The sequence below is a fragment of the Doryrhamphus excisus genome, linkage group LG5, assembly GCF_037039965.1.
Source record: "Doryrhamphus excisus strain RoL-2023G ecotype Guam linkage group LG5, RoL_Dexc_Guam_v1.1, whole genome shotgun sequence".
In the NCBI taxonomy this organism is placed as follows: domain Eukaryota; kingdom Metazoa; phylum Chordata; class Actinopteri; order Syngnathiformes; family Syngnathidae; genus Doryrhamphus; species Doryrhamphus excisus.
In genome coordinates, this window is record NC_136361.1 from 8,176,161 (window position 1) to 8,752,876 (window position 576,716).

Consider the following 576,716-nt stretch of genomic DNA (forward strand, 5'->3'; position numbering starts at 1 on the left):
TCCTGCTGCAGAATTTGCCCTTTCTTGTGGTTTGGAATGTAATGGGCAGCGAGAATTTCTTGATATTTCAGGCTGTTGATGTTGCCATCCACTCTGCAGATCTGTCGCACACCCCCATACTGGATGTATCCCCAAACCATGATTTTTCCTCCACCAAACTTGACTGTTTTCTGGGTGAATCTTGGGTCCATGCGGGTTATACTGCAGAAGACCTGTTGGAACCTGCATGGACCCAAGATTGCGACAGATCTGCAGAGTGGATGGCAACATCAACAGCCTGAAATATCAAGAAATTCTCGCTGCCCATTACATTCCAAACCACAAGAAAGGGCAAATTCTGCAGCAGGATGGCGCTCCTTCTCATACTTCAGCCTCCACATCCAAGTTCCTGAAAGCCAAGAAGGTCAAGGTGCTCCAGGATTGGCCAGCCCAGTCGCCAGACATGAACATTATTGAGCATGTCTGGGGTAAGATGAAGGAGGAGGCTTGGAAGATGAAGCCGAAAAATCCTGATGAACTCTGGGAGTCCTGCAAGACTGCTTTCTTGGCCATTCCAGATGACTTCATCAATAAGTTATTTGAGTCATTGCCAAGACGTATGGATGCAGTCCTCCAAGCTCATGGAAGCCATACACAATATTAATTCTTTTTTCCAAGGTACAATGACTTTATGTTCTGATGTTATTGTAGCATATTTGTGTCTTCAAAATTAAGTATATGTATTATTATGTACAAAGACTTTTGTCCAAGCAAAATCTGACCTTTATGTCCTAATTAAATGATAAAACTCAATGAATGGTACAAAACTTTATTTTGATATAAAAAGCATAATCTAGAGGGCTTTGCCTTTCATATAAGTCATTTCTGATTCCAATTGAGCAACTACAAGTCAAGTTATTATTTGTTGTTCTTACAACTTGGATAAGCGACAAGACTTTTGTCAGGGACTGTATGTGTTGGATCCCAAATCCAATCCGAGAGTAGACACTGAACAGGTTACTTGAATGGAAAATAGCTTTAGCATTTTAGCGTTTTTTTACAGCATCACTAATGTTTATGTGGTCATTACATGTTTTTTGCGGGACTGCCAATGTTTTTTTTTAAACTCTTGTAGAGCCACTGATTGTGGTGGAAAATTGCTATTAGCAACCCCGCTCCCTGTATGCACACTCTATAATGCTACACAGACAAGTGCTTTTGCTTACAGTTAGGACACTGATAAATTGTTACTTAGTGCTTGCTCTTCTGAATCTTCCACATGGCCAAGTAAAGTTGCAAAGGCGTCGGGCTTCAGCAACAGTTTGTAGGCTAGTCCAGCTGCATACTAGCCCATGTTGACAACACAGTCCAGTGTGAAATAAACATACATGTTTTGCTGCTAGGTCATCAAGAACTCCAACCACTTGTAAACAAATGTAGCTTTCCCTTAAACGCAAAGAAACACTTCCTGGGAGACATTGCTAACAACGTAAAGAGAATCAAAGCTTGGGGGAGGACAGAGAGCAAATCTGACCTACAGTGTACGCCTGTCTATGTGTGACATCACAAACGTCCAGTGTTAGAACGCCCTCAGAAACCGAATGTTCAGAGCCATCCCAAAATTCTTTCAAGGCTCACTTCCAAATGTGCAAACCTCATTATCTGAAACTTTGGCATCATTTAACACGAGAATATTACATTCTAACTACATTTACAGGTCAGAAAAGTGGAAAACGCATAATAGGTCCCCTTTAACCAAGAGCCAACACATTTTGAATATAATAAATCTCATTTTAATAACATTGTCATACTGAAACTAATCAATTAATAAATAAAATACTTCTTACCATTGATGCGACTTCCAGTGCCGTCTTCCTTGTCAAAAGGTGTCTGACCCGGAAAATAATGGAAGGACAGCTGGGATTGGTTCTGGCCAACTGCACTGTATTAGAAAACAGATGGCTAGATTAGAATGCATGAAAAAGTTTAGATTATGAACATTATTTTTTACATTTCTGGAATGTTTTACTTTATAAAGCTATTAAAAATGTAAAACTAAACGTGTAAGAATGAGAGCCAGATGAAGTCATCAAAAGAGCCACATCTGGCTCTCGAGCCAAAGGTTCTCTGTCCCTGGGTGAGGCCTTAGATGGACCAAATATGAAATATGAATATGAAGCAACATATCAGAAAATAGGATACATTTTCCAAAGTCAACGCTGATATGTGTGCATATCTTGGTAACAGGTCTGCTTTCATGGACGACTAGAGAAATTACAAACTATTCACATGTAAATGCTGAAATCAGGATATTTACATATTTTAATCAAAAGCAATCTAATTAATTGTGCAATTAATTCATTGTTGCAGCTCTAGTTTTGAGGGTGGATTTGAAAAGAGGAAGCAAGTCTATGTAGCAGAAATCTTATTTTTAGAATTACGTGTAAAAATCCAAGGGCATCTTGAATCATGAATATTCCAAGTTTTTGGAATCTTTTTATTCAAATATTTAAGGATCGGTGTAACAATAGAAATAATTGATGCCATTATCCAATTTAATTTGGCGGTATTTTCATTACTTCCAAAGTGAAGTGCATGTGCGGGACCTTAACTGTCATGAAAAAAAATGAATAACTTGAAATAAATATTAATATTTGTACACTGCTCTGTTGTAAATGTATTTATTGTATGAGTGTTGTTTATGTGCATTTCCATTTTTGTTTATGTACAGTCAATTACATTTAAAAATGTCATATACTTACTAGTTGGGTATTTACGGAAACCAGGACTAACGTTCCGGTTCTCCCATGATCATTTAAATGATTCCTAGATTTGATGCTCGATTCATCGACTGGACGAAATATCCATGAACACAAACGAAGCGGCTAAAAAGTTTACCTTAACTTAAATGGTGACTACACTTTCTTTGGAATTTTGCCCAACATTCCCAATCTTTATGTGAAACATGAACACATTTATTTCCCTTTTCTGTGCATAATATCACAAGAAAATGAGTCAGTATGAGCTGGCTAACAATGCCGTCATTGGGATACCCCTATTTCAACTATGAAGACCTCTAAAAAAAAAAAAAAAAAACATGGTTTGATATCCATGCTGGGATCATGCATTAACACGTACACTGATGATAACATGTAATAGTTGCAGTATTTGGCACATTGATACACATACTTATGTTAGTTCTATCAACAACAGCGTAGCTACAGCAACAACGCCACTCTCATTGCGATGGCTGTGTCTTCCAGCACAAGAATTGTGTTCCAGTCCTCAGGTAAAAAATGCTAACGGCAAACAAAGCATCTTGTTGCGTCTTTGTCGCAATTGAGAGCTAGTATCCACTCTTCCGTCTGTGAATGACGCTTAGACTAGCGGTAAGCAACATGTTGTGATAATGGTTTTTCTGCTATTAGCTGCTACAATAATATGGCTGTAACTTTGTTAATATACAAGTCAGTTATGTAAATGGAACACTGTTGGCTTTTTTTGTTTGGATCATTTGCGTAAAAATAGGTATTTCCCATGACGTCCGTTGTGAGCTAGCTTATATTAACTTGTTTTTTCACGCTAGAAAAGGGAAAGAAATATGTGTTCATGTTTCACATCAGGATTCTGAATGATGGGCAAAATTCCCCAAAAAGTGCAGTTCTTAAAAAAAAGAGTGGTGGGCTCAACACCATGTGCAATACCATGATATGCAAAGGAGGGGGAACGATCAACATGATTAATATTCACACATTTATGGTGTAGGAAGTACCTTGTCTGTGATGACCTACGTCAGTCAGAATCATTCATTCATTCTCTACCGCTTATCCTCACGAGGGTCGTGGGGCGTGCTGGAGCCTATCCCAAGGTTCTTGGGGATCATGTAGATGTTTTCTGGCAAAATGGAGACCAGCCATAATATGTAGTTCTTTTTGTTCAGCAGTGGTTTTGGTCTTGGAACTTTGTCATGCAAGCTGTTTTTGAACATTACCATTAACTGGTCAGTGTTAATTAACAAACAATGCACAACGATGAGCCAATTCAAGAAATAATAAAAGCAGTTGTGTTTGCTATATACAAGGATGAAGAGTCTTGAACCAGTCATGATGTGCTATATATATATCACTATATTGACACTTACTATGGTACACATTATGGCATTGGATGCTCATATCACCTTGTACTTCGGTACGAGGTACATTATTTGAAAAAAAACCTTAAACTGTATTATGAAAGCATGAAGTGAACAAATGTAACAGTACCGAATGTACCTCGTACCGAAGTAGGAGGTGATATGAGCATCCAGTGCCATAATGTGTACCATAGTAAGTGTCAATATAGTGATATATATAGCACATCATGACTGGTTCAAGACTCTGGTTCAACATCTCCCCACAAAAGTTCGGAGATGTTATGGAGGTTATGGAGGCTTAAAGCTGCCGCCAGCTAGCTAGCCACCAGCTTGCTAGCTAGCCTTGTAACAGCTGTCGACTCCTTACAGTTTGTTGATATGGTGAGTTCAGACCTCTCTTGTCCTGAATTAAGACAGAGTTCTCAGCAAAGTAATTCGAGGTGCTGACACGAGAAATGGTCGGGAATGTTCCCAACAAAAACTCCGGCACCAAAGCCAGAGCTCATGCCGCCCATGTCCGTTCTTGTCAACAAGAAATGACGTCCACTATATTGCTTAAGGCTAAAATATTGACACTTACTATGGTACCCATTATGCCATTGGATGCTCATATCACCTTGTACTTCGGTACGACGTGCATTATTAAAAACAAAAAAACCTTAAACTGTATTATGGAAAGCAGGAAGTGAACAAATGTAACAGTTAGTGATTGTAAAAGTACCAGATGGAGGGGTAGGATTTAATAAGCTTTGCTTCTTCCTACTCCTTTTGGACATGTGGAACTGGGAACTGATTATGGGATGCACTCAATTGTAATCTGATGCATGTTCAAATGAAATAAAACCATTACCATTACCATTAACAGGTGGACCGGGTGCCCACTGAGGCCTTGGTCCGAAATGCAGTGGCCTACTTGAAAGTAATGTCAGATGCAGTATTTCATCGGACAGATGCAGTACATGCAGTATTTGGCTTGCTCTGATTGATGACACCATACATGAAAGTCACACATTCCTCTCTGATAATGTCATAAAGACACAATGCTCTGCCTTGAAAGAACCCCTTGTAACACTGCAGATCAGTATGAAGATCCTCTGCAATTGGAATTTGTTCAGTTTAAAGATGAAAACCAGGAGCACAAGCCATTGATCTTGAGTTACGAAGGGGACATAGACCCGACCAAAATGGAGACTTAGTTAAAGGTCATGAAAGCAGAGCCAACTGAAACCAAAGCCTCGCGTGAAGATGGAAAAAATGAAAGAAGACTTGAGGGCACAAGTTCAAGTTCTTGAAGAAATCAAGAATATTCTCGATGAGCAAAACCGCTTCCTTGGTGAAGCTCTGCTGGAATGTCAGAGCCTGAAGATGGAGACAGACACTGGACGCTTGAGGGGACAGGTCGAGGATCTTCAAGAAAACGAGGACAATCTGATGAAGGAAACGGAGTTCCTCAATCGTGAACTGGCCCACCTGCAAAATCAGAGTGTGAGGATCGGGAAACAAAATGAAAACCTACACGCAGTGGTGAAAGCTCTGAAAAAAAATGTCGTCATCATCAATGAAAGCGCAGAGAACCTAATTTCTGATTTCCATCATCTTGAATCTCAGAGGGACAAAAAACAAACAGAAATGTATCATCTCAGAACGGAGCTGCAGACACTCAGATCTATGCTCCAAGACCAGGAAGATCTAACCAGGCGGATCGATGAAGCTGAAGCGCTCATTAAGAATGAATGGGTCCAAAATACTCACTTAGGCATCAAACTCCAGGACCTTGAGGAGCATAACGCCTTCCTGAAAAAGCAGAACGAGATGATTCGGGAGGAGTTGGGAAAAAGTAAATCTGTCCAAAATCAACAAAGTCAGCAGATTTCACAACTAAAGACAACTTTGAAAGATCATGAAGTCTCCGCAGAGGAAGCTCGGTTTCTCCTCTACAGTAAAGACGACATGATAGAAAAGCAAAGAAGGAAGATAGATTACCAAGAAGAAGTCACAGAGGAGCTTAGTGCTTTCAATATCAGCCTGAGACAAACAATACGTGACCTTCAGGGTCAGCTGGAGCAAACGGAAGAGACTTCTCTAATGGGCGCCTATGGGGAACCTATGAATGACCTGGACCTGGACACTCAAGACTTTCAAGAACTAATTACTGATTCTCAGCAATCCGGTCTCATGAAACCAAATCAGTTTTTCAGTCACAACCCAAGTTTCAAAATGGAAACAGAAAATGAAGATCTAAAGTCCCGTGTAAAAGTTCTCGAAGAAGCAAAAAACATTCTAACGAAGCATAACGAGTCCCTGAGTGAGGAACTGAAACTGCTTCGATGTTGGTGTGAGAAGATGGAAACCGAGAAAGAGGCGCTGAAGGCGCTGCCGGTTCTTCAAGTACGGAAGTGCATTGTTGACGATAAGAACATCTTCCCTGACGTGCTGGCTAATCTTGAAATGCTCAGCGTCAGGACAGACAAACCAAACGACACCCTGACAGAAAATGAAAACCCGACACCCGAGAGGCATGTTCAATCTCAGCGAGACAAACATCAATTGGAGATACATCATCTAAAAACTGAGATGCAGACCCTAATAAGGAGGGTAAATGATGCTGAAACGCTCGTAGAGAAGACTTGGACAGAGAATAAAAGGTTGCAGAACACGCAGCTTGAGCTGGAAGAAATGAATAATGTTCTACAAAAGCAGAATGACATGATTAGAGAAGAACTTGCAGGAAATACAACAATTCGGAATCAGCATAGTCAACAGATTGCATTGGTTAAGGCGGCTTTAAAAGACTGCAAGATCCCCAACCATGACAGAGTCCACTTTCTTCTCTGCCGGAAAGACGAAGTGTCGGCAAAGCAAACGATGGAAAGATCTTATCAACAAGACACGGCCGAGGAGGTTAGCACTCTAAATATCAGCTTGATACAAACTATTTGTCATCCTCAAGGTCAGATTTGGCAGATACAAGAATTAGATGCCGCCAAAATGAATTTGGACCGTCTACTCGAGAACGGGGATCCGGTGGTTCCTGTTGATTTGGACCTCTACAAACTGAAGAGAGACTTAAAGGCGCAAATGCAAACATCTCAACAATATAAAGGTTGTCGAATTGAACAGAACAAGGTCATCCGTCCGACTTTGGCACTGCCTGGACTTCAGAGCTTGAACGTGGGGACAGAGTACTTAAGGGGACAAGTTGTAGAAAAAAACAAGATTGTTAAATCTCATCATTTGAAGACGGAGAATGAAAAAGGATATGAAAGCACAGAGACCTTTGATACGGATTTGACCAGTAGAAAATCTCAAGGGGACGAGACTCATCAAATGAAAGTGACTCGAAAGCTGCCGGATCAGACGAGGACGATGCATCCCACCGTGTCTCACGCAGAGAAAACACAAGCTGTGCATGAAAGGTTGAAAAAGAAACTCCGTGATCTTAGTGAACAGAATAAGATCATCCGAGAGGACATGGCAGAATATCAAGCTCTTCGAGAACAATACGTTTCCGACCAGAAAAAACACTTGACAGATCCTGAGCTGCATGTTGACAAGCTAGAATTTCTCCACTATGAACTGTTAGCAAAACAAAGAAGGGAAAAAACTTATCGACACGAAGTCACAGTGATTGACCGTATTAATACCAGGTTGAGGCAAATGAATGTTGATCTTCAAGGACAACTAGATCTCAGGCAGAAGAAAGGATCATTGACTACATGTTGGAGTTTTGGGAACCGATTGAATAAAACAGAGGATCCTTTTGAAGGGTGTTGTGGAGAGCCAAGAACTGAGGACAGCCCTTCTGATAAGATTAGACTAGAAACACGAACTGAGGTGGATTCTGTTGGAGGCGACTTTCGAGAGAAAGCAGCTGGAGATCCTGTCGATGAAGGTTTTGGAGAGACAGAGAAGGATTCTGTCGAAGAGCAGCTTGTAGAGACAGCCGTTGAGGGTTGTGTTTCTGAAGGTCTTCTAGAAACAGAAACTGATGACAAGTCCGTAGAAAACAACCAAAGAGCTTCAACAACTTTGGAGGACCCAGCTGGCCTTACGGAGAAAATGCATGAAGATGAAGACTTTTTGGAGGATTCTGTTGATGTGAGCCTTCTCGAAACCGATGAAGATCCTCTTGATGAGGGTGTTTTGGAGACAACAATTGAGGAGGAGCCTGATTATTTAGATCTGATAGCAACTGAGGAGCATTCTGCTGATGTGGAGGATCCTCTTGAAGAGGACCTTGTGTATGTAAGCCTGAGGGAAACCTTAACGCAGGACGAGCAGGTTGATGTGGTCCTCCTAGAGTCACTATCTCCCCAATTTAAGAGTCAGAACAGAAGTTTTTTGTCTCGTGCTAAAAGGATCATGCAAAGTCTTAAGAAATGTTTGTTTGTAGGAATGGTTTCCGTCAGCGTAATTGTGACTGGAGCGTTCGTGGTGTTAACCATACTTGGTACCTACGGTGACCTTTGTGAATGTTTTTGACCTTTATTACAACCTTTTTGTAAAAGATTTTTCCATCCATCGCACCTTCTTCCCAAACTAGAGGATAATATGTTGTGATGAAGAAGCAGATCCAATGGGGTAAACCAGTTGAACAAAGAGTACCCAGTATCATAACAGCTCGGCCGCCCTGTGAGAAAGCGATGTCTGTTTAGATATGGTTAAGCTTTTTTTTTTCTTCTTCTTCTTCTTTAATTCGAACATCATCCAAACCACAACAAACCAAACATAAATCAACACAATAAAAATACCTACATATGTACATATAAACAGACATGTTCAAAAGACACCATCTCACACCCCATCCTCCTCAAGACTCTCCTCAATTGGCATCACCCACACCCCCCTCCACTGGTTCCATTCCTATCTCACAGACCGCTCTCAGTTCATACAGCTTAAGTCTTTCTCCTCCGACCCCTCCCCAGTCACTACAGGTGTGCCCCAGGGCTCTGTCCTGGGGCCCCTTCTCTCCTAATAACCTACCTTCTCCCCCTCGGCCATATCTTCCGCAAATTTAACATTCACTTCCACTGCTTCGCGGATGACAACCAGCTCTACCTTTCTTCCAAAGCTAAGTCCACACTCCTGCCCCCCTCCCTCACCTCCTGTCTTTCGGAAATAAAATCATGGTTCACCTCCAACTTTCTGAAACTTAACAGCAATAAAACTGAATTCTTACTCATTGGCACCAAATCCACCTTATCTAAAGTTGACTCCTTCTCTCTCCTTAGTCTCCCCCTCCCCTCAGGTCAAGAGTCTGGGTGTCATCCTCGACAGCACACTATCTTTTCAATCCCACATCAATAACGTCACCAGGTCAGCCTACTTCCATCTGCGCTCCATTAATCGTCTCCGATGGGATGCACTCAATTTTAATTTATGGTAATGGTAATGGTAATGGTAATGGTAATGGTAATGGTAATGGAAATGGTAATGGAAATGGTAATGGAAATGGTAATGGTTTTATTTCATTTGAATATGCATCAGATTCCAATTGAGTGCATCCCATAATCAGTTCCCAGTTCCACATGTCCAAAAGGAGTAGGAAGAAGCAAATCTTATTAAATTCTACTCCTCCATCTGGTACTTTTACAATCACTAACTTACATTTGTTCACTTCCTGCTTTCCATCATACAGTTTGTTTTTTTTTGTTTTTTTTTTAATTATGTACCTCGTACCGAAGTAGGAGGTGATATGAGCATCCAATGCCATAATGTGTACCATAGTAAGTGTCAATATAGTGATATATATAGCACATCATGACTGGTTCAAGACTCTGGTTCAACATCTCCCCATGAAGGTTCGGAGATGTTATGGAGGTTATGGAGGCTAAAAGCTGCCACCAGCAAGCTAGCCACCAGCTTGCTAGCTAGCCTTGTAACGGCTGTCGACTCCTTACAGTTTGTTGATATGGTGAGTTCAGACCTCCCTTGTCCTGAATTAAGACAAGAGTTCTCAGCGGCGTAATTCGAGGTGCTGACACGAGTAATAGTCGGGAATGTTCCCAACAAAAACTTTTAAAAAAACTTAAAAACTCCGGCACCAAAGCCAGAGCTCATGCCGCCCATGTCCGTTCTTGTCAACAGGAAATGACGTCCACTATATTGCATAAGGCTAAAATATTGACAGTTACTATGGCACACATTATGGCATTGTATGGTCATATCACCTTGTACTTTGGTACGAGGTGCATTATTAAAAAACAAAAAAAACGTGTCTGAGATTATTTTATGTATTTATTGTTTTAAATACTTAGATAAATAATGATTAGTTTTATTATAATTATATATACAGGTAAGGGCCAGAAAATTAGAATATTTTCATAAACTTGATTTATTTCAGTCATTGTGTTCAAAAGGTATAACTTTTACATTATATTTAATCATTGCACACAGACTGATGCATTTCAAATGTTTATTTCTTTAATTTTGATGATTATAGGTGGCAACAAATGAAAATCTGAAATTCCGTGGGTCAGAAAATTAGAATATTACCTAAGGCCAATACAAAAAAAGGATTTTTAGAAATGTTGGCCAACTGAAAAGTATGAACGTGAAAAATATGAGAATGTACAGTACTCAATACTTGGTTGGAGCTCCTTTTGCCTCAATGACTGCATTAATGCGGCGTGGCATGGAGTCGATCAGTTTCTGGCACTGCTCAGGTGTTATGAGAGCCCAGGTTGCTTTGATAGTGGTCTTCAGCTCTTCTGCATTTTTGGGTCTGGCATTCTGCATCTTCCTCTTAACAATACCCCACAGATTTTCGATGGGGCTAAGGTCAGGCGAGTTGGCTGGCCAATTGAGAACAGAAATATCATGGTCCTTAAACCAGGCACTGGTAGATTTGGCGCTGTGTGCAGGCGCCAAGTCCTGTTGGAACGTAAAATCCCCATCTCCATAAAGCAGGTCAGCAGCAGGAAGCATGAAGTGCTCTAAAACTTGCACCCCAAACCATCACTGACGAGGTCCCAGAGTCTGGAGGAAGAGAGGAGAGGCACAGGATCCACGTTGCTTGAAGTCTAGTGTGAAGTTTCCACCATCAGTGATGGTTTGGGGTGCCATGTCATCTGCTGGTGTCGGTCCACTCTGTTTCCTGAGATCCAAGGTCAACGCAGCCGTCTACCAGCAAGTTTTAGAGCACTTCATGCTTCCTGCTGCTGACCTGCTTTATGGAGATGGGGATTTTACGTTCCAACAGGACTTGGCGCCTGCACACAGCGCCAAATCTACCAGTGCCTGGTTTAAGGACCATGATATTTCTGTTCTCAATTGGCCAGCCAACTCGCCTGACCTTAGCCCCATCGAAAATCTGTGGGGTATTGTTAAGAGGAAGATGCAGAATGCCAGACCCAAAAATGCAGAAGAGCTGAAGGCCACTATCAAAGCAACCTGGGCTCTCATAACACCTGAGCAGTGCCAGAAACTGATCGACTCCATGCCACGCCGCATTAATGCAGTCATTGAGGCAAAAGGAGCTCCAACCAAGTATTGAGTACTGTACATTCTCATATTTTTCACGTTCATACTTTGAAATGCATCAGTCTGTGTGCAATGATTAAATATAATGTAAAAGTTATACCTTTTGAACACAATGACTGAAATAAATCAAGTTTATGAAAATATTCTAATTTTCTGGCCCTTACCTGTATGCGTAAATCGGATTTTATCCGTTATAAAAAGGCTGACTATGACTATGTTTCCAATGTACCTGGACTGGGCAATGAAAAGAGACGTAAGGTAATGAGAATTTAACTTTAGTGGACTCTGAGCATAACAAATTGTTAATTAAGCTAGGCCCTGTTACGCCCGTCAGGCCTACGTTATTTCCAATAGCGAGGTTAAGATCTTATTCACTGCTGTGCTAGTATATTATTGACGTCACTCACTTTTATATTTGTCCTAAATCTGGAGCCAGGAGAAAGACACGATGCGGCCATCCGATATACGCGAGGGAAATTGGAACGGGACTGGAGATTTTGTCCGAAATAGGCGAAATCCGTTATAAAAAATCCGATACAGTGAAGAAAATAAGTATTTGAACACCCTGCTATTTTGCTATTTCTCCCACTTAGAAATCATGGAGGGGTCTGAAATTTTCATCGTAGGTGCATGTCCACTGTGAGAGAGATAAACTAAAAAGAAAAATCCAGAAATCACAATGCATGATTTTTTAACAATTTATTTGTGTGATACAGCTGCAAATAAGTATTTGAACACCTGTGTATCATCTAGAATTCTGACCCTGAAAGACCTGTTAGTCTGCCCATTAGAAGTCCACCTGCACTCCATGTATCATCCTGAATCAGATGCACCTGTTTGAGGTCGTTAGCTGCATAAAGACACCTGTCCACCCCATACAATCAGTAAGACTTTAACTTGTAACATGGCGAAGACCAAAGAGCTGTCCAAAGACACCAGAGACAAAATTGTACACCTCCACAAGGCTGGAAAGGGCTACGGAGCAATTACCAAGCAGCTTGGTGAAAAAAGGTCCACTGTTGGAGCTATCATTAGGAAATGGAAGAAGCTAAACATGACGGTCAATCTCAATCGGAGTGGAGCCCCATGCAAGATATCACCTCGTGGGGTCTCAATGATTCTAAGAAAGGTGAGGAATCAGCCCAGAACTGCACGACAGGACTTGGTCAATGACCTGAAAAGAGCTGGGACCACCGTTTCCAAGGTTACTGTAGGTAATACACTAAGACGTCATGATGTGAAATCATGCATGGCACGAAAGCTTCCCCTGCTTAAACCAGCACATGTCAAGGCCCGTCTTAAGTTTGCATATGACCATTTGGATGATACAGAGGAGTCATGGGAGAAAGTTTTATGGTCAGATGAGACCAAAATAGAACTTTTTGGTCATAATTCCAATAAGCGTGTTTGGAGGAAGAAGAATGAAGAGTACAATCCGAAGAACACCATCCCTACTGTGAAGCATGGGGGTGGTAGCATCATGCTTTGGAGGTGTTTTTCTGCACATGGGACAGGACGAGTGCACTGCATTAAAGAGAGGATGACTGGGGCCGTGTATTGTGAGATTTTGGGGAACAACCTCCTTCCCTCTGTCAGAGCATTGAAGATGGGTCGTGGCTGGGTCTTCCAACACGACAACGACCCGAAGCACACAGCCAGGAAAACCAAGGAGTGGCTCCGTAAGAAGCATATCAAGGTTCTAGCATGGCCCAGCCAGTCTCCAGACCTGAACCCAATCGAAAATCTTTGGAGGGAGCTCAAACTCCGTGTTTCTCAGCGACAGCCCAGAAACCTGACTGATCTAGAGAAGATCTGTGTGGAGGAGTGGGCCAAGATCCCTCCTGCAGTGTGTGCAAACCTGGTGAAAAACTACAGGAAACGTTTGACCTCTGTAATAGCAAACAAAGGCTACTGTACCAAATATTAACATTCATTTTCTCAGGTGTTCAAATACTTATTAGCAGCTGTATCACACAAATAAATTGTTAAAAAATCATGCATTGTGATTTCTGGATTTTTCTTTTTAGTTTATCTCTCTCACAGTGGACATGCACCTACGATGAAAATTTCAGACCCCTCCATGATTTCTAAGTGGGAGAAATAGCAAAATAGCAGGGTGTTCAAATACTTATTTTCTTCACTGTATATGCAATGAATTTTTATTGGAAAATTACAGAAAAATTAGTTCTTTTTTATCTGTCCGTTGTGAGCGAATTTCCGATATATCCGAGTCCGATATATCCGAGGTTCACTGTATGTTCTATATCCCTCAGTAATACCCAAGTAACAAAAGAACCTTCAATTTATGAATATGATTCTTTTGAGGTTCATTTGACCATTTTTGGAAATTGAAATGGAGGGGTATAGTGACAAAAAAAGGCCTACATGCCCACACCAAAAGTATTAAAACCAACATTTTCATGGATGAGGAACCAAGACATGAGAAGCAAATTTGATGGTAACTTATTGTTTTTAGTGTATTTTATAGCTGATTTAATACATGGGTCAAAACCGACCCGTTAACATAAGGGATGATACCAGAAAGCTAACACAGGAGGAAGGTTAAACAAGTCTGAAGACATGTTAAAGCCTGTATGAGAAAAGCGTATACATTGCATGGTGAGGGGTTTTACAGCCTTAAACCATATAAGTTGGCTGCTTTGTGGATTCCACTTACTGCAGGCTATTTTGGGAGCCTATCGCACCTCCATAAACGAGGGAACACAAACACATCTGATGGCACTCATAGACGTCCATGCATCATTTGCATGAATGAACATATTCCACAGCAAGTGCAAGCACAGTGTGCAGCAGGTTACAGGGAAATTTTAACACATTCATGTCCACACACACATACAGTTTGGTTCCAAATGTGAAATTTGTAAATAGTTGATGGTGTTATATTTGTTAATAAATTATTTAGATGTAAAACGACCCCCTTTCCTTGTTGTTTATGTTGGTGTATGTTTAGATATTTCAAGTGTAAACAAGTGTAAACATTAGCTTAAATGACATTACCTTAACACTGCACGACGTCATCCACCGCATGTCCGACATGATAGAGTGAAAAGGAATGAAAGAAATCGATTCAGGGATAACTAGTTAGCTTGCTAGCTAGCGGCCGTCTTGAGTGAAGTAAACAATGAATAACAGGAGTGTAATGGTGACAATAGGCGGGTTATTTCATGTCTTTGAAGCTCTAATAATATTAAAACCATTTGGAAACGCATAAACAGAATTTTTATGCTCTAACTACGAAAGTAAACATTCAATTCAGTATGGCGGACCTCATAGGTAGGGACCAGTAAGCTTTTACATGGTTGTGTTGTACATATGTTTTTATGTTTACTAATGTCAAGACGTCACTAAAGGAGACTACAGCATGTTTAAACAAGAAAAGTCAAAACTATTGAGTAATAATAAAAAGAAACATTGCGAAATTCAAACTAAAGCTGTATTGCTGTTGATTAAAGCTGCTATTCATACATTTGGCCACAAGATGTCACCAAAGCACTGTTTAAAAGCTTCGGGTAATGAAACACTTTTTCAGTCCAAGCGTCACTGCTTCAGAAAACACCCAAGCTTTAGTTTTAATATGAAAACGAAATGACTGTATCGTGAATACAACAAACACAAAGAAACCAATCTCTTATATCCAATATCTATCTCTTTTCAACAGCGATGATGTGCCTCCATGTTGGATTATGCTTGCGTACGCAGTGACGTCGTGACGTAACACGCCGACGTACGGGTTTATGGGTAATGTAGTTCAGTCACGGAACTCCTCTCTGATGCTTGATTTTCTGGTTTGTTCCAGTAAAAAACAACCATCAAATCAATTGGAAAATGAAAAAAAAGAACATCAAGAGAAATTGAAAAAAACGGCTGTATCGTGAATACAACAAAGAAACCAATCTCTTATATCCATTATTATCTCTTTTCAACAGCGATGATGTGCCTCCATGTTGGATTATGCTTGCGTACGCAGTGACGTCGTGACGTAACACCCCGACGTACGGATTAATGGGTAATGTAATTCAGTCACGGAACTCCTCTTTGATGCTTGATTTTCTGGTTTGTTCCAGTAAAAAACAACAATCAAAACCTAACATGAACATAATTGTGTTAGCTGAGGGAGTTTTCACAAATATGCATTATTCGAACTGATGTCATACAACAATTACACAATAAGTATTATTGATACTTTACTACCCTCTTGCGGTCATTTTGTGCTATTGCACGGGGGTTTGTTAGACTGTTTGACGGGATTCAGAAAAATGACGATTAGAATTGCATTTTGTCGACAAACACACGAATGTCGCAGTAAAATGCAAACGCTATGTAAATAATAATATAATTAAAAAATAATTTAAAAAAAAATTTAATTGCATTAAAAAATTCAACCCAAGTGCATTGAATGTATTTTTTGTATGCAAATTGAATTGGCACTCCTGCGCTACACGTGGAGTGGAGTGGGGGGGGGGGGGGGGGGGTTGATGGTGAGGATGGAAGCGCCACATCAAATCTCTGTTGCCGTGACAACACCTCTCCATCCTCTTCCTGCTCCTCCTCTCTGCTGCTGCAGTGCATCACAGCCTCCCCTCCTCCGTCCTCCCGCCCCCATCCCTGCATCCCAAACACCACCAGCATCCTTCCACGCAGTGACATGCCATCCTTGCACCGCCTTGCACGTGGAGCAACGTGGCAAGGAGGGGGTGTTTTTGATAGAAATCTATCCATCACTGTCGCTGGTGGTGATGGACGGAATGCAGCCACCTCTGGACCATCGCTAGGAGGTCATTTTCCACGAAGAAAGGCTTTCAAAAAGAGGATATCTCGCGTGGGTTTTATTTCTTTGTGTTTATTTTTGAACGGGCCAATTTTAATGTGACCTGTGTGTGCATATTACTTAATAATTCATAGTAATCACTGAGTGTAGCTTTTTTGAACACCTAAGACTGGGCTCCACGGCATCCACAATAAGGGACCTTTGTTGTTTAAACCAAAGAGTCAGTTTGCTGCCCACTGTGCTCCATCCTGAGCTTTGGATCGCGTCCATATGCCCCCCACCCCACCTGTGTCTTCCATCGCCATCGTGCTTCTTCCATCTTGTTGCTCGTGATACCAAGCCAAAAAACAGGAGAGAGAAAGAAGTAGTGGAAGGAACGCAACAAGAGGCTGAAACGCGACACCACGAGTGATTCTTCTTCTGTGGTGGAACTCGATACTCTGGCACGCCGTGGAGCTGAGACTGGACCGGGCTGTGAACCATTTGGAGACTTGGTGCCGGTCTTTCTTCGTCTTCTTAACAGGGGGGTGGGCGGCACACCCACATTGGCCCCTCTCCTCGAAGCCACACTTTTCATTTTGGAGCTTTTTTCCCGGGGGGTTGGGGGGTGGATATCTCCTTCAGGTGTGGGAAGAGCAGCAGCATGTGTTCGTGGATCACGTCGCCCCTGATGCTGGCACCTCTGGTCCTCCTCGTGGCGCTTCAAGGTGAGTCCAGTACCAGTACCAGTACCAGTACCAGTACCAGTACCAGTACCAGTACCAGTGCCAGTACCAGTACCAGTACCAGGCCAACACCTCCTATGAGCTGTGTACTAGAGGGGTTTACCGTTGGGACCCGTGGCACAAAAAAAACATTCATAAAAAAATAAGATAAAAATGTAATTGAATTTTTTTTTTATCAATTTCAGCCGGAATTTTGCAAGAATAAAGTCAAAATATGTAAAGAAAAAAGATGCAAATTAACAAAAACTGTTTAGAATAATATAACTTCATTGTATTATGACAAAAAATTGGTAATTTTAGAAAATGAAGTTAAAGTTCTATGTTTGGTTGAAGTTACATTATCATAATAAAGTCCAAATATTATGGGAATAAAGTCAGAATTATGAGAAGAAAATTGGAAAATGAAAAAAACAACATCAGGAGAAATGGAAAAAACAGCTGTAATTTAAAAAGAACAAATAAAGAATACAAAAATAACAAATAAAAAAGTCACTTTTGCAGCATATAATCTAAATATTTAAGATGTTTTAAAATTAATAGTATTTATGAGAAATAAAACTAAATAAAATTGTAATTTTGTGGAAAATGAGGTTGCGGAAAAAACTCAAGATACAATAATAAAAACAAAACATGGGGATAAAGTCAGAATTATGGAAAGAAAATGTACAAGAAGAGAGTTGAAATAGTTGAGGAAGAACAGCAGAAATGGGGAAAAATTAAGAGAAAAATAAAAAATGATGTATTTTTTGTAGCATTAAATTGAAACATAAAAAAATACATGTATTTAAAGTCATAATTTATGAGAAACACAACAAAATTTATAAGTTACAATTTTTGGAAAAGGAAGTTGCGGAAAAAGTTATGATACATGAATACAGTCAAAACTATTCTGGGAATAAAGTCATAGTTATGAGAAAAAAAATGAACAGAAGGAAGTCGAAATAGTTGGAAAAAATGCTGTCATTGAGCAAGAATAAACTAAATATTGTAAGAAAAAATTTCATTTTAGTAGCATTGAATTTAAATATTAAAGAAAAAAAACATTCATTTAAAGTGATAATATTACGAGGAAAAAAATCCCCAAATAAAGTAGTTATTTTTGGAAGAGGGGTTGCGTGAAAAGTTATGATACAAGAATGAAGTCAAAATATAACTGAAGAAATTTAACAATAATAAAGTAAATGTTTGTTTCTTTCGGCTTTTTGTTCCCAAGAATAAAGTCGTAATTTGAGGAAATTTTTGTAGCAATTTTTGTCATTTTTGTAGCATTAAATTTAAAGAGTAAAGAAAATATAAACGTATTTAAAGTCATAATATTATTAGAAACAAAACAAAACATAAGTCATAATGTTTGGAAAATGAGGTTGCGGAAAATGCTAATATAAAATCCAAATCTTATGGGAATAAAGTCATAATTATGGAAAGAAAATTGACAAAAAGGAAGTTGAAATTGTTGGGGAAAAAACTGCAAAATGCTGTAAGAAGAATAAAGTAAAAATATTAAGTGAAAACAAGTCTACCTTTTTTGAGAATAAACTCTTTGAGGAAAAACTTCTGTAGCATTAGATTGAGATATGAATGAAAAGTCATAATATTATGACAAACCCAACAAAAGAGTTATAATAAGTCAAAATATTATGGAAATAATGTCATAATTATGACAAGAAAATTGGTATTACGAAGAAGGAAGTTGACATGGGGGGGGTAACGGGACTGCAAAAAAGTGAATTGCAAGTAATTTAAGAAGAATAAATTCAACGTATTAAGAGAGAAAAGCCCCAATTTTACAAGAATAAACTCATTTTAGTCGCACAGAGTTTAAATATAAGCAAATATTATTATTTTTTTAATCCTAATATTATGACAAACACAACAAAATAAAGGTGTAATATACAGAAAATCAGGTTAGTGAAAAGTATTATGAGAATAACAAATTTTGACACTAAAGAAAACTAACAAAGCTTTGGTGACTGTACGGGTGATGCAATAAAACTAAAATACATTAAAACTGCTCTCCTCAAGTTGTCCATACTGCCACCTGGTGGTGTTTTATAGGTACTGCTGTAGTTACAGGATGGGATGATCTACTTGGGGAAAGTTTCGTGTCTGCTTTGACGGTTCTCGTCACTCGCTTGCTAACGGCAGACATCTGGCATGATTATGTTGCTTTGAATGAATTTTCATACATGTTTCTCTCTCTTGATTGACACCAGTCATGGAATTTACGCATTTCTTTCTCCGTGTTTTGGTGTTAGGTTGGATTCCTTCGTGTCTTGTTCTAACATAGAACATTTTTTAAGGCAGCTCATCACACATCATCTCGTTTTAACCTTCCTCTTGTGTTAGCTTTCTGGTATCATCTCTTATGTTAACGGGTCGGTTTTGACCCATGTATTAAATCAGCTATAAAATACACTAAAACAGGGGTCTCAAACACGCGGCCCGCGGGCCAAATGTGGTCCGCAGGACACTAGTTTGAGGCCCCCGCCTTGATATGAAAGTTTAATGTTAGTGCGGCCCGTGCAAGTTTGATATGGATGCTGTATGGTATCATGTACCCAGAAAAAATGATTACGTTTGATTAATGTTCATGTTAAAGGTTAAATAACTGTTAATAGTTATCCTCCCTATCCGCGTGGAAGTGGTAAGTTTTTGGCTATTTAAGTTTACAGGAAATAACTTGAAGGCTACCGTTTAGGTCGCTAGCTCTCTAGTTTGCGAGTTAGCATGTGTCTCAAGACCCTGCAGTTGCGCAATATGTTGTAAATAAAAAGAGTATAAATGTGACTATAGTCGTGTTTTGTCATGTCTACAGGGCTCTAATAATGCTTTGTTCATTTTAATCTGAAAAAAATCATTTGTCTACCCACCAACTATATGTGGTTTCTTAAGTTTTTATTATTTGCCCTTTTATTATTGTATTTATTTATTACTGATTGATTGATTTTCTTTATTCTTGATTTGTTTATTTATTTTTCACCTTATTTTGTGCAGAAAAATAAAAAGTAAGATATTTGAGAACAGTGGAATGTTTTATCAGAGTTTTTCTTGTAGAAAATCGAAACCAAAGCAGAGTTTATTCATTTTTCTGTTTTTAATAAATGCGTTTTTTTGGGGGGTTTTTTTGATAACCTGATGCGGCCCAGTCTCGCCCAGACCCTAACTCCAGTGGCCCCCAAGTAAATTGAGTCTGAGACCCCTGCACTAAAAACAATAAGTTACCATCAAATTTGCTTCTCATGTCTTGGTTACCTTCTTAGGCTTCCTCATCCATGAAAATGTTGCTTTTAATACTTTTGGTGTGGGCATGGAGGCCTTTTTTTGTCACTATACCCCTCCCCTATACCCCTATTTCCAAAAATGGTCAAATGAACCTCAAAAGAATCATATTCATAAATTGGAGGTTCTTTTGTTACCTGGCTATTACTGAGAGCTATAGAACATATCTCTTAAATCAATTAGTTTTATTTATTTTCTCATTTTAGTATTAATCACTAAAGAAACATCTATGGTGTTGGGGTGAATTTTGACCCATATATATTCATGTCAAGAAAAGGTAGAAAAAGTGATTGTTTTCAGCAACAGAACTTTAGTATAAAGTGAAATGAAAAAGCAGAACAGGTCCAGATCTTGGTTCACTGTACTTCTTGCCATTCTTTCCATGATCCAAATTGTAAATGTGAAATCAGCCATCAGTCAAATGAGTGAATTCACCTCACATGTCTGGACCTTGTTTTTCTGCTGGTATACTGGAAAAGCGGTCAAAATGAGAATCCCCTGAAGCTTCCATGAGAAGAGGAGCTGGTTGTCATTGTGTTGGCTAATTGTACACTTATGATTTCAGGTTTGGCTCAAAATATTGCTTTATAGTCATATTATTATAACCGGGTCCAAACCGACCCTAACAATACAGTGGTCATAATTTCAACCAGACCATTTTAAAATGTAGTAAAATGATTTTTTTGGTTTTATTTTGTTGAAATAGAGTTTCCTGACAAAGTCAAAAAGCCTTGATGCAATAAACAAATGTTATGTGATTCTTTTTATGCATTAAATGTAAAACGGGTCGATGCCGACCTTAACACAAGAGGAGGGTTAAGCAGTGGGATTTAAAAGCGGCCGCAAAAAAAGGATGCAACACATTACAGGGGATTTATTTGCGGCTCATCTGTGTCAGCCAGATGTTGACGTTTGTTTTATTATTTGTCTTTGACAGTCACACACACACACACACACTCACGGCAGTGAGGTCATGCTTACAGAACCTCAGTAAAGCTTGTGAAGTGAGCACATCTGGAACTGGACGAGGCAGGAAAGCGGACGAGAGCTCGTAAGATTGAAAGTTTGATTAAAAATAGCCACCAGGAGCACTACTTCCTGTCCAGCCATGACGCGTGCTGTGGCGCACCTCTTAACTAATTCATGCACCCCGGCCCCGAGTCTCGGGGCGGATCATCTATCTATCTGTTCTGCAAATGGCGGCGGCATTAATGCGAGCGACCTCATCGTCTCTGACCATCGGGAACAGTACTTTGCTAACATGTGGTCGTTGTTATCATGGTGACGTTTTGACCCCGGAACAGATGATTGCTATTTGCATGATGTCCAATTGTCCAGACGAGGAGTTAGCATTGAAAAGTGTAAAAAAAAAAGGTAAAAAAAACAAAGATGTCTTTTATTAGCAGTGATGACACACTACTTCCTGTGTGTGTGCGTGTGTTGTGTGTCCAAGGACAAGTGCGTCTGATGGAGAGGTGAGTGTGTCATCATTGCAGATGGATGAAGACAATATGTCAGCTGCCCTTTAGCGTCTTCATCCATCCATCAATCAAAGCGTGACTGCACTTTCCCTTCCCTCCCATATCCTTCATCTCCCAGGTGACCAACCTGCTGCCCTCTAGAGGACGGAGGAATTATCACTCATGTTGCCGTTTTTTTTATGCTAATGGTTTGTACTTTTTTGATTTCAAAACGACAGAACAGAACAGAACCTTTGGGTTCCTTCCTGCTGCTCTGACACCGATGCGTACGCTTCAATCGTCTCGTTGTCATCTGGAAACTTTCCAGTTATTTTGGCGATACGGGAAGTGTCGGCAAAATGTATTTTGGCATTTCCTGTTGCGAAACGGGTCTGTCATGCTTTTCTAGTTATCTTTCTTCTCTTGGCTTACATCTTTACTGCAGAAATACCAGTCAAAGATCCTCTATATGACAGGAGTGTTTACTCAAAGATCAGATGAGGACGCAACAACAAGAAAACGGTACCAGAAGCCACAAGGAGACAAGTTACTGTATTAAATATTAAAACTCCTCTTAGCTGAGTGTTGTTGTTGTCGTCATACATCCGTTTATCCAAGGGTTAGCCAAGGCCACTGACATGCAGGATTAGGATATCTGTTGCATAATCCTGCACAGATTACGCAATGGCGTGCTGACATTTTTGCTGCACTCTGCAAAAATGTCGTACGGCGTCTCCTTCTTTAATTTTGCCCGGCTGATCTCTCTTCACTTCAACCGTACTTTAACTATGGCTTCCTGAAGCGTCCTTGAACGACGCCTTCTTGAAGCAACCTTCAACAACGGCTTCTAACAACTCACCTTTAACAACTATTGCTATCATTTTAACTGAACTAACCTTCAATGATGGCTTCCTGATCCTTCCTTGAACGACGCCTTCTTGAAGCATCCTTTAGCAACTCACCTTTAACAACTATTGCTATCATTTTAACTGAACTATCCTTCAATGATGGCTTCCTGATCCGTCCTTGAACGACGCCTTCTTAAAGCATCCTTTAACAACGGCTTCTAACAACTCACCTTTAACAACTATTGCTATCATTTTAACTGAACTATCCTTCAATGATGGCTTCCTGATCCGTCCTTGAACGACGCCTCTTGAAGCATCCTTTAACAACTCACCTTTAACAACTATTGCTATCATTTTAACTGAACTATCCTTCAATGATGGCTTCCTGAACTGTCCTTGAACGACGCCTTCTTGAAGCATCCTTTAACAACGGCTTCTAACAACTCACCTTTAACAACTATTGCTATCATTTTAACTGAACTATCCTTCAATGATGGCTTCCTGATCCGTCCTTGAACGACGCCTTCTTGAAGCATCCTTTAGCAACTCACCTTTAACAACTATTGCTATCATTTTAACTGAACTATCCTTCAATGATGGCTTCCTGAACCGTCCTTGAACGACGCCTTCTTGAAGCATCCTTTAACAACGGCTTCTAACAACTCACCTTTAACAACTATTGCTATCATTTTAACTGAACTATCCTTCAATGATGGCTTCCTGATCCGTCCTTGAACGACGCCTTCTTGAAGCATCCTTTAACAACTCACCTTTAACAACTATTGCTATCATTTTAACTGAACTATCCTTCAATGATGGCTTCCTGAACTGTCCTTAAACGACGCCTTCTTGAAGCATCCTTTAACAACGGCTTCTAACAACTCACCTTTAACAACTATTGCTATCATTTTAACTGAACTATACTTCAATGATGGCTTCCTGATCCGTCCTTGAACGACGCCTTCTTGAAGCATCCTTTAGCAACTCACCTTTAACAACTATTGCTATCATTTTAACTGAACTATCCTTCAATGATGGCTTCCTGAACCGTCCTTGAAAGACGCCTTCTTGAAGCATCCTTTAACAACGGCTTCTAACAACTCACCTTTAACAACTATTGCTATCATTTTAACTGAACTATCCTTCAATGATGGCTTCCTGATCCGTCCTTGAACGACGCCTTCTTGAAACATCCTCTAGCAACTCACCTTTAACAACTATTGCTATCATTTTAACTGAACTATCCCTAAATGATGGCTTCCTGAACCGTCCTTGAACGACGCCTTCTTGAAGCATCCTTTAACAACGGCTTCTAACAACTCACCTTTAACAACTATTGCTATCATTTTAACTGAACTATCCTTCAATGATGGCTTCCTGATCCGTCCTTGAACAACGCCTTCTTGAAGCATCCTTTAACAACTCACATTTAACAACTATTGCTATCATTTTAACTGAACTATCCTTCAATGATGGCTTCCTGATCCGTCCTTGAACGACGCCTTCTTGAAGCATCCTTTAACAACTCACCTTTAACAACTATTGCTATCATTTTAATTGAACTATCCTTCAATGATGGCTTCCTGAACTGTCCTTGAACGACGCCTTCTTGAAGCATCCTTTAACAACGGCTTCTAACAACTCACCTTTAACAACTATTGCTATCATTTTAACTGAACTGTCCTTCAATGATGGCTTCCTGATCCGTCCTTGAAAGACGCCTTCTTGAAGCATCCTTTAACAACTCACCTTTAACAACTATTGCTATCATTTTAACTGAACTATCCTTCAATGATGGCTTCCTGAACTGTCCTTGAACGACGCCTTCTTGAAGCATCCTTTAACAACGGCTTCTAACAACTCACCTTTAACAACTATTGCTATCATTTTAACTGAACTATCCTTCAATGATGGCTTCCTGATCCTTCCTTGAACGACACCTTCTTGAAGCATCCTTTAGCAACTCACCTTTAACAACTATTGCTATCATTTTAACTGAACTATCCTTCAATGATGGCTTCCTGATCCGTCCTTGAACGACGCCTTCTTGAAGCATCCTTTAACAACGGCTTCTAACAACTCACCTTTAACAACTATTGCTATCATTTTAACTGAACTATCCTTCAATGATGGCTTCCTGATCCGTCCTTGAACGACGCCTTCTTGAAGCATCCTTTAACAACTCACCTTTAACAACTATTGCTATCATTTTAACTGAACTATCCTTCAATGATGGCTTCCTGAACTGTCCTTGAACGACGCCTTCTTGAAGCATCCTTTAACAACGGCTTCTAACAACTCACCTTTAACAACTATTGCTATCATTTTAACTGAACTATCCTTCAATGATGGCTTCCTGAGCCGTCCTTGAACAAAGCCTTCTTGAAGCATCCTTTAACAACTCACCTTTAACAACTATTGCTATCATTTTTACTGAACTATCCTTCAATGATGGCTTCCTGATCCTTCCTTGAACGACGCCTTCTTGAAGCATCCTTTAGCAACTCACCTTTAACAACTATTGCTATCATTTTAACTGAACTATCCTTCAATGATGGCTTCCTGAACCGTCCTTGAACGACGCCTTCTTGAAGCATCCCTTAACAACTCACCTTTAACAACTATTGCTATCATTTTAACTGAACTATCCTTCAATGATGGCTTCCTGAACCGTCCTTGAACGACGCCTTCTTGAGGCATCCTTTAACAACGGCTTCTAACAACTCACCTTTAACAACTATTGCTATCATTTTAACTGAACCATCCTTCAATGATGGCTTCCTGAACCGTCCTTGAACGACGCCTTCTTGAAGCATCCTTTAACAACGGCTTCTAACAACTCACCTTTAACAACTATTGCTATCATTTTAACTGAACTATCCTTTAATGATGGCTTCCTGAACCATCCTTGAACAACTGCTTCTTGAACCATCCTTGAACAACTGCTTCTTGAACCATCCTTCAATGGTAGCTTCTTGAACTATCCTCCAACCATGGTGTCCTGAACCATATTTCAATGGCTGCTTCTCATACATCTTTTGGTGACATGAGTTTTATCTCAGGCCTCTATTATTATTCATTATGATTATTCAAGGATTTACTCGGGATTATCAGCGGAGATTACCAATGACAGACGGCGCCATTTCAAGCAACTCATAATTAACGCAAACCATCATGCCGCCCTTTGGGAGAAAAAAAACACTAATCACTAATTGCGGCGTCGGTTAAAGAGAACGCTTTGAGAAGAAAATAACTGCTTCGTTGCTTGCATTCATTGCCAGGGCACTCAGTAGAGCACCCCCTAGTGGCCGCTTAAATGTAGCATCTATACAACTAAACATGTTTATTTACATTGTCTTTGGTGGAAATATTAAGACAATTAGAAAAATCTATCGCGGTGCTGGAGCCTATCCCAGCTGTCTTTGGGCGAGAGGCGGGGTACACCCTGGACTGGTGGCCAGCCAATCACAGGGCACATATAGTCAAACAACCATTCACACTCACATTCATACCTATGGACAATTTGGAGTGGCTAATTAACCTAGCATGTTTTTGGAATGTGGGAGGAAACCGGAGTAATTTTTCATATTAATCATATTCTATGCCCTTTCAATAACATCTGAGTTATTATTGAACCTTTTGCTTTGGTTTCATTTTCTGCTGTGGTCCCACACGCTCACTGGCCACTTCATTAGGAACACATGTTATACAAAAGCTGCTTTCTAAAGATAAGAAATGCACATTCATTTCACTGCTCGATTGTTTTTCCGATATATATTGTGCAAGTGTACCTAATGTTGTGTCCAGCGGGCGTGTGCAGCATCATGCAGGGACGTTATTATGTTCTTATTATGTTCCTAACCTTCTCCTCCTGTCCTCTGCTTATCGGCTTGTCCTCTTCTCTTCCCTTTCTCTGCAGAGCATCGGCTTCTTCCCTCCCCTATGCTAACCTCTCCCCCGCTAACAACCACCATGTATGCTAACTGTGCTACTTAATGTTTGTGTCCAATGGGACGATGCAGTGTGGTTAGCCTGAGCAAGCTATGTGTCTCCTGTCCTAACATCCCCTTTTCCCCCCCAAAAGCATGCCCTGGGGTCAGAGTTCAGGGTAGCAGGCCGTCATTGGTTGAGGCCTGCAGTGTGAGACAGAAAGGGTTGCAGGTGTGTAACTCCCGGCCGATGACGTTATGAAGTGATGCTCATGATGATACCAGTGGTGGCATATATAGATTCCCGCTTCTATATATGGATGAATGTAAAGCAATACAGCGTATGAATTTTATGCCGCATCAGCAGCATCGCTCTTTATTTCCCCTCCGTTTTGGCCCAAACCAAAAAGCAGCACTGAAATGCACCCGAGAGGAAATAAAAACCACACGCAAGAGAAAGCTGCATGGAATCCAAGCACTGAAGCCTAACCAGCATCGCCGGGCCACTTTTGTGGAAATACTGTATTATAAAATAAATAAGTATTACCAGCAAACGTGTGGCAAGCCGTGCAACCGCATCTTCATCCGTGTGAGAAGATGCACAAACATGAATATAATATGTTGGGCTCCACATCATTTACAGTCACAGACACAGACTCAACTCTGGGTCAACTAAGTCCTTGAAACACACCTTTTCATTTTCACTATCAAAGTTATTTTAGTCATTATTTTCTAGTCAATATTTAGAAATTACATATTTAACCCTTAGATGCATAGGTGGTCAAAAATGACCCGGTCAGGTTTTTTTCTTGAAATATCTTCGAAATGAAAAAATGTTATCATTTCATATTCCAAATATTCCTCAAAAAACATGTTTTTGATATCATGCCATTCACATTTTTAACTTACCTTTTATACATTTTAAGAAATTTTAGTTTTTGTGTTACTACCCCAAACTTCCATAAGTGGGTCAAAATGACCCGGTCAGGTTGTTCTTGAAATATCTTTGTAATGAAAAATTGTTATCATTTCATATTCCAGGTATTCCTCAAAAATCATATTTTTGATATCATGCCGTTCACATTTTTAACTTACCTTTATGCAACACACAATGGATCCTCACATTTTCTATTGTTGTATGGGGTCATTTTCTTTTTCAAAGATGTAAAAAAGTGAAAAATGAAGATGTTTCTAACATGAAATCATTCTTGTGTGGTCCTAAATATACTACTAAATATCATACAAGTGATTATTCCTAACCAAAATGGCAAAATTGGCATAAAAAGGCATTGATTCTAGTATGGGTGATTTTTGACCCACTTATGGAAGAGTGTAGGGTCCAGTCACTAGTGCATCTAAGGGTTAAATACACTTATACATAAATTGTTATTATTTATTAATTTATTTATTAATATCATACCATATATTATTACTTGTATTATTCTTATAATCATTATCAATACGTTATTTTTATATACAGCATATTGCTATATTACAGCTGGCATACATTTTAACAGATGAAATACAATTTCATACAATATAATATTATATATATTACATAATACATCAAATGTATTGTTTTAATAATATATTGATTTTCTAAATCTATATTCAAAGATATTATTGTTATTGTTACATAGTAGAGTCATGGTGGATGAGATTAGGGGGTGTTATTATCATTATTATTGTAATGTGATTACAATAATCACATGTGTAATCACATTTAATTTATCAATGAAATATAATTTAAAAATGACATAAATAAATGACATAAATAATAAAAAATGACCTAATACAAATATTATTATATACTCTAATCATATAATACTATGTATGATAATAAAAATGGATCAAATGTTATATAGCACTTTTCAAGGTACCCAAAGTACTTCAAGTGAAGTGACCCCATTATTCATTATACGTATGTCATAATGACAGTAATATATAATAAATAACATATAATTGACAATAAATATAATAGTTATAATATAAAAACCACACTATATAACAATACAGTACTTCTTATTTATGTTATATTGATAACAATCATTTATTTTTTTAGCAATAAAAATAAAAATGTGGAGAAAGCTGTGTCTCCAGGACTTAGTTTGCCTTGAGCCTGATCTTCCAGGCTGCTATGAAAACATGAGATGTACTTACACATTCTCAAGTGCATGTTCCACATTTCCTGTGCACGTTCCTAGGATGGGGGGGGGGCAGTTGAGTTACCAGTAATGAGTCTGCAAGAAGAGCACCTGAAAGCACGCCAAGGCAAAGCTTAGTACATTTCATAGTACATTTAGTAGTACAATGTTTTAGTGGTACAATGCCTGCAACGCCCTGCGGATCATGGTACGCACCCCCCCAAAATGTACAATTAGATGTACAATTGGTGCGTCTTTCTCACAGCCTCCTTCCTGTCGCCCAGCGTTGATGTGCGGCGCCGCGTGCGTGGAAGTGGACTCGGACACGGAGGCGGTGGCCAACCAGGGCTTCAAGCTGGGCTGCATTTCCTGCAAGATGAGAGGGGAGGTGAAAGCCACGGCCACCGTCACCTGGCTCTTCAAGGCCGACGGCGATACAGACTTCTCCGAAGTGAGTCAGCAAGAACATCACACGACCACATCTTCCACCACAAACTCATCAAAAAAGCCATTCATTTATTCTGGAAAAGTGGCCGCCATGTTCTCTAGAACATTAGTCCTCCATTTTTCATTGTACTTCCTCCCCAAGGAGCAAAGAAGAAGCTTTTACTCAAGCCTTTTAGCATAGCATACATTAGTGGCCACTCATCTACTTTCGCTTGCACTTGCAAGCACTTAAATGCAGCAGGAAGTGCTGATATACATCCACACCCAAAGGCATCATGTGACCTGCCTCCATCATCTGGATGTGAGATCACCACTTTGACTTTCTTTCTTAAAACCTTGATGATGAAGGGATGAATGGATGTGTTCAGAATTCAGTGAAGGAATGATGGTGAACGGGTGAACCAATAGATGGAGATTCAAGAAAAGGATGGATGGATGTTGTTAAAACAGATGGATGAATGAATGAATGAATGAATGAATTAATGAATTAATGGATGGATGAAGGGGTTGTACTGGAAGGATCAGTGCACTGCAAAAAATGTTGTTTTGTGTTTAATATTTTTTTCATATTTTTTAAGTCAGGCGGCACGGTAGACGAGTGGTTAGCACGCGGACCTCAAAGCCAGGATTCAATTCCACCCTCGGCCATCTCTGTGTGGAGTTTGCATGTTCTCCCCGTGCATGCGTGGGTTTTCTCCGAGCACTCCGGTTTCCTCCCACATTCCAAAAACATGCCAGGTTAATTAGTGACTCCAAATTGTCCATGAATGAGTTAACTCATAATTAATCGCAGATAGGAATACGTTTTTATCTAAAATAAGTAGCGATGTAAATCTCTTTGTGGTCAATTTATTTTATTAATATATACATATATATTTAGCGCGCAGACCTCACAGCTAGGAGACCAGGGTTCAATTCCACCCTCGGCCATCTCTGTGTGGAGTTGGCATGTTCTCCCCATGCATGCGTGGGTTTCCTCCCACATTCCAAAAACATGCTAGGTTAATTGGCGACTCCAATGTGAGTGTGAATGGTTGTTTGTCTACATATATGTGCCCTGTGATTGGCTGGCCACCAGTCAACCAGAGAACATGCAAACTCCACACAGAGATTAGTCCTTGAACACACCTTTTAAATTTGAGCCACACTGCACAGATGAACTACGAGACAGCGTTTGGTTCTAAATGCTGATACCATATCAGAATGCACAAAGGTTTGATGACCGCGTTGTGTACTAGTGTACCTCTCTGAAAAGCAAGTCCAGGCTCATACTGGTGGATGGTGGCTCTGTCTTCATTTTGTGCTTTCAATTTGATGGCGTTCCTGTCTTAGTAGTACACAATATAAATAATATAAATAAGGTCAAAATAATGTGCTTGTGTTTTTACTGATGGCTTACTGATTACTTGACGGCTAGCTTGTGCGCTGCTAATGCTAGTGTTGCCAGCTCTTCTGCCATGGTCACACTGACATAAGCCCTCAAATAGCTGTCCTCGGCTATGCCTGCCTTTAACTAGCAGCTTCTTCGCAAATTTTAGCTTACAGCTCAAAGCAAAAACTCATATTACAACTGTATAAATTACAATAAAAAAAACAGTGCTTCAGTACCTTCTTGGTCAGCGAGTCAACATATTCGAGTCAAAATACGCCATCTGACAGGGCTTTGGAGCTAAATTGACCAATCAAAATATCCTTTTCTTTGTCCACTGTACGCTTGTACTTCCTCAAACTACGAAACTACAGTACGGGCCAAGGGTCAAAAAGGGCATGCGCATGTTAAACGTGTTTCTGTAGATAGCGCCATCCCATGATGCTTTGTTATGCAGCTGTACAGCTACAAGGAGCAACTGGGTGAGGTGATAGACCCGCGTTTTGCCGACCGTCTGCACTGGAAAGGCAGCAAGCATACGGACGACCTTCAGGACGGCTCTATCTACATCGTAAACGTCACGTACAACGACACAGGAACGTACAAGTGCATCTTCAACCGCCTGCTCATCTACTCCAACTACGTCTACGAGACCAACCACAGCAAGAACATCACAATCAGGGTGGTGCCGCGAGGTAAAATATTCTTTCAATCATGGAACTGCACGGTGGACTCACTGTTGGGATGTCGGGATCGGAGAAGATGCCCCCCCCCCACTTGGTACCGTTCAAACAGAACAGTGAAAAGGGATGTTAAATGTCAATGTGTGTGTGTGTGTGTGTGTGCAGTGACACGAGGTATGGCGTCCATCCTGTCGGAGGTCATGATGTACGTGTCCATCATCGGCTTGCAGTTGTGGTTGGTGGTGGAGATGATCTACTGCTACAGGAAGATCTCTGCGGCTGGGGAGGAGGCGTTGAGAGAGAGCGCGTGAGTGGACGCCACAAACGCTGACGGAATTCTTAGAAGCTTCCAGAAGCTCGCTGAGCGACACCAAATGTTCACAAACCTTCTTCCTGCCCCCACTGGCACCATCTGCTTCCTGTTGCAACACAAACACATACAGTACATAGTACTCCTTACTCAAACACATACTGTACATAGTACTCCTTACTAAAACACATACAGTACATAGTACTCCTTACTAAACACATATACGTACATAGTGGGGATGTTTTGTGTTTTATGCTGCCGATACCGATCCCAATAATCCATGACTGATCGATCAGATCGATCAGAGCACCCCTAATATGTAGTACTCATGACTAAAACACATACATAGTACTCATGACTCAAACACATACGGTACGTAGTACTCATGACTCAAACACATACAGTACAGAGTACTCCTGACTCAAACACGCGAAAACACAAAAAGTACTCCTTACTAAAACACATGCTGTACATAGTACTCCTGACTTAAACACAAACAGTACACAGTACTCCTGACTCAAACACATACAGTACAAAGTACTCCTGACTCAAACACATACATAGTACTCCTGACTCAAACACATACAGTACGTAGTACTCCTGAGTCAAACACATACAGTATGCAGTACTCCTGACTCAAACACATACATAGTACTCCTGACTCAAACACATACAGTACGTAGTACTCCTGACTCAAACACATACAGTATACAGTACTCCTGACTCAAACACATACAGTATGCAGTACTCCTGACTCAAACACATACATAGTAATCATGACTAAAACACATACAGTACGTAGTACTCCTGACTCAAACACATACAGTATGCAGTACTCTTGACTTAAACACATACATAGTACTCATGACTAAAACACATACAGTACATCGTACTCCTGAGTCAAACACATACAGTATGTAGTACTCCTGACTCAAACACATACAGTATGCAGTACTCCTGACTCAAACACATACATAGTAATCATGACTAAAACACATACAGTACGTAGTACTCCTGACTCAAACACATACAGTACGCAGTACTCCTGACTCAAACACATACATCGTACTCCTGACTCAAACACATACAATACATAGTACTCCTGACTAAAACACATAAAGTACATAGTACTCCTGACTCAAACACATACAGTACAGAGTACTCCTGACTCAAACACATACATAGTACTCATGACTAAAACACATACAGTATGTAGTACTCCTGACTCAAACACATACAGTATGCAGTACTCCTGACTCAAACACATACATGGTACTCATGACTAAAACACACACAGTACATGGTACTCCTGGATCAAACACATACATAGTACTCATGACTAAAATACAGACAGTAGATAGTACTCATGACTAAAACACATACAGTACAGAGTACTCCTGACTCATACACGCTAAAACACAAAAAGTGCTCCTTACTAAAACACATGCTGTAGATTGTACTCCTGACTTAAACACATACAGTACATAGTACTCCTGACTCAAACACATACAGTACATAATACTCCTGACTCAAACACATACAAAGTACTCATGACTAAAACACATACAGTACATAGTACTCCTGACTCAAACACATACGTACATAGTACTCATGACTAAAACACATACAGTACGTAATACTCCTGACTCAAACACATACAGTATGTCGTACTCCTGACTCAAACACATACATAGTACTCCTGACTCAAACACATACAGTACGTAGTAATCATGACTAAAACACATACAGTACATACATAGTACTCCAGACTCAAACACGCTAAAACACAAAAAGTACTCCTTACTAAAACACATGCTGTACATAGTACTCCTGACTTAAACACAAACAGTACTCCTTACTAAAAGACAAACAGCAGAGAGTACTGTTTACTCAAACAGAGATAGTACTTTTTATGAAACGGATAGTATAGGATAGGAAATAGACAGTATTCTGGATTGTTCTCCTTCACTGAAACTGTTTGACTCCTCTTGATCGTCTTCCTGCTCCTCCTCCTTTGTCCACCTCCTCCTCCTCTTTGCTTCCTCTCAGGGCGGAGTATTTAGCGATAGCGTCGGAAAGTAAAGATAACTGTGCAGCCGTGCAAGTAGCAGAGTAGCCATGACGGGTACGTGACGTCTACCTTCTAGCATCTGCAATCTTTCATGTCGTCATTTGGCCTTTTTCTCATGCATGTCTTTTGATTAGCAACAAGGTCTTGATACTATTGATTGTACACACATAACATCTTAATGTTTAACTCACATTTTTCATAATGGGTACACCCTGGACTGTTGGCCAGCCAATCACAGGGCACATATAGACAAACAACCATTCACACTCACATTCATACCTATGGGCAATTTGGAGTCGCTAATTAACCTAGCATGTTTTTGGAATGTGGGAGGAAACCGGAGTACCCGGAGAAAACCCGGGGAGAACATGCAAACTCCACACAAAGATGGCCGAGGGTGGAATTGAATCCTGGTCTCCTAGCTGTGAGGTCTGCGTGCTAACCACTAGACAGGCGGTGTTTTTTGTTTTGGTGTTTTTGGTCATAAGTTCTTAAACAGTGTCATAAGTCATAAGACAAGTGTCATACAGAGGATCTATGGCTCAAAGAAAATGTGGTCCAAAAAAGCAAGTGTTGAGTTGAACGGAGGTCAAATATCCTGCATAAAAATTTGTTGTCATCTTTGTTTTTGTCTTATAATAACTTCACCATCAATACAAAATCAGCAGGTTCACATGACTTCTGTTAAAGTATGAATAATTGGTGTGTGTTTGTCACCTCAGCTTGGGCAAGAACTGGCGCAGGAATGGATTCTCACATCCACCTTCATCGTCGCCATCCTCCTCGCATCACGCCGATCCACAAAAGCCAGACTGACTTCCTGTCATATCAACAGAGCAATGCATGCTCACCACAAACAGCAGTGAGGTTTTTAAAGTCTTCTACTAAAATTAGATTTCGAGGCCCCAAAGTTGAATGTCGATTTAAAAAATGACTTCAATAAATACAAGCCATATTTCATTTCATTGTAGTCATAAAAAAACAACACAAAATCAAGTCAAAAACTGAATCAAATTTCAAATAAATATTAAAACATCTCTCCAACCACATCGTTTTACATCATTTTACCACAAAGGTCATGAATTCCACAAGAATTTTCCATCTGTTATGTAGTTTTTAACTCATAAAACAACATAAATTTGCTTTAAACTAACTTCTAAATATTTTAAATCTATAAATGTTAGTTTATAGTTATACTACTAATTAATAATAGTACTAAATTTTTAATAATAGTACTAAATTTTTTCTTCTTCAAACATGCAGCCTTTCATCTGTGTAAAATCTATTAAATGTTTTGATTTAATAGAATTCTACAATAGAAAAATGGGGGTAAAATCTACTATAGCAACACCAAATATTCTGTTTTTTATTCTTTTGCTATTCTTATTTTAAATCTATACAGTCTATGTATTTTTTAAGACTACAAATTGGCTTTTTAAAATTTAAATATTATTTAAAGGATATCCATGGTGATGGCTGTCGACAAAAATTAGGTGAGGGCTAATTATACATGTGGTGCATGTGTCACCTTGTAGCTGAACCCCCCCCCAAAACACACACACACACACACACACACACACACAGTGTCTTCGTAGAAACTAAGGGCTGAGACAAATAGCTGTCAATCAAAATCAAATAAACTGCCGTGGACGGACGAGAGCGCCACACACATAAATAACATGCCAGTGGAAACCAAAAGAGCCTTCATGCGAATCTCCAATTTTTATAGGAAATTATATTTCATTTATTTGATAAATGACCACTAGTGTCCACTAGAGGGCAGCCGAGCACTGCCTTTGCATCGTCAATTTTCCACGATGATGACTGCCATCTCTTAATGTTTGTCCAGTTCGTGTTTGTCTTGAGTGAAGTTTACGCAAATAAAAATGACTTTAATGTTGACTAATAAAAATCACTAGTGAAGAAAACCAAAAAGCTCACTGCCTGTCTGCTTGTGTTCATTTTCACATAAACGTATGTGCAAGACACACAAATAAACTTGTCATGCTAACATCAAATTGTCTCGTCTATACCTACATACATTTTTGTGTGAAGCATTATGCTGCCCCTGGTGGCTGAAGGGAGTAAGCACACCTTTTTGTTATCGGTCGTAAAAAATTGTATTAGGTATTTATGTGAAAAGTGTTTGAAAAGCTAAAAAGGTACGACTTTTAACATTAAAGCACTGTAGACACCCATATAGTCACATTTAAACTCCTATTGTTGTTTTACACCACAATGCTAAACTTTTATGCTGCCACGACCGCGAGCTAACATAACAAGCTAACCAGTTAGCATCGAATTCTAAGAAGCCAAACACTTACCACTCTATCATGTCGGACAGGCCGTGGTCACGCAGTGTTGAGGTAATGTCTCAATGTTTTATGTAGTTCCTGCCGCCCAGTGACCAGAATAAACTATTATATATCATAAACTATCAAATAAAATATCACTGGCATTTCAATGTTTGTCTAATAATAATTAGGAGTGCAACGATTCATTTGTGACATCCATTTCTATTTCTATGATTCAACAACATCGAACTGTGTTTGGCAAGGTTTTCATTTGAGACTGCATATATCGCTTTAATATTGTATAAAAAAGTAATCTCACCATTAAATCGATACTTGGAAATATAGCATAGGATTTAAGCACGATTTGATCGATTTAACTAGGGTACTCGTAATTAGAGTACTGAATCGTTTCGGGTCGTATCGTTCTAAATGACCCACAAATCGTTACACCCCTACTAATAGTAAACCAATATTAATGAAAGGTATGAAGTTATTTTCATGAAATTCTTAGTTTACCAATTTTTTTAATTCTTAATTTTTACATGTTTAAACCCTTGAAATGATTGTCTCAATATTATTTTTTTTATTTGATGTGCACTTTTGGCAATATTTTCTTAAAGGGGACCTAATATGCTTTTTCCAGTTTTCTGACCTATAAATTTAGTTAGAATGTTGTATTGTTGTGTTAAACCATGCCAAAGTTTCAGATAATGAGGTTTGCAAATTTGGAAGTGAACTTATTTTCATGAAATTATTAGTTTACAATTTTTTAGATAAACGCTTTAAACCATTGAAATGACTGTCTCAATAAGATTATTTTTCTTTTAAAGAAATTAGGTTAATTTTTGATTTGACATATTTAATTTCATTCAAATACTTGATGCCTTTAAGACATTCTTCAAATGATTCTCTCCAAATGAAGACATATTTATTAATGCCAGCTTATTTTGCTTTAATTTACTTGACAGTTTACCCATTTTATCTTTATTATATATATATATATATATATATATAATCCATATTTAACATTGACACCTTGAAGAAATTCTTGACACAATTGCCTAACCAAGTAAAGACGATATTAACAAAAGCTCATCTTTAATATGAATGTATTTGACTGAATTATATATATTTTTATTTAAGCAATTTTATACATATTTATTTGAATTTCTTAAAAGTGTTTCTCCAATATTCAACATATTTAATAGCTAAATAATATTAGAATGTGATGGTCAAATGCTATTCAACACATACACATGGACACACACTCAAAAGACTTCTTTCTGTTTTGGATTTTTTTTTGTTTCCCCATTTCTCTCCGTGTGCACAATCACATGTTCACAGTACATTCTGGACTCTGCCCCCCTCCCTCCGAATTTGCTTCACAGTCTTGGCCCCTTCCCCCTGAATAAATAATACAACATGGTATTGTCGTGTGCGGCCGCCGTGCACAGCAGGGCCAAAACGAGTGGGAAGGCAGGAGGAAGTGAAGGAGTGAGGAGTGGGCGTGGCCAAGCAACATGTGTAGGTGGGTGGGTGGTGGAAATGCAAAGATAGAAAAAGAATTGAGTTTTTTTTCTTAAAAAAAAAAACAGAGAGAGAGAAAAAAAATCACAAACAGAATGAAAAGAGATTCCCTTCTTTCCCTCCTCCCCCACAGAATTTCCGGTTGGTCCTTCAAGATTGGCAAACGATGATCCCGCTCAGGTCAAATGCCAAAAATAGGAAAATGTAACATCTGAAATGTAACATGGACTCCTTGTCATCACACACACACACACACACACACACACACACACACACACACACACACACACACACACATACACAGATAATAATTCTTCTTCTACTATTCTACTATGAAACATTCTAGAAGAATGACTACCGTCGTTATTGCCGCTAGCAGAAATGGTCCTCCAGTAGCTCCGCCTCCTCGTCCGACAGCATCAGAGCAGGACATGAGGTCAAGGTTCAAATAAATACTTGTGACTGGTCCAACTACAGCAACCTTCCTCTTCTTCATTATATTAAAAAAAACAGCCTTGGGAGGAGGGAGAGGAGCGTCTTCAAGATTTACAACCAATGCTCTCCGCAGCGGTAGGGAGGGGGGGGGGATTTCTGTGACGTGGGTTCTTGCTTGGATGGGGGGCGCCCCACTGTGACCCCGTTCCCCTATCCAAATTATTGCTGATTGACCACTTGTGTGTGGTTTCAAGTCAAACAGGTGAGGGTGCTTGTGGGTAATGTAGTCTTGTTCTTCTGTCGGGCTGGAGCACACACAACCCCCGCTGCAGGTGAGTAGAGGGATGGTGAGTGGGCGTGACGGTACTCAGGTACTCAGGCGTCCACCAGTGTCTCTGTGATTGGGTCAGAGTCAGGGGTGTCCTGTTGGACTCCCGGGACTACGATGCCTTGGTGCAGTTTCTCAAGCGATTGCTTCATCTGGGTGGAAGAAGTTTGGATCACATTGAAATGTTGCGGCTTTTGATGACATCACAAAAGGAAAAACAAACACAAAAAGGCTTTGCTACATATCTAAAGCTCCCAGAAGTTGCGCAATTTGGAATTCAACGTTTCTTAAAAAATTCTTAAAATGCAGCCCGGAGCTCTGCCAACTACGGAGATGTAAGTTTAAACATTTGGTTTTTCTTCGGCCAATATGCTGACCTAGCAGGATGTCAAAATGTAATGTTAGCACTTTAGCATGACAAAGCTATGCTAGTGTTGCTAACATTTTTTAAAGATTTTTAAAAATTGGCTCAAGACCCACTTATTTAATTTATCTTTTAACTCTTGCTCCTAGTATACTCTTTTTAGTTTTTTTTAAACTTTTGAACTTGACTTTTATCTAATGATTATTTTATACCCTATACCAGGGGTCTCAAACATGCGGCCCGCGGGCCAAATGTGGCCCGCAGGACACTATTTGAGGCCCCCGCCTTGATATGAAAGTTTAATGTTAGTGCGGCCCGCGCAATTTTGATATGGATGCTATATGGTATCATGTACCCAGAAAAAATTATTACATTTGATTAATGTTCATGTTAAAGGTTAAATAACTGTTAATAGTTATCCTCCCTATCCGTGTGGAAGTGGTAAGTTTTTGGATATTTAAGTTTAAAGGAAATAACTTGGAGGCTACCGTTTAGGTCGCTAGCTCTCTAGTTTGCGAGTTAGCATGTGTCTCAAGACCCTGCAGTTGCGCAATATGTTATAAATAAAAAGAGTATAAATGTGACTATAGTCGTGTTTTGTCATGTCTACAGGGCTCTAATAATGCTTTGTTCATTTTAATCTGAAAAAAATAATTTGTCTACCCACCAACTATATGTGGTTTCTTAAGTTTTTATTATTTGCCATTTTATTATTATATTTATTTATTACTGATTGATTGATTTTCTTTATTCTTTATTTATCACCTTATTTTGTGTAGTGAAAATTAAAATTCAGATATTTGAGAACAGTGGAATGTTTTATCAGAGCTTTTCTTGCAGAAAATTGGAACCAAAGCGAAGTTTTTTAAAATTTTTTGGAAAACCTGATGCGGCCCAGTCTCACCCAGACCTGAGCTCCAGTGGCCCTCAAGTAAATTGAGACCCCTGCCCTATACCTTTTGTTTTGGATCTTTTGTTTTTATAGTTTTACGCATGCTTATTTTAGTTTTTATTAATGATCTTATATATTCCACTTTTATGTTTTATGTTTATTTCTATATATACTTTCTATATTCTTATTTTATGTTTTTATGTTTCTTATCCCATATAGCCGGTGTTTCCTCAGTGGGGGGCTCTCTGCGCTGGGGGCTGTCCTCGGTTGGGGGCTGGGGTGTCTCCTCTCATGGCGCTTACCGACTGGGGTGGCTGGGAGCTCTGTGGCGGTGCCCCACTGCAGTGGATGCATGTGTCTTGTTGTTGTCTCTCTTTTTAAACATGTAAAGCACTTTGTGCTACATTCTATGTATGAAAAGTGCTCTACAAATAAAGTTTGATTGATTGATTTGTGTCCTCCTGCATGCCCAAGTGATACCACACAACACGTACCTGGTCGAGAAGAGCCACAGACGACTGCAGAATCTGCTGCCACTTGCTGAGCTGCGCCTGGTGGAACTGCCTCTGAAGCTGCAGCACCTGAGCCCACTCCCCCGCCGTCTGTGGCAAAGGACTGAGAGAGGGGAGTGGAGATGGGGTGGCGGTTAAATTCGCGTCACGGCCACCATTTTGGAAGGGGGGGGGGCTAATGGAGTGCTCACCTGTCTGTTAGCGAGTAGGAGTGCCAGGTCTCCAGTGTGTGAGCCGCTCGCTCCAGAGCATAGAGCTTGTAAAAGAGCAGCATGTTGAGCGCCACCAGCACCACCAGACTGACAAGGACGAGAAACACACACACACATGCGGTGAAATGCTTGGCAACATTTTTCATAATATAAACACCAAGCGCCACCTTTCCACCAAGCAGTCCGTCCTCGCTACGAAAACAGTGTGATGACACACACAAAAAATTATAGCATACAGTAGATGTCATCTTCTAATTTGCACAAGTATCCATGAAGCATGTGTGTGCAATTTTTCAAAAAGCAAATAAACTTTCTTCTGTTGCTTATTTTTTTGATGGCACAAGATGGAAAAAGCCACTTTCACTTTTGGTTCCGGTATGCCCAATACTAGAAGTATGTCGTCTACATCCTTCCGCTTGGCAATATCATCCGTCGACATGGCCTCAATTTCCACAGCTACGCCGATGATATTCAACTATACATTCCTACCACCTCCATCTACTCCAACATCCACCCCACCCTCACCAGACCTCTCCCCAACTGGGGAGACTGAGCCTTCTCCATCGCTGCCCCCACCCTCTAGAACTCTTTGCCCCATTCACTCCGTGCTTGCCCTGACCTTCCCAGTTTCAAAAAACAACTAAAAACCCACCTCTTTAAATCTGTTTTTAATGTCTAACTTTTTATACCTGACTGCTGTGCCCCGCCCCGCTTTTACTCGTGTTTTAACTGTGCATTAACCAATGAATGTTGTATTTTAATGTATCTCTTACTCCGTTTACTTGCTTTTATTCTCCATTTTCTGTAAAGTGTCTGAGTATTTTGAAAAGCGCTATACAAATAAAATGTATTATTATTAGTATCGGCAACCAATATCAACATAAAAATGTGCTATCAGTATTGGGATCTTCCCTTTAATGACTATATCTCTATAGGAGAAAGCTATTTAGAAAACTATACTTAGAAATCCAAGTAAACAACAAAGCTCACAAAATAAACTCACAGGATAGAAATTGCGGGCGCGTTAATATTCCACATGGCATTCTTACTTATGGTGTCTTAAAGTCACAAAGCAACTTAATATATAGATAACAACAGCCATATATGTAGAGAATGCATCGATCACAGAGCGTAAATATGACAACGTCACCACCATATTGGATGTGCCTTTCTATAAAGTAATTTAACCCATTCACACACGCACTAATCAATATTACAATACAATATATACAAAATATGAAATGTGATGGTTCAGTTATTTATTCCTCCCCCTTCTGTCATTGTTTGCATGCTATCCTCATTAAAATATGAAAACCTATAAATGTTTGGGTGGTTTTAGTTAAAGCAGACACTGTTTTGTCATCCGTGTGATTGATTTTGACAAAGATCAGATCACATTTGATGGTGATTTTATGCAGGGGGGGGCACAAAATATTAAATGTGATGGTTCAGTTTCTTATTCCTTCCCCTTCTGTCATTGTTTGCATGCTATCCTCATTAAAATATGAAAACCTATAAATGTTTGGGTGGTTTTAGTTAAAGCAGACACTGTTTTTTCATCTGTGTGATTTTGACAAAGATCAGATCACATTTGATGGTGATTTTATGCAGAAATGTGAGAAATTCCAAAAGGTTCCTTTTTCATACCACTGTAAATCAAGGCACAAGGAACGCCAATGTTTTCTTGTATAGAATGTAATATATGAATAATCTGTCAGAGATGGGTGGAGTCGCAAACACAAATAACTACTGTTATTTTACAACAATTTTACTCATGTTACACATATCAGTATCAGTTGATAGCTGAATCTACTTTATTCCCATAATATTCTAACACTTTCCCCAACCTCATTGCCCAAAAATGACAACTTTATTCTGTTGTTGGTTCCTCACAATATTAGCACATGAAAAATGATTTCTTTAATACTTCCACTCATTGAACAACTTATTTAGTTCATTCTCATAAAATTGTGACTTTATTTTCCGAAAATTATAAGTTTTTTTTTTGTCCAAATTCTGCTGTTTTTTCCCCCTCCCAAGTATTTCAACATTCGTCTTGTTAATTGCCTTCTCGTAATTATGACTTTATTCCCATATTATTTTATATATTATTATTGACGTCATTTTTGTTTTCTTGTTAAATAGCTAGGCGGCACGGCGGTCGAGTGGTTAGCGCGCAGACCTCACAGCTAGGAGACCAGGGTTCAATTCCACCCTCAGCCATCTCTGTGTGGAGTTTGCATGTTCTCCCCGTGCATGCGTGGGTTTTCTCCGGGTACTCCGGTTTCCTACCACATTCCAAAAACATGCTAGGTTAAATGGCCACTCCAAATTGTCCATAGGTATGAATGTGAGTGTGAATGGTTGTTTGTCTATATGTGCCCTGTGATTGGCTGGCCACCAGTCCAGGGTGTACCCCGCCTCTCGCCCGAAGACAGCTGGGATAGGCTCCAGCACCCCCGCGACCCTCGTGAGGAAAAAGCGGTAGAAAATGAATGAATGTTCAATAGCTGTGGGCCACAACTGCCCCCCGGGCCACACTGTGGACACCCCTGTTTTATCTGGAGAGGGATCACACCGCATCACTCGCTTGCTAAATACTTGCTAAATGTAGCGACAAAGTGGCTAAAAAATGTTCAGGAGAACCCTGGAACTCTCCCTTGGGCAACTATGTGAGGAAATTAGCTAAACTAAAGAACTTGGTGGAAAGCAGACTTGTTTTGTGTGATGACTGACAGATCAGAAGCACATGAGGGTGAGGCACATCACTGTGGGGCTTTGTTACAGGAAATATCAAAGTGGACTGTGTGAATTCTCTGTCCAATTAGCGACACTTAACAAGATCTTTCCTGTAAGAAAGCGGCGCTTGTCCTGGTGATTGGAGTGTGTGCGACTGTGTGTGAGAAAGTAGAAGCCTGTCGAACAGTACCTGATACAGATCCTGCACACCCGGAGAAAGGCAGAGAGTGTTGCAAAAGGAGAGAGAACATAGCGAGAAAGGCATCATGAGGCTGCCTGTATGCAAAGCATCCCACCGTGTCAGAACTAGGGCAGTCCACAGGCAGACAACACACAATCAATAAACTGATTTTTTTTATCAAATTAACTCAGTAAATCTAATTTGGACCTATTTCTGCAAATCCAACTGCAAATGGTACTAAAAAATTATGATAGTTTATTACAATATACCAAAATAACACGATTTGGCATCGTGGTGGGATTTTATTAAACAAACAAAAGAAATCAATAAAAATGCACCCTGGTTATGTTCAATGTTTTGTATAAACCTTTGGAGATACATGCTTTTATTACTGCATTATAATATAATAATTTGTGGGTTTGTGTGGCATCTTACATACTATTATTACATATTCTGCAATGTATTAAATGTTTGACTTAAAAATATAATAACAGTATTAATACAAATGTGGATTTCTCTCGCGCGCTCGCACACTCTCACTCTCGCGCTCTCACTCTCGCGCTCTCACTCTCGCGCTCTCACTCTCGCGCTCTCACACTCACTCGCTCTCACACTCACTCGCTCTCACACTCACTCGCTCTCACACTCACTCGCTCTCACACTCACTCGCTCACTCTCACTCGCCAAAAAATGGCTCATAGTCTTCTCAGAGTTAACGCCCCTGGCCACTATTTGAGGAAATACAGCAACAGCCATTCAAAAAAGGAAGTTCTGTTCCTCCATCGAAGTTTTATAAATTCTATTATCCAAAAAGCAGAGAAAGAGCATTCTCTTTGTGATGTGCTTATTATGCTTTGAAAAAATTAATCACTCCTGAGGACATACGACGGGTGCACTTAAAATGACATCCTTTGTTTTATCATCTGGATTTAGAAGACATGAGGGTGAATAAGACAACAGCCTTATTCAGTGAGTGTGCTGCAAAATGGAAAAGCAAAAAGAAGAAACTAAGCTAAGGACAGCCGGGGGCAGTAAGAAGCAACTTACATGAAGCTGACGATGAGTAGGATAGTGGAGATACTGTTCTGTGCTCCAGCACGTGCACGCTCTCCAAGCTTCATGTACTCAGCACCTAAAAATAAAATAGACTTTTTTTGAATGAAAGGTTTGAAATAATGCACATAAAAGTGAAAGCATCATGCTGGCTCACTGACCGGCTTCCCTGCGGTCGCGGTCCTCTCCGACTCCCCTGTCCCCTCGGTCGGCGGCACCCGCGCCTCCATCCCTGTCTCGCTCTCCCTGCCGGCGGGAGCAGGTTCGTTTCCGTCGGCGCATGGCCGGTGGGGTCTTGGCAGTGTCGGCGGCGCTCGCAGCATTGCCAGTGGTGACCACGGACACTTCGGACTGCAGCAGCGTCTCCAGCTTGCACACCTCGCTCTCTGCCAGCGGAACATTCCGGGTTTGGTCGTGTGCTGTGGGGGCGCTTGTTTTCTCCAAGCCTTCTCCTCAGCGTGTGACTCACCCATGTGCCGGTAGTACTCCTCAATGCCGCTCCATGTGTTCTTCTCAATTAGCGCTTTGACCAAACTCCACGGCTGCTTCCTGTAGCAGATGTCTGAGGACACTCTGGAAGAAGGAGCAGGTGATGTTTAGAACGTTCCAGAAGGTTGCTTTGTTTTCAGCTGTGGAGCTAAATGAGTGTCGCTGTGTGCTGCAACCAAGCTGATTATGATTAACTAATTCATTAAATATGATTATGAATAATGGTTAGCGGAAAGTCACTTATCACGGACAAATCTAGAACATGGGAAAACAAAAGCACCTGAGCCGACTCTTATGCTTGCTGATGGCGGTGAGGCAGTATCTGTGCACGGTATAAAAGTAATCCTGGTACGGGATACCCGAAGTGATGACCTCCGAGTCCACCACGTAGCACTCGCCCTGAGTGCTGCTCTTGTGTAACGTCTAGGCGCGGAAGACAGCATGTTAGCGAGACATGATAACTGTTGCCATGGAAACACTACTTAATCTTGACTGATACAAAAAAGGCCTGCTGATAAACCATTTTGATGCGGTGGTGATTCGAGACATCGTTCATGTGCTCACCTGTGTCTCCACCACAGGGGCGGTCTTGGGGCCGAGAGGGTTGTTGAGGGCGATGGTGTAGCTCAGCACCCGGCTGGTGTTCCCGTTGCTGGCGTCCTGCTGCCACTCGCCCACCGTCAGTTCTGGATGTGGCGGTGCACAAGGGTCAGCGTCAGAGATTTTGTGAAAGCAAAAGAAGAAGAATCAGAATGAAATCTTGAAAAGCGACAGGAGAGTTTGTGCACGAAAAGAAGAAAGGAACAATCATTGAAAAGGGAACGCTGAGGAAAAAGTGGGTTAGGCCACCCTCCATCAAAAACAAAACCATCAAAAACAAAACAAAGGAACACCCCAATTAGAGCAACACAATGTTCCCAAGCCGGCCGACTGGCCCCAACGGGGACACCCACAGGCCAAATCCACTGGGTGGCCTCAGCATTGACAGAAAGAACCTCAGGACAGATAGAACACTGACCTGATCACAAACATGATGCAATGCAGGAAGGTTAACAGGGCTGAACATAACGATGTACCGATGGCCCGGGGCAAGTTAAAACCAAATTTGGGCAAGTAAATCCAATCAGTGATATTCCCGTCGGGCAAGTGCACTTTGGCATGCCATACTGCCAAGAGTTTTTTTAAAAGCGGTTCTTGTTGGGTGTTGGTAAAACACGGACTGCGTAATTCCGGTGGTAATTTGCAAACCAATCCTTGCAAATCTTGAAATGGACCAATCAGAATCGCGTTTTACCCACACCCGTTCTTGTTGGCGATCAACCAATCAGCGATGGTTTGACTCGGAAAACATCTATCATGGCGTCCCTGCCAACATGGTCTAATTCTTCAACAACTTGTGAAGGAAAAGAGCAAAGAGTGATGAACCAGTGCCTCCTAAACAAGTATTTTATTAGCGGCAGCAAATCAAATGATGGCACAGGTGAGTCAATCACATTGCTGTGACAATTTGAAGTGATCACAATGAAACACCACCGATTAGATCCAATACCAAGTGCTGATTTTGCACAAGCTACAAAATCTAGCGCTTCCATTTCTCGGTGTATTTTTCTCACCTTTGCTTCACAAATTATTGTTTGACCATTGCGCATTTTTTTCTGGATTCAAAACACTTTACTAGTACACAAATGTGTCTATTCAATAATGTTTCATTGTGATGCACAACTTATAAATATCACTGCTTACTACGACTACCATGTGTAAGGTAGTATGGCATGCCATGTTAACATACATCTCCACAATTTTTCAGACATTCCTCCAAATACAATGCGTCAGTACTGTTATCTGATGAATTATCAGCATATATTGATATATGATATCATTATGGAAGTCTTTTCATTTTACATGGGGCAAGTTGGGGCAAGTTGTTCTCACCTTAAGGATTCCCCATGGGCAAGTCATTTTTGTTTTTAATGTTAGAGCCCTGGTTAATCGAGTGTGACATACTCATTAGGGCCACATGGTGCTCGAGTGTTACTCTTCCTGATTCACTTGCACGAGTTCAAAGCGTAACGTCCTTAATGAAGGAAGGTTACACGTTACCTCCACAAAGGAGGTTAGGTGTCCACTTGTTTTTGTGCAACTTTCCCCAACCTATATTCTTTATAATGGCCTCAGGGACAAATAAGAGCTCTGCAAGTGCCTTGATGGCGTGTGTGTGTGTGTGTATGTGTACCGGTGAAGTGTCGCTGGGAGAAGAGGTGCTGGATGAAGTGTGTGTCGGCAGAGAATAGCAGGTCGTGCAGCTTGTCCACACTCATTCGCACGGCAGCGTTGATATGCAGCCGCCCGTTCAGGTTGGCGCAGAACGACTCCACCTCACCTGAGGGTGTTGGGGACAGGACAAGTTTGTAAGAAAGTTCCCCTCTTGGCTTCTTGTGCGACAACGACCATGGACAACAGGACAAGAGGTTTTGTAAGAAAGTCATTTCAGACCTTTCTTCTCACACTCACTCTCTTCCTGTGTGTCAGATGAGTTGCTCGGGTCAGTGGGTAGGTCCTCGTCGTTGGTGATGTCCAGTGACGACAGGTTACCCAGGCTGGTGTTTGGCAAGGGCAGCATGTGATTGGCTGATTCAGACAGGCTGTCCCCGCCCTCCTCGAGGTTCTGATGCAGAGGCGAGAGAGGAAACATCAGCCCACAGTCATACGACATTTACGGGGGAACGCACATCAACGTGAACCCGGCAGCACACTGCGTTCCATTTATTCAACCTAGTGTGTCGAGTGTCTGCTTTTAACTCTGCATGCACGGAACGAGGCTGCAGAGAGAAACCCACAAAACACAAATACCTATTTGTTACACACTGCTCTCATTGTGCTTTAGTTAGATAACACTGTTAATAAGTCATTTACTTACCAGCGTATTTATACTCTATTTGAGCAGACCATTTCCTACTATGGTGGGGGAGTTTATTTACTAACTGTAGAGAGTAGCAGACTGCTATTTGTGGCTCCTAGTACAATAGGTGGTGCTTTGCCACCTTTTAGTGCAGGGGTCTCAAACTCAATTTACTTGGGGGCCACTGGAGCTAGGGTCTGGGCGAGGCTGGGCCGCATCAGGTTTTCCAAAAAAAAAAAAAAAAAAAAACGCATTTATTAAAAACAGAAAAATGAAAAAACTTTGCTTTGGTTTCGATTTTCTCCAAGAAAAGCTCTGATAAAACATTCCACTGTTCTCAAATATCTTACTTTTTATTTTTCTACACAAAATAAGATGAAAAATAAATAAACAAATCAAGAATAAAGAAAATCAATCACAGTAATAAATAAATATAATAATAATAATAAGACACCAAATAATAAAAACTTAAGAAACCACATATAGTTGGTGGGCAGACAAATTTTTTTTTCAGATTAAAATTAACAAAGCATTATTAGAGCCCTGTAGACAAAACACGACTATAGTCACATTTATACTTTTTTTATTTACAACATATTGCGCAACTGCAGGGTCGTGAGACACATGCTAACTCGCAAACTAGAGAGCTAGCGACCTAAACGGTAGCCTTCAAGTTATTTCCTTTAAACTTAAATCGCCAAAAACTTACCACTTCCACACGGATAGGGAGGGTAACTATTAACAGTTATTTAACCTTTAACATGAACATTAATCAAACGTAATAATTTTTTCTGGGTACATGATACCATACAGCATCCAAATCATTAAACTTTCATATCAAGGCGGGGGCCTCAAACTAGTGTCCTGCGGGCCACGTGTTTGAGACCCCTGTTTTAGTGCCTTAATACTGGACCCACTTTCCAAATTAAGCAAGCTGGTGGCAAACTGCCAGCAAGGCTCTGTCCATGTGGCATACTAGGTGTAATTTAAAAAAAAAAACTCACAGAGGAGGCGGAGGCGTTGGTAGGAGCAGCTGCGGCCGGAAGCAAGCCGACGGAGCTGGGTGGGCTGTGATCCGCAGGGTCCAAGCTGAGCCTGTGGCTCGATGAAGTGGGCAACTCAATGGGCAAGCAGGAGGCCGCAGACGGAGGAGACGAGCCGACCGCGGCGGTGGCAGAGGGGGAGCTGGCCTGACTGCAGGACACCAGCGGAGGAGGGGAGCTGCCCGAAGAGGTAACGGACACCGAGCTCAAGTCTAGAAGATCAGTGACAGACACAGACTCTTCCCCTGGCCTGGTAGGACAGAGACAGGGGATGTGAATGAACAGACACAGCAGGAGCATCGCACCATCAAACATTACTAGTAAGAAAGTGTATTGATGCAAATGTTTTTTCAATGTTGTATTCTTGGGTTAAACAACGCCAAAGTTTCACATAACAAGGTTTGTGCATTTGCAAGTGAGCCCTGAAAAAAGTTTGGGATGGCTGAAAGCGCTCGGTTTCAGGAGGCGTGGTAAAACTGCCCCTTTGTGATGTCACAGAGTGGCACTTCCTTACATGGGCGTTAGGGTGCATCAAAAAACACAATTATTGAATTTTGATATGGCTGGGTACTAAACGTGTTCCAATATATGTAGAAACAACACGTACAAAATATTTTTCCAATACATGATTATTTAGGGGTGCCACCATACATCTGTTTTTGTGGAATAAAGTGGTGAACAGTTCAATGGTCGCCATGGAGATTTGAGGTCAGCAAAGAATGCAGCTCAAGAACTCTCAGGTGATCTTTATGTTTTTTGTTGGTATTTATACTCCTATTACATATTACTAGCAAATTTGCGGTTTTGTCTTTGTAATTTGAATGATTTGTAGTCATATTTATAGGTATTTAGTGCTCATTGCCTCTACTGTAGCTAACATTAGCTAGCTACAGTTTGCTAATGACAGCTGGCTAATAGCTGAGCAAGCATAACATCAACAACAGTAATATAGAGTAGACAGTATTGCTGATGCCTCATATTTATTGAGAGTGGTACTGTAGTTCTACATAATGTGATAAACACTTGTCCATTTATTATTTTAGGCTGTGCCGCCTTCTGAGCTCCACCGCAACAACGGCGCCTCTGACAAAGTGTGTCTGACAATGAGCACTATCCCTCGGGAAGACAAGGTTGCCACAGGTCCGGCTTCTCTTGAGCTCCACCGCACCAGCAGTGCTACGTTACCACTCTTTGAGTTCATACACGCAAGTCAGCGGTCTCCAACCTGTAGCTCATGAGCTGCTAGTAGCTCCTAAACACAATTAGCTCTCCAGACTTTAGAGTCTCCAGACAAGACTTTATTCATTTATGAAGAATGTACAAAAACCAAAGCAGGTCTTTCCATAAGAAATAATGCAAATCGTATTTGGGATGAGTTTCTCAGCACTTGCAACTTTTTTATTGCCCCCATGGTGGCTTATTTTGCAGCCATAGTTAAAATAAAATATGATTCAACACCTTATCCAAGTAGGGTGCACACTGTGCTTATTATGAGGCAGAAAGAAGACAGAAACCAAGTTGTTCATCCATGACTGGAATCTGTCTACAGCAGGGGTGAGCAAACTACGGCCAGGGGGCAGCATGCGGCCTACCAGGCATTTGAATCCGGCCCCCCAGTTGCTTTCTAAGTATTTCAATTTTTAACATACAAGCTGGCAACATGACTTGCAAGTCGGATGTCTTATTCAGTAAAAAAAAAATGTAAAATTTAATTCCGTAATTTGATCTGATGTTTAAAGTGCTCCTGAAAAAAAGACTTGAGAACATACAGCTGATTGGTATGACACTTTTACAGATAAATAATTCAATGCAGAATGTTAGAATTGTAAACATAAAATAGAATGTGTGAAATATATATATTCTGGCCCCCCCGGGACAATTTTGTTAACTGAACGCAAGTCACAAGTCAAAAGGTTTGCCCACCTGTGGTCTCGAAGAATAATTTCTTTACATAGACTGAGGACACCAATACGTAGACGTGTTGTTCGGCAGAATGATAACAGACAGCGTACAAAAACAGACATATTTTGCAATAATCTTCAAATCGTACAACAGAGTTTCCACTGTATATATGAAGCGCTATTTCCTATTTCAGGGCTCAGCATTCACACCCTCACATACTGTGGATTTCTTTCTCTCTAAATAATGCTTTTTTATGGTCACTTAAATAAGGATCGACTGATACATCGGCCGATATTTGCGTGTTTGCCTTGTAACGGTATCGGCCGATACGCGCGTGGGTTCGCCGATGTATTTTTCCACCGCATGATTTACAGTCAGGCAGAGGACCCCGCAACACACATAGTCGCGGTACCCCGCCCCCACTGTTGAATCACATCAAGAGCGCGTTTTCACAAGTAATAGAGTTAGCTTGCTTTTAACACTTTACTAAGCCTATCACATTTCACTGGGTGATCGCTAGGCATAACAGTTTAAGTCACGGTGTGACAACAAGAAAGCCCAAAAACATCACATACCAACACAACAGACGAATAAAAGCACTCTCACTAGTTGAGCAGAACAAGAACGAATGACTATGCAACTTTAAATGCGTGTCGTGTTATGTGTGTGCGCTCTGTCCAAGGAGCAGGAGCAGCCGTGTCTGCTTATGAGAGGTCTTTATCGTGCACAACACCAACTTTAATGATGAGAGAAATGTTTTATACATCGTACTAAATTTTGTCAGTGTGATGTGTTTGTGTGTGTGGAGGCGAGGGGGGGTGCGCGTCACGCTGCGGAAGAGCAGTCACATCGACGCTAGATAAATTTAAATTACGACAGAAATGTTTTGCACATGGTTGAATATTTATTCCTTTTAAAGTTGATAATGCCGTTTAAATGTGTGTTTAAGAAAGCTGAATCCTACTGTGTTCAGTGTTTACATTTCAATAAATATTTGTTTAAACATGAGACCTGGAATATTTGTTATTATGGTCATTTTTTCATGTAAAATGAGGGATCAAAAGCAGTATCGGCCACAAATATCGGCCCAAGCAAAATCGGCCATCGGCTAAGGGTGATGGAAAAAAATCAGTATCGGCCCCAAAAAAAACATATCAGTCGATCCCTCGTGTTTACATTTCAATAAACATTTGTTTAAACATGAGACCCGTAATATTTATTATCATGGTCATTTTTTCATGTAAATTGAGAGATCGAAAGCAGTATCGGCCACAAATATTGGCCCAAGCAAAATCGGCCATCGGCTAAGGGTGATGGAAAAAAATCGGTATCGCATTGGCCCCAAAAAAACATATCGGTCGATCCCTACACTTAAACAGGATGTGGTTTGATGGTGCTATCTGCAGGGGAAAAGGGCTGCAGCAGAGCTCTGACAAGACACAATAACAACGTGTAACTGTAACCGCACTCAGCACAATCAAATATACTTCATGGGATTTGGAATTTGCCGGGAACTGGGTGTGTCCATTATTTGTGAGCATCTACTGTTGGTTGCGAAAGTGTACCAAATGAAGTGATCTGTGCCATACAGCACTTGGAAAGGTGGAAAGGCGGCTTTGCAATGGAGGTTCAGAGAGTGCAGCACTCACAGGAGGCCGTTCATGTGCTCAGCCGTCGGGGAAACGTAGTCGTCATCTTCACTGGTGAGGCCGAGCTCAGTGCCGTAACACTGGTGTACGATGTGCCACAACTCCTTGGGGGACATGGACTGCACCAAGCAGAGGGGTCAAACGTGCAGTATTTGCATGTTGGACAAGCTGTTTTACAACGTGGATGTCATACCTTGTCCATCAGTGCGTTCTGCCACAGGCGGAAGATCATCATGAAGCTGCGATCCCGCGCACCGAATGATGTGAAAAAGTGCTGAGAATTCCAACGCAGCAACAAGGAAGGCAGGAAAAAGGTGACAGACACTGTTAACAAATGTTTTGCAGCCAATGGAGATACAGCGGAGTCAGCTGATTTCATACTGCCTACACCAAGTACGAGATTGGCGAAGTGTGTGTCTATGTGTGTGTGTGCACAGCATAGCAAGAAATGTGCAATGTGCTCCCGGCTGACCTTCTCATTGTCTGTGCTGATCTGGATGGCATTCGGAATGAGCTTGGCTGTCTTCTCCTTGGTCATAGAGGTCACGTCTTTCAGCAGGATAGTGATCTGCAAAGACCAGCACACACCAATGCAACTGCTTTTCATTCACATGGTCTTATTGCTTGATGCCTTTTGGCCTCTTTTTGAATTTCCTGTGCACAATTTCAAATAAAGATATCAGAGCGCTCTGCTCTGGATTGCTGAATCAGCAGAAAGTGCATGCAATAAAGTAGGAGTAGGGCTGCCATTGTGGTAAGCAACTGACCTGTACGGGGCCAGGTGCACCGGAATCCAATCCACTTTATTTATATAGCACATTTCATAAACACTTGCTAAATGTACCGCAAAAAAGGTCAGTAAGGATAATGTTCGCCTACAGAGAACATACTAACTCCTTATTTCTAAAATCACAAATACTTCAACTTGCTGATATAGTTCATCTTCAAACAGCTAAAATAATGCATAAGGCTAAAAATAAGCAATTAGCTAAAAATGTCATCCAATACTTCTCTACAAGAGAGGAAAAATATGATCTCAGGGAAGAAGTACATTTGAAACACTTCTATGCTAGGACTGCGTTATGCTAGCCATAGCATTTCAGTATGTGGAATCAAACTATGGAATGGATTGGACAGTCATGATGTGCTATATATATCACTATATTGACACTTACTATGGTACACATTATGGCACTGGATGCTCACATCACCTCCTACTTCGGTACGAGGTGCATTATTAAAAAAAAAACAAAAAAAAAACCTCAAACTGTATTATGGAAAGCAGGAAGTGAACAAATGTAACAGTTTGATTGTAAAAGTACCAGATGGAGTGGTAGGATATAATAAGCTTTGCTTCTTCCTACTCCTTTTGGACATGTAGAACTGGGAACTGATTATGGGATGCACTCAATTGTAATCTGATGCATGTTCAAATGAAATAAAACCATTACCATTACCTTTCCAAAATGCTCCATGGTCAGGGTACAATGTATTGGCATGCACTAAACGGTGTGTGAGATGAAGTTGTGCACAGTCCATACACTTTGACAAGATTAATGTTATTTACTGAATGACGAATGTCCTCAAAATGAGGACCTTGACTACCAAATGTGTGTAATCGGGGTGAGAATCTCAGCACTGAGGACGATTCGATACACATCTCGATGCACTGCCAGCAATACGATACTTTAAAGATACATAGAATTTTGTGGCGATACGATGCGATATTCATTTAGTTCAAATCAATGCAATCTGATACAATATGGTGCAATTTCTTGCGATATGATGCAATTCAACATGGTGCAAACAAACAAAGGGAAAAAATGGAATTCAAAATGGATTTGGCTTTATTCCTAATAGGCATTTCGCAGTAAATTCAACTAAAGTGCTGGTTGTCTTTTTTACTATGCGCCACTTCTGGCTAATTCTTTTTGCCATCTTAAAACAGCAACGACTTTTCCTCACACTTTCACATTGGCTATGTAATTACAATAGCAGTGGTTCAGTGGTGGAGTAAAACAATTAAACAATAATTACTGTTGTAAAAAATACAGTACCAGCAACAGCAAATTTAAAGTGACACTTTCAAGATGTGTAATCAATGTTTGTTTATATTGCTGTCTGCTAAACATACTGCTAATATGAATGCACTAGGAGGTAGGCTAATACAGTAGTGTAAAACAACTTATACCCTTTTAAAATTGTTTCCAAATTCAGGAAGAAACCAACTGCTCTGCTATTCTAATCTCACCCGCGGAGGTGGCGGTAGACTTGTCCGTGTTGTGGTGTCCCCTTTTAAAGGGGGTCTTGCATGTTATTCGTGCTGCCATTGTACGGCTTCTTAATGCGGTATTCTTTGCAAATGACAGACGTTTTGTCGAGCTTTCCGCCGTTCTTTGCGAATCCATAGTGTTTCCAAATATACCATTTAAATGTTGCGGGTGGGTTGAATATAGAAACCTCCTTGCTGCTGCTGTGCGAACATCCATGCTGTTTTATTAGTAATTGTACGTGCCTCACGGCTTCTGTCCGTATTCAATACAAAATGCGGAATAATGATGGTGCATTCATTGCACCTGGGGAACAGCATATGGGGTGAAGTTGAACATTAATAAAACGGCGCTGGCATCGGATTTTACCGATACCAACAAACGCACCGAGATGAATCTCGATTTCACGTCAATTACATCCATACCCGGTGAATGAGCCGATGCACTTGCATCGCGCACATGCGAATCGATGTATCAATTATTTTCCACACCCTTAGTGTGCAAGTGTAAGAATCCATTACACTGAGCAAATATGACCTCCATATTGTAATCTCTCGCCACTTTGTGATTCAAATTTCACGGCTTCACTTTATCACGAATTGGTATGATATGGTATTTTTCATTTGTTTCAGACATGCATAACAAGTTACATAAAGGAACATCAAACGGTTACATTTAAACCAGTGATTTTCAACCTTTTTTTGAGCCAGGGCACGTTTTTTACATTGGAAAAATCTTGTGGCATACCACTAACCAAAAATGTTCCAAAATGTCACCACGACCTCACACGTGCATCAATAAGTCTATGGGAGGAACAAGGTAGGTGTTGCCACACGGACCAATATTACATTGCTCTGCCAGTCTTTACACCACAGACACTCCACAGTAGCCACGTTTTTCTCTTTCCGAATGACCTTTGAGAAACAATGGTATCCATGGAAAGGAATATTCCAATCTCTTGTCTACATGCGCCGTGAAAATCAAACAGAATGGTCAATAGGGCATGCCCAGTAAAACGTAAACATCAACATCACGTGACACTGGCTTCCCCAGGTTTTTTTTTCACTTGCTGGAATAACTCCATATTGCCAGTTTTTCGTCTGTCCAGTCTTGAAATTTATTTTGAATCAAAAACAAACTTTGCTTAATCCAGTGCCGATTGCTGGCCTCCATTTTTAAAACTGAAGAACGTCTGGATCTGCGTGTTACGTCATATATCAGCATTCGCTGAAAGAACGCACCCGGGATCGATTTAAACAGGAAAAGATCAAATTCAATCTTTCTTATATTTTATAATTAAACTCATGACATGTTTTATATAGATATATACTTTCTTTTTTAATAAAACTGCACTTGTGAATAAAATATAGAAGGGTTTAGATTCTGTTTCACAGATGGCAGTAATGCACACGAAAGCTGCTTGCCAACAGCCAATAAACAACAGAAGTAGAAAAACACCACGAAGAAGAAGGCACCCTGACAACTTTCCGTTTGAGCGGGTACAAGATACCTCAATCGGATTGGTTAAAGGAATATTCCATCCCTGTTCAATTCTTTCCGTTTGAGCAAATAAACCAAATGCAATTGGATTATTTGGGTCCATGTATACTATTGACATAATGGTTATTGATATAATATTTGCAAATGATGATTAATAAATGTTTATTATAAAAAGTGATATTGGATAATTCCTCAAGGCACACCTGACTGTATCTCAAGGTACACTAGTGTGCCGCGGCACAGTGGTTGAAAATCACTGGTTTAAACAATTCAATATGTCTGAAAAGGAGTATGAAGAAGCAGAACCTATATTTTCAAAATATGAATAAATCATGCTGTTTTGTGGTTAACTACGGTCTATTGTCAAGAAATATTTGAGCTAGTTTGACATAATTTAAGCTTAGAAAAAAGGCATAAAATGGAAAATACAAGATTTTGTGATTTTGTGTACTCCACACTGATTCGGTAACTCAGTAATGTTACCGTTCGGTGAGACACACAAGCCGGAACGACAGGCTTTAATTATCTCACAAGAGTCACAATCCAATGTTAATCCCCAACATTAGCTACTGTTGAGGCCGTAACAGACACAGAGCTAAAACTCAACTCTGAAACCCCATGGTCACTTCCTGTCCAGCCCCCAGTTAGCTCCCCTAGCACTGGAACACATTTATAGCAATACACATGAACACAAGTCTTACTTATGTCTCATTTTCTTTTATTATGTGTACTATATGGGGTAAAACAAATGTAAAGATGACTATGGGGTATTCTTTCATGTCTGGAGGGCTCTAATAATGTTAAAAAGTGTATTTAGAAGGTCGTAAAAAGGGTGTTTTATGCTTCAACTATGACAATATTCCATTTGGGATTACTGTCCTGAAATGAATGAAATTTTCAAAGATATTTCGATTTCAAATACTTTCCCTTTTCTTTCATTAATGGCTGTTGTTATTGGGCATTTTCCCTCCACAAATCATAGAAGCACAAATACAAGAGGTGTTGTTTTGTTAGTTAGGATTGTGCAACCAAGGTGCACACAATGTGTGTATTTCTCACCAAAGCACTGACTCTATGGTATCAGAGGGCAAAGAAGGATTTTCTAAATCTGATACGGGTGTGAAGAGAGGCATGCACTGGGTGCTTACAGTGGTTTCCCAGCGGAAGATGTTGCTGTAGAAACACAGCCAGTTCTCAGAGAGATAAAGGCGGCCCTGAAGCAGGATGTCCTTCTGCAGAGCACACGAGTAGTCTGCAGGAAGAGACGACAGGTCAGCCGACTGACGGGACACCTGCAAACAATCCTGCTGACGGAGCCTCCTGGCACTCACCCACAATGAGGCGTTCAGTGTCTGGAAGCTTCTTGAAGATTTTACGAAAGTCCTCGTTCCGCTGCTTGTACGTAGGACTGAGAACCTGAGGAAGCGGACGAGAGCTCATGAGGACCCCTCATGCACCGGCAACACACACACACACACACACACAGAGAGAAGGTCACGGCTGTACCAACAACAAAGTCCTGATCTGAAGTTAAACATGAGACAGCTGTGATGGATACTCACATTGTACCAGCTTTGCATTTTCTGTAATGACAATGACAACACCATCATTAGTTAAAATTTCATGCTGATTATACTGAATATAAAGATTAAAATGTGTCAAAAATAAAGTAATGTTGTTGCTGCGCATGTTGGAATCAGATTTCTGAGCGATGCAAATGACGCACATTACAATTTCAAGGGCCACGCAACACTTGAAACAAGTTAATTATTCACGGAAAATTCAACAGAAAACTATCATTCTTGGATTAGTGTTCACATACTGTTATTGGGCCACTCTCCACAACCTAACCAAGCCTCACATAAGAGGGAACTCTTGATAATGCACACATAACACAATCAAGCAATCTATTTGATCTGAAGGAGAGTCAAATGTGCATTATTATTATTATTATTATTATTATTAAGTGGAATCTCTGGAGCTTTCCCCAAAAGAAGGGAAAATTGAAATAGGGACCATCTATTTCAAGGTCATGGGCTCTTTTTGAATTTCCTGTGCACGATTTAAAATAAAAATATCAGAACGCTCTGCTCTGGATTGCTGACTCAGCAGAAAGTGCATGCAATAAAGTAGGAGTATGGCTGCCATTGTGGTAAGCAACTGACCTGTACGGGGCCAGGTGCACCGTAATCCAATCCACTTTATTTATATAGCACATTTCATAAACACCCTTTCGTCAGGGAAGAAGTACATTTGAAACACTTCTATGCTAGGACTACGTTATGCTAGCCATAGCATTTCAGTATGTGGAATCAAACTATGGAATGGATTGAGTAAGGACCTCAAACAATGCACAACGATGAGCCAATTCAAGAAACAATACAAGCAGTTGATGTTTGCTAAATACAAGGATGAAGAGTCTTGAACCAGTCATGATGTGCTGTATATGTATATGTATGTGATGTATATCACTATATTGACACTTAAGTGGTACCCATTATGTCATTGGATGGTCATATCACCTCATACTTCGGTACGAGGTGCATTATTAAAAAAAAAACCTTAAACTGTATTAAAAGAAGCAGGAAGTGAACAAATGTAACAGTTAGTGATTGTAAAAGTACCAGATGGAGGGGCAGAATTTAATAAGCAGTCATAAAACCTTTGTTAAGTGCACAGGCATTACAATAAGTAAAGTTACACATATGTATACTTCACTGTCATACAAGTGTAAAAAAAATTGCACATTCCTAATTTTGTGACGTATTTCCGCAACATGCGAATAGTACAAAGTTCGAGTCCCTCTGTGTGCAGCCATGCTTTGGTGTCCATGTGGTCCATGCTTTCTGAATACGTTTTTACAAGCGGTGTAAAGTGCACAATGATGCATTTTCTTCCGTACGAGCGTGGAGCCAACCGACATGATTGGAGTCTGAACGCAACACAGGAGAGTTTTAGCGGTGGCATTTACCTTGGCATTGCTCCTGAAATGTCTGGAAGCGAGCGGGTAAGCCGACGTGAGGGAGGACGCCGACGATATGGACGGCAGGGGGCTGTCCGAGCCCCCACCGCCGCCTCCTCCGCCACTCTTTTCCCCACCTCCCTCACTCTCGCTGGCCCTGCTGCCCCCCAGCACCCGGCGCCGCAGGGAAGGTGAGCTGCCCGGCGTGCTGCGTGGAGAATTACTGGCAGTGCTACGAAGACAAGAGACAAAAAAAGCTTAATTTTTCATGAGCACAAACAGCAGATGATGAGGAGGAGAGGCTGCAGGAGCTTCCAGTTTGACAACAACACTAGCAAGAAGCAAAGAGGAGGCCTCACAGGGAGAGTTTTATCAGCTGAACTTATTCTGACTGATAAAGCAGCCAGCCCAGTGTCAATGCAAGGACTCTTGTATTCCCACTACAAGGTCATCTTTCTCTCTACTGCCATCATGACTTATTTGGAAAGCAAAACCAAGCATTCTTCTTGCTTATATAGCCACAAAATACTGTTTATATTTATCTACTCTAGCCCACTCTTTCTGCAGTCATGTGACCACACAAAAGCAAATCACCCATATTCACCAGGAGTGATTACAATTCATACAGCACGTAAACGCTGATCCCCGTCTAGCAAATATGAATGTGTCAGCCATTGTTTCCCCAAAGTGTCACTAAACTAATCACCATCATGATCGCCACGTCGTGACGTCATTCATTGGCGTCACACCTCCATGCAATGTCAACAGCAGCCGGCTAGCTAGCTAATTTGGCTACAAACAAATCCTGCTTTATATCGATGGTTATGTTCGAGGAAAATAAGAAAAAAAAGAAAACCGCGTGGCAGGTGACGCCGACGGGAATCGTTTGTTTCGTTTCATGCTGCGAAAAACACCACTTGCGGGAGGATGGAGAGGGTGGAGGGCGAAAGAGGAAAGACTGTGACCGGATGACCGCTGATCGCAGGGTGTCACTTGAACGCACCACAGTCGCCGTGTTGACAAAACGATGCGTGAAACATTCGTTTGCTTCCTTTGTTTACGTCTCTATTGTAAACATGAGTGATCAAATCAGTGCGTCTTTCCCGGGCATCGCGTCTAAAGACTTACTCGAACATGTCATGAGGCGTACGCGGTCCAGCCGAAAGAGCACAAAACGTCACAACAGCCGTGGGTCCCGTTGCTTGAGCAGCCGACAGCGAGGCAGACTCGGCCCGAGGAGGGAGGGTTGGCGTGTGAGCGGCGTCCCCCAGCTTCTTCCCCCCACCCTTGATCGGTATCCCTGGGTGTAGAGATCCTCCAGCGGGTCCGCGCTGATGCGGACGTCAGTTTGCCATCCTCGCGGTGGTCGACGCCCCTGCGTCTCGGACGGCTGCTGCCTGTGCAGGATGAGCCGCCGACGGGCTGCCGTCCATCCGTAATCCCCTCAGATCACAGATGGAGGGGGAGGAGGTGCGGTTTTATGCCAGGGGGAGGGGGGTTGAGGGGGGTAACTGGCGGGGCACCGATAAGACCTCATACAGTATGGTGATATGAATTTAAATGAAGCCCCCCCTCCCCCAAAGAAAATCATGTTAGCATTAAATAAAAAATATATACAGTATTTGTATGTTTTTTGTGTGGCCCCTCAGTGTACAAAGCAGAAGCATGCTTGGATGAGTTTAGCATGGAAGAACAGGCCTGGAGACAGCGAGCCAGTTGGCCCTCTTGACCTCAGAAAATGGCAAATCTTTGTCTAGATAGCAGCTGCAGGGGGTGGCGAAAATAGTAACTTCCTATTTCACTTCCTGTAGTTGTAATGGTCTGTGATCTCAATACTTCCGCCCATATTGTGTGTCCTTCAAGTGCTGCAAGCCAAGTCAAGCAGTGCTAAGGACAGACAAGCTAAGACAGGTTGTTATTATCACAAATGGATGTCAACATTTCACTGGTCTGGGACCAGCAGGTTTTGCTAAATGTGTGGTAGATTGTTATTCTATATTCTTGAAGTAAGGGATGCCATTACGCTCATGTGTCAAGGGGGCAAATATAGTCACTACTCTAGCATGCCCCCCTCCAAAACTCCTGGCAAGTGGTGAAAAAACAAGAGTAATTGATACATCCATAAAATTGTCTATTTTTAACACTATCAAAATCCTCTTGCTCGCCTGACGATCACGTTCTCCAATTTCAAATCAACCTGGCAAAAAAAGTGAGATGAAATTCAGCTCCAAACACCCCCCCTCCTCTCTTCAATTGCCATTGTTCGCTCTCAACACCCTAACTATGTCTGACAGACTCATTAAACACACTTAGTATAAATATGTACAGCTAGTCACCACTAATCAATGAACAAATGGAATAGCCAGTCACAGCGCATAACTATGGTACATTCAGGGGCCGCCAAACAAAGTGTGCAATCTCAACACTTGATGGAAAAACTCAGTCAAGTATAAAGATATACTGTAAATATGTAAAGAAAAATGTGTGCAATCTAACACTGGTACATTTGACCTGTATTAATAGACATTTATACATTACCCCCTGTGTAAACATGCCTTTTTTTTTTACAAAAAAATGCAAATTTGCATGGCCACAAATGTGTGGCAATCCACTGTATTCTCACGAAATGAAACCTTGTTTCTAATATAATTTTTTTCCCATCGCAGCCTTCAAGATAGTGGACTTAATATGAAAAACTTCAAAGGCTGTATCAGATGGTTCCATTGGGTCTTTCTCTTCGGTTGCCGTCTCCAGCAAGTCCACCTGGCCCAAGTCCAGAGTCCACCCAATCCCTTCACCCTCAATCTTTGTCCATCCCGTTGGATTAGAGTCCACATAATAATCCAGCCTGGCCTGAGCGATGGGCCCACACCAGCCTCATTCTCGCTCTGTCTGCGTAATTTGTTTTCCTGTCAGGCACACGAGAGATTGCGCTAACTTGCCAGCCACAGGAAGCAATCAGTGCCTCTTCCCGTAAGCAGACATGCTCTTACTTCAGGCAGAGTGGAAAAAAAGGGGGTGAATGGCTCAACTCTGACCTACTGGAGGCTTTATTCGAAATTTTCTTCTGCAACAAAATCAGCGTGCCCTCATGGGGAAGTGAAGTTACAGTACAAGGTTTTGTACGGTAGCATCTACTTCTTGTTTTCTGCTATTCCGAGAGTAGGAAAACGCGTGAGGTCAATTTCATAATGCAATTGTTACACTTTAAAGGGAAAATGAGCACAGCATTTGCTCAGAATGTAGCATAAGAAATATGCTAAAGCCATGTCATCTCTCACGGGTGCCTTGTTAGTTTATCACCATTAAAACAAACACAAAACAACCATCATTTATGAGATGAAAATGCCAATCAAATTGATAATGATGTATGGAGGAGGAGGTGGGGGTTGGGGGGTAGGGGTGGGGGGAATGACCCTCATCTTGCCCTATGCAGCGACACCCTCCTGTGATTGGTCATGCATGACATCATCAGACTACAGACCGGCCAGTATTGGCTCAGGGTGATGTCATGATTCAGGGGACGGGTGCACAGAGCCCAAGCCCCGCCCCCCTGCCTGCTGTGACTGTCAGCCGCTATGTTGTTGTTGTCCAGCAGTGTCACTTTACAAGCGTACGGCGTGAATAAGTTGTAAATGTTTCTGATGTGTTGTCTTGCCTCCGAGCCGGCGTAATCGTAAGTAACGCACACCAAAAAATATTGGCGTGTTTTTAAAACATGAGGTAATTATGTCCACTGTCAGCCAAAGGAGCGGGCTACAAGAGGACTTTGGGAAACAATCCTATTGATTCTGCGCATGTTTGTGCTCAGCTGTTTGATGCAAGCGTCAGCGCAGAATACCCTGAGCTGAGCCCGTCACACGTCATGCTGACTCCTGCAGACCACGCTGTGCTCTGAGCCAGCGGACCTCCTGCACATCAAGCACACGCAGCCTCCCAAGATAAGGAGTTCAGGACCAAATAAACTCTGAATACAGCGGAAACACTGAAGTACAACTGAACGATGGATGCTTTTTGATGCCGCTAGCACCAAAACAAACAACTTCAATAAAGAACGTGTGACAATGACAATAGAACCAGGAATTGAACTTCACATGGTGTAGTCTGTCCTGGCGGGTCAGTAGAATATAAATAAGTCAATGGTTAACAGAATGTATGATGAGCTGCATCAGAATTAATGTATTCTCTTTACACTTTAATATAGTTGGTTAAAGCTGCTGTTTGTCACGGATTTGAGTTTTTTTTTCCTGCTTTGAGTATGTTAAGCATGCCCCACGTCACATACATTTGACAAAAGTTTAGCTATGTTAGCTATCGCTAAACGCAGAGCCCATCATTCCAACAAGATGACTTAAAACGTATCGATTTTAAGATTCTCTTACTGCTTTTTAAATGTCTTAACGGCCTTGCACCTTCTTATTTATCTGATCTGCTTTTACCATATCAACCCCCGCGGACCCTACGGTCCTCCGGCACTGGCCTTTTAACAATACCAAAACCCAGGACGAAAACCCACGGTGAGGCAGCATTTAGCCACTATGGCCCCCACCTGTGGAACAGCCTGCCGGAGAGCCTCAGGACTGCGGAGACTGTTGATATTTTTAAAAAAGATTAAAGACACACCTTTTTAATCAGGCTTTTAACTCATATTTTCCAGCTTTTCTTATGTTCTTATCTTTTAGTCCTATTTTATGCTTTTAGTCTTTAGTCTTTAGCTTTTAACTCCAATATTTCCTCAGGGGGGGTCCTCCACACTGGGGGCTGTGTTGGGTCTGCTGAGGGGGTGCCATCCTTGGGTCCCTTCGACCCGGCCGGCTGGGGGTTCCTCCCTTTAATGTGGGGGTCCGCCCGTCTGTCGGGGGGCCCGGGTGCTGGTCCCCAGATGGCACGGCCTGCGGCTCCTCCCAGTGTGGACGGCCCCAAAGGTGGCGTTTCCTTGATCCTCAGTGCTGTGCCATTTCTCCCTACTGTGTGTGATTGTGTTTGTGTGTCTAGTATGGAGGGTGGGAGGGAGGGGCTTTCTTGTGTTTCTTTGTTTTTCCTTTTAATTGTGGTAATTGTTTTTAATTCTGTAAAGCACTTTGTGTTGCATGTTTTTGCAGGAAAAGTGCTATCCAAATAAAGTTGATTTGATTTTATTTAAAATTGCTCCTCTGAGACTGCAGACAAGGGGCTAGTATGAGATTGTGACAGTACAATAACCTTGGACAATAATAACACGGTCTGACAGTTTCACTGTATTGTAATTACAGCTCTAAAATGTGTTATTTTCAAATAACTTTCTTATTATTATTTCATAGTGGACGGTCGCGCTTTTCCACAACCTTGCGTTTTCCGGAATCATGCGATTGTTGTCAGCAACTCGTCCCAACTTTTGGTCACCCTCGACATCAGTGATATGTCGAAACGGTATGACGCCGTTTGAAATTGAATTTTCACACCATGGTATACCTTGAAACTACTAACCGGCCCATGCTTACAATGGACGTGCATATGTACGCAAATACCGTTTGTGACCAGTCATCTCAGTCAGACCGTTGAGGAGAATACTTAAACGACGGCGACAGTTTACTACAGAACGGTGAACTTATTGTTACACATGAATGAGAGCTGACAATGTTACTGAAAACATTGCCTGTGCAATTAATAAATCCTATATGACGGCCACAGCTTTACCCTCAAACGGATTACTTCAATATCTATTATTTCCTATCGGAAAATACATGTTTTACTGGAGATTAAATCTTGCTGTAAGCGGCTGGTTTTTGTGTATGAATCCAGCACTAACCTGCAGCTGTCCCAGTCTGAGTCTCTGCCGAGCAGGCTTCTAAGGGACCAGCGGGAGCGCCGGCTGGGAGAAGGGCTACGAGACCAGGATTGGGATGGGGGCAGGAGATGGTCTTGAGAGGGGCTGCCCCGATCCTGATCTGCCACAGATGCTGTGGTGGAAGGTGAGGGACCCCCATGTGGGTCAGTTCCCTTGGGGATGCACTCTTCTATAACGATCTGCGGGGTTCCGGTCCGCTTGCGCGTCGGAGGTCGGTCTTCTGAGTTTCGTTTTTTGGTCCGGTTCCTACTGCGGTGACAGCGCGAGTGCCGGCCAGAGCGGGTCAGCCTCGGGCTTGGCGAGCGGGACCAGGACTCCGTGTCGGAGGACGGGGGCAAGATTGTCAGCGTCGGGACGGGGATGGGCTGAGTCAGAGTGACGGTTTCTGGCCTCACAGGAGAGGACATTGTCATTTTCAGAGTCCTGCTCGGGAATAGACTGCCGGATGGTCAAAGCTGATTGGGACCTTAAGGAATATCTGGAAACGCATCAAGTCCATTCATTCATTTCCACATGAAATAATAAAGCAGTAATTCTTCAGTCCTAGCTCACAGTGGGCTTCCTCCTCTTCAGGACGTCCAGCTGTCCACCGTGTCGGCTAAGAGTGACTAAGACACTCAATCATGCTTTTTTTTTTGGTACGTGGGCGGTCTTGCTTTGCCTCTTGCATTGTTTCCTCACAGCTCCTCCGCAAGTGAGAAGTCAGGCTTGCGCTAGGAGGCTCGTCTTTGCAAGCACACCTGAGAAGTGAGAAGAAGAGCACAGGCTTTGCACACTCATCTAGTTGTGCACCAATGAGGCTTGCCGTATATAGAATGCGCCAATAAAGCCGTCCACTGAGCAAACTATTGTATTTCTCTCTGGTCTTTACATACGGCCTGTTCTGCCAGTTCTGACAATGTGAGCTATCACATAAGGTGACTAAACATACATTTATTTGTCCAAAGCAGGGGTGTCCAAGGACCATTGGTGGCCCATAGCTCATTTTCATTTTCTAAACATAAGCCTGGCCTCCAAACAAGACAATTATTAATGATTTAAACCACCAAGGCGGCCGCTTTTTATTGCCCTTGCGGCACATTCTGTAAATAAACAAGAAAACTAAAAGAATAACCTGAAGAATGTTTGCGATAGTTAAAAAATGACTGAGAAGTGACAGAAGAAATTCCATTTGTAGTTCTAAACATGTATTTAACTTGTTTAATTATGCCTCTATTAACCAAAAATACATAGCAGTCCTGTGGAAAATATCTTAACCACCATTGTTGGACACCCCTTGGTTAAAAGGGGTCTTAGGGAAGAATATGGGAACATTTCGGGAAATGGTTCCATTGAAAGTAGGCTCATTTAAGCCCGTTAATAATATTTGTGGCAGGGTTAAATACATTGCATTTGAATGCCTAGCTCCAGTACGGTCACCCGATAATCACGCGACATGGGTATGTTGCATTGAAACGTTATTCCAGCTTAAAAGTTGGAAAAGAGAGTCTGAGAGCGCTTTGATTCCTGTTATGTGTATTATTTGGCAGGACATTCGAGAATTACCAGACAATGTACTCCCTTTAAATTAACTCCTAAAAAGCCCCAACGTTCTGGATGAAAGAGATAAGGAGGAAAACTGGGTACAAATGTCCTCAAGGTCAAAAGGCAACATTCCAGTAAGGCTGAGGTTTATCAACGGCCACAAAAAGACACACAGAAATGTCTCCACGGTGTTTGCTGGAATCCTCATGCATACAAATGGAGGGGGGGAACTTTTACAAGCCAACACAAAGCACAGAACAGCCTTTGCATTCGACTGTTGTGACTTGTAAGACGCTGAAGGTGTACGTGTGTGTGTGTGTGTGTGTGTGTGTGTGTGTGTGTGTGTGTTACTTCTGCAAAAGCAGCACTGCAAAAAAAAGGCAGCACGGCAACATTGTTTGCTTTCCTGTGTTTGAACAAGAACAATCTTAGCACGGACATGTTTAACCATCCTAATCTTGCAAATAAATCCAAACACACAAAGTGAGCACGCACAAGTCAACCCTCAAGCAACCATAATGTCATTCTGCAGAGTGCAGACTTTGCTGTCCCCCACCACCACCACCTCCATACCTGCCGTTGGAAGAGTTGCCTCCATTCCTGTGCTCTTGCTCGGCCTCCAAGACGAGCCGGGCGACGGTGCGCGAAGTGATGTTAAAATCCACTTTTTCGACAGAACACATCAACATTGTCGGGGGGGTGGGATGCTCAAGCAGCATCTGTCGGCCCGCGGCGGCTAACCGTTAGCCCTCCTCCGCCAAGCTAAGCTACGCTAGCTAGCACTCGGGACTGTATACAAAGTTTTGCTAACTTTTTTTTTTAGCCCCGCCGAGCCTCTTTTGGAAGGAGGTCTGCCGCTCTCCAAAGAGATGGACAACTTCAAACGTCTATCATCTTAACACTTAAAACACCAAGCTAAAAAAAGAAACAATTACGCTACGGACAGTTAAATTGAAGCGTTTATTGTTGTGGAGAAGCGGAGGAGAAAAAAGACTCGACTCAATACATTTACCCTTTGGTTGGGGGAGTCACAATAGTATACAAATATCTTATTTGTCTTATTTGTATTATTTATATAAATACCCCACACTAATGTGTGTTTTCTACAATTACGACAATAGGTTTTATACAGAATACATGCCAAGTGAGTTATATCATCTAGATATGCAAAACAAAAAGAACCAACGTGATACGTGCACCCCTCCACGAAACTTTGTGGTTCCGTCCGGGAAATAACTGTTTCCCAGCAAGCTGCAGGTGAAAGGATGTCGTGCCCGGCGTTACTAGCTTCGCCACGATAACAATTCGCAACTAAAACATGTTTTATTCCGTACAAATCACTCTTCTGAAATCAACGTTAAAATAGAACGTCGTAGTGAATCAGGTCGATTTGTGTTCAAACATCTGAGATAAAAGATGTAAAAGGATAAAGGATAAAGAGATAAAGGATTGTTGGCATCACAACAATAGCGCTAAAATATTTCAGAGTCACACTATATTCAAATTCACCCTTGGACTTTTTTAGCTGCTAATTTTAAAGGGAGTCATTGTCCAATAAAAACCGAGCAACACGGCGCCCTCTTGTGTTAAACAATGCGATGTAACACGAACCCTCGTCGAATGCGCATGCGTGAACGTGGGCTTCCGGGAACAGATGCACAACTTGATAAATAGTCTATTTATGACTCGCCAATGCGCTTTGACGACACCACAGCGAGCCACAGTGTCATAATATTTATAATAATAATAATAATAAACAATGTTTAAGCAAATAGGACTTCAAAAATGCTCCTCACCTTCCTGCTGCTGCAGCATCACTTCACAAGTCAGCATGCTGGGCAGCCTCTAAAAGATTAAATATCTTCTTCTTGCCTGGCAGCCCACAACAGGTAACCTTGTCTGATGGGAAGAATACATTAACAAACAGGATGGTAATGCACAAGACTGTTATTCTTGTCCTGAGTGTGACGGGCCTCAATCACTGACTTTTTAAAGGCACCTGAAGTACACCTCCTCCATCAGTGAGCAGCATCACCTTGTATTTACCTGCCTGGGGAGTCAGCACTGGCTTCCCTTTCTTCAAATCGCCAGCCCAGTCACGTCACAGTGACTTGGCACTTTGCAGCATGCGGTGCATCTCCGTGTGGCATCTTTTCGGACCTTCTGGTTTCGGGCTGCCGATGCTGGGGACCGCAGCGGGCTGCATAGAGAGCTGACGCTGGCTGGGAGGGGACTGGAAACTCGATCTGTGCTAAAAATAAGAAAACATCAGCAGCAAAGAGAGGAAGGAGGTGTGTGACTGGAATGTGTGTGTGTGTGTGTGTGCAGCCCCCACTTCCACACACACATGCATGCCCCCCACCCAAGCTCTTGTCCAAGGTTTTGATGTCACTCTCGCCACTGTTGTCATAATCGCTCACATGAGACTGGAAGGTTAAAAGTGGCAAGGACCTCCCCCCACCCCACCCCCAAGGAGAGCTTCACTCTATCATCGAGCTACATCACATGACAACAACCCTGACCCACCCCCCCAGTGCACCTACACAAACACACACAGAGACACACAAACATATCAGCGTGGTGGATGTGGTGTTAGGAAGGCTATCAAGGCCTTTGAATGTATCGTGTTTACCTTTGACCCTTAAAACAAACCACGAGCGACGCTGATGTGCTCCTGCTATCTTCCACCACTTGAGACCTTCATTCACAGCCCTGACTTGAGATGATTTAGCTTTTTATTTGCAACACACGCAATGACACTCAAACCTTGATTTTCTTACACCACTGTTTTCAGATGATTCGGTTTTCGCTAAAAATGTTTGGAAAATTTTGACAAATCTGTTTGTTCTGTGGTGTCGTTCCGCGGAATGGAAAGCCCAAAAAAGCACTTTACGTGTCTGGGACTCATTAACCGTTACTCATGATTTTTTTTTATTGAGCGCCACCATTAGGTCAGACAAATTAAATTATGGATGGAGGTTCGCATCAACCATAACCTAGCATGTTTTTGGAATGTGGGAGGAAACTGGAGTACCCGGCCACACAGCTAGGACACCCGAGTTCATGTGACCTGTGATTGGCTGACGACCAGTCCAGGGTGTACCCCGCCTCTCGCCCGAAGACAGCTGGGTTAGGCTCCAGCACCACCACGACCCTTGTGAGGATAAGCGGTAGAAAATGAATGAATGAATGAACTATTTTAGATAGTAGAATACTATCTAGTATTCTACACTATCTAGTATTCTACACTGGTCACTAGGTGTCAGGAATGTTATATTGATGACTAGCCGCCACAGGAAGTACTCATGATCATGTGACTCCCCCAATTGCCAAGATGTGTTAGTTCATACAATGTCTTATTTTTTCTTATTATGGCCACTATATTGCGTAATAGGAGTGTAAAGGTGACTATAGGGGTGCTATTTCCTGTCTAGAGGGCTCCAGGGTTAAAAAACATATTTAGTAGATCATTAATAAAAGTATTCTTCCTTCCCAAAGGCATATCTTAATCTTAATATAGAATATATTATTTATACATAAAAGTATATACAGTATTTGTACATTAGTAATTATTAAGCCTTCCTAGTATTAAATAAAAAATAAAACATAAAAACAAATAAAAAGCACCACTGTGCTGGGTAGAAAACATCTCAGGTGGGATCTCTGTTGGAAGCTGTTGGAATAATTGTACATAAAGTTATTCTATTTTTACTATATTCTTATGACCTATTTTTACTATATTCTTATGACCTATTTTTCTTTATGACCTACAAACATTTCGTATCACTCACATAACAAAGTAAGATTAACGCTGTACATGTGCTTCATATCACTCACATAACAATGTAAGATTAACGCTGTGACGCCTGCACTTGTGGTGTACATCATGATTAAGGGAAAACAGAACATGACAGAACATTCCTCAGCAGATAGTTTTAACACCCTCGTGGGACATAGGCACGGGTCAGAAGGAGATATGACCTCAAGGTGTATGTGTGTGTGTGTGTCCCCAGAGAATCACATGCCAAGGATGAGATATCCACACATTATTGATAACATGTTGTGCGAAGAAACTGGTTTCAACTGGAATAATTAAACCCCCCTTCCCTCAGAAAACTGATTGTAACCAGGGCCTTCCTTCAATAAAAAGGCAAGAGGGCAGGAGCTGCTTCAGAGTGAGGTGGCGAATTGTTACTGAACGGTTCCTGATCACTCTCCTTGCAAGTAAAAAGAAACTCATCTCTCTGTGTCTTCTTTTGTACAGGCAGTGTTTTTTACAAGTGTTGGGGTTTAAACCTGACAGAAGCCATCTGGACCGCCAAGGTTAAATTTTTTCACATAGGAGAATAAAACTTTGGCTCCCTGGCAAAGTCTAATTGGGCAGTTTTGTGGCATTGAAGGAGACCATCTCTTTGAATTCTTTTGAAACCCACAGATACCGTCGGATGGTTATTGTGCTGCAGTCAGCATTTGGGTCGAAGACTGCCCTGTTTCTTGACGGACAGCCGGATCAGATTGGATCCAACGGCTCACCACAGGTGAATTTTTTTGGGTCTACCACTTGACTTTTTTGTTCCGTAGTGCTCAGGATCTTTCCAAAAAGGTAGAATGACTGTCTTACTGCGTCCAACCTCAGCAGCAATGGCACACTGCCAGAGGCCTTGCTTATGCAGCTCCACCATCCGACCACGTTCAAGAAAAGAATGGTTCTTAGCCTTAGCCATCAGGAGGGCATGACTGTGTCAATGCCTGACAGAAAATGACAATTTGAGGCAGATTTGGGCTTTTATAGCCTCTGGTCGTAAACCTTTGATCAGGTGAAAAACAACCTCATTAAAAGCCTCATTAATGTCCAAATGTGAAAAATGCATATTCTTTTTTTCAACTGGTCTTAAGATTTTGATGTGGACTGTTTATAAAGAAAAAACATCTTCTTATTTACAATGCTATTTGACACTTTCATCTTCTTTCCAGAAAACAAAAAAGGTGTTAACACTGAATTGATGTTTATCAACATCAACATAACAACACACACATTTTCTTCTTTGACTGTGCTAAGCTTTGATGATACTATGAAGTAAAAATAATAATAATATTAAAAACAATACCATGGAGTTCAATCATGTGACGCTAAAAGACGTTCTTGAAGGTCTCGCTAGTCGTGTGTGTGAATGTTGTGGTATCTGGGCCACCTGGTGACATTATTCTAATTGGTACCGTCTCAGTGGGAAAGTCCAAAATATCATACCAAGTCGGCGTGCACAACCACACACTTTGTACGCACTGCCAGTTAGCGGAAGAGCAATACCATGCACAATGTGTATCAGCTTAATAAACGCAAGCTAATGCACTAGCTAACTTCTAGATGCCGGAGGTGGCCGTGAACTTTGACCTGAGAAGGGTGTGTAAGCAATGATGCGCGCATTTTTATGAGGAGGCAGAGACCTTTAACCAACCAGGCCTTGAACCATCCCTATCCATGCATATATTATATTATGGTAATGGTAATGGTTTTATTTCATTTGAACATGCATCAGATTACAATTGAGTGCATCCCATAATAAGTTCCCAGTTCCACATGTCCAAAAGGAGTAGGAAGAAGCAAAGCTTATTAAATCCTACCCCTCCATCTGGTACTTTTACAATCACTAACTGTTACATTTGTTCACTTCCTGCTTTCCATAATACAGTTTTTTTTAAATAATGTACCTCATACCGAAGTACAAAGTGATATGAGCGTCCAATGCCATAATGTGTACCATAGTAAGTGTCAATACAGTGATATATATAGCACATCATGACTGGTTCAAGACTCTTCATCCTTGTATTTAGCAAATCCTTTAATCCCTTATTGAACGCACACTTATTAATCTCTTGTTTATGGCAGTTTATTGTTTCAGGACCCGACTGTGAACTAGGATTCCTTATTGATAGTAAATGGAATATTTTTTTATAATTAGTGTATTGAAAACCTGTTAATGAGCTACTAAATAATTTTTTTCACACTGGAGCCCTCTAGACACCTTTATGGTCACCTTTACACTCCTATTACGCAATATAGTGGCCATAATAAGAAAAAATAAGACATTGTATGAACTAACACATCTTGGCAATTGGGGGAGTCACATGATCATGAGTACTTCCTGTGGCGGCTAGTCATCAATATAACATTCCTGACACCTAGTGACCAGTGTAGAATACTAGTTAGTGTAGAATACTAGCTAGTATTCTACTGTCTAAAGTAGTTAATTCATTCATTCATTTTCTACCGCTTTTCCTCACGAGTGTCGCGAGGGTGCTGGAGCCTATCCCAGCTGTCTTTGAGCTAAAGGTGGGGTACACCCTGGACTGGTGGTCAGTCAATCACAGGGCACATATAGACAAACAACCATTCACACTCACATTCATACCTATGGACAATTTGGAGTCGCTAATTAACCTAGCATGTTTTTGGAATGTGGGAGGAAACCGGAGTACCCGGAGAAAACCCACAGGGAGAACATGCAACTCCACACAGAGAATCAAACCCAGGTCTTCCCGATCTCCTGACTGTGTGGCCTACATGCTAACCACTTGTCCACCATGTGGCCCATACATGATAATATTAGACATAATAATAATACACATCAAATGTTTTATTGATGCATGTCTCATAGTCCCTTGAAGGACTTTATATAAACATCTTCTGGTATGAAGTCTCATCATCTCCAGTTTCCCTGGCTGGCTCTCGGCTGTCATCAGGATTACTGACACCCCCTAAATAGAAAGTGGGACCAAGTCTTTTTGGGGATACGGCAAACGAGTGAGGCGGCGATCTGTGATTGTTTCAGACGGACTGGATGGAGCCCGGATGATTAGCATGCGGACAAATGGAAAGACTTTGTAGCGAGGCGGGTCTGTTTCACTACGTGTGAAGTCCGTGTTGCGTTCAATGGCCGGCACAGACATCATGTGGATTTTTTGCATGGTCATCGGCCTGCTTGGTGAGTCCCGACGTCCTCACAAGTTTCTTGTGGACTCAAAATCATCCACATAACCACCACAGACAAATGACCAATGAATCTTCATAAACTGATAATGATATGTAATATTCATTCATTCATTCATTCATTTTCTGCCGCTTTTCCTCACGAGTGTCGCGGGGGTGCTGGAGCCTATCCCAGCTGGACATGTAATATTAATATTATGAAATATGAAATATTTCATGTCAATACATAAAGCATTGAGGTCATTGAGGTCGTTTTATTTGATCACTAAAACTCACTGTCTATTTATTACCATAACATACGTACGTTTGGACTTTCCCCTGTGAATCAATGAATCATTTATGAATAATAACTTCAGTGTGAATACGATGCAGAATGAAACGTGTATCGTGCCCTTCTTGTTATCTTGGTAAAGGCAATGTTACGTTATTCCTATGTTTTATTAACTACTAAGAAGACATACAACTCATCTTTTTATCAAGTAATTTTATGTATTTTTTAAATTAAATATTAAGAAGGAATAATACCTAATTATTTTGTAATTTACTTTTTTGTATATTTTAAATATTATAATTATAATAATTATAATTATATAATATTTATATATAATAATAATATATAATATATATATAATATATATAATATCATTTTCTACCGCTTTTTCCTCACGAGGGTCACAGGGGTGCTGGAGCCTATCCCAGCTGTCTTCGGGCGAGAGGCAGGGTACACCCTGGACTGGTCGCCAGCCAATCACAGGGCACATGCACGGGGAGAACATGCAAACTCCACACAGAGATGGCCAAAGGTGGAATTGAACCCTTGTCTCCTAGCTGTGTGGTCTGCGCGCTAACCACTCGACCGCTGTGCCGCCCATAATATATAAATATATACAAATTATTATTATTAAATTATTTAAATGAAGCCTTTGTACAACAGCGCACAGACCGACCTCACAGGTAGGAGACCAGGGTTCAATTCCACCCTCGGCCATCTGTGTGGAGTTTGCATGTTCTCCCCGTGCATGCGTGGGTTTTCTCCGGGTACTCCGGTTTCCTCCCACATTCCAAAAACATGCTAGGTTAAATGGCCACTCTAAATTGTCCATAGGTATGAATGTGAGTGTGAATGGTTGTTTGTCTATATGTGCCCTGTGATTGGCTGGCCACCAGTCCAGGGTGTACCCCGCCTCTCACCCAAAGACAGCTGGGATAGGCTCCATCAAGCTCTAGGTAGAAAATGAATGAATAATTTCTTCCAAAAGGGTGAATGAAAACCAAAAAATATGAAAATGGAGGTCATTTTTCCCATAAGAAATAATATCAATCCAATCCAGACCCATAAGAAGATGAATAAAAAATACAATTGACAGAAAATAATTGCAGTTGTACATGCAGAAAACAATGAGAAATAATTCTAAGTGAGGAATGGATGTACCTTATTGGTGATGCAGATATCCCATCCCGTGCATCCTGATGAGATTGAATTCAGTTGTGTTTCTCGCCATCTTTATCAAATTGTTGCCACTCGCATCCTTCTTTGGCCCCATGGCGTGTTACTGAGCATAAAAAAATGAATGGTTAGTGAGTCAGCCACGTGTAGGCTGCCTTGTTTGGGCACATCATTCCATAGAACAATAGAACAATACAGCAGAGACTATTTTGTTACACGCAATATTGTACATATTGTACATATTTCTGTACTATTACAGTATTTGTGAGCTTTTTGTTTCATTTAATTGATTTGAAGTATTTACTGTTTATGTAACTATTCATTCATTCATTTTCTACCACTTTTTCCTCACAAGGGTCGCGGGGGTGCTGGAGCCTATCCCAGCTGCCTTTGGGCGAGAGGCGGGGTACACCCTGGACTGGTCGCCAGCCAATCATAGGGCACATATAGACAAACAACCATTCACACTCACATTCATACCTATGGACAATTTGGAGTCACCAATTAACCTAGCATGTTTTTGGAATGTGGGAGGAAACCGGAGTACCCGGAGAAAACCCACGGTTTATGTAACTATATTTTACAAATTATTTTTTCAGCTGTATCGGTTGTCTTCAATTGTATTTTTCAATGCAAATATACTGGAAACCTCATATTACAAATATACAACATAAGGTGGCCAGAAATATTTCAGTATTGAACAAAGCAAAATTTGTTCTCAATCAGAAATCACTCCACACTCTTTATTGCTCTCTGGTTCTACCATATCTTACTTATTGTGTGGAAATATGGGCTAATAACTATAAAAGCAATCTTCACTGGCTAAATGCACTGCAAAAAAGGTCAGTAAGGATAATTCATAATGCCGCCCACATAGAACATACTAACTCCTTATTTCTAAAATCACAAATACTTCAACTTGCTGATATAGTTCATCTTCAAACAAAAAAACAAAAAACAACAACCAATTAGCTAAAAATGTCATCCAATACTTCTCTACGAGAGAGGAGAAATATGATCTCAGGGAAGAAGTACATTTGAAACACTTCTATGCTAGGACAACGTTATGCTAGCCATAGCATTTCAGTATGTGGAATCAAACTATGGAATGGATTGAGTAAGGAAATCAAACAATGCACAACGATGAGCCAATTCAAGAAACAATACAAGCAGTTGATGTTTGCTAAATACAAGGATGAAGAGTCTTGAACCAGTCATGATGTGCTATATATATCACTATATTGACACTTACTATGGTACACATTATGTCATTGGATACTCATATCACCTCATACTTCGGTACGGGACAAAAAAATAACAAATACAATTAAAAAAATATTCAAAAAAATAAAAAAAAATTAAAAAAATATTTCTAAAAAAATCAAAAAAAAATAAAAACACTTAAAACTATATTAGGAAAACAGGAAGTGAACAAATGTAACAGTTAGTGATTGTAAAAATTCCAGATGGAGGGGTAGGATTTAATAAGCTTTGCTTCTTCCTACTCCTTTTGGACATGTGGAACTGGGAACTGATTATGGGATGCACTCAATTGTAATCTGATGCATGTTCAAATGAAATAAAACCATTACCATTACCACATACGATGTGTATTAATACATATTACTTTTGCTGGTCTGGCAGCGTGCGAGTGTCAGGGGGGGTGTGCAGAGGTGGACTCCCTGGCGGAGGCTGTGGAGGGCCAAAGTTTCAAGCTGGGTTGCATCTCGTGTAAAAATCGAGCTGAAGTGACGGCGAGAACCAGCGTGGACTGGCACTTCAAAGCTCCAGGACAAGACCGCTTCACACACGTGAGCATGAGTGCTTCAGCGACTTTTAGTCTGACATGACTCATGATGAACTAGCATTCCCGCTTTGGCTGCCAGATTTTCCACTACGACCACCCGAGTGCCGATATCCTCCACGGGGCCTTCAGGGGCCGTCTGGACTGGCTCGGGACACAAAGCCAGGACGTCCAGGTGGGTACCATCGCCATCAGCAACGTCAGCTTCAGTGACGCCGGGACGTATCGCTGCACCTTGCGCCGCATGCTCATCCTGCCCGGCTTCCGTCCCAACGTGACCGTGGAGAAGCAGGTGGAGCTTAGCGTTGCGGCCGTGGGTAAGCCACGTTACTCCACCGCCATCTCTGATTGCAATTTTTCGTCGTAACTTCTTGTTTGTGCTGTGAAGGCACCCGGGAGACGACGGCAGTGATCTCGGAGATGGTGATGTACGTGCTGATTGTGGTTCTGCAGGTGTGGCTCATTGTGGTTCTGGTCTACTGCTACAAGAAGATTTCAGCCGACATGGACGCTTGGGAGGCCCGCAAGGCCCGAAAGGCTCTTGTGGAACAGCAAGAGTGCGTGCAAACTTCTTAAGATGAACGCTTTTATATTTGAAAACAAATGTTCCATCAGAATTAATAGAGTAGAAATCATCTGTTCCAGGGTGAAACTGTGGCCGTCGTAAAACCTGAACTGTAACTGTCCACACAACCATTCAACTTACACTATAACTGTCATGCACATTTTATTTCTTGCACCTAATACTACAAACTTTTTCCAGTCAGGGTCACGTAGTGAAAAATGAAAGCATCTCATATACAGTGTTGTGAAAAAGTCTTTGCCCCCTTCCTGTTTTTTTTTTATAGTTTTGCACACTTGTCACGCTTAAATGGTTCAGATCATCAAACAAATTTAAATATTAGTCAATGACAATACAACTGAACACAAAATTAAACTTTATATTATTAAGAAATAAGCAAAATTAAGCAAAACAACCCCAGACCATCACACTACCACCACCACATTTTACTGTTCTATTTCTATTATTACTCTTATTTTTACTCTTCTTTTTCTGAAATGCGGCGTTACTTTTACGCCAAAGTTCAACTTTTGTCTTGTCTGAGTATTTTTCTGAAAGTCTTGAGGAAAATGGAGACCAGCATTAAAAGCATTTATTTGGTGAAAAAGTTTATTTTCTTATTAACTTCCCTCTTTGTTGCCAATCTTTGCTGTTGCTTTTTTTTTATTTTCCAACTTTTCTGAAATAATGTTATAATTTTGTTCCCCAACCTAATTTTCCAAAACATACAACTTAGTTTTTTTCCCTCATGGTATCAACATGTGTTTCTTTAATAGTTTAACTCTATGCTACTAAAATGACATTATTATTGCAGTTTTCTCATAATATGTTGACTTTATTCTCGTAAAAATTACAGCTATTTTTGATTTCTGCTGTGATTTTTTTAACATTCACTTTGACATTTTTCTTCTCATAATGATGACTTTATTGCCTTTATTTATTTGAACTGTACTTTCGTAACATTCTAACTTTTTCTACTACTTCCTTTTCCAAAAATGAAAACTTTAGTCATTGTTTTGTTTGTTTCTCATAATGTTATGAGTTTTTTTCTTTAATATTTCAACCTTATGCTACTAAAATGACATTAGTTTTTCCTCACAATATTAACTCCTAAAAATATGACTTTTTCTTTTTACATTAAAATGCTTTTCTAATTTTTTTTCTTAATTCTTGTAAAATCATTGCTGATTTATCGCTGTTGGAAATTCAGTAGCTGGGTTGTATTTTAGTTTTCTTGTTCAATTAGATTTTTAGAATGTGCTGCGGGCCACAATTGGCCCCAGGTCGCAGTCTGGACACCCCCTGATTTAACAGTTTCTCTTATTTTCTTTGCAGACTGCTGGATGGTGTTCCATCCACCAAGGTGGATGGTGCTGGGATGCCGGTAGCGTAACATGCCACTAGAGGGCGGTGTTGTGCATTGGGATACTCTTCCACATCCCTACCGGTTACTCTTCATCTTATAGTATTTTGGAATAGTGTCTTTGAAATACTAATTTGAAAAACATGTCAGAAGTACACAATAGTGTATTGGATGTGTGTTAGCTTTGATGCCTTTATTTATGTCGGTTTTGTGTGTGTAGTGTTTCTGCATACAAGTTGACATTATTTAGCACTTTAGCATTTGATTTATTTGTGTAAATTTGACATATACACTGTATCTGCGCACTTGTCCAACATAATAGATGCCATATATCATGCGGGACAGGAGGACACAGACGTTAGCAACACTAGGCTAGCTATGTGATGCTAAATTGCTAACATTACACTCACATATGAACAGCAACATGATGCTAGGTTAGTCTATTTGCTGAATAAAAAAGAATAACACAATCAATCTTTTCATTTTAAGATGTGTAGTGAAGCCTAATTTATGTCATTGAAGCCTTTAAAGTCCCGGTTTGAACCTCCTTCGTGAAAGATCTCAACGTACTTCACCAGTTTTCAATTCAGGTCAATACGTCAGAACGTGTGGTCAAATATGGCCGAGGTCGTACCATTTGGATTTCGGACAAATGTTCTGGAACTATACGCTGAAATATCGTCATCACAGATGAAGTCAAACAATAGCAACACTATCATCGCTAGTCTGTAATGCTAACATTACACTCACAGTCTAACAGCGACAGAATGCTAGCAGAGCCTATTTTCTGCACCAGTTGCTGACTAATGGATAGCAAGCTCCAGGCTACATTTTGAGAGGTGTAGCGAAGCCTGTGGGGTGGCTCAAGGATGGTATCACGCCCACGAGGAAGGAGGTTGTTTCTTTTATGATGTCATGAAAAACCCGCAAACTTCAAAATAGCTACGTGAGCTAAAGCGCTACCATTACATTTTAACAGCTTCCCGATAGTCGGCAGCACACCAGGCTGTGTTTTGAGACGTGTAGCGAAGCCTGTGAGGCGGCACAAAAGTGGTATCATGCCCACAAGGAAGGAGCTTGTTTCTTTTATGACGTCATGAAAAACCTGCAAACTTCAAAATAGCTACATGAGCTAAAGCGCTAACATTACATTTTAACAGCTTCCTGATAGTCGGCAGCACACCAGGCTGTGTTTTGAGACGTGTAGCGAAGCCTGTGGGGCGGCTCAGAGGTGGTATCACGCCCACAAGGATGGCGGTTGTTTCTTTTATGATGTCATGAAAAACCCACAAACTTCAAAACAGCTATGTGAGCTAAAGCGCTAACATTACATTTTAACAGCTTCCGGATAGTTGGCAGCACACCAGGCTGTGTTTTGAGACGTGTAGCGAAGCCTCTGGGGCGGCTCAGAGGTGGTATCACGCCCACGACAAAGGAGGTTGTTTCTTTTATGATGTCATGAAGCTGTGCTTCAACTCAAGTTGAAGCTTCTTTTAGCTTGCACCTGAATCCGAGTTTTGGCGCAGGTTCATGCACGTGGTGTCTGTTCTGCCCTGCAAAAAGGCGACTTAGAGGACGTGTGAAGGTGACGCTTTAAGAGCTGGGTGCCACAGTTGAAGCATTGTTCTCTGCAAGAACTCCACCAGCTGGCGTGCAACACCAGTCTTAAATATGAGAGCCGGACTGTACGTTACGTCCACATGCACAAGCATTCATTTAGCCTCGGATGAAATTTTTTGACCTCCGGTGCCGTCCTTTCATTAAACGTGTTGACATGCGCTGGGTGTGACGATGGAGAAGGGAACGTTTCATCATCCAGGGGGAGGTTTTACTGTTTTTCAGTCAAGTCTTGCTGGATGTGCACCAAAAAACCCCACGGAACGAGCCAGCCAGGTAAGCTTTTCCTTCTTTACAACATTTGAATACTATATCATGACTACGTAGCATTCATGCTAACACTGACATGACGGCGATCATGCAGGAAGAGAAATACTTAGACCTCACGCTTCTTCTTTGCATCATTTCATTGCTAACCTAAACCGGGGCGCTTCATTTTTATTAGCGCTTAGCACAGTCCTCACCAAAAAATAACAGCAAAAGTAGAGAACATTCAAATATCATTCATTTTCTACTGCTTATCCTCACGAGGAGGTGCTGGAGCCTATCCCAGCTGTCTTCGTGAAAGAGGCGGGGCACACCCTGGACTGGTCGCCAACCAATCACAGGCAAATTTTTTTCTCTTAAAGGGGACCTATTATGCTGATTTTTTTGGTGGACTCCTATAGAGCAGCTACACACCATAACCCGCACAGAAAGCTTTTTAGATCTTCCAGGACCTGCACCTATTCCAGCTGTATTTCCTTGGATTTTGTGGCGTCATTAGGCCTATTTTAGGGGGGCTTCAGCTCCCCTAAATAATTTGATATTTTTTACTATTTTTTTTACAAAAAAAATCTCTGACAAATTTCATATAATAGGGAAAAAGCAGGCTAAGAAGAAAGCCAATAAGCAGGCTAATACTAGCTACTACTAAGTGGTAGTAGTAGTAGTAATCAGAAGAATAATGATTCATTCATTAATTTTCTACCGCTTTTTCCTGATAGTAATAATAATAGGCTAATTAATAATATAACATGATGATTATATAATTGATGACTGTCCACTGGACAGAATGCTTGCAGAGCTTGAGCAGTGCCTTTGCAGTGTAGATTGCGTGTACTTGTGTCAATTTAATGGTGGCCTAAAACAATTGAGTATCTCTACTAAATCTGTCCAAAAGTTTCTGAAGTTTCTCAATGGTAAGTAGTTTTAGCATTTTAGCATTGGTAGCATCGGTAACATCTAATGTGTTTCGCAGGACTACCAGTGTTTAAAAAACTTGGGTAGAGTCACCGATTGTGGTGGGAAATGGCTATTAGCAACGCCACTCCCTGTATGCACACGCTATAGTACTACACAGACAAGTGCTTTTGCTCCATGACTTACACACGAATTACTTACTGCTTGCTCTTCTGACTCTTCCACACAACCAAGTAACGTTGGAAAGCCGTTGGGATTCAGCAAGTTTGTCGGCTACTCCAGCTGCATACTGGTCCATGTTCACAAAAAGGCTACATGTTAATTATTATTAAAGTTTGTGATGACGTAAAAACTTACCTGGCGCTCGCCACCCTTTGCAGCTGCAGTTTGCGGAGTGTCCAAAAGAGGGCGGCCATGTCGCACATCAACGCCACCGAGTTGACTTCCTTGCTGCTCTCTCTCTTGCATCACTGCCTCAACAGAACCGCTCCTCCGCAGCCTCCCTCCGTCCCGCAGAATCACACCAACACCGCCGCACCACCGTGGGCGGCTCGAGCCCAGTCCCAATCTCAGTCCGTGCTCTACATCCTCGTGGTGCTCGGCATGTTCAGCTTCTTCTCCTTCGGTGTCATGCTAAGCTTCATCCGCTCCAAGAAGCTGGAGAGCTCCCATGACCCGTACCACTTGTACATCGCGCACGACTGGACCCGGAAGAGGACACCGTGCAGAGCCGCCACGGGCCAAGCATGGGGAGCAACGGGGTCTGTGGTCATCTGTAACCCAGCGACGGGGCAAGGGACAACAGAACAAAAGCAGTAACACATTTGGACCGCGCTCACAGTCATTTAGTTTGTTTTTATGTCACAAGTACGTACACGTTGATAAAACGCACAAACTCATTTTCATGAAAATAACACGTGACAAGCATTTTTGACTCGCGTTAGAGCACAGTGGCTATCCACGTCCAGCAGATGGCGCCTCGAAGCCAGTAATTTCCCTAATAAAGTAATTCAGGAACAATTGGCTAGTAAGTTTATGATTTTTTTTTTATTTCCTTTACCCCAAGGACTTGTGAAGGTCAGAAATTAATAAAGAGAAAATGATATCACGGCATTGTGCAGTCACACACTTTATTATTGGCACGTGGATATGCTAACAATCAAAACAATCTCAATCTCATTTGCATATTGGCACATCAATCACAATCAATAACTTCCTAAAGGCAAGCATTGATTCCCGACGGCTGTGCTGCATCATGACAGATATCCAATTTCACTTCTGAAAAGGATCATTATTAATAAAAACTGCATCACAGCTTTGTGATGTAAGTGAAAAAGCTTATCAACTTCATTCTTTGCTCTTTTTTCCAATTTTTGCTGTTTTTTTAAATTTTCCTCTAAAATTCATTAATTCATTCATTTTCTACCGCTTTTCCTCACGAGGGTCGCAGGGGGTGCTGGAGCCTATCCCAGCTGTCTTCGGGAGAGGCGGGGTACACCCTGGACTGGTGGCCAGCCAATCACAGGGCACATATAGACAATCGAACTGTATCATTTATCATATTTTAACTTTTCTTTTAATATTTGAACTTCATGCTTGTAAAATTATTTTCCTCACATTATTAACTTATTGCAACTTTTTTCCCATTATAGCCATTATTTTGATTGTTTTTTAAATTACTTAAAAAATCTTTCATATTTCAATTATTAAATTATTATAATGTAAATGTTGTTGTGTGCCTTGAAAACCCTGTGGTACAGAATAAGGAAGACAATCCACGATGACTTGACGCATATTCACCCTCAGGATTTATTCTTCCTCTCAAAAATAACAACACTTATATCATAATATGATATCATAAGATGATTACATCATCAATTACCAATTTGTTTCACATGTTTCACACATTTCACATTTTTCAATTAGCCTGCTTCATGCTATTAACTGAACATTAAAGCTGGCTAGCATTAGCCATTTCGCTTATGTTCAAATGCTCTACAACACATTTTGTAAGAAACATTTCGCAGTCAGCTGTCTACTCTAGCAACTTTCTAAACTCTTTACAGCCGTTAAAATATAAATTATCTCTATTTTGTACTAACCTGTGGTACAGAATAAGGACAATCCACGATGACTTGACGTATATTCACCCTCAGGATTTATTCTTCCTCTGTCGTTTTGTCACCTACTCTATACCACCATCGCTGCTAGCACCCCCTAGTGGACTGTGCGGTATTACACCAAAACGCCAACAATGGAGATTTGGTTATTTTAGAAACAAACATATAAAAAAATAGTAGGGTGTCTTTTTTTCTTTTAGAACTGAATTTTATATGTATGACATGAACTATTACTACTCTTAAATGCTCTATCCATATTTATGCATTTTAAACAGTTTTTTAAACCATGTTTTTATGTACATTACATAAAAGTAAAATACTTAAAACCTAATACTAAAGTCGGCTGGAGTAGGCTCCAGGTCAGCAGTTCCACGTCATTCATCTCAACCAACTTTGCATCCAAGACATCAGGCCCGGTTTTGTGTTTCCAGACTGTGCTTTGGCAGCGTTGGCTCTTTTCCTCTCCGCCTTCCTCCTCTCCCGTTCCCTCCGTTGCTCCAGTCGGCGTTGGCCGGCCGCCATCTCCGCACGTTCCAACTCCCGCGATAAGCTAAAGTGCACCATTTGCATATGGAGCATGGGCACAATCAGGTTGTAGTTGTCCACCATCTTGTTCAGCTTGGCCAGCTCCTCCTCGGCACCGGTACACAGCTCCTGCCAGCGGCCACGCTCCGACGGGTCCATGGCTTGCCCCATCTGGACCCTCCCTTCCAGTAAAGCGCTGCGGATGTGCGCGGCGGCCTGACGGATGTCACGCTGCGTCACCACCCAGGGTGGCTGGTAGCCGTTGTCGATGAGGATGCGGTTGAGGTTGTGTGTCATGGGGTCGGCGTAGGGGTTGTGCTCAAACTTGTTGAGAGGCTTCCCGGTGCCGCTCAGATTGCGGAAGTCCCCACGTGCCATGGACTCCTGGATCAGGTCCTCCACCAGCCGCTCAACCGCTTGGGTGATTTGTATCTTCCTGCTGCGCTGACGCACGTCCCGCTCCACCAGCGCCCCCTCCGCAGCTGCCGCCTTCTCATGCTCCCTTTGCCGGTAGTCCAGGACCTGCTCGGATGCCCGATCCACACGGAACTGCCGGTACTGGCGTTCGCGTTGACTGGGGGTGCCTGAGCCTACGCCCTCGTAGCTGAGGTAGTGTCTATGCTGGGGGGCCACGCCTGCCCGCTTGTCCTCATCCTCCTGGTCTGCATCCTTCGCCGCCTCGCTCCGGTGAGCCAGAACAGCGCGATAGGCCTCCTCGACCCGTGCGAACAGGGCCGCATCGGCAGTAGGAGCACCAGAGTCAGGGTGATAAAGCTTGGCCAGGCGCAGGTAGGACTCTTTGACACGCACGGTGCTAACTGGCTCCCCGATGGGCAGCTGCAGCAGTTGGTAGCTCTCTCGCAGGCTGATGCTGAACTGAGGCCTGCTACTCAACGCTCGGAGCCACCAGGACCTCCCGGAGCGGAGCAACAGCAGCGGTCTGTGACAGGTGGAACTGCAGGAGACCAGAAGATGGCAAGTGAAGATCATGTCTCCTGTAATAAGACCAAGGACAAGACAATGAGTATCAAAACAAGGAACTCATTTGTTTTAGTTTTATTGTGGTTTTACAACATGTTACATAGAATGAATGTCTTTAAATACGACTGGAAGAAAGTACACTCACCAGCCAAAACATTAGGCACACCTCAACACTGCCTTTGATGAGTCTTATTTTGAAACAGTGAAGATAATACTCCACTATCAGATTTTGTTGTATTTTATTATATACTCTTGCATGGTGCTATCTTATTACATTGTTGAATCATGTTTTCATAGCCCTATTTGTCCTATATTGTCCGCCAAAAATGTAATTTAAAAGATTAATGTAGTGTATGTTCGGGCCATGGAAGACGTCATCAAATACCCGGATGTTAGCCTTCCTGACGCGCTAGCATACATTTAGCTAGTAGCAAACAATCACATTAATTCACAAAGATGTCACTTAACACGCAGAACATCAACATTAAGATGCCAACTTACTCACACAGCTGACTGTAAAAACATATCTCAGGAGAACACGGGCTGAAAATGGGGTCGCCGGTTTGGGTTGGGGTTGTTTCGAAACGTCTTTTTCTTCTTCTGCTAACGTCCCTGGCATCCCGCGGACCCGCAATACCTAGTGGACGGGAGTGTACCCGACACGCACACATAAGACAGACAAAATTATTTTGTTTTATTTTATTTTATTTTATTAACAAGGTACACACATATTAAGCTTACCATATTCACAGTTCACAGGTCTGATAAGTTCTGAAGTCATTTCTTCTATCCAAATTGCTTGAACGAGGTCATAAGTTGAAGCAGAAGTACACATGAAGTACTCGACTTGCTTCACACTACATTACCCACGTAGCACTGCGCGCACTAGCGAAACAAACAAGCAATTCTTAAAGGGGAAATATTGTGCTCCTGTTCGTCGCTTTGTATTGAGTTGTGGACTCCTATAGAGCAGCTACACACCATAGCCGCACATAAAGCTATTCAGTTTGCACCTCCTTCATAGACTTTCTGCTTTCGACACAAATTTTTCTTTTGTTAACTCCACTTTCGGCCCGCCTCTAGGTACGCTTGCTTGGCTGTGATTGGTCACAATTTCAAGCTCTCTGTTTACTAATTAATTTCATTGAATGCTAAAAATGGTTGTAGCTCTAGGGAAATAAAAATGCATAAGCTAAAAAGCATGAATAAAGAAAAACACTTCAATATTGTTCCACAATTCCACTAGGATAATATAGAATTGGAAACAGCGAAGAGTTTTAGGTGATGAATTTCATAGTTTTCTTTTAAAATCAGTGTCAGTCTTTCGTTCTCATTTTTCACCGAAAAAATTGAAATGATGTGAACGTTGAAGTAGTTCAAAATTGAAATTAACTTGAATTATTCATGTTTATACAAGTATGAACACTGCTGAAATGTTACAATATGCATCTCGCAGAGTATACTGTATACCGTAATCTATAATCTGTGTTAAGATCCAGTATATGACCCCGATGAAGTATCGTTGAATGTCGATGAATGTAAGTGGAGGTACACGAGTATTCAGGGTAAAAGTATCATATGAGGATGCGAATGTGCATCAGGATTTACTCCTTCTAATTGAGAAAATGTTTTCTGCCAAATTTGATAGCCCGGTTGCAAAGTTTCCTCATCGTGCTCTCAAACATGTCTGATACACCTTCAACAAATTGATCAATGCCGCCACCGTTGTCATCTTCGTCTTCATCATCATCGTCTTCATCGGACTCATTGTCGTCAGACTCCTCTGAGCAACCAGAGTAAAAGAAAAACATCGTTTAGATTTGGAGAAACAAACAAAAAAAATCAGACTGTTTCCTTTCCTCATGACTGACATGTTGCAAATTGTAAAACTGGGATGTATAGACCCGACCAATATAGGATTCAATTAATAAATGGAATATTTTTGTAGTTAGTGCGTAGAAAACCTGATTTCTAAATACAATTTTGACATTATTAGAGCCCCGTAGACACCCATATAGTCACCTTTACACTTATATTATTCTTTGTTTACAACACATTGCTCAGCGCTTATACTGCTGGGACTCAAGACAGCCGCTAGCTAGCAAGCTAATTTCTTATTTATTTATATTTTTTTATATATATTTTTTAGTTTATTTTATTATTTTTATTTTATAGTTATATTTATTTTATTATATTTTATTTTACTTTATTAATATTTTATTATTTTTTATATTTTTTAAATATTTTATTTATAATTTATTTATATAATTTATTATTTATTTCTTCTAAAGTTAAGCTCAAAAACGTACCACTTCCGCATTAAATGGGATGAGAACCTTTTTTCATTTTATCGTATGAGACATGCCATGGCTGATTATTCCTTGTTTACAACACATTGCTCAGCGCTTATACAGCTGGGACTCAAGACAGCCACTAGCTAGCAAGCTAATTTCTTTCTTTCTTATTTATTTATAGTTTTTTTATATTTTATTTTTGTATTATTTTTTATTTTATATTTATTATATTTATTTTATTAATATTTTATTATTTCTTTTTATATTTCATTTATAATTTATTTATATAATTTATTTCTTCTAAAGTTAAGCCCCAAAACGTACCACTTCCACATTAAATGGGATGAGAACACATTGCTCAGCGCTTATACTGCTGGGACTCAAGACAGCCGCTAGCTATCAAGCTAATTTCTTTCTTTCTTATTTATTTATAATTTTTTTATATTTTATTTTTTTATTATTATTATTTTTATTTTATATTTATTTTATTATATTTTATTAATATTGTATTATTTTTTATATTTTATTCATAATTTATTTATATAATTTAGAATTTATTTCTTCTAAAGTTAAGCCCAAAAACGTACCACTGCCACATTAAATGGGATGAGAACCATTTTTCATTTTATCGTATGAGACATGCCATGGCTGATTATTCCTTGTTTACAACACATTGCTCAGCGCTTATACTGCTGGGACTCAAGACAGCCGCTAGCTAGCAAGCTAATTTCTTTCTTTCTTATTTATTCATAATGTTTTTTATATTTTATTATTTTTGATTTCATAATTTTTATTTCATATTTATTATATTTATTTTATTATATTTTATTTTATTAATATTTTATTCTTTTTTATATTTTTTATAATTTATTTATATATTATTTATATATTTTTTTAATATAATTTTTAGTTTATTTTATTTTATAGTTATATTTATTTTATTGTATTTTATTTTACTTCATTAGTATTTTATTATTTTTTAAATATTTTATTTATAATTTATTTATATAATTTATTATTTATTTCTTCTAAAGTTAAGCCCAAAAACATTCCACTCCTGCATTAAATGGGATGACAACCTTTTTTCATTTTATCGTATGAGACACGCCATGGCTGATTATTCTTTGTTTACAACACATTGCTCAGCGCTTATACAGCTGGGACTCAAGACAGCCGCTAGCGAGCAAGCTAATTTCTTTCTTTCTTATTTATTTATAGTTTTTTTATATTTTATTTTTGTATTATTATTTTTTTATTTTATATTTATTATATTTATTTTATTAATATTTTATTATTTCTTTTTATATTTCATTTATAATTTATTTATATAATTTATTTCTTCTAAAGTTAAGCCCCAAAACGTACCACTTCCACATTAAATGGGATGAGAACACATTGCTCAGCGCTTATACTGCTGGTACTCAAGACAGCCGCTAGCTACCAAGCTAATTTCTTTCTTTCTTATTTATTTATAATATTTTATAATAATATATACACTGAAAAAAATAACTCATTGGACTAACGAAATTAAATTGTTGGCAGAATTTCCATCCAATTAAAATGTTTAGCCCCAAGTCACAAAAAGTTTGTACATTGTAATATATTTGTGTTAGTTGATCTTGTTCTTTTCCTGTTAATCCAACTCAAATTAATCTAAATGAGGTAAAAAAATATAATTGAGATGGGTCTATCCAACTCTACAGGTAACACAAGTTAATTTCATTAAACCCTCCAAAAAATAACGAATTGGACTAACTCAATTAAATAGTAGGCAGAATTTCCATCCAATAAATATGTTTAGACCCAACTCAAAAAAACTATGTTAGCACATTGTAATATATTTGTGTTAGTTTATCTTTTTTTCTGTTCATCCAACTCAAATTACAGCAATTGAGGTAACAAAATGTAATTGAGACAGTTCTATCAATTTCTACAAAGTACAGTTAACACACAGTAATTTAATTAAACTAATGAATAGTTTTTACTTCATTTTAACTAAAAATGTGTGATTAATACAATTAGTCAAATTAATCCCAAACTCCTGAAGAATATACAGTACAAGGAACTACACCTGACAAGGATTTATTTAAAACAAGGGATAAAGCCACATTTCTGTACAACATAGCCAAAACTTCAGCTTTTTACAATAAACATGTTAGAGATGCACTGATACAGCTTTCCTTCCAAAATTGTCATTATTAGAAATAACAATCCGAAAATATAATTTAACCAGATCAACCACTGAAAGTGCAACCGCTATCATTTGTGAGTTACAAAGTGCTAATATGTCAAATGTCACATTGTCTGCTCATGATGGGCTGAGGTATATTGTTAATATTGGCGTCACTACTAATATGGTACCTTTACATTTCTACTTATGTGCGGTGGACCAAATGGGACAAAATTAAATAAATCAATCTCTAAAGAACTAAATGTGTCAAATAGTTAATAGTTAAATTTTATTATTTCATGGCTCTGGGGTGCAGCGTCATGAATTATGTATCACAAACACCCATCAAAATCTGTGGGTGTGACTAACGTCAATCTGGTCGAATGGTCTGAAGTCCAGAAGCTATACAAACTCCTAACTTTCTCGGGAGTTGGTGAAAGGTATTTTAAACCTTACAGAGTATGTGGAAACAGGATCTGCTGATCTAGAGATCACATAAGTCAGGGAGTTGGGAGTTATTTCCGCACAATTCATAAACATGCAACCACAACTCCACGAAACAATTATAGTGAAAAAATTAACTAAATTATTAAAATAACTAATAATAATTAAATAGTGAAATAATTTGAAATACTTATGTTTCTACAGTAAATGAGCTGATATTTGACTTAAAGACAGTTATTGACGCATTTGATTACTTAATGGTGTATTATGTAATGACTAATTTAAAGATTTGTAAAATTTAACTACCGACATGTAATTATTTAAAGATGCATTTATCTATTTCATTCTGTCCCATTTGGTCCTCCACACTTGGTTTCTTGAGGTAAACAGGTTTAGAAAAGTAGTGCAATTTCAAATGTTTAAACATGTTAGACAACAGGCAACAGAACAAACAATAGGCCAAAGTTCATACCTCCATTTAGATGAACATCTTCATTTTCAACTGCTGTATTTTCACATTGAGTTTGTGTCCATCCATATTCATGAGAATCTTCTGGACAAACTCAAATGTGTATTTTAGGTTGTCTGGATAGCTGAGATCCAAGGCATAGATAAGCCCAAAGAGCAAGGCAAAGGCCACAATGACACTTCTGACATTGGAGAGGACTTTAACTCCTTCAATGACAACCCATATGTTATCAGGAAAGTCATGCTCACCACCTCTGACAACGAAAATGCACATAACAGTTGTTGCAACATCATTTTCTGCATCCTCAATAGCAGTTGCCTGAAAAACAGAAACAGATATACAGAAAGAATAAGCTCAGGAAAATGCTAGTTTTGAATATTTCATGTTGATGGATGAATTCCTTCCTAACCTAAATACATTTCTCTACAATGTAAATCCAATTAATCCGTTCCAAAAATGTTAACACAAAACATGTTTTTTATAGTTTTAAATGTGGAAAACAATTGGAAATGTTTATGAATGATGAATGGAAAAAATAAATGAACATTTGAGGTTTTAGAATTTTGCCCATCATTCTCAATCTTTATGTGAAAAATTAACATATTTCTTTCCCTTTTCTGTGCATTATAACACGAGAAAACAAGTTAGAATGAGCTAGCTTACAATGCTGTCATTGGGATACAGCTATTTCAACTATGAATACATCAGTCATCTTCCAGTTTTCAAAGCTCATTTCAATTTAAGAGAAATGGAAATACTTCTGCAGACTGAGATAAAAAGTTCAAGTTAATAATTATCGTGTGCTGGGGATCAACCATAATTACACCAAAATGAACAAAAAGCCAAAAAATTTACAATTGAAAAACATGTTTTGACTTTGACAAAAAATAATGCACAGAGTAGTGAATTCACTTCAAATCAATTCATTCATTCATTCTCTACCGCTTTTTCCTCACAAGGGTCGCGGGGGTGCTGGAGCCTATCCCAGCTGTCTTCGGGCGAGAGGCGGGGTACACCCTGGACTGGTCGCCAGCCAATCACAGGGCACATATAGACAAACAACCATTCACACTCACATTCATACCTATGGACAATTTGGAGTCACCAATTAACCAATTCCTGTATGATAATTTGCCACTTGGCATTAAAAATTTAATTTCATACCGGAACAGCTGGGATAGGCTCCAGCATGCCCGCGACCCACGTGAGGGTAAGGGCTGTAAAAAATGAACGAATGAATGAATTTGATAACATCAATGTAATTAAAACCCACCTCATCATAGACTGCCAGGATATTCTTCATCTTCTGTCCCTTCGCTCCTCCTTTGGACTTGAAAAGGGAGTTGAGCTTTGGAGTAAAGTGGTCAAGCTGGGCGAAAAACTTTGACAGTAGTGGTTTTGTGGGGATTCTCATGAACTCATCATTCACCTGTGAAAAATAAATAAATAAATAAAAATAATTAAATGTAAATACAATCACATACAGCAAGTGTGTGGAACCAGGACCGGACGACCGGACCTAAAGCTAGGAGAAATAACAACAACAGCTGAACAGCTGTCAACAACCCAGTTCTAAACCATGTCAAAATGCAATAGTCCACCGTGGTGTATACTTACACCACTCTCCTGAAACAAGGCTGGCCATCGGTCTTTGAAGTCTTCGATCATTGGTCTCTCATCCACAATTTCCAGTCGTCTGTGGGAAAAAGTCTTTTCCATTTTTGTCTTTATCACCACCTCATTGAAGCGTTTCTTCATTTCTGATAGTATACTGATTCGCTCCTCCTCCAGACTTTCTGCAGTCTCGCCTTTTGGGTGCAAAGGAATGTAGTGAACTTCTGCCTTCCTTGGCTTCTTTATACTGGCTGCTGCTTTTCCTTGTCCCTTCCTCTTGTGTTTTAAGGAGTTCACATGAATTTCAGGATCACCTAGCCACCCCAGTTTTGTCCGATAGTTCTGCAGCTTGTATTTCAGTGATTGTTTCCAACCCCAAAATCCTGTCCTGTTCCCCAACTGCCCCAGACAAGGATGGGCTCTAGTTAAGGCTTCAGCCACCTCTTCACACTGATAATCTTTGGGATACTTTGTGTATTTCATTATTTCTTGAGCCAGTCCATCAAGAATTTGTCCTTTAAGTTTTGGTCCTGGGTAGAAATATGCGCCATCTCTCTCAAACTCATCATTTTTCAACTGCAACTCCAACTCAGCCTCATATGAAAACTTTGGGACCACAAAAATCTTAGGCCAGCAGGAGCACTTGGAGAGCTGTACTTGAGGTGATGAATGTGGTGTTGATGTGTGGACTGTATCATCACTGCTGGATGAAGCCAATGATGAAGTGGTTTGGGGTAGCAGGGAGTCGGGAGATGTTTCAGGAGGTGAGGTTGGGTGTGGATTCAACTGCCCTGGGTCCACTGGGTACAGCATAATGGTAGGTTCTTCAGGCAGCATGGTTGTCGTGCATATTACCTTCACTGTGCCTTTGTCTTGAACATCTGACATATCTGTTAGGTTCATGAAAGCATTGAAGTCAGAATCCATATATTGGAGGCGGAAATCTTCTGCCAGCTGAAAAAATGTCTTTAACGTTGTTTGGAGCTCTTCCACAGTTGCTGGAAGTCCAGACACCAGGGGTAGTCTTCTTGAGTCGGAGTCATCACCGAAGATGATTCGCAGAACAGCAGGACATGTCATTTTCAAACACTTCTTACTCTGTGAAAAAAAACAAACAAATGTGTTTTAGATAAAAAAAATATATGTTGTAATTTTAGCACATCTATCACTGCAAATAAGCTAGGACTACCTCCTTTCACTTGTATAGTGCTTTTCCACCTCCAAGGCTCTTTGATACTGTTAGCACATTTACCTACTGATGCATCAGGAGCAAACGGGGGTTTAATATCTTGCCCAAAGGATATTTAGAGACATGGGAGGATGGAGGATCAAACCCACAACCTTCAGGTTGAGAGACAGCCACTCTACCTCCTGAGCCATGTTGCCTCCTACAGTCAACATTAGGGCTACTCCTAGACTATAATACTAAATGAGGATGAAAAAAGCAGCATTATAAGTTGATCAGTGGCTGATTATTAAAAATGGTACTAACCTCTGACAATGATTAATCTTTTCAATATCAACATCCGCAAACCCCCAACCATATACTCAACAAGGGGATCAGGTCAGCCTCTCCAGTGCTTGATGAAGATAGCTTACTCCATGTGTTAAATGTACAAGGGCAATCGGTGTAGGGACATGGATATCGATAACTACCTCGAAGATGCCCATGCACCTGCCTAAAATGTTTCAACACCAAGTACCTGGTATCCGCTTCCAAACTGCACTCTTTGCAAGTCCACATTTATTAACCTATAAAACAAAAACAGCAAATCACACACAGTAAATTAATAGTGTAGATAAATTAAAAAACTATATACCTAAATACTTACAAACAAAGTTAAGCCCAAAAACGGACCACTTCCACATTAAATGGGATGAGAACCTTTTTTCATTTTATCGTATGAGACACGCCATGGCTGATGTCATGCAGGGTTAAGGTAATGTCATGTAAGCTAATGTCTGGCATATGTCTTTGTGTATCTGTTTTGACTAATAATAGACCATAGCCAACCACCAAACAGCCATCATTTAGTAAGTCTGAAGTCCACTGAATGAGAGTCAAGAAGCGCTCAGAATCGAACTAAAAATCCAAGCTCTCAATGCTACGCTAAAGGCATCACATACATGACTTTTACAGTCAAACCTCTGTCTTTGTCCCAAATTTTCTGCAAAATTTTGCCTAATTTTTGTACAATATTGCACATAACAAACAAGACCCTTTTGCACTGTAGTGTATTGACAGTTTTCTGCATATATAACTAGAATTATTCTTTATAAACTGCATTTTTATTCATATTTGTTTGTGTTTGTGGGTGTCTTTAGATTTACTTTATTATCTCAAGTACCTAATTTTTTCAGTTTCCCTGTACCTTTAGGATCAAATGAATTTGATGAGTCTGAAAAGTTATAAAATTGACTCATAATAATGATTACTGATTACATGTGCACACATTTTAGCTACAACTTTTGTTCCAATCACCGTGATAATGCATCCGGCAGACGTCTGAGCGTCTCACGACAATCACGGCTGCAGCTCTGTCTCCATCTCCTGCTGTGGAGACAAAACTAAACAACAAACCAAGACTACATATTTTTACACGTGTAGCGAAGTAGCTGACCTCACCTTGGGGCAACCTGTGAAGCGGGAGCAGGTTTCTCATTTTGTGGTCTGCAGAAACAACAACAGGGCAAGATTTACACAGATGAGGCTGGATGGCCAAGACTGCTCAATAACCCACCATGGGGCCAAAGAAAGTACCAAGTTCTAGTAATTTGACGAGAAAGGTGACAAACCCTAACAACTGAAACTTCAACAAGGAGCTCATTGTAAAGCAGGGGTCTCAAACACGTGGCCCACGGGCCAAATGTGGCCCGCAGGACACTAGTTTGAGGCCCCCGCCTTGATATGAAAGTTTAATGTTAGTGCGGCCCGCGCAAGTTTGATATGGATGCTGTATGGTATCATGTACCCAGAAAAAATTATTACGTTTGATTCATGTTCTTGTTAAAGGTTAAATAACTGTTAATAGTTATCCTCCCTATCTGTGTGGAAGTGGTAAGTCTTGGGCTATTTAAGTTTAAAGGAAATAACTTGAAGGCTACCGTTTAGGTCGCTAGCTCTCTAGTTTGCGAGTTAGCATGTGTCTCAAGACCCTGCAGTTGCGCAATATGTTGTAAATAAAAAGAGTATAAATGTGACTATAGTCGTGTTTTGTCATGTCTACAGGGCTCTAATAATGCTTTGTTCATTTTAATCTGAAAAAAATCATTTGTCTACCCACCAACTATATGTGGTTTCTTAAGTTTTTATTATTTGCCGTTTTATTATTATTATTATATTTGTTTATTATTGATTGATTTTTTTATTCTTGATTTGATTATTTATTTTTCATCTTATTTTGTGTAGAAAAATAAAAATGAAGATATTTGAGAACAGTGGAATGTTTTATCAGAGCTTTTATTGTAAAAAATCGGAACCAAAGTACTGAAAAAGTTTGTATATTTTTATGTTTTTAATAAATGCGTTGTTTTTTTTTGGAAAACCTGATGCGGCCCAGCCTTGCCCAGACCCTAGCTCCAGTGGCCCCCAGTTAAATTGAGTTTGAGACCCCTGTCGTAAAGGGTCAGGAACACCAAAACACCCAGGTCTTACCGATCTTCTGACTGTGTCGCCGACATGCTAACCACTTTCACAAAAAGTGAAAGTACAAAAACGTGTTCAGGAAATAGCCCTGGAATGCATGAGGCTAAAACGTACTAACCTAGCTTCTTGGCCTTGTCGTGACATCCGATCTGCCTCAAGAGCTCAGAGGTCACGGTCGGAGCTTTAGCTTGGGTGAAGGTGGACACCAACACGTTGGTGACCTCCAATCGGTTCTGGTCCTCCACCTGGCAGAGCGGCACCCGCTGGTCCCCGTGACGGTCCACGAGAGCCTGGCGGAACTTCTCAAAGTTGCTCCTGGAAAGGTTCTCCAGCGATTCATTGATGGACCTTTTGGCAGTGGTCATCTCTACACACTCACGCCTCCTCCTCTTCCGGCGTCACCGAGACCACGGCAGGACGCCACGCCTCCTCCTCTTCCGGCGTCACCGAGACCACGGCAGGACGCCACGCCTCCTCCTCCTCCGGCGCCACCTCTTCAGCGGCAGGACGCCACGACGCCGCCTCCTCCGGCGCCACCTCTTCCGCGACGGGCTGGCCTCCCCGGCCAGGGCCACCATCCTGGCCGCCCTCCAGAGGGACCCATCCATGGACTCCGTTGGGCCTGCCGTTTTGGGAGACCTCCAGAGGGGTCCCGCCTCCGTTGGCCCTCTCACGGTTCAGGCCGCCCTTCTGGGTGGTCCTGCCACCTCCACTGGCCTAGTCCTATTCCCTGCGCCTTGTGGGCGCCCTGCTGGCTCTGCGAGGCTTGTCGTCCTGGCCGACCTCCAGAGTGGTCTTGCCAGCAGCCCACCTCCAGTCCTCCCACCTCCCTTCCCTTTTTGTTTGCGGACTCTTTAGGACGTCTGGGATCCGTCCTTGAGGGGGGGTACTGTCACAATCTGCATCGCCTCCTGTGTGACAGTTTGTGTTTTACGTTGTTTTCCTTAGTTCCTGTTTTCATGCTCTTATTTTGTAGTTTTTCCTGTGTTGGTCTGCCCTGTGTTCTAATTTGATTGCCTTATTTAGTTCAGCCGGGTGCGTTCGCCTTTCGTTGGTACATTGTTCTTCGTTCATGGCTAAGTGTTGTATGACAGTGCTGCATTTGCCTGTTTTGAAAATAAAGCCAAGCTTTTACCTGCACCACTCGCTTCTATCTCTGCATCCTGAGGTCGCATCGCAACACCTGCATGACGGACCTTGACAGCTTATTAAATCCTACCCCTCCATCTGGTACTGGTACTTTTACAATCACTAACTGTTACATTTGTTCACTTCCTGCTTTCCTAATATAGTTTACGTATTTATTAATTATTTATTACGTTTTTTATTTTTATTTATTAATTTTTTATTTTATTTTTTTTCACGTACCGAAGTACTCGGTGATATGAGCATCCAATGCCATAATGTGTACCATAGTAAGTGTCAATATAGTGATATATATAGCACATCATGACTGGTTCAAGACTCTTCATCCTTGTATTTAGCAAACATCAACTGCTGGTATTGTTTCTTGAATTGGCTCATCGTTGTGCATTGTTTGATTTCCTTACTCAATCCATTCCATAGTTTGATTCCACATACTGAAATGCTATGGCTAGCATAACGTAGTCCTAGCATAGAAGTGTTTCAAATGTACTTCTTCCCTGAGATCATATTTCTCCTCTCTTGTAGAGAAGTATTGGATGACATTTTTAGCTAATTGCTTATTTTTAGCCTTATGCATTATTTTAGCTGTTTGAAGATGAACTATATCAGCAAGTTGAAGTATTTGTGATTTTAGAAATAAGGAGTTAGTATGTTCTCTGTAGGCGGCATTATGAATTATCCTTACTGACCTTTTTTGCAGTACATTTAGCCAGTGAAGATTGCTTTTATAGTTATTAGCCCATATTTCCACACAATAAGTAAGATATGGTAGAACCAGAGAGCAATAAAGAGTGTGGAGTGATTTCTGATTGAGAACAAATTTTGCTTTGTTCAATACTGAAATATTTCTGGCCACCTTATGTTGTATATTTGTAATATGAGGTTTCCAGCTCATATTTTCATCTATTGTGATCCCCAGATACTTCGTTCACCCTTTCAACGTCCACACCGTCTATTTGTATTTGCTGGTGCGTGTCCTTTCTGCTGCTACCAAACAGCATGATTTTAGTTTTATTTAGGTTCAAGGATGTGTTAGTGTTAGTTTAGTAAGTATAAGTTATTAATAGGGATGTCATGAGGCACTCACTACGAGAACGAGATGTGATGAGATTTTATGAAAACATATTCATATATGTATATTCACGCCTTCTCTCCTCCCTCTTTGCCACTAGCGCCGATGGGAGGGATGGAGGTGTGGGTGCGCTGTGCTGCGCCAGACTGCGCTGCTCACGAAAATTGCAATGTACTCTGGCCACTCCCCGTGTCACACCTTCCCCTGGTGTACAAAATTCATTCATTCATTCATTTTCTACCGCTTTTTCCTCACGAGGGTCGCGGGGGTGCTGGAGCCTATCCCAGCTGTCTTCGGGCGAGAGGCGGGGTACACCCTGGACTGGTGGCCAGCCAATCACAGGGCACATATAGACAAACAACCATTCAAACTCACATTCATATGTACCTATGGACAATTTGGAGTGGCCAATTAACCTAGCATGTTTTTTGGAATGTGGGGGGAAACCAGAGTACCCGGAGAAAACCCACGCATGCACGGGGAGAACATGCAAACTCCACACAGAGATGACCGAGGGTGGAATTGAATCCTGTTAATTGAATCCAATTAACCTAGCATGTTTTTGGAATGTGGGAGGAAACCGGAGTACCCGGAGAAAACCCACGCATGTATCGGGAGAACATGCAAACTCCACACAGAGATGGCTGAGGGTGGAATTGAACCCAGGTCTCCTCGCTGTGAGGTCTGTGCGCTAATCCAATCCAATCCACTAGTAAAATAAAAAGTAATAATCCGGCGGGGTACACCCTGGACCGGTGGCCAGCCAATCGCAGGGCACATATAGACAAACAACCATTCACACTCACATTCATACCTATGGACAATTTGGAGTGGCCAATTAACCTAGCATGTTTTTGGAATGTGGGAGGAAACCGGAGTACCGGAGAAAACCCACGCATGCACGGGGAGAACATGCAAACTCCACAGAGAGATGGCCGAGGGTGGAATTGAATCCTGGTCTCCTAGCTGTGAGGTCTGCGCGCTAACCACTCGACCGCCATGCCGCCCAAAAGGAATATATATAAAAATGAAATAGCAATGAAAAAGTCATGGCAATGGATAGATTGACATGCCAATTGTGATGCCTGACATTTGCAACCAATTCAATTTTTTTTAATGCCAAGGAAGAAGACCATTACGTTTGGCTCTGCTACTTCCTGTTCTCCCTGAGGTCATCCACCAGGTACGGGTCGTTCTCCTCCAGGGCCTTCAAGAAGAGGTCTTTGGCCTTGTTGCCAGATTTGAGAGCCTGTCTGTAGATTTCCCTCATCTTCTGCTGGTTGCCTTTCACAGCCCTGATATTGTCATAAACTTCATCCTGGATGACGTTCTTCTCCAGGAGGAAATCCAGAATGGGATTAATGTTGCTCAGTCTCTTGATCAGCTCTGTCTTGTGTCTGTCCACAAAATGCTCCTCTGAGGAAGAAGAAGAAGAAGAGAGGAATGAAGTCAGAACTTCAAGAACAGAAAATCCGAGTGGAAATATTTGGAACTTTAAACATTGACAAGAATTAAGTCAAAATATGAAAACAAAAAGTTGTAATCTAACAAGAGAAAGTCATAAGTAAATAATGTGGCAATATGGTCAAAAATATTATATTGTATATACATATTATGAACTATTCATGAAAATTACTTTTTAATGTTATAAGAAACAAACAAAAAAATTAATGAAGTCGGACATTTTTAGGTTGCGCAAAATGCTGTACTGTTACAAGAATGAAGTCCAAATTTTATGGGAATAAAGTCATAATTACGAGAAGAACATGTACAAGGGGAAAGTTGGAAAACTAAAAGTAATTTTCTAAAATTATTCTAAAAATCTTGTAAAAATCTCAAATAAAAACAAACACACACAGGGGAAAAAAGAAATGGGAAAAAATGTTCCAAGGCGTCGCCCATTCTTGGTCCACCCGGCCTTTAAGCTTAGCTGTGCTCGTGATAAAGTAACATACTGCATACTACTACTGCATTCTACCACTCTAATACTACTACATTGGCTTTCATTACCGTCATCACCCTGATGGCAGACGTTTGACCTGCTGCTGGAGCCCAAAGACTCACGTCTGTCTGAAGGAGCTTTCGAGGAGTGTTTGCTAAGCTCTTCATCTGCAAAAACAGGAAGAAAAAAAGATGAATGACACGTATGTAGTATTGGACATGTGCATTGCTACAGTGGGTACAGTATGTATGGGATTGAAGAAATACAAATAAAACTGTTAAAATAATGAATACATTTAAATTTAAATGTAAAAAATACTAATTAAATAATAAATTAATTAAAAGTTAATACAAATTTTAATTCATGTTAAAAATGTATCAAGATAATAATAATATATATTATATATTATATATTATATATTATATATTATATATTATATATTATATATTATATATTATATATTATATTTTATATTTTATATTTTATATTTTATATATTATAAATTATATTTTATAAATATTTTTATAATGTTATTAATATGTTTAATATAATTTTATTTAATGTTATATAATATAATATTTAATATAATTTGTTAATGTTTTTATAATTTATATGTTATATAATATATTATTTTTATTTATATTGCACTTTACATCAAATCTCCAAGTGCTACAAAGAAAAAATAAAACCTACAGTGAAGCAATAAAACAGGGAAAAACCTAATTTAAATAAATATACAGCAAAAAATTGATTCAGTAAAAGTAAAAATAAAATACGTAGTTACATATGACTTAAATAAATTAAAATAATAATAATAATGAAACAATTTAAATGGTAAACATAAAATGGTAAACATTCATTAAAATAAATAAAAAGTAAAAATGACTTCAATAAAAGTGCAAACATTACTTAAATAAAGGCTAAAAATTAATTTCAACAAACTGTGAAAAATGTAAAAAAAAAAAAAAGAAATAAACAATTACAAATAACATCAATAAGTGTAAAAAACAACATAATAAAAGTTTGATTTCTTATGTTCAGACATATAGTGGACCGTGACTTAACCATTAGATGCAGGAGTGACTGGACCCTACACTCTTCCATAAGTGGGTCAAAAATCACCCATACTAGAATCAATGCCTTTTTATGCCAATTTTGCCATTTTGGTTAGGAATAATCACTTGTATGATATTGAGTATTATATTTAGGACCACACAAGAATGATTTCATGTTAGAAACATCTTCATTTTTCACTTTTTTACATCTTTGAAAAAGAAAATGACCCCGTACAACAATAGAAAATGTGAGGATCCATTGTGTGTTGCATAAAGGTAAATTAAAAATGTGAATGGCATGATATCAAAATCATGTTTTTTGAGGAATACCTGGAATATGAAATGATAACAATTTTTCATTACAAAGATATTTCAAGAAAACAACCTGACCGGGTCATTTTTGAAAAAACCAAAGAATGCCGGCAGTCATGCTAAGCAAGCTTCGGTGCTACAATAATTAGCATATCGTGACCCGGACTGCATGACGCGTTTCATCAATAAAAATATGCGAATCATTTCAAAGTGCCAAAGTCGTCATTTGGGGGTAACGATCGGACCCCTCTGCCTTAAGGTAACAATACGGAAACAAATAAAGACCCTACATAAGAAAGAAACACTGTAGCTCGTCGTTCAATTAAAAGTGAAAGTAAAAAAGTGCCGATTCCAGAAGCGGAGACGGTCCCTTGAACGCATCAGGCCAGATGTGAACACATTTACCCAGATTCTGCGCCTCGTTGAAGCAGCCGATCTCCCTCAAAAGCTCGGCGGTCACCGCCGGAGCCCCTGCATCGGTGAAGGTGGACACTAACACGTTGGTGACCTCCAGCTGGTTCTTGTCCTCAACCTTGCTCAACGGCACTTTCCGCTCGCCGGGACGGTCCACTAGAGCCTGGCGGAACTTCTCAAAGTTACTCTTGGAAAGGTTCTCCAGCGATGCACACACTGCCTTCTTGTTGTAAGCCATTTTAGCTTAACTTTAAGCAGACGAAGGGAAGAGAGTGAAGATGAGGCGGTCTAAAGGAAGGTGAGTCCGGAGGATGAAATGCTGATGGAAATTCCGGCTCTTCTCAGAGAGTCGGTTCTTTTGGCTCGACTCACTAAAAGGAAGCGGCTCTTTCGTGTTCCGAAGTGGCCTCTCTGATTAATTGTGTCTTGAATTTATGAGCAAATAATGTGTATTTTGTAAAATTAATGACTAAATATATCGACTGTTACTCAAATCATAAATGTACATATTTAGAATCCTTGGCAATGAAAAAAATATATATAGCATTAGCAATTGCATAATGATATCAATATTAGCTTCTGGATCTGGCTCCATAGCTTTTGAAGATACAACAAATGCATCAGAACACTACAGATTCCACGGTGTCTCGGCCATTGGTGCATGTTTGGACCACTTCATTTGTTGTATTCCTGTGATGAAAATTCCAAATGCCGATAACTGACTTTATCTCCAAGGCCTCTATCATGTAATGTCTCTCTCATGTACTCGTTCCTGATCCTATCCATCCTGGTCACTCCCAACCATCTCAGTCTGGCCGATAACTGACTTTATCTCCAAGGCCTCTATCATGTAATGTCTCTCTCATGTACTCGTTCCTGATCCTATCCATCCTGGTCACTCCCAACCATCTCAGTCTGGCCGATAACTGACTTTATCTCCAAGGCCTCTATCATGTAATGTCCCTCCGATGTTCTCGTCCCTGATCCTATCCATCCTGGTCACTCCCAACCATCTCAGTCTGGCCGATAACTGACTTTATCTCCAATGCCTCTATCATGTAATGTCCCTCTCATGTACGCGTTCCTGATCCTATCCATCCTGGTCACTCCCAATGAGAACCTCAGCATCCTCATCTCTGCTACCTCCAGTTCTGCTTCCTGACTTTTCCTCAGTGGCACTGTCTCTAGACCAAACAACATCGCTGGTCTCACCACAGTTTTGTATTCTGTATCTTGGTACCTGGAATTATTCCATTATCTGGATCAGTCTTGAAAAACTGCATCTGCTTTTCTGCCTGACTTTTCAAAGCGACCAACTTGTGCTTGCGAAGTTCAGTCCCTTTTGGAAATGCCTGTTCGATGTTACGGTGTGGACATTGAAAGGGTGAACGAAAATACATTTCTGGGGATCACAATGGATGAAAATATGAGCTGGAAACCTCATATTACAAATATACAACATAAGGTGGCCAGAAATATTTCAGTATTGAACAAAGCAAAATCAGAAATCACTCCACTTTATTGCTCTCTGGTTCTACCATATCTTACTTATTGTGTGGAAATATGGGCTAATAAGTATAAAAGCAATCTTCACTGGCTAAATGTACTGCAAAAAAGGTCAGTAAGGATAATTCATAATGCCGCCTACAGAGAACATACTAACTCCTTATTCTTTATAAAATCACAAATACTTCAACTTGCTGATATAGTTCATCTTCAAACAGCTAAAATAATGCACAAGGCTAAAAATAAGCAATTAGCTAAAAATGTCATCCAATACTTCTCTACAAGAGAGGAGAAATATGATCTCAGGGAAGAAGTACATTTGAAACACTTCTATGCTAGGACTATGTTATGCTAGCCATAGCATTTCAGTATGTGGAATCAAACTATGGAATGGATTGAGTAAGGCGTGCAGAAAGGATTGTGGCCGATCCCTCTCACCCCGGACACAGACTCTTCTCCCCTCTGGCAGGAGGCTGCGGTCCATCAGGACCAAAACCTCATGCCACAAAAACAGTTTCTTCCCGTCTGCTGTCAGTCTCATCAACGAGGCCCGGAACCCCACCTGACACTCTTCACACCCCACCTCTGCCTCATCCTGCCACTTTGACACTTTGACACTTTCACTATATGCGTTACATTAACGCTCAGTTTGGACTCTTAGGAAAAACAATCAGACTGCACTTCCGGAATAACAAACAAAAAACAGATTGTGTACATATATTTATACTGTTATTCTGTATATTTTGTATTTTCATATTTTGTATTTTTCATTCTTTATTAATAGATGTGTCTGCACCTACTATACCAAAACAAATTCCTAGTATGTGTTTGATCATACATGGCAATAAACCTTTTCTGATTCTGATTCTGATTCTGATTCTGAAACAATGCACAACGATGAGCCAATTCAAGAAACTCCAAACTCAAAAATAAAATCACAGCAATAGTTGCACGGCGGTCGACCTCACAGCAAGGGTTCAATCCCACTCTCGGCCATCTCTGTGTGGAGTTTGCATGTTCTTCCCGTGCATGCGTGGGTTTTCTCTGGGTACTCTGGTTTCCTCCCACATTCCAAAAACATGCTAGGTTAATTGGCCACTCCAAATTGTCCATAGGTATGAATGTGAGTGTGAATGGTTGTTTGTCTATATGTGCCCTGTGATTGGCTGGCCACCAGTCCAGGGTGTACCCTGCCTCGCGCCTGAAAACAGCTGGGATAGGCTCCAGCACCCTTGCAACCCTCGTGAGGATAAGTGAATGAGTTCCAATAATATTGTTATACCGGCCTAAGAATGTTAATATTAGTCATAATAACAATGTTGCTGTTCCTTGGTTCATTTGCATGACACATTATATGCAAATGAGGCAGACGGCTTGATAGGTGGAATATGTGTGTCCAATTATATGCACTCTTAGCGCCGTCTTTTTATCAGTTTTTATGGCTTTACAACACACAGAAAAGAGAAAAATGCATGTTCATGTCTCACATACAGATTGTATATGATGGCCAAAATGTCCCCCAAAAGTCCACACATACCAGAAAACTGTCCAATGACGGCAGACAAAGTTTCTACAATGGCAACACTGAGTAACTCCGCCCCTTCCTTCTTGCTCAGTGTGGACACATCGATGCCGCTGCACATCTTCACCAATGGCATTCGCCTTTAACAGGGAAAAAAAAGCAAATGAAGAAAATGCATTGTCTCCCAACGACACGAGCCAGTTCATTTAAAAGAGCCGACTCTTAAAGCCGGTTCATTCACAAATGACACATCAGTACTCGCAGAACAAGGTGGAGCTTTGGATCAAAGGCCGTTTTGGCTACTAACTCCGGAAATATAGATTGCACAATGGAACAACGTTTATACACTGGTTGTATAAAATTGAGATATACACTGAAAAGATAAAAAACAATGTTGCATTAGCGTGGAGAGGCTTACAGGACATCACCAACTACAGGTGACCATCCCCCCATCCTGTTGAAAACCCTCAACTTGTGGACGATCTTAACACCTTTTACGTTAGGGTTGAAAGGAACTCATTCACACACTCATCCCTGCCCCCCACCCCTCTTCTCTGAGCCCGTGCCTGCACTGAAGATTTTGAAGGGGATGATCAGATGTTTCAGAGACCATATATCAGAAAGGCTCCAGGACCATATGGTGTGTCCCCGACCTCCTGCTTGAGAGTCTGCGCTGACCAACTGACCCCCATCTTGTCCAGGTTCCTTAACTGCTAAAGCTATATGATGTATCATCCTGCTTCAAATGTAACAGGGTTATAATATTATTGTAAATATTGTATATATGTTCATGATATTCATTCATTTTCTACCGCTTTTTCCTCACAAGGGTCACGGGGGTGCTGGAGCCTATCCCAGCTGTCTTTGGGCGAGAGGCGGGGTACACCCTGGACTGGTGGCCAGCCAATCACAGGGCACATGTAGACAAACAACTATTTACACTCACATTCATACCTATGGACAATTTGGAGTGGCTAATTAACCTAGCATGTTTTTGGAATGTGGGAGGAAACCAGAGTACCCGGAGAAAACCCACGCATGCAAACTCCACACAGAGATGGCCGAGGGTGGAATTGAACCCTAGTCTCCTAGCTGTGAGGTCTGCATGCTAACCACTCGTCCGCCATGCCGCCCATGTTCATGTTATAATTACACACATTTCTGTTTAATTTCAGTGATACCTGATATGTTTGTGTCATCATGGTGATGTTGAACGCTAAGAACGTCACCATGTACCCCTACTGCTCCTCATTAGTGCAACACCTCCTGTGTATAGAAGTTTTGGCACTCCTTCCTAATTCCCTTGCGTCTTGTCTTTAGTCTAAAACTTTATTTCTCATTTTTTTCTTGTGTTGTAATCTGTGTAGAGGCACGTTATTCGGCCACATTTTGTAATGGTAATGGTAATGGTTTTATTTCATTTGAACATGCATCAGATTACAATTGAGTGCATCCCATAATCAGTTCCCAGTTCCACATGTCCAAAAAGAGTAGGAAGAAGCAAAGCGTATTAAATCCTACCCCTCCATCTGGTACTTTTACAATCACTAACTGTTACATTTGTTCACTTCCTGCTTTCCATAATACAGTTTTTGTTTTTTTTAAATAATGTACCTCGTACCAAAGTAGGAGGTGATATGAGCATCCAATGCCATAATGGGTACCATAGTAAGTGTCAATATAGTGATATATATAGCACATTATGACTGGTTCAAGACTCTTCATCCTTGTATTTAGCAAACATCAACTGCTTGTATTGTTTCTTGAATTGGCTCATCGTTGTGCATTGTTTGATTCTCTTACTCAATCCATTCCATAGTTTGATTCCACATACTGAAATGCTATGGCTAGCATAACGTAGTCCTAGCATAGAAGTGTTTCAAATGTACTTCTTCCCTGAGATCATATTTCTCCTCTCTTGTAGAGAAGTATTGGATGACATTTTTAGCTAATTGCTTATTTTTAGCCTTATGCATTATTTTAGCTGTTTGAAGATGAACTATATCAGCAAGTTGAAGTATTTGTGATTTTAGAAATAAGGAGTTAGTATGTTGTCTGTAGGCGGCATTATGAATTACCCTTACTGACCTTTTTTGCCGTACATTTAGCGAGTGAAGATTGCTTTTATAGTTATTAGCCCATATTTCCACACAATAAGTAAGATATGGTAGAACCAGAGAGCAATAAAGAGTGTGGAGTGATTTCTGATTGACAACAAATTTTGCTTTGTTCAATACTGAAATATTTCTGGCCACCTTTTGACTGCAACGTGTTTGTTATACTCCATCAGGTATGCTATTTGTGTTTCACTTTGTATAAAACCTTTTGATTCACATCTCTATGTGAGAGGGGCACGTTATTGGGCCACATTTTGACAGCAACGTGTTTTTTATCAGCCGAGAGTATTATTAACAAGCAAGTCTGGTGCTTTGTTTTGAATTGAAATCACCCCCTTACCATTTATTTATGTTAGAATATTCATAACTGAAACTCGTTACTACTACAGCGCAGCCTCCACCTCTTCTATTCCCGAATTTCCACTTTATATACATTTTTGGCGATTGGGAAATTGAAAGAAAACTGTTGCAAACGAACAGTTTGCTACGCGTATTTGGTTGGATGAAAGCCAAGCGTGATAGTTTGCACTAAAATAAACGAATATTTAGTGTTCAGTCACGGGATTCAATGAACAGATTTCCCTCGCTTTTGCCGATCGCTTCCGGATTAATAAACGCAGAACTCGAGAAAGACACACTTGTATTGACTAAAGATTAAAACTAAGCGTACCGATGTGACACAAGACATTAAATACACATTTAACGTATTCACCTGGTTGACGTGTAGCAGAGCCTTAAAAAAATATTTTATTATTTTTGTCCCATTGCCAGCTTCCGGAAAAACTTCCTGGTTACGTAACTCACGTGGGCGGCTGCGTCGTTCTAACCGCTGTTGTTTTTTTATTGTTCACATTTCTTGACAGGATAGAGCAGTACTTAGAAAAATATTTCTAAACCAGTGACAACAACACTTACTGTATGTGCATTGATAAGCAACACAAACATGTTCATGTATACACTGTACATTTTATTTACATAAGATTGTCATCACACAGTCTGCAACCCTCACAGCTCAAGTAGGGATCATTGGAGTTTATTTATTCAAATTAGCAAACAGAGGTAGACTTGAGTTCTGTATAAAAATATCTATATAATAAATGCACAAAACTCGACCATATTGACATTATTCACAAATACATTAGTTCCAAGAAACACCCTGAAATGCTAAGGGAGGAAGTATTAAGGCCACAATGAAAACAACAAAATATAGAATAGTCCCAAAGGTATGAGATTAAAATCAACAAATCAGAATACTACCAAAATAAAGTCAGAATTTTAATGAGTGTATGTTAATGAGTTCCGCACAGCAGTAATCCCTGGCTATATTGTGGCTTTTCAAATAACATTCATTCATCATTTTCTACCGCTTATCCTCACGAGGGTCGCGCGGGGGGTGCTGGAGCCTATCCCAGCTGTGGCCTATTATTAGTAAAAAATATATATATATTGAAAGACAAGTTATATGTCTATTATTATTATATTGTTAGTCTCCATGTCCATGGAGATTGATTGACGGACGGGCATGCCATGGCTGAGATAGAGCGAAAACCTCTCAGTGGTAAGTTTTTGTCGTCTTTTCGGAGAAGCTAACTAGTTAGCTCGCTAGCTTGCAATGCTTGTGGCAGCCATCTCTCTCTCTGTGATGTGATGTAAACAAAGAATAATAATAGTGTAAAAGTGACTATATGGGTGTTATTTCACATCTACAGGGCTCTAATAATATTAAAACCTGTATTTAGAAAGTTATTAACAGGTTTTCCATGTTCTAACTACAAAAATATTCTATTTATTAACATTGGTTCATATATTGTATAATAAACAAGGGTTGAGTCTTTAACTTTATTCCCAGAAATGTAATTATTTGCTCACAATATTCTGATTTTATTTGAGTACAATTCCAATTTGACACTGATAATGACCTTAATCTCGTAGAATTAGTAGTAAAACACAAAAAAAACTCCCATAAGAAGTGTTTCTGTAGTGCTTAAACTGCCCAACGTGCCTCAACAGTCTCAGTTTCTGGGTCCCACCACAAAGCCGTGATGTGTCATTACTTACTGAGCCAGGGTTGGAAGAGGCGGGGCTACATTGAAACATGGCGGTCCTCCTACTGTCGGGTTTCCTCCTACTCCCATCGCTCGCTGCTATGCTCCGAGGATGCCGCTACCGAGTCCGTGTGGCGGCGCCACACTTCCGTGCCGGTCGGCAAAATGTTCAGGCCGGCGAGAACTTCCTGTGCTGTCTTCCCCAGCATGCCCTGCATGTCACAGACAAAGCGGTAAACGTAGCGCTTTCCCGCCGTTTTGTGGATGATGTTCTTGTGGTAGTAGTAGCGAAGGCCCCGGCTCAGCTTCTCGTAGTTCATCTTGGGTTTGTTCTTGCACTGGCCCCAGCGCTTGGCCACCTGCGAAAGAAACCCAAAACCATGAGGGGGATGAAAAAAAACAAGGAAGAAGTCCCGAAACCGGGCCTTACCTCAGTGGGGTCGGACATCTTGAACTCCCAGCCGTCCCCTGTCCAGGAAATGAAGGTGCGACAGGCGGAGTCCAGGAGGAGCTCCAGCAGGAACTGCCACAGCTGGATCGGACCAGAACCTGACAGAATGATCGATGCAGGTGAGAGAGGTAGTTGGAGTTACCATGGTAACCAAAAGTAGCCTGAATATCTGTATCATCTTTTGTAGGATTTAAACCATTTTATAGAGTCGGAAATGTGTAGGTGGATGGTTTTTTTTTAATGTTCCAGTGGAACCTCGGCTTTTGTACGCTGTGGTTTTCGATAAAAATGACTACTCTAAAGTAGCCTATGCAATGGAGTGCCCAAAAAAAGCATCCACTATTTGGTGACGCCATCTCTGTGAAGAATAGATATATAGTTAGTACACTATAGACAGATTCCAGTGGTTGTGTGAATGTGTATGGTTTATTTGCTCACAGAACACACACTATAATGAACAACTCTTTTTCTGAAATATTAATGGGTAGAAACAAAAAAAAAGACAAACTTTTGCAAGAGCTCACAAAACTTTGCAAGAGAACGCAAAAGAGCGGATGTTTGTGATGAAACATCAAATGAAGAACCGCACACTTTGAGTACTGGCACTCGAAAGGAAATTAAATAATTAGCCATAAGCCAGATTCTTTGTCTCATAATTGTCCCATAAGTAAACAGAAACTCAAGATGTCATAGTTGCAAACAGTTTTGCATTTTGCGAGCTCTCATAAAAGTTTGCTTTTTAAAAAAATAAATCCATCCAATATATCATATTTTATATTATTTCTAAAATGGATTCGGTTTCTGTACAGATTAATGAGGAAAACTGAGGTTCCACTGTACTTGCATTGAGGGCTGAGGTGCAGTAATGCACGCAGCCGGCAGATGGCGCTGTGGTAAAGATGTGTGTGTTGCTGTAGCAGCTGGCACACACTTCGTCTAAGGTGCAATACCGCCACCTACTGGACATCAGTGGATTACAGGGACTGTGCTGTTTGTCTCCTTTGGAAGTGAGGTTTTTTTTTGTACGGATTTCACTATTAGGCTCGTGCTGTGTGGGGCGTATGAGTTTTATTGACTTTCTTTAAGCTTCTGATTGGCTGACATGATCTGAAGTTAGAGATAAAAGCGGTCGCTACCTGGATAAGCAGACATTGCCGCCATGTGGCTCTCCCTCTCAGGCCGCTGCAGGTTTTTGCGTTTGGCCACACGGGGGTAGTAGTGCTCTGTCGGCTGGGGGGTGCCAGTGGAGGCGGGACACATGGCAGGTGCGAGGGGGGCGCCAAAGCTGGCTGAAGAGTACTCGGACCAGAAGGATCTCCTCTGCCCGTCTGAGTCGTAGAGGTCGGCCGAGTGACAAGAGTAAGTGGACTCAGACTCGCCTGCAACACAAGGAAACTCTTGAGTTAGATGTTAAGCCCCTAGCCCACCCCCGTCTACATGGCCAGTGGTCTTACTTTGTGAGGTTTTCCCTGACAGGAAAGGGCTGTGGCTGCCCTCCACGGCCGGGCTGAACTGTCCACTTTGTGGAGCCATGCTCGGGTACGTCTGGGAGGGTCCTGACTCCTGGAACCCTGCTTGGGGCTGCTCCACCATCAGCCCATCTGCCGGATGGACAACTTCATTCATCAGTTTGCAAAAGTCACTTTTGACCTACCAACATCTGACTCGGCATGCAATTTGACTCTTGAATACGCTTGTATGATTTCCATTTTGTTGCATTTGCTTGGTTTCACTTTCAAGTTTGGTGTGCGAAAACATTTTGGATGCATCTTTGATATGTTGGAGAAACTATTGGAAACCTCTCCTGTATATTTTTCCAAGTGGTCTGACCAATTTTGTAGAGTTATATACACAAATACTGAAAATGGTCCCATCTCGCAATGTTGAAGAACTAAAAAAAAATAAAAAATTTGGATCCAGGCGATGATTCGGATCACCCCCAAAAATCTAATCGGAGCTTCCATATCCCATTCAATCCAAATCCATTGAGTACTTGTCAAGTTATTTTGAACGCATGAAATGGTGGCAAAACATAATCACGTTGCGCTTGACGAAGGTAATTAGTAGAAACGCTGATCATTTTCTATTGTTCGAAACCGATGAATCCAATACGTTTTTTAGATCTACTTTTTTCAAATCTAGATTTAAGTGTACTTTCTTCGAGTGGTTAGCGTGCAGACCTCATAGCTAGAAGACCAGGGTTCATTCCACCCTTGGCCATCTCTGTGCGGTAGCGATGTGGATACCCATGAATATTTGTTTACAAGTGAGCTCAGGGGAAGTTAGGACAGGCCATTAATGGTAATGGTAATGGTTTTATTTCATTTGAACATGCATCAGATTCCAATTGAGTGCATCCCATAATCAGTTCCCAGTTCCACATTTCCAAAAGGAGTAGGAAGAAGCAAAGCTTATTAAATCCTACCCCTCCATCTGGTACTTTTACAATCACTAACTGTTACATTTGTTCACTTCCTGCTTTCCTAATATAGTTTTAAGTATTTTTTATATTTATTAGAATTTTTAGATTTTTTTTTGAATTTTTTGAATATTTTTTATTAGTTTTATTTTTTTGTCACGTAGCGAAGTAAGAGGTGATATGAGCATCCAATGCCATAATGTGTACCATAGTAAGTGTCAATATAGTGATATATATAGCACATCATGACTGGTTCAAGACTCTTCATCCTTGTATTTAGCAAACATCAACTGCTTGTATTGTTTCTTGAATTGGCTCATCGTTGTGCATTGTTTGATTTCCTTACTCAATCCATTCCATAGTTTGATTCCACATACTGAAATGCTATGGCTAGCATAATGTAGTCCTAGCATAGAAGTGTTTCAAATGTACTTCTTCCCTGAGATCATATTTCTCCTCTCTTGTAGAGAAGTATTGGATGACATTTTTAGCTAATTGCTTATTTTTAGCCTTATGCATTATTTTAGCTGTTTGAAGACGAACTATATCAGCAAGTTGAAGTATTTGTGATTTTAGAAATAAGGAGTTAGTATGTTCTCTGTAGGCGGCATTATGAATTATCCTTACTGACCTTTTTTGCAGTACATTTAGCCAGTGAAGATTGCTTTTATAGTTATTAGCCCATATTTCCACACAATAAGTAAGATATGGTAGAACCAGAGAGCAATAAAGAGTGTGGAGTGTTTTCTGATTGAGAACAAATTTTGTTTTGTTCAATACTGAAATATTTCTGGCCACCTTATGTTGTATCATACATTTTGACTGCAACATGTTTGTTATATCCATCAGGTATGCTATTTGTGTTTCACTTTGTATAAGCCCTTTTGATCACCATTTGTTCACTTCCTGCTTTCCATGATACAGTTTAAGGTTGTTTTTAAAAATAGTGTACCTCGTACTGAAGTACAAGGTGATATGAGCATCCAATGCCATAATGTGTACCATAGTAAGTGTCAATATAGTGATATATCACTATATGACTGGTTCATCATGACTGGTTCAAGACTCTTCATCCTTGTATTTAGCAAACATCAACTGCTTGTATTGTTTCCTGAATTAACGTCACAAGCAGGAGAAAAAAAAGGAGTGCTTTATTTGCTCACCCGCCTGATTGGAGCAATGAAACTGTAGACATCCGTTAATCTACATGGGAACTGCAAGTTGGATCGTTTTCTGTTTTTCCTTCAGTGAATATGCCGACTTTGCATGAGGTTAAAATGTCATGTTAGCACTTTAGCATCACACAGCTATGGTAGTGTTCCTTAATGTTAGCACGTAGTATGTGATATAAGGCATTGTTATTGCACCTTTAAAGAGTAAAAAAAAGCCTCACCTTGGGGATAAGAGGCCCACCAGCTGAAATCCTGGTAGGAGTCCAGGTTGAAGAGGCTGGCGTCACTTGAGGAAGCAACTGCAAAAAATATAGAATTCATGAATGTGAACTACAGAAAACATTTGAGTGCAGTTTTCTTTGAATGCGACCCACCTTTGGGCGGCTCCGTGTAGCAGCTCTCGGCCGGATACTGCGTCTGCCCGGACGGCTTGGTGTCTAACAGAAAAGACAGATCTTCACCAGGGTAGTCTGGGGGTTCGACATAGTGCACAAAGACGAACGGGAGTTAACATGACATAAATGACATAACCCAAACACCCACCCTGCAAAGTACGTACAATGAAGCACCCAGTGATAAACTTTTTTTTTTTTACTGTCCAATCAGCTCAATGGATTGAGGCTGGAGGAAACAGGCTAGGTGGGGGAGGAAGAGCGAGGAGGAAACGCCAGTGGAGGGAGTGTGACAGACTTAGTGATGGAAGGACGGGCCGGTACAGGGGGTGGGAGGGGGTGGGAGGGGGACTCTAAATCTGTTTGAGAAGGAAGTCTGGAGGAAAGGATTAGGGGAGGCAAAAGTATCTTTAACATGGCCACCCTGCTCAGCCCTGTATTCTCTCTCTCTCTCTCTCTCTCTCTCTCTCTCTCTCTCTCTCTCTCACACACACACACACACACCCCAACCCCCCCACGTGTCAAGGTCTCATTGAAAAAGCTCTGACAGATGTGATGATGCCGCCTTGGAAAATATTTCCTCTGTCCTTCAGCTGCTCGGCTTCACAGGAAGCCGGCTGCATAAACAATTGGACCTTCGTCATCATCATCATCTGAAGAAGAAGCATCATGTGACCTGGTGGCATCCTCATCCTCACTGGCTTTCTTTACACCCCCCCCCCCCCATCATTACCCAATGTGCACTAATATCATCATAAACTCACCATAAGATGCAAAGTCAAAACCTGCCGGCACCTCCTGGGTCCTAAAATCCTCCCTGTAGTACCCACTCTGGCACACCTCCATCTGTCAATCAACAATGCAATTAAAAATAAAAAAGTAAGGACTCTTACTCGTTAACAAAATCCAAAAATGTGTCATATCAATTAAAAAACACCAGACTTCTTTTTTGTTTAAATATATTTCCGCATTCCATAGAAAAATGAGACGGTACCTTTATTTTGGCGTCTTTGCTGTCTGCAGGTTTGATGGTGGAGTCCCAGTACATGTCTCCCTCCCTCAGAGTGCCTCCCCTCTGGTGAGACGGGGCCCGTTATAAGCGTGGCGGAGGTGGGAGGGGTCCTGCTGAGTCGTGACCGGGACTAATTGGGCGTGACGTCACCAACCCCCACTCAACAGGATCGTCAAAACTTTCATTCATAAGCAGCCATCAATCACGCAATGACGCCAACAACCACCATTTATAACACGAACGCTCTCTTTCTCTCTCTATATATAGTAATTTTTTCATCTTTTCGATTCACCTATAGCAACATATTCATAATTACCATCGAAGAATGTCCCTATTATTAATATTTTACTGAAAGAAAAAAATCAGTAAAGTAAAATAAAACGAAATAACCGAAGGAACATAAATTCGATCCGGCTGTGTTCATTTCCTGTAACACTTGGTGGTATGCACTCAAAAAAAAATGTTTAGCCTGAAGAAAACAAATCAACGCAACGGTTTCCATTAGTCTTTCTTACTTCTGACAACTTAATTTGAAACTGCTTTGAACCAACAAACAATATTGCATTGAACGAATTAGCTCTTTTCCCTCTTCGCTCAAAGCTTATTTTAAGTAATGCTGACTGAATAATAATTGTCATAGGGATAAGTTTTTAAGTTCATAACTCAAAAAAATATGTTAAGTCAACTGACTTAATCATTTCATTCAAAGTCGTTTAATTTGTTGTGTACTTTATATGCAGTAACTTTATATATATATATATATATGATACTATACTATACTATACTACTATACTATAAGATAAAAATAAATAAAATATGAATACACTCAATGGAACACAACACAAATTTATTATGAAAGTGTAATTAGTGAATTTGTTTTCAGTTAAGGTAAACAAGTGTAATGTGAATTTAACAATCATGCATTACCAAAATAAAGCCGAATCACAGCACACTAGCTGACTAAGCTAGCTGGTCAACAAATTAACATTTTTAAAGTCCTTAGCTGGTGTCCATGTCGCAATTGTGCAACCCATACTGTTACTTCCTGTTTACCTTGGCGCCTCACGACATACAACCAATCACAGGCCGCCTGGTCTGCCGAATCAGTACTTGGCCGTTACTTCCTGTTTACCTTGACTCATCACAACAGACAACCAATCACAGACCACCTTGTTCTTTAACTTAATTGACCCGCGGAATATACGTATATGATGAACTTGAATTTTGTTTGAAGCTTACCAACAATAAAATTTGAGTGTATATGACGTGCTAAATGAAGTTCATGTAATAGCCAACATTATTTTTTGAACATAACTTCAAAAATAAAGTTAGCAACTTTATCTAAGTTTATCTAAATCAGGGGTCTCAAACTCAATTTACTTGAGGGCCACTGGAGCTCTGGTCTGGGTGAGGCTGGGCCGCATCAGGTTTTCCAAAAAAAACAAAAACAAAAAACGCATTTATTAAAAACAGAAAAATGAATAAACTTTGCTTTGGTTCCGATTTTCTACAATAAAAGCTCTGATAAAACATTCCACTGTTCTCAAATATCTTCATTTTTATTTTTCTACACAAAATAAGATTAACAATAAATAAACAAATCAAGAATAAAGAAAATCAATCAATCAGTAATAAATAAATTAATAGTTATTATAAAACGGCAAATAATAAAAACTTAAGAAAGCACATATAGTTGGTGGGTAGACAAATTATTTTTTTCAGATTAAAATGAACAAAGCATTATTAGAGCCCTGTAGACATGACAAAACACGACTATAGTCACATTTATACTCTTTTTATTTACAACATATTGCGCAACTGCAGGGTCATGTGACACATGCTAACTCGCGAACTAGAGAGCTAGCAACCTAAACGGTAGCCTTCAAGTTATTTCCTTTAAACTTAAATAGCCAAAAACTTACCACTTCCACACGGATAGGGAGGATAACTATTAACAGTTATTTAACCTTTAACATGAACATGAATCAAACGTAATAATTTTTTCTGGGTACATGATACCATACAGCATCCATATCAAACTTGCGCGGGCCGCACTAACATTAAACTTTCATATCAAGGCGGGGGCCTTGAACAAGTGTCTTGCGGGCCACATTTGGGCCGTGGGCCGCGTGTTTGAGACCCCTGATCTAAATCAATGAATGACATTTTTACATTGCGTTTATGTATTAAATCAAGTGGTGTCAACAGATACTCTGAATGACTTTTTAGAGTGTATACACAGTGAGAAATGAATCCACATATAATTTAATAAATTTGATGAACATTTGAACGAAATAAAGTCAAGTCATTTGGTTGAAAATAAAACACATACTGTGCAGAGCATGGCTAAAATGTTCCTTAAATAGGATCCGACGTGAAGAATGTTTATTTAATGTTGATGACAATGTGGCTGATTGTCTGGCCTAAAAAAAGGGGGGGGGGGCGTGCGGATATGAAGTGCGGCCTTTTGTAAATGTAGACCTTCACCAGTCTTTCTAATGAGGTGGGAGGAAGAAGACAAAAATCTGTGTAGCTTTAAGAGGAGGCATTTTGGCTAAACAATGGCCAGTAAAACACGCGCACGCACGCCCACGTACACGCGCACTGTGAAGTGTCCGTCCGCGAAGAAAGTCTAAAAAAAAAATCACAGCGTGGGTGCCGGCTGCAGATAAGGCCTTGCCTGGTCCTTGTGTAAACAAACATCACGCTGCTATTCTCTTCACGCACGCACGCACACGCACGCGCACACAGGGCACTCCATCTGGAAAAGTGGGGCTGCGGGTGAAATCGTGCGCGACTGCGGTGGGAGAGTCGTGACCCCCCTACCCCACCCCACTGCCCCCACTCCACCTCTGCAACAAGCGGGTAAAGTTACACACAACAATAACACAATGATGTGTGGCGTGATATAGCATATATACGTATCACGTGATATACGTATGTATGTGTCTTAGTCATTACTTCTTCAGCAAGTACTGTAGTTTTGCGTACCTTATTTTAAAATAAGACCAAATTTAGTACAGCAAAAAATACTGCTTACTAGTCATGATACTCCCATATACTTACTACTAATGAATCCGGTTTGATTCTTAATAAGCAATTATTTCTATTCATGGTTGTATTATTTGATTTTTCCTATTCTTCACATATGTTAAAACAACTAAAAAATTAATACATGACATATCAGGAACTCAGACACCAGCCTGAATTTGACTCAGTACTTGATCAGGAACTAAATCAGTGGTATCACACATTACTATACTGCAAATATTTAGCTTAGTGCTGGGCACGGTGGGAAAGTGGTAAGCATGGAGGCCATACAGTCAGGAGATGGGAAAGATCTGAGTTAGAATCTCAATTTGGACATCTCTGTGTGGAGTTTGCATGTTCTCCCCGTGCATGCGTGGGTTTTCTCCGGGTACTCCGGTTTCCTCCCACATTCCAAAAACATGCTAGGTTAATTAGCCACTCCAAATTGTCCATAGGTATGAATGTGAGTGTGAATGGTTGTTTGTCAATATGTGCCCTGTGATTGGCTGGCCACCAGTCCAGGGTGTACTTGTACTCTTTCCCGAAGTCAGCCGGGATAGGCTCCAGCATTTAAAAAAAATGCATGGATGGATGGTTAGCACTGTCTGCAATTGTACTTGCAACTTTGGATAATATCGGATGTGGAATGTTCTGTTTGCTAATTTTTCATTTGATTAAAAATGATGAACAATGATTTAATTGTGATTAATCGCAATTTGTGTGAAATATGCCCATTTTGCTGTATTTTATGAAGAGAAAGATAAATGACAGGACAATTACAGTATGTTTGTTCATACAAACAGACATGATAAATATGTCAATCAAGCTAAAAAAAAAAAGTACGCTAATGCTAGCTGTCACACACTTTGATGACATAAGTTGAATTCACGTTTTGAGTGGAGATGTATTTTATGTTTACAAGCATAAATGCAGGAAAATGTACTTCCACAGTCGGGGTTATGTTATAGTTTGATAACAATTGACTGTTTTGCTTTGCTTTAAATAAAGACCTACTGTGATTTACAGAGTGTCTCTGAATGCACCGCAGGGTCTCTCCTCACACTTTTTTTTTGTAGGTTGGCTTTTCCTGCGACTTATACTCCAGAGCGACTTATAAATTTTAAAAAATGTATAAATAATTCACAGACAGGCACAAGAGGGCGCTCTAGACTTCCGTACGATATCTCGTACTCCTTAACAATGCTGGAGCCTATCCCAGCTGTCTTAGGGCGAGAGGCGGGGTACACCCACCAATCCCAGGGCACATATAGACAAACAACCATTCACACTCACATTCATACCTATAGACAATTTGGAGTGGCCAATTAACCTAGCATGTTTTTGGAATGTGGGAGGAAACCGGAGTACCCGGAGAAAACCCATGCATGCACGGGGAGAACATGCAAACTCCACACAGAGATGGTCGAGGGTGGAATTGAACCCTGGTCTCCTAGCTGTGAGGTCTGCGCGCTAACCACTCGACTGCCGTGCCGCCCTATATATATATATTAATAAATAAATTGACCACAAAGAGATTTACATTGCTACTTATTTTAGGTTAAAATCGTATTCCTATCTGCAATTAATTATGAGTTAACTCATTCATTCATTCATTCATCCACTCATACATCCAGTGAAAAAATATTCATTCATTCATTCATTTTCTACCGCTTTTTCCTCACGAGGGTTGCGGGGGGTGCTGGAGCCTATCCCAGCTGTCTTGGGGCGAGAGGCAGGGTACACCCTGGAGAACATGCAAACTCCACACAGAGATGGCCGAGGGTGGAATTGAACCCTGGTCTCCTAGCTGTGACGTCTGCGCGCTAACCACTAGACCGTGGCCGTGCCACCTAAAATAAATTACCCACAAAAAATACGACTTATACTCCAGTGTGACTTATGTATGTTTTTTTTTTACCTAATTATGCATTTCTGGCCTTGTGTGACTATACTCCGGAGCGACTTATAGTCCGGAAAATACGGTAATTCCAATGTGGCATTCCCATTGAGGATGGATGTATGAATGTATGACATACATTCATGATAACTGAACACATGCATGTATGGATACATACATGGATACAGATGGATGATCGAAAAATGGATGGAGTCGCCTTCGAGTTGAAAGTAACATGGGAATTTTCCTTCATTGTGTACAAACCGGAAAGCTGGGATCAACAAAAAAAGGCCACCACCTGGAAAAATGGCTACATCTCTCTCTCACACACACATAGTAGTACGACACAAACATCCAAGAGCTATTTTTGTAACAGTGAATATACAATTGATCATGCACGTACAAGTTAAGTGTGTGTGTGTTTGACTTACCTATAAACGTCCTGTTGCATCAGGAACAAAGATGCTGATTTCACAAACAAATCAGCATTCCAATCTTTGTTTTAAGACTCCGACCATGATGAGAGGAGGCGAAATTGGCCAGCTGTTCAATTCAGATACAGAAGATGAGGACTTTGATTCATTAAAAATAGGCGGAATACGGTTTGTAGACCACATGAGCCTTATAATACTTGCACATTATGTATGTGTACAGAAATAGACTCTGTACTTGAGACCGCCCCTCATAATCCCGTGCGCATTATGGTGCGGAAAAACAGACTTTTCTAAATCAAATTAGCATACAAACCTGACCTGATTGAGAAAATTTTGTCATTTTTTTTGATTCAGTGATGTAAAACGGTCATAAATCAGTTGAAAAAAAGGATATTATATTAAATATATATATATATATATATATATATATATATGCATGTTCTCCCTGTGCATGCGTGGGTTTTCTCTGGGTACTCCGGTTTCCTCCCACATTCCAATTGGCGACTCCAAATTGTCCATAGGTATGAATGTGAGTGTGAATGGTTGTTTGTCTATATGTGCCCTGTGATTGGCTGGCCACCAGTCCAGGGTGTACCCCGCCTCTCGCCCGAAGACAGCTGGGATAGGCTCCAGCACCCCTGCGACCCTCGTGAGGATAAGCAGTAGAAAATGAATGAATTAATGAACATATATATATATATATATATATATATATATATATATATATATATATATATATGTGTTCATTAATTATGTTCATATATATATGTATATATATTAGAGTGCATCAAAAAACACAATTATTGAATTTTGATATGGCTGTGTACTAAAAGTGTTCCAATATATGTAGAAACAACACATACAAAATATTTTTCCAATACATGATTATTTAGGGGTGCCACCATACATCTGTTTTTGTGGAATAAAGTGGTGAACAGTTCAATGGTTGCCATGGAGATTTGAGGTCAGCAAAGAATGTAGCTCAAGAACTCTGAGGTGATCTTTATGTTTTTGTTGGTATTTATACTCCTATTAGATATTACCAAATGTGGCCCGCAGGAGACTAGTTTGAGGCCCCCGCCTTGATATGAAAGTTTAATGTTAGTGCGGCTCACGCAAGTTTGATATGGATGCTGTATGGTATCATGTACCCAGAAAAAATATTACATTTGATTCATGTTCATGTTAAAGGTTAAATAACTGTTAATAGTTATCCTCCCTATCCGTGTGGAAGTGGTAAGTTTTTGGCTATTTAAGTTTAAAGGAAATAACTTGAAGGCTACCGTTTAGGTCGCTATAGCTCTCTAGTTTGCGAGTTAGCATCCCTCATCCCTGTTCCCAAAAAGCCAAGGACCAAAGGACTTAATGACTTCAGACCCGTCGCCCTGACCTCCGTGGTCATGAAGTCCTTTGAGCGCCTTGTGCTCTCTCACCTAAAAGCCATCACCGACCCTCTCCTAGACCCCCTGCAGTTTGCCTACAGAGCCAACAGGTCTGTAGACGATGCAGTCAACTTGGCCCTCCACTACATCCTCCAGCACCTGGACTCCGTAGGAACCTACGCTAGGATCCTGTTCGTGGACTTCAGCTCTGCATTCAACACCATCCTCCCATCTCTGCTCCAGGAGAAGCTCTCCCAGCTGAGCGTGCCTGACTCCACCTGCAGGTGGATTACAGACTTCCTGTCTGACAGGAAACAGTGTGTGAAGCTGGGGAAACACTTCTCCGATACAAGAACCATCAGCACCGGATCCCCCCAGGGCTGCGTTCTTTCTCCTCTGCTCTTCTCCCTGTACACGAACAGTTGTACCTCCAGTCACCAGTCTGTCAAGCTCCTGAAGTTTGCGGACGACACCACCCTCATCGGACTCATCTCTGACGGTGACGAGTCCGCCTACAGGTGGGAGGTTGACCATCTGGCGACTTGGTGCAACCTGAACAACCTGGAGCTCAACGCCCTAAAAACAGTGGAGATGGTTGTGGACAACAGGAAGAACTCAGCCTCTCCTGTCCCCATCACCCTCTGTGACTCTACAATTGACATTGTGGAGTCCTCCCGCTTCCTGGGTACCATCATCTCCCAGGACCTCAAGTGGGAGCCGAACATCAGCTCCCTCATCAAGAAGGCTCAGCAGAGGATGTACTTCCTACGGCAGCTGAAGAAATTCAGCCTGCCAAAGACAATGATGGTGCACTTCTACACCTCCATCATTGAGTCCATCCTCACCTCCTCCATCACCATCTGGTACGCTGCTGCCACTGCTAAGGACAAAGGCAGGTTGCAGCGTGTCATTCGGTCTGCAGAGAAGGTGATTGGCTGCAATCTCCCGTCCCTCCAGGATCTGTACGCCTCCAGGACCCTGAGGCGTGCAGAAAGGATTGTGGCCGATCCCTCTCACCCTGGACATAGACTCTTCGAGACGCTCCCCTCTGGCAGGAGGCTGCGGTCCATCAGGACCAAAACCTCACGCCACAAGAACAGTTTCTTCCCGTCTGCTGTCAGCCTCATCAACAAGGCCCGGAACCCCACCTGACACTCCTCACACCCCACCTCTGCCTCATCCTGCCACTTTGACACTTTCATTATATGCGTTACATTAACGCTCAGTTTGGACTCTTAGGAAAAACAATCAGACTGCACTTCCGGAATAACAAACAAAAACAGACTGTGTACATATATTTATACTGTTATTCTGTATATTTTGTATTTTCATATTTTGTATTTCATATTTTGTATTTTTCATTCTTTTTTAATAGATGTGTATGCACCTACTATACCAAAACAAATTCCTAGTATGTGTTTGATCATACATGGCAATAAACCATTTCTGATTCTGATTCTGATTCTGATTCTGATTCTGATTCTGATTCTGATTCTGATTCTGATTCTGATTCTGATTCTGATTCTGATTCTGATTCTGATTCTGATTCTGATTCTGATTAGCATGTGTCTCAAGACCCTGCAGTTGCGCAATATGTTGTAAATAAAAAGAGTATAAATGTGACTATAGTTGTGTTTTGTCATGTCTACAGGGCTCTAATAATGCTTTGTTCATTTTAATCTGAAAAAAATCATTTGTCTACCCACCAACTATACAGTGCATCCGGAAAGTATTCACAGCGCTTCACTTTTTCTACATTTTGTCATGTTACAGCCTCATTCCAAATTGTATTAATTTAATCTCTTACCTCAAAATTCTACACAAAATACTCCATTATGACAATGTGAAAAAGTTTTTTTTTTTTACTTTTTTTGAATTTATTAAAAATAGAAAACTAAGAAATCACATTTACATAAGTATTCACAGCCTTTGCCATGAAGCTCAAAATTGAGCTCAGGTGCATCTTTTTTCCACTGATCATCCTTGAGATCTTTCTACAGCTTAATTGGAGTCCGCCTGCAGTAAATTCAGTTGATTGGACATGATTTGGAAAGGCACACACCTGTCTAGATAGATAAATAGACTCCCTTTATTGTCATTGGACAAAAACACAGTAGTGAAATTGCCAACGAAATGTCTATATAAGGTCTCACAGTTGACTGTGCATGTCAGAGCACAAACACCAAGCATGAAGTCAAAAGAACTGTCTGTAGACCTGCGAGACAGGATTGTCTTGAGGCACAAATCTAGGGAAGGATACAGAAAAATTTCTGCTGCTTTGAAGGTCCCAATGAGCACAGTGGCCTCCATTATTCGACTAGTCAGGATAGAAGGAAAAATGAATGCAGCAATATTTTCATCCAGGATATCTCTATATATTGCTGCATTCATTTTCCTTCTATCCTGACTAGTCGAATAATGGAGGCCACTGTGCTCATTGGGACCTTCAAAGCAGCAGAAATTTTTTTCAATTTTTTTCAATGTTTTTCAGCAGCAGGAACTGGCAGACTAGTCAGGATAGAAGGAAAAATGAATGCAGCAATATTTTCATCCAGGATATCTCTATATATTGCTGCATTCATTTTCCTTCTATCCTGACTAGTCTGCCAGTTCCTGCTGCTGAAAAACATCCCCACAGCATGATGCTGCCACCACCATGCTTCACTGTAGGGATGGTATTGGCCTGGTGATGAGCAGTGCCTGGTTTCCTCCAAACATGGTGCCTGGCATTCACACCAAAGAGTTCAATCTTTGTCTCATCAGACCGGAGAATTTTGTTTCTCATGGTCTGAGAGTCATTCAGGTGCTTTTTGGCAAATTCCAGACGGGCTGCCATGTTCCTTTTACTAAGGAGTGGCTTTCGTCTGGCCACTCTACCATACAGGCCTGATTGGTGGATTGCTGCAGAGATGGTTGTCCTTCTGGAAGGCTCTCCTCTCTCCACAGAGGAACGCTGGAGCTCTGACAGAGTGACCATCGGGGCCTTGGTCACCTCCCTGACTAAGGCCCTTCTTCCCCGATCGCTCAGTTTAGAAGGCCGGCCAGCTCTGGGAAGAGTCCTGGTGGTTCCAAACGTCTTCCATTTACGAATAATGGAGGCCACTGTGCTCATTGGGACCTTCAAAGCAGCAGACATTTTTTGGTATCCTTCCCCAGATTTGTGCCTCAAGACAATCCTGTCTCGCAGGTCTACAGACAGTTCTTTTGACTTCATGCTTGGTGTTTGTGCTCTGACATGCACAGTCAACTGTGGGACCTTATATAGACAGTTATTATATTTCCAAATCATGTCCAATCAACTGAATTTACTGCAGGTGGACTCCAATTAAGCTGTAGAAAGATCTCAAGGATGATCAGTGGAAAAAAGATGCACCTGAGCTCAATTTTGAGCTTCATGGCAAAGGCTGTGAATACTTATGTAAATGGGATTTTTTTGTTTTCTATTTTTAATAAATTCAAAAAAAGTCAAAAAAAAACTTTTTCACATTGTCGTAATGGAGTATTTTGTGTAGAATTTTGAGGTAAGAGATTAATTTAATACAATTTGGAATGAGGCTGTAACATGACAAAATCGAGAAAAAGTGAAGCGCTGTGAATACTTTCCGGATGCACTGTATATATACGTATATATATATATTTTTTTTTATAAAATATATATTTTTGATATTTTATATTATATATACATTATATGAAATATATAAAATCTATACAAATATACCATTTTGGAAGAAAGAAAAAGTTATATGTAAAGTAATATGAGAAAAGAAGATATCAGAAAAATGACGTTAGTAAAATGTTCTTAGTACAAAACTTCTTATTATAAAATATCAAATTGGCCATCATTTTTTTATATTTATTATATTTTATATAAAATACATATTTTTTATATTTTATATAATATATATATATATACATATATTCTAAAATATAGAAAATATAGAAAATTATACAATTTTGGAAGAAAAAAAAGTTGTAATATGAGAAAAGAAGATATCAGAAAAATGACGATAGTAAAATGTTTGTCACGCCCTGTGTGGGTTTGCCCGTGACAGTTTATGTTTGAGTTTACGGTCTGGGCTTTTGGTTTCCTTTTGGCACGCTCTTATTTTGTTTGACTTCCTGTTTTTCCTTGTCTGCCTCCGTTGTCTTAGTTACCCACACCTGTCCCTAATTTGACTGTCTATTTAGTTCAGGTGTGTGCGTCTCCCTTTGTGGGATTATTATCGTTTGTCCGCCAGCAAGTTGAGTTGCCTTTTTTCCCGCTGCTACAATTATAGCCGAAATAAATATTATTTACCTGCTATTTGGTCCTGCTCTCTGCATCCTGGGGTTGCACCGCAACAAAGACATGCCGCGCCGTGACAATGTTCTTAGTACAAAACTTCTTATTATAAAATATCAAAGTGGCCATCATTTTTTTTAATATTTATTATATTTTATATGAAATATATATTTTTTATATTTTATATAATATATATATATACATATATTCTAAAATATAGAAAATATAGAAAAATATACAATTTTGGAATAAAAAAAAGTTGTAATATGAGAAAAGAAGATATCAGAAAAATGACGATAGTAAAATGTTCTTAGTACAAAACTTCTTATTATAAAATATCAAAGTGGCCATCATTTTTTTTAATATTTATTATATTTTATATGAAATATATATTTTTTATATTTTATATAATATATATATACATATATTCTAAAATATAGAAAATATAGAAAAATATACAATTTTGGAATAAAAAAAAGTTGTAATATGAGAAAAGAAGATATCAGAAAAATGACGATAGTAAAATGTTCTTAGTACAAAACTTCTTATTATAAAATATCAAAGTGGCCATCATTTTTAAAAATATTTTATAGAAAATATATAGATTTTTTATTTGCTATAAATATATATATATATATATATAAAATTTTGGAAGAAAAAAAGTTGTAATATGAGAAAAGAACATGACAGAAAAATGACGTCAGTAAAAGTTTTTAGTAATTTTTATATTTTTTATATTTTAAAATATAGAAAATATATAAAAATATACCATTTTGGAAGAAAAAAGTTGGAATATGAGAAAAGAAGATATCAGAAAAATGACATTAGTAAAATGTTCTTAGTACAAAACTTCTTATTATAAAATATCAAAGTGGCCATCATTTTTGGAATAAAATGTTTCATTCCCACAATAATTATTTAGACTTAATGATTGTATTGTGAACATTTTTTCCTCATTTTTGTCACACCAATTCAACTTCATCCTCCTAAAATAACATTTTATTTTATAACATTGGATGCTGCAATTCACAAGGCGCACCTGCAACTGTTTGCTAAATAAACAACAAAACTAAAAACCTGATGCAGGTTCAACGCTTTTTGTGGCACAGGATGACTTCACTTCCCAATTGAGAGAGAGAGAGCAAGAGAGAGAGAGAGAGAGAGAGAGAGAGAGAGAGAAGTTGTCATCCGGTTATGGTCTGAGAAAAAAAAAAGTGTAACTACAATGGTTTGCGCCATCTATGCACCTTCCTCCGCATGAATCCAAGCGAGCCGAGGGCGCCAATTATTTGCGTGAAAAAGGAGTTCAATGAGCGACAAAGCGAGGCTGCCGCCGCAATGGACTGCACCATAAAGGTGAGTAAGAGTTTGAGGACTTTCCAGGCTTCCACCCACACCCGCGCGCTGCGTCTGGCGGGTGAGAGAGAGTCCCCGCTCTTTCCTTCTTGTACAAAATTTCCTCTTCCTTCCCGTTCGTGGTTGTATGTCGGCTGTATAATAACACAACTTAACCGCCGCATCTTTGCACTCTGATAACGCACGCGAAAAAGCCGCGCGCTAATTAGCGTCAGATGGGCGAAAAAAAGCGCGCTTTTGAGTGATTTATTTTTATTTATTTATTTCAACGTTTGCGCTAATTATACGACGTTCGCCCGCATTTTTACCAAGGAACTATACCCCACACTTTGGGGACTTTTGGAGGATTTATGAACGATATTCATCCTGCTATATAAGCTCGTGCGCACTCAGAGCAGGTGTCCCTGAAGGCACCATGGACTGGAGGACCCAAAACCCACATAACTGGTATCTCCCTCATTTTTAGCAATTTTTAAAAAATGTTTTCATATTGTTTTCAGTTGTGAGAAACAACGAAAAACCTTCATATTTGACATTTAAATTGAAATGATGCATTTTCAGGCCATTGCAAAACAGCCGGGAAGAAAAAAAAGGCCTCGGTAGATTGAGGAAGTTATATTTGTGTTATTTTCAGCCTTTTTCGAATGTGATAAATTCAATTAAAACTAAAACTATCACAAAATGATAAGGATTTCAACCAACTTTGAGGTAAAATGGCGGCCAAAGCTCCTTTAATTTATCCAGGAGGCCTTCCTGTATGAAAATGGTGTCACATGCACATTCTTTGCTGATGAAAACACAATAGACCCCTCAAAGTTTTCTCTGAGTGTATGTTGATTGTGTGTGTGTGTGTGAGGTTATTTTAAGTCTAATTTATAGCTGCAAACGGGAGCGCTTGTCAGGTGTCGTTATCTCAACTCTGCAGGCTTCCTGTCTCAAACCTCAGACTTTCCGCACATATTTCCGCTGGCCCTGGACCACCAGAGAGCCGAGAGAAACAATCAAGCGCCAAACAAATAAAAAGTGTATCGAAGTTGACGAGACCTGCTCTCAAACCACCACAATTTGGAGAGGCCTCGACGATGTTTGCAAAATCAGCTCTGGTCGACTTTTGCTTCCGCTTTTTTTGGGCCTCAGACGAGCTCGACCTTTGCACAACTTCATGTCTGCTGGCTTCTTTGCTGCAGGCTGATCGCCTTCCAAAATCTCCTGGCTGTCACAAAACACAACTTTGATAGCATATCTCGCAGCGATTATTCAAAGTCTTTTTCAATAACGGCTGAAAGTCTTGTTTTTTTAAATAATAAACTTCATATTCTGAAGGCCCAGAATATCAAAGTGGCCATCATTTTTTATTTTTTATATTTTATATAAAATATATTTATATAATATATATATTTTTTATATATTGCATATATGAAATATATATATATATATAATATAACATATAGAAAATATATAAAAACATACCATTTTGGGAGAAAAAAAGTTGTAATATGAGAAAAGATGATATCAGAAAAATGATGTTAGTAAAATGTTCATAGTACAAAACTTCTTATTATAAAATATCAAAGTGGCCATCATTTTATTTATTTTTTATATTTATTATATTTTATATAAATATATATATATTTTATATTTTTTATATTAATATATATACATATATAAATATTTAAAAAATATAAATATATATATATAAAATGACCTTAGTAAAATGTTCTGTACAAAACTTATTATAAAATATCAAAGTGGTCATCATTTTTTTTATTTTTTACATTTTATATAAAATATATATTTTTATATTATATATATATATATATATATATATATATATATATATATATATATATATATAAATATACCATTTTGGAAGAAAAAAAGTTGTAATATGAGAAAAGAAGATATCAGAAAAATGACGTTAGTAAAATCTATCAAAGTGGCCATCATTTTATTTATTTTCTATATTTTATATAAAATATATATTTTTATATTTTATATATTAAGAAAATATATATATAAAAAATATAACATTTTTGGAAGAAAAAAAAAGTTGTAATATGAGAAAAGAAGATATCAGAAAAATGATGACAAAAACCAACTTTAATAGCATATCTTGCAGCGATTATTGAAAATGTTTTTCAATCACAACTAAAAGTCTTGTTTTTTTTAAATAAACTTTATATTCTGAAGGCCCGCTGGGCCCTGATCTGCCTAAACCTCTCAGAAAAACCACAAAACAGCTAAGAAACGATTCAGTCACGATAAGGTGGAGTAGATTTCATATTGCTTAAACACGGTGTTAAAACATGCTAAAAATAGCAGATTATATAAAGGAAAATTAATATCCATAAAGTAGGAATAACTTTCAAAGGCTATACTTATGTTTTGTTAAGTTTGCACAAAAAGTAATCACAAATAAACCCCTTTTTTTTTTCTTCACAACAAAACAAACCATGCCGTTATTGATGGTATGGGTACGGGTGTTAGGACCCAGCCCAAATTCAAACCCACTTTATCATACAGGGCTCTACATTAAAACCAAAAATGACTTGCCCATAGGGAATCCTTAAGGTGAGAGCTACTTGCCCCAACTTGCCCCATGTAAAATGAAAAGACTGCCATAATGATATCATCTCATTTTTGTGGCATCACATGAGAATCTGACGAAAGAAATGAGTAAATACTCTGAAATTAGAGGATATCTGCTTTTTTAAGTCAAACAACAATTTATCACATACCAAAATACTTGTTGATTAATTGCATAATTAATTGTTGCAGCTCTACGTTCTACCTTACAACCACAATGAAATTACGAGTAATGGTTTTATTTCATTTGAACATGCATCAGATTCCAATTGAGTGCATCCCATAATCAGTTCCCAGTTCCACATGTCTAAAAGGAGTAGGAAGAAGCAAAGCTTATTAAATCCTACCCCTCCATCTGGTACTTTTACAATCACTAACTGTTACATTTGTTCACTTCCTACTTTCCATAATACAGTTTAAGTTTTTTTTTTATATATATATTTTTTTAAATAATTGTCCTTACTCAATCCATTCCATAATTTGATTCCACATACTGAAATGCTATGGCTAGCATAACGTAGTCCTAGCATAGAAGTGTTTCAAATGTACTTCTTCCCTGAGATCATATTTCTCTTCTCTTGTAGAGAAGTATTGGATGACATTTTTAGCAAATTGCTTATTTTTAGCCTTATGCATTATTTTAGCTGTTTGAAGATGAACTATATCAGCAAGTTGAAGTATTTGTCATTTTAGAAATAAGGAGTTAGTATGTTCTCTGTAGGCGGCACTATGAATTATCCTTGCTGACCTTTTTTGCAGTACATTTAGCAAGTGAAGATTGCTTTTATAGTTATTAGCCCATATTTCCACACAATAAGTAAGATATGGTAGAACCAGAGAGCAATAAAGAGTGTGGAGTGATTTCTGATTGAGAACAAATTTTGCTTTGTTCAATACTGAAATATTTCTGGCCACCTTATGTTGTATATTTGTCATATGAGGTTTCCAGCTCATATTTTCATCTATTGTGATCCCCGGAAATGTATTTTCGTTCACCCTTTCAATGTCCACACCGTCTATTTGTATTTGCTGGTGCGTGTCCTTTCTGCTGTTAGTGAATATAGCAAACATATGAACTTCTTCTTTCGTCTTTTTCCGGATTATGGAGTCGCCACAGCAGTGGTATGAAAATGTTTGGGCACCCATGGTATTTTTCAAGATTCTCCTTTATGAATGACTGGTTGTTGGAATCAGCCATTTCAGTTAAATATATCATATAGCAGACAAACACAGTGATGAATGAGAAGTGGAATAAAGTTTATAGGATTTACAGAAAGTGTGTAATAATTATTTAAACAAAAGTGGGCGGGTGTCAAATGACCTGAAAGCAAAGATTGTTCAACATAATGGTTTAGGGGAAGGATACAAAAAGCTAGCTCAGAGATGTCAGCTGTCAGGTTCCACTCTGAGGAACATAGTGAGGACATGGAAGACCAAAGGTACAGTTCTAGTTACAACTAGAACTTATAACTATAACTACATAAGCAGAGGTGAAGGATGGTGAGAACAGTCAAACTCAACCCAGAGACCACCTCCAAAGACCTGATGGACATGATCTGTCCATGCTTGGAAACCATCAAACCTGACTCAACTGAAGATGTTTTGGAAAGAGGAATGGTCAAAAATACCTTCAACCAGAATCTAGAACCTCATTGGAAGCATTTATTTCTACTAAATATTGATGTCATTTTTCTGTTGGGGTGCCCAAATTTATGCACCTGCCTACTTTTGTTTAAATAATTATTACACACTTCTATCTAAATTCTATCAACTTTATTTCACTTCAAATCTGTCACTGTGTTTGTGTGCTATATGATATATTTAGGGCTGCACAGCGGTCGAGTGGTTAGCGCGCAGACCTCACAGCTAGGAGACCAGGGTTCAATTCCACCCTCGGCCATCTCTGTGTGGAGTTTGAATGTTCTCCCCGTGCATGCGGGTTTTCTCCGGGGTTTACTCCCACATTCCAAAAACATGCTAGGTTAAATAGCGACTCCAAATTGTCCATAGGTATGAATGTGAGTGTGAATGGTTGTTTGTCTATATGTGCCCTGTGATTGGCTGGCCACCAGTCCAGGGTGTACCCCGCCTCTCGCCCGAAGACAGCTGAGATAGGCTCCAGCACTCCCGCGACCCTCGTGAGGAAAAGCGGTAGAAAATGAATGAATGAAGGGTGTACCCCGCCTCTCGCCCGAATACAGCTGTGATAGGCTCCAGCACCGCCGCGACCCTCGTGAGGAAAAGCGGTAGAATGAATGAATGAATGAATGATATATTTTACCAAAATGGCTGATCCCAACAACTAGGGATTTATAAAGGAACATCTTGAAAATTATCAGGGGTGCCCAAATCAAACAATCATCAATCTCTTGTGTTTGATTATCAGAAACAAAGGGATATTCCTTTACGGGTCCTAAGTTTAACCCCCCCCCCAAGCCGCCGCCTCCTCCAAAAAACTGGCAACATCAATTAATAAAAAGTCTTGAAGCTGCATAGGCAAGGCTAATAAACGCACACAGCGTGGTCGTATATGGCTTAAGACAAATAATGTTGTCATTTTTCTGTTTATTACTGCATGCCAGCCCTTCCTGTCCTTTCTCTGCAATGTGGGGGCAGTCGCAGAATTGTCTTGCAAGGCCGTTGGGGCCCAACTGGGAGTTTTACAGACGACTCGCACGTATTGATTATTGAAAACGAAATAGATAGAACATCACAGACATAAGCATGCATGTGATTACGCCTCAAAAGCTGTAAAGAGTTAGGCAATACGGCATGATGATGCAACGCTGCTGACTCTCACAACAAAATTCAAGGCTCGAAATCTTCCGCTCGACGGTGCAGCCCCATGCAGCTGGAGTCACAGTTTGAGTGCCAGCTCGACTGGCCGTTTTTAACGAAAGCCTGTGCAGCAAAGGAGGAAGTCAGCCGTGGCAGTAGCGGTAATATTCTGCTATGTTCGTGTATGCAGAGAAGGCGCGCACCGCTTGCGGTTGACAGAGAGAGAGCGAGAGAGACCATCGGCAAGCTGCAGTTCTATCCACAAAATATACATCTTCTTCTCTTGAGAATACGCCGTCTGCAGGACTAAATACAATTCACAGCAATGTGATTCACTCACCTGTGCCATCATTTGATTTGCTGCCGCTAATAAAATACTTGTTTAGGAGGCACTGGTTCATCACTTTTTGCTCTTTTCCTTCACAAGTTGTTGAAGAATTAGACCATGTTGGCAGGGACGCCATGATAGATGTTTTCCTAGCCATACTTGGCAGTTTGGCATGCCAAAGTGCACTTGCCTGACGGGAATATCACTGATTGGATTTACTTGCCCCAATTTGGTTTTAACTTGCCCCGGGCCATCGGTACATCGTTATTGTCGAGCCCTGCATAAGTCACACTGGAGTATAAGTCACATTTTTTGCAGGTAATTTATTTTCCAAACTACTTGACCAAAACGGACATTACGTCCTCTTGGAAGGCAAGATCTAACAATAAAAGAATAGAGAACAGGCTAAATAGGTGTAAGATATGCTAACACAATGCTTATTCAGCTACACCAAAAATAAACATGAACAGAAAAGGTATCCAGTGTTTATGTAACATAAACAGTAATTTAATTTATAAGTCGCTCTGGAGTATAAGTCGCAGGAACAGCAACCTATGAAAAAAAAGTGTGACTTATAGTCTGGAAAATACGGCATATGCCACTCACTGGCTGACTGAAGTCGACATAAGCGGTTGTTGACATAACCGCTGTTCGCACTTTATTTGTGGCTGACATAGTTTTCCTCCAATTGTGCATATTTTGGTTTGGATTTTTGTGTTTTCGTATGATATTGTAGCCATTTTCAATGGCTAAATATAGCAATAACAAGGACATTGTACAGTAGAACATGTACAGTAGAGTGGAACATTGCTTAGCATCGCTAATCTGTTCTTGAAGGTCCGACTCTAACCACAATGAATGCTAACCAAATACATTTTTCCCATAAAAATCAAATTCATCCATCCCAGAAAGCTTTTTAGAATTTTTTTTATAATTTCAGCACGATAGTTTTACACGCAGAAAACAATTCAAAATACATATAAATTATGAATGAATGAGATAAGTGAAGATTTAAGGTAATTTATCTTGAAGACGTGATTCTTGGCGATGCTTTGGCAGCGACATCGACATCGACCGCCACCACCTTTCTGTTTTGACACAAGTTGTCTCTCGTTGTGTTTCTCGCCTCAATACCGAAACCTGGTGCTTCTCAACCAGTGGGTCGGGACCCCCTCGGAGGGGGCCCAGGGACCTGCCAACATGTACAAATGTATGTAAAAAGTCGCAAGTGGCAGCGTTTTGATGAAGAAGGTGAGAAATGCTACTGAATTCAAGAAATAACTCATGGCAAAACAGGAAGGTGGTGTCTTTGGGAAAAAATGTTTATTTAATCCCTTCCATCCCTCATATATACATATGTACATATGTAGAATTGCTTTATGCAAGTACAACTATAATTGTCAACTGCTGATGACATCATAGAATAGCAACATAACTTCCTGTTCTGCTTGCTAATAGGATGCTAACAAGGAAGGACGTTTTCTGATGTCACAAATATATTAACAACACGGTTGGACTCATGCAGTGTATTAACTCATTCAATACCAAAGATGATATTTTTATGTTGGTTTAGCAGAGATTTTAGCATATGCACACATACAGTTTAGTTCCAAATATGAAAATGGTAAAAACGTCTTGGTGCTATATTCGTAATTAAATTATTATTGTGATGCAAAACCACTCAAAGTGTATAACTTATGCCTGAAATATATTATATTTTGTTTGCAAAAATATGTTTTTTTTCTCACTGTTTTTTGTTGGGAACTGATATTTTCCTGAAACTTACCAAGATGTAAAAAGGTAGAAACAATTCTTTTTTTCCTGATGAAAGATGCAATCCTAATCTTTATTTTGGTAGGTTCCACGTTTAAATTGCAACAAAATACGATATTTTTTGTGCCTTGAAATATCATTCTAAATTGTCTAAAATGGCCGCTACTGAGGGGGATACAAGCAACTAGTGACTTTTTCTGGCGTCGTTGGGAGTTTTCTGGTATTTGGGGACTTAAAAGTTAAACCACAAATTCATCTGCAGTTTCTGTTCTCACTTAGCAGCAGTGGGTGCTGCTGAGACGCCTGTCCCATCCCGCCCCGCCCCCAAAGCAGTCACAAGCTGTCAGTGCACTGTCAGCTTCCATGGCACGCTGAGAGCATAGCGGAGCTCCGCGTGTCCATGAATCATCTTGCCGTGTTTTACAGAGCGGGATCTAAAACGTGAATGTTTGCTAATCTTCATGAAATGAAATGAATGATTTAAATTGCCGTGTGGCAGGAGAACAATTTGTGATAAATAAACAAGTTGTCGTAACTACAAGATAAGAGGTGGAGGATGAAGGCGAGTGCGGGCTGACAGAGATCAAATATTACATTCATTCATTCATTAATTTTCTACCGCTTTTTCCTCACGAGGGTCGCGGGGGTGCTGGAGCCTATCCCAGCTGTCTTTGGGCATGAGGCGGGGTACACCCTGGACCCTCGCCAGCCAATCACAGGGCACATATAGACAAACAACCATTCCCACTCACATTCATACCTATGGACAATTTGGAGTCGCCAATTAACCTAGCATGTTTTTGGAATGTGGGAGGAAACCGGAGTACCTGGAGAAAACCCACGCGTGCACGGGGAGAACATGCAAACTCCACACAGAGATGCCCGAGGGTGGAATTGAACCCTAGTCTCCTAGCTGTGAGGTCTGCGCACTAACCACTAGACCGCCGTTTTTATAAAGGAATGGCCAATAGCTTTTTTTCCTTAGATCATATGCAGCTATTATGCAAATTAGCCCATGACATTGGCAACACTCACAGCAGCACACGCGCCATATTGTACGCTAGACGGGGAATGTACACAAACCGAGGCAAAATTGCAGTAGAAAATTTTGACACTAACCAAAAAACGGGCAAATCTAACGAGGTTGGACGCTAACCGAGGTTCCACTGTATATACAAAAACTTGACCTGTAGCATACACACAGAGTGCAGAAGAGTAGAGAACATAGTAGAAATTAAATTAGTAAATGTGTATTTTTCTCATTGTACTTTTATTAATGTTAAAATCTTGTCTTGGGGCAGGTGGCCCATTTGGATCTCAAATTGTACGTCAAGCACATATGGCAATGTGGGCACTTTTTAATACTACTACTACTACTACTACTAATATGGGGAAATATGTGGTAATAACTATAAAAGCAATCTTCACTAACTAAATGTACTGCAAAAACGTCAGTAAGGATAATTCATAATGCCGCCTACAGAGATCATACTATCTCCTTATTTCTAAAATCACAAATACTTCAACTTGCTGATATAGTTCATCTTCAAACAGCTAAAATAATGCATAAGGCTAAAAATAAGCAATTAGCTAAAAATGTCATCCAATACTTCTCTACAAGAGAGGAGAAATATGATCTCAGGGAAGTACTTCAGTACGAGGTACATTATTAAAAAAAAACACAAAAAACCCAAACTGCATTATGGAAAGCAGGAAGTGAACAAATGTAACAGTTAGTGATTGTAAAAGTACCAGATGGAGGGGTAGGATTTAATAAGCTTTGCTTCTTCCTACTCCTTTTGGACATGTGGAACTGGGAACTGATTATGGGATGCACTCAATTGGAATCTGATGCATGTTCAAATGAAATAAAACCATGACCATTACAATGTTTCAATATTTGGTCTTAACAAGCAAAACTCCAAAAGCTAGTTTAAAAGGCTAGGCTACGATACAACTGAAGACACAGGACCGTCCTCCAGGCCCATGCTTCCCCCCACGTCTGTTGACCACAGACTGGTGTTGTTTTGCAAATTTAAAAATGACCCACATCTTTTAAAACCATCCCCCGCTCCACCCCACAGCACTTCCTCTCCCTCCGCCTGAGCCAAAAGGTTCTGCTGCATATGGCAGCCGGGTTTCCTGTAGGCCGCTGAGAAAGCACATCGCTGACGTACGAGGCCTGAAGACAATGCTGGGCTCCTCTAAACAAACACCCACTCTCAGACTCCTCACATCTTTGGTGCATGCCGCAACGGCAGCAGCAGCGCCATCTTGGCTTTTTCCTTTGTAAATCTGTGTTGAAAGTGCTGAAGACAGGAAGAAGGACTTGTGTCTCCATGTGACTCCACCCCCAACCTACTATAACAAAAACTCCAACAGTCAACATTTCAGATGCTTTTTAAGATGTGTCCTTTCTGTCCTGATCTGCTCTTTTTTTTTGAAAATATAATTAAAAAATAATAATTTGCAAGATTAATGTAATATTATAGAAAAATAAGAATATTTTTTCATTTACCTTTATTAAAAACAATAAGAATAAATAATGGGAAAATAACATTTTCATAGCATAAAGTTGAAATAAAAATAAATCATCATATTCATATTCATAAATCATCATAAATCAATCATATTATTCATTCATTTTTTACCGCTTATCCTCACAAGGGTCGCATGGGATGCTGGAGCCTATCCCAGCTGTCTTCCGACGAGAGGCGGGGTACACCCTGGACTGGTGGCCCAGCCAATCACAGGGCACATATACGTAGACAAACAACCATTCACACTCACATTCATACCCATGGACAATTTGGAGTGGCTAATTAACCTAGCATGTTTTTGGAATGTGGGAGGAAACCGGAGTACTCGGACACGCGTGCACAGGGAGGGTGGGATTGAACTCGGGTCTCCTAGCCACTCGACCACCGTGCAGCCCCCCACACCACACTCACTAAATCATATTATGAAAATCAAAATAAAGTTGTAATTTTTGGAAATTAGGTTGTGGGAAGTTATATTGTTAATAATAATATATTATTCATTAAATGAATGAAGAGGTGATATGAGCATCCAATGCCATAATGTGTACCATAGTAAGTGTCAATATAGTGATATATATAGCACATCATGACTGGTTCAAGACTCTTCATCCTTGTATTTAGCAAACATCAACTGCTTGTATTGTTTCTTGAATTGGCTCATCGTTGTGCATTGTTTGATTTCCTTACTCAATCCATTCCATAGTTTGATTCCACATACTGAAATGCTATGGCTAGCATAACGTAGTCCTAGCTTAAATTACACAAATGGTTGCAAGCGCTTGGTTTGATTTGGGTAGCTTCATCTGTAGGCCTGTTTGACACATTTAGAGCATCACAAACAGGCATTTTTAGAGCTTTTTCATCAACATGGCTATTACGTATTTATGTATGTCCGCCACTTGCTTGGGGGTCTTGCAGGGTAATTGAATAGGGGGCATCAACTCTACCATGCTGTGATCAATAAATAGTCAGAATGATGAGATAAAGTCATCATTATTAGACAAGAAAGTCGGAATTATGACAGTCAGAAAAATGAGACTGCAAGATAAAATGTCATAATTATTAGACAGGAAAGTCATAAATACAATATTAAAAATCTAAATGATCAGATACCAATTTTGACTTTTTAGCTCATAGTAATGCCTTTTTATCTCATCATTAACACTTCTCGGAATTTTGACTTTATATTTCATAATTATGACTTTCTTCAGTTTGACTTTTTAAACACACAATTACTTGGGATATTTGATTAATCCGTCGGACGCCAATGCTGTATATTGCTGTATTTGAGGTCTTAATGTGTATTTAATTATAATATTATAATATTAACATATAAAATATAACATATTATATTAATTATATTATATAACATTTTATAATATTTATTAATATTTTAATATTATATTTCATTTAAGAGGCATATTATAAGGTTTCAAGCATGAAAAACAGGCATTTTAAGAGCTGTTGAAATCAAAGTGTCCGTTATGTTTTGTGGGGGACTAACTGTAACTTAAATGCTCTAATCTGATAACGGGGTGTTCAGTGGAATTATTCCCACACCAAGTACATAAAGCTACGGGATGTTGATCACTCAAAATACTTCATATTGAGTTATTGCCATCTTTTGTAGTTCAAAGAAATACAGGCACAATTTTTTTCCCGACCCAGAGCTAATTGGAGATCCTCGCGGTTATTTGCTGTTGTAGCACCGGCGACTAGCGGTTGAGGCTACGGTTAATTGAAGAGAGGTGCTTAATTGGAGCGTTTAGGGTGAAGCCGTCATGAACGCTGCAGCTGTGTTCCACAGGAAGCGCTTTCTGTGGTGAGTGAGGACCAGCCCATTTACGAGACGTCCTACACGGCGGCCATGCACATCAAGGCGGAGATGACGTCGCCGGGTGGGTACAGCCACGCGTCCGCCAAGCAGAGCCCGGAGCCGGCCGAGCCCGACTGGGTGTCTGCGCAAAACCCTGGCAAGAGAGGCGAGCACGTCAACGGAACCAAGTGAGTCAGGAAAAGGGGGGATCAGTCCAAAGGGGATCAGTCTGTGGGTTTCTCCATACAACGCAACTGTAATGATTTGTCAGTGTAAGTTTCCTGGATTACCTTTAGAGTCTTAAGTCACAAGGATGCGTCCATACCTGTATGGACCGGGTATCAGGTGGGGAACATGCCATAAGCCCTATAAGTCCTCCCTGTGTTCCAGCCATGAGTCCCCGGTCGACTGCAGCGTCACTAAACGCTCCAGACACATGAGCAATGACGGCGTCCCAATGGCGTACCAGACCTCGTACACGGAGCCCCGTGTCAGTCCTCAGAATGTGACCTCACCCAGCAGTACCACCGAGGAGAAGCGGGTCATCGTTCCGGCAGGTGAGCAAACCACCCAATCGTTGTCCCCAGAATACAATTTGCAACCACAATGCCAAAGTGCTAAAATAACTAACTTGTATTCTGGACTCTGGATTCTGGAAGTCACTACAACTAGACAATAGCAGAAAGAACACACCTGAGGGGCAGAATGGGCTCAATTAAGGTAGCAAGCAGTTAGCAAGTTCACCAAACTCCCAATCTCATTCCACATCACTGTTGTTGTCACAAGCCTAGAGATATCTTGGATTATCGTCTTTGGTACATTGGATTCTGGATGTGGACGAATGATACGATACTATCTGGTACCGATAAAACGCCATTAGGTTGGCAGTACCACCGAGGAGAAACGGGTCATTGTTACGGCAGTTGAGCTAACCACCCAATCGTTACCCCCAGAATACAATTTGCAACCACAACGTGATAAAATAACTAACCTATATTCTGGATTGTGGAAGTCACTACAACTAGACAATAGCAGAAAGAACACACCTGAGAGGCAGAATGGGCTCAATTAAGATAGCAAGCAGTTAGCAAGTTCACCAAACTCCCAATCTCATTCCACATCACTGTTGTTGTCACAAATGCCACTAGGTGACAAGTCTCAAATTCAAGTCTCTGTGGAATTTGACGAGAGTGAGTCAGTGATTATTGTGTTCTAGTACGTGGATATCGCCTCGCATAGAAGTCTGTGCTAACAGAGAACCATTAAGACGTTAGGGTGTCTGCTGAGACCTACAATCCAGTCTACTATTACGGGCAACAAAAGGTGCGCCCATTGTTTTGCTCCTGGAAATGAGTCTCCCCCTTCCTGAATCGGTACACTGACTCGTCATCTTTCCGGGCATGGTGATCGGTTTTAAGATATGAAATGTTACTCGAACTTAGGCTATTGTGTGAGGATGATGCAAGTATCTGACATCAGTGGATTGTGCCGTTAAAAGAAACCTGGCAGCTACTTTTGTGCCTTAGTTATACGCCTGTTGCTACCATTTACAGCAGCAGAGGGCACTCTCATCTTTTTATGTCCACTGAGGGCCATATACTAAAAATATTAAAAGGATGCTGAGAAGTTATATACATTTCAAGTAAAAACTGCATCTCAGAAAAAAACACATTTGTGCTATTTTTTAATTTTCCAATTTTTTCTGCTTTCTTTATAAATAACTTTTGTAAATGTAAGACTTCTTCAGCAAGCTAATTAAAAAAACATTTGTTTTGTCTTTTTCTGATATGACCTCAAAATAGATTTTTTTCTTTCCTTTTTGAGGTCTAAGCTACCAAAAGAATATTTCTTCATATTATGAGTTTATTCTCACAAAATTGTGACTTTTTTCCCATGTTGAAATACCACTTTTTTCTCTTATTTAGACTTTTTTTAAAGTTACAGCTGCCCCCCCCCCACATTTCTATGCCCCCCTTCAACTTTGTTCTTGTAAATTTCCATGTCATATTTGTGACTATATTACCTGAATAGTTTGGCATTATTTTATTATTAATGCCATTGCATTATAATTACTTTTTTGGCAACCTAATTTCCAAAAAGTACAACTTTATTCCAAATTGTTTTTCTGTACTATTTCAATGTTATGCTACTAAAAGGACATTTCCCCCTAAAAATATTACGTTATTCTCTGAAAATGACTTTTTTTCCCTTTTCTATTTACTTAATTCTTGTAAAATTCTATCGATCCATTTTGTGTCCCACTTATCTTCATGAGGGATCTTGTTAAATTCATTCATTCATTATGCTGGACTTCAGCATAATAGATCATTTAAAATGTGAAACCTTGTCAGATCCCGAGGTTTGGACCCAAGACCACGTGCGTCAGTGGCTAGACTGGGCCATCAAGGAGTACGTCCTGGAGGAAGTGGACGTCATGCTCTTCCAAGCACTGGACGGCAAGGCCCTGTGCAAGATGACCAAAGAGGACATGATGCATCTCACGTCCGCCTACAACGCAGACATCCTGCTCTCGCACCTCAATTACCTCCGGCAGAGTAAGGCGACGCCCATCTCTTCTTGCATATTTTAAGTCTGACCATGAAAAACGACTCAGTCTCTTTTCTCAAGACGGTCGACTGATCTGTTGCTCAACCTTATACACTCCTGATCAGAATTTAAGACCAGTTGAAAAATTGCAAGAATGTACTTTTTGTTGGATCTGAAGGGGGTTCCAAGTAGAGCTTCTAAAATATTTCTCAGTATGCATTGTAAACAAAAATGTTAAAAAAAGGAGTCAGTAATAAGGAGTTGAGTCAGTTTGGGTATGCTTGATGCCCATGTTTCCAGGAGTCTAGTGGGAATGTTCATCCAGGTGCTGAAGCAGGCTTAACACAGGGCATCAACTGTCTGGAACTGATGGCCATTTTTGTGAACTTCCCTTGCCATCCATCCCCAAATGTTCTCCATTGGATTTAGATGAGGGGAACACTCAGGGCGGTCCAAAAGAGTGATCTTATTCCACTGGAAGAAGTCCTTTGTGCACCTAGCAAGACAGCCTCAAGTCCCAAAAGTGTTAAGGCAGTCCCATAGTGTCCCTACATCATGCCGTGCGTGTATTTGCCTTTAGACATGAGTATATTAGTTAAAATGCTAACATGCTAAAAGTTAGAATGTTAGCGTTGTCCTGATGAAAAAGCCAATCATTACCACACAGGCGAGGGCCTAGAGATGTTGCAGGGATGCCCCCTACAACATAGCCAGCTGCTGTTTGACGCCCCTGCACTACCTGAAACGCCATTGTTCTTTCTTCCACCTTTCAATGTCCGATGTCCCATGTCTGGAAGAAGTCCTTCGTGCACCTAGCAAGACAGCCTCAAGTCCCAAAAGTGTTAAGGCAGTCCCATAGTGTCAATACATCATGCCATGTGTGTATTTGCCTTTAGACATGAGTAAATTAGTTAAAATGCTAACATTCTAAGAGTTAGCATGTTAGCATGCTAGTGCAGCGTTGTCCTGATGAAAAAGCCAATCATTACCACACTGACGAGGGCCTTAAGATGTTGCAGGGATGCCCCCTACAACATCGCCAGCTGCTGTTTGACGACCCTGCACTACCTGAAACGCCATTGTTCTTTCTTCCACCTTTCAATGTCCCATGTTTGGTGTTCTCCTGGAAATTCCAAAAGTGGCACCAGTAACAACCTTCACTTGGGCCGAGGATGGTACCGTCTTGACGGACAGCCAATGGGATCCTCCGGCTCAGGGCCGGTGACATTTATTTTGGGTCTTCCACTTGGACTTTTTTTGCTCCTTAAACTTCAGGATCTTTGAAAAAGTTTCAAGCCTTGCTTATGCAGCCCAACAATCCCACTGCGTTCCAAGAGAGAAAGCTTCTTTGCTTTTGCCATCAAGAGATCGTGACAGTGTGAATACCTGACACTAAATCACAACGACATTTCTTTGTCTCACTCCCATTTCTTCGTTTTGCATTTTGAAGCGATACTAAGAACCTCCTCAAAATACAAAAGTGGAAAATGTACATTCTGGCAATTTCTTTCTCTTTGTCTGGATTCTGCATGTTTTGCTTGTTAGCATCTGTTGCTAGTGAACAATCAGCAGAACTGACTCACATCCGTCTTTCTTCCAGGTAGCCCTACTTTCTCGTACACCACCACTCAATCCAACAACACGCCACCACCAGCCCCGCCCCCACAGCCTCGACTACAGGTGAAAGCAGGTGAGTGCCAAGGATGACAATCAATGATCTTAAAAAGGTCAGTATGTTTCCACACGCTGCAGAAAAATTGACTGCATTAAAATCGCCTGAATCACAACTGCAAGATTTCTATGAATCACTATATATATAATATATACTATATATATATAATCACAACACACGTTGTTTCGTTAATATTTTAACTCCATGCTTCTACATTTTCCTTCTTTTCCTTGTTAGACGACACATTTTCTCATTGACTTTTCCATTTCTATTGCTGTTTTTTTTTTCCAACCATTTTGACATTATGACTTTTCCCAGAATATTTTAACTCTAGAACTTTTTCCACAACATAATTTGCCCCCAAATTACAACTTTATCTGCTGTTTTGTTTCATGTTTTAAAATAACATTTAATAATATTTTGACAGGCGTCACGTTGGTCGAGTGGTTAGCATGCAGACCTTACAGCTAGGAGACCAGGGTTCAATTCCACCCTCGGCCATCTCTGTGTGGAGTTTGCATGTTCTCCCCGTGCATGCGTGGGTTTTCTCCGGGTACTCCGGTTTCCTCCCCCCTTCTCCAAAAACATGCTAGGTTAATTAGCCACTCCAAATTGTCCATAGGTATGAATGTGAGTGTGAATGGTTGTTTGTCTATATGTGCCCTGTGATTGGCTGGCCACCAGTCCAGGGTGTACACAGACAGCTGGGATAGGCTCCAGCACCCCCGCGAGCGGTTCCTAATCAAGTGGTCTCTTTTCAACATTTTGCGTTGATTACGTTGTCATGGTTCGATTTCAGCGATGTTGACAACCGCTTATGTTGACGTCAGATAACCGATGTCTGCTGTAGTTTCTCGGTTGATGGAAGCGTCCCCGCATTGATCCGCTTCAACAAAGACTTAAAGTGTCTCTCTCGCCCGAAGACAGCTGGGATAGGCTCCAGCACCACCGCGACCCTCGTGAGGAAAAACCAGTAGAAAATGAATGAATGAGTATTTTGACATTATAAAATTATGACTTTTGCTCATTAGTTTACATGCCTTGACCTTATCCTTGCAAAATTACTGCTGATTTCTCAATTTTTGCCATTTTATATTTACAATGTTCCACACTTTGGACACCCCTATACTACTGTATTTCGCGACGGGTCAGTAACGGGTCACTTCCACAAGAAAGGCTCCAAAACTGCTGCATTGGTGCTGTACAAGACAACCCGGCATTTATTTGCCTGTACCTTTTACACCAGGGGTCTCAAACTCAATTTACTTGGGGGCCACTGGAACTTGGGTCTGGGTGAGACTGGTCCGCATCAGGTTTTCCAAAAAAAACCAACGCATTTATTAAAAATAAAAAAATTTAAAAAACTTTGCTTTGGTTCCAACTTTCTACAAGAAAAGCTCTGATAAAACATTCCACTGTTCTCAAATATCTTAATTTTTATTTTTCTGCACAAAATAAGATGAAAAATAAATAAACAAATCAAGAATAAAGAAAATCAATCAATCAGTAATAAATAAATATAATAATAATAAAACGGCAAATAATAAAAACTTAAGAAACCACATATAGTTGGTGGGTAGACAAATGATTTTTTTCAGATTAAAATGAACAAAGCATTATTAGAGCCCTGTAGACATGACAAAACACAACTATAGTCACATTTATACTCTTTTTATTAACATATTGCGCAACTGCAGGGTCTTGAGACACATGCTAACTCGCAAACTAGAGAGCTTGCGACCTAAACGGTAGCCTTCAAGTTATTTCCTTTAAACTTAAATAGCCAAAAACTTACCACTTCCACACGGATAGGGAGGATAAGTATTAACAGTTATTTAACCTTTAACATGAACATGAATCAAACGTAATCATTTTTTCTGGGTACATGATACCATACAGCATCCATATCAAACTTGCGCGGGCCGCACTAACATTAAACTTTCATATCAAGGCGGGGGCCTCAAACTAGTGTCCGGCGGGCCACATTTGGCCCGCGTGTTTGAGACCCCTGTTTTACACAGAACCCGGAGAAGTGGCAAATTACATTAAGCGGCCGGGATAAGTTGGGTGTTAAACATGGCCACTGTTAGAAACAGGCTGCCTCTGATACCGCTTCCGAAGCCGGGGTCAACTTTGGCCACTCAGGACCACGTCGGTGCCTTTTATACAGAACAGGCAAAGCGAATTTACAAGTTTGACAGATGGGGTCATAGGGTCTTGGGCTGACCTTACAAATTCTCAGTTTATCTCAAACCAACAAGAGCGTTTGAATGATGGAGGGTTCTAGAAACAATGTGCAGAGTTCACATCCCCGTTACAAAGTCTCATGAGTCTAAAGGGGTTCCTCGGCACAACACCCACCTTAAAACTGATGAATCCCAAACTCAACAGGCCGTTTCAGACAGGAAGCAGCTGCACTGGCAGAGGAAGCTGTGTGCAAAGGGGGTATAGGTCGCACTGCTGGGACGCAACTCACAATCTCATGAAGACAGGGGTGGCTAAAACAAAAGAATGCTCACCCAAGAAACTACAGGTCATCTCCAGACGCTCCTCCTGCGCGTCCGATTTCTTATCGTCTCAGGGTCTAACGTTTACGGGCTTCCTTCCCGTGGTTGCTTCAATGGCCACTTCAAAAGATCGGTGCTGCTGTTTTACAAGCACACAAACGTCTGTGGACAACTTGTCCTTGTGAACGTTCATCTCATTCTCTGTTCTGCACAGAGAGCACTTTTGATGACATCGGACGCAGGAACAGCTGGCCTGCTAACAGCATGGCGGTCGTACCCAAAGGTAAGAAACCACAACTTCCTTGTCAACATTTATTTGTATTTCTACTAGGGCAGTGATTTTCAACCACTGTGCCGTGGCACACTAGTGTACCTTGAGAAACCGTCAGGTGTGCCGTGAGGAATTATCCAACATCACTTTTTATAGTTAACATTGATTAATCATCATTTGCAAATATTATGTCAATAGCCATGGACCCAAATATTCCAATTGCATTTGGTATATTTGCTCCAACTGAAAGAATGGAACAGGGATGGAATATTCCTTTAACCAATCCAATTCGATGAAAAATAAATAAACAAATCAAGAATAAATAAAATCAATCCATCAGTCATAAATAAATATAATAATAATAATAAAACGGCAAATAATAAAAACTTAAGAAACCACATATAGTTGGTGGGTAGACAAATGATTTTTTTCAGATTAAAATGAACAAAGCATTATTAGAGCCCTGTAGACATGACAAAACACGACTATAGTCACATTTATACTCTTTTTATTTACAACATATTGCGCAACTGCAGGGTCTCGAGACACATGCTAACTCGCAAACTAGAGAGCTAGCGACCTAAACGGTAGCCTTCAAGTTATTTCCTTTAAACTTAAATAGCCAAAAACTTACCACTTCCACACGGATAGGGAGGATAAGTATTAACAGTTATTCAACCTTTAACATGAACATGAATCAAACGTAATAATTTTTTCTGGGTACATGATACCATACAGCATCCACATCAAACTTGCGTGGGCCACACTAACATTAAACTTTCATATCAAGGCGGGGGCCTCAAACGAGTGTCCTGCGGGCCACATTTGGCCCGCGGGCCGTGTGTTTGAGACCCCTGACCTAAACACTTCTATACTTTATTCACAAGTGCAGTTTTATTAAAAAAGAAAATATATATCTATATAAAACATGTCCTGAGTTTAATTATAAAATATTAGCATGATTGAATTTGATCTTTTCCTGTTTAAATTGATCCCGGGTGCGTTCTTTCAGTGCATGCTCAGATATGACGTAACACGCAAATCCAGACGTTCTTCAGTTTTAAAAATGGAGGCCAGCAATCGGCACTGGACTAAGCAAAGTTTGTTTTTGATTCAAACTAAATTTCAAGACTGGACAGACGAAAAACTGGCAATACGGAGTTATTCCAACAAGTGAAAGAAAAACCTGGGGAAGCCGGTATCACGTGATGTTGATGTTTATGTTTTACTGGGCATGCCCTATTGACTATTCTGTTTGATTTTCAAGGCGCATGTAGACAAGAGATTGGAATATTTCTTTCTATGGATACCATTGTTTCCCGAAAGGTCATTCGGAAAGAGAAAAAGTGGTGATGTAAAAACGTGGCTACTGTGGAGTGTCTGTGGTGTAAAGACTGGCAGAGCAATGTAATATTGGTCCGTGTGGCAACACCTACCTTGTTCCTCCGATAGACTTATTGATGCACGTGTGAGGTTGTGGTGACATTTTGGAACATTTTTGGTTAGTGGTGTGCCACAAGATCTTTCCAATGTAAAAAACGTGCCGTGGCTCAAAAAAGGTTGAAAAACACCGTACTAGGGATCGACCGAAATGGGTTTTTTGGGGCCGATGCCGATACCGATACCGATTTTGTTCCATCACCCTTAGCTGATGGCCGATTTTGCTTGGACTGATATTTGTAGCCGATATTGCTTTTGATCCCTCAATTTACATGAAAAAATGACCATGATAACAAATATTCCAGGCCGATACCGATACAAGGAAAAAAACGCAAATATCGGCCCGATATATCGGCCGGCCGATGTATCGGTCGATCCTTAATTTCTACGATAAATGGCAAAAAAAACAACAACTCTCAACTCGTGTGTGTGTGTCTTGCTAGGTTCCTCCATGGAGCACCAACACAGTAGAGTGACAGAACCTGCTTCAAGAATTGTCCAAGGTGACGCATGCCACAAAAAACATCTTTAAAAATATAGAAAACAACATCAAAACAAAAAATGCATAATTAGCATAAGTGCTAATAAGATAATGCTAGTTGAACAATGAAGATAGTGGACCCTACACAAGCACTATTTGAATGCATACAAAAACACACATTTTCACAAATGCTGCATTCAGTAGCGGTTCTAGCTGTGGGCCACATCGGCAGTTGCCCACGGCGCCATTCTCCAGGGGACACCGTTGAGGGGGAAAGAAAAAAAACTATTTACTAATTCTCGGCACTCACCAAATGCTCATACTCGAGATACTCGCCACCTTAAATGTGATCATACGTCCAGTACGTGATTGGGCGCTGGGGCTCAGCCTTCAGCTTAATTGTAAGATTTAAAAAATCGTACTTAATATATTTTTTTTAATTTACCAAAAAAAAAAATTCTTAATTAAAAAAAATTAAAAAATAAAAATAATAAAAATTATAAGTGGCTATGCATTGGTTTAGCCTTGGCTCCTATTTGGGTGATAGTAGGAGATGATGATATGATTGAAAATACTGTTCATTTGTCTCAACAAAGACATGGAAAAGACCCTAAAAGACCCTAACCCTAACCCTAAGCCATCAGGTGCACAATTTAGAAAGTAGAGTAGTAAGGGTCCAAAGATAAAAAGGTATTCAATAAGGTATTCAAATATCCAATCCATATCCATAGGTATGAATGTGAGTGTGAATGGTTGTTTGTCTATATGTGCCCTGTGATTGGCTGGCCACCAGTCCAGGGTGTACCCCGCCTCTCGCCCAAAGACAGCTGGGATAGGCTCCAGCACCCCCGCGACCCTCATGAGGATAAGCGGTAGAAAACGAATGAATGAATGAATGATTTCACCTGTAGGGGGCGCCTATGAGCCAAAACATCTAATATGATGTGGTGTCCAAAGTGGTTGGCAGAACATTCTAGCAATATCATGTAATAAAACTAAAAAAAAAAAAAAAGAACGCATGGGGGAAAAAAAAAACATCTTTTTACAAGAAAAAGAAAAACAGTTGTAATCTAATGAGGAAAAAGTCATTATCTTATTATTCAGAGAATAATGTAAAAAGAGGAATCAATTTCTGAGCATAAGGTTCAAATATAAAGAAGCCATAATATTAAGAAAAACAAACAAAATAACAAATACAGTCATAATTTTTTTGAAAATTCGGTTGTGGAAAACGTTAAACTAGGAGAATAAAATATGGGGATAAATTCATACTAAGAAAATTTAAGAGCGGAAACTTGAAATATTTAGACAAAAATGTTGTATTCCAACAAGAACAAAGTCCCAATAAACTGTTATAATAATAATAATTTAACATAATAATAATGTTAAAATAAAATGTTATTTTAAAAAGGCGTTATATGAGAAGCAAAACAAAATCAAGTTCAAATTTGTTTAAATAGTTAAAAATTTTGAGAAGATTATGAAAATTAATCAAGAAGACATGAAATATTTGGAATAATAAACAGTAAAAATAGGGAAAACATAATTAGCTTTTTAAACAATAATCACAAAGCTGAGATACAGGTTTTTTTTTATCCAACCATTTTCCGCTTTTTTTTTCCATATAGAAAAAGTTTGTTTTGAGTAACGTGTGTAACATGTTTTTCTTGTTTTCATGTTTTTTCCAGACCCCTATCAGACATTAGGGCCCATAAGCAGCCGCCTAGCAAACCCAGGTAGGACTCTTAACAGCAAATAAGTGGGTGACACAAATCAAATGAGACCTTTGCACTGTCTGTCTTGGCAACGGAAGAGTAAAAAGCAAACAAACGCCGGCTGCCAAAGTTGCCTGTGACTGTTTGCCTCGCTATTTTCCTCACAGAGGGCCAAGTCGTTGGCTCATCCAAGAACCGAACAGGCGAGCAAAGTTGGTACAAGCTGCCTGACCTCAGCGCCCAAAGGCCTGTGGGTAGGTTGCATTATCCCTTTTGGAGCCACACAGTGAAAAGGTCCCATTTGTTTGGCAAAACCAAACAAGCTATCGTGCTAGCTTAGCCTAACTGCTGAAGAAAAACTAAATGATCAAACTTTCAGATCCCTTGCCTTGACTGACTGATAGCGGTTGGTTGATTCCAGACCCGACTGCAATAAGTGAATTTCCACCAAATAGTATTCAATATTAATACATGGACAAAAATGTATACAATTTTATTTTATTTTTTACAACTAAAATGAATAAAAATAAATTTGATTTTATTTTTCGGACGAGTGGCTAGGATATGAAGTCAAGGCAAAAACAGTGGCCGGTCTTACGATGATTATTACATTTATTACTGTTTGATGTTATCGTTGTGCCTGTTGTGAGGTAAATATCTATAAAATTGCCATTTGTGATTTTGTGAAGTCTAGTGCCTGTTAGTAGTGACATCTAGTGGCCAGTGTGTTATTACTGCATTTGTCTTTCAGTAGGTCTTTTTTCTAGCTGAAAATGGTAATGGTAATGGTTTTATTTCATTTGAACATGCATCAGATTACAATTGAGTGCATCCCATAATCAGTTCCCAGTTCCACATGTCCAAAAGGAGTAGGAAGAAGCAAAGCTTATTAAATCCTACCCCTCCATCTGGTACTTTTACAATCACTAACTGTTACATTTGTTCACTTCCTGCTTTCCATAATACAGTTTAAGGTTTATTTTTTGTTTTTTTTTTTAATAATGTACCTTGTACCGAAGTAGGAGGTGATATGAGCATCCAATGCCATAATGTGTACCATAGTAAGTGTCAATATAGTGATAGTGAAAATAAATCATATTATTCATTCATTTTTTACCGCTTATCCTCACAAGGGTCGCATGGGATGCTGGAGCCTATCCCAGCTGTCTTCCGGCGAGAGGCTGGGTACACCCTGGACTGGTGGCCCAGCCTATCACAGGGCACATATACGTAGACAAACAACCATTCACACTCACATTCATACCCATGGACAATTTGGAGTGGCTAATTAACCATGTTTTTGGAATGTGGGAGGAAACCGGAGTACTCGGACACGCATGCACAGGGAGGGTGGGATTGAACTCGGGTCTCCTAGCCACTCGACCACCGTGCAGTCCCCCACACCACACTCACTAAATCATATTATGAAAATCAAAATAAAGTTGTAATTTTTGGAAATTATGTTGTGGGAAGTTATATTGTTAATAATAATATATTATTCATTAAATGAATGAAGAGGTGATATGAGCATCCAATGCCATAATGTGTACCATAGTAAGTGTCAATATAGTGATATATATAGCACATCATGACTGGTTCAAGACTCTTCATCCTTGTATTTAGCAAACATCAACTGCTTGTATTGTTTCTTGAATTGGCTCATCGTTGTGCATTGTTTGATTTCCTTACTCAATCCATTCCATAGTTTGATTCCACATACTGAAATGCTATGGCTAGCATAACGTAGTCCTAGCATAGAAGTGTTTCAAATGTACTTCTTCCCTGAGATCATATTTCTCCTCTCTTGTAGAGAAGTATTGGATGACATTTTTAGCTAATTGCTTATTTTTAGCCTTATGCATTATTTTAGCTCTTTGAAGATGAACTATATCAGCAAGTTGAAGTATTTGTGATTTTAGAAATAAGGAGTTAGTATGTTCTCTGTAGGTGGCATTATGAATTATCCTTACTGACCTTTTTTGCGGTACATTTAGCCAGTGAAGATTGCTTTTATAGTTATTAGCCCATATTTCCACACAATAAGTAAGATATGGTAGAACCAGAGAGCAATAAAGAGTGTGGAGTGATTTCTGATTGAGAACAAATTTGGCTTTGTTCAATACTGAAATACTTCTGGCCACCTTATGTTGTATATTTGTAATATGAGGTTTCCAGCTCATATTTTCATCTATTGTGATCCCCAGAAATTTATTTTCCTTCACCCTTTCAATGTCCACACCGTCTATTTGTATTTGCTGGTGCGTGTCCTTTCTGCTGTTAGCAAACAGCATGATTTTAGTTTTACTTAGGTTCAAGGACAATCTTCCAAAAATGGGAATATTGGCTGCGAACTTGCATGCAAGGAGACAAAATCAATACAATCTTAACAAGGCTTAGGGGGGGGGGTCGGAATATTACAACAGAGGAGGGGTGATCTTCTCATGTGAGGGACAGTCTCACATGCCTAGACAACCAAGGCTATTTGTATCAGGTGATAAGCATCTGGAGGACTTGGATAGCAAGTTAGTGTGACATTATTGAAGCTAGTAAAAATGTGTTATAAGAGCAACAACAAACAGTATTCTTGTACCAACAGGACATTAGGAATTTTCCAAGGGTGGACAATTCCAATGCTAACATGCAATGTTGCTGCATAATCTCAGGTTCAGGCCAGATCCAGCTGTGGCAGTTCCTGCTGGAGCTTCTGTCTGACAGCAACAACGCCGGCATCATCACCTGGGAGGGCACCAACGGCGAATTCAAGATGACAGACCCGGACGAGGTGGCCAAGCGCTGGGGCGAGCGGAAGAGCAAACCCAACATGAACTACGACAAGCTGAGCCGCGCGCTGCGTTACTACTACGACAAGAACATCATGACCAAAGTGCACGGCAAGCGCTACGCCTACAAGTTCGACTTCCAGGGCATCTCACAGACGCACCAGAATCACGCGTCTGAGGGCGGCATCGTCAAGTACCAGACTGAGATGTCCTACATGCAGCCCTACCACAGCCACCAGCCCAAAATGAACTTCATGGGGGGCCACCCTGCGCCCATGCCCGTCTCCCCCGGCAACTTTTTCGGCCCTCCGTCCACATACTGGAACTCACCCAGCAGCCCCATCTACCCTGGGGCGGCCATGACCAGACATCCCGCCACCCACTCCCACCTGAGCTCGTACTACTGAGCACACACACGGCAAGCAGAAGGGGCGGGGGTCAAGGCATGCCCATTTAGAGCTCATCAGGGGCGCACCCGAGATGAGTACCTGAAATTAGGGTGATGATGCTGTGATGTCTGATTATACAGGGCATTACGATGCAGTAAGGACCGTGTGCACGTGACGACGCACGGAAACGCTTTGGCACAGTGTACTCTTCCTGGAATATTATGAATATAGTGATGACACATTGTATTTACTGTATCCATTTCTTACGGAAACCACCTTTCCATTTTTTTTTTAAGTACCTCGTTTGATAGTGTAAAAACAAGTACGGTTTTCAGGAGAAGAAACTTATGAACGACTCATCTGTAAAACAAATTGTACAGAATCTCCGTCATGTAGCAACATTTATTCACAATGTAAAGTTAATAAATGTTTCTTGTACCTAACCACCGACTTTGATTGAGATTATTCGGTTGCAGGCGGCACGGCGGTCGAGTGGTTAGCGCGCAGACCTCACAGCTAGGAGACCAGGGTTCAATTCCACCCTGGAGTTTGCATGTTCTCCCCGTGCATGCGTGGGTTTTCTCCTGGTACTCCGGTTTCCTCCCACATTCCAAAAACATGCTAGGTTAATTGGCCACAGGTATGAATGTGAGTGTGAATGGTTGTTTGTCTATATGTGCCCTGTGATTGGCTGGCCACCAGTCCAGGGTGTACTCCGCCTCTCGCCCGAAGACAGCTGGGATAGGCTCCAGCACCCCCCGCGACCCTCGTGAGGAAAAGCGGTAGAAAATGAATGAATGAATATTCAGTGCAGGGGAGCCCAAAGTCAGTACTTTAAAACATCGATAAAGTATAACTACAAAAAAAGGCATAAATTAACATAAATTATATTGATACTAACAAAAAGGTAAGCATATGAAGTAGGAATAGGACTGTTCCGACTACCTTACACATCGTAGTCGTAGTAAGCAGTGATATTTAGAAGTTGTGCACCACAATGAAACATTATTGAATAGACACATTTGTGTACTAGTAAAGTGTTTTGAATCCGGAAAAAAATGCTCAATGGTCAAACAATAATTTGTGAAGCAAAGGTGAGAAAAATACACCGAGAAATGGAAGCGCTAGATTTTGTAGCTTGTGCAAAATCAGCACTTGGTATTGGATCTAATCGGTGGTGTTTCATTGTGACCACTTCAAATTGTCACAGCAATGTGATTCACTCACCTGTGCCATCATTTGATTTGCAGCCGCTAATAAAATACTTGTTTAGGAGGCACTGGTTCATCACTTTTTGCTGTTTTCCTTCACAAGTTGTTGAAGAATTAGACCATGTTGGCAGGGACGCCATGATAGATGTTTTCCTAGTCAAACCATCGCTGATTGGTTGATCGCCAACAAGAACGTAAACATAGCTAAAAGAACGAATGTAGCTTGGAGAATATCAGCAAACATAGCCAAAACAGTCAGAGTAAATGTCGCTACAAGACCATAAGCAAGTGATAAATAAACATAAACAGTGGTTATGAATTATTTTCTGTTGTGCCTCCACTGGGGGAAATAAATGTTTTTGCCATAACTCTTTTTTTGTATTGTACAGACTGAATTGGAAACTGAAACCAAAATGGAGATCAATGAAGCATACAAATTGAGGAATCTGAAAGGTACCAGTATCTGCAGATATTCAAATTGAGGTAACAAGATCGGAAGTGAGCATGGATAAGTGCATCAGAAATATACCGTACTAAATTGGATTGGGTTTAGCAAAATATGACAATATTTTTTTTTTTAATATGCAACCCTCGTTGGCATAGAACAGTTGGCTTTATTCATCAAACTCAAAGATATCTTCAAAAGTTCTGCGAGGTTGTCTGACCTCTTCCACCACAATAGCAGAACCTTCCACCATATCCTCCTGCACCTCCTCCACCCTCTCTGTAACCATATCGTCCACCTTACCCTTCATGTCAAGCCATGTCGTCGTCTTCATGCCGGTCATCTTCTGTGATGGTTGTGTTGGCACTGTGGTGGTGGTGGGCTTTTTCCTCTTCGAGTTTTTGGAGGTTTTGTCTTTTGGCTCTGGAGAAGGTAAAGTAATGTTATCATGATGTATAATACACTGTGGAAGCGCAGGCAGAACGTCAGATGTAAGTAGAATACGGCCATGTGATCAAAATCCAGCGCAGACAAGTTGTGCGCCTCCTAAAGGGAACTTGATGAATTATGACTTCCTCAATCTGTAAAGGCTGAATCAAGGCAACATTGGAAACCATTTGTGTATACATAGCCCTGATCAAAATCTTAAGACCAGTTGAAAAATTGCTAGAATATGCATTTTGCACATTTGGATCTTAACCCTTAGATGCATAAGTGGGTCAAAAATGACCCGGTCAGGTTGTTTTCTTGAAATATCTTCGTAATGAAAATTTATCATCATTTCATATTCCAGGTATTCCTAAAAAAACATGTTTTTAATATCATGCCATTCACATTTTTAATTTAACTTTTATAAATTTGAAGAAATTTTAGTTTTTGTGTTACTACTCAAACATTCCATAAGTGGGTCAAAAATGAGCCGCATGTATTTTCTATGGAATCCAATAGGAACCTTTGATTCTTATCAACTTTGGCTGTGAGGAATAAATTAACTGTAGACCACACAGACTATATCAGAAGTGTCACCCCTGAGGAAGATTATTTTACACATCAAGTGCGAATACATGCAAGTATTATCTTCATATAATATTGTGTATGTGTCCTTCATGACACTAGCTGGCTAACATTACTATATGTATTGTTGGGCATACTTTATAAATATCTAACATTAGCACAGTTTTTGTAAAATATAATATACAGTATAGGTATTACACCTGTCTGAGATACTGTCAATGTGGAATACTATAGCATTGGCATAGTCATGTATGCTACAGCATTATTCCTAACCAAAATGGCAAAAAAATTGCTTAAAAATACATTGATTCTAGTATGGGTGATTTTTGACCCACTTATGGAAGAGTGTAGGGTCCAGTCACTCATGCATCTAAGGGTTAATGAAGTTAATCAGAGCCACAATATGCAAAAGCAAGAAGGGAAGACAAAAAAACATTTGGAACTTGGAACTAATAATAATAATCAACTAAAATAGGTTGTTTTTCACCTGATCAAAAGTTGAAAGGAGACCTATCCCGCTTTAAGCTAAAGAGGCCTTCTCTTCTTGGTGGTGATGGTGGAGCTGATTCTACATTTTTGGAAAGATCCTGAGCATTACGGAACAAAAAAGTTGTAGTTGTAGACCCCTATGCTGAGACGGAGGATCAGATCAGCTGTCGAGCATCGAACATTGGACATTGAACGGTGGAAAAAAGTTTGGTTGTAACCTTGGCGGTCCAGATGGCTTCCAACATTACTGGCATGACAAGAAGATCCCACCTGAGATGTTTTCTCAGGCGGGTCCATCATGATTCGTGGTGCTTTTTCATTCAGTGGAACGCCGTAGCTTCAGGTGGCACGGGGTCGTCAAACGGTGGTCGGTGACGTGCAGATGTTGCAGTGGGCGTCGCTCATGACTGAGGGAACTGGTCTGCGTGGTAACAGCTGGGTTCTTCAACAGGACAACGTTGCAGTTCACAACGCTGGCTTGGGCAAGGACTTCTTCAGGGAGAATAACATGACTCTTTTGGACCATCCGGCATGTTCCCCTGATTTATATCCCATAGAGAACATTTGGGAATGGATGGCAAGTTTATAAAAAATGGCAGTTGATGCCCTTGGTGAAGCCATCTTCACCACTTGGAGCCTCCTGGAAAAACTCGCATCAAGCATGCCCAAACCCATTTTTGAAATGATTATAAGAATGGTGGCGCTACTCATTTCGGAGTCCTACCGAAACATTTTTTTGTTTTGAGTTTTTTTTTGTCATTTGTGTTATTTTTCAACTGGTCTTAAGATATCAGATCTTCCTTTTCAAGTTTTCTTTGCACTTCACAGGAAGTGACTGTGTGCAGGTTTTAATTCATTGAAATAGAGTATTTATGTTGCTGTTGTTTCACATGGCTTAGGTATAATAACTACAAGAATTCAACAAGAAAAATTAAAATAAAATAAAAATCTGCAGTAATGCTGGGGAATGAAAGGATAAAGTCAAAATATTGAGAAAATCTAACAAAAAAAAGTTAAATGCAATTTTACGAGAATGTTCTAATATTATGAGGCATATTTAAAAACTAAAAAATATATTAAAAATAAAATTCTTCAAAATGTTTTGGGTTTTTTCGGTTGTAATATGAGAAATAAAATTGATTTTTGGAGGAAAATGATGTGGAATAAAAATCAGAATTACAAGAAAAAAGTTGAAACACTTAGAAAATGTAACAAGTTGCAGAAAAGGAAAAAAACAGCTATAATTTTACAAGAATAACATTATCTTAATATTAAGAGAAAAATTTTTGAATATTAAAGAAAGAAAGAAAAAGGGTGAGGTTGATACTAATAAGCTTTTCACCAGTATGACAATTGAGTTGCATTTTTTTCATGAAATTACACGTTGTAACTTTTTAGCATTGCATTGTTTTTGTGTGGCCCTCGCTGGAAAAAGTTTGGACACCCCTGACATAAACATCAATTTCTCATAGAAATAACCCCTTTGGCTCTCATATTTGATCTCTTTAGCAAATGATACCTTCCAGGATGTGCTGAGCTTCCGGGAAATCCTCTTCCACAACAGCGGTGCCCTTCACTTTCTTCTTCTCCTCCAGCTTTACCCACTCCACGTCTCCAAACCGCCACTTCAGATCTCTGAGATCGTGCGGCGTTGCGCTGCTCTGAATGGCGTCGGTTGTCGTCTTCACTGCTGGTCTCGTTCTGGTGGAAGGCAACAAGTGCTTCCTCTTGTAGTTTTGGAAGAGTTGCACTTGAGGCTGCACCTTCCATCCTCCGCTGCTGCTCATTGTGGTATCTGCAAAATGAAGAATATATGGATATTTATTTTTGCTCATTTAGAGCAGGGGCGTACAAATGTTTTTTTAAGCAACTGTCACATAGTGAAAAATTAAAAGGATGCAATTTTGTCATTTTGATATTTTCCAAAGCAACACACAGATATGCTAAGAAGTTCTTCATTGTTCAAGAAAAAAGTGCATCTCAGCTTTGTCATTAAGTGAAAAAGCATATTATTCATATCAAACATCGCCCATTCTTCTTCTGTTTTGACTTTATTCCCACAATATGGGAATAAACACATGCTGGAGCCTATCCCAGCTGACGTCAGGTGAGAGGTGGGGTACACTCTGGACTGGTTGCCAGCCAATCACAGGGCACATATAGACAAACAACCATTCACACTCACATTCATACCTATGGACGTGCTAACCACTCGACCACTGTGCGGCCCACATTTTAAAAAGATACATCGCCGTTTACTATCAACTACTTTACCGTTTATCAACTCCTTCCTATAAAGTTGGATTCGCAGCTAGTGGCACAACAGACCATTTTAATACGTAGGTGCAGATTCTGGATGATCCAGAAAGCTTTCTGTGCTGGTCGTCATGTGTAGCATCTCTATAGGGGTCCACAGCTCAATACAAAGGGTCGGAAAATGAGCCCCTTTAAATTATGTGATGCCACGAGCCGCTTGCCGTGTCAGACTGCTCTCCCTGCAAAAAAGGTAAAAAAAAAAAGAAAGAGATGTTCTGTTTCTCACAGGTGGAGGAAGCAGATCCACAGTTGGAGTTGCAGCAGACACACACCCAATGTGAGCCATAGAGCTCCACCCATCTAGAAGAAAACAAATGGACAACGTAAACAAACATCAAAAATGACTATTAAATTACTATTTTACAATGTATCCATTCCAAAGGCATATTAGGACTGTACAGCAAAGGAAAAAAGAGAATTGTGATCCAAAGACATGACCTCTTTACTTGTAAAATTTGAACCTTATTCTCATCATATTCAAATATACCCTTATATTTTTATTGCGACGTGATTCTTCCAAGTATGGCGTTACGCCCTGAAATTCTGTAACATTTTGACTGTACAGTAATCCCTCACCGCTTTGCGTTTTGAATTTCACTGCTTCATGTCTTTTAAAAATGTATAAATAAATCAAGCTGTCTTGTAATTGAATACAGTCTATTAGTCCAAAAATATGCATATTTAGACAAAGTATTTTTTGATCTACAACCATACATTCTTAGTACAATAATCCTTTGCCGCTTCGAATTTCACTGCTTCATTACATCACCTTTTTTCAAAAACAAAATTTAATAAATCCCACTTTTTGGTGCTTGAATACAGTCTATTATTGGTCAAAATTATGCATATTTCAGCATATTAATGTTTTTTCCTCAATGAAGCATTTTCAAGCATAAAAATGGCTAAATTATGTAAAATAAAAATAAGGCTTTCAGAAGACACATTCAAAGATGTCGTGACAATATGCAGTGTTTTAAACTAGGTGCGAGTAATGATGGGTGAGACACACAAGCACCAGATTTTGTCACCAAAACAACAGGCATTAATTAATGCAGCTTTGAATCATCTCTCAACAACACAATCATCTCGAACAAAGGCTACTGTTGCGGCTACAACCCGTGGCGCGCTAAAACTCAACTCTGAACCTCCCTGCCGATACTTCCTGTCCACTCGGCTCCCTAATCACCGCAACACATTTACAGTAACACACACAAGCATGAGTCTTATGTCTACTGTATTGGGTAATAGGAATGTTAAGGTAATTATAGGGGTGTTATATCATGATAAGAGGGCTCTAATGCTAAAAAATCATATGTAGAAGATCATAAACAGGTTTTCTTTTCAGGTTTTCAAATTGAGCATGTTTTATTATTAACCCTTTCGGGGCCAGAGAGACTATTTCAAAAGGTTGTAGCTTGAAAATGTATATTATATTATGTTATAACTACTGTGTATTATATACCATATCCATATATTATAAATCCATCCATCCATTTTCTATGCTGCTTATCCTCGGTAGGGTATGCTGCAGCCTATCCCAGCTGACTTCGGGCAAGAGGCAGGGTACACCCTGGACTGGTTGCCAGCCGCAGTGCACATATAGACAAACAACTATTCACACTCACACAATAATAACATATTACAACAAAAAAGAAAAAGTTAGTAGCATGAAATGGTAAATAAAGACTAACTAGTTAGCCACTCCAATTTACATATTCGAAACTTAAGTGTTTCAAACAGAGTGCAGAAGACGGACAAAGATGCCAAAACCATACCACTTCCACACGGAATGAGAGGATAACCTTTTTTCCCCGCTCACTTGATCTGGCTCGATGCCTTCTGACCACAATACTACAGTGTATAACTTGTCCTTCGATATTATGACTAACAATAGGCTACTCCAACATCTACTCCACCCTCACCAACTGCTTAACTGATATCAAAACTTGGATGGAACAACATTTTCTTAAACTTAATAGTGACAAAACAGATATTATCATCGGTCCCAAAAACAATCTTCAATTTGACAGCGCCACCCTCACTCCATCCCCGCTCATCCGCAACCTTGGTATCCTCCTGGACCCCACCCTTTCATTGGAACCCCACATCAAACAGTTAACCTGGACTGCATTTTTCCATCTTAAGACCATAGCCCGACTCCGTCTGTCACTTACATTCTCTGCCACTAAATCCCTGATCCATGCATTCATCCCAACCAGAATGGACTACTGCAACAGTATTCTCTACGGTACACCTTCCAAAACCCTCAACAAACTACAATATATTCACAAGTCCGCTGCCCGCCTCCTCACCTCCACCCGCTCCCGTCAACACATTACCCCTGTCCTTAAAAACCTCCAATGGCTTCCTGTCCCCCAACGCGTTCACTTCAAAGTTCTTCTCATAACCTACAAAGGCCTCCACGATCTGACCCCCCCATATCTCACAGACCTGCTCCATCCACACAATCCCTGCGTCCCCTTCGCTCCTCAGACTCCAACCTCCTGGCACTCCCCTGTAAGACCAAGCTCCGAACCTGGGGAGACAGAGCCTTCTCCATCGCTGCCCCCACCCTCTGGAACTCTTTGCCCCATTCACTCCGTGCTTGCCCTGACCTTCCCAGTTTCAAAAAACAACTAAAAACCCACCTCTTTAAATCTTTTTTAATGTCTAACTTTTTATACCTGACTGCTGTGCCCCACCCCGCTTTTACTCATGTTTTAACTGTGTATAAACAAATGAATGTTGTATTTTAATGTACGTATCTTTTACTCTGTTTACTTGTTTTTATTCAACTCCACTTTTCTGTAAAGCGTCTGAGTATTTTGAAAAGCGCTATACAAATAAAATGTATTATTATTATTATAGTCAACCACAACACTGCCATCATTCATTAGCTACTTTTTTTTAAAGACACCCCTAATGTGTGGGATTTTCAATGTACATTTTATACATTTTGGGTCAGGTGGGACCCGCTGCCAAAGCAATTGAGAACCACTGGTATAGAGCATACTTATTACAGGGGTTTGTGTTGAAACCTAACCTTCCAGTCTTTGTGTCGAAGTTGCAGGACTTTGCAGTTGGAGTGGGAAAGGTGCTTTCCGCAGACATGCTGCAATGCATGTAGAGCTGCTGTCATGATGTAGGGAGACGACAAAGATGAGCAATGACAATGAGACATGTCACCTATTTCACTCACTCGGTCTGTCATTCCTTTGAACAAGAAAGCGTCCACGGAGAAGCGGACGGCGTTGTTCTTGTACGGGATGAATCTGGAGCGACCGTATTTGCTTTCAGCCATGCAGCTTTATCATTAAAGGAAGAAGAAAAAAGAGCATGTTCAAACGTGTGCTTTCCTTGTCTGCTTCAGGAAATCTCTTATTTTACCCAAAATTATTCACGACTGCAAACTGAGGTGAGGAAGTGTGTTGCTTCTCGGGTGTGGCGTAACACGAGTGGACATACAGCCTCATGTTGTCCGGCATGGACGGACCCTCGGCCTCGAAGTACATGGGCTCCCCCAGCACATATTGATCCGATGGGGAAAGTCTTTCCCACTGAGCTGCAAATTAGAGCAAAAGGCCAAACCCTCATCACATCACTCATGTCAATAATGACTATATTGTACTTTTCCCGTGAGAATTTACCATTACGAGGTGTTAGAATAAAATTTGCTCTGTTCCTCATAGTTTTGATGACATGGCGAATGTGCATCTTTGGCAGGTATCCAATTTTGTAGGAATACTGATACCTAGAACGACAATGAAAGTCACATTTTTAGCTTTAAAATAACAATGTACAGAATTGTATCATCACCTGGTGTAATTGCAGGCCACAGTCAGGGAGAAGGGCGCTGTTCTTCTTATGGGTCCTTGGGGCATCTCTGAATTATATTGTAATGTGTTTGAATATGTCATCTGTCCATTTATGATCTGCAGAAAAACAGGTTTTCCACATGGGGGCAGGAATAATTCTATAGACTTGATCAAAATCTTAAAACCAATTGAAAAATGGGTGTCGAATAATGTGTCCCGTTACGTGCACTGTTAGCTCCCACATGCTAGCTGTTTTTCTCTGTTTACTGTTTAGAATGTACAGAAAAGAGAGACATGTGTGGTTATGTTGCACATAAGGATTGTGGGTGGGCAGAATTCCAAAAAATTCCTTTAAAATTTTAAATTGTTTGCTGTCGCTCATGTATCGAAATACGTTAGCTCGTACAAGTGTCGCAATGCACTGAATGAGCAAAGAACGAATGAATAATGTGCGTCGCATGTAGATGATGTCAGCAACATCAGGTTCTAAATCAATAAATAATCAGAAGCAGGTAAATAAAAACCGGTTATGCCAATAGACGACAGCGTCAAGTCAAAATGAGAAAATTAAAACTACGGTGGGCGCTGTGAAAAAAATAGTGCAGTTTCATCAAGCTAATTAGCCGTTATGCTAACCGGAAGTTGTGTAACATTACTTAAATTAGGTAAGATATTTCCTAACTTGGTGTACATTTACACATTACGCAGTCAAATGAGTGTACACCATCAACCAAATTACTCATTGACTCACCTCTCGCTTGGTTTCACACTGGCCAAGTTCCGTTAGAAAATAAATATAATTATTGGATGATTTATTGGCTCGGCAGGTTCCCAGTTTAAGATGAGAAATCGCTTCAGCGCCGTTCAAAAGGCTCTTTGGCACCTTGACGACCATTTTGTCCATTTTACACAAAGTCTTGACTGAATCCTCCGCTGGCCTCGGCGGCCTCCTGCCGGGCCCCGCCGGAAGAAGGCGCTCCCTAACGGGCCCAGGTAAAGGCTCCGAGCCGGAGCCAATGGCGGGGTACAAATGGAGTTTCTCCTGCGGCGGCAGCTTGGCCTCGACGTACACCGGCAGTTTGAGGTAAGGCTGGGGTAAAGTAGGGGTGTCTCTTCGGGGCACTTGAGTCACGATTGCAGAGTTTGTTTGGTTTGAAGCACTCCATAATAACGGCGCTTTGCCACCTTGGTTGAAGGCAAAAAACGACAAAAACACGAGTGGAGAAAACACCATGCCAATGACTCTTATAGCACTGTAAATTAGTTTTACTCTAGTTTCAAGTGACACTTTCTAGCTGTCTCTTGCAGTCAAATTCTACACACCTGGCATTTCTTTTAATCGCAGCAAGTAAGTGAAAGGGCGCTACCTTTTGGTCATTTGTTGTATAACCGCTGCGGCCTAAATTTAGCACTGACTTTTAATTCACATTTTCCTTTCAACTTGTTGCACATAATCTTACTTTCTGAAGTTAAAACATAACTATACTGAGTTAATGTAACAAAATATAAAAATGCTGAACTGGCGGACGTATTAATATTGTAGTGACCCCGGATGTGTTCCTGTTGACATGTTGCGTTCTAGAGTGTCTGACCGTTCCGGGTGGCCGTGAATGCACCAGGGGTGGGGGCGTGGCATGGTGAGGGAACCAGGAAGGAAGCACATGTGTAGCAGTTGCGGGCTGTGTTTTGGTGGCTTGGTTACGGCCGACAGTAGCCATGATCGTTGGCAATAAAAACAAAGCTTGTTATTGACCACAGTCGTTTTATTTACAATATTAATATAAGTATTCTAGAGTTGTACTGCAACAGTCAACGTGGAAAATCTCGATAATTCACTGACATGACGCATAACGTTACATTGTTCTTGACGAAACATTTTTAAACAATTGGTTATTTTGAAAGGTTCCACCCATCACCCCCTTTATTTACCCCCACAGTCACTAAAATATATTGTATACGTTTCAAATGACTAAAAATATACAAGATCATTGTTTTAAATATATAATAAATAAATATAAATAAATAAATAAATAAATATTTTTTTGCAGCGGTTGAAAGGATTTTCTTAAAAGTTTTTATATTTATACAGGCTTAAGCGCTTTGGTTTTAATTTAAGTCTTATTTGACAAACTGGCTACTTATTATGAAAGCAGCATTTCCATTTTTTCGTTACTGAATTCGGCATTTTATTTATTTTTGGTAGTTATTTTATCGTCATATTATAAAGACGCACCAATTTCCTTTTCTTTGGTGCGTCTTAGGTTCTTTTTTCGGCTTCGGTTCTTCCACTTTTTATTTCACACTGTGTGCTGTGATAATTAGGAAGTTTCCTCAACTTTACCATCTGCTAAAAGTCACACATGAGTGGAAAAGAAAAGACTTTCCCATGTTCCCACACGCGTGTCAGTGGATTGAAATGCGAATGAGGTGTGGAGGAGTGATTGATTGATTGATTGTTGTCGTCTGACAAAGCACGCGCCCGGGAACAAAAGCCCCTTTGCACGTGTGGAAGGACGCGTGGCTTTTAACAGCAATGCTAAATTGCCAACGCAAAAGAAGGCAACTCACCTTCACCCTCACCCCTCCCGCCACGAGAACTGTCTCCTGAGCCTCCTTCCACTCTCACACTCCACCTTGAACATTTGTCTCGACATCGGCTTCATTGTTTGCATAATTTCACACTCATTAAGTGCAAAATACTAGTCAAAGCATAGGTACGTCTGCACAGCGTGATGACATCCGATGCAAGGGGCGAAAATGTTATATTTTGATTGAGACTCTAGTGTAGATGATTATTCACATTTTTATTATTATTCTCTTGACCTAGGTTTTTAATTTAAAGCTTATAAATGCCGACCCCCTTTTCCAAGATATAATCATGTTCATGCCCATGCATGTCTTGTTTTTTTACTGTTGTTATAATTATTATTGTAATATTATTATTGTTATAATCTTTATCATCATTACCATCATTATAATCATCATTAATATTACCATTTTCATTGTGTAATCAATTTGTGGCTAGTCTTCCTATATAGAGCATCCTCAATAAAAATAATTGTGGTTATTTTAGGTGACCATGGGTGTTTTGAAGGGCACCAAATGTATTATTATTATTATTATTATTATTATTATTATTATTATTATTATTATTATTATTATTATTATTATTATTATTATTATTATTATTATTATTATTATTATTATTATTATTATTATTATTATTATTATAAGTGGCTCTATTTTGAAGGGCACCAAATGAATTATTATTATTATTGTTAATTTTATTATTATTATAAGTGGCTCTATTTTGAAGGGCACCGAATTAATTATTATTATTATTATTATTATTATTATTGTTGTTGTTGTTAATATTATTATTATTATTAAGTGGCTCTATTATTAATTTATTCTTGTTATTGACGTACCACACGCACGGACACCATCTAATACATCTAAAATCTAACATTATGTCTTATACAAAACTCAAATATTAGAAACATGTGCCAAAACAAGGAAAATACTATAATTCCATCCAGAAAAATGACTTGCTTTACTACTTTTTTTGTCAATGATAATAAAAAATAAACTATACTTTTGCCCTATACTTGGTGTTTTTAAGGGCGCTGCAATTCATTCCTCTGAAACTGATGACCCACTCAACGAATAATTCACACTAGCTAAGGAAGGGAAGGCTAATAAACTGCAGTTCCCACGAAAGGACACACTTCCACACGGTGGAAATGTGGGGTGTAATAACGGCCACGCCAAACTGCACTATTTTAATGATGTACTAATTTCCACAGCTTGTAAAAGAGCTTAGTATTTATTCCAAATGATCATTCAAGGGATGTTTTTTTTTTGATGGCCAAATGTGCTCCAGCATGTGACACCCGACACGTGGACAAATGTCTGGAGCCTATCCCAGCTGTCTTTGAGGGAGAGGCGGGTTACACCCTGGACTGGTGGACAGCCAATCACAGGGCACATATAGACAAACAACCATTGACACTCACATTCATACCTATGGACAATTTGGAGTGGCTAATTAACCTAGCATGTTTTTGGAATGTAGGAGGAAACCGCAGTACCCGGAGAAAACTCACACATGCACGGGGAGAACATGCAAACTCCACACAGAGAGGTGGAGATTACCATGTTAGCATGTTAGCATTGTGGCTAATTTACTCATTTATAAAGCCAAATACACACATGGCATGATGTCAGGACACTATAGGACCGCATGAACACTTTTGGGACCTGGTACCGACTTGCTAGATGCTACCAAGCTTGCTCTCAGCATGTTAGCATTTTAGCTAATTTGCCGCTTTCTCAAGGCAAATACACACATGGCATGATGTGGGGACGCTATGGGACTGACTCTTCGCTTTTGAGACTCTGTGCTTTCTTTTTAGCCGCTACAATGCTAACTGTTGGCATTCCTTGTCTAATGTACGCACGGCATTGCTCGGCGGCGTGGCACGGCAGACACCGGGCCTGAGGTTCACAGCACAGGTGGCAAGCCCATCAAAATTTCCGCGGGACTTTTCTAGTTATGGGCTTGCCCAGCCATACAAGCCCCATAGACAGCTGCTATTGCTGTTTAGTTGCTGTTTAGGGTGCAATTGAACCCTGGTCTACTAGCTGTGAGGTCTGCGAGCTAACCACTAGACCACCGTGCTGCCACATTTTACAATAATAACACAAATTCTGTTTTCAAATTAAGTATTGGGACATGCCTGTTAATGAATCAATCAAGCAATCAGGGGTTAATATGACCTTAATTATTGATCTTAGTAAGACATGTTGGACAATTGCTTATGGGTTTTTGTTTCGTTTTGTGAGTGATGTGAGTTTAATGTGAGGAAAAACAATTACTAATGAGCTCCAGAGCCAACAAACAAAGCAAAATTCCAACAAAGTCATAGAAAGTCATCTCAAGAGTGGAATCTGTTCCACAAGACAAGAGAACATCTCGTGATCATTTGTAGTAATTTTCTAATGAAGCCACTCCAATGTTAGTTTTTTTTTTTTACCTAACAAGAAGGTGTGAACTGCAAGCCGTGTTTGATGTCTCCAAGGGAGGACATCAAGCCTTCCGATGTGTCACCTCGGAGGACGTCACCCTGCAGGAGGTCACGCTTCTGGCAGCAAAAAGACATCTGACACTATTTAGTGCAGGGGTCTCAAACTCGCGGCCCGCGGGCCAAATGTGGCCCGCAAGACGCTAGTTTGAGGCCCCCGCCTTGATATGAAAGTTTAATGTTAGTGCGCCCCGCGCAAGTTTGATATGGATGCTGTATGGTATCATGTACCCAGAAAAATTATGTTTGATTCATGTTCATGTTAAAGGTTAAATAACTTAATAGTTATCCTCCCTATCCGTGTGGAAGTGGTAAGTTTTTGGCTTTTTGAGTTTAAAGGAAATAACTTGGAGGCTACCGTTTAGGTCGCTAGCTCTCCTAGTTTGTGAGTTAGCATGTGTCTCAAGACCCTGCAGTTGCGCAATATGTTGTAAATAAAAAGAGTATAAATGGGACTATAGTCATGTTTGTTTATGTCTACAGGGCTCTAATAATGCTTTGTTCATTTTAATCTGAAAAAAATCATTTGTCTACCCACCAACTATGTGGTTTCTTAAGTTTTTATTATTATATTTATTTATCACTGATTGATTTTCTTTATTCTTGATCTTATTTTGTGTAGAAAAATAAAAATGAAGATATTTGAGAACAGTGGAATGTTTTATTAGAACTTTTCCTGTAGAAAATCGGAACTAAAGCAAAGTGTATTCATTTTTCTGTTTTTAATAAATGCGTTTTTTTTTTTTTGGAAAACCTGATGCGGGCCCGGCTTCACCCAGAACCTAGCTCCAGTGGCCCCCAGGTAAATTGAGTTTGAGACCCCTGCTTTAGTGTTTTTCATGGAATGTGTTTATTTGGTAACAAAAGTAAATGTCTGGACATAAATAATAAGTTAATGTGCAAAATATACAAGTCATATATATATTTGTTTCAAGAAATGGTGACAAAGATTGTTTATGCATGAAGATGCACTGTCTTGGGTACTCTGCCCGCCTCCAACGCCGGAAGCGCCACACCTGGAAATGCCACATGCAGTCATTATCAAAGATCCAAAATATTAATATAATAATAATATAGTGTGTGTGTGTGTGTGGTGTGTGAACTCACCTCTGAAGCAGAGGTTGCCGCATAATCAAGCTGACATCTTGGTGGGTGCGGGGGTCATTTCTACGGCGGGTGCATGGACATATACATCTACGTACAAACGATGTCTTTACATTATTTACAGCCTCAAGGTCACGTTGACCTATAAAGGTCATTTATACATGATGGAGGTCAAAGTTCAAAGCGGACGAGGAATCAAGGCCACGGCCTCCACAGAGTCTGACCGGGGGCGGGGCTGGCCGAGTGGCTTTCCACGCATGTCTCCAGCCAGTTTGACCCCTGTGCCAGTGAGAGGGTCCTGGGGGGGTGGGCGCCGGATGAGAACCCAGAGGCTTGTCCAAGAAACCTGTGCTTGGACTTCTGTCTCGGGACGTGCAGAATAGAGGAGGGGGCGGAGAATGGGTGTTCCAGGGAGCGCCCGGCGAAGGAATTAGTGTCCAAGGCGGCCACCAGCCACAGGCCTTTCACCTCGGGGCCCAGGAAATGGGCGGCCCTCTGCAGGCAGGCGGAGAAGCCGTCTTGGAAGGATGGCTCGCTTGCTGTGGTCTTTGCTTTGGTGGCCGTGTTGTGCAGGAACAGGACCGTGTTCTCCAGGATCTCAGTCTTCTCCACACGACGCTGAGAAGCATCCTGCAACCACGCACATTCACAACACATATCCATAATTAACACTTATTGTGTTCATTATTAGCATTTGTTGTACCCAAAATACAATTTGACTCTTAAATATGCTTGTACGCTCCACTGCTATCCATTTTGTTGTATTCCGTTATTCTGTACAGTATACATAGATAGCAGTTTTAAAGCTAAAACATTTTTGTCCCCCTATTGGGGCCACGACAGAAGATAACCAAGAAGCACTGCAGCTGAAGCACACAGTTTGAAATAAATCTTGAAAAAAAGCAGTCATAGACAGGCGTCCGACAATGTGGAGATATGTGGAGTGTTATACTAGGACAGGGGTCTCAAACACACGGCCCGCAAGCCAAATGTGGTCCGCAGGACACTAAGTTTGAGGCCCCGCCTTAATATGAAAGTGTAATGTTAGTGCGGCCCGCGCAAGTTTGATATGGATGCTGTATACCCAGAAAAAATTATTAAGTTTGATTCATGTTCATGTTAAAGGTTAAATAACTGTTAATAGTTATCCTCCCTATCCGTGTGGAAGTGGTAAAAAAGTATAAATGTGACTATAGACGTGTTTTGTCATGTCTACAGGGCTCTAATAATGCTTTGTTCATTTTAATCTGAAAAAAATCATTTGTCTACCCACCAATTATATGTGGTTTAAGTTTTTATCATTTGCCGTTTTATTATTATTATTATATTTATTTATTACTGATTGATTTATTTTCTTTATTCTTGATTTGTTTATTTATTTTCATCTTATTTTGTGCAGAAAAATAAAAATTAAGATATTTGAGAACAGTGGAATGTTTTATCAGAGCTTTTATTGTAGAAAATCGGAACCAAAGCACTGAAAAAGTTTGTATATTTTTCTGTTTTTAATAAATGGTTTTTTGTTTTTTTTTTTTTTTTTTAGAAAACCCGATGCGGCCCAGCCTTGCCCAGACCCTAGCTCCAGTGGCCCCCAGGTAAATTGAGTTTGAGACCCCTGTACTAGGATAGACTGTACGTTCAATCTTAGCTAACGTTACCATCGCTATCAGTAGCTGACAACAAGTATGACAAATACTACATATTAATAACACATGCAGTGGAACCTTGCTGTTTGTATAGGATTCTGTTTTCCCTATGTCTCGTATGTTAGCGTACGCTCAAACAAAGCACCCATGTGTTGGTTCTTTTAGAGTTGAGACACTACAGACAGATTCCTGACAAGGAATCTTTTAATCATGTGTATTATGTGTATGTGATTTATTTAAGAACTATGAACAACTTTGTTTGGGTCTCCTTTCTTCCTCCTAATAAGCACTGCTGCCAAGTCTGCATGGTGAGACATTCAATCTCACTGCGAATTTTTGAGTTGTTTTTTTTCATCGAGTATGGCAGCAAAAAAGCAGCGAGTAGCAAAACTTTGCAAAACAAAATATTAAACACTAAGTAAGAAAGTTGCAATCGGATTATATAGGTTCCTGGTTAACGCAGGTTGCCGGGGGGAACGGTTTAAGGGAGACACATAATGTTAAATGTTCATTCATGCACTCCAGTCCTCATTTATAACCACTTTACTTTATTTTCTGCATGTAAAACTATAATTATTCTCTATACTAAAATGGGTTTTCTCTGGAACAGAATTGGATTTACGTCATTTTTCTTATGGGATTAATGTATTTGGTTTTCTTAAAAAAAACGGACATTCCGCTTTCATAGATACATTAGGAAAACATATCCCATACGCTAACACATAGAGCATGAGATCTAAGGCAGGGCTGTCCAAAGTGTAGTGCGAGAACCATTGTGGCCCGCACCTCAGACCTGCTTTCGATTCATTTGCACATCTTTAATGTTCAGTCTGTGTACTTCTTCTTTAAAAGAATATTTACCTCCTGTTGTGGCTGGTGCATCAACATGATCCTCAAACGCTCCAGACTGTGGTTCATCCTCTCACGTCGACGCTTCTCCGCTTGGGATTTTATTAGCTGCAGAGAGTCCAAAAATGTATATATGTATATATAAAATATGTTATGGTAATGGTTTTATTTCATTTGAACATTCATCAGATTACAATTGAATGCATCCCATAATCAGTTCTCAGTTCCACATGTCCAAAAGGAGTAGGAAGAAGCAAAGCTTATTAAATCCTACCCCTCCATCTGGTACTTTTACAATCACTAACTGTTACATTTGTTCACTTCCTGCTTTCCATCATACAGTTTAAGGATATGACCATACAATGACATAATGGATACCATAGTAAGTGTCAATATATGTTAAAACAGGGCCAGTATATCTAGATAACTTTATCACAGAAATACACTTGGCCTTGTTTTATTTTTAGCATGCTGACAAATCCGTAAAGAAACATGCATATTAACCCTTAGATGCACCAGTGACTGGACCCTACACTCTTCCATAAGTGGCTCAAAAATCACCCATACTAGAATCAATGCCTTTTTATGCCAATTTTGCCATTTTGGTTAGGAATAATCACTTGTATGATATTTAGTATTATATTTAGGACCACACAAGAATGATTTCGTGTAAGAAACATCTTCATTTTTCACTTTTTTACATCTTTGAAAAAGAAAATGACCCCGTACAACAATAGAAAATGTGAGGATCCATTGTGTGTTGCATAAAGGTAAGTTAAAAATGTGAACGGCATGATATCAAAAATATGATTTTTGAGGAATACCTGGAATATGAAATTATAAAAAAAATCATTACGAAGATATTTCAAGAAAATAACCTGACGGGGTCATTTTTGACCCACTTATGCATCTAAGGGTTAACTAACTATAAACAGGACAATCCAAAATAGGTGAATATCAGCAGTTATATGGTATATATATATGTCAAATGAGTTTTTACCTTTCTGTCGTTGCGTGTGTCTTCTGTTTCCTGCATTATCTTCATGATTCAGTATCTTTGTAAACTGCCTCTCTTTACGAAATGATCCAAAACAACTTGAACGCAGCATGGACGGACCTTTTTATATCCTCACCGCGTGGCTTCCTGGTTGCTTGACCCCGCCCATTCACACTCTAAGCCAATCAGGCAGCCGCTAAGACTACTGGTCTTTAGCTAGCTCTTTTTCGCTTCACACACTTTTGCCATTTGGTTGTATTGTACATTTAAACACACATTTCATTCATTCGTGAAGCAGGTGCTAATTATGTCGTCTTAGTAAACGGAAAATGAAGAAAAACTGGAAGTGCAGTGAAAGCTAACGCATCGTCGTGACGCCTTATTGTCCCTCACGCTGTAATATTTGCATTCACACCTCTTTTGTCTTTTTTTCCACGGCCACGCGCCCCATTTGTGCACGCATGCGCCACATGCCACAGTCTTTGAAGTGGACAACATTATTCATTCATTCATCACACTTAATTCAAGCACCACAGCAGCCATCCGCACATTATACATTATTGTGATGCTTTTATACATGAAAAGTTACACTATATAGAAATGATTACCCCCAAGACACGAAAAATGCAATTCATATTTCATACGTTACACACAATTGTATTATACCAGCAGCATCATAATTGTAAATATGGTGTTTCTGTGACTCTGTTGAAGCTTTTCATTTTATGACATTATAATATATCCATCATCAGGAATTCTGGTGTGTTCAGGGGCCTCTGGCAGTGACTAAATGTTGGCTACAATGGGACATTCGTGGGAAAAAGTCCTGAACACACTTCTCATCGTGGGGAGGTGTCAGATGAGCTTGTGCATTTCACACGCCAATGCTTTTTAGGGGTTCAAATGAATGAGATGAGTCTTTACACGGATATCACAGTAAATAAGCGACTTATAATATACATTATAATATATATTTATAATATATATAATTTATAATATAAGCAGACTGCATATGAAGCTGTTTGTAATACATTGGATTAAGTTATTGTGTATCAGAGGCTCACAACAGCACTCTATAATAATAATAATGCCAATGATTATCTACAGTATACGACACTTCCAATCAAAAGTGAGCATTTTTAGGATCGCAACTTGTATTGGATGTGATCAATTGTGCAAGTGTACCTAATGTTATGAGCAGTATTATTGCAGTTAATGAGTGTAAAATTATGCAAACAATCACGCCGATGTGGAAACAAATGTTTAAGGTTGGGCTGTGAGCGTGGGAGAAGGGCCGGGAGACAGTTCTCGTGGCGACAGGGTGGGGGTGAAGACGACATGGCTTCTTTTGCGTTGACACATTAGCATTGGTGTTCAAAGCCACGCGCCCTTCCACACCTGAGGCTTTTCTTCCCACGCGTGCGTGACAAACGTGGACAAGCAGCAAGCAAGAAGGTGGCTGTATTGCTGTCATATTGTAAAAGTGTTTTAACCACTCTTTGCGTCAATCTAATGTGCCCAATAAGAGAATTTACGTACATTGAGAATAAAAGTAATTGTCCTCACGTGCCTCCCGTGGGAAACGGACCCCACTTGTCACGTGCCCCTGCCGTTTGTCCTGCGAATGCAGATAAAATTTGTCATGAGTTATACTTTTATTGATGTTTGTAGGATTTACATGGAATACGACACGCGTGATGCTGCCCCTTTGACGCAGAAAGTTGCGCAAAGTAGACAGAAAAGGATGTCACATTCACTGCTTTGGTGCTCTTCTTGCGGGTGTTAGACCCCCCCCCCGTGGAGCGGCTTCACGCTGCTTCTGGCGGATGTTTGACTTCTTTCACAAATGTTCATCAAACATTGGCGTGTGTCCCTCACACGTGTGTGTGTGTGTGTGTGTGGTGGGGGGTTACATCCACGCGCCCCGTGGATTAGTGAATGGTCCTGTTGGCACGCGCAGTGTCAAGCAAGTGTTAAACATGAATCGTGGTGACGGGAAGAAGTCTTGATTCGGATCAGACTCGGGTTTATGAAAGACATACATCGCATTAGATATGACACTAATGAGATTGGTCATGCAGAACACAATTCTAAGATATGCATGTTAGCTTAACTAAATGTTCCTTCATTTTCTGTTAGCCTGGATACAAGAGGAGGTGTGTTTCCATTTTATTGGTAGTCTATTGGTACGCTTTATTAGCAAAACGAAGTTGACTAGCTTCCAATTCGTCTGGTAAATGTAAGTCATTGATAAGATTCTCGGTTGCTATTCCATAAACAACAGCGTCTCGCAACCACAACAGCAAGAAGCGGGGAAACCCCTGTCCCTCGCGCCCACCACTCCGGGTGGCAACCACTCCCCTATCGATCGTTCCGGGGTGAATTATGTACCGGTAAGCTAGCACTACAGGAGTTAAAAGTGCACTGTATTATTTATTATTATATCTAAATGTGTGAATTTATTATTATTTAGTAATTGTGTGAATTTTATCTCAATTAGTTATTTATTTTTCTTATAGTGTTTACTCTATTTTCATCGCTTTCCTTGTATGTGCTTTATTTTATCTTTTCACTTCTGCTCCTCCCGGGCTTCCGTAGCTACCCCCAGCTATGGTAGCACTTCCTCCCTTTGCCACACCACGTGGTTCAGTTAAAGCGCTGCAGACAAAATGTGTTGTGTATATTGTTTTTATGTCGATATATTTGTCATTTCAAGTGCTCTTATTATTTTGATCGTTGGTTTTAGTAAAAAAATGGCTTCTTTTCATTTACCCGTATGGCGGCACACTAGGAAATAAATAAATTATGTTCCGTCCGTGTAGGGTGCAGAAGTGGAGAGGAAAATAACTTTATTTTCATTCTTTTGTCCTTCAGGTATGTGTTTTTCATTTTTGTAATTATAATATTTTTTCACGTGTCATTAATCACGCCTTCCCCTTCTCTCCCCCACTCCGTCACTTATGTTGGCCACTAGTCGGCAGTGTTGTGAAACTTTGTAAATATAAAATCTGTGTTTTGGACCATTAAAACAAGTACTCGCCTCTCTTTGCCACACAACGTGGTTGGCATTGATGAGGGGTGCAGAAGTGGAGAGGAAAATAAGTAATTAATAATTATTTATATATATAGTATATTTTATTTTATGATCAATTTACTTTCTAAAACAGTATTTTAAATATTTTTTTTCTTGTAGAAAATGCAGTACTACACCTTTTAAATGGGTGAATAGAATAGGTGAACCGTTAAAATCACACCTTTTTATTTGCTTGATTTTTGGAAATTACCAAACATTTGATTGCATTTAAACCTTTGGAAGACATTCATTGAAATACTTGAAAATAAAATGTAAACCCTTAAGTTAAGCCATTAGATACAGAAATATACAGTGTATGTGTATAAAATTAGACAAATACTATAGGCAATACAATTTCTGGTAAAAGTGAGTCACCAATAAAGAATGCCTATAGTCAACTAAAGTAATATGTTCATCCACAGAGTCCTTGAGGGTGCATGAGTCAGCCCAACTAGTCTACATGTGTTTTGTGGACTTGGGAGATGGCACTGGATTATGTTCCTTGAGGAATTCTATGGAGTACTCTGAGTCACGAGTACACGAGTCATGGAAGGATGGAAAGCAAGATGGGAAAAACTGATTGGTGCAGCGCTTCTGATGCTATGGTTATCATGACATTTTACCATGACTGAAGTCTTGAAGTGTTTACTCTGGAAAATTCAGGTGGGTTTGCAAATTCTTTTTGAGTTTTGGGGGATTGGAATATTTGAGATTTTTATTTGAATTCCTGGTTGTGAATACAGAGAGTCTTTATTGTAAAAGAGGTAGAGAGAATACAGGTGTTTCACTGTACACAAAAAAGACAACACTTTCATCCAAACCATGACTATGAACTCACTCATTCACATCAGCGGCCTGTAAGTAAAGAACAAAAGCGCAAAAGACAGAGAAACAAACATACAAAGTCTTTGGATTTTCTCTATTGGCCTCTCACTCGCTATTAAATGCATCCTCTTTCGCTCTCTTCCAATGTACTACTTTTAGTCATAAAACAGCAATATAACCCATATAGTGTGCTTCAAATAATAATAATCACCATACATACTGTGCACACACACACACACACACACACACACACACACACACACACACACACACACACACACACACACACACACACACACACACAGTAACATGTCGTGCAGTCATTCTCAACTGGTGGGTTGCTACCCGGAGTCGGTCTCTTTGCCTGGGAAAGTGGACCAAAGAACAAAAAGCCCCAGAAACAAATTTTTCTGTGAGAGATTTCTTGATGCGGCGATTTGAACGCGTCGGTTCTGTCTGTTGTTGAGCCGTAGAAAGTACCAGCTGTGTAAGTGCAATGTGCATTTTAGTTGTCCATTTCATAGTCATATTTGCATCTGTTTGAAACCGCCATGTCAAATAGCAAATGCAGGGATTTTCAATGTAAATGAGCACTAGGTTATGTTCTGCAGCCAAACCAGTTGAGAAGCACTGAAGCGGAGGATAACAGCGCCCCCTTGCTGACTGATGGTAGAATGAAATCTGCACGCACACGACACGCGTTCACTCAGCTGATGGCCCAAACAGCAAAACAACCACCAGAGCAAAGTGGACAGAAAAAGAAAAAGAACGCATCTTATCAAAAATCAAACAGCATAAAAAGCAACATCAGCCCAGTGGGGGGGCGGCGGGGGGAGTGTGATATCATTCTTTGTCTTTCCTGCTCCGTCAATCTTTTTGTCGTTATTCTCACGCTGACCGGCAAGGATGGTGGGGGGAGTAACGGAAAGGATGGGGGAGGGGCGTGTGTGGCTGGCAGATCAGTCCGAGTTGTCCGATTGGTCGCTGTTGGGGGAGGCACCAGGCGGGGGCGTGCCGCGGCTTTGCCAGTTTCCGTTAGCCTGAGAAGTCACCGGGACACATGTGTGTGTTGGCATGACAATTTAGTAGGAATTGGTACAAAACATTATAATGAAAATGCCATACGTTGCCATGGAAACACTTCATTTCCAAGCATATTGTGACCACATGAAAGCCTCATAAAAACAACAAAGTTTGGCTCATAAATGAAAAATATCAAAGATGACAAAAGAGAGAAAAATAATGTGTGGAATGGACATACTCATGGATTAATTAATTAGTTAAGAATTGATTGACTTTTTGCATCTACATAAATGGAAACAAAATGGGGTGCACAACCTGCTGTGACCAGCAGAGGCGCTCTTGAGTCAGTCTCAATTCATTCATTCATTCATTTTCTACCGCTTTTCCTCACGAGGGTCGCGGGGGGTGCTGGAGCCTATCCCAGCTGTCTTCGGGCGAGAGGCGGGGTACACCCTGGACTGGTGGCCAGCCAATCACAGGGCACATATAGACAAACAACCATTCACACTCACATTCATACCTATGGACAATTTGGAGTGGCCAATTAACCTAGCATGTTTTTGGAATGTGGGAGGAAACCGGAGTACCCGGAGAAAACGAGAAAACCCACACATGCACGGGGAGAACATGCAAACTCCACAGAGAGATGGCCGAGGGTGGGAATTGAACCCTGGTCTCAATTCATTTGTTGTAAACAATAAATAAGGGGTATCCAAACCTTTCCACTGAGGGCCACATACTGACAAATATATATACTTTATATATATTAAAACAATAAATAAAATAAATAAAATAAATAAAATAAATAAAATAAATAAAATAAATAAAATAAATAAAATAAATAAAATAAATAAAATAAATAAAATAAAATAAATAAAAAATGTAGGCACATTAGTCATGAGAAAATTTGGAGGAAAAAAACCCAGCAGAAAAAAGTGTGTTTTTTTTCCCCACTAATCACAAAAAGGTTTTGTTACAAACAAATGTGTGGAACTGAATATGGTTCGGAAAATTGCTTTTCAAAACAATGACAATAATGCAACTCATGTATTGCTGAAATTACTTTCTTATGACAGCGTGACCAACAATATTGTTTATATATATATATATATATATATATATATATATATATATATATATATATATATATATATATATATATATATATATATATATATATATTGCAAGCTAAGAGGTTATATGTATTTAAAATCACTTTTGTGATTTAAGTGAAAAAGCACACTAACGGTATCAACTATAGGGATGTCCCGATCCCATCTTCAGGATCGGGATTGGCGGCCGATCTGCTATATTTCTGAAGATCGGATCATTTCGGCTTCCCCCACGAAATTGGGCCGAGGCGTTTGCCGTATCACATTCACACAAAAGGGCTACACTTTCGCACAAAAGGGCTAGTTTCACTATGGACGTTGGATTTCAGTCTCCGTAGGTACAGCAGTAGTTGCCCCTCACTGTGCCCCGGCTGCTGTTCCAGGGAGCTCGTATTGGAAGTGCTGCTATAGCCGCTGGTAGTAGGAACCATCAATAAATTACTATTGAGCTAAAGAGATTTGTTTGTTTACAAAAAAAACAATATTGTTGGTCACGCTGTCATTGGAAAGTAATTTCAGCAATACTCGAGTTGCATTATTTTTATTGTTTTGAAAAGCTATTTTCCGAACCATACTCAGTTCCACACATTTGTTTGTAACAAAACCTTTTTGTGATTAGTGGAAAAAAACCCACATTTTCTGCATTTTTTTCCCCACAAAATTTTCTCATGACTAATGTGCCTGCATTTTCTTTTCATAATATTATTAATTTATTCCCATAATAATTTGACTTTATTTGCATAATATTTTCACTTTATCTGAAAACAACAACAAGCAGTAAGTATTAATTCACTGAGTCGGAGCGTTTGGTCTATGATTGAAATTAACCACCAAGGATTCAAATTCAACATTGGCATTATTAAACTTATTAAATCATTATTAAAATAAGGCAAATTTTGATCTCCTAAGAACTTCTACCTGCCCCTGCTGTGATGCAACCATGTTATTTTACTGGTGTACTGCTTTTATTTTGAAGGCATGACTTTACCGGCTACAGGGATGTGTATTACGTCAATGTTGCTGAGCGAATTGGAAGCAGTGCTCCTTCGGCATAAGCATTTCAAAGTAAAAATAATGTTAAAATACAGGATTAAAAAATACTTTGACATTAATAGCAGTGGCTGTAGGCAACCTACTCATGTACTTTTTAACCTCAACTCTACAAGGTGGCAGCAGCTGCATTTGGAACACCATGAGCAGTCACTTTACACTCAAAACATCCAATCTAAACTTTTCCAAAAATGACAAGTTTTTGTTTCTCATAAGATTACAATGTTACTACTTTATTTTTGTACACTTTCTGCTATTTTTCTTCACTCTTCTGGTTAGATTGTATTTTTAGTATGTGCTGTGGACCGATAAAAAAAAACAAAACAAAAAACAAAAAACAACCCAGCCATGTGCCAGAAATGGCTCCCAGACCGCACTTTGGACAACCCTACACTATCAGCGCCTCTCCGGTGATCAAGATGACGTTATGATGTTGTCACAATGTCACATAGAGGTTAGTGTTCTCCTGCAAGTACCTGCACTCCCATTTGGTAAGCCGACTGCTCGCCGTTGACAGGCGGGACACCAAGGAACAGATCAGCGGACCCCGACAGCGAGAAGGACCCAGACCCTGAAGACAGATTTTTGTAATTGATAACAGCAAATAAATGAAAGCCCGAGACAAGTGAACAAGTAACAAGCAAAGAAGCATGACACCAAATTCCTGCACGATGCATCTGGAGTACAAAAACCGCATCAAATTTCAAACGGAATTTATGAGGTTAAGAATATAGCAAGAAATGACAGCTAATTCCCAGCTAATAGGGAATGCTGTACCTGTGGAGTTGGGAGTGTGTGGCGAGTCGTCGCCCTGTCGTGCCCCTAAAGCCGTCTTCATAGCATACAGGTTGGCCTCTTCCTGGAATTTGCCGATGTTTTTCTTGTAGCGGATTCTCTTGTTGCCAAACCAGTTGGAGACCTAACGAAAAAAAAAAAAGTTAAGTTACTCATAAACATAAATCTCTGAGGTTTACAACAGCTAAGTGGACTTTCATAAAGGATACGATACGTAGTGGTGTGAAAGCGTTTGCCCCTTTTTTCACACTTAAAGGTTTTATATCATCCAACAAATTTTAATATTAATCAATGACAACACAACTGAACACAAAATGCAGTTTTTAATCTCCAAAGCTACATTTTGGCTCACTCATCTTTGCAGAATTGTTGTAATGGTTAAGGTCATGCCACAGCATGGGCTGCACGGTGGTCGAGTGGTTAGCGCGCAGACCTCACAGCTAGGAGACCAGGGTTCAATTCCACCCTCGGCCATCTCTGTGTGGAGTTTGCATGTTCTCCCCGTTTCCTCCCACATTCCAAAAACATGCTAGGTTAATTAGCGACTCCAAATTGTCCATAGGTATGAATGTGAGTGTGAATGGTTGTTTGTCTATATGTGCCCTGTGATTGGCTGGCCACCAGTCCAGGGTGTACCCCGCCTCTCGTCCTAAGACAGCTCGGATAGGCCCCGCGACCCTTGTGAGGAAAAGCGGTAGAAAATGAATGAATGAATGAATGCCACAGCATCTCAATAGGAATCAGGCCAGGACTTGGACTAGGCCACTCCAAGTCTTCATTTGGTTTTTCTTCAGCCATTCAGAGGTGGACTTGCTGGTGTGTTTTGGATCATTGTCCTGCTGCACAACCCAAGTTGCTTTCAGCTTGAGGTCACCAACAGATGGCCGGATATTCTCCTTCAGGAGAATTCATGCTTCCAAGTCTTCCAGGTCCTGAAGCAGCAAAACCATCACCACATTTACTGTTGATATGTTTTTTTCTGAAATGCCAGATGTAATGGGACACACACCTTCCAAAAAGTTTTGTCTGGTCAGACCACTGAGTATTTTCCCAAAGGTCTTGGGGATCATTAAGATGTTTTTTGGCAAAATTGAGACTTGCCTTAATGTTCTTTTGGTTCAGTAGTGGTTTTGGTCTTGGAACTCTCCCAGTATCTTTCTTATAGCGGAGGCATGAACACTGACCTTAACAAGTGAGGCCTGGATTTCTTTGGATGTTGTTGTGGGGTCTTTTGTGACCTCTTGGTTGGTGGGCCACTCCTGGGAAGGTTCACCACTATTCCATGTTTTTGCCAATTATGGATAATGGCGCTCACGGTGGTTCGCTGGGGTCCCAGAGCTTTAGAAATGGCTTCATAACCTTTTCCAGACTGATACATCTGAAGTACTTTTTTTCCTGGGGTACAATTATATATGTTCAATTTAGATAAAATACATAAACGGAGTGTCAATGAAATCAGAGGGGGGGTGGGGGGGGGACGTTTGAGGCATTCAGCTGTTTTTTTCCATTGTTCTGTGGCATATAAAAAAATTACATAAAAAACAGCAAAAATGGCACAATTTGTGGTAATTTTATCAAAATAAAGACAAAATATTCTAAAGAATAACCCTGTGAAGGTAATATCCACCCATCCGTTTTCTATACCGCTTATGCCCGAGAGGTAATAATGTAAAAATACACCTACATATAATAAAGTAAAATGAATGACAACTCTGGTAAATAGAAATAAAAAAGTGACTAAACAATTTTTAGGGTGTAAATAAATTGTCAACTTATTTCATATGGAAGCTTGTTGGTAGAAATGGCTGACAAACTTTTGAATGAAGTCTGAAGTGGAGCATTTATGACGTACCTGAGAGACGGTGATTCCGCAACTTTTGGCAAGTTCTTCTTTGGCTTCTTCACTGGGGTAGGGGTTGGAGAGGTGCGAGTAGAAGTACTCATTCAGGACCTCCGTGGCCTGCTTGCTGAAGTTACGTCTCTTACGCCTGGCGAGATGCAAGCCGGAAAAATGACTTTTCAGGACAAAAAGTGGAGGCGGGGTTAAGAAAGATGAGAGCGGGGTTCCACCTGGCATCCAGGAAGCGGGACCTGAGGATCATGACGGCCTCGCAAGTGCTCTGCTTGAGCTGCGTCTGGATGGAGCTGAACTTGCGGTGGATGATGGCCACCATGCGCTCGATCTCCCGCGGGGTGACGGGCCGCGTGCGCGACTGCTCCCTCAGCAGGTTCATCACATGGGTGGTGAACTCCGTGCACGCCTGCACAACAAACATGTCTCGTTACTTTCACTCTGCAAAACGTCATACACATCAAGGCTATCGACCATTAGCAGACTTCATACACATTTTCCTATTTGTAGTACATGAGTACATTAGAAAAATAATATTCCACACTTTATTAGTTAATTAACAATACAGTAATCCCTCCTTTATCCCAGTTAATTGGTTCCGGAGTCAGTAAATCTGTTTACAACCTTTCTAACAACATTAGAACCCTATAGACATGATATAACACCCCTATAGTCACATTTATTCTCCTACTACCCAATATAGTCAACATTTCAGACATAAATAAGACTTGTGGTTGTGTGTGTTGCTGTAAATGTGTGCCAGTGGCACGGACAGGAAGTGACCTCGGTGGGTTCAGAGTTGGGTTTTAGCACGGTAGCACATGTTAGGGAGGGACCACTGTGCCTGTTGTAAGATCATTCAAACCTGCAACGAAAGCCTGTTATTCCGGCGGGCCGAGTCTGGTGTTTGTGTGTCACAGGTGTGGAGAGTAACTCCACACGTGTGATGAAAACCATAGAGTTGCGAGCGAAACCTACCATTATTAGTTAATTAACAATACAGTAATCCCTCCTTTATCGCAGTTAATTGGTTCTGGAGTCAGTAAATCTGTTTACAACCTTTCTAACAACATTAGAACCCTACAGACATGATATAACACCCCTATAGTCACATTTAGTCTCCTATCACCCAATATAGTAAACATTTCAGACATAAATCAGACTTGTGGCTGTGTGTGTTGCTGTAAATGTGTGCCAGTGGCACGGACAGGAAGTGACCTCGGGGGGGGTTCAGAGTTGGGTTTTAGCACGATAGCACATGTAAGGGAGGGACCATTGTGCCTGTTGTAAGATCATTCAAACCGGTAACAAAAGCCTGTTGTTCCAACGGGCCGTGTCTGGTGTTTGTGTGTCGCAGGTGTGGAGAGTAACTCCACACATGTGATGAAAACCATAGAGTTGCGAGCGAAATCTACCGTGGCATAGGAAAGCAGTCCTTTCTGTCCTGGCTACTCAATGCAATAATCACAAAAGAGCTTAATGGACACCTCTAGCTGTATTTAGCTTTCATGAGAAAAGACGTAATGATACACCGTCTTTTATGCTTGCCAAGAATGTTGGTTGCTAGTTTAAAAACTGTATATTTTAATAGTTAATATATCTGTAATTACAGCCGTAGTTTGACTCTACCTGCTCGTACTTCTCCAGCTCGGTGTGGTAGATGCTGCGAATCTGGCTCAACTTGCTTTTGTAGTCCGAGTGCTCCAGGGAGCTGTCGGGCGACATCCCGCCCGAGCTGGTGGCCGCCGACACGGCTGCGGCGGCTCCGCCCCCCTTCTCGGGCCCGGCCACACCCTCCGCCAGCAGCATATTGTCCAATCGCACCAGCTGGGGGTCCTGGGGCTCCTCCTCCTGGTTGTTCCTCATGGACAGGCCTGTCAGCAAGACACTGACTGTTAGGGACAGCATCTTTCTATTTCTAAACATGTTTGTTTTGGTTTTCAGGTGTCATGGCCAAGTACACCGGGCCCCCTCGCAGCCCACCACAGCCACAAATACACTGCACGCATCTGGCATGGATCTTTGGCATGTAAAAACACACTTGACAGGACGAAGAAAGTGAAAGTGCATGGAGGAGTGTAGCAGGCAGAAGGTTACGCATTGAAGGATAATTTTAACACACGTGCATCAAAAAACACAATTATTGAATTTTTATATGACTGGGTACTAAAGTGTTCCAATATATGTCGAAACAACACATACAAAATATTTTTCCAATACATGATTATTTAGGGGTGCCACCATACATCTGTTTTTGTGGAATAAAGTGGTGAACAGTTCAATGGTCGCCATGGAGATTTGAGGTCAGCAAAGACTGCAGCTCAAGAACTCTCAGGTGATCTTTATGTTTTTGTTGGTATTTATACTCCTATTACATATTACTACCAAATTTGTGGTTTTGTCTTTGTAGTTTGAATGATTTGTAGTCATATTTATAGGTATTTAGTGCTCATTGCCTCTACTGTAGCTAACATTAGCTAGCTACAGTTTGCTAATGACAGTTAGCTAATAGCTGAACAAGCATAACATCAATAACAGTAATATAGAGTAGACAGTAGACAAATTATGAATTTAAAATTTCTCATTCAAATTTGATGCACCCTACTGCGCGCACACACACTTTAGTTCCAAATGTAAAAATTGTAAGTAGTTTATGGTGTTATATCTGTAAATACATATTTATTTCGATGTACAACAACCGTTTGTGTTGTTTATGTTGTGGTATGGTTTAGATCAGGGGTGGGCAAACTTTTTGACTGGTGGGCCGCATTGATTTAACAAAATTGACGGGGGGGCCACACTCGATATTTTACACGTAACAGTCCAGCTGGAATTATTGTATCTGTAAAAGTGTCATGCAATCTACTTTATGGGCACTTTGAGATCATTTATTTCATGTAAAGTGTGTTATAAATTTATAATAATAAATGTATTATTATTTATATTATTATTATTTGTTATTATTTGTATTATTATTATTATATGCTTGTGTCCCTTTTTTCAGGAGTAAATAACAGACCACATCAAATAACGAAATTATTAAATCTGTAAAAGTGTCATGCAATCTGCTATATGTGCACTTTGAGATCATTTATTTGATGTAAAGTGTGTTATAAATTTATAATAAGAATATTTGTTATTATGTTATATTATTATATTTGTTATTATTATTATTATTATTATTATTATGTGCCTGTGTCCCTTTTTTCAGGAGCACTTTGTAAACCACAGACCGCATCAAATAACGAAATTATTGTATCTGTAAAAGTGTCATGCATTATTTGATATTATTTGTTATTATTATTTGATATTATTTTTATTTTAATTATCATTATTATTATGTAAAGTGTGTTATAAATTTATAAGAAGAAGAATACATTTAGTATTATTTTATATTATTTGTTGTTATTATTATTTTATATTATTATTATTTGTTATTATTATTATTATTATGTGCCTGTGTCCCTTTTTTCAGGAGCACTTTGTAAACAACAGACCGCATCAAATAACGAAATTATTGTAATTTTATTATTATTATTATTGTATTATTATCTGTAAAAGTGTCATGCAATCTGCTATATGTGCACTTTAAGATCATTTATTTCATGTAAAGTATGTTATAAATGTATAATAATTAGAATAAATGTATTATTATTTGATATTATTTGTTATTATTATTTGATATTAATGTATTATTATTATGATGTAAAGTGCGTTATAAATGAAAAATGAAATAAAAAATTATTGTACCTGTAAAAGTGTCATGCAATCTGCTATATGTGCACTTTGAGATCATTTATTTGATGTAAAGTGTGTTATAAATTTATAATAATAAGAATACATTTATTATTTAATATTATTATTATTATTATGTGCTTGTGTCCCTTTTTTCACTTTGTAAACAACAGATCGCATGAAATAACGAAATTGATAAAACCGCCAAACCATGAAAATGTCGGCTCAAGCCATGATGCCAGCTTGTATGCTGACTTTAAATGAAATACTTTGGAAAGAACGGGCGGGCTGTATTCAAACACTTGGCGGGCCAGATGTGGCCCCCGGGCCGTAGTTTGCCCACCCCTGGTTTAGATACTTGACCTGTCACAAAAGCAAACAATTTGTATAAAAGTGAAAGTTATGCTTGAAATGCATCTTTTCACAAAAAAGCTGCTTTTCTCCCTTTTCTTGTTGGGAGCTGATATTTACCTGAAACTTAACTATGCATCATTGCTGATGACTCAAGAATGGAAAAAAGTAGGTAGAAACAAACTTTTTTTTCTGATGATAAGCCGAGAGGCTAATCGTGTTTTGGTGGATTCCATTTTTTATATTACCACAGAACACAAAATATGTATCTGTGGGTCTTGATAAATCATAATAGTCATAACGGTCTAAAATAGCTGACACTGAATGGGTTGTCTTTTTAAAAACTGCCTGGTATTAAGTGAGTTTTAATGTAACATCTGTTCAAAAATCAGCTTTAGATGAAAAAGTCAAACCAAGTCAAGTTTATTTATATGGCCCTTATTGATTGAGTAAGGAACTCAATGCACAACGATGAGCCAATTCAAGAAACAATATAAGCAGTTGATGTTTGCTAAATACAAGGATGAAGAGTCTTGAACCAGTCATGATGTGCTATATATATCACTATATTGACACTTACTATGGTACACATTATGGCATTGGATGCTCATATCACCTTGTACTACGGTACGAGGTGCAGTATTTAAAAAAAAAAAAACAAAAACTTAAACTATATTATGAAAAGCAGGAAGTGAACAAATGTAACAGAACATTTTAAATTTGTTCTTTTTGTTTTGTTTCTCAAAATATTACATCTTTGATTTTTTTATGCTTCATCAAAAGTTTCTAGTTTTTTCCCCTCAGAATATTACAACTTTATTCACCTAAAATTATTACTTTTTTAGGGCCAATACAAGGTGCAACTCTGTGTGGAGTTTGCATGTTCTTCCCGTGCATGCGTGGGTTTTCTCCGGGTACTCCAGTTTCCTCCCACATTCCAAAAACATGCTAGGTTAATTGCCTAATCCAAATTGTCCATAGGTATGAATGTGAGTGTGAATGGTTGTTTGTCTATATGTGCCCTGTGATTGGCTGGCCACCAGTCCAGGGTGTACCCCGCCTCTCGTCCGAAGACAGCTGGGATAGGCTCCAGCACGCCCTGCGACCCTCGTGAGGAAAAGCGGTAGAAAATGAATGAATACAAGGTGATGCCTCAGGGAAATTCCACATATAGTACTTTTTTCAAAGATATTTTCTTTAATTCCTCGGTTAAAGAGAAATGCATCCCCAATGTGTTTCATTACTACTACTATATGATTGGAGTGCAACATTAAAAGTTGTGCACTGGCTTCAGTAATCAAGCGAAAGAGTAGCAAATAGCAGCGGCAGTCAGTTGGATATACATGATGATGCGTGTCTGTTTGTCCAGCTGCTAGCTTTGTCTATTTTTATGCCTGCACAAATGTGCACTTGCACAGATAAGTGCCGGGGCTTATTGGGGAGTGATGAGCGCACACAAAGTGGCAGTGTACACAAAGCGAGCATTTGTGCAAAACACTGACCATGACTATGACCAACAATAACAAGCACCGTGCGCGTGCATTGTGTGTACCTGTCTTCTCCTTGATCTCGCACAAAACGCTGAACAATGCGGGCTTCATTCGGTGGCAGTTGAGTGCATGTTTCCTGTACACGCAAAAGGAAATAAGCAGGTTAGCATGAGCAGCGAGCTAACAGGCGGTGACAGGACGCCAATTCATCAAAACAACAACACAAACCGAGCCATGTTAGCAGGTCGGCTAACGCTAGCAGGCTACAAGCGATATCGCTGAATGTTCACATTGCTGTCAAAATGCGAAATTTAAGACGATTTATATGACGTTTACCCACTGCTTATTTGAAATAAGAATGAGCTAAACGTATTCAAATGCCACATTTGAGCAGTAGCTATCCACGTTTAATAGCAATATATTGTTAGCATAGCTTAGCCTGGTAACAATAGCTGACAGTGAGAAATGAGCAACGTTACAAAAAGCAGCAAACTAAACTAATCTTTATTTGTACCCATGCAAGTTGGAATGTTTTTCTTCGTGTGCACAAAGTCAAGCAGTTAGCATGTGGCTAAATGGCGCAAAGTTGGCGAAAGTTTGCCGCTGTCAACTTTACAAAAATAACAATTAAGGCAAAAAACAAAAAAGTCACTCACTTTGCCTGCGCCTCGTCCAAACTTTGGTCAGTGATGGTCATTATTTGCTGCAGGATGTCACCGATGTCTCGGCGGGCTTCGTGTCCGTTCTCCGCGGCGTCGAGGCCCGACTCGCCTCCGTCGGAGCGGTGCTGCGGGGCTTGGTGCGCCGCGCCGAGGGCCGCCATCCCCGGGTGGCCGCTCATGGCGAGGCCCCGGCCGTTGGAGGCCCCGTTGGCCGTCAGAGGCTGCTGCTGCAACATGTCGAGCGACGCGCAGTGGCGACGACTGCTGCCCGACTGCTGCCCGACTGCTCGCACCTCCTCCACCAACACCACCACCACCAGGGAAGCTACAGCGCCACCAGCCAACAGGCATAGCGGCCAGCAGGTACCCTAGCGACGGACACGAAAAACTGCAGCAAAAGTCTCCAATGTTTTCGAAAACAATTTATTTCTTAAAGTGTTGCCAACATCTACTTTCCCACCTTTCATAAAGCCACTAACCCGCCCTTAACATCATAATATTATGAGGCAAAATAACATCATTTTATGAGCATAAAGTTGAAATATTAAGAAATCTTAAATTTCAAAAATATTTTAAAAGTTGTAATATTGTAACACAAAATTCTAAGTAATTGAAAATTAAAAAAAATAGCAGCATCAATTGAAAAAACAGCTGTAATTTTTAAAAGAATACAGTAAAAGTAATAAAAAAATAAAGGAAAACTAAAGTAAAAAATCAATCAAAAATAAAAATGTGGCAATTTCATTACAATTAATTTTCAATATTAATTGAAAATAATATAATATAATATAATATAATATAATATAATATAATATAATATAATATAATATAATATAATATAATATAATATAATATAATATAATATAATATAATATAATATAATATAATATAATATAATATAATGTAATATAATATAGCAGTAGAGTTGAACTATTAAAGAAAAATAGATTTTTTTTAAAGTCATCATATTAAGAGAAACAAACATTACAAAAATAAAGTTGTAATTTTTGGAAAATTAGGAAAAAAATTGCAAAAATAGCAGAAATGGCTGTAAAAATAGCTGTAATTTAATGAGAAGAAATTCTAAACATTAAGAAGAAAACTGTATTCTTATGAGGAAAAAAATCTTGCAATTTTACTACAATAAACTGAAAAATATTATGCAGAAAAATAATATAATTTTAGCAGCAGGAGTCGAACTCAAGGGGACCTATTATGCGTTTTCCACTTTCTGACCCATAAATGTGGTCACGATGTTGTATTCTCGTGTTAAACCACGCCAAAGTTTCAGATAATGAGCTTGCCTATTTGGAAGTGAGCCCTGAAAGAAGTTTGGGATGGTGATCCGGACTTCTTTATGTAGGCCGCAGATTGCTCCTGAACGCGGGACTACATACGTATCCGGAAGTCGGCTTCCCTAGAGGAGGTAGGGAGGAGGTGATGGAGTAAATGAAATAGATCATTTGGGTGGGAAGCAGGAAGTCAATATAAATACTGCAGAAAGAGGTGCAGAATCTGGAAGATCTAGAACAGGGGTCTCAAACTCAATTTACCTGGGGGCCACCGGAGCTAGGTTCTGGGTGAAGCCAGGCCGCATCAGGTTTTCCAAAAAAACCCAAAACGCATTTATTAAAAACTGGGGAAAAATCAATTAAAAAAATCTTCAATGCTTTTGCTTCTGCTATACCCTACACTTTTTCAGTACTTTGGTTCCGGTTTTCCACACCAAAATATCTGATATAACATTCCACTGTTCTCAAATATCTTGATTTTTATTTTTCTATACACAAAATAAGATAAAAAAATAAACAAATTAAGAATAAAGACAATAAATCAATCAGTAATAAATAAGTAAAATAATAATAAAACAGCAAATAAGAAAAACGTAAGAAACCACATACAGTTGGAATACAGTTGAAATTATTTTTTTCAGATTCAAATGTACAGTATTAACAGTTATTTAACCTTTAACATGAACATTAATGAAACTTAATAATTTGACCCAATTAGCAAGTTAGCATCGTACTTAGTTCCATCTGGGAGCAGCGTCGTAACTTTAACAACATGTTTGATGAGATGCTTTATCTTGACGTGTATTTTCCGTTTTCCAAATCATTTCCTGCATTTACTTGTACCCAGCGTCATGAGCCTTTAGCTTCATTGCTAATCCAAAGCAAAAGAGGGCGGGGTAACAGGGTAGGGTAACAGTATGGGCGGGGCAAAATCATGTTAATTGTGTCCGGTGTGCACACAGCTTTAAGCTGTCATTTCAACATTAAACTTTGGTATCAAGGTGGGGGCCTCAAACTAGCGTCTCGCGGGCCACATTTGGCCCGTGGGCCCCGAGTTTGAGACCCCTGATCTAGAAAGTTGCCTGTGCGCGTTATTGTGTGTAGCTGCTCTATAGGAGTCCACAACTCAATACAAAGGGCCGAAAATGAACATATTAGGTCTTCTTTAAAAAAAACAAACAAACAGATTTTTATAAAAATGGTAACATTACGAGAAACAAACCAAACACCCCTGAGTTGTATGATCTTGATAAGGCAGAATGTTGCTGTCGACTTCTCCTTTTAGCGCAGCTCGTCAACAGGAAGTGAGGCCAAACCACAGTGCCGTCAGAAGAAAGGTTGCACTTGTTTCAACACGTTGTGCGCGGCTGTGACACAAAGCAGAGGGGCAGCGTTTCTGCGCTCATCTCTCATCTGTACAGCGGGAGTTTGTGACCCCACTCAGGCCAACCACATCAACGCCGGGGGAGGAGACGGTGGAGGAGGGGAAGGAGGAGGGTTTGTCGCTTCTGCTTTTTCACGACAGCTTCTACATATGCGTCCACCTCAACAGCACAAGAAGGAAGAGAAAGCAAGCAGACTGTCTGTCAAAGTCACTTCAACTTCACAAGTGTTTTTTAATTCCATGAAGACGCTGACAAGATGGGAGCGACCCCTCTCTGCTGAGATGATCTTTTAGGAGAACACAAAGGTAAGGTTTGTTTTTGATTCTGAAGTTCTCCAACACTGTATCAAGTCTTAAAAGTGTCTTTCTGCTGTGCTGTGTGTTTTTTTTTAAAGCCTGTTGCATTTGCAACAAGCTCCAACCTGCCTAGCTGGCTTTTTTCCTCTCCTTGCACATGTTTTGCAAGAGTGGAGACACAGCAGCTGCACCAAAATAGTCAGCTCAGTCTATTTCACGCTGGCTTGGAATTCCTCGCAGTCGTACAAACAACAACGAGGCCCCTCTAGACGCCCCTTAGAGGCAGCTTCTGTATAGGGAAAAATACAACAAGCAGCCTCTTAATGAGGTGACACACAAGGAAAGTACACTACTCCTTCTGACTGCACCATGCATGGCCTTCATTCCAATTTGCCAACACCAGTGAACGGGAGCAAGCACACTCACCCACTATTCATTGTAACCTAAATACTACTTCATAACTGGAATAATTCAGATGAAATGGTGATAACCGACCCAATTCAATGTATCAGTCAATCATTTCAAGTCAAATAACTTAAAAATAATTTAAATTAAATACAACCTTATAGTCCAAATAGTTCAGTTGCATGAATGAAATTAAACTTGTGGGAAAACTGGATTTAATGTGTTTAATTGTCAACTTGACAATTAAAAAAAATAATTTCACATCTTAAAGTACAACTTCTCTTACATGCAAAGTAATTGAATTTATTCAAACTTAACTTGTCATGGGGGGAAAAAACAATTGAATGTACATTCAATTTATTCATTGATGTATTAATAAAAATAAAAATTCACGCGTAAAATACTAAATTGTATTAAATTAAACCTCATGGGCAAACAAATAAATTAATGACATCTTCATATATAAAATAATTACATTTAGTGTATTAAATTAAACCTGGCAGGTGAAAAAAGAATTCAATGTATTAAAATTATTATTAAATTAATAAATAATTATTAAATTATTATTAAAATTTATTATTATTATACTTATATTATTCAAAGTTCACAAGAAAATAATATCATTTCATGTGTAAAATCATATTTTAACATGTGAATAAATATTACATTTATTAAATCAAACATCAAAAGCAAATTAATTATTCATGAATATTATAGCACATGTAATAATAATTAATAATTCTATGTTATATAGTCAATGAAATTAAACCACACAAGTGAAATAGTTGAGATTCAAATACAGTAGTAAAATATATTAAAGGCGAGCTATTATGCTAATTTTTTGACCCTTTGTATTGAGTTGTGGACTCCTATAGAGCAGCTACACACAATAACCGGCACAGAAAACTTTCCTGATCTTCCAGAATCTGCACGTATTCCAGCTGTATGTACCTCGCCTGCTAGCAGAGGAGCACTCATTGTCAGACACACTTTGTCAGAGACACTGCAGGTGGCATGGAGCTCAGAAGCCAGGATGTGAGGGCGCCGCGTTTACTAACTAACATCGGTATTGTGGAAGCGTTTTTTGCGGGGCGACTGTGTTCCAGACATTAAAAAGTCCGACATGCATCTTTCCCGTTTGGCGGAAATTTCACATTCATGTTTACAACAGTGCCATGTGAAATGCCATTGACAGAGGAAAATACTTTTCTCTTGCGCCAATAAGCTTGACTCATAAACACAGCCTAATGACAGCTGGGATAGGCTCCAGCATACCTGTGACCCTAGTGAGGATAAGCGACATAAGGTCCCCTTCAAATGTAAAAGATTTCACAACTGACAACAAAAAAATATAGAATTGCTAAGATAGTTTTTTCACACGGTATCGAGGCCACTTGTTGCTAGGCAGAGTCCGTGGGGCACATCTCATTTGTGCCCCAAAGGCCACTCAATTTTCAAATGTGAAACCCAGAAGCTGAGAAATGTGACTCTTAGGAGGTCTGATCAGTCAAAAAAAAACCATAGCTGACGACCACGACAAGTCCTGACAACATGCCTGCTCTGTATGAAGTATAAAATGAAAACAGCACTTTGATGCAGAGTCACCACTGACCTTGCCTGCTGTTGCATTTTAGGGTCAAGATTATGGCTTGCACAGAGCTCCAAGTGGACGTGGCTCTCATCAGCAGGGCTCCGAAGACGGCCGAGGAGGAGAAGAAAGAGGAGCCAGCTGTGAAAGCGACTTCAGAAGAGCTCCAGACCAACACTGAAGATGTTCGTGTGGACGTTGATGACACACTGGAGGATGCAAAGGATGGACAGATGAGAGGGGAGGATGAAAGCGTCACACCAGAGGACCTTCTCTTGGGCATCAAGACGCTAACATGGCCCGAGCTCCATGTGGAAGGCTTGCATAGCCACAGCGAGGAGGGTGCCGAGAAGGTTTGTGAGACGCATCTGTAGTTGGAACACCTGAGCCTGAGCAATGAAGTCAATTCGTTCCGTTTCCACCCGTCAGGCTCACCGGCTCGCCACCGACTTCCCGGAGGCGCTGTACGAGCTGCTGTGCACCCTGCAGGAGGGCCGGCGCCTCAACGACCAGCGCTGCTCCTTCAGGCTGGAGAGCGGCATGAGGAGGAGGTGCCACTCCGAGCCCAACGCCACCAAGCCTGCCAACAGAGGTGAGATGACACGGAGAGGTTAGGGTGTAGCCACACGGGCGCAACAAGGTTCGTGAAAGTTTGTTGAAATTCTGACCTACAAACTGCACATGCAACTGAAGGCAACACATGTTTATCATTTATCATCATTTCCAAATTTTATCTCATAATTTTGAGTTTTTATCTCATACTCATGACTTTCTCATCATTTCAACATTCATTCATTCATTTTCTACCGCTTTTTCCTCACAAGGGTTGTGGGGGTGCTGGAGCCTATCCCAGCTGTTTTTGGGCGAGAGGCGGTGTCCACCCTGGACTGGTGGCCAGCCAATCACAGGGCACATATAGACAAACAACCATTCACGCTCACATTCATACCTATGGACAATTTGGAGTGGCTAATTAACCTAGCATGTTTTTGGAATGTGGGAGGAAACCGGAGTACCCGGAGAAAACCCACGCATGCACGGGGAGAACATGCAAACTCCACACAAGGGTGGAATTGAACCCTAGCTCCTAGCTGTGAGGTCTGCGCGCTAACAACTCGACCGCCTGCCACCCTCATTTCAACATTTTACCCCATAATTATCATGTAATTATGACACATTTGGACTTTTTTTTATCTCTTAAACATGATTTTGTCTCATAATTTTGACTTTTTATGCTATTATTCTGACGTTATCTAATTTCAACCTTTTATATCACTCACATGACCGTCATAATTGACATTTTATCTCATAATGTAAGTTTCTTATCTCATAATTTAGGCTCATAATTAAGGCTTTACTTTGTTTATCTCATAATTATGACTCTTTAACTAATAATTTAGGCTCATAATTTGGACATTCCTATGTTCGAATTATTATAGATTTTTTTTTCTTGTAATTGTCACTCTCATCATTCAGCCTTTTGATCTCGTGATTACGACTCTCATTTTGACTCGAAACATAACTTTAACTCAGAATTTTGACTTTTTTCATCTCATAATTATGACTTTCTCATTTTGACCTTTTGTCTCATACATATGACTGTCATAACTTCTTATCTCATAATTCAGACTTTTTCTCTCATGGTTTTTGGATTTATAGCCTTTTTTATGTCATAACTATGACTATGACTAATTCTGACATCTTAAAAAATCTCATCATTAGGACTTTTCATCTCGTTATTTTGACTTTTTATTTCATAATTAGAACTTTAGTTTTTCTTCATTATGACTTTTTAATCTCACAATTTAGGCTCATAATTTCCTATATTAGAATTATGACTTTTTATCTTACAATTTTGACTCTCATATTTCTAACCTTCTGATCTCATAATTCTGACTTCTTATTTCATATTTTGGACATTTGCACACTTACTGTTGGAATATTTTTTTTTACAGTGGTAGAAGTACGTTTAATGATGGTAACCATAGATGTGTGTCATACAGGATTTAGTTACCCAATCATGTTGATGTTACCAAATAAATAGACAATATTTATGTCACCCATTCATAAACCCCTGAAATTGAGATTTATCCTGTGATATAACATGGCGGTTCCGATGAACATGCCCTCGTACCCCAACGCATTTCATGGTTCTGGTAAGTTGGAGGGCATGTGCAATCCATTTCCTGTTGCCACTGGGTGGCGCTACAACAAATACAAAATTGATCTATAACTTCAAAGTGTGGTCTACGTTATCTGTACTAAATTAAGATGAAGATTTATTAACGTTCACAATTTAGTGGCCAATTGTCTCATTGTTACCATGCCCCGCCCACATGGTAATGGTAATGGTTTTATTTCATTTGAATATGCATCAGATTCCAATTGAGTGCATCCCATAATCAGTTCCCAGTTCCACATGTCCAAAAGGAGTAGGAAGAAACAAAGCTTATTAAATCCTACCCCTCCATCTGGTACTTTTACAATCACTAACTGTTACATTTGTTCACTTCCTGCTTTCCATAATACAGTTTAAGGTTTTTGTTTTAAATAATGCACCTCGTACCGAAGTACAAAGTGATATGAGCATCCAATGCCATAATGTGTACCATAGTAAGTGTCAATATAGTGATATATATAGCACATCATGACTGGTTCAAGACTCTTCATCCTTGTATTTAGCAAACATCAACTGCTTGTATTGTTTCTTGAATTGGCTCATCGTTGTGCATTGTTTGATTCCCTTACTCAATCCATTCCATAGTTTGATTCCACATACTGAAATACTATGGCTAGCATAGAAGTGTTTCAAATGTACTTCTTCCCTGAGAATACTCCTCTGTTGTAGAGAAGTATTGGATGACATTTTTAGCTAAATGCTTATTTTTAGCCTAATGCATTATTTTAGCTTTTTGAAGGTGAACGACATATATCAGCAAGTTGAAGTATTTGTGATTTTAGAAATAAGGAGTTAGTATGTTCTCTGTAGGCGGTGTTATGAATTATCCTTACTGACCTTTTTTGCAGTACATTTAGCGAGTGAAGATTGCTTTTATAGTTATTAGCCCATATTTCCACACAATAAGTAAGATATGGTAGAACCAGAGAGCAATAAAGAGTGTGGAGTGATTTTTGATTGACAACAAATTTTGCTTTGTTCAATACTGAAATATTTCTGGCCACCTTATGTTGTATATTTGTAATATGAGGTTTCCAGCTCATATTTTCATCTATTGTGATCCCCAGAAATGTATTTTCATTCACCCTTTCAATGTCCACACCGTCTATTTGTATTTGCTGGTGCGTGTCCTTTCTGCTGTTAGCAAACAGCATGATTTTATTATTTTATTTAGGTTCAAGGACAATCTATTATCATCAAACCATCTTTTTAGTGTGACCATTTCTTCTCTGACCTTTCTAATGATTTGGTCTGAACTCCCTCCAGAACAAAAAGCAGTGGTATCATCCGCAAATAATACCAGCTTTAAGACTTTCATAACTTTGGAGATATCATTGATGTACAAGTTGAAGAGTTTTGGCCCCAGTATTGGGGCATCTTACAGAACAGCCTAACACCCTTTGCAACACATCATCACCCGTCTGTCTAGTACATACATGTCAAACTCAAGCCCGGAGACAAATCCGGCCCGAGCTGAAATTTCATCCGACCCGCAGAAGTTTGGGAAAATAACTTTGAGTTGGCCCCCCTCCCAGACCTTATCAAACCAAGTGTTTACAGCCATTTGCGTAATTTAAGCCATTCTTTAACTCATTCCATTCCGGCCGTCCCTCTCGGTACCGGTCATGTTTGATGGTTGCCATCCATCCCGGGATGGTCCAAAAGAGGGATGTTATTCTCCTTGGTCAAGCCAGCATTGTGAATTGCAATGAACTCAGAACCTAGCTGTTACCACACGGACCAGGGCCCTCAGTCATGAGGATTGCCCGCTGCAACATCTGCATGTAACCGACCTCCACCGTTTGACAACCCTGCACCACCTGAAGCTCCGGAAGCCAATTTAGTTTGTTATGTAAATAATCCCAGCGGTCGTCTGTAATACTAAAGTGACTGACTACTGCCTCCACTGGGCATTCAGTCGTATCAAGTCTCAAACTGCAGCGTCCCACCTCTTGTTTTCCCCGGCTGTTGTGCCTGCAGTTATCTTCTCCTCCATGACGTCGCTGCAGAGGGAGGAGTTTTTTGAGCTGGTGGCCACGGCGCAAGCTCGCCGCTTGGACGACCAGAGGGCGCAGCTGCACAAGTCCCAAAGGGCCAAACAAAAAAACAGGAGTTTCCGAGGCAGCATAAAGCATCTGTCCTTCGTGAGGAGGCCTGAGAAACCGGCCCCCGTCCCCAAAGAGGAGCTGTATAACATGATCCTCACCACACAGGTAAGATCTCTTCATTGTGTGCGGTGTGATGACCACGTGAACAAATGCTGGATGTTCCGTCTCCATCCTGCACTTCTCGGTCTCACACCCGCAGGCCCAAGGCAGGCTGGAGGACCAGCGTAGCCGAGCTCCAGGGCCCATGGACGATGAGGACTTCTTCTCTCTGCTGCTGAAGGTCCAGGGGGGCCGCATGGACGAGCAGAGGACTGAACTACCGTGCATGCTGCAAACCTAAAATGGATTAAAATAGCAAAGAATAAAAACTGGGGGAAATTTTCTAGTATTGTAGCTTGAATGTGACTTTTTTAAAATGTAAATTGTATTTGCCGTCTTAGTTTTACATGTCATTAAATGTCTGCTTGGAGTTTTTGGGACACCTGGACTATTGGGATCATTTTCATTGAACACAAAAATAAAATGATAAAAAATAATAAATGTTTCATTTCATTTCAATGAATAGAGAAAATATAACAGCCAAGCAGAGGAATAGCTCACAGATTTTTTGCAAAAAAAAGGGGATGTCCAACAATTATTGGTATGGATATAAGCATAAAATGGGATATTGATCCATATTGTTATCAGAATTTGGTCAGATTAACCAATATTTAAAAAATGGAAATTGGAAATTGAGAGTTGGACAATATCGGCATATCATTTTTTTTTGTCAAAAAAGATGATATCGCATCCCTGATTTCATCAGTATCAACTTTGCTCTGTTTTTTTTTTTCAAATATAAAAATTTTCTCCTTAAATAATATTGAATAGTTTCTTCTTGTAATATTATGGTTTTACAGCCAAAATATTTTTATTTTATTCCTGTATACTGGACATGTCCTGCCAACCAAAATTACAACTTTACTTTGTTTTCTTTCTCAAAATATTACAAGCTTAATAAATATATACTTTTTTTTTACTTTTTAAAACTTATGACTTTTTTAATTATTATTATTTTTAAATATATACTTAAAATATATAAATATATACTTTTTTATACTTATAATATATAATATATTTATAATATATTATATACTTTTCTTTAATGTTTAAACTACAGAAATTATGTTGTTTTATTTCATAATATTAAAATTGTGTTTTTTCCCAATAGTTCTCTTAAAATTAAAGCTGTTTTCTTCTTGTAATTCAAAACTGTCATAGAGTAAATATAATAATTATTAAAAAGCACTACCAAGAGGAAAAGTTCATTCATTCATTCATTTTCTACCGCTTTTTCCTCACGAGGGTCGCGGGGGGTGCTGGAGCCTATCCCAGCTGTCTTCGGGCGAGAGGCGGGGTACACCCTGGACTGATCGCCAGCCAATCACAGGGCACATATAGACAAACAACCATTCACACTCACATTCATACCTATGGACAATTTGGAGTGGCTAATTAACCTAGCATGTTTTTGGAATGTGGGAGGAAACCGGAGTACCCGGAGAAAACCCACGCATGCACGGGGAGAACATGCAAACTCCACACAGAGATGCCCGAGGGTGGAATTGAAACCTGGCCTCCTAGCTGTGAGGTCTGCGCACTAACCACTAGACCGCCGTGCCGCCCATCTTCTTGTAATATTACGTCTTTTTCATTTTCATAATACAACTTTTTCTGATTCCCCAATTTTCTAAATACTTTTGTTTCTTTGTTTCTCAAGACAACTTTCAAACTATAAGCTATTTTTTCTTTAATATTAATGAATAAGGTAATATTTCTTTATTATTATATTATACTTCATGCTACTAAAATTTTATTTTTCCCTCATCATATTAGATTATTCTGAAATGATGACATTTTTTGTTACATTACAACTTTTTTCTCATATTTTGACTTTATTCTTGTAAAATTACTGCTTACTCTTTTTTTTATAGCATTTTTGCTGTCTTTAAATTTTTCAAATATTTCAACTTTTGTCTTAAATGGAAAATACATTTATATATTTTGGTAATATTATTTTATTTCCATAATATTACTTTTTCCCTAACATGATTGTGCACAAATTATTAGAACCCAATAGAACTTATTTTTAGTTTTTTTTTTATATTTCTATGCTACTAAAATGGCATTATTTTTTTTTAATTCTGGTAACATTGTGGCTTATTTTCTTCTCAGAATAAACTTTTTCTCATAAAACAGCTGTTTTTAAATAATTGTCATGTGTTTTTTTTTTATTTTTCAACTATTACTTTGTTCATGTAATTTTGGCTTAATTCTCAGAAGTGTTTGACATTATTAATTTATTAAGCAGCCACATTTTTTTACATCTTTGTTTTGTTTAGAATATTATGACTTTTAACATCTGATTTTCTTCAATATTTTACTTTTATGCTAGTAAAATGATGTTGTTTTTCATCATAATGCTATGCTATTCTCGCAAAATTATGACTTTTTTTCAAATGACAACTTTTCCTCTGGCGGTCTAGTGGTTAGCGCGCAGACCTCACAGCTAGGGGACCAGGGTTCAATTCCCACCCTTGGCCATCTCTGTGTGGAGTTTGCATGTTCTCCCCGTGCACGCGTGGGTTTTCTCCGGGTACTCCGGTTTCCTCCCACATTCCAAAAACATGCTAGGTTAATTGGTGACTCCAAATTGTCCATACGTATGACTGTGAGTGTGAATGGTTGTTTGTCTATATGTGCCCTGTGATTGGCTGACGACCAGTCCAGGGTGTACCCCGCCTCTCGCCTGAAGACAGCTGGGATAGGCTCCAGCACCCCCGCGACCCTCGTGAGGAAAAAGCGGTAGAAAATGAATGAATGAATGAACTTTTCCTCTTGGTAGTGCTTTTTAATAATTATTATATTTACTCTATGACAGTTTTCTTCTTAAATAATACTAGAATGTCCCCGGGCCGCACTTTGGACACCCTTGCGTTATACAGTACTATTACTAACAACAACAAAAACGTGAAACTCACCTAAAGAAGGGTAGCATTCTGTGAAAAAAGTGTTTCTGAATGTGTGTCTTTGTTGCTGAAGGTCACACAAGAGACAATACTTTTTTTTCAGTCATGAGTATTTGCATAATTACACAAGTAATATCAGCACTATACCACTTTGGTGTAACATAAAGTTATCATAGATAAAAAAAATCAAAAAACATCTGCAGTGTTGGCATTTTACACAACTGTGTGTCAGCATCCAGAGGATGCGTCCTCAAAATCTTTGACCTTCTTAGTCGTGGTTTTCTTTTTCGAGTCCACTCATCTGTCAGAAAAAGCTGAAACAGGGGAAGTACCGGTCTATCTGTAGGAGGGGGGTTTGGGTTGACACAAGGACGGGGTGTCACTTCCTGAAACAAAGCAGAATCACACGTTGAGTGACAGCCACTTTTACTGATGACACAGTCACTAATCCTCAAATTATGAAGAAAAGTGGAGCACACATTTAGAGTGAAGAATATATCAACAGGAAGTGAGCACCATTTATTTATTTTATATATAATTTACAAATTACTTGTATTAATTATTGTATTACTATTAATTAATTTTAATTATATTATTATTACTTATTTTATTGATTAATACTCCAACACGATCAGAATTGTGCGGCCAACATCTGCAGCAAGACATTGTAATTACACCAACCCGCCAGGTGGCGGTCGCGAGGTGTCCGCATTGAAAAGGAGCAGAAGAAGCCGCCTCTACTTCCGCATTCTCTTGTCAGAAAAACAAAACTTCCATAATAGAAAGGATGTAGAAACTTCATGAGACTATATGATGACATTTTTATTCAGTTCCTGCTTTGGAATCCAACAGAACTTACACGAAGACGACAGCGCGCAAGTTAAAGGCGAGTTTCTGTCATCAAATCTGTTAATTTTGTTGGCTAAACCTGCTGCTTTAGTCCCAGTTTCGATGTATTTTATATATTATAGCAATATTGTTTGATATTTTCCGTCTTTTTCCGCACATGGCTCTACATGTGTATTACATTTAACTTTATTTATTGCATCGTATAATGTTGGTATGGTGTGTGCGCGCGTTTAGATATAAATGGAGGTTTGTTTATTGCAAGTTTTGTGTTTGTCAACAGATGTTTTTTCTTTCGCTGCTCGTCTCCTGCTTGCCACAAGGGGGCGACACATCTCCAATAAGTTGCTACAACGATCAAGGAGAAGCGACGGACTGGTAACCATTTAAACCATTTAACTTATCCATGCATACATTTAAATACTGATTGTCCTCATATGGGTGAGCTGGAGCTTATCCCAGCTGATTTTTGGGGTGAGAGGCGGGGTACACATATGTACAAATTACAAACTATTTACACTCACATTAACACACTTCAGATAATTTACTGCAGGGGTGCTCACACTTTTTCAGCATGCGAGCTACTTTTAAAATGACCGAGTCAAAATGATCTACCCACTACAAAAATGCAAAACATCTCTTTATTTTCAAATGTATTGAGGATTATTTGTACGTACAATGTACAATGTATGTTGATGTACCTGACATAACCAAATGAGCCAATATTGCAAAACACACATAATTAACTATTAACATTTTTTGTAATTACCTGAGTTTACTTTGATGACTTGCACTGAATTGAATCAGCCAGGGATGCATAGTCCGGACAGTAGCTGCTGATAGCCAGGTTAGCCAGGCAAACGCACTTCGAAGACATTGTGAAAAAAAAAGTCCACCTCCCATTCCGTATGGAAGTGATATGTTTTTGCCTTTTTATTTGGTCCAGCTACTTCACTCATTTTGGTGACCATAAACTTTAGCGAGGGCTTAAAATCTGACGCAATTCGCCAACTAGCTTAGCACTTTGCATCGTTGTTTACGCATGAGCGGTGACCTAAAGGTCAAAATTCAGTTGTCATCTGATTGGTTGTCCTGTATGTCAATCAAGTAACGGGGGTGGATGATAGGCTGACATCGTAAGTTCTGCTGCACTTAGAGACGTTGTTTGATTTAATTGGTCACCCGAAGGGCAACATTCAGTTGTCATCTGAATGGCTGCCATGTATATCAATCAAGTGACGGCATTGATGCTAGGATGATATTTTTTTAATGTCACGCCGCGATCGACCGGTAGATCGCGATCGACTTAATGAGCACCCCTGATTTACTGTAGAATTAACCAAACTGTACAGAATATTAACATGATTCTGTCTTTCAATGACTTAGGTTCTACATGTACAAATTGCCGACTGAACACAGGAGTAAATCCCCCGACCGGGGTCTGAAATATTTATTGATGGACAAGGGCAGTGCAGGCTGGAGCGACGGGAAGGGGACGGTGAACGACACCACAGGGGCACTGGGCAGGACGGTGGGACAACTGTACTCGCAGGGAAAGGTACGCTTTGGAGAGTTTGTTCTTTCATTTTCATAACTGTTTGTTTGTTAGCAGGATTATGTCGGGACTATGCAGCTCTGGTTAAGGAATTGCTGTTTCGGAAAGCAAAATAAAACCAGTTTTTCCTCTTTTCAAACTTCCTTTAGAAGAGTTTAGTGGTTTCACACTCTAAGTCAGGGTTGTTCACACGTAAATGTCAGAGCCACATAGCGAAAAATGAAAGGGTGCAACTTTGGATAAAAAAAAACAAGTATAAAACATATCAGTTTTGTGATCTCTGCAAATTAGTATGAACTTTGAACTCTGCTTTTTCTCTTCCATTTATGCTGTTTAAAAACTTTCCAACTATAGTGGTGTAAAAAAGTGTTTGCCCTTTCCTGATTTCTATTTATTTGCATGTTTGTCGGACCTATAAATGTTTCAGATCAAACTGTCACAGCACAAAATGTACTTTAATTAAACTTTTTATTAATAAGGAAGAAAAACTAAATCAAAATTTAATGGCGCTGTGTCAACATCATAATAATTATTCATTCATTAATTTTCTACCGCTTTTTTCCTCACGCTGGTCGCGGGGGGTGCCGGAGCCTATCCCAGCTGTCTTCGGGCGAGAGGCGGGGTACACCCTGGACTGCAGGCCAGCCAATCCCAGGGCACATATAGACAAACAACCATTCACACTCACATTCATACCTATGGACAATTTGGAGTGGCCAATTAACCTAGCATGTTTTTGGAATGTGGGAGGAAACCGGAGTACCTGGAGAAAACCCACGCATGCACGGGGAAAACATGCAAACTCCACACAGAGATGGCCGAGGGTGGAATTGAACCCTGGTCTCCTAGCTGTGAGGTCTGCGCGCTAACCACTCGATCGCCGTGCCGCCCATAATAATTATTAATAATTATTAATAATAATTTAAGGTGTGGAAAAGGTTATTAAGCCGTTTGTAAAGCTTTGGGACTCCAGCAAACCACAACGAGAGCCCTTATCCACAAATGGTGCAAACAAACATGGACCCTGGTCTCCTCGTTGTGAGGTCTGCGCGCTAACCACTAGACCGCCGTGCCGCCACTTTTTAATAATAATAATAAAAAAAACTTTACATTTTTAGTTTTCCTATTAATTTCTATTTTTAGAATGTTCAGGTGGGGCCAGGCTGCATGTTGGACACCCTTAAAAAGTAAACTGGAACCTTTTTTGTCGTCTTGCAGAGCACAGAAACAGCATACATCCTTTATAACGACGAGAAGCCACCAGAGGGCGGCAGAGACCACCTTGGAGGCAGAAGAGGACACACAAAAGGTGATGGGAAGCACAGCTCAAGAGACTTCATCTTTGCTGACATTTGGTGACGTTTGCTCTAATCAGGTGTGGTCCTACTGGATGACAATCAAGGCTTCTGGTTGGTCCACAGCACCCCGCTCTTCCCTCCTGTGCGTGGGGCGGGACAATACCAGTACCCGGACAGCGGCGTAAAGAACGGACAAAACTTCCTTTGCGTGACTTTTCCACTGGAGCGTTTCCAGACTATTGGTAAAATACATTTTTCCTACTTCTTGTGTATATCTGTGTTCATTTACTACAGTTTTTTTTAAATATTTCATGCAGGAGAGCAGCTACAGATCAATGAGCCTATGGTGTATGACTGCGATGTCCCACAATCCTTTGCTTCTTCTGCGCCAGCTCTGGCCGCTGTGTGCAATAAAAAACTCATCAAAGCTGCGTCCAATCGTAGCGTGACGCTAACATCCAAGGGCGGCACCGACTTCATCAGCTTCGCCAAAGGAGCCGCTTTTAACGATGGTACGAAAGGGGGACATCATAGCGGCATAGCTGGGTCATGCTAACGCTAACATTACATCAACGATAAAAACTACCAAACATCAGATTTCATACATTAAAAAATGTAATGTGGAAAAAAAGACATGCTCACCCTAGCGGGACTCTGCCCCCTCCAGACTTGTACCACTCCTGGGTGGCCCCCACCCTTCAGTCTGACCTCCTGGTCCAGTTCTGGACCAACACCCGGGGAACCCTTCCCTCCAACTGCAAGCAAGGCTGGAAAGTTCTGGACATCTCACGCATTTTACCCGAAGGTACGTTCAGCTTCAAGAGCAGCAAGGACCACTCCAAGTGGGCCGTCAGCCCCGGGGCGGCGTCAGGGTGGGTGTGTGTGGGCGACATCAACCGCAATGAGGCGGAGGAGAAGCGAGGCGGCGGCACGGTGTGTCAGCGGGATGCCGCTGTGTGGAAAGCGTACCGGAAGGCGGCACTGGAGTGTCAGTCATGCGAGGGCGGAGCCATGCCGTGTTGACTCGCAGGATGGAGTCCAAGAGTCCAACTCCAACTAATGAATATCACGGGCAATTTTCATGTTTTTTTTAACATTAAAAAGCATTAAAAACTTTCTTTTCCATACTTTATATTTTCATTCTCGTACATTTATTACTTTACAAATCTATTGTTAATTTTCGACCTTATTCTCATAATATTCCAACTTTTTTTCTTGTAAATTTATGAATTTATTCTCATACATTTATTACTTTACAAATCTATTCTTGTTCATTTTTGACTTTATTCTCGTAATATTCCTACTTTTTTTCTTATAAATTATTTTTTTATTTTCGTACATTTATTACTTTACAAATCTATTCTTGTTAATTTTTGACTTTATTCTCGTAATATTCCAACTTTTTTCTTGTAAATTTCTTGTAAATTTACAAGAAAATGTCAGAAAATCATGACATTATGTAGACAATATTTTGACTTTATTCTCGTAATATTCCAACTTTTTTTCTTGTAAATTTAAGAATTTATTTTCGTACATTCATTACTTTACAAATCTATTCTTGTTAATTTTCGACTTTATTCTCATAATATTCCAACTTTTTTTCATGTAAATTTAAAAATATTTTCTCAGAAAATCATGACTTTATATAGACAATATTTGGACTTTTTCATGTAAATTTAAGTTCATTCTCAAAATTCTAAATTCTAAATTCTATTTAATAAAGATATTTACCTGGATTATTTTATCATGTTAAGTTTGTTATCTTGAATGCAAATAATTGATAAAAATGATAAAATGTAAAAATAATATTTATTTTTTGAGTATATTTTCTCTTTGTGTTTCTTTCATTTGGAGATATTTTTGGAGATTTGGAAAGTCTATGCTTTCATTGGACAGTGACATTATTATTCATAATATTAATAATACTTTGACTCCACTGTTCCATTTTTCAAAGAGGACAACAAAGAAGACGAGGCAGGTTCTTTTAATAAGACGTTTAGCTGCATCCAAAATATGTGCCAAGAATGATCAAATGTGGTACAAAAGTACATTTGTGTCTGCAAAAATATATATTTTTATATTTTTCCATGATTGATGTATTTACAGTGTAATGGAGCCATGGAGAAAAGGCACTAAAAGCATCAGGAGCATCCGTCCTCTAATATTATTACAACTATTTCCATGAGGAGCCACAATCCTCTGGCGTTGTGATGCTCACGCCTTGGCCAATCAGGAGGCCTCATTAGCAACTAGTGCACACGCAGAGGTCACTGGACATGACGACCTTGAAATGAAATGAAACGCTTCACTGAAGCTTTTGAGAAGTCGACAACCTGACACAGTTGGGAAAAACGGGATGTAATAATTTGATTAGCCTAAATGGCTAATGTCGTTTGAGGAGTTGCTGAGTGTTTGCTCAAGGTCGCTTGGTTCGGCTAACGTTAGCATCGCGGTTTTCAACCTTTCTCGGTTGAAAAGCAAACATTAATTGATTCTTCAAATATTCCAGTGCGCACGAACGTCGGCAGAGGCGTACGTCGACGTATGCGTACGTCAAGATGAAACAATGCTCATGTTAGCAAGCCACGCTAATGACGGCTAACGTCATTGCTGTAATAATGAAAATAATATTTCCATTACACGAACGTTGGCAGAGGCGTACGTCGACTTATGCTTATGTCAAGATGAAACAATGCTCATGTTCGCAAGCTACGCTAATGCCGGCTAACGTCATTGCTGTAATAATGAAAATAATATTTCCATTACATATTCAAATACTTTTTGGAAAATCTTACAGTGAAATTGAAAGACGCTGGACATTTAGCGGGTAGTTTATGTGTTTTTCTTGGTGAAATGGGAGATATTTAGGACTCCTTGCTAGCGTAAACACAATATTTATGTATGTACGTATGTATATACGTACATAGGTATACGTATATATTTGACAAGTTTCAATGTTTGAGTGTGAAAACTTTGTCTCCAGCATCAGAGTCACATCATCGCACACCAGGATGACGAATACTGGTAATTTGGTGTATCGGGTCATTTGGAGTACTTGGGAGCAGAAGAAAAAAAGCCAAATAAAAACCAAAATATGATAAAAAAAATACATTTTGGTGGGAGCTGTGGAGAAAGACTACTGAAGAAAAAAAATACTAATAAATACAATAAGACACAGATGAAAAATATAAAAAGAATATATTCAATTAACACAAAACACAATTTGCTAAGACAAGTGTTGTATAAGTCGCTTAAAATAAAATGAAAATAATATGTAAAATAATAAAAGATAAAGTAACATTTGGTAGGAGAAACATTCAAAGAAACAAAAAAAACATCATAGCAAAAAATATAAAAATACACCAAATCAAATGAGATCAAATGTGGTAATCATATTACAGAAAAATGACACAAAAAAAAGAATTAAATTAGAGAATGTCATTTTCGGAAGTTTTTTTTAACAATGAATAAAATAAAAGAAATACCTGGGATCAAAAGAGAGTGCGGACCAGTCTCCTGCCCTTGGCTTTGATGCGAGGATAGGTGGCGCTTGTCTCTGATTGGCTGATGGATGGTGAGCCGAGGGGTGTGCTTGAGTCTTTCCTTCTCAGCAGGAAGTCCACGCTGGATGACGTCATGGCGTAGAAGACGTTTCCCGTGGCGGGGATGACGAGCTCTGTGGAAATAAGCATGAAGATCACGTTCACTGTCGTTATTTTGGAATTATTCCACTATTATTCTGCCAGTAGTCTGCCATTATTCCATGATTATTCCAGGATAACTATACCATCATTCCTCCATTATTCTGCTATTATTGCATTATCATTATTTCCCCATTATTATGCCATTATTCTGTCAGCATTCTGTGCTTATTCCAGCATGATTATGCCATTATTTCATCAATATTCCACAATTATTGAGGCATTATTTCATCAATATTCCACAATTATTGCGGCATTATTTCATCAATATTCCACAATTATTCTGGCATTATTTCATCAATATTTCACAGGTATTCCGGCATTATTTCATCAATGTTCTACAATTATTCCGGCATTATTTCATCAATATTCCACAATTATTCCGGCATTATTTCATCATTATTCCGGCATTATTTCATCAATAGTCCACAATTATTCCAGCATTATTTCATCAATATTCCACAATTATTCCGGCATTATTTCATCAATATTCCACAATTATTCCGGCATTATTTCAACAATATTCCACAATTATCCCGGCATTATTTCACCATTATTCCACCAATATTCTGCCATTATTCCGACATTATTATGCCACCATTCCATCATTATTCTGTTATTACTCCATCATTATTTCAACTTTATTCTACCAATATTCTGTGGTTATTCCAGCAATATTTCACAATTATTCAGGCATTATTTCCCTATTATTGTGCCAATGATCTGCCACTATTCCAACATTATGCTATCATTCCGCCATTATTCCATTGTTATTCTGCTATTATTATGCCATCATTCCACCATTTTTATATGCCATTATTCTGCTATTACTCCATCATTATTTCATCTTCTGACAAATATTAAGTGATTATTCCAGCATCATGATGCCATTATTCCAACATCTTTATGCCATTCTTGATCAAGATTCTGCTATTATTCTTCCATCATTCTGCCATTATTGTGCTTTAAGTCATCATTATTCCGCCATTAGTCTGTGATTATTACATTGTTATTATGCCATTATTTGACCAGTATTCCACTATTATTCTGGCATTATTTTCCCATTATTGTGTCATTATACCAGCATCATTATGCCATTATTCCAACATTATTCTGCCAATATTCTGACATTATTATGATACAATTCCGCCACTATTACATCATTACGATATGCCTTTATTCTACCAATATTCCTGATTATTACAGCATTATCATGCCATTATTCCACCAGAATTCCACTAATATTCCATAATTAATTCACCTTTATTATACCAATATTCTTCCATTATACCAGCATCATCATGCCATAATTCCTAAATTATTCTGTTATTAATATGCTAATATCAGTCCGCCATTATTCCAGCATTATTCCAACATTAATATGCTATCAGTCCGCCATTATTCCAGCATTATTCCAACATTAATATGCTATTATTCCGCCGTTGTTCTGCCATTATTCCAGCATGAATCCATCAGTCTGTCACTGTGTGAGAAGATGTTTACCTTTTCCTTCAGGCAGGAGTTGGATCAGCTCATATGTAGAAGCTTCTTTGGGGTCCTGATTGTGTTTTTCCAGGGCGGAGCTGACGGCGGCGGGCGTCTTGTCATTGCTGGTCACCTGGGAAGAAGAGCGATGCCAAGATGAGATGAGAAGATGACACCAAGATGAAACCTGCTTCTCACCAGGATGCTCCTGTACAAGTTCCCGTCTTGCAGGTCCATGCGGATCCTGATGATGCGCATGTCGGGTCCCGAGCCCTGTGTGCTGTTGGCGGCGTTGTTGCCACAGGAGGCGGAGCGGCGGTGAGATTTGGGCGGTGTGCAAGGAGCGAGTTTGGCCGAGGAGGAGTCGGTGATTGGAGGAGACGTATCGACATCCAAACAGGACACAGATGGAGATCTCATGTGCTGATGTGGAAAAAAAACAACTTTCAATTCCTGCCTGGAAAAAAAACAGCACCGACACAACATGGGGAAGTTGACCTGGCATGCCTTTTTATGCCAATTTTGCCATTTTTTGCCAATAATCACTTGTATGATATTTAGTATTATATTTAGGACCACACAAGAATGATTTCATGTTAGAAACATCTTCATTTTTCACTTTTTTACATCTTTGAAAAAGAAAATGACCCCGTACAACAATAGAAAATGTGAGGATCCATTGTGTGTTGCATAAAGGTAAGTTAAAAATGTGAACGGCATGATATTAAAAATACGTTTTTTGAGGAATACCTGGAATATGAAATGATGAAAATTTTTAATTTTCAAAGATATTTCAAGAAAACAACCTGACCGGGTCATTTTTGACCCACTTATGGAAGGTTGGGGTAGTAACACAAAAACAAAAAAATCTTAAAATGTATAAAAGATAAGTTCAAAATGTGAGTGGCATGATATCAAAAACATGTTTTTTGAGGAATACCTGGAATATGAAATGATAAAAAATTTCATTACGAAGATATTTCAAGAAAACAACCTGACCGGGTCATTTTTGACCCACTTATGGAAGGTTGGGGTAGTAACACAAAAACTAAAATTTCTTAAAATGTATAAAACGCAAGTTAAAAATGTGAACGGCATGATAGCAAAAACATGTTTTTTGAGGAATACCTGGAATATGAAATGATAAAAATTTTCTTTACGAAGATATTTCAAGAAAACAACCTGACCGGGTCATTTTTGACCCACTTTTGGAAGGTTGGGGTAGTAACACAAAAACTACAATTTCTTAAAATGTATAAAAGATAAGTTAAAAATGTGAATGAATAGATACTGAATCCATACCAAAAGGAGGGGCAAAGACGTTCAGGTGTCGTTTTTACCTTGGTGAGTTTGGAGAGCAGGTTGTTGACGGGGGACGAGAAGTCGAAGAAGCCATCGGCATCGGTCGTCAAGCTGCTCCTGGAAGAACTCAAACTGAACGCAACACAAGATGGATGTTTTATGACAGAAATCCTGGCATTTATGACCAGGAAGTGTGTTAGCCTACTTACTCGGGACACTGAGTGATGATGACAGTGGGGGTGGGACCTCGAGGGCCCGCCTCGTTGGGTGCTTCAATCTCATTGGACAGCCTGTAACTACAACACGGCGACGTGGTGTGTAGTGTTTAGTCACGACACACACGAGGACACAAACACACACAGCAGGGATGTTCCTTTACCTTTGCTCCTCCGTTAGCGTGGGCACGCTGTGGTACCAACGCAGGAAGACCTCGTCCTTCGTGAACACGCAGTTCTTACATGAGGACTGCAGGAGGCGGATCTGAGCTAAAACCTCAAATTCCTAGAATCATTAGAATAATCTATGTGAACCCCATGGACTGTACCTATTACATTGCAATCACAGAAAATGGACGCTTCGATAAAAGACATGGTTTCATTCACAGGGGCCCAAAGTAGGGCCATGATTATGATTATGATTGGCCCATGACACTTTGTAGGAATTAATTTAAACACTAAAAATAGCAAAAATAGTAAAAAAAAAAAAGCAAAAAGACACAATGTAAATACATTTTCATGAAAACTAATTGGATGAAAACGTTGTAAAACTACTTCACTTCCCAGAATGCTTGACTTTTATTATGACAATTATGATTATGATTATTATTGGCCCATGGCACTGAATTAGGAATAATTTAAACACTAAAAAACAGCAAAAATAGGAAAAAAGGGCAAAAATATACAATGTAAATACATTTTCATGAAAAATAATTGGATGAAAACGTTGTAAAATACATAATTTCCCAGAATGCTTGACTTTTATTATGATGATTATGATTATGATGATTATTATTGGCCCATGGACTTTGTAGGAATTAATTTAACCACTAAAAACAGCAAAAATAGGGAAAAAAAGAGCAAAAAGATACAATGTAAATACATTTTCATCAAAACTAATTGGATGAAAACGTTGTAAAAATACTTCATTTCCCAGAATGCTTGACTTTTATTATGATGATTTTGATGATTATTCATTCATTCATTCATTTTCTACCGCTTTTCCTCACAAGAGTGATTATGATTATTCATTCATTCATTTTCTACCGCTTTTCCTCACAAGGGTGATTATGATTATTCATTCATTCATTTTCTACTGCTTTTTCCTCACGAGGGTCGCTGGGGGTGCTGGAGCCCATCCCAGCTGTCCCCGGGCGAGAGGCGGGGACAGGGTTGCGACTCCAAATTGTCCATAGGTATGAATGTGAGTGTGAATGGTTGTTTGTCTATATGTGCCCTGTGATTGGCTGGCCACCAGTCCAGGGTGTACCCCGCCTCTCGCCCGAAGACAGCTGGGATAGGCTCCAGCATACCCAGTGCCACCCTAGTGAGGATAAGCGGCATAGAAAATAAATAGACGTAAATCCAAGGAAATACAGCTGGAATAGGTGCAGATTACGGAAGATCTAGAAAGCTTTCTGTGCGGGTTTATCATGTGTAGCTGCTTTGACTCTTAACATTACGATCATGGGTGTGTTATTTCAAGAAAAACGACCAGTGTGTGTCAACCATGATGGAAACTCACCCGTCTCCGCTTGTCAAAGTTGATGTAGCCGTTCTGCAAAACAGGAAGTGTCACAACGAGTCTCAGGAGGGATTCAAAACTGAAAAACTTCCAGCAAAAGTGTTGACTTGCCTCGTAAGGACAAACTTACATCGAGCCTGTCTTTGACCGCCGTGTCCAGCATGGTGAGGTCGGTGAGGAAGATGCCCAGGTATGGCACCGTGCCCTGGGCGCTGGACTGGAGGGACAACGAGACACAGAAGACACCTTCACCTTTGGGCACGTCGTTCAGACACGCGTGTTCAGGTGGGCAGGACTCACCCTGACGGGATGTTTGCTGCTGAGTCGGTTGTCCAGGTTGGCGTACTTGGACGTCCCCTCCTAAGACGCCACACAAGCAAACTTCATTACATTCTTTAAAAATTCCTAATCTGAGGTCACACATTTTGGTATCAATGCAATACGAGTAATAATATACCAATATTTTTAGAAGTCATGGAATGGACAAACAAAACAAAAACTAATTGTATCAATCAACATATTATTATTATTATTATTATTATCATACATATTTGCATGGAAGCTCGTTTCCACCACCGAAAGAAAAAAATATCCCAATGGTAAATCCTAATTATGAGATATAAGTCAAAAGATATAAGTCAAAATTACAAGAAGAAATTTCTTTTTTATAACATAAAAAGCTAAGTCAAAGATAAGCTAAGATAAGTCTTTTTTATGAGATAAAAGTCTTGAAATTTTGAGATAAAGTCACAATTATGAGATAAAAAGTCAAAATTATGAGACGAAAAGTCCTTTTTATGACATAAAAAGCAAAAACACAACACAAAAAACAAAACAAAACAAAACAAACATTGAAAATAAACACAATAGCTATTATTATTGAGTACAACAAATATTACATACAATAAAATCAAATTATGAAAAAAATATGCATGTTTTTTGGGGGCCGCATAAAATGATGTGTCAGGCCAAAATTGGATCCCAAGCCTTGAGTTTGACACCGGTGACAAGTAGAAAGAAGAAAGAAGAAGAAAGAAGAAAAGCCTTTTTTATGACATAAAAAGCTGAAACTATGAGATAAAAAGTCTAAATGATGAGAAGAAAAGTCTTTCTTTAGGAGATAAAAAGCTTGACATTTTGAGACAAGTCCTAATTATGAAATAAAGTCAAAATTATGACATAATAAAGTCACAATTATGAGATAGAAAGTCAAAATTAGCAGAAGAAAAGCCTTTTTTATGACACAAAAAGCTGAAACAAAACAAAACAAAACAAAACAAAATAAAAACCAAACCCAAACCAAACAAAAACAAACGTTGAAAATAAACACAATAGCTATTATTATTGAGTATAACAAATATTACATACAATAAAATCAAATTATGAAATGATATGTCGGGCCAAATGTCGATCCTGAGCCTTGAGTTTGACACCGGTGACCACAACAAAAATAATATAAAAAATATTCATATAAAATATTTTTAAATCCAGCATTAAAAATAAAATAGGCTGAAGCCTTGAGTTTGACACCACCTATATATATATATATACGTATATATATGTATATAGGTATATAATAGGATAGGAAAGGATTGAACTTTCCATAAATACATGAACATTTATTTAGCATCCAACCCACAAGTCCATCATCAGTTCTTCATCTTTCAATATATACTGTACAATATATTTGAACCACAAAAAAACACAGATATTTGTACAATTAAATATAGAAGGAAATTCTTTTTAAAGTTTTTTTTATGAGATGAAAAGCTTGAAATTTTGAGATAAGTCCTAATTATGAGATAAAGTCAAAATTATGACATAAGAAAGTCACAATTATGAGTTAGAAAGTCAAAATGATGTGTTTTGACAAGGCTCCAGTCAAGAAGGCAACACACGCACAGTTTTAGCTCATAATTTGTCTTAGAATTGGGACTTTATGATTGGGGGATTTTTTTTCCCATCCAGTGGTGGAAATGGGCGTTCGCCAATAAAGTCAATAGAGCAAAGTACCAACGCAACACGACACGACACGACATAACATAACATAACATAACATAACATAACATAACATAACATAACATAACATAACATAACATAACATAACATAACATAACATAACATAACATAACATAACATAACATAACATAACATAACATAACATAACATAACGCAACATAACGCAACAAAACGCAACGCAACAAAACGCAACACAACGCAATGCAACAAAACGCAACGCAACAAAACACAACGCAACAAAATGCAACAAAACACAACAAAACGCAACAAAACAAAAACAAAACCAAAACAAAACAAAACAAAAGCAAAACAAAAGCAAAACCAAACCCAAACCCAAACCAAACAAAAACAAACGTTGAAAATAAATACAATAGCTATTATTATTGAGTATAACAACTATTACATACAATAAAATCAATTTATGAAAAAAATATGCATGTTTTAGGATTGAAAGGATTGAACTTTGCATAAATACATGAACATTTATTTAGCATCCAACCCACAAGTCCATCATAAGTTCTTCATTTTAACAATATATACTGAACAATATATTTGAACCACAAAAAAACACAGATATTTGTGCAATTAAATAAAAAAAAAATGTATACTTAAATGAATACTTCATGATTATAATTTATTTACAGTGGTATGAAAAGGTTTGGCCACCCTGATAATATCCAGATTGTCCTTTATAAATCCCTGGTTGTTGGGATCAGCCATTTCAGTGAAATATGGAATATGGAAAACGTTTGGACACCCCCGCTGTAAATGGATGGTGAGCAAGAAAAGGACGCGACAGAAGGAGGAGGACAAAAACTGAAAGGAAAGGAATGCATGAAAGCCAAGATTTGGATGAATCCCTGAGAGGAAGTGACAAGAGAAAAATGAAGCTGTTTCTTGTCTTTTGATGCCCTGCAGCATAAACGCCACGCCGCCATTACAGCACATCACAACAAGAAAAAGAAAGCGTGTCATTTTCTCCCCTGCAACGCTTTTAGAACGACGCCAAGTACACACAATCAACACCTTCATAGCAAATGAAAGAAAGAAGGAAACATGTTGACACAATCAGGCCAAGCGTCTCTCAGCCAGATTAGAATTGATCCAAATTATGATGGCATACGTCCATTCATAATTGGAACAAACTCACCTCCTTCAGGAGTTCTCTGCTCTGTGAGTAGTTGTCCTTGTCCGAGAAGATCTCGGACAGCTCCTCATATCTCCTCGTGGCCTCCCTGGATGCAATACGGGTCATTCCATTTTTCTACCGTATTGTGGACATGTACAGTATATATATATATATTTTTTGTATATATATAATTTGAAAAATATATAATTTGTATAGATTTTATTTTTAAAACAGCATTATTAAAAAACATTTTTTATTGGTATTTGGAGTATTTATAAAAACATGTACAAATTAATAATTATTATACAGTATATGAATCTATTAATTGCTGCTTTTGCACCTGTATCATTATTGCATTTTTAATATATTTTTATTATATTTATATCATGCACCATGTAAAATTTTTACATTTATGAATTATATATATATATTTATATATTTATTACATTTGTACATTCATATACAATGCAATATTTAAAAAAATATTTTAATATTTACGTTATATATTAATATATCATTAATTACACTTGCATTATTCTTGCATTTTAACATATATTTATTATATTTATATTTTGTACTATTATTATATTTATTATTATTTTATTATCATTATATATAATATTATTATATCATTACTATTATATTTAATTTATTAATTATACAAATGTGATATATTTTATTATATTTATTTATATATACAATGCAATATTTTTACAAATATTATAATATTTGATATATGCTTTTACACTTGCATTATTATTGCGTTTATAAATTTTAATTTTATTTTACAAATTTAATATTTAAATTGTATATACTTCCTCATAATCATAAATGCCAAAAATATCCATAGTAAATCGTAATAATATTTTGCCATGTATTACAATATAGGCCCACGTAATTCCATCCATATTAGAATGAGGTGTCAGTATAATGACACGTGACGCCTTGCAACCAGCAGGGGTCACTGTTGCTTCTACACAAGCAGAAGCTCCAGCTCACCTGTCGGTGTCCTGCCAGGTCCTCCTCAGCCGGTGGATGGGGTTACTCTGCAGGGCTGACACGATGGCGTACAGTGAGGAGAAGTTCTTCCTGGCTCGACACGCCTTAGGAAAACACACGCACACACACACACAATGTAATTCCAAGCACCATGTGTGTGTGTGTGTATAAGGTTACAGTGTGAGCTATTTAATAATGCACTGAAGCACCCTTTAAGCTACATGTTGCTGCAAAAGCATGAAAAGAATAGTAAACAGGAAGTAGTTTGGTGTAAATGTACTAAAGCAACGCATGATGTCGGAAAACTCCAGGCTCAGCAGCGTAAGAAAAATGTAGGAAATTTTTTTTCTCAAACCTGCTAAAGTCACTTCATTGACTATCCCAGCTGTCTGCGAGAGGCAGGGTACACCCTGGACTGATGGCCAGCCAATCACAGGGCACATATAGACAAACAACCATTCACACTCACATTCATACCTATGGACAATTTGGAGTGGCCAATTAACCTAGCATGTTTTTGGAATGTGGGAGGAAACCGGAGTACCCGGAGAAAACCCACGCATGCACGGGGAGAACATGCAAACTCCACACAGAGATGGCCGAAGGTGGAATTGAACCCTGGTCTCTAGCTGTGAGGTCTGCGCGCTAACCACTCGTCCGCCCTGCTATCATTATTATCATTATTATCATTATTATCATTATTATCATTATTATCATTATTATCATTATTATCATTATTATCATTATTATCATTATTATCATTATTATCATTATTATCATTATTATCATTATTATCATTATTATCATTATTATCATTATTATCATTATTATGGCGGAGGGGGCGACATGATCTTGTCTGCTCGTCTGAACATGCAAACTCCACACAGAGATGGCCAAGGGTGGAATCGAACCCTTGTCTTCTAGCTGTGAGGTCTGCGGGCTAACCACTCGTCCGCCGTGCCGCCCCACATTGATATATCGAGGTCAAATTTAGATCCTTCGATGTGGGCTCTTCCTATCATTTGGAAGTAGAATTCACCAAGCGTTGGCATGTTCACCCACTAATGGGGAACGTAAACTGAGATTAGACCATCATGAGACATGTTTGACATATTTTTGACAAAAATATGAATCAAAAACCAAATCCAAAAACCAAGACCCCACTCTAAATCATGAGGGTGTTCTCACTCTACTGTACATTGAAGACAAAAGCATCCAAAAGTGAAAGCACCTCAGCGACGCTGATCCACTTCTCCAGCAGCCGAGCTCGCTGCTGACTGCGCAGCCTGGTGGGCCACAAGCAGGACGCCAGGACGGCGTTGGCCAGCCGGTTGAACTGGCGCACGGTGGCCCGCACGGACCAACACACGCCCTCCCGGCCTTTCTTGTCCCTCTGAGACCACAGCGAGCCCAAGCAGTGGTATGGCACCAGGCGCACAAACAGCTCCTGCCAAGTCGAGGGGTGGCCGTCAGTAAGACTTGATCTCCGCCCAACACCCGTGTTGTGGCCACACCTTGAACTCACCGTCTCGATGCGGGTCAGCTGCTCTGCGATGCTGGCCGAGGGGAAGCCCAGGATTGTGGTGGCTTCAAACTTGGAGGGATCGGGGCTCGGGCTGCGGGAGATCTTCATGTCTGCAGGGTTGTCAAGCGATATCTTTATCATCTTTTATCAAATATTTCAGTATTGAACAAATCAGAAATCACTCCACACTCTTTATTGCTCTCTGGTTCTACCATATCTTACTTATTGTGTGGAAATATGGGCTAATAACTATAAAAGCAATCTTCACTGGCTAAATGTACTGCAAAAAAGGTCAGTAAGGATAATTCATAATGCCGACTATGCTATGTTTCATATATTTGCCCAAATAAAACAAACAAAAAAATAATTTCAACAATATGCTCTCTAAATTTTGGTAATTTTCTGCATAATATAAGGATTTTTTTCTGGTAAAATTATGACTTTTTTCCTCATAATAATTAGGCTTTATTCTTGTAAAATTACATTTGTTTTTTATGTTTTCTCATTAAATTAGATTTTTAGAATGCGCAAATGGCCCGTCAGTCACACTTTGGACACCCCTGCCATACGTACAGTAACTATTATTGCTCTCTGGTTCTACCATATCTTACTTATTGTGTGGAAATATGGGCTAATAACTATAAAAGCAATCTTCACTGGCTAAATGTACTGCAAAAAAGGTCAGTAAGGATAATTCATAATGCCGCCTACAGAGAACATACTAACTCCTTATTTCTAAAATCACAAATACTTCAACTTGCTGATATAGTTCATCTTCAAACAGCTAAAAATAAATAAATAAATAAATAAGCAATTAGCTAAAAATGTCATCCAATACTTCTCTACAAGAGAGGAGAAATATGATCTCAGAGAAGAAGTACATTTGAAACACTTCTATGCTAGGACTACGTTATGCTAGCCATAGCATTTCAGTATGTGGAATCAAACTATGGAATGGTACTTGGGTATGTGACAAAAAAATTTAAAAAATTAAAAATTAATTAAATTAAATAAAATAAATAAATTAATAAAAAAATAAAATAAAATATGAAAACCTTAAACTGTATTATGGAAAGCAGGAAGTGAACAAATGTAACAGTTAGTGATTGTAAAAGTACAAGATGGAGGGGTAGGATTTAATAAGCTTTGCTTCTTCCTACTCCTTTTGGACATGTGGAACTGGGAACTGATTATGGGATGCACTCAATTGTAATCTGATGCATGTTCAAATGAAATAAAACCATTACCATTACCATTAAATGCTGTATTCATGACTGGGATGAACATACATACGTAGAAGTTACATAATGTTCCTAGTTACCATGGAAACCATACATAACGCATTCTCATGGTGTCGTTCAAGGATGTCCATTCATTATAAATGCAAACCTTTACAGGCGTTGGGCAGCAGGGCTTTCTCACTAAGTTCCTCAGCTACCCTGAGGAGGCGAGCACGGAGGTCGGCTGCAGACGACGAGTCCCGGGGGAGAAGCGGTGCCAGTCGCAGAAGGCGTGATGGTTCCCTCAAACCCTTGAAGTCTTCAGGGTACTCAGACAGCCAAGCGATGAAAACAGTGCACACTGCTCTGCAGGGTGGCGGTGGAGGGGGGGGGGGGGGTAGTCACCGTGAACGGCGTCAAACATCCATGCACTCACAGGACACCATATTAGGAACACCTGTCACTCACTTGTTGAAGGATTTTCTGGCGTGGCACCTGGAACTGTCGCCGGGTGGGCGCTCCAACCTGAAAACGGATGTTGCACATTGAAATCAAATCTTTGGAATCTCCATGGAAACGGTACCTGTCAATCAGGATGTCCAGCACTCGCTCCGTGGAGGTGAAGGAGCGATAGGTGGCCAGGAAGATGGTGATGAAAGAGGAGTCTCCCAGCGTAAAGGAACGGAGGAGGTGGAGCACCAGCTTCTCTTCCGTGCCCGCTTTCACACACTGGCAACGGGACACGGGCGACTGGCGGGGAGGAGGTGGGAGGAGGTGGGAGAAGGTGTGAGCCACACTTCTGAGATCGGCGACATCACGTCTTACCGTGGGACTGGAAAGAGAGCCGGGCGGTTGTTTGATCACCACGGTGTAGATGACTCCATCCTCCTCTTCCTCCACCACTGTGGACTGGACACACATGAGACACCTCAGCCAAGTGGGCAACATGCATCCATGCTTTAGAGTACAAAAATCCTTTAAAAAGCATCAAATCCACTAGTCCACAGCAGATTGGTACACAGGAGCTTATATAGTAAATGGCGGCCAGCCTCACCAGAGCCAGAGGACAGTACCAAGTCGTCTTCATGGGGGACGACTCTACCTGTGGGAATACAATACAATAATAATATAATACAGTGCAATAATATCATACAATATGGTAATGGTTTTATTTCATTTGAACATGCATCAGATTACAATTGAGTGCATCCCATAATCAGTTCCCAGTTCCACATGTCCAAAAGGAGTAGGAAGAAGCAAAGCTTATTAAATCCTACCCCTCCATCTGGTACTTTTACAATCTATAACTGTTACTTTTGTTCACTTCCTGCTTTCCATAATACAGTTTAAGGTTTTTTTTACTTATTATTTTTTAATAATGCACCTCGTACCGAAGTACAAAAATAATGCATTTTTTGTGTTCAAATTCAAATACAAATATATTTTATGTATTTTTAGGACAAAAGTGTATTTTTGTTTTGAATTCTTTTATTTTTCACTTATATATATAAATTTAACAACAAAACAATAATATTTTATTATGAATATTACCATTATTATGACTTAGCTATTTAATTTCTAACAGTTCATGGATTCACTTTTTATTTGTAAGAAATAATTCATATGCAGTCTAGATATTTTCTCTCCAAATATATTATATTTCCCAAATAACAATTATTCGATCATGAACCTCCAAAATCTTTTTTTAAATCAGACAATTTGTAAAAAATTAAAAGATTAAAAAAACTTGGACAATTTAAATCCCCATATTCTTTGAGGTGATATGAGCATACAATGCCATAATGTGTACCATAGTAAGTGTCAATATAGTGATATATATAGCACATCATGACTGGTTCAAGACTCTTCATCCTTGTATTTAGCAAACATCAACTGCTTGTATTGTTTCTTGAATTGGCTCATCGTTGTGCATTGTTTGATTTCCTTACTCAATCCATTCCATAGTTTGATTCCACATACTGAAATGCTATGGCTAGCATAACGTAGTCCTAGCATAGAAGTGTTTCAAATGTACTTCTTCCCTGAGATCATATTTCTCCTCTCTTGTAGAGAAGTATTGGATGACATTTTTAGCTAATTGCTTATTTTTAGCCTTATGCATTATTTTAGCTGTTTGAAGATGAACTATATCAGCAAATTGAAGTATTTGTGATTTTAGAAATAAGGAGTTAGTATGTTCTCTGTAGGCGGCATTATGAATTATCCTTACTGACCTTTTTTGCAGTACATTTAGCGAGTGAAGATTGCTTTTATATTTATTAGCCCATATTTCCACACAATAAGTAAGATATGGTAGAACCAGAGAGCAATAATAGTTATTGTACGTATGGCAGGGGTGTCCAAAGTGTGACTGACGGGCCATTTGCGCATTCTAAAAATCTAATTTAATCAGAAAACATAAAAAACAAATGTAATTTTACAAGAATAAAGCCAAATTATTCAGAGAAAAAAAGTTGTTACCAGAAAAATGTCCTAATATTATGCAGAAAATTACCATAATTTAAAGAGCATATTGTTGAAATAATTTTTTTTTTTTTTTGGGCAAATATATGAAACATTACAGTGCATTTCTTAATGCCACTCCAAATTGTCCATAGGTATGAATGTGAGTGTGAATGGTTGTTTGTCTATATGTGCCCTGTGATTGGCTGGCCACCAGTCCAGGGTGTACCCCGCCTCTCGCCCGAAGACAGCTGTAGAAAATGAATGAATGCATGAGTTAATGTTACAAATGGGCCCCAAAAAAGAGTGAAAAAAAGAGAGCTGTAGACTAACACAACATGCGTACACTCTGCTAGCTTATTTCATTGCGGCCCTTCTTCTCTCACCTTTGTTTTGTTGCTTTTTTTCCACTCCCAGACATTATTTTACTGGGCATTGGCAGCATAGTTTCACTCTGGTCTGCCGAAACTGCAGGCTGACAATCAACATGCTACTGTGACGGCAGCGGTAGTGGACCAAACCATTTCACATAGCTATGTATGCCTGCGTCACACGGTGTTGTATGGCAGCCAACTCTCACGTGTTGGCCGTGGACGTGGGAATGTGTTATTTTGGAGTACTATCATCCTAGTATGCAACAGTATTATTTGGATAACTACTATCTAGCAATGTTATTATTATTATTATTATTATTATTCATTTTCTACTGCATTTTCCTGGGGGTGCTGGAGCCTATCCCAGCTGTCTTCGGGCGAGAGGCGGGGTACACCCTGGACTGGTGGCCAGCCAATCACAGGGCACATATAGACAAACAACCATTCACACTCACATTCATACCTATGGACAATTTGGAGTGGCCAATTAACCTAGCATGTTTTTGGAATGTGGGAGAAAACCGGAGTACCCGGAGAAAACCCACGCATGCACGGGGAGAACATGCAAACTCCACACAGAGATGGCCGAGGGTGGAATTGAACTCTGGTCTCGTAGCTGTGAGGTCTGCGCGCGAACCACTCGATCACCGTGCTGCCCTGTTATCATTATTATCATTATTATCATTATTATCATTATTATCATTATTATCATTATTATCATGATTATCATTATTATCATTATTATCATGATTATCATTATTATCATTATTATCATTATTATCATTATTATCATGATTATCATTATTATCATTATTATCATGATTATCATTATTATCATTATTATCATTATTATCATTATTATCATTATTATCATTATTACTGCAGAGGGGGTGACATGATCTCGTCTGCTTTATGTCATTGTATGGTCATATCACCTCCTACTTCGGTACGAGGTACATTATTTAAAAAAACAAAAAAAAAAAACCTTAAACTGTATTATGGAAAGCAGGAAGTGAACAAATGTAACAGTTAGTGATTGTAAAAGTACCAGATGGAGGGGTAGGATTTAATAAGCTTTGCTTCTTCCTACTCCTTTTGGACATGTGGAACTGGGAACTGATTATGGGATGCACTCAATTGGAATCTGATGCATGTTCAAATGAAATTAAACCATTACCATTACCATTAGCATTACCATTACCATTCTTTTCTCATTTTGAAGCTCTACTTCCTAAAGTTGCCAACAGTACAAAATGTAAACTCTTTTCATCTGGTTTTAAAATTTTGATAAGAAGTCGATGGACTTGGCTGCAGGAGTCCAGTCCTGTTTGCCGGTAAACACAAAGACAACATCATCCATCCCTGATCAGCGTCTGCAAGGTTGACAAACACCTTAGACTTGTGTCAACAAAAGCGCCATTCTCGAGGAGCTGTCTCTCACTCTGACAGCCACTTCCTGTTTCTGCTGCTGGTGACTTTGTTTCGCCTTTTAGCCAACATTCTCACAACATTCACACCAATGCTGAGTGGGGGGGTGCTTTTCATCTGTGAGTCAACAACACGGGCAGCACCTTGGTAACACAACAAAACACACAAAGGCTAAAATATCTTCGAGAAGGCAGCAGGCGACCGCATGCTTGCTTAAGCATGTTTGAAGGGACGACAGAGGCCGCCCTCCGTCCTGCCCCCGACCTGCCCCCGACCTGCTGTTCTATGCTCACAGCTAATTAGCCGCGACAGGCATACGATTTTTCCAAATTACCTTGACTCGGGCAAAGGTCAAGCGGTCTTTGCGTTCAACACGGTTCACATGGCATCTCCGTATCGAAACCAGTTTTCCTACTCACCGTGTTCTTGGCTTACCGGGGAAAGAACACACATAGAGATAACAACAGACCTTTCCTCTGGCAAGTCCAGACAGGAAGCAGCACCGGAGCTTCCTGGAAATGTTCAAGATGGAGGTACAAGTAGAACTTCCATTCTCCTCATTCTGTCTCATCTGTAAGCCTCGACTTTACGCTCTCAACCTTTGAACTCAGCACCCGGCTGACTGACATTCACCGAATGTGTGTGGAATATTTGCTCCTGGTTTTGGAAAGACACACCTGAAGCAGCAGCTAAGTCCCGCCTCCTGGAAGACTGTGTCAACCGGCCACACCCATTATACACACTCGCACACACACACCATGCAAGGACACACAACTAAAGCTGTTTCCAGAACAATACCCCCCCCCCCCTTCTCCCGCTTTGTGTGGCCCTTCTGGTGGAGAAAAACCAGTCTGACCGATTCCACCACTGAACACAACCCAAAACCATGATGAACTCACAGTGGACATTGGTCCCTCGGGGGCACACACCTTGTTCTTCTCATGTCTTATTGTACATTTTTGGTGGCCTGCAGGATTACTCAGAAACTACACAACCAAACTTCATGGTGGCTACAAGGTTTTCAGGTTTGGTGCAGGTTTTTGTAAACAGGCTCAAACCAATTCAGTGTAAAATGCTGTGAGTAACGGTTTCTCAAGATTCTCATGGGCACTAGGTCTGGGACTTGTCCTTGTCCTTGTCCTCAGTCGGGTCACGTGGGTATGCTCGAGTCTATCCCAGCTATCCTGGCTAAACCTGGACAGGTCGCCAGCCAATCACAGGGCACATATAAACATATATACATATAGACAGTATTATTTGGATAACTACTATCTAGCAATGTTATTATTATTCATTCATTCATTTTCTACCGCTTTTTTCCTCACGAGGGTGCTGGAGCCTATCCCAGTGAGAGGCGGGGTACACCCTGGACTTGTGGCCAGCCAATCACAGGGCACATATAGACAAATATATATACATATAGACAGTATTATTTGGATAACGACTATCTAGCAATGTTCAACAAGTGTCACGTGGGTATGCTGGAGCCTATCCCAGCTATCCTGGCTAAACCTGGACTGGTCGCTAGCCAATCACAGGGCACATATAGACAAACAACCATTCACACTCACATTCATACCTATGGACAATTTGGAGTGGCCAATTAACCTAGCATGTTTTTGGAATGTGGGAGGAAACCGGAGTACCCGGTTATTATATATTGTGAAATGTATAAAAATAAAAAATATTATATATTATTATATATTATGAAAAATACAACAAAATATGTTCTCGTAGCATATGTAAACGTTAAATATAAAAAACCCTATTGTAATGTTAAAAAAAAAACCAAAACACTGAACAAAGTTGTAAGAAAAAGTTGCCAAAAAATGTATATTATTACAAAAATAAAGACAAGGAATAATTACAAGGAAATAAAAACATGCTGTGATTTTAAGTTTACAAGAATAAAGTCAAAATTAAAAGAAAAAGTGGTATTCTAACAACAATAATGTAGCAATTTTAAAAGAAGAACCTCATAATATGAGGAAAAATAATGTCATAGAAGGATATTGAAATGAGAAAAAAACTTACATATACATAAATACATTTAAAAAATTGCAAATAAATATTATGAAAAATACAACAAAATATGTTCTTGTAGCATACGTAAACGTTAAATATAAAAACCCTATTGTAATATTAAGAAAAAACAAAACACTGAACAAAGTTGTAAGAAAAAGTTGCAGAAATTTTTATTTTATTTATTTTTTTATATTATTTTTATTATTATATACAGTATTTTATTATATTATTAAATATTCTAACAAGAATAAAGTAGCAATTTTAAAAAAAGAACCTCATAATATGAGGAAAAATAATGTCATAGAAGGATACAGTTGAAATGCAAAAAAAAAACTTACATATACATACATACATTTTAAAAAAATTGCAAAGAAATATTATGAAAAATACAACAAAATACAGTTGTAGTTTTTGGAAAATGAGCTTGACGAAAAGTCATCGTATGTAATAAAGACAAACAGCGAGAATAAAGTCAATCATATGAGAAAAAAAACCTGTTAAAAAAAGCAAAAAAAGAGCAAAGAGTGAAGTTGATACTATTAACAGCTTTTCACCTCCAGTATATGATAGAGCATTTTTTTCTTGAAATATATCGTATATGAAGTCTTAGCATATCTTTTTTTGTAATTTTTTATGTAAAAAATGAAAAAAAATGTAAAAAAAAGTAAAAAAAATGTAAAAGAAAATGTAAAACAAATGTAAAAAATGTAAAAAAAATGTAAAAAATGAAAAAAATGAAAAAAAAAGCAAAAAATAGTTTTTGTAAAAAAAAGTAGCAAAAAATCTATGAAAAATATACAATTATTTAGGGGGCTTAAGAAATTGCTGAAGCCCCCCTAAAATAGGTTGAATGATGCCACTGGTCAATATTACCACTGGTCAATATTATTGGCTATAATCAGCCAACGATAGTCATTAGCGTATGATCGGTAATCAAGGTTAGCATATCTACAGTACGTGCTGCTCTACAAATGATCAAAGTGGCATCTTTTCATTTTTCACTATTTGTGGCCCTGGAAAAAACGCTAACCTCTCAACTACAAACAAGCCCTAGAATAAACAGAGTATCTACTGTTGTGCCCCCTCCCCCCCATCAAGTCCTGGCAGGAAGTTCATCACAAGCTGACACAAACGCAGGAAGCAGGACGTGATGTGGTGTTGTGAAGCTATTTCTCTTCTATTCCACTTCTTCCATCACAAGAGGAAGCAACGTCAAAGGCTCCTCCACCCCCCTCAACTTGAAGGCCAGCTATTGGCCGCTACAAGAATAAGCAACAGGCAGGAAGTTTTAAAACATGCTCCTCCCCTGCTCCTCTTCTCAGACTTTGACCTAACAAGTCTCCTTTGGGAGCTGTTATCAGATCTCCTTTAGGTCCGAGCTGCTCCAGACGGATCCCCCCAACCTTTATGGAATGACCCAGAAATGCTTTTTAGAAACCACTGCAGTTCCTCAAAGTTATCAGTTCTTGCTAATTGACAAATGTCAATATCAGGGGCATCACTAGGTTCTGTGAATGGGGGGGCGGGGCTTAGCCCCCTGGAGATGCAAATGATATGAATGAATGTACACATTAGATAATCCATAAAACAAATAACAAACAAGAACCGGGATATAATTTTCCCACTTATGGACAGATTTAGATTTAGAGATATTCAATTGTTTTAGGCTATTATTAATATTCATGAAAACACATGCAGAATTTTTTTTTGGATCACATGCAACAACAACAACGTAACAACAACAACAAAAATAAACTAACTCAGGAAGTCTGTCAACAAAAAATACCTACTATGTACATATATTACACAACACAGTACACAACAGTAGCTGGCTACCTGCTGGGTGGCAAGTACAGATCAAATATATAATAATTATTATATTATTAATTAGTGTATTATTATTACTATCATTATTCTTCTTCTGATTATTACTCGTAGTAGTAGTAGGCTAGTATTAGCCTGCTTATTATTACTATTATTATGGTAATGGTTTTGAACATGCATCAGATTACAAAAAAACCCCAAAAAAAACAAAACCCTGAAACGGTATTATGGAAAGCAGGAAGTGAACAAATGTAACAGTTAGTGATTGTAAAAGTACCAGATGGAGGGGTAGGATTTAATAAGCTTTGCTTCTTCCTACTCCTTTTGGACATGTGGAACTGGGAACTGATTATGGGATGCACTCAATTGGAATCTGATGCATGGTCAAATGAAATAAAACCATTACCATTACCATTACCATTGAGTGCATCCCATAATCAGTTCCCAGTTCCACGTGTCCAAAAGGAGATATCAGCTCTTAAATGAAACTCTTATGAGCCATTGTACCAGGCATTAAATTAAAATGGATTAATAAACTGAAAAGACTGAAGGCTGGTCTAATTATTATATGTTATCACATTATTCTATTCCCCAATATTGAAATCTACATTGCCCCCCCCCAAAAAAAATCTACATCGATTGGGCCCTGGTGAAAATGCCAAGCTCCGTCCGATACAAGTCATTAGTAAGTCCTTACATCCTCGTTAAAGCCAAGCAAGAGGCCATATTGGATTCTGTTTGACAGTCAGTCCCGTGAGGCGCCGCATTGATATCAGATAGCGCTGTGAACACAACAGCCATGCCCGCCACATACATTATTTACTGTACTGACAGGCGCAGCTGAGCGTAGAGGAAGGGGGACAAAGAATAAGGAGTTTTTGTGGTGGGGAATTCCTCCAAGCGGAAGCAAAATGTGCGTGCAGGTCATATGCGGCAGGGTCAGGAGGTTAATGTGAGGAAAAAAAAACTGTTTTAGCAAAGATATAAAATGTTAATGTTTGTTCTCTTGGCTCGAGGATGAAAATTTTGCCTCGTTTTAGTGACATAAATTCGACATTAGCATGTCCTTAGTCTGATATCTGACATGTTAGCATCCCTGGGTCGCCAGCCAATCCCAGGGCACATATAGACAAACCATTCACACTCACATTCATACCTATGGACAATTTGGAGTGGCTAATTAACCTAGCATGTTTTTGGAAAGTGGGAGGAAACCGGAGTACCCGGAAAAAACCCACGCATGCACGGGGAGAACATGCAAACTCCACACAGAGATGGCAGAGGGTGGAATTGAACCCTGGTCCTCCTAGCTGTGAGGTCTGCACGCTAACCACTCGAACACCGTGCAGCCCACATGCAAAAAAATTACAACTTTTCATAATGTTTTCTTCTCAAGTTGATGTTTTTTAATGCACAAGATTAGACACATGCAATCCAGAAAATGATATGTAAATGTTACACTTAGGGGGGAAAAGTGGGCTAATAAATTGACAATAAATGTCACAATCTGCATCGCCTCCGGTGTGACAGTTTTGTTTTTCACGTTGTTTGCCTTAGTTCCGGTTTTCATGCTCTTATTTTGTAGTTCTTCCTGTGTTCGTCTGTCCTGTGTTTCGTTACTTTTACACGTTCTTCTACGCGCACCTGTTTCCAATTTGTTTCTTGTATTTAGTTCAGCCAGGTGCGTCTAGTTTTTGTTGGTTCATTGTTTGTCTTTTACTACGTGTCGTATGCCAGTGCTGCATTCGCCGTATTTAAAAAAAATAAAAGCTAAGTTTTTACCTGCACCAGTCGCGTCATCTCTGCATCCTGGGGTCGCTTCGCAACACCCGCATGACGAACCGTGACAGAATGAACCAACCAGACGACGACCTCGCGGAGATGGACTTTTGGACCTTGCGGGTTTTCAAGGCAATGGAGGAGGAGTGCGTACAGTTCACTCCGGAGGAGCTGGAGGACATGGTGTGGGGGCCGGACGGCACGCTTATACCCATGGCGTGGGTGCACCGCGGACACGGCGCTGACACACCAGCCCGGCGACGACGCCGACGCACGTCTCGGCCAGCTCCAGCAAGGCTTCAGCGGGCGAAGCCGTTTCCTCCGTCACCTCCGCGCCAAGCCGGGGTGCACCCCCCCCCCGCTCACGTTGCTTCAGAGTGCCAGCCTACGACCAAGCGCAAGAAGGCTCCCACTCCATGCAAGCACGTCGATCTCCCGCAGCCCTCTTCCGGATTCCTGTTGCCTCCGGTGCAACACGAAGAGGAGTACGGCACACTTCCCCCTCCTGTGCCCGAACCAAGCAGTCCAAGGGATTCCCAAACCCCGGCTCTCGTGCCAAGCTGCGTGGCGCCACAGATTCCCCCAGTGGCCAAGCCACGCAGCTTCAAGGTTTCCCAAAACCCGGCTCCCGTGCCAAGCTAATAATAACAGGTGAAAAAAAGACTGTGGCATGAACATGATTATATCTTGCAAAAAGGGGTAGGAACTTAAGCTTTTGCTTCAGCCTACTCCTTTTGGGCTTGTCATCAGATCACAAATGTAAATAATGGAAAGTTATATTTTGATTGATGTAAGAAATGCACTGTAATGTTTCATAGATTTGCCCAAATAAAATAAAAAAATAAACGATATGGTCTTTAAATTATGGTAATTTTCTGCATAATAGGACATTTTTTTGGTAAAATTATGACATTTTTTCTCAGAATAATTTGGCTTTATTCTTGTAAAATTACATTTGTTTTTTATGTTTTCTCATTAAATTAAAAAAGTAGTATCTTCTGTTTTTGTTTTTTTTTTTTATTAAAGGGGACCTATTATGTTAGTTTTTCAGCCCTTTGTATTGAGTTGTGGACTCCTATAGAGCAGCTATACACCATAGCCAGCACATAAAGCTTTCCAGATCTTCCCGAATCGGCACCTATTCAAGGTTCTTTGGATACCGTGCTTCCCGTTAAAATGGTCTGTTTTTATGTCTGTAATTTATTCCACCCACGGCCTACCTCCAGGCACACCCACTCCGCTGTAGTTGGTCACACTGAAGTGCTTCAGTGTTGTACCGCTAGCTGACAAAGCTAACTTTATAGGAGTTGATAAACAGTATTGGATATGATTTATCTTTTTTAAAATATCGGCTTTTAAAATACAGTTATGTGTTGGATCCTGAATCCGATCAGGAAGTTTCTCTCGAATAGAGGTTACTTCTAGACGTCTCTAATTGCTAAGTAGCTTTAGCATTTTAGCTTTGGGTTTTCTACAGTATTACACATTTTTGGCGGGACTACCAGTGTGTAAAAAAACTTGAGTAGACCCACAAATTGTGGTGGGAAATAGCTATAAGCAACACCGCTCCCTGTTTGCACACTCTATAATGCTACACAGACAAGCGCTTTTGCTCAATGACTTACACAAAATAAACACAGTTAGGACACTGATAAATTGTTACTTAGTGCTTGATCTTCTGACTCTTTCACACAACCAAGTAACGTTGGAAAGGAGTCGAACTTCAGCAGTTTTGTTGGCTAGTCCAGCTGCATACTGGCCCATGTTCACAAACCAGTCCAGTGTGTAATGCCGATGACAGAATCAGGAACTCCAACCACAACGTAAACAGAAGCAGAGAGCCTATCTGGCCTACAGCCATGCACGTATAAGGAAGTCCGCCCCTCTGTGACATCACAAATGTAAACTTTTACAACGCCCTCTGAAACCGAGTGTTTTGAACCATCGTTTTTTTTATTAATGTGTCCCAACAAGTCCAACAAATATTGCAGCAATTTTTCAGCTGATAACATTCCATGTTGTATGAAGACTGAGAAAGCTTTTGTCAAAAACTGAACCATAGGAAAACTGGGGTGTGTGAAAGTTATAATGCAGAGTACCTCTGGAACAAAACTCAAAATATTAAAGTAAAGTATTTTCTACCGTAAGTGTGAGAAATAAGTGTACTGGAAGTGTGTTAGCGTTGAAGCTGGCATTTAGACGACATCAAAGTGTAAACCCTACTGGGACCACACTGCTCCAGGCTTCGTATATTACAAATATACAACATAAGGTGGCCAGAAATATTTCAGCACTGAACAAAGCAAAATTTGTTCTCAATCAGAACTCACTCCACACTTTTTATTGCTCTCTGGTTCTACCATATCTTACTTATTGTGTGGAAATATGGGCTAATAACTATAAAAGCAATCTTCACTGGCTAAATGTACTGCAAAAAAGGTCAGTAAGGATAATTCATAATGCCGCCTACAGAGAACATACTAACTCCTTATTTCTAAAATCACAAATACTTCAACTTGCTGATATAGTTCATCTTCAAACAGCTAAAATAATACATAAGGCTAAAAATAAGCAATTAGCTAAAAATGTCATCCAATACTTCTCTACAAGAGAGGAGAAATATGATCTCAGGGAAGAAGTACATTTGAAACACTTCTATGCTAGGACTACGTTATGCTAGCCATAGCATTTCAGTATGTGGAATCAAACTATGGAATGGATTGAGTAAGGAAATCAAACAATGCACAACGATGAGCCAATTCAAGAAACAATACAAGCAGTTGATGTTTGCTAAATACAAGGATGAAGAGTCTTGAACCAGTCATGATGTGCTATATATATCACTATATTGACACTTACTACGGTACACATTATGGCATTGGATGCTCATATCACCAAGTACTTCGGTACGGGACAAAAAAATTACAAAATTAAAAAAAAAAACTCGAACTGTATTATGGAAAGCAGGAAGTGAACAAATGTAATATTGACACTTACTATGGTACCCATTATGTCAATGGATGCTCATATCACCTCCTACTTTGGCACGAGGTACATTATTTAAAAAAAAACCTTAAACTGTATTATGGAAAGCAGGAAGTGAACAATTGCAACAGTTAGTGATTGTAAAAGTACCAGATGGAGGGTTAGGATTTAATAAACTTTGCTTCTTCCTACTCCTTTTGGACATGTGGAACTGGGAACTGATTATGGGATGCACTCAATTGTAATCGGATGCATGTTCAAATGAAATAAAACCATTACCATTACCATTACCATATTAGATTTTGACATCATTTAACATCATTAAAAAGTCAACAGGGGACCTTTGAGGTAAATACATCGCAGAGACATCAGTTAGCAAGACGGCCCAACTTCGGGTCAGGTTCAGACGGCGGCAACACAATAAAGTTTCTGATGCGGCTCAACACACATTCGTCATCATCAAGCGAGTAAAGATTAACAGAGTTGAAAGGTGGTGGGAAGTTTACACATCAGTGAACCTTCTAACTTCTTCCACTGTAATTAATCATCTCCACCCGAACCAATGGGAAACACTTTGTTCATCATAATAAACAAAGAAAGTCCCTGCTGGCCCCGCCTCTCCAGCATACCCCTGTGACCCTTGTGAGGATAAGCGGCATAGAAAATCCATGGATGGATTCTCACCTGCAGAGTCTGAGGCTCACTGGTGTCACTGGTGACGTCGCTCCCGCCGTCCGGTGCTAGAAGTCGGTAGGCGATAAGTGGCACCTCGCTGGACTCCGACCCCGGCAGGTCAAATCCACCTGTTCGCATGTGACGGGGCAGCATGGTGTCAGCTGTTGCAAACAGAGACGGGGAAAGCTGTTATGCAAATATTCATATTTTTACTCTCAAAAGGAGACCACTTGAACATGAAATGCATTTACTGTCATATTTAGGCTTAGGTTATAGACACTGTAACATCATAGACACTTCCATATACTATATATATATATATATATATATATATATATATATACACACACACATCATAGACACTTATATATACATACACACACTTTTCCTTACCATGTTCTGTGATAATTAAATTTGCATTTGGAAATATGGCACATTTTAATAATAATAATAATAATAATATTAATACATTTTATTTGCATATCGCTTTTCAAAATACTCAGACACTTTACAGAAAAAATGAGTTAAATAAAAACAAGTAAACAGAGTAAAAGATACATTAAAATACAACATTCATTCGTTAATACACAGTTAAAACATGAGTGAAAGTAAAATATTGTTAAAAATTGGAAAAATTGTTATTTCATATTCCAGGTATTCCTCAAAAATCATATTTTTGATATCATGCCATTCACATTTTTAACTTACCTTTTATACATTTTAAGAAATTTTACTTTTTGTGTTACTACCCCAACCTTCCATAAGTGGGTCAAAAATGACCCGGTCAGGTTGTTTTCTTGAAATATCTTTGTAATGAAAATTTTTTATCATTTCATATTCCAGGTATTCCTCAAAAAACATGTTTTTGATATCATGCCATTCACATTTTTAACTTACCTTTTATACATTTTAATATTTTTTTTGTTTGTTTTTGTGTTACTACCCCAACCTTCCATAAGTGGGTCAAAAATGACCCAGTCAGGTTGCAAAATTTTGTTCCAAGTTTTGATATCAGTTAAGCAGTTAAGGTTTTCTCCGGGTACTTCGGTTTCCTCCCACATTCCAAAAACATGCTAGGTTAATTAGCGACTCCATATTGTCCATAGGTATGAATGTGAGTGTGAATGGTTGTTTGTCTATAGTATGTGCCCTGGGATCGGCTGGCCACCAGTCCAGGGTGTACCCCGCCTCTCACCCGAAAACAGCTGGGTTAGGCTCCATCACCCCCGCGACATAAATGTTTTTGTGGGAGGAAACTGGAGTACTCGGAGAAAAAAACACACACAGGGAGAACATGCTAACTCCACATAATAAAAATATAATAAAGTAGAAATAAATAATAATGGTAGATGATCACAAAGTGACAAATAGTGGTTTTGTGTTTATTTACTAATTTTAATTTATATATATGAATGGAATATATGAAAGTAAAAATGTATGTTTTTATGGCAAAATCCATTCAGCATGCATGGTCAGTGCTGAGTGTGACTCGGCGACCTTCTCCCATAACACAAACACTACAAGAACGTCATGCCAGTGGATTTGGTTATCTGCCTCCTATTTGCACTTGGCGGATAATTTGCATAGCAACCCCTCCCTTTTGACCCCCCCGCCTCATCTGACTGCTATTTGGGTGACCATGAAGATAGACATCTAGTAAATAAACACCGTCCTAGGAGGGAGGAAGCAAGACAGAGACGGGGTGGGGGTGGGGGGGGGGTCGATGGGGTGCAAGTTTCATCTCCACTGGGTCTCAAAGTACCGGTTTCCCCCAACTTTCCACAATCTTACACAGTTAACCCTTAGATGCACGAGTGACTGGACCCTACACTCTTCCATAAGGGGCTCAAAAATCACCCATACTAGAATCAATGCCTTTTTATGCCAATTTTGCCATTTTGGTTAGGAATAATCACTTGTATGATATTTAGTATTATATTTAGGACCACACAAGAATGATTTCATGTTAGAAACATCTTTGGTAGGTTGGGGTAGTAACACAAAAACAAAAATTTCTTATAATGTATAGAAGGTAAGTTAAAAATGTGAATGGCATGATATTAAAAACATGTTTTTTTAGGAATACCTGGAATATGAAATGATGAAAAATTTTCAAAGATATTTCAAGAAAACAACCTGACCGGGTCATTTTTGCCCCACTTATGCATCTAAGGGTTAAGTCAGTCAAACAGCCACGTGCAGGCCGGGAAGGGAGTCGAACCAACGGTTGAGCAGAGTTCTGAATGGCTGCTATTCATGACTGTATGTGACCACAGCAAACAGCCTACATATGACTCAAGGTGCTCGAACACACACACACACACACACACACACACAGAAACACACACTGTAACTAGGTTACACCACAGTCACACCCCATCAGAGCACCACTCCTGAATGCAGCCATGGTGGTGGTGATACATGGCAACAAAGTAAAAGGGTTAAATTAAAGTTGCTGAAGCTGCTAAAAAAAGCTAAAAAATAAGGACACATGAACAGTGAATGTTCCAATGAAAAAATAAAGAGGAAGAGGTAAAAGGAAACAAAGAAAAGGAGGAAGCGGTTGAACTTACTGCACGGGCCCAACTCATGAGCTGGCTGCGGCCGCTCCACTGGGCTCCTCGGGTAGCTCTTGACCACCGTGTGCCCACACGCTGGCATCCATCGGTGCAGATCAGCTGCTACCAGCAGCCAGACTGGGTGGTGGTGGTGGTGGTGGTGGTGGTGTAGACCTCCGCCTCACACACTTTCACCCGCCCTTTTCCCCTCTATCTGCGTCGTCGCCGTGGTTGTGCGAGCAGCTGATAGCCGCCTCTTTCTGTCTCTCCCTCTCTCTCTTTGTGTGCGTGTGCGTGTGTGTGTGTGTGTGTGTGTGTGTGACATCACTGCAGCCAACAGCACTGCCACTCCAGGCTGCATGTCGGAGGGAGGATCACTGCCATACACGCCTTTCCTGTTTGGAGGGGGTAAACACCATTTTAAAAACACTATGTATGAATTTAATGTCACTAATGGACCTTTTTTCAAATAATAATAATAATAATAATAATAATAATAATAATAATAATAATAATAATAATAATAATAATAATAATAATAATAATAATAGTAGTAATAATAATAACAATAACAACAATAATAGTAATGTTTCTTGTGTCTGTGTAGGTCAAGATATGATAAGGCAAGGTGTCCAATGTCCGGCCGGGAGCCATTTGCGTACCACTGCTATTTTTTTTATTGGTCCGCAGTACTTTCTAAAAATAGAATTAAATATTAGGGATGATAAAAATGGTTTGGATTTTTTCCCGATCATGAAAACTCAATAACAAAAATGCTGTATACAACACACGTGTTCATTCCACCACAAGTGATATTGAGAAAAACGTTGACGATCTAATGAAAATCGAATAGTCTCAATATAATAAAATGTCTAATAAATAAAAAATTATAAATAATAAATCTAATAAAAATGCCATGTGAATATTGTAAAAAAATTATTTAAAAAATTCAAAAAACATTTGAGCAGCTTAAATTTGAAATATAAAAAAATATGTTATTTTAAAATTCGTAATATGAGAATTTTTTTTATAAAATTTATATTTTTGGAAAATTAGGTTGTCAAAAGAGTTTTATTATGCAAATAAAGCCAACATTTTCCAAAAAGAACATTTAGAAACATTAGCATTAGAAACATTAAGAGGAAAGCTTACATATTATATAAATTAAAAAAAAAAAATTATATAAATTAAAAAATAAATTATTTAAATTAACAACAGCAAAAAAACTAATAAAAATGCCATGTGAATATTGTAAAAAAAATTACAAAAAAATGACATATGAGCAGCTTAAATTTGAAATATAAAAAAAGATATTATAAAAGTCGTAATATGAGAAAAAAAATTAACAATATTTACATTTTTGGAAAATTTGGTTGTCAAGAGTTTTATGCGAATAAAGCCAAAATATCCCAAAATATTTTATATAAATAAAAAATAATACATATTAAAAAATAATTAAATAAAATTATATAAATTAAAAATAACAGCAAAAAGCTTGAAAAAAAGATAGCAAAGAGTGAAGTTGATACTAACCTAAAGCATTTGTCACCTACTATGTGACAAATCATTTGACCCCCTGGGAGCGTAACAGTTATGTCATTGATAATAGTGATTAATAGTTAGATAGTAGTGATTAATCCAAGCTAAATTGGGATTCGAACAGGTGTACGGAGTCGGTCTTACCTGGGGATACTTACCAAGGAATGTTTGGGGAGGAGCTGCCATGAGTCTCTGGGTTTTATAGGTTTGGTGATGTCATTAGTGACATCATCAGACCATACCATGTACTGCGGATGGGGGGAGGGGGTTGTAAAGTTGGATGGGTATTTAATCTTGGGTTCGGGTAGGGAAATATGTGTATGGGTTCATGTTTTATGGAGAGTAGTAGTAGTAGTAGGGTCGCATCGGATGTTGAATTCCAGTTTTAAGAGTTTTAATGATCAGATGTGTTTTGTAGACTCACCCGTGGACGAAAATGGGACATTCCGAGCAGATTGGGAGCCCTATAAGGGGAGCAGCTGGGGCTGTGTGGCGGGGGTGGCTGCAATATTGGATTTCAGTGATGCGAGCGAATACCTTTTTTTTTGGTGGTGTTTGGGGAAGTCAAGTCATTTTTTTCCCCAATTTTTTATTTTTTGTTTTTAGTGTTTTCTGTACGTTTCTGTGCCAAGCTAAATAAATGTGCCTGAATCGTTTTGGCCTTCGGACACCGCATTACAACACATACTGTTTGGTGGCAATTATATAAAAAAAACATGCATGTATAAGCAGATTTTATTGATTCCCTGAATTTTGTGTAGCAGTGATGGATATTTGACATACATATAAAGTTTGTATTTTATTGTAAACACAAGGGGCAATAGTAACATATTTAAATAACAATTCATGGCGACCATTGAACTGTTCACCACTTCCACAAAAACAGATGTATGGTGGCACCCCTAAATAATCATGTATTGGAAAAATATTTTCTATGTGTTTCTACATATATTGGAACACTTTTCGTACTCAGCCATATCAAAATTCAATAATTGTGTTTTTGATGCACCCTAATATATATATATATATATATATATATATATATATATATATATATATATATAATACAAATATAAGGCATTCAGAGGATGCAGTTAAAGATATTGTGATATGCCTTATTCTACACTGGCCACTAGGTGTCAGTAATGTTAGGCATCAAACTTGATGCTTTTGTATTCATTCATTCATATTTAAAAGTGACATAAACATAAACGCCATGACTATGAAGTCAAAGTGAAGACTTCGGGGGTGCTGGAGCCTATCCCAGCTGTCTTCGGGTGAAAGGCGGGGTACACCCTGGACTGGTGGCCAGCCAATCATATAGACAAGCAACCATTCACACTCACATTCATACCTATGGACAATATGGAGTCGCTAATTAACCTAGCATGTTTTTGGAATGTGGGAGGAAACCGAAGTACCCGGAGAAAACCTTAACTGCTTAACTGATATCAAAACTTGGAACAAAATTTTGCAAACTGACTGGGTCATTTTTGACCCACTTATGGAAGGTTGGGGTAGTAACACAAAAACAAACACAAAAAATATTAAAATGTATAAAAGGTAAGTTAAAAATGTGAATGGCATGATATCAAAAACATGTTTTTTGAGGAATACCTGGAATATGAAATGATAAAAAATTTTCATTACAAAGATATTTCAAGAAAACAACCTGACCGGGTCATTTTTGACCCACTTATGGAAGGTTGGGGTAGTAACACAAAAAGTAAAATTTCTTAAAATGTATAAAAGGTAAGTTAAAAATGTGAATGGTATGATATCAAAAATATGATTTTTGAGGAATACCTGGAATATGAAATAACAATTTTTCCAATTTTTAACAATATTTTACTTTCACTCATGTATTAACTGTGTATTAACGAATGAATGTTGTATTTTAATGTATCTTTTACTCTGTTTACTTGTTTTTATTTAACTCATTTTTTCTGTAAAGTGTCTGAGTATTTTGAAAAGCGATATGCAAATAAAATGTATTAATATTATTATTATTATTATTAAAATGTGCCATATTTCCAAATGCAAATTTAATTATCACAGAGCATGGTAAGGAAAAGTGTGTGTATGTATATATAAGTGTCTATGATGTGTGTATATATATATATATATATATATATATATATATATATATATATATATATATATATATATATATATATATATATATATATATATATATATATATATATATATATATATATATATATATATATATATATATATATGGAAGTGTCTATGATGTTACAGTGTCTATAACCTAAGCCTAAATATGACAGTAAATGCATTTCATGTTCAAGTGGTCTCCTTTTGAGAGTAAAAATATGAATATTTGCATAACAGCTTTCCCCGTCTCTGTTTGCAACAGCTGACACCATGCTGCCCCGTCACATGCGAACAGGTGGATTTGACCTGCCGGGGTCGGAGTCCAGCGAGGTGCCACTTATCGCCTACCGACTTCTAGCACCGGACGGCGGGAGCGACGTCACCAGTGACACCAGTGAGCCTCAGACTCTGCAGGTGAGAATCCATCCATGGATTTTCTATGCCGCTTATCCTCACAAGGGTCACAGGGGTATGCTGGAGAGACGGGGCCAGCAATTTATGAGCGGTTCTTTAAGGGGCGGAGCATCGCAAATACAGCAAACTTCTTCCACTCCTGCTGCAACTGGAAAGAAGAAGAAGAAGATACGGTTTGGGGTGGCACACAGGGAATGTGAATGTCATTCATTCATTTATTTTCTACTGCTTTTTCCTCACGAGGGTCGTGGGGGGTGCTGGAGCCTAGCCAGCCAATCACAGGGCACATATAGACAAACAACCATTCACACTCACATTCATACCTATGGACAATTTGGAGTGGCTAATTAACCTAGCATTTTTTTGGAATGTGGGAGGAAACCGGAGTACCCGGAGAAAACCCACACATGCACAGGGAGAACATGCAAACTCCACACAGAGATGGCTGAGGGTGGAATTGAACCCTGGTCTTCTAGCAGTGAGGTCTGCGCAGTAACCACTAGACCGCCGTGCAGCTTATGCAAAAACATTGATATGTAAAACTGCATAAGTGAACTAACATTTAGCTAGCTGGCAAGCGCAAGCAGCGAAGGGCAGCCAAAGGGCATGCTTGAATTATTTTTCCCTGATGATGTCACATGTCGCCGGGCAGAATTCATCAGGAATAATCAATCAGCCCAAACGCCCTGTATGAAAATAGGCATACACCACTCGAAGTCGCTATGCTCCAGCTTTCAATTTACAATTTGTTTCTAAAAGTCAAAAAGGATGGATCATTTTCAGGAAAAATGAAGGAAAATATGTGCGTTTACTAACAAATACAACGCATCACTCAGTCACCATGCATCACGTCAATCATGCCGGATGTTTGACTCCATGACACACGTTATTGACAGTGCTGTCTAGCTACATAAAAATGACAAACTATGCAGGAAAATGGCAGTGGGGGAGGAGCACTTTGATACTTTTTGCACAATAACAGTGCTAAAATCAATCCAATAAGTCAATATATGCCAACTAACATCTTAACATAAATCAATATTAATATTTCATTTCATCTTTACAATATTCCGAGGGCTAATAAAAAGTGATGGCCCCCAGCCTGCACTTTGGACACCCCTTATCGACACAATCTAACAACCCAAAGAGGTATGTACATTTATGTATTTACCTACACTACTGTAATAATAATAATAATAATTATTATTATTATTATTATATTATAATAATTTATAATAATCAATAATAATAGTAATTATTATTCTATTATAATAATTTATATTATTATTATTAATAATTATTATTATTATTATTAAATGTATGTATTAAATACATAAATACAAGTAAATACATACCTCTTTGGGTTGTTAGATTGTGTCCATAAGTTTTATTATTATTTTTCTCTGATTATTATTATTAATAATATTAAACATTATTATTATATAGCAATAATAGTGATAATAATAATTAATGTTATAAACTAATAATAATAATATTAATATTAATAATAATAATAATAATAATAATAATAATAATAATAATAATAATAATAATAATTATTATAATTATTATTATTATTATTATTATTATTATTACAGTAGTGTAGGTAAATACATAAAAGTAAATACATACCTCTTTGGGTTGTTAGATTGTGTCTATAAGTGGTGTCCATAGTGCAGGCTGGGGGCCATAAAAAATAATGATATAATAATGCTAATAATAATTTATTATATAATAATATATTATATTATATATATTATAATATAATAATAATAATAATAATAATAATAATAATAATAATAATAATAATAATAATAATAATAATAATAATCATCATCATCATCATAATAATAATAATAATAATCATAATAGTAATTATTATTATTATATAATCATCATAATAATAATCATAATAGTAATAATAATAATAATAATTATTATTATTATTATTATTAGCAGACAACTGTCAATCCAAACACGTCGTCGTCACCATTTTGGACACATCAGCACATGTACCTAATGTTATGACAAGCTGGTTGCATGGGCCGCTTGTGTTTGCTCTCCCCCTGGTGGTCACATGCTTGCACTTGAGATGGCACCAGGGGCCATTTTGAACCGCACGTGCGCATAAACACTGGCTAGCTAGCTTTCTTGGGGACTCGAACAAATAAGACGAGGGGGAAAAAAACACAGACATCTAAATAAAATGTGAGTCTTTAGTGGGAGTGTCACTGTGAGTTTAACATTTAATTATTTTTATTTTTTTTTGCTCGTGGAGTTACCTACCTACCTGTCATTGTTATTAATTATTATTATTATTATTAATAATATTTCTCATGTTTTCTTTGAAGCATTCAGCTGTGTTTAAAGAAAGATATAGATATAGAAATATAATATAATATTAATAGGTTGTGAAGGATTAGGACAATCATCCCTGCCTGTACAACTTTTACGCTCCACCCCATTCCCAATCCCAATCCCACCATCATCATCATCATCACCCCCCGGTGACTGCAAACTACTTGGCTCGTGCCGGACCAATTAATGACGCTTCAACTCGCTAATTGGACCCTTAATTGGCGTGTACGCGCGTCGTCGCCCCCATTAGCCCCCCCTCCACCCCCACCCCACCAATTTAAGGTCAATCACTCAAGAGAGCGCACGGTGCCCCCTCCTCCTCCTCCATCAGTATCTCCCTCCCACTCTATCTGGGTGTTTTATGTCTGCGTCACAACAAGTCGCTCGGCGGAGAGAGGCAGGGGTGAGGATGGTGATGATGATGAAGATGGCGTCTCCGGCGGTTTGATACAGGAGAGGCTGCTCCCGCAGATATTAATATATATATTATATATATATTTCAAAAAGGAGCATCGTTTGTGGTTTGTTGGAGGAGGACCTACGAGCCGTCGCGTGCGTCTTCTTCCTCCATCCTCTTCCTCCTCGCTTTGACGGATTGATGACAGACAGGGGCGTGCGTCACGTGCATGCAGACTAAACACTTTGTTGGCGTGCAGCCGCGATCAAACATCATGCAGCCTGCGTGACCCCCCGACGGGAAGGAAGGAGTTCCACTTGACAGCAGGTATACCCTCCTCTTCCTTCTCTTCCGGCCGGATGCCACCTTGCTCTGCTTGCCCCCCCCCCACCCCTTTCCGACACAGACTTCCTTTACGTCTGGAGTGCAACAGAAATACGGCTTGCACATTCAAGTTGCAAAGTGGCGCAAGTCATCTTTGCATGTATTGCAGCAGTCAGTGTGTGTGTGTGTGTGTGGTGGCGGCGCTAAAAAAATGGTGAGGGGGTAGGGGGAGACATTTAACCCCCCACTCCCACTGTGAACTGATGTTGTCTTGGTCGTCTTGAGATCCAAGCCAGGAGAACAGCGGCGTTGTAAACACGCCCCCCACCACCACACACACAGACACACACACACGTCATCCGTGGCAGCAAAGTGTTGAACGCATAAATCGGATTTCCATTTTCACACCACAGCTCGGCTGCGTCTCCTTCTCAGGATGGGGGGAGTCAGCGAAGGAGATGACGTCCTGGCGAGATGGAGCGATGGGCTCCTCTACCTGGGCAATGTGAAGAGGGTAAGTGCTTTTTTTTTTGCAAGGATGGGGGGGGGTGATTTCTCTTTGTAGGCTCCTGTCAATCACTGTGTGTCCTTCCCCCTCTGCGCCACCTCAGGTTGACGGAGTCAAGCAATGCTGCCTGGTCAGATTCGAGGACAACTCGGAGTTCTGGGTCCTGAGAAAAGACATCCATTCCTGTAAGTAAAAGCCGTCTCCTCACCGCCAAATAAGGACTTATTGATTAGCTAAATCCTTTGAAGTTCCACTTTGTAGTTAAATTAAAGACTGCGTAGTACAGTGGTCTCAAACATGCGGCCCGCGGGCCAAATGTGGCCCGCAGGACACTAGTTTGAGGCCCCCGCCTTGATATGAAAGTTTAATGTTAGTGCGGCCCGCGCAAGTTTGATATGGATGCTGTATGGTATCATGTACCCAGAAAAAATTATTACGTTTGATTCATGTTCATGTTAAAGGTTAAATAACTGTTAATAGTTATCCTCCCTGTCCGTGTGGAAGTGGTAAGTTTTTGGCTATTCAAGTTTAAAGGAAATAACTTGAAGGCTACCGTTCAGGTCGCTAGCTCTCTAGTTTGCGAGTTAGCATGTGTCTCAAGACCCTGCAGTTGCGCAATATGTTGTAAATAAAAAGAGTATATATGTGACTATAGTCGTGTTTTTGTTTTGTCTACCCACCAACTATATGTGGTTTCTTAAGTTTTTATTATTTGCCCTTTTATTATTATTATTAGATTTATTTATTACCGATTGATTGATTTTCTTTATTCTTGATTTGTTTATTTATTTTTCATCTTATTTTGTGTAGAAAAATAAAAATTAAGATATTTGAGAACAGTGGAATGTTTTATCAGAGCTTTTATTGTAGAAAATTGGAACCAAAGCGAAGTTTTATAAATTATTTTTGTTTTTAATGAATGCATTTTTTTTTTTTTTTTGGAAAACCTGATGCGGCCCAGTCTCACCCAGACCTGAGCTCCAGTGGCCCCCAAGTAAATTGAGTTTGAGACCCCTGGAATAGTAAAATCCATGCAGTGTTGTCGCCCGGCGAGAAATCACAAAGGCGAGTGGTGTTTATTAGTTAGCGCAGTGATTTTCAACCACTGTGCCGCGGCACACTAGTGTACCTTGAGAAACCGTCTTATCCGAATTATCCAATATCACTTTTTATAATTAACATTGATTAATCATCATTTGTAAATATTATGTCAATAGCCATGAATATATGGACCCAAATATTCCAATTACATTTAGTATATTTTCTCAAACTGAAAGAATTAAACAGGGATGGAATATTCCTTTAACCAATCCGATTCAGGTATCTTGTACCCACTCAAACGGAAATTTGTCAGGGTGCATTCTTCTTCGTGGTGTTTTTCTTCTTCTGTTGTTTATTGGCGGTTGGCAAGCAGCTTTCGTGTGCATTAGCGCCATCTGTGAAACAGAATCTAAACCAGGGGTCTCGAACTCAATTTACCACTGGAGCTAGGGTCTGGGCAAGGCTGGGCCGCATCAGGTTTTCCAAAAATAAAAAAAACACATTTATTAAAAACAGAAAAATATACAAACTTTTTCAGTGCTTTGGTTCAGATTTTCTACAATAAAAGCTCTGATAAAACATTCCAATGTTCTCAAATATCTTAATTTTTATTTTTCTGCACAAAATAAGATGAAAAATAAATAAAAAATAAAGAATTAAGAAAATCAATCAATCAGTAATAAATAAATAGAATAATAATAAAACGGCAAATAATAAAAACTTAAGAAACCACATATAGTTGGTGGGTAGACAAATGATTTTTTTCAGATTAAAATGAACAAAGCATTATTAGAGCCCTGTAGACATGACAAAACACGACTATAATCACATTTATACTCTTTTTATTTACAACATATTGCGCAACTGCAGGGTCTTGAGACACATGCTAACTCGCAAACTAGAGAGCTAGCGACCTAAACGGTAGCTTTCAAGTTATTACCTTTAAACTTAAATAGCCAAAAACTTACCACTTCCACACGGATGGGGAGGATAACTATTAACAGTTATTTAACCTTTAACATGAACATTAATCAAACGTAATAATTTTTTCTGGGTACATGATACCATACAGCATCCATATCAAACTTGCACGGGCCGCACTAACATTAAACTTTCATATCAAGGCGGGGGCCTCAAACTAGTGTCCTGCGGGCCACATTTGGCCTTTGACTTAAGTGTTAATTTAGGCAATTTTCACTGAAATTCAACTTACGAGACATCGTAGGGACGGAACTCATTTGTCGCCCAAGAACCACCTGTAATCGAGTTTGCCAACAATCACAAAATACCCAAAGTCGTCCCTTGTGACATCGCAGTTCAAACATCGGGCCCTCACTTTATCGTACCATCCACCCATTTGCTATGCTACTTATCCTCACTTGGGTCACAGGTATGCTGTAGAATAAGTATTTGAACGCATAAAACGGCTACATAAACAAAAATATAAATATTCAAAAATATATATAATACAGTATCTATGACTGTGTGTGGCCTGTGACATCAACTAGCTGGAATTGACTCTTTGCCAAGTGCTAATACCAGGTTAGCTGTGTAGAGAGTGGCCGACAGCAGCTCCTGTATGAATGTTCACCGCATATGCGTTCTCATCTTGTTCATAAAGCTACTGAAGTGCATGGTTTGTCTTTCTTTAACCACAAACGCAGCAGTAAAGTAGTATTCTACACTGGTCTCTCGGTGTCAGTAATGTTACTGAGCCAACAGTGCTACGGAAGCACGCTGTCAACGCCAATGTGTGAGCCTACCTTATTTTCTATGATTATGTCTACTATATTGGATAATACAAGTGTAAAGGTGACTATAGGGGTGGTATTTCTAAGCTGTGTCACTCTCGCTATTGGCCATTTTTGACTGATATTTTCTTGATTACTTCTTCTGTTCGTCAGTAATCAGCAGTAGAACACAGAATCAGAATCAGAATCAGAATCAGAATCAGAATCAGAAATGGTTTATTGCCATGTATGATCAAACACATACTAGGAATTTGTTTTGGTATAGTAGGTGCATACACATCTATTAAAAAAGAATGAAAAATACAAAATATGAAATACAAAATATGAAAATACAAAATATACAGAATAACAGTATAAATATATGTACACAGTCTGTTTTTGTTTGTTATTCCGGAAGTGCAGTCTGATTGTTTTTCCTAAGAGTCCAAACTGAGCGTTAATGTAACGCATATAATGAAAGTGTCAAAGTGGCAGGATGAGGCAGAGGTGGGGTGTGAGGAGTGTCAGGTGGGGTTCCGGGCCTTGTTGATGAGGCTGACAGCAGACGGGAAGAAACTGTTCTTGTGGCGTGAGGTTTTGGTCCTGATGGACCGCAGCCTCCTGCCAGAGGGGAGCGTCTCGAAGAGTCTATGTCCAGGGTGAGAGGGATCGGCCACAATCCTTTCTGCACGCCTCAGGGTCCTGGAGGCGTACAGATCCTGGAGGGACGGGAGATTGCAGCCAATCACCTTCTCTGCAGACCGAATGACACGCTGCAACCTGCCTTTGTCCTTAGCAGTGGCAGCAGCGTACCAGATGGTGATGGAGGAGGTGAGGATGGACTCAATGATGGAGGTGTAGAAGTGCACCATCATTGTCTTTGGCAGGCTGAATTTCTTCAGCTGCCGTAGGAAGTACATCCTCTGCTGAGCCTTCTTGATGAGGGAGCTGATGTTCGGCTCCCACTTGAGGTCCTGGGAGATGATGGTACCCAGGAAGCGGGAGGACTCCACAATGTCAATTGTAGAGTCACAGAGGGTGATGGGGACAGGAGAGGCTGAGTTCTTCCTGTTGTCCACAACCATCTCCACTGTTTTTAGGGCGTTGAGCTCCAGGTTGTTCAGGTTGCACCAAGTCGCCAGATGGTCAACCTCCCACCTGTAGGCGGACTCGTCACCGTCAGAGATGAGTCCGATGAGGGTGGTGTCGTCCGCAAACTTCAGGAGCTTGACAGACTGGTGACTGGAGGTACAACTGTTCGTGTACAGGGAGAAGAGCAGAGGAGAAAGAACGCAGCCCTGGGGGGATCCGGTGCTGATGGTTCTTGTATCGGAGAAGTGTTTCCCCAGCTTCACACACTGTTTCCTGTCAGACAGGAAGTCTGTAATCCACCTGCAGGTGGAGTCAGGCACGCTCAGCTGGGAGAGCTTCTCCTGGAGCAGAGATGGGAGGATGGTGTTGAATGCAGAGCTGAAGTCCACGAACAGGATCCTAGCGTAGGTTCCTACGGAGTCCAGGTGCTGGAGGATGTAGTGGAGGGCCAAGTTGACTGCATCGTCTACAGACCTGTTGGCTCTGTAGGCAAACTGCAGGGGGTCTAGGAGAGGGTCGGTGATGGCTTTTAGGTGAGAGAGCACAAGGCGCTCAAAGGACTTCATGACCACGGAGGTCAGGGAGACGGGTCTGAAGTCATTAAGTCCTGTGGTCCTTGGCTTTTTGGGAACAGGGATGATGGTTGCAGTCTTGAAGCAGGCGGGCATGTGGCATGTCTCCAGTGAGGTGTTGAAAATCTCTGTGGACACTGGAGACAGCTGATCAGCGCAGTGCTTCAAGGCGGACGGAGACACAGAGTCCGGTCCAGCTGCTTTCCGGGGGTTCTGTCTCCTGAAGAGTTTGTTTACGTCTCTCTCGTGGATGGAAAGAGTCGTCACTGAGGTGGGTGAGGAGGGGGAGGGGAGGGCCATTAAGGCAGGTCTTGGTGGAGATGGCTGGAGCTGGAGCTGTTGGAAGGTGTCGAGGAGGATGGTTGCTGGACTGTCCTTTTGTCTTTCAAAGCGGCAGTAGAACTCGTTCAGGTCGTTGGCTAGGCGTCGATCGTTGATGGAGTGGGGGGCTTTAGGCTTGTAGTTGGTGATCTGCCTGAGCCCTTTCCAGACAGACGCAGAGTCGTTAGCTGAGAATTGGTGTTGGAGCTTCTCAGAGTACAGTCGTTTAGCCTCTTTCACCGCCTTGCTAAACTTGTACTTCAACTCTTTATATTTGTTTTTGTCGCCACTCCTGAAGGCCTCCTCCTTCGCCAACCTTAAATGTCTGAGTTTGGCTGTGTAACTCACCCTGGTGCGTGATGGAACGCAGCAGTCCTCACAGAAGCTGATGTAGGACGTCACAGACTCTGTGTACTCATCCAGACTGTTGGTAGCAGTCCTGAACACATCCCAGTCAGTGGAGTCCAAACACGCCTGGAGATCCTCCACAGCCTCACTGGTCCACTTCCTTGATGTCCTCACTACAGGTTTGCAGAGCTGTAGTTTCTGCCTGTACGCGGGAATCAGGTGGACCATGATGTGGTCAGAGAGTCCCAGAGCAGCACGGGGGACGGCGTGATAAGCATCCCTGACTGTAGTGTAGCAGTAATCCAGAATATTCTCCTCTCTGGTCGGGCATTTGATGAACTGTTTGTATTTAGGGAGTTCGTGGGTGAGGTTGCCTTTGTTAAAGTCACCAAGGACAATAACTAAGGAGTCCGGGTAGGTCCGCTCCACACACAGTATCTGGTCGGCGAGCATGCGCTGTGCGTCCTGCACGTTGGCCTGCGGCGGGATGTAGACGCCAACCAGAATGAATGAAGCGAACTCACGGGGTGAATAAAAAGGCTTGCAGTTAATGGTGAAAGATTCCAGGTCAGGAGAACAGTGCTGCTGGATCACTGTCACATCGTTGCACCAACCACTGTTGATATAGAAACAGATTCCTCCACCTTTAGTTTTGCCGGAAAGTTCTGTGTCTCTGTCCGCGCGATGCAGTTGGAAGCCAGCCAGCTGCAGCGCAGAGTCCGGTACACAGGTAAGTTTCAGCAAAATATCGCTTCTCAACAAAAAAGTATTTTTGTGGAAAGATACATGTTAACCATAATAGATTGTCCTTGAACCTAAATAAAACTAAACTCATGCTGTTTGCTAACAGTAGAAAGGACACGCACCAGCAAATACAAATAGACGGTGTGGACATTGAAAGAGTGAACGAAAATACATTTCTGGGGATCACAATAGATGAAAATATGAGCTGGAAACCTCATATTACAAATATACAACATAAGGTGGCCAGAAATATTTCAGTATTGAACAAAGCAAAATTTGTTCTCAATCAGAAATCACTCCACACTCTTTATTGCTCTCTGGTTCTTCTAATATCTTACTTATTGTGTGGAAATATGGGCTAATAACTATAAAAGCAATCTTCACTGGCTAAATGTACTGCAAAAAAGGTCAGTAAGGATAATTCATAATGCCGCCTACAGAGAACATACTAACTCCTTATTTCTAAAACCACAAATACTTCAACTCGCTGATATAGTTCATCTTCAAACAGCTAAAATAATGCATAAGGCTAAAAATAAGCAATTAGCTAAAAATGTCATCCAATACTTCTCTACAAGAGAGGAGAAATATGATCTCAGGGAAGAAGTACATTTGAAACACTTCTATGCTAGGACTACGTTATGCTAGCCATAGCATTTCAGTATGTGGAATCAAACTATGGAATGGATTGAGTAAGGAAATCAAACAATGCACAACGATGAGCCAATTCAAGAAACAATACAAGCAGTTGATGTTTGCTAAATACAAGGATGAAGAGTCTTGAACCAGTCATGATGTGCTATATATATCACTATATTGACACTTACTATGGTACACATTATGGCATTGGATGCTCATATCACCGAGTACTTCGGTACGTGACAATTTTTTTTTAAAAATTAATTAAATAAATTGAATAAATAAAATAAATCAATTAAAAGTGAAGTGAACAAATGTAACAGTTAGTAATTGTAAAAGTGTAAAAGTACCAGATGGAGGGGTAGGATTTAATAAGCTTTGCTTCTTCCTACTCCTTTTGGACATGTGGAACTGGGAACTGATTATGGGATGAACTCAATTGGAATCCGATGCATGTTCAAATGAAATAAAACCATTACCATTACCAACTTTCACTTTGACACAAATTTAGCCATGTATATTTAGCCAAAATGTCACAACATAAACAACGATAAACACCATTAACCATCCATCAACCATGCGCACTTGTGCACGCATTAAAATTTCCCTTTGATGCATAACATCCTTTGCACAACACAGCGAGATTGCGGTTTGTATTTCAGTGCAGACCGAGTTCTTATAAAATGCACTTCTGCCACCTTGTGGTCGTTTCTTCTGCTTAACACTGCATCAAACATGCGCTCTTCTATTGTAGAGTCATCGCCTCTTTGTGCCTTTGGCTTAATCAAATGTAAAAGATGTACAAATACTTCGACTTCCTAACAAGTTTGCTGCCTAAAGTGGCTGCCTTAGAAATCCAGGCAGGAACTGAACACAAGCGGTGGTTCCAACGCTGATGTCAATGCTAAAGGAAGAACGAGTGAAAAAGAAAATAATAGTGTTGATTGAGTATATACAGTGCCGGCAAAGCGAAATGTATTAAGGGAATTGAGTGAGGTTCCCTATAGGCTCATGAAGTTAGTGTGTCAATACACCTGTCTTTACAATCAGAGCTGAGAGGGACACTTAAGATTTTATGAGTGTATTGTCTTGTTTGGATTAATGGCTTGTGCTGCTTAGCATTAAAGAAAGGGACTAAACAGTGGGTTCAATCCGTGCAGCTTTATAACGGCGTTACCCTTGACGCTTGACTTCCAGCTAAAAGGTAGAACACGTGACGTTAATGAGGCCTGTGTGCTACATTAATGTAGATTGTTAAGACGCCCATGTATTTCTGGAGGAGATAAGAAGGTGCTGGTGTGGATGTGAAGCACGGCGGTCGAGTGGTTAGCGCGCAGACCGACCTCACAGCTAGGAGACCAGGGTTCAATTCCACCCTCGGCCATCTCTGTGTGGAGTTTGCATGTTCTCCGCGTGCATGCGTGGGTTTTCTCCGGGTACTCCGGTTTCTCCCACATTCCAAAAACATGCTATGTTAATTAGCCACTCCAAATTGTCCATAGGTATGAATGTGAGTGTGAATGGTTGTTTGTCTTTATGTGCCCTGTGATTGGCTGGCCACCAGTCCAGGGTGTACCCCGCCTCTCGCCCAAAGACAGCTGGGATAGGCTCCAGCACCCCCCGCGGCCCTCGTGAGGAAAAAGTGGTAGAAAATGAATGAATGAATTGGTGGTTATTGAATTGGTGGTTATTGAATGGTTATTGTTAGAGCTGAGTGGTTAGCACACAGGCCTCACAGCAAGGAGACCTGAGTTCGATTCCACCCTTGGGCATCTCTGTGTGGAGTTTGCATGTTCTCGCCGTTTTTTCTCCGGGGACTCCAGTTTCATTCCAAAAACATGCTAGGTTAATTGGCGACTCCAACTTGTCCATAGGTATGAATGTGAGTGTGAATGGTTGTTTGTCTATATGTGCCCTGTGGTTGGCTGGCGACCAGTCCAGGGTATACCACGCCTCCCGCCCATAGACAGCTGGGATAGGCTCCAGCACCCCCGCGACCCTCGTGAGGAAAAAGCGGTAGAAAATGAATGAATGAATATTTTTTAAAGTCAGGTTTTGTGTTTTTGTGCGCCAATCAAGTCAGAACTGCCACTAGATGAATGAATGAGTTAACTCATAATTAATCGCAGATAGGAATACATTTTTATCTAAAATAAGTAGCGATGTAAATCTCTTTGTGGTCAATTTATTTTATTAATATATATATAGGGCGGCACGGCAGTCGAGTGGTTAGCGCGCAGACCTCACAGCTAGGAGACCAGGATTCGATTCCACCCTCGGCCATCTCTGTGTGGAGGTTGATTGTTCTCCCTGTGCATGTGTGGGTTTTCTCTGGGTACTCCGGTTTCCTCCCACATTCCAAAAACATGCTAGGTTAATTAGCCACTCCAAATTGTCCATAGGTATGAATGTGAGTGTGAATGGTTGTTTGTCTATATGTGCCCTGTGATTGGTTGGCTAGGCTCCAGCACCCCCCACGACCCTCGTGAGGAAAAAGCAGTAGAAAATAAATGAATGAATGACATTCACATTCCCTGTGTGCCACCCCAAACCGTATCTTCTTCTTCTTCTTTCCAGTTGCAGCAGGAGTGGAAGAAGTTTGCTGTATTTGCGATGCTCCGCCCCTTAAAGAACCGCTCATAAATTGTCTGAAATGTCGGCACGGTAAGGAGGCGCACCTCATCATGCGTTGTCAACTTTCCTGCACTGACCTTGAAGATGTGACTCTGTGCTGAAGGAAAATAAACAACGCCGTGTCATAAATGATCTATGCAACTCTCCCCCCCCCCTTTCTTTACTATGAGGGAAGTGAATGAGATCTATTTGTGGGTGAAAAACACTTGAGTAGAAAGATATGAGGTGTGACGGCAGAATCTCGATTCACGTGGGGTTGATAGTTTCCCAAAACGTGCTCGGCCGCACACTACCCATCATACACTGCACTGCCGCTTTGAAGACAAATCTAAGCACAATAAAGCATGAAAAAGAAACCGTTTTTGCTGTGGTAGATTTAAGTTAGAAAGATGCCAAAGAAACCTATAAACGACGGATGTACGTGTTACCTGCCAAGTGTGATGAAAAGTGATCCCATTCTAGACGCATCCGCTTTTGTGGGACCTACCAAAAAACGACCATCTGGGATTTTAACTTAAGCCCCGCCTTTTTCTTGCACATTATGACTGTACTGTTGCTGTCATTTCAATCAATCACATACAAGGCGACCTGTGATGAAATGGGATGTCCTCCCAGAAAACGTCAATCTGAGATTTTAATGTCATTTTCCTCCTGCGTTGCGGTTTTTGTTCCTTTACCGTCCGTCATTGGCTGACTTTGTAGTTTGTGTTCATGCAGTCATTGGTCAATCTACCTGTAAACCGGTCAAAATAAACATTATACAACAGATACAATTTTGTTAGCACTGAGGCTAAGAGGTATGTCGAGGCTAGTCTGCTCACGTTAGACCGCAAAAAATGCAGCATGTGTGGGGTCACCATGGTGACAAATGTGGGGCTTTTCATTTCTGAGCATACCATCAACAATCAAATGACTCCATATTGTTGCACGAAGGTGAACATATTTATGTTTCCTGAGTCTATTACCGATTTGTGAGCGGCAGCATGCACTGGCAGGAAACAACAGTACTCAAACATGGCTGCCGTCAGCTGTTTTTTGGGGTGGAAATAAGCCGATAAAGAGACTTCCTGCTCCCGGGACACAAAATAGTGTCGTAAAAGGATGCGGCGCGGTGCGGCTGGAACAGCAGCAGCAGCAGGGTACTAAACAAGGAGCCAGCCGCTTGCTCTGCCATTATTGTCACTCAGGCTGTCTGTCAAGCAAAATGCCAATGAAACGCTCTGCCTCTCGCTCCCATTACAGGTTATCATGCCGAGTGCCACACGCCAACCATCGAGCCGGAAGCTGACAGCGATTCCTGGATATGTCGGCAGTGTGTCTTTGCCGTCGCCACCAAGGTCGGGCTGCTAATCTTGCAACGTCATTTTGCAGGAAGCGAATGACACAGCAGCGCATTTTCATATATCAGTATTGACATTGATATAGATGGATGTTATACATTGTGTTTCGGGCTTCATCAGTACTCATTAATGACACTTGGATTTCTTTTTTCCATTTGTGCAGGCCAACAAAAAACAGCAACACTGTTGTTATCATGGTCATTTTTTCATGTACATTGAGGGATCGGCCCAAGCAAAATATCGGCCCTAGCAAAATCGGCCATCAACTAAGGGTGATGGAAAAAAATCGGTATCGGCATCGGCCCCAAAAAAACCATATCGGTCGATCCCTAGTGTTTACATTTCGGGTCTCATGTTTAAATTTGTTTAAACAAACAAAAAAACCCCATATGGGTCGATCCCTAGTGTTTACATTTCAATAAATATTTGTTTAAACATGAGACCCATAATATTTGTTATCATGGTCATTTTTTCATGTAAATTGAGGGATCAAAAGCAGTATCGGCCACAAATATCGGCACAAGCAAAATCGGCCATCGGTTAAGGGTGATGGAAAAGAATCGGTATCGGCATCGGCCCCAAAAAACCCATATCGATTGATCCCTAGTGTTTACATTTCAATAAATATTTGTTTAAACATGAGACCTGTAATATTTATTATCATGGTCATTTTTTCATGTAAAGTGAGGGATCAAAAGCAGTATCGGCCAAAAATATTGGCCCAAGCAAAATCGGCCATCGGCTAAGGGTGATGGAAAAAAATCAGTATCGGCATCCACCCCAAAAAAACCATATCAGTCGATCCCTAGTATCGACACTGGTATCAGATCTACATTGTGTCTGATGAACTATGGTCAGTTAATAGACCTGAAACTGAAAAAATGATATTCCAGTTAAGAGCAGTACATTTAAAGCCAATCAATCATAGATGCTCCAGATCTGTAGCTTTGCCAAGACAAAAAAGGACCCACTTAATTATCAATAGGCGGCACCATCCTTCACAGCTGACCCGACAGCAGCAGCAGACTAATAACATATCCTCTCTTTGACGTGACAGCGATGCGACGGGGTCACACAGACACCCCGACCCCTAAGTCCTGTCCTCAAACTGTGTTTTTGCAGAGAGGCGGCGCCATTAAACGCGGCCGATTCGCCCGACTCATGCAGTTCATGAAGCTGAGGCTCCCCTATCAGCTGACATCGCTGGACTGGGATGCGCAGCATCTGTCCAATCAGCAGCAGTGTTACTGTTACTGTGCCGGACCCGGAGAGTGAGTGACATTATAGAGTTTGGAATCAAAGGTATTGGAAATATAATTCTCAAGTTGGTTTTTTTTGCACTGCAGGTGGAACCTGAAGATGCTGCAATGTGGAAGTTGTGGTCAGTGGTTCCATGAGGCCTGCACTCAGTGTCTAACCAAGCCTCTACTATATGGGGACAGGTATATGGCACTCCACCTCTAAACGGAATTTTATAACACATAACATTAGTATTGAAAAAATATACACAATAAGATACTTCTGTTAAAATAATAAATGGATAGAATTAGTCCTAAAAAGCACGTTAGTAAAATGGCCTTTGAAAGGTGCTTGTAAAGAAATTATTACTATTATATTGCTAAATTATCAGGGCTGCACGGCGGTCGAGTGGCTAGCGCGCAGACCTCACAGCTAGGGTGTACCCCGCCTCCCGCCCGAAGACAGCTGGGATAGGCTCCAGCACCCCCCGCGACCCTCGTGAGGAAAAAGCGGTAGAAAATGAATGAATGAATAACATTAGTATCCATTTAAAATTGAAAAAATATACACAATAAGATACTTCTGTCAAAATAATACATGTATATAATTATATAAATCATGTACAATTCTAGTTCAATTCCACCCTCGGCCATCTCTGGAGGAAAAGCGGTAGAAAATGAATGAATAACATTAGTATCCATTTAAAATTGCAAAAATATACACAATAAGATAAATAATAAATGTATATAATTATATAAATCATGTACAATTCTATAAAACTAATTTTTATTTGTTGGTTACCTTTCACTGTAGTCCTAAAAAGCATGTTAGTAAAATGGTGTCCGTAAAGAAATGATTACTATTATATTGCTAAATTATCAGGGCTGCACGGCGGTCTAGTGGTTAGCACCACAGACCTTACAGCTAGGAGCCTAGGGTTCAATTCCACCCTCGGCCATCTCTGTGTGAAGTTTGCATGTTCTCCCCGTGCATGCGTGGGTTTTCTCCGGGTACTCCGGTTTCCTCCCACATTCCAAAAACATGCTAGGTTAATTAGCCACTCCAAATTGTCCATAGGTGTGAATGTGAGTGTGAATGGTTGTTTGTCTATATGTGCACTGTGATTGGCTGGCCACCAGTCCAGGGTGTACCCCGCCTCCCGCCCGAAGACAGCTGGGATAGGCTCCAGCGCCCCTGCGACTCTCGTGAGGAAAAAGCGGTACAAAATGAATGAATGAATGCTAAATTATTTCTGACCTATAAATGTGGTTAGAATGTTGAATTCTTGTGTTAAATCAAAAGTTTCAGATAATGAGGTAGTATGCGCATTTGGAAGTGATCCCGGAATAAGTTTGGGATGGCTCAAAACACTCGGTTTCAGAGGGTGTCGCAAAACTGTTCCTTTGTGAGGTCACAGAGGTGCAGGTTTCCTTATGGGCGTGGCTGTAGGCGTGATACACTCTCTGCTTTACCCAAAGCTCTGCTTCCTCCGTCCCCGCCCGCCCTGCTTCTCTTTTTACGTTACTAGCAATGGCTCATTAGGGGAAGCCATATTTGTTTACAACTAAAGGCCCAAGTGGTTGGCGTTCCTGATTCCCTACTAGTAAAAGAAATGTATTTTAATCTATCAAATGTATTTTAATCTGAAGCCCTACACTTTTCCAACATTACTCGGTTTGTGTGGAAAAGTCAGAAGAGCAAGCAGTAAGTTACTAAGTAACAATGTATCAGTGTCCTAACTGTGTTTATTTCGTGTAAGTCATGGAAGAAAAGTGCTTGTCAGTGTAGCATTATAGAGTGCGCATACAAGGAGTGGGGTTGCTAATAGCCATTTCCCAACACAATCAGTGGCTTTTTAAACACTGGTAATCCTGCAAAAAATGTGTAATGACCACATTAGACATGTAGAAAACCCAACGCTAAAATGCTAAAGCAATTTTGGACTGTCCAGTCTCTACTTACGGATCGCATCCGGGTTCCAACACATATGGCTGTATGTTAAAAGCCGACATTTTAAAAAGATAAATTGCCGTCTATTATTCATTCATTCATGTTCTACCGCTTTACCTCACAAGGGTCGCGGGGGTGCTGGAGCCTATCCCAGCTGTCTTCAGGCGAGAGGCGGGGTACACCCTGGACTGGTGGCCAGCCAATCACAGGGCACATATAGACAAACAACCATTCACACTCACATTCATACCTATGGACAATTTGGAGTGGCCAATTAACCTAGCATGTTTTTGGAATGTGGGAGGAAACCGGAGTACCCGGAGAAAACCCACGCATGCATGGGGAGAAACTCCACTCCATGCAAACTCCACACAGAGATGGCCGAGGTTGGAATTTAACCCCGGTCTCCTAGCTGTGAGGTCTGCGCGCTAACCACTAGCCGTGCCGCCCGCAATATATACAGCAATGTATATACAGGTAAGGGCCAGAAAATTAGAATATTTTCATAAACTTGATTTATTTCAGTCATTGTGTTCAAAAGGTATAACTTTTACATTATATTTAATCATTGCACACAGACTGATGCATTTCAAATGTTTATTTCTTTAATTTTGATGATTATAGGTGGCAACAAATGAAAATCTGAAATTCCGTGGGTCAGAAAATTAGAATATTACCTAAGGCCAATACAAAAAAAGGATTTTTAGAAACGTTGGCCAACTGAAAAGTATGAACGTGAAAAATATGAGAATGTACAGTACTCAATACTTGGTTGGAGCTCCTTTTGCCTCAATGACTGCATTAATGCGGCGTGGCATGGAGTTGATCAGTTTCTGGCACTGCTCAGGTGTTATGAGAGCCCAGGTTGCTTTGATAGTGGCCTTCAGCTCTTCTGCATTTTTGGGTCTGGCATTCTGCATCTTCCTCTTAACAATACCCCACAGATTTTCGATGGGGCTAAGGTCAGGCGAGTTGGCTGGCCAATTGAGAACAGAAATATCATGGTCCTTAAACCAGGCACTGGTAGATTTGGCGCTGTGTGCAGGCGCCAAGTCCTGTTGGAACGTAAAATCCCCATCTCCATAAAGCAGGTCAGCAGCAGGAAGCATGAAGTGCTCTAAAACTTGCTGGTAGACGGCTGCGTTGACCTTGGATCTCAGGAAACAGAGTGGACCGACACCAGCAGATGACATGGCACCCCAAACCATCACTGATGGTGGAAACTTCACACTAGACTTCAAGCAACGTGGATCCTGTGCCTCTCCTCTCTTCCTCCAGACTCTGGGACCTCGTCAGTCATGGTTTGGGGTGCCTGCACACAGCGCCAAATCTACCAGTGCCTGGTTTAAGGACCATGATATTTCTGTTCTCAATTGGCCAGCCAACTCGCCTGACCTTAGCCCCATCGAAAATCTGTGGGGTATTGTTAAGAGGAAGATGCAGAATGCCAGACCCAAAAATGCAGAAGAGCTGAAGGCCACTATCAAAGCAACCTGGGCTCTCATAACACCTGAGCAGTGCCAGAAACTGATCGACTCCATGCCACGCCGCATTAATGCAGTCATTGAGGCAAAAGGAGCTCCAACCAAGTATTGAGTACTGTACATTCTCATATTTTTCACGTTCATACTTTTCAGTTGGCCAACATTTCTAAAAATCCTTTTTTTGTATTGGCCTTAGGTAATATTCTAATTTTCTGACCCACAGAATTTCAGATTTTCATTTGTTGCCACCTATAATCATCAAAATTAAAGAAATAAACATTTGAAATGCATCAGTCTGTGTGCAATGATTAAATATAATGTAAAAGTTATACCTTTTGAACACAATGACTGAAATAAATCAAGTTTATGAAAATATTCTAATTTTCTGGCCCTTACCTGTAGTTACATTTTGAAACATCTATACATTCATTTTCAATGCCGCTTATCCTCACTGGGGTTGCGAGTATGCTGGAGCCTATCCAGCTGTCTTTGGGCGAGAGGCGGGGTACACTCTGGACTGGTCGCCATTCACACTCACATTCATACATATTGACAATTCGGAGTCGCCAATTAGCATTCATTTTGGGGGATGTGTGAGGAAACTGGAGTACCTGGAGAAAACCCCTGCACAAATGCGGAGAAACTCCACACAGAGATGCAGAAGCATAGCATCTTCCCGATTGCCTGACAGTGGGGCCTACATGCTAACTCCTTGGCCACTGTACGGCCTAATTTTAAAACAATTTTGATAATATCATACAGTGTTTTTCAACCTTTTTTGAGCCACGGCACGTTTTTGACATTGGAAAAATCTTGTGGCACACCACTGACCAAAAATGTTCCAAAATGTCACCATGACCTCACACGTGCATCAATAAGTCTATCGGAGGAACAAGGTAGGTGTTGCCACACGGACCAATATTACATTGCTCTGCCAGTCTTTACACCACAGACACTCCACAGTAGCCACGTTTTTACATCACCACTTTTCTCTTTCCGAATGACCTTTCGGGAAACAATGGTATCCATAGAAAGGAATATTCCAATCTCTTGTCTACATGCGCCGTGAAAATCAAACAGAATAGTCAATAGGGCATGCCCAGTAAAACGTAAACATCAACATCACATGATACCGACTTCCCCGAGTTTTTCTTTCACTTGTTGGAATAACTCCGTATTGCCAGTTTTTCGTCTGTCCAGTCTTGAAATTTAGTTTGAATCAAAAACAAACTTTGCTTAGTCCAATGCCGATTGCTGGCCTCCATTTTTAAAACTGAAGAACGTCTGGATCCGCGTGTTACGTCATATCTGAGCATGCGCTGAAAGATCGCACCCGGGATCAATTTAAACAGGAAAAGATCAAATTCAATCTTGCTAATATTTTATAATTAAACTCAGGACATGTTTTGTATAGATATATATTTTCTTTTTTAATAAAACTGCACTTGTGAATAAAGTATAGAGCTAGCGACCTAAACGGTAGCCTTCAAGTGATTTCCTTTAAACTTACCACTTCCACACGGATAGGGAGGATAACTATTAAGAGTTATTTAACCTTTAACATGAACATGAATCAAATGTAATATTTTTTTCTGGGTACATGATACCATACAGCATCCATATCAAACTTGCGCAGGCCGCACTAACATTAAACTTTCATATCAAGGCGGGGGCCTCAAACTAGTGTCCTGCGGGCCACATTTGGCCCGCGTGCCGCGTGTTTGAGACCCCTGGGTTAATGGAATATTCCATCCCTGTTCAGTTCTTTCCGTTTGAGCAAATATACCAAATGCAATTGGAATATTTGGGTCCATATATTCATGGCTATTGACATAATATTTGCAAATGATGATTAATAAATCCTCACAGCACACCTGATGGTTTCTCAAGGTACACTAGTGTGCCGCGGCACAGTGGTTGAAAATCACTGATATATTAGACTCAAATTGCACTATGTATTTTACCCTCCACATCAACAGGGGGCAGCATACTGTAAGAATGAAGTGCTCATGCCGCTTCATGCTCAAGTGCGACTTGTCAACCGTTACTGAAGTGGGCAATTGATGAAGTCTGATTAAGATGAATGAAGACGTGAACATGACATGTCAAGAGTCGCTCTCATGTTCAGAGAAAATAAAAAAAAAAATAATAATCGCTTCGCTCATGCTTAATAAAACGTATCCATCCATAAAGTTAGGATTGTCATTAGCCAGCTGGGTTTAATAGCCGCCATGACACCGTGTCATTACTGAAGCCATTATCGGGGACAGAGACTTGTCATCGGATTTAGATTGACAGTGAGGGACGGTTGCCTTGCTACAACATCTGCTGAGCAGGTGGATGCAGGAAGAGTGAAGGCTGCGTTCCCAAATGGAATAGTAAACATGCCTTCTCTGAGCTTCACCCCCCCCACACACACCCCTTCCCGAAATGACCTTCAGCTAACACATGCATATAGAAAGACTGCATGCAGCACAATGCTGTTACCATGTCAACTGAAATTACCTACTTAATAGCTGAAATGGAAGGAAAGCATTATGCTGGGGGACTACAATCTCAATGCTAAAATACTACTATTACTACTATTACTACTGTGTTTTGATTCAAGGATATCAAAACAATGACATACTGTAAATTATTCCTACTGGTGAAATGGAGGAAATGTTTCAAAATTGGAAAAATGCTTTTGAATTAAGTTTCACATTGGAACCATCATCAGTCCTTTAACTGTACATAATGTAACATTAAGTTACATTCTGTACCCTTTTAGGCAAGATTTACTGCATTGCTGAGTAAACAGGTAGCGCAAATCAAAGCGGAAACTCTCTCGACGTGACAGGTTCTGTTTTGAAATGATATTATCATTGGCTTCCATTAACACATTGATTTTTTGCATAACTTTGGGTACATATTTTTCATAAACCTTTAGGTTTTTCCACACTTAAATGTTTCAGTTCATTTTAATGTTTGTCAGTGACAACACAACTGAACACAAAATGCAGTTTTTAAAGGAAACGTTTTATTATTCAGGTAGTAGGAAAATCCAAACCTACATGGTTTTGTGTGAAAAAGTGATTGCGCCCCTACCAATCTTCAAAATGTTATGAAGCTGTTAACTTATGAAGCTTTGGGACTCCAGCCAACCACAGTAAGAGCCATTATCCACTAATGACAAAAACATGCAACAGTAGTAAACCTTCCCAGGAGTGGCCGGCCAACCAAAATGACCCCAAGAGCGCAGCGACGACTCATCCAAGAGGTCACAAAAGACCCCACAACAACATCTAAAAGAATTGCAGTTAAAAGGGACCTTTTATTCTTTATCCACTTTTCTGACCTATTAATGTAGTTAGAATGTTGTATTCTCGTGTTCAACGATGCTAACGTTTCAGATAATGAGGTTTGCGCATTTGGAAGTGAGTTCTGAAAGAAGTTTGGGATAGCTCTGAAAGCTCGCTTTCAGAGGGCGTTGTTTTCGAACTCTGGCGGTTTGTGGAGGGAGCCGGGATTCCTTACATTGGCATGTGTTGTTGGCCAGATAAGCTCTGTTTCGCTCTGTTTACAGTTAGCTATGGCTCCCAGGAAATTTTGGAGCAGGGCAATCTCAGGCAGAAGTGGTTGGAGTTAGTGATTACCAGCAAAAAAAAATATTTTTATCTGTCAACGGCCTTTTACACAGGACTGTTTTTGTGAACATGAACGTGAAATATCTGCAAAACTTCGGCTGAAGCCAAAAGCAGCGAGATCCCGGCGGGAAAGATGCCTTAATATCAGGCACACTATGCATGTACTTGGTCAACGCGGACTTACGTTACCACTCATTTCATACATGGTAAGTCAGGGGGCTCCAACCAGTAGCTCATGAGCTATCAGTAGCTCCTAAACACTTTCCCAGTCGCTCTCCAAAGGCTTTATTCATTTATTATCAACTCCTATACGCACATATGCAAAATTAGAAAGTGGGTTCGGTAGTAGTCCAAAAGTACTCGAGAGTGTGACAGTTTGTTGGTGGAATAAACAGACCGTTTTGGAAATGATGCAGATTCTGAAAAAGATGTAGGAAGCTTTGTGTGCAGGTTTTTGCGTGTAGCTTCTCTACAGGAGTCCACAACCCAATACAAATGGCCCCAAAAATGATCATAATAGGTCCCTTTTAAAGTCAGAGTTCATGACTTGACCATAAGAAAGACAAAGACTAACAAAGTTCCAAGACTAAAACCACTGCTCATGTCAATTTTGCCAGAAAACATTTTGATAATCCCAAAGACCTTTGGGGAAATACTCTGTGGTCGGACTAGACAAAAGTTTATTCTTTAGAAGGTGTGTGTCCCATTACATCTGGCGAAAAAGTTTCAGAAAAAGAACATCATAGCAATGGTAAAATATGATGGTGGTAGTGTGATGGTATGGAGCTGTTTTACCTGGAAGATGTTTTGTGATAAATGGAAGCATGAATTCTGCTGACCTCTACCACACAAATTTGGTTGCGCAGCAGGACAATGATCCAAAACATTGGCAAGGCCACCTCTGGTTGAAGAAGAACCAAATGAAGACTTTGGAGTGGCCTAGTCCAAGTCCTGACCTGAATTGCAGTTGTTTCTAAGGGTGGCCTAACCAGTTATTCGTTTTTTGGGTGGGGGAGCAGTTATGGGTTTGTGTTCAGTTGTATTGTCATTGACAACATTGAATATTTAAACATTTAAATGTGACAAACATGCAAAAAAATAAAACACTAGGAAGGGGGCAACAACGTTTTCACATTATACTGTATATATGCAGAGTTTCTAATTGGATATGATTTTGGAATTTTGCCTTTGTAGACTGTATTTAGAGATGAAAACACTATATAAAATCAATCAGAACACTTGCAGATACAGTGGTCCTGTCCAGTATAACCATTTGCAATGTGCTGAGGAAGAAAGAAACCGTAACCGATGTACTGAGTAACAGATGTGGAAAAGGTAGACCGAGAAAAACATCAGCAGTGGATGACAGAAGCATTGTGAGAACTGTAAAGAAATACGCTCAAACGACTGTTAGTGACATCAGCAAGTAGTTTAGTAAAATGTTTAGGTTCTGATTCTGTGTTTCCTTTGCATCTGTTTTAGGTTTTATCAGTTCCAGTGCTCCGTGTGTACAAAGGGCCCGGAGACGGTGAAAAGACTCCCTATGACCTGGTGAAAAAACTTGTTTCACTTCTTTCACCACGTTAGTTACGGCTTGCTATTATGTCCCGCTATCTAATTTTCTTTATTTGCATTGCAGGGTGGATTTGGCTCATTTGGTGCTATACCACCTCTCCCTGTGCTGCAAGAGAAAGTACTTTGATTTTGACCATGAAATCTTGTCCTTCACCAACGAGAACTGGGACTCGTTGCTTCTGGGCGCGGTACTAAGAACCCCCCCTCCTCTTTAAAGCACTATGATGAAATGATGTGAAATGCTGCTGGGCTTTTTTGCAACTGAGACTTGAAGCCTATTAACTATCATTTAAGTTGAATTCAAAGCATTATAAAAGTGCAAAATGGACACGGGCTTGAAAGAAAAGAGGCGCGAGGAGATGACTGCATGACGTATTTGCTAATGAGGTTTTTGATGAACAATCAAACAAAAGCCACGTTTTCACCCGGCAGTACAGTTCGGTACAGTTTCGCTGTACTGCCCGTTTGTGTTCTCACACTACAATGTCAAACCTTATTTTTTTTAACTTGCTTTTATCTGCGTCACAATCCGTTCCTTCTTAGCATGGCTTGTATCGCAATGGCGGAGTTTATTTCGCAAAAAAAAAAAAAAAAAGAGTAGAAAGTGTCATGACACGATTCATACCGGAAACACGATTGATTTTACACATGCGCGAGAACGAGTACGTCATTTCCTTTTTTTTTTTTTCACAATGCCGCAATTTACTTTTTTTAAAATTTTTTGACCAAAAATGGTCAATAACCATACATGTTAAATGTGATATATTGGGGGGTTATTTTCGTAATCACTCTTGTTAAAATAATTGACCAGCATTTCTATCGACTTTATTCACCAAAAGTGACCCTCTGTAATGGTAATGGTTTTATTTCATTTGAACATGCATCAGATTCCAATTGAGTGCATCCCATAATCAGTTCCCAGTTCCACATGTCCAAAAGGAGTAGGAAGAAGCAAAGCTTATTAAATCCTACCCCTCCATCTGGTACTTTTACAATCACTAACTGTTACATTTGTTCACTTCCTGCTTTCAATAATACAGTTTAAGTTTAAGTTTTTTAATTTTATTTTTTTTAAACGCATTCACATAATATTTAGACTTTATTCTAGTTCCATTAGAAGTTTTTTCTGCACCCTAACTTTCCAAAAAATGATTGTTTTCTTTGTTTCTCATTATATTAAGACTTTAAACAGTGCTTAACTTCTTTTTACAAATTTTTGTGACAACTAAAAGTTAAAAAATGCCTTGCCTGAGGCACATTTCGTTTTTTTTCACATATTTATGTAATGTTAAGTATTTGTCATTGTGCTTTAGTGTTTTTTTTTCTACAAAACTATTACAAATCCTATTACAAAACACTTTTGTGACAAATAATAATGAAAAAAATTACATATTTAATTACATATTTAAGTCATGTTAAGCCTTTGTTATTGTGTTTAGTGCTCATTTTGCAAAACTATTATGGTAATGGTTTTATTTCATTTGAACATCCATCAGATTCCAATTGAGTGCATCCCATAATCAGTTCCCAGTTCCACATGTCCAAAAGGAGTAGGAAGAAGCAAAGCTTATTAAATCCTACCCCTCCATCTGGTACTTTTACAATCACTAACTGTTACATTTATTCACTTCCTGCTTTCCGTAATACAGTTTAAGGTTTTGTTGTTGTTGTTGTTTTTTTAAGTAATGTACCTCGTACCGAAGTACAAGGTCATATGACCATACAATTTAAAAAGGAGAAGTAATTTTATGACAATAAATACAAAAGATCTGAAAAATGAAGTCAAAATATGAAGAGAAAAGTTAAACAGCATGAAGTTTAAATATTACAGAGAAATGTAATATTTGGTCACAAGGTCACTGGTGGGGGGTGTGTGCGGAAGGACATAAAGCACATGCATGTCATCGAACAGGAAGGCATTCATGCAGAGGAGCAAGTTCTAGAGGAACAATGTTCTAGAATGGCCATCCCAGTCCTGAGACCTAAATATTATTGAAAATATGTGATGTGATTTAAAGCAGACTGTCCATGCTTGGAAACCATCAAACCTGACTCAACTGGAGATGTTTTGGAAAGAGGAATAGTCAAAAATACCTTCAAACAGAATCTAGAACCTCATTGGAAGCTATAGGAAGCATTTATTTCTACTAAATGTTGATGTCATTTTTCTGTTGGGGTGCCCAAATTTAGGCATTTGCCTACTTTTGTTTAAGTAATCATTACACACTTTGTCATATTACGATATAAGTACTCGGTGATATGAGCATCCAATGCCATAATGTGTACCATAGTAAGTGTCAATATAGTGATATATATAGCACATCATGACTGGTTCAAGACTCTTCATCCTTGTATTTAGCAAACATCAACTGCTTGTATTGTTTCTTGAATTGGCTCATCGTTGTGCATTGTTTGATTCCCTTACTCAATCCATTCCATAGTTTGATTCCACATACTGAAATGCTATGGCTAGCATAACGTAGTCCTAGCATAGAAGTGTTTCAAATGTACTTCTTCCCTGAGATCATATTTCTCCTCTCTTGTAGAGAAGTATTGGATGACATTTTTAGCTAATTGGTTATTTTTAGCGGATCTTATTTAATCCTCCGCTTTCTCAAAATTTTGTCACTGACTGACGTTCTGTTCATTTGCTGTGTATATGTGCAGGTGGTACTCGGATTACAGTTTTCGGTGGTTACGCACAAGTATAAATATATTTAAAAAAAATCAATTTTGGTCAGTCGACACGAGAGGACTGATACAGTACATAACATACTGGACTGTTGCGACCGTCATTGGAGGATAAAGGTGGTATTGTAACATCTAAGGATCGATCAACAATCTTTGTTGGAAAAACAGATACCACATACAGTTAGGTGTCATGTCACGTTCACTGACAGTCATAAATCGCAAAACTAACGCTACACACAACTGCATGCTCTTATGAAAGTGACAAGAATAACTAAGCAGCGTTGTGTTGTTGTTTTTTAACTCATTGTAGGAATATAAGTTGTTCCTAACAAGAGCATACTGTACAGCTTGGTGAAAACACGGCTTTTCGTTTTAAAACTACTAACCGTTTTCTGTGGAATACTATTTGGAAAAGGTCGCAAACATTGTGGTTGTATGGTTTGCTGCTCAAACCCTCCGATTGTGGTCAAAGATCTTATGTTTTCATTCCTCGCTATAGGCTTCTCGTGGGCAAAAAACACGTACAAGTTGCTAGTCAAATTGCCACTAGTTATTGAACACATAAACAGTGCGCGTCTAAATGTACTGGATTGGTTTTGGCCCTAAATAAGCACATACAGTGTTTATGGAAGGAGTCGGCGCTGTATGTTTGTCTTATTTTGTAAAAATGCGTAGATTTTTTTATTCGATGTTGGCATTTCAGCTCTCTGACACGCCGAGGCAAGACCGCTGCCACAGCCTCCTCAACGCGCTCAACTCCCACAAGGACAGGTGAGACATCGAATCAACATGTACACGTGTACTTAGACTTTATTTAGGCTGTCATCATTGGATGTCGTTGAATTATATGAAAACAGTCTCATTTCTTATGCTCTAATTATGTACATAAGAGGTGATGCTTCAATTTGGTATGTTTTGGTTTGCGGCTTAAAATTCATTAATAGCTCCTAAAGCTCACTGTGACTTCATTTACATGCAGTTTTTTCCTCCCCCTGTGATGTCGCATAGATTCGTCTCCGGTAAGGAGATCAAGAAGAAAAAGTGTCTTTTCGGGCTTCAGGTACGAGCTCCGCCGCCACTGACGTCCGACTCGTCACCACTCATCACCGAGCCGCCAATCAACATCTCACATCGCAGAAGGTCAGAGTAATGTCCTTAATGTCCTTTCCACTGGCATATTTAATAGAGAAATTTTAGGAATTCAACTTTTATACTTCGATTTACTTAGCTTTGGACTGCCACCATCAGGCAAAAGTACTGCAGTAGTTGATTGCGGTACCACACTTGGATTGTTATATTATTAAATACATGACAGGCAATCGGCTTATTCATGGGATTGCGAGGGTCGTGGGTGAATGTCGCTTGTCTTTTGTTATACATTTATGACACTTTTACAGATGCCTTCTTAGCTGATGTGATCATACCCCAGAATGAGAAATTACTGCCACCAATGGAAATCTGGTATATGCGATTATCCTGACAGGATGCACAGGTTATGAAAGGGTTCTGTTCCTAGCCTGTGATGCAAATCGAGTTTTGATGCAAGTCAAACCTATACTTAGACTGAGCCCAAATCAACTCCTAAGTCACTCACACCAGGGCTCTGCATTAAAAACGACAGTTTTATTGGATTTTGAATGGGAAATTTTAAATTCATATCAATTTGGCTGGCATTCAATTTTTTTCCCAATGAACATAAAAATGTTTTTTGCAAAGTTTTGAGGAAATCCATTGAGATTTAGGGGTGCCACCTCACATATAAACTTTTGTAAAATTTCGGAAAATGTGCAATTTCTAGTCTAATTGCCAAAAAGTTGACCTGGAAATGTTGAGTACAATGAACTTGTATACAGCATGATTTTCTATAGGGTTATCAAAGGGGGCCCAGACCAAAGACCAAGCTGCGACTGCTAGTCTGAAAGCAACTAGTTGTTGAGGGCAGCATCTTAGGAGAGCTGCTGCACAGTGCCTCAAATAATAAATGGACAAGTGTATATCACATTATGTAGGACTACAGTACTACTCTCAATACATATGAGGCGTCAGTAATACTGTCTACTCCAGGGGTCTCAAACACGTGGCCCGCAGGACACTAGTTTGAGGCCCCCGCCTTGATATGAAAGTTTAATGTTAGTGCGGCCCGTGCAAGTTTGATATGGATGCTGTATGGTATCATGTACCCAGAAAAAATTATTACGTTTGATTCATGTTCATGTTAAAGGTTAAATAACTGTTAATAGTTATCCTCCCTATCCGTGTGGAAGTGGTAAGTTTTTGGCTATTCAAGTTTAAAGGAAATAACTTGAAGGCTACCGTTCAGGTCGCTAGCTCTCTAGTTTGCGAGTTAGCATGTGTCTCAAGACCCTGCAGTTGCGCAATATGTTGTAAATAAAAAGAGTATAAATGTGAATATAGTCGTGTTTTGTCATGTCTACAGGGCTCTAATCATGCTTTGTTCATTTTAATCTGAAAAATTTTTGTCTACCCACCAACTATATGTGGTTTCTTAAGTTTTTATTATTTGCATTTTTATTATTATTATTATATTTATTTATTTATTACTGATTGGTTTATTTATTTTTCATCTTATTTTGTGTAGAAAAATAAAAAGTAAGATATTTGAGAACAGTGGAATGTTTTATCAGAGCTTTTCTTGTAGAAAATTGGAACCAAAGCGAAGTTTTTAAAAATTTTTGTTTTTAATAAATGCGTTTTTTTTTTTTTTTTTTTGGAAAACCTGATGCGGCCCAGTCTCACCCAGACCCTAGCTCCAGTGGCCCCCCCAAGTAAATTGAGTTTGAGACCCCTGGTCTACTCTATATTATCACATACTACAGTGTTAATTGGCCAAAAAAAAGCCCAGGGCAGTGATACTGATAAACTATAGAGTTTAACCATGTCAGTATCAGCCCCCGTAGCTGTCCACTCAGAGCGCGCTGCTCTGGTATCGTGCCCGTGAAACAACCAATCAGAGAACAGCGCACGAGCGTTTGTTTTGCTGCCGTCTGTGCTCTGTCAACATGTCAGCGGTTGACACTCCCGGCGAAAGACAAATAGGGAAAATAGCAAACAGAATATTAGAAATGGAACGTTTTATCACCATTAATGAGGAGGACACTCTTGAAATGATCGAAAAAACTAAAAATGCAAATACAAGTCGGAAAACCAAGGGCGACTGCAACTGCAAGAACGAACAAAGACTGGTAGAAAGTATTCCCCCGCCTGAGTTTGACAAATACGTCTCTATGTTTATTGTAACGTCGTTGCCGACGCTATGGAAAAGACACGACTGTGATCGCTAACAAGCTTTTATTACACAACAGTACCGGCTACTGTCGGCCGTAACCACGCCGTTGCAACCACCGCCAGCAACGCAACAGTGCTTCCTCAACACGACACGCCCCCACCCCTGGTGCATTCACAGTCACGCGGAACAGTCAGACACTCAAGAGCACAACATGTCAACATGAACATGTCAGGGTCACTACATTATTTTATCAATCAGAAAAGAAAATGGGGATGAATACGAGCCTGATTCTCTCAAATCAAAATTCAACTCTCTGGCACGTTACATGATGGAAAAACGAAAGTACGTTATAATAAGCTCATGATTAAATAGTATGTGATAATAAGATCATCACATGGTTTGTCTGGTATCAGGCCCAGTATCATGCCCCCGCGATACTGACACTTGGGGGCATGATACGGGGCCTGATACCAGACAAACCATGTGATAACCTCTAATTACTGTTGTTGATGTTATGCTTGCTCAGCTATTAGCTAACTGTCATTAGCAGACTGTAGCTAGCTAATGTTAGCTACAGTAGAGGCAATGAGCACTAAATACCTATAAATATGACTACAAATCATTCAAATTACAAAGACAAAACCACACATTTGCTAGTAATATGTAATAGGAGTATAAATACCAACAAAAACAAAAATCACCTCAGAGTTCTTGAGCTGCAGTCTTTGCTGACCTCAAATCTCCATGGCGACCATTGACCTGTTCACCACTTTATTCCACAAAAACAGATGTATGGTGGCACCCCTAAATAATCATGTATTGGAAAAATATTTTGTATGTGTTGTTTCTACATATATTGGAACTTTTTAGTACCCAGTCATATCAAAATTCAATAATTGTGTTTTTTGATGCACCCTAATATACACCTATACATATATCGTAAGACGCATAGGTAGGATGCAATTTTTGTTTGCAGGTACCTTTTGTCCGGCTATGGGCCGCAATTTGGACACTGTAGAGGCTATTTGTGATGTTTTCCAGGAGATAAAGGTCTGGTTGGATATTAATTATCAGGTAAATAAATGAGCTTGCTAGTACTGTCATAGAGAAAATACTCTCTTAGACTGTTCTACGTAGCATTATAGCTTTATAATCCGTGTCTTCATAGCGTTCATATTTATTTTCTGTTTTCATCCATGTCAGTCCGCTGTCTCTACCCTGCCAGAGGAGGTCGGGGGGACCAGAGTCTCGTAAATCAAAGCGTTGCATCATGGAGACACAGGTCAGTGCCTCTGCTTTCCAAATAAACTGTCAATCAGTCAAGCGCTGCTCCTTTTACAGTCTTTGCGAGTCGCTACTAAACCCCAGTGAGGTTCGGTGTGTCTTCACATTCCTGACGGTGCTTTCAAGTGCATTGTATCATCAAACATATCATTTAAACCAGGGGTCTCAAACACGCGGCCTGCGGGCCACATTTGGCCCTTGTTTGACACTTGTTTGAGGCCCCCGCCATGATATGAAAGTTTAATGTTAGTGCGGCCCGCGCAAGTTTGATATGGATGCTGTATGGTATCATGTACCCAGAAAAAATTATTACGTTTGATTCATGTTCATGTTAAAGGTTAAATAACTGTTAATAGTTATCCTCCCTATCCGTGTGGAAGTGGCAAGTTTTTGGCTATTTAAGTTTAAAGGAAATAACTTGAAGGCTACCGTTTAGGTTGCTAGCTCTCTAGTTTGCGAGTTAGCATGTGTCTCAAGACCCTGCAGTTGCACAATATGTTGTAAATAAAAAGAGTATAAATGTGACTATAGTCGTGTTTAGTCATGTCTACAGGGCTCTAATAATGCTTTGTTCATTTTAATCTGAAAAAAAAGTTTTTATTATTTGCTGTTTTTATTATTATTATATTTATTTATTACTGATTGATTGATTGATTTTCTTTATTCTTGATTTATTTATTTTTCATCTTATTTTGCGCAGAAAAATAAAAATCAAGATATCTGAGAACAGTGGAATGTTTTATCAGAGCTTTTATTGTAGAAAATTGTAACCAAAGCGAAGTTTTAAAATTTTTTTGTTTTTAATAAATGCGTTTTTTTTTTTTTTTTTTTGAAAACCGGATGCAGCTCAGTCTCACCCAGACCCGAGCTCCAGTGGCCCCCCAATTAAATTGATTTTGAGACCCCTGATTTAAACGGTGCAGGAAAAACCTGCTCACGTGTACTGTCAACATCTGTGCAGCACCGGCGTTGCATTTATCACGATCATCAAACCCAATTCCCGGGAGATCACGTTGGAGCCACATATGGCGGCGTCTATTTTTACTCAAGTATTCTTAACGCCTGATGCATGATGTCCTCCTACACGGCGCTGATTGTGCACAACATACAGTAATCCTGGAACAATGCGCACTCTGTTGTGTTCATTGTGTTCTGTATCTCGGAGGAAAGTGTTGCTTTAAGCGAGACGGGCTGGGATGGCTTCCAAGTGCACTTTATGTTTGATTACAGTTTAGCCAGGTGGCGTTGGCAGCCACATGTCTCATTCATTTAAAAGTGCAAAGGCGGCCCAATAATAATAAAAGTGTGTACTAAAAGTAATACTAGCAAAGGGAGCGACATTGGGACATATTGCAGCTACATTCCGCCACATGAATCACCAGTTCTGATTGTATTCTGATGGGTTTGTGTTGCTGCTGTGTCAGATAAGCCACCCTCTGGCAATGCATGAATATATATATATATATATCGGAATATGTGTACACAAACATGTCCTGCTGTATCGAGCTCATTGTGGAGATTGAACTGGGATGGCGGAGTGGCGGAGTGCACACGCAGCTCTCTGTCTGTGCTTGATTGACTCCTGTGATGATGCTGTGTGATCTGTGTGTGTCTCCTGTGTCAAGGCTTGTCCGCCCCCGGTTTCATCCAAGCCTATTGAGCTGCTGCCCTGTTGCCATGGCTACATGGGAGGGGATGGCCTATACACCCCTGGGAAGTCAGAGGAGGAGCTGAACCTGAGGTGACGGATGCTGTTGGCATGTTGTTGTTGTTTTAACTGACTGATGGGGTGGCAGGATGGTTGAAGGGTCATTGGAACAGTTTGGGGGTCATTATTTACTTTTTGGATGAATATATAGCAATTGAAACTTGGGTGGAGGGGCAGTCATTTGCTGCTTGTGTAATTAAAGACACCCCTAGAAACATTTGACCCATAAGGACCTCCGTACAAAATAAATACCTACAGTATTCTGTCCGGTATTCTTTGGCAAATTGGATTTTACTGAATATTTGAAGGCTGCGCAGCGGGTAAGTGGTTAGCGCGCAGACCTCACAGCTAGGAGACCAGGGTTCAATTTCACACTCGGCCATCTCTGTGTGGAGTTTGCATGTTCTCCCCGTGCACGCGTGGGTTTTCTCCGGGTACTCCGGTTTCCTCCCACATTCCAAAAACATGCTAGGTTAATTAGCGACTCCAAATTGTCCATAGGTATGAATGTGAGTGTGAATGGTTGTTTGTCTATATGTGCCCTGTGATTGGCTGGCGACCAGTCCGTGGTGTACCCCGCCTCTCGCCCAAAGACAGCTGGCATAGGCTCCAGCACCCCTGCAACCCTCGTGAGGATAAGCGGTAGAAACTGAATAAATTAATGTGTTCTCCTCCTATTTTGTGTGGAAGTGGTTACTTTTTTGCTTCTTATTTTGTCTTTCCCCACCCTCGGCCATCTTTGTGTGGAGTTTGCATGTTCTCCCCGTGCATGCGTGGGTTTTCTCCGGGTACTCCGGTTTCCTCCCACATTCCAAAAACATGCTAGGTTAATTAGCGACTCCAAATTGTCCATAGGTATGAATGTGAGTGTGAATGGTTGTTTGTCTATATGTGCCCTGTGATTGGCTGGCGACCAGTCCAGGGTGTACCCCGCCTCTCGCCCGAAGACAGCACCCCCCGCGACCCTCATGAGGATAAGCGGTAGAAAATGAATGAATGAATTTTGACAAAGTTTTTGACAAAAGGGACTTTTTCAAACGAGGATATATTCCAGATGACTGCCCAATTTTTACTGACTAGCTTCGATGGGGTGTTTGTCATTGAGAACCCAGCTTTAAATGCGCAACGACTTTAACTTACGCTTGTTATTTTTCTCCCAGCTCTGCCCCAAAGCGGATGTATGCTCTGTACCACACGACCTACAATGGAACCAGTTCACTCTCCAGGGGCCTCCATCACTATAACAGGTTTTTGCTCTTCTGTCATCCATGATACATGAGCGGAGATGATATATCCAGTGATATATCCATTTACAGTTTGTTATATATGATTCTGTGGAGCCTTTAGAATATTCATGCTAAAGACCAAGCAGTCTAGTCGGGTTTGCCGAAATACAACCCGACGATTACACTCAACAACAATATAAATACAACACTTTTGTTTTGGATCTTTCCTGAACTGAACTCAAAGATCTACAAAGTTTATGATTAATTCTGTTTACATCTGTTGTCCTTGATAGGTGTGGCATATCAAGATGCCATGCATTAGCATGGCCACAATAAAAGTCAGCTGCAAAATGTTTACTGTATTTACTATACGAGGCACCCATAGCCCTGGTAAAGGGTGCTCGAAAATGGAAAATGAATATTTTGGTACGATTAAAACTGCTGTACTGAACTGAACCAAACAGTAGAATTAACACTAAACATAACATAAATAAGTTATCAGTAATATATATATATATATATATAATGTTCAATATATTATATAATGTGATATAATTACTTTTTTCACAGTTTTTTTTTACTTTTTTGCAGTGAGAATGTTGCAGAGTGACGTGGGAGGGGGTGAGATAATCAAATAAGCAATGAGGATTGGCTCAGGGCAATAGTTACTTTTACTAGTAACTAGTTACTTTTGTAGTGGAGTAACTCAGTTACTTTTTTGGAGAAGTAACTCGTAACTATGATTACTTTTCCAAAGTAACATGCCATAAGTTATCAGTAAAATCAAATATAATGTTCAATATATAATATACGTAATGTGATATAATTACTTTTTTCACAGTTTTTTTTTTTTTTACTTTTTTCGCAGTGAGTGTTGCAGAGTGATGTGGGAGGGGGTGAGATAACCACATAAGCTCTGAGGATTGGCTCAGGGCAATAGTTACTTTTATAGTGGAGTAACTCCGTTACTTTTTTGGAGAAGTAACGAGTAACTATAATTTTTTTCTCAAGTAACATGCCATAAGTTATCAGTAAAATCAGATATAACGTTCAATATATAATATAATGTTGTGATATAATTACTTTTTTCACAGTTTTTTTCACTTTTTTCGCAGTGAGAGTGTTGCAGAGTGAAAGGGAGGGGGTGAGATAACCACATATGCAATGAGGATTGGCTCAGGGCAATAGTTACTTTTACTGGTAACTAGTTACTTTTATAGTGGAGTAACTGTTACTTTTTTTGAGAAGTAGCTACTATAATTACTTTTTTTAGAAAATGGTGTCAAGTCACCATGGTGTCAGTACCGCACCGCTTCATGAAAATATTTTTTCAGTTCCGTTTTTAATTCCTTTGGTTCTCCTAGCGTGGACGACACCTGCAGAATACCGCCCCCCTGCTTCCCGTACCCCCCCAACTCCAGTGACAGTCTCCACCGCCAGCACCTCCACCCGCACCATCACAACCACCAGCACCAACCGGGACACAAGCAGCCGGAGCCCATCCACCTACGAGACCTGCCCCCTTACCAGGCAACCGCCGGTGGAGGGGGCGGCGTGACTGGGGGAGGAGTAGGAGGAGGCGGTATCGGCGTTGGAGGGGGTGACGGTGGGACTGTGGCCCGGAGCTGGGGCGGAGGTGAGGCGGTGAGAATCTTGGCCAGGCGGGTGACACTGGAAGGGAAGGTGCAGTACCTTGTGGAGTGGGACAACGTGAACTTGTACTGAGCGTGAAGAGGACACATGGACTGTTTTGTAGTAAGAAAGCGGTGCCATTGTTTGGGATACAAACACATTGAAAAGAGGAACAAAAAAAACAACATCACACACACATCCAAATCCAGGTTGCTCTCATTGTGTCATCTCGGCCCCACATCGTTATGACATCACTACTCTTAAGTAAATGTTCCTCTTGCTGGTGTTTCTGATATTTGTACTGTTAACTTTGGAATATGCCTTTGCATCAGCCATCTTTTCAAATGAGAAGACACATTTAAACCTCCAGCTGCTTGACGTCCCGTCCAAGGGAGAACTGTACCACCTAAAACTGCATCAGTGAGCATCAGTGAGCTTCAAGTCAAAGGCCTTTGAGTGTCAATTGTTTGCCCCCTTCCTGGTTTCTTATTGTTTTGCATGTTTGTCACACTAAAATGTTTCAGATCATCAAAAAAAAAAATAAATATTAGTCAATGACAATACAACTGCACACAACATGCAGCTTCTAAATCAGGGGTCTCAAACTCAATTTACCTGGGGGCCACTGGAGCTAGGGTCTGGGCAAGGCTGGGCCGCATCAGGTTTTCAAAAAAAAAACAAAACAAACGAATTTATTAAAAACAGAAAAATATACAAACTTTTTCAGGGCTTTGGTTCCGATTACAAGAAAAGCTCTGATAAAACGTTCCACTGTTCTCAAATATCTTAATTTTTATTTTTCTACACAAAATAAGATGAAAAATAAATAAACATATCAAGAATAAAGAAAATCAATCAATCAGTAATAAATAAATATAATAATAATAATAAAACGGCAAATAATAAAAACTTAAGAAACCACATATAGTTGGTGGGTAGACAATTTTTTTTTCTGATTAAAATGAACAAAGCATTATTAGAGCCCTGTAGACATGACAAAACACGACTATAGTCACATTTATACTCTTTTATACTTTTTATTTACAACATATTGCACAACTGCAGGGTCTTGAGACACATGCTAACTCGCAAACTAGAGAGCTAGCAACCTAAACGGTAGCCTTCAAGTTATTTCCTTTAAACTTAAATAGCCAAAAACTTACCACTTCCACACGGATAGGGAGGATAACTATTAACAGTTATTTAACCTTTAACATGAACATTAATCAAACGTAATAATTTTTTCTGGGTACATGATACCATACAGCATCCATATCAAACTTGCGCGGGCCGCACTAACATTAAACTTTCATATCAAGGCGGGGGCCTCAAACTAGTGTCATGCGGGCCATATTTGGCCCGCGGGCCACGTGTTTGAGACCCCTGTTCTAAATGAAACATTTTATTAAAGGAGAAAATCCAAACCTACATGCGTGGGGAAAAAGTGATTGCCCCCCCGCCAGTTAAAATATATCTCAGATTGCGACTTATGAGTCCTGAAGAGGTTATAAAACGAACCACAGTGAAAACCATTATCCACAAAATGGTGAAAAGATGGAACCCAAAATGACCCCAAGAACCCAGCGACGACTCATCCAAGAGGTCACAAAAGACCCCATGACAACATCCAAAGAACTGCATTCCTTTGTTAAGGCCAGAGTTCATGACTCTACCATAAAAAGCCACTGGTTCCAAGTTCCAAGACCACTTATAAACAACACAAATGGTGAAAAGATAAAACAGTGGTGAACCTTCCCAGGAGGGGCCAGCCCACCAAAATGACCCCAAGAGCGCAGCGACGACTCATCCAAGAGGTCAAGACCCCATGACAACATCCAAAGAACTGCAGGCCACTGGTTCCAAGTTCCAATACCAAAACCACTTATAAACAAAAATGACATTAAGGCTGGGATTAATTTTTTTTACCAACAGTAAAATATGGTGGTGGTAGTGTGATGGTCCGGGGCTGTTTTGCTGCTTCAGGAGCTGGAAGACTGCTGTGGCATGACCTTAAAAAGCGCTTCATGCTGGAAAAGCCTCCATTGTGGCTGAATGACAACAATTCTGCAAAGTGGGCCAAAATTCTTCCACAGTCTTTCATTTAAAAACTGCATTTTGTGTTCAGTTGCCGTGTCATTGACTAATATCTAGTTGGTGATTTGAATCATTTAAGTGTGATAAACTTTTATATGTTTTTAAAAAAAAATCAGGTCAGGGTCAAACACTTTTTCACACCATTTTATTGTTACATTTCCACTGCTCAGATGCATAGTCTTTTATAGTTGATTAATAAAATATTAAGTAGTAAAGCAACATTGAAACAATATATTTTTTCAATTAACGACAAGTCACCTGGAGGTTTACATAAATGTTGTCATTGAAGTACATACATCATTAAGAAATTGTAGATGACTAATATTTGCTAGATTTTTTCATACATCATTTTTAATTCAGTCTAATGTACGTCTCAGTAATTTTTTATTGGTCAAGTTATACAGCAGCCACATTATATTACCGTTTATTACACATTATTACCCCCCCTTCCCCTTTAAATTTGTTTATTATTTGTGGCTTTGGGTTGGACAGTCGACCAATCAGACAGTAGCAGAGAATACATTCCAAATTCGTAAACAAATACTTCACTCTGGGGGAAAGTGTACATTTTAAATGACATTTTGTCATATTTGTACCGTTTTGCTGTCCTGTTTAGTTGAAAGGTTGTCGCCTTTTTACTCCATTTACTCCATTACGCCATTAGAGGGTCTAATGTTCCATTTTTACAATACATATTGTGTTACGTTTGTATTTGCTGTGGCTACGTCACCTTCTGTTGCCAAACAGGCTAACTAAACCAATGGAGGGCCATTTTCTTTTATTGACCCTTGGCACATTGTGGAAAAAATAATTCATTATAAATGAGATATACACTAACTTGCTTTGCCACCAAAGCGAAGATGTGAATGTTTTGTCCAGATAGCTTAGCACATATTTACCTTCTGTACATTGGATTGGATTTGGCCTCATTAGTACACAAAAGTATCAAAGTGGTCTCCCTGAATCCTTCCGTTTCTCTGTTTGCGTTACTGGGTGGAACATTTGGACACCCCTGGTAATAGGTTTGAAAAACATGTCCACATTATAGAATTAAAATGTCTTTTTAGAGTAAATTTGCTACCTAATGTTCTGAAGTACTGTTTAGCTCCTCCTATGTTTCTCATGTTAGAAATAGAAGTGTGGGATTTTTTATATTTTAGACATTTTTGAGCAAAGTAACTAGACTCAGAGTTTATATTTTATACAAAAGGTTTATTTCAGCACTCAACTGTTTTCTTTGGCTCCTTCATCACTGGCTGTTCATCAAACAACGGGGGGGGGACTCTGATTAGCCAATCCCAATGTTGCATTACATCCCCTGAAGTGACTTTGACTGTCTTCTATTAGAAAGGGAAATTGGGCAATGGTGATGAATGTATTTTATGTATTTATGGTATGCTTGTACCCGTCAATTGCTCGTTTTAGGTTGTTCTCTGGACAAACAGTTTTAACAACAAAGTTGGAGGAAAGAAAGACACGGGGCGGTTTTAATTTATTTTTGTGATCGGCACTTTGGTGTATTTTTTAATTTGTATTTTTTTGTTCTTTCAAGAAATGATGTCTCTATTTGTCTTCTCAGCGCTGACGCCACTGACATATGTAACAAGAATAATAAATGTTTCACCTCAAAATGTTTTTTGCACATTTATTATCTCTCTTTCTCTCGCTTGCAAATTTCCCCACTGACAGACAAATAAAGGCATATCTTATCTATCTATCTATCTATCTATCTATATATATATATATATCCAAAGAAATACAGCTGAATAAGTGCAGATTCGGCTGCACGGCGGAGAGTGGTTAGCATGCAGGCCTCGCATATATATACCTATATATGTATATATATATACACACATATACATATACGTACACATACATATATATATACACATATACACATACATACATATATACATACATATACACACACACACATATATACATACATATACACACACGCATACATATACATACATATATGAAGAGCTTGCAAGCAAAAGGCGCTAAATCCAATTTTCACTAAGTTGCATGTTTTTCATGAGTTTAATAGACCTCTGTCATGTGTATCCAAATCACATATTTTGGTCTTGAAATCATTTTAAAAAATATGAAAAAAAGTGATATGAAATTTATGCTTTCAACCAAAAGGCGCTATTTCCATTTCAGACTTCAACCAAAAGGAACTAAATCCTTTTCTTTATTCTTTATACTGATTGGCCCAAGTTTCCCTTCTATTGATAATCTGACCAATCAGAGAGAAAAATACAATTGGCACTGCACATACAGAAAGCCAGTATCAGTGCACATCCTGTTTTGTTTGTGTACATTAAGTACACGTATGATAGTTACAGTATGTTATGCAATTCAGGAGAACACAAATTGTGTTTTTACAGTATTCTGTAACATGGAAGTTTTTTTATACGCCATAAAAGGCATGTCTCTACCTTGACACCTTCAACTTTCATGAGATACATTATTTTACTTGTACTAAAAAACATAAAATGTAAAGAGTTTGTAAGGAGATGATTTTTGATTTTTGAATGCACCTGCAATGTATGACATGTCTTGTACCATTGTCTTGTATAATTGGGTATGTTGAGTTGTGTTAAAGCTGATCATCATGGAATGTGGATGATGTTAATGTGTGCTATAATATCTTAACTAAATTTTATCAGTAACAGTGTACTAGTGGTAGGTTATAACATTTTGTTTCTGTAATGCGTGAAGGTGAACGAGTGCATGTGTGTGTGTGTGTGTGGGGGGGGTGTATTGTATGTTGAGAATGGCTTCTGTGTTGTAATTATTTTATTAGCATAGCACATTAAAGCACCTTACATTCTTTTACAACAATGCCATTGAGGAAGTTAAAGGTGACTTCAAATTTATTTCAGCCAAAAGGTGTTTTTGATGATGAACCACAGCTAGAAATCGTGCAATCAAAATGAGCTACTTATAAAATGATTGTATGCATAAATAAAACATGTGAGAAGTTCCAAGTGTCACATTCCCAAATAGACCGAAGCAAGTACTGTGGCCGTACCCCACTAATGAACTAATAAACCATGTTAGCGAGACTCCCACTAAGAGAGTCTGATAAAGATGAGCAATGAAGAGGCTGCCAGTGTGTCCTTTAAGAGAGATTAACTACTGTATATATTTTTGGCAGCACATTTACAACAGCTGCCAATATGAAAGACAGATGTTATATTGTGGGCAGGCAGTTACAATAAGTTTTCCAAATGAATACCAGATGCCAAGTCCTGATGCCAAAGATTGAATGTATCGTCTCTTCCCTTACTTCAGTAATATGGTTTATGTGCAGTTGTTTTTTTTGTTTTACATTATTTATAATCCCAATTTAGCAGTGATTCTAAATGCATTTTTATTATCCTAATTTGTAATTTTCACTCAATGTTTCTTTGCCTACTATTTAACTACCAGTTGTATTTGTCATCAATTGGACATTTCACTCCAAGCTGTAAAATGTGTTGCTACTTTTGACCACAGAGTGGCGACCACATTCAATATTTGTACCAAAGCCTGTGCTGCATTCCAAATCCCTCCAAACATTACAACGTCGTTAGGTTTGACAAGCAAACATAAAAGCCATGATGTTTTGAATTAAGTATATAAGTATATATTCAGTCTTAATTTTACAAATTAGTATTGGTACTAATGTACACTTACACTTCATGTTGGTTTTGCCTTTTGAAGCTCAGTTTTCCTATGTTCCCGGAAGGCAACACCAGAAAATGACGCCATTTTGGCTCCTTCCATTCTCCCGTCAGGTGCACTTCCGGTGTCCGGTCAGGCGTCAAAACGTGGCCAACAACCTGTAGCAAAGTGTATTAGCTTGTTTGCTAACATTAACAAATCTCTTATCTAGGCCACCAGTCCAACCGGAAGTGGCGATATGCTGGTTTCAACAGGTCTCAAATGGCCACAGCACGTGATAGATTGGCTTTTGTTGCTAGCATAACTTTATATAACATTATAACAGTACTCACATCGACACCTATACATTTACTTAGTGTCTCAGCGTTGGACATAAAATGCCTTGTTGGTGGCTCTTTGTACCTTTAAAGTCGACAACAACTTCCTCTGCGGGGGAGCGCGAGCGCGCGCCCACTTGCATTGGCTTTAAATCTGCGCGCGTCCGTTCATGGCTCCGCCCACTTTCCGCTTTCTCACTCGTGTTTTCCTTCACTAACTCACACACACGCACACACACGCACACACATCAAGAGTCGCTGCGAATAGACACGCACACACCGCACACACACACACACACACACACACACACATTCACATTTCTGCATCCTATTTTTTAATGCACCGGGAGCCACACGCTTTAGGAGAGCGGTCGTGGATTATGGTGCCATTTTTTGTCTAACGGCGGACTAATGGCATCTTCATCATCCGCTCCCGTAGGAGTACACCGCGTATTTTGTACCCCTTCTCTTCTTTTTATTAATGTCTTAATTTAGCTTCCGGGTTACTTCTGCGCACCGAGATAACCACCGAGACCCGCAGCCCCTCCGTTCAATGCCGTTGGAACATGTCATATGTTCCCATTCAAGGTAAGGCGCAGTACCTTTTTTTTTTATTTAAATATGTTATCCATGTTGTCATCCTCTCTATCTTTGCTTTATGCTCCCTTAATCTATCCTCCATTCCTATCTTCTGTCTCCCTGACATTACAGCCATGCATTTGAAGGCACCACAGCCGACAGGTGCAGAGTCTCTCTAGAATGAACACACACACAAACGCAGTGTATGTCCATGCGGCAATTCTTGCAGTGCATAAAAGTGTGCAGATCCACTCCTGCAAGTGTTTGTGATGCACCCCCTGGAAATCCTGCATTTGAATGGATTACTACGAATCCCCCTTTTCTGTTGCTTTTATATCTCCTAAGCTGTGATGCATTCTGCAACTTTTGAGTACATAAATGGGAAGAATCCTTGCTGGCGTGTGAGCGGGAGCCAGGCAGCCAAGTGTTGTGGCGAAAGGCAATGTTCCCCTTTTGGTATCATCACACTGCAACTGTGACTAATGCTGGATGTGCTGCAGTGAGCCCCCATCACCTCCATGCACGCTGTGGGGGTTTGAGCGTGTGTGTGTGGAGAGGATTTCGGAGGAAGCTCCTCCAGAGTGGACTGGACTGTAGGCGAGGCAAAGTTTTGAGGAGACTGGTGGGTGTCATGATTGTATGGGAGATTGAACTGAATGAGAGAGTGTAGTGATGGAGACGCTATAGTGGGTGGGTTCAGGAGTGGAGGTGTGCGTGGAAGGAAGATGGATATGCATGAGCAGGCCTCAACCATACAAAACCTGACCCCAGAAGCTCTCAGGCTTCAGCATGTGTGACCTCGGGGGTCATCAAGTGAGATGAACACTAGAAGAGAGGGCCGCTTTTCAATCTGCTTTAAAAAAACATAAAAAAATCCCTCCAAGCAAAGCACATTACGGCCAAAATGCCCTTTGTGCAAGTGCAGCTATACAAGTTGGTTGCATAATGATGGTGAAAAGCACTGCCACTGTGTGTGTGTGTGTGTGTGTGTGAGCCCACTCTGGGAATCATTGCCAGGAAATTGTGTGCACAGTGCTGCACCTTCAAACCTGCCAGCGTTGGCACTGAATACTTGCAGTGATCGCATACACTCGTGTGCTGTTTCATTTTCAACATTGTTGTCAGAGCTAAGTGGCGTTTAGTCTCATCCAATTTGTTTTTGCTGTAGAATGTAACCCACAGCATGCTTGCACGTACATGTTTGGCTTCACGACTGGAGTTGGTGGAATATATGCAGCAGAAGCCCAAATGTCAAACACCATAGGAAATTACCATGTTTTGTGTGCAGACATTTTACGGTTACGTACGCACTTTATGTAGAGTCGGCACCGACCCGTTTTACAGTTTAATGCAGGGGTCTCAAACACGCGGCCCGAGGGCCAAATGTGGCCCGAAGGACACTAGTTTGAGGCCCCCGCCTTGATATGAAAGTTTAATGTTAGTGCGGCCCGCGCAAGTTTGATATGGATGCTGTATGGTATCATGTACCCAGAAAAAATTATTACGTTTGATTCATGTTCATGTTAAAGGTTAAATAACTGTTAATAGTTATCCTCCCTATTCGTGTGGAAGTGGTAAGTTTTTGGCTATTTAAATTTAAAGGAAATAACTACCGTTTAGGTCGCTAGCTCTCTAGTTTGCGAGTAAGCATGTGTCTCAGGAGCCTGCAGTTGCGCAATATATTGTAAATAAAAAAAGTATAAATGTGACTATAGTTGTGTTTTGTCATGTCAACACGGCTCTAATAATGCTTTGTTCATTTTGATCTGAAAAAAATAATTTGTCTACCCACCAACTATATGTGGTTTCTTAAGTTTTTATTATTTGCCGTTTTATTATGATTATTTATTTATTACTGATTGATTTTCTTTATTCTTGATTTGTTTATTTATTTTGTGCAGAAAAATAAAAATGAAGATATTTGAGAATAGCGGAATGTTTTATCAGAGCTTTTATTGTAGAAAATCAGGACCAAAGCACTGAAAAAGTTTGTATATTTTTCTGTTTTTAATAAATTCGTTTTTTTTTTTTGGGAAAACCTGATGCGGCCCAGCCTCACCCAGACCCTAGCTCCAATGGCCCCCAGGTAAATTGAGTTTGAGACCCCTGTTTTAATGCATAAAAAGAATCACATAACATTTGTTTATTGCATCAAGGCTTTTTGACTTTGTCAGGAAACTCTATTTCAACAAAATAAAACCAAAAAAAATATTTTTACTGCATTTTAAAATGGTCTGGTTGAAATTATGACCACTGTATTGTTAGGGTCAGTTTTGACCCAGTTATAATAAAATGTGTCACGGTCCGGCTTGTGAGTTTTTTGGTTCGACCCCAGGATACAGAGATGAGGAACCAAATGCAGGTAAAATATATTTATTTAACGCGCGAGCAAGTCCAACTCAACACAAGACAATGAACCGACAAACAAAGGAACGCAATAGCAAATAGCAAATAGCAATCACAAATTGAAAACAGGTGCGGGAGAAAGTGGAAAGGAATGGAAAACAGAACAGAACAACAGAGGAAATGAATACAAAATAAGGGCACGAACAAGGAACAGAGAAAAAGACGAAAACTAAGAAAAGCTGTCACGAGGGGGTGAAGCCCGATCGTGACAAAAATGACTATAGAGCAATATTTTGAGCCAAAACTGAAATCATAAGTGTACACTTAGCCAACACAATGACAACCAGCTCCTCTTCTCATCATGGAAGCTTCAGGGGATTCTCATTTTGACCGCTTTTCCAGTATACCAGCAGAAAAACAAGGTCCAGACATGTGAGGTGAATTCACTCATTTGACTGATTTCACATTTACAATTTGGATCATGGAAAGAATGGCAAGAAGTACAGTGAAGATCTGGACCTGTTCTGCTTTTTCATTTCACTTTATACTAAAGTTCTGTTGCTGAAAACAATCACTTTTTCTAACTTTTCTTGACATGAATATATATGGGTCAAAATTCACCCCAACACCATAGATGTTTCTTTAGTGATTAATACTAAAATGAGAAAATAAATACAACTAATTGATTTAAGAGATATGTTCTATATCCCTCAGTAATAGCCAGGTAACAAAAGAAGCTTCAATTTATGAATATGATTCTTTTGAGGTTCATTTGACCATTTTTGGAAATAGAAATGGAGGGGTATAGTGCCAAAAAAAGGCCTCCATGCCCACACCAAAAGTATTAAAAGCAACATTTTCATGGATGAGGAAGCCTAAGAAGGTAACCAAGACATGAGAAGCAAATTTGATGGTAACTTATTGTTTTTAGTGTATTTTATAGCTGATTTAATACATGGGTCAAAACCGACCCGTTAACATAAGAGATGATACCAGAAAGCTAACACAAGAGGAAGGTCAATATGTGGTGTGTCACGAGACCCCCGACTGACGAGATGAGACGATAGATGAGGTTGGGTCAGCGAGATTGAGATGAAATGACATTAACATTAACTTTAGGATCTATTATGCAAATTTTTCAGCCCTTTGTATTGAGTTGAGTTATGGACTCCTACAGAGCAGCTACACACAATAACCTGGACAGAAGGCTTTTTGTAGATCTTCCAGAATCTGCACTTCCTTCATTCATTCATTCATTTTCCACCGCTTTTCCTCACGAAGGTCGCTGGGGTGGGGGAGAAAACCCACGCATGCACTGGGAGAACAGGCAAACTCCACACAGAGATGGCCGAGGGTGGAATTGAACTCTGCGTGCTAACCACTGGGCCGCACGTATTCAGCTGTATTTCTTTGGATTTCGTGGTTCTCTTATTCCACACATGGCCCGCCTGCAGGCATGCCCACTGCGCTGTGATTGGTCACACTCACCACTAGCTGCGAAATGTGCAAAATGTAAAAAATGTGAATGGCATGATATCAAAAACCTATTTTTGTGGAATACCTGGAATATGAAATGATAACAATTTTTCATTACAAAGATATTTCAAGAAAACAACCTGACGGGGTCATTTTTGACCCATTTATGGAAGGTTGGGGTAGTAACACAAAAACAAAAATTTCTTAAAATGTATAAAAGGTAAGTTAAAAATGTGAACGCCATGATATCAAAAACATGTTTTTTGAGGAATACCTGGAATATGAAATGATAAAAAATTTTCGTTAGGAAGATATTTCAAGAAAACAACCTGACTGGGTCATTTTTGACCCACTTAGGCATCTAAGGGTTAAGAGGGACCTACTATGTTCATTTTTCAGCCCTTTTTTTGAGTTGTGGACTCCCTATAGAGCAGCTACACATGACAACCAGCACAGAAAGCACTTCCAGAATCTGCACCTATTCATCTGTATTTCATTGGATTCTTTGGAATGCGAAAATGGTCTGTTTTAATGTATTCCACCCACGTCCAACTGTGCTGTGGTTGGTCACATTTCTAAGAGCAACACGAGGGAAACACTTTCGGTTTGTGTCGCTAACTATTTAGGAGTTAATAAACGGTACGAGAGCTGATAATAAACTGTGATTTTGCCTACTACCAGTGCATATAAAGACTTTCGTTTTGTGCTGGAATGGCATTTCATTTTTTTATGTTTTTAAACTGCTTTCCACATACAGCCATATGTGTTGGATCCCGGAGCCGATCCGGAAGTGGAGACTGTGGAAACACAAGCGGCTGAAATGAGTTTTCTGGTAGGGTGGCTGGACTCATCCGAACAGATGTGAGGGTGAGGAGCTCGGTCACCCGGGACCTGCTGCTCCTTCATCGAGAGGAGCAAGTTGAGGTGGCTTGGGTATCTAATCCGGATGCCTCCCCGGTGGAGAAGAGAAGGCCTCGGGGCAGACCTAGGACACGCTGAAGGGATTATGTCTCACAGCTGGTCTGGGAATGACTTGGTGTCCTGGAAGAGGTGGCCGTAGACCAGTTGGACTTCTCTTCTGAGACTGGTGCCCGTCATGTTTTAATCTTGCGAGAGCTTGTGACACGCGGTCATGTGACATCACTAATTGATACTGTACAAGGATGTGGGGGCCACGATGGCATTTTCAAATCAACTTTATAGACCTTCATATTTACCTATGGACAATTTGGAGTGGCCAATTAACCTAGCATGTTTTTGGAATGTGGGAGGAAACCGGAGTACCCGGAGAAAACCCAGGCATGCACGAGGAGAACAAGCAAACTCCACACAGAGATGGCCGAAAGTGGAATTGAACTATGGTCTCCTAGCTGTGAGGTCTGCGTGCTAACCACTCAACCGCCATGCAGCCTATATATATACAGTAAAGTCTCGTTATATCGATATTCTCGGGAGTCAGAAAAAATACCGATATAACCGGACTATCCATATATCCGATCCTGCGCCGAACTGCATTAAAAGTGGGCAATAATGCACTCAACATTGTTCTATAGTATAGAACAATGTCGAGCAGCTTAAATCAATCTTTGCTTAAGGATTTCAATACCAAAAAAGAACACGGCGAACGGCTGCTTCCAGTCAACTTTATTTTTCACACTTCCACCACCAGAGCACAGCACACACACCGATTCCCGCACTTCCTGGTTCACAGGTCATGCTCAACCCGCCCCACATAGCTGGCCAAACACATGCCTGCAACATAAGAACCAACTGCGTTTGTGGTTTCTCTCGTGTGTATAGAATCTATACTATTGATTTAAGCTGCTTTTGTATCGATATAAGCAGACCAAATTGGCTGGCGGGAGATGAAAAGGGCATCGTAGTAACCGGATTATCATAATAACCGGGTATCGTACTAACGGAACTAATTATATCATAAAAGACTAGAAATTTTCCGGGAAATGAAAATAGTATCGTAATAAGTAGTAATTCGTTATAACCGATATCGATATAACAAGACTTTACTGTATATTGAAATATATATATATATATAAAATTCATTCATTCATTCATTTTCTACCGCTTTTTCCTCACGAGAGTCGCGGGGGTGCTGGAGCCTATCCCAGCTGTCTATCCCTCTATACTTCTGTACACTGGATTGGATTTGGCCTCATTAGTACACAAATGTATCAAAGTGGTCTCCCTGAATTCTTCCATTTCTCTGTTTGCGTTACTGGGTGGAACATTTGGACACCCCTGGTAATGGGTTTGAAAAACATGTCCACATTATAGAATTAAAATGTCTTTTTAGGGTAAATTTGCTACCTAATGTTCTCAAGTACTGTTTAGCTCCTCCTATGTTTCTCATGTTAGAAATAGAAGTGTGGGAGTTTTTATATTTTATATTATATGTCACAGCAATGGGACAATTTGACAGCTATAAAATACACTAAAAACAATAAGTTACCATCAAATTTGCTTCTCATGTCTTGGTTACCTTCTTAGGCTTCCTCATCCATGAAAATGTTGCTTTTAATACTTTTGGTGTGGGCATGTAGGCCTTTTTTTGTCACTATACCCCTCCATTTCTATTTCCAAAAATGGTCAAATGAACCTCAAAGAATCATATTCATAAATTGAAGCTTCTTTTGTTGGCTATTACTGAGGGATATAGAACAATGTGATTCACTCACCTGTGCCATCATTTGATTTGCTGCCGCTAATAAAATACTTGTTTAGGAGGCACTGGTTCATCACTTTTTGCTGTTTTCCTTCACAAGTTGTTGAAGAATTAGACTATGTTGGCAGGGACGCCATGATAGATGTTTTCCTAGTCAAACCATCGCTGATTGGTTGATCGTGAGCGCTGTATTCCAGTCCTGAAACACCAGTGACCAAATCCAATAACATCCATACAGTACGCGGGGAGAACATTTCCTGTACGCGTGGGCGGGGAGGTGTCACATTAGCAAAGTGTGTCGCAGCCTAGAGACCGTTGTTTGAAGTCCTGACTGTTTGATATTCCAGCGTTGTTATTGAAGATACATTTATGAATCACCCTAAGACTACCTCAACATTTTCTGACAACCAAAGCGACTTTCTAGATCCCTCGTATTGTTGTAACCATGACAACCAAGCTGAGATTTTTCCAGTCAAGTCCGTTCTTTAATTAACCCGAGCGGGAAAGTTGGACGTTAGCGATGCTTTTATTTTGGTATGCTTGGTGTTTGTTGGAGTATCTTCAGTCATGAAGTGCTGCAAGTTTCTGATGCCTGTTATTGACGAGGAACCATCAATCATGAGTCTATCCACCACACAGCTCCCCTTCCTCGCCATACATTAGGAGGTCCATGGTTACTCCAAGCGATTATGTAACGCAATTGCCGCACGGTGACTCAACATCCAAAGACAAAATATGTGGTAAGATTCTAGTGAGGTGGCGGCAAGAGGAGAATTGATTGGTGATGCGCTTACAGGGGGAGGAGAAAGCAAGAGGAGTCATCTCGCCAGGTGCCCACACTGACGAGTGGAGCAGGCGAGCCATTTGCAGTCACGCCAAGTAGCGGCTCACATGAACAGGCAGGCAGTGGGAGGCGGTGCGGCAGCAGCGCAGCGAGGCCTTCCCACTCTGCCTTCCCACTCTGCCTCAGTATCTTCCCTCGCTTATTTCTTGTTTTTGCTCATACTTCCCATCGGTGTCTTTTTCCACCTTCTTTTTTTCTCCTCCTCCTCCGCCGCTGTTGTCGCCCCCACTCATACCGGTCCATCCCCGCGTGCACATGATCCTCTACCCACTCGCCGTCTCGCTTCTTGTTCCTTCCCTCCTCCGCCTCCATCAATGCAGCATCCGTGTGTGCAGAGGGACGCCTCCATGCTTCCGCGTCCTGCGAAGATGGAAGTGCTTTTATTAGCAGCGCTAATGTCAAGCACGGCCTCAACTCGAGGTCGACTAATTAAAAAAAAACATGGAAAAATCAGCAAACATTTTAAAACAATAAAGATGAAAATTAACAGAAAAAAAGTTGTCATTTTATAAGGAAAAATAACATTTTCGTAGCATTCATTCATTCATTTTCTACTGCTTTTTCCTCACGAGGGTCACGGGAAAAGAGGCGTGGTACACCCTAGACTGGTGGCCAGCCAATCACAGGGCACATATAGACAAACAACCATTCACACTCACATTCATACCTATGGACAATTTGGAGTAGCCAATTAACCTAGCATGTTTTTGGAATGTGGGAGGAAACCGGAGTACCCGGAGAAAACCCACGCATGCACGGGGAGAACATGCAAACTCCACACAGAGATGGCCGAGGGTGGAATTGAACCCTGGTCTCCTAGCTGTGAGGTCTGCGCACTAACTACTTGTCTGCCGTGCCGCCCGGTGCAGACCAAAGAGCGATAATAGGGAGACACCACCGCCTTGTGCTAAAGCACAGAACTACAACACTCAACTTCCCACAATACAGTTCTTCTTAACAATACAGTTCTTCTATAACAATAACAGCATTTATGCGCTGTAAAAAAAAAAAAGAAAAACCGCGATGGAGTGAATGGAACCTAGCAGGGTTAGCTTGTTTGGTTGTGTGTGTGTTTGCGTGCGACTCAGGCTAAAGGAGTTTATTTTCACCATCCAGTGTTTTATGGCTTTAATGTAAGGACGATTTTACAGTGCATCATGACTACATGCAAGATAAAGTTCATCTTCAAACAGCTAAAATAATGCATAAGGCTAAAAATAAACAATTAGCTAAAAATGTCATCCAATACTTCTCTACAAGAGAGGAGAAATATGATATCAGGGAAGAAGTACATTTGAAACACTTCTATGCTAGGACTACGTTATGCTAGCCATAGCATTTCAGTATGTGGAATCAAACTATGGAATGGATTGAGTAAGGACCTCAAACAATGCACAACGATGAGCCAATTCAAGAAACAATACAAGCAGTTGATGTTTGCTAAATACAAGGATGAAGAGTCTTGAACCAGTCATGATGTGCTATATATATCACTATATTGACACTTACTATGGTACACATTATGGCATTGGATGCTCATATCACCGAGTACTTCGATACGAGGTGCATTATTAAAAAAAAACAAAAAAAACTGTACTATGGAAAGCAGGAAGTGAACAAATGTAACAGTTAGTGATTGTAAAAGTACCAGATGGAGGAGTAGGATTTGATAAGCTTTGCTTCTTCCTACTCCCTTTGGACACGTGGAACTGGGAACTGATTATGGGATGCACTCAATTGGAATCTGATGCATGTTCAAATGAAATAAAACCATTACCATTACAATCACAATATTATGAGAAACAAATGAAAAACAAAACTGTCATGGTTTTTGAAAATTAGGTTGCAGAAAAAGTGATGATGTTACAAATCACAAGAGAAAACAATTACCCAAAAATGTGGAAACTAAAAAAAAAAGCAGAAATGGAAAAAATGCTGGAAACAAACTCATACAGCCTGAGCTGCAAACACATATTAAACAACATTAGCAGGCTCTGCTAAACTAAGCTAACCCAGCTAGCTTACATTTTATGCCAATTTTCACAGATATTTTAAGTCGCCTTTTTTTAGTTCGGATGGGTTTGTGTTTGTGATGAGACTTCCTTCTCACAATGATGGCAATTCATTCAAAATGAACCATATGTTACCTTTTTATCGCAGAATTCTACGGAAATCACAGGGCCTAATTTGGATGTTACGTTGCTATATGTGATTATATGGCAGGGCTCGACAATAACGATGTACCGATGGCCCGGGGCAAGTTAAAACAAAATTTGGACACACAGCTCATTAGCATTAAAGTCACACACACACAAACCATCCTTTAAACAAGGGGTCTCAAACTCAATTTACTTCGGGGCCACTGGAGCTTGAGTCTGGGCGAGACTGGGCCGCATCAGGTTTTCCAAAAAAAAAACCCAAAAAATGCATTTATTAAAAACAATTTTTTTTTTAAAACTTCGCTTTGGTTCCAATTTTCTACAAGAAAAGCTCTGATAAAACATTCCACTGTTCTCAAATATCTTACTTTTTATTTTTCTACACAAAATAAGATGAAAAATAAATAAACAAATCGAGAATAAAGAAAATCAATCAAGCAGTACTAAATAAATATAATAATAATAATAAAACGGCAAATAATAAAAACTTAAGAAACCACATATAGTTGGTGGGTAGACAAATGATTTTTTTCAGATTAAAATGAACAAAGCATTATTAGAGCCCTGTAGACATGACAAAACACGACTATAGTCACATTTATACTCTTTTTATTTACAACATATTGCGCAACTGCAGGGTCTTGAGACACATGCTAACTCGCAAACTAGAGAGCTAGCGACCTAAACGGTAGCCTTCAAGTTATTTCCTTTAAACTTAAATAGCCAAAAACGTACCACTTCCACACGAATAGGGAAGATAACTATTAACAGTTATTTAACCTTTAACATGAACATGAATCAAACGTAATAATTTTTTCTGGGTACATGATACCATACAGCATCCATATCAAACTTGCGCGGGCCGCACTAACATTAAACTTTCATATCAAGGCGGGGGCCTCAAACTAGTGTCCTGCGGGCCACATTTGGCCCGCGGGTCGCATGTTTGAGACCCCTGCTTTAAACTGACTCAATAATTTTGGATAATCCACTTCCAATTGTTCCAAAATTGGTCAAAGCGACGGTAATATGCGACCTTGACACCACCAGTGCACTGCAAAGGAACCCTTTGGTTCCCTGTCTTTCTCCCATGTGACATGCGGGACTGTCTTACACCCCTCCACCAACCAGGCCGTGCCAAGAAGCATCATCTGTTAGGCTATTACTGTTCTCCATGTGGGAGATTCATCTCGCATTGAGATCAGTCAAAAACAGAGACCATTCGCTCTCCTGCTTTGCTTTATGCGAGTGTTTCAAGCAGTGGCGGAGACCACCCGGTGTTCATCATCGTGGTGGTCACAGGTGGTTTGTTGATTCCCACGCCCGGAGAGATTCCAAAAGCGATGTTCACGCGTATTTGGTGAGCTGATTGGTAATCAAAGAAGTTCAGACGGCTTAAGCGAGCGGGCAGAATCCCCCTCTCAAAAGTCAGCACTTTTGAATGTCAAAGCAGAATGCACGTTCAGCTTTTTGAAGTTTTCCCAAAGAAGTCAGCCATGTCAGGATGTTGTCATTCACGTCTTTTATCCTGGCTGCAGATAAGAAGTCAATGGTTCTCTATTAGCCACGTTATATTCTGCGTGCTCAGCAGCGCGCCGAAGAAGCCGATGAATAAGCATGCGGCACGGACGTTAGCTGGCATCTATCTGGCTGCTAGTTCAAGGTCTCTGACATAGATGCTCAATCAATAGCTGACATTGGCTGTATTGAATGTATACAACAAAAATATACAAATATTCAACAATATGAGTTGGAATCTCAGAGTCAGCTGTGATAGGCGATATAGAAGATAGACGGATGTTTCAACGGGGTGAAGAAGGAAAGAATGAAGAATGAAAACATGCAATTGCCGCTTTGATATTTTGTGAAAAAAATGCATCTCAGTTATGTCATATTAGTGATAAAGCTTATTATTACTATTAACTCTTTTTCCCCTCATTTTTGCTGTTGTTGCTTTAAAATTTTCCAGATATTTTTTTAAATTAAATTCATTCATTTCATTTTCTACCGGCGAGAGGCGGGGTACACCCTGGACTGGTGGCCAGCCAATCACAGGGCACATATAGTCAAACAACCATTCACATTCACAGTATTTTTTCACATTAAATAATCACAGTAAATGCTCTTGTTGTGATATAATGACTTTATTTTCATAATATAACTTTGTTTTGATAACTTAATTTTACTAAAACAAGTTTATTCTGGTAAATTTTTCCTTGTTAGAATGTGACATTTATATATTTAGTTTATTGTTTATTTATAAAAAAAGACAAATTTTTGTCTTCTTAAAATAAGACATTTCACTTTAATATTTTGACTTTATTTTCATCTGTTTTTTGGTAATTGTTTGTATCTTAATTAGAATCTGACATTTATCTATTTATACACAGTAACACAACTTTTCATTTTTTTCTTTTAATGTTATGACTTTATTCCCATATTATTATAACTTTTTTGCCAACCGAATTTTCAAAAAATGATTTTATTTTGTTTTGTTTGTTAGTCATACTGTAATGTTAAGACTTCTTTTCTTTAATAATTGATCTCTCCACTACTAAAACGACATTATTTTTACTCATAATCATAAGTTTATTCTAAAAAAAATGGATTTTTGCCGGAGCGAGTCGCAACCGTGGATTCCCGCTACACTTGGCTAATTCAATTGTGCGAGAACACTTGACTCGTGCATGGAGAACGCCTCAGGTTTCCATTGATCTTATTCCCAGCAAAAAAAGGATCTGGATGATGAGCCGTGTCCGCTCTCCTTCGCCAATCAGAGCGCTGCCAATGTGGGATAATGATCTGCCTCCGGATATGGCTGGAATAGTAAGGTTTGCAGCCATGACATCATGCCTCTCTTTTATTGACAATGCTGACATTTTTTACTGCAATGGCCTCAACAGTGTCAACATATGTCACCAGTCTAGTGGTATGAATGTTTTAGCCGTGTATATACAGTATACTGCATGTATTTACTGTATGTAAAGCCGAAGTAGTCCATGCAGTACTTCAATTATATCCCCATTTACCGTAAACATTGACAGGTTCAGTGGCAACGCTACATTTCAGGTGTGCAAACAGCTCAAGGCTATAAAATAAAACCACAGGCGCTAAAAGAACCGCCTCTGAGATCATAAGAAGCAAACATATCCATGCACTAAAAGTTCAGTCGTATACTCGGCCTGCTTCAGTACGTCACGCTAAAATATACCGGATCATTACCTGGTTTAATCAGGCACCCGTAGAGCCGCTCGTTTCCTGCATTTGTCTATTTTTGCCTCGTGTGCTTGGACGCATATGCTAGCTTATTAGTTTTCTTCTGCAGGGTTGGATGTTGGCTTCAGGCTGAGATGCTTTTGTCAGTCCCTTTAGTGGAGGGAGGGGGTCCCTATACCAACATGCGTCCCTACAGCAGGGGTGTCCAGACTTTTTCCAGCAAGGGCCAAATAGTGGAAAATAAATGGTAATGGTTTTATTTCATTTGAACATGCATCAGATTACAATTGAGTGCATCCCATAATCAGTTCCCAGTTCTACATGTCCAAAAGGAGTAGGAAGAAGCAAAGCTTATTAAATCCTACCCCTCCATCTGGTACTTTTACAACCACTAACTGTTGCATTTGTTCACTTCCTGCTTTCCATAATACAGTTTAAGGTTTTATTTGTTTTTTTTAACCCTTAGATGCATAAGTGGGTCAAAAATGACCCGGTCAGGTTGTTTTCTTGAAATATCTTTGTAATGAAACATTTTTATCATTTCATATTCCAGGTATTCCTCAAAAAACATATTTTTGATATCATGCCGTTCACATTTTTAACTTATCTTTAATACATTTTAAGACACTTTTGTTTTTGTGTTACTACCCCAACCTTCCATAAGTGGGTCAAAAATGACCCGGTCAGGTTGTTTTCTTGAAATATCTTTGTAATTCAAATTTTTCATCATTTCATATTCCAGGTATTCCTCAAAAATCATATTTTTGATATAACACCATTCACATTTTTAACTTATCTTTATGCAACACACAATGGATCCTCACATTTTCTATTGTTGTATGGGGTCATTTTCTTTTTCAAAGATGTAAAAAAGTGAAAAATGAAGATGTTTCTAACATGAAATCATTCTTGTGTTCTTCTTCTAAATATAATACTAAATATCATACAAGTGATTATTCCTAACCAAAATGGCAAAATTGGCATAAAAAGGCATTGATTCTAGAATGGGTCATTTTTGACCCACTTATGGAAGAGTGTAGGGTCCAGTCACTCGTGCATCTAAGGGTTAATAATGTACCTCGTACCAAAGTACTCGGTGATATGAGCATCCAATGCCATAATGGGTACCATAGTAAGTGTCAATATAGTGATATATATAGCACATCATGACTGGTTCAAGACTCTTCATCCTTGTATTTAGCAAACATCAACTGCTTGTATTGTTTCTTTAATTGGCTCATCGTTGTGCATTGTTTGATTTCCTTACTCAATCCATTCCATAGTTTGATTCCACATACTGAAATGCTATGGCTAGCATAACGTAGTCCTAGCATAGAAGTGTTTCAAATGTACTTCTTCCCTGAGATCATATTTCTCCTCTCTTGTAGAGAAGTATTGGATGACATTTTTAGGTAATTGCTTATTTTTAGCCTTATGCATTATTTTAGCTGTTTGAAAATGAACTATATCAGCAAGTTGAAGTATTTGTCATTTTAGAAATAAGGAGTTAGTTCTCTGTAGGCGGCATTATGAATTATCCTTACTGACCTTTTTTGCAGTACTTTTTTGCAGTACTGCCGTTAAGACAATGCCGTTTAAAGAAAGCTGAATCTTCCTGTGTTCAGTGTTTACATTTCAATAAATATTTGTTTAAACTTGAGACCTGTAGTATTTGTTATCATTGTCATTTTTTCTTGGAAATTGATAAATTCAGGGAGCAAAAGCAGAATCGGCCATCGGCTAAGGGTGATGGGAAAAAATCAGTATCAAAAAAAAACATATGGGTCGATCCCTACTTTTGAGAGATGTGAGAGCAGTAAGTCTGCACTATAGCGCTTCTTGGAGACACACACGAAGATAGCATATTAACATTAAAGCAAATGTTAAAACATTAAAACAAAAAACTAACCACTAAAAGGCAGATTTGAGCCTGCATGTCTGCATCCAACCTGTGCAGGACTGGCAACCTGCCCGCTCTGCTGCCATCTGCGCAAGGCATGCTGGGATTGGCTGTAGCACGAGGTGAGCAGGGAAGGATGAGGTGGGCGACATGCATGATGCATCTTGCCTCTCACTCAAGTATCCAAGCGACCGGACTGATTTTGTAGCCTTTTAGTGGAGCATTAGACTTGTAATATTATGAGGGCCTCTCGCCCAAAGACAGCTGGGATAGGCTCCAGCACCCCCGCGACCTTTGTGAGAATAAACGGTAGAAAATGAATGACTGAATGAAAAAAAATATATATATATATATATATAGGCTGCATGGCGGTCGAGTGGTTAGCGCGCAGACCTCACAGCTAGGAGACCCGAGTTCAATTCTCTGCCATCTCTGTGTGGAGTTTACATGTTCTCTCCGTGCATGCGTGGGTTTTCTCCGGGTACTCCGGTTTCCTCCCACATTCCAAAAACATGCAAGTTAATTAGCCACTCCAAATTGTCCATAGGTATGAATGTGAGTGTGAATGGTTGTTTGTCTATATGTGCCCTGTGATTGGCTGGCCACCAGTCCAGGGTGTACCCCGCCTCTCGCCCAAAGACAGCTGGGATAGGCTCCAGCACCCCCCGCGACCCTCGTGAGGAAAAAGCGGTAGAAAATGAATGAATGAATAATATTTCAATATATGTCAATTCGTACAAACTAGAAATGCTACGATCGATCGGCCACCAATCAGTATCGGCCGATTTTCATGAAAAATCACAAAATGCCGATACCTATGGCTTGCAATATTGTATCTTGCAGCGAAACATAAGGCATAAGGCACTAACCAAAAAACACTGCAGGCAAAAAAAAAAAGTAATGCATGTACATACAGGTAATGCTAAATCCAGAAAACAGAAATACGAAAACAAGTTGCCGAGCACAGCGAAGGGATTGTAACATGAGGACGCTTGAGGGACGATCTGGCAAAGATCAGCACTGGCTGCCATACTTAAGAAGCTCAGATGTTAATTGGCAGCAGGTAGTTATGCCTCATGGCAGTCAGAGGTGCGCTGCAACAACAGGGCTCACGGTGAGATCGTCATTCAGACGGCAGCTAACGCAGCTATGTGACCAACACTCCCTCGTATGTGTGTGACAGTCAGAAGGCTACGCTAATAACCTGAAAAGTAATCTAATTCATCGGACGAGATGAGCAGCGGAAGACACTGACTGACTGCTTTCTCACGTACAGTGCATCCGGAAAGTATTCACAGCGCTTCACTTTTTCCACATTTTGTCATGTTACAGCCTCATTCCAAATTGTATTAAATTAATCTCTTACCTCAAAATTCTACACAAAATACTCCATTATGACAATGTGAAAAAGTTTTTTTTTGACTTTTTTTGAATTTATTAAAAATAGAAAACTAAGAAATCACATTTACATAAGTATTCACAGCCTTTGCCAAGAAGCTCAAAATTGAGCTCAGGTGCATCCATCTTTTTTCCACTGATCATCCTTGAGATCTTTCTACAGCTTAATTGGAGTCCACCTGCAGTAAATTCAGTTGATTGGAAATATAATAACTGTCTATATAAGGTCCCACAGTTGACTGTGCATGTCAGAGCACAAACACCAAGCATGAAGTCAAAAGAACTGTCTGTAGACCTGCGAGACAGGATTGTCTTGAGGCACAAATCTGGGGAAGGATACAGAAAAATTTCTGCTGCTTTGAAGGTCCCAATGAGCACAGTGGCCTCCATTATTCGTAAATGGAAGACGTTTGGAACCACCAGGACTCTTCCCAGAGCTGGCCGGCCTTCTAAACTGAGCGATCGGGGAAGAAGGGCCTTAGTCAGGGAGGTGACCAAGGCCCCGATGGTCACTCTGTCAGAGCTCCAGCGTTCCTCTGTGGAGAGAGGAGAGCCTTCCAGAAGGACAACCATCTCTGCAGCAATCCACCAATCAGGCCTGTATGGTAGAATGGCCAGACGAAAGCCACTCCTTAGTAAAAGGAACATGGCAGCCCGTCTGGAATTTGCCAAAAAGCACCTGAATGACTCTCAGACCATGAGAAACTAAATTCTCTGGTCTGATGGCTTTCGTCTGGCCACTCTACCATACAGGCCTGATTGGTGGATTGCTGCAGAGATGGTTGTCCTTCTGGAAGGCTCTCCTCTCTCCACAGAGGAACGCTGGAGCTCTGACAGAGTGACCATCGGGGCCTTGGTCACCTCCCTGACTAAGGCCCTTCTTCCCCGATCGCTCAGTTTAGAAGGCCGGCCAGCTCTGGGAAGAGTCCTGGTGGTTCCAAACGTCTTCCATTTACGAATAATGGAGGCCACTGTGCTCATTGGGACCTTCAAAGCAGCAGACATTTTTTGGTATCCTTCCCCAGATTTGTGCCTCAAGACAATCCTGTCTCGCAGGTCTACAGACAGTTCTTTTGACTTCATGCTTGGTGTTTGTGCTCTGACATGCACAGTCAACTGTGGGACCTTATATAGACAGTTATTATATTTCCAAATCATGTCCAATCAACTGAATTTACTGCAGGTGGACTCCAATTAAGCTGTAGAAAGATCTCAAGGATGATCAGTGGAAAAAAGATGCACCTGAGCTCAATTTTGAGCTTCATGGCAAAGGCTGTGAATACTTATGTAAATGTGATTTTTTTGTTTTCTATTTTTAATAAATTCAAAACATGTCAAAAAAACCCTTTTTTCACATTGTCATAATGGAGTATTTTGTGTAGAATTTTGAGGTAAGAGATTAAATTAATACAGTTTGGAATGAGGCTGTACCATGACAAAATGTGGAAAAAGTGAAGCGCTGTGAATACTTTCCGGATGCACTGTAGCTGGAAGTTCCACCAATGTACTCTCACATCCAAAGTATCCTTTAACCCTTAGATGCACGAGTGACTGGACCCTACACTCTTCCAGAAGTGGGTCAAAAATCACCCATACTAGAATCAATGCCTTTTTATGCCAATTTTGCCATTTTGGTTAGGAATAATCACTTGTATGATATTTAGTATTATATTTAGGACCACACAAGAATGATTTCATGTTAGAAACATCTTCATTTTTCACTTTTTTACATCTTTGAAAAAGAAAATGACCCCGTACAACAATAGAAAATGTGAGGATCCATTGTGTGTTGCATAAAGGTAAGTTAAAAATGTGAATGGCGTGATATCAAAAATATGATTTTTGAGGAATACCTGGAATATGAAATGATAGCAATTTTTCATTACAAAGATATTTCAAGAAAACAACCTGACCGGGTCATTTCTGACCCACTTATGGAAGGTTGGGGTAGTAACACAAAAACTACAATTTCTTAAAATTTATAAAAGGTAAGTTAAAAATGTGAATGGCGTGATATTAAAAACATGTTTTTTTTGGAATACCTGGAATATGAAATTATAACAATTTTTCATTACGAAGATACAGTAAAGTCTCGTTATTTGATATCAGTTATAACGAATGACTACTTATTACGATACTATTTTCATTTCTCGGCAAATTTCTAGTCTTTTATGATATAATTAGTTCCGTTAGTACGATACCCGATTATTATGATAATCCGGTTACTACGATGCCCTTTTCATTTCCCGCCAGCCAATTTGGTCTGCTTATATCGATACAAAAGAAGCTTAAATCAATCTTTGCTTAAGGATTTCAATACCAAAAAAGAACACGGCGAACGGCTGCTTCCAGTCAACTTTATTTTTCACACTTCCACCACCAGAGCGCAGCACACACACCGATTCCCGCACTTCCTGGTTCACAGGTCATGCTCAACCCGCCCCACATAGCTGGCCAAACACATGCCTGCAACAGAAGAACCAACTGACATAGCATACACACCTATTCCAACGAAGACACAAGCGTACAAATACATGTATTTAATTGTGTTGTATTCAGATATCTTTTTATCGTTCATGGTTTTTCTCGTGTGTATAGAATCTATACACACGAGAGAAACCACGAACGCAGTTGGTTCTTCTGTTGCAGGCATGTGTTTGGCCAGCTATGTGGGGCGGGTTGAGCATGACCTGTGAACCAGGAAGTGCGGGAATCGGTGTGTGTGCTGCGCTCTTGTGGTGGAAGTGTGAAAAATAAAGTTGACTGGAAGCAGCCGTTCGCCGTGTTCTTTTTTGGTATTGAAATCCTTAAGCAAAGATTGATTTAAGCTGCTCGACATTGTTCTATACTATAGAACAATGTTCAATTGTTCTATACTATAGAACAATGTCGAGTGCATTATTGCCCACTTTTAATGCAGTTCGGAGCAGGATCGGATATATCGACAGTCCGGTTATATCGATATTTTTTCCGACTCCCGACAATATTGATATAACGAGACATTACTGTATTTCAAGAAAACAACCTGACCGGGTCATTTTTGACCCACTTATGGAAGGTTGGGGTAGTAACACAAAAACTACAATTTCTTAAAATGTATAAAAGATAAGATTAAAAATGTGAATGGCATGATATTAAAAATATGTTTTTTTTTTTAGGAATACCTGGAATATGAAATGCAGAAAAATTTTCATTACAAGGATATTTCAAGAAAACAACCTGACCGGGTCATTTTTGATCCACTTATGCATCTAAGGGTTAACAAGAAAACCAAAAAAAAAAAAAATTGACAGTAATTTAGAATGAAAAGGCAAAGTAATACTATGAAGAAAAATAATGTAATTTTAGAATGAAAGACACATGATTGAACAATTGAAGCAATAAAGCCTGAGTGAGTGTGGAATGAGTGATGTGCTTGTAAATGCATCAGTTAACAATGCCAGCAAACGATTGCATCACAGAGTTTCCGGCTCCACGGGGGGAGGGGGGGGGGCTCCTCTTGCTGGATTAGAAAGTTTGCTGAGTGCGTGTCCTCGTTGCTCCTCTTCCTCACATCCGTCCAGCCTGACATGCCAGCGTTCCTTTGAGCTGGATGGCGCCGTGCATGTGCCGTGTTCTTCTGATGATTGTTGTGGAGGACCCCATCAACCCCATCATGTGCGCAGATTTAGGATAAAGTTTTAAGCGCACTTCTTCAATGCCTACGGGAGGCATTACGTGTTGACTGGCGATGATTTTGGTGTGAAAATGTGAAGTGATGTCAACTGGCAGGGATGTGCACCACTTATGCAGAGCGGGCGCATGTGCTTCTACTGGACATGTACGTCTCCTCATATTAGCATTGGCAGTGCAAAGATGCTGGGGAAGCCTGAGGTGTACGACTGGTGACATGACAGCAGTGGCTCAGGATAGACCCTCACCTCGTAGTCAGCCTCTGTCATATACAGGATCTTTGAATCACGTAGTAGGTCCTTGTTAGATAAATGTGTTATATTTGCACATATGATTTGCACTTATAAAACGACTTTATGGCCTTCTTCAGCTTTCTTCATCTGATTTTAACAGATTGCTTTGATAGAACTCCTCCATGTGCTTATCACCTAAATTTAACCCTTAGATGCATAAGTGGGTCAAAAATGACCCGGTCAGGTTGTTGTCTTGCAATATCTTTGTAATGAAAATTTTTTATCATTTCATATCCCAGGTATTCCTCAAAAAACATGTTTTTGATATCATGCCATTAACATTTTTAACTTATACATTTTAAGAAATTGTAGTTTTTGTGTTACTACCCCAACCTTCCATAAATGGGTCAAAAATGACCTGGTCAGGTTGTTTTCTTGAAATATTTTTGTAATGAAAAATTGTTATCATTTCATATTCCAGGTATTCCTCAAAAATCATATTTTTGATATCATGCCGTTCACATTTTTAACTTACCTTTATGCAACACACAATGGATCCTCACATTTTCTATTGTTGTACGGGGTCATTTTCTTTTTCAAAGATGTAAAAAAGTGAAAAATGAAGATGTTTCTAACATGAAATCATTCTTGTGTGGTCCTAAATATAATACTAAATATCATACAAGTGATTATTCCTAACCAAAATGGCAAAATTGGCATAAAATGGCATTGATTCTAGTATGGGTGATTTTTGACCCACTTCTGGAAGAGTGTAGGGTCCAGTCACTTGTGCATCTAAGGGTTAATAACCACTGATCTGGAAAGTTTTCTGTGCTGGTTATTTTGTGTAGCTGCTCTGCAGGAGTCCACAACTCAATACAAAGGGTCGAAAAAGGAGCATAATAGGTCCCCTTTAAAAAAAAAAAAGGAGTATTCCGGTTATTTCAAAGACCTTTGACTAATGTTTTTGCAATAGTTCCTTAAAAATGACAGATCACTCTTGTCATATAGAGGATCTTTGATGTGATCTTTGCAGCAGCTACAGTAAGTACATCCTTAAAAACAGCAGCGTGCTTCTGGCATATAGAGCAGTGGTTCTCAGCTTTGAGTGGTGTAAATCTGTTTTCATTTATGACTTTATTGTGATTATAAGGGAATATATTATCAGGGAAGAGCCTTGCTTTGACATTTATACAAAATAATAATAACGAATGAATATGCCCCCCCTAGTGGCTCTAAGAATGTTGGATATCCATGAGACGGATGAATCCAATGGATGGATATAGCGTATCATTTATGCTCCATTTGCAAAGATGTCTTCCTCCAGAATGTTTATTGCATGCTCTGCACCTGTCATGTCACTTTGTGTACTGTAGTGTGTGTGTGTGTGTGTGTGTGTGTGTGATTACTTGTGTGTTCACGCGTCATCTACTTGAGGAAAAGGTGAGCTAAGAAGATTTTGTGCATGTGAGATTCCCACTGGCGGAATTTGTGCCCCCAAAACATATTCCCATCTCATTCCCCAAATGAGTATGAAGGCCTCGTAGTTAATGGAGTTAGTGAGCATGTGCACTGGTGATCCTCCACAGGAAGTGACAACCAGCGATGGGATGCCATGTAGTCATGAATATGTAAAAACTTTCGAGTGGAAGCTGTCAAAAGAGCCTGCTTAATTTCTCAGAGGACGACTTATCGGTGTAAGAAGACACGGATGCTTGTTGTTGTGGAAGTGCTGCACTTTCCCTTTCGCTTCGCTTCATTGGCTGCAGGAAATACGGAATATGAAGCCATGTGACCTGCTATCTCTAGCATGCCCTGAAATGAAACTTTTTATCCTTCCAATCTGGGTTTTATGCTGCCGAGACCCATCCCGATAATCCATGAGTGAAATCATCCAACAACAATCCACCTCTGCTGAGCCCTTCCAGCCGCATCCGCTGCATTCTGAACCGAAGATGCAGCCGAATGCTGGCATTCGTTCGTCAATTTGGAACCACCGGTGAAATCAGTGTACACGTTTCAAGCGCGGCGCAAATGCTGACTCGTCACAGTCCAATTAAACTCTACACCCTCATCGGACAGTCAGATCTGGAGTCTGACGTAGTCCCGCACGCAACAAAAGTTCCTCCTACACCAGGGGTCTCAAACTCAATTTACCTGGGGGCTCACTGGAGCTAGGGTCTGGGCGAGGCTGAGCCGCATCAGGTTTTCCCCCCCAAAAAACAAAAAACGCATTTATTAAAAACAGAAAAATAAATAAACTTTGCTTTGGTTCTGATTTTCTACAAGAAAAGTTCTAATAAAACATTCCACTGTTCTCAAATATCTTACTTTTTATTTTTTTTCACAAAATAAGATGAAAAATAAATAAACAAATCAAGAATAAAGAAAATCAATCAATCAGTAATAAATAAATAAATATAATAATAATAATAAAACTGCAAATAATAAAAACTTAAGAAACCACATATAGTTGGTGGGTAGACAAATGATTTTTTTCAGATTAAAATGAACAAAGCATTATTAGAGCCCTGTAGACATGACAAAACACGACTATAGTCACATTTATACTCTTTTTATTTACAACATATTGCGCAACTGCAGGGTCTTGAGACACATGCTAACTCGCAAACTAGAGAGCTAGCGACCTAAACGGTAGCCTTCAACTTATTTCCTGTAAACTTAAATAGCCAAAAACTTACCACTTCCACACGAATAGGGAGGATAACTATTAACAGTTATTTAACCTTTAACATGAACATGAATCAAACGTAATAATTTTTTCTGGGTACATGATACCATACAGCATCCACATCAAACTTGCGCGGGCCGCACTAACATTAAACTTTCATATCAAGGCGGGGGCCTCAAACTAGTGTCCTGCGGGCCACATTTGGCCCGCGGGCCGCGTGTTCGAGACCTTTGTCCTACACTAAAAGTGCTACATAGTGTCTGCATGCGCACCACCCCGGTGACACATTTGTGAGTCATGTTGTGCAGGGTGCAAAACTTCTATCACTCTCACAAAGACACGGTAGACATGCTTGTTCTGGATGCCGCATTGGCGGCGGAGCTGATCTGCAGACGGGATCTGCGTTTTATAGCAAGTATCGGCCGATACCAATCGATCGGAGCGCCCCAACTTCCAACACAATTGATCTTCATTTGTTGGTAACTTCTAGCATCAGGAACAGTAACTTTGGGAACCCCAAAGCCTTTGTCCTACTGAAGGAATTTCTATTCTATCCGACGTTTAACAAAGCTGCAGCCATGCAATTTCTCATAACATAAAGCTTTAATAACTTCACCAAAGAAGGTCCACACAAACAAACGTCTAAATGATTTTGATACAGAGACAGAAGAGCTAGGCGCCACTCGACACTCCTATATTATGGTAATGGTAATGGTAATGGTTTTATTTTATTTGAACATGCATCAGATTCCAATTGAGTGCATCCCATAATCAGTTCCCAGTTCCACATGTCCAAAAGGAGTAGGAAGAAGCAAAGCTTATTAAATCCTACCCCTCCATCTGGTACTTTTACAATCACTAACTGTTACATTTGTTCACTTCCTGCTTTCCATAATACAGTTTAAGGTTTTTTTTGTTTTTTAATAATGCACCTCGTACCGAAGTAGGAGGTGATATGAGCATCCAATGCCATAATGTGTACCATAGTAAGTGTCAATATAGTGATATATATAGCACATCATGACTGGTTCAAGACTCTTCATCCTTGTATTTAGCAAACATCAACTGCTTGTATTGTTTCTTGAATTGGCTCATCGTTGTGCATTGTTTGATTTCCTTACTCAATCCATTCCATAGTTTGATTCCACATACTGAAATGCTATGGCTAGCATAACGTAGTCCTAGCATAGAAGTGTTTCAAATGTACTTCTTCCCTGAGATCATATTTCTCGTCTCTTGTAGAGAAGTATTGGATGACATTTTTAGCTTTATGCATTATTTTATCTGTTTGAAAATGAACTATATCAGCAAGTTGAAGTATTTGTGATTTTAGAAATAAGGAGTTAGTATGTTCTTTGTATGTTCTCTGAAATTTAAGATTGATGTCAGCAGCTCTTCAGCTCACTAGGGCCAGTTTTCAACCAGAGAGAGCAGTAAAGCACCGTCAGGAGTAACACCAGACACTAAAATGCTAATAAAGAATCGTGGCCATCAAAATGTTATTGGAATGAAATGAATGCGGCTTTACTCTTGCTGTTTATGAGGTGTGAGCGGAGCTCTTCTCTTGGAACATCCTGTCGGCATGGAAATGCTGGCTGCTCATGGAGCTGAGAAAAAGGGCCAGGTGGAAGCAACAATGTTGGTGTTGATGGCCGTAGTTGCCAAACAAGCGAGGGTCTGATAGCTAGCAGCCTGTGAAAGATGACACTCGCTATTTGCTACTTAATCCGCGGCGGCTGATATCTGCACACAATATTTACGCTGTCCTTTTATTATTCATGGCAGAATAATCACAAGATCTCAAGGCTGCTTTTTTATTTTTATTTTTGGCTCGTTTTCATTTTTTGTTGGAATTTTTTCAGTTTGAAGCGAGATGTGCAAATGTGCTCGAACGGCAGCTGATTATGCAATCTCAGACTCAAAGTGACTCGTCTTAAAAGCTGCAGCTCATTTTCTCATGAAAGTACTTATCGCTGATGAATTGCAACTCAGAGCCATCACTGATTACGTGTATCATTCATCTGGGTGTGCTACATTTTGGAAGATACAGTAACTCATTATTGAGGACATTCCCAAAGCTTTTCCATGGAATGCAACTTGATACACTTTTAGGGACATTCAGTTAGGGGCCATCCATAATTTTCAACATTTTCACGAGCATACAAACCGTACTCTTTTGCGCAACCCCCCCCCCCCCCCCCCCCCAAAAAGAGTGCAATCCCAAATGAAAAATGTTGATAGGTCCATGACCAACTGACCCAATACAGCCAGGAAATTCGAACATATCCAATCCAATAGTGTTCTCTGGCTGTATTTTGGGACTCTGGTCAATCAGTCACTGCCCATCAACATTGTATTGAACATGAACAAGATAAAAAATTATATCAAATGCCTCTTTTTTGTACAGTAAACCTCGGATATATCGGACTCGGATATATCGGAAATTTGCTCACAACGGACAGATAAAAAAGAACCAATTTTTCTGTAATGCATTTCCAATAAAAATTCATTGCATATATCGGATTTTTTATAACGGATTTTGCCTATTTCGGACAAAATCTCCAGTCCCATTCCAATTTCCCTCGCATAGTATATCGTATGGCCGCATCGTGGCCTTTGAGCCATCTTTGATCCATGTTCACAGCCAAAGCTGAAGATTATAACATCTTTGTATGAATTACATGTACATGAGCATGTACAACAAAATAAAAAAAATTCTCAAATCTGTAGGAATGCCTTCTTGTTGCTATTAGCGAGGTTTAGAAACCAAATGATAAACGTAAGTGCAAACGATAATGACGTCACATGCTATTGAAATGTATGGAAACTTGCCGACTTGTCAATAGCCTGTGACGTCATTATCGTTTGCGTTTACGTTTATCGTTTGGTTTCTAAACCTCCCTAATAGCAACAAGAAGGCATTTCTACAGATTTGAGATTTTTTTTTCATTTCGTTGTACATGCTCATGTACATGTCTGTAATTCATACAAAGATGTTATAATCTTCAGCTTTGGCTGTGAACATGGATCAAAGAAAGTTCCCCCATGGCATTGCGCGTCCGTGTAATGAATGTGGCGGACATTTTCCGGTATACGCATATAACGGATTTCGCTTATATCGGACAAAACCAGTGGGAACAATTGAATCCGATATATCCGAGGTTTACTGTATTTTTCTTTCAAGAAAATACAAATGTATTACAAATTTGGTCTTTTTGTATTGTTCTTTCTATCAAATGATGCATGTAGAAAAGTCCTGATGCAACAACTGTTTTCCACAGGATTTTTTAATCAAGGGAATACTTCTTGTATACACACATGATTACTCAAGGAGCAGAAGAGTTGCCCCATGGTTTCCAAAAGCCTGAGGAGATAAAATCTTCTTTGAAATGATGGACACAACCCTTGAACTCAACTCAATGCGAAGTATGCAATAAAGATGCCACAACTGTTTTGAAAAGGCTTAACAATCACACCTACAGTCTAGTCAGTGTATCACAGGAAGTGAAAATCACATTGATTGTTACTGCACTGTCCACAAAGTCAAATTCACCACCACAGAGTCATTCAGAAAATGGCAATCACAGCCAGGTCCATGCCCAAATATAGAAAATAAACACAGAGCTGGCGAATAGATTCAGGATGGTCGGTTTAGTTTTGATCTTCTCCATTTTCGCAACGGCACTTCGGAACAAATTCGCCCTGCTCGATTCCTTCGATTTGGAACCTTTCCAAGCCGCCTGGCCAGCCGTGACAGCGTCCTTCCGCTTTCTTTCCGAACGCACAAAGCAGTAAACATTGATGTATTGTTCGTATGCATTGCTCGGTGAGCGAGGAATGGCAGCAATTCTCTTTTTGATGAACGAAAATAGGTAATCGAAATCACCGGGGTCGGCCATTGTCTGATTGTTGTGTTGTGTGTTGTGTTGTGTTGTGCAAAGCACGCAGAGCTACGTGGAGTATCGCGTGGACTGGTACGCTCTCGCGCTAGCATACAACGACAGGGGACCAGTCTATTCGCGCTAAAATTTGACTGCGTCCTGCGACATCGACATTTTCTGGTTTTCAAAAAAGCGTACGTTGATGTCTTAACCCCCTCCCCCCCCGTACGGTTTGTACGCTCGTGAAAATGTTGAAAATTATGGATGGCCCCTTATTTCTTTTCCAACCATTTTAACTGTGATGAATTGTCTGACTGGGGCGGCACGGCGGTCTAGTGGTTAGCGCGCAGACCTCACAGCTAGGAGACCAGGGTTCAATTCCCACCCTCGGCCATCTCTGTGTGGAGTTTGCATGTTCTCCCCGTGCACGCGTGGGTTTTCTCCGGGTACTCCGGTTTCCTCCCACATTCCAAAAACATGCTAGGTTAATTGGTGACTCCAAATTGTCCATAGGTATGAAAGTGAGTGTGAATGGTTGTTTGTCTATATGTGCCCTGTGATTAGCTGGCGACCAGTCCAGGGTGTACCCTGCCTCTTGCCCGAAGACAGCTTGGATAGGCTCCAGCACCCCCGCGACCCTCGTGAGGAAAAAGCGGTAGAAAATGAATGAATGAATGAATTGTCAGACTCATTTATTGCCACAATCCCAAAGTGCAAAAATCTGAAAAGCAATGCAAAATATTCATAGTACAAAAGTAAATAATATCCCTCCATCCATCTATTTTCTATACAGCTTATCCTCACAAGACTCGCAGGTATGCTGGAGCCGGGGTACACTCTGGACTGGTGGCCCTTGACCCAATCGCAGGGTACATACAGACAAACAACCATAAGTAAATAATATGTTAAAGTTATATTGACATGATATATTAATGGCAGTAACTAATTTATGTATTTAATTATGTTGCATTTTTTGTGTAATTAACACATGTACACCAGAAGAAGAACATCATTGCAAGAGTAAAATATGGTGGTGGTAGTTTGATGGTCTGGGACGGTTTTGCTGCTTCAGGACCTGGAAGACTTGCTGTGATGAATGGCCGTCTGTTGGTGACCTCAAGCTGAAAGCAACTTGTGTTGTGCAGCAGGACAATGATCCAAAACACACCAGCAAGTCCACCTCTGATTGGCTGAAGAAAAACCAAATGAAGACTTTGGAGTGGCCTAGTCCAAGTCCTGACCTGAATCCTATTGAGATGCTGTGGCATGACCTTAAAAGCCCGGAAAAGCCTCCAATGTGGCTGAATGACAACAATTCTGCAAAGATGAGTGCAGGCCACACACTTCATGCAGGCCACACAGCAAGGTGACCCGAGTTCGATTCCACCCACAGGCATCTCTGTGTGGAGTTTGTGTGTTCTCCCCGTGCATGTGTGGGTTTTCTCTGGGTACTCCGGTTTCCTTCCACATTCCAAAAACATGCTAGGTTAATTGGTGACTCCAAATTGTCCATAGGTATGAATGTGAGTGTGAATGGTTGTTTGTCTATATGTGCCCTGTGATTGGCTGGCCACCAGTCCAGGGTGTACCCCGCCTCTCGCCCTAAGACAGCTGGGATAGGCTCATGAGGATAAGCGGTAGAAAATGAATGAATGAATGTTACTTCATGAAAATAATAATTTTTTTCTTGTTGATGGTATGGCATAGTTGTTTACATATAGTTTGACTACATAATATAGTTGTGTCAAAGGGAAAGTTATGTTTGACATAAAACCGATAGTTTCTACTTTTTCTGATGAAAGATTAGAGTCAAACACAACATTCGGTGTGCCTTGAAAAGCAGTCAAAATGGCCAAAAATGGCCAGTACCATAACGTACGGCTGTTGAAAAATGGCTGGGATTGAATCAGTTAATAAGAAAAAATGAAAAAAAGTTTCAAAGTGGCATTTTGTGTTAAGTTGTGTTTTCAATGACTAGTAATTCATTGATGATCTGAAACATTTAAGTGTGACAAACATGTAGAAAAATAAGAAATCAGGAAATGTTTTCCCACTACTGTGTGTCAACATACTGTCCTTTAACCCTTAGATGCACGAGTGACTGGTCTACAGTTAATTTATTCCTGACAGCCAAAGTTGATAAGAATCAAAGGTTCCTATTGGATTCCATAGAAAATACATGCGCCTCATTTTTGACCCACTTATGGAAGGTTGGGGTAGTAACACAAAAACTACAATTTCTTAAAATGTATAAAAGGTAAGTTAAAATGTGAATGGCATGATAGCAAAAACATGTTTTTTTAGGAATACCTGGAATATGAAATGATAAAAAATTTTCATTACGAAGATATTTCAAGAAAACAACCTGACCGGGTCATTTTTGACCCACTTATGGAAGGTTGGGGTAGTAACACAAAAACTACAATTACTTAAAATGTATTAAAGGTAAGTTAAAAATGTGAATGGCGTGATATTAAAAGCATGTTTTTTAGGAATACCTGGAATATGAAATGATGAAAAAATTTCATTAGGAAGATATTTCAAGAAAACAACCTGACCGGGTCATTTTTGACCCACTTATGCATCTAAGGGTTAAAGGCCACAAAGGCTCTTTCTCCAGACATGTATAATTGTGTACACACGTAGTGTTTTTTAGGTATTGTTAAACCCCTTGTTGCCAGGTGGTGTAAGACCCTTACTCCCTCATGTAAGGAGGGGTTTAAAGGGATACAGTCACCCCCGATAATTTTAGCAGGATATCTCATATTTACTGGTGTCAGTTTTGAGTGTACAACTGTAGCTAATGGCAGCCAGCTTGTGTTTTCGTTCTACTACTAAATGTTAACCACTCCCAAGCAAGCTCCGGCGGTGCAGTGCAAGGAAGAAGACTGCTGCTTTTATAGACCAGTGACGGTTTTACATGGCTGGCCCGAAGCGCTACGTACCTGCCAAAGTGACTCTGCAGGTGAAGAGCTCCATGGAGCTGATTAATTACACACTGTGACTTCTACTCCTATAAGTGATAGCACAGGCCTCCGGTGTAGTCCAGGTTTTTCTGCTCTTTCGGGGGTGTGACTCGCCCGGTTTAAACTGACGACAAGATTGACATAGCATGGCCAGACGGCCCTTGACCGTTGCTCTGTTGTCACTTGGAGGTAAATATATGTATGATATATGGGGCTGCAAAGGGGGGGCGGTGATGACACATCGTCTGGGGAATAGATTACAAATATGGGAATAAAGTCATGATATTACAGGAAGAAAGTTGAAATAGTTGGAAAAACAAAAAAACAGCGCAAAATGAAAACAGCTAGAGATGTTCCCATCAGGGTTTTATGCTGCCGATACCGATCCTGATAACACATGAGTGAGATCGTCCGATACCAATACCAATGCCAATACCGATCACATAGATGAAGTGTAAATGTTTAAATATACTACTGACTATATTGTGATCATCCATTTTCTTGTGAGAGCTATTTTTACACAACCCAAATGAAAAGCAGGTTTATCCACCTCTGCTGGGGCCCCCTTCCACTGCCCTTGACCCTTATCTTCTGTGCACTAATCATTCCAACCTATTAAAGCATGTTTGTGGCATTGATTCTATAACATTTATATGATTTAGTTTGATATACTTTTTTGCAAATTGTGCTGACAGCAGAATAGTGTTTATTTTGTATTATTTTGTCAATTTTTTTTTCCAACAAAACTACGTCAAACTGATGTTAACTGTTCAGATGTCCGTTTGTCATTATTTTTGTGGCCCTTACATCCTTTCATTTGTTCTCAATCAGAAATCACTCCACACTCTTTATTGCTTTCTGGTTCTACCATATCTTACTTATTGTGTGGAAATATGGGCTAATAACTATAAAAGCAATCTTCACTGGCTAAATGTACTGCAAAAAAGGTCAGTAAGGATAATTCATAATGCCGCCTACAGAGAACATACTAACTCCGGGGGTGCTGGAGTCTATCCCAGCTGTCTTCGGGCAAGAGGCAGGGTACACCCTAAATATAAAAGGCACATGCATGTCATCAAACAGGGAGGGGAGAGGAAAGGTGAGGAAGCCGTAATTTTGTTGACCGCTTTGTATGAAACATGTTCTGCCAATATTGCTTTACATCCTCAGGTTTGCCACCCCGGTCTCAACTAATAAATCACACCGAAGCTTTCCGGACTGTGTGTCTGTTGCGCACGTCGCAAACGCCAAGACCGTGGCCCGACCCTCTCAGTGGCAGGGTAAAAGGAGGCCGCAACAATAATATTACAAGAAAAAATGTGATTTTAAATATGTTGAAGCTTGCTCAAATTTTACACACACCGGATTGTTAGTCCCCCAAAAAGATATGTGACCATTGGGCTGAACACACTAAACACACAGCAGTTGTTTTGTAGAGCTTATTGGGCTATGTGAAAAAGTCAAGTCCATCTTACTGGGGTCAAACTTTGGGGTTTAATAACAGCCCCACTATGTGGTGCATTTGTCAGAAACATAATAGCACAGGAAAGATTTGGAAACCATAGGAAAAAAATCATACAATTAATATCAACATCAGTCTTTTTTTTCTTTAGTTTCTTTTTCCCATATTTTCTTTTTTGAAAAAATGATTTTCCAAATATTTAAATTTTCTTCTTACATAATCTTTGTAAAATGTAAAAATATTATGACTTTATTCGCATAATATTTAAACTTACGAGAAATATGATGTCAGGGAAGAACTCCATTTGAAACACTTCTATGCTAGGACTACGTTATGCTAGCCATAGCATTTCAGTATGTGGAATCAAACTATGGAATGGATTGAGTAAGGGAATCAAACGATGCACAACGATGAGCCAATTCAACAAACAATACAAGCAGTTGATGTTTGCTAAATACAAGGATGAAGAGTCTTGAACCAGTCATGATGTGCTATATATATCACTATATTGACACTTACTATGGTACACATTATGGCATTGGATGCTCATATCACCGAGTACTTTGGTATGAGGTGCATTATTAAAAAGAACAAACCTTAAACTGTATTATAGAAAGCAGGAAGTGAACAAATGTAACAGTTACTGATTGTAAAAGTATTGACACTTACTATGGTACACATAATGTCATTGTATGGTCATATCACCTCCTACTTCGGTACGAGGTACATTATTAAAAAAACCCAAACAACTTAAACTCTATTATGGAAAGCAGGAAGTGAACAAATGTAACAGTTAGTGATTGTAAAAGTACCAGATGGAGGGGTAGGATTTAATAAGCTTTGCTTCTTCCTACTCCTTTTGGACATGTGGAACTGGGAACTGATTATGGGATGCATTCAATTGTAATCGGACGCATGTTCAAATGAAATAAAACCATGACCATTACCATTACCATAATATGTGGCTATGGGTGAAAAAGTTCTGGACGGGATGTCCAGACCTTTTGTCTTAAGCTGCTCTGACCTTTCCGTCCAGTATCAGCTGGTGAAGACCCAGCGTCTTTTTCTTGGTACATAAAGATGCACAGCAGCGCAACTCAGTCTCCAAAAACAGTGACAAATACCGATTGGTACTTTGGAAGGAATATGCTGATTCATCTTTTCTTCTTCTCAGCCGACTCAGGTCCAGACGTGATGACTGCTGAAAACACAGTGAAGCACAGATTCATTTCCGTCATCTTCACTGTGACTTTTCTTCCTGTTTTGGCTTAATTGTTTGTCGGGCAGTCCTGGGGCGTCGTGACGAGGTGCGTTTTGTTATGAAAAGTTTCTGTCACAAGCCTTTGGGTAATAAGACAATGACACAGTTCTTCGTCTATCTCTGGATCCAGGACGGATGACTATAATTGTTCTTTATCTCTACGGGACGGGACGGCCCGGCTCGGCCTGCTTTTTGTGGTGACACAAAAACACACGCAAGGGTCAAAGGCTACGTTGACGTTGAAGGTCAATTCCAATTTTGAGCTGTTTTTTTCTTATCGGTGTGATACCCATAAATGTACAGGATGAATGTTTGGGTTGCATATATGCGACCTATATGTCATCAGAAACCGACAAACGTCACACTTTGTTGCGTAAATAGACAGTGGTGAAGAAAAATGTCGGACAAAGGAGCCTGTGGTGAAAAGAAGATGTTTTAGAACCATCCCGAACACACGCTGCAGCAAGTGGCCCATAAGCTGCCATCGCCCACTTACTTTGTAAAAATTTTGTGCATCTCCGGTTACTAAAATCTTTGTAATTGCCACAAATGTGCCAGAACGGAGACCACAAATTGGGCAAAGAATTGTATTTTTGGCGCACACGTGGCACTTCCTGGATGCATCTGGCCTGGACCTGGTCCAAAATGACCCGGTCAGGTTGTTTTCTTGAAATTTCTTTGTAATGACATTTTTTTATAATTTCATATTCCAGGTATTCCTAAAAAAACATGTTTTTAATATCATGCCATTCACATTTTTAACTTACCTTTTATACATTTTAAGAAGTTTTGTTTTTTGTGTTACTACCCCAACCTTCCATAAGTGGGTCAAAAATGACCCGGTCAGGTTGTTTTCTTGAAATATCTTCCTAATGAAACATTTTTATCATTTCATATTCCAGGTATTCCTAAAAAAACATGTTTTTAATATCATGCCGTTCACATTTTTTACTTACCTTTTATACATTTTAAGAAATTGTAGTTTTTGTGTTACTACCCCAACCTTCCATAAGTGGGTCAAAAATGACCTGGTCAGGTTGTTTTCTTGAAATATTTTTGTAATGAAAAATTGTTATCATTTCATATTCCAGGTATTCCTCAAAAATCATATTTTTGATATCATGCCATTCACATTTTTAACTTACCTTTATGCAACACACAATGGATCCTCACATTTTCTATTGTTGTACGGGGTCATTTTCTTTTTCAAAGATGTAAAAAAGTGAAAAATGAAGATGTTTCTAACATGAAATCATTCTTGTGTGGTCCTAAATATAATACTAAATATCATACAAGTGATTATTCCTAACCAAAATGGCAAAATTGGCATAAAAAGGCATTGATTCTAGTATGGGTGATTTTTGAGCCACTTATGGAAGAGTGTAGGGTCCAGTCACTCGTGCATCTAAGGGTTAAAGATGGTGGGAGAGGGCCTTGTGTGTGCGTGTAATGATCATTACTCATCGTTAGAATTACTTTTCATGTACACTACTCATATTGGAATGTATTGCTAGAGCAGGATATAACATCTGAAGTAAGTGGAAAAAAAGGAAAGTCTTCCAGTCTCCTGGAAAGACTTTTGTCAAGAGTGTTTGGGAATGCTTCTGAGGCATGAGGTCAGTGCCCCCAATCATGCAAAATTTCCAAAATGTCCACTGAGGGACATTTTCAGCTGAAGACCTGAGAAAGAATGGTGTTTTTGTTGTCACACGTTTCATTCTTTTGTGAATTGCTCCTAATCAAAACATCTTTCAATAGTCATTCCAGCATTTAATTGAAGCTTTAGGTGTTGGCTTGAAATGTGCGTCGCCTCTCATCCCCTAATGGGAAAAATAAAGCTTTAAAAAAAATGGCATTCACAGGTTGACAAATACATCATTGAATGCATCTTGAGAATGAATGGGAAACACATTTTAATTCATATTCTGCGTATGCCACTCGTGGGGGTATGCTGGAGCCTATCCCAGCTGACTGTGGTCCAGATAACCACCTTTATCCTTCATGATGGTCGTGACGATCAAACAACAAGAACGCAGCCAATAGCCACGTATACAAGGACCCAAATATTCCAATTGCATTCGGTTCAAACGGAAAGAATCGAACCTTTGTATACGTACACCTCATTCCCAAAGAAAAGTGCCAATCCGAATGAATATATAATCAGATTCCCAGGGGTGAAATATTCCTTTCCCCAATCCGATTGAGGTATCTTGTACCCGCTCAAACGGAAGAAAGTTGTCTTCTTCGTCGTGTTTTTCTTCTTCTGTTGTTTATTGGCGGTTGGCAAGCAGCTTTCGTGTACATTAGCGCCATCTGTGGAACAGAACCCTTCTATACGCCATTCACAAGTCCAGTTTTTCTTTCAAAAGAAAATATATATCTATATAAAACATATAAAATATTAGCAAGATTGAATTTGATCTTTTCCTGTTTAAATTGATCCCGGGTGCGTTCTTTCAGCGTTCTTCAGTTTTAAAAATTGTAATGGTAATGCTAATGCTAATGGTAATGGTTTTATTTCATTTGAACATGCATCAGATTCCAATTGAGTGCATCCCATAATCAGTTCCCAGTTCCACATGTCCAAAAGGAGTAGGAAGAAGCAAAGCTTATTAAATCCTACCCCTCCATCTGGTACTTTTACAATCACTAACTGTTACATTTGTTCACTTCCTGCTTTCCATAATACAGTTTAAGTTTTTTTTTTGTTTTTTAATAATGCACCTCGTACTGAAGTACGACATTTTTACCGCCTTCTAAATATGGTTTTCAACTTTATTAGAGCCCTCCTAGACATGAAATAACACCCCTATAGTCACCTTTACACTCAAATTAACTAATAAAATGGACATGAGGCAGATAAGACAGGTTTAAGGTTTTTTTTGTGTGTTTTTTTAATAATGTACCTCGTACTGAAGTATGTAAGTGTCAATATCGTGATATATATAGCACATCATGACTGGTTCAAGACTCTTCATCCTTGTATTTAGCAAACATCAACTGCTTGTATTGTTTCTTGAATTGGCTCATCGTTGTGCATTGTTTGATTTCCTTACTCAATCCATTCCATAGTTTGATTCCACATACTGAAATGCTATGGCTAGCATAACGTAGTCCTAGCATAGAAGTGTTTCAAATGTACTTCTTCCCTGAGATCATATTTCTCCTCTCTTGTAGAGAAGTATTGGATGACATTTTTAGCTAATTGCTTATTTTTAGCCTTATGCATTATTTTAGCTGTTTGAAGATGAACTATATCAGCAAGTTGAAGTATTTGTGATTTTAGAAATAAGGAGTTAGTATGTTCTCTGTAGGCGGCATTATGAATTATCCTTACTGACCTTTTTTGCAGTACATTTAGCCAGTGAAGATTGCTTTTATAGTTATTAGCCCATATTTCCACACAATAAGTAAGATATGGTAGAACCAGAGAGCAATAAAGAGTGTGGAGTGATTTCTGATTGAGAACAAATTTTGCTTTGTTCAATACTGAAATATTTCTGGCCACCTTATGTTGTATATTTGTAATATGAGGTTTCCAGCTCATATTTTCATCTATTGTGATCCCCAGAAATGTATTTTGGTTCACCCTTTCAATGTCCACACCGTCTATTTGTATTTGCTGGTGCGTGTCCTTTCTGCTGTTACCAAACAGCATGATTTTAGTTTTATTTAGGTTCAAGTAAAACTGAACAAAAACAAATGGAGGCGAGCAATCGGCACTGGACGGCTGGGGAAAGTTTGTTTCTGATCCAAACAACCAATGCCATGTTTGTTAATGTAGAGCCCTGTAAATCCTTCCAGCTATGCACAAAGACGTACAAAGTAAGTTTATCTTTCAAAAAAAAAAAAAAAACATAAGCGCCCGTGGAGTTTTTTTTTTGATATGACAAAGAACCTCAGCGGCTGATCTGCAGCTCCAATGTAGACCATCCGTAGGAACCTTTATGACCGGTTGGGATCTGGTTTGACCTGGAATGACATGTCTATGTAGTATGAAGTTTATAAAGCACTACTTCCTGTTTCTTGTGTCAGTCAATACAGCAGCACTTTGTGTTATTACTCCTTGGCTCCATGATTTTGATTTGATGTCAGGTTATGCTTTGTCGAATATACTCTTGATTGATCGCTCTTTGAGTTATGGACAGCTTCCTGCCAAACTCTGCCTGTTGCAAAGTGTCCCCATCAATCAAAGTCACGTTTTTTTCCCTCCTCTTTTTAATCGTGCTCCTTTATCACACGGTTCATTGTGGGACCAGCGTTTGGTTTCTGCATGCAGAAAGATTGTGTTGCGAGTGTAGGCGTGTAGGCAGCAGCACAAAAGCAGCGTGGACATGCTGAAGAGTTATCATGACCTCACCGAGGTATCTGCCGCCTCACTCATGAATGGTGTGAACTTTATTTTAAGTGCTATTGTACTGTCCTAACGTTGAATATTACATGAAAGCGTCAGCCGTGCATCAGACTGGCAGCGTTCCCTGGAGTCCACATACATTTGCTTGACACTTAGATAGATAAAACGAGGGATGCTAGCAACGGATGAGGGAGGGAAAGCAGAGTAAAGTGGCGGAGATTTGTGGGAGGGAGTGTAAGTGAGTGGGTGCCTGAGAGCGAGCCAGCGAGCAGCTGAGAGGAAGATGCCGAGGAGGAGGAGGAGGACGAGGAGGAGGATACTTTGCAGCTAAAAGAGGCAACTTTGCTGTCGGCCAAAGCTTGAATGGCCTCAAGCTGTTGCCGTCATTCACTGCATAGAAAACCTGTTTATGACCATTTAATTATTGTTTTTACCCCTGTTAGAGCTCCTTAGACAGGAAATAGCACCCCTATAGTACACATAATAATATAAAAAAGCCATCTTGGACATACAGTAATTAATAAATTGAATATTTTCCTAGTTAGCATAGAAAACCTGTTTATGACCATTTAAATATAGTTTTTACCCCTGTTAGAGCTCCTTAAACATGAAATAGCACCCCTATAGTACACATAATAATATAAAAGAAGCCATCTTGGGCATACAGTAATTAATAAATTGAATATTTTCCTAGTTAGCATGGAAAATGTCACGTATCGTCTTGCTGGTGTTGCGATGCGACCCCAGGATGCGGAGATGAAGCGGAAGGTGCAGGAAAAAGCTTTGCTTTTATTTTTAGAACAGGCGAAATCAGCACTGTCTTCCAACACGTAGCAAAAAACATACAATGAACCAACAAAAGGCAACGCACCCGGCTGAACTAAATAAGACACTCAAATTCGAAACAGGTGCGCGTACAAGGGAAAGTAAAAGTGACGGGGCACAGGGCAGACCAACACAGGAAATACAACAAAATAAAAGCATGCAAACAGGAACTAAGGCAAACTATGTGAAACACAAAAACTGTCACACAGGAGACTATGCGGATTGTGACAGAAAACCTGTTTATGACCTTTTAAATATTGTTTTTACCCCTGTTAGAGATCCTTAGACATGGAAGAGCACCCCTATAGTACACATAATAATATAAAAGAAGCCATCTTGGGCATACAGTAATTAATAAATTGAATATTTTCCTAGTTAGCATAGAAAACCTGTTTATGACCATTTAAATATTGTTTTTACCCCTGTTAGAGATCCTTAGACATGAAATAGCACCCCTATAGTACACATAATAATATAAAAGAAGCCATCTTGGACATACAGTAATTAATAAATTGAATATTTTCTTAGTTAGCATAGAAAACCTGTTTATGACCATTTAAATATAGTTTTTACCCCTGTTAGAGCTCCTTAAACATGAAATAGCACCCCTATAGTACACATAATAATATAAAAGAAGCCATCTTGGGCATACAGTAATTAATAAATTGAATATTTTCCTAGTTAGCATAGAAAATCTGTTTATGGCCATTTAAATATAGTTTTTACCCCTGTTAGAGCTCCTTAGACATGGAATAGCACCCCTATAGTTCACATAATAATATAAAAGAAGCCATCTTGGGCATACAGTAATTAATAAACGGAATATTTTCCAAGTTAGCATAGAAATCCTGTTTATGACCATTTAAAAAATGTTTTTAACCCCTGTTAGAGCTCCTTAGATAGGAAATAGCACCCCTATAGTACACATAATAATATAAAAGAAGCCATCTTGGACATACAGTAATTAATAAATGGATTATTTCCTAGTTAGCATGGCCTCAAGCTGTTGCCGTCATTCACTGCATAGAAAACCTGTTTATGACCATTTAAATATTGTTTTTACCCCTGTTAGAGCTCCTTAGACATGAAATAGCACCCCTATAGTACACATAATAATATAAAAGAAGCCATCTTGGACATACAGTAATTAATAAATTAATTATTTGGCTTTAACATGCTTATTTTAGTGAAAGAATATGTACAATTTGCTTAAATCTACCAGTGACCATATATAATTTTTTTTTTACAAACAAGTGCAATAGGGTGAGGCAGTGATGTTTGAACGTGTCCCAACTTAATTGAACAATTTTATTATTATGGACTGGCTCAGTAGCCAGCCCATAGACTGCTACTGCAAGTAGCAGTCTATGGGCTGCTAAACTTCTGAACTCTCTATGTGGCTAAATGCTAATTGCTAACATGTTAGCATATTAGCATTTAAGCTAATTTACTCATGTCTAAAGGCAAATACACACATGGCATGGTGTAGGGAGGTTATAGGACAGCCTTGGCACTTTCTAAACTTGAGGCCTTCTTGCTAGGTGCTAGCATGGTACCCGTTAGCATGTTAGCATTTAAGCTAATTTACTCATGTTTAAAGGAAAATACACACATGGTATAATGTTGGGAGGTTATAGGACAACCTTGGCACTTTCTAAACTTGAGGCTTTCTTGCTAGGTGCTAGCATGATGACTGTTAGCATGTTAGCATTTAAGCTAATTTACTCACGTTTAAAGGCAAATACACACATGGCATGATGTAGGGAGGTTATAGGACAACCTTGGCACTTTCTAAACTTGAGGCTCTCTTGCTAGGTGCTAGCATGATGACTGTTAGCATGTTAGCATTTAAGCTAATATACTCATGTTTAAAGGCAAATACACACATGGCATGATGCAGGAAGGTTATAGGACAACCTTGGCAGTTTCTGAACTTGAGGCCCTCTTGCTAGGTGCTAGCATGGTAGCCGTTAGCATGTTAGCATTTAAGCTAATTTACTCATGTTTAAAGGCAAATACACACATGGCATGATGCAGGAAGGTTATAGGACAACCTTGGCAGTTTCTGAACTTGAGGCCCTCTTGCTAGGTGCTAGCATGGTAGCCTTTAGTATGTTAGCATTTAAGCTAATTTACTCATGTCTAAAGGATAATACACACATGGCATGGTGTAGGGAGGTTATAGGACAACCTTAGCAGTTTCTAACCTCGAGGCTCTTTTGCTAGGGGCTAGCATGACTGTTAGCATGTTAGCATTTAAGCTAATTTACTCATGTCTAAAGCCAAATACACACATTGTATGATGCAGGGAGGTTATAGGACAACCATGGTACGTTCTAAACTTGAGGGCCTCTTGCTAGGTGCTAGCATGCTAGCCGTTAGCATGTTAGCATTTAAGCTAATTTACTCATGTACAGACATGTACAGACACCACAGCAGTGCCTGGAAATGTTCATGACTTGATGCTATGTTGCTAATTGCTAGCATGTTAGCATTTATGCTAACTTACTCATGTCTAAAGGCAAATACACACATGGCATGATGCAGGGAGGTTATAGGATAACCTTGGTACTTTCTAAACTTGAGGTGTTCTTGCTAGGTGCTAGCATGGTAGCCGTTAGCATGTTAGCATTTCAGCTAATTTACTCATGTCTAAAGGCAAATACACACATGGCATCATGTAGGGCGGTTATAGGACAACCTTGGCCCTTTCTAAACTTGAGGCTCTCTTGCTAGGTGCTAGCATGATGACTGTTACCATGTTAGCAATTAAGCTAATTTACTCATGTTTAAAGGCAAATACACACATGGCATGGTGTGGGGAGGTTATAGGACAACCTTGGCACTTTCTAAACTTGAGGCTCTCTTGCTAGGTGCTAGCATGATGACTGTTAGCATGTTAGCATTTAAGCTAATTTACTCATGTCTAAAGGATAATACACACATGGCATGATTTAGGGAGGTTACAGGACAACCCAGGCACTTTTTTAACATAAGGCTCTCTTGCTAAGTGCTAGCATGATGACTGTTAGCATGTTAGCATTTAAGCTAATTTACTCATGCCTAAAGGCTACTAAGCACATGTCATGATGTCGGGAGGTTATAGGACAACCTTGGCAGTTTCTAAACTTGAGGCTCTCTTGCTAGGTGCTAGCATGATAACTGTTAGCATGTTAGCATTTAAGTTAATTTACTCATGTCTAAAGGCAAATACACACATGGCATGATGTAGGGATGTTATAGGACAACCTTGGCACTTTCTAAACTTGAGGCTCTCTTGCTCGGTGCTAGCATAATGATTGTTAGCATGTTAGCATTTAAGGTAATTTACTCACGTTTAAAGGCAAATACCCACATGGCATGATGTAGGGATGTTATGGGACAACCTTGGCACTTTCTGAACTTGAGGCCCTCTTGCTAGGTGCTAGCATGATGACTGTTAGCATGTTAGCATTTTACCTAATTTACTCATGTGTAAAGGAAAATACACACATGGCATGATGTGGGGACACTGTAGGACTGCCCCAAACTTTTCAGGACCTGAGGCTATTTTGCTACGTGTTAGCACGGTAGCCGTTATCATGTTAGCATTTTAGCATTTTAGCTAATTTCCTCAAGTTTAAAGGCAAATACACACTTGGCATGATGTGGGGACACTATGGGACTGCATCAACCTTTTCTGTACTTGAGGCTTTCTTGCTAGGTGCTACCACGGTAGCCGTTGGCACACCGGGCCCGAGGTTCACAGCACAGGTGGCCAGTCCATCAAAATTTCCGCGGGAATTTTCTAGTTATTTTTTAAAATTCATTTTATTTTATCTCATTAAAATATTATATATATAATAATATTATAATAATTTATCTAAAAAAATACATGAAATATTCTAATTTCATCCGTCAATTCTATCAAAGTTAAATGTATTGACAAAGTTAATTTAATAGGAACATTATTAAAAAAAAAAAAAACCCTAACCCTAAAAAACGTGGTTTATAAAAGAGTTTTGATGCATTGAAAGTCTCCAAGTGGCAACGCAAGGTGTGAGACTGAGTCTATTTCAAGAGAAAAACATCACAGGCATCCAAATAATCATAAAAATAGAAAAACTCACACATGAGAGTATGACAATGTGTCTTTTTTACTTGTGTGTGTTTTTTTTTTCATTTTTAATCCCAGGCCTCGGGATACTGAGGATGAAAGGATGCATGAGTGACAGTGTGAACAACAAGGAAGTCACATTTTAAAAAGAGGACCAATGAGACGGGAGGAGGTGACAAGTTAAACAGATGGAAGGCAAAGAGAATGACGAGAGTAAGGAGTGATTGTACTTTATGCAAATATTCTTTTTCTACACTTATTACTTCATTACAACAATAATACCAATGTCATTTTTTTCCAAGTCAAATGACAGAAATGGTAATAGTAATGGTTTTATTTCGTTTGAACATGCATCGGATTCCAATTGAGTGCATCCCATAATCAGTTCACAGTTCCACATGTACTTTCACAATCACTAACTGTTACATTTGTTCACATCCTGCTTTCCTTAATACATTTTATTTTATTTTATTTTATTTTATTTTATTTTATTTTATTTTATTTTATTTTATTTTATTTTATTTTATTTTATTTTATTTTATTTTATTTTATTTTATTTTATTTTATTTTATTTTATTTTATTTTATTTTATTTTATCTTTATTGCTACCATAGTAAGTGTCAATATAGTGATATATATAGCACATCATGACTGGTTCAAGACTCTTCATCCTTGTATTCAGCAAACATCAACTGCTTGTATTGTTTCTTGAATTGGCTCATCGTTGTGCATTGTTTGATTTCCTTACTCAATCCATTCCATAGTTTGATTCCACATACTGAAATGCTATGGCTAGCATAACGTAGTCCTAGCATAGAAGTGTTTCAAATGTACTTCTTCCCTGAGATCATATTTCTCCTCTCTTGTAGAGAAGTATTGGATGACATTTTTAGCTAATTGCTTATTTTTAGCCTTATGCATTATTTTAGCTGTTTGAAGATGAACTATATCAGCAAGTTGAAGTATTTGTGATTTTAGAAATAAGGAGTTAGTATGTTCTCTGTAGGCGGCATTATGTATTATCCTTACTGACCTTTTTTGCAGTACATTTAGCCAGTGAAGATTGCTTTTATAGTTATTAGCCCATATTTCCACACAATAAGTAAGATATGGTAGAACCAGAGAGCAATAAAGAGTGTGGAGTGATTTCTGATTGAGAACAAATTTTGCTTTGTTCAATACTGAAATATTTCTGGCCACCTTATGTTGTATATTTGTAATATGAGGTTTCCAGCTCATATTTTCATCTATTGTGATCCCCAGAAATGTATTTTGGTTCACCCTTTCAATGTCGATACCGTCTATTTGTATTTGCTGGTGCGTGTCCTTTCTGCTGTTAGCAAACAGCACGATTTTAGTTTTATTTAAGTTCAAGGGCAATCTATTATCAACAAACTATCTTTTTAGTGTGACCATTTCTTCTCTGACCTTTTTAATAACACACTTGGAAAATCTGAGTCACTGTTTGAGTGACAGAAGAAAAGCTCTGACTGGCTTTGGGTTGGTGGTTTGCAATTCAGCCTCGTGTTAAACTTCCCCGGTTCTGTGCCACCCCCAGGAAACTTGTGCATGACAAGTTTTACACTCAGCTGCAACTTATTTTTACTTGTTTTTAGCAAACACTGTTGTTGTGATCCGATCCGTCCTGGATAGATGTGACTGGAATTTGAGATCCCATATCAATATCGGAGCCGGACATCCAGACACAAAACGGTGAAAATGTGTCAACAAGTGCACCACAACATTTGACCCCATGACTTGAAATTTCCCGCACTGCTCAACGTGCTTTACAAACCATGTGCTGTAACGTTAAGGTAAATTTGGTACATATTTGGGACTTAGCAACTAATTGTTAGTCCTGAAGGAGCTCTACATGACATGTAAGTTAGCATGTCAGTCTGGGCTGATCTCACCCCACCCCCTGACTCCATGACAGATGCTCATGGTGGCAGATGCTCGCACTTGTGGGACCTGCTAAATATCACGCCGCCGAGCTGGAGGGGGAAAAAGGCCTTTGGCTGAATTTGGCACCAATCAGGGTCGACCTGGTCAAAAGGAAGTGCAAGTATCGCACTAACAAATAGTGAACCCACGTGTGACAGTTTCTGCCACAAACAGTCAGTAACTGCTGAGACTGGGAAAAAAGGGGGGCGGGATTAAATGAGCTCTGCTTCTCGCTACCCCTTTTCTGTGACACCAATTGGGGACATTTTTCAACTCAAACAAGTCTTACATTTAGATGCATAAGTGGGTCAAAAATGACCCGGTCAGGTTGTTTTCTTGAAATATCTTCGTAAATACAATTTTTTATCATTTCATATTCCAGGTATTCCTCAAAAAACATGTTTTTGCTATCATGCCGTTCACATTTTTAACTTACCTTTATACATTTTAAGAAATTTTTGTTTTTGTATTACTGCCCCAAACTTCCATAAGTGGGTCAAAAATGACCCGGTCAGGTTTTCTTGAAATATCTTCATAATGAAAAAAGTTTATCATTTCATATTCCAGGTATTCCTAGAAAATCATATTTTTGATATCATGCCGTTCACATTTTTAACTTACCTTTATGCAACACACAATGGATCCTCACATTTTCTATTGTTGTACAGGGTCATTTTCTTTTTCAAAGATGTAAAAAAGTGAAAAATGAAGATGTTTCTAACATGAAATCATTCTTGTGTGGTCCTAAATATAATACTAAATATCATACAAGTGATTATTCCTAACCAAAATGGCAAAATTGTCATAAAAAGGCATTGATTCTAGTATGGGTGATTTTTGAGCCACTTATGGAAGAGTGTAGGGTCCAGTCACTCGTGCATCTAAGGGTTAATAATGTACCTCGTACCGAAGTACAAGGTGATATGAGCATCCAATGCCATAATGGGTACCATAGTAAGTGTCAATATAGTGATATATATATATATATAGTGAAACAGGTGTGCCACAGGTTGGGATGACGGATCATGTGACTTACTAGGGACTGAAACAGATGAAATGCCATATGGGAGGTAGATTTTGTGTATTTTGAGACACTTTGATTCCTGCATACGCCCTAAGTGCCAACTTATATTATCAGTATGCATGCATATGTGTGTGTGTGTGTGTGTGTGTATCGTAAGGAATGCAGCGAGAGAGAGGGTGGGATGGAGAGGCAAGCGTAGAGAGCGAGCGAGGTACAAGTCAGTATTTCATGGATGGCTGTGTTGCTATGGGAACAAGACATGGGCTCCCTATTCCCAAAAAAGTGTCCTCCCTCCCTCCCGCCCTCGCTCCTTCTTTCCTTCCTTCCTTCCTTCCTTCCTTCCCTCTTTCCCACTCTCTCATCACTTGTCTTCCCCTTCGCAGCATCCATCCTCTCTCTCGGTCCTACCCTCCCACACGTTCTCCCCTTTCCCTGTGCATCCCACCCACCCCCTCATTCACCTCTCTCCTTCTGTCCATTTTCCCTTCCTCCTCCTTGCTATCCCTAATATTCCCTCCCATGTCCCTCCAACCCCCCCCCCCCCCCAGTCGTTCTGATCCCTCTGTCTCTTTAACGCTCCCTTATATGCTATTCTTTTCTCGGTTGTCATGGCAATAGGCTGGGGGCGTGAGGGAGCGAGCGCGAGCAAGCAAGCGGGAGTGGGTGTATCGGAAGTGACATCTCTCGGGCAGTAACCTTGTTTCCTGTGTGGCGGAGTTGGGGGCGGATCGGAGGCGCTCGCGGTGCAGCAACAGTGACGCCGTGTGGACGCTGTGGGTGAGCAATGGGGAGGCCTCGCAGGCACCGCGCGAGGGCTGGGGGAGTGATCTGATAGGTGAGGATATCACACATGCACACACACACGCGCACACACACACATACGTTAACCCTGGGCTTCTCCAGGCCTTATATAATGTTTCACAAGTACGCTTTTTTGTCCTGGATTGACAACTAAGCGTTTACTTCTGACTTTACCAGAGTCATGAGAATAGGCGATGATAGAGGAGGGATTTATGAATGATTGTTATAATTTTTTTTTATTTGTTGTTTTTCGATTTGGCACTCACACATTAAACAGTACAATGACGTAGTTGAATGGCTTGTCGTTACAACTGTGTCCAGCAGATGGCAAAGTAAGTCTGCATTTTCAGAAGCCCTTCAGCTTGCTGAAAGGGACTTTTTGCAACATTTGTAAACCAAATGAAAAGAGGAACACCACTGGCTGGCATATTTTATCATTAGTTAATTTTCATTATCATTAGTATGAATTATACAGGTATTTTGAAATAACATATGCATGGCGGTCGAGTGGTTAGCGCGCAGACCTCACAGCTAGGAGACCCGAGTTCAATCCCACCCTCGGCCATCTCTGTGTGGAGTTTGCATGTTCTCCCCGTGCATGCGTGGGTTTTCTCCGGGTACTCCGGTTTCCTCCCACATTCCAAAAACATGCTAGGTTAATTTGCCACTCCAAATTGTTCATAGGTATGAATGTGAGTGTGAATGGTTGTTTGTCTATATGTGCCCTGTGATTGGCTGGCCACTAGTCCAGGGTGTACCCCGCCTCTCGCCCTGAAGACAGCTGGTATAGGCTCCAGCACCCCCGCGACCCTCGTGAAGATAAGCAGTAGAAAATGAACGAATGAATGATATGTATTATGTACATGTATCCATCCATTTCCTATGCCGACCCAAACCCACACATGCACGGGAAGAACATGCAAACTCCACACAGAGATGCCCCAGTGGAGATTCAAACCCATTTCTTCCCACTCTCCTGACTGTGTGGCCTACATGCTAACCACTTGTCCACTGTGCAGCCCAAAGTACACATATATATATGTTTATTTGTGATTGGCTGGCCACCAGTCCCGAGTGTACCCCACCTCTCTACTAACCAGCGTGCAGAATATCGCACGGTTAATAAGCAGCACTTAACAAGAGGTCTGATCAACTTCCTGGCTAAAGCTAGCGTACACAGCCTTACGTTAGCTCGTTAGCTAAATTGTCCACCGTATTCACAGTATAAAGTATATTTGTTTGAGGTTTCAAAGTTGGCATAAGATCGATCTCATTTATTGTTTTACTTACCTGACTGGTTGGAAGAAGTCCGGTCCAAAAATTCCAGAGGTGTTTATTCCTGTTAGTCATGTTATGATGGCATTGCAAATGTTGCACTGTGCTGACTGTTCATTTTTTTCCAGAATTTAAGACAAAACTTTCCAGAGCTGTTGCATACACATATTTATACTACTTCTATCAACAACAGCAGCATAGACACAGCGGCAACACATACAATGTCCGCTCTCATTGGGATGGCTGTGTCTTCCAGCACATCACGTATGTTCCAGTCCTCAGGTAAAAAATGCTGACAGCAAACCAGCATCTTGTTGAGTCTTTGTAGCGAAAATGAGAGCTAGGTATCCACTCTTCCGTCGCATTGTGATAGTCTGCCAAGTAAAAATAAAAAATCGTTTTTCATGTTAGCTGCGACAATAATAATATGGCTGTAGATGTCAGTTATGTAAATGGAACACTGTTTTTTTGTGTGGGCTAAGCATCAAAATAGGTATTTCCCATGACGTCCATTGTTATAGCGTATATGAACTTTCTCACGCTAGAATGCACAGAAAAGGGAAAAAAAACATTTTGATGGTCAAAATTCCCAAAAGAGTGCAGTTGTCTATTAACCCTTAGATGCATGAGTGACTGGACCCTACACTCTTCCATAAGTGGCTCAAAAATCACCCATACTAGAATCAATTTCTAGCCATTTTGGTTAGGAATAATCACTTGTATGATATTTAGTATTATATTTAGGACCACACAAGAATGATTTCATGTTAGAAACATCTTCATTTTTCACTTTTTTACATCTTTGAAAAAGAAAATGACCCCGTACAACAATAGAAAATGTGAGGATCCATTGTGTGTTGCATAAAGGTAAGTTAAAAATGTGAATGGCATGATATCAAAAATATGATTTTTGAGGAATACCTGGAATATGAAATGATAATTTTTCATTACAAAGATATTTCAAGAAAACAACCTGACCAGGTCATTTTTGACCCACTTATGGAAGGATGGGCTAGTAACACAAAAACTACAATTTCTTAAAATTCATAAAAGGTAACTTAAAAATGTGAATGGCATGATATTAAAAACATGTTTTTTTAGGAATACCTGGCATATGAAATGATGAAACATTTTAATTACAAAGACATTTCAAGAAAACAACCTGACCGGGTCATTTTTGACCCACTTATGGAAGGTTGGGGTAGTAACACAAAAACTTAAATTTCTTAAAATGTATAAAAGATAAGTTAAAAATGTGAATGCCATGATATCAAAAACATGTTTTTTTAGGAATACCTGGAATATGAAATGATGAAAAATTTTCATTACAAAGATATTTCAAGAAAATAACCTGACCGGGTCATTTTTGACCCACTTATGGAAGGTTGGGGGAGTAACACAAAAAACAAAAAAAATCTTAAAATTTATAAAAGATAAGTTAAAAATGTTAATGGCATGATATCAAAAACATATTTTTTGAGGAATAACTGGAATATGAAATAATAAAAAATTTTCATGACAAAGATATTTCAAGAAAACAACCTGAACGGGTCATTTTTGACCCACGTATGCATCTAAGGGTTAAAGGGATAGATTTGATTTTTGTTTTTTTGCTCTCTTAACTTTGTTTAACATGTTTCTGGATGCAATGTTGGATAATCTGGTGAGAAGCCACACACATAGCCACACACATTTCTACTACATTCACGTTGTAGGATGAGAGAGATGGTATTTAGACGCGAGAAACCTGAGCAGAGAAGGTTGTATTAATAAGGAAAAATGCTGCAGTCACATGAAGCAGTTGCTGGGTTGCAGGTTGCTATCTCTGAACACTTGGCACTTGGAACTGAGGTGGCCAGACTGGGATTATCTGGAATTGCAGGAGATGGATAATACCAGTTCAATCTCGGCAACAACATCATTGCTATGGATGGAACATACCTATCCGCCCTCCCGCAGACGCACCCGGGTTTTCAAGTGCAGACTTTATACCTTCTGAAGCCTGATTTATGTTCAACACTCACGCTGATCCCAAGCGTATGTCAGTCAGGGATTTAGCTCAAGATTATGCTGGTTCAGCAAGAGGCGTTGGAAACTGGACTCGTCGGACTCTGACACTTTGCCGCTGACACTTGGGTCAGTGCTGACAGCGCATATTTTTCACCGTCTTGTTGAATGACAGCCTGTCAAAGCGCCTAATGACATTGGCGTCACCCACACCCCCCCTCCACTGGTTCCGTTCCTATCTCACAGACCGCACTCAGTTCATACAGCTTAAGTCTTTCTCGTCCGACCCCTCCCCAGTCACCACAGGTGTGCCCCAGGGCTCTATCCTGGGTCCACTTCTTTTCATAACCTACCTTCTCCCCCTCGGCCATATCTTCCGCAAAATTAACATTCACTTCCACTGCTTCGCGGATGACACTCACCCATAACTCCACACCCCCCTCCCTCACCTCCTGTCTCTCTGAAATAAAATCATGGTTCACCTCCAACTTTCTGAAACTTAACAGTAATAAAACCAAATTCTTACTCATTGGCACCAAATCGTCACCAGGTCATCTTACTTCCATCAGCGCTCCATTAATCGTCTTCCGCTCTGCTCCCCAACTCTGGAACTCATTGCCACCAGACCTCCGGAACTCTGCCACCCTTCCCATCTTCAAATCCAAACTCAAAACTCATCCGTTCAAACTTTCCTATTCTCTTTAACTCAGGGGTCTCAAACTCAATTTACTTGGGGGCCACTGGAGGTAGGGTCTAGGTGAGACTGGGCCACTTCAAGTTTTCAAAAAAAAACCCCAAAAAAAACACATTTAAAAGCTCTGATAAAACATTCCACTGTTCTCAAATATCTTACTTTTTATTTTTCTACACAAAATGAAAGGACACTAGTTTGAGGACCTCGCCTTGATATGAAAGTTTAATGTTAGTGCGGCCCGCGCAAGTTTGATATGGATGCTGTATGGTATCATGTACCCAGAAAAAATTATTACGTTTGATTCATGTTCATGTTAAAGGTTAAATAACTGTTAATAGTTATCCTCCCTATCCGTGTGGAAGTGGTAAGTTTTTGGCTATTTAAGTTTAAAGGAAATAACTTGAAGGCTACCGTTTAGGTCGCTAGCTCTCTAGTTTGCGAGTTAGCATGTGTCTCAAGACCCTGCAGTTGCGCAATATGTTGTAAATAAAAAGAGTATAAATGTGACTATAGTCGTGTTTTGTCATGTCTACAGGGCTCTAATAATGCTTTGTTCATTTTAATCTGAAAAAAATCATTTGTCTACCCACCAACTATATGTGGTTTCTTAAGTTTTTATTATTATTATTATATTTATTTATTACTGATTGATTGATTTTCTTTATTCTTGATTTGTTTATTTATTTTTCATCTCATTTTGTGTATAAAAATAAAAAGTAAGATAGTGGAATGTTTTATCAGAGCTTTTATTGTAGAAAATTGGAACCAAAGTGAAGTTTTTAATTTTTTTTTGTTTTTAATAAATGCGTTTTTTTTTTTTGAAAACCTGATGCGGCCCAGTCTCACCCAGACCCGAGCTCCAGTGGCCCCCAAGTAAATTGAGTTTGAGACCCCTGATTTAAAGTATCATGAGTGGTCGCTGTACGGGAACTTTGGACGCCGCTGTGGTGGTGCACGTTGTCATGTGGTCGCAGTTTCGTCAATCATGTCCTTGCTTCCCTGGAAAGAAGAGTGAGGTGCACGCGAGGTCATGTGGTGATGACGTGCACAGCGTTTCTTTGCCGCTTGCCTAGAAAGTGAGATGTTGTCCTGGCCACGCTGCCGGGAGTACATTATCTGCCCCGGGCGGCCTGTGGATATTGCACGCTTTATTTTTAGCTGTGTTTTGGAGCTCAGCGATGTGTATAAATCAACATTAGCCCTGTCCGGTGCTCGTAACGACAGCGTTGACGAAGGCTGATCCGTCATCCGATTGGCGCTCTTCTTTTTAAAGTGCTAAGGACAGCAGAAAACTGAAAGGAGCCCACAGAGCAGGGAGATGGAAAGCTGCAGATCAGAGTGGAGGAAGAAAAAAAAAAAAAAAGGCACCTCAGCGTTTCTGCTGGCGTCAAAGCGTCCACTGTAGCCCTGTACCTTCCACGTAGCGACGGATTTGCTCATCGAAATTCTGTCCGGTGCATTTCACAGGCCCTCGGGGATGGCGGGAGAGTGTGGAATGGGGAATGAAAAGATTGGACTTGTGGATGAGTCACGCTCCGGCCATTCCCAAGCGGAAGATCTTAGCGTCGTGCAAAGTTTGGATACAAGAGGCAAAGAGAGAGCGTGTGATCATGGGATAAGTCTGGGATGGGATAAGCATGGAATAGATGTCTGATCCCGCATTACTCGCATTCTATTGCAATTGGAGTGTACCGACTTTGGAAGTAGTAACAGAGGCAGGACAGTGGCTGTGTGAAATCCACTGTTGCGTCTCTGATGCATTGCATGATTTGTGACTCTGTGAGTCACTGTGGAAAAATAAAAAAAAACAAAATTAAAATGTATTTACTTAATGTATTTACTTCGATTAAAAGTCCCATGGGCTGCACGGTGGTTAAGTGGTTAGCACACAGGACTCACAGCTAGGAGACCCGAGTTCAATTCCACCCTCAGGAATCTCTGTGTGGAGTTTGCACGTTCTTCCCGTGCATGCATGGGTTTTCTCCGGGTACTCCGGTTTCCTCCCACATTCCAAAAACATGCTAGGTTAATTAGCCACTCCATATTGTCCATAGGTATGAATGTGAGTATGAATGGTTGTTTGATTGAATGTTATATATGACCATTTCTAAAGCTTTGGGACTCCAGCAAATGAGCCACAATCCGAGTGTGAATGGTTGTTTGTCTATATGTGCCCTGTGATTGGCTGGCCACCAGTCCAGGGTGTACCCCGCCTCTCGCCCCAAGACAGCTGGGATAGGCTCCAGCACCCCCGTGACCCTCGTGAGGAAAAGCGGTAGAAAATGAATGAATGTAATAATCATTTGGGGTGCATGAGAAAGTACTTCCTGTACACCTGTTACTTGGTTCCAAACCCAATTTTGCCACCAAATAGGATTACCTCTTTTTATGAATTGAATATTTCGGTAGTTACAGCATAGTAAACATGTGTATGAGCTTCTAAATATGCTTTTTAATATTATTAGAGCCCTCTGGATATGGAATAACACCCCTATAGTCACCTTGAGACTACGATTAGCCAATATTCATTCATTCATTTTCTACCGCTTTTCCGATCCTCACGAGGGTTGCGGGGGGCGCTGGAGCCTATCCCAGCTGTCTTCGGGCGAGAGGCGGGGGTACACCCTGGACTGGTGGCCAGCCAATCACAGGGCACATACTATAGACCAGAGGTAGGGAACCTATGGCTCGGGAGCCAGGTAGGGCTCTTTTGATGACTGTATCTGGCTCTCAAGCATTTCCTACCACAATAAAAATGTATGTTTGCTAACATTTTAAAGTAAACCATCACAGAAATGACTGTTAAAAATAAGATTCAAAATCAACAACTTTCTTATGCATTTTAATTCGTCCATCTATATTCTGCTGCAATACGGCCAACCATATCTATCTTTCCTGATGATATTTTCCAGGTCAAACACCAAAACTTGATTATTACTGGGTAATGCTGTAGTCTACCTCGGTCATTGAGATGTCAAAAGAACATGTAAATGTAAACTTTCCTCCTTTAGTCAAATAGCTAAAGCTGCAGAACCAAGCCTTCTGACGAAGATGGCCAAAAGAATGAAATACGTCTACGGAGTACGGTGCAAAACTATGCAGCAGCAGAAGTTGTATTAATGGCAACAAGTATTTGATTTATTATTAGACACTGCGCTGCTCACGAAAGTGTGCTGGCCACACCCCATTGGCGTGGGGTAGTGTGCCTGGTCTACGTAATTAGAGCCCATTATATCTAAAACTGTTGGTCTTACATAAAAATGCACACATTTTATTGCATTCAATGTTTAAAAAAATGTATATGGCTCTCACAGATACACATTTTAAAATATCTGGCCTTCATGGCTCTCTTCGCCAAAAAGGTTCCCGACCCCTGGTATAGACAAACAACCATTCACACTCACATTCATACCTATGGACAATTTGGAGTGGCCAATTAACCTAGCATGTTTTTGGAATGTGGGAGGAAACCGGAGTACCCGGAGAAAACCCACGCATGCACGGGGAGAACATGCAAACTCCACACAGAGATGGCCGAGGGTGGAATTGAACCCTGGTCTGCTAACCACTGGACCGCCGTGCCGCCCGGTGCAGACCAAAGAGCGATATAATAGGGCGACACCACCGCCTTGTGCTAAAGCACAGAACTACAACACTCAACTTCCCACAATACAGTTCTTCTTAAAGGGCCAGCTTGGCCTATAACAATAACAGCATTTATGCGCTGTAACAAAAAAAAGTGAACCGCTATGAAGTGAATGGAAGCTAGCAGGGTTAGCTTGTTTGGTTGTATGTGTCTTTGCGTGCGACTCAGGCTAGATGAGTTTATTTTCACTATCTAGTGTTTTATGGCTTTAATGTAAGGAAGGTTTTACAGTGCATCATGACTACATGCAAGATATAGTTAATTTTCAAACAGCTAAAATAATGCATAAGGCTAAAAATAAGCAATTAGCTAAAAATGTCATCCAATACTTCTCTACAAGAGAGGAGAAATATGATCTCAGGGAAGAAGTACATTTGAAACACTTCTATGCTAGGACTACGTTATGCTAGCCATAGCATTTCAGTATGTGGAATCAAACTATGGAATGGATTGAGTAAGGAAATCAAACAATGCACAACGATGAGCCAATTCAAGAAACAATACAAGCAGTTGATGTTTGCTAAATACAAGGATGAAGAGTCTTGAACCAGTCATGATGTGCTATATATATCACTATATTGACACTTACTATGGTACCCATTATGGCATTGGATGCTCATATCACCGAGTACTTCGGTACGAGGTGCATTATTTAAAAAATTAAAACAAAAAAAACCCTTAAACTGTATTATGGAAAGCAGGAAGTGAACAAATGTAACAGTTAGTGATTGTAAAAGTACCAGATGGAGGGGTAGGATTTAATAAGCTTTGCTTCTTCCTACTCCTTTTGGACATGTGGAACTGGGAACTGATTATGGGATGCACTCAATTGTAATCTGATGCATGTTCAAATGAAATAAAACCATTACTATTACCATTTCTGTCATTTGACTTGGAAAAAAATGACATTACCAATACCAAGTGTCGCAGGCCACTAAGAAAACAGCAGCAGGTTGCAAAATGTCTTTAGGGCCGCATTTTGGACACCCCCTGCTGTCGGGACACATTACTCTTCTAGCATGATGAAAAAGTCACATTTGCGTAATGTTTTTAGCCATTTTAATTCTAGGTCCATCCCAGTGTGTCCTTGTGCTTCCTGAGTAAGTTGTATTAAAAACATGAATTGATGTCTGAAAGGCCTTGAGGTTCTTCAGGACCCCCTTGTCAGCATTTTCTGTCACCGCTTTAGACAATCATTCCCTAGCAATGTAATCAATCAAGTACTTCAGTGTTTTTTTTTTCCCTAGAATACTTTTATTCTCTTCCTGCTGCTCACATTTATTAAATAGTCTGCTTTTGCCAGCGAGACGCTCATCAAGTTTTAATGCCGCCAAATGAGAGGCACATATTCATGAGGGCATCGCATTCGTTTCTCGGCCAGGATGACCGCTCGGTACGCAGAGCTAGCTTGGATTAACCTTTCGCAAGACGCCAAATCTTCATCCCTTCCTTCAATCCTCCATATTAATTAGCCGAGCCCGTCGGGGGGGCGGGGGAGCTCATTTATATTTCATCGTCTTTATCCATAATTCAAAAAGGAAAAGAAAAGATCAACTGCGCTCTTGTTTTGCTTAAATTAGAGCGTTTGTGTCGATTACTGTCCCACTACGGCAGCGAGGAGAGGTGTCGCTGCGGCGCACTAATGGACGACTCAATGTGGCTCGCTTTCAGGGGCAAAAAGGGGCCTTGGACGTGAGCGCAAATATAAGCCACGGGTCAGCAAGCGTCATTTGCCCTGTGGATTTGGTTGGAAAAGACTGTCTTGGATCGCGCGTGTGTGTGTATACATAATGCATTTCTACATATAGTTTTTATCATTACGAGCATGCAGAATTCATTTAATGAGTCTTGTGTACTTTATGCTATAACAGTTGTTCTCAAATTCTGTCTGTCATGCCCCCGCTGGAAATTGTTTTGCGCCCACCACCCAAATTGAAATAGTATTATAAACAGATAATATCTATTTATTTATCTCAATATACGGACTCAACTCAAAGCTGAAGTCAGTGAAATTCAACAAAATGGAGAGCAGTGAAGCATACAAGCTTATTTAACCCTTAGATGCATAAGTGGGTCAGAAATGTCCCGGTCAGGTTGTTTTCTTGAAACATTTTTAATGAAATTTTATTATCATTTCATATTCCAGGTATTCCTCAAAAAACATGTTTTTGATATCATGCCATTTTACATTTTTAACTTACCTTTTATACATTAAAAAAAAATTTTTTTGTGTTACTACCCCAACCTTCCATAAGTGGGTCAAAAATGACCTGGTCAGGTTGTTTTCTTGAAATATCTTTGTAATGAAAAATTGTTATCATTTCATATTCCAGGTATTCCTAAAAAAATATGGTTTTGATATCATGCCGTTCACATTTTTAACTTACCTTTTATACATTTAAAATTAAGTTTTTTGTGTGTTACTACACCAACCTTCCATAAGTGGGTCAAAATATCTTCGTAATAAAAATTGTTATCATTTCATATTCCAGGTATTCCTCAAAAATCATATTTTTGATATCATGCCGTTCACATTTTTAACTTCCCTTTATGCAACACACAATGGATCCTCACATTTTCTATTGTTGTACGGGGTCATTTTTTTTTTTCAAAGATGGAAAAAAGTGAAAAATGAAGATGTTTCTAACATGAAATCATTCTACAATACAGTTCTTCTTAAAGGGCCAGCCTGGGCTATAACAGCATTTATGCAAATTTATGAAAAGTCGGCTGGGATAGGCTCCAGCAAACCCCTGCAACAGTGTGGATAATCGCCATAGAAAATCTATGGATGAATGGATTTTTTCACCAAAGTCTTTTGCCTGACTTTTGTCACACCAGACAAAGTCACAGAGCTTGCGGTTGGGGGGAAGGAGGGATGGAGGGATGGAGGAAGGGAGGTATGGAGGGTGTTGTTCAGTTGAAGGTGATCAATTTCTGTAATCATCTTGAGCAATAAACCCCCCAGGGTATCATTTTAATTTCCTTCACGTCTTTCCTGGAATGGGGTTAATGTTGTCGATTATTTGTGCGCCCCTGCAGACGAGGAGGTTATCTCTGAATGGGATTTTTTTCAGCCAGTACACTGGATTATTACTGTGTAAAGTATATAGTATATATATGAACACACACACACGTGTATGTGTATACGTCATATAACGACTGTCAGAACATCACCGCCTTTTTTCCCTCTCCCACCTTTCCCTCCCAGATGCAAGGTGTGCCGCCCCCCCCTCCTACCACCATCACCACCATCACCGCTCCCACGTGCACCCCTTCCACCCTCCCGCCTACGACCGCCCGCCGTACGTCCGCCCCGCCTACAGCCGCCCTTCACACGAGCACTCCATCTACGACCACCCCTCCAACGAACGCCCGCCCCACGACCACTGGAACGCCCGTCTCCGTGTGAGCCCCGGAAAACCGCTCCACATGTTGGACCAGGAAGAGGTAACGCTGTAATGTCAGACTGATTTGAATCCGTATCTAATCCAGACTGTGTGTGTGAATGTGTGTAATCAATGAAAAGCTACAACGCCTAATTGATTTTATTCCAGATCTGATCCAGATTGGCGGCCATTCACATGATAATCCTATTTAATGCAAGCAGCTGTTTATATCCCATCCATATCCGATTCGAAGAAATAATGTGAATGGTGGATCAGAAGCTGTGATGCCAAATTGAATTGAATCCACATTGATCCAATTGATCCAATTTAATACAGTTACATGTTTATACTTCTGCCATTTATATTATATGCAATTTGAAAAACATTTGCTACATGTGTCGTTGGTCAAAAGTGACAATGCTGAATTGAGTTTATTCTAGATCTAATCCAGATTGAGTAATTGGCAGCCATTCGTATTTATTAATATTTAAAATCCCACTTAATACGTTCAGAGCTTTTTCCTTCAAGCATATTGAATATAAAAAAAAACATTTGCTATGTGTACACAATGTGTGAAAAGGCTAATGTGTGAAAAATATGAAGAAATGTGTCAGATATCGGAATACATGCAATATACAGTTTGGAAGAATATTTGTTATGTGAATTGTGGGCAAAAGAGTCAATGCTTAACTCAGTTTCATCCAGATGTGATCCAGATTGAGCATTTACCGATACAGTGGTGTGAAAAGGTGTTTAGCCCCTCCCTGAGTTCTATTTTTTTGCATATTTTAAATGAAACTTATTAACCGTTAGATGCACAAGTGGGTCAAAAATGACCCGTTGAGGTTGTTTTCTTGAAATATCTTCGCAATGAAATTTTTTTATCATTTCATATTCCAGGTATTCCTCAAAAATCAGATTTTTGATATCATGCCATTCACATTTTTAACTTATCTTTTTATACATTTTAAGAAATTTTAGTTTTTGTTTTACTACCCCAACCTTCCATAACCGTTAGATGCACAAGTGGGTCAAAAATGACCCGGTCAGGTTGTTTTCTTGAAATATCTTTGTAATGAAAATTTTTTATCATTTCATATTCCAGGTATTCCTCAAAAAACATGTTTATATCATGCCATTCACATTTTTAACTTACATTTATGCAACACACAATGGATCCTCACATTTTCTCTTGTTGTATGGGGTCATTTTCTTTTTCAAAGATGTAAAAAAGTGAAAAATGAAGATGTTTCTAACATGAAATCATTCTTGTGTGGTCCTAAATATAATACTAAATATCATACAAGTGATTATTCCTAACCAAAATGGCAAAATTGGCATAAAAAGGCATTGATTCTAGTATGGGTGATTTTTGAGCCACTTATGGAAGAGTGTAGGGTCCAGTCACTCGTGCATCTAAGGGTTAAGGGCGAAAACAATCCAAACCAAAATGGGCCCATGTGAAAAAGGGATTGCGTTTCCTGTTAAAACACAACATAACTGAGATGAATTGGGATCTATCACTTTGGAAATGGTTCTAAAGCCATTTCTAAAGCTTTGGGACTCCAGCCAACCACAGTGAGAGCCATTATCCACAAGTAGTGAAAACATGGAACAGTGGTGAACCTTCCCGGGAGTGGCCAGCCTACCAAAATGACCCCAAGAGTGCAGCGATGACTAGCCAATGAGGTCACAAAAGACCCCACAACAACATCCAAAGAACTGCAGGTTTCTCTCGCCTCATTCCGGTCTCCATTTTGCCAGAAAACATCTTGATGATCGGGAACATCTTGATTGGGAAAATACTCTGTGGTCTGACCAGACAAAAATTGAACTTTTTGGAAGGTATGTGTCCTATTACATCTGGCTTACCAACATACCATCATGGCAACAGTAAAATATGGTGGTGGTAGTGAGACGACTCATCCAAGAGGTCACAAAAGACCCCACAACAACATCCAAAGAAAACATAGGCTGGTACATAGTGTGTCCCATTACATCAAGCGTACCAACGTACCACCATAGCAACAGTAAAATATGGTGGTAGTAGTGAGACGACTCATCCAAGAGGTCACAAAAGACCCCACAACAACATCCAAAGAAAACATTGGCCGGTCTCCATTTTGCCAGAATCTTGATGATCCCCAAGACCTTTGGGAAAATATTCTGTGGTCTGACCAGACAAAAGTTGAACTTTTTGGAAGCGTACCAACATACCATCATAGCAGCAGTAAAACATGGTGGCGGTAGTGTGATGGTCTGGGGTTGTTTTGCTGCTTCAGGACCTGGAAGACTTGCTGTGATAAACGGAAGCATGAATTCTCCTGAAGGAGAATATCCGGCCATGTGTTGGTGTTGTGCAGCAGTACAATGATCCAAAACACACCAGCACGTCCACCTCTGATTGGCTGAAGAAAAAACAAATGAAGCCCTGACCCGAATCCTATTGAGAAGCCTTAAAAACAGCTTCACGCTGGAAAAGCCTCCCATGTGGCTGAATGACAACAATTCTGCAAAGATGAGTGGGCCAACATTGCTCCACTGTCAGAGACTCATTGCAAGTTATCACAAACACTTGATTGCAGTTGTTGCTGCTAAGAGTGGCCCAACCAGTTATTAGCTTTAGGGGGCAATCAATTTTTCGCACAGGGCCACGTAGCTTTTTTTTTAAATTTATTTAATTTTTTAAATATTTTTAAATAATTTTTAATTAAATTGAATTTATTTTTTTAATAATAATAATATTTTTTTAATATTTTTTAATTGATTTTTATCCCTTAATAATAAAAAACATAAAAAAGTGTTCTGTTGTGTTATCATTGACTAATATTTACATTTGTTTGAAGATCTGAAACAATTATTGTGACAAACATGCAAAAAAGCCCATTGTTAGTGCAGCATGTGCACACGCGTGTGGGTACGAGTGCATTGTGGCGTGTGATGTGAGCCCTGCACTGTGTGATAAAGTCCTCTCCAAAGTCCTCACCACTCGTCTCCTTTCAGAGCGCTATTGTTGCTCAAGGGAGCGGAGCACACTGGGATCCCGATAAGAGACCCGTGCTGCTCCCGTCCCGGGGGCGTTGAACCAAGAGTCCGCTTCCATTAATCACGACTCGCCGCTGTCTTAATTGTATCAGTGAGACTGAAGCCGAATGGATCTGATTGACAAGTGTGTGGCCGTCACCATGGCGACGGCGGGTAACGATCACATCTGTCGCTCACCTTGCGTATTTCCTTTGTGAGAACACACACATAACGTATCACACTCGACACAGCTGATCTGTTCTCCTTTTATTATCAGGGTTCTTCATCCATCTTGTACTTAGTAGCCAGTTGGCCACGTTCCTAAGTCACAATCAGCTCCTTTTCAAATGTCAGCACAATTTGCCTCTTTGTCATTCCTTATACCATTCTGTGGTAAAATAACAAAAAATAATTTGGAGGTTCATGATCGAATAATTATTATTTGGGAAATACAATATAAATGGGGAAAAAATATCTAGAATTCATAAGAATGTTTTCTTACAAATAAAAAGTGAATCCATGGACTCTTATACAAAATAAATAGCTAAGTCATAATAATGGTAATATTCATAATAAATATGATTGTTTTGTTGTTAAATTTATATAAATAAGTGAAAAAATAAAAGAATTCAAAACAAAAATACACTTTTGTCCTAAAAATACAGAAAATATATTTGTATTTGAATTGTTCATTTGTTTACTATAAGAAGCCAAAGAGTACACACAAAAATTGCATTTTGTGATTTTGTGTTTTTGCGTAACACATATTCTTTCCAAATTGTACGTGTATTTTTTTTTTTTTTACAAACTTTGGGAGGTCCATGATACAGCAACTGTGTCAAAATGTAAACTAGAATGTATCACAGTCTTTTAATAAATCCAAGAAATTGTATTTAAGTAAAATAATAAAATACTAAAATAATAAAATAATAAAATAATAAAATAATAAAATAATAAAATAATAAAATAATGAAAATTAAATTAAATAATAAAAATTAAATTAAATAATAGCAAATAAAAATAAAAATAAAAATAAAAATAAAAATAAAAATAAAAATAAAAATAAAAATAAAAATAAAAATAAAAATAAAAATAAAAATAAAAATAAAAATAAAAGCATAAAAAATAAAGCAAATAAAACTTTCATTCAAAAATTCATTTCCACCCTCGGACATCTCTGTGTGTAGTTTGCATGTTCTCCTCGTGCATGTGTGGGTTAATAATGCGCAAATCAATAATAATAATAATAGTTCAATTATATATATATTTTTTACATGTTTTATTAAAATAATATTCAAGTCATTTTTTTTTACAGAAAAGCTCATTTGGCACATTTAAAATAAAATCAACATGAATAAAGAATAACAGAGAAATGTCCATCCATCCATTTTCTATACTGCTTGTACTCATTAGGGATATGCAGGAGCCTATCCCAGCTGAAAAATTGTCATTCCGTGAGCACTGGACACCACTGATGCTCAAAATATATGATACACTATCAATATTTTCCATTGTCTTCTTTGTATTCTTATCCATTTTGGCGTCAGGCACCCCATCTCAGCATCGTTATCCTTCTTTCTCCTGCATCACCGCCTCCTTTGGAATCAATCCTTCTTTCAAGACCTTCCATTGATACCTCACTTTTAGCCTTTTCTCCATCTTTGCCCTTCTCTTCCTTCCATTAGTTTCATCTTCATCTCCATCTTCCCTTGCCTCAAATCTGCTCCTCGACTCTTTGGGCTGATTGTCAGCAGTCAGCGTCTCGTCTCCGCGCAGACCGAATATCTCGGCGCCTTCTTTGTAGCTGCATTCAGTGTCTTCATGAATGGCGGCTATCAGGGAGCGGTTGTATGGTTCTTCCTCCACCCAATCGGCACCCCTTATGTTGTGTCTGAAATGTGTCAGATGTGCTTCCCTGCTGCCTCCAAGCCCTTACAGTGGGATTACACCCTTAATCGCTTACTCTCAATACGCTGCTATCCATTCGTTTTATAGCAAAGGTGTGTCCGAACCTTTCCCACAGATGGCCACATTGTGAAAAAGCAACATGCGAAAAAGTGGTCCCTCCCCCTCCAACTTAACTGGCATTAATTGAGAGCTTTGATTTCTAAAGCTTTGGGACTCCAGCAAACCACAGTGAGAGCCACGAGCCACAATGTGAGTGTGAATGGTTGTTTGTCTGTATGTGCCCTGTGGTTGGCTGGCCACCAGTCCACCACCAGGCCTCTCGCCCCAAGACAGCTGGGATAGGCTCCAGCACCCCCGCGACCCTCGTGAGGATAAGCGGTTGAAAATGAATGAATGAATGACTTCACCCCCATAATATTTCTTAGTGTTAGAATTCCATTAAAAGGTCAAAAGGTCACTTTTGCATCACAACATAGTCATATGTTATATATGCATATAATATATATACGTATATATATATATATAATATATATATATATATACATTCATTCATTCATTCATTTTCTACCGCTTTTTCCTCACGAGGGTCGCGGGGGTGCTGGAGTAACATAATAATATTAATAATATTAATAATATTAATAATATTAATAATATTAATAATATTAATAATATTAATAATATTAATAATATTAATAATATTAATAATATTAATAATATTAATAAATTATATATAATTAATATTTAAGTAATTTTTTACAGAAAAGCTCATTTGGCACATTTAAAATAAAATAAACATAAAGAATAAGAAATGTCCATCCATCCATTTTCTATACTGCTTGTACTCATTAGAGATATGCAGGAGCCTATCCCAGCTGAAAAATTGTCATTCAGTGACATAAACATATACATATATATATATATATATATATATATATATATATATATATATATATATATATAGCCCTGTGATTGGCTGGCGACCAGTCCCGGGTGTACCCCGCCTCTTGCCCGAAGACAGCTGGGATAGGCTCCAGCACCCCCACGACCCTCGTGAGGAAATAGTGGTAGAAAATGAATGAATTAATTAATTAATTCAACCCTCGGCCATCTCTGTGTGGAGTTTGCATGTTCTCCCCGTACTATACTGCTTGTACTCATTAGGGATATGAAGGAGCCTATCCCAGCTGAAAAAATGTCATTCAGTGACATATATATATATAGTATATTATAGCCCTGTGATTGGCTGGCGACCAGTCCAGGGTGGACCCCGCCTCTCGCCTGAAGACAGCTGGGATAGGCTCCAGCACCCCTTGCGACCCTCGTGAGGAAAAGCGGTAGAAAATGAATGAATATATTATATATAATATAATATGCATATTTTCCTGGACATTTAGGGAAATTATGGCTTTTCTGTCAGTCGAGGCTATGTCTCCTTTATTCCTGTTGGGGGAGTAAGAGGACCAACATGGCTGGTTGCCGTCTCCACTGATTACATGACATGACATTACATAAATGTGAGCCTCATACAGTACTGCCACACTCCGGTGCCCTCGCCTGCAAGTCAAGCATCTGGGTCTTTTTTTTTTTTTGCATCACCTTCCAGCGTCACGCTAGAGGAGCCACCTGGGGCTCAATACTATGTTTTTGTCATATATTAGCACTCTGGCACACAGATGATGAGATGGCCGTGCACTGGCCTGCAAACAAGTGCAGTGCTTGAAAGCTCAAAGGTGTGCGTGTCTGCAGCGTGGGTGTCGGCGGGATTAATTATCTAAAGAAGCGAGGTGGGCAGTCAGCACAGAGGAGAGAGGTTGAATATTTTAGTAAAGATTGGCTGACCTCAACTCCCAAAGTGATTGGAGCACAAAGAAGCCTTTGGTATCAGCGTGACGATTACATTTAAATGAGATCATTTTCCCAGGAGGTCATTCCGTGGATACCAGACTTTAAATGGCTTTTAATCTTCGGATAATGCGCCTTTTCCCCTGTGGACGATGTAGACTTTTTCTCCAATCCCTTTGAGGTATAGGAACGGGAAAACAAGGACAATTTGTCTCCTGCCAGCTTAGCTGGAGCACCGAGATGCTCTCCTCAACCTTAAAGACAACCCCTCTTCCATTTATCATTTTTATTGAGAAGAATTGTTCTCTGCCAGGTCTGACTCTGTGGGATGTGGACACTTATAGGTCCACTTACTTGCATGAACTTTTTCCAGGCAGTCCTACAAATCTCTGAGTGCGCATAATAAACCAGCTGAGCCGAGTCTTCATGCAGCACATGACTTCTACCCAGACCCCTAACTGACAGCTTGGTGGCTGCATGGAATAACTTTACTCCCCATTTCATGCACCTTTCCACTTCCTCATACAGTGGTGAGAAAAAGTGTTTGCCTCCTTCCCGATTGCTTACTTTTTTCCATGTTTGTCACACTTAAATGTTTCTGACCATCAAACAATTTTAAATATGAGACAATGACAACACAACTGAAAACATATTTAACTAAGATTAATTGAGATCTATCAGTAGGGAAAAGCTTATAAAGCCATTTCTAACGCTTTGGGACTCCAGCAAACCACAGTGAGAGTCATTTTCCACAAATGGTGAAAAAATTGAACAGTGGTGAACCTTTCCAGGAGTGGCCGAGCTACCAAAATGACCCCAAGAGCGCAGAGACGACTCATCCAAGAGGTCACAAAAGACCCCACAACAACACCCAAAGAAAACATAGGCTGGTCTCCATTTTGCCAGAAAACATCTTAATGAGCCCCAAGACCTTCGGGAAAATACTCTGTGGTCTGACCAGACAAAAGTTGAACTTTTTGGAAGGTGTGTGTCCCATTCCATCGAGCGTACCAACATACCATCATAGCAACAGTAAAATATGGTGGTGGTAGTGTGACGACTCATCCAAGAAGTCACAAAAGACCCCACAACAACATCCAAAGAAAACATAGGCTGGTACATAGTGTGTCCCATTACATCGAGCGTACCAACATACCATCATAGCAACAGTAAAATATGGTGGTGGTAGTGAGACGACTCATCCAAGAGGTCACAAAAGACCCCACAACAACATCCAAAGAAAACATAGGCTGGTCTCTATTTTGCCAGAAAACATCTTGATGATCCCCAAGACCTTTGGGAAAATACTCTGTGGTCTGACCAGACAAAAGTTGAACTTTTTTGAAGGTGTGTGTCCCATTACATTGAGTGTACCAACATATCAGCATAGCAACAGTAAAATATGGTGGTGTTAGTGTGATGATTCATCCAAGATGTCACAAAAGAACCCACAACAACATCCAAAGAAAACATAGGCTGGTACATAGTGTGTCCCATTACATCAAGCGTACCAACGTACCATCATAGCAACAGTAAAATATGGTGGTGGTAGTGTGACGACTCATCCAAGAAGTCACAAAAGACCCCACAACAACATCCAAAGAAAACATAGGCTGGTACATAGTGTGTCCCATTACATCGAGCGTACCAACATACCATCATAGCAACAGTAAAATATGGTGGTGGTAGTGTGATGACTCATCCAAGAGGTCACAAAAGACCCCACAACAACATCCAAAGAAAACATAGGCTGGTCTCCCTTTTGCCAGAAAACATCTTCATGATCCCCAAGACCCCAATAATTAGGATAGTCTGTCTTCTTGTTACTTTATCTCATACGTTTTTTAACATTCTTAACTCCTCACTTAAGGCTGTACGGTGTTCGAGTGGTCAGCATGCAGGACTCACAGATAGGAGACCTCAGCTCAATTCCACCCTCGGTTCTACCCGTGCATGTGTGGGTTTTCTCCGGGTACTCCGGTTTCCTCCCACATTCCAAAAACATGCTAACTTAATTAACCACTCCAAATTGTCCATAGGTATGAATGTGAGTGTGAATGGTTGTTTGTCTATATGTGCCCTGTGAACAACAACAGCATAGAGAGAGCGTTTACTCCATGAAAGCCGCCACCAAAAACTGCTTTTTACTTGTACTTGTGCAGGCAGAGAATAGCGTTGCTGCGTGGTAGGCATATCCTGTTATAGTGGAACAAATTATCGTAGCATTAGCATGTATCACTGGTGATAAGTGTTCCATTTGCAAAGAAAAACCACAATACAAGAGTCACTTACAATATCTGCTCTCACCGGGATGCCAACTGATGTGTTGGCTTTAATCTTTCCGCACAAGACTTGTGCTCCCTATTGTGTTGGTAAATTCAGTATAGTCTTCAGGTAAAAAAGGCTCAGAGCGAAAAAGCATGTAGCCGAGTCTTCCTAGTAATGTTGTCAGGTCAAGGTTGAGAGCCGGCATCTACTGCTTCTCTTTGAGTGGATGTTTAGTTGATCTCAAAGTTAACCCTTAGATGCATAAGTGGGTCAAAAAGAGTCTTTCATTCCACTTTTCTCATGTACCCCAAATTATTATTACATTCATTCATTCATTTATTTTCTACCGCTTTTCCTCATGAGGGTCACGGGGGTGCTGGAGCCTATCACAGCTGTCTTTACAATTTTTCAATTAATTTTGAAGACTCATTCCGATGAGTGTACATCATTTATTAATAAAATAATTACATTTTGCAATAAATGTAACTTGATATTTACATTTTTTATTAATTTTAAAGACTCATTAAGATAGGTACACATTATAAAATAAAACAATTATACTTTTTTCATACTTTAAACTATACATATTTTTGTTCTAAATGTTTTATTTATATATTTCTTTCATTTTATTTTCATCTAAATATTCTACTTCTCATTCTCATTCATTAGGGTGCCCATTATTCACAGAAAACAAATAAATACCTCATGTAAATTTTTTTAAAATATATTTATTTCATTTAATTGGATCAAAATATTCTATTTATTTCTTTTTTATTGATTTTTAAAGATTCATTCATTAGAGTCTGCATTATATGTTCATTCATTCATTTTCTACCGCTTATCCTCACGAGGGCGGCGGGCATGCTGGAGCCTATCCCAGCTGTCTTGGGGCGAGAGGTAGGTTACACCCTGGACTGGTGGCCAGCCAATCACAGGGCACATATAGACAAACAACCATTCACAGAGAAGTCCCGGATAAACAATATCCATTACATCAAAGTCCTATTTGGGCATACAGATGGTGTAAAATTACAATTTCCAAGCGTTAGTCAGAGCAGGGTGAGTGTGTGTCCTTCTACAGCCTGGGGGTAAAAAGAGGTGTAGCATCTGCCCTGTGACGGGACGTTTTTGTTGAAGGCTTAAAGGACAAACTGTGCTTTTGGCCACTTTGGCAATCTATGCTTCTCTGATGCTGTGCCCGTGCAAGTGTGTCCTTGTGCACTGCGTGTGTGTAGCTCTAACCCTTAGATGCATAAGTGACAAGTCAAAAATGACCCGGTCAGGTTGTTTTCTTGAAATATCTTCATAATGAAAATTTGTTATCATTTCATATTCCAGGTATTCCTAAAAAAACATGTTTTTAATACCATGCCATTCACATTTTTAACTTACCTTTTATAAATTGTAAGACATTGTAGTTTTTGTGTTACTACCCCAACCTTCCATAAGTGGGTCAAAAAGGACCCGGTCAGGTTGTTTTCTTGAAATATCTTTGTAATGAAAAATTGTTATCATTTCATATTCCAGGTATTCCTCAAAAAACATATTTTTGATATCATGCCATTCCCATTTTTAACTTACCTTTATGCAACACACAATGGATCCTCACATTTTCTATTGTTTTACGGGGTCATTTTCTTTTTCAAAGATGTAAAAAAGTGAAAAATGAAGATGTTTCTAACATGAAATCATTCTTGTGTGGTCCTAAATATAATACTAAATATCATACAAGTGATTATTCCTAACCAAAATGGCAAAATTGGCATAAAAAGGCATTGATTCTAGAATGGGTGATTTTTGAGCCACTTATGGAAGAGCGTAGGGTCCAGTCACTCGTGCATCTAAGGGTTAATGCAAACAAGCTCAGTTTGTTCACGCTATTGTGTAATTGATTGACTTTTGACTTATACAATGTAGCTGTACTATTGTCTACCATAATAGAGGCAGATATTGTAGTAATCCATATATCTTATATGGCATCCAATATAGAAACATTAAGGAGTGGGACAGGAGGACAGAAACCTTAGGGACGTTAGCATAGCTATGTGATGCTAAAGTACACTGTGTGTGTGTAATGTGTGTGTCCTAACCCTGCCTGCCAGGAGTGTTTTATTTCCACTCCATGAGGACACAATGGCTTGTTTTCTCTTTTACAGCCTTTTTCTTCATGGGTCATTCGCACACTTCCTTTATTATCGTAACATCCATTTTCTGTACCGCTGGATTTTCTGCTGGAGCCTATCCCAGCTGTTTTCAGGCGGGAGGCGAAGTACACCCTGGACTGGTGGCCAGCCAATCACAGGGCACATACAGCTCTCACTGTGGTTTGCTGGAGTCCCAAAGCTTTAGAAATGGTCTTAACCATTCACACTCACATTCATACCTATGGAGTCGCTAATTAACCTAGCATGTTTTTGGAATGTGGGAGGAACGCACTAGTAGAACACAGAGATGCTCAAGCCGGGAATCGAACCACTCGTCCACCATGCAGGTGGACATCGTAACATTATAATTTTATAAGTTTATTTATTTTTTATAAGTTTATTTTCCAAAGATGACAACTTTATTCATTCTTTTGTTTGGGTAAAAGTACAAAATAAACAGAGGCACAAGAGGTACAAGCACAGGAATAAAAAAACTTCGCTGACAAAAGGTCAGCGCGGAAAAATGAGGTTGCAAAAAGAAAAACACTGTGGCAAAAACCGAAAGGCTTTATTCTTTGCCACAATTTACCCCCGGGCTGCACTTTGGACACCTCTGCTATAAAGCAACCCGACATTCTCAAATATTCCTAATGATGCAAAAAAAATTACACTGATTGATTGAAGTTGCTGGTTATCCTCCATTAATTCATGTTGATGGTCGAGTGGTTAGCACACAGACCTCACAGCTAGGAGACCAGGGTTCAATTCCACCCTCGGTGATCTCTGTGTGGAGTTTGCATGTTCTCCCCGTGCATGCGTGGGTTTCCTCCCACATTCCAAAAACATGGTTAATTGGCGACTCCAAATTGTTTGTCTATATGTGCCCTGTGATTGGCTGGCCACCGGTCCAGGGTGTACCCCGCCTCTCGCCCGAAGACAGCTGGGATAGGCTCCAGCACCCCCGCGACCCTCGTGAGGAAAAGCGGTAGAAAATGAATGAATGAATGAACTCCTCACTTAAAGCAAAACTACACTTTTTGGAGGAATTTTCTCCACATTCATGACAACATGTGATCTGTGCGTGTACACCGCCTCTCGCGCCCGAGGACAGCTGGGATAGGCTCCAGCATACCCCAAGACCCTCGTGAGGAAAAGCGGTAGAAAATGAATGAGGTTCATCATCTAAAATGACTTCTTTAACTTTTCTTCTTCCATGCCGGCTGGCCGGTCCAGCTTCCTGTTGCATTCCAGCGGCACCTGCAGACTCCGGCATCCGTGCCCCATCATATCCCGTGTACATCAAATTCTGTCTCCTGCAGCGTCAAATGAGCTTGCAGGTGTTTCCCCTTCAATGGCCGCCTGTTGGTGGGCGGCCGTGTCAAGGTTGGCTAGCGAGGAACTCTGGGTGTGCTCCATGACTCACGTTGGCAGTGATGAATTGCAGCAGGCAGTGCCGCCGTGGGTGGGTGGGGGGTTGGGTGGTGGCGGGTGGCACAATAAGTGGGCCCGGCAGTTTGTGGAAAATTCCTCTTTTCGGCTCCTTCCTTCCAAGTCCGCTGTAAGAAGACCTGCTCTTGGCGTGAAATCGTATTTGCAAACGTCACACATGAGAATGTCCCTGACACATTAAGAGCTGCACCGGACAACCTTTTGACAGCTCGGGCTTTTAGCTCGTGCTGCTCTTATTCAGCGTGGATTTCAATCAATCCCAGAGTGGATTAACATTGTGGTTTTCCTCATGTGGACTCCATGGCAACAGCTAAAAAAAAAGTCCCATTATTCCTAGCATTGTGTCCTCAGCGGGTGTAAAGGAAAGCACTCTGTGTATATTTAGAAATGGCATAAAGCAGCGGCGTCCTCGTAAAGCCTTCACGATGCAACTGTGACTTTATTAGCGTGGCTGATCAATGGCGAGCTGGAGGAATGTGAAGTTAATTCAGGTTTACGGTTACTCATTGCCACTAAAGCAAATTCAATTAGTCCAACAGAGTGCACTGACACTCTCTGCTGATTCCTCCTATATTCATCTTGCAGTGTGGGGGGGGGCCTGGACCTGCTTCGCTTTTGTTTAGATGTCGTTCGTCTTGCATTGGAATCACTCATTCACTCATTAGTTTAGCATGAAAGGGCATGCGGATCAACAAGTTGCTGGACAGGACAGATTAAAAAACATGTGATTGGTCACACTCCCAAACTACTTCCTAACTACAAAGGAACCGCAATTAAAAAGAGCTAATTACAAATATACAACATAAATTGGCCAGAAATATTTCAGTATTGAACAAAGCAAAATTTGTTCTCAATCAGAAATCACTCCACACTCTTTATTGCTCTCTGGTTCTACCATATCTTACTTATTGTGTGGAAATATGGGCTAATAACTATAAAAGCAATCTTCACTAGCTAAATGTACTGCAAAAAAGGTCAGTAAGGATAATTCATAATGCCGCCTACAGAGAACATACTAACTCCTTATTTGTAAAATCACAAATACTTCAACTTGCTGATATAGTTCATCTTCAAACAGCTAAAATAATGCATAAGGCTAAAAATAAGCAATTAGCTAAAAATGTCATCCAATACTTCTCTACAAGAGAGGAGAAATATGATCTCAGGGAAGAAGTACATTTGAAACACTTCTATGCTAGGACTACGTTATGTTAGCCATAGAATTTCAGTAGGTGGAATCAAACTATAAAATATATATATATATATATATATATATATATATATATATATACAGTGCATCCGGAAAGTATTCACAGCGCTTCACTTTTTCTACATTTTGTCATGTTACAGCCTCATTCCAAATTGCATTAAATTAATCTCTTACCTCAAAATTCTACACAAAATACTCCATTATGACAATGTGAAAAAGTTTTTTTTGACTTTTTTTGAATTTATTAAAAATAGAAAACAAAAGCCAACGAAAGCCACTCCTTAGTAAAAGGAACATGGCAGCCCGTCTGGAATTTGCCAAAAAGCACCTGAATGACTCTCAGACCATGAGAAACAAAATTCTCTGGTCTGATGGCTTTCATCTGGCCACTCTACCATACAGGCCTGATTGGTGGATTGCTGCAGAGATGGTTGTCCTTCTGGAAGGCTCTCCTCTCTCCACAGAGGAACGCTGGCGCTCTGACAGAGTGACCATCGGGGCCTTGGTCACCTCCCTGACTAGGGCCCTTCTTCCCCGATCGCTCAGTTTAGAAGGCCGGCCAGCTCTAGGGAGAGTCCTGGTGGTTCCAAACGTCTTCCATTTACGAATAATGGAGGCCACTGTGCTCATTGGGACCTTCAAAGCAGCAGAAATTTTTCTGTATTCTTCCCCAGATTTGTGCCTCAAGACAATCCTGTCTCGCAGGTCTACAGACAGTTCTTTTGACTTCATGCTTGGTGTTTGTGCTCTGACATGCTCAGTCAACTGTGGGACCTTATATAGACAGTTATTATATTTCCAAATCATGTCCAATCAACTGAATTTACTGCAGGTGGACTCCAATTAAGCTGTAGAAAGATCTCAAGGATGATCAGTGGAAAAAAGATGCACCTGAGCTCAATTTTGAGCTTCATGGCAAAGGCTGTGAATACTTATGTAAATGTGATTTTTTTGTTTTCTATTTTTAATGAATTCAAAACATTCAAAAAAACATTTTTTCACATTGTCATAATGGAGTATTTTGTGTAGAATTTTGAGGTAAGAGATTAATTTAATTCAGTTTGGAATGAGGCTGTAACATGACAAAATGTAGAAAAAGTGAAGCGCTGTGAATACTTTCCGGATGCACTGTATATATATCACTATATTGACACTTACTATGGTACCCATTATGTCATTGTATGGTCATATCACCTTGTATTTTGGTACGAGGTACATTACAAAAAAACCCCTTAAACTGTATTATGGAAAGCAGGAAGTTGTCACGCGCCACCTGATCTATGATGCGGTAGCTTGGGTATTGTCAGGTTCCTTTGTTGGTATTGCTTACTAATTCTGTTGTCCCTTTTAGATTTCTCCACTCCCACTTTGAGAGGAGCCACAGGACGTGCCACAGCTGTTCCTCATTCCATTTTCCCCATTTATACCCACCTGTGGCGACTGGAGGGCACTTGGCTATTGTTCTGGTCTCCACGCCATATGGTCACACTTCTTACCTTCCGGTTACATCGACGACCTCGGGTACCCTCCAGTCGACGTGGACTATTCCTGCTGCACGCCCTGTGGCCCCCTCGACCTCTGTTGGTACTTTGATTTCCTGGTTTTTCCCGCGGCATCTTTTCTTTCCCGTTACATGCCGTTGTCCTTTGTTACCTCCTCGTTGTCCCGAGAACGAATTAAAAGACTTGAACTGCAACTGACCACGGTGTCCTCTGCATCCTGGGATCCGAACCCGGTTCCTACCACAAACTCGTCACAGAATAGCCAAGTCAGGTATGGATCCCGCGGAGGACGACAGGGTGCGACAAGCCCTCAGAGCCCACGGCCAGCGAATTAGCCATCATGAGCAAACCCTTAACGAGCTAACCACACTCGTTAGGGAGCTACATGCGCAGCTGTCAAGCAGGCCCGCTACCTCCACGCCAGATCCTCTTCCACATGCCGCCGGAAGCGCGGCTGGCGCGTCGTCTCCCAATTACTTCCCCCGGGAGCCCAGTATCCCTATGAGGTACGAAGGGGATTTCGGACAATGCCGGCTGTTCATCCACCAGTGCTCCCTCATATTTGCACAACAGCCTCATACATATGCCACGGAAGCAGCCAAGGTGGCGTACATGCTCAGCTTGCTAGCGGGACGTGCGGCAAGCTGGGCGATGTCGGTATGTGAGGTGAAACCCGAACTGTGCGCCAGCCTACCTCTGTTTATTGCGGAACTCCGGAGCGTATTCGACCATCCGGTGAGAGAGAGAGAGGCAGGCAGCCGCCTCCTCGTGATTCGGCAGGACGGCGCGTCGGTGGCCGACCACTCAATCTCCTTCCGTATCCTGGCGGCAGAGAGCGGCTGGAATGACAAGGCGCTGCGAAGCGCGTACCGGGCGAGCCTCAGCCAACGGGTGCAGGACGAGTTGGCCGCTCGCGATGAGACGCAGGAGCTGATCTCGCTATCCATTAGCCTTGACAACCGGCTGCGGGAGCGCAGCGCGCAGCGGAGGGCGGAGCCTCTCCTACCAACACGCCGGCTCCAATCTCCACCTCCCGGGGCTCTTCCGGCTCCGCTCCTTCCTCCCTCCTCTTGTTGCGGAGCTCCATCTGACGACATCGGGGGTGTCGTCCCCATGCAGCTGGGAGCCAGCTGCCTTTCGCCGGCGGAGAGGAGTCGCCGGCTACGCCTGCGGTTGTGCCTGTACTGCGGGAGCCCCACACATGTGATTTCCCGCTGCCCAGTACGCCCAGCACGTCGACGCTCATCCTCCACCGGGGATATTCCCCAGCTGCTGGCACTCCCCGCCCCTACCACAATGACGGCGTCATCCTCCCTGGTGGGTCGACTTCAAGTCGAAGGTACGATATCCTGGCCGGGGGGAGCGTCACCTATCACTGCATTAATTGACTCCGGGGCAGATGAGAACTTCATCGATAGCGGACTGGTCAAGTCTCTTAAAATTCCCACTGTCGAACTTGTCCACCACAAGAATGTCCGCTCGCTTGATGGGCGCCACCTGGCTTGTATTACACATCAGACATGCACCTTATCCTTACTACTGTCGGGTAATCACCAAGAGGTCACAAATTTTTTTCTTATGCCCTCTCGCTCAGCGCCGTTAGTACTTGGGCTCCCCTGGCTTCGCCAGCACGGTCCTAACTTTGATTGGAAGACTTTAACTATTTCCAACTGGAGCGCATATTGTCACAGCCGGTGTCTTCGTGCCGCCTTACCCCCCGCGCCTCCTGTCGGCTTAACCACCATTGACCGCCCTGACCTGTCCTTGGTTCCGGGGGAGTATCATTCCATTAGTGACGTGTTCCGCAAAGATCGGACCATGACCCTCCCGCCTCACCGTCCCTATGACTGCGCCATTGATTTGCTTCCTGGGTCACCACTCCCCGCATCACGCTTATACAATATCTCTCAACCCGAACACCGCGCTCTCGAGGAGTACATCTCCACCTCCCTCGATGCCGGTCACATCCGACCATCATCTTCCCCCCTCGCGGCAGGGTTCTTCTTTGTCAAAAAGAAAGACGGCTCCCTACGCCCCTGCATCGACTTTCGTGCCCTTAATAAAATCACAGTCAGGAATAAATATCCCCTTCCCCTTCTCAATTCTGCTTTTACTTCCTTGCACGAGGCCGCCATTTTTACTAAGCTCGATCTACGTAGCGCCTATCACCTGGTGCGTGTCCGGGAGGGCGATGAGTGGAAAACGGCCTTTAATACGCCACTCGGGCATTTCGAATACCTTGTGATGCCCTTCGGCCTTACTAACGCCCCTGCCGTCTTCCAATGTCTGATAAATGATATCTTGCGGGACATGATTGGCCGTTTCGTGTTCGTTTACCTGGATGATATTTTAATTTTTTCCCCCTCCGTTTCGGTACACCGCCAGCAGGTCCGATTAGTCCTCCAGAGACTCCTGGAGAACAGACTATTTGTCAAACCTCAGAAGTGTACATTTCATGCTTCCTCTGTGTCTTTCTTGGGGTTTATAGTGGAGAAAGGCCAACTCAGACCCGACCCTGCCAAGGTTCAGGCAGTGGTTAACTGGTCTACTCCTACATCTAGGAAGCTGTTGCAGAGGTTCCTGGGGTTCGCCAACTTTTACCGTCGTTTTATTTGTAACTTCAGTAAGGTGGCGGAACCCTTGAATAAGCTTACTTCAGCCAAGGTACCCTTTTTGTGGTCTCCTGAGGCTACAAAGGCCTTCCAGCGCCTCAAATCCCTGTTTACGTCCGCTCCCGTACCGATACATCCTAACCCCTCTCTTCCTTTTTTTGTCGAGGTCGACGCTTCCGACTCTGGGGTCGGGGCCGTGCTCTCCCAGCGCTCCACCACCGATCAGAAACTGCACCCCTGTGCCTTCCTCTCCCGTCGTCTATCTCCGGCCGAGAGTCATTATGACATTGGAAATCGGGAGCTCCTGGCGGTGGTACTGGCCTTACAAGAATGGAGGCATTGGCTGGAGGGCGCCACTCACCCCTTTACCATCTACACCGACCATCGGAATCTGGCTCTGCCCACCGCCTGTATCCCCGGCAGGCAAGGTGGGCCCTCTTCCTTACCAGGTTTGACTTCTGCATCACCTTTCGCCCGGGGTCACTCAATGGGAAGCCTGATGCCCTGTCCAGGATGTTTGCGCCCGCAGTTGAGGACTCCCCCCCAGAGACCATCCTGCCACAGTCCCGAATCATAGGAGCCCTGCGATGGGAGGTAGAGAGGCGCGTAGCAGAGGCGGCCAAGGACTCACCCGCTCCAGCTGGATGCCCCCCTAACCGCTTGTTCGTCCCGGCGGCACTCCGTCCCGAGGTGCTGGTGTGGGCTCACGCCTCTAAAATCGCCTGCCACCCCGGGGCTCGACGGACCGCCTTCCTCCTGGCTCAGCGGTTCTGGTGGCCTACCCTTCATGCTCAGTTTGCGCCAGGAGTAAATCTTCTCATCAGCCTCCTGCTGGATTGCTACGACCTCTTCCGGTCCCGTCCCGGCCCTGGACCCATATCGCTTTGGACTTTGTTACCGGATTACCCCCATCTAGTGGCTTTACCGTTATTTTGACCATTGTGGACAGATTTTCCAAATTGACACACTTCGTTCCCCTCCGCAAGCTCCCCTCCTCAATGGAGACAGCCAAACTCTTGGTCCTGCATGTGGTGCGCCTGCACGGGATCCCACAGGACATAGTGTCTGACAGAGGCCCTCAATTTTCTTCAGCCACTTGGAGGGCTTTCTGCAAGTCCCTGGGGGCCCGACCCAGCCTGTCATCAGGCTACCACCCCCAGTCCAACGGACAATCCGAGCGTGCTAACCAGGACTTGGGGGCAGCCTTGAGATGTGTTTGTCACCAGCGTCCGTCTTCCTGGTCCACCTGCCTCCCTTGGGTAGAGTACGCCCACAATACCCTGGTCTGCTCCGCGACAGGCCTCTCGCCATTCCATGTTGTTCATGGCTTTCAACCTCCCATCTTTCCCTCCCAGGAACCCGAGTGCACAGTCCCCTCCTTGGCTGCCTTCCTCCGTCGGGCTCACCGGGTTTGGCGCAACACCAGGGTCGCCCTCTCGCGTACCGCCAGGCGCAACCAGAGGCTGGCCAACCGCCACCGCAAACCAGCCCCGAACTACAAACCTGGCCAGAAGGTATGGCTGGCATCCCGCAACATCTCCCTGGCAGGAGAATCTAGGAAACTGTCGCCTAGATTCATTGGGCCATTCGAGATTAAACACATGATCAATCCAGTGACCGCACACCTTATATTGCCAGCGTCTATCAAATGCCACCCTGTATTCCATGTGTCCCAACTCAAGCCGGTGGCTTCATCCGCCCTGAATCCCCCCCCTGCATCTCCACCTCCCGCACGGCAGGTTGACGGCCACCCTGCGTTCACAGTAAGATCCATCCTGGATGCAAGACGACGAGGCAGGGGAACGCAGTTTCTGATCGACTGGGAGGGCTACGGTCCCGAGGACCGATCGTGGATCCCGAGATCACTTATTATTGATAAGACCCTCATATCTGATTTCTATCGCAGGTTCCCCAACAAGCCTGGAGGTCCGCCAGGTGGCGTCCATTGATGGAGGGGGGTAATACTGTCACGCGCCACCTGATCTATGATGCGGTAGCTTGGGTATTGTCAGGTTCCTTTGTTGGTATTGCTTACTAATTCTGTTGTCCCTTTTAGATTTCTCCACTCCCACTTTGAGAGGAGCCACAGGACGTGCCACAGCTGTTCCTCATTCCATTTTCCCCATTTATACCCACCTGTGGCGACTGGAGGGCACTTGGCTATTGTTCTGGTCTCCACGCCATATGGTCACACTTCTTACCTTCCGGTTACATCGACGACCCCGGGTGCCCTCCAGTCGACGTGGACTATTCCTGCTGCACGCCCTGTGGCCCCCTCGACCTCTGTTGGTACTTTGATTTCCTGGTTTTTCCCGCGGCATCTTTTCTTTCCCGTTAGCCGTTGTCCTTTGTTACCTCCTCGTTGTCCCGAGAACGAATTAAAAGACTTGAACTGCAACTGACCACGGTGTCCTCTGCATCCTGGGATCCGAACCCGGTTCCTACCACAAACTCGTCACAGAAGTGAACAAATCTAACAGTTACTGAAACCAACCCGGAGAAAACCCACGCATGCACGGGGAGAACATGCAAACTCCACACAGAGATATCCGAGGGTGGAATTGAACCCTGGTGAGGTCTGCGCGCTAACCACTCGACTGCCGTGCCGCTCTAAAAAGAATTAAGCTCTTAAAATGTTTGAAACTCTTTTAAAATTTCATGACATGACTTTGAAAATATATGAAAGATGTTAAAAATGTCCAGGCTTTTGTCACGCCCTGCGTGAGTTCCTGCGTGACAGTTTATGTTTGAGCTCCGGTTTTGGTTTCCGTTTCACACTCTTATTTTGTATTTTCCTGTTTCACTTCCTGTCTTCCTTGGTTGCCTTAATCATTTACACCTGTCCCTAATTTGTGGTCTTATTTAGTTCAGGTGTGTGCATCTCCCCTTTGTGGGATCATTGTTTGGTTGTCCTCGCTGATGCTGAGTTGTGTTTTCTTTTGCTGCCATTATTGATAAAATATTATTTTACCTGCATTCGGTCCTGCTCTCTGCACCCTGGGGTCGCACCGCAACACAGTGATGCCGAAACGTAACAGAATGATCCCAACAAGTGACGACGACCTCGCGGAGAGCGATTATTGGACCTGGCAGCTCCTCTAGGCGATGGAGGACGAGGAGATGGCGATGCCGCCATGGGAGATGGAGGATTTGGTGTGCGGTCCGGACGACACGTTCGTCGCTACGGCGTGGCTGTATCCCGGACCCGCCGACGACGCTCCAAACCCTTCGCGACGCCGACGCAAGCCGCGGCGCCACAGAGCGACGCCTAGCTCGTCTTCCCCTCCACGGCAAGTCGAGGTGCACCCGCCCTCTTGCCCTGCCGGCTTCGACGGACCCGACGACGACCTCGCGGAGTTCGACGAATGGACCCGGCAGTTCTTCAAGGCAATGGAGCAAGAATGTGCAAGGTATACTCCGGAGGAACTGGAAACCATGGTGTGGGGGCCGGACGGCACCCTAGTGCCCATGGCGTCGGTGTTCCCGGTAACCGCTGCACACCCTCCGACGCGGCGGCGTCGCCGGCGCACGGCACGTCGCCAAGAGGTGTGGCCGCCCTCTTCCGCCTCGCCATGTCACGCCACGGCACAGCTCAACTCTCTCGCTGCTGCCGAGTTTCAGCCCTTCGGGCGTTCCCTGACGGCTCCCGTGGCAAGTGGCGAGGCTCCCCGGATTCCTCCAGTTCCCAAGCCACGCAGCCCCAGGTGTCCCCAAGACCCGGCTCCCGTGCCAAGCTGCGTGGCCTCTCGGATTCCTCCAGTTCCCAAGCCACGCAGCCCCTGGGGTTTCCAAGACCCGGCTCCCGTGCCAAGCTGCGTGGCATCTCAGATTCCTCCAGTTCCCAAGCCACGCAGCCCCTGGGGTTTTCAAGACCCGGCTCCCGTGCCAAGCTGCGTGGCCTCACAGATTCTGCCAGTTCCCAAGCCACGCAGCCCCAGGGGTTTCCAAGACCCGGCTCCCGTGCCAAGCTGCGTGGCCTCTCGGATTCCTCCAGTTCCTAAGCCACGCAGTCCCAGGTGTCCCCAAGACCTGGCACCCGTGCTCAAGCCACGCAGCCACTGGGGTTCCCAAGACCCGGCTCTCGTGCCAAGCTGCGTGGCATCCCGGATTTCGCCCGTGCCCAAGCCGCGCAGCCCGAGGGGTTTTCAAGACCCGGCTCCCATGCCAAGCTGCGTGGCGTCCCTGATCCCGCCCGTGCCCAAGCCGCGCAGCTTCGGGACCAGGCAGGTGGCTGTGGCCGGGACTGTTGACCTGGAGGAGCCAGTGGCCCTCCTCCAAGCCTCCCTCCTCCCTGCCCTGGTTTCGGCTCCCTCGGATTACGGCGTCTGGGATCCGCCTTCGAGGGGGGGGGGCTAGTACCACCTGCTGGGCTACGGTGGAAGCACAGCCCAGCCCGCCGATGGAAGGGGAGGATGGCGCCACCTGCTGGGGGAGTGAGGAGGCACAGCCCTCTCCACCTGCAGGACGAGCAGCAGGGCTTGCTGGAGCAGATGGACAGGCTCTGGCAGGGACGACGCCTGCTGCTTCGCCGTCGGCGCATCAGGGTCGGACGCCCGCTGCTTCGCCGTCGGCACGTCAGGGTCGGACGTCTGCTGCTTCGCCGTCGGCGCGTCAGGGTCGGACGTCTGCTGCCTCGCCGTCGGCGCGTCAGGGTCGGACGTCTGCTGCCTCGCCGTCGGCGCGTCAGGGTCGGACGTCTGTTGCTTCTTCGCGTCGGGATCGGACGCCTGCTGCTTCTTCGCGTCGGGATCGGACGCCTGCTGCTTCTTTGCGCCGGGATCGGACGCCTGCTGCTTCTTCGCACCGGGACCGGATGCCTGCTTCCCCGCGCCGGGACCGGACGCCTGCTTCCCCGCGCCGGGACCGGACGCCTGCTTCTTCGCCGTCTCCGCGTCGGGGCCGGACGGCCTCTAGACTTTCGGCCGGAGACCTGGGTCTACTCCCAGGGCGCCCGCCTGAGGATGCCTACCTCGCGCTTGGTCGAGGGCGCCCCCCGGAGGGTGTACACCGACCCAACCATTCCCTCCATCGCGTGGAGGGGTCTTGCTGGCTCCGCCGGGCCGGCCGCCCCGGCCGACCCCCTGAAGGGTCCCGTCGGCGACCCACCTCCGGTTCCCCCACCACCCATCCCTCTTTGACTGCTACTTGTTTTGGACGTCTAGGATCCGTCCTTGAGGGGGGTGTACTGTCACGCCCTGCGTGAGTTCCTGCGTGACAGTTTATGTTTGAGCTCCGGTTTTGGTTTCCGTTTCACACTCTTATTTTGTATTTTCCTGTTTCACTTCCTGTCTTCCTTGGTTGCCTTAATCATTTACACCTGTCCCTAATTTGTGGTCTTATTTAGTTCAGGTGTGTGCATCTCCCCTTTGTGGGATCATTGTTTGGTTGTCCTCGCTGATGCTGAGTTGTGTTTTCTTTTGCTGCCATTATTGATAAAATAAATATTATTTTACCTGCATTCGGTCCTGCTCTCTGCACCCTGGGGTCGCACCGCAACACAGTGATGCCGAAACGTAACAGCTTTACCTTTATTTTGTCTTTTATCTTTTTGAAGACTCGTTTCACATCCATGGTTAATTAAACTGAGGTGTTAATTGGAGCAGTTATGGAATTATAGTTTGGATTTTTAGATTTGTTTGGCTTTTCAAGAAACTTTGGAGCTTTTCTGGGGTTCAGCATTGTGTCTTCTGACCTGCAGTTGTTGCAAGTGCTGTCCCAATACTTTTGTCCACAGTGAGTTTAGGAGTCCAGGCGTGTTGACGTGCAGTGAATGCGCAGACTGGACTCATAAAGAATACATGGACTCATGTATCAACTCCCGTTGACAGCTTCGGCTTTTAGCTCGTTGCCTCGACTCTTATTTAGCGGCGATCTGTGGAGGCGGGTTTAAGACCAGGAATAATGCAGTCGCTCTGTCCACTTGTCGGTTATTGCTGGCAAGGTGTGTGTGTTGGCGTCTGTGCAGTAATTGTTGAAGTGTTCTCGTCTTGTTGTCTCCACGGTCTGCATTAGCCAAACGCTATTTTAGTACACACACACACACACACACACTTGCTGTCTTCTGGGACATATGGCTCAGTTTGACCCGCTCTTGTCCTTCGCTATTTTTTATCGTCAAACCTCCTGAGGCTGCGCTGTAGATAGCGCCACCATCTGGCAGCTTTTATGAGCCGACGGCGCATGTCGGCTTTGTCAACGAGAAGTAAGGTCGTGTAACAACACAAACCACACAGACATCAATCCCTGCCTGTTGGGCTTGATGTTGCCAAGGGGATGCAGGAAAGATGGCCGTTGGTACATTCCAGTCCGTCCAATCCAGCGTTCATGTGTTTTATTTATTAGCGTTTTCTTTTGCCTTTCATTGATACCAAATTTTAAAATATAATATAGCTTAATAGTATCACTATTAACTGCAACAGTTCATACTGAATTGCTCTTGCTATTTTTATTTTTATTTTTATTTTTATTTTTATTTTTATTTTTATTTTTATTTTTATTTTTGAAAATACATTTGTATATATATTGTTATATATTTGTATATATATTTTATAAAAGGCAATTTCATCATTTTCAGACAACTCAAGTACAGTCATATAGAATTGTTAAAATATTTTTATTTTTATTTTTATTTTTATTTTATTTTTTATTTCATTTTTATTTTATTTTTATCTTCTTATCTTTTTTATTTTATTTTTTTTATTTTATTTTTTTATTTTTAAAAATATATTTGTATATATATTTGTATATATTTTTATTTTTAGATATATTTTATAAAAGGCAGCTTCATCATTTTCAGACAACTCAAGTACAGTCATATAGAATTGTCGTATAATTTGAATGTATTTTTTACTAGAAAAATTGAAAAAAGATTTTAAATATATACATAATAATAAATGCCGTCAATATTAGATGCCGTCAATAAGTTCTTCCCGTATGTGCACGAGTGTGTTGTTGTATATATTCACCTTGTACATTGTCTCTTTGTCTAAATGCAGGTACATCCTTTGCTGATGCGCGAGAGGCGCTCAGAGTCTCACAGGAACAAGCTGCTGCGGCGGACAGTCAGCGTTCCTGTTGAGGGGAGGCACCATCCCGAGATGGGTGAGCAGACACGACATTCTCATTTCCCCCGAAAGAAAAAAAAAATCGAGACAAATGCTCATGAATGCGAATGTGAAATGCAGAAACTTGCTGGTTTGGAAATCATAGCAATGCATGGCTATGTTGCAATATGCCCCCTAGTGGCTGTGAGCAGGATAGACATGATCGTTGAATCTAATTGCAGAGATGAGAGCTTTCTAGTACATTGATCTGCCGTACAAGTGTAAAAAGAAGCTCACCTTTGTGAAACCTAACACAGAGAGCACCCCTTGTTGAGATTTAGCTTCTTTTGAAATAAACCCAAGAGAAAGCAAAAGTCACCATGATTTGCACAACCTCAGTTAACTTATCTAAAGAAGCTATCAGAAGTGGTTGGAGTTGCAGATTTTATGTTGCAGAAAATGATGGGACTGTTTTGACAAACTGTTCAGTGCAGTCAAAAACGCAAGCTGTAAGTAACAGTTTATCAGTGTCCTCACTGTTTATTTTGTGTACGTAAGCGGTTGTCTGTGTAGCAATGTAGAGTGTGCATACAGGGAGCGTCTTACATGCATGCATGCACCAATATCTGGAGTTGCTAATAGCCTTTTAATAGTCTGAATAGCCTTCTCCACCACAATCGGGTGGCCCGATACGCCTTTTTCACTTCTTATTTGATGACATATTAGCATGCATATTAACCCTTAGATGCACGAGTGACTGGACCCTACACTCTTCCATAAGGGGGGGCAAAAATCACCCATACTAGAATCAATGCCTTTTTATGCCATTTTTGCCATTTTGGTTAGGAATAATCACTTGTATGATATTTAGTATTATATTTAGGACCACACAAGAATGATTTCATGTTAGAAACATCTTCATTTTTCACTTTTTTCACTTTTTTATCTTTGAAAAAGAAAATGACCCCGTACAACAATAGAAAATGTGAGGATCCATTGTGTGTTGCATAAAGGTAAGTTAAAAATGTCAATGGCATGATATCAAAAATATGATTTTTGAGGAAGACCTGGAATATGAAATGATAAAATTTTTTCTTTACAAAGATATTTCAAGAAAACAACCTGACCAGGTCATTTTTGACCCACTTATGGAAGGTTGGGGTAGTAACACAAAAACTACAATTTCTTAAAATGTATAAAAGGTAAGTTAAAAATGTGAATGGCATAATATTAAAAACATGTTTTTTGAGGAATACCTGGAATATGAAATGATAACAAATTTTCTCCATTAGGAAGATATTTCAAGAAAACAACCTGACCGGGTCATTTTTGACCCACTTATGGAAGGTTGGGGTAGTAACACAAAAACTAAAATGTCTTAAAATGTATAAAACCCAAGTTAAAATTGTGAATGGCCTGATATCAAAAATATGTTTTTTGAGGAATACCTGGAATATGAAATGATAAAAATGTTCATTATGAAGATATTTCAAGAAAACAACCTGACCGGGTAATTTTTGACCCACTTATGCATCTAAGGGTTAACATGCTGTTGTTGTGGTCTGCAATGGAATATTGAACATACGGATTTCAAATGCAGGCCAATATAATCTGATATCAGAGCAATATGCGATCTATAGCCCACACCCCAATCTGTAGCTTTTACCCTCAAAAAAATAATTCTCCTGTTCATCCTCACCTGCATGACTTTAGGTTATTTTAGCTTGTGTGGTAGCATGATGGTCTCCTAGCAACAAGGTAGCAAGGAGGATGCGGTGCTTGTGTGCAAGCTGCCACTTGCATGGTCACAGTAGACGTCTGTGTTGCATCGGGGATGAAAACCTTGTCATCGCAGCAGCTCGGTGACCTCTTCTTTGACTAGTTCACATGAATGGTCTTGCTTTGCATTGATGGTGATGCTTTGTGTTGCTCTCTGTTGGTCCTCTACTATTTATATCTCACTGTGTCCTTGGCTGTACTCTACTACTGTACTCTCACTCACTCTGTCTCCAAAATATACTCTACTGCTTGTTTTGTTTTTTTTTAAAGTCCGCCTCGTCCACCCTTTTTAAAATTCGGACTGCTCACAACCATTCGCGCTGACTGGAGTGTATATCTATTCCCTGGTTTGCGTCCACGGGTATTTGTTCCACCTCTGACCTGACGTCTTGACATGTGCTGACATGGCCTGGTCACGTCATATGACTGTGGTAAACACAAACATCAGTACCGCCCGAACAGCGGCTCACTCACTGTTGGGTGTTATTCGTTAAGAGAAAGGCCTAACATGTAGCGAACGACACTGTCTGTGAGCGTGCACCATATTGTGCGGTTGTGTTTATATTTACTTTGCCAATCAAATGGTAATAGAAATGGTGAAAAATCATGTCATTGTAGTAGTATAAAGTTGAAATATTAAAGCAGGGGTGTCAAAAGTGTGGCTCAAGGGCCATATATGACCCACAGCTTGTTTTTTTTATTTAGAAATAAAAAAAACAGCAAAATTGGGAAAATGTAGCAAAATGTAAAGAAAAAAAGCTAAAATGTTGATAATAACAAAAAGATTTGTCTTGAACTCATTTGCGACCAAAGACATTCTTTTTCAACCCAACTGCTCGCTGCCAAAAACACATTTACACGTGTTTTTGAGCTAGAGGCAAAATGAGGTGATGATGCAACTCCACAGTCGAGCACGTTTGGTACAGTTTTATGGTAATGGTAATGGTAATGGTAATGGTAATGGTAATGGTAATAGTTTTACTTCATTTGAACATGCATCAGATTACAATTGAGTGCATCCCATAATCAGTTCCCAGTTCCACATGTCCAAAAGGAGTAGGAAGAAGCAAAGCTTATTAAATCCTACCCCTCCATCTGGTACTTTTACAATCACTAACTGTTACATTTGTTCACTTCCTGCTTTCCTAATATAGTTAAGTTTTTTTTATATTTTTTTGAAATATTTTTGAATTTTTTTTTTTTTAATATTTTTTCATTTGTATTTTTTATTTTTTTGTCACGTAGCAAAGTAGTCGGTGATATGAGCATCCAATGCGATAATGTGTACCATAGTAAGTGTCAATATAGTGATATATATAGCACATCATGACTGGTTCAAGACTCTTCATCCTTGTATTTAGCAAACATCAACTGCTTGTATTGTTTCTTGAATTGGCTCATCGTTGTGCATTGTTTGAGGTCCTTACTCAATCCATTCCATAGTTTGATTCCACATACTGAAATGCTATGGCTAGCATAACGTAGTCCTTGCATAGAAGTGTTTCAAATGTACTTCTTCCCTGAGATCATATTTCTCCTCTCTTGTAGAGAAGTATTGGATGACATTTTTAGCTAATTGCTTATTTTTAGCCTTATGCATTATTTTAGCTGTTTGAAGATGAACTATATCAGCAAGTTGAAGTATTTGTGATTTTAGAAATAAGGAGTTAGTATGTTCTCTGTAGGCGGCATTATGAATTATCCTTACTGACCTTTTTTGCAGCACATTTAGCCAGTGAAGATTGCTTTTATAGTTATTAGCCCATATTTCCACACAATAAGTAAGTATAATATAATATGTCATAAATGCCTCAGTAAGCGTTGACTGTCGGAAGAAAGGCTCCACTGTACCTCGAGGGACATTTTTTTTTCCAGGTTGGGAAAAATATTCTCACACTGGCATTTGCCTTAGAAACCATCGCTTTTGTGCCTTCATTCGTATTTGCTTCCTCTGGAAGAAGTCCTTTGTCAGACAGACAATGTGAACTGAAGCTTTGTTTATTTTTTCATTGCACTTTTCTTGAAATTATTTTTGAATTGTCATCTTGTCTTGTTCTCGTCGACCCAACACATTGGTGGTATAGTGGTGAGAAAAAGTCTTTACCCTTTCTTGATTTCATTTTGTCACACATTTGTCACACTTAAATGTTTCAAATGTTAACATTAGTCAGTGACAACACAACTGAACATAAAAGGAAGATTTTAAATGAAACTTTTTATTATTAAAGAAATGAAAGAAAAGAAAATCAAAACCTACACAGCCCTGCGTGAAGACCTGATTGCCTCCCTGTTAAAACATAACTGAGATTGACAGAGCTCAGTCAGTGCGGAAAAGGTTATAAAGCCATTTCTAAAAAATTGGGACTCCAGCCAACCACAGTGAGAGCCATTATCCACAAATAGTGAACAAAATGAAACAATGGTGAACCTTCCCTGGAGTGGCCGGCCAACTAAAATGACCCAAGAGCGCAGCAAGGACTCATCCAAGAGGTCACAAAAGACCCCACAACAATATCCAAAGAAGTGCAGGCCTCACTTGCCTCAGTTAAGGTCAGTGTTCATGACTCCACCATAAGAAAGACACTGGGCAAAAACGGCCTGCATGGCAGAGTTCCAAGACCAGAACCACTGCTGAACCAAAAGAACATTAAGGCTGGTCTCCATTTTGCCAGAAAACATCTTGATGATCCCCAAGACCTTTGGGAAATACTCTGTGGTCTGACCAGACAAAAGTTGAACTTTTTGGAAGGTGTGTGTCCCCTTACATCTGGCGTACCAACATACCATCATAGCAACAGTAAAATATGGTCGTGGTAGTGTGATGGTCTGCGGCTATTTTGCTGCTTCAGGGCCTGCACGACTCATCCAAGATATCACAAAAGACCCCACAACAACATCCAAAGAAAACATAGGCTGGTCTCCATTTTGCCAGAAAACATCTTGACCAACATACCAACATACCATCATAGCAACAGTAAAATATGGTGGTGGTAGTGTGATGACACATCCAAGAGGTCACAAAAGACCCCACAACAACATCCAAAGATAACATAGGCTGGTACATAGTGTGTCCCATTTCATCGAGTGTACCAACATACCTTAATAGCAACAGTAAAATATGGTGGTGGTAGTGTGATGACTCATCCAAGAGGTCACAAAAGACCCCACAACAACATAAAAAAAAACATAGGCTGGTCTCCATTTTGCCAGAAAACTATGGAGGACCAAAACTGCCAAAATAATAAATAAATAAAAGTGGAAATAAAAACAAAAATGAAAAAAAAATCAAAAATAAATATAAATGGAAATAAAATCAAAAATTTTTTTTAAATTTTTGAATCTTGTTTTTTATTTTTGTATTTATTTTTGCTTTTATTTATTTATTTATTTATGTATATATTTTTTATTTTTGTTTTTATTTCCATTTATATTTATTTTTTTGTATTTAATTTTTTGATTTTTTTTTCATTTTTGTTTTTATTTTCACTTTTATTTATTTATGTATTTATTATTTTGGCAGTTTTGGTCCTCATAGAAATGCAGAAGGAAAAACTATTCAAATGAGGGGGCGGTCCTAAGTGTGTCTTGGGTTGAACTGTTCGCCTATTGGTTGATCGACATGTGAGTGCGAAAATCGACTAGGTATGCCTGCAAACGGCCACAGCAATCAACCAATAGGCGAACAGTTCAACCCAAGACACACTTAGGACCGCCCCCTCATTTGAATAGTTTTTCCTTCTGCATTTCTGAGGACCAAAACTGCCAAAATAATAAATAAATAAATAAATAAATAAATAAAAGTGAAAATAAAAACAAAAATGAAAAAAACCCCAAAAAATTAAATACAAAAAAATAAATATAAATGGAAATAAAAACAAAAATAAAAAATATATACATAAATAAATAAATAAATACAAGCAAAAATAAATGCAAAAATAAAAAACAAGATTCAAAAATTTAAAAAAAAATTGTTTTGTTTTTATTTCCAATTATATTTATTTTTTTGTATTTAATTTTTTCTTTTTTTTTTTTTCATTTTTGTTTTTATTTGCACTTTTATTTATTTATTATTTTGGCAGTTTTGGTCCTCCATAGAAAACATCTCGATGATCCCCAAGACCTTTGGGAAAATACCATAAAATATGGTGGTGGTAGTGTGATGGTCTGGGGCTGTTTTGCTGCTTCAGGACCTGGAAGACTTGCTGTGATAAATGGAAGCATGATCTGGCCATGTGTTGGTGACCTCAAGCTGAAAGCAACTTGTGTTGTGCAGCAGGACAATGACCCAAAACACACCAGCAAGTCCACCTCTGATTGGCTGAAGAAAAACCAAATGAAGACTTTGGAGTGGCCTAGTCCAATTCCTGACCTGAAACCTATTGAGATGCTGTGGCATGACCTTAAAAAGGCTTCATCCTGGAAAAGCCTCACACGGGCCATGTAGGTTTGGATTTTTTCGAGGTTTACTGCGTGTCTGTCCTTCCATTTGGTCGCAGCTAATTGCGAACAGAAACAAATCAATAAATATATTTTTGGATTCTCCATCTTCTGCTGAAATGAAATGTTTACCAGAAGAACGAATGATTGTCTGTGTGTCTCATTAACCTCTGTGAAATTCAATAGAGCAATCCGCATTAATGAATTTGGCCTTTTAATGCTTAGCGTGTTTGTGTGATTGTAAATTGACTGTCTGGTTTTTTGTTATCTGAACGGCTGAAACTGATTGTGTGTGCTTTTTGTTTTTCTCTTGGTTAGTTATTCTTCATTTATTCTTTCACATCAATTTCACTTTAAACCGTCTTCGTCTTTGACCTTCACTTTTTTGGAACATGCTGCATTCCAGGCATATTTATTCTATTCTAAATGTATGCACACATTTCAATATTTATTTATTCAAAACTCCTTGGAGAACATGTTGGACTTTCCTTTTGATGAGTCATCTCTATTGTTGAAGGCAAAAGGATGTAGTCTCCCACATCACTTACTAGAATTTTTTCTGTCCCTTTAAAAGTACACTGTAAAAAAATCCAAGTTGACCTTAAAATTTTCATAAAATCTAGCAAATTATTTGAGGTAATTTCAACTCGCAACAAAGTTTCTCCAACTAAAAAGATCAAGTTCAGGAAGCTGATACATTCTGTAAAAAATTCCAAGTTGACTCAACTTAAAAAAAAATGGAACCTCATTGCCTTAAAATTTGGATTAAATCTAGCAAATTATTTTAGTTCATTTCAACTCACAACAAAGTTTCTCCAACTTAAAAGATGAAGTTCAGGAAGCTGATACATTCTGTAAAAAACTTCCAAGTTGATTCAACTTAAAAAAATTTGAAACCTCGCTGCCTTAAAATTTTGATTAAATCTAGCAAATTATTTTAGGTAAATTCAACTCGCAACAAAGTTTCTCCAACTTAAAAGATGAAGTTCAGGAAGCGGATACATTCTGTAAAAAAATCCAAGTTGACTCCACTTAAAATAATTTGTAACCTCGCTGCTTTAAAATTTTGATTAAATCTAGCAAATTATTTTAGTTAATTTCAACTCACAACAAAGTTTCTCCAACTTAAAAGATGAAGTTCAGGAAGCTGATACATTCTATAAAAAATTCCAAGTGGACTCAACTTAAAAAAAATTGGAACCTTGTTGCCTTAAAATTTTGATTAAATCTAGCAAATTATGTCACGTAATTTCAACACGCAACTAAGTTTCTTCAAATTAAAAAAACGAGTTCACGTGACTTATTGCTTTGTTTTGGGAACTTTCTTTATTAGGTCAAATAAACAAATATTTTTGTTGTATCAACAATAGAACTCAAGCAATCTCAACTCACTTTTGATTTAGCTCAAGTAAATTCAACTCACAATTAAATTGAAATGAATTGAAATAATTTGTTAACCTGATTTGAAAATGAGTTGAGATGACTTGATTTACATTGTTGATACAAACAAAATATTTGGTTATTTGACCTAAAAAATGAAGTTCCTACACAAATCAATAAGTCACGTGAACTTGTTTTTTTAAGTTGGAGAAACTTAGTTGTGTTTTGAAATTACGTGACATAATTTGCTAGATTTCATCCAAATTTTAAGGCAACGAGGTTCCAAATTTTTTTAAGTTGGAGTAAGTAAAGTGGGCCGTGGATCCATTTTGGGTGGGTTGCAAACAGCAAGTCAAATATTACATTAAAATGTGCAAAGAGTAAAGTGTAAAAAATAATTGAAAATAAATACAAGAATAAATAAAAATGAGAATGACTTCAATAAAAAGTTGAAACATCCTAAAAGTACAAATAATTTAAAAAAAATGTAAAAAATAAAACTTAAAATTACTTCAATAAAAGTGTTAAAAAAATAAATAAAAATAAAATTTACTTCAACAAAAGTAGATCATGACTAAATGACCATTGGAACATGTAGGTCCCGGGTTGAGATTGTGTTGTGAGTTCATTCAAACCTCCAATAAAGACATGTTGTTCCTGCTCTGGTGCTTGTGTGTCACCCAAAATAACGGTACAGACACCTAGTGAACACTGTATAATATTTTCAGAATACACTGCTGTGAGTGTTATTAGCATGTATGAGGTTACGTGGGAATGCATTTTTTTAAAGACAAAGTTGTGTGGACACCATATTTTTATGAACGTAGAAGGGGGAAATATGCGGTTTTAAAAAATAGCCTGCTACTCCGTAGTGATTATCATCCGGAAATAAAGGTTAATTTCTTATCTATGATATGGATCAGCTTGCACGACCTTGTACCCATTTCACATTCATCATTTATTGAAAAAAATGCAATGAAATGCAAATAACACTCAGTCCAAAATGTTGCTTTATCTCCACAATGAAGAAGCTCGTTAAGTCGCAGTCAAAACATCCATGAAATGAATTATTGCAGCCTGCACAGGGCTCGACAATAACGATGTACCGATGGCCCGGGGCAAGTTAAAACAAAATTCCGGCAAGTAAATCTAATCAGTGATATTCCCGTCGGGCAAGTGCACTTTGGCATGCCATACTGCCAAGAGTTTTTTTAAAGCGGTTCTTGTTGGGTGTTGGTAAAACACGGACTGCGTAATTCCGGTGGTAATTTGCAAAGCAATCCTTGCAATGGACCAATCAGAATCGTTTATTTAGACCGTAATCCGTAATCCACAGTCCGCGTTTTACCCACACCCGTTGTTCGCGATCAACCAATCAGCGATCGTTTGACTACGAAAACATCCATCATGGCGTTGCGGCCAACATCGTCTAATTCTGAAGGAAACAGCAAAAAGTGATGAACCTCTATCGTTGCACGGTTTTTATTTCCAAGGCAGCATGAAAAACAACTTACTGGCCTGTTGCAGACTTAACTAACTAGCTGGGCGCACGGCAACCGAACTTCTCCTTTTTTCCCTCTCGTTCCTCTTCTTTGGTCCCAAAACGCCCGCTCCAAGACCGCAAGCTGAACATGACTGCCCCCCAGCGTCCATGCATGAAACTACAGCCCGGAATACAACACACACGCAATGCTACAGTATTATTTATTTTATTATTTTATTTATTTGAGATTCTCATGTGATGCCACAAAAAATTACATGATATCATTATGGCAGTCTTACATGGGGCAAGTTCGGGCAAGTAGTTCTCACCTTAAGGATTCCCTATGGGCAAGTCATTTTGGTTTTTAATGTAGAGCCCTGCTGCAGGGCCAAACCCGCTCCCATGCGTCCCCACTTCCTGTCTGCTGCTTCATTATGAAATGGAAACATTTTGCTTTAAACATTGCTGATGTGTCGACCATAAAGCCGCTAAACTCCTGAACGAGCCTCCAGCCAGACCTAAGTGACCCTTGAGGATTTAATGATCTTAAAGAGCATGATGAGGAACCTTATGAAACATCATGGGGATTATTATTGATAATTATCTGATCTGGAATGAGAACTGCTCATGATGGTGATAGCCGTGTTGAACAGGAATTGTGTTCCTGTGCACGGGTGTCCAAGTCCAAGTCCAAGCGGCTCCCCAAGGGGCTCAGGCTCCCGTTTGGGAGGCTGTGCTGAATCTTTGTCTTTGTCCATGGAGCTCCAAATGAATACAAATATTTTTTTTGTGATGGGCACCAAGGCAGGAACCTTCCTAAAACCAGGACCAGAACTTGTGATCTATATGTTTCGATACCAGGTCGGGTGTTTGCTGGATCATTTGGACCAGTCATTGTTGGAGAACTTCATGCTTAAAATGTCGTCATATTTTCTTTAAAAATGAATAAATTAGTAAATCATACTTATAATACTATAAATATGTTCTTTTCTTGAAAGGAAAGGTATACAAAACTGTGGTGAGACCAGTTTTGTTGTTTGGTCTAGAGCAGAGGTCTCAAACACGCGACCCGCAGGCCAAATGTGTCCCGCAGGACACTAGTTTGAGGCCCCCGCCATGATATGAAAGTTTAATGTTAGTGCGGCCCGCGCAAGTTTGATATGGATGCTGTATGGTATCATGTACCCAGAAAAAAATATTACGTTTGATTCATGTTCATGTTAAAGGTTAAATAACTGTTAATAGTTATCCTCCCTGTCCATGTGGAAGTGGTAAGTTTTTGGCTATTTAAGTTTAAAGGAAATAACTTGAAGGCTAACGTTTAGGTCGCTAGCTCTCTAGTTTGTGAATTAGCATGTGTCACATGACCCTGCAGTTGCGCAATATGTTGTAAATAAAAAAAGTATAAATGTGACTATAGTCGTGTTTTGTCATGTCTACAGGGCTCTAATAATGCTTTGTTCATTTTAATCTGAAAAAAATCATTTGTCTACCCACCAACTATATGTGTTTTCTTAAGTTATTATTATTTGACGTTTTATTATTATTATTATATTTATTTATTACTGATGGATTTATTTTCTTTATTCTTGATTTGTTTATTTATTTTGTGCAGAAAAATAAAAATGAAGATATTTGAGAACAGTGGAATGTTTTATCAGAGCTTTTCTTGTAGAAAATCGGAACCAAAGCACTGAAAAAGTTTGTATATTTTTCTGTTTTTAATAAATGCGTTTGTTTTTTTTTTGTTTTTGGAAAACCTGATGCGGCCCAGCCTTGCCCAGACCCTAGCTCCAGTGGCCCCCAGGTAAATTGAGTTTGAGACCCGTGGTCTAGAGACAGTGCCACTGAAGAAAAGACAGGAAGCAGAATCGGAGGTAGCAGAGATGAGGATGCTGAGGTTCACATTGGGAGTGACCAGGATGGATAGGATCAGGAAGGACATTACATGATAGAGGCCTTGGAGATAAAGATTGGTAAATATTGGTAGAAGGAAGCTAGAGGAAGACCAAAGAGGAGGTTTATGGATGTAGTGAAGGAGGACATGAGGTAAGGTAGTATTTGAAGTGGAGACCCCTGAAGGGAAAAGCCCACAGAGAAAGAAGTTTACTATATTACGTAATAGGAGTGTAAAGGTGATTATACTTCATGTCTATAGGGCTCTAATGTAAAAATAATATTAATAATATCTAGAAGGTCGTGTAACACTATGTTAGCACTTTAGCATCACATAGCTGCTCATGTTTGTTTCCTCCTGTGTTACTACGCTATATGTGATATATGGCATCTATTACATAAGTGCGGAGTTACAGTGTGTATGTGAAAAGTGTCTGAGTGTATGGTGAAAAAAAATCCACGTGTACAGAGATGTTTACGTAAAGCGGCGTGTACGGACGGTGGATGCGGCGATTACATAACAATGTGCGTCTTTCACCTCCGTGGGCTGGTGCGATGTATTGGACTTTAAGTGGGAAAACGGCAAAGCACAAACGAGCTCGTCCTCGCCTTGAGTGACAGCTGACAGCAGACAAAGAGCCTCGTGGAGGTAGTCATCTTCTTCAGGTGGAGAGGCAAGCTGGCGCCGGGCTGGCGGCTCCTCCGGGACCGTTCCGTCTGCCATGAGATGATGATTCCGTTCATTCCTTGAAGTGAGGATGTTGCTTAGCATCCTGAAGTGCTTGATGCAGCATTAGCTTCAATACATGTTCGTATGGAACATATATGGAACATATATGTATGGACAGACATTAATTAGTCCTCAGGCAGCTTTGTCACTGTCAAGACTTGACAAACATGAAAGTTCAATTCCACCCTTGCCTTCTGCAGTGCATTGCTGAGTATGATGAACGTCTACCTGGACTGCCAAGCCTCATTTATTCACATGTATGCGTTCAATTACCTATAATTACAGTAAAAAAAAACCTTCACATTCACGTCTAGCAGATTTATCAACATCTACTGTACATCAGGGGTGTCCAAACTTTTCCCAGCAGGGACACATATGCTTCCGGAACAAAAAGTAGTCACATTTTTCTTGACATGACTAATAAAAGTAGAAAAGTAAGATACAGTATTGGGTCAAAATAGGAAATATATACAATATAAGGCAAAAACTGTAGTTTATCAGAATGTACACACTGTACATACAAGGAAGCAGTTCAACTTGAAATCCTGTCTGCATATTCCAATACATTCATTTTAATATGTCTTAAATTTTAATAGAAAATGTTTGGTTTTCATTTGGGGCTGCACGGTGGTCGAGTGGTTAGCGCGCAGATGTCACAGCTGGGAGACCCGAGTTCAATCCCACCCTCGGCCATCTCTGTGTGGAGTTTGCATGTTCTCCCTGTGCATGCGTGGGTTTTCTCCGATTACTCCGGTTTCCTCCCACGTTCCAAAAACATGCTAGGTTAATTTGAGTGTGAATGGTTGTTTGTCTATATGTGCCCTTTGATTGGCTGGCGACCGGTGCAGGGTGTACCCAGCGCCCCCGCGGTAGAAAATGAATGAATTAATGGTTCTCATTTGCAGACATCTCTCTCATAAGAGGACATATAATGCATGCATGTCGAGAAATTTCATAAGCGGTAGCAGAAATGGACTTTTGTATCAGAGTTCCTTGGAAACTTGTTTGAGTCTGCACGGCGGACAAGTGGTTCACGCATGAGGATAAGTTGTGGTAAATGAATGAATGAATGAAATATTATTTCATTCATTCATTCATTCATTCATTTTCTGAACTAAACGTTCTAGATGAACTAAATATGATTTCATTCATTCATTCATTTTCATAAGCGGCAGAAAATGATTGAATGAATGAATATTATAATATGAAATATTATGAAATAATAATATGAAATCATATTTAGTTCATGCATTCATTTTCATAAGCGGCAGAAAATGAATGAATGAATGAAATCATATTTAGTTCATTTAGAACGTTTAGTTCAGAAAATGAATGAATGAATGAATTTCATATTATTTCATTATTTCATTCATTCATTTTCTACCGCTTTTCCTCACAAAAGTTGCGGGGGTGCTGGAGCCTATCCCAGCAGTCTTCGGGCGAGAGGCGGGGTACACCCTGGACTGGTGGCCAGCCAATCACAGGGCACAAAAAGACAAACAACCATTCACACTCACATTCATACCTATGGACAATTTGGAGTGGGTAATTAACCTAGCATGTTTTTGGAATGTGGGAGGAAACCGGAGTACCCGGAGAAAACCCACGCATGCACGGGGAGAACATGCAAACTCCACACAGAGATGGCCGAGGGTGGAATTGAACCCTAGTTTCCTAGCTGTGAGGTCTGCGCGCTAACCACTCGACCACCGCCCCTAAATATTATTTGTAAGCAAAAAACACATTCATTCATTTTCTATACCACTTCTATACCTCACAAGGGTTGCCTGCATGCTGGAGCCTATCCCAGCAGGTCGTTTGTCAAAAATAGATTTTTTATTTTTTTTTTGTGGTGTGACTATTTTGACAGTGTGGGATTTTTGAGTATGCAAGAAGTTCCCGGTTCTACTGCATTGACCAGAAATGTTGAGTATGTATCATCAGCTTACTACTCACACTCAAATTACCCAGGATGCAACATGACATGACGTCACCGCGAAAAAACCCCCCAAAAAACATAGTCTGAACACTGACTAGCAGGATGGACCAATCGGTGTCAAGCAGGATATATTTCGAGTTGGTTCGCGTCTTGTTTTCAAAGTAAAAGCAGTGATTTATCACTATGTTTTTTTTGTATGAGAAAACTAAGGGGATGTTTTATTTTGGCGGAAATAACCGGAAGTGCGGTGCTCACTTCGGCTTGCTTAAATTTTAGCGAATTCGTCCAAACGAAATTGTAAACGGTTGGTATTTGGACAAATAAATGGCAAACTCGAAATCTAAACGGACACTTTGTTGTCTGATTTAAAAAAAAAAATCAAAAAAGTTATGTATTTATAGAACCAATGAGTGCCTTCCTATTAGACACTCTTTACAGTCCTTTTTACAGTTTTACTAAATATATTTTATGGGTGTAATTACAGTACGGAATTTTTCTCCGTATTCGTCTTATATTCGGGTGGAGGGATCTTGCCATACTGCTTTTCTTCCTTTCACTCACATGAGACGAGATGCAGCCAAATAGTAAAAAAAAAAAGTGTCTGTATTTATGTTATAAAAAAAATGTGTGTTTTTCAGCTTTTGGGTGTATGTGTGTGGGGGGGTGCATCAATGAGCCTTAAGGCGCCGCCTGTCCCCCGCCTCCCTCCTGAGCTGCCATCTTGGTATTCCGAATGCTTGCTGTCTGCCAGCAGCTGCCTCTGCACAGACTTTGGGACTGGAGTCAGCGAGTAAAGTGTGCAAGGCATAAATGTGCGTGGCAAACACAATATTTTCATTCCGCACCTTCACGACTGGCTTTCACTTCCGCGCCATAGCGAGACGTCAGTGATTAGCATAGCATCGCCTCAAAGAGGGAAGGGAGGCAGACTTTTGGTATTATGAAACGCTGGGATGGCTTTCTCCTTGTTGTTGTGAGAGGTCCAATATGCATGCGTGCTTTTATGCAATGTAGACAAAATAAATGATATTTATTTATTTTCCTGCTTGGAAAAGCATCAGGAAGTAAAAACAGCTTAGCCCAACACACGCTGTCACTCAATTATTATGCAAGTGCGCCCACACACACACACACACACACACACACAGAAATGTCTTAATTCCAGGATAAATTACAGTTGGCTTATGTGTGTCTTTGCATACTTTCGTATTATATATAAGAAAGTATATATTATATATAAGAAGATATTATATAGGGCGGCATGGTGATCCAGTGGATAGCATGCAGAACTCACAGCTAGGAGACCAGGGTTCGATTCCATCCTCGGCCATCTCTGTGTGGAGTTTGCATGTTCTCCCCGTGCATCTGTGGGTTTTCTCTGGGTACTCCGGTTTCCTCCCACATTCCGTCACGTTGCATCCTGGGTAATTTGAGTGTGAGTAGTAAGCTGATGATACATACTCAACATTTCTGGTCAATGCAGTAGAACCGGGAACTTCTTGCATACTCAAAAATCCCACACTGCCAGAGTAGACACACCGCATACTCAAAGAGTTAGCATACGGCCAAATATTTTTGACAAACGACCTGCTGGGATAGGCTCCAGCATGCCAGCGACCCTTGTGAGGATAAGTGGTATAGAACATGAATGAATTAATGTGTTTGTAGAGATTTTTGCTTCCAAATAATATTTAGGGGCGGCACATGCTAGGTTAATTGGCCACTCCAAATTGTCCATAGGTATGAATGTGAGTGTGAATGGTTGTTTGTCTATATGTGCCCTGGGATTGGCTGGCCACCAGTCCAGGGTGTACCCCGCCTCTCGCCCCGAGACAGCTGGGATAGGCTTCAGCACCCTCGTGAGGAAAAGCTGTAGAAAATGAATGAATGAATGAAGACATATACATATATGTATGTATAAAACATTATATAACATTATATACTATACCAGACAAAACCATGTGATGATGTTATTATCACATACTATTTCATCAAAAGACCATTTTATTTCAAGTTTATTACATGTATTACATGTTTATGTAAATCATTCCCACTCACATTCATACCTATGGACAATTAGCCAAGCATGTTTTTGGAATGTGGGCGGAAACCGGAGTACCCGGAGAAAAGAACATGTAAACTCCACACAGAGATGTGTCTTAACAACATAAAGAACACAAAAAGTGTTGTTTTACATGAAAATAACCTTTTTTAAGAAAATATAGCACCGTGAACTGTATGCAATTTCACATTTAGAATAGAACTGTGCACACGCGCACAAACTTCTCAATGCGCTTTTCACTTCCTGGTTGCTTTGCAGCGTGAATTTCAATGGGAAAAATGCAGGCCCATTTTGGGGCCCTTTTTCCAGCTTAAAACTTATATGCTAGGACTACGTTAAAAAGCCATAGCATTTCAGTATGTGGAATCAAACTATGGAATGGATTGAGTAAGGACCTCTTATTACAAATATACAACATAAGGTGGCCAGAAATATTTCAGTATTGAACAAAGCAAAATTTGTTCTCAATCAGAAATCACTCCACACTCTTTATTGCTCTCTGGTTCTACCATATCTTACTTATTGTGTGGAAATATGGGCTAATAACTATAAAAGCAATCTTCACTGGCTAAATGTACTGCAAAAAAGGTCAGTAAGGATAATTCATAATGCCGCCTACAGAGAACATACTAACTCCTTATTTCTAAAATCACAAATACTTCAACTTGCTGATATAGTTCGTCTTCAAACAGCTAAAATAATGCATAAAGCTAAAAATAAGCAATTAGCTAAAAATGTCATCCAATACTTCTCTACAAGAGAGGAGAAATATGATCTCAGGGAAGAAGTACATTTGAAACACTTCTATGCTAGGACTACGTTATGCTAGCCATAGCATTTCAGTATGTGGAATCAAACTATGGAATGGATTGAGTAAGGACCTCAAACAATGCACTACGATGAAAAATTAAAATTAAAATTAAAATTAAAATTAAAATTAAAATTAAAATTAAAATTAAAATTAAAATTAAAATTAAAATTAAAATTAAAATTAAAATTAAAATTAAAATTAAAATTAAAATTAAAATTAAAATTAAAATTAAAATTAACTATATTAGGAAAGCAGGAAGTGAACAAATGTAACAGTTAGTGATAGTAAAAGTACCAGATGGAGGGGTAGGATTTAATAAGCTTTGCTTCTTCCTACTCCTTTTGGACATGTGGAACTGGGAACTGATTATGGGATGCACTCAATTGGAATCTGATGCATGTTCAAATGAAATAAAACCATTACCATTACCATAATAGTTTTGCAAAATAAGCACTAAAACACAATAACAAAGGCTTAACGTGACTTAAATATGTAATTAAATATGTAATTTTTTTCATAATTATTTGTCACAAAATTGTTTTGCAATAGGATTTGTAATATTTTTGTGAAAAAAACTACTAAAGCATAATGACAAATACTTAACATTACATAAATATGTGAAAAAATACAAAATGTGCCTCGGGCAAGGCATTTTTTAACTTTTACTTGTCACAAAAGTGTAAAAAGAAGTTAAGCACTGTTTAAAGTCTTATTATAATGAGAAACAAATAAAACCATTACCATTACCATTACCATTACCATTACCATTAAACTGCACCAAACATGCTCTATTGTGGAGTTGCATCATCACCTTTTTTTGCCTCTAGCTCAAAAACACGTATAAATGTGTCTTTGGCAGCGAGCAGTTGGGTTGAAAAAAATATCTTTGGTCGCAAATGAGTTCAAGACAAATCTTTTTTGTTTTTATCAACATTTATTATTATCAACATTTCAGTTTATTTTCTTTACATTTTGCTACATTTTCCCAATTTTGCTGTTTTTTTTGTGCCATTGGTCAATAAAAAAACAAGCTATTAGTCATATATGGCCCTTGAGCCACACTTTGGACACCCCGGCATTAATATTTCAACTTTATACTACTACAATGACATGATTTCATCATATTCTTTTGTTATTATTGTAAAATAAACAAATGTCTTCTCTTAATTCATTCTTGTAAAATAACTGCTGACTTGAATGGGCCCCAGCCCGCACTTTGGACACCCCTGGTATAGCGTATGTCCATGTTTGTATGAATCCTTGCATCATCATTCACTTTTACAGCTGATATTTTGTGTTGTATTGATTGTGATGTTATATTTTGATATGGAGGTGACAGATAGATACAATAGATAGATAGCCAGACAGATGTCCTTTGGGAATACTTTCATGCAAATGTGTCAGGTTTGCACGCATCCATCTGGCAAATAAAGCCCTCCATGTGGCAGTTGAATATGTTTAAACTCTTTCAGAGCTCAAACTAGTCGCCATCAAACCCCTTCACCAAAAGATTGCTGTCATTTTCCGCCTGCACTTTGCTTCTTTCTGGGGGCTTTCCAGGTGGGAAGACGCACAGCTCACGGCTCGCAAAGGCTTTTTACGCTTGATAACGTTAATGAAGCTACGCTATTGCTCAGATGGAGAAAAAAGTGATGAAACCCATCATGAGTTTTGAGACGCTTTTGCGTTGTTGAGAACGATAAGCGGCGCAGTGATGCTGATACGCACACAAAAACTCTACTTCCTGTAGTCAACCTTGGGTCCGGCATGATGAGAAACCTTGCAGCCAGAACCCTCGTAGAATATCGTTTTTTCTCACCTCCCCGTCATCCCAGTCGCTCGCCGTTCTCCTTGAAAAGGATGCGCCTCAACACAAAGGCGACAAAGCACGCCAACCTTGACACTGCCGCATTTTACTTATTCCGCCTTTACAAAAGATTTAAAATAGACCACAGGAGGAAGTGGATGCGGTCGGCATGGCGACAGCCTCCAACGCACCTTGCAGTCTTTGTGAATGGAGACGTCAGTGGAAGCCTTAAAAAAACTAAAAGGTGTCCATGGAATATAGATAGAAGTGGACCTATTTTGCCAAAGAGTGATTAATTGATTAAAAGTGATTAATCAAAACAAATGCAATCTATCATTCTGGAAAAGCTTATAAAGCCATTTCTAAAGCTGTGGGACTCCAGCAAACCACAATGAGAGGCATTATCCACAAATAGTAAAAACATGGAACAGTGGTGAAGTGGCTGGTCAACCAAAATGACCCCAATAGTGCAGTGAAGACTCATCCAAGAGGTCACAAAAGACCCCACAACAACATCCAAAGAACTGTAGGTTCTATTACCCAATGTGGTAGACATAATAAGATATATGAGACATAGATAACCTGTTTGCAACCTTCCACATACGCTTTTTAAAATTATTAGAGCTCCCTACACATGAAATAACACCCCTATAGTGACCTTTCCACTCCTATTACCCAATACGGTAGACACAATAACATATATGACTTAGGAAATGTGTTTATAACATTCTACATACACTTTTTAACATTGTTAGAGCCCTCTCGACATGAAATAACACCCCTATAGTCACCTTTACACTTCTATTACCCAATATAGTAGACATAATAACATATATAAGACATAAGAAACCTGTTTGCAACCCTTTGAATACACTTTTTAACATTATCGGAGCCCTCTAGATATGAAATAACATCCGTATAGTCACCTATACACTCCTATTACCCAATATAGTAGACACAATAAGATATGTAAAACTGTTTGCAACCTTCTACATACGCTTTTTAACATTGTTAGAGCCCTCTAGACATGAAATAACACCCCTATAGTCACCTTTCCACTCCTATTATCCAATACAGTAGACACAATAAAATATATGACTTAGGAAATGTGTTTACAACATTCTAAAATACGCTTTTTTAACATTGTTATAGCCCTCTGGACATGAAATAACACCCCTATAGTCACCTTTACACTTCTATTACCCAATATAGTAGACATAATAACATATATAAGACATAGGAAACCTGTTTGCAACCTTTTGAATACACTTTTTAACATTATTAGAGCCCTCTCGACATGAAATAACACCACTATAGTCACCTTTCCACTCCTATTACTCAATACAGTAGACACAATAAAATATATAACTTGGGAAATGTGTTTACAACATTCTAAATATGCTTTTTAACATTGTTAGAGCCCTCTAGACATGAAATAACACCCCTATAGTCACCTTTACACTTCTATCACCAAATAGGGTAGACATAATAAGATATATAAGACATAAGAAACCTGTTTGCAACCTTCGGAATACACTTTTTAACATTATTAGAGCCCTCGAGATATGAAATAACATCCCTATAGTCGCCTATACACTCCTATTACCCAATATAGTAGACACAATAAGATATGTAAAACTGTTTGCAACCTTCTACATACGCTTTTTAACATTGTTAGAGCCCTCTAGACATGAAATAACACCCCTATAGTCACCTTTACGCTCCAACTGACTTAACACCATTCCAAATATACGTCCCATTACAATGGCTGTATGAACTGGGATGAGACGTTCCATCCATTCCAAGAGGGAACACAGCCTTCTACTCTTGCTTGCTTGCTCATATTCCTTCAGCCATCTATGCTACTGTACATCCCATAATGCTTCAGTGGCTGCGTTTTCATACTCACTGCACACCACAAACACCAGAGCCTGCGCCGTCATACGAATACAGTATCAAAGTACAGTATTCACCCTGTGGAGGATAAGAAGAACGAGGGAGCAGAAACACCCAACAAATACTTTCACATCTTCTCTTTCCCTCCGCACCTACTGCTGTGTGATAGCATGTAGCTCCCCTTTTTCATCGCTCTCGTTTTGTGTGTGTGTGTGTGCGTGTGTGTGTGTATGTGTGTGTGTGTGTATGAGACTATTACATTTTTCACAAATGAAAAGACAGAGAAAGGGAGGATGAGGAGGAGAGAGATAGAGAGAGCAGTTGTCAGGCCAACAGCAGCTCTTGTGGTGAGCTGTCACCTCAAGGCACTGTACGCGCTGATGATGCATTCACTGTCTTCCTCACCCTGCAGTCACCAGTCTCTCTCTCGCTCTCTCTCTATCGCTCTGTGTGTATTTGCGTGTGTGTGTGGACAGTCAGGTCATTTCTGCTTTGTAAGGACATTTCGATATCTCTCTCTAATAGTTTTGTAAAAATAAGCCAAGTACAACACAATGACAAAGGCGAAATATGACTTCAATATGTAAATAAATATGGAATTTACCACAGGCAAGGCATTTTTTAAAACTATTACTTACGTGCCGCCCGTAAAAACAAGTTAAGGACTCTTAATAGTTTAGCCAAAAAAAAAAAAAACACGGTGACAAAGGCTTACTATCACTTAAATATGTAAATAAATATGAAATGTATGTTATGCAATGCATTTTGTAATGCTTATTTGTCACACAAGTGTAAAAAGAAGCACTCCTAATGGTTTTGCAAAAAAACACTAAAACACAATGACAAAGGCTTAATCTGACATAAATATGAAATTAAATATGACATTTGTCTCATGCAAGTTATTTTTCCCACTTATTACTTGTCACTGAAGAGTAAAAACAAGTTATAGTAAACTATACTGTAACTCATAAACACTTCTATGCTAGGACTACGTTATGCTAGCCATAGCATTTCAGTATGTGGAATCAAACTATGGAATGGATTGAGTAAGGACCTCAAACAATGCACAACGATGAGCCAATTCAAGAAACAATACAAGCAGTTGATGTTTGCTAAATACAAGGATGAAGAGTCTTGAACCAGTCATGATGTGCTATATATATCACTATATTGACACTTACTATGGTACACATTATGGCATTGGATGCTCATATCACCTTGTACTTTGGTACGAGCTGCATTATTAAAAAAAAAAGCCTTAAACTGTATTATGGAAAGCACGAAGTGAACAAATGTAACAGTTACTGATTGTAAAAGTACCAGATGGAGGGGTAGGATTTAACCCTTAGATGCATAAGTGGGTCAAAAATGACCCGGTCAGGTTGTTTTCTTGAAATATCTTCGTAATGAAAAATTGTTATCATTTCATATTCCAGGTATTCCTCAAAAATCATATTTTTGATATCATGCCATTCACATTTTTAACTTACCTTTATGCAACACACAATGGATCCTCACATTTTCTCTTGTTGTACGGGGTCATTTTCTTTTTCAAAGATGTAAAAAAGTGAAAAATGAAGATGTTTCTAACATGAAATCATTCTTGTGTGGTCCTAAATATAATACTAAATATCATACAAGTGATTATTCCTAACCAAAATGGCAAAATTGGCATAAAAAGGCATTGATTCTAGTATGGGTGATTTTTGACCCACTTATGGAAGAGTGTAGGGTCCAGTCACTCGTGCATCTAAGGGTTAATAAGCTTTGCTTCTTCCTACTCCTTTTGGACATGTGGAACTGGGAACTGATTATGGGATGCACTCAATTGGAATCTGATGCATGTTCAAATGAAATAAAACCATTACTATTACCATAATAGTTTTGCAAAAAAAAAACACTAAAACACAATAACAAAGGCTTAACATGACTTAAATATGTAATTAAATATGTATTTTTTTTCATTATTATTTGTCACAAAAGTGTTTTGTCATAGGATTTGTAATAGTTTTGTGAAAACACTAAAGCACAATGACAAATACTTATCATTACATAAATATGTGAAAAAATATGGAATGTGCCTCGGGCAAGGCATTTTTTAACTTTAACTTGTCACAAAAGTGTAAAAAGAAGTTAAGCACTGTTTTACAGTCTTAATATAATGGGAAACAAAGAAAACGATTTCCATTTTTTGGAAAGTTAGGTTGCAGAAAAAACTTCTAATGGAACTAGAATAATGGTAATGGTAATGGTAATGGTAATGGTTTTATTTCATTTGAACATGCATCAGATTCCAATTGAGTGCATCCCATAATCAGTTCCCAGTTCCACATGTCCAAAAGGAGTAGGAAGAAGCAAAGCTTATTAAATCCTACCCCTCCATCTGGTACTTTTACAATCACTAACTGTTACATTTGTTCACTTCCTGCTTTCAATAATACAGTTTAAGGTTGTTGTTTTTTTTTTATAATAATAATGTACCCCGTACCGCAGTACTCGGTGATATGAGCATCCAATGCCATAATGGGTACCATAGTAAGTGTCAATATAGTGATATATATAGCACATCATGACTGGTTCAAGACTCTTCATCCTTGTATTTAGCAAACATCAACTGCTTGTATTGTTTCTTGAATTGGCTCATCGTTGTGCATTGTTTGATTCCCTTACTCAATCCATTCCATAGTTTCCTCCATCTGGTACTTATGGTGCTTATTAGTGGAATACGTGGATCCAGAAGATGTCAGATGTCAGAAGATCCAGTGGCATACAACATATTGCAGCGGTATATACCACCATACTTTTCCATTTGCGGGTGTTTATTTTGGGGTATGATTTCCACATTTCGTCTAAATATAATAACCGCGTCATGTCTGGCGCTGAGCTCAGTGGGAGTCCAGTGTGTACACTGGTGTAGGTGGACGTGACAAAGTCTCCAATATGTTCCTGCTGGCGTGCAGGTTGAACATATGTTGGCAAACATAAACTATTGTTTGGATCAAAAACCTTTGATGGACTTTGGTGTCCGGTTGGTTATGAAATATTATCAAGCCTTCGCTTTGCCATCTGTCTGCTTGCAGAAGACAAGTATGAGCTGATGTGTTCTTTTCTTAATAATAAGTATAGCTGATGCATCGGTCGCCTTTAAAGTCAACGCAGTCATTGAAGCATGGGCTCTGTAATCGCCGGCCACCTCCAGCAGCAGTCGGAGACGTTTCATGATGATTCACCGCAGAAAAGAAACGATGATGTAAAACTGTGGGTGTTTGGTGGACTGTTGGCAGGTGGTAGTGTTTTGAAAAGCGCAAAAGAGTTCTCAAAAATGCTCAGAGGCTGAAGAAATCTTAAAAAACGACTGCAGAATCAATGAGTTAAGTATAGTTTAGCTTCTAAACCACTAAAAGCAGGTGAGGTTTCTCGCATAGAAAACCTGTTTATGTCTTTCAAATTATGATTTTTAACAATATTAGAGCACTCTAGACATGAAATAACACCCCTATAGTCACCTATACACTCCTATTACCCAATACAGTAGACACAATAAAATATATGACTTAGGAAATGTTTTTACAACAATCTAAATACACTTTTTAACATTATTAGAGCCCTCTCAACATGAAATAACACCCCTATAGTCACCTTTACACTTCTATTACCCAATATGGTAGACATAATAACATATATAAGACATAGGAAACCTGTTTGCAACCTTCTACATATGCTTTTTAAAGTTATTAGAGCCCCCTAGACATGAAATAACACCCCTATAGTCACCTTTCCACTCCTATTACCCAATACAGTAGACACAATAAAATATATGACTTAGGAAATGTGTTTACAACATTCTAAATATGCTTTTTAACATTGTTAGAGCCCTCTAGACATGAAATAACACCCCTATAGTCACCTTTACACTTCTATTACCCAATATGGTAGACATAATAAGATATATAAGACATAGATAACCTGTTTGCAATCTTTTGAATACACTTTTTTAACATTGTTAGAGCCCTCTAGATATGAAATAACATCCCTATAGTCACCTATACACTCCTATTACACAATATAGTAGACATAATAAGATATGTAAGACCTGTTTACAACCTTGTAAATATGCTCTTTGACATTATTAGAGCCCATTAGAGCCCTCTAGACATGAAGTAGCACCCCTATAGTCACCTTTACACTCCTATTGCCAAATATGGTAGACATAATAACATATATAAGACATAATGTCGTTGCCTGGCTCCCATATAATAATAGTAAATAATAATGTGGAGAATAATTAGATGACATAAAATATGAACAATGTACAGCGTAAACAGTAATTTGTACTCTTCTGTACAAATACTGTTTGACTGACAAAAGGGCTCACTCCGTTCATGCTGTTGTTCTATGAGACGTTTCAGCAACTTGGCGTGAGTTGCCATATAACCCAGTTTGATGATGAGTGTTGAGACGTCGTGACAATTGGAGTTGCCTCAATCCAGTCTTCCTGGAGTGCCCGTTCCAGTTCATTCCACCTTGGCATGAAGCCCAAGCAGGTGTCCATATGTCCCCCTTTGTTCAAGCATCCATCATTCCACCATGGAGTACACGGCTCGCTCAGCGCCACCTCTTGTCCTTCCCGTCTCTCCGTGGCCTGCATCTCCCCGGGGGCCTGTCATCCTCGCTGTTGCTCCTCTTCAGGTTCCTTCCTTCCCTGTCAGCTCACGGATCCTGTGAGCTGTCCCGTGCACGACATGGGAGGCTAACTGGTAGCAGTAGATGTGCTTTTTTGGGCCAGCAGCGCAGAGTTTGGGAGTGCTGTAGCATACTCTCCAGGGTTGGGGAACTTGTTGACAATTACTGGTGACAGATTCATTTCCTTTCACTTGGACCAGCGGGAGCTGCTGCAGTTTCATCATAGAGGTTGCACGCGGTCCCACGCTGCAGTCCCACGGCTCATTGTTGATGCAAAATCAAAACGGCTTTTACATCATTGGGAACTTTCTGGAAAATGCGGAATTTGACCGACAGGCATCGTAGTCGGCTTTGAATGTCGATCTTTTAAAGCAGTGCAATACTTGGCTGCAACCAGCAGAGGCGCTGTTGAAACAGTCTCAACACGCTGCTGTATTGCTCCATTCGCCACTGGTGTTAACCCTGGTTAAAGGGGAACTGCACTTTTTCTTTATTTTGCCCACCATTCACAATCCTTATGTGAAACATTCCAAAAAATCCCGCCAAAAAGTGCAGTTCGCAAATGTGACTGTGGATGACTGTGGACACAGTCACAGATGTTATGAACTGCCATTTTAACCTTTTAGGCACTAGAATGTTTTTCTTGACATTTCAATTACAAAAGTTTGTAGCATGAAAATGGTTCCAGATAAGGCATACTGTAAATTACAATATGATCAATATGACCCAAAGTTTGTGATGGGATTAAGTTTACTTATCTAATGATACCTGTAGCAAAATGTCTCATCCACCTGTGATCAACTCTGAGGCAAACCCAGCCATCATCATCGTCATTTACAGCGGGAATCTTGAACACCGCTGCTGCTTAGACCGCACCTATTTCTATTCGACCCCTCCTGCTACTCGGAATTGGCTCAAGTATGCTACATGTGGATGTGTTGCATTTCAATGTGGAGAAGTTTTGCTCTGAGCTTCAGGTTCCGCTAAATCAGGGTACCCAATTTTTTTTGCTGAGAAGTTTGATTTCTTTCAAGAAGAAAAACTGCATCAGTCTTAGGCCATTTTTAAAAGTTTTACAACTATTCGTGAATTTCTTGTCATGATATTATGACTGTATTGTCATAATATTTTGACTATTTCACAATCTAATCTCATAACTTTATTTTGTTTTGATTGTCTCTTGTAATATTAAATAATAATATTTAAAAAAGGACATATTTTTCTTTTGAATATTTCAGATCTATGCTACTAACGGGGCATTATTTTCATATCTTTTTTCTTTCTTCTCATATTTATGACTGTATTACCATAATATTCTATGTATAAAATATATAGAATATTACAGTAATACAGTCACTTACTATAGTTACTATATAGTTACTATATTTTTATAATATAATAAATATTTTTCACAACCTAATTTTTAAATAATTAACTTTATTCGTTGCGTCGTTGTTTTCTATAACATTGTGACATAACAAATAAACATTTTCTTTCTTTACTGTGTAAACTTAATGCAACTATAATGACATTATTTTTCTTCATAATATCACAAAGTTATTGTAAAAAATGACTTGACTTTAAAATGACACATTTTTTAATCGAAATATTTTGACTTTATTCTTATAAAAGTAATGCCCATCCTTCAATTTTTGCTGTTATTTGCGGCAAAATGGCCCACGGCCCGCACACAACAAAAGTTCCTCCTGCACTAAAAGTTCAACATAGTGTCAGCGTCTATCGGCTGATATCGATACCGTGCCCGGATGATTCCACCTCATTCCATAGAACAATACAACGGACCAGTTATGCAATATTGTACGAAAACTTTAGCAAAGATTTTCACCTGACATGTAAACCGATGATTGACTTCATATGTCCAGTATCTATAGACATATTTATCTCCGAGACAACATTTGACAGATGCACTTTGGAAACGTTGTTCTGCCTCCTGGTAGATTTTCACGTTTTATTGATTCAGTACATCAGCGTCCAAATCCAAATGAAATGTTGATTCCCGAGCAGATCTCACATATAAAGAGAGCAAGAGATAGCGGTGCGCAAGGACAGAGTCGGCAGAAAGAAGAAGATGCAACAGAGGGAGGAGGACACTAGGAAGGAGGCGGAGGAGAGGGAAAGATTACTAGCGTAGTACATCAGGCTTAGCTTCCCGTCCTTAATGGTAACCATGGAAATAATTATAGAGCAGACAGACGGTGCGAAGAGTGAGAGCAACACAGACACAGTGACGGCAGCGGAGAAAGAGAAAGCGCTGGGCTGGCATGGAAAAGTATGGAATATGTTTAGCGGATTCCACTTGAGTCCGGAACTATTTGACGGTGGGCTGGACTAAGATGGGAACTTGTGTTATTTTTATCCACCTTTATATCTCAACACTGATGAGGGACCTTGGTGCGGTAAGTACAGAGTGAGGAAAAAAAAGATAAACTGTTGTGCGTGTGTGTGTGTTTTTTTTTTAAGTTGCGCACAGTTGTCATGGAAACAGATTTAAGAGGCCATTTCCCACTCGGCTACTGTGCGTTGCTTATCGTGGCACCAAAGCTCAATCAGTGTGTTTCGATTGAAAACTCGACATCAGGTGTGGGGCATTGATTTTTTTTTTTTATTCAATTATTAGTTGTTGAAAAAACGTTTATTTTTCCTATCTTTGTGTGTGATGGATTATTGAGAAAGCGCCCAGAGACACATGTGCAGTTTGATAAAGATGGGGGTCCACTTGACCTCTTCTTGAATGGAGTACAGAGGAGGAAAGTGTGTTGCGGCCATTTTTATTTTTTTTTTACATCCATGCCTGGAAAGTTAGGACAGGGGTCCCGAAAATAGAGACGTGGAGTCAAAGGGGCTCAGAATTCATGCATGCATGACCTCATGTTTGCCCTCTTATGGCTGCCCTGTCATGACTTTTTAGTGTGTGTGGAAATCAGATGGACAGGAAACGGATTCAAACCACGTCAGGTCCCAGCTGGGAAGTAGCCCCGCCCCCTTTTCGTCACAGAGGGAGGGAGATAGTGAGAGTGCACTGCAGCCCTACCCCCCCTCCTCAAAGTGTAGTGGCGTTCACCTGTGCGGGATGTCCTCCCTCCATGCAGCGGGCTGCAGTCAGAAGACGACCGAGCTTCCACAGCTCCCAGGCGGATGCCATGAGGACCAGACGCCGCTTGTGTTGGTTGCAATGAAGCAGAGGGACTAAAAAGATTTCTGCGTGTTTTTTTTTTTTTTTTTTTTTTTGCCCCCCGTCTGTCTCTCTTGCGCACTCTCTCAGCGGTGGGGTCCGATCCGGGGAAGAGTGCGCATTGGACGCGCGTCACTGCGCCAGGCAGACTAACACCAAGGCGCGCAACTCTCCGGTTTTTGTGCAACACTTTGCATGCATTTACTTTCCACGCAAGCTTTTTTTACGCATTGGCCGAGTCGGTATTGCGCTAACCACCCCAATACACAAACATTAAATAAAAGATGAGAGCAGCGGGCCTCCGCGGATCGTCCGTCTCTTCCCGGAATTGCGAGTGGCGGCTCGGGCCGGAGAGAGGACAAGGAGAGCCAGGAGAAGTGGAGCTTTCATCCGGGCGGGCCGCCTCGGAGCGGGCGCTGCTGTTGCTGCCTCCGGTGCTCGTGGAACAGCGGGGGGAGGGCGAAGGCTCCCCCCGTGTGAGATTCTAACATCTCTGTTTGTTTGCGTCCCCACCCTTCCTTCCTTTTCCTATTGCCTGCTTAATTAGTGCTAAGATGCGACATAACGAACAGTGGCCTACTTAAGAGCTGCCATCGGGGGCTCTCGTCAGGGTGGCACTTTGGGGTCGCCTCACGAGGTAAAGTGGGGGCGTTGCGCACGTGGAGGCCTGCAGCTGTGAATGTACCTGTCCTATAAGATCATTTGTGACATCACGTCCTCTCACCTGACAGCTTTTTCCCCTCAAAGGGACAAAAAATGCCACCATATTTCCATAGAGAGGATAGGAGAGCTTCTATTGAAATCTAGTTGAGATTAAGAAGGTTCTAGTTGGCTCTAGATGTGCAAAAGGTGCCTTGGAAGTGGAGACTGCTGATTCATCATTACTTATTCATATACCTATTTATCTCTAAAATATTTAAAGTTATCTTTTGCCATTTGGGAGTGTTTTTTTAATCCCCAGTCAGCCCAAGAACTCCTGATTCATTTTTTTTCTCCTGGCAAAATGTCCATCTGGAAGTGAAGTCCTGGTCTTATAAAGCCAGGAAGTGGGAGTCATGTGTCCTGGCATCTTCTGCCACTCACCCGGACGCTGCTTATAAACGCTTTTGTGCTGATGAAGCATTGGTTGAGACGAGGTATCAAGCGGAATGTAACACCAACTTTGGAGCAACTGCTGGAATAAGTCAGTGAACGCATCGAGCTTTTACTGCGGAGGGGAGTGTTGCTTGCCGGTGGACGCGTGGACACAAAAAGCACCGAAACAAGCCGCACAGTAGGTAGGATTGCTTTTTATTTTGCTTTACATATTACTCATTACGCACATGCATGTCCTAAATTTGTTTCTGATCCTCGCATGACGGAAGTGCCTTTCCACACCTCCACCTAATGAACTCTAACATCGTAATATGACGACATTTAACATGACTTTGACCTTTATTGAGGGCTTGTTGGTGACACTTAGAGCTGTGCAGTCATCCATATAGCTAAAATTATGGTTCAAATACGGCGCCCTCACTACATTGCATTTTTTCAAAAATTCATTCATTCATTCATTTTCTACCGCTTATCCTCACAAGGGGTGCTGGAGCCTATCCCAGCTGTCTTCTGGCGAGAGGCAGGGTACACCCTGGACTGGTGGCCAGCCAATCACAGGGCACATATAGTACTAAAATCACAAATACTTCAACTTGCTGATATAGTTCATCTTCAAACAGCTAAAATAATGCATAAGGCTAAAAATAAGCAATTAGCTAAAAATGTCATCCAATACTTCTCTACAAGAGAGGAGAAATATGATCTCAGGGAAGAAGTACATTTGAAACACTTCTATGCTAGGACTACGTTATGCTAGCCATAGCATTTCAGTATGTGGAATCAAACTATGGAATGGATTGAGTAAGGACCTCAAACAATGCACAACGATGAGCCAATTCAAGAAACAATACAAGCAGTTGATGTTTGCTAAATACAAGGATGAAGAGTCTTGAACCAGTCATGATGTGCTATATATATCACTATATTGACACTTACTATGGTACACATTATGGCATTGGATGCTCATATCACCGAGTACTTCGATACGAGGTACATTATTAAAAAAAAAAACTGTACTATGGAAAGCAGGAAGTGAACAAATGTAACAGTTAGTGATTGTAAAAGTACCAGATGGAGGGGTAGGATTTAATAAGCTTTGCTTCTTCCTACTCCTTTTGGACATGTGGAACTGGGAACTGATTATGGGATGCACTCAATTGTAACCTGATGCATGTTCAAATGAAATAAAACCATTACCATTACCATATAGACAAACAACCATTCACACTCACAATTTGCAGTTGCCAATTAACCTAGCATGTTTTTGGAATGTGGGAGGAAACCGGAGTACCCAGAGAAAACCCACGCATGCACGGGGAGAACATGCAAACTCCACACAGAGATAGCCGAGGGTGGAATCGAACTCAGGTCTTGTAGCTGTGTGGCCTACGCGCTAAACACTCGTACACCGTGCAGGCCCCAAAATAATTAATGAATAAATTATGTCTGTTTTGTGGTTGACTATGGCCTATTAGAACAAAAATACTGAAAGACAAGTTTTATATACAATATTGTGGTTACTATTACTATCAGTAATATTATAAAACATGACGTTAGATTACATTAACTTTCACACTGTATGCTAGCACATGCCACGGTTGAGGTCTCCTCTCATTCTGAGTGGAAGTGGTAATTTTTTTACTTCTTTCCCATTCCATTTGAAACACTTTCTTAAGTTTATCTAGTTAGCTTGGTAGCTTGCTATGCTGGTAGCCGTGTCTTATGTCCCTGCACATAACAGACCCGTAGCCTATGAAATAACAAACAAAATATTATAATAATAATAATAAATAAACAATAATAATTGGAGTGTAAAGGTTAATATTGAAGTGTTTTGGTTTTTTTTTATGTCAGGCTCCAATTATCTAATGACGTTCAATCCCAGTTGTAGAAAGTAATACAATGAATGAAAATGAAAATATTATGTTAATTAATATTGAATGCCAATTAATCGCCATAAACGAAAGACTAGTGTATACTTGCTCTTATCATAACACATACTACCTCCTTCTTTGCTACTATAACCATTCAGTAGTGTTTCTCACTTTCCTTATCAAAGTTCTGCCACTTTGCAGCCGTACTCAATTAAAAACACTGCTTAAAAATATGCAGTGTTCTTGAACGCCTCATCGGTGCAGTGCGCTTATTAAGATGAAGGAAGGAGATGGATTCTGTATGTGCTCTATGAACTAACACACATAATAAAGATGATTCGAAGATTTCCTGGAATCTGTCCATAGTGGTGATTCTCAACTGGTGGGTCGTGATGCAAAAGTGGGTTGTGGATGCCTGGGGGGAATTTTTTTTTTTTTCGTAGCGACCGAATATTCGTAAATGGTGCCATGATTATGAGCGACTTTGTCGAGCTTGAGCGGGACAGGAAGGTCATAGAGTAGCACACAATGCTATGCTATATTCAAGGACTGCTGAACAAAGTGCGACATCTCAACACTTTGCAAAAGAACATGATCGGTGAGGTATGAAGATGAAAATTGTGGATGGTACATGTTTAGCGATAGCAATTAGCGATTAGCGATATGCTGTACATTTTCCTTGTACCTGTATTATCACATAATTATTCATTATTAGCGACTTGTGCGTTTTCTGCCGGAAAAAATGCTTCAAACTGTCACAGTACATGTTAGACTACATCTTTCCCACCAATGAACCGCAGTTCCCCCCCACTGCCATCAGCACTCATGCAGCCCCGCAACATAACGCTACCACTGCCAAGGAAGGGGGTTTTCAGAATTTCACAGAACATTCTGCAATCCACCTTACAACTCAATAAAATGCAGTTGCTCCCAGTTGCCGGCAGCACTCATGCAGCCCCTAAGCCTGATGCTACCACCGTCAAGGGAGGGGCTTTCAGAATGTTGTGAATTATGCGTTTTCTGCTGAAAAAAACACTAAAACTAACACAAAAAAAAAACAAGTGCAAATTATGACCAAAAACCGGGGTCCACTGTATAAATTCCTCACACGTCAACATTGGTTCGGTTTTAGCCTATTCACAAAATTAAACAATGCACAAATAAAATAAAATAATAATAATAAAATATAAATAATAATAATATATAAAAAATAATATATATAATAAATATTATAAATATATAAATAATAATATATATATATTATAAATATTATAAATATATAAAAATAATATATAATAATAAGAAACCTACGGTTTTGTCTGCCTGCTCAGGTGTGCTCAAGTAGAACACAGCTTCACCTCATTTGAACCCACGTTTCCCTTTTTTTGTGTGTGTGCATCCAAACTAGTCCATCGCCACCTCGCTGCTGCATTTCGTCGCACGTAATTCCCACCGGGAAGCTCAAGTTTGATCCAAAATTAGCGCTGGTGTTAAAGGATGTGTTTGCATGGAGCTCACAGTGAGTTAACAAAATGTGAACCACAATGAACAACACTGTTTGTCGTACCGCATACAAACTTCCTAGAAAGCAAGAAAGCATTGCAGCATTCCCTGCAGGCCGCTCCAGGATGTCCGTCCAACTGGGCTCACGCTGCTCGCGTGATGCTGACAAGCCACTGATGAGCAGTCAAATATTTAGAACCGTTGAAGTGATGGCCGCTGAAGTTGGCAGCACGTTTTCTTTCATACTGACAGCATTTAGGCCTTCAGCTGTTTGGTGACACCGTTTCTTCTCAACACAATTTGCTGGACAACAACAGTGACTGCAGCTGTTCCTGCTTTATTTCTTCCTGCTTTATTATGCAAACCCCAAAGCAAGAAATAGGACACCGCTAGGGAAAAAATAAAGTACAGTAACTTTATGAATCGCACAACATTCATCATTCATATGAACACAGTTGCTGTCCGAACACATGCAGTTGGTCCCTGTGCCAGCAGCACTCATGCAGCCCCAAAATGTAATGCTACCACCACCAAGGGAGGGGCTTTCAGAATGTCACAGTGCATTTTGGAATCCATTTTACAACTCAATAAAATTCATTTGCTCCCAGTTGCCGGCAGCACTCATGCAGCCCCAAAGCGTGATGCTACCACCGTCAAGGGAGGGGCTTTCAGAATGTCACACAACATTCTGCAATCCACCTTACAACTCAATAAAATTCAGTTTCTCCCAGTTTCCGGCAGCACTCATGCAGCCCCTAAGCCTGATGCTACCACCGCCAAGGGATTGGATCTTCAGAATGTCACAGTACATTTTGGAATCCATCTTACAACTCAATAAAATTCAGTTGCTCCCAGTTGCCGGCAGCACTCATGCAGCTCCTAAGCCTGATGCTACCACCGCCAAGGGATTGGATCTTCAGAATGTCACAGTACATTTTGGAATCCATCTTACAACTCAATAAAATTCAGTTGCTCCCAGTTGCTGGCAGCACTCATGCAGCCCCTAAGCCTGATGCTACCACCGCCAAGGGATTGGATCTTCAGAATGTCACAGTACATTTTGGAATCCATCTTACAACTCAAAAAAATTCAGTTGCTCCCAGTTGCCGGCTGCACTCATGCAGCCCCTAAGCCTGATGCTACCACTGCGAAGGATTGGATCTTCAGAATGTCACAGTACATTTTGGAATCCATCTTACAACTCAATAAAATTCAGTTGCTCCCAGTTTCTGGCAGCACTCATGCAGCCCCTAAGCCTGATGCTACCACCGCCAAGGAATTGGATCTTCAGAATGTCACAGTACATTTTGGAATCCATCTTACAACTCAATAAAATTCAATTGCTCCCAGTTGCTGGCAGCACTCATGCAGCCCCTAAGCCTGATGCTACCACCGCCAAGGGATTGGATCTTCAGAATGTCACAGTACATTTTGGAATCCATCTTACAACTCAATAAAATTCAATTGCTCCCAGTTGCTGGCAGCACTCATGCAGCCCCTAAGCCTGATGCTACCACCGCCAAGGGATTGGATCTTCAGAATGTCACAGTACATTTTGGAATCCATCTTACAACTGAATGAAATTCAGTTGCTCCCAGTTGCCAGCAGCACTCATGCAGCCCCTAAGCCTGATGCTACCATTGAGAAGGATTGGATCTTCAGAATGTCACAGTACATTTTGGAATCCATTTTACAACTCAATAAAATTTGGTTGCTCCCATTTGCCGGCAGCACTCATGCAGCCCGTAAGCCTGATGCTACCACCGCCAAGGAATTGGATCTTCAGAATGTCACAGTACATTTTGGAATCCATCTTACAACTCAATAAAATTCAATTGCTCCCAGTTGCCGGCAGCACTCATGCATCCCCAAAGCGCAATGCTTCCACTGCCAGGGGAGTGGATCTTCTGAATGCCACGGTACATGTTGGAATTCATATTTCCCCTCAACAAACCACAGTTCCCCCAGCGCCGGCAGCACTTATGCTCACTACCATCAATAAAATATATCCAACTTTACTTTCTTTAAAGTGCTTGATTAAATGTCTGCTTTTTGTTTGTATAGCATTGATGGATCGTGTGTAGTTGCTTGTTATGCATTGGATAGAAAGATGGTGACGTGAACATCTGCTTGCCACCAGGCAGCACCAGCACCTCTCCAAGCTGGGCATGAGTGCCACCATAGAAGAAGTGTTTGATACACGTCTGGTGGATTAAAAGTGGGCAGGGATGCAGTCGGCTCGTCGCTATCACAACAAAGGCAAACATAGAAAAAGCCCTCAGCGCTTCAACGCTATTAAGACACCCACTCCCTCTCCAACCTCCATCTCTGCCTCGAGTGCCCCCCCCCCCTTCAGTCCCAACACCCCCACTCTACAATGTAAAAGCTACATTTCCTCCATTTGACCATTTTCCTCTCAGTCTTCAGTCCCTGCTACTCCTACGCAGCCGCCCCCTACCCATAAAAGGACAAACACCTTTTCCTTTTATTCCTCCCCTGAAACATCTACTGTACCAGCTCTACTTTATTCATGCTCGTCTGCATGGCCCCCTCCCACTCTGTTGCAACTCCGTCCCTCCCTCAGGTCCCTCTGAGGGTCTGAGCTGGAAGCCGTCGCCTCCCACGCCTTCCCCTCTTCAGCGTTGCGGCCTGCCCTCGCATTTGCATGAGCAAAGGAACCGAGCTCAACGTTTCACATGTTGGCAGGTCACACTGCGGCATATGCAGGGCATGTGAACACAACGTCAGGTGAGAAGTGATGCGTTCGAGGCTGCTGAGAAGTCAGAAAAGCCACCTCAATTTCAGCCACCTTATAATACAGTAAGTAAGAGGAGCACAATAGTGTATTGGACTCGTGTTAGCCTTCATGCTGGAATTGAAACATTTGAAAAGTGCTTTGGTACCCGTTTTGTCTCTGTGTGTGTCTGTGTGTTTGTAGCTTTAATGCTAATGAGCTATGTTTGTCCACGCCTCCTTCAGACAGTGTGGCTCCAATTCTTCCAATTTTGACATATGTACTATCAATATTGACGCCAACGAAATAGATGTCATATATAACATACAACACAACACAACTAGTAGTATGCAAATGAGCCTTTGAGACTTTGTGGAAACAAAAAAAGTGACTCATTAAACAACTAATAATTAACAACAAAGCAACGATTAACATAATATTGGTTGTTAAAATCTGGCTGTTGGATATATTTTTTGCTGTTCATTTTTTCAAAAGGAGAATGAGGAGGAGATAGCGCCAATATACCATGAAAGGTTCTCCTATTTGGCGATATAGAGCAGGAATGCTGGTGGAAGCAAGAAGCAAGAAGCCTAGATTAGCCTGCTGCTGTGTTTAATGTAACTGTCAGGAGCGTATGTGGTGCATTTAAAGGCAATGAGAGGCGTTCATCGGATTGGTTAAAATTATACTCGGCTGTGTTAAACTCTTCCTCCCTCTTTTCCACTTGCACCGGTGGATGTGACCGGGTTGTGGGTGCGCTGCGCTGCGCTGTGCTGCGCTGTGCTGCGCCAGACTGTACTGCTTACAAAAATTGCAAAGTGCGCTGACCACATACCGTTGGTACAGTGTTGGCGTGACGTAGGCGCAACATTGGTGCTGGACAGGTGCGCCGCACCTGCGCCTCATTTACGAAATTAGAGCCACAACCTTACAATTTTAAATTTTACAGCATACACCGAGTGAGGGTAAGCAGCATGGAAAATGGATGGATGGATGGATGAAAACAAAGTTATCAACAATAGCAAAGCTTTTTGAGCTAAAGTGCTCCCATTTTAACAGAAACATCATGCTAGCTTAGGGTTTTCAACATCTGGAGCTGCCTGACAGATGGTTGGCAGAGGTCCAGGCTGCATTGTGAGATGTGTAGAGAAGCCTGTTTTTTGCAAAGAACCTGTGTAGCAAATAGTGAGGCATATTATTTATAAAAATCAGGATTAGTGCTAAAATGCTAAAAGCTAAAATGTGTTTTTTCTTCATATTTTTGGATTCATTGGATTCACATTATTTTCTATGGGAAATAATACAATTTGTTTTTGTATTAAGGGTTCCACTGTATGTACTGCTACAACAGTACTACAGTACTACTGTCCAGAATACATAAAACAACCCACTGGCATTGCAAGTTTGACCTTTATATAGAAAAAAACAGGAGTAGGTTTAAAAAAAAAAGTACTCTTGTTATTTTCCCCCAAATCATTTTAGCACCTTTTCCATCAAAACAATGTGCATAATTCATGCTGTTGCTAATTAAAATACACAATCAGCTGGATGCAGTATAACCCCCCCCCCCCCCCGCCCCCTCCCATTTTAACTCCCCTCTCCTCCACCCACGACTCCCCCAGTCTACTCTCATGAAAAGAATATTTTTCTTACATCATGTGCAAGTGGTGATTGCGTAATCCAGAGAGCGGGTAAAACAGGTAGACCTGATGTTTTCACACCTTCATGCCCCCCCCCCCCCCAATTAGCACATCATGTCAATCATCAGCAAGGAGATTATGAAAGATTTACTCCGTCTTGTTTGCGCTGTTATGTTCTCTCTTGCTATCAAATACTGTCGTAACTGTAGTAGTCTGCCGTGTTTGGTCCATGTGATGCAGCAGTGACCACCATCTTTGAGGAGTGTGTTGCGGTATGTCCGCCATCTTTGAGGAGTGTGTTGAGGCATGTCCTCCGATGTTTTGTGTTCCGCCATCTTTGAGTTTTTGTATGTCATGTCCTCCATCTTTGAGGAGTGTGTTGCGGCATGTCTGCCATCATGTTTTGTGTCATGTCCTCCATCCTTGAGGAATGTTTTGCATCATGTCCTCCATCTTTGAGGAATGTTTTGCATCATGTCCTCCATCTTTGAGGAGTGTGTTGCGGCATGTCTGCCATCATGTTTTGTGTCATGTCCTCCATCTTTGAGGAATGTTTTGCATCATGTCCTCCATCTTTGAGGAATGTTTTGCATCATGTCCTCCATCTTTGAGGAGTGTGTTGCGGCATGTCCGCCATCATGTTTTGCGTGATATCCTCCATCTTTGAGGAATGTTTTGCGTCATGTCCTCCATCTTTGAGGAGTGTGTTGCGGCATGTCTGCCATCATGTTTTGCATGATGTCCTCCATCTTTCAGGAATGTTTTGCATCGTATCCTCCATCTTTCAGGAGTGTGTTGCGTCATGTCCTCCATGTTTGAGGAATGTTTTGCATCATGTCTTCCACCTTTCAGGAATGTTTTGCATCGTGTCCTCCATCTTTGAGGAGTGTGTTATGTCATGTCCTCCATCTTTGAGGAATGTTTTGCGTCATGTCCTCCATCTTTGAGGAGTGTGTTGCGGCATGTCGGCCATCATGTTTGCATGATGTCCTCCATCTTTCAGGAATGTTTTGCATGATGTCCTCCATCTTTGAGGAATGTTTTGCATCATGTCCTCCATCTTTCAGGAATGTTTTGCATCATGTCCTCCATCTTTCAGGAATGTTTTGCATCATGTCTGCCATCATGTTTTGCGTCATGTCCTCCATCTTTGAGGAATGTTTTGCATCATGTCTGCCATCATGTTTTGCGTCATGTCCTCCATCTTTGAGGAGTGTGTTGCAGCATGTCCGTCATCATGTTTTGCATCATGTCCTCCATCTTTCAGGAATGTTTTGCATCATGTCCTCCATCTTTCAGGAATGTTTTGCATCATGTCTGCCATCATGTTTTGCGTCATGTCCTCCATCTTTGAGGAGTGTGTTGCGGAATGTCCGTCATCATGTTTTGCATCATGTCCTCCATCTTTCAGGAATGTTTTGCATCATGTCCTCCATCTTTCAGGAATGTTTTGCATCATGTCTGCCATCATGTTTTGCGTCATGTCCTCCATCTTTGAGGAATGTTTTGCATCATGTCTTCCACCTTTCAGGAATGTTTTGCATCGTGTCCTCCATCTTTGAGGAGTGTGTTATGTCATGTCCTCCATCTTTGAGGAATGTTTTGCGTCATGTCCTCCATCTTTGAGGAGTGTGTTGCGGCATGTCGGCCATCATGTTTGCATGATGTCCTCCATCTTTCAGGAATGTTTTGCATGATGTCCTCCATCTTTGAGGAATGTTTTGCATCATGTCCTCCATCTTTCAGGAATGTTTTGCATCATGTCCTCCATCTTTCAGGAATGTTTTGCATCATGTCTGCCATCATGTTTTGCGTCATGTCCTCCATCTTTGAGGAATGTTTTGCATCATGTCCTCCATCTTTCAGGAATGTTTTGCATCATGTCTGCCATCATGTTTTGCGTCATGTCCTCCATCTTTGAGGAGTGTGTTGCGGCATGTCGGCCATCATGTTTGCATGATGTCCTCCATCTTTCAGGAATGTTTTGCATGATGTCCTCCATCTTTGAGGAATGTTTTGCATCATGTCCTCCATCTTTCAGGAATGTTTTGCATCATGTCCTCCATCTTTCAGGAATGTTTTGCATCATGTCTGCCATCATGTTTTGCGTCATGTCCTCCATCTTTGAGGAATGTTTTGCATCATGTCTGCCATCATGTTTTGCGTCATGTCCTCCATCTTTGAGGAGTGTGTTGCAGCATGTCCGTCATCATGTTTTGCATCATGTCCTCCATCTTTCAGGAATGTTTTGCATCATGTCCTCCATCTTTCAGGAATGTTTTGCATCATGTCTGCCATCATGTTTTGCGTCATGTCCTCCATCTTTGAGGAGTGTGTTGCGGAATGTCCGTCATCATGTTTTGCATCATGTCCTCCATCTTTCAGGAATGTTTTGCATCATGTCCTCCATCTTTCAGGAATGTTTTGCATCATGTCTGCCATCATGTTTTGCGTCATGTCCTCCATCTTTGAGGAATGTTTTGCATCATGTCCTCCATCTTTCAGGAATGTTTTGCATCATGTCTGCCATCATGTTTTGCGTCATGTCCTCCATCTTTGAGGAGTGTGTTGCAGCATGTCCGTCATCATGTTTTGCATCATGTCCTCCATCTTTCAGGAATGTTTTGCATCATGTCCTCCATCTTTCAGGAATGTTTTGCATCATGTCTGCCATCATGTTTTGCGTCATGTCCTCCATCTTTGAGGAGTGTGTTGCGGAATGTCCGTCATCATGTTTTGCATCATGTCCTCCATCTTTCAGGAATGTTTTGCATCATGTCCTCCATCTTTCAGGAATGTTTTGCATCATGTCTGCCATCATGTTTTGCGTCATGTCCTCCATCTTTGAGGAATGTTTTGCATCATGTCCTCCATCTTTCAGGAATGTTTTGCATCATGTCTGCCATCATGTTTTGCGTCATGTCCTCCATCTTTGAGGAGTGTGTTGCGGCATGTCCGTCATCATGTTTTGCATCATGTCCTCCATCTTTCAGGAATGTTTTGCATCATGTCCTCCATCTTTGAGGAGTGTGTTGCGGCATGTCTGCCATCATGTTTTGCATGATGTCCTCCATCTTTCAGGAATGTTTTGCATCGTATCCTCCATCTTTCAGGAGTGTGTTGCGTCATGTCCTCCATGTTTGAGGAATGTTTTGCATCATGTCTTCCACCTTTCAGGAATGTTTTGCATCGTGTCCTCCATCTTTGAGGAGTGTGTTATGTCATGTCCTCCATCTTTGAGGAATGTTTTGCGTCATGTCCTCCATCTTTGAGGAGTGTGTTGCGGCATGTCGGCCATCATGTTTGCATGATGTCCTCCATCTTTCAGGAATGTTTTGCATGATGTCCTCCATCTTTGAGGAATGTTTTGCATCATGTCCTCCATCTTTCAGGAATGTTTTGCATCATGTCCTCCATCTTTCAGGAATGTTTTGCATCATGTCTGCCATCATGTTTTGCGTCATGTCCTCCATCTTTGAGGAATGTTTTGCATCATGTCCTCCATCTTTCAGGAATGTTTTGCATCATGTCTGCCATCATGTTTTGCGTCATGTCCTCCATCTTTGAGGAGTGTGTTGCAGCATGTCCGTCATCATGTTTTGCATCATGTCCTCCATCTTTCAGGAATGTTTTGCATCATGTCCTCCATCTTTCAGGAATGTTTTGCATCATGTCTGCCATCATGTTTTGCGTCATGTCCTCCATCTTTGAGGAGTGTGTTGCGGAATGTCCGTCATCATGTTTTGCATCATGTCCTCCATCTTTCAGGAATGTTTTGCATCATGTCCTCCATCTTTCAGGAATGTTTTGCATCATGTCTGCCATCATGTTTTGCGTCATGTCCTCCATCTTTGAGGAATGTTTTGCATCATGTCCTCCATCTTTCAGGAATGTTTTGCATCATGTCTGCCATCATGTTTTGCGTCATGTCCTCCATCTTTGAGGAGTGTGTTGCGGCATGTCCGTCATCATGTTTTGCATCATGTCCTCCATCTTTCAGGAATGTTTTGCATCATGTCCTCCATCTTTCAGGAATGTTTTGCATCATGTCTGCCATCATGTTTTGCGTCATGTCCTCCATCTTTCAGGAATGTTTTGCATCATGCCCTCCATCTTTGAGGAGTGTGTTGCGTCATGTCCTCCATGTTTGAGGAGTGTGTTGCGGCATGTCCGCCATCATGTTTTGTGTGATGTCCTCCATCTTTGAGGAGTGCGTTGCAGCATGTCTGCCATCATGTTTTGCATCATGTCCTCCATCTTTGAGGAGTGCGTTGCGGCATGTCCGCCATCATGTTTTGCGTCATGTCCACCATCTTTGAGGAATGTTTTGCATCATGTCTGCCATCATGTTTTGCGTCATGTCCTCCATCTTTGAGGAATGTTTTGCATCATGTCCTCCATCTTTCAGGAATGTTTTGCATCATGTCTGCCATCATGTTTTGCGTCATGTCCTCCATCTTTGAGGAGTGCGTTGCAGCATGTCCGCCATCATTTTTGGGTCATGTCCTCCATCTTTGAGGAATGTTTTGCATCATGTACGCTCTCTTTGAGGATTGTGTTGCGGCATGTCCGCCATCATTTTTTGCTTCCTGAGGAGGCATCCTGCGAAAGAGTGTGTGTCTCCATGGCAACCACACAGCCTGGTTTGGGTCCTAAGTGAGGGAGCAGATGAGAGGATGCTTCATGGTTTGGTTTCATTGGTGCGAGCGTGAAGGTGATAGTTGAGTAAGTAGACGTTATTGAGGGTTTTTTTAGGAGGCACAAGAAAGTCTCTCAGGCGCGGATACAAAATGTGCGCCGATTCTGAATGAGGGCTCACATGCACGCTCGCCCACGTGCGTGCACTGTGTGGAACAGTATGTGATGTTTACCAAGTGCTCTCGTTGAAGAGCAGAACACGGAGGAAGAATGAACAGGATGCGTCCAAAGCGGACCCGCTTCTTCTTGGGTTCACACGAGGGTCAGGTCATTGTCTCCTCCTTTTCCAGACGTCTCTAATGACTCCAAGATGTGCTCGGCGTTTTCCAGCACAATGGCCCCTTCAGTGACTTTGCACCCATTGAAGCAATTTTCCTTGTATTTATTTATTCTCTCCAAGTAAGGTGGCGTTAAAGAGGAGAAAATGTCAGCGGTAATTCGACATCAGGGGGAGGTGGCGCGTGGGAGTAAGTGCTGGCAGTCTGTCCAACTGTCAGGAACAGTACCGCGCTTAATAGCGTGGAGCTAAAGAAACATGAGCTTAATTACCGCCACGGAATTGCTTCACATCATATTTTACTCGCTAGGGGTTAGCAGGCTGCGGCGGGAAAATTTCAACACACCGACGTCCTACACGCGGCCTCGAGGCTCAGGTCGCTCTATAAAGTTCTATCTTGGCCTCATTGATGTTGTGGCTCTCTTTAATAACACATGAAAGAGGCTGAAACAGCAGGCTCATGCGGTACATCACAGCATAGCATAACAATCCACGCATACATGCAGTCGTGCCCCGTGAGAAGCAGAGTGATGACTCAGAATAAGCCACGGGTGTCCACGCATGCTAGCATATTATTATTATTCATTATTCATTCATTCATTCATTTTCTACCGCTTTTCCTCATAGGGGGTGCTGGAGCCTATCCCAGCTGTTTTCGGGCGAGAGGTGGGGTACACCCTGGACTGGTGGCCAGCTAATCACAGGGCACATACAGTGAAGAAAATAAGTATTTGAACACCCTGCTATTTTGCTATTTCTCCCACTTAGAAATCATGGAGGGGTCTGAAATTTTCATCGTAGGTGCATGTCCACTGTGAGAGAGATAAACTAAAAAGAAAAATCCAGAAATCACAATGCATGATTTTTTAACAATTTATTTGTGTGATACAGCTGCAAATAAGTATTTGAACACCTGAGAAAATGAATGTTAATATTTGGTACAGTAGCCTTTGTTTGCTATTACAGAGGTCAAACGTTTCCTGTAGTTTTTCACCAGGTTTGCACACACTGCAGGAGGGATCTTGGCCCACTCCTCCACACAGATCTTCTCTAGATCAGTCAGGTTTCTGGGCTGTCGCTGAGAAACACGGAGTTTGAGCTCCCTCCAAAGATTTTCGATTGGGTTCAGGTCTGGAGACTGGCTGGGCCATGCTAGAACCTTGATATGCTTCTTACGGAGCCACTCCTTGGTTTTCCTGGCTGTGTGCTTCGGGTCGTTGTCGTGTTGGAAGACCCAGCCACGACCCATCTTCAATGCTCTGACAGAGGGAAGGAGGTTGTTCCCCAAAATCTCACAATACACGGCCCCAGTCATCCTCTCTTTAATGCAGTGCACTCGTCCTGTCCCATGTGCAGAAAAACACCCCCAAAGCATGATGCTACCACCCCCATGCTTCACAGTAGGGATGGTGTTCTTCGGATTGTACTCTTCATTCTTCTTCCTCCAAACACGCTTATTGGAATTATGACCAAAAAGTTCTATTTTGGTCTCATCTGACCATAAAACTTTCTCCCATGACTCCTCTGTATCATCCAAATGGTCATATGCAAACTTAAGACGGGCCTTGACATGTGCTGGTTTAAGCAGGGGAACCTTTCGTGCCATGCATGATTTCACATCATGACGTCTTAGTGTATTACCTACAGTAACCTTGGAAACGGTGGTCCCAGCTCTTTTCAGGTCATTGACCAAGTCCTGTCGTGTAGTTCTGGGCTGATTCCTCACCTTTCTTAGAATCATTGAGACCCCACGAGGTGATATCTTGCATGGGGCTCCACTCCGATTGAGATTGACCGTCATGTTTAGCTTCTTCCATTTTCTAATGATAGCTCCAACAGTGGACCTTTTTTCACCAAGCTGCTTGGTAATTGCTCCGTAGCCCTTTCCAGCCTTGTGGAGGTGTACAATTTTGTCTCTGGTGTCTTTGGACAGCTCTTTGGTCTTCGCCATGTTACAAGTTAAAGTCTTACTGATTGTATGGGGTGGACAGGTGTCTTTATGCAGCTAACGACCTGAAACAGGTGCATCTGATTCAGGATGATACATGGAGTGCAGGTGGACTTCTAATGGGCAGACTAACAGGTCTTTCAGGGTCAGAATTCTAGATGATACACAGGTGTTCAAATACTTATTAGCAGCTGTATCACACAAATAAATTGTTAAAAAATCATGCATTGTGATTTCTGGATTTTTCTTTTTAGTTTATCTCTCTCACAGTGGACATGCACCTACGATGAAAATTTCAGACCCCTCCATGATTTCTAAGTGGGAGAAATAGCAAAATAGCAGGGTGTTCAAATACTTATTTTCTTCACTGTATAGTATACATACATATAAACAAAACATAGTTGTTTTATTTTTTATTTATTTTTATTATTTATTTATATTTTATTTGTTTTATTATTCATTCTTTCATTTTCTACCGCTTTTTCCTCACGAGGGTCGCGGGGGTGCTGGAGCCTATCCCAGCTGTCTTTGGGTGAGAGGCGGGGTCCACCCTGGACTGGTGGCCAGCCAATCACAGGGCACATATAGTATACATACATATAAACAAAACATATTTGTTTTATTTTTATTTTTTATTATTTTTTTATTATTTAATTTTTATTATTATTATTATTATTATTATTATTATTATTATTATTATTATTATTATTATTATTATTAATAATAATTATAATTATTATATTAATAATTATTATAATAATAATAATTATAAATAATTATTATTATTATTATTATTATTATTATTATTATTATTATTATACTAGGTGGTTGTACAAGTACAAGTAAATACCGGAGAGACCACGTGCAAATAGATGAGATGTGAAATAAAACTCCAAGAAGTTGATGAAGTGTCCTCAGCGATCTTCTAAGCTTTTTCAAGTTGAGGCTAGTTCAAGTCCGAAAGAACAGTTGCAGTTGCTGGATGGAGAAGAGCCTTAACCTTAATACTTGTAGCAATCAGCTAAGCTGACCCAGATCCAAATGGGAAACCAAGCCCGAACCAATCTTGAAGGAAATGGAGATTTGACTCAGGAAGGAATCCAAGTTGTCATAGTGACCAACTTAGCATGGGAGAGACCCACTAATGCTGATGATGCAAGGATGCCAAGCCAGGAAGTGCGTGTGGAGTTTGCATGTTCTCCCCGTGCATGCGTGGGTTTTTTCCGGGTACTCCGGTTTCCTCCCACATTCCAAAAAAAACATGCTAGGTTAATTAGCGACTCCAAATTGTCCATAGGTATGAATGTGAGTGTGAATGGTTGTTTGTCTATATGTGCCCTGTGATTGGCTGGCCACCAGTCCAGGGTGTACCCCGCCCTTGTGTGGAAAAGCGGTATAAAATGAATGACTGTCAGTCAAGTTCCTTGGATTAGAGCGAACCACTGGGGCAGTCATTTGGAGTCGCGTTGTGGTTTCAGAACCATGGATAGCGCCTGCATTTGCTCCATGTGTGGATTTACACACATTATACCTCATGTTAGCAATACCACTATTTATTTTACACATTTGTTTTCTCTGTCAAATAGGAAGTTACATAATTAGTGTAAGTTCAACTACGTGTGCTTTTATTGCATGTTTGCACTACATACCTAAAATGTCATATAAATCATTCCGTGACTACATGGATGTCAGGGTGTTTGAAGTTGTTTCACAATTTTCCCAGCCTGCAGGGTTAATAAATATAAAAGGTCAAACTGCATTTAAATCCCATCACTGCTTTACTTCCAGTCCCTTGGAGATTAACAACCTCAATGTCTGCTGCACGACACGACACATGAGAGACTTACTGAGCACTTTTTTTTGCATTCTACAGCACAACCACATAAGATATATGTATTTCTATCATTTATAAGCATACTGAATAACAAATGTAAAATTATTTCCAAGCATGTTTTTACAGTAGCAATGCCAACAAGGGATATTGCATGTGAATGAATAGCTCATTCATTCATTCATTTTATACCGCTTATCCTCACGTGCTGGTGCTGGAGTCTATCCCGGCTGTCTTTGAGCGATAGGCGGGGTCCACCCTGGACTGGTGGCCAGCCAATCACAGGGTACATATAGACAAACAACCATTCACTCACATTCATACCTATGGACAATTTGGAGTGGCTAATTAACCTAGCATGTTTTTGGAATGTGGGAGGAAACCGGAGTACCCGGAGAAAACCCACGCATGCACGGGGAGAACATGCAAACTCCACACAGAGATGGTCGAGGGTGGAATCAAGCTCGGGTTTCCGAGCTGTGAGCCCTGTGCGCTAACCAATCGTTTGCCGTGCAGCCCTTGCTGGATTATATTTTAATTATAATTTTATTATAATTATAATTTTAATTATTATTATAATTTTTAATTATGTTTAATTATTTATATAAATTATTGAAATTAAATTTGTTATATTTTTATATTATATATATATTATATATTATATTATATATTTATTATATAATATATATTATATTATATTATATATTATATTTTTTATATGTTTTTATATTTCAATTTTTATAATATAACCCTTGAGCCTATTGAAATGGTCTCCTGTCGTTAATTCTAATACTAATCTAACTAACTAACTAATGATATTGTTAATAATGAATTAAAGGGACCTATCATGTTCCTTTTTGGCCCTTTGTATTGCATCGTGTACTCCTATAGAGTAGTTACACACAGTAACCAGCTCAGAAAGCTTTCTAGATAGTTCTAGATCCATTTTCTATGTGACTCATCTTCACTAGCGCCGTGGGAGCATGCTGGAGCTAAGGTGACTATATGTCCCGATTTGCGCAGGATTGTCTCGCATTTTAATGATTTTTACTCGCTATCCCACATTTCTGATTGACAAGCACCAAATTTCAACACATGCGTCTAAAATCTTGTTTTTTTTTATCAAACTGTGAGTAGAAAAGACAACACACAGTGGAGGCTTTTGGATCTGGTCACCCTAGCTGGAGCCTATCCCAGCTGACTTTGGCCGAAAGGCGATTTTACACCCTGGACTGGTCGCCAGCCAATCACAGGGCACATGTAGGCTGAATATAGAATGGTTGTTTGTCTATATGCCCGCCTCTCGCCTGAAGACAGCTGGCATAGGCTCCAGCACGCGACCCTCGTGAGGATAAGCGGTACAGAAAATAGATGGATATTTGGTGAGGGATATTTGTGTACCGCCACCTGCCTCTCACATGCCACATGCCCAGGAGACCCGCCCCACTATTTGAATAGCACAGGTAAGATGAGGCTATTTTTAGTGTATAAAGCTAACTTTACATCCAATCAGGTGTCTCCAAGCATGGTGGGACACCTTTTAGTGTTTTATAATGTCAACTTTTCACTGGCTTCAGTGTCAAGTCTGCACTCCCTCACGTTTAATTTACCGCCCTGGCGGTCTCTCACTCGTGTGCTTTTGGACAAAGACGACCGACTCCGTGTCCAGCTCGGTGTTTTTCTTCTCCTGCTGGCGTGGGCTGTTAGAGAATGCGAAGCAGCAGCAGGGAGACTGGCAGCTGAAAGGAAGCTATTTGGGCAGGTGAATGAGAGGCAGAGCGGGGTCGAGGAGGACGGCAGATGTGGGCAGGTGTGCAGGGAATGCAAGCGTCTAGGTGAGCTGCAGGGCAGGAGAAGAGCAGAACAAGGAGAGGTGGACTATTTCAGTAGGAGGAGGAGAAAGAGCAGCCATCGGCAACATGAGGAGTCGCGTTGACAAAGTGACAGGAAAGGAGAACAAACAAACAGACGCAGCCCACACTCACAAACATTTGATATCAGGCGGCTGGCGGAATATCAGTAGAGGAGCAAAATGATGAGCGGAGCAAAGGTTCTTGTTTCATTAGATGTTCCCATCTGCTGGAAACGCTTCCTTCGAAAGCACAGCTTGCCGCTTCCTCTCTACACGGGTCGACCGAAGCAGGAAGTTGCCTTTCAATCAACCTTCCCTCCTGTCCACAATTTATGAAAATATGTCAACGGGTTATGTTTTATGTTAGTAATGATTTGGGGTGCATGAGAAAGTGCATGAGAAAGTGCATGAGAAATAAGATACCTTCCCATGCAATAACACAACAAAGTGTCTCCAAACTTTTGTCTGTTGGTGTCTAATTTTTTTCTTGTTTCATTAGATGTTCCCATCTGCTATTTCTCATAGTTTCTCATGTTGGTAACACATATTGGTAATTTACCATATTTGATTATATACTGTATGTGTTAATATATCATATTTTATATAATACCATATATGGTAATATACCACAAACACATATTGGTAAGACACCATAGTATTTGGCTATATACTATTTGTGGGAGTATACCATATTTGATAATATGCCATATATGGTTATATACCCACATTTCTTAATATACAATAGAGCGTAATATACCATATTTTCTGATGGGTAATATACTATATTTTATAATATACCATATATGGTAATATACCACAAACACATATTGGTAATATACCATATTTGATTATATACTATCGTATTTGATCATATACCATAGTTGGTAATATACCATATTTTCTGATGGGTAATTACTATATTTATAATATACCATATATGGTAATATACCACAAACACATATTGGTAATATACCATATTTGATTATATACTATCGTATTTGATCATATACCATATGTCACGGTACGGCATGTCTGTGTTGCGGTGCGACCCCAGGATGCAGAGAGCAGGACCAATTGCCGGTAAATTATATTTATTTAGTGCAATAATTGCAGCAGCAGCGAAAAAGCAACTCAGGTAGCAGTAGGACAAACGACAATGATCCAACAAAACGAGAAGCACACACCTGAACTAAATAGAGGAGACAAATTAGGGACAGGTGTGGGTGGCTATGGCAACAAAGGCAGAGGAGGCAAAACAGGAAGTCCAATACAAAATAGGAGTGTCCAAAAAGTAAACCATAGCCCAAACAGAGAACATGGACAAACTGTCACCTGGAAACCCACACAGGGCGTGACACCATAGTTGGTAATATACCATATTTTCTGATGGGTAATTACTATATTTATAATATACCATATATGGTAATATACCACAAACACATATTGGTAATATACCATATTTGATTATATACTATCGTATTTGATCATATACCATAGTTGGTAATATACCATATTTTCTGATGGGTAATTGCTATATTTTTAATATACCATATATGGTAATATACCACAAACACATATTGGTAATATACCATATTTGATTATATACTATCGTATTTGATCATATACCATAGTTGGTAATATACCATATTTTCTGATGGGTAATTACTATATTTATAATATACCATATATGGTAATATACCACAAACACATATTGGTAGTATACCATATTTGATTATATACTATCGTATTTGATCATATACCATAGTTGGTAATATACCATATTTTCTGATGGGTAATTGCTATATTTTTAATATACCATATATGGTAATATACCACAAACACATATTGGTAATATACCATATTTGATTATATACTATTGTATTTGATCATATACCATAGTTGGTAATATACCATATTTTCTGATGGGTAATTACTATATTTATAATATACCATATATGGTAATATACCACAAACACATATTGGTAATATACCATATTTGATCATATGCTGTATATGGTAATACATACCATATGTGATAATATTCTGTAATATACCATATACAGGTATATGGACACATATTTGATCATATATTTTATATAGCGCATTTGATAATAGGCCATATATGGTAGAAAATGGTTTGACCTTGGGGTCATTGGACTCGACTCATCAGCAGTGATTCTGAGACCGGTTACTGTGTTCATGTGCGGGGGGAGAGTTTGTTTATCCTGCAGCCGCCCCACCCTGCCACCCCCCCCCCCTCCCCCCCGCCCCCTTGTATCCTGTTGAGGTTCAGCTTATCTTCCAGTCCAGCCAGTCGCTTTCTGTCTTTAGCCGCTTTCTTTCCCGAAGGAGTGATAACACGTTGTGACCCCACCATCCCACCTTTGCTCCCCCGTCTGCTGGCTCTTATTTCCCTCCATGATGTTCTATCTGTCTTTGTGTGCCAACAGATCACCGAGCTCGACGGAAGAGCATAGCCACAGGGAAGCAGCCCAGCATGGAGGTCCCTCCCACTGCCCCCCTTCAACCCTTCCGACAATCCGTGAGTAACCCCCCCTGTTCCCGCCCTCACTCGCTGCCCCCGTCCCTCTCGCTGTCCCTCGTTCCCGGCCCCACCTTGGCCCCGCAGCAGCACACCTGCGGGCGGCGGGCCAGCGGCACCCCACCTCACCCGTTCCCTCTCACCCTAGCTGTGTCCCCCACCCTCAGTTTGTACCAGCCGCCGCCGCCCCAGCAGCACCGCCACCTAAAGAGCCTCAAGAAGGGCGCTGGCACGCCCCCTTTGTCCCGCTCGCTGCCCCTCTCCCCTTGCTTGTCCCTCACCCTGCCCCACTCGCCCGCCGCCTCCTCCTCCTCCCCCCCCTTCTCATACTGGGGTGGAGACTGGAGGACCGCCGGTTCGAGTCCCGTGGCGGGAGGAACGTTAATTGCAGCGCTGCCCCCAGTGGAGGTATGTGATTGTAAACGTGACTTCGAGACTGGCTCGTCACTCGTGTATTTCCTGTTTGCACTTTCAAAGCATTCATGTCACAAATTTGGGATTATTTCTTGTATTGACTACAAAAAACATCCAGTGAGGCCTGGACTTGCAGCGTCCACATGCACGTCTAGTCTCACGTCTAACTTCTGGGGGCCAAGTAAAGAACAAATGTCTTTGTTTATTCACTGGTTTGTTATGAAAAGTTGCAGATTGGGTTACAGGTTATTACATTTGCAGACAGGGCTCGACAATAACGATGTACCGATGGCCCAGGGCAAGTTAAAACCAAATTGGGGCAAGTAAATCCAATCAGTGGTATTCCCGTCGGGCAAGTGCACTTTGGAATGCCATACTGCCAAGAGTTTTTTTAAAAGCGGTTCTTGTTGGGTGTTGGTAAAACACGGACTGCGTAATTTGCAAACCAATCCTTGCAAATCTTGAAGTGAACCAATCAGAATGGTTTATTTAGACAGCGGTCCACAGTCTGCATTTTACCCACACCCTTTCTTGTTGGCAATCAACCAATGAGCGATGGTTTGACTAGGAAAACATTATCATGGCGTCCCTGCCAACATGGTCTAATTCTTCAACAACTTGTGAAGGAAAAGAGCAAAAAGTGATGAACCAGTGCCTCCTAAACAAGTATTTTATTAGCGGCAGCAAATCAAATGATGGCACAGGTGAGTGATTCACATTGCTGTGACAATTTGAAGTGGTCACAATTAGGGATCGACCGATATGGTTTTTTGGGGGCCGATGCCGATACCGATTTTGTTTCTATCACCCTTAGCCGATGGCCGATTTTGCTTGGGCCGATATTTGTGGCCGATACTGCTTTTGATCCCTCAATTTACATCAGGGGTCTCAAACTCAATTTACTTGGGGACCACTGGAGCTAGGGTCTGGGTGAGACTGGGCCACATCAGGTTTTCCAAAAAAAACAAAAAAAACACATTTATTAAAAAACAGAGAAATGAATAAACTTTGCTTCGGTTTCGATTTTCTACAAGAAAAGCTCTGATAAAACATTCCACTGTTCTCAAATATTTTAATTTTTATTTTTCTGCACAAAATAAGACAAAAAATAAATAAATAAATCAAGAATAAAGAAAATCAATCAATCAGTAATAAATAAATATAATAATAATAAAACGGCAAATAATAAAAACTTAAGAAACCACATATAGTTGGTGGGTAGACAAATGATTTTTTTCAGATTAAAATAAACAAAGCATTATTAGAGCCCTGTAGACATGACAAAACACGACTATAGTCACATTTATACTCTTTTTATTTACAACATATTGCGCAACTGCAGGGTCTTGAGACACATGCTAACTCGCAAACTAGAGAGCTAGCGACCTAAACGGTAGCCTCCAAGTTATTTCCTTTAAACTTAAATAGCCAAAAACTTACCACTTCCACACGGATAGGGAGGATAACTATTAACAGTTATTTAACCTTTAACATGAACATGAATCAAACGTAATAATTTTTTCTGGGTACATGATACCATACAGCATCCATATCAAACTTGCGCGGGCCGCACTAACATTAAACTTTCATATCAAGGCGGGGGCCTCAAACTAGTGTCCTGCGGGCCACATTTGGCCCGCGGGTCGCGTGTTTGAGACCCCTGATTTACATGAAGAAATGACCATGATAACAAATATTTATTGAAATGTAAACACTGAACACAGTAGGATTCAGCTTTCTTAAACACACATGTATCGGTCGAAACACCACCCATTAGATCCAATACCAAGTGCTGATTTTGCACAAGCTACAAAATCTAGCGCTTCCATTTCTCTGTGGATTTTTCTCACCTTTGCTTCACAAATGATTGTTTGACCATTGAGCTTTTTTTCTGGATTCAAAACACTTTACTAGTACACAAATGTGTCTATTCAATAATGTTTCATTGTGGCAAAGTGCCTAGAAGTCTCTTGACAATCCAGATTTCCATGCAACGTCATGATCTATGTAGGAAAACAACCACAAGAAATGAATTTCATCTTTATTTGAGATTCTCATGTGATGCCACAAAAATGAGATGATATCATTATGGCAGTCTTTTCATTTTACATGGGGCAAGTTGGGGCAAGTAGTTCTCACCTTAAGGATTCCCCAAGTCATTTTTGTTTTTAATGTAGAGCCCTGGCAGATGTCGAGTATACGTAGAAGCAGACAAAATAACACGAATAAGAAGCCATAGCGGCAAGATGGAGTGAAAAGAGAAGCTGGCAGTGAAGAGCACGTTCCGCCTGTGGCCAAAAATAATCAACACTGTTTAAAGTCAAGGCCTGATGAGCAGGCAACCAGCGTTCACATTCAACTGTTTGATGGATAGATTCTGATTCCCGTCAGGTCTCTGCTGGCGTGTGCTTGCAACCGCAATGCGTTAACAGGAGAGCAATGTCGTTTCCGTTAGAGTGAAGTGTGTCAGAGCAACACAGTGGAACTTCTCAAGATCTGCGTAATTGTTTGGCAATTTGGACAAAAAAAACGATTGACCTTTCAAGGTTTCCATCTTGGGTTGTTGGTGATTCAGGGTTGGGGGGTCCGACTCTGTGAGACGGAGAGTGGTTAATCCAATCACATGTAGCCGCGGACCAGCAGATGGAGCCAAGTGTTCAGTGGTAGCCTCAAGACGGCCTTCAAAGGCGCCAGATGACAAAGTGTCGCTTCCCTCCGGTCATCCTGCTCCTGCCGTACTAAACCTTTTTACTCCTCCATGCTCCTCGATGTGCGACGAGGCAATTCATTCATACATTTATACATATTAAAACAAGAAGAAATACACTTCAGGTGAGGTGAGGTCCACCCTGGACTCTGATACTCATACCTTATTTTTGTAGTTACAACCTAAATACGTTGTTTTATCTTTATTAGAGCTCTCTAGATATGAAATAACACCCCTATAGTCAACTTTATACTTGTGTCGCCCATTATAGTAGATGAACGAAGAATAAATAAGTCATTTAAGACATTAATTCATTCATTTTCTACCGCTTTTTCCTCACGAGGGTCGGGGGTGCTGGAACCTATCCCAGCTGTCTTTGGGCGAGAGGCGGGGTACACCCTGGACTGGTGGCCAGCCAATCACAGGGCACATATAAACAAACAACCATTCACACTCACATTCATACCTATGGACAATTTGGAGTGGCCAATTAACCTAGCATGTTTTTGGAATGTGGGAGGAAACCGGAGTACCCGGAGAAAACCCACGCATGCACGGGGAGAACATGCAGAGATGGCAGAGGGTGGAATTGAACCCTGGTCTCCTAGCTGTGAGGTCTGTGCACGTGTAGTACATGACAAAAACCCCAAATACTCCATCATCTCCCAGCGGAAGAGCAGTTTCAGTGGCAGATTACTATCACTGTCGTGCGGCTTTTCAATGTAATAGAGAGACTGGACTTATGAGCTTATGTGTATAATTATTATTATGATGTATTACTGCACTGCAAATATGATGTGTGTTTTGTATGTATTTATTCTTATCATGTTTTGCCTTGGTTGTTTTATTTAGTGATTAAGTCCATTATGACATTTTTGCAGAGCTGCTGGAAAAATGAATTTATCATCATCAGGAGTTAAGATTTAGATGTTATTTGGAAATACAAATATTTGTAAACATTGTAATATATATGTTAATCATAGTCTCTAGGGTTTTGTTTTTAATTTTGAAGCATGAAATTTTTTTTAAAAATGTATTGTCGACCACCCGGAACGTGACTGCGACCCATTTTCGGGTCTCAAGCCACCAGTTGAGAAACATACGTTGAGTAGACACTAAATAAATAAATATGTAATTATTCATCCAATTTTATTCATGATATTGAATATATTATTAAATATATATTAAATATGGAATTGGCATAAATTATACAATTAATTAAATTATTAATTAATTAATAGTTATTATTAATTATTATTAATTAAACTATATACATATATGTAATATAAATAAATATGTAATTATTCATCCAATTTTATTTATTATATTGAATATATTATATATATATTAAATATTGAATTTGCATAAATTATACAATTAATTAAACTATTAATTAATTAATAGTTATTATTAATTATTATTATTAATTAAACTATATACATATATGTAATATAAATAAATATGTAATTATTCATCCAATTTTATTTATTATATTGAATATATTATATATATATTAAATATTGAATTTGCATAAATTATACAATTAATTAAACTATTAATTAATTAATAGTTATTATTAATTATTATTATTAATTAAACTATATACATATATGTAATATAAATAAATATGTAATTATATTGAATATTATATATATATTAAATATTGAATTTGCATAAAATAGACAATTAATTAAATTATTAATTAATTATTAGTTATTATTATTAATTATTATTATACATTATTATTGTTAATTTTTATTATTATTACTAATTAAACTATATATATGTATATATATACGTATATACATATGCAATATTGACTTATATTACATATATATGTATATATATATGTGTAATATAAGTCAATATTTTTTGCATTTGTTAATGATTTTTGCTACTTAAGTTAACTTGAATAAATATAAAACTGGTCAGATTATGAGAATTCTTTTATTACTATTTTTTTCATTTTGTAGTATTCTTTTTGTTTTATTTCTTGTTTTTTCTCCTTTTTTCTAAGATTTTTTTCTGTTCCAAATGTTGTGTGGGTACTTGTTGGTGATGGATAGCAATACCGTCAACAATAACAAAAGAAACATTTTTTTATGTTCATTTCAACATAATAAGAATAAGTCATGCATATGTGGACAATTGAAATTGAATTGCAACTTTATTGACAAAGTAATTGTGAATAAGTCGTCACTTCCTGTTGTCCCTAATGAGCACATGGAGTTTCTCCTGGCAGGAAGTTGAAGTAGGAGACAACGTGGCAAGCTCCTTGGGCACATGCTGCTCGCTAGCGCTCACCGAAGGCCGTCTTATCTGCTGCTGGTGCTGCTGACGACGTTATGGCGGTATTAAATATACCTCATGCTCTCTCTCTCTCTCCCGTCATGCATCATCCTTCTCTCGCTCTCCGCCGTGTCCATCCTCTCCTCCCTCTCTCCATCTTCGCTCTCTTCCCCCGCTCCAGAGTTTCCTCAGCAGAAGGTTGAAGGGCTCCATCAAGAGGGCCAAGAGTCAGCCCAAACTGGATCGAACCAGCAGCTTCCGCCACATGATCCTCCCCCGCTTCCGCAGTGCCGACCAGGACAGGTCAGTGATGGCCGAGTTGTGAGGAATCTATCCTGACTGTAGAAAGTCAGCTTTAGAGAAGTCAGTGTACAGCGCTTCACTCTGCCTAGCTCCGCCCCTTCCCCTGTGGTAATCCATGTTAGTTGTTCTCCCTCACTTCCTCTTGCTCGCCCCCTCGTGTTCCCAACAATGTGACTCATTCCCTGGACTATTTTTATCTCGCTCGCTCGCTCGCTCAACCCCTTCACTGGGCATCGGCATACGGTTTGGTGAGGGCTGGAATCGAACACTCGACAAGACGGCTATCACGGGATATCCTTTAGCATCTCTTCTGCTTTCTTTTTCCTCCGGCATGCGGCATCCTAGCATGGCCGCCTGTGAGCGACCGCTAGCAATGCTGGTGTCATCTTTCATGACTTTAGCCTGAAGGAACTTTCACGCAAAGAGATGATCTGAAGGCCCTCCCATTTCCACTTCTTAGCAGCGGGTTCGATGTATCTTGTCGGGTTCTAGGGTGAGTCGCCTCAAGTCAGTTTTTCCTTCAACTTTATTAAAAAAAAAAAAATAAAAAATAAAAATATTAATAAATATTAATGATATTAAATATTTTTTAAAAATCTAATATAATAGTGTTCAATGCTTCTGCTATACCCTCCACTTTTTCAGTGCTTTGGTTCTTTGCAAAAACTCTAATAAAACATTAAAATTTAATAAATTATTATAAATTAATTTTTATTTATTATCAAATTATTAAATAAATGTTTAATGTTAATTTTTATTTTTCGACACGAAATAAGATGGAAAAATGAATAAGCAAATCAAAAAACAAATGAAACAAATTAATTTTTATTTAATATTAAATTATTAAATAAATGTTTAATGTTAATTTTTATTTTTCGACACAAAATAAGATGGAAAAATGAATAAGCAAATCAAAAAACAAATGAAACAAGTGAAACAAATTAACAAATTATTTTTTATTTATTATTAAATTATTAGGGCGGCACGGCGGTCTAGTGGTTAGCGCGCAGACCTCACAGCTAGGAGACAAGGGTTCAATTCCCACCCTCGGCCATCTCTGTGTGGAGTTTACATGTTCTTCCCGTGCATGCGTGGGTTTTCTCCGGGTACTCCGGTTTCCTCCCACATTCCAAAAACATGCTAGGTTAATTGGTGACTCCAAATTGTCCATACAGTGAAGAAAATAAGTATTTGAACACCCTGCTATTTTGCTATTTCTCCCACTTAGAAATCATGGAGGGGTCTGAAATTTTCATCGTAGGTGCATGTCCACTGTGAGAGAGATAAACTAAAAAGAAAAATCCAGAAATCACAATGCATGATTTTTTAACAATTTATTTGTGTGATACAGCTGCTAATAAGTATTTGAACACCTGTGTATCATCTAGAATTCTGACCCTGAAAGACCTGTTAGTCTGCCCATTAGAAGTCCACCTGCACTCCATGTATCATCCTGAATCAGATGCACCTGTTTCAGGTCGTTAGCTGCATAAAGACACCTGTCCACCCCATACAATCAGTAAGACTTTAACTTGTAACATGGCGAAGACCAAAGAGCTGTCCAAAGACACCAGAGACAAAATTGTACACCTCCACAAGGCTGGAAAGGGCTACGGAGCAATTACCAAGCAGCTTGGTGAAAAAAGGTCCACTGTTGGAGCTATCATTAGAAAATGGAAGAAGCTAAACATGACGGTCAATCTCAATCGGAGTGGAGCCCCATGCAAGATATCACCTCGTGGGGTCTCAATGATTCTAAGAAAGGTGAGGAATCAGCCCAGAACTACACGACAGGACTTGGTCAATGACCTGAAAAGAGCTGGGACCACCGTTTCCAAGGTTACTGTAGGTAATACACTAAGACGTCATGATGTGAAATCATGCATGGCACGAAAGGTTCCCCTGCTTAAACCAGCACATGTCAAGGCCCGTCTTAAGTTTGCATATGACCATTTGGATGATACAGAGGAGTCATGGGAGAAAGTTTTATGGTCAGATGAGACCAAAATAGAACTTTTTGGTCATAATTCCAATAAGCGTGTTTGGAGGAAGAAGAATGAAGAGTACAATCCGAAGAACACCATCCCTACTGTGAAGCATGGGGGTGGTAGCATCATGCTTTGGGGGTGTTTTTCTGCACATGGGACAGGACGAGTGCACTGCATTAAAGAGAGGATGACTGGGGCCGTGTATTGTGAGATTTTGGGGAACAACCTCCTTCCCTCTGTCAGAGCATTGAAGATGGGTCGTGGCTGGGTCTTCCAACACGACAACGACCCGAAGCACACAGCCAGGAAAACCAAGGAGTGGCTCCGTAAGAAGCATATCAAGGTTCTAGCATGGCCCAGCCAGTCTCCAGACCTGAACCCAATCGAAAATCTTTGGAGGGAGCTCAAACTCCGTGTTTCTCAGCGACAGCCCAGAAACCTGACTGATCTAGAGAAGATCTGTGTGGAGGAGTGGGCCAAGATCCCTCCTGCAGTGTGTGCAAACCTGGTGAAAAACTACAGGAAACGTTTGACCTCTGTAATAGCAAACAAAGGCTACTGTACCAAATATTAACATTCATTTTCTCAGGTGTTCAAATACTTATTTGCAGCTGTATCACACAAATAAATTGTTAAAAAATCATGCATTGTGATTTCTGGATTTTTCTTTTTAGTTTATCTCTCTCACAGTGGACATGCACCTACGATGAAAATTTCAGACCCCTCCATGATTTCTAAGTGGGAGAAATAGCAAAATAGCAGGGTGTTCAAATACTTATTTTCTTCACTGTAGGTATGAATGTGAGTGTGAATGGTTGTTTGTCTATATGTGCCCTGTGATTGGCTGGCCACCAGTCCAGGGTGTACCTCGCCTCTCGCCCGAAGACAGCTGGGATAGGCTCCAGCACCCCCCGCGACCCTCGTGAGGAAAAAGCGGTAGAAAATGAATGAATGAATTAAATTATTAAATAAATGTTAATTTTTATTTTTCAACACAAAATAAGATGGAAAAATAAATAAGCAAATTCAAAAACAAATGAAACAAGTGAAACAAATTAGCATATTAATTTTCATTTATTATTAAATTATTAAATAAATGTTTAATGTTAATTTTTATTTTTCAACACAAAATAAGATGGAAAAATGAATAAGCAAATCAAAAAACAAGTGAAACAAATTAACAAATTAATTTGTATTTATTATTAAATAAATGTTTAATGTAAATTTTTTTTTACACAAAATAAGATGGAAAAAAAATAAGCAAATCAAAAAACAAATGAACAAATTATTTTTTATTTATTATTAAATTATTAAATAAATGTTTAATGTTGAATTTTGTTTTTCAACACAAAATAAGATGGAAAAATAAATAAGCAAATCAAAAAACAAATTAAACAAATTAAACAAATTGAACTTTCATATCAAGACGGGGGCCTCAAAGTAGCGTCCCGCGGGCCCCTGAGATAGATGCTTAGTGTTGAATCATAGACCGTTCATTATTATAAGAAGAATAATCATGAGTGCATGAGAAAGTGGAATGGAAAACATAGCCTCTTATAGGGCTGGACAATATGGACCAAAACTCAAAAAAACATCACAATATATTTAGGTTGAATATCGATATACGATACACGTATATCTCCATATTTTTTCCACAAAGTGAGTCAAACCCAAATATCCGAATAAAGTATTATTCAATTGTAAACACTCGTATAGAAAAATAGCTGCTGAAATAATAACATTTCCCATGACGACAGCTGTGTTTACTGTCTTTATATACTAAACTTTATACCGCTATGCGGCCTCTCCTCCTCCGTATCGCCGCATATATCCGGTCGTTTGGCGTAGCGAAGGGGTGCTTAAAGCTAGCAGCTGCTCCCAAGTGTAAACAATGGCGCAATAGGCAACCTAGAAACCTAACAAGATGAACATCCATAGCTGCATACTTACTTAAGTAGTCGCTATGGCCCAAAAAACAATAAGAAAGTAATAAATAAAGCCCTATTAAACACTAAAAACGCAGCTTGCTCTGGGGCGGTGCCATCTTGAAACATGTGACCGCCGCATCAAATCCAGTCTATATTGATTTGAAGCATATGCTAATTTTTCACATTGTGCCTAAAAGAAATATATAAATATTTTAAAAATATCCAAATATCGCCCATCCTTAGCCTTTGACCACATTATAGGTCATGGTTATGAATGACCATGGGGCCAGCAGAGAAGGCTTTGCTGGCCCCGACAGCACACCACTGTATAAAGTACAGCAATAAATATAGCAGGGGTGTTTTTCCATACTGAAGAATGAAATGATGCAATTTTGATATTTTACAGTTACTATTACAGTAGAATTGTGACTTTTTTTCAGACTGCAATATTTTGACTTTATTTTAGTGAAATTACTATTTTAATTAGAGATGTCCGATATTGGCCTTTTTGCCAAAAACGATATGCCAATATTGTCCAACTGTTAATTTCTGATACCGATATCAGCCGATACCGGTATCGATAACATGACATATGTATGACATACGTATCTCTTTATTATGTTTGATTCTCATAATATAGGATTATAACTTAAAAAACATATTTTTTAATAATTCTGCTTTATGCCACAAAAAATACACATGTATTCTTGGAAAATTGTGACTTTTTATCATTGGAATATGTTTTTTTATTCTTGTAATATTTGAGTTTATTTTTCTTTCTTTTTTTAATTCTTTTATTTTAGCATAAAACTTTTTCCACAACCTAATTTTACAAAAAAACTTTGTTTGTTCCTTCTAATAATAATAATAATATTATTATTCATTCATTTCATTCATTTTCTACTGCTTTTCCTCACGAGGGTTGCAGGGGGTGCTGGAGTCTATCCCAGCTGTATTTGGGCGAGATAAGATTATTATTATTTATTCAAAATTATTTAAATTAATTGTGCAATTTACTGTTTACGCTGTACATTGTTGTTCATATTTGATGTCATCTATTTATTCTCCACATTATTATTATTATTATTATTATTATTATTATTATTATTATTATTATTGTTATTATTATTATTATTATTATTATTATTATTATTATTATTATTATTATTATTATTATTATTATTATTATTATTATTATTATACGGGAGCCAGGCAACAACATTTTGTTGGCAATTTCACTGCTGTGTTATTGTGCAATGACAATAAAAGAAGTCTATCTATATATCTATTCTAATAATAATAATAATATATTTTTCCTAATATCCTTTAAATTTTGTCTGTTGTTTTTTTCTTGGTAAATTATATTTTTATATTTTTATCATTTGGACACCCCTGCAATATATGAATATATCAAATATATTTGACCACAAAAAAACGATATTTGTGAAATGAAACATAATGAGTACTCCGCTGTTAATAATAATATTTGTGTGGATTTGGGCCCCAGTTTGAAATGTGGGCCCCAGTTTGAATAGCCAGCAACTGTGTTGTTGTTGTTGCTGCCTACCCTTCCCCCAACCCACCCCCCGCCTCGCTCACCTTTCAACCCCACCCACCCCACCCCTCCTCCTCGTCCTCCCTCCCGCAGGACGCGTTTGATGCAAAGCTTCAAAGAGTCGCACTCCCATGAGTCCTTGCTGTCTCCCAGCAGCGCAGCCGAGGCGCTGGACCTCACGCTGGACGAGGACGCCATCATCAAGCCAGTACACTCCAGCATCCTGGGTCAGGAGTACTGCTTTGAGGTGAGATGCTTTATTCGTAAACACACACACATACACACACATACACACACACACACACAGCTTTTCCCATCCCTAACCCCCCCCCCCCATGAGTGCGGTGGACACGTGACTCCGTCGGCGTTCCCTGCTAACTAACGTCTCTGGATGTTGGTTTGCCGTTGGCTGTAATCTCAGGTGACCACAGCGTCGGGAACCAAGTGCTTTGCGTGTCGCTCGGCGGCCGAGAGAGACAAATGGATCGAGAACCTGCAGAGAGCCGTCAAGCCCAACAAGGTGAGGGGAGAGAAAGAGGAAAGAACAAAAAAATGTCTGCGTGTCTCTCTCTCTCCTCCCCGTCCCACCTTGGCTGTATGTCCATCTTCTTTGTCTCGTGTCTCGTGTCTCGTGTCTCGTGTCTCGTGTCTCGTGTCTCGTGTCTCGTGTCTCGTGTCTGTGTGGATCTTCTCACAACCTCCCCAAGCTCCGCCAGCTCCTGACGCCGTTTTACCAGTAGGACGCAAGCCATCTGCTTAACAAAACACAACAACGGGATCCGTTTATTCCATTGGCAAACATTCCTAAACTGTACAGCTCACATTTTAACCTTCTTAGCTGTCATTCAAGTGGAAAAAGAAGCCAATCACAGTATAAACTGGATCGAAAGTCAAGACTGGATGATGCTACGCCGTTCTGCCGGCTCGTACCTCCCCCTCTGAATCCTGTTTTTTATATGACTTTCAGGCTTTGCACAGCCTTTTCCTCAGATTTCAGATCAACATTTGCCATAAAAGTGCGTCAATTAGTTCCATCTCTAATAACACTCTTAGTGTCTCTTTAATCGCACTTGTTTGCTTGCCACAAAGGAAAGTAGAGATGCTTAATATCTACTCTTTTCCTCAGATTTCAGATCAACATTTGCCATAAAAGTGCGTCAATTAGTTCCATCTGTAATAACACCTTTAGTGTCTTTTTAATCACAATTGTTTGCTTGCCATGAAAGTCAACTCTGGATGATGCTACGCCGTCCTGCCGTTTCTTATATGACTTTCAGGCTGTTGCACAGCCTTTTCCTCAGATTTCAGATCAACATTTGTCATAAAAGTGCGTCAATGAGTTCCATCTCTAATAACACTCTTTGTGTCTCTTTAATCGCAATTGTTTGCTTGCCACAAAGGAAAGTAGAGATGCTTAATATCTACTCTTTTCCTCAGATTTCAGATCAACATTTGCCATAAAAGTGTGTCAATTAGTTCCATCTCTAATAACGCTCTCAGGGTCTCTTTAATCACAATTGTTTGCTTGCCACGAAAGTCAAGACTGGATGATGCTATGCCGTCCTGCCGTTTCTTATATGACTTTCAGGCTGTTGCACAGCCTTGTCCTCAGATTTCAGATCAACATTTGCCATAAAAGTGCGTCAATTAGTTCCATCTCTAATTACGCTCTCAGTGTCTCTTTAATCACAATTGTTTGCTTGCCACAAAGGAAAGTAGAGATGCTTAATACCTACTCTTTTCCTCAGATTTCAGATCAACATTTGCCATAAAAGTGCATCAATTAATTCCATCGCTGCATTGCCATCACTGCTAAAATAAAATAAAAATTTTAAAAAATTAATTTTTACAAGATAAACTTGTAATATTAGAAGAAATAATAATAATAATAAGATGCATTATTAAATACATTATTATTAAGAAAAAAATTATAACCAGGCTGCACGGCGGTCGAGTGGTTAGCGCGCAAACCTCACAGCTAGGAAACCAGGGTTCAATTCCACCCTCGACCATCTCTGTGTGGAGTTTGCATGTTCTCCTCGTGCATGCGTGGGTTTTCTCCGGGTACTCCGGTTTCCTCCCACATTACACAAACATGCTAGGTTAATTGGCCACTCCAAATTGTCCATAGGTATGAATGTGAGTGTGAATGGTTGTTTGTCTATATGTGCCCTGTGATTGGCTGGCCACCAGTCCAGGGTGTACCCCGCCTCTCGCCCCAAGACAGCTGGGATAGGCTCCTGCACCCCTGCGACCCTCGTGAGGATAAGCGGTAGAAAATGAATGAATGAATGAATAAAATTCTAACCAGAAAAAAGTGGAAATTTTAAACTCAGAAAATGTATGTAATTTATATTTAATTTATATTTAATTTATATTTAATTTATATTTAAAATATACATTTTTTTTATGTCATCATATGATGACAAACAAATAAAGCAAAATAAAATTGTTATTATTATTGAAAAAATATCTAAATAATTTTTTATGCGGACGAGTTCCTCACTGAGTTGACTTTGAGGACAACATCACCCCCTGGTGTTGTGGTAAAGAATTGCTGGTCTCACGCTTTACCGAGACCAGGAGCGATAATAGAACCAAGCAAAATACAAAGGAGTGATAATCTATACTTCACAAAGGATACAGAGATTGTGTGTATGTAAAGAGCATTGCCTCTGCTTCTGTTTGAAGGATGACACATGCACTCATTTGTGATTGTTGTGGAATGGAATATATGTGTGGGGCCCATTTGTGTGGGGCCCATTTGTGTGGGGCCCATGTGTAGTTCAGAGTTAGTCTGCGGGCCACAAGTTGATTAGCACAGCCGTGCGGTGTCTCTTTCATGGCAAGCGGCCACTAGGAAGTATTAGTGAGATGAACCGTGGGCCGAGCTGGATGTTGTGTCCAGATGCTCAGACTGTGGGGGTCCTGGCGGCGCACACACACACACACACACATGTCAGATAAGAGGCAGAGAAGAGTCACCGCAAAGACAAATATTTGCATGATTGGAATTATTTACCCTTGCTGCAACATTATACATGACTCCATATTTTCCAACTCTTACTCAACTCTTGAAACTTGATAGTCACTCATTTGAACGCAGACCTCCTCCAAGGACAAACATGGCTGAATTTGGATACAGTTGTTCAAAAGTGGCAGTATTTGTTATTGAATAATTGAGGAACAAAAACTTCCATCCATGCATTCATCAGAAAAGAACAAGTTTGCTTCTACATTTTCCTGTTCTTTAGTAATCAGCAGTAGAACACAGGAAAGTTTCAGGAAAATATCAGTTCCCAACTAAAAAATTTTTTGTGAAAGTATATATTGTAAGCAAAACTTTCACACAAATATTTTTGCTTTTTTTAACAGGACAAATATCGAAATAACTATACCCCGACATAAACAACACAAGACAACATGCATTACTGGGGAGTTGCATCATCACCTCTTTTTGCCCACGGAAAATACGAATGAATACGTTGTTGGGATCGGACTTTTCCGGATCATAAAATGAGGCACATGTCAAATAAAATAGTAAACAAAATGTATCAAATTATAAGTATAATATAATACTGTTTTATTGTTCCAATGTATTTTTGTTCATATTCTATGTTTTATTATGCTGATGAATTATTAAGGAATATATAGGAAGTAGTAAAGAAAAATAGTCAAGAATCAGAAATGAAAAAACAAGCAAATTAATATTTATATCATATTTATATTTATATAATTATTTCTATAATTAGTTCTCACAACAGTACAGTATAATATAATACTGTATTTTTATTGATTATATTTTTGTTTACATTTTATGTTTAAAAATGCCAGGATTTGTTATTGAATAATTAAGGAGCATGTAAAATAAAATAGTACAAAAAATAAATAAATAAGAAATGCAAAAACAATCAATAATTAAAAAAAATTACATTCATAATACATAATACATTTATAATACAAAGTACAGTATATTACTGCATTTTTGTTTGTCAAAGGAACAATAATAATAATAGTAAACAAAAAATCATTGAAAATGTAAAAATTATCCTCATATAAGTACAGTGTAATATGAATTGTAATTTTATTAATTTTATTTCTTAAAAATGATGGCATTTGTTATTAAATAATTAGGAAACTAAAGTAAATAAATAATAATAATAATAATATAAATCAAATAAAATCAAAGTCAAATAAAGTCAAGTAAAATAAGAAATAATAAGAAATGAAAAACAAACAAATTATTGTTTTTAATTTATGTAATTAGCATAACATACAACATAATATAATACTGTATTTTTACATTTGTGTGATTGACCAAGGAACATGTCAAATAATACTAAGAGTAAAAACATATAAAAATAATTGAAAATGTAAAAATAATCCTCTAAGAGTACCATGTAATATCAACTTAAAAAAAAAAATTTAAATGCCGTTGTTTCTTATTGAAAATAATGAACTAAAATAAATAATAATAACAATAAAACAATTTTAAAAAATCAGAATTTAAAAAAATCTTCATAGTAGTACAGTATAATACTGTATTTTTACGGATTTTATATTTTATGTATTATACATTTACAACAGACTGCATTGCCATCACTGCTAAAATAAAATAAAATAAATTAAATTGAATTTTTACAAGATAAACTTGTAATATTAGAAGAAAAAGTTTTCTTCGGGTACTCCGGTTTCCTCCCACATTCCAAAAACATGCTAGGTTAATTAGCCACTCCAAATTGTCCATAGGTATGAATGTGAGTGTGAATGGTTGTTTGTCTATATGTGCCCTGTGATTGGCTGGCCACCAGTCCAGGGTGTACCTCTCGCCCGAAGACAGCTGGGATAGGCTCCAGCACCCCCTGACCCTCGTGAGGATAAGCGGTAGAAAACGAATGAATGAATGACTTTTATTACTGTTAATATAATCATTTTTCTCGTGTTGGCTGATTGCACAGGCGTCCCTAATGTAGTGTCCTGTGAGGGTAGTAAAAATACCAGGACGAATTAAGGACGTGCGGCGCATGTGCGTTGAAGCAAAGCGAGCCACCAGATGTCCGCCGCCTTGAAACAATTAATTATGCCTCAGTCGTGCTCCCTCTCTCCAAAAGAGCAAAGAAATGAAGGAGTTTTAAGTCCTGATGGCGTTGACTGCGGTGCGCCGAGGCGTCTAAATGATCGGATGCCGACGGGGGGGCTGACAACAGTGACATTTCTGCCTAATTGAAGTGACTCAGCCTGCAGTCAGCTTGTTAAAAATAGCACAGCGTCTTTGTTGATGGTGACGGAGACGTGCCGTCTCTCGCTGCCATTTCCTGTCCCTCGTGCTTTGTGTGTGACGAGTCGTCATTGTCTAATGTTTCTCATGGTGTGTCAAGTCCTCCTGTACGTTCCATTCACACCCACCCCAGCCTCCGTGTTGCCTTCACACCTTCTCTGACCCCGCCGCCCCCGACCCGTCCCACCCCGTCCCATCCACACAGGACAACAGCCGGAGAGTGGACAACGTGCTCAAGCTGTGGATCATCGAGGCCCGCGAGCTGCCGGCTAAGAAGCGCTACTACTGCGAACTGTGCCTGGACGACATGTTGTACGCTCGCACCACCAGCAAGCCGCGCACCGACACCGTCTTCTGGGGGGAACACTTTGAGTTCAATAACCTGCCGGCCGTCCGCAACCTGCGCCTTCACCTCTACAAAGAGACGGACAAGAAGAGACGCAAGGTGAACTTTAGCACGTACGCATCAAGACACCAGTTAGCATTTTGGTTACCAAACGGTGCAGATGATAGATTTACATATTTCATCTCAGCTCTGCTATATATCACTGAAGTATCAACTTCACTCAAAATGTCCCAGCAGGCCTCAAATGAGCCACACTTTGGACACCCCTTCCATAATATTTTGACTTTTTTAATTTTTAACATTGTAAATTCCGCAACCTCATTTTTGGAAAATTATAATTTTCTTTTCTTTTCTTTGTTATAATATGAATATTATCTTTAAAATTATGTTATTTGTCCTCAAATAAAAAAAATAGATGAAAATATGAGCTGGTAACCTCATATTACAAATATACAACATAAGGTGGCCAGAAATATGGGATGGGACATTTTCATAGTTAGAGCATAAAAAGCCATCTAACGACACTTTCTGACACTATTAGAGCCCTATAGATTTGAAATAGCATCCCTATATCCACCTTTATACTCATACTATCTAGCATAGAAGATATAATACGACATTTAAGACATAAATAAGACTCATACACGTGTGTTGCTGTAAATGTGTTCCGGGGGCAAGAACAGGAAGTGACGTCAGGGGGGGTTCAGAGTTGAGTTTAACTAGGCACGGCAAACGGCTGCAACAGTAGCTCGGGAATACTGTGCCTGTTGTGAGATCATTCCAGCCTGTTTTTCCGGCCATCAAGTCTGGTGCTTGTGTGTCTCACTCAACATTACGGTAACTTTACTGACGTTTGTGAGCTTGAAAATGTATATTTTTATGCATATGTATAACAATGGACTATGTCCAAACACAAAACAGCATTATTTATTCATGACTACAGAATAATCACCCATATGGTGAAGGAAAATACATTTCTGGGGATCACAATAGATGAAAATATTAGCTGGAAACCTCATATTACAAATATACAACATAAGGTGGCCAGAAATATTTCAGTATTGAACAAAGCAAAATTTGTTCTCAATCAGAAATCACTCCACACTCTTTATTGCTCTCTGGTTCTACCATATCTTACTTATTGTGTGGAAATATGGGCTAATAACTATAAAAGCAATCTTCACTGGCTAAATGTACTGCAAAAAAGGTCAGTAAGGATAATTCATAATGCCGCCTACAGAGAACATACTAACTCCTTATTTCTAAAATCACAAATACTTCAACTTGCTGATATAGTTCATCTTCAAACAGCTAAAATAATGCATAAGGCTAAAAATAACCAATTAGAAATGTATTTTCCTTCACCCTTTACGGGTGAATATACTGTAGTTTTGTGTTTGGATATAGTCCATTGTTATACATATGCATTTTCAAGCTCACAAACGCTGTCAGTAAAGTTACCGTAATGTTGAGTGAGACACACACCAGACTTGATGGCCGGAAAAACAGTCTGGAATGATCTCACAACAGGCACAGTATTCCCGAGCTACTGTTGCAGCCGTTTGCCGTGCCTAGTTAAACTCAACTCTGAACCCCCCTGACGTCACTTCCTGTTCTTGCCCCCGGAACACATTTACAGCAACACACGTGTATGAGTCTTATTTACGTCTTAAATGTTGTATTATATCTTCTATGCTGGATAGTATGAGTATAAAGGTGGATATAGGGATGCTATTTCAAATCTATAGGGCTCTAATAGTGTCAAAAAGTGTATTAGATGGCTTTTTATGCTCTAACTATGAAAATGTCCCATCCTACTTTGCGGAAAGTTGATTATTCTTGATGAGTCTTGATGAGCAAATACGCTCGCGTCGTTTACTCGAAGGAGAAGAGCACATACCTGGGCCTGGTGAGCATCCCCATCTCCAGCATCACCGGCCGCCAGTTTGTCGAGCAGTGGTACCCCGTCATCCAGCCCAGCGTCCTCACCAAGGGGGCAGGCGTCGGGGGCGGCAAGATCATCAACGCATCCCTCCGCCTCAAATCCCGCTTCCAGACCATGAACATCCTTCCCATGGAGCTGTACAAGGAGTTTGCCGAGTACGTCACCAACAACTACCGCACGCTGTGCGCCGTGCTGGAGCCCGTGTTGAGCGTCAAGAGCAAAGAGGAAGTAGCCTGCGCGCTGGTTCATATTTTGCAAAGCACCGGGAAAGCAAAGGTACATGTTCTTGCTTTTGCTTTGTTTTTGTTTTTTTTACTTGACTTAATGCTTACGTGTCTTTCCAGGACTTCCTGTCAGACATGGCGATGTGCGAGGTAGACAGATTCATCGACCGGGAACACCTTATCTTCAGAGAGAACACTCTGGCCACCAAAGCCATAGAAGAGTACCTCAAACTGATCGGACACAAGTACCTCAAGGATGCTATCGGTTGGTCCAAGTACTTCTTATGCACTGAAAATAATAAATAGGCTAAATATTTGGCAACATAAGTGAGTAGCATGGAATTTTTTTCACCGCATGGGGCTGCATGAGTGCCCCCGGTAATGAAGGAGCTGCGGTTCTTGGAATCCTAAAGTGTGTTGTGACATTGTGAGGCAGAAAATGAGCCCCTACTTGGGAAATTGTGCCACATGAATTTTATTTTTCAAACATATTTTTGCATTCTCGCCTGGGGGGGCGGGGGGACGGTTGGGGGGGGCAAATTGTCGGCAAATTGAATTTGGCGATTATTTCGGCTCAGCACAAGTGACAGATGTTTTATGGTGCTGTGAACAACAGCAACTTCCCATAACTCTTTTTTTTTCGGTTTTCTTCACACACTTCATGTTCTGCGGGAATAGTCGCATATTCATTCCTATGAATAATTAAGCTAAGCATTAGCTTTATCGGCGTCCATGTGATGATTTCCTTGCTTCCTTCCCGCCCGCTTGGCTGCGGGTCGCTAATGAAGCTTCGTTTCCAGGGGAGTTCATCAGGGCCTTGTACGAGTCGGAGGAGAACTGCGAAGTGGACCCCATGAGAACGCCCCCTTCTGTACTCCCGGACCACCAAGCCAATCTGAGAATGTGCTGCGAGCTGGCGCTTTGCAAGATCGTCAACTCTCATTGGTGAGATTTTTATTTTTATTTTTATTTTTATTTTTATTTTTATTTTTATTTTTATTTTTATTTTTATTTTTATTTTTATTTTTATTTTTATTTTTATTTTTATTTTTATTTTTATTTTTTCAATGGAATCATACAGTTGTATTGTTGCAAAGTGAAAGTGAAAGTGGGTTTGACACTCCTGAATGACGTTTTAGGAATACAGTGAAGAAAATAAGTATTTGAACACCCTGCTATTTTGCTATTTCTCCCACTTAGAAATCATGGAGGGGTCTGAAATTTTCATCGTAGGTGCATGTCCACTGTGAGAGAGATAAACTAAAAAGAAAAATCCAGAAATCACAATGCATGATTTTTTAACAATTTATTTGTGTGATACAGCTGCTAATAAGTATTTGAACACCTGTGTATCATCTAGAATTCTGACCCTGAAAGACCTGTTAGTCTGCCCATTAGAAGTCCACCTGCACTCCATGTATCATCCTGAATCAGATGCACCTGTTTGAGGTCGTTAGCTGCATAAAGACACCTGTCCACCCCATACAATCAGTAAGACTTTAACTTGTAACATGGCGAAGACCAAAGAGCTGTCCAAAGACACCAGAGACAAAATTGTACACCTCCACAAGGCTGGAAAGGGCTACGGAGCAATTACCAAGCAGCTTGGTGAAAAAAGGTCCACTGTTGGAGCTATCATTAGAAAATGGAAGAAGCTAAACATGACGGTCAATCTCAATCGGAGTGGAGCCCCATGCAAGATATCACCTCGTGGGGTCTCAATGATTCTAAGAAAGGTGAGGAATCAGCCCAGAACTACACGACAGGACTTGGTCAATGACCTGAAAAGAGCTGGGACCACCGTTTCCAAGGTTACTGTAGGTAATACACTAAGACGTCATGATGTGAAATCATGCATGGCACGAAAGGTTCCCCTGCTTAAACCAGCACATGTCAAGGCCCGTCTTAAGTTTGCATATGACCATTTGGATGATACAGAGGAGTCATGGGAGAAAGTTTTATGGTCAGATGAGACCAAAATAGAACTTTTTGGTCATAATTCCAATAAGCGTGTTTGGAGGAAGAAGAATGAAGAGTACAATCCGAAGAACACCATCCCTACTGTGAAGCATGGGGGTGGTAGCATCATGCTTTGGGGGTGTTTTTCTGCACATGGGACAGGACGAGTGCACTGCATTAAAGAGAGGATGACTGGGGCCGTGTATTGTGAGATTTTGGGGAACAACCTCCTTCCCTCTGTCAGAGCATTGAAGATGGGTCGTGGCTGGGTCTTCCAACACGACAACGACCCGAAGCACACAGCCAGGAAAACCAAGGAGTGGCTCCGTAAGAAGCATATCAAGGTTCTAGCATGGCCCAGCCAGTCTCCAGACCTGAACCCAATCGAAAATCTTTGGAGGGAGCTCAAACTCCGTGTTTCTCAGCGACAGCCCAGAAACCTGACTGATCTAGAGAAGATCTGTGTGGAGGAGTGGGCCAAGATCCCTCCTGCAGTGTGTGCAAACCTGGTGAAAAACTACAGGAAACGTTTGACCTCTGTAATAGCAAACAAAGGCTACTGTACCAAATATTAACATTCATTTTCTCAGGTGTTCAAATACTTATTTGCAGCTGTATCACACAAATAAATTGTTAAAAAATCATGCATTGTGATTTCTGGATTTTTCTTTTTAGTTTATCTCTCTCACAGTGGACATGCACCTACGATGAAAATTTCAGACCCCTCCATGATTTCTAAGTGGGAGAAATAGCAAAATAGCAGGGTGTTCAAATACTTATTTTCTTCACTGTATTTGCAGCGTTGCGTTACTATGAAAATATGAGCTGGAAACCTCATATTCCAAATATCCAACATAAGGTGGCCAGAAATATTTCATTATTGAACAAAGCAAAATTTGTTCTCAATCAGAAATCACTTATATCACTTAAATCACTTATAAATTACTTATATATAATGTTATATAATGTTTTATATATGTATAATATCTTCATTCATTTTCTACCGCTTTTCCGAACGAGGGTCGCGGGGGTGCTGGAGCCTATCCCAGCTGTCTTCGGGCGAGAGGCGGGGTACACCCTGGACTGGTGGCCAGCCAATCACAGGGCACATATAGACAAACAACCATTCACACTCACATTCATACCTATGGACAATTTGGAGTGGCTAATTAACCTAGCATGTTTTTGGAATGTGGGAGGAAACCGGAGTACCCGGAGAAAAGCCACGCATGCACGGGGAGAACATGCAAACTCCACACAGAGATGGCCGAGGGTGGAATTGAACCCTGGTCTCCTAGCTGTGAGGTCTGTGCGCTAACCACTCAACCGCCGTGCAGCCCCCTATTTTAAATTATTTAAATTATTTGTACAAATTACTGTTTACGCTGTACATTGTTGTTCATATTTGATGTCATCTATTTATTCTCCACATTATTATTATTCACCCTCGGCCATCTCTGTGTGGAGTTTGCATGTTCTCCCCGTGCATGCGTGGGTTTTCTCCGGGTACTCCGGTTTCCTCCCACATTCCAAAAACATGCTAGGTTAATTAGCCACTCCAAATTGTCCATAGGTATGAATGTGAGTGTGAATGGTTGTTTGTCTATATGTGCCCTGTGATTGGCTGGCGACCAGTCCAGGGTGTACCTCTCGCCCGAAGACAGCTGGGATAGGCTCCAGCACCCTCCGCGACCCTTGTGAAGAAAAAGCGGTAGAAAATGAATGAATGAGTGAATTATTATTATTATTATACGGGAGCCAGGCAACGACATTTCGTTGGCAATTTCACTGCTGTGATATTGTGCAATGACAATAAAGAAAGTATCTAATCTATCTGTCACGATCGGTCTTGGGAGCTTTGCGGTTCGACCCCAGGATGAAGAGAACAGGTAAAAGGTTGATTTTACTAATAATAATTGCAGCAGCAGGCTACATCAATGATCCCACGTGGGGAGAAGCACACACCTGAACTAAATACACAGGACAAATTAGGCACAGGTGTGGGTGATAAGGACAACCAAGGCAGACACGGCAAAACAGGAAGTCAAATACAAAATAAGAGTGCCCAGAACGGAAACCAAAGCCCAGGAAGGTAACTCAAACAAACTGTCACATGGGAACCCACACGGGGCCTGACACTATTTATGTATCTCATTGTGTGGAAATATGGGCTAATAACTATAAAAGCAATCTTCACTGGCTAAATGTACTGCAAAAAAGGTCAGTAAGGATAATTCATAATGCCGCCTACAGAGAACATACTAACTCCTTATTTCTAAAATGACAAATACTTCAACTTGCTGATATAGTTCATCTTCAAACAGCTAAAATAATGCATAAGGCTAAAAATAAGCAATTAGCTAAAAATGTCATCCAATACTTCTCTACAAGAGAGGAGAAATATGATCTCAGGGAAGAAGTACATTTGAAACACTTCTATGCTAGGACTACGTTATGCTAGCCATAGCATTTCAGTATGTGGAATCAAACTATGGAATGGATTGAGTAAGGAAATCAAACAATGCACAACGATGAGCCAATTCAAGAAACAATACAAGCAGTTGATGTTTGCTAAATACAAGGATTACTTCAGTATGAGGTACATTATTAAAAAAAACACACAAAAAAAACCTTAAACCTGTCTTATCTGCCTTATGTCTATTTTATTAGTTAATTTGAGTGTAAAGGTGACTATAGGGGTGTTATTTCATGTCTAGGAGGGCTCTAATAAAGTTGAAAACCATATTTAGAAGGCGGTAAAAATGTCGTACTTCAGTATGAGGAACATTATTAAAAAAAAAATTATGGAAAGCAGGAAGTGAACAAATGTAACAGTTCGTGATTGTAAAAGTACCAGATGGAGGGGTAGGATTTAATAAGCTTTGCTTCTTCCTACTCCTTTTGGACATGTGGAACTGGGAACTGATTATTATGGGATGCACTCAATTGGAATCTGATGCATGTTCAAATGAAATAAAACCATTACCATTACCATTACCATTACCATTACCATTACCATTACCATTACCATTACCATTACCATTACCATTACCATTACTTTACTTGATGTGAAAAAGTACCTGAGACTTCCTTTATGTCCTATCCGCATGGCAGCGTGTTCCCGCGAGAGCTTAAAGAAGTGTTCGCCTCGTGGAGAGTGCGCTGCGCCGAGCGAGGTCGAGAAGACATTTCCGACCGCCTCATCAGCGGTTCCCTCTTCCTGCGCTTCCTCTGTCCCGCCATCATGTCGCCGTCCCTCTTCAACCTGACGCAGGAGTACCCCGATGAGCAGACGTCGCGCACGCTCACCCTCATCGCCAAAGTGGTGCAAAACCTGGCCAACTTCTCCAAGTAAGCGTTGCTGCCTACACGCACACACACAAGTATTGGCAAGTATTGGGACGTTGTTGGGATTTTGCCTTCATGCACCACCATCATTGTTATGATAATAAATATACACCATTTATATTTCATACTTGGAGAAAAGAAAAGTAAGTAAGGATGGTTCCATTGACTGCACATTGACGTGTGCCTATGAAAATGAACAAATTCTACATAAAAAGTATAATAATGAATTAATATTTTCTATTCATATACTATTTATTGACTTATTTGGTTATTTTATTAGTATTTAGACATGTGCAAATAGTTCTGAGCCAGTGGACAATTTAAATATTTCTACATATTAATATAATATAATATAATATAATATAATATAATATAATATAATATAATATAATATAATATAATATAATATAATATAATATAATATAATATAATATAATATAATATAATATAATATAATATAATATTAGAATAAAATTAGAATATATAAATAATTAGAAATATTTTGAAAAATGAAAATAATAATTGCAATAAACAAATAAGAATATGTTGGATTTTGTGACATGTCCAAATACAAAATATTTTTTCTACATAAAAAGTATAATAATTAATTAATATTTTCTATTCATATACTATTTATTGATTTATTTGGTAATTTTATTAGTATTCAGACTTATTTAGACCATTAATTGTTTTTACTAATGTTATTAATATATCACATTTATTGAACATTTATGCAATTTTGTATATTTTGTATTATAAAAATACAAAATAATTAGAAATATTTAGAATATATTTTATAAATATAACAATTGCAATAAAAAATAAGAATATGTTGGATTTTGTGACATGTCCAAATACAAAATATTTTGGGGTTTTTTTTTTTGATATATTTATTGTATATCTTGATATTTTGTCATCCATTTTCCAATAAAAATAAGAATAAGTTATAAGAATAATAATAAGTAAAAAAAACAACATCTGTGTATGATTTATTATGATTTCAATGGTATTATAATAAAGTTATTGTTTTTTATTATGAAATTGGTGTAATTGCAACTTTCAGACAAAATCATAACACATACTATTGAACTCAAATGTAGCTCATTGTGCAAACAAAAACCTGTCTATATTACCTTTCATTGTAATCCCAGTCAAAACACTTTTTCCACCTTATTTTTCCATATTTTCCTCCATAAAAGCAGACCATAAAGGTCTAGAAAGCCAGTCTTTTCCCTCAGATGATGCCTCCATTAAGAGTCTTTGGTGTGGTTTCCTTGGCGCGGGTCAGGTTTGGCAACAAAGAGGAGTACATGTGCTTCATGAACGAGTTCCTGGAGATGGAGTGGGGTTCCATGCAGCAGTTCCTCTACGAGATCTCCAACCTGGACAGCATCAGCAACGCCGGCGGCTTTGAGGGCTACATCGACCTGGGCAGGGAGCTCTCCATCCTTCACAGTCTCCTCTGGGAGGTCATGGCACAGCTCAGCAAGGTCAGCGCCGATATAATTGACATGTAAACTTTTCCTGTTGTCCTATTGTGAATTGAATATGATAGGCTTAAATATAATACACTTGAAATTACACTGAATTACACTAGAATTCTATATTCAACTAATGGAAACAGTAATAGTCTGTTCCAGTGTGAAACTGTTATTGAGGAGAGCACAGAATTTTGGATTAGCGCCTTCTGTATGTTTTTAATGTCATAATTAAGTTTCTTTTATAATTGAGCAAAATGTAAAAAAAGTAATAATAATAATAAAACAAAGCACTGCAAAATGCTATTTTTTATGTAATTTTTCAAATAGTTTTACTATTTTTTTGTTTATAAAATGATATATAATATTTTGTTTTTAAATATAGATTTTGTTTTAATTTAATTTTTATTTTAATTTATTTTTTATTTTTAGATTATTAAAAAAATGCAAAATGTAAAAAATAATAATAATAATAATATAAAGCACTGTAAAATGCTATTTTTAATGTAATTTTTAAAGTAGTTTTACTTATTTTTTGTTTATAAAATGATATAATATTTTTATTTTAAATATAGATTTTGTTTTAATTAAAATTTTTAATTAATTTTTATTTTAATTAAATTTTTTTTATTTTTAGATTATTAAAAAATGCAAAATGTAAAAAAGGAATAATAATAATATGATATAATGATATATAATGTTTTTATTTTAAATATAGATTTTGTTTTAATAAAATTTTTAATTTAATTTTAATTTTATTTTTATTTTTAGATTATTAAAAAATACTAATACTATAATACTTGTATTTTTATTAATCATTTATTATATTTATGATTATAATATAATTCAAAATGCCTCCGTCACATAACTTTAGAGGCAAAATAACATTGTTTGGTGAAAGTGTAAAAGTAAGCGAACGACTGTTGTTTTGTGTCACAGATGACACACATCTCTTTAAAATGTCATGTTTTGAAATGCCGTGCAAGTGTAAAAAGAAGTTAACCTGAAAGTGTTCACTCTGATATGTAAGAACATGTATGTTCCTATGCTTCATGTCATTTTCATGTGTCCCAAATAGTCAAAGCTAATTTAGCTAATTAGCTAAAAAGCTAATTGTTTGATACCCGTTGGGATATGCTGACGTTTTGTGCAACTTTGGAGGCATATTTGTCCCACTTTTGAGGTTCTGCTGGTCTACTTTTGATTGGCGATTAGGTGTCAAAGGTTCTTTCCGTCCTCCAGGACGCCATCATCAAGCTGGGCCCTTTGCCCCGCCTCCTGAACGACATCAGCATGGCCTTGCGTAACCCGCACCTCCAGAGGCAGCCGAGCCACCAGACGGACCGCATCCAGGAGCGGCAGGTGGACCGGCTGCTGTCCCGACCCAGCTTCAACAGGGGCATCTCGTCCGAGTTCCAGAACCTCATGATGAGGGATCTCAACAGGTAGATGACCCAGATGACACCTGTTCTTCATCCAAGTCCTAATGTCGCGTGTCCACCAGTTCGATAGACATCACTCGCTTGCCTTCCCCGACCTCCACGGGTGGGGTCATGCCATCCCGCTCCCAGATGAGCTTTCAGGACCGAGACCACCTCCATCGAGCGTCATCCAAAGACATGTTTTACGTGTCCCGCCCTCCCTTGGCCCGATCCAGCCCGGCCTACTGCACGAGCAGCTCGGACATCACGGAACCGGACGCAAAGGTGAGTCATGTGGGGCACGCCTGGGGGAGGGGGCACGGGGGGCGTCCTAATCATCATCCCATCCAGTAGGTTGAAAAGTGGTAGTGAGATGAGTATGACGAGCATGGTTTGTCATACTCCATGGAATCTCTGGATCAAGGCTGTAGTCAATCATGACATCTGCTTGGTTTGCTTTTTTTTCCACTTCATCCTCAAGCGTATTTCCTGGGAAATACTTTGAGGCATTCCCGATATCCAGGCCCCTCTGCGGTAAAAACACCACCCTCACCCATACATCACTCACCTGACATGTCAAAGTAGCAAAGGGGGCGCTGCAGCCCCCATAAAGCCGCCCATGTAGGTGCTCAGTGTCAGTAAAAGCGTATCTATGATGGACCTCCAGGATTCCCGAATGAACAGCGTGTCTAACCTGCAGTCGGTGGACATGCTCAACTCCTCCCAGGCCTCCATCGCCGGCATGGGCAGCTTCGGGGGGCTGAGCAGCGGAGGCGGTGGCGGCCTGGGGTCGGGCCTGAGCAGCCAGCTGCGGGCGGGTGGGAGGTTGTCAGCTGGCTCCGGCGGCTCCAGCATGTCCGGCGGCCTCCGGCTGAGCCAGCTGAGCCAGATGGGCACCACCACCGACTCGCTATCCCAGCAGCAGCAACAGCAGGCCGCCGCCATGCGCTACCCGCTTTCCTTCCAGAATCCCCTCTTTCACCTGGCGACCGCCGACGGGCCCCAGCAGCAGCCGCTCCATCACCAGCAAAGCCGGGCTCAGCCCCCAGCGCCCCTGCTGCTGGCCCCCGAGCCCGAGCCGTCGCATCAGGGCTACATGCCGCAGTTCGCACACGGAGGGTTCTCTCGCAGCGAGGACCTGTCCACCCTCAGGACCCGGGACGGGCACCTGGGCCAGCCCAGCATCATCCACTCGCACAGCTACAGCGACGACTACAGCAGGGCCGACTATGGACGCCGGCAGATGTCCATGCACATGCAGGTACATGTGTGGGCCGTCCTCATGTCACCTTCGCCTTCCACCTTTCACGTCACCGGCGCTCACGTACTCACGTACTCTACTCTGGGCTCTGAATATTGTTTTCCATCTTGTCTGACTAGGACAGTTTATTCATATTACACACGTACCTTTGGGTATGACGGACGCAACCAAAGAAACACAACGAGACAAATATTATGTATTTGTATACATACAGATACTGTATATGGACCCTCATTATTAAACCTTTAACTTTAAAATGATGGACCGCAAATTCATTCATTCATTCATTTTCTACCGCTTTTTCCTCACGAGGGTCGTGGGGGTGCTGGAGCCTATCCCAGCTGTCTTCAGGCTAGAGGCGGGGTACACCCTGGACTGGTGGCCAGCCAATCACAGGGCACATATAGACAAACAACCATTCACACTCACATTCATACCTATGGACAATTTGGAGTCGCTAATTAACCTAGCATGTTTTTGGAATGTGGGAGGAAACCGGAGTACCCGAAGAAAACCCACGCATGCACGGGGAGAACATGCAAACTCCACACAGAGATGGCCGTGGGTGGATTCGAACTCGGGTCTCCTAGCTGTGAGGCCTGCACGCTCACCACTCGTTCACACCGTGCAGCCCAGGTCCCAAATTCATTCATACATTTTCTACCGCTTTTTCCTCTCGAGGGTCACGGGGGTGCTGGAGCCTATCCCAGCTGTCTTTGGGCGAGAGGCGGGGTACACCCTGGACTGGTGGCCAGCCAATCACAGGGCACATATAGAAACAGGTCCCACATTGACTTTGTAAAAAAAAAAATATTCAGGCTTCGCTACACATCTTGAGTAGTTTCTGTATCCCAAACACTATTGCCCTGCAAATGTTCCTCATACTTGTGCAAATTTAATACTACCTTATTAAAGTAATTTAACAAAAAGTAATTTCAATAACATAAACAAAAAAGGGCTTCACTACACATCTTTAATAGGTTGTGCTAGAGATTAACTAGAGATGGCTGAGGGTGGAATTGAACCCTGGTCTCCTAGCTGTGAGGTCTGCACTAACCACTCGACCACCGTGCCGCCCGGAACGCAAATTGGTTTATTTATTATATATTTTATGCTATATAGTTTTTATGCTATATAGTGATTAATTAATTAGTTTAATTAATTATAATGATTAATTCATTAGTTTTTCACAGACAATCAAGTCAATACTTTCAATAAATTCAACATTTTTATCCCCCCAAAAAAATGTACTATTATTAGCGATGTTATATCAGGATTTGATTCTGCGATACGATGCCGATAATCCCTGAGCAAAATCGTCCGATACCGATATCGATATCAATACTGATCACATACATGAAGTGTACAAGTTTAAATGTGCTACTGGCTATATTAGGGGTCACCAAGGTTATTACTTTACCACTTTTACCAGAATATCAACAAAATGCTGGTATCCATAACTCACCTTTTCTATTTTACGATGAATTTATTAATTTTACTGTCAAAACATATCACTCTCACAAAGACAAGAAGGAAATCCCACACACGGCAGACATGCTTGGTCTGGATGCCGCTGTGGGGGCCGAGCTGATCGGCGTTTTAAAGCAAGTAATGGCCGATATCGACACTGGTATCGGCTGATACCGATCGGCGGCTGATCAATCAGAACATCTCTAATTATAAATATTTCAGCATTTCAATACTATTACTGTATTATCATATGTTATTATTTCCTGTAAGTATAAATCAATCAATGAAATCTAGGCTATATATTGCTCATAAAAATGGATTTATTGGAAGGTAAAAATGTTGATTGATTATTCCTTGTTTCATTTGCAAGGATAACATCCAGCAGCAGCAAATGATGGGCATGGCCTCCCAGACTGGAACCTCCCACTCCTCATTGGCCACCACCCCTCCCTCCACAGTCCAACCGCGAGCAGCCCCACCCCCAAGCCAACGCGTCAGATCCCAGACGTCCCATCAGCTGTCCGTCAGCGCGGCCGCCGCTCCTGCCGCCCCGGCCAAGTCCCGCCCGCAGAGCGGCAACCTCCTCCAGTCGCCTGAGTCGGGCTATGGCGGGCGGTCGCACGGCGGACGGCAGCTGTCCGTCAAAGACAACACGGCGCCGGGCCTGCCTCACCAGCAGAGCTCGGTGAGGGAGTCGGGGAGTCCGCAGGGCACATCCAGCCCCACCACGCAGCAGTCCCCGCAGCAGCAGCCTCAGCAGCAGCAGCACCTACTCAAGCCCAACATGAGCAAACAGGCAAGTGGGACGTCGCTTCCTTCCTTCTTCTACCAAACTCGTCAGCTCACTTGGGGTTTTTACCATTTGCCTATGCAGGGCTCCCAGTCTCCATCCACCCTCAACCCCCCGACCCCGGCCAACGAGAGGACAGTGGCCTGGGTGTCCAACATGCCTCACCTGTCGGCTGACATCGAGACTTCCCGCATAGACCGTGAGGAGTTCAAACTGAAGGAGTACTCCAAGAGCATGGACGAGTCGCGCATGGACAGGGTGGGTGCGCCCTTTTAAAGACACCCCGATTTTGTTGCTTTGATGTTGTTTTCCGTTGCTTTCGGGTATACCAAAAAAAATTGTATTTGTCGTGTACTGGAGTCCGTCGGACCACAATGTTGCTTTTTTGTGGTGTGCTCAAGTATGCCGGACCACAACATTGTTGTTTTGCCTTGTGCTTGAGTATCAGAATGTCACAATGTTGTTGTTTTTTGGTGCTGTCAGGTAGATCAGACCACAATGTTGTTGTTTTATGGTGTGCTCAAGCATGCCGGACCACAACATTGTTGTTTTGCCTTGTGCTTGAGTATCACAATGCCACAACATTGTTGTTTTCCATTACGCTTGAGTATGTCAGACCACAATGTTGTTGTTTTTTGGTGCTGTCAGGTAGATCAGACCACAATGTAGTTGTTTTTCCATTGCACCTGAGTATGACAAACCACAATGTTGTTGTTTTTTTGGTATTGTCAGGTAGATCAGACCACAACATTGTTGTTTTGCCTTGTGCTTGAGTATCACAATGTCACAATGTTGTTGTTTTTTGGTGCTGTCAGGTAGATCTGACCACAATGTTGTTGTTTTATGGTGTGCTCAAGCATGCCGGACCACAACATTGTTGTTTTGCCTTGTGCTTGAGTATCACAATGCCACAACATTGTTGTTTTCCATTGCGCTTGAGTATGTCAGACCACAATGTTGTTGTTTTTTGGTGCTGTCAGGTAGATCAGACCACAATGTAGTTGTTTTCCATTGCGCTTGAGTATGTCAGACCACAATGCTGTGGTTTTGTGTAATATAGCGTATATCAAACCACATCGTATTTGTTTTCCAGTTGTAAGGAAATGACAGCACACATGAAAATGCTCTGCAATTGAAAAGAAAGACCGGAGGCAGTCTGGAATCACACAGTGAATGCTCATCTGTAATCACCAACAGTGAAATGTGAAGGAACGAGCAGATGGTGCTCAAATCTCATCTCAGCATCAAAGCCATGAGGTCTCAGATAGTTTGCAGAAACCGACAAATGTACTCCTAAAAAAAAGAAAACCCTCATGGAATGCCGCCATTCCCTCTGGAGTATTTGATCCAGCAGCTGCCAGTCTAAATGAGCCTCTTCTCCCACAGGTACGAGAGTACGAGGAGGAGATCAACTGCCTGAAGGAGCGCCTGATGATGTCCCACAAGAAGCTGGAGGAGTACGAGCGCCGGCTCTTGACGCAGGAACAGCAGACCAACAAGATCCTCCTGCAGTACCAGAACCGACTGGAGGACAGTGAAAGGAGGCTGCGGCAACAGCAACTGGAGAAAGACTCCCAAATTAAAGGAATAATTAGCAGGTAAACGCAGGCTGGTGTTAGCACGGAGGCACGGAGAGGCCACCGGGGGCGCTGTTGAGTCTGTAGCCGGTTGCAGGACTCGCTGAAGGACATTCACATGCGTTAATGTGAGCCTGCAGTTGATGGAGAGGATGCGGAATGTGTGCTGAAAAGTATCCAAAAGTATAGGGCGTGGCCTCCTACATACAGGAAGTGAAATGTGAAGGCAATTTTTTGTCCATGTGTCCTCCAAGCATGCCTTTTTTTGTGGCCTAAAGGTGACGATGACGGGCTTCTTCTTCCATAACAAGCATGCCTTTTATGGACTTTGCTTTGTGTGTGGGAGAGAGGGAATAGTTGACCTTCCACAACTTGTTCCCGCATCCAAAATATCCGATTTGGAGTACGAGTTGAAGTGAGAGTGGACAGGAAGCTGGACCTGATTCAGCGGCAAAGACGCCACAGATAAAGATTAAGGTTAAAGGTTACCGTAAAGGTTAGCACATGAAAGAAGAGATGAGCCACCATGAGCGGGCACATCAGACTCGCTCTGTGTTTTTATTATTTCATTTTCTCAGCCGAGTGTCTGTGATTACCCGTTAAGCGCCTCCTGCCAGGAAAATCAAATCGCTCCCGACGTCATCTTGGGATGACTGCGGAGACGAGGCCCGCCGCCGTCTTATTGTGTGACGACGTAATGGAGTACTAGTCTTTGAGCTCCTATCGAACCAGCACAATATGAAGCGCCTGAGTGGAATATTGATCACGTCTCAGTTTGTACTCACACGTGTTTGCAAAACGCTGCAGTGTATCAGTTGTTACATGGTACGCTCCGGTGCACAGAAAGAGTCATCGCACTTTGATGTACGTGTATCAGACCCACAGGGTTGTTGTAATGGTGCATTCAAGTGCATCAGACCCACAGGGTTGTGGTTTCACGGTGTGTTCAAGTACATCAAATCGCATGGTTTCTGTTTCATGGTGTGTTTGAGTAAGTGAGTTTGACGACAACAAATCGCATGGTTGTTGTTTCATGGTGCTTTGAAGTACATCAGATCACACGATTGTTGTTTTAATGGTGCTTTTGAGATCTGACCGAATGGTTGTTGTTTTATGGTGCATTTGAGTACATCGGATCACATTGTTATTTTAATTGTGTATTCAAGTGCATCAGACCACGTGGCTGTTGTTGTAATGGTGCATTCAAGTGCACCAGACCACGTGGCTGTTGTTGTAATGGTGCATTCAAGTGCACCAGACCACGTGGCTGTTGTTGTAATGGTGCATTCAAGTGCACCAGACCACGTGGCTGTTGTTGTAATGGTGCATTCAAGTGCACCAGACCACGTGGCTGTTGTTGTAAAGGTGCATTCAAGTGCACCAGACCACGTGGCTGTTGTTGTAATGGTGCATTCAAGTGCACCAGACCACGTGGCACACTACAATGTTGTTTCATGGTGCGTTTATTTTAGTTTACAACATTGTTGTTTTGCATTGCACTTGAACATCTCAGACCACAATATTGGAGGTTTGAGTATGCCAGACTACTGTGTTGTTCTTAATAGTGTGGTCGAGTAATTTCAGCAAACAACACAACGTTGTTGTTTTGCCACGCGCTCAAATGTATCAGACCCACAATGTTGTGGTTTTATGGTGCCTTTAAGTACATCACAGCAAGTACGTATATCATACCACATATAGTTGCGTTAATGGTATGTTTGCGCGCATCAGACCACGTGGTTGTTAATGATGCGTTTGAGTGCATCAGACCACATAGTTGTTATTTTAATGGTGATGAGTGCATCAGACCACATGGTTGTTGTTTAATGGTGCATTCAAGGGCATCAGATCTGATGGTTGTTGTTTAATGGTGCAGTCACAAGCTCAAGAGCATCAAACTTCATGGTTGTTGTTTCACGATGCGTTCGATGACATCAGACCACGTGGTTGTTGTTTCATGGCGCGTTCAAGTATATCAGATCACATGGCTGTTGTTGCATGGTGCGTTTTAGTGTGTCAGATCACATGGTTGTTGTTTTAATGGTGATTTCAAGCACATCAAACCGCATGGTTGATGTTTAATGGTGGATTCGAGTGTATCGGACCGTATGGTCCTTGTTCAATGGTGCATTCGTGTGCATCAGACCTTATGGTCCTTGTTCAATGGTGCCTTCAAGTACATCAGACTACATGTCTGTTGTTTAAATGGTGAATTTGAGCCCCCAGATCACACGGTTGTTGTTTCATGGTGCATTTGAGTGCATCAGACCAAATGGTTGCTTCATGGTGGCTTTGAGTACATCAGTTTGTTGTTTTAATAGTGAGTTTGACGACAACAAATTGCATGGTTGTTGTTTCATGGTGCTTTGAAGTACGTCAGATCACACCATTGTTGTTTTAATGGTGCGTTTGAGATCAGACCAAATGGTTGTTGTTTTATGGTGCATTTGAGTACATCGGATCACATTGTTATTTTAATTGTGTATTCAAGTGCATCAGACCACGTGGTTGTTGTTGTAATGGTGCATTCAAGTGCATCAGACCACGTGGCGGTTGTCGTAATGCTGCATTCAAGTGCATCAGACCATGCGGCTGTTGTTGTAATGCTACATTCAAGTTCATCAGACTACGCGGCTGTTGTTGTAATGGTGCATTCAAGTGCATCAGACCACGTGGCTGTTGTTGTAATGCTGCATTCAAGTGCATCACACCATGTGGCAGTTGTTGTAATGCTGCATTCAAGTGCATCAGATCATGTGGCGGTTGTTGTAATGGTGCATTCAAGTGCATCAGACCACGTGGCGGTTGTCGTAATGCTGCATTCAAGTGCATCAGACCACGCGGCTGTTGTTGTAATGCTGCATTCAAGTTCATCAGACCACGCGGCTGTTGTTGTAATGGTGCATTCAAGTGCATCACACCACTCGGCTGTTGTTATAATGGTGCATTCAAGTGCATCACACCGCACGGCTGTTTTTGTAATGCTGCATTCAAGTGCATCGGACCACTCGGCTGTTGTTATAATGGTGCATTCAAGTGCATCACACCGCACGGCTGTTTTTGTAATGCTGCATTCAAGTGCATCACACCACTCGGCTGTTGTTGTAATGGTGCATTCAAGTGCATCGGACCATCGGCTGTTGTTGTAATGGTGCATTCAAGTGCATCGGACCACGCAGCTGTTGTTGTAATGCTGCATTCAAGTGCATCAGACCACGTGGCTGTTGTTGTAATGGTGCATTCAAGTGCATCACACCACTCGCCTGTTGTTGTAATGGTGCATTCATGTGCATCACACCACGCGGCTGTTGTTGTAATGCTGCATTCAAGTCCATCACACCGCGCGGCTGTTGTTGTAATGCTGCATTCAAGTCCATCAGACCACGTGGCTGCTGTTGTAATGGTGCATTCAAGTCCATCAGACCACGCGGCTGCTGTTGTAATGCTGCATTCAAGTGCATCAGACCACGCGGCGGTTGTCGTAATGCTGCATTCAAGTGCATCAGACCACACGGCTGTTGTTGTAATGCTGCATTCAAGTGCATCAGACCATGTGGCTGTTGTTGTAATGGTGCATTCAACTGCATCAGACCACGCAGCGGTTGTCGTAATGCTGCATTCAAGTGCATCACACCACTCGGCTGTTGTTGTAATGGTGCATTCAAGTGCATCACACCGCACGGCTGTTTTTGTAATGCTGCATTCAAGTGCATCACACCACTCGGCTGTTGTTGTATTGGTGCATTCAAGTGCATCACACCGCACGGCTGTTTTTGTAATGCTGCATTCAAGTGCATCAGACCACGCGGCGGTTGTCGTAATGCTGCATTCAAGTGCATCAGACCACGCGGCGGTTGTCGTAATGCTGCATTCAAGTGCATCAGACCACGCGGCTGTTGTTGTAATGCTGCATTCAAGTTCATCAGACTACGCGGCTGTTGTTGTAATGGTGTATTCAAGTGCATCACACCACTCGGCTGTTGTTGTAATGGTGCATTCAAGTGCATCACACCGCACGGCTGTTTTTGTAATACTGCATTCAAGTGCATCAGACCACGCGGCTGTTGTTGTAATGGTGCATTCAAGTGCATCGGACCACGCGGCTGTTGTTTTAATGCTGCATTCAAGTGTATCAGACCACGTGGCAGTTGTTGTAATGGTGCATTCAAGTGCATCAGACTGCGTGGCTGTTGTTGTAATGGTGCATTCAAGTGCATCAGACCACGTGGCAGTTGTTGTAATGGTGCATTCAAGTGCATCACACCACTCGGCTGTTGTTGTAATGGTGCATTCAAGTGCATCACACCGCGTGGCTGTTTTTGTAATGCTGCATTCAAGTGCATCAGACCACGTGGCTGTTGTTGTAATGGTGCATTCAAGTGCATCGGACCACGCAGCGGTTGTCGTAATGCTGCATTCAAGTGCATCAGACCACGCAGCGGTTGTCGTAATGCTGCATTCAAGTGCATCAGACCACGCGGCTGTTGTTGTAATGCTGCATTCAAGTTCATCAGACTACGCGGCTGTTGTTGTAATGGTGTATTCAAGTGCATCACACCACTCGGCTGTTGTTGTAATGGTGCATTCAAGTGCATCACACCGCACGGCTGTTTTTGTAATACTGCATTCAAGTGCATCAGACCACGCGGCTGTTGTTGTAATGGTGCATTCAAGTGCATCGGACCAGGCGGCTGTTGTTTTAATGCTGCATTCAAGTGTATCAGACCACGTGGCAGTTGTTGTAATGGTGCATTCAAGTGCATCAGACTGCGTGGCTGTTGTTGTAATGGTGCATTTAAGTGCATCAGACCACGTGGCAGTTGTTGTAATGGTGCATTCAAGTGCATCACACCACTCGGCTGTTGTTGTAATGGTGCATTCAAGTGCATCACACCGCGTGGCTGTTTTTGTAATGCTGCATTCAAGTGCATCAGACCACGTGGCTGTTGTTGTAATGGTGCATTCAAGTGCATCGAACCACGTGGCTGTTGTTGTAATGCTGCATTCAAGTGCATCAGACACGTGGCTGTTGTTGTAATGGTGCATTCAAGTGCATCAGACCACATGGCTGTTGTTGTAATGGTGCATTCAAGTGCATCAGACCACATGGCTGTTGTTGTAATGGTGCATTCAAGTACATGAGACCAAATGGTTGTTTTGCTGTGCGGTGGAGTAGAAAGTGTTGGTGCCAAAGTGTGACATATTGTAATCCACTCCAGGAAAGAAGACACGGAATGACGACACGGAATGAGACCAATCCTGCTCCTCCTTTATGGGAAAACGCCGTCTTTACCTCGTCTTGACATCCATTGTCAAAGACTTCCATCCCACCCGGAATAGAAATCTTCTACGACTTCCTACCAGCCTTTTTTTTTACGCCCATCGCTTGCTTGTTGGAGTGTGCACTTTTTACGAGACACTCCAAGCAAGGTTTTGGACCTTCAGAGAAGGACAGCGCTTCCATTTTGGACATGGAGGTGCATGTTGGCGCAGACAAGGACGAGCTGATGAAGCTCATGCAGTGAAGTAGCACACGGGGATGCTCCCCAGTAACAACAGCTTAGGTTGGACGGTGTCGCTCTTGCCTCGTCTTCTTCTTACTGGATGCCAAGATTCCCCATTTCTTATCTCCTTGTGATCTGAAATAGACCTGCAGCTCCATAATGAACGTCCACGCAAGTTAGACTGGTGCACAACCTCCACTTTTCTTTCTGAAGACGCCTTAATTCATTTTTCTTTATCAGAGCCGACAGATGCAGCATCGATCTCCACAAACCAAAGTTTTGAATCCACTTGAAACTGTAGCACCCGGCTCATCCAACAGAAAGCAATACCTGACAACGTCTGATCAGAATCGAAAGTCAAATTAGATTTGAAATCACATTAAGGATTTGTCGTGTATAGACACTACAAGCAGATTAAAACACATCAGTACTGGGATTAAAGTCAGGATTCTGGCAGGGGTGTAACGGTACATGTGTTCATAGTGGGATGTTTCCCACAGGAATACAATCTATCTGTGGCAGGTTGCCACACACATTTGCGCCGCGCTTGAAGCTGCATCTGCTGTCCAGAAGGCAGCTAAAGGGGCCCAGCAGAGGTGGATAAACCTGCTTTTCATTTAGGTTTTCAGTCAATAATGTGAGAAGACGAGAAATAAATGCATTACGAAATACAAAATACACAAGGTGAGTTATGGATACCAGCATTATGGTAATTGTATTGGTATAATTGTATCTGTATTGGTATCAGCCAATTTCACTCAGGGAGTATCGGGATCGGTATCAGTATCGACGGCATAAAATCCCGATCAAAACATCCCTAAGTTAAAGTATATATATTGTTCCAGTCTACTAAAATTACATTGTTTTTCCTCAAAGTATGACTTTTTTGTCATAATAGACTTCATTCTGGTAAAATTTACTGCTGTTTTTTCCAAATCTTTCGTGAATTTTCTTCTTGTTGTTGTGACTTTATACACATAATATTTTGACTTTATTCTCATAACACTATAACAAATTTTCTAAAAATGATAACTTCATTTGTTGCTGTTGATAATATTATGACTTTAAAAACAGAATATATTTTTTTTATATTTCATCTTCATGTTACTACAATATTTTTCCTTATAATATCATGATGTTATTCTCATAAAATGTTGACATTAATTTAACAACTTTTCTCTCTTATTATGTTGACTTTATTCTTGAAAAATCTGCAGATTGTTTGTTTACTTTTTTAGATATCTCGTTAAATGATATTTTTAGATTTTACCGTGGGCCACTAGAAAAAAAACAGCCACATTGACATCCCGGTTTACAATTACAAAAAACGTCTGTCTCTTGTTTGTGACATTTTTAAAAAATCCTTCTGAGGGCTGATGGGGGCGGGGCCCGCAGCAGCACCCGATGCTTGTTGAAGAAGAGCGATACGTGCTTTCTCGTTCGTCAGAGTCGCCAAAAGTCTCATCACTAGCTTTGCCCTGAGTCACGTTTTGGAAGAAGAATGCAAATATACTGGTTGTTGTTGGCAACTGATCCCTCTTGCTACATCTTCTTATTCTCTTGTACCGTTACACCCCAAATTTCTAATTTTGTCTTTTTCCAACCCTGGAATCTGTTTCCACATGGCCTTAATCCAACTTGCTCGCTGCGGGATCTATTAGACTTGAATGCATTGTTATAGTTACATACGAATGAAATATATATTATATTATGGAAGTATATACCTTCCCAAAGCTGATCTTAGTTTGTAGGTGTAGTATATTATAGTAATATCATCTATTTTTCAACTAGAATCCATAGTGTCATCATGCAAGAGCCATAACAATAGTAATATATTCAAATGAAATCTATATATAGGGAGAGAGAGATAAATATTGTGTATATATAATTTAACTTTGCAATAGCTAACTTTTGTAGCCAGCAATAATCACTGAAAACGTATGAAGGCTAAAAAGGTTTTTGCAGGTGCTGGACTTTGTTGACAGTGAAATAAGCACAGAGACTCACTTATACTCGTTTTGCCTCAAGTATGCTGTTGTTGTGAATTTACTTTTACAAACTGAAGTTGGACAAATAATATATAGAAATACATATAACATATGTGTGTATTTTTGCTGTATATGCTTGTTAGGGAGTTCTGGTGCTCTGAATAGAAGACGTTAGATACCATGTTGATACTACTGTCATGGTCATCTGGGTTATTATGGTGGAACCTCGGTTTTTGTCACTCGTTTGTTTCTAGAGGTCCGTCACCTACTGGCTCTGTGTCTCTCATAAAGCGTTCCCCCTGCAACGTGTGTTAAATAGGAACCTTTACATTACAATCTTGTCCTAACAGACGCTTCCTTACTTTTTTGCTACCGCTTATTTCTTCAATTGAAGAGTGTTTCTCAGCTTCTCTGACACGCAGTGCACTTGAACGCCTCATCACACACACACACACACACACACACACTGGTCTACAAGCTGCTTCCTGAACAAAAATAGTGAAGTTTTTCTTGGTTTAGTTAGAACTGCAAGATACAGTATTGTGTCAAAATATGTATGCAAAATAAGGCAAAAACTGTAGTTTATCAGAATGTAGTGTGTCTACGGGCAAGCAGTTCAGTCTGAAAGCCTGCCAGCATATTCCGATATAATCATTCATTTTAATATGTCTCGACCTTTAATATAAAAGGTTTACTTTTCATTTGCGGAAATCTTTTTCTATGAAGTGGACAAAATGCATGCATGCAGAGAAACTTCATAAACGGTAGCAGACCGATAATGACTTATCCATTAAGAGTTTCTTGGAAACAACAAGGCAGATAATTATAAGCAGCTGGTGGCAAAGCTCCTGCAATATAAATATTATTTTTAAGCAAAAATGACGAAATGTATTCTTTTAGCCTATGCGATTTTGATGCAAAACAATATCATTAGGGGGCCGCACGGTGAACAAGTGGTTAGCGCGCAGGCCACACAGCTAAGAGATCCGGGTTCGATTCCACCCTCGGGCGTCTCTGTGTTGAGTTTGCATGTTCTCCCCGTGCATGTGTGGGTTTTCTCCGGGTACTCCGGTTTCCTCCCACATTCCAAAAACATGCTAGGTTAATTAGCGACTCCAAATTGTCCATAGGTGAGTGTGAATGGTTGTTTGTCTATATGTGCCCTGTGATTGGCTGGCCATCAGTCCCTCGCCCGAAGACAGCTGGGCTAGGCTCCAGCAAACTCCTGCGACCCTCATGAGGATAAGCGGTACATAAAATGAATGAATGATCAGTATCATTAGCTAGCTGGCTAGCTCAGCTGGTAGCATCAGTGGGTCAAGTTGCAAGCGACTGAGGACCGATACCCGGTCAGGGCAAATACCAGTCCAGGGTGGACCCCGCCTCTTGCCCAAAGACAGCTGGGATAGGCTCCAGCACCCCTCGTGAGCATAAGCGGTACAGAAAATGAATGAATGAACATTAGCTAACCTCCAAAGTTCTCAATAAATTTTCTGTTCATTTTACCAAATAAATGAGATTTAGCTACTTTTATGTCAGAAGCGGATTGAGTCAAAAAATTGTAGACCAGTGTGACTGAAAGATTTTTGGGAATCTGTCTGTAGTGTCCCAACTATAAAAGCCCTACCATTCTTCACAGATGCTTTTTTTCACTGTAAAAAAAACAAGACATATTTTTAGCAATAATTGTTGTTGAAAAACTGAATCATACAAAAAACTGAGGTTCCACTGTATGTTTATTGAGTCTCGGCTAATACGGCTAATAATATTGTGTCGTGTGCTTTTGTAGCATATTGACACTCAGCTGCAGCACATTGAGGTGTTTTGACTCGTGTGTGTGTGTGTGTGAGACGTTGCCCCTACCAACAGCCAAGGGTTTACAATCGCTGTGGCGCAGACCTGCACCATGCTGGAAACGGGCCACAACATTAGGTACCCCCAAATATGTTTTAATATTTTTCTGTCATACAGCTAAAACAAAGCACTTCTCAAGTTTGACGCACCACAGCAAAACACAACAACAAATATTTAAATTCATTCTTATTGTTGGAGTACTTACCCTGGGGTGGACCTAATGAAGTGGCCGTGAATGCGGTGCGGGTGCTTTGCGTTTCCATCCTGTTGTCTTTTTCTCTGTAGCAAAGCAATTCCAACATTGTGACCTCATGTTGTGTTGAGCTGACAAGCGCACTACTTGACGTACAACAATCACTTTCATAACAACAGGGCTCGACAATAACAATGTACCGATGGCCCGGGGCAAGTTAAAACAAAATTGGGACAAATAAATCCAATCAGTGATATTCCCATCGGGCAAGTGCACTTTGGCATGCCATACTGCCAAGAGTTTTTTTAAAAGTGGTTCTTGTTGGGTGTTGTTAAAACACGGACTGCGTAATTCCAGTCTACGTTTTACCCACACCCGTTCTTGTTGGCGATGGTTTGACTAGGAAAACATCTATCATGGCGTCCCTGCCAACATGGTCTAATTCTTCAACAACTTGTGAAGGAAAAGAGCAAAAAGTGATGAACCAGTGCCTCCTAAACAAGTATTTTATTAGCGGCAGCAAATCAAATGATGGCACAGGTGAGTGAATCACATTGCTGTGACAATTTGAAGTGGTCACAATGAAACACCACCCATTAGATCCAATACCAAGTGCTGATTTTGCACAAGCTACAAAATCTAGCGCTTCCATTTCTCTGTGGATTTTTCTCACCTTTGCTTCACAAATTATTGTTTGACCATTGAGCTTTTTTTCTGGATTCAAAACACTTTACTAGTACACAAATGTGTCTATTCAATAATGTTTCATTGTGGTGCACAACTTATAAATATCACTGCTTACTACGACTACCATGTGTAAGGTAGTACAGGGCTCTACATTAAAACCAAAAATGACTTGCCCATGGGGAATCCTTAAGGTGAGAACTACTTGCCCCAACTTGCCCCATGTAAAATGAAAAGACTGCCATAATGATATCATCTCATTTTTGTGGCATCACATGAGAATCTCAAATAAAGATGAAATGATGATCATTTCTTGTGGTTGTTTTCCTACATAGATCATGACGTTGAATCTGATTCTGATTCTGATTCTGACTTTGCATGGAAATCTGGATTTATAAGTTGTGCACCACAATGAAACATTATTGAATAGACACATTTGTGTACTAGTAAAGTGTTTTGAATCCAGAAAAAAACCTCAATGGTCAAACAATAATTTGTGAAGCAAAGGTGAGAAAAATCCACAGAGAAATGGAACGGCTAGATTTTGTAGCTTGTGAAAAATCAGCACTTGGTATTGGATCTAATGGGTGGTGTTTCATTGTGACCACTTCAAATTGTCACAGCAATGTGATTCACTCACCTGTGCCATCATTTGATTTGCTGCCGCTAATAAAATACTTGTTTAGGAGGCACTGGTTCATCACTTTTTGCTCTTTTCCTTCACAAGTTGTTGAAGAATTAGACCATGTTGGCAGGGACGCCATGATAGATGTTTTCCTAGTCAAACCATCGCTGATTGGTCGATCGCCAACAAGAACGGGTGTGGGTAAAACGCGGAGCGCGGTCTAAATAAAGGATTCTGATTGGTCCATTTCAAGATTTGCAAGGATTGGTTTGCAATTTAGCACCGGAATTACGCAGTCCGTGTTTTACCAACACCCAACAAGAACCGCTTTTAAAAAAACTCTTGGCAGTATGGCATGCCAAAGTACACTTGCCCGACGGGAATATCACTGATTGGATTTACGTGCCCCAATTTTGTTTGAACTTGCCCCGAGCCATCGGTACATCGTTATTGTCGAGCCCAGTAGTATGGCATGCCATGTTAACATCCATCTACACTATTTGATCTATTTAATCATGATCTATGTAGGAAAACAACCACAAGAAATGATCATCATTTCATCTTTATTTGAGATTCTCATGTGATGCCACAAAAATGAGATGATATCATTATGGCAGTCTTTTCATTTTACATGGGGCAAGTTGGGGCGAGTAGTTCTCACCTTAAGGATTCCCCATGGGCAAGTCATTTTTGGTTTTAATGTAGAGCCCTGAACAATAATACCTTTTCTTTTCCCGCCATGTAACACCCCATGTCACCCACATAAACGCCTCATTGTCTGCTGTCTGAAATCTCAAATGTTCTCCTTTTGCTCTCCATTGATCCTTCTCGATGCTGGCAGACATTTTTTTCTGTGTGCTTTTTTCTGACTTCTTTCTGATTCTTTGTTTGTAAACAAGCAAGTGTACGCTGTTTCTGGAATAAAACACCCAAACGCTCATGTTTGAAACTCCACCTGTGCATTTTTGTTTTCTTTCCACGTGCCTGTGTGTCCTCAATGAAATCAATGGCTGTTGACGTGCACTTCCACCCCGGCCCTGATGGTGGCGGTGATGTGTATTATAAAGTGGGTGCCGACATACAGCAAGCGAAAAAGTGAAAAGAAATGATTGTATTTGGGTCTTGTGTTGTTTTTGAGTAATCCTACTCTTGTGAATATTATTGATAGTTCGACCTAAGTACTTTTTCCATAGACAGGTCATGTTTGTTGTTTTGTCGGATTACCCAAAAACTACATTGCAGAAATTCACCAAAATCGCTGATGCAGAGCCACACCAGCATTTTAAACCTCTGAGGCTTTACAGTGACTTAACAAAGCCAGGCTTTGTTGCAGCTTGACAAAACCGAGTTCCCCAAACAGAGTTCAATGGTCCAGTGACGGTGGTTACTTACTTACTTTGTCAAGTTCTGGTTCTGTGCTCAGTTTGTGTTCACAGAAGAGGCGATGTTTGACTTCCGCTCAAAAATGTAGCCATCCCAGCCCAAAACACTGTCGCCATCAAGCTAATAGTGGAACAAACAGCATTCCACTTCACTTCAGGTCTTTTGTGGTGTCGGTCCATATGATAGCAATACAAAGCCAAAGAGAACCTGGACCACGTTGTGGTCACATTGCTAACTGATCCAGTTCTCTTTGTGGTCCACTTCATTTCCAATGGGGCCTTGGTCAATTCATTAGCAATACAAAATGCATGCATGTAGAGAAACTTCATAAACGATGGCAGATAATTATAAGCAGCTGGTGGCAAAGCTCCTGCAATATAAATATTATTTTTAAGCAAAAATAACGAAATGTATTCTTTGTGAATGTGAAAATCATAGCTCCACCTTTTTACAGAAAAATCACAGCTCCACCTTTTTTTTAGAAAAAATAATAAAAAGGGGACTGTTTTGCGTTCACATTGCATTTGAAACAGGATCCAGTTCTCTTTGTGGTCCACTTCATTTCCAACGGGGCCTTGGTCAATTCATTAGCAATACAAAATGCATGCATTTAGAGAAACTTCATAAACGGTGGCAGATAATTATAAGCAGCTGGTGTCAAAGCTCCTGCAATATAAATATTATTTTTAAGCAGAAATGTATTATTTATGAATGTGAAAATCCCAGATCCAGCATTTTAGAAAAAATAACAAAAAGGGGACTTTTTGATATGCATTCACATTACATTTGAAACAGGATCCAGTTCTCTTTGTGGTCCACTTCATTTCCAACGGCTCCTTGGTCAATTCATTAGCAATACAAGGCCAAAGTGAATCTGGACCACTCCAATTGCAATGAATTCACATTGCAAACTGGATTGTGAACAGCACAACTAAAGTAGAGCTTGAAGTAGAGCTTAATCCAGATCCATGCCAGCATAAACCTCCGAGGTGAAGCAAACAGTAAAACAAACTGAAAAGGGATTTGGTTCTTTTTGCGTTCACATTGCAAGTACATTTTGTAAAAGAGGATCCAGTTCTCTGTGTCTTCTTTGTTTCTATTGAGTAACCTTGCTCAATTCAACTGCAATACAGAACCAACGAGAATCTGGACCACATTGTGTTCACATTGCAAACCGGATTGTGAATCTAGAAAGGTTTTCTTTGGGATGCTCTTGCGAGAGCATACAATAGACCTCCACCAAGGCCACAAAAAGTCCTTGATCTGGATCAACGGCAGAATTTTAGACCTACTATGTGAGGCAAACAGTAAAGGGATTTGGTTCTGAAACAGGATCCAGTTCTCCTTTTGGTCGTCTTTGTTTCTAATGGGGCCTCAGTCAATTCAATTGGAATACATGGCCAATGAGAACCTGGACCAGGTTGTGTTCACATTAGAAACCGGATTGTGACCCGTTCAAAAGCGCCTTCATACAAATGTCTAAAAGTGCGTGTGTAGGGGTCCTCGAGTGAGAGCTTAGACCTTCACCAAAGACACAAAACTTCCTTGATCCAGATCCACGGCGGCATTTTAGACCAAAATAAGAAAAAGGATTTGGTTCTTTTTGTGTGCATATTGCGAGTTCATCACAGAGGATCCACTTCTCTCTATGACTGACTTCATTTCTAACGGGGCCTTGACTCATTCAGTTGCAATACAGGGCCAAAGAGAACCTGGACCACTTTGTGTTCACATTACAAACTGGATTGTGAATGTTGAAAAGTTTGTGTACGGGAGCTCTACGTAATGACAGCGTAGACCTCCACGAGGGCCAAAAAACAACCCAGATTCAGAATCCAAGCCTTTAAAGTGGGGTAAAAAGTAAAACTAAACGAAAAGTGACTTCGTTTTGCAATCAAGATCGGGTCCAATTTCTGGTCCAATTGTCAGTCGAAACGGAACATGTCGCATTTGTATTCACTTTGATTCAATTTGGTGTGGATGGTTCACATGTGCACTAAAAATGCAGAGTAATCAAATTTGGTTCAGACCTTTGAACTTTGACCTGTGTATGCTGGAGCCTATCCCAGCTGTCTTCGGTACACTTGGACCGGTGGCCGGCCAACCACAGGGCACATATAGACAAACAACCATTCACACTCACATTCATACCTATGGACAATTTGGAGTGGCTAATTAACCTAGCATGTTTTTGGAATGTGGGAGGAAACCGGAGTACCCGGAGAAAACCCACGCATGCACGGGGAGAACATGCAAACTCCACACAGAGATGGCAGAGGGTGGAATTGAACTCGGGTCTCCTAGCTGTGAGACCTGCGTGGTAACCATTCGTCCACCGTGCGGCCTCCTAATGATATTGTTTTGCATCAAAATCGCATATGATAAAAGAATACATTTCGGAATTTTTGCTTAAAAATATTTATATTGCAGGAGCTTTGCCACCAGCTGCTTATAATTATCTGCCTTGATAATCTTAATAGATAAGTCAATGTCTGCTGTTTTTAATGCATGTTAAAATGCATGTTTTTAATATTGGTTGTCATTATCAGGTAAAAATCTGATGCCGGTATCAACCGATATTGCATTTTTATACTGATATCGGGCCAATAATTATCGGTACTGATAGTTATTGGATATCCCTAATTAAAAGAATAATAAATAAAAACATATGTTTTGGGGCAAAATGTATATGTTTTTCTTTTTTTATGTACACTTTCATCACAGTTTAAGCACCAAAAACATTTCAAAAGTACGGATTTGGCACTTCAGTACATTTGGACCGTTGGCCGGCCAATCACAGGGCGCATATAGACAAACAACCATTCACACTCACATTCATACCTATGGACAATTTGGAGTGGCTAATTAACCTAGCATGTTTTTGGAATGTGGGAGGAAACCAGAGTACCCAGAGAAAACCCACACATGCACGGGGAGAACATGCAAACTCCACACAGAGATGGCAGAGGGTGGAATTGAACTCGGGTGTCCTAGCTGTGAGACCTGCGTGCTACCCATTCGTCCACCGTGCGGCCCCCTAATGATATTGTTTTGCATCAAAATCGCATATGATGAAAGAATACATTTCGGAATTTTTGTTTGAAATTTAGCACCGGTATTGGGTAATATGTAAACCACACCCAATCCTGCAGGCCACACCCCTTGGCATAATAAAAATAACATCTCAAATGTTTTTTTGGAGTTCGATTTGATGCTCTCATCAGACAGTTTCTTTTGTTATTTCCCTAATAAAAGAACACACTCCAACAATTCCTTCCAAGTACGTTCTCTTCCCAACCTCTTCCCGCATTTGTTCCTCACCTTCCGTTCACCCCGCGTGACCACTATCCTTGCATCAAATCCTTCTCGCTACTTTGGATTCCCTTCTGGGCTGCCAAATCTGCACTCCCGGTGGAGAAACAAACAAAAAGTGCAAGCGTGAAGCTTTGTGGGGAACGATTGGATGAAGGAGTCCAACCCCCATCGGATAATTCCCAGGGGACGGTGTTGATCCAGCAACCTGACAGTTGTCTCTTTGAGAAGCGCGCCAAGCGGTTCAAAAACAAAGAGGACTGATGGAAGGATTTGGCGCAGCCGTTTTGTTTGAAAGCGCTCATCTGTCGCTTGTCATAACGCGGCCTCTCCTTCTGTTATCCCACCTTTCCTTACCCCGCTCCTTCCCTCCCTCTTTTCCTTCCCTCCCCTCTTTCCTGTGCTTCCAAGACTCATGGCTGTGGAGGACGAGTTACGGGGAGGACCCGTCATTGAGCCAAAAAACAGGATTTTCGCTGATCAGGTCTGTGCGACTTTTTCTTGCTGTTATCTTCCTCACTTGTTATTTTTATTTAGTCTGACAAAAGTGTGTGTTTTGGGATCGAGCAGTTTGGCTTTGTGCACTCCGGCTATGAGTGTGTGTGGAAGTTTGGACTTTTAAGGTCTTGTTGCCGCCGAGCATGTCCGTGTCCTTTACACAGGCTGACACACACACACACACACATCAGTGGTGGTGCTGGAGTTGGTTTTCTAGCCATTTTCTAGCCCTTTTTTTATTCATGTCATCCCCTCCATCCCCTCATCGACCCCCCCAGTCATGTTCTACTAGCCCACCTTCATGCATATAAAGTCATGCTAACGGTTTACTTACAACAGGGGTCTCAAACTCAATTTACTTGGGGGCCACTGGAGCTAGGGTCTGGGTGAGACTGGGCCGCATCAGGTTTTCAAAAGAAAAAAAAACGCATTTATTAAAAACAGAAAAAATTAAAAAAAACTTTGCTTTGGTTCCAATTGTCTACAATAAAAGCTCTGATAAAACATTCCACTGTTCTCAAATACCTTACTTTTTATTTTTCTACACAAAATAAGATGACAAATAAATAAACAAATCAAGAATAAAGAAAATCAATCAATCAGTAATAAATAAATATAATAATAATAATAATAATAAAAGGGCAAATAATAAAAACTTAATAAACCACATATAGTTGGTTGGTAGACAAATGATTTTTTTCAGATTAAAATGAACAAAGCATTATTAGAGCCCTGTAGACATGACAAAACACGACTATAGTCACATTTATACTCTTTTTATTCACAACATATTGCGCAACTGCAGAGTCTTGAGACACATGCTAACTCGCAAACTAGAGAGCTAGCAACCTAAACGGTAGCCTTCAAGTTATTTCCTTTAAAATTAAATCGCCAAAAACTTACCACTTCCACACGGATAGGGAAGATAACTATTAACAGTTATTTAACCTTTAACATGAACATGAATCAAACGTAATCATTTTTTCTGGGTACATGATACCATACAGCATCCATATCAAACTTGCGCGGGCCGCATGTTTGAGACCCCTGATTTACAACATTCTTGCCCAAGTTACAGTACATTGAAGTGAATAGAGTTTGTGGTATGTAATGAGGGGTGCATTCAGGAGCGCTGGGAAAGTACAGCATGTAAATGAATGGTTTGACTCACATTTTTCCAACACAAAAAGAAAATTTCTGAAGTCATCATGTAGATCATGTAAGTTCACCGGGGTGGATGCAGTAAAAACTACCAAGTCTACACTGCTCATTTTTGGCCCTTTGTATTGAGTTGTGGACTCCTATAGAGCAGCTACACACAATAACCCGCACAGAAAGCTTTCTAGAGCTTCCAGATTCTGCACCTCATGGATTTTCCTGTTACGCCCGCTCCACTGTGAAGTGCTCCCGAGGACTTCCGGATATCTAGGTCAGCGTTTACCGAGTGGAGCCAATCTGTGGCCCATATGAGAACGTCTGGATCGCTTTGATAGTAGAAGTCAGTGTTAGAAAAAACTAATTATCTGACGCTTTGGCATCGTTTAATGCGGGAATAAAACATTGTAACAATATTTATAGGTCAGAAAAGTGGAAGGAGCATAATAATAGGTACCCTGTAAGTAGTACAATCCAAAATGGCAATTGGGCAAACACATGGGATTTCCAAGGACATCCAAAGGTCTCATACAAACTGATTTTTTTCCTTTGATTTCAAGTACATGTTACTGTTTTAGTTTAGAATTTGCGTGCACATGAAAATGCATAATCTACTGTATCATGGTCTTTACAACCACTCCCCCTCCCTTCTCTTGCAATGGACTATTCCATGTTCGTGGAATTCACGTTCACATTCATTCCGGAAGACGGTTGGCACGTTTGTGAGTCGTGATCATTACAGTTTTTCTCCATTGTTTAAACACATTTTCTGAAAGGATGCCTCATATTCTCCGAACTGTTCACACAAATCACAAAAAAATCACTCCCACATTTCTGAAAACCCCTCAATTCTCCTGCAAAATGAAACTTTACATCCAAAACAGTCTTCATTCTTCTCAAAATGGTGTTTTGTCTCCAAATGACACACACAAAAAACATTTATATGAACCAGTTGAACACTGATGTGCTCAGTGTAAAACACTGGGATTACATCATATTCATCATGACTGAAAATGTGTTGAAAAACTGTAATATTGAAAATCACTTCTGGTGGGGTATAAAGTATAAACACAACTATCTAACTAGCAACTTCAACTGAAAGATAACTGGAATAGAATCCAAAAGGAAGGGAAAAACGGCCTAAATTACATACTCAACTTTTGGGAAAATTCCCCATGACTGGCTTTGCTTTTGGCCCCTAAATACGCCCTGCTATCAGGTAAACCAGAGTATAGATCGGAGGGAGCCACCTGCTGTGGCCCAGCAAGGTGCACTGTATTCAGGCACATGCTCCGAGTAGCCGATGTGCCACCAAGAAGGTGTCTGGCAAAATTTTTGCACTTTTGGAAATCGGCAGCATTTCAGGTGGCTGATACGGATCTGTGTGTGCTTGTTGTGCTAGCATGCGGATGTTTGTTTACAAGTGAGCTCAGGGGAAGTTACGACAGGTTGTTAACGTCACAGGCAGAAAAAAGGAGTGCTTGATTTGCTCACCTGCAGCGTTCGATTCATGATCATTCATTCATTTTCTACCGCTTATTCTTATACGAGGGTCGCGGGGGTGCTGGAGCCTATCCCAGCCGTCTTCGGGCGAGAGGCGGGGTCCACCCTGGACTGGTGGCCAGCCAATCACAGGGCACATATAGACAAACAACCATTCACACTCACATTCATACCGATGGACAATTTGGAGTCGCTAATTAACCTAGCATGTTTTTGGAATGTAGGAGGAGACCGGAGTAAAAACGGAGAAAACCCACGCATGCACGAGGAGAACATGCAAACTCCACACAGAGATGGCCGAGGGTGGGGAAAGACAAAATAAGAAGCTAAACAGTTACCGCTTTCACACAAAATAGGAGGAGAACTCATTCATTCATTTTCTACCGCTTTTCCTCATAAGGGTTATGGGAGTGCTGGAGCCTATAGCAGCTGTCTTCATGCGAGAGGCGGGGTACATCCTGGACTGGTGGCCAGCCAATCACAGGGCACATATAGACAAACAACCATTCACACTCACATTCATACCTATGGACAATTTGGAGTGGCTAATTAACCTAGCTAGAAAACCCACTCATGCACGGGGAGAACATGCAAACTCCACACAGAGATATCCGAGAGTGAAATTGAACTCGGGTCTTCGAGCTGTGAGCCCTGCGTGCTAACCACTCGTCCATCGTGCAGCCTACATTGTTGTATTCCCCCATAATCCTAATTATTGTGCACCCATAAAGGTAGAAAATAACACAATATCAGCAGTGATATTTTCATCAACACTACATTATTGTCATGCCTTTTTTTTCTTTCCGTGTTGTTATGTTATTAAATGTGAGCAGCTGATCTAATCTCGTCCAGATTCCATCTTTTGGTGTGACGGAACAATGGGAGCATGTTGGCTCTGCGCTGCATGGCATGTTGCTCTAAACGCTTCCATGAGGGCGACATTACCCTTCTTTGTGTGTGTGTGTGTTGTGTTATTGTGTTGTTTGTGTTCACCCACCCAACCGCCCTCCCTCCCTCCCGCCTATTCTCTCCTCTTGTTGATGAGATACGGTGATTTCTCTTAGGGGAGGCGTCAATCCATCCTAGTGCAGCCTCGTCTCGCACCCGTCCCACCCCGAATATCCAGGTAATAAGCCGAGCCGCCAGACTCTCACCCTCTCTCTTCTCTTTCTCTCGATCATACATCCTGCTCTTCTCCATGTGCGTACCTGTCTCACACACACACACACACACACACATAGCCACGCCTACTTTAAACTTCCATCTTTCTCAACAAAATACTGCAAAAAAGTGACATTTTAACCACAATAAAAGATTATTTTGAAAACATGATTTTTTAAACCTATGCATATGTTACCAAAATCACACACAAGAGACATCGCCAACTACTGGCCTGGAATGCACACTACAGTGCTTTTATTTTTTCATATTAAAAACTATGTATAACACAATATTAATTATGTATGTATCTAATAAATAAACGATTATTGTATGTGTATTTAATTGTATTCGTCTTATTATTATATTAACATTATTTGTTATTCAAAAAAATGTTTGGCAGTAATTTAACAATAAAATTAATTTTAAAAATAAAAATATTTAATGATAAAAAAAATAAATAATAATAAAAGTAATAAAAAATATTTAAATATTTAAAATAAACATGTTTCAAACTATTTTTGCCAAATCATGATGTCATATTGTAGGAAATGAGCCACTCAAAGACTGAAAATATAAAGAGATCAAAAATAACAAAACCAAAATGTTTAAAAAAATAAATAAAAATGAAAAAGACAGAAAATATTCATGAAAACAATAAAATTAATTTTAAAAATAAAAATATTTAATGATAAATAAAATAAAAAAATAAAAAATATTTAAAAAAAGATTGCGGTTTTTACAACAATTTGAAAATACAAAAAAATAATACTCAACAAAATGTTTTAAAAAATAAATAAAAATGAAAAAGACTTAAAATATCCATGAAAACAATAAAAATAATTAAAACATAAAAATTATTAGGGATGAATAAAATAAAATAAAATAAAATATATATATATATATATATTTAATGATAAATACGTGAAAGATTGCTGCTTTTACAACAATTTGAAAATACTAAAAGAAAATACTAAACAAAATGTTTTCAAAAAATAAATAAAAATGAAAAAGACTGAAAATATCCATGAAAACAATCAAATTAATTTTAAAAATAAAATTATCTAATGATAAATAAAATAAAAATGATAAAACATAATAAAAAAATTAAAAAATATTTAATGATAAATACGTGAAAGATTGCTGCTTTTACAACAATTTGAAAATACTAAAAGAAAATACTAACCAAAATGTTTTAAAAAAATAAATAAAAATGAAAAAGACTGAAAATATCCATGAAATTTAAACATGAGAAGGTTGATTCCCTTTTTTTTTTCTTTCCTGAAACTCATAATTAGAATTAGTCACATGAGCAGTCGATCAATAAATAAAACAGATTCAGTAGTTTAACCTCATATTTTATTTTAACCTCATTGTTTTTCACACACACACACACACACACATTTCCATCATCCTGTTCATCCCACCTCCAGACAAGAAAGGGAATCATGGGAAATCTCCGTATCTGACCCGACCGATCCTTCCCTGGAGCAACACTTGATTGACATACATGTGTTTTGTTTTGTTGTGTTTTGTTTTTTTTTTTGTCTTATTGATGTGGTTGTGTACACATGGTGGTCACATGACCGTCTTTTAGCCAGCTGACACAAGTGGAGGTAAGACAAAAAGAGAGGAGCTTGTTTGGCTTCTTGTTTGTCTCTCCTGGTGTATTTCACACACACACACACACACACACCAGTAAAAGCAAAGAGCGGCACCCCACAGAGCGTGAAGCGGTAAGTTCCAGCAGGGACGTCATGAAGCGTTGCTACCTTGTGTCGTCTCCATGTCCAGCTGCTTTGATTTCTATCCTATTTGTGCGCCTCACACAGTGTGTATTCAACTACTCTTTGTTGTGTTTCCTGACACGAACGCGCAAACACAAAAGGCCACATGCAAGATCTTCTTTGGCATCCGTGACGACAGTGCCTGTAGTTTGGTTCTGATTGAGAAGAGAAAAGGCACGGGGAGGCCTTTTGTATTTATTTCTTTGCAAGAAACGGACACAGAATCCACTCACGATGGAGACACCAGATGAACGTCCCCCGTGTCCTCCCCTCCTTCCCTGCTGTCCCCCAAACTCCATCACATGCTGCTGTGTTTTCCGGAGCCCCGCTATGATACGTGCACACTTTTATTTCAACTATATTACCTGGGCTGTGTCGACTTAGTAGAATGCTACGCACAGAGCTCCGTGTGGCTGTGTTGCATATTAGCATGCTAGGTTAAGATAAGTTAAGTTAAGGTACTTAAGCTAGCGTCATCATAGCACATCTGTCCACTATTATGCCAACGTTTTAATAACCTTCTAACAGAGCCTCACGATGAATACATACATGAAAGTCTTTCACCGTATTTCCTCCAATAGAGGCCTCCGCACAAATAATTGTTTCACCCACTCAAGACAGGGGTGTCCAAACATTTTCCCATATTTTCCCACATCGTGAAATATGAAAAGTATGACCTTCTGTTTTTACCACTAAACTTTATTCCCATATATCTTTTTCTCCAAACTTTTCAAATTTTTCAACAACTTTTATGGTTTGTTTTTTCTGATGATATTACGACTTAAAAAACCTGTAATATTGAACTCTATGCTACTAAAATGACATTATTTTTCATAATAATAGTTTATTCTTGTAAAGTTGCAAAAAATTATTTTCTTAATGTTATGACTTTATTTCCAGAATTTTAAAAAACTTTTTCAATAACCATTTTCTAATATTATGACTTTAAAAATTTACATGTTTTTTTTTCTTTAATATTTCAACTCTATGCTAAAATTACATTATTTTTCCTCATTATATTACAATTTTATTGTTGCAAAATTGCAAAAAATATTCTCTTAATATTATGACTTTATTTCCATAATTTTAAAAACTTTTTCAATAACCATTTTCTAATAATATTATGACTTTAAAATTGACATTTTTTTTCTTTAATATTTCAACTCTATGCCACTAAAATGACATTATTTTTCCTCATTATATTACAAGTTTATTCTTGTAAAAAAATTATTTTCTTAATGTTAAGGTACTTAAGGTACTTAAGGTACTAGCGTCATCATAGCACATCTGTCCCCTATGATGTCAAAGTTTTAATAACCTTCTAACAGAGCCTCACGATGAGCACATTTCATACATGAAAGTCTTTTACCGTATTTCCTCCAATAGAAGCCTCCGCACAAATAATTGTTTCACCCACTCAAGACAGGGGTGTCCAAACATTTTCCCATAATTTCCCACATCGTGAAATATGAAAAGATCAACTTATTAGTCATTAGTATGAACCTCTGTTTTTACCACTAAACTTTATTCCGAAATATCTTTTTCTCCAAACTTTTCCAGTTTTTCAACAACTTTTATGGTTTGTTTTTTTCTGATGATATTACGACTTTAAAAAACTGTGATATTGAACTCTGTGCTACTAAAATAGCATTATTTTTCATAATAATGGTTTATTCTTGTAAAATTGCAAAACATTCTCCAAATTTTTTAAGACTTTTTCAATAACCATTTTCTAATAATATTACGACTTTAAAAATTGACTTTTTTTCTTTAATATTTCAACTCTATGCCACTAAAATGACATTATTTTTCATAATAGTTCATTCTTGTAAAATTGCAAAAAATATTCTCTTTATAATTAATAAAAATAATAATGACTTTAAAAATTTAAAAAAAATTATATTTCAACTCTATGCCACTAAAATGACATAATTTTTCCTCATTATATTACAACTTTACTCTTGTAAAATTGCAAAAAAAAAATTCTCTTAATATTATGATTTTATTTCCAGAATTTTTAAAACTTTTTCAATAACCATTTTCTAATAATATTATGACTTTAAAATTTGACGTTTTTTTTCTTTAATAGTTCAACTCTTTGCTACTAAAATGACAATATTTTTCATAATAATAGTTTATTCTTGTAAAATTGCAAAAAAAATATTCTCTTAATATTATGACTTTATTTCCAGAATTTTAAAAACTTTTTCAATAACCATTTTCTAATAATATTATGACTTTAAAAATGGACATGTTTCCTTCTTTAATATTTCAACTCTATGCCACTAAAATGACATTATTTTCCCTCATTTTATTACAAGTTTATTCTTGTAAAATTGCAAAAAATTATTCTCTTAATATTATGACTTTATTTCCAGAATTTTTAAAACTTAATAACTTTTTTTCTGACAATATTACGACTTACAAAACCTGTAATATTGAACTCTATGCTACTAAAATGACATTACTTTTCCTAATAATAGTTTATTCTTGTAAAATTGTAAAAATGTCTTCTCTTAATATTATGACTTTATTTCCAGAATTTTAAAAACTTTTTCAATAACCATTTTCTAATAATATTATGACTTTAAAAATTGACATGTTTTTTTCTTCAATATTTCAACTCTATGCCACTAAAATGACATTATTTTTCATAATAATAGTTCATTCTTGTAAAATTGCAAAAAATTATTCTTTTAATATTATGACTTTATTTCCAGAATTTTTTTAACTTTTTCAATAACCATTTTCTCATAATATTATGACTTTAAAAATGGACATGTTTTTTTTCTTTAATATTTCAACTCTATGCCACTAAAATGATGTTATTTTTCCTCATTATATTACAAGTTTATTTTTGTAAAATTGCAAAAAAATATTCTCCTAATATTATGACTTTATTTCCATAATTTTTAAAACTTTTTCAATAACCATTTTCTAATAATATTATGACTTTAAAAATTGACATGTTTTTTTTCTTTAATATTTCAACTCTATGCCACTAAAATGACATTATTTTTCCTCATTATATTACAAGTTTATTCTTGTAAAATTGCAAAAAATTGTTCTCTTAATATTATGACTTTATTTCCAGACTTTTAAAAACTTTTTCAATAACCATTTTCTAATAATATTAGGACTTTAAAAATTGACATTTTTTTCTTTAATAGTTCAACTCTTTGCCACTAAAATGACATTATTTTTCATAATAATAGTTTATTCTTGTAAAATTGCAAAAATTTCTTCTCTTAATATTATGACTTTATTTCCATAATTTTTAAAGCTTTTTCAATAACCATTTTCTAATAATATTAGGACTTTAAAAATTGACATGTTTTTTTCTTTAATAGTTCAACTTTTTGCAACTAAAATGACATTATTTTTTATTTATTCTTGTAAAATTGCAAAACATTATTCTCTTAATATTATGACTTTATTTCCATAAATTTTTGCACTCAATTGTAATCTGATGCATGTTGAAATGAAATAAAACCATTACCATTACCATTACCATAATGTATAATGCCATTGTAGAGCTTCAGGGGGGCTTCAGGGTGGACTTGGGGAGTTAAATTATTGCATTTGGGTGTCTTGAGTGGAGGAGCTTGAGGTTCCAAATGTAACGTTCCTTCTCACTTCGATGGTCTTTCAATAAGGGACAGATGTGCGGCGATGCTAAAGCGGTGGACTTTGTAGTAATTAAGCTAGTGTTCACGCATGTTAGCGTCATCAATTTGTGAGTTGCACTTCTTGGACGTCTCTCTTGGCGAAGCGGCGGCTTGACCTTCACCCCTTCTTCCCTCCACATGTCGGTGTTGGCCATCCATCCATGTTTGTAACGTCTTTTCTCTCCTCTTTCTCTCTCTCCTTCAATCCCCTGATCGCTTGTCCTTTCCGTCCTTACGTTGCATCCGCCTTGGATTCTTCTTCCCTCTCTTTGTCCTCCTGCCATCTTTATGACCCCTCCCCTTTGACGCCCGCCCACTTTGACTTGCCCTGCCCATCCCTCGTCCCTTTCATTGAATGGCTTCTTCTTCTCCTACACGTCCATCTCTCCCCCACTCCCGCCTTCCTCCCCTCTCTCTCTGTCTCGCTAGGAAAACCAGCTTTCCTCCCTGGGTTCTGCAGACCCCGGTGTGAAAAGTGAAGGTGGAGAAGGAGGAGGAACCGCCCATCAAGACCTCAGAGTGTCTTCCTCTGGGACTCCTTCAGACACCTCTCGCCACAATGGCCTCCAAAGCGTAGAGCGTTCCTCGGTGGCCGCTCCGGGTCAGAACGGAGAGCTCCGTGGCGACCAAAGCACCAAGGGGGGAGCGGGTTGAACACAACACCGAGATTCCCAATCCAAGAGAATGAGAGAGAGATTCAAACAGAATGTTCTGGAAAGAAGTGCGCATTTTTGACCTCCTGCTAACACAAAAGGGCTTCTTCTCGATGCTGGCAAGGGGTGGAGCTTCAGTGCTTGTTGTCGGTCTTGCAGGACAAGCTGGCGACGCGCTTTGATTGACTGTCGCCCGCTCAGGCTCTTTTAGTGCCTTCACATGCGCTCTGTGGGACGGGGGCGGGGTTGCGGGGGCGTGTTCCTATTTCTTTGGTTTTTTCTCTTCTCAATATCAGAACCCAAACTGGTGCTAAACACAAACAAATGGTGGCGTTCCCAGTTTGACGTACGCGTGCGCCACAGCGCCCTCTCTGGCGTGACTCACTCACTGTCCCTCACTGCTTCCTGTTGTCATGACGATGTCTTTTTGTGTCTATTGGTTGTGTTCCGTGTTTGTGATTATTCACCAAACTTTGTTTATGAATGCAAACAATGAGTTTTTGTTTCACTTTGCGGACAGCTAACGTATCATTAGCTTGTATTTGCATATTCAACGGTATATTTTTGGACACATTTATATGATGATTGTTTGCTAAAAGCACCAATATACGTCATCGACCTCACAATCCTACATTTTTTTAAGGTTCATGAATACAATAGGATGTATAATGTCTTTTATGCAATGGATTCTTCCATTTTGAGTCTTGTTTGCGTGTTTCTTCATCCTGTCGTCAGCCTGTTCGTGTCTCTTTGTAGCTTCACACTCTAGGGGGCGCTCCGGCAAGAACCCAAGCCCGTTTAGAAAGACGGAACCACCAAGAGCTGACATGTTTGACATCAGCTTTGGGTTTTTTTGGGCATATAGCGTGGGTGGTCTGTTCAGTATTTTCACCATTTTTGAGGCTTTTTGGTGCTTTGGGGCCACCATCTTTGTCCAGGAAGTGATCCAAAACAAGTCAGGGTGTGTTACGGTATTATTTACATCCAAATGGACAAACTTAACTTGACCTCCAGGTGGTTGTCGCCATAACGACACCTCCATCGGGGGCAGGGGGCACGCCATGTTACACTTCCTGTTGTTCTGCAAATTAGGATTTATTTTTAGATGATGCTTTTACGAGCTATACTACTTGTATAAATCTTCAATTTAACATGCCCCCACAAGGATGAGCCCCGGTCAACCGCCCCGCCACCCCTGCCCCATGCTACTCAAAGCACCTGTAGCAAAACTAGAGATTTTTAAATTACGGTTTCGATTCGGTGAGTACCGGGAATTGTGATCTGGGGTGACCAACCCCCTTAAATCAACCCCGTGCTACTCCACTGTCACGATGCCTGTTTTAATTAATTTAAAATTTTATAATTCATTTGAATTTAAAATTCGAAAATAAACATTCTAAAATTCGCCCCTCAACCCATGCTACGCAACTGCAATCCTTTTAGGGGTGGCGGTTTTTAATATTAGAATCAATACAACCACGACTAGATTTTTGTCTTCAAATTTAGCCAACCTTCACATCTCGAGTTGGGGTGACCGCCCCCGAAGCTTGTCCCAGGCATTTTGTTGCATATCTGAAAATTATTTATCTTTTAAAAGTAACACCAATTTATATATTTTTATATATTACCATGTTTGTACGTCTCAAATTTAGCAGCCCCCCCCCTACATTTTGAACCCGGGGCGACCACCCCTTAGGCTACCCACATGGTACACAAAGGCACCTGTTGGAACTTTCTCCTTTCAAAATTCAGCATGCCCCCATTTTTTTTTAGAACTAATTAATACCACTACAATATGTTATGTCTCATGGTTAGCAGTACCCTACATTTTGGGGCCCGGGGCGACTGACTGCTCCTTAGTCCACCCCCAAGGTGCACCAAGGCACCTGTTCAAACTTAAAAAAAAAATGTTTCTCCTTTCAGATAATAGCATGCCCCCATTTTTTTAGGACCAATTAATACCACTACAATATGTTATGTCTCATGGTTAGCAGTACCCTACATTTTGGGGCCAGGGCGGCTGACTGCTGCTTAGTCCACCCCCGAGGTACACCAAGGTACACCTGTTCAAACTTAAAAAAAAATGTTTCTCCTTTCAGATAATAGCATGCAGCCATTTTTTTAGCCTAGGGTGCCTGCCCCCTTTGCGGGCCCAGTGCTGAAAATGTGATACTATTTTATATAATATATGAGTATATTTCTACATATATACAGTATATATATGGCCATTAGTACATGTTCATCTTCTTTTAAAATTTTGTGTTCCTCCTATGACCGTGACCAGCTTTTGTCATGGTTTGAAACTTAACAAGCCCCCAGATTTTGAGTTGGGGTGGCCGACCCCTAAAATGGTCCCACACAATGCTACTCAAAGGCCTCTGAAAATGCTATATCTTATATCTCAGAACCAATTAATACCACTCGAATATTTTTATGTCTTACATCTAGCTGCCCCCCCAAATTTAGCATGTCCCCATGGTTCCCCCCCCCGACCCCCACTCCCCAGGGCCCCAATGCCACGCCACTGTTGTGGATTTGTTTAGTTTGTGGTTGACTGCTAACATCTAGGTAACCAACACCGGCGCGAGACAGGAAACAGTTTTTTTGGAAAGATGCATCAATCGCAGCTGATGACACCCCCCCCCCCCATGTCTCCCTCTCCAACCTCCCCACCCCCATCCTTCTGTAGCCACTCTCGCAGCTTCATGGAGGACAGTGTGGAAGCTAACTGGCTGATGCGCCAGCGCCATTCCACGGGCTGGCACAGCCAAATGTCCCGTGCCCTCTCTCGGGACGCCATTGGCTGACAAAGGGAGAACGCGGGCCACTGGTCCCGGTCTGTGTGCGCTAAGATGGATGGTGCAGAACCTCAGCGGACCATGTGAGGAGAAACCGCTGGAGGGATACTTTTTATCTTTGACACTTGAGCACTTGAGCACCCCCCCCCCCGCCATCCCTCTCTGGTCGGATGTTTTTTTTTAAGGGCGGCTACGCCCCTCCCAGGCAGAATGACGGGACATTTGTGCATGCAGAGTGACTATGCAGGACAGTTGAAAGCGTCACGGAGGAGAGAGAGTGGAGGTGCATTGTGGGTATTGTATTTCCAAGGTGCTTGACCTCTCTCCTACTCACAAAAGCTGATTTTCTTTCCAAGCATTTATTCTCTCTCTCTCTTTCTCTGGTAGTCTTTTTAAATGGCCCTTCTTCATTCACAGACTATTTCTGTCCCCGCGCTTGATTTCACTTACTTGACGTCTTCTAGGACACTTTTAACGACTCTGAAAAAGACTTTTCAAGAAAACGAAATATGCACAGCCGAGTGAGGACAATGACAAACTCTGCAAACTGCTTATTTTATATTTCTTATTCTCACAGTAATAGCAACACTAAAGGACTCCTCATCACTAATCTTCCAGAGATTCTTTATTGACGTGGATAGATGAGCTCTATCCCGGAAGGGAGATGCTAAATCATTTCTTTTATATCTTTTTCTTACCAAGACAATCTTGCCCTATAAGAAAAAGGTGTGTGTGCCACCCCCCCGATCCCGTCCGACAGTCCTTAACCCCCAATTTTGCACATGATCCCGCTCGTCATCCATTCACTCGCCATGGAGCTCTCTGTTTACAAGCAAGAGGATGTTTGCTCTTTTTTACATCACTTGGACCAACTTTGGGTGTTGTTGCCGTTTTTTGGGGGGGGGAGTAATTCCCATGATTCCCCCTCCCTCTGGAGCTCAGAGAGAGATAACTTAGAGGTCCCACTGAGCCGAATGAATGTGTTTGTACATACTTGTGTGTGCGTGTGTACTGGCTTTGTGTACAGTATATGTACATATATATAACAATGCTATGTCTAGTATGTGTATATACAGTTTGTTTGTATACATGCAGAGTGTACAGTTATTTTTTTCCCCTCTAATGTTTCTCTCTCTTTCTACAAATAGGCGTTACCAATAAGGAGGCCGGGAGAGATTTTTAAATCCGACGCGACGTTAACTCACATCATCTGACGTTTGCGCTCACACTTTTGTAAAAGACGGGAAGCGGTGATTGTAAATATATATCCATGATTTTCTTTGTCCATTGGCATTGCTTGTCTGAGTTTCACTTTATTGGTTCTTCTGGTTGTCATTCAGAGTTCTATATTTATTCTGACAACCCTTATATATTATATTTATGATTTATTTTGGGCTTTTTTTCCCAATTGATGCCTCTCATGGAGCAAAAATCCTTCCATGCCAATAAGCAGGCATTGCTGTTTTTTCCCATATATACTAAGTGTGCCTGTCTCTTATCTTACAGTTACTTATTTACTCCCCCCCACTCCCCCCCGACCCCACCCCCTCGCCTCACACACACACTTTTGACAAGCCATACAGTTCCCCCCTTTTTCTCTCTTGTTGTTTTTGAACAGAACAGTTTTGGGGATGTGTTTGTGTATATTATTGGAAGAGTGTCGTGTTATGAATGTGGATTGTTGATGATTTCATTATTGCCTATTGTAATAACGAGTATTGCCACTTTGGGGTGCGTTGATTGGTCGGCGCGGTTGATGACAAACAACGTCGTTCCTTCTCATTTATTTATTTTTCTTTGTTGGTTTTATCTTTTTGAAATACACCGGAATTTATATTTTTCGGGTGGGTGAATCTGGAGATAGAAATACGTAAATAAATTAATAAATTATTAAATTCTTAACAGAGTGTGGGATTGTGTCCTCTTCTTTTATGTGTGTTTTTTTTTTTGCATCACAATTTTTTCTTAACTATATGAAACAGGATCAATTTTAAGCTGGCTTGTGATGAAACTACAAATTTGTGTCCAGTCTAGCAAAAAAAAATATATATATATATTATATATTAATAATATATTAATAACTAAATTAAAAACGCCTTATCACTTATAAATAGTAAGGGAGAAACAGAGAGAAATATGTGATGAACGTAAAACAGGAAATAGAACTTGATAGTACAACAATGTAGGCTGCACGGCGGTCGAGTGGTTAGCACGCAGGACTCACAGCTAGAAGACCCGAGTTCAATTCCACCCTGGGCCATCTTCTGTGTCAAGTTTGCATGTTCTCCTCGTGCATGCGTGGGTTTTCCTCCAAAACCCACCAAAATCCTCCAAAACATTTTTCAAACATCTTGTAGATCAGGGGTCTCAAACTCAATTTACCTGGGGGCCACTTGAGCTAGGGTCTGGGTGAGACTGGGCCGCATCAGGTTTTCAAAAAAAAAAAAAAAATGCATTTATTAAAAACAGAAAAATGAATAAACTTTGCTTTGGTTCCGATTTTCTACAAAAAAAGCTCTGATAAAACATTCCACTGTTCTCAAATATCTTACTTTTTATTTTTCTACACAAAATAAAATGAAAAATAAACAAATCAAGAATAAAGAAAATCAATCAATCAATTAATAAATAAATAAATAAATATAATAATAATAAAACGGCAAATAATAAAAACTTAAGAAACCACATATAGTTGGTGGGTAGACAAATGATTTTTTCAGATTAAAATGAACAAAGCATTATTAGAGCCCTGTAGACATGACAAAACACGACTATAGTCACATTTATACTCTTTTTATTTACAACATATTGCGCAACTGCAGGGTCTTGAGACACATGCTAACTCGCAAACTAGAGAGCTAGCGACCTAAACGGTAGCCTTCAAGTTATGTCCTTTAAACTTATACAGCCAAAAACTTACCACTTCCACATGGATAGGGAGGATAACTATTAACAGTTATTTAACCTTTAACATGAACATTAATCAAACGTAATAATTTTTTCTGGGTACATGATACCATACAGCATCCATATCAAACTTGCGCGGGCTGCATTAACATTAAACTTTCATACCAAGGCGTTGGCCTCAAACTAGTGTCCTGCGGGCCACATTTGGCCCGTGGCCCGCGTGTTTGAGACCCCTGTTGTAAAGAATAATAATAATATTTGTACATGTAGAAAACAAGGTGACATAAATGACAACTTGATGGATTATCAACTGTGTTTACCTCCATGGCGGGTTATTTAGCAGTCACGCTTAACAAAAAATGCACAGACAGTGAGTATGTGTTTTTTTTTTTTTTTAGCACTGAGTTTAGTGCAAAATTTCAGCGAAGAGAGAATCTTTTTTTTTTGTGAATGTGTCTGACCTGAGCAGATGACCTGCCCTTCACGTCTCAGTTGAAAGCCCAAGGTGGGCCACACAGGTGCTGTCACCATTTGGACTAATTAGATGTCTGATGAGCTTCATGCCGGCTGCAACCACAGAGTCTGCTGCTAGTTTGTGGAGGTCACCGTGACTCTGAAGAAGAATCTAAAGGTGACGCACACGCCACTCAAGCAAGCAAATGAATCCAGACGTGCTTTCTATTTGGTGACAAGAAGTCTTTTATGACTTGTTTCCTAACTTTTCTATCCCTGGGACCACCTTGTGTAGTGAAATGTGTTATCCCGTTTGGAAGGAATGTTTTCTTCCCTCCAGATGGTGGCCCAAATGTGCTCCATCTGTAAAATCTTCCTGATTTTTTTAAAATTCCACAGCAGGTTGGATGACAAGATGCAACATTCATGGATCAGATATGTCATGTTGAATTCACATCCACTTGGAAAACAATGTTTTTCCATGTTTATGCGTATTTTATGTCATGGAAAAAATCATTAGACCGGCCTTGTTTCTTCAGTTAACCCTCCTTTTGTGTTCGGGTCGGCACCATGACATTTGTTTATTGCATCAAGGCTTTTTCACTTTGTCAGGAATCTCTATTTCATCCATCCATCCATCCATTTTCCTCCGCTTATCTGGGTCCGGGTCGCGGGGGCAGCAGTCTCAGTAGGGAAGCCCAGACTTCCCGGTCCCCGGCCACCTCCTCCAGCTCCACCGGGAGGACACCAAGGCGTTCCCAGGCCAGCTGTGAGACATAATCCCTCCAGCGTGTCCTCGGTCTGCCGCGGGGCCTTTTCCCGACTGAGCATGCCTGGAACACCTCACCAAGGAGGCGTCCGGGAGGCATCCGGACTAGATGCCCGAGCCACCTCAACTGACTCCTCTCCATGTGAAGGAGAAGCAGCTCTACTCTGAGCCCCTCCCGGATGACTGAGCTCCTCACCCTATCTCTTAGGGTGAGTCCAGCTACCCTACGGAGGAAACTCTTTTCAGCCGCCTGTATCCGCCATCTCATTCTTTGGGTCATGACCCAAAGCTCATGACCATAGGTGAGGGTGGGAACATATGTAGATCGACCGGTAAATTGAGAGCTTTGCCCTCCGGCTCAGCTCTCTTTTCACCACGACGGTCCGCTACAGCGACCGCATTACTGCCGAGGCTGCACCGTTTCGTCTGTCGACCTCACGTTCCCACTTTCCCTCACTCGTGAACAAGACCCCGAGATACTTAAACTCCTCCACCAGGGGCAGGACCTCATTCCCAACCCGCAGGGAGCACTCCACCCTTTTCCGACTGAGAACCATGGCCTCTGATTTGGAGGTACCGAGTCTCATCCCAGACGCTTCACACTCAGATGCACACCGTCCCAGTAAACGCTGAAGGTCGCAGCCAGAAGAAGCCATAAGAACCACATCATCTGCAAATAGAGATGAGATTCTAAGGCCCCCGAACCGGACTCCCTCAACACCTTGGCTGCGCCTAGAAATTCTGTCCATGAAAATTGTGAACAGAATCGGTGACAAAGGGCAGCCTTGGCGGAGGCCAACGTTTACTGGAAACAGGCTGGACTTACTACTGGCAATGCGAACCAGACTCTATTTCAACAAAATAAAAACAAAAAAATCTTTTTTACTACATTTTAAAATGGTCTGGTTGAAATTATGACCACTGTATTGTTAGGGTCGGTTTGGACCCGGTTATAAGAATATGACTATAAAGCAATATTTTGAGCCAAAACTGAAATCCTAAGTGTACAATTAGCCAACACAATGACAACCAGCTCCTCCTCTCATCATGGAAGCTTCAGGGGATTCTCATTTTGACCGCTTTTCCAGTATACCAGCAGAAAAACAAGGTCCAGACATGTGAGGGGAATTCACTCATTTGACTGATTTCACATTTACAATTTGGATCATGGAAAGAATGGCAAGAAGTACAGTGAACCAAGATCTGGACCTGTTCTGCTTTTTCATTTCACTTTATACTAAAGTTCTGTTGCTGAAAACAATCACTTTTTCTAACTTTTCTTGACATGAATATATATGGGTCAAAATTCACCCCAACACCATAGATGTTTCTTTAGCGATTAATACTAAAATGAGAAAATAAATACAACTAATTGATTATGATTATTGATTATGATTATTAAGATATGTTCTATAGCCCTCAGTAATAGCCAGGTAACAAAAGAACCTTTGATTTATGAATATGATTCTTTTGAGGTTTTTTGGAAATAGAAATGGAGGGGTATAGTGACAAAAAAAGGCCTCCATGTCCACACCAAATGTCACGTTCGGGCTTCACCCCCTCGTGACAGCTTCCTTAGTTTTTGGTTTCCTCTCTGTTCTTCGTTCGTGCTCTTATTTTGTATTCACTTCCTCTGTTGCTCTGTCCTGCTTTCCGTTTCTTTCCATTTTCTCCTGCACCTGTTGTCAATCAGTGATTGCTATTTAGTTCAGGTGCACGCTCCCTTCGTTGTCGGTTCGTTGTCTTATGTTGAGTTTTGCCATGCTAGTGCGCCATCCTGCTGCATAGCACAAATAAATATATGTTTACCTGCATTTGGGTCCTATTCTCTGCATCCTGGGGTTGAACCACAAAGCTCACAAGCCGGACCGTGACACCAAAAGTATTAAAACCAACATTTTTATGGATGAGGAAGGTAACCAAGACAGGAGAAGCAAATTTGATGGTAAGTTATTATTTTTAGTGTATTTTATAGCTGATTTAATACATGGGTCAAAACCGACCCATTAACATAAGAGATGATACCAGAAAGATAACACAAGAGGAAGGTTAATGTGTTGATTTTACAGCTAAAGGTATTTGTTTTTACAGATATAATAATGACAAAATAGCTCGTAATAGTGTAATTTAAGAGCGTATATCAAACCATTTCCATGTTTTTTCTTGAAAATAAATGAAATCAACCTAAATGAATTGTTCCCCCCACTTCACTCAAAACTCTAATCAAATAGTCTCATTTGTTAGTGCTACGTTTGTGCTGTTTTGAGTTATTACAGTTTAGCAACCAAAGGTTGACTTATGTACTTATGTCTGTTTTGTGGTTGACTATAGCCTATTAGTCCAAAAATACTGAAATACAAGTTTTATATACAATATTGTGGTTTCTACTACTATCAGTAATATTATAAAACATGATGTTAGATTACATTAACTTTCACACTGGTCTCCTCTCATTCTGTGTGGAAGTGGTAAGTTTTTTACTTCTTCCTCATTCCGTTTGAAACACTTAAGTTTAGTGCAGTCCAACTGAAAAACAAAAGCAGCACAAACGTTCATTTTAACTGCACAAAACAGCACAAACGTAGCAGTTTTGAGTGAGGTGGGGGGTCAACAAAAAACAGTGATGTCAGGCATTCTATGTTGCCGTGTTAAAATTAAAATTAAGAAATTAAAGAAACAAGACTGCTATAATAATTTTTTCCATGACGACATAATGTATTATTATGCTGGTGGGTTTTAGTGATGTACAACTCACTCAGTCCCCAGGTTATGTTCCAAGACCCCTCCAGCCAAAAACATAAAAAAAAAATGCAAGTACTGTAATAGGCGCACCCATAAATATGCCTTAAAATGCCTATTTTTGATACCAGGAATGTCCAAAGTGCAGCACATTCTTAAAAATATAATTTAACAAGAAAAGTTATTTATTTATAAGTGGAATATTTGCGTAGTTACATCATAGAAAACCCGTTAATGACCTTCTAGAGCTAGTTTTTACCATTATTAGAGCACTCTACACATGAAATAACACCTCTGTAGTCACCTTTGCACTTGTAGTATCACTATAGTCAACACAACAAGAGAAAATAAGATACATAAAACATAATATAGACACACATTAGCATTGGGAGAGTACTTCCTGTGGTGTCTAATGTCTCATCACTGTAACATTTCTGACACCCAGTAACCAGTGCAGAATACTACATATCATCACATCTTTGAATGTGCCTTCTGAATGCCTGAAGTTTGTATTTTTCTTCATGGAGTCATTTTTATGCTTAAGAATGCTTCATTTTGGCCAAGAATACATACAATTTGCTTAAATATGCATATTTTTGGACTCATAATAGGCTGTAGTCTACCATGAAACAGGAATTATTATTAATTGACATATTTTGAAAAACCATGCTAGAGTGAAACCACAAAATTTGAAGCGCAATAGATTTGCAAATCAATAGAATTTACAATGATCGTTGAATGAGTGCAACTGTAACTAAATAATGCAGATCTAAAAACAAATAACGCTAAGATTTGTTGGTATTCACACAGCCAAATATAAATAAATATACTTAAATACTACCTCCGACGTGAAATGAATCTATCACTAATAGAAAACCGGGGATTCGCTGCCCACCTGGCAACCTCACACGTGTTCTCTGAATTCTCGCGATAATGCAGCGGTCAACTGTCTGTAAGGAAGAATGGCCGCCCTGGTCGCAATGGCTACACTGGAGCGCAATACCAGAGGCGAACCAGGGTGCTTTAGCTGACCGGGAAGAACGCGCATTACCGGGCACTGATCTCACCCGGTGTTCGGAACGGATGGGCAGAGGGGGGCCTCGCCAAAGTTCACACGAAACGAAAGAGACTCGGCGGGACCGGGGGTGGCGAGCTAACGCTACCACGGAGGCTAGTGCTAGCTGGCTAACAACACGGTTGTCACTGCCGGGGTGGGGGGGAGAGCGAACCCAGAAGATCCGTGACAAGCGGGTGACGACCGGGTGACACTTACCGGGACAAGTCGGTAACATGAGTGGACCGGGACAGGACAGCGAACCGGAGGCGAAAGTGCTTCTCATCAAGCGGCTTTACAGGTAAGAATGAGGCCGGTTTTGTGTCCTGCTGACAGAGGTGCTTATTGGACGTCATTGTGCAACTTTGGCGTGTTTTGATCCAAATTAAGGGAGGTCATTTATTAGCTTTTATAACACGTCAAGTAGTCGTGCAACAGAGGAACACCTGCTGTTAAAACAAGCTCCTGTCAAGTGTTAGCATCCGGATTTAGCTGCTCCCGTGTCTGAAAGCAGTGGAACAGAAAGGAATTTGAGCTCTGTGTGTTTTTCTGTTTTGTTTTGTCTTTTGTGTTTTGACATCTGCTCATCTGCTACAACATGTCTGCTTCTCCAGAGCGGTGGTAGAGTCTGTGCACAAACTTGACGTCATCATCGGTAGCAAGGCGTCCTTCAGGGAGGTCTTCAAGCCTGAGAACATCAGCCTCCGCAACAAGTAGGTGTCGCTGTCATTGGATTTACATATGCAGTGTATGTAGACCAGTCATCCCTACCTGGAATGATCATCTCATTCATTCGTGACTTTAAATACACGTTTGGTCCAAGCCAGTGTTTTTCAACCTTTTTTGAGCCACGGCACGTTTGTTACATTGGAAAAATCTTGTGGCACACCACTAACCAAAAAAACGTAAACATCAACATCACGTGATACCGACTTCCCCGAGTTTTTCTTTCACTTGTTGGAATAACTCCGTATTGCCAGTTTTTTGTCTGTCCAGTCTTGAAATTTAGTTTGAATCAAAAACAAACTTTGCTTAGCAGTCCAATGCCGATTGCTCGCCTCCATTTTTAAAACTGAAGAACGTCTGGATCTGCGTGTTACGTCATATCTGAGCATGCGCTGAAAGAACGCACCCGGGATCAATTTAAACAGAAAAAGATCAAATTCAATCTTGCTAATATTTTATAATTAAACTCAGGACATGTTTTGTATAGATATATATTTTCTTTTTTAATAAAACTGGACTGGTGAATAAAGTATGGAAGGGTTTAGATTCTGTTTCACAGATGGCGCTAATGCACATGAAAGCTGCTTGCCAACCGCCAATAAACAACAGAAGAAGAAAAACACCATGAAGAAGAACGCACCCTGACAACTTCCCGTTTGAGCGGGTACAAGATACCTGAATTGGAATGGAGAAAGGAATATTCCATCCCTGTTCAATTCTTTCCGTTTGAGCAAATATACCAAATGCAATTGGAATATTTGGGTCCATATATTCATGGCTATTGACATAATATTTGCAAATGATGATTAATCAATGTTAACTATAAAAAGTGATATTGGATAATTCCTCACGGCACAACTGACGGTTTCTCAAGGTACACTAGTGTGCCGCGGCACAGTGGTTGAAAATCACTGGTCCAAGCGTATATTCCATCTGGTGCGCACTCTTTTTCAGCCTGCAAGCTACTTTAAATGACCAAGTCCAAAATATTCGTATTTCACATTTACATTTTCAAAGTTTACAGGTAATCAAAGTAGTTGGTCATAATTATCTTCAATATGGTAAAGATAATTACACACGATTCATCCATAGTTGTGTACATTACCGTAGTACTGGTAATACGTCAATCAAAATAGCTATTTAAGGTCAGGGCTCAACAATAACGATGTACCGATGGCCCGGGGCAAGTTAAAACAAAATTGGGGCAAGTAAATCCAATGTGTGATATTCTCGTCGGGCAAGTGCACTTTGGCATGCCATACTGCCAAGAGTTTTTTTAAAAGTGGTTCTTGTTGGGTGTTGGTAAAACACGGACTGCATAATTCCGGTGCTAATTTGCAAACCAATCCTTGCAAATCTTGAAATGGACCAATCAGAATCGTTTATTTGGACCGTGGTCCGCAGTCCACAGTCCGTGTTTTACCCACACCTGTTCTTCTTGGCGATCAACCAATCAGTGATGGTTTGACTAGGAAAACATCTATCATGCCAACCCTGCCAACATGGTCTAATTCTTCAACAACTCATTTATGACTCGTCATTTATTATTTAATAAGCACAATGTTTATTCACTCATGAATGTACTTTTATTTATAAAAAAAAACCGCATTTATTAAAAACAGGGGCGGCACGGCGGTGTAGTGGTTAGCGCGCAGACCTCACAGCTAGGAGACCAGGGTTCAATTCCACCCTCGGCCATCTCTGTGTGGAGTTTGCATGTTCTCCCCGTGCATGCGTGGGTTTTCTCCGGGTACTCCGGTTTCCTCCCACATTCCAAAAACATGCTAGGTTAATTGGCCACTCCAAATTGTCCATAGGTATGAATGTGAGTGTGAATGGTTGTTTGTCTATATGTGCCCTGTGATTGGCTGGCGACCAGTCCAGGGTGTACCCCGCCTCTTGCCCGAAGACAGCTGGGAAAAGGCTCCAGCACCCCCGCGACCCTCGTGAGGTAAAGCGGTAGAAAATGAATGAATGAATGTATATTAAAAACAGAAAAATATACAAACTTTTTCAGTGCTTTGGTTCCGATTTTCTACGAGAAAAGCTCTGATAAAACATTCCACTGTTCTCAAATATCTTAATTTTTATTTTTCTGCACAAAATAAGATGAAAAATAAATAAACAAATCAAGAATAAAGAAAATCAATCAATCAGTAATAAATAAATATAATAATAATAATAAAAGGGCAAATAATAAAAACTTAAGAAACCACATATAGTTGGTGGGTAGACATATGATTTTTTTCAGATTAAAATGAACAAAGCATTATTAGAGCCCTGTAGACATGACAAAACACGACTATAGTCACATTTATACTCTTTTTATTTACAACATATTGCGCAACTGCAGGGTCTAGAGCCACATGCTAACTCATGTAGCATCCATATCAAACTTGCGCGGGCCGCACTAACATTAAACTTTCATATCCAGGCGGGGGCCTCAAACTGGTGTTACATTTGGCCCGCAGGCCGCGTGTTTGAGACGCCTGGTTTAAATAAGCAGCGTTAATAACACCATTACTTTTTCCAGTAATGGGTAATCTAACTAATTATTCTTACTGTCAGCATAATGCCGTTACCATGTTTGACACCTCGTTACCGCACGTTATTGAAGCCGCCTAAAAATATATCATAACTAATCTGTAGTGCTGTGAGAGTGTTGCAGAGTGACAAGAGAGGGCGTGAGACGATCACACAGGCAATGAGGATTGGCTAAGGTTTAGTAAGATTGCGTCTTCAGCCAATCAGAGAACTTGTGGGCGGGTGTTTAGAGCACATCCAAAGTGCCAGGTAGTAGATACAGCATAAAGGGAAGTACAGACACTACTTTAACCTGTGGCAGGCCGCCTCAAATACATAGGAAAGACAACGAAATGTGATAGTTATCATGTGTGTTACTGGCGAGGAGCGATCACATCACAGGGCGAGTGTGATCGGATCCCTCTGCTGCATAACTGAATGTGAGCGAGGCGATACGTTTGCTTGTTAGTTGTTTGTTGGATATCGCCTTCTCTTCTCAGGAAATATTTAGCACAGTAAGCGCTATCCAATAATGCCCAAGAAACAGTCCAAGGACACAGAGAGAGGGGCGATTCAAAGCTCATGTAATTATTGTTAAATATAAGTAGTGGCTGGGATTACGCAGTATACTGGGGAAAAGGAAGTTGACAATGATGCTGTCATTGTCTCCTCTTATCTGATGTCCCATGACGTGATTGAAAAAAAAAAAATCAATTGTTTAAATTTCTGTATGCTGGCTTCATTAGGAACACCTAAAACTCTATATATATACACACAGTGCATCCGGAAAGTATTCACAGCGCTTCACTTTTTCTACATTTTGTCATGTTACAGCCTCATTCCAAACTGAATTAAATTAATCTCTTACCTCAAAATTCTACACAAAATACTCCATTATGACAATGTGAAAAAAGGTTTTTTTGACATGCTTTGAATTGATTAAAAATAGAAAACAAAAAAATCACATTTACATAAGTATTCACAGCCTTTGCTTAATACTTTGTTGATCTACCTTTGGCAGCAATTACAGCCTCAAGTCTTTTTGAATATGATCCCACAAGTTTAGCACACCTATCTTTAGGCAGTTTTGCCCATTCTTCTTTGCAATAAGTCTCAAGCTCCATCAGGTTGGATGGGAGACGTCTGTGCACAGCCATTTTCAGATCTCTCCAGAGATGTTCGATCGGATTCAAGTCTGGACTCTGGCTGGGCTACTCCAGGACATTCACAGAGTGGTTCTGAAGCCAATCTTTTGAGATCTTAGCTGTGTGCTAATGTCTACTGTCTATATGGTCAAGGTACATGACCAGTCTACTGAGGTCAAGAGCGCTCTGGAGCAGTTTTTCATCCAGGATATCTCTATATATTGCTGCATTCATTTTCCTTTTATCCTGACTAGTCTGCCAGTTCCTGCTGCTGAAAAACATCCCCACAGCATGATGCTGCCACCACCATGCTTCACTGTAGGGATGGTATTGGCCTGGTGATGAGCAGTGCCTGGTTTCCTCCAAACATGGCGCCTGGCATTCACACCAAAGAGTTCAATCTTTGTCTCATCAGACCAGAGAATTTTGTTTCTCATGGTTTCTCAGGTGCTTTTTGGCAAATTCCAGATGGGCTGCCATGTTCCTTTTACTAAGGAGTGGCTTTTGTCTGGCCACTCTACCATACAGGCCTGATTGGTGGATTGCTGCAGAGATGGTTGTCCTTCTGGAAGGCTCTCCTCTCTCCACAGAGGAACACTGGAGCTCTGACAGAGTGACCATCGGGGCCTTGGTCACCTCCCTGACTAAGGCCCTTCTTCCCCGATCGCTCAGTTTAGAAGGCCGGCCAGCTCTAGGAAGAGTCCTGGTGGTTCCAAACGTCTTCCATTTACGAATAATGGAGGCCACTGTGCTCATTGGGACCTTCAAAGCAGCAGAAATTTTTCTGTATCCTTCCCCAGATTTGTGCCTCAAGACAATCCTGTCTCGCAGGTCTACAGACAGTTCTTTTGACTTCATGCTTGGTGTTTGTGCTCTGACATGCTCAGTCAACTGTGGGACCTTATATAGACAGTTATTATATTTCCAAATCATGTCCAATCAACTGAATTTACTGCAGGTGGACTCCAATTAAGATGTAGAAAGATCTCAAGGATGATCAGTGGAAAAAAGATGCACCTGAGCTCAATTTTGAGCTTCATGGCAAAGGCTGTGAATACGTATGTAAATGTGATTTTTTTGTTTTCTATTTTTAATAAATTCAAAACATGTCAAAAAAAACTTTTGACTTTCACATTGTCATAATGGAGTATTTTGTGTAGAATTTTGAGGTAAGAGATTAATTTAATTCAGTTTGGAATGAGGCTGTAACATGACAAAATGTAGAAAAAGTGAAGCGCTGTGAATACTTTCCGGATGCACTGTATATAATCTCAATCACTCTTGCACCTACTACTTATTTCTTATCTCTTAGGAGTATTTGAAGTGTTGCATAATTGTCTTTACTCTCTCATTCATTCATTTTCTACCACTTATCCTCATGAGTGTCGCGGGGGTGCTGGAGCCTATCCCAGCTGTCTTTGGGCGAGAGGTGCCAGCCAATCACAAGGCCCACATAGACAAACAACCATTCACACTCACATTCATACCGATGGACAATTTGGAGTCACCAATTAACCTAGCATGGTTTTGGAATGTGGGAGGAAACCGGAGTACCTGGAGAAAACCCACGCATGCACGGGGAGAACATGCAAACTCCACACAGAGATGGCCGAGGGTGGGTCTCCGAGCTGTGAGGTCTGCGCGCTAACCACTCTCCCAACGAACAAAATGAATGTCCGCTATTAACTAACAATCACCAATTATTATATATTTGTGATTAGCATCAATGTTACTGGGCCACACCGGGACCACACTGACCGAATTCTTGCTCTTTTTCTTCTTATCAGGCTGAGGGAGCTCTGTGTGAAACTGATGTTCCTGCACCCTGTGGACTACGGCCGCAAGGCGGAGGAGCTGCTGTGGAGGAAGGTCTACTATGAGGTCATCCAGGTCATCAAGACCAACAAGAAGGTAACTGCCGATGCTGACGGAGCTTGTTGTTTGTCTTTGTGTCCTTTTTGATGTCGTATTTGTGACTCTCTTTTGTTGCGTTGTAGCACATCCACAGCCGCAGCGTCCTGGAGTGCGCCTACAGGACCCATCTGATTGCCGGGGTGGGCTTCTACCAGCACCTGCTGCTGTACATACAGTCCCACTACCAGCTGGAGCTGCAGAACTGCATCGACTGGACCCACGTCACTGACCCGCTCATCGGTCAGTTAACGCATGAGCGGAAGCTTAGCTATTTACATACATTGTGACATGCCACATATAACCGCAGGCCGAAAGAAGGCGGTGTCAGCCTCCCCCAAGGAGATGGAGTGGGCGCAGATGGCCTGTCATCGCTGCCTCGTCTACCTCGGAGATCTCGGTAGGTACTAAATCGCCAAATTAGTCATCAGGCACCTTATGTGCCGGTGTTCCTTTGCAGCTCGCTACCAGAACGAGCTCGCCGGGGTGGAGGCGGAGCATCTGGCAGAGAGGTTCTACCATCAGGCGCTGTCCGTCATGCCGCACGTAGGTGAGTGACTAGCCCACGCCAGTGACTCTGTATTTTATTTTCACAAATAATCAAGCCCTCTCCTCTGCAGGGATGCCTTTTAACCAGCTGGGCACTTTGGCGGGAAGCAAATTCTACAATGTAGAAGCAACTTACTACTATCTACGCTGGTGAGTAACGCATAGCACCGTCGCTTGTCTCTTTTCTGTAAAGCTCCCATAAGCTAATTCTAAAGAAGTTGCACAGTAGTGGTTTGGAAGTGTGTTAACCTTGATGCTGTTGAAAGGTGCTTCTAATAAGAACATGCTGTTCCGTGTGTCTGTAGCTTTAATGCTAATGAGCTTGTTTGTCCACATCAGAGAGTGCATCTCTGAGATGTGCTATTGTCCACTTTTGACATATACACTCTTAACTGACACTTGTCCAATATAGGAGATGCCAACAACTAACGTCAAGGCTGGGATCACACTGAATCCGTTGTGGCTCCACTCCGGCATGCCGGAAAGGGCCTCTCATGCTATGGATATCGTCCAAATCATCACTGCAACTATTATCAATTTCTTGTATTGATATGATGATGATATGTGACTGCTCTAGCATCTGCAGTATCTGCAGAAAAAGTTAGACTCCAAACAGATTTTTTCAGTTGTGCAGTACGGCCGCCGCAACTGTACTGCAAGGAGCAAGTGGGAGCCTACAACACAGATTTCAATCTTACGGAATGCTTCCAGCGGCCGCAAAAGAGCCTCAATGCATTCAGTGTGATCCCGGGGTAAACACAAACGTTAGCAATACTAGAGTAGATACTGTATGTTAGCCCAAGTGCTAACATTACACTCATCTATTTTAACAGCAGCAATGTGCTAGGTTAGCATATACACTGAAGAAAAATAAGTGATCAAACTTACTGCTCCCGTGTCTGTTGGTAGAGCCACAAGCTGCATTTTAAGACGTCTAGCGAAGCCTGTATGCACATTCCGGATTCATCTAGCTAGCTTGGGGTGGAGTATCATATCCATGCTCATGAACAGGCTGTAGGGAAACATATTCCTGTTAAACACCATTTAAAAGTCACTTTTTCATGATAGGGCACCTTTTTAGTGGCACATTTTGACAGAAGTGTCACCCTCTGCTGTCTAGTATCCAATCGGAGACCCCCTTCGAAGGTGCCTATGGCAACCTGAAGCGCCTCTTTGACAAAGCGGCCAAGATGTACCACCAAGTGAAGAAGCAGGAAATGAAGAAGCTGTCGCCATCCCGACAGAGGTGAGGATGCTGCTCGGAAAAAACGTAACAGATGTTTGGAGGGATTTATTATATTTAAATTTTATTATTCACATAGGGGCTTATATCATCAATATTAATCTCATTAAAAACGCTAACACAGTTATACACTTCGGTAGCATTGAACAACTCAAAATGTTTCTGGAAACTCGTTGCAGTCAGTTTGTCCAAGTAGTGTTGTGCATGTGCAACTGGATAATTGCATAATCAAACCACTCAATATGGAAGACGAAACAAGCACATTGGCCCCCTCAATGCGAAACTCCCTGATGGAATAGTCGACTGCCATAGTATGACGTGATTTTTCTTTCCTCTGAATCAAATCCAGCTTTAAGAGAAAACTGCATCTGTTTGCAATTTTGTCATCTACAATCCTTATTGAAACATGAACACACATCTTTCTCTTTTCTATGCATTCTAAAGAGAGAAAAACATGTGACCTGCTTATTAACCAAGCTACGGCTACATTATTAACACTGTAGACTGAAGAACTACATTACTGACGTAGTGACACCTCCCCACACCACGGCGGCTAGCTACATGCATGGACAAAATTGTTGGTACCCCTCAGTTAAAGAAAGAAAATCCCACAATTCTCACGAAATCACTCGAAACTTACAAAAGTAACAAATGAAACAGGCCTGGACAAAAATGATGGTACCCATAACTTAATATTTTGTTGCACAACCTTTTGAGGAGACGGGTGTCTTCTTCAGATGGCATGTTTCAGCTCCTTCCACAGTTGTTGTGTTCAATGGGATTCAGATCTGGGCTCATAAGAGGGACACTTCAGAATAGCCCAACGCTTTTCTCTTAGCCATTCTTGGGTGCGTTTGGCTGTGTTTTGGATCGTTATCCTGTTGACCCATGACCCGCGACCGAGACCAAGCTTTCTGACACTAGGCAGCACATTTCTCTTCAGGATGCCTTAATAGTCTTGTGATTTCACTGTACCTTGCACAACTTCAAGACACCCTGTGCCAGATGCAGCAAAGCAGCCCCAAAATATAACTGAGCCTCCTCCATGTTTCACAGTAGGGACGGTGTTCTTTTCTTCTTATGCTTGATTTTTCAGTCTATGAACATACAGATGATGTGCCTTACCAAAAAGTTTTGACTCATCTGTCCATGGAACATTCTCCCAGAAGCTTTGTGGCTTGTCAACATGCATTTTCAACAGTGGTGTCCTTCTCGGTCGTCTCCCATGAAGTCCACTTTGACTCGAACAACGACCAATGGTGCAGTCTGTTATTGTTATTGGTGGTGGTTTAATAGCTGGCCTTATAGGCGGCCTCACATAGGTGTGTCCCATTACGAGCATTAATTATCTGTGTCTTTTTATCCATTTTTGTATCTTTTTAGAACGCACAGACAGGAAAAAGATGTGTTCACGTCTTCCATAACGATTGGGGATGATGGCCAAAATTCCAAAAAAGTGCAGTTTTCTTTTGAAGTGAAGCAATTAGTCAGCGATTCCACTCGGGATTCTGCCCACGTTCTTTCTTGAGTCTCTTTGCTCATGCAAAATGAAACACAATGAATATAGAGTAATGAATTATATTTAAACACGATGCATGCAATCATGCAATTATTCATTCATTTTCTATGTCACTTAGCCTTCATTTGGGATGTGGGGGTCTGCTGGAGCCTACCCCAGATGACTTTGGGTTAGAGGTGGGGGTACACCCAGGTCTGGTGACCAGCCAATCGCAGGGCACCTTGAATAATTAGATTTTAAAATCTTCTAAATATATTTTTTTTAATTATTCGAGCCCTCTTCACAATAATTATTATATTATATAGAAAATATGTATTATATATACATATATATATTATTACATTATAGCCTCACATTCCAGATTTTGCATTAATGTTATTTTTGTAGTCCTTTACAAATACAAGCAGAAAAAAGAAGACAGCATCTGTTGTGTTAAGTAATTAATGTGACCTCCCATTACACTTGAGAAAAAGCAGGGAGCTGCCTCCCTTAAAAGTAAATGGTATGGAACCCTACTTAATGTTATTGTTCACATCTGTATCTGTCCTATTTACTTTACTACGTTAAAATAACTGTCTGTAAAGTTTAAAAAAGGTTAAAGAAGAGGTAATTAAAGCAAAAGTAAACAAAAGCTTGTGGTGGACGATGGCTTTTTATACGGTATATGATTTTAAGGTGTAAACACTCTTCAATTGGTCTGAATGGCACTTAATCATGCTTTCCATGATCTTGTCTTTCCTGCAGGTCCAGAGACATCAAGCGTGTCCTGGTGAGCTTCATGTACCTGCAGAGTCTACTGCAGCCCAAGAACAGGTGAACTGCACTGTGGGCGCGGAGGGAAGGAGTGTCTACGTCACAAGATGTAGTCCGAACAAGCAGATTAGGAGCCAATAAACTTTTTAAGTGCCTTGAAGCTGTTAACGTTTTCCGTGGTCGTACGTCTTCTCATTGCTCAAGCTTGATGGAGGCAGAGCTGACCTCGCTGTGCCAGTCTGTGCTGGAGGACTTCAACCTGGTGCTCTTCTACCTGCCGCCGCCGCTGGCGCACACCCACTGTGGCGCCCACCACTCCCTCAGCGAGGAGGATGAGGAGCAGCAGCACACCGACGGCTCCTGCACCGTGCTGCCCGACACACTGGTTTTCAAGATGGTGGGCACATGCCTGATGGTGGTGCACAGCCTGAAGAGAGGAGGTGGGACAAACTGGACAGACATAATGTTTTAGATTTGAACATCAATGAGTGTATTTTGTTTCTGCATAAGGATCAAAGCAGTATAGCGCATCCATCGCTTTTACGCTGGCCCTGTTCTCCCATCTGATCAACCATGTGAACATCAGACTGCAAGCTGAACTGGAGGAAGGGGAGAGCCAGGTGCCACCACTGAACACAGACGCTGCTGGTGAGATGCTGGTACCATATCGAAACAAGTGCATGTATTGATGGGTGCAATGGTGCAATCCTTCTGACTTTGTTGTTGCAGCTCAAAGTGGGTGTAACTTTTGTAGCAGCGCATACCTAACTAATGATCTTAACAAACATGCTCTCGTGCTCCAGTCAAACATGTTCATCTGATGGCATACTCAACAGTACAATGATCACACCCTGTCTGGGCCCACTTAACACCGAAAACACAGTACGTTTGCCAAGTGGAAGTGCATGTATATAGTGCATGTATATTCTTAATAATAACCAACATAATGGAAAAAAAATACAAAGACTCAAAACATCACCTCTGCTCCTGTTGCATCATCTGGAACAAGCATGCTGCTGTGTGTGAGACTTCCTGTCTATGTGAAAATCCTGATCGGAAAATCAATAACAATCTTTGGGCGAGAGGCAGGGTACACCCTGGACTGGTCGCCAGCCAATCACAGGGCACATATAGACAAACAACCATTCACACTCACATTCATACATATGGACAATTTGGAGTCGCAGTTTTAACAAAATAATAATTAAATGAATAGACTAGAATAAAAATAAAGAAGACTCATTCAAATACGTGATGACATGTACCATAGTATTCTACACTTGTCACTAGGGGTAATGTTGGACGAGACACACAAGCACCAGACTTAATCGCAGATTTTGTTGCAGGTTCGAAAGATCTTACGATAGGCACAATAATCCCTAACATGGGCTACTGTTGCGGCTGCAACCCACGCCAAGCTGAAGCCTAGGTGCAAATCCCAGATGTCACTTCCTCTCCACGCCACTGGAACACACATGAGCACGCTTCTTATTTATTCCTTAGGTTTTACTTTTCTTCTTATGTCTACTATATTGGTTAATAGGAGTGTAAAGGTTACTGCAGTGGTGTTATTCCATGTCTTGATAATGTTAATGTTGGAAATAGGTTTTCTGTGTTGTATGATAATTTCATTTATAAACAGGCCACGGCACAAATGTTCAGGGAAGCACAGTACAAATGGTCTAGTATGAGGATACCTTCACTCTCCCGTCATCCCTTTCCAATCCTGTAGATAGAAAGCTTATTTATTTTATTTATTTTTTTACCCCACTGCTGTGTTTGGTGTGCCACTGCGCTACTTGGCCCCAATTTGGGCCATGACTGCCAAAACAACTTCTAAAATATGGCCTAAAAATACAGTTCCATAAGCCAAGCCGCTATGCTATTTTTACTGACACAATCTTTTCTTCTTCTCCTTTAGATGACTTTGAGACGAGGGATACTCTGCCTACAGACGGTCCTGAGGAGAGGCCTCTGCAGAACGGATCCCTGGAGCGAGAGGATGAAGAGGAGAAAAATGAAGTCGGCCCCAAGAAGAAAAGTGGTGTGGAAGTCGAGGAAAAACAGAAGCAGAAAAAGAAGTACACCCGCCTCTCTCGACTCCGCAGACGGCGCTGCACCCGCAAGGACCGGCGAGAAGACGAGGATGAGAGCGACCTGAGCGAAGGCTTTGAGAGCGAAGACGAGGAAGAAGACGAGGATGAGGAGACGCTGGCAACGAGAGATCGCGCTGCTTCAGCTGGGTGCCCGTCGCCCGGAGTGCCGCCCGATCAGTCCACTCTCGGTAAAGAACTGAAGAACAACCCACTGGGCAGAGAGGGCTGCTGGGGGAGCGGCTCTGAGGAAGAGGAGGAAGGCGGGACGGCTTTTGACGTGGAGACGGACTCCGACATGAACAGCCAGGAATCACGCTCAGACCTGGAGGATATGGACGACGCAGAGAACTGCGACAACTGCACAGCGGAACGCAAAGATGAAGAAGAGGACGAAGAACATCCCAAGGAGGAGGGCGGGAACGGGGGCGGGGACACGCCGCCCACCGCTAACGGGCCCCTGGCGGCAAACGAGGCCAGCATCAGCAGCAACCTTCAGGCAATGTCCTCTCAGCTTTTTCAGTCAAAGCGCTGCTTCCGCCTGGCTCCGACTTTCAGCAACATGCTACTCAAGCCTCAAGCTGCTTCCAGTGGGCCCACCCCCACTGACGACTCCACGACTCCACCTTCCCAGGAGACCCCAATCACCACCAGTGACTCGCCCTGCGACGTGAACCAGACCACACCCAATGGGACCAATGAAAATGGTAATGTTCCTTTTGTTGTGTAATTGATAAAGAATCCAGAAATGAATGTGAACTTCCTCCTTCAGACCTGGACTCGGATTCAGAGGGCAGCCAGCACAGCGCTCATTTTATGCACAGTGAGAAGACGCTGCTGGAGAAGCTGGAGATCCTGACCAATCAGGGCTTAATCCAGGTGGTGAAGGTCTTCATCGACTGGCTCAGAACAAACACGGACATCATCCTCATGTGTGCACAGGTGAGGGCACGCCTCCAGACGTTCATTTCAGGAATTACTTCAACTTTTCTCTCTCTGCAGAGTTCTCAGAGCCTCTGGAACCGCCTGTCTGTGCTCCTCAATCTTCTACCTGATGGCAGCAGGATGCTGGAGGCCGGTGAGTTAATGACAAAGCCACGGCCGAACTGTCCGCAATGTTAGCTTACGCGCTTTTTACGTACCTTGCCGACATGTGCCTTGTAGAGGTCGACCTCAACCCGGAGGTGACAGAACTGCTCAACGAGTGCGAGCGGCCCGCTCTGGTCCAGACTTTGCTATTGCCCGAGGACGTGGCCCTGCGACACTTACCCGCTCTCGCCGTCGCTCACCGCCGCCTGGACTTTGCTCCCCACAGCGTCTCCCTCAGTCCGCTTCAGGAGGTACACGCATTCTAACACAGAATTTATTACCATTTTATATATTTTATTACCATTACCATTGCCAATTTACTTGCTTCAATCGGCCACTGCTGCTTAGCATGTAATACCACTCTGCTACACAAGGGGCGCTAGTGAGTCAAGAGCTGCTGTTTCCTTCAATGTTTTTTGTGAAAATGTTCAATGTATAATTATTGATTGACCTGTAACCTCTTGTACTTGACATCCCATCATTTGGGAGGCATATCTGCCGTTATCTGTATCATGTCGGCTATGTTTATAAAGTATAAAGGGTACTTCATCACTAGCAATGACAATTGCTGGAAAATGTCCAACCCAAATATCTGTTTAATAAGACAGTTTGAATTTGAAGTAGTGAAAAATAAGTATGCCGGCGCAAAACATGTTTAATCAACACTTATATATATACTATATATATATACTTATAAATATACAATAAACATATAAAATATACAAAAAATATATACAATAAATTGTGTGTATTGATGTGTACTAACATTTCAAAAGATGACCAGTGATGATAAATGTAAAAATAAAAAAGACTTAGTTTTACAAACCAAAAAAATACTTAAACAAAAGTGTAAAAACAACAGAAATACAATTTATTAAATGACAAATATGTCTAAAATAATAGAGTAATACAACTTTGTTAATGACTTCAGTAACTTAATGACCTTTGGAATATGTGGGTCCAAGGGTGAGACCATTTGAGAAGGAGACCAGGGTTCAATTCTACCCTCGGCCATCTCTGTGTGGAGTTTGCATGTTCTCCCCGTGCATGCGTGGGTTTTCTCCGGGTACTGCGGTTTCCTCCCACATTCCACAAACATGCTAGGTTAATTAGCCACTCCAAATGGTCCATAGGTATGAATGTGAGTGTAAATGGTTGTTTGTCTGTATGTGCCCTGTGATTGGCTGGCGACCCCACCTCTCGCCCGAAGACAGCTGGGATAGGCTCCAGCACCCCCCGCAACCTGAAAAAGCGGTAGAAAATGAATGAATGGTGAAAAATGAAATCAGTTTAAACAAATGCGCAACTTAAAGCTAATTTACATGGAAAATTCCATGTGTATACACGCCAGCGGTTTTACACTGCAATGTCTGCAATGATGAAGCTCAAATGGTTAACTATATTAAACTTCCCAGTTCTGTGCCACCACGGGAAACTTGTGCATGTCTTTTTCTGACGACCACATGGCCGATAGCCTCCCGTTCCTTGCTACTTACTCTTGTTGGACTCTTTGTATCAGCAATCAATATTGGAGATTTTAGATGCAGGCCCGAAATAATCTGGCTCATTTTTTTCTCATATACAAGTATTAATAGACCACCCATCCCGCTGCATTAATTTTTTTTAAAAATCAATTTCAAAATAAAAGCACAAGATTAAGTGTATTTAGTGGAATTTCTAAAAAGCTTAAAGATCAAATGGATGAGTTGCATCATGAGTTTGATGACAATGACTGTTAATAAATGCATGGCAAGTGTTGTGATACTTTTACCATACAAGCAGGCGTATTACATAAAAGTCTGCTCTCCCTTGCCTTGTTGCAGTGCATCGTGCGAGTGTGTTGCATTCGCAGTTTTGGCCATTTCCTTACCAGTCTCCAGGGCAACGTGCTGCACTTCAACCCGGAGGCGGGCATTTTCACCAGCGTCACTCAGTCGCAGCCCGACAATCTGGTGTTGCAGGCTAAGGCCCAGTTCCGAATGGTTAGCGACTTTTGACCTCCAACATCTCTCTGTCTGTGTGGAACTGTTTTGTCATCAATGAGAATGTTACATTTAATAGTTGTGCTTTATAAATGTTACAGGCTGAAGAGGAGGCCCGTAGGAATCGACTGATGCGGGACATGGCCCAGCTTCGACTCCAGGTTTGAACATAATGTCACTCTTGTCTCGTTACATGTGGAATGTAGCTACAGTTGTGCTCAGAAGTATTCATACCGCTATCATTTTTGGGGTATTTCCTATCTATTTCTTTCTAGATTCCATTTATTCTACAACAAATGACATAAAAGGTTACAACAGGTTTTAACAAACACAGCATAAATATTTGAGACAAATTTGCAAAACATCTCATGTTCAAAAGTATTCATACCCTGCTTTATGATGTCACTTAATAGTCAATGGCATCGCCTTTGTTTGCAATGACCGATTCAAGATGTCTCCTGTAGTTGACTACCAGGTTCCAGCACGTTTCCACAGGGATTTTGGCCCATTAAACCTTTGAAATTCTCTCCAGGTCCTTCAGATTGGATGGTTTCCTTGCGCTGACCTTCACCTTGAGTTCCCGCCACAGATTTTTGATAGGGTTGAGGTTCGGGCTTTGGCTTGGCCACTCCAAAACATTAATTTCATTGTCCTCAAACCATTTCTTGACTTTTTTGGCGGTATGTTTGGGGTCGTTATCTTGTTGGAGGAGCCAATGTGGCCCTAAACCAAGTTTTGCAGCAGACTGCTGGATGTTCTGCTGGAGGATCTCCATGTACTGTTCCTTCTGCATGATGCCGTCCACCTTAATGAGGTTCCCCGTGCCACTTGCTGAGAAACAGCCCCACTGTGTTATGCTTCCTCCTGCATGCTTAACAGTTGGCACCGTGTTCTTTTGTTTGAAAGCGTCACCCTTCTTTCGCCAAACGTAAGCAACATCTCTGTGCCCAAAGAGCTCCATCTTCATCTCATCTGACCACAGAATTGATGACCAAAATGTCTTGGCTTTGTCTAGGTGTCCAGACGTGCTCTTGTGTGGTTGGGTTTGAAGAGTGGAGTCTTCTTGCGTGGTCTGCGTCCATTGAGTCCTGCCCTATTCAATGTCCGCTGGAGTGTCTGTCTCGATATATTGCTTCCCTTGTCACCGAGGTCACGCAACATCTCCTTGGTGGTGGTATGGGAGTTAATGGTGGCGGCCCGTACCAATTTTCTGGCCTGCCTGGCTGAGACTGTGGGCTTCCTTCCAGGTCTTCTCAGGTTCTTCACTGTGTGGAATTCTTTATACTTCTTAATTATGCTCTGGACTGCGGCTCTATGGACCTGAAAGCATTTGGATATTGCTTTGTAGCCCAAACCCTCCTTGTGTGCATCCACAATACGCAACTTCAGCTCCTCACACAATTTATAGTTAATGTTTACTTGGATTTGTTGAATAACATTGCGGGGACCAACAAGACACATCTTGCAAGTAAAAATATACTTGAACAATGAACAGATGACTTTATACTTCAGGAGGACAAGGGTATGAATACTTTTGAATAGGGGTGGAAATACAAATGTTATCATCAATGTCATAATGCCCATCAACCCAAATCAAATGTGCCTTGGATTGTTGCATAACAACTATGTCTCACTGAATCAAGGTCTATTCCCAACATCCACGCATAATTGTAGAAAAGAATTGAACATTACTGGATTTTTCCAGGCGGTATGAATACTTATGAGCACAACTGTACTTTTAAAAGTGGACTCATGTCCTTGCAGTTGGAGGTGTCGCAGCTCGAGGGCAGTCTCCAGCAGCCCAAGGCCCAGTCCTCCATGTCTCCTTACCTGGTGCCCGACACGGCTGCTCTGTGCCAGAATCTGAGCGTCATCCGGCATCTGGCGGGCAGCGGGTGCTTCATCATTATCATCCCAAGAACAGGTCAGCGTGCTGATTTGAATCAATTTCCTCAAATACACATTGAGATTCCCTCAACACTGGCTGTGTCCTGTTGTGCTGCAGTGATCGATGGACTGGACCGACTCAAGAAGGAGAATGCCGGCGCGCGTGACAGCATCCGCTTCTTGGAGTCTGAGTTCCGTAAAGGCAACAGGTGCGCACTTCCTCAAAGTATTATATCTTCTTTACTGGCCGTCGTCACTGTTACCGGAGTGTTCTTTGCCACACAGGTACATCCGCTGCCAGAAGGAGTCGGGTCGAAGTTTTGAAAGGGATAAACTGAAACGCCAGGACATCGACGCCTGGTATACATCATTACATCATATAACATAACATAAAGCACGCACTAGATCTCAATGACCGGCTATTATTAATTCATAAGTATTTATCCCATAATAGTCATAATCATACTGTTATGGCTACTGTTTTGGCCGTCCTCCAGCTAAACTCAATTCCAGATGTCTCTTCCTGTCCACTCATCTGAACATTTATTTACACACAGGCTTGAGTCTTAGTTATGTCTCAGTTAAGTGGCTTATTTTCTTTGATTATATCGAATTTATTGGGTAATATGAGTGTAAAGGTGACTGGTTGGGTTTTATTTCATGTCTAGAGGGCTCTAATTATGGTGAAGATTTTATTTTGAAAGTCATACCGGTTTTCTATTCGCAACTGTGAAAATGTTTTGGTAATGGTAATGGTTTTATTTTATTTGAACATGCATCAGATTCCAATTGAGTGCATCCCATAATCAGTTCCCAGTTCCACATGTCCAAAAGGAGTAGGAAGAAGCAAAGCTTATTAAATCCTACCCCTCCATCTGCTACTTTTGCAATCACTAACTGTTACATTTGTTCACTTCCTGCTTTCCATAATACAGTTTAAGGTTTTTTTGTTTTTGTTTGTTTTTTTTTGATAATGTACCCCGTACCGAAGTAGGAGGTGATATGAGCATCCAATGCCATAATGGGTACCATAGTAAGTGTCAATATAGTGATAAATATAGCACATCATGACTGGTTCAAGACTCTTCATCCTTGTATTTAGCAAACATCAACTGCTTGTATTGTTTCTTGAATTGGCTCATCGTTGTGCATTGTTTGATTTCCTTACTCAATCCATTCCATAGTTTGATTCCACATACTGAAATGCTATGGCTAGCATAACGTAGTCCTAGAAGTCCTTGAAGATGAACTATATCAGCAAGTTGAAGTATTTGTGATTTTAGAAATAAGGTGTTAGTATGTTCTCTGTAGGCGGCATTATGTATTAAATGTGCGGAAATTCACTTACCATGATAAACGACGGATTATTGTACATGCTAACCTAGTACAATGTTTAAATGTAATGTTGACACTTCAGCGTCACATAGCTATGCTCGTGTTTGTAATATTTGTCTCCTACTGTCCCACTCCTTAATGTTACTTTGCTGTGTGTCATCCCATGGCATCAATTGCATTGGAATTGGACCGGTGCATCATTGCAGCGTGTAAAGTACACAACAGAGCTCATGTCTTATCATGCTTGATCTAGGCACCTGTACAAGATGGTGGACAGCTGTCGTCAGTTGACCGTGTCCCAGAGCAACGGAGACGACGACACGGCCGGCATGGTGACGCTCCTCACCGGCCATCAAGTGGACGAGCTTTGCGATCGCTCCACGGCAATGAAGGTCAGATCCATCATCACATCACCACCGCAGAGTAAATCCAGCATGCAGTTTGTGTTGGTACCGAATCGCTGGTCCCTGACTCCAGTTATGGCACCGTACTGTTTGGACTCGCCTTCTTGGCAGGGCGCGGTCCACCTGGGGTGTGGAGCAAGGTTTATAATTTCATATCAAAACGAGCAGATTGCAATGCCAGCGCTGGAGCGAGCGGTCAGCCCACCAGCCAATGTCTAGTGAGGTCCATGCGGTCCATTTCTACAGAGAAACGGTCTTTTTCCTCATAAGCTGCTGTGGAGGCGGTCCCAGTGATCAGCAAACCACATGTTTAGTTTTTTGGTGTCGTGCTCTGATCTGGTTTCAGCCAACCCTTGGCTTGGAGGCTGGGCGTCTCAACCGGCAATGTGTTGCCTTTCTGTCGTAGATAAGCACACGCATGTTGCATCCCGACTGTAAAATATTCCATTCCTGATTGTACCTTTTTTTGTTTCCTCCCCCCGTCAGTCGGCTGTCCAGGCAGCCAGCTCGGCAGGCATGGAGCTGAAGAACATCGCCGAGTTCTACCGCCAGTGGAAGGAGATCGGCTGAGAGGCGAAAACGGGGGGCAGCTGTCGGTGCTGCGAACATCTGATCGATCACAACACTCGCTCCCTCTCTCTTTCCCTCTCTTTCTCTCTCTCTCTATCTCTCTCTCTCTCTCTCTCCCACTCTTTTGCTCTGTGTGTATCTGCGTCTCCAAAGCCAAACAACAACTGAACATGAAGATGAACATGATCGATGGAAAGAGTTCAAGATTAGAGAGTCGGTGGAGGATTAAGAAAAAAATATGGCAAGAGGAGCGTTAAAGAGCGCGAGCCCTAGTGGTCACGGTGAGGGGAGCGTTGGGGCGGGGGGAACGCCACACAAACTCGGTGGTGCTCCGGTTCAGTCCCGACCAGGCACGCACTGGACACGTTAGCAAAATATCCATGATGTGGAGAGAGAAGCCGCACACACACATGTTCACATTTAGGTGTTTTGAGCAGTGCTTTCCCACTGTCCCTGCATGTTCTTTTTTTTTTGTTTTTTTCTTTCTTTTTGACAAAGTCTAGCGGGGTGAGCGTGATGACAACCTTTCAGAGAGAGAAAACCAGAACCCATCCACAAACAAGCAGGCTGTGGTCCAACCACAAAGGCCTCCAGGAAGGGTTATTCCAGAGCTACACGTTTATCCTCTTTTTATTTTTTGCAGTTTTGAACGTTTAAGACGTTTTCATTTGGATTTTTAATTTTTCTACCCAAACAACGGTGTTCACGTTGCTGTTTTTTTGTTGCGCTTAGTCTTTAAGCCTGGATGCATCATGCAGGAACGTGTAAGGGAAAGGCTGGAGCCACTTACTCATTTATCAAGGTGTCACATTTACAAGAGTAGGGCGGCAGGGGTGGGCCGACTCCTCCTCTGTGCAATGTGGGTTATGTTCGGACCACCCAAAAAAATAAAATAAAAAAAATCTGATCCCATATGTACATCACTGTCTTCATAGTGAGTGCCCCATCCCATCATGCACTGTGCAAAAAGAAAACATACAGCATGTGTGTGCCCATGCATTGAACAATAAAAGATTCATTGAAATAATTCAATTGTCCTTTTGTTAAATTCCAGCCTGCGTAAATATTCCCAGAAAATATGACGTCTTGATCTGTACACCATTATGTTAAAAATAAAAAATGCATAAAATGTATATTAACTGACATCAATTCATCCATTAATATGACACATTTAACGCATTAATGGATTTATTTATATTTGATGCAGGCAGCACGGTGGTCTAATGGTTAGCGTGCAGACCTCACAGCTAGGAGACCAGGGTTCAATTCCACCCTCTGCCATCTCTGTGTGGAGTTTGCATGTTCTCCTTGTGCATGCATGGGTTTTCTCCGGGTACTCCGGTTTCCTCCCACATTCCAAAAACATGCTAGGTTAAATTGGCCACTCCAAATTGTCCATAGGTATGAATGTGAGTGTGAATGGTTGTTTGTCTATATGTGCCCTGTGATTGGCTGGCCAGTCCAGGGTGTGCCCAAAGACAGCTGGGATGGGCTCCAGCACCCGTGTGACCCTCGTGAGGAAAAAGCAGTAGAAAATGAATGAATGAATGAATATTTGATGCAGTATTATTTGTGTTTTCCTAGAAGCTCAAAATATATATTTTGGCTGTCTGCTTTCATGGATTAACAAAGGTGTTTTAAACCTGGCCACAAGAGGGCGTTATGTGATAGGATATGTAGGATAACCTCAACAATATGGACGAACAAGGGGTTTGACATGATGGATGTTCATCGTTATTTAGAAACTTTAAAACAGCATCATAGGGGACAAAAAGTGTTTTTTTTTTCTAATTCAGTTTTGCCATTTTTTGCCATTTTTTCGTCACTCAGCAGACTTCATTTGTTAATAGAGGTGTCTTCACATTGACCACGAAGGGGCGTTGTTCCCTTGCAATCTCGTCCAATACAGTACTTGGATTAATGATGTTTTCATGTACAGTGGGATACACTGTGGTCATCTACTATCGTGCATCCACTTAAAATGTTCTTGATTAGCATTGGTAATGTTTCTTATGCAGTACATGTTTTTGGACATTGTGTTTTTTAAAAAGCAAGATTTTTCATGCCAGATGTTGAGGTGACTCTTAAATTTCTGTGTTTTCTTTATTAAGGAGTGAATTTAGGACAGCCTCCCTAATATTTCCAATGAATGTACATTTCTGATCAATTTTTGTGTGCGTGTTTATAATCTGTCCCTGTCATCAGCGTTAGCTTTTACAGGTCCCCCCTTCTTCAGCCTCTCAAACTGGGTCTCCATTCTTTGTCCTGCACCGGGCCCTTTGCCCACCACTGATCCACAGCACACAGGGAAAAGGGAGGAGGGAGGGGGAAGGGCATCTAATCAGTTGACAGCAAGGATCTGTGCCAACTTGAACGGCGACTGGCACCACTTTTTGTGCTCCGTTTTCCTTTTGCACGCTAAAGGTGAAGCTCAAGCTGGAGAAGGTGCTGGACTTGTGGGCTCCAGGCGGTGGGGATTGACATCAAGTTGACCTAGTGACCAAACTGAGATATGCCCGTGCAGACGTCCTTGCTGGCGCTGGGGAAATGTCTGGCCTGCTTGGAGTTCATGTGTGAGTACTTTTACAAAAAACTGTATTGTGTGTTTGGTTGGGTATGCGATTGTCTCTGCCTGGCTCCGTCCTGACCGGACTGGACCATGCACATGCATCTGCAAAAATAGTGAAGGGGGATAGGGAGGATGGGATGCATACATGCATAATTACCACAGATATTTTTAAACAGCAGAAGACACAGGCCTATGTCATTTCTCAGTAATATTATAAAGACTGAAAATTTTTTTTTACAAATTGGTACAGTTTTTCAGCATTTACAACTTTATTGAAAGATGACAGATGCAACACGACATACAGGCCTTTGTCATCTAGCAATATTGTTATAAAGACCAAAAAAAGTTTCAACATTTTCTTAGTGTCGTGTGTCGTGTTGTCAAAACGATGTCATTTTCTGTTGATAAAGTTAGAAAGGCTGGAAAAAAATACACATGTAACATTTTGTGTCAAAATGTTTTCAAATGTTTACTTTCTTATCGGTCTTTACAACTGTGTTGACATACAAGGCCCTTTATCGTTTGCCTTCACAAATACATTGAGAATTGACAATATATTGAAAAACAACACAACACACAGGTCTTTGTCAGTTTTTGTCAATAAAGTTGTAAAGGTTGAAAAAAATTCTACATTTGTAAACATTGTTTTGTCAAGTGTCTTCAAAAAATGTATAAAAATGCTTACATTTAAAAAAGTCTTTCCAACTTTTTGGACACAAAGTTGTCAATAAAGTTGTAAAAACTATTTAAAAACATTTTCTCCAGTCCTTACAACTTTCTTAAGAAATGACAAATGCAGCACAACACCTTTATAGACATTTGTCAGTAAAGACCAAAAAAGTTTCAACATTTTTTTTGTCTTTACAAAATGTATTGAGAAATGACAACAACAACATGACACAAAAGCCTTTATCGTTTTTGTCAATAAAGTTGTAAAGGTTGAAAACAAATCCTACAAGTTTTTAAACATTTGTTGTAACTGTGTCCTCACAAAAATGTTTCTTTGTTGTAGTTAAATGTTAAAAATTTGTTAAACTTTAACACATTTTAAGCATTCTTTCAATTGTAACAACTTTATTGACACACAGGCCTATTTAAAAACCAAAACAAGGTCCAAACATTTTTTTAGTCCTTACAACTTTAGTGAAAAAAATGACAGATGACATTACACAAAGTTCTTTGATATTTTTTATAAATGAAGTTGAAAGGAAAATTGTAAATTAAAAATGTTGTTAAAATTGACAAATTTTCACACGTTTGAAATAATCTTTTTAATTTTTGTAAACTTTATTGACAAATCACAAAGGCACTCCCACTTCAATCCATACGTGAAATAGTAGCGTTGCCGTTAGAGGTGGTAACGGCAACATTCCGAAGACAACATGTCCGTACAGCAGTTGAGAAATTCCACGATGGCGCGTGCACGCGCACGCGCACAGCCGCTCGTCTGTGTTGTGATGGGAGAGCGGCGCGCGCACACACGTGGCTCCTGTTGTTGTTGCTGCCGCCGACACTCGTCTTGTGATCACGTGAGTCGCCAGCTCGCTTCCTATTGGCTGACTCTGGGACCGTGAACACACTGGCGACTCCACAAGAAGAAGAAGAAGAAGAAAGTGGACACACGCACAAACACCGCGGAAAGAGGAGGGGTAGCGAAGGAAGGATAAGGGGTACCAGGTTGTTTCCAAACATCTTTGACCGGAAAGCGAGGGAGGTGATGGCCGACAGCCGCGGTAAGTGGACCCGGAAGTCTTGTGATAAAAGGCGCGTGCGAGGAGACATGATGACAATATAATGTTGAGCTAACATTCCCTTACAATATCTTCATTTCGTTTAGTTTTTGTTTCTTTTTTTTCCTTAGTGGAGACAGGGGGCGTAATTCTTGGAAAGTGGAGGGAGGAAGTCGTGAAAAAAAAACTCACGCGTGGGATTCCAGGAATGTTGACTATGGGAATGAGCTTCATATGACTGACATGTTTTTACTCTGGAAATGTCTCTTGTCCAAATCACATTATTTATGGCATTTGTCACTTTTGGAGATGTTTTTCCACACTCCCACGGTAACTTGTACTGGAATCGTGTGTACTCCCATTCCACAGCTGCACTGATGACGCAATGATTAGTCACTTTATTATTTACATAAAAAAACCCGCAAATCTGAAAGAAAAACAGATATATTTACACGAATCGGTGTTATACAAAAAAAATTTTTTTTTACAATTTTTAGTCGATGAATCTGTTATGAAAAATGAATGAAAAAAATAATATGAAGCAAACATTAGGCGTTGGGTCTGCAACGTATCAGAAAAGAGGCAAAAATACTAATCATTTTTTCAAATCAGTTTTCAAAGTCAAATCTGATATCTTTTGGCAAAAACACAAAGAAGTCTGCTGTCATGGATGACTATGGAAATTTAAAAAAATATTCACATTTGAGGGTCTGAAATCAGCGGATATTTACATCAAATAGTGATTAATCCATGACCAAAACAGTTGTTGATTAACCATCAAATAATCGATTCATTGTTGCAGCTTTGCATTGTTCTGTTTTCTATCATTGCCTTATTATTTACATATTTTTAATGTGGTCGAGGAAGCTCATCAAAACAACACATAGTTTAAAAAATATATAAATTATCCACATAATATACCACTTACCACAGCAGTACCCCAGAAAATACACAAAAATGTAGTAAACCAAGCTACAGCTCTTATATTGGATCTGATGGTGCAGGGTGATCAAACTCTAACTGAATAAAATGAATTAATAGCAGGGCTGCACGGCGGTCGAGTGGTTAGCGCACAGACCAGGGTTCAATTCCACCCTCGGCCATCTCTGTGTGGAGTTTGCATGTTCTTTCCGTGCATGCGTGGGTTTTCTCCGGGTACTCCGGTTTCCTCCCACATTCCAAAAACATGCTAGGTTAATTAGCCACTCCAAATTGTCCATAGGTATGAATGTGAGTGTGAATTGTTGTTTGTCTATATGTGCCTTGTGATTGGCTGGCGACCAGTCCAGGGTGTACCCCAGCTGGGATAGGCTGCAGCACCCCCGCGACCCTCGTGAGGAAAAACGGTAGAAAATGAATGAATGAATTAATAGCATAACAATGAGGTTGATTGAAGTATCATTGCATAACTTTTTTTGTGTGAGTAATGTTGAGGAGCAGAGCACGTGGTGGTTGGGTAACTGTGGCTTTCATGTGAAATGTGTCAACAAGTGTCGGGAAGTCCAGGTGAAGATGAGGAACACCTTTACGCAAACAGAAATGGGGAACTAAACACACGACGCGCCTTGTAACGTTCACCCTGCGGGCGGCAGTAAGACAAACGAAAAGGGAGCTACTTGTCTGTGGATGTCGTTGATTCATAACAAGGGTGAATTTATCAATATGATCTTGAGGGTGGGAGGAGGTCGCAGTGATGTAACTGGGGAAGGGGCATTTTGTGCAAGGGGGGGGCGCATTCTCTGCACATACGCGAAGGGTGTCTTTAGTTACTGGCATGCCCTTGGCTCTGTCAGCAATTTGGAGGATAAAATTACAGAATTCACCCGCTCTCCTGTTGGTGTAATGGTACAGCTCTCAAACCGTCACTTCCTGTCCATGCCGCTGGAACACATTTACAGCATCGCACACAAGTACAAGTCTTATTTACGTCTGAAATGTCTCATTTGTCTACTATATTGGATAATTGTAATGGAAAGTTGACTCTAGGGGTGCTATTTCATGTCTAGAAGTCTCTCATAATGTTGAAAATTTTGAAGATTTTAAACTGGTTTTCTGTTCTTTAACTTCAAAAATATTCCAATCATAAATACGGAAACCTGCTTTGAGGATACCGTATTCACTTATCATGGTTGCGTCTGTAACCAATTACCAGCGACGAACAACGCCCAATTACCTCGGGCGTACCTAATGTAGTGTTCAGAGAACAGTCGCATGGATCAGGGATGGGAATTTTCCGCGGATCCGCGGAATTCCGCGGATTTTTCTGGCAAAAGTCCATTTTCGTAATTCGTGTAAATTCGTTGAGAAAATTGTGGGGGGTGTGGGGGGGGGGGGGGTAGGTGTAGGTACAGTCTCGGTATATCGTGTCCGATCGGGCCGAGGCGGCATCTTGGCCGCGAAGTCGACGAGAAAATGAGCTGGTTTAGTAGGCTTGCTGTGATTGGTTGTATCGTGTCTCTCAGCCAATCACACGTCGCGTTTCAAACGCGTTCGGTGAACCCGTAATGGCGGAACACGGTGAAAGAGAGAACATGAGAAAGAGAGTAGAGCTGAGCAGAAGAAAAAAAACGAGAAGGCAGCGAAAGTTGCAAGACTGGCACATCAAAAAGCAGAAAAGAGGAAGGTTGCGACTGATCGTTTGCATGCACTGATTGCAAAAAGAAAACGACTATGTTAAGTTACCTGGTGTTGACTTCAACGTACGTGTTTAAAAGGAAATTGTGAGTCACATATTCAAACCTATGGAAATCTATTAATTTTACTTTGAATGCAGTTTGTTCCATGTTTTTTAGTCATTTATTTTTGTTGTTTGAGGTCTTAATATTTCTTTCATTGTATGCCAGTTTTAGTGCCCTCAAAAGCTGAAATGTTGGGAGCTTCCGGGGGGCTTCGCCCCCCTGGGCCCCCTACCGGGCTCCGCCCTGGACCTGGCTGGGTGGCCCCCAGACCCCCGACTTATTTTCAGCTGATTTTCAGCAAAGCCATTCCCATCCCTGATGGATGCAAGCAAAGTTTAATCATTTAGCAGCACTTTTGCATGCATGCAAGCAGCATTCAAAACCGCCGCCACGTCCTCCAAAGTGACTGTTAGAACATGCAAATGATGACTCGCAGTCAAAGTCCTGCACTTTTTGCCGTCATCATCGTCATCATGATGCATGCTGCACCGGCAGCAGCAATGCAGCTTGTTTTCCGAGTGCTCCTGAATGCGGCGCTTGTGTCCGTGCTGATTTGTGTGTCCACAAAGCTGACTTTGTGGCTCGCAGCTGCGAGCGCCTGTGCCCTCGCCACCCATGCCGCCATGGAGGCGGAGGCCCCTCCTCTCTCCCGAGACGCCAGGCAGCCTGTCTGTCCTGACATGTCTGCGGAGCGAAGATGCTGATGACATGCTTTGATAGTTTGAACACCACAATTACCATCTGGCCTCAGGGTTCTGCTAAAAACCTGTTGGACTAGCAAGTTTGTCTCTGCAAGAATGTACAGTACATGATGTTTATTCCAATGGCTGTCATATCGTTTCAAATCATAATTGCTGTAACCATCTAGTATGATTGGAAGGAGGAAATTATTCAAGCAAACAGTATTTTAATTAGAACTTGATAATAAACAAACAAAATACATTGGTACCTCGGTTTTTGGCTTTGCGGTATTTATTCATTATTTATTCCAAAAACTAAACAGAGGCCATTTTTGTGATTTTGTGTGCGTTTGTCCTGATCCTATCCATCCTGGTCACTCCCAATGCGAACCTCAGCGTCCTCATCTCTGCTGCCTCCAGTTCTGCATCCTGTCTTTTCTTCAGTGGCACTGTCTCTAGACCAGGGGTCTCAAACACGCGGCCCGTGGGCCAAATGTGGCCCGCAGGACACTAGTTTTTTTTTGGAAAACCTGATGCGGCCTCGTCTCACACAGACCCGAGCTCCAGTGGCCCCCAAGTAAATTGAGTTTGAGACCCCTGCTCTAGACCAAACAACATGGCTGGTCTCACCACAGTTGTGTATACGTTTCCTTTGATTTTAGCTAGTATCTCCACGCCGTGTTCTTGTCTGGGCTGCATGTTTGTAGCAGTCATTGCAACACAACACGCTGTGAACATTTTTTATAGTTGAACGTTATGCTGTGGGCCAAAGTGCAAATGAATGCAAAAAGTAGCTGCTGATTGGTCGTACTTTTCACCCATTCATACTTCATTTCTTAAATACATTATAATGTACCAGTCAATTTGAATGTTTTGCTTGAGAGGTGCAGATAAATGACAGATAGGAGAAAGACTGCCCCCTGCAGGCCCAGAGTGGAGCGGCCATGTGTAACTGAGTGTTTTTTTTTCGTACTAACGTATGGTATTCTTGTCGAAATGTCTTTTGCCATCTTGTCGGCGTTCCATCACCGCAACCGTAACTCCCAGCAACATTTTAGCAGAAAACTGGATTCTCAGGCCACAACATTCCTGACATAATTGTCAGCAGCGGACATACGCACACACCAGAACAAACCACCTCTCAGTCTCATGTTGAGTTTTTACGTTAAACCGTATCCGGTCTCTAAAGAGCGCTACCTTCAATTGTAGTAAAAGCAAAGCAGTATTTCCCATAGGAGCTCATGTAAAGCCAATTAATCCCACCCAGACACCTAGAATAGTGTTTATCACCATCTTTATCAAAGTGCTGCCACTCATGGCCCCATGGTGGGTTATTTTGCAGCACATTTAGAAAAATGTAAAATTTGACAGTATAATGGAGAAGTAGCCAAACCTTTTCCAGCAAAGGCCACATACGGGAACACTTGGTCTCTCTTGTTGTCATGATGCTAATTTGGGGGGTAGTCCGTGAAGCAGGTTGAGTGGGCTAGCGAGCTAGCTAGCTAGTGTTGAGGGGAAAGCCGGACTCTCTTTTTAAGCAGCTGTACTGCCATAGTAACAGGTTATGTCCAGGCGTTCAGCTTAAAATGGGCTATGAAAGTGTCTTTGTTTCACTGTTTTAATTAATCGGATATGGTGTCACCATTTAGTTCGACCAAAGGAATACGCTAGATATGCTCACACTAGTACCAGAAATAAATGGATAAGTCATATATAAATAAATGGAAAAATCTATAGATAATCCATGTGGTTGGTAATGGTATCAGCCCATCGCACTCATGGATGATCGGTATCGAATCGGTGGCATTAAACCCTGACATTGCTACTTTATATTTTATTATATTACAGCAAAAAAAAACAAATTAAAAAAACTCTCTTTGTTTCTCATAATACTTTGACTTAATTTTTTTTTCTTAAATATTTTACCTCTAGGCTACTAAAATGACATTTTAGCTCATAATTCTTTAATATTTTAACTCTAGGCTACTAAAATGACATTTTAGCTCATAATAGTCAAAATTTCTTGTGAAGTTTATTCTTGTGAAATTGTGACCTTTCTAAAAAAGTCAGAATACGACTTCTTTCTCTTAATATTTTGATTTTGGTCTTTTTTTATTTTGAAAAAACTCATAATACTTTGACTTAAATGTTTTTTTTTACTTTTCTTAAATATTTTACCTGTAGGCTACTAAAATGACATTTTAGCTCATAATTCAAAGTTTCTTGTGAAGTTTATTCTTGTGACATTGGGACCTTTTAAAAAAAGTCAGAATACGACTTCTTTCTCTTGATATTTTGATTTTGGTCTTTTTTTTATTTTGAAAAAACTCATAACACTTTGACTTAAATGTTTTTTTTATTTTTCTTAAATATTTTACCTCTAGGCTACTAAAATGACATTTTAGCTCATAATTCAAAGTTTCTTGTGAAGTTTATTCTTGTGAAATTGTGACTTTTTAAAAAAAAAAAAAGTCAGAATACGACTTCTTTCTCTTAATATTTTGATTTTGGTCTTTTTTTTTATTTTGAAATTTTTTTTTCAACTTCCTTCTTGGTAAATTACATTTTTACAATGTCCCCCGGGCCGCAAATGGACACCCCTGGTATATAATAATACATGTTCTGTATGTGACCATGTGTTTTTGTGCAGTATTTCCCCTGTGGCGGGGGCTCGGGGCCGGCGTCGGAGGCGGCTGGAGCCAAGGCTGGGGCCGCTGCCTGCGATGGGAGCCCCCCGCCCAGGTGGAGGGGGCCCGCATCCCCATGTCCGAGTACCCGGTGTGGTTGGTCATCTGCCGGGGGGGGCGTGCCCGGCTCAGCGAGGTGTGTCAGAGAGGCAAGGGCGCCATCAGACTGCCCACGGAGATGCTCAGCATCAAGCTACCGCCTCTTTTTGACATCCATCAGATTCCCAAGGTAGCAAGGAGGTGACATCCTGGACGTGTAAACTTTTCCACCCGCACCAACCAACCGGATGTCCTCCTCAGGTATTCCGTGAGGACGGCATCATGTCCGGTTACCGCCACCCGCAGAGCTCCGCGCTGGACTGCGTGCTCAGCAGCTTCCAGATGAACAACGAGACGGTCAACATCTGGACGCACTTCCTGCCAACGTGGTGGGTGTCTCCGGGGCGTGTCCCCGTGCCACATCTCTCCCCAAACCCTGTTAATGTTAACGTTTGCGTCAGGTACTTCCTGTGGCGGCTGGGCGTCCTGTGCTCCACCATGAACTTCCTGAGTGACAGCTACACCTGGCCGCTGCTGGCCTACATGCTGCTCATTTGCATATACCCTTTCACTTCCTGTCTGGCCCACACCTTCAGCACCATGTCGCAGGAGTCCCGACACATCTGCTACTTCTTCGACTACACCGCCCTCAGCCTCTACAGCCTTGGTGAGATTATGGGCGCTCTTAACATCAATGCTGCTTTTATTTGACCGCTTTTACCACTTTGGTATTTTCTAAAGTAGATACTATACTACATCAACAAATCTCAGCTCCCATCTTTGCTGTTTTTTTTAGAAAATGAATGACTTATTTTCTCTGATTATATCCACTACATTTGGATTATATGAATAGTTATTATTTGTTATTGTTATTATTTTTCAGCAGGTAAGATGAAGCAATAAAGTTGTGAATGGTGAGTATGTAAGGTGTGTGTGTGTTGTTGCAGGAAGTGCCATCAGCTACGGCTCCTACGTGATGCCCGACAGTTGGGTGAACGGTTGGCTCCATCAGCACTTTGTCCCCATCGCCGTCGGCAACACTTTGTTCTGCACCAGCCTGTCCTGCTACTCACGGTGAGACTTTTTTCAATAAACAAACATCCTCTACATACTCATATTCTGTTTCATCAAACTGTGTGTGTGTGTGTGTGTGTGTCCAGGTTCCTGGAGGTCCACTCCCCAAAGAAGAGCAAGATGTTGAGGACCAGCGCCTTTGTGGTTCCATTCATCTTTGACAGCGTGCCCATTTTCTACCGGGTGAGTAAGGGAATTGAACTGGGTGAGAGGTTGCTAACGTTGATCCTGTTCACTAATCATGAGTATCATGAGTATCTCATCCGGGAAGAATGGTACTGATAATCATGATAGAATTCTGATATCATTCCATGAAAGAAAAAGAAATATTCACGCCACTGGAGAAAAACTCCTCAAATGGTTGAAAAAGTGACTCAAATCAAGATGCTTTACATTTCATAAAAAATAATATCCTATGTACGTATATACTTTATTTTTATTCAAATAAATGATCCAAATTTGTATATTATAATTTATCGTGAGGAAAAAGCGGTAGAAAATGAATGAATGAACGAATGAATGAATTTATTTATTTATTTTGCATAGTTTTTCTGCATTCGTAATTTTTTGTATTTGCACGGTATTATTATTATTTTTGTAATAATTTTATTGTATGTATTAAATTGCATGCAAATGATGACTCGCAGTCAAAGTCCTGCACTTTTTGCCGTCATCATCGTCATCATGATGCATGCTGCACCGGCAGCAGCAATGCAGCTTGTTTTCCGAGTGCTCCTGAATGCACAAATATTATTTTTTTTTATTGTAATTGGCCACTCCAAATTAGGTATGAATGTGAGTGTGAATGGTTGTTTGTCTATATGTGCCCTTGGATTGGCTGGCCACCAGTCCAGGGTGTATATACGTATGTATACACACACACACACAATAAAAAACATGGTTTTATATATATTTACAGTGAAGAAAATAAGTATTTGAACACCCTGCTATTTTGCTATTTCTCCCACTTAGAAATCATGGAGGGGTCTGAAATTTTCATCGTAGGTGCATGTCCACTGTGAGAGAGATAAACTAAAAAGAAAAATCCAGAAATCACAATGCATGATTTTTTAACAATTTATTTGTGTGATACAGCTGCAAATAAGTATTTGAACACCTGAGAAAATGAATGTTAATATTTGGTACAGTAGCCTTTGTTTGCTATTACAGAGGTCAAACGTTTCCTGTAGTTTTTCACCAGGTTTGCACACACTGCAGGAGGGATCTTGGCCCACTCCTCCACACAGATCTTCTCTAGATCAGTCAGGTTTCTGGGCTGTCGCTGAGAAACACGGAGTTTGAGCTCCCTCCAAAGATTTTCGATTGGGTTCAGGTCTGGAGACTGGCTGGGCCATGCTAGAACCTTGATATGCTTCTTACGGAGCCACTCCTTGGTTTTCCTGGCTGTGTGCTTCGGGTCGTTGTCGTGTTGGAAGACCCAGCCACGACCCATCTTCAATGCTCTGACAGAGGGAAGGAGGTTGTTCCCCAAAATCTCACAATACACGGCCCCAGTCATCCTCTCTTTAATGCAGTGCACTCGTCCTGTCCCATGTGCAGAAAAACACCCCCAAAGCATGATGCTACCACCCCCATGCTTCACAGTAGGGATGGTGTTCTTCGGATTGTACTCTTCATTCTTCTTCCTCCAAACACGCTTATTGGAATTATGACCAAAAAGTTTTATTTTGGTCTCATCTGACCATAAAACTTTCTCCCATGACTCCTCTGTATCATCCAAATGGTCATATGCAAACTTAAGACGGGCCTTGACATGTGCTGGTTTAAGCAGGGGAACCTTTCGTGCCATGCATGATTTCACATCATGACGTCTTAGTGTATTACCTACAGTAACCTTGGAAACGGTGGTCCCAGCTCTTTTCAGGTCATTGACCAAGTCCTGTCGTGTAGTTCTGGGCTGATTCCTCACCTTTCTTAGAATCATTGAGACCCCACGAGGTGATATCTTGCATGGGGCTCCACTCCGATTGAGATTGACCGTCATGTTTAGCTTCTTCCATTTTCTAATGATAGCTCCAACAGTGGACCTTTTTTCACCAAGCTGCTTGGTAATTGCTCCGTAGCCCTTTCCAGCCTTGTGGAGGTGTACAATTTTGTCTCTGGTGTCTTTGGACAGCTCTTTGGTCTTCGCCATGTTACAAGTTAAAGTCTTACTGATTGTATGGGGTGGACAGGTGTCTTTATGCAGCTAACGACCTCAAACAGGTGCATCTGATTCAGGATGATACATGGAGTGCAGGTGGACTTCTAATGGGCAGACTAACAGGTCTTTCAGGGTCAGAATTCTAGATGATACACAGGTGTTCAAATACTTATTAGCAGCTGTATCACACAAATAAATTGTTAAAAAAATCATGCATTGTGATTTCTGGATTTTTCTTTTTAGTTTATCTCTCTCACAGTGGACATGCACCTACGATGAAAATTTCAGACCCCTCCATGATTTCTAAGTGGGAGAAATAGCAAAATAGCAGGGTGTTCAAATACTTATTTTCTTCACTGTATATATATATATATTACAACTTACATTTTCATGAAATTAATTATTGAGTCGTCTATAATTTTATTTCATATATTAAATAAATCCATTAACATTAAAAATTGTACTGAATATTTATTTTGAATATAAAAAACTATTTAACTAATTGAAATGTTTACATTTGAAATATATAATATTTGACATTTATATTGCATTTTATAAAATAATTATGTTAATTTAACATTTAATATTTATGTGAAATATTTGAATGTTATTTAAATTCAGCAATTTGAATCAAAAATATATTTTATTTTAGTAATTTTATGACTTTTTTATTATTTTTGTAATAATTTGTATGTAATTAATAAAATATATATCGTTGTATATGTTACATTAATTATTATGTTAGATTTGTAGATAACATTGTAAATAATTTTAGTACTGAAAGTATACATTTTACATTTAATATTTATGTGAATTATTTGAATGTTATTTAAATTCAGCAATTTGAATCAAAAATACATTTTGATTGTATTAATATTGACTTTTGTAATAATTGTAATAATTTATGTAATTGTAATGTAATTAATAAAATCGTTGTATATGTTACATGAATTATTATATTATTATCATGTTAAATTTGTAAATAATCATTGTAAATAATTTTATTTGCTGAATTTATTGTTCCATTATGACATATGATTGTCCGGATACTTGATGCATCGGAAAAAAAGTTAAATCGGTTTTCTGTGAAAATATGAACTGTAAATTTAGCTTTTTAGTTAATAATTTTCCAATCTGCATGAGCGCCACCTGGAGGATGGGGGTGGTATATAGTGCGAGTGAGAAGTCCACTATGTTGTTGTTGTTGTTGATGCTGCAGCTCCTCCTGTGCTGCGGGGGCATCTGCAGCCCCAGCGAGGCCGTCCCCAGCCACTGCTACCAGGTTTCCTTCGCCCTCCTCACCTGCTTCCTCTTCACCTCGCACCTCCCCGAAAGGCTGGCCCCCGGACGCTTTGACTACTTTGGTACGTTCCTCTTTGCTTCGCGTGTTGGCCAAACGTCCTCTAACGGCCTCGTCCGCCACGCCAGGCCACAGCCACCAGCTCTTCCACGTGAGCGCCGTGGTCGCCACCCACTTCCAGATGCAGGCCGTCATCACTGACATGACCTCACGGAGGGCGTGGCTTGTAGCCCACGGAGCCGCGCCCTCCCTTCTCGGCACCATGGGGGTGCTGGTGGTCAGCCTGGTCCTCAACCTGGGCATCATCGCCATCTTCAGCGCGCAGCTGCTGTGGAGGCCATGCCGGGCGCCGCCTGGCGCCGACAAGGAGCATTGAGGGGCGGGGACCGACGTCTTTATTTATTTTTTGTTGACTCAGGCGCTGAAGACCCAGGTGGGTGTCATTTCTTTGACCTTTCATCCACACCGGGTCGCAGGAAGCGCTGCCAAGTTCCCAAAACCTGAAACTGGAAGCCTTCACTGGCCACAGGGTGGTGCCAGTGAGCATCTTCCGATGAGTTTCTATGGCAACCCAGGTCCACTGCACCAGCACAATAGTCCTCACAATTACTCTATAAATACTCTATAAATACTGGCACTAAATATTCTTTATTACTATCAGATGTATTTATTATTAAATATTCTGCATTTTTAGGGGCTTGTCTTTTACTACTACATTTTTTATCTTTTTATATCAATTAATAATGTTTCTTCTAGAAAATATGACACACTTTTTTGTTATGTTTGCATCATTTCCCAAATTAAAACTATTTTCTCCTGCACTCTTTTAACCTTCCTCTTGTGTTAGCTTTTTGGTATCAGGTCTTATGTTAACGGGTCGGTTTTGACCCATGTATTAAATCAGCTATAAAATACACTAAAAACAATAAGTTACCATCAGATTTGCTTCTCATGTCTTGGTAAAAAACTCACCACTTCCACACAAAATGAGAGGAGACCTCAACCATGGCTTGACAGCTTGGCTGTGTGAAAGTTAATGTAATCTAACGTCATGTTTTATAATATTACTGATAGTAGTAGTAACCACAATATTGTATATAAAACTTGTATTTCAGTATTTTTGGACTAATAGGCTATAGTCAACCACAAAACAGACATAAGTACATAAGTCAACCTTTGGTTGCTAAACTGTAATAACTCAAAACAGCACAAACGTAGCACTAACAAATGAGACTATTTGATTAGAGTTTTGAGTGAAGTGGGGGGAACAATTCATTTAGGTTGATTTCATTTCATTTCAACATGGAAATGGTTGGATATACGCTCTTAAATTACACTATTACGAGCTATTTTGTCATTATTATATCTGTAAAAACAAATACCTTTAGCTGTAAAATCAACACATTAACCTTCCTCTTGTGTTAGCTTTCTGGTATCATCTCTTATGTTAACCATGTATTAAATCAGCTATAAAATACACTAAAAACAATAAGTTACCATCAAATTTGCTTCTCATGTCTTGGTTACCTTCTTAGGCTTCCTCATCCATGAAAATGTTGCTTTTAATACTTTTGGTGTGGGCATGGAGGCCTTTTTTTGTCACTATACCCCTCCATTTCTATTTCCAAAAATGGTCAAATGAACCTCAAAAGAATCATATTCATAATTTGAATTCTTTTGTTACCTGGCTATTACTGAGAGATATAGAACATATCTCTTAAATCAATTAGTTGTATTTATTTTCGCATTTTAGTATTAATCACTAAAGAAACATCTATGGTGTTGGGGTGAATTTTGACCCATATATATTAATATCAAGAAAAGGTAGAAAAAGTGATTGTTTTCAGCAACAGAACTTTAGTATAAAGTGAAATGAAAAAGCAGAACAGGTCCAGATCTTGGTTCACTGTACTTCTTGCCATTCTTTCCATGATCCAAATTGTAAATGTGAAATCAGCCATCAGTCAAATGAGTGAATTCACCTCACATGTCTGGACCTTGTTTTTCTGCTGGTATACTGGAAAAGCGGTCAAAATGAGAATCCCCTGAAGCTTCCATGATGAGAGGAGGAGCTGGTTGTCATTGTGTTGGCTAATTGTACACTTATAACTTCAGTTTTGGCTCAAAATATTGCTTTATAACCGTGTGGAAACCGACCCTAACAATACAGTGGTCATAATTTCAACCAGACCATTTTAAAATGTAGTAAAAATGATTTTTTTGGTTTTATTTTGTTGAAATAGAGTTTCCTGACAAAGTCCAAAAGCCTTGATGCAATAAACAAATGTTATGTAAAATGTAAAACACAAGAGGAGGGTTAAGGACTAATATTGACTAATATATGTCAATATAATAATATAATATATGTCAATATGACATATATGCACATACACATACACATATGTTGTTATTGTCGCTGTAGCAGACAGGAAGGCGAGCCAAAAGCGCTTTTTTATATTTTTGGAATCATTTTTGAATCAGCAGCAACTTGTAAATGCTTGTCACACTTACACAAGAAGGTCTCAATGCACGTGCTTTTTTCAAGAAAAGGACTGTGAGGGGAAGTCACATGTTGGTGGAAGGTGAAGGGTCACAAAGAGTACATACACACATACACACGCATACACACACACCCATACAAAAATACACTGTTGTCTTCTTAAAGCCAGTGAAAGTCTTCCTTTCAAAACAGCCAATTAGTCTTGATGATGGCGTTTGAGTGTTGGATGTTGTATAGTGGGATTTTCTTAGGTGGGGGCGACTGGACAGAAGCAGAACTAAAACAAAAAAACCCTGGGTGCTTTATAAGGTTTTATACTTTGGATATAACGCTCAGAAAAAATACTGAATGTGTTTAAACAATTTGTAAAAAAAATTGTAATTTGATTTGTATATGTCTCATTGATGCGCTAGATTAGTGTAATAAATGATGCTTTTATTAAAATGACATTCTCACGACATGTTTCTTTTATTTAGCTTGGGGGAAAACTGGGAATTGGCGCAGGGATACTGCTTTTACTTCCACTTTTACTTCAGGAAGAAACATGCAGGATCACCGAATGACCACCAGAGGTCAGTGTCGCTCGACAAAAAAAGACCTTAAAGAAAAGCTTAATTTCATCAATAAATTTTAAATTTAGATAGAGAATTAAAATATATATATATATTCCCTAGCCATTGCAATGAATATATGACAAATTATTTAAATATATTATTTATTCTACTATCCAGCCTATGATGTAAGAAATAAATTGTAAAACACTAATAAAAATCAGATTGATGTCTGCAAAAATACTTGTATTTGTATAAAAAAATAATATAATCATGCTCATTTCCAACTAAAATACTTTTCCTAATATACAGTGAAGAAAATAAGTATTTGAACACCCTGCTATTTTGCTATTTCTCCCACTTAGAAATCATGGAGGGGTCTGAAATTTTCATCGTAGGTGCATGTCCACTGTGAGAGAGATAAACTAAAAAGAAAAATCCAGAAATCACAATGCATGATTTTTTAACAATTTATTTGTGTGATACAGCTGCTAATAAGTATTTGAACACCTGAGAAAATGAATGTTAATATTTGGTACAGTAGCCTTTGTTTGCTATTACAGAGGTCAAACGTTTCCTGTAGTTTTTCACCAGGTTTGCACACACTGCAGGAGGGATCTTGGCCCACTCCTCCACACAGATCTTCTCTAGATCAGTCAGGTTTCTGGGCTGTCGCTGAGAAACACGGAGTTTGAGCTCCCTCCAAAGATTTTCGATTGGGTTCAGGTCTGGAGACTGGCTGGGCCATGCTAGAACCTTGATATGCTTCTTACGGAGCCACTCCTTGGTTTTCCTGGCTGTGTGCTTCGGGTCGTTGTCGTGTTGGAAGACCCAGCCACGACCCATCTTCAATGCTCTGACAGAGGGAAGGAGGTTGTTCCCCAAAATCTCACAATACACGGCCCCAGTCATCCTCTCTTTAATGCAGTGCACTCGTCCTGTCCCATGTGCAGAAAAACACCCCCAAAGCATGATGCTACCACCCCCATGCTTCACAGTAGGGATGGTGTTCTTCGGATTGTACTCTTCATTCTTCTTCCTCCAAACACGCTTATTGGAATTATGACCAAAAAGTTCTATTTTGGTCTCATCTGACCATAAAACTTTCTCCCATGACTCCTCTGTATCATCCAAATGGTCATATGCAAACTTAAGACGGGCCTTGACATGTGCTGGTTTAAGCAGGGGAACCTTTCGTGCCATGCATGATTTCACATCATGACGTCTTAGTGTATTACCTACAGTAACCTTGGAAACGGTGGTCCCAGCTCTTTTCAGGTCATTGACCAAGTCCTGTCGTGTAGTTCTGGGCTGATTCCTCACCTTTCTTAGAATCATTGAGACCCCACGAGGTGATATCTTGCATGGGGCTCCACTCCGATTGAGATTGACCGTCATGTTTAGCTTCTTCCATTTTCTAATGATAGCTCCAACAGTGGACCTTTTTTCACCAAGCTGCTTGGTAATTGCTCCGTAGCCCTTTCCAGCCTTGTGGAGGTGTACAATTTTGTCTCTGGTGTCTTTGGACAGCTCTTTGGTCTTCGCCATGTTACAAGTTAAAGTCTTACTGATTGTATGGGGTGGACAGGTGTCTTTATGCAGCTAACGACCTGAAACAGGTGCATCTGATTCAGGATGATACATGGAGTGCAGGTGGACTTCTAATGGGCAGACTAACAGGTCTTTCAGGGTCAGAATTCTAGATGATACACAGGTGTTCAAATACTTATTTGCAGCTGTATCACACAAATAAATTGTTAAAAAATCATGCATTGTGATTTCTGGATTTTTATTTTTAGTTTATCTCTCTCACAGTGGACATGCACCTACGATGAAAATTTCAGACCCCTCCATGATTTCTAAGTGGGAGAAATAGCAAAATAGCAGGGTGTTCAAATACTTATTTTCTTCACTGTACATGCAAAGCAATATAAAATTTAACCTTAATAGTTTACTACAATGAATACTGTTTCATTTGTAAAGAGCAGGAATTCAATGTAAAGGCAGCATACAAAATGAATAATATAATAATAAAATGAATAAATTAGCAGTGTACAAAATGATCATAAATAGTATAATTTGCTCAGCATATATTAAAGTGTTTAGTCATAATAATGATAAAAAATATGAACAGTGTAAACATGCAGAATAAAGAATAATCATCAGAATAATAATCATCATAAAGAACAATCAAATGGATTAGCTATGACAATGCACCCAGAAAATTAGGAACTCTATAAAAAAATTAAATAAAATTAATACTTTACTATAATGAATACTATTCTATTTTTCATAAATATCTGTTAATATAAAAATGTAACTAAAAACATATACATAAAAAACATATATTGTGTTGTATAAAAACACATGTCAAAATAGCAAAAATGACATTTGCTCATCTGATCCAAAAATGTGAAAAAAAGCAATGCTCCACTGGCATGAATGAAAATAAATGAAATAGTCATCATTAAAAATGAATAAAAATACACAAAAATGACTAATGGCAGCATACACACAAAAAAATGAAAATCTCCATAATTAAAACAACACTGTATGGAATAATATAAAATAATATAATAGACAATTAGTTACAAATATACACATTTTTACCCATTACATATCAATAACATACATATCAAATATATGATTATTGAAAATAAAAAGTGTACGACCAATGCTAAATGATGTCATGTAGAAAATGTATTCAAATATTTTTCCATTACTTTCTATTATTAAAGTATGAATTTGGACATGCAATAAAGATATGAATGCTCCAGTTGAAGTTTGACTTGACTTGACCGTGACTGGAAGTACTCCCTGGCACTTCCTGTGCATCATGTGACTCCTAACTGCTTCTCTCAAATGTTCCTTCCATTTGAAGCTCCTCATTTTTGCAGCTCTTATTATCATCCTCCGTATTAGCAGCCTATTGGGTGGGGGTGAGGTGGGGTGAGGTGGGGGGGGGGGGCGTACTGAATGGAAGGGCCTGATGATGAAAAAGGCATTGAGAGCACAAATGGAGCTCTTGAGGGGACGACGGGGACAAACAAGCCGGGTTGGCCGTGCAGCATCTCCTTGTAGACGCGGCAGCAGGAAACAATGAGCCCCCAAGAAGTACTTCCACCCTCCCCCTCCGCCCCCCTCCTTTCACAAAGGGGCGATGGATGATAGCATTACTCACTATCCATTACTAGTCCCCGGAGAAGCGAGCGGGATGAGGATGATGATGATGATGAGGAGGGTGTTGATTATGAAACGTGATTATTTCTTTTGAGCGAGCGGCCCGCTGATGATTAGCCGCTGAAAATAATAGAAAGCCTCTTACCTTAACCACGACTATGCATCCATTCATTAGGATTGATCGCGTAATAACAGCGGTGAGATGCTCCACTCTTCTTCTTTTTAAGCAACTTGGTTTATTGTGGCGGGCACAGCATATACAAACACATGGAAGCTCATATATTCTACTACACATGGAAACGGCCAAACCAGGCACTGGACTGTACATGAATATTTACACTTCATCCTCGGGACTGGACTTTTTTTTTTTTTTTAAGCATTCCACATCTCTCTCCCGACACCGCCTCTGCATTTCAGTGCAGAGCTTTTACTTTGAAGGTCGCAGCATTTCCTCATGTAGTGGCCTGATGTGCTCAACTTCTACACTTCCTCATCTGTGACCAGTTGGGTGAACCAGGGGTGTCCAAAAAGTAGATTCTAAAAATAGCATTAACAAGAAAAATTAAAAAATAAAAGCAGAAAAAATGTCAAATATTAAAATGAAAAAGTTCTTAATTTTATGAGAATAATATTATGAGGCGGAATAGCATCATTTTAGTAGCATAAAGCTGAAATATTCAAGAAAAAAGATGAAATATTATGAGAAACAAACAAAATTTCTTTGGAAAACTAGGTTGTGGAAAAGGTTTTATTCTAATTAGAACAAAAAGTCTAAATTTTATGAGAATAACACTGTAATATTATGAGTCATTTTTGTACTGTACAGTTCATTCATTCATTTTCTACCGCTTATCTTCATGAGCCTATCCCAGCTGTCCCAGCAGTACACCCTGGACTGGTGGCCAGCCAATCACAGGGCACATATAGACAAACAACCATTCACACTCACATTCATACCTATGGACAATTTGGAGTGGCTAATTAACCTAGCATGTTTTTGGAATGTGGGAGGAAACCGGAGTACCCGGAGAAAACCCACGCATGCACGAGGAGAAAAAATAGTCAATTCTTTTTCACCTATATGACCAAGAGTGGTTTCTTGCCATACATACCATATATGTTATGAAAATTATTTAAGAAGAAAGCTGAAATATTTAGAAAATGTAAAAAAAGCCTCAAAAATGTAAAAAAAGTCAAATTTCATTAATTCATTAAAAAAAAGTCAAAAAAAATGTCACCTATATGACCAAGTAGTGGTTTCTTGCCATACATAGCATATATATGTTATGAAAATTATTTAAGAAGAAAGCTGAAATATTTAGAAAATATAAAAAAAGACAAAAAAATTTCACTTTTTTTTCAACTATATGACCAAGTAGTGGTTTCTTGCCATACATATCATATATATGTTATGAAAATTATTTAAGAAAGCTGAAATATTTAGAAAATGTAAAAAAATGCCAAAAAAGTAAAAAAAATATGCCATTTTTTTTTTTCACCTATATGACCAAGTAGTGGTTTCTTGCCATACATACCATGTATATGTTGTGAAAATTATTTATGAAGAAAGCTGAAATATTAAGAAAATGTCAAAAAAATGTAAAAACATTTTTTTCACCTATATGACCAAGCAATGGTTTCTTATCTACACGTGTTGCTTGACAAAATATCAAAGTGGCAAAGTTGCATCTTTTTATTGCCTTTGCTGGGAAAAAAACTGTCCACCCCTGGGTTAAATCGATATATAAAGTCGTGAACAAACAAGGACACCCGTTGTAACGCGTCTACTCTTGAACCGCTCAACACAAAAGGACGAAAATGTGTCAAAATGTGCCCCCCGACGCTGTTGACTATGCTAGCACAGTATGTCTCTGACAGCTTTTTCCTGATGATGGAGTCGCCACAGCCGATCTGTCAAGCTAATCTGCACTTGTCCGAGGTAGCAGATGCTATATATCACATACAACATATCATATGTGATGATACATGCTAACATTACATTTGAACATCATGCTAGCATATTCACTGAAGAATATCAACAGTCAAACTTACAGCTTCTAAGTAAGTAGCTGACTGATGGATAGTTAGCAGAGCGTCATTTTAAGATGTGAAGTGAAGCCTGTTTTTTGTTTTGTATTTTTACGAAGTGATGGGTGCACGGGCGAGCTCGTCTAGCCAGGCTACGAGGAAGGAGTTTTTCCTTCCAAATTTTTTTTGTTTGCGTGTTTGAGTTCCCTTTTTCTCATGCTAGGTGCTCTACCGACACATTTTGTTATCGCCGCATATTTAAAAAGTCACAATGACGCAATGACCTGTCTCGGAAGTGAGGTTGCCAGTTAGTTGATTTCTTTCCCTCAGTGGGCGGACAAAGGCAGTTCATCATCTCAAGTTGTGCAGAGGCCACTATTAGAGGAAATACGGTAAAAGACGTGTGAGTTTGATTCCAACAAATACAAGACATTTAACATGTGAAAGGCGGGACACATTCTGCTAATATTTGTCTGTGTAAGTTAAAAAATACTCCATACTTAGGTTATGTACTGTACACCTTTTAAATAGTCAGTCTTATCAAAACTTTGTTGAAAATCAGAGCGTCTGCTGTGTAAAAATACCCCCCCCCCCTCCGCTTCCGCCCGTGGAGGTGTAGTTCCACTCCCAGCCTGCGGGGGCCTCGGTCCCAGCTAAAAGCAGCTCCAGCTGACTCGCCATCACTGCTCCATGAAAGCATGCATGGCATCACTTTAGTAAGAGTAAACATTTGACACACAGTGCCCCCCCCCACCCGCCCCCCCACCTTAACCGAGGATGTCCAAGTAGACAGGGGGGTTCTTGACCAGGGCGAGCAGACGAGCGTGGATGTCCTTGATGACCATCCTCTGCTGGGGCTCCCTCTGCCAGCATCCCTGCATCAGCAGGTACACCTCCTTGGGGCAGGTACGGGGTCGCTCCAGCTCACGGCCCTGCGTGATGCACTCGATGGCCTGCGGAGGGGGGAGGGAGGAGGGGGGAGGGCGGCGTGTATTACATACTGCGGGCGATGGATGGGAACAACTTTGCCTTTATCGGCAACAAAGTATTCAGTGTACTCATAGGAACGTATACATACAGACATAGCTACATTAGGCTACTTTAATAATTTAATATATTCATAAATAAACTCCCAAACTTGGCAAAGATCCTCTATGTGGCAGGAGAGCTCTCTTGCAAACACAACAGTCAAAGATCTTCTACTGTATATCTTTGGCAGGAGCACTGTGCTTTTTTTAGGAATGTACTTGTTAGAATGAATATAATGTTAGTCATCACCCTCATATCCATTAGCTTAGACCAGTGATTTTCAACCACTGTGCCGCAGCACACTAGTGTGCCGTGAGAGATCGTCAAGTGTGCCGTGAGAAATTATCCATTATAATTTTTTTTTTAATGAACATTTATGAATCATTTTCTACAAATAGTATGTCATTGTCGAGTGTCCGTGCTGTAAAGACTGGCAGAGTAATGTAATATTTGTCGTTTATGAGGAAAAACTACAAAAGTAAATGAGAAAGCGCTCAAAGCTAGTTACCTAGTTGCCGAACTCGTTGCTAAATCAAAAAAGTCGCACACTGTAGCAGAGGCATTAATACTACCTGCCTGTAAAGCAGCGGTCTCAAACTCAATTTACATGGGGGCCACTGGAGCTCGGGTCTGGGTGAGACTGGGACTGAGGTTTCCCCCCCCCCAAAAAAAACGCATTTATTAAAAACAAAAACATTAAAAAAACTTAAAAAATAATAAAAGCTCTGATAAAACATTCCACTGTTCTCAAATATCTAACTTTTTATTTTTCTACACAAAATAAGATGAAAAATAAATAAACAAATCAAGAATTAAAAAAATCAATCAATCAGTAATAAATAAATATAATAATAATAATAAAAGGGCAAATAATAATAACTTAAGAAAACACATATAGTTGGTGGGTAGACAAATTATTTTTTTCAGATTAAAATGAACAAAGCATTATTAGAGCCCTGTAGACATGACAAAACACGACTATAGTCACATTTATACTCTTTTTATTTACAACATATTGCGCAACTGCAGGGTCTTGAGACACATGCTAACTCGCAAACTAGAGAGCTAGCGACCGAAACGGTAGCCTTCAAGTTATTTCCTTTAAACTTAAATAGCCAAAAACCTACCACTTCCACACGGATAGGGAGGATAATTATTAACAGTTATTTAACCTTTAACATGAACATGAATCAAACGTAATAATTTTTTCTGGGTACATGATACCATACAGCATCCATATCAAACTTGCGCGGGCCGCACTAACATTAAACTTTCATATCAAGGCGGGGGCCTCAAACTAGTGTCCTGCGGGCCACATTTGGCCCGTGGGCCGCGTGTTTTGGACCCCTGCTGTAAAGCCATTGTCAACGAGATGCTCGGCCCTGACGCGGTTAAAGACATAGCTAAAGTCCTGCTCTCTGATGACACAATTGCCAGGCGTATTGATGACATGTGGACAGACATCCAAAGCCATGTTTTGGAAAAGATACGCCTCAGTAGGAAATTTGCGTTGCAAGTGGACGAGTCTACGGATATTAGTGGACATTCTCAGCTTATGGCCAATGTGCGTTTTGTGGATGGAGATACGATTAGAAAAAACGTCCTATTTTGCCAGGCACTGCCAGAAAAAACAACTGGAGGGGAAATTTTTCGGGTTACATCGGAATATCTTGACCAGGGAGGACTTTCGTGGGAAAACTGCGGAAAAGTGTTTGCATTGATGGAGCTGAAGCCACGGTCGGGCGCACCAAAGGCTTCGTGAGTAGAGTGAAGGAAAGAAACCCAGGTCTGATTGTTACGCTCTGTATTTTGCACCGCGAGGCCCTCGTCGCTAAGATTCTACCAGCAGAACCGGTACCTGTTGGATGATGTGGTGCGCATAGTGAACTTTGTGAAGACACGACCTCTGAAAAGCCGGATATTGGCATCTCTGTGTGAGGAAACGGGATCGGAGCATAAAGCCTTATTGCTCCATACGGAGGTCTGATGGCTGTCGCGAGGTAAGGGGCTGACCTGTGCGTATGAGCTGCGAGAGGAACTTCAAATGTTTCTAACAAATGAGAGGTCTGATTACTCAAATCTGTTTGCAAGTGATGAGTGGTGCGCAAAGCTGGCATACCTGGCTGATATATTTCGTCATCTGAATGAACTGAACACAAGGATGCAGGGCCGAAATGAAAACCTGTTTACAAGCACAGATAAAGTACAGTAAAGTCTCGTTATATCGATATTGTCGGGAGTCGGAAAAAATATCGATATAACCGGACTGTCGATATATCCGATCCTGCGCCGAACTGCATTAAAAGTGGGCAATAATGCACACTATAGCTATAATGTTCTATAGCATAGAACAATGTCGAGCAGCTTAAATCTATCTTTGCTTGTGTATAGAATCTATACACACGAGAGAAACCATGAACGCCAGCATGTACATATGAAAAACAGTGAAAAATAAAGTTGACTGGAAGCAGCCGTTCGCCGTGTTCTTTTTTGGTATTGAAATCCTTAAGCAAAGATTGATTTAAGCTGCTTTTGTATCGATATAAGCAGACCAAATTGGCTGGCGAGAGATGAAAAGGGCATCGTAGTAACCGGATTATCATAATAACCGGGTATCGTACTAACAGAACTAATTATATCATAAAAGACTAGAAATTTGCCGGGAAATGAAAATAGTATCGTAATAAGCAGTAATTCGTTATAACCAATATCGATATAACGAGACTTTACTGTAAATGGATTCCGTTTAAAGGCGCACCTCTGGCAACAACATGAGCAACGTGCCAACCTGGAGATGTTCCCACTGAGAGAGAAACGAAACAAAGTCCCTCTGCTGCACTGTGTGAGGTAATAGGTAAACGTTTGAAAAGTCTTGAGGAGAAGTTGTCATTTGATTTCTCTTCAGCCTCCACTGAATGCTCTGACTGGGTTAGGGACCCAAACAGCTCAGCATCAGTTGTTGGAAAGGACATGACTTCACAAGAGCAGGAGGAACTAACTGAACTGAAACAGGATCGTGGTTTAAAACTAAGATTTGCTGATCTTCCTTTGGACAGTTTTTGGTTGACTGCTGCAAAGGAATTCCCCATTGTGGCCAACAAAGCTGTTGTGACATTGCTCCCATTTTCCACAACATATCTGTGTGAGCTGAGCTTTTCAAGCCTAACTGCTATAAAAACTAAAAACAGAGAGAGACTGAGAGCTGTTGAAGAAGAGCTTCGTTTGTGTCTTTCTTCCATTCCTGACCGGATATCGGCTTTGTGTTCATCTGAACAGGCCCAGGTTTCACACTTTACAAATAAAAATAAAATAAAATAAAAATTATATTGTAATTAAATATACTGTGCAGAGTGTCATTTTGTAATATTTTTGGTTAGTGGTGTGCCACAAAATTTTTCCAATGTAAAAAATGTGCCGTGGTTCAAAAAAGGTTGAAAAACGCTGCTCTATGTGATGCGAGCCATCTGCTGTTCTTAGGAGTCCACAGCCCCAGTCAAAGATCCTCTATGTGACGGGAGCGCCGTGCTATTTTGAAGGATTGCAGCATTTGCTTTAACACTCAGTTAAGAATGTGAAGATGTTATCCAGCCCATAAAAGAAGCCAAGTGGAGTAGCGGATGATTGAGCGGTCGTCTTCTCGTCGTTTCATCACCGCCCGCTGCTTTCAAGCGGATCAATAAGCGCGGGGTAATTACCAAGAGTCCAGTCTGGGTGCAGGACTCGCTTACGATCTCAAGAAGTCTCCCGTTTCAAGAGGAGGGTGGATCACTTTCCATCCTAATCTCATTGGCCCACAAAACCATGTTGGATGAGCGTAACAGGAGAAGGCTTTCATCAAAAGTATTTGGACACTGCTTGGATTCATGTCTAACTAAAAAGCCAAAGAACAATCAAAACCCACTTCAAGGTTGGAACTCGAAGGTTTTTTGAATGTTTTAGTTATGAAATGAATTGTGTAACCTCAGATGGATTAGGACATTTGGCCCCCCACCCTTAAAGGGTCCTCCATACGTGTTCATGTCATGTCAACAAAGCAAAGGTAGGTTCTCACCTCGCTGTTGGACAGCTGGTACCAAGGCTGCTTGCCGTAGGTGAAGATCTCCCAGAGCACCACGCCAAAGCTCCAGATGTCGCTCTCCGTGGTGAACTTCCTGTACATGATGCTCTCCGGGGGCATCCAGCGGATGGGCAGCATCGTGCGACCCCCCACCTGTAAGGAGGCCACATTTTGGACTCAAAATGATGCCAGGACAACAGCAGTTTTTCAGCTGATGCACCTTGTCTTGTAGTACCACTTATCTTCCTCAGGGGGCAGTGGTGAGTCACATCAGAGGCTCAATTTGGGACATAAAACAAGTCAAAAACAAAGAGTTTCTCATGCTAAAGAAGCTAGCACTTCCTACCAATTTTAGCTTGTAGAAAACTTTAAAATAGCATAAGTCAACACATTTTCTTAAGAAACGGGGGAAATAAGCCAGATAAAAAAATATAAACAAAAAATGTATTGAGATTTTAAAATAAACAGTGAAAAAAACAAATGCTAATTACTTTTTACTTATTTATTTATAAATTAATAGGTATAAACATCATCTGTTTGGATCATTTAATTATTACTATTTATTTTTAAATATTTTATTTAAGCATTTATTTATTTTATACCTTTTAAACTAAACAGTTTTAAATTAAAATATTACAGTTATTAAAATAAATTTATCTTAGATTTTGTCATCTCTTTGGATGGGCTTTTCATTTGTTTTAATCAAATGTATTTTTTTTATATTTCTTCAATTATATTTGTGTTAAGCTCGTTTTTAGCTGTACTTTTAGACAAATAAAATTTAGCTTTTAAAGCTAGCTAATATTTACTTTACTTTTTTTTTCTAAAAAAAGAAAAGTCTTTTTTTAAATTATTGATATTATTTAAATATTTTTTTTACAAAGCCCCGTTTGTTTATGCAAGTATTTATTTGACGAAGATAGCTTTGATCTATCTATACTAACTAAAAAAAGTTCAACTTTTACTCTGTTTTAATTTCAATGAGTTTTATTTGTATTTATTTATTTTTACTTTCAGAAATATACCCACCGGTATAAGCTTGATCATTTTGGTTTTGGTAGGTTTGTAGTTTGATTACCCGGTAGTAGTCTGTGCTGTAGATGTCCCGGGACATGCCAAAGTCTCCGATCTTGACCACCAGGTCTTCCCCCACCAGACAGTTGCGTGTTGCCAGGTCACGGTGGACAAAGTGTAGAGACGCCAGGTAGACCATCCCCGAGGCGATCTGGGCGGCGATGTGAAGCATCTGCGGCAGCGTCAGCTCGCCCAGCGGCGGCATCTTTGACTCCTCCAGGATGCGAGCGTCGGGACCGTGAGCGCTGCGGGTGACAGGGAAAGTCACCATTTTAGTTTAGAATGATGCAAACGTACATGTTTTTGCAACCTGACATGGCTGCCATATTGCTGCTATTATTGAAGACGCTAGCCTGCCGGCTTGCTTTTGGAATTACTGATGAGCGTGAAATATATATATTTTTGAACTACTCTACCCATTAAACTAATGAGTAGAGTAGTTACTGGGGAACTAAGGCACACATATTTAGAGTAGTTATTGAAGAACTAATGAAGAACAGATGAGTATAGTTCCTGAGGAACTGAGGCACATACATATAGAGTAGTTACTGGGGAACTAATGAAGAATTGAGGAACTGATGACTAAGGCACATAAATTTAGAGTAGTTGCTGAGGACCTAATGAACTATTGAGGAACATGTAAATGTAGAGTAGTTATTGAAGAGGTAATAACAAAGGCACATACTTTTAGAGTAGTTACTGAGGAAGTAATGAACAACCAATGAGGAACTAATGACTAGACACATACATTTAGAGTAGTTACTGAGGAAGTAATGAACAACCAACAAGGAACTAATGACTAGACACATACATTTAGAGTAATTACTTAGGAATTAATGAACAACTAATGAGGAACTAATGACTAGACACATACATTTAGAGTAGTTACTGAGGAAGTAATGAACTAATGAAGAACGAATGACTAGACACATACATTTAGAGTAGTTACTGGGGACGTAATGGACTATTGCGGAAGTCATGACTAGACACATACATTTAGTTACTGAGGAAGTAATGAACAACTAATGAGGTGCTAATGACTAGACACATACATTTAGAGTAGTTACTGAGGAAGTAATGAACAACTAATGAGGTGCTAATGACTAGACACATACATTTAGGGTAGTTACTGAGGAAGTAATGAACAACTAATGAGGTGCTAATAACTAGACACATACATTTAGGGTAGTTACTGAGGAAGTAATGAACAACTAATGAGAAACTAATGACTAGACACATACATTTAGAGTAGTTACTGAGGAAGTAATGAACAACTAATGAGGTACTAATGACTAGACACATACATTTAGAATAGTTACTGAGGAAGTATTGAACAACTAATGAGGTACTAATGACTAGACACATACATTTAGAGTAGTTACTGAGGAAGTATTGAACAACTAATGAGGTACTAATGGCTAGACACATACATTTAGAGTAGTTACTGAGGAAGTAATGAACAACTAATGAGGTACTAATGACTAGATGCATACATTTAGAGTAGTTACTGAGGAAGTAATGAACAACTAATCACTAGACGCATACATTTAGAGTAGTTACTGAGGAAGTAATGAACTATTGAGGAACTAATGACCACAGCACACACGTTTAGAGTAGTTATTGATAAAGTAATGAACAACGAATGAGGAACTAATAACAAAGGCACATACATTCATTCATTCACATACATTTAGAGTTAAATACGTAAAAAAATGGTGTCTTTGATGTGACTGGCGCTCGTGTTTTTGTAATGTGGAAGACAATTTGGTCATCAGTGAACGCATGTAGTACGTGTTTTTGTAAACATCAAAGACAATTTCACGACAACAATTCTTATTCTTATTTTCTACGTCTCCAATGAAGAACAGAACATGCTGGTGTGTACCACGACCTCTACGACCAATACTACTACTACTACTACTGGTAACTATGGCTTCCACCTTGAGCATGTTGAAGGTCAATGACCTAATGGAGCAGACTGGAGCTTCCCTGTAAACAAACGGTGGTTAATAGAAAACACGGCGCTCCTGTAATACACCCACAATTGATTGGCGATAATGCAATTGGAGCACTGCTGAACGCCCACGCTCACGTCTGACTCCACCCTAAAGGAGCCAGCCGTTGGCGTCGCGCCTCCACGTTGGTCACTATTAGTTTAGCAGGCAGGTGGCAGGGCGGGACGGCAGCTGCATCGTGGGGCGTTCCAGGAAATGCGCGGGAGGACACCTGGCCTCAGGCGCCGTCCGCCAGCTGAGCTTGCAGATGTTGCCCAGGTGACAATCCAGCTCTAATTGCTTATTTCGTTAATTCCGTTCCATGGGGAACAAAACATTTGAAACAGCGTGATGCCGTACAGTAAGGGTGGCTGTTCATAAAGAAAATAGAAAACTGGAAGAAGCAGTAATTTTATACAAATAAAGTCAAAATATTAACAGAAAAAAGTCTGAATTTTAGGACAATAAGTCATGATATTAAGAGGAAAAAATAATCTCATTTCAGTAGCATAAAGTCAAAATATAAGAGAGAGATGTGATTTTTAAAAGTCATGATATTATGAAACAACAAAGAAAGTTGTGGAAAAAGTTATCAGGTCAAAAGTTACTAACAGTTTGGATACATTTATTAATAAGAATGCTTTACTCGTGGACGGCAAATACGGATACAGAGCTAATATCAAATTACAAAATTAGATATATATGTAATCAGAGGATTAGCCTTGAACTGCTTTAAAAGCTACTTAGCAGATAGGAGGCAAATGTGAAACTGGGAGAATGCACATCTACATGCTTGAATATATCATGCGGAGTACCCCAGGGGTCAATACTGGGACCAAAACTGGTTCATCTATTCATTAATGACATCTGTAAAGTCACGAAGGACTTGAAATTGGTATTATTTGCAAACGATACAACCCATTTTGCTGTGGAGACAGCACACAGGAACTAATAAATAAAATCATGGCTTGATAAAAACAGACCATCCCTAAACTTAAGTAAAACTAAAATAATGGCATTTGGCAAAGACAAAAAGATATGCATGCACAAATACAAATTGATGGAGTGGATAATGAAAGAGTGAATGAAAATAAATATCTGGGGGTCTTAATAGATGATCAGATGTGTTGGAAACCTCACATGAAAAATAAATTAATTCAATAAAATAAAATAAAATAAAATAAAATAAAAGGTTAGGAAGAAAAACAAGGAAAAGTCAGAATTTTACGAGAATAATATCAAGAGGAAAGAAACAAATTTTAGTAGCATACAATTAAAGGAAGGCATTGTTTTTTTAGGTCATAAAAACACAAAAAATAATATTCTAATGACAAAAATGTTATATTTTGACATGAACAAGCTCCTAATATGAGGAAAAAAGTCATTTTACAAGAATAATGTCATGAGGAAAGAAACTAATTTTAGTAGCATACAATTGACATATTAAAGGAAGGCATTGTTTTATACAATACAATTTTACAATATAATTTTATACATTTTATACAAAAAAGTAATATTCTAATGACCAAAAAGTAATAATTTGACATGGACAAGCTCCTAATATGAGGAAAAAAGTCATTTTAGTTGAATTTAGCTGAATTACACAACAGTATGTTATTTTAGAAAAAGCATAATATTATGAGAAACAAAATAAATGGAAAATTAGGTTGGGGGAAAGTTTATAAAATGGGAATAAAGTCTAAATATGATGGGAGTAACATCATAATTTTACAAAAAGAAAATTCAGTAGTTGAAATATATGGAAAATTAAAAAAAAACATTAAAAAAAGAAATAAAAAGAACCAAGAGTCAAGTTGATAGTCTTTTTCTTAAAATATATATAACTTCTTAGCATACGTACATGTGTTGTTTTCAAAATATGAAATCCTTTTATTTTTCATTATGTGGCCCCCTAATGTGGACACAATGTAAATAAAGCAAACTCTTCGGAGAGGTGGAATTCTTGTATGACTATATCTACAGTATATGTGTCCCTGGGACAGCGGGATGGTGAGTTTGAATGCTAACGTACCGTAGGAATCGGTTGAGGTCGCCGTGCCTCATGTACTCAAAGACCATGGCCAGCGGCTCTCCGTCGGTGCACACGCCGTAGAATCGAACAATGTGCTGGTGCTGCAGCACGGTCAGGAGCTCCGCCTCCCTCTGGAAGTCCTGCCGGGTGGACTCGTTGGCGTCCTTCAGCGTCTGAGGCCAACACAACCTGTGTATGAACCTCTCGTTGCCATGGTAACTCCTTATATTTACACATGTATGCTTTATTGTAACATATATATATATATATATATATATATATATATACACATGCATATATATATATATATATTTTTTTCAAGAATAAAGTCAAAATATTAAAATAAAAAAAGTTGCATTTTTACAAAAAAAATTGCAATTACACATTAATAACACTAATAGGAGGATAAATAATGTTCTTTTAGTAGCATAAAGTTGAAATATTAAAGAAAAAGATTTTTAAGAAGTTGAAAATTGACAAGAAGAAAGCTGAAATAGTTGGGAAAAAACAGCTGTAATGTTATGAGACGAAAGTCAAAATATTAGGAGAAAAAAGTTGTATTCTAACGAAAAAAAGCCGCAATTTCATGCAATGTTATGATTTTTTTTATTTTAGTCGCATTGAGTTGAATCTAATTACACGTTTTAAAAGCCGCAATATTGTGAGAAAGAAATGTTAAAAAAAGTTGTAATTTCTGGAAAATGAGGTTGAGGAAAAAAAAATATTATGTGGGAATAAAGACAAAATATTTTTGGAATAAAGTCATAATATTACAAAAAGACACTTTAGGAAGAAAGCTGAAACATTTGAGAAGAAAACAACACTATTATGACAAACAAACAAAACAAAAAAGTGTCAAAATATTATGGAAACACTCAATAACAGCAAAAATTGAAAAAAAAAATGTAATTTTACAACAATAAAGTCAAAATGCTAAGAGAAAAAGGATGTATTCTGATGAGAAAAAGTATATATATATATATATATATATATGTATATATATATAAAGTATATATAAAGTATATATATATAAAGTATATAAAAGTAAATATAAAAGTAAAAAAAGTTAAAGTAAATATATATATATATATTTACTTTTTCTCATCAGAATACATCATTTTTCTCTTAGCATTTTGACTTTACTGTTGTAAAATGACATAATTTTTTCCCCATTTTTGCTGTTGTTAATAATATTTTGACACTTTTTTTTTGTTTTGTTTGGTTTGTCATAATAGTGTTGTTTTTTTCTCAAATGTTTCAGCTTTCTTCCTAAAGTGTCTTTTTGTAATGTCATGACTTTATTCCCCAAATATTTTGTCTTTATTCCCACATTTTTTTTTTTCGGCAAGCTCATTTTCCAGAAATGACTTGTAAAGTACTTTCATTTTGGTCTTTGCCGGTGCTTGAGAAAAGCATTTGTGATTCCTTCATTCCCTGCCCGCCTTTCCTTTGCTCTGCAGGCTAATGAAGCAGCGGGTCAACAGACTGGAGTGCCTTGGAGTGAGAGTGCGCTTACCTTGATGGCGACCAGCATCTTGTCACAGTCAGGACTCAGGTTGGCGCACTCGGCCAGGTAGACTTTGCCGAACGCGCCTTCGCCCAGCTCCCACTTCAACACGATGTCCTGGCGCTTGATGTGCTGAACACCTGATTGGAGGGGAAAAGGATGCTTATTTAGGTCCTTGCATAGGCAGCACGGTGGAGTGTTTTTTGTGTGTTTATGTAAATTAATGATATCAAATGAAATATTGCATTTTTTCTGTGCTTTTTAGGCTTCCTACGAAGTAACAATAAAGAGAATGCACAGATGGATGATGATGACGAGGTGACACCCAGGGTGTCCAAAGCTTTTCCTAGGTAGGCCAAATACTCGAAAACTTGGATATTCTGTACAACCCCAAAATATGACATATTTAAAGCCAAAACAAGTTTGAGTTATACAGTATGTGACAAAGTCAGTAGTAACAGCGGTACCTCAGGCATTTATTGGTTCCAAAAGGTCAGGCGGTAATTTTTTCCCCATAGGAAATCCAAATAACTCTTTCAATACCAAATATATTATACGGAAGTTATACGGAACCCCAGCAAATGCACGCACGCACACGTGCACACACACGTGCACACACACGTGCACACACAGCTAATTGTTTTACCCTTTTTTGAGTTGTTTATGTTGTGGTATAGTTGTTTGGATAGAGCCGTGTCATATTTGTGTCAAAGTTGAAGTTGTGCTTGAAATATATCTTTCCATAAAAAGCTGTTTTTCTCCCTTTGTTTTAGTCGGGAACAGATATTTTCCCGAAACTTACCTATGTTCGACTGCTGATTACAAAACAACGAAAAAAGGTAGAAACAAACAATTTTTTTCTTTTGAAAGATGAGAGTATAGTCTTTCTTTTTGCACGCACCATGCTTATATATGCATAGAACACAATATTGCGTGTGCCTTGAAAAAGTAGTCAAAATAATTTTAATTTTAAATGCAGAAGGAAGGCTGCTATTCGCTCACTTTGGACTTTTTCTGAAAAAATAATCAGACTGTGTTCTGGAAAAACAAACAAAAAACAGATTGTGTATATTTATATATTAATATTTATACTGTTATATTTTGTATTTTCATTTTTAATAGATGTGTCTGCAACAACTTCACCACAACAAATTCCTAGTATGTGTATGATCATACCTGGCAATAAAACTATTTCTGATTCTGATTCTAATTCCGAAAACAATGTGAAATCATGATAACTGAGGAATGGATGGGAATTATCGTTGATGTGGACGTCCTGTACATCCTGGTGAGATTGAATTCAATAGTTTATTCTTTATCAAACACATTCTTTGGCCCCATGGCGGGTTATTTAGGAGTCACACTCGTTTAGGCGCTCCATTTCACATTTCACCGACTAGTTGCAATGTTGTATGAAAATTGAGGCAACATTTTTGTGTATATTTTTGATGAAATCTAAATCATAAAAAAAAACTGTGGTGTATTTTAAAAAGCGAAGTTTGACTGTAGTAGTATTTGTGTGCTAAGATTCAATATTGCAACATGTTTTCCATTTCTTCATGACATATTTATGTGGATCATGTTTTAATAAGCCACAAGTTGTGGACCTGAAATGCACCCATGGGGCCACGCAAGGCCTGGCATAAGCATGCAGGTAGATTCAGTACCACTCACACATGTCTTTGTCCTTGATGATGCCGCAGAAGTACTGCGGGTTCTCCACAAAGCTCGACAGGCCCGAGTCTTCGTCGGAGGAAGGAGGGCTTGTTCCGAAGTTCATAAAGCGCAGCGACACGGCCAGGTCGTCTTTGGCGCCCAACACAGACGAGCCTGATGACAGCATAAACAAGCAGCACCTCCTAATCAGCCTCTAAGCGCTTGTGATTGCTGTGAAATATGACATTCTGAATCAATTCCACTTCTTTTGAGGAATCAACCATCTCTGCCGCCTATTTGGGTTTGTTGGTGTCAGATTAATAATCAGTGCGGCAATCAGGCCACATTGAAGCCAGGCTAAAGACTGCACGTGAAGCGACTCTAACGACAGTTGGCAATAACGGCCGAAGCAGCGGGGCCTAAATAGTCCGACTCCACTCTTGCCGGGCAAACCGCAGAACCTCTAGGGTCCGACGCACTGCAGAATGGAACAACAAAGGGGAGCGGGAGCTGATGGAAAGAAGAAAAGATGGAGCCCACTTAAGCAATCAGAGCCACTTAGGCACTTCCAGAGCCACAAGTGTAAATGTGTGCTCTATGCTGGAGGAGGGGGAGAAGGAGGGGGGGGGCTGGTTTGTCCGTCCATCCATCCCTCCATCCATCATCTTTAATGGCTTGCACCACATGGTGATAGCCAAGGGAGGTTTTCTGCTCTCTTACAGTAATTAAGGCACTTTAGGCCGGCTGACACAGTATGTGCAAAGTTACAGCTCGGCGGTCCCACTCAGTCTTCCTACCGAGTACGGCCTTCTAGTCCAAACCATACGAGATGGCGGAATAATCACTGTTTCACCAATGTCAGATACGTTAGCAATACAAGAAAAATCTATAAAAAGTCACCCTTTTTCAGAGCTCTACATTAAAACAAAAATGACTTTCCATGGGGAATCCTTAAGGATTGTCAAGAGACTTCTAGGCACTTTGCCTTTTAGAAGTTGTGCACCACAATGAAACATTATTGAATAGACACATTTGTGTACTAGTAAAGTGTTTTGAATCCAGAAAAAAATGCTCAATGGTCAAACAATAATTTGTGAAGCAAAGGTGAGAAAAATCCAGCGAGAAATGGAAGCGCTAGATTTTGTAGCTTGTGCAAAATCAGCACTTGGTATTGGATCTAATGGGTGGTGTTTCATTGTGACCACTTCAAATTGTCACAGCAATGTGATTCACTCACCTGTGCCATCATTTGATTTGCTGCCGCTAATAAAATTAGACCATTAGACCATGTTGGCAGGGACGCCATGATAGATGTTTTCCTAGTCAAACCATCGCTCATTGGTTGATCGCCAACAAGATTCAGGGTGTGGGTAAAACGCAGACCGCGGTCTAAATAAACGATTCTGATCGGTCCATTTCAAGATTTGCAAGGATTGGTTTGAAAATTACCGCCGGAATTACACAGTCCGTGTTTTACCAACACCCAACAAGAACCGCTTTTAAAAAAATTCTTGGCAGTATGGCATGCCAAAGTGCACTTGCCCGACGGGAATATCACTGATTGGATTTACTTGCCCTAATTTTGTTTTAACTTGCCCAGGGCCATCGGTACATCGTTATTGTCATTGATCAATGGTGTGGCAGGTGGCACAGGCATGAGTTTCGCACTGACACCAATATTTTAAGGTGCACACACAGATAAAAGACGCTGCTGACCACTCATTTAACCCTCCACCCAGCCCCGGTTTTAACAATAATTTATAGTTCATGAAAAAGTGGAAAGGAAAATATACAGTAGTTCTACATTGCACGACACTGAAGCAACCCATGTACAACCAATGCTGTAGTCTCTGTTTTGCCTCTCATCTAAGAAGACTTCCATCAGTTCATGCTTAAGGACTAGATAGGACAGCCCCGACCAATGTATATTCTCATTCATGCAGGCTATTGTATTCTCAGAGTAATTGGTCATTTGCAACAACCGCCAAAAAGTGAAAATGTTCTTGCCTGGGCATGCCTCCACCTGAAAGGATTAATCCCACACCATCCCCTGTCCTGTTAAGTCTTTGAGCATGAACTGTTGAGGCGAAACATCAGAGCGACAGTCGACACTTATGCGGTTTGTGTGGGCTCCTTCAGCATGACGTCGGACAACTCTGTCCCAAAAGATGAGATCAGGAGCTTCACAATGTCACAGCACGTGTTAGAATTCATGTCCGCCGCACCCAGTGCCGGCAGCACTCATGCACACTATCACCACCATTTTCGGTGGATAGTAAATCAGTATGAAGTACTGAAGTATACCCAAGGATATCTGTGAGGACTGTATGTCCAGAGTAAGCGTGTCAACTTACGGTGTATACCGAACTTGGAGTTTTGGCCACATTTGTTGACAACCAACACAGTGATGAGCAGAAACATGCAGGCAAATAGAGCCAGACCCACAGCGACAGACACCTGTTGGAACAAAAACATGATACATTATACAGCATGCATCATATTCCACATCATGACAATGGCAAAACGTGCGTACCACAAACACTCGACTCTCTAGGTTCTCTGTGACGTCCATGTCAGATTTGTTTGTAGGAACTGAGGAGAAGCAACGGTGAGATGTCAATCAAATCAGACATTTCGGTGGAAGGAAAATGTAATGACTCACTTGGATCCACATTGATGACTTGCATGAGGGAACAAAGAGCACAAATTAAGTATAAAAACATACTTCATAGAGTGCACAGTATTCACATACACTTGTTTGTTTCTTTCGGCTTTTTCCTTACAGAGTCGCCACAGCGAATCTTTTCTCCTGATGAAAATGTTAAGACCGGTTGAAAATTACAAGAATTTTGCACTGTTGGATTTTAAGGAGGTTCTAAATAGTTGTGTTGATATGTTGGTCGCAAACAAATAAGAGTCGGCTTGCGTTGTTGGGAGCCGCTTTGTTTTCTCCTCGGCTTTTTTCTGTTAAAGGCAAATGTCATCTCTCAGCATTCCAAACCCTGTTGGCGACATATTTTTTCAAAATTTTCTCAAAATCTAGCAATGTTTTCTGGCGCCATCACATAGTTTTCTGGTATTGGGGGAATTAACAGTGAAAGCACCTATTTTTCTGAACTTTCTGTTGTTACTCCATTGGTCCGCCCGGCTCCAAATTGTGAGGGTGATCTAAAATTTGTAATTTTCCCCAAATTCACCCTTTTCCCTATAACACTGTTGACCTTCAGGCAACCTACGTATGTTTATACTGAAAAAAAAAACAAACTGTTAATTTCTGTTAAACTGCTATGACTACGACTTCCACATTTCTCAACCGATTCAGCTCATTCCAAAATGAAGTCATTCAACAAAATCAGGACGTTCAAACTATTAGCCACAGCTCAAAAATTTAATTGAAATTGAAAATGATGTTTTTTCTTCCAGAATGCAAAATGCCTTTGACCTGAAGAGTTCTAGCTACTTTCACATTTCTCAACCCAATCACAGCGTACCAACAAGCATTTAACTAATTCAGGAAATTCATGCCATTTTCCACATACCAAGAACTCCCGCTTTCCATGTTTGACATTCCCATTTTTTTAATGCAAAATGCCTGTGATCTAAAGAAATCTAACTACTTCCACATATCACAATTGTTCAGACTGTTCCAAAGTCAAAATTCTCAACTTTGTGACATTTAGCCTTCCAGGTTTATTGTGTTATCATGCTAACATTGGTATTGCTAGCATGCTAATGTTAGAAAATGAGCTTTTCTACTCGTATTTTTAGCTATTTTTATGGGTAGACACATATGTAAAAACGTAGCACTATTATGTACATGTTGGCTTGCTAACACTGGCATGTTAGCATTGTTGGTATGCTAAGATTGATATTACTAGCATGCTAATGTTAGAAAATGAGCTTTTCTACTCGTATTTTTAGCTATTTCTATGGGTAGACACATATATAAAAACGTAGCACTATTATGTACATGTTAGCTTGCTAACACTGGCATGTTAGCATTGCTAGTATGCTAACAATAGCACAGTAGCATTTTTATCCATTTTAACAGCTACACACTTACATAAACACTTACCACTATTGTGCTAGGTGTTAGCATGCTAGCATTAGCAATGTAAATATGTCAATAAAACTGATGTACGACTAATATTTATGGTGTAAATCACAATACAGGTAACTACGGCGCTTACCACCATCGTAGAAAACATTACAGACCTTTTTCTTTTTGTTTTGCACTTTTTCATTTGATTTAATGTGTGGTGTTTTATTGTAAATCCATATTTGCATGCAGATAATTGATATATATTTTTCGTTTTTGTATTTTATAATATATTCTATTTTTTTAGCTGTTAATTGAGGATTTTAATAAGACAATAAATATTTAACATGTATTTTTTACATTCATAATTCATTTTACACAATACACAGAATTTGCTCAGACGAAATAATTAGAGGAACCATTTGGCAGCCAAAAAAGACCTCTCCTTTTGGTGAGCCAAGCCAAAAGAACAGGCTGTCTCAAAAGAGCCGGAATTTACATCACTACTAAGTAATAATAATGGATTGATTTTACAGAGCATCCTTTTACAAAGTACACAAAGTACTTCACAGGGAAGTGAACCCATTAGTCATTGACACCTCAGTCACACGCTGGTGATGGTAACCAACACCAGTGTCCACAGCTGCTCTGGAGTAATCTGATGGAAACGTGGCTGCCAAATCTGGCCTATGTCTCTCCAACCACCACCAAACATTCATTCAGGTGTCTTGATGGCAAAGACAAAAAAAAGCTTTCTCTCTCTGAGGTTGGACGCAGTAAGTTATTTTAAACTTCTTCAAACATCCTGAGGGTTATGAAGAAAAAAGTCAAGTGGTAAACCCAAGAAATGTCACTGGCTCCGAGCATGAGGATCCCATTGGCTGTCAATCAAGACATGGAACCATCCCCGGCCCAAATGAAGGTTGTTACTGGTGCTGAGTGCAGTCCAATAACCATCAGATGCCATCTACCAGAGAAAGCTTTTAAGAAGGCCTTCAAAGCCTCGTCTCTTTCAACTCCACAAAATTGCCCTTTTGTAACCTCGATGGTCCTGATGGTTTCCAACATTACTGGTATGACACTGAGATCCCACCTGGTATATTGTCCTCAAAGACCCATGGAGGAAGCGCCATCATGATCTGGGATGCTTTGGTTTTGAATGGAACAATGGAGCTTAAGGTTGTGCAGGGGCGTCAAACAGCGGTTGGCTATGTGGAGATGTTGCATTGGGCATCCCTCATGACTGAAGGCCCTAGTCGGTGTGGAAATGTCTTTTTTAACAGGACAACGCTGCACCTGACTAAGGACTTCTTCCAGAGGAATAATATTTTGGACTATTTTTTCAGTTCCAGACAGTGTCATCCATCAGCCATCTTCTATACCGCTTATCATCATCAGGGTCACAAACTGCACACAGAGATACCCAAGCAGAGATTCAAACCTAGGTCTTCCCAATCTCCTGACCGTGTGGCCATCATGCTAACCGCTCGCAAACCATGCGACATCTCCTCAAGATCCACCAGTGCAAAATGTAAATTCTTGGAATTTTCAACTGGCTTTATCAGGAGTATTTATTTATCCCATTCCCCATCTCAAAACTAGACGAGCCTCCTGTGTTTATCATTTCACAGTAATTGAGCTCAATGCTCAAATGTCAGCGATTAACAAAAACAATAAGATAACAATAAGATCGGAACTCACCAGGGATGATCCCCTCCGGATCAAACGGGTCAAAGGGGTTGTCCATGAATTTCCCACTGGCGGTGGCCTCATCCCTCCCCAGCCTGTTCTCCACCATCAGAGTGTATTGGCCATTGTTCATGTGGGTGGGCTTGTTGAGGAAGAGACAGCCGTGCTTCTCCGAGCCGTCGGTGGAGTCGGGAATGATCTGCGTGTACGTGTAGTCCGTCTCTTTCAGCTCTTCGCCGTTGTACAGCCAGCTGATGTTCACGTCCGGGTTGCCGTCCACGGCGAAAGGAAAACACCAATGGTGCTGCGGGACGGCATTCCGCAAGTAGAGGATTTTGGCGCGAACTGTTGGGATGTGACAAAGATAGGTCAATAATTGTGCTATTAATAAATCGACCGATATTCACTAATTTTGACTTTTTAAAAAGAAAAGAAAAATCTATGTTTATCGCCACATTTACTCTTTGCCATCACTGGTAACGCAAAAAAGCCAAAGAAAAAGCACAACGCACTGGTGGCGTTTTTTTACCCAATGTCAGTTACCCCAGACAATGTCAATTCAACTCCATATCATACAACTTGAGCAAGAAGCTTGCCCTTCACGTTTCCATGAATCAATGTCCTCCATCTGTGTTTCAAACCGGCATTATGAATAATGAATCCGGGTCAACATGTGGACCCGACCCTAAAAGCTACCTGGAAGCTGTTGTAAGATGTGAAGTTACAGGAAATGGCCTCCTGTGGATCGAAGAGACCCCTCGGTCAAACCCCTCGCTGTTCTTAAAGGAGATCTATTATGCAAATTTTTCAGCCTTCTGTATTGAGTTATGGACTACACACGCTAACCAGCACACAAAGCTGTATAGATCTTCCAGAATCTGCACCTATTCAGCTGTATTTCTTTGGATTTCATGGTTGACGCAAAAACGGTCCATTTTAATTTATTCAACACACGGCCCATCAGCAGGCACGCCCACTTTGCTGTGGTTGGTCACACTTGCTGCTAGCTGCAAACGGTATAGGAGTTGATAATAAACGGCGGTGTATCTTTTTAAATGTTGGCTTTTAACGTAGAGTCGTATGTGTTGGATTCCAAATCATATCCGGAAGTAGAGACTGGACAGTCTGACGTTTCTCAAGAAAAGAGGTTACTTCAAGACGTCTCTCAATGGTAAGTATGTGGCCGCTAATTGTGGCGAGAAACGGGTATTAGCATCCCCGCTCCTTGTATGCAAGAGCTTTTGCTCCATGACTTACACAAAATAAACACAGTTAGGACACTGATAAGTAATGCTGGAAAATCGGTTGGCTAGTTCAGCTGCATACTGGCCCATGTTCACAAAACAGTCCGTTGACAGATTAAAATCTATATCTTTTGCTGGTAGGCAATCAGGAACTCCCGTACGAGCCATTGCTAGCAAGTAAACGGAGGAGCAAAAGCGCTTCGCTGGCTTACAGCCACGCCCATATAAGAAAGTCCACCCCTCTGTGATGTAACAAAGGGGCAGGTTTACAACGCCTTTTGAAACCGAGTGTTTTGAGCCATTCTAAACTTCCTTTAGGGCTTACTTCCAAATGCGCAAAGCTCAATATGTGAAACTTTAGCATGGTTTAACAGGAAGATACATTCTAACTCTATTTATAGGTCAGAAACTCTGCCTCAGAAAGTGCTGCACTCTGGGAATGGGGGGATGCCGAATACTTGAGAGGATGATTAGTCATGTTAGCAATGGTAGTCATGTTTTTTCACCGCAGGCGTCAAATGCTAGAAGGCTAGAATTAGCTCTAATGAACATTGAGGAAAAATGAATGAACTGACGCGGTTTTTCCTCTGATTTCAAAGTTTAAAAGAAGGGGAGCCACACGGGAGCAGCGAATCATTGGCAGGGCGAGCCACTCAGCAGTAAACACCCACTGTTCTGGGAGGTAATTAAGGGTAATTAAAGGGCTGGCGGTTAACGAGCGTCCGTCCACCAGTGGGGCTGATGTTGATGGATCGGCTGAACCGGCGCATTCAGGGCCTGCCAATCATGGCAGATGAAGCAGTTTTCCGGAGTAGGAGGCAAAAGTCCATTAGGCGAGGCTCAAATCGGATCTGAGCGAGGTTATCAGAGCCATTTTCCTGACGCTCCTTATCTGTCCCTGGATGCTCGTGCATTGGCCTCAGCTGATTGGCGCCCCTTTGCTCCTTTTGGCTCCTGAGTGTCACTGAGATGCAGATGATATATGATATATTTGTTGGCAGTAATGCATCACTAATGCATCTCAGCATGTTTTGGGTTGTGGAGTTCTCTAACTTTCAGACTAATGCGCCTGAAAGCGAACAAACGGCAGCCAGCCGTTCTTTAAGAGCAAAAAGAGGCGAGTTTGCTTTGCTTTTGTCCTTTCATTCTATCCTGAGCATTAAATGGGAGACATAGCTGCTGTACGTCACATGGCGCTATGTTATTGTATTATTGCTTGCCAGAGTGAGTGGCAGACGACAGAGAGCTCCATTAGAAACATGGCGGGAGCGCACTTCTATTTGTACAAGGGCCATTTGGGAAGGATAAGTGTGCTGCATTCTGCTTTTCTCTTGACAATCCACCCTGCCTTCACCGGAGAGACGGCCCCCGGAGAGTCCTCGGCCCCGACCCCCATTAGGCTACAGAGAACGTCTATTGAGCTCCCGAGCACGGAGCTTTATTTGACAGACAAAGCAGAGATCCAAGGTTTCCACCTTTCGGGATCAGAGTGCCATGTATGAACTACCTCGGAATTACTGCAGAACCTCTATAACGTCTGCATAGTGCATACACAATGTCAATGTGTACTTTACATATACGACTGACAGGAGGGGGTCACTAGAAACAAGTGTGTAGCCGAGTCATAGAATGACTAGAACGTGACTGATGCTCAAACGTTCTTCACCTTTTACAAAAGAAATCAACACTAAGCCTGGAAAATGTCCCACAAAGTCAAAACCCAGGGCCTTGTTATACAAGTACTAGGGTGGTCCTTATATGGGGGGGGGTCAAAAAGATTTTGGGGAAATGTTCAACTCTCACCCTCTGAACGTGTTAGAACAAGGGTCTCAAACTCACGGCCCGTGGGGACGCTAGTTTGAGGCCCCCGCCTTGATATGAAAGTTTAATTTGTTTAATTTGTTTTTTGATTTGCTTATTTATTTTTCCATCTTATTTGGTGTCAAAAAATAAAAAATGACATTAAACATTTATTTAATAATTTAATAATAAATACAAATGAATTTGTTAATTTGTTAATTTGTTTCACTTGTTTCATTTGTTTTTTGATTTGCTTATTTATTTTTCCATCTTATTTTGTGTCGAAAAATAAAAATTAACATTAAACATTTATTTAATAATTTAATAATAAATAAAAATTAATTTAGAATAATTTATATAATATATATATGTTTTATCAGAGCTTTTGCAAAGAACCAAAGCACTGAAAAAGTGGAGGGTATAGCAGAAGCATTGAAGACTATTATATTATATATATATATAATATTTAATATAATTAATATTTATATTATATACGTATATATATATATATATTTTTTTTTTTTACCCGATGCGGCCCAGTCTCACCCAGACCCCAGCTCCAGTGGCCCCCAGGTAAATTGAGTTTGAGACCCCTGTGTTAGAATATCAATAAAAACTGACTTTGAATTTTTTCAACAATATTTAGAGGTTGCTCAAGGCCTCTGAATATTTCCAGAATTGCTCATTTTTTAGGAAATTGTACCATTTTAAGAACGCAAAGCAAAAGAAAACATTACCTTAATTGACTAGTCACTGTGACAGAGTGGTAACCAGCAAAATTCAAGTCAATGACATCATTGAAATAAAAGATGAAACAAACTTCTTATGCTTGTATCTGAAATAATGAAATCACAACCATAGTATAATCTAAGCAATAATGCGATTAAACTGTTGTCACTCATATTCACTATTTAGTTCACATATTCTGCATCATAATAAGAAACAATAAGCTTAAAACTTATCTAATCTTTGGTCAACAAGGAGTTATACTCCTCAATGAGAGCAACACCCCTCTCTGCTAAATCACTGACAACCTTCAAGCTGCGTGTGATTGAACATGCCCCCTTATAGTCATCTCGGGAGTCCCATGTGTCAGGGTCAGCCTGGAGAAAGACAGTGGCTAGGTCCAAACATCTGAAGAAGTTTAGGGTGTTTTTGGTCACAAACTGTGTTATGAGATGCTTGTTTGATTGACTTGATAGACATTGTTAATGCGTTTGGGAAATGTTTGGTGAATTGACGACTCCATCCAGTCGAACAATGGCTTGTGCCATGTCTCGTTTTGTATGAATTTGTATGAATTTCTTCATACCTTTTCAGACTTTTCAGAAATTGAAGATCATTATAAGGGGCAGCGATGGCATCAGCAGCTGTGAACCATGCTATAGCATACAGTCCCACAACCAACACACAAATGTCGCAAATTCCTCTAGTTCAGGGGTCTCAAACACGCGGCACCGCAGGCCAAATGTGGCCTGCAGGACACTAGTTTGAGGCCCCCGCCTTGATATGAAAGTTTAATGTTAGTGCGGCCGCGCAAATAACTGTTAATAGTTAACCTCCCTATCTGTGTGGAAGTGGTAAGTTTTTGGCTATTTAAGTTCAAAGGAAATAACTTGAAGGCTACCGTTTAGGTCGCTAGCTCTCTAGTTTGCGAGTTAGCATGTGTCTCAAGACCCTGCAGTTGCGCAATATGTTGTAAATAAAAAGAGTATAAATGTGACTATAGTCGTGTTTTGTCATGTCTACAGGGCTCTAATAATGCTTTGTTCATTTTAATCAGAAAAAAAATAATTTGTCTACCCACCAACTATATGTGGTTTCTTAAGTTTTTAAGAAAACCTGATGCGGCCCAGTCTCACCCAGACCCTAGCTCCAGTGGCCCCCAGGTAAATTGAGTTTGAGACCCCTGCTCTAGTTTGTTAAGAAATTTTCATCATGTTCACTAGGTAAAACCAGCACAATAAAAACCACCTGTGGTAAAAATGAATTGAATGCAAATTGGTGTCATTGTCAGGGAAGTCCAATGCTGTCATAAGCTCACATTAATGATCATTATTAAACCAATAAAACATGTTTGCACAAATTGTCATAATGTGCGAAAACTCCTGAATATGCACAGCACATGTCAAACTTCAAAGTTGTTGAGCAACCTCTAAATATTAATCAATATTGATCAAATTTCAAAAAATGTTTTTTTCATTTATCCTAACATATTGGTGGGGTGAGAACATGAAATTTCAAAAGTTGAAAAATAAGGACCACCCTAATAAGTACTGCAAAAAAGGTCAGTAAGGATAATTCATAATGCCGCCTACAGAGAACATACTAGAACAGGGGTCTCAAACTCAATTTACTTGGGGGCCACTGGAGCTAGGGTCTGAGTGAGACTGGGCCGCATCATGTTTTCCAAAAAAAACAAAAAAACAACGCATTTATTAAAAACAGAAAAATGAACTTTGCTTTGGTTTCGATTTCCTACAAGAAAAGCTCTCATAAAACATTCCACTGTTCTCAAATATCTTAATTTTTATTTTTCTACACAAATTATGATGAAAAATAAATAAACAAATCAAGAATAAAGAAAATCAATCAATCAGTAATACATAAATAAATATAATAATAATAATAAAAGGGCAAATAATAAAAACTTAAGAAACCACATATATTTGGTGGGTAGACATATTTTTTTTCAGATTAAAATGAACAAAGCATTATTAGAGCCCTGTAGACATGACAAAACACGACTATAGTCACATTTATACTCTTTTTATTTACAACATATTGCGCAACTGCAGGGTCTTGAGACACATGCTAACTCGCAAACTAGAGAGCTAGCGACCTAAACGGTAGCCTTCAAGTTATTTCCTTTAAACTTAAATAGCCAAAAACTTACCACTTCCACACGGATAGGGAGGATAACTATTAACAGTTATTTAACCTAGTTAACCTAGCATGCAAGGGTGTAGTCTCACCCTTGCATGCACTTTTAAGAGGACTTACACTCGATGTCCAGCTGCACCATGTCCTCTCCGGGACCGGCTTGGTTCTCGGCCTCACAGGTCAGATTGTGCAGGTGGTCCCCGGAGGAGATGTTGGTGAGGTAGAGGACCACTTCCATTGTGGAGCCCCAGATCCTCTCCTGCTTGAGATGTACGGTGTCAGCTCTAGGAACACTTGCTTCCATTACATCCATCAGTGAATAGTCTGCTTTACCTGGACAATGAAATGGGAATGGAGAGACCTTGTTCGCCATCTCACTTGAGGGGTGGGATTTCCTGTCACATGACACTCAAAAGTCAGGTTGCCTCCTTCTTGAACCTTGTTGTTGGAGGGCAGAATGGTCACCTCCGGCAGACCTGAGACAAGGGATGACAATCACCTATAAAAGACCCCCAAAGCCTACTCTTTGTCACCAGGTCACGCTCAACTCACTGCAGTTGTCTATGACCAACGTATTGAGCACAACATCCTGTCCGCTGGACAGACAAGTCAACATCTGGTTGTCCAGGTCGCCGCGGTCGCTTCGTTGCCAGTGTTGCAACCAGTGTAGGTCACATGAGCAAAGCAACGGGTTGTCCAGGAGGACCCTGGGAAAAAAAAAAACCCACTAATAATCATCTTGACTTCATTTGAGACACTTCAACCTGAGCTGTTTATTTCTTCACATTATAAGCATCAAGCTGCCATAATGTCCATCACTTGGCTTTCACTTGAAGGAAAAGTTCATAAAATGTCACCGCACCGCACTCCAAAGTGGACTGTCAATCACATCACTATAGGCAGCCATTCTTTGTTCTGGAAAAAAGCTCACGAAAGCTCTATATGTTCACCTGCGGAACACACCTCTGCAGATAAAAAGCACTCGACGTTTAACCTTTGTGGTTCTTTTGCACGCAATAGTAGCTGCACTTGAACACATAAAAGCACCGGGTGGCAGAACTGCTTCAAGCGGAAATGCAGATTTGATTAGCTGGTGGGGCGCTGTGCCTTGATGTGTTTATGGGACCTACTATGCTCATTTTTCAACCCCTTGTATTGAGTTGTGGCCTCCTGTAGAGCAGCTAACTTTTTCCATCTTGCGGAATCTGCAACTATTCCAGCTGCATTTCATTTATTTTGTACTTCCTGCCAAAACGGTCTGTTTTAATTTACTCCACCCACAGCCCGCCTCCGGGCATGCCGACTCTGCTGTGATTGGTCACACACCCAATGTGCTTCCTAACTATGAACCATATAAGGAAGTCCGCCCCTCTGTCATGTCACAAAGGAACGGTTTTACCACGCATTTTCCAACCGAGCATTTTAAGCCACCCCAAACTTCTTTCGGGGCTCACTTCCAAATGCGCAAACCTCATTATCTGAAAGAATGTACAAAAATCACAAAAACCTAGTGTCAAATTGGACAAATAAAGGCAAAGCATTAAAATAAATACTTTTAAGCCATGCGGCCAATTTATGACCGTTTTTAATTGAATTAATCATCTTTCAAATTCATTCTTTCATTCATTCATTTTCTACCGCTTATCTTCACAAGGGTCACGGGGGTGCTGGAGCCTATCCCAGCTGTCTTCGAGCGAGAGGCGGGGTACACCCTGGACTGGTGGCCAGCCAATCACAGGGCACATATAGACAAACAACCATTCACACTCACATTCATACCTATGGACAATTTGGAGTGGCCAATTAACCTAGCATGTTTTTGGAATGTGGGAGGAAGCCGGAGTATGTTTCAAAGTAATTAATCATAATTAATCACATCACAACTATGTGAGACATTATTATTTCAGAGAGATTTGTTACTATATTTTATAAACAGAAAGATAAATGAAATATAATAAATATATATAATAATATATAAATATAATAAATATATTATATATGCATATATATTATATTATATATATATATTATATTAAAAAAATATTTAAAGCATATAAATATATCTGAAAATCTATTTGTCTTTAATAGTAACAGAACATTAGAATCACACTTTAATTGCATTATTTTGAATGGCTGTCTTCAAAACTCCACATTAAACTTCACATTCACATGTTTTGAGCATAAATGTATTTTCCGGGATTTCCGAGCAAACTTAAATGCAGAAAATTGCACTTCGGGATCGTTAGGTTAGTGCAGTGGTTCTCAATTTTTTTTTGTAATGACACAGAAATGTTTTTGTGTCCCCCCGATTTGAAATACTATTGAGGAAGTGATCTATTTATTTATATATGCTTTATATAGACTGAACTTAAAACTGAAACTGCAAAATGCAAAATATATGCATATTCAAGAGTCAAATTGCACGTTGAGTACAACAAATTCATACATGTTGGCAGGTCTGCACTTTTTCTTTGTCTTTCTGTTTGTTTAGACCTGGGGTCTCAAACACGCGGCCCGTGGGCCAAATGTGGCCCGCAGGACACTAGTTTGTGGCCCCCGCCTTGATATGAAAGTTAAGTTAGTGTGGCCCGCGCAAGTTTGATATGGATGCTGTATGGTATCATGTACCCAGAAAAAAATATTACGCTTGATTAATGTTCATGTTAAAGGTTAAATAACTGTTAATAGTTATCCTCCCTATCCGTGTGGAAGTGGTAAGTTTTTGGCTATTTAAGTTGGTCGCTAGCTCTCTAGTTCGCGAGTTAGCATGTGTCTCAAGACCCTGCAGTTGCGCAATATGTTGTAAATAAAAAGAGTATAAATGTGACTATAGTCGTGTTTTGTCATGTCTACAGGGCTCTAATAATGCTTTGTTCATTTTAATCTGAAAAAAATCATTTGTCTACCCACCAACTATATGTGGTTTCTTAAGTTTTTATTATTTGCCCTTTTATTATTATTATTTATTTTTCATCTTATTTTGTGCAGAAAAATAAAAATTAAGATATTTGAGAACAGTGGAATGTTTTATCAGAGCTTTTATTGTAGAAAATCGAAACCAAAGCAAAGTTTATTCATTTTTCTGTTTTTAATAAATGCGTTTCTTGGGGTTTTTTTTTTTTTTGAAAACCTGATGGGGCCCAGCCTCGCCCAGACCCTAGCTCCAGTGGCCCCCAGGTAAATTGAGTTTGAGAGCCCTGGTTTAGACCAAACATTCACTCACAATGAAGACGTTATACTCATATTTTGAAGTGTTCATGAACACACGCCGGTTTCCTGAGAATGAGGAAGTGTCGGAGATACATACTGTATGTGGTGTTGGAATTACCCAGTTGTGGAATGGGAATGTTGCCAATTTCCCAGTCCCTACAAGCATATGCATTTGACTTGGTAACGATGGAGAGGGACTCACAGGTTTAGTAGAGGTAGAAAATGAAACACCCTCCAGGAGATGTGCTCCAGAGAGTTTGACGCCAGGTTCCTATACGGGGGAAGAGAGAAAGAATATCATGAACGAACTGACTAAATCTCTAAATGCAAATTAGTAACAGCTCGGATTGGTGTGTGGGTTGCTCTGTGGCCACACTTTTCTTTCCCAACAGTAACTACACCAGCTCTGGACGACTCTCAGTGGGAAACCATAATGCATTCCAAATGGATTGGGATCAATGATCTCAACACCGGCCTGTAGCCATTCACTCACAAACAAGTCTGATGTTTGCTCAGAACACTGGAGCCGCAAGGGAGGAATGACTCCACTCACTTCAAATGTACTTGCAGACGTGTACTACTTCATTTTTTATTCTGCAGTATGTCATTTGTACCGCATGCAAAAGGTAGATAAAGCTGTTGGATGCTGACCACTCATGATGCTATTAAATGTGGCTGCTGCCATCTTGTGGAGTTCATAAAAAAAAAAACTACATCAGAAGGTTGCCTACAGCCACAACTGCTTTTTTAGAGACCCCATTGGTAATTTGTTTTTGTCGTGTTGGAAATGATTTTTTTTCTGGATCCTAACAAGGCCAAAAGATGCCACTGTAGTTCATTTAAGCTAAGCTAAGCTAATCTCACTAAGCCCACCCTCGGCCATCTCTGTGTGGAGTTTGCATGTTCTCCCCGTGCATGCGTGGGTTTTCTCCGGGTACTCCGGTTTCCTCCCACATTCCAAAAACATGCTAGGTTAATTAGCCACTCCAAATTGTCCATAGGTATGAATGTGAGTGTGAATGGTTGTTTGTCTATATGTGCCCTGGGATTGGCTGGCCACCAGTCCAGGGTGTACCCCGCCTCTCGCCCAAAGACAGCTGGGATAGGCTCCAGCACCCCTTGCGATCCTTGTGAGGAAAAAGCGGTAGAAAATGAATGAATGAATAATTTCACTAATTGCTCTCTGGTTCTACCATATCTTACTTATTGTGTGGAAATAAGGGGTAATAACTATAAAAGCAATCTTCACTGGCTAAATGTACTGCAAAAAAGGTCAGTAAGGATAATTCATAATGCCGCCTACAGAGAACATACTAACTCCTTATTTGTAAAATCACAAATACTTGAACTTGCTGATATAGTAGTTCATCTTCAACTAAAATAATGCATAAGGCTAAAAATAAGCAATTAGCTAAAACTGTCATCCAATACTTCTCTACAAGAGAGGAGAAATATGATCTCAGGGAAGAAGTACATTTGAAACACTTCTATGCTAGGACTACGTTATGCTAGCCATAGCATTTCAGTATGTGGAATCAAACTATGGAATGGATTGAGTAAGGAAATCAAACAATGCACAACGATGAGCCAATTCAAGAAACAATACAAGCAGTTGATGTTTGCTAAATACAAGGATGAAGAGTCTTGAACCAGTCATGATGTGCTATATATATCACTATATTGACTATATTGCCTCCCTCTCCCCTCCTATCCTTACCACCTTCTACAGAGGGACCATCGAGAGCCTGCTGACCAACTGCATCTCCGTCTGGTCTGGGAGCTGCAAGGCCTCGGACTGGACGTTACTGCAGAGAGTGGTGAGGACAGCGGAGAAGATCATCGGGATTAAGGACATAGCAAACAGCCGGTGTGTATCTAGAGCCCATCGGATCTGCTCTGACCCCACACACCCCCAGCATGGACTGTTCTCTCGCCTGGCATCAGGGAGAAGGCTTTTGCGTATGGTGCTTGCGTTGAAGTGGCTGTTGTATTTTCCTGCTGCTGCCATATTTACATTAAACCTCCCTTTTTTTTGAACTTTTTGTCCCGCTCTCTGCATCCTGGGGTCGTATCGCAACACCGCTAAGCTCGCTAGCTGCAACCGTGACAGAATGAAACCACCACAAGATGACCTCGCGGAGAGCGATTTCGATTTCCATTGGCAGATCTTCAAGGCCTTGCAGAAAGAATCAGCCAGGGTTACCCCGGAGGAGCTGGAGGCTATGGCGTGGGTGTATTCGGGACCCGCGATGGACAAGCCTATCCGACCACGACGCCGACGCACGTCTCGGCCGACCTCTGCAAGGGGTCTGCGTGGCTGTAAGGTGAGGGCACCCCCTTCCTCCACGCCATGCCACGTTAAGGCGGAATTAACCCCCCACGCTGTCGCTGAGTGCCGGCCCATCACGCCACTAGTGATGGTGCCCCCGTTACGACAGCCCGCTGAGCCCCAGCCGCCTACCTTTTCAGATTCCCTGTTGCCCCCCAGGCCACACGTAGAGGAGTACGGCACACTTTCCCCTCCGGTGCCCGAACCACGCAGCCTCAAGGGTTTCCAAACCCCGGCTCCCGTACCAAGCTGCGTGACGGCCCAGATTCCTCCTGTGCCCAAGCCACGCAGCCTCAAGGGTTTCCAAGACCCGGCTCCCGTGCCAAGCTGCGTGGCATCCCGGATTCTGCCTGTGCCCAAGCCGCGCAGCCACGGGGGTTCCCAAGACCTGGCTCCCGTGCCAAGCTGCGTGGCATCCCTGATCCCGCCCGTGCCCAAGCCGCGCGGCTCCAAGCCTACACAAGTGGCTGCGGCCGGGACTGCTGACCTGGAGGAGCCAGTGACCCTCCTCCAAGCCTCCCTCCTCCCTTCCCTGGTTTCGGCTCCCTCTGAGGACGGCGTCTGGGATCCGCCTACGAGAGGGGGGGCTAGTACCACCTGCTGGGCTACGCTGGAGGCACAGTCCAGCCTTCCACGGTGGGACGCCACGCCGCCGCCTCCTCCGGCGCCACCTCTTCCACGGCGGGACGCCACGCCGCCGCCGCCTCCTCCGGCGCCACCTCTTCCACGGCGGGACGCCACGCCGCCGCCGCCTCCTCCGGCGCCACCTCTTCCACGGCGGGACGCCACGCCGCCGCCGCCTCCTCCGGCGCCACCTCTTCCACGGCGGGACGCCACGCCGCCGCCGCCTCCTCCGGCGCCACCTCTTCCACGGCGGGACGCCACGCCGCCGCCGCCTCCTCCGGCGCCACCTCTTCCACGGCGGGACGCCACGCCGCCGCCGCCTCCTCCGGCGCCACCTCTTCCACGGCGGGACGTCACGCCGCCGCCGCCTCCTCCGGTGCCACCTCTTCCACGGCGGGCGGGCCGCCCCTGCCAGGCCCACCACCCTGGCCGGCCCCCAGAGGGGACCACCCATGGCTTCTGCTGGGCCTGCCGTCATGGCCGTCCTCCAGAGGAGCCCGGTTCCCTTCGGGCTGCTCACCCTGCGGGCCGCCCTCCTGCGTGGTCTTGCCACCCTGGCCGACCTCTGGAGAGGTCCGGCCAGCAACCCACCTCCGGTCCCCCCGCCTCCCCATCCCTCTTTGTCTGTGGGCTTTTTGGACGTCTGGGATCCGTCCTTGGGGGGGGGGGGGGTACTGTCACGATGTGGGCGTCACCCTCTCGTGACTGCTCGTTTTGTTTCCTGCTCTTCCTCTGTTCCTGTTTCCATGCCCTTATTTTGGTAATCACTTCCTTTTGTTGTTCTCTTCCGTTTTCTTTACCCCTGCTTTTTTCACACACCTGCTTCTAATTTCATTACCCCTATTTAGTTCAGGTGCGTGCTCTTTCTGTTGTGGTTTCATTGCGTATGGTGCTTGCGTTGAAGTGGCTGTTGTATTTTCCTGCTGCTGCCATATTTACATTAAACCTCCCTTTTTTTGAACTTTTTGTCCCGCTCTCTGCATCCTGGGGTCGTATCGCAACACCGCTAAGCTCGCTAGCTGCAACCGTGACAATTATTATTATTATTATTATTATTATTTATTATTACTTATCTTCTTTTGTGTCTGTTATTATATGGGAGCCAGGCAACGACATTTCGTTGGCAATTTCACTACTGTGTTTTTGTGCAATGACAATAAAGGGAGTCTATCTATCTATCTACTATGGTACACATTATGGCATTGGATGCTCATATCACCTCGGTACGAGGTACATTATTACAAAAAAAACAAAAAACAAACTGTATTATGGAAAGCAGGAAGTGAACAAATGTAACAGTTAGTGATTGTAAAAGTACCAGATGGAGGGGTAGGATTTAATAAGCTTGGCTTCTTCCTACTCCTTTTGGACATGTGGAACTGGGAACTGATTATGGGATGCACTCAATTGGAATCTGATGCATGTTCAAATGAAATAAAACCATTACCATTACCACTTCCCCTTTTTGCATGTTCTTTCCTCTCCTGTTTCAAGAAGGAATAAAGTCTCACAAACTGGTATTACATATTACAAAATGTATAAAAAATATATTAAACAGAATATTGTTCTAATGCTCTGTTAAATGAAGTTATGCTAAAATCTGTGAGTGTCCCTTTGCTGTCAAATCAATAGCTGCGTTATGCTAACTCAGTTGGTACATGTCACTTGATTCATGACACATTAGTAAAAGTATTTTTTTTTAATCCGACAGTAGACAAGACCAAATTTGGGCCCTAAATTTTGAAATCCTGTCCCTCCAAAGCTGTCCAGGGCTGGGATTAAAACCCAGTGCTCTCTGCCTTAAAAGGCAGCAGCTGTACCATTACACCATCAGGGACTGACTGGTTTGCACACAACAAATCCAACGACTATAGGGGACGTTAACTGTCGCTTTTATGGTATTTCTTCATAGTATTCAAGTATTTCTAGTGGTACTGTGATGAAGTGATCCAATACAAGAGCTGAGAGAGTGGTCCGGTGTCAGACTATCATAATAATAACAAGGCTGCATATCCTGTCTCCAAACCCCCTCAGGCCTATAAAATGTCATCACAGTGCTTCTTCGATGGTCCTCGCACGGCCAGATTGTAAGCGAACCTCCCTCAGAAGACGACAACAAGCCTCACTGAGGGGGCGATACAAGGCCAAAGGTTCAACTATTTGTTGTGCTTGCTCCCAAATGTTGGTGTCAAGATGGCCGAGCCACCGGGGCTCATCCATTACCTTCTCCCGTTCCTCGCCGGGGGAGCGTCAGAAGCGGGAACAGCGCGGATCATAACATCATCATAACATTTGAGCATGGAGGAGGCTCACAAATAATCTGTCACCGAGAAGCACCCAGACCCCACCCAAAGCCTGCCCCACCCATCCCTCTCTGAGAATTATTGATTAAGTGATAATGGACCCTGAGTGGAGTGTATTTATTATGCATCAGTTGTCAATAACCCGGCAACGTAAGCGAGTAAAAGGTGACTTGGTGGATGTCCTCACCAATTTTTCCAAGCTCAGTGCCTCATATCACACAAACGAGTATCGTATTATCATATGTTGTGCATTCAAAATGAATCAGAAACATTTGTCACCTGCAAAAATCAATGAGCCGCGACCATCCAGGCTCGGAAAAGCTAAAAGGGAGGTTCGAGTTTCATCAATTTCTTCGCAAACACAGGGAATAAAATGTAGTAAGATCCGACCTAAGCGCAACAAATGATATTACCTGGTGATATGTAATACGCCTGAGGAGATTTAACACAGTAAACACAACACCGCTTTATTCCATATAGAAAACAATACATATACTTGATTATTTATTCATGTCTTTCATTTCATTTCAAATGTTATTTTTCATTTATTTGTGTTATTAGCATTTTTGATAGAGTTGAACATGTGTATTATTAGTGGGAATTTTAGTCTTGTCCCAGAATATTAGATCTTTTATCCCCATCCTAATTTTCCAAAAATGACAACTTGTGATCATTTGTTTTGTTTCTTTCACATAATTGTATGGCTTTCAAAAAAAATTAGTTTTCCTTATAACATTACAGGTTTATTCTTGTTAGAATACATTTTTATCTTAATATTACGACTTTTTTGTCACAAAATTACAGCTGTTTTTTCGATTTCTGCTGCTCTCTTAATTTAATTTTCTTTGTTCTTGTAATTTTTTATATTGTATTATATTAATTCATTCGGGAGGCGGGGTACACCCTGGACTGGTGGCCAGCCAATCACAGGGCACATATAGACAAACAACCATTCACACTCACATTCATACCTATGGACAATTTTGAGTGGCTCATTAACCTAGCATGTTTTTGGAATGTGGGAGGAAACCGGAGTACCCGGAGAAAACCCACGCATGCACGGGGAGAACATGCAAACTCCACACAGAGATGGCCGAGGGTGGAATTGAACCCTGGTCTCCTAGCTGTGAGATCTGCGCACTAACCACTCGACCGCCGTGCCGCCCTTGTATTATATTATTATATATTTATTTTATATTATTATTATAATTATTACATTATATATATATATTATATTATAATTATTATATTATATATTTTTTATTATAATTATTATATTATATTTTATTATTATTATATATTTTTTTAAATATTGTAACTCACAATATGGGGCGGCACGGCGGTCTAGTGGTTAGCGCGCAGACCTCACAGCTAGGAGACTGGGGTTCGGTTCCCGCCCTCGGCCGTCTCTGTGTGGAGTTTGCATGTTCTCCCCGTGCATGTGTGGGTTTTCTCCGGGTACTCCGGTTTCCTCCCACATTCCAAAAACATGCTAGGTTAATTGGCCAGTCCAAATTGTCCATAGGTATGAATGTGAGTGTGAATGGTTGTTTGTCTATTTGTGCCCTGAGATTGGCTGGTGACCAGTCCAGGGTGTACCCCGCCTCTCGCCCGAAGACAGCTGGGATAGGCTCCAGCACCCCCGCGACCCTCGTGAGGAAAAAGCGGTAGAAAATGAATGAATGAACTCACAATATTACGTAGTCTTGTTAAATAGTGACTTTTTCTCATTAGATCATGTTTTTCTCTTCATATTTTGACTTAATCCCTATTAAATCACTGCTGATTTACCCATTTATGCTGTTATTGTTTTTTTTTTCATTTTCTTGTTCACTTATGTTCTTAGAATGTGTCAATAAAAAAGGCCCCCACCCCTCTCATAATACAGTACTGATGTGTTGGAAAGTACAATTTCAGACAAAGACACAAAAATGACACACACAGATGCCAAAACTAATTCAGTGTGGGTCAATATTTGCTTGTGTTATATTCATTCATTTTCCACCCCTTAAACTCACAAGGGTCGCCGGGGTGCTGGAGCCTATCCCAGCTGTCTTCGGGCAAGAGGCGGGGTACACCCTGGACTGGTCGCCAGCCAATCACAGGGCACATATAGACAAACAACCATTCACACTCATATTCATACTTATGGACAATTTGGAATGGCTAATTAACCTAGTATGTTTTTGGAATGTGGGAGGAAACCGGAGTACCCGGGGAAAACTCACACATGAACGTGGAGAACATGCAAACTCCACACAGAGATGGCCGAGAGTGGAATTGAACTTGGGTCTCCTAGCTGTGTGTCCTGCGCGCTAACCACTCGGCCTGCTTGTGTTTTAAGGGATCAAGTAGCTGTCTTTGTGTCACTGAATGACAACCAAAAACTGTAGAGACAAGAGAATCCACTTACACGTATTGCAGCTTGGGGTTGTGCTGGAAGGCGTTGGGTGCGATGAACCTCAGCTTGCACGATGTGATGGTTCTACGGTTCCAAAAAAAAACAAAAAGCATGGACTCAAAAATGATTGGCAGGGTCAATCATGTGGACAGCTTGTTGGTTGCACATCGGTGAAGCAGAGCGGCTGACCCCTGCCTCGCATTCATGGTGGGGGTGATGCACAGAGTGCTATCAAAGTAGCCAACAGTGTGATACGGAGGGGCTTCCCAGAAGAGAGGATGTTGTGAGAGCAACGCTGTTAATGGTTTCGGAATGACTATGGTTTTCACTACGGCTCTTCATCAGCGGTGAGATGAAATGGAACAGCAATCAAGTTCCAATTCGACATTCCAGAAAAAGTGTCTGTTGTATTGCCGCTTGGAGCTCACAAGGTTTGATGTCAAAGTGTTCCAGTCCAATGTAAACAAAAAAAGATGGCTGACAAGATTGTATTTGTGACCAAACTGAACTTCAAACTAACTTCAAGAAGATATGGTGGACTGTAATTATATAGCTACATACACTAAAATGTAGGGATTTTCATCTTTTTCAGAAATTTCAGAATGAAGCTAAAATTCGAACGCACTTATTCAACAGTTTTATGTTTCACTGCTTTTTGCGCAACTTGCTGTTCTCTTTCAAGTAGCGGAAAGGCTAAGTAGTGCACCATCCAGTTAATTAAACTCCAATATCTAAAGGCATACAAGTATCTCAAGTGCGTCGCCATTGAAGCCAATGTTATGACACCTCAGACTGCCACATAGTGGTGCGTTCCATATCCCTGGGAAGTCGGACATATGTTTTAAAACTCCAACTACGAAAGTTTCACTGGAAAGCTACTCGAGATCGCCACACTGACTAGTTATCAGCATGTGAACATTAGTGCACCTAGCTAATCAACAAGCTTATTTTAAATGTCTGTTGTGTTTCTTTAACCGTACTTTTAACTGGGACCTTCGGAAGCTTCATGCGGGACCTATCCTACTTCCCGGGAGTCTTGAACGTACCATTAGCCGCAGTTCACTCACTCGCGCTGGTCATGCTAGCAGTAAAAGGACTAGCATTTCTAATGTTTAATTCATTGAACTGTGTGCTGTCTAGCGACATAATAATAATTACTTTAAACGTTGTTTAAACGTACAACTACGAGTTAGCGTCATCGGATGTTATATCGATGCTAAGGTTATTGTTTAATATGTGTTGACTGTGGTTTGTCTTGTAGGAGGAGCCTCCATGTTGAACAGCTACTATACACACATGGACAAAATTGTTGGTACCCTTCCATTAATGACAAAAAAAATAAGAAAAGAAAAGTACATACAAATTTTATGAAATTTAAGAAGTGATAGTCAGTGAAAGTGATGAGCCCACTCCTCATCAGCAAACTGCTTTAGTTGTCTCAGGTTTGAAGGGTGCCTTTTCCAAACAGCATGTTTCCAAAGTTGTTCAATGGGATTTAGGTCAGGGCTCATAGAAGTCCACTTTAGAATGATCCAATGTTTTTATCCTAGCCGCTCTTGGGTGTTTTTAGCTGTGGTCATTGGGTCATTTTGGGTCATTCTATATTATTTAAATTATTTGTACAAATTACTGTTTACGTTGTACATTGTTCATATCTGATTCCATCTATTTATTCTCCACATTATTATTTATTATTATAAGGGAGCCAGGCAACAACCTTTCGTTGGCAATTTCACTGCTGTGTTATTGAGCAATGACAATAAAGTTCCATCCATCCATCCATCCATTCATCCATCCATCCATTCATCCATCCATCATTCCATTTATCCATCCATTCATCCATCCATCCAGCCATCCATCCAGCCATTCATTCATCCATCCATCCATCCATCCATCCATTTATCCATCCATCCATTCATCCATCCATTCATCTATCCATTCATCCATCCATCCATCCATCCATTTATCCATCCATCCATCCCACACAATCCATCCATCCATTTATTTATTGTCCTGTTGCAAGACCCATGACCTGCGACTGAGACCAACCTTTCTGACACTGGCCGGTACATTTCTCTCTAAAATCCCATGATAGTCTTGGGATTTCATTGAAATAACGTGTTTCATAGTAGGGACGGTGTTCTTTTCTTGACATGCTTCATCTTTCCGTCTGTGAACATTAAGCTGATGTGCCGCCGCAAAAAGTTCAATTTTTGTCTCATGTGTCCATAGAACATTCTCCCAGAAGCTTTGTGACTTGTCAACATGTAATTTGACAAATTCCAGTTTGGCTTTTTTGTGAATTGTTTTCCTACTTTCCGTCTGTCACCAAACAGCACAGTGACAACCTGTAGCCCTATAGTAGGCCCACTGACCGATTACAGGATTGTGATGCTAATTAGTAGACACAACTTGGATTGATCCCTTTGGTCACAGAATCTTAAGTGTTTTAGGGCAGTGTTTTTCAACCTTTTTGAAAAAGGTTTTTTGAAAAAGGTTGAAAAAAAATCTTGGGGCACACCACTAACCAAAAATGTTATAAAATGTCACCACGACCTCTCACGTGTATCACTAAGTCTATTGGAGGAACGAGGCAATCAGCTACGTGTGGCCACACGGACGAGTATTACATTGCTCTGCCAGTCTTTACACCACAGACACTTAACAATTACATCATTCATTCATTCATTCATTTTCTACCGCTTTTTCCTCACGAGGGTCGCAGGGGGTGCTGGAGCCTATCCCAGCTGTCTTTGGGCGAGAGGCGGGGTACACCCTGGACTGGTGGCCAGCCAATCCCAGGGCACATACGTATAGACAAACAACCATTCACATTCACATTCATACCTATGGACAATTTGGAGTGGCCAATCAACCTAGCATGTTTTTGGAATGTGGGAGGAAACCGGAGTACCCGGAGAAAACCCACGCATGCACGGGGAGAACATGCAAACTCCACACAGAGATGGCCGAGGGTGGAATTGAACCCTGGTCTCCTAGCTGTGAGGTCTGCGCGCTAACCACTCGACCGCTGTGCCGCCCACAATTACATAATATTTGCAGAAAATGATTAGTAAATGTTAATTTGAAAAAAAATTACATTGGATAATTCCTCAAGGCACTGTTGAAAAATCACTGTTCTAGGGGTACCACCATTTTTGTCCAGGCATGTTTATTTTATTTATTTTATTTATTTTATTTATTTTATTTATTTTATTTATTTTATTTATTTTATTTATTTTATTTATTTTATTTAGTTATTTTTCATTTTTTTGTTTAATTTATTTTTATTTTAGTTTATTTATTTAATAATTCTGTTGAAGCATGGCTGAAAAGAATTTGTATTTTTTATGACTTTTGTCAGATTCAAGGTATTTCTGTGACCATTGTGAACTTCCTTTCATTAACAGAAGGGTACCAACAATTTTGTCCACATATGTTCGCATGTCTTGACCGGTTTATCACATATGAATACATTTAGACATCCATTTTAGTGTCAACATATGAAAAAAAAACACGACTTACAGGTTCTTTAGCTCTTTGTAGTTGCCCAGATCCAGTTCTGTGATATTTTCCAGGCCAGCTTGGTTTTCGATGTAACTGGAAAAGAAATGATGTGTGTTATTGGGACAGCATCGGCATTGACTGACATTTTCAGTTACAGGCCAATAAGGCAAGTACACATAAAACTGTACATTTTCCTTTCAGTACAGTGAGCTGACAGATTATTTAAATTGTATTTTTAAATTTATATGACACTCTTGTTTAGACAGTTAGACGGCAAACAGCGCTTAGAAACCGGTGTTTTTTTATCGTGAGAACGGTCCGCCAACTTTGTTCTATTATGATCATAATATTAATGACATTAAACTTTTATATCTAGTTCTTTTATTATTATCTTTTTTTATCTCTTGTCTTTTATTTTTTTGGTCAGATGACAACTTTTTCCTTGTAGTGTTTTAGCTTCAAGTGACTTTTCCCATTTTTGCTACTTTTTTCATTTATTATTTTTTTAGTTTTCTTGTTAAATTATATTTTAGAACGTGCCACGAGCCAATTAATAAAACTTCACTTTGAACACCGCTGATCCCTGGCTGTCTAAAAAAATATCAAACAACAAGACGGTGGATGAAAAACACAAAAAGTAACAACCTTGGGGTTTTTTTGTGGGCTTTACAAAGTTAGTTTGATGTTGTAGTTGTAATTCATTGCTATTTTGGTCATGTTATTTAGCTGCATTTAAGGGAAACGACACAACAAAAATTATTATCGCAACTACCCTGGTGATGCTTTTAAGGCTGATTTTTGATAGAGCTTCCACTCCAAATTGGCCATAGGTATGAATGAGAGTGTGAATGGTTGTTTGTCTATATGTGCCCTTTGATTGGCTGGCAAAGATTCCAACAGTCCTGGCGATAGCCTCCAGCATACCCCATGGATTTGGGTCTTGACTTGATCTGTCCTGAGAGTTGAATAGGATTTGCACGTCTTTATTTGAGACTTTGTACTTACTTGCGACTTGCTACAGTAAATACTGACTTTCTCCGACCTCTGCTACCAGTTTCGTCTGCACAGTTTTTTCCAAGCAGATATACAGTAATGGAAAAAAATATTACACCAGCCTTGTTCCTTCAATTTCTTGTTAATTTTACTGGCTGGTACCACTTCAAGTATTTTACCCGAAAAATAAAATGAACACAACAGCATGGAATGCCTAAAATCACTTGCAATACAATGCCATAGTTATTAATGGAATAATTCAATTTTGGTTATTATTAAAAAAAAACTATGGATATACACTCTTTAATTACACAGCGACAAAACCATTTTTGTTGTCATCATTATATTTGAAAAAAATCTACCTTTAGTTGTACCAGGCCTTAAAGTGAACAATAAACTGAAGAAACAAGGCTGGTCTAATAGTTTATTCCATCACTGTTTTTACTAGATTGTGCCAGAATCATTTGAAAATACGCTGTAAAAATACCTCCAGCATGTGGAATACTTTTGTCCAGCTTTTTTTTTGTGTGTTTATTCCCGTTTGATCGGCCCACGCAGCAATAATGTGATTACAGGGCAGGTGGGCCCGAGATCACCCATCGCCTTCACTTATTGGATTGAGCCAATTGGGTTGTATATCATCTATTGTTCCCGAGGGGGCCGGGGGCGTGCATTGACTGGCAATTCTCAAAATTGAATTTATAACTCGCAGTATGATGAATCTCGGCCTGCCGTCGCACCGTTAATGGAGTCTTGTTTGTTTGCCGTTCCGACCGTACGAGCCCTCACACAAGCTGCCGCCATTGTTTTTGGAGCGAGCAAATCTGACTGATTGATGGAACAGCTTCCCTTCACCAGAGACGGTACATAGTTGTAGGGCGCATCAACAAGAAGGCGGGGGGGTAGATTGACAGCGGAAGTGAGTAATGGACTTTGCAGCACTTAACTAGCATCTCAGAAAAGTTTTTAACAATCTCTTGGCATCTAATTGCTCAGTTTGGCGGAGGAGAACACAGGGAGAACAGCATGGCGTGGTGGAGAGCGACATTTCCATTTCAGTGCTGGTTTTATAATGCTGTACGGCGGCCCTCCTGCAATCACAAAGTACAAATGAAAGTGAAAGCCTCGGCACAAGAAGTGCAGTGAAATATCAACTATCGCCATATTTAACCTTACCATGGATTCGGAACGGTTCTCTCTCGCTGCGTAACATTTTAAGTAAGCCGAATCACACTTTTATATGTCATCCTGCCATAGTGGTAGAAAATTGGGTGGTTGGAAGTCAAACAAGAAGACAAAAATGGTGGTGAAGTTAAACTGAAAGATCAGCCATCATCATTGAAATTGAACGTATGGATGGGACAAAGTTTTTTTTAGCAGCACCCGGATTCCCATATTCTACCAGCTGTGAAATAACTACAGATTTTCAAGATTTTCAATGAGCTCAATGGTCAGGAAACTTCTGATGAACTGTTGGTTTGTTCATTGGTCTGATGTGGTTCCAGCCAATCCTTGGTTATGGGGGCTGAGCATCTCAGCCAGATGGCAGAAGGGAGCACATGTAATAGCATAAAAGTGTGCTTTTGGTGAAAAACTTCTTATTGATATTTCAGACTCTTATATTGTACGCTGTTTATTTTGCAAAAATCAAACAAACTTCAAATTCTAATATTTCTTTAACTGAGTCGAGTTCAGACGGCAGAAGGGAGGACATGTAACAGCATAAAAGTGTGCTTTTTTTGGTGAAAAACTTATTGATATTTCAGACTCTTTACATTGTACGCTGTTTCTTTTGCAAAAATCAAACAAACTTCAAATTTCTTTAACTGAGTCGAGTTCCTATGAGTCATCCTTTGAATGGAAACGGGTACTCGATTAACGCAATTCGTGCAGAAACTCGCATCTATAACAAGTTGCGAAATAGGGTAATGGAGTCACCCCATCACCGAGCTCAAGGCTTAGGCTTGCACATGTTCAACAAGTTCTGTTTTATAATTGGTTTTATGTAATTACGTCCAGGTTTCTGTTTTTAATTACGATGGCAGTTCCAGGGGGGCAGAGGTGAGAGCAAGTCAGTCTCTCATCATTCAAGTCTCGAATCTCAAGTAAAGACCTCAAGTCAAGTCGAAAGTAAAGATATGCAGTCCAAGCCAGGACTCAAGCCAAGACTGGTTGAGTCAAGTCCACAGTCATAGACTTGAAAAAGACTTGAAAAAAATGGCATTTTAACAATGTAGTATTGTACTACAGTATTTACTTGGACAAATACAATGAATGTTTTTTGGATTTGTTAACAAAATAAGCCTAGTCTGACAGCATTCAGGATTTAGCTGGTACCCAGAAATGTAGTCTACACGGTTTTTGTTTGTTCTTAAATCTGATTGGACATCAATATACTATGCATTCAATGAGGCAGATTCAAAGGGAATATTTGGCGGGAATTATATAATAATGTTCACAGTAGTTGAATACTTTGAATGAGGACACATTTTACTGAACACAGTCACTGAAAATTTTGTGTTTTTCAAGTCATCAGACTCAAGTCCAAGTCATTGTTGTCCAGGTCTCAAAGACATCTAAATTGTGACGCAAGTCTGAGTCAAGTCCATGTTGTGTGACTCAAGTCCATAACCCTGATATAAAGGAAGTATCCGCGAGTCCCGATTAATAAAAAAAATTGGATGATAATAAAAACTTTTGAATAACTGAATAACAAATATGCGCTGCCCCCCTTGTTCACAACCACCTGACCATGCAGAGAAAACAGTGTAGATTTTTCCATTCATATCCAAAATGTATATGTTTGTTATATTTTCGTCTGCAATATCCTGCGATTCCCAGCCCTACTTGGCAAAGCACAAGAAGACGCTAATACAAATACAAAGCTGAGCTAAGCTCTTGGCAATTCAGCATCATTTATTGCCATCGCTCGGGATGGCATCCTTGGGAATAATCATAAATGAGGTCACAGCAACCTTTTTGCTTGCAGACAGTCACTTGTCAGGAATTCATGTTTGAGTCCCAGTAATTGAAAAATATTTTATCCTGGCCTGTGTATCACAAATCACAGCATGCGGGGCTCCCGCTGAGAGTGAAAGGATGTTACACAAAGTAATGATCCGCTGACCTCAAACAGTACACAGTCCCACTCCACAACACTTTGTCATGGCAACTTATCTTATTACTGTGAAGTGGAGTAAAGTTGGAAAACACCAAGAGATTGTTTTGGGGATGTAATCTCTCCTGATCAGACATATTTGCATGTTGCATGGATCACTGATTACTGAGCCAGAATGTGATACTCATCAAGGCTGAAGTCAAAAGAGCACCTTAATCATCAGTGTAACGACTGATCCCGATCACGTGAGGTTTGTTTTACACACTTCATCAGCATCTTTAATTCAATGTTGGTGCAACTCTGAACTTTGTCTTTTTCTCTATCTGCAACAAATAGCAACTTTTTACTCAACTTTTCTATGGAACGTTGACCTCGTCCAAGTTCCGGGCAACTTGGGGCAACATAGCCGACCCTAATCCCACATTCATGAGATAAACAACAATGCCAAGCAGGTGTGGAAACCACAACTTCCATCCCAAGATACCAAAAGTTGCCATTGGTTCAGGTGCACGAATCGAGTAGATGACATCACATGACATAGTACTCACATCTCCGTCACATTCTCGCTTTCTTGAGGAGCCAGAGCCGGGATGCTGGCGATCCCATCAGGCTCCAAGCACTGCAGCATGGTCACGAAACACCGGCAAGCCGACGGGCATCCTCCCAGAGAGAGCGCCGGGGCCAGGCTCACGAGGGCTAGCGCCAGGGCTAAGGGTGCCGCAGAAGACACTGCGCCCTTTGCCACGGCCATTCTCACGGGAGGGTGTTCTCTCGCCTTGGCTTTTTTTTATGGTTGACACGGAGGCGTGTAAGCAAATTCACATCAAGTGGAGATCTCAGCTGGTGGTCAGGGTCCGGGTCTGAGGCACAAGTGTACTGAGCAGCAGCAGCAGCAGCAGGAGGGGCAGGCAGGCGAGGGGCCTCTGGGGACATGGTGGTGGTGGTGGGCTGCTACCTCTCTTTCTCCCTCTCTTTCCCTCTCCATCCAGGAAGGAAGGGAGGGGCACGAGTTACCAGACATCTAAGACAGTGAGAAGGTGTTGGTGGGGGTCAAGGATGTGTTGATGCTGCTGAGGAGATGGTAAATCTTGGTGTGTCGCATCTATAACGAGTTGCGAAATAGGGTAATGGAGTCACCCCCATCACAGAGCCCAAGGCTTAGGCTCGCATATGTTCAACAAGTTCTGTTTTATAATTGGTTTCATTTAATTACGTCCATCATTCCCGCCATTCTCTTTGTGACATAAAGTGACAAACTGCAAAATATGGATTGAATCTTTTTGAAAGTTGATCGAGGATAGTACAAATCAGGGCTCAGGGCTCGACAATAACGATGTACTGATGGCCCAGGGCAAGTTAAAAGAAATTTGGGGCAATTAAATGGACCTATTGTGTTGCAGCCCGCTGCTGATTTTCTCCTTTCTCCACAAAACAGTTCATTAGACCGTAGTTTTCAAAAGTTTGAAGTACAGTAAACCGTTTCTAATCATGACTTATTCAAGACAAGAAGTGCCCAACAGTACAACCGTTGTTGAACATAATGGCTGCAAGGTATGAGTCAGGCATTCGTCACAAGGATCTGAAATGTTCAAACCAACCAACCAACCAGCCAACCAACCAACCAACCAACCAACAAGTCTTTAAATGAAACAAAAACCAGAGTAAGAGGCTGTCCGCACTGAGATGTTTTCAGGTCAAAACAGCATCCTTTGCTAAGAATAACGTCACTGCTCCGTCGCCCCCTCACATGACCAAAAGTGACAAGCCACCAAATGATTAGGAATACTAATCCTGATACTCCAAAATGACTTGCAGAAGTAATTCCATTTGGTCGTCAGTCTGGACAAGCCTTGTAAAGGTGCTTGTTTCTATAGTTATAGAAATTCTATAGTTTTGGTGTCACATGGCAGGGCTCGACAATAACGATGTACCGATGGCCCGGGGCAAGTTCAAACAAAATTGGGGTAAGTAAATCCAATCAGTGATATTCCCGTCGGGCAAGTGTACTTTGGCATGCCATACTGCCAAGAGTTTTTTTAAAAGCGGTTCTTGTTGGGTGTTGGTAAAACACGGACTGCGTAATTCCGGTGCTAATTTGCAAACCAATCCTTGCAAATCTTGAAATGGACCAATCAGAATGGTTTATTTAGACCGCGGTCCGAGTTTTACCCACACCCGTTCTTGTTGGCGATCAACCAATCAGCGATGGGTTGACCAGGAAAACATCTATCATGGCGTCCCTGCCAACATGGTCTAATTCTTCAACAACTTGTGAAGGAAAACAGCAAAAAGCGATGAACCAGTGCCTCCTAAACAAGTATTTTATTAGCGGCAGCAAATCAAATGATGGCACAGGTGAGTGAATCACATTGCTGTGACAATTTGAAGTGGTCACAATGAAACACCACCCATTAGATCCAATACCAAGTGCTGATTTTGCACAAGCTACAAAATCTAGCGCTTCCATTTCTCTGTGTATTTTTCTCACCTTTGCTTCACAAATTATGGTTTGACCATTGAGCATTTTTTTCTGGATTCAAAACACTAACTACTAGTACACAAATGTGTCTATTCAATAATGTTTCATTGTGATGCACAACTTCTAAAAGGCAAAGTGCCTAGAAGTCTCTTGACAATCCAGATTTCCCTGCAACGTCATGATCTATGTAGGAAAACAACCACAAGAAATTATCATCATTTCATCTTTATTTGAGATTCTCATGTGATGCCACAAAAATTAGAAGATATCATGATCATTATGATATCATTTTTGTTTTTAATGTAGAGCCCTGAGTTTTGGTAGCTTTTTCCTGGGTTGGGTTCTGCAGTGAACATGGCTTTCTTGTTGTTGTGTCCATTTGATGACATGGGTAGAGTAACAAGATATTTGAGCATGGGATGAGGAGAACAACATACTGTCTGACAGATGGTCATTGCATATGTTCTCCTTGTGTCAAGATCTTATCCATACTGGTAGCTTTTGGACTCTATACTCCGCCTCGCTTATGCTTTGGGATAATGAGCAAACAGGTGAGGTGTGCTTTCATCCAGCATTAAGCAACAATCATTCACCTGCTTCATGAGCTGATGGAGTCCACAGCTCCAATGTTCTAGACATAAATGGATCTCAGTTTTACCCAGGGGACAAATGTGTGCCCCACCCCCGTTTCTGCAAAAGTAGTAAGGTCGCTGCATCCCGACCACAATTACTGCCCATAAGCTAAAACCCTCTTTTTTGCTGCTGTCATCAGGATTATCTGTTGGCTTAATTACTCTTCCTTTTTACACCCTCTTCATTTTTTTTTCTTTTAGCTCAGCCTTAGCTCAGCAAAGTGCAGAGGGACAAAGCGCTTATTCACAGTAAAGCGTTGTGAGAGCTTAGGCAGACCAGCACCGACGTCAAAGAAGCTGTGAGAGCTTCATCGTTCATTTGCATGAAGAACACACAAAGTCATCTGAGCTGTGCATGTCTTCAATACCTTCAACGTCACGTAACACACAGGATTTGTCTTCTTTCAGGGTCGATGCGTACTTGGTGTTGACATGGGATGTTTTTTGACCTACAGTAATTAGTAACTATTCCAACGAAGACACAAGCGTATAAATACATGTATTTAATTGTGTTGTATTCAGATATCTTTTTATCGCTTGCAATAATCACTGTTTTTCATATGTACATGCTGGCGTTCGTGGTTTCTCTCGTGTGTATAGATTCTATACACACGAGAGAAACCACGAACGCAGTTGGTTCTTCTGTTGCAGGCATGTGTTTGGCCAGCTATGTGGGGTGGGTTGAGAACCAGGAAGTGCAGGAATCTGTGTGTGTGCTGTGCTCTGGTGGTGGAAGTGTGAAAAATAAAGTTGACTGGAAGCGCCGTTCGCCGTGTTCTGTTTTGGTATTGAAATCCTTAAGCAAAGATTGATTTAAGCTGCTCGACATTGTTCTATGCTATAGAACAATGTTGAGTGCATTATTGCCCACTTTTAATGCAGTTCGGCGCAGGATCGGATATATCGACAGTCCGGTTATATCGATATTTTTTCTGACTCCCGACAATATCGATATAACGAGACTTTACTGTATTACATGCTTATTTCCTGGCCCTTTGTATTGAGTTGCGGTCTCCTATAGAGCAGCTACACAAGATAACAGCACAGAAAGCTTTCTAGATCTTCCAGAATGTGCACTTATTAGCGATTTAATGTCGAACTAGCTAGGGTAAGATTTTCAACATCTGGGTATAACATATGTACATTATAGCGATGTGACTGATCCTATTTATTATGTATTGTATAAAACGTTTAAAAAAGAATTAGACCATGTTGGCGGGACGCCATGATAGATGTTTTCCTAGTCAAACCATCGCTGATTGGTTGATCGCCAACAAGAATGGGTGTGAGTAAAACGCGGACTGTGGAGCGGGCCGCGGTCTAAATAAACGATTCTGGTTGGTCCGTTTCAAGATTTGCAAGGATTGGTTTGCAAATTAGCACTGGAATTATGCAGTCCGTGTTTTACCAACACCCAACAAGAACCGCGTTTAAAAAAACTGTGTGCACTTGCCCGACGGGAATATCACTGATTGGATTTACTTACCCCAATTTTGTTTGAACTTGCCCCAGGCCATCGGTACATTGTTATTGTCGAGCCCTGCCATGTGACACCAAAACTATAGAATTGAAAAACAAGCACCTTTACAAGGCTTGTCCAGACTGACGACCAAATGGAATTACTTCTGCAAGTCATTTTGGAGTATCAGGATTAGTATTCCTAATCATTTGGTGGCTTGTCGCTTCTGGTCATGTGAGGGGGCGACGGAGCAGTGACATTATTGTTATAATTTACAAAATATTTTGCTGTTTTGACCTGAAAACATCTCAGTGCGGACAGCCTCTTACTCTGGTTTTTGTTTGATTTAAAGACTTGTTGGTTGGTTGGTTGGTTGGTTGGTTGGTTGATTGGTTGGTTGGTTTGACCACTTCAGACCCTTATGACAACTGCCTGACTCGCACCTTGCAGCCATTATGTTCAACAACGGTTGTCGTGTCAGACACTTCTTGTCTTGAATAAGTCATGATTAGAAACGGTTTACTGTACTTCAAACCTTTGAAAACTACGTTCTAATGAACTGTTTTGTGGAGAAAGGAGAAAATCAGCTGCAGGCTGCAACACAATAGGTCCAATTTACCACCTACACACATGCCAACTTTTCTTCAGCGGCACTTGTTCCTATTTTCCGGGCAAACGTTGTGAATTATGTTCCTTATGTTCCTGGACCGAATGCAACTCCAAGTTAATTTGTCGTTTCTGTCTTACTTCCTGTTTTCCATTTGTACATTTGTTGTGAAGGTTGTCTTTTTCCTTAGAAGTTAGCCGAAGTCATTTTACAATAATTGGAAAAGCTGGGCGATCAACAGATAACAGTCGCCTCATTTCTCTCTGTGTATTTAACGACATTATGGTTTTTGTTGGTAACAGTGATTGATGGTCATGAACGGGGGTTAATTACGACACTTGGCTTTTGAATCAATCTTCCGCTGTCATGACAAAGATAAATACGCCGCTCAGGACGTCCATCGGCAGTAAACAGATGAACTCATTGTTGTGTCATAGACGCGGCCCCGCGCTATCGGCCGTCCCCGTCCCCGTCCCCGCTACTCTGGACTGGACAACAAGCAAACACTCAGATATATTTTGTATAAAATACACCACATACTATTACACACCTAGTGTTGTTTGTCCTTTTTTCCGACACTGAAACAATCATCAATCATATTTCATTTTGATTAACGGCGACAAGCAATGGCTGGATGGACTGGGAGGGGGGCGAGGGTGTAATTCAAGTACGAGCGGGTGAGTAAAAGCTCTTTTGGATTATGTACAAGGAAAGGCTTTTACACTTTAAGTGGTAAATGCACACAGCTGCTGGCGGCCATTCACCTCCTCCCGTACTGCATCTTACATGTCTGTGGACCGTTACATACACCAGTGTTTTTCAACCTTTTTTGAGCCATGCCACGTTTTTTACATTGGAAAAATCTTGCGGCACACCACTAACCAAAAATGTTCCAAAATGTCACCACGACCTCACACGTGCATCAATAAGTCTATCGGAGGAACAAGGTAGGTGTTGCCACACGGACCAATATTACATTGCTCTGCCAGTCTTTACACCACAGACACTCCACAGTAGCCACGTTTTTACATCACCACTTTTTCTCTTTCCCAATGACCTTTCGGGAAACAATGGTATCCATGGAAAGGAATATTCCAATCTCTTGTCTACATGCGCCGTGAAAATCAACCAGAATAGTCAATAGGGCATGCCCAGTAAAACGTAAACATCAACATCACGTGATTCCGACTTCCCCAAGTTTTTCTTTCACTTGTTGGAATAACTCCGTATTGCCAGTTTTTCATCTGTCCAGTCTTGAAATTTAGTTTGAATCAAAAACAAACTTTGCTTAGTCCAATGCCGATTGCTGGCCTCCATTTTTAAAACTGAAGAACGTCTGGATCTGCGTGTTACGTCATATCTGAGCATGCGCTGAAAGAACGCACCCGGGATCAATTTAAACAGGAAAAGATAAAGTTCAATCTTGCTAATATTTTATAATTAAACTCAGGACATGTTTTATATAGATATATATATATATTTTCTTTTTTAATAAAACTGCACTTGTGAATAAAGTATAGAAGGGTTTAGATTCTGTTTCACAGATGGTGGTAATGCACACGAAAGCTGCTTGCCAACCGCCAATAAACAACAGAAGAAGAAAAACACCACGAAGAACGCACCCTGACAACTTTCCGTTTGAGTGGGTACAAGATACCTCAATCGGATTGTTTAAAGCAGGGGTCTAATAATTTTCGCATATAAAACGAATGTCAACTCTAAATAGTGTTAAATTATGAAAACATATATTAAGTGTTAAGAGTTAATATTAAAATCAACTCCATTCGAGACTCACATTTTACTCTCTAAAGCAGGGGTCTCAAACTCAATTTACGTGGGGGCCACTGGAGCTAGGGTCTGGGTGAGACTGGGCTGCATCAGGTTTTCCCCCCCAAAAAAACGCATTTATTAAAAACAGAAAAATATACAAACTTCTTCAGTGCTTTGATAAAGCATTCCACTGTTCTCAAATATCTTCATTTTTATTTTTCTGCACAAAATAAGATGAAAAATAAATAAACAAATAAAAAAAAGAGTAAAAAAATAAATATAATAATAATAATAAAAGGGCAAATAATAAAAAGTTAAGAAACCACATATAGTTGGTGGGTAGACAAAGGATTTTTTTCAGATTAAAATGAACAAAGCATTATTAGAGCCCTGTAGACATGACAAAACACGACTATAGTCACATTTATACTCTTTTTATTTACAACATATTGCGCAACTGCAGGGTCTTGAGACACATGCTAACTCGCAAACTAGAGAGCTAGCGACCTAAACGGTAGCCTTCAAGTTATTTCCTTTAAACTTAAATAGCCAAAAACTTACCACTTCCACACGGATAGGGAGGATAACTATTAACAGTTATTTAACCTTTGACATGAACATTAATCAAACGTAATAATTTTTTCTGGGTACATGATACCATACAGCATCCATATCAAACTTGCGCGGGCCGCACTAACATTAAACTTTTATATCAAGGCGGGGGCCTCAAACTAGTGTCCTGCGGGCCACATTTGGCCCGCGGGCTGCATGTTTGAGACCCCTGGGTTAAAGGAATATTCCATCCCTGTTCAATTCTTTCCGTTTGAGCAAATAAACCAAAGTGAATTGGAATATTTGGGTCCATGTATACTATTGGCATAATGGCTATTGACATAATATTTGCAAATGATGATTAATAAATGTTCATTATAAAAAGTGATATTGGATAATTCCTCACGGCACACCTGACGGTTTCTCAAGGTACACTAGTGTGCCGCGGCACAGTGGTTGAAAATCACTGACATACAATATGTGGATGTTGTACCTGAAGAGGTTAAGATCAGGATTACAAAACATCTTCTTGTACTTTTGGCTGTGTATTTTGTGTTTTTTGAACAATGTCCGCGTGTTTTAAAGTTTAAAAACAGGGGTCTCAAACACGCGGCCCCGGGTCAAATGTGGCTCGCAGGACACCAGTTTGAGGCCCCCGCCTTGATATGAAAGTTTAATGTTAGTGCGGCCCGCGCAAGTTTGATATGGATGCTGTATGGTATCATGTACCCAGAAAAAATGATTACGTTTGATTCATGTTCATGTTAAAGGTTAAATAACTGTTAATAGTTATCCTCCCTATCCGTGTGGAAGTGGCAAGTTTTTGGCTATTTAAGTTTAAAGGAAATAACTTGAAGGCTACCGTTTAGGTCGCTAGCATCCCTCTCCCGTCCTATCATGACCACGTTCTCCAGAGGGACCATCGAGAACCTGATGACCAGCTGCATCTCGGTCTGGTCTGGGAGCTGCAAGGCCTCAGATTGGATGTTACTAGAAGATCATTGGGACCCCCCCCCCCGATTAAGGACATAGCAAACAGCCGCTGCATATCAAGAGTGGATCTACTCTGACCCCACACCCCCCCAGCATGGGTCGTGTGTAGGCCACATCCAGTCCAAGATGAGCACATGTCAACCGAGTCTTATCAGATGAAGCGTTGCTCGATACAAGCTGATGGAACAAGATCCAGCGAGACCTCCACGCTGCACCACTTCTTTATCTGCAGATCTCAACATGGCCGCCGTCGACCCAACAACCGCCTAGTGCCCACTTCATGCCCCTCCTCTTTTGTTCTCATGGAGCAGCAGGCTGGCTCCATTTCTTCATCACTTCTCTGCATTTTTTTTTTTTTTGCATCAACACACGTCTAGCATGTCGTTGTTTCCATGGCGTCACAGCCCCAATTTGTGGGGGTAAACCCAGAATCAATGAGGTGTGTGCGCGTGAAACCGGATCGTCCCGTTCCAGACACTCATTAGATGGCTAAGCTGTGGGCACCAGAGGCTCGCTTAGATGAACAGAAACATGAGAGAACATGGGGGGGTTAGGTTTTTTATTTTGGGGGGGACGTGACTCCTGTTACAATGGGGACTGATATTTTGGGAATTTAGTATGATTTCATTCCAAAAAAAAAGTGTTTGTTGTCGCCAACTACAGCATTTCGGTTATATTTATTGTTGTTGTGATTGATTGGCTGGCGCCTCTCGCCCGAAGACAGCTGGGATAGGCTCCAGCACCCCCCGCAACCGTTAGTAGAAAATGAATGAATGTTGTACACAGTAAAATGTTCAGTGTAATAATTTTGACATATAAAATGAATGTCAACTCTAAATAGTGTTAAATTAACTATATATTAAGTGTTAAGAGTTAATATTAAAATCAACTCC

General features: G+C 40.3%; 22 protein-coding genes and 1 long non-coding RNA gene across 55 annotated transcripts; 11 read left to right on the plus strand and 12 right to left on the minus strand.

Moving 5' to 3' along the window:
- The first annotated feature begins 16,208 nt into the window (after positions 1-16,208).
- Positions 16,209-34,516, plus strand: scn1ba (sodium channel, voltage-gated, type I, beta a). 2 transcript variants are annotated; one of them, XM_078790656.1, is made up of 7 exons: positions 16,209-17,089; positions 26,779-26,855; positions 29,033-29,218; positions 31,041-31,278; positions 31,432-31,573; positions 33,626-33,701; positions 34,370-34,516. In XM_078790656.1, the coding sequence occupies exons 1-6, from the start codon at positions 17,026-17,028 to the stop codon at positions 33,690-33,692; spliced, it is 774 nt and encodes a 257-aa protein (XP_078646782.1). In that variant the 5' UTR covers positions 16,209-17,025; the 3' UTR covers positions 33,693-33,701; positions 34,370-34,516. The 2 variants fall into 2 exon arrangements, with proteins under 2 accessions (XP_078646782.1, XP_057908816.2); XM_058052833.2 differs by lacking the exon at positions 26,779-26,855 and having other exon boundaries at positions 16,211-17,089; positions 29,052-29,218.
- A 2,445-nt stretch (positions 34,517-36,961) lies between these two features.
- gramd1a (GRAM domain containing 1A) lies at positions 36,962-68,605 on the minus strand. 5 transcript variants are annotated; one of them, XM_078790652.1, is made up of 21 exons: positions 68,296-68,605; positions 68,046-68,148; positions 64,687-65,465; positions 58,908-59,130; positions 57,499-57,519; positions 57,268-57,352; positions 57,085-57,188; positions 52,639-52,734; positions 52,360-52,440; positions 52,167-52,285; positions 48,577-48,865; positions 47,185-47,338; positions 46,907-47,053; positions 45,238-45,359; positions 44,954-45,096; positions 44,654-44,757; positions 44,346-44,570; positions 44,179-44,263; positions 40,191-40,298; positions 39,982-40,102; positions 36,962-38,383 (listed from the first exon to the last, which is right to left on the minus strand). In XM_078790652.1, the coding sequence occupies exons 3-21, from the start codon at positions 65,136-65,138 to the stop codon at positions 38,279-38,281; spliced, it is 2,784 nt and encodes a 927-aa protein (XP_078646778.1). In that variant the 5' UTR covers positions 65,139-65,465; positions 68,046-68,148; positions 68,296-68,605; the 3' UTR covers positions 36,962-38,278. The 5 variants fall into 5 exon arrangements, with proteins under 5 accessions (XP_078646778.1, XP_078646779.1, XP_057908809.2 ...); XM_078790653.1 differs by having other exon boundaries at positions 68,046-68,605; XM_058052826.2 differs by lacking the exons at positions 68,046-68,148; positions 68,296-68,605 and adding an exon at positions 66,823-67,244.
- Positions 68,606-73,180: 4,575 nt separating this feature from the next.
- Positions 73,181-78,443, plus strand: LOC131105083 (sodium channel regulatory subunit beta-1). Its single transcript, XM_058052831.2, has 5 exons — positions 73,181-73,232; positions 76,329-76,495; positions 76,571-76,805; positions 76,877-77,045; positions 78,386-78,443. The coding sequence occupies exons 1-5, from the start codon at positions 73,181-73,183 to the stop codon at positions 78,441-78,443; spliced, it is 681 nt and encodes a 226-aa protein (XP_057908814.2).
- Positions 74,759-85,736, minus strand: dnajc28 (DnaJ (Hsp40) homolog, subfamily C, member 28). 5 transcript variants are annotated; one of them, XR_013627391.1, is made up of 5 exons: positions 85,580-85,736; positions 85,340-85,475; positions 83,315-84,812; positions 81,570-81,985; positions 74,759-74,790 (listed from the first exon to the last, which is right to left on the minus strand). XR_013627391.1 is itself a non-coding variant. In XM_078790637.1 (3 exons), exons 1-3 carry the CDS (start codon positions 85,671-85,673, stop codon positions 83,711-83,713), a joined length of 1,332 nt encoding a protein of 443 aa, XP_078646763.1. In that variant the 5' UTR covers positions 85,674-85,736; the 3' UTR covers positions 82,316-83,710. The 5 variants fall into 5 exon arrangements, 3 of the variants coding, with proteins under 3 accessions (XP_078646763.1, XP_078646764.1, XP_057908812.2); XR_013627390.1 differs by lacking the exon at positions 74,759-74,790 and adding an exon at positions 81,414-81,501; XM_078790637.1 differs by lacking the exons at positions 74,759-74,790; positions 81,570-81,985 and having other exon boundaries at positions 82,316-84,812.
- On the plus strand, positions 81,596-82,031 carry LOC131105729 (uncharacterized). Its single transcript, XM_058054138.2, has one exon. The coding sequence runs from the start codon at positions 81,627-81,629 to the stop codon at positions 82,029-82,031; it is 405 nt and encodes a 134-aa protein (XP_057910121.2). The 5' UTR covers positions 81,596-81,626.
- A 3,279-nt stretch (positions 85,737-89,015) lies between the features above and the next one.
- LOC131105309 (uncharacterized) lies at positions 89,016-96,474 on the minus strand. 2 transcript variants are annotated; one of them, XM_078790639.1, is made up of 7 exons: positions 95,594-96,474; positions 94,456-94,500; positions 94,312-94,383; positions 93,533-93,581; positions 91,833-92,927; positions 91,489-91,644; positions 89,016-90,533 (listed from the first exon to the last, which is right to left on the minus strand). In XM_078790639.1, the coding sequence occupies exons 1-7, from the start codon at positions 95,617-95,619 to the stop codon at positions 90,225-90,227; spliced, it is 1,752 nt and encodes a 583-aa protein (XP_078646765.1). In that variant the 5' UTR covers positions 95,620-96,474; the 3' UTR covers positions 89,016-90,224. The 2 variants fall into 2 exon arrangements, with proteins under 2 accessions (XP_078646765.1, XP_078646766.1); XM_078790640.1 differs by lacking the exon at positions 94,312-94,383.
- A 9-nt stretch (positions 96,475-96,483) lies between these two features.
- Positions 96,484-101,713, minus strand: pycard (PYD and CARD domain containing). Its single transcript, XM_058053300.2, has 3 exons — positions 101,408-101,713; positions 99,704-99,802; positions 96,484-99,109 (listed from the first exon to the last, which is right to left on the minus strand). Exons 1-3 carry the CDS (start codon positions 101,652-101,654, stop codon positions 98,844-98,846), a joined length of 612 nt encoding a protein of 203 aa, XP_057909283.2. The 5' UTR covers positions 101,655-101,713; the 3' UTR covers positions 96,484-98,843.
- A 5,809-nt stretch (positions 101,714-107,522) lies between these two features.
- etsrp (ETS1-related protein) lies at positions 107,523-115,195 on the minus strand. Of its 2 annotated transcripts, none has more exons than XM_058053387.2 (9): positions 115,106-115,195; positions 114,035-114,182; positions 113,805-113,886; positions 113,023-113,085; positions 112,870-112,947; positions 110,512-110,661; positions 110,194-110,436; positions 109,037-109,155; positions 107,523-108,965 (listed from the first exon to the last, which is right to left on the minus strand). In XM_058053387.2, exons 2-9 carry the CDS (start codon positions 114,086-114,088, stop codon positions 108,687-108,689), a joined length of 1,068 nt encoding a protein of 355 aa, XP_057909370.2. In that variant the 5' UTR covers positions 114,089-114,182; positions 115,106-115,195; the 3' UTR covers positions 107,523-108,686. The 2 variants fall into 2 exon arrangements, with proteins under 2 accessions (XP_057909370.2, XP_057909369.2); XM_058053386.2 differs by having other exon boundaries at positions 110,512-110,658; positions 113,023-113,118.
- An 11,075-nt stretch (positions 115,196-126,270) lies between these two features.
- Positions 126,271-152,497, plus strand: fli1rs (Fli-1 proto-oncogene, ETS transcription factor-related sequence). Of its 2 annotated transcripts, none has more exons than XM_078790654.1 (9): positions 126,271-126,433; positions 138,246-138,442; positions 138,645-138,811; positions 140,606-140,809; positions 142,402-142,491; positions 145,195-145,263; positions 147,135-147,194; positions 148,861-148,908; positions 151,551-152,497. In XM_078790654.1, exons 1-9 carry the CDS (start codon positions 126,335-126,337, stop codon positions 152,072-152,074), a joined length of 1,458 nt encoding a protein of 485 aa, XP_078646780.1. In that variant the 5' UTR covers positions 126,271-126,334; the 3' UTR covers positions 152,075-152,497. The 2 variants fall into 2 exon arrangements, with proteins under 2 accessions (XP_078646780.1, XP_078646781.1); XM_078790655.1 differs by lacking the exon at positions 126,271-126,433 and adding an exon at positions 126,747-126,880.
- A 5,220-nt stretch (positions 152,498-157,717) lies between these two features.
- Positions 157,718-162,701, minus strand: zp3d.2 (zona pellucida glycoprotein 3d tandem duplicate 2). Of its 3 annotated transcripts, XM_078790452.1 has the most exons (7): positions 162,098-162,701; positions 161,348-161,463; positions 161,179-161,282; positions 160,919-161,093; positions 160,731-160,836; positions 160,575-160,643; positions 157,718-157,831 (listed from the first exon to the last, which is right to left on the minus strand). In XM_078790452.1, exons 1-7 carry the CDS (start codon positions 162,578-162,580, stop codon positions 157,754-157,756), a joined length of 1,131 nt encoding a protein of 376 aa, XP_078646578.1. In that variant the 5' UTR covers positions 162,581-162,701; the 3' UTR covers positions 157,718-157,753. The 3 variants fall into 3 exon arrangements, with proteins under 3 accessions (XP_078646578.1, XP_078646577.1, XP_078646576.1); XM_078790451.1 differs by lacking the exon at positions 157,718-157,831 and having other exon boundaries at positions 160,434-160,660; XM_078790450.1 differs by lacking the exon at positions 157,718-157,831 and having other exon boundaries at positions 160,434-160,663.
- A 4,565-nt stretch (positions 162,702-167,266) lies between these two features.
- Positions 167,267-171,125, minus strand: her7 (hairy and enhancer of split related-7). Its single transcript, XM_058053260.2, has 4 exons — positions 171,030-171,125; positions 170,042-170,137; positions 167,538-168,164; positions 167,267-167,446 (listed from the first exon to the last, which is right to left on the minus strand). Exons 1-3 carry the CDS (start codon positions 171,072-171,074, stop codon positions 167,730-167,732), a joined length of 576 nt encoding a protein of 191 aa, XP_057909243.2. The 5' UTR covers positions 171,075-171,125; the 3' UTR covers positions 167,267-167,446; positions 167,538-167,729.
- Positions 171,126-174,830: 3,705 nt separating this feature from the next.
- Positions 174,831-187,288, minus strand: pbx2 (pre-B-cell leukemia homeobox 2). The gene is made up of 8 exons (XM_058053257.2): positions 186,989-187,288; positions 186,395-186,468; positions 182,386-182,630; positions 180,975-181,165; positions 180,757-180,892; positions 178,887-179,028; positions 178,586-178,680; positions 174,831-175,964 (listed from the first exon to the last, which is right to left on the minus strand). Exons 1-8 carry the CDS (start codon positions 187,228-187,230, stop codon positions 175,884-175,886), a joined length of 1,206 nt encoding a protein of 401 aa, XP_057909240.2. The 5' UTR covers positions 187,231-187,288; the 3' UTR covers positions 174,831-175,883.
- On the plus strand, positions 187,229-189,964 carry LOC144898483 (uncharacterized). The gene is made up of 2 exons (XM_078790500.1): positions 187,229-187,357; positions 189,572-189,964. Exons 1-2 carry the CDS (start codon positions 187,229-187,231, stop codon positions 189,962-189,964), a joined length of 522 nt encoding a protein of 173 aa, XP_078646626.1.
- On the plus strand, positions 189,806-196,787 carry gpsm3 (G protein signaling modulator 3). Its single transcript, XM_058053259.2, has 5 exons — positions 189,806-189,976; positions 192,007-192,313; positions 192,390-192,552; positions 196,120-196,352; positions 196,447-196,787. The coding sequence occupies exons 2-5, from the start codon at positions 192,017-192,019 to the stop codon at positions 196,585-196,587; spliced, it is 834 nt and encodes a 277-aa protein (XP_057909242.2). The 5' UTR covers positions 189,806-189,976; positions 192,007-192,016; the 3' UTR covers positions 196,588-196,787.
- Positions 196,788-199,994: 3,207 nt separating this feature from the next.
- Positions 199,995-204,084, plus strand: dnase2 (deoxyribonuclease II, lysosomal). Of its 2 annotated transcripts, XM_058053258.2 has the most exons (7): positions 200,003-200,141; positions 200,385-200,479; positions 201,488-201,659; positions 202,875-202,965; positions 203,032-203,196; positions 203,272-203,466; positions 203,622-204,084. In XM_058053258.2, exons 2-7 carry the CDS (start codon positions 200,385-200,387, stop codon positions 203,975-203,977), a joined length of 1,074 nt encoding a protein of 357 aa, XP_057909241.2. In that variant the 5' UTR covers positions 200,003-200,141; the 3' UTR covers positions 203,978-204,084. The 2 variants fall into 2 exon arrangements, with proteins under 2 accessions (XP_078646580.1, XP_057909241.2); XM_078790454.1 differs by lacking the exon at positions 201,488-201,659 and having other exon boundaries at positions 199,995-200,141.
- An 825-nt stretch (positions 204,085-204,909) lies between these two features.
- Positions 204,910-219,059, minus strand: rgl2 (ral guanine nucleotide dissociation stimulator-like 2). 2 transcript variants are annotated; one of them, XM_078790641.1, is made up of 18 exons: positions 218,900-219,059; positions 218,658-218,824; positions 218,543-218,599; positions 218,244-218,440; positions 216,855-216,964; positions 216,561-216,776; positions 215,330-215,433; positions 214,352-214,436; positions 211,483-211,542; positions 211,313-211,399; positions 211,183-211,215; positions 209,822-209,943; positions 209,652-209,738; positions 209,481-209,574; positions 208,339-208,563; positions 208,159-208,273; positions 206,440-206,630; positions 204,910-206,008 (listed from the first exon to the last, which is right to left on the minus strand). In XM_078790641.1, the coding sequence occupies exons 1-17, from the start codon at positions 219,020-219,022 to the stop codon at positions 206,446-206,448; spliced, it is 2,067 nt and encodes a 688-aa protein (XP_078646767.1). In that variant the 5' UTR covers positions 219,023-219,059; the 3' UTR covers positions 204,910-206,008; positions 206,440-206,445. The 2 variants fall into 2 exon arrangements, with proteins under 2 accessions (XP_078646767.1, XP_057909236.2); XM_058053253.2 differs by having other exon boundaries at positions 204,910-206,204.
- LOC144898484 (uncharacterized) lies at positions 219,052-234,481 on the minus strand. The gene is made up of 4 exons (XM_078790501.1): positions 234,201-234,481; positions 231,637-231,788; positions 219,124-219,176; positions 219,052-219,070 (listed from the first exon to the last, which is right to left on the minus strand). Exons 1-4 carry the CDS (start codon positions 234,286-234,288, stop codon positions 219,052-219,054), a joined length of 312 nt encoding a protein of 103 aa, XP_078646627.1. The 5' UTR covers positions 234,289-234,481.
- A 6,522-nt stretch (positions 234,482-241,003) lies between these two features.
- On the plus strand, positions 241,004-277,694 carry phf1 (PHD finger protein 1). 2 transcript variants are annotated; one of them, XM_058053254.2, is made up of 15 exons: positions 241,004-241,341; positions 241,752-241,852; positions 241,950-242,031; positions 250,911-250,997; positions 252,210-252,304; positions 253,430-253,578; positions 253,654-253,749; positions 262,089-262,157; positions 262,246-262,369; positions 265,576-265,643; positions 265,881-266,012; positions 269,323-269,401; positions 271,029-271,144; positions 272,272-272,358; positions 273,702-277,694. In XM_058053254.2, the coding sequence occupies exons 2-15, from the start codon at positions 241,775-241,777 to the stop codon at positions 274,060-274,062; spliced, it is 1,623 nt and encodes a 540-aa protein (XP_057909237.2). In that variant the 5' UTR covers positions 241,004-241,341; positions 241,752-241,774; the 3' UTR covers positions 274,063-277,694. The 2 variants fall into 2 exon arrangements, with proteins under 2 accessions (XP_057909237.2, XP_057909238.2); XM_058053255.2 differs by having other exon boundaries at positions 241,774-241,852.
- LOC144898509 (uncharacterized) lies at positions 277,068-280,207 on the minus strand. The gene is made up of 3 exons (XR_013627393.1): positions 280,071-280,207; positions 279,769-279,896; positions 277,068-277,403 (listed from the first exon to the last, which is right to left on the minus strand). It is a non-coding gene; the product is annotated as an uncharacterized LOC144898509 (long non-coding RNA).
- An 87-nt stretch (positions 280,208-280,294) lies between these two features.
- Positions 280,295-474,913, plus strand: syngap1b (synaptic Ras GTPase activating protein 1b). Of its 14 annotated transcripts, none has more exons than XM_058053243.2 (23): positions 280,296-280,643; positions 280,767-280,796; positions 336,698-336,936; positions 361,830-361,935; positions 411,876-412,375; positions 417,559-417,680; positions 423,245-423,398; positions 423,573-423,671; positions 428,635-428,874; positions 430,661-430,996; positions 431,065-431,209; positions 431,745-431,889; positions 436,018-436,254; positions 437,540-437,741; positions 438,945-439,174; positions 439,234-439,435; positions 439,818-440,411; positions 442,252-442,677; positions 442,756-442,929; positions 444,058-444,269; positions 460,203-460,275; positions 464,012-464,073; positions 472,903-474,913. In XM_058053243.2, exons 1-23 carry the CDS (start codon positions 280,622-280,624, stop codon positions 473,018-473,020), a joined length of 4,668 nt encoding a protein of 1,555 aa, XP_057909226.2. In that variant the 5' UTR covers positions 280,296-280,621; the 3' UTR covers positions 473,021-474,913. The 14 variants fall into 14 exon arrangements, with proteins under 14 accessions (XP_078646768.1, XP_078646772.1, XP_078646773.1 ...); XM_058053244.2 differs by having other exon boundaries at positions 280,297-280,643; positions 438,972-439,174; XM_078790642.1 differs by lacking the exons at positions 464,012-464,073; positions 472,903-474,913 and adding an exon at positions 469,990-472,883 and having other exon boundaries at positions 280,295-280,643.
- A 5,892-nt stretch (positions 474,914-480,805) lies between these two features.
- Positions 480,806-501,757, plus strand: smg5 (SMG5 nonsense mediated mRNA decay factor). Its single transcript, XM_058052892.2, has 22 exons — positions 480,806-481,234; positions 481,548-481,646; positions 487,115-487,238; positions 487,325-487,481; positions 487,549-487,638; positions 487,699-487,788; positions 487,859-487,937; positions 488,908-489,033; positions 491,294-491,362; positions 491,507-491,742; positions 491,813-491,950; positions 493,224-494,102; positions 494,168-494,337; positions 494,398-494,473; positions 494,560-494,735; positions 496,308-496,466; positions 496,568-496,627; positions 498,231-498,390; positions 498,472-498,562; positions 498,639-498,713; positions 499,942-500,080; positions 500,579-501,757. The coding sequence occupies exons 1-22, from the start codon at positions 481,170-481,172 to the stop codon at positions 500,660-500,662; spliced, it is 3,342 nt and encodes a 1,113-aa protein (XP_057908875.2). The 5' UTR covers positions 480,806-481,169; the 3' UTR covers positions 500,663-501,757.
- A 1,288-nt stretch (positions 501,758-503,045) lies between these two features.
- paqr6 (progestin and adipoQ receptor family member VI) lies at positions 503,046-518,611 on the plus strand. 3 transcript variants are annotated; one of them, XM_058052898.2, is made up of 8 exons: positions 503,046-503,235; positions 510,970-511,235; positions 511,307-511,434; positions 511,642-511,712; positions 511,993-512,119; positions 512,206-512,302; positions 515,503-515,647; positions 515,712-518,611. In XM_058052898.2, the coding sequence occupies exons 1-8, from the start codon at positions 503,175-503,177 to the stop codon at positions 515,957-515,959; spliced, it is 1,143 nt and encodes a 380-aa protein (XP_057908881.2). In that variant the 5' UTR covers positions 503,046-503,174; the 3' UTR covers positions 515,960-518,611. The 3 variants fall into 3 exon arrangements, with proteins under 3 accessions (XP_057908881.2, XP_057908879.2, XP_057908880.2); XM_058052896.2 differs by having other exon boundaries at positions 503,053-503,235; positions 511,507-511,712; XM_058052897.2 differs by lacking the exon at positions 503,046-503,235 and adding an exon at positions 504,788-504,964 and having other exon boundaries at positions 511,507-511,712.
- Positions 518,612-523,738: 5,127 nt separating this feature from the next.
- Positions 523,739-568,082, minus strand: ntrk1 (neurotrophic tyrosine kinase, receptor, type 1). The gene is given in 18 exon segments (XM_078790502.1): positions 523,739-524,525; positions 524,609-524,795; positions 528,923-529,081; positions 530,007-530,247; positions 534,029-534,201; positions 535,545-535,675; positions 537,210-537,365; positions 539,546-539,648; positions 539,725-539,797; positions 539,799-539,871; positions 542,932-543,264; positions 548,967-549,105; positions 549,180-549,322; positions 549,399-549,553; positions 552,259-552,327; positions 559,726-559,797; positions 563,239-563,313; positions 567,880-568,082. Coding segments are annotated over 17 exon segments (2,484 nt in total). The 3' UTR covers positions 523,739-524,525; position 524,609.
- Between the last annotated feature and the right edge of the window lie 8,634 nt (positions 568,083-576,716).

Bases quoted from the DNA above. Each gene is read 5' to 3' on its own strand.
- scn1ba (XM_078790656.1), top strand. From the start codon at position 17,026: ATGTGTTCGTGGATCACGTCGCCCCTGATGCTGGCACCTCTGGTCCTC. The intron at 26,856-29,032 runs GTGTGTAACTCC...TCTTTCTCACAG, and splicing joins TGAGACAGAAAGGGTTGCAG to CCTCCTTCCTGTCGCCCAGC. The intron at 31,279-31,431 runs GTAAAATATTCT...GTGTGTGTGCAG, and splicing joins AATCAGGGTGGTGCCGCGAG to TGACACGAGGTATGGCGTCC.
- gramd1a (XM_078790652.1), bottom strand. From the start codon at position 65,138: ATGACAATGTCCTCTCCTGTGAGGCCAGAAACCGTCACTCTGACTCAG. The intron at 52,441-52,638 runs GTCAGCCGGGAG...TGGAATTCTCAG, and splicing joins TCAGCACAGACAATGAGAAG to CACTTTTTCACATCATTCGG. The intron at 44,571-44,653 runs GTGAGTCACACG...TTCCGCTGGCAG, and splicing joins GGAGTACTACCGGCACATGG to AGAGCGAGGTGTGCAAGCTG.
- LOC131105083 (XM_058052831.2), top strand. From the start codon at position 73,181: ATGGCCGGCACAGACATCATGTGGATTTTTTGCATGGTCATCGGCCTG. The intron at 76,496-76,570 runs GTGAGCATGAGT...TTTGGCTGCCAG, and splicing joins GACAAGACCGCTTCACACAC to ATTTTCCACTACGACCACCC. The intron at 77,046-78,385 runs GTGCGTGCAAAC...TTTTCTTTGCAG, and splicing joins GCTCTTGTGGAACAGCAAGA to ACTGCTGGATGGTGTTCCAT.
- LOC131105729 (XM_058054138.2), top strand. From the start codon at position 81,627: ATGTCGCACATCAACGCCACCGAGTTGACTTCCTTGCTGCTCTCTCTC.
- dnajc28 (XM_078790637.1), bottom strand. From the start codon at position 85,673: ATGTGTACTTCTGCTTCAACTTATGACCTCGTTCAAGCAATTTGGATA. The intron at 85,476-85,579 runs GTAAGCTTAATA...CCCGTCCACTAG, and splicing joins ACCTGTGAACTGTGAATATG to GTATTGCGGGTCCGCGGGAT. The intron at 84,813-85,339 runs GTAAGTTGGCAT...GGTCTCCTGCAG, and splicing joins TTTTACAGTCAGCTGTGTGA to TTCCACCTGTCACAGACCGC.
- LOC131105309 (XM_078790639.1), bottom strand. From the start codon at position 95,619: ATGTCACGACAAGGCCAAGAAGCTAG. The intron at 93,582-94,311 runs GTGATTGGAACA...TTTGTTTTATAG, and splicing joins CTGCCGGATGCATTATCACG to GTTAATAAATGTGGACTTGC. The intron at 92,928-93,532 runs GTACTTGGTGTT...TTTTTTTCACAG, and splicing joins AGTTTGGAAGCGGATACCAG to AGTAAGAAGTGTTTGAAAAT.
- pycard (XM_058053300.2), bottom strand. From the start codon at position 101,654: ATGGCTTACAACAAGAAGGCAGTGTGTGCATCGCTGGAGAACCTTTCC. The intron at 99,803-101,407 runs GTAAATGTGTTC...CTGTTTTTGCAG, and splicing joins CAACGAGGCGCAGAATCTGG to ATGAAGAGCTTAGCAAACAC. The intron at 99,110-99,703 runs GTAATGAAAGCC...CTTCTTCCTCAG, and splicing joins CTGCCATCAGGGTGATGACG to AGGAGCATTTTGTGGACAGA.
- etsrp (XM_058053386.2), bottom strand. From the start codon at position 114,088: ATGTACTGGGACTCCACCATCAAACCTGCAGACAGCAAAGACGCCAAA. The intron at 110,659-112,869 runs GTGAGGCTTTTT...TCCATCCGGCAG, and splicing joins GTGGGCCTCTTATCCCCAAG to ATGGGCTGATGGTGGAGCAG. The intron at 109,156-110,193 runs GTAGCGACCGCT...TCATTCTGTCAG, and splicing joins GGCAATGTCTGCTTATCCAG to GTTCTGGTCCGATCCAGCTG.
- fli1rs (XM_078790654.1), top strand. From the start codon at position 126,335: ATGAATCCAAGCGAGCCGAGGGCGCCAATTATTTGCGTGAAAAAGGAG. The intron at 138,812-140,605 runs GTGAGCAAACCA...AAACCTTGTCAG, and splicing joins GCGGGTCATCGTTCCGGCAG to ATCCCGAGGTTTGGACCCAA. The intron at 140,810-142,401 runs GTAAGGCGACGC...TCTTTCTTCCAG, and splicing joins CCTCAATTACCTCCGGCAGA to GTAGCCCTACTTTCTCGTAC.
- zp3d.2 (XM_078790450.1), bottom strand. From the start codon at position 162,580: ATGGTGTTTTCTCCACTCGTGTTTTTGTCGTTTTTTGCCTTCAACCAA. The intron at 161,464-162,097 runs GTGAGTCAATGA...GTTTTTCTGCAG, and splicing joins AGTGTGAAACCAAGCGAGAG to ATCATAAATGGACAGATGAC. The intron at 161,094-161,178 runs GTAAATTCTCAC...TCTAATTTGCAG, and splicing joins TATTCTAACACCTCGTAATG to CTCAGTGGGAAAGACTTTCC.
- her7 (XM_058053260.2), bottom strand. From the start codon at position 171,074: ATGAAGATAATGCAGGAAACAGAAGACACACGCAACGACAGAAAG. The intron at 170,138-171,029 runs GTAAAAACTCAT...GACTCTCTGCAG, and splicing joins ACACACGCAACGACAGAAAG to CTAATAAAATCCCAAGCGGA. The intron at 168,165-170,041 runs GTAAATATTCTT...GCGTGGTTGCAG, and splicing joins TGCACCAGCCACAACAGGAG to GATGCTTCTCAGCGTCGTGT.
- LOC144898483 (XM_078790500.1), top strand. From the start codon at position 187,229: ATGTCGAGCGACGCGCAGTGGCGACGACTGCTGCCCGACTGCTGCCCG. The intron at 187,358-189,571 runs GTACCCTAGCGA...TTCTCCTTTTAG, and splicing joins ACAGGCATAGCGGCCAGCAG to CGCAGCTCGTCAACAGGAAG.
- pbx2 (XM_058053257.2), bottom strand. From the start codon at position 187,230: ATGTTGCAGCAGCAGCCTCTGACGGCCAACGGGGCCTCCAACGGCCGG. The intron at 182,631-186,394 runs GTACACACAATG...TCTTGCTGACAG, and splicing joins CGAGATCAAGGAGAAGACAG to GCCTGTCCATGAGGAACAAC. The intron at 181,166-182,385 runs GTAGAGTCAAAC...TTTGTTGTGCAG, and splicing joins AGCTGGAGAAGTACGAGCAG to GCGTGCACGGAGTTCACCAC.
- gpsm3 (XM_058053259.2), top strand. From the start codon at position 192,017: ATGGCTTGCACAGAGCTCCAAGTGGACGTGGCTCTCATCAGCAGGGCT. The intron at 192,553-196,119 runs GTGAGATGACAC...TTGTGCCTGCAG, and splicing joins CACCAAGCCTGCCAACAGAG to TTATCTTCTCCTCCATGACG. The intron at 196,353-196,446 runs GTAAGATCTCTT...TCACACCCGCAG, and splicing joins ACATGATCCTCACCACACAG to GCCCAAGGCAGGCTGGAGGA.
- dnase2 (XM_058053258.2), top strand. From the start codon at position 200,385: ATGTTTTTTCTTTCGCTGCTCGTCTCCTGCTTGCCACAAGGGGGCGAC. The intron at 202,966-203,031 runs GTGATGGGAAGC...TGCTCTAATCAG, and splicing joins CAGAAGAGGACACACAAAAG to GTGTGGTCCTACTGGATGAC. The intron at 203,467-203,621 runs GTACGAAAGGGG...TGCCCCCTCCAG, and splicing joins AGGAGCCGCTTTTAACGATG to ACTTGTACCACTCCTGGGTG.
- rgl2 (XM_078790641.1), bottom strand. From the start codon at position 219,022: ATGTTGCCCACTTGGCTGAGGTGTCTCATGTGTGTCCAGTCCACAGTG. The intron at 218,825-218,899 runs GTAAGACGTGAT...CCTCCCCGCCAG, and splicing joins GCTCTCTTTCCAGTCCCACG to TCGCCCGTGTCCCGTTGCCA. The intron at 209,739-209,821 runs GTAAAGGAACAT...GCCGTGTTGTAG, and splicing joins ACGCTAACGGAGGAGCAAAG to TTACAGGCTGTCCAATGAGA.
- LOC144898484 (XM_078790501.1), bottom strand. From the start codon at position 234,288: ATGCCAGCGTGTGGGCACACGGTGGTCAAGAGCTACCCGAGGAGCCCA. The intron at 231,789-234,200 runs GTAAGTTCAACC...TGTTTGCAACAG, and splicing joins TCATGAGTTGGGCCCGTGCA to CTGACACCATGCTGCCCCGT. The intron at 219,177-231,636 runs GTGAGAATCCAT...GTATTCCCACAG, and splicing joins GTGAGCCTCAGACTCTGCAG to GTAGAGTCGTCCCCCATGAA.
- phf1 (XM_058053254.2), top strand. From the start codon at position 241,775: ATGGGGGGAGTCAGCGAAGGAGATGACGTCCTGGCGAGATGGAGCGAT. The intron at 253,750-262,088 runs GTATATGGCACT...CATCTGTTTTAG, and splicing joins CCTCTACTATATGGGGACAG to GTTTTATCAGTTCCAGTGCT. The intron at 266,013-269,322 runs GTCAGAGTAATG...CATCCATGTCAG, and splicing joins AACATCTCACATCGCAGAAG to TCCGCTGTCTCTACCCTGCC.
- syngap1b (XM_078790642.1), top strand. From the start codon at position 280,622: ATGTCATATGTTCCCATTCAAG. The intron at 412,376-417,558 runs GTATGTGATTGT...CCCCCGCTCCAG, and splicing joins CAGCGCTGCCCCCAGTGGAG to AGTTTCCTCAGCAGAAGGTT. The intron at 417,681-423,244 runs GTCAGTGATGGC...TCCCTCCCGCAG, and splicing joins CGCAGTGCCGACCAGGACAG to GACGCGTTTGATGCAAAGCT.
- smg5 (XM_058052892.2), top strand. From the start codon at position 481,170: ATGAGTGGACCGGGACAGGACAGCGAACCGGAGGCGAAAGTGCTTCTC. The intron at 487,789-487,858 runs GTGAGTGACTAG...TCTCCTCTGCAG, and splicing joins GTCCGTCATGCCGCACGTAG to GGATGCCTTTTAACCAGCTG. The intron at 494,103-494,167 runs GTAATGTTCCTT...TTCCTCCTTCAG, and splicing joins CAATGGGACCAATGAAAATG to ACCTGGACTCGGATTCAGAG.
- paqr6 (XM_058052896.2), top strand. From the start codon at position 503,175: ATGCCCGTGCAGACGTCCTTGCTGGCGCTGGGGAAATGTCTGGCCTGC. The intron at 503,236-510,969 runs GTGAGTACTTTT...GTTTTTGTGCAG, and splicing joins GGCCTGCTTGGAGTTCATGT to TATTTCCCCTGTGGCGGGGG. The intron at 512,303-515,502 runs GTGAGTAAGGGA...TTGATGCTGCAG, and splicing joins GCGTGCCCATTTTCTACCGG to CTCCTCCTGTGCTGCGGGGG.